Raw genomic sequence first — 475466 nt, forward strand, 5'->3', positions numbered from 1 at the left:
ATGTATGAGTGAAATAGGTGAGGGGAAGGAAGGAAAGTATAATTGCGGTGGAGGGCAGACCAGCCAATCTGCTGCCTCTAAAGGGATTACAGCGAGCTGGCGCTGCCTCCAATTATACTTGAATCTCCCTTCTGCTGTCAATGATTCAACCGGCCACCACACTTTATTCTATTTTATTCCCGACCATCCTTGTCTCTTAGCTCTTTTTATGTTCCGTCCCTGAGGGGAAAGCGGGACCAACCTATGGAATTTTAAGACCTTAGAAAAGAAAATTGGACAGAATCGTGTGTCCCCTGCACCTTATCTCTGGAATTAAGTTATAAATGGTGTAAGTGAATAAAAGTTTATCTTTTTTTATCTGTACCACTTTCATTGTAAATGTTTTAATCCCTCAAAGATTGGAAGCATCAAACCTAACTACAAGAAAAGAAATTACGATTTACATTCATTTGTAAATAAAATATCGAAATACTTAAAAATAATTAATTAAAAACAGGTGTAAATACTTGAGTCGCACAGGACTGTTGCTCACAATGGTTCTTTAGATTCTAACTGGATCGTAACAAAAAATACAGTTTGAAAAGTTAAGTAAGTATTAGGTAGGATGAAAAAATAACTGCCATTTCAGTCGAATAAAATTTATTTTGCCGAGCTTTCGACCTAGGGACTAGGTCATCTTCAGGGCTGTAGAACATATTTACAGTTTGTTAACAATGATTCTATTGAAATGATTATGTATAATAAAACGAAATTTACAAAAATTATTTACCTAGTTTAGAAAGTAATACTTTTACATTTCAGGGTTGGTGACTCTTCTGTCTCGTCTGTTCATGGACTGAGTGTGATCGGTCTATGTGTAATATGTGTTAGGTTGTGTGGAAGTCAGTGTTGCCTGTCAAGTATTTTGTAGTAAGTGTTACAGGGTTGATTAAACGACAAAAGGAATAGAAATCATCAAGAACCCAACATTAAAACTGTCCGGTAGGACAGTTATATAAGGGTTGATCTGATCGTCAAAAACTGCACGAAAAAGCGTAACGTTCAAAAACACCCAACTTTGACAATTTTTTTTCTCTTTTTCTATAAAAGATGAAATTCTCAAATTTTCTTTATAATATAGGGCAAATCCTCCTTTATAAAAGTAATTTGTTCCTAATACATAGATCTAATAGATTTCTAGGGAAAAGTTAGCTCGGGCAGATTTAATTTAAATACTGAGGCGGTCATAAAGAAAGGCTTGTTGGCTTCAGCAAATGCTAGATCGGTATTGAACAGAGCTAAAAGTAACGTATTGGCAACGGAATTAACTTTGTGTAGAGCATTAGTGGATTCAACATTGCTTTATGCGTCCGAAATTTGGGCTCCCCTCCATTGCTCGAAACTGGAAATGGTTTCGCTTAGGTATTTTAAATGTCTTTACCACTGGGCACGCAATACTCCGAACCATTTAGTTCGTCTAGAGACCGGGTACAACCATATTGAAGTAGAAATTGTGAAACGTATGTTTCTATGGTTAAATAAAGTTAACAATATGCCGGATTACAGATGGAGAGGTTGCGGGCACTAGATAAATGGCCGGGTAATAAAGTGTACTATAATTGGTTTACCCAGCTAAAAGAAAAGCTAGTGGTAGTGGGCATGCGAGAGAACATGGATATAAATAATAGATGCGCAGTAAAGAGGGTACTAGGAAATCTAATTGAAAAATTTAGCAATCACCATGTTTCGAGAGATGTAGAGGCAGCCATAAACTCCAGATATAACTCCTTCTATAGGAATATAAGTATACTAGGTTTAGGAGAACAGTATCTGGAAATACCGAATAGTTTAAGTAAACGTAGAATAATCAGTCAACTTAGAGTATGTAATGAAAATTATTTTAGGTTATACTGCAATGGCACTTTACATAAGTTTGAAGGGAAAGAAAATTGTACAGTTTGCAATATGCAGAAGCCCGAGAACTTGGTGCATTTTTTGATACTCTGTCCCATATATAACAGTTTACGCAATAGTTTTCTCCATCAGTATTTGAAGGGAAATGCAAGTAATGAGGAAAATATTATAAATTTATTAAATAATATTACATGTAAGCAACAGATTAACAATCTATATTGGTATACTGAGGCAGCTTTAAAATTAAGAGCATTTGCGTTAAACGAATAAATAAATAGAATTAAGATGTAAATAGTCGGCAAAGGAAAATATAATTAAATAATCAATATTAATAAAATTTAAAAAAGGTTAATGTCTTAAAAAAAAAAAATAATTTTTTTTTTGTTTTGTTTCTTGTTTTTTCTTTTGAAATGCTACTTTTGTTTTGGGTACTTATTTATTTTGTTTTATTTATTTGTTTATTTATTTGTTTGTATTTTTTGTTAATAGTAGTAATGTATTTCTGTTCTGTTATAATTTAATTACTGTAATAAGGATAATTGAGAATACTTTTATGTTTGAGATAGTTATTTTTCTGTTTTATTATGCTTTATTAATTTCGTTGCTATCAACTCCTTGCCAGGAGGAAATGTACTCAAGAGGCAAATAAACATATATTCTATTCTATATTCATATATTCTATTCTAGGGAAAAGTTAGCAAAAACTGGAAAAAACGACATTTTCAGAAAATGTTCTTGTTGTTGTTCTTGTTCTTGTTATCTTTTTTGTAAACAACGCAGCGCCTAAACGCGCGAACCAATTTTCATGAATGAGGTGTCATTCGAATCGAAATTTTGTACAGATTTGCACTTTAAAAGCCTCGACGCTGTGCCTCATAAGGAAGGGAGTTTGTCCCACCCAAGTAAGGCCCTTTCTAAAACTATTTTTTTTTTTTTTTGGCGCATCAACAGCTGAGGTTATTAGCGCCCGGAGCTTTTTCCAGTGCACTGCCGGCCTCCGGACAGTGTTCTCTCGTTACAGACAACACTGTCCATCACCGGACAGTGAGCTGTAAGAAGCTCCTAGGAAGAGAAAATTCTAAGGGTCAGCTGCTGGATTCGAACCCGGGACCTCCGCGTGGGAGTCCAGCATGCTAACCTCATAGCTAATCCCTTCCCTTAAATTGGTTTTTGTTGCAGAGATAGTTGACAGTAACAATCTTTTCATCCGATTATAATGTGGAATTGTATAACAAATATAATCGATTTATACTATATAATGAAGAAATTAATTGAGATTATACATAATTTGTTCATAAATTACTCAGGTACGCTTTTTGGTTTTAATAGGTTTTTTTATTCAATTTCGTTTAAGCGGGTCGCAATTTGCGTAAACGCCGGATTTAGAGGAAAGGCTGACCAACCCTACTCGTCCGGAAATGCACTTATCGAACTTTTCCAGGACTATTATTACCAATATTTCTATAACGCTTAGTCCGATTTTGATAAAATTCAGCTCAAATAAGTGGTTAAAGCTCCTCTACGTGGCTGTGAAGTGCTATCATGCTCTTGCACCTACTAAGAGGAAGTACTGCAATCGTTTAAGTTATCAATGAGTGAACCGATTTAAATCAATGAATTGTCGTTCGATTAAAAAAATCTTTGCCTCTTTGCCTAGAAGTACTGCAATCGCAGTTTATTTTTCTTACTTCTCTTAAAATGAAGTACTGAAATCGCAGTTTAATTTTGCTATTTACGTAAAAATACCTTCCTATGTTATTCAAAACGCTTTTTCAAAAAAAATTGTTATTGAGGATGGTTTGATTTGATGGTTTGATGGAGGATTGATTGAGGACCACAACTATAATCATTTTTTAAAAAGATCTCTCCAGTGGTAGTTACGGTTCCGACTTAACACCTTATCAGGTTATAATGATAGAATTGCTTATTCCGAATTTAAAAAAATCTGTAAAGCAGATATGTAACTTTGCAAAATAGACAAAAAGGAAAATCTATCCAAAAGGCACAAAAATCTCCTTAACAAAAACTTACAGTTTAAAATGTTAAGTATAAGGGTTGATTAAACGTCAAAAGGTACACAAATCAGCAAGCACCCAACATTTCATTAATTCTTCATTAATATTTAAGTAATTTTACTGCTTTAATTTTCATTAATATTTTTTAGAATTTATTAGATGTCACAGACCCTTATGCTGGCCACTTCATTCAGCATATTTTTTTGTTATAATTATGATAAATCACATATACGTACATGCATGTTAAAGTAGAAAAAGACAAAGTTAGAGTAGTCTACTGTCTTGAATTCGTCTTACCGAAATATACGTGAGCACAAATATCACTCAGTTATAACAAGTAGATTATTCAACAATTATTGATTTCTCAATTGTAATTTAATTTAGTCCCCCTAATTTTACTTATAGTAAAATACTGGAATAATTAGCTGTCCTAAAAATATGCATATCTTATTTATTTTATGTTACATATATACAACATTGTGGGATGAATACCTAGATTGAGAATGTTATTGAAGAAAACTATATTATTTGCGATAAAGCCAGATACCTAATTATTACCTATTATTATAAACGTTTGACTACTACATAACAATTACTTTAATCGAAGAATGAACTTAAACCGACGATTTTTATTTAAAAATAAAAATAAATTAATAAAATAAAATCAATGAGGTATGTTGGTGTAAGCATTTTTTAAAAAAGATTTTGAATTTTTTAGCCTCATAATTTTTTTCTATTTTCTGTAACGTTTTTCTTTTTAACCTGTATTTAACAGTTTGATTATTATAAATAACTAGATATTACAGTCAATCTGCAGTGCTACTTGAACATATATATTGTAGACGAAAATGGCCAGCATAAGGGTCTGTGACATCTAATAAATTCTAAAAAATATTAATGAATATTAATGCAGTAAAATTACTTAAATATTAATGAAGAATTAATGAAATGATGGGTGCTTGCTGATTTGTGTACCTTTTGGCGTTTAATCAACCCTTATACTTAACATTTTAAACTGTAAGTTTTTGTTAAGGAGATTTTATTCATGTTTCAACTCAGTCAGGTAGAAAAGTTAGAAAAAGCTTACGTGATTTATTTAAATTTGTTTTTAATTTTTTCTGGAATAGTTTCTCGTAGTACTATTAGGGCTTTCTAAAAACTTTAATTTCGCCTTTAAGCAATGTTTTCATGAATCTTTACCGAAAATAATAAAAACAAATAAAAATCCATTTTACATTTTTAAACAGTTTGTCTGAATTTAAAACATTTAAATTTTCATTAATCTTTTTTAGAATTGATTAGATGTCAAAGACCCTTAAATAGCTTTGGTGTGAAAAAATTGATAAAAATTTATAGGGGAGTGTACAAGTTGAAGAGGAGAAAAGTTATGGGGATTCCAAGTTGGTAGCAAGAAGATGCAAAAGTTCAATGAAAGTTTAATGTGATATTAAAGTGTATAAAAGAGAAAGTTATATATTTAACTACCCAACCTGCATCTTTAATTGGAAACTAGTCGGTTGAAAAAGGTGTAAAAGAGATAGCACTGTGTAATATTTTCACTAATATGTTATCACAGCAAAGAACACTAGAATGGCTTTAAACAATTATTAATTTATTTTTGCAATAATTGTTTTCAACTGGGATCAGTGATACGGCGTCAGTTACTAATACTAGTAACTATATTACACCCCCTTTTATAAATTTCAACTGCCATCCCTCATCTATCAGTCTTTACCGAATTGCTGTCCCGACCGACCTGATTCTAGCCTATCTCCCTCGGCCACTTCAACGTTTTCTTTTCCTTAGTTCGTTCAGTCAGCTTGTTGATGAGGCTCAAAATTATCTGACCCTGCCTTTAGTAATTGATCGATGTGCTGCCTCCACGGCCAATCACCCACTATTTTCTTTACACTCTATCTCTTACTTTTCTCCAACTTCAGTTTACCGGATCGCTGAAATCGCGGGCGTACACGAACTTCACTATCGCAAACTCTGCGTTACGATTTCTTTTATTATTTATAATTTGCTGTTATTGGAATGTTTCTTGTTTGAATACTGCAAAGCATCTCAACGCGTGCGAACCTTTCTTCCAAACAATAGTTTTGCTGAGGTTTCACCAGTTGTGCTATGATCCGATGTTCTGTAGTAACACAGGTATCTATTCACAAGTCTCTAAATTGGCATTTTCTCTGAACTCAATCGTTAGCTTCTACTTTGGCTTGTTTAAAGGATTTCACTGAAATTTTTTGCAGCTTTATAACTAGCGGGGTGGTACGGAATTGATATTATGTGTCTTACCCCATTGGTAGAACTAAAATCTTTAAATGGCTGACTATAAATTGCGTTTCATTGTCAGTAACTAAAACTTTAAGGATACCAAACCTCGCAATAGTTGCACGTAACTTTTGAATGGCGGGACGGTGTTGCCACCCATAGGGAACACTTTGGCCCATTTAGAGCAGGCATTGTTATTACCAAAAACATCTTCCCATAGAAGAGCCGCAGTAATTAACGTGAACTCTATTCAAAATAGCCTTTGCTGGCTTCGGCCTTACCATCCTGCAGACATAGCACGCTTTGACAAAGGATTCCATTTCTTTTTTTACACTATGGCCACCAAACATAAGGGCGAGCTATTAGTTTCATTTTGTTCATCACCAATGCCCACCATGCGGATCCATAAGTACTCTTATTCCCTAAGTAGACGAGACAGTATGATGAGGTATTCCTACATCGCCACTCGGGTTTCTACAGATTACAGTCCTCCGAACAAAGTAGGGCTTAACGTTTTCATTTATTTTTTTGGCAAGCCGTGCTATATGTACTTGTAAACTTCGCTTAGTTACAAATTCTGCCAAATTTAATCAAGATCAGGCCAAGATTTACAGAGTTGCTATTAACAATAGTTTAAGAGGGGCCAAACATATATGGGGTAAACTCCACTTCCAAAGAATGTACAGCTTCGTTATAACTAAAAGGCACATCTTCATGAATTTCCGAATCGAATTCATGAAAATCAGTTCACGCGTTTACAAAAAAACTTAGTTTAGAAAGTAATGTCAAAATTTTGGCTAGGTAGAGGTAAAATTCCCTCACTAGTAACTTGTTTAATAAAATCTTATGTTGACTATTTTTTCTTCAATTGAAAAAATGCAAGATTTAAAAAAGCAGGTTTGAAAAACGTCCAATTATGTAAGTGCAGCATGATTGTATTGACTGAAAAAATTAACAATGACTGAACACCAGTTGGCTTTACAGGAAGATGTTGATACCCTATTTTGAAACTTTACAGAAAGAGAGCATAAAAATGAAACCTTCACTTCTTAAAGCTATAAATGACAGAGAAATTCTGATTGTAATTCTCAATGAAATCTGTTTTAAAAATCCGTACTGTGTTACCTGTGATTACCTGTGATCATGAATTGTAACAATATTTCTTGAATGAACATTCTGCCTCGTAAGGATATGTTTTTTCTCCTTTTCACTACTTCATTAAGTATTGATTTCCTCTGCGAACTACAGAAAAAAATGTAAAGAAACCCTGATATTAAAGCAGAATAAACCTTAACTTCTCTATTTGTTGAAGTTACTCACATCATTTTTAAATTCAGTTAATGAACGTAAGGAGTACGTACAGGAAATGAAGGTAACTTCTTTTTCAATAGCCTGATCTCCCTTAGACATACCAGCCATTAAATACTTATGTTCCATCGTTAGTTTGCGCAAAAGCTTACCGGGATAATAAGTACTTTTCATTTCAGATGAATAATCTTAGATAACATTAAAATGATCTAATGATAGAATTATTTCACATTTCTATATCTTATTTTTAAGATACTCTTCAGATCTAGACAATATATCTAGCACTAGTTTTTTAAACAAAATGGTGTCAAGAGAATCTGTGAGTTAACAACTTCCTGTAGAAGAACAGCTAATTCAAACTGTCAGGCACATCTGTAAAGCAAATATTTTTGTTGATAAATGTCCACCATCTTCTGCAGCCAGCGGTTTGTACACTTAATCTTTATCAACTGAAAGCGAGATGCTAGTTGCTAATCTTGTAACTATGTTTGTGTAGCATAGTTTTCGAAAGATCCAGAAGTCTTTTGCTATAGTGTTAATTCGCGTTGTCTCCAGGCTAAACTCTCAATATTGAAGTTTAATGATATTAGAGGGTTATTAACTAAACATCAAATAATCGCTCCTACCTTTTCAAAATGTAAGTTCATAGCAATAAAAATTATTAAATATTATAAAAGTGTTATATTGCGCTTTCAGTGCGCTTGGACGTTGGCTAGAGGTCTGGCAGAATGTTTGCGCTTCTTTATTTAAAAAAAAAAAGTTCCAACTGAAATAATAAAATTCAATGTTTACAAATTCAGAACATAAGGCCAAAACAATTTATCACAACCGACCCTGGTGCAGTCAACTGTTTTATTGCCGAATGGTTGTTATGATAGCATCTGCTATTTGTAACAATAAGCCTGCAGCGGAGGGGGGTCATGCTCATATGTTGTGAGCTTTGTATCAACAGCATCACTCTTTTATTAGCGCTCGCTGATAGCCCTTTAATACACTCGTGCCCTTCTACTTCTAATGTATATGATACTTGCCGCCCACTTCTCTAGCTGCCTTCTAGAAAAGTCATGTGAAATTAGTGGCGACAACTGCTCTGCTTATTGAATTGATCTACAAACAAGGATTAGATTTCCGCCCTGATGAACCTGTCCGACAATTAGATACGATTCCAATTAGGCTTAAGACAAATACAAAGTTTGAAATTTTCTTTATTCCTTTTATCATGAAACATTTCAAGCGAATATTTTAGAAATTAGACAGTGTGAGTGTGTGAATTAAATATTTCAAAAACTAAAAATCGCAGAAGATGAAACTTAATATTCTACAGAAAAGACGTAACTTAGCATTCAAAATCCCATAACAGGAAGTGCCAGATTTTCTCGAAAATGGGTTCAACAATTTCCTTTAAATTACAATTAAAATTTTCTTCATCCATGTTATACTCGCGTGGAGTTTAAGTCTTATTTGAATAATTTTACCAGAGAAGTTCGATTAAGAAGAATCCTGTCATCCAGAGTTGAACGATCCTTCTAACTCGGTGATTGGTGAAAACGTCATAATGTTTTTTCCCTTCCATAAATTTGGTAGCTGATTGAGTTCTGTTCCCACTAAGTTGAATTAGTTTTGTTACAATAGCAGAAATAACACTTTTTTTTCTTAATTCATTTCTTTAACTTTAAGTTGCAGATTTATTTCATTCATTTCTAATAAGCTATATTAAATTTTTTGAGTATTTCAAATTAACTTGTAATGTATTGTCTCAGATTTCTAAGAACTCTTGCTCCGATTGGAAGAGATCATAAAATCGATTCAAACAGCCATTTTCTTCGACTTTCACTAAGAAGAAGCAAATTCTAGAATCGAATAATTGATTTTGCTATTGACCTAATTGCAATAAAATAAGATCAAATGTGAGATTTTTGAAATTTAGATAAATGAAATTTTACAAATTTTACACTGATATGGTTTGTTATTTACGGACAAGAGTATCAAATAAAGTACGGAGTAATTCTTATGAAAAGTGAGCTACTGGGAAAAATTGAATGAATGAAATGGTTGGGAGCAGAACGGCTGCTTGCTAATAAAGATAAGAATATAGTCACTGTCCATTATCCATGTAATTAATTATTTGAGGGTGTGCAGGGAGCTTCCGTCGGATCTGTCTGGATTATCAATATCAGAGGAAGAAATTGGATAGACTGCCCACCCTCCATCTTACTGCACTATCGACCCACCATTATTAGTCATATTTGAGATAACTCACTTCTTAACAACACTGGTTACCACATTTGAACCGATTGAAACAATTATTACCGTTAAACATTCCATTCGACCGCAATACTTCTTCTACCTGGAAGCAAGAAGAAGTGCAGGCAGGTTGGTGAAGGAGGTTTGCTTACATAACAGCGCTGGGCCAATTTACTCTTTATTAGTTTTATTTATCTATAACGAGCCAAACGTATCAATACTTTGGAGCAAATCAGCGGGTCAAGCATGAAAATTACTCACCCACAGACTGATAAACCTTATTTATTTCTGACTAGTGTCTCTCAAGGTAGCTTTGCCCAGCTAGTTTTCTTTGGGTATAGGATATGCTTTGTTTTATACCTAAAATCAGTTTAACCGGAAGACTGTAAATACAGTACTGTGCGTTTATACAAAAAGTTAGCGTCCGTATTTTTTTTTAGATCGTTTTGGGAAAAGTGTCAAATTGACAATTTAAAATCATGATATTTATTTATTGTACCGAGCTTTCGACCTTGGGGCTAAAGGTCATCTTCAGGGCTGTGAATATGGTTACTGAAATCGGCATTTATTTGTTCATCCTATTGAAATAACGAATCAGTCACCAAAAATAATGAATAGTAATTTACAATTTACTTCATACTTGAAAAACCTAAGCGTTGATATATACCTTAACTCTTTGTATGCAGGTTTGCAGCAAAGTATCTCTATTCTAACCTCATTATACGATATGAAATATATAATATAAATCAACTAAACAATTCTTTTGGTTCTTTTTAAAATTTGTATGCATATACAAACACACACATACTCGTACAAATATGAGTCGAGCATTTTTATTTGAAACGTTTTAGATAGTTTCAGAAAAATCATTCTGGACAGGTATACGAGTGTAACGAACAGTATTAGCCTTGGTAAATAGAATGATTAGAGAATTGAAAGGTGGCTACTTTAGATGGGATTTAGTTCTTAAAAAGAAAACAGAATACATAATTTTAAACGTTCTTGTTGTACTCAGGGAACTAGATGCTGGATACCAGCGAGGAGTTCTAATTCCTCGGATATTGGCCATCTACTAGCGGCAAATGTGAGGTAGACATTTTGCATAGTAAATATTTGAAAAAAAAACAAGATTAATACTTTGAATTCTATCCTTTGGAGTTAATAAAGAAGGTAAAAAAGAAGATCTACCACGTTTTTGTAGAAAATTCGGATAAAAGCATCGGAAACCACGGAAAATGACGAAAAGTTTGGAAAATATATTACAAGCACTTGCGATGGACTTCCGGAGGTGAAGTGGTTCATCTGTAAGGCCTCGAATTCCTTGTCTGTTATTAGAGAGTAAGAAGGCATCAAGGAGACTATATAAATCAGTACTATTGTATGTTACTATATTCTTGTATTGTATTATATTGCAGAACCTAACCGCCTAAAATGTTATGGCCATCCAATGAGAATGACCGAAGATCGCTAGCCAAAAAGAGTTAACGACTACCTCCTAAAGAAAAGACGCAAAGAAGGCAGGCGTAGAAAGCGCTGGATAGAGGATGTTGAGTCAAGCATGGCTGCTGGAGGGCTTAGAGAAGGAGATTGGCTGGACCGGAAATTATGGTTTTTGGGTATCGGGTAAATTACATATATATATATATACTTATGTAATTGTTCTAGCGAATTTCTTTAGGGCATTTTGAAGAGCCATTTGCGATGAGTCTATAAAATATTAAGGCTGTCCGTGATGTGTTTCAAAATTTCAAATTCGGAAAAATATAAAGTTGAAACCTCGAGATTATCGTTAATGTAAATGCTTCCGCCAGAATTATTTCACCGATCTTATCTTGAAATATTTTATATAATTAGCAGTTGAAATAGCAGCTGTTCGGTCACATTATTAAGTCAAACGAATGTTTGTCAAATCTTGAGTTTTTATAGGACATATTTGTTTTGAGGTTTGGAAGTTCTAAATAGTTGTTTTTACAAAAAAAGGCTCATTGTGGGTGTAAACGAAAAACGACAAACATTCAGTCATAATATTTGTTTTTTTAAACAGGAAGTCAGATTTAGGGGCGACAATAAGATTTGGGTACCACCTTTACTCAATCATTATTATTTTTAGAATTTTCTTGCAAACGTCCAAGGATTTCCTGTAAACATGTCTTGGCCATTATTATATTTGTGAATCCAAAACGTTTATTTGAAAAATGTGTCCCCACAAATTAAACTAATGGTACCTATGGGAAAGGGCTTATCAGAGGTCCTATGAAGTACAATTTTCCCTTACGAACGAACGGCCGTATCTCATGTTCTCTTAGGGAGGGGGTTAAATTTATTGCCAATTAAAGGATTAAAGAAAATGTGCATATCATCCAAAAGTCTATTTCTTCTATTTCTATTTACCTAATCTTTACATAAGGGATTGATTACAATCTCGAAATGGCTCCACCAAAGTTTTCTTGTAAATTTAATATTTAATACACTCGTTACATACAAATAGATTTATTGATAACTTGATGACTTTAATCAAACATTGAGTGTCCAACGCCACCATCCGGTTGGAGCTGGTCCACTGAAATTTGACCAGATTTATATAAATTTCTTTTAGCTGCTTTTTATAAATTGAAATATTTTATAGGAAGGCGGCTAATTTTGCGTTTTAAATTAAAAAGAGCAAGCCAATGTATTTGCAACGAATCTGATTGAAATAAATTACCGCTGGGAAATTAAGTGAGAGACGGTGGAGAGGAGAGGAGCAGGTAAAAATAATGAAAGCTAAAATTAGTGGCTTTTGGTTGTGTGTGAGTGGCTATTGGTTCGATAAATAACAGCAACGAGTTGATGCAGACAGAAATAAATTAATTAAGGTTTGTAAGGCAACGGTTTGGATTGGCAGGCCACAAATCTGTGGGCCCAATCAGGGTGCCGGTTGGCAGGTGTAAATCACCACACCTGGGCCAATACAGCTCTCTCGGGTTGACACCTCCTCCATAACGTATGACGATGAGAGTTACCTATCTATTTCAATCCTTTCCACTCAATTTTTTCACATATTCTAATTTAACCGCTAAACTTATTATTCTCATCTTTCTCCTACGAAATACTATCTGAATAACGGAATCGAACGCTGCTTACTATCTAATGTTTGATGTATTTGGCCGTTGAACTATTCTTAGAGATTGATTGGCTAAGGTCCGTTTATTAGGACAAAAACTAAAAGGGCGTGACTATTTAATACCACAGGGCATAATTCAATTCTATTCCTCTCTATTTAGCTCGAATCTACCTAATTAATATACTAATCAGAATATTTATACAACATTAGATGAGTGAATGTTATATGAAACGACCAAGGAACAAAACAAAACAGAAATTTTTTCTAAAAAGTACACGTTTTAATTTCTTCTTAACAAACACTTACGGTTTAAAAAGTTAAGTAAAGGATTTATTAAATAAAAAATCACAAATAAAATTCAACATGTACCCAACATTTCATTTCTTTCTGGTCGAAACGAACCAAAAAGCTTGAGTTTTATTTAAATTTGATTCTAGTAGCTCATCCTTCTCCACGGATTTCTCTTAATCTTACTGGGGACTTGGAAGATATTAATTACTATTCTCTATTCATATACGTAAAGTTATTAAATGAAGTTGTGAAAAGATTTAACAATTAATTATGAAAAGCGTGAAGGGAAGGAGAAAAGAATAGACAAAAGTCTTCTGTTTACTACTGTTGAAGAAACGCTATAGAAATAGTAGAAGTAAAGTGCTGCTGCAAAAGTTGAGTGCCACATCTGGCATCTACAATATTCTTCAGCGTAATTGGATATTCTAGCGGGCCGGGCGGTTTCGTCTTGAGAAAGGCAAAGCAGATTGGACGGGGAGGGTACGTGAAGAACATCAAGATAATCAACAAGGCTATGAATAACAATGGCGGCGTAATCATGAAGCTCGGGAGCTGAGAGCCGCCGCCTCCAGACAGACGCACTCCATCATCAGTCCCCACTCCTACTACTACTACTACTACTACTACTAAACACCTACACACCTACACAGTGCTCTAGTGCCAACACGTAGGTAAACCCAACAGAGAGAAATAAACACTCATCAGATTTATTGGATCGCCTCTGTTTTTCTCCAGGGACGTAAGAGTCGCAGTCTGTTGTCTTACTAGTAAATTGTTCACTTCTCCCTCTAGCTCTCTTAAATATGTTAGAACAATTAATCGGCTTAAGCAGCACAATTAATAATGTTCTGCCCACGAAAACAGCCTGTACTACCATGACAATCATTCTTCTAGAATATTGTTAAACGTTTTTTGTGTCTGAATCATAAATCCAAAAAAAAGGAAGATTATTACCAATTTCAGTCATAATTGTTTTATTACGTATTTTTTGCCAAGCTTTCTTCCTAGAGACTAGATCATCTTCTGTACTAAGGAACACAGATTATATGTTTACATAGAAACAGATTATTGAGTACACAGATGTAAAGTGATATCAGAGGAAATAAAGGGTTTGGGAACCAAATAGGCAGAAAGTGGATCAGACGAGGTAAAGTTGAATTTAAACATAGAGTGTGGAGAAGCGATCAGTTTACATTTCATTTAGAGTTTTAAATTAACGCGGCTATCATTTAAATATCGACTTTACTTCTGGCCGCAGAGTGTGAGCGCCGTCTGGGGTAAGTGGGGCCTGAGTTACCATGACAACCACTGGCAATATCCATGAGCGGAGACCCAAGCTACAATGCTGTTGCTCGTTCCAACCCTGAAAAGGATAAATGGGCGCGGAGCAGGTGGCTAGTGAATCGGCAGCACCTTGTTCACGTCCTAGTGGGCGCTGCTGGGTGTGCTAGAAAGTTCATCCTCCCTTAGCCAACATTAATTGTTATTTGCATATGCCTAAATTGTTGAGTGAGCTTGCAATTTAAATTGACCAGAACGATCAATGCTGCACATTTAGCATTCTCGAAGTCTCATAAATGCCTCACCTACAGCCATATTTGTACTGCTGAAAGCTCGAAAATCGGAAAATCTAAACGCTTTCTGAGAGCCGATTTTGTTCAAATTTATAAATTCAGCCTTAAATTTGATTCTCATTAATATTATCCAAAAGGCGAAAAGGTAAAAAAATATCAATGGCTCTGCAAATTTAAGCCAAATCAGCCGCCTCTCTCCCTCTCCCAGAAGTACCCTAATTGAATTTTGCTGGAAAAGTGGAAAAGAGAAGAGAGTGACAGATCTGCATGGTTGATTGGCTCTCCTGGTTTAAAGAGAAGAGAGTGACAGATCTGCATGTTTGATTGGCTCTCCTGGTTTAAAGAGAAACAAATTTGAACTTCCAACTTGTTTTCGTTTTAGAGTTGCAGAGGGAACACAGGTTCGTACACAAACTCCTTTAGGGATAGAGACCATTAGGCAGGCTACACTCAAAAAGGGACCAATTTGTAGAAACCCCTTTTTAGAAAATCGAAAATCTGCTCATTAAAACACTTCATCTTACTGAGCATAGTGAGGGAAAGTGAAAATGAACTGGAAATAAATTCTCGTGAATTGATGACTAGGATAGTCTTAGTATTGAGTCTGCGTCTTCTTTTAGTTTTCTGATGCACGTGATGATGCATTCCACTTTCCTGTTCTCTCGGATATTCTCTTTTTTTAGTTAATTCAAACGTAATTAATTATTATTAATATTCAGCTAGAGGTCGCCGACCTCCTGCGTCCTGTATTTAAGAGGAGAGTCCTTTATTTCACTGCTCTGCCCTCTAACTTTATTTATTCTCTAAAATGGGCCTTTTGTCCTTTATTTTGTAAAGTCATCGCTAAGTTAAAAAAAAAAAATTTTCAATGGTGAATGAAAAAACCCAGTTAAAAGTAAGCACATTAGAAGCATGTATTTCCGTTAAATTCAACTTTCTAATAAACTGAGTGGAATTTTATGACATTTTATTATTTTATGAAAAAAAATAATTCTACTGAAAAGTATAAAAATTAATGTTATTTAAATTTTTACAATGTGTGTGAATGTATAATAATTAAGATTGTTTAAAATTTTAATGTTTGCGTTATTGTATTGTACTATTTTCGTCAGAAATGTTGTAAACTTATGAATTTTATGCTATTTTTTATTTTCTTCGATATGTTCTTTATTTTCCCCAGCAAATATGGTCACCGTAGTTATAGGTTATACTGTTGCATAAGTTCCATGAAGTGGAAAAACAGGGTATGTAAAAATTTGCATATTTTTTTATTGAAGTATTATTTCGTGTCTTTACACGCAAGTTTCTCTTTCTTTCATTTTGAGGTAAAACTACCGCCAGTATTTTGGTCAAAGAAATTTATTTTTGGTCTAGTTCTATAAATATTTGGACCAACAATCCACAGGCACTCTAAAATCTTGGCTTTCCTAGTTTTATCTAAGGAGAATGTTATGAATTTTAAAAAGAATTAATAATTTTTCTCTGTTTTTTTCTGGAGTTTATTATTTTTTTATACAATTAAGTATATTTGCTCTGATGGTCGAAAGAGAAACAAAAAAAGATGATAAAATAAATATCTATCTTCTCTCCTGGATTAAATAACTTCTGAAATGAGTGTGTTTAGGACATCCCATATGTTCCTTGCTGATGATACGTTGATTGTAACTAAATAAAGAATTTTATAAAAAGTTTTTATATTTATTTTATTGGCGCCTTAATTTGGCCACCCTGGTTTCAAGGAAAGTAGAGTGTTTAAATCGAGTGCCTTATTTCCGGTATCGAAGCCAGCTCGACACGTTTGTGCGAGAAGTAAGAGATTAGTATTGTCTCAGGAGGGATCCGTCTTGAGAACTAGGATATGCAGTATCCCCCGCCAGCGCATGTTCAGGTGGTGCCACTGGCCACTAATACGCACCCTAATAAAATGGATCCAACGGGTAGAAAGTACGCATGCGCAAGATGGCTGACACTCACCGATAATCCATACGTTTTCAGACTATTAATTTAGGCTCCCTCTAACTTCATCGGTTTCTGGCCGCTAACGCCGTCAACTTTCAGCAACAGTTCTAATTTATGTTAAGTTTCCATGTTGCCGACATTTTTACTTTCTCCTACTCTCCTCTAAAAATTGAGTCAAATTTCCCAATTTGTGTTTTCCTCCAGAAAATCTGTTTCCAAGTTTCTTTAAACATGGCTTAATAGCTACTTATTCAAATTCCTATTTTCAAACTTTGTTTTGGAAAATAATTCATTTTAGGGGAATTCAAGTAGAGAGATTGTTGTGGGTAGCTGCAAAGAAGCATTACACTGAACTGAAGGTTAATCATTTGTTGCTAAAACTCCGTTCCGAAAAAAACCGATTGAACGATAGCTTCTATCCAAAAGAGAATGAAGACATGGCTTTTGTATCAAAATTTTTGTCACAAACATTATTTAGTAAAGGAGCTCTGGGGAATGCTCAGAGTCCTTTACTATAATTGAACCAACACTAACACAAGTAAATACTCTGGTGTGAACACACACGTTTTCAGCTGATTAGAATTCTCAAGGTTCACAATTGCAATATTTTATTCAATCTTGAGCTTCTAAAATTAATTTTATTCTTAGTAAATTATGCAAATTTACCCGATGAAATAGTAATTTCTGTTAACCAATTTACACCAAAACCTTATTGTAGCATCCTCTGTTCTCCTTTGGCACTTTAGTGAAGGATCCAAATTAAAAATTTCTTTATTTAAAAAGGCCTCAAACGGTTATTTCTGGTGAAAATTCACAAACTAAAATTGCATGATGACAAAACCTCTTACTTGCCAGATTAATTGAAAATAAAATAAAATATATGTACGTATAATGTCCTAGTTAGGACCAAGTATAAAACAAAAATTGTAAGAGCCATTGTGGAGAGAATTACAAAAAAAGTCAAAAATTCTCTCAGTAATTGTTACTAAAGGATGGTGAAATTTCTTCTCTCGGGATTTTAGCAGAGAGATTAATAGCCGGCCTTAATAATGAAGGACCGTATGTATATTTTGAGGGATGGGATGGATTTGAGGTCAACATCTGAGGTTTTTGGCGCCCGGAGCTTTTTTCAGTGCATTGCCGGCCTTCGGACAGTTCTTTGGTAACAGACAACACTGTCTATGAGCTGAAAGGAGCTCCGGGAAGAGAAAATCTAAGGGTCAGTGGCTGGATTCGAACCCCAGATCTCCGCGTTTGAATCCAGCATTCGCTGACCACTCAGCTAATTCCTTATCACATCATGGTTAATAATACTATTGGTAAATTAAGCTAACAAATACGTTTTGAGGTTTGGTCAGTTAGAAGTAAAAAAATCATTACGCCAACGTTATGTACTAGTTAGGTAGGTATATTTAATTTTCACATTTGTCCTCGGTGATAAAAAAACAAAAACGCGAGATCTAGGTCCCCTTACCATTTCATCATAAACCCTAAGACTTTTCCATATAAACATAATATAATCGTAATTAATATGAAAACCATTAAAAGTAACTAAAAACTGATTCTATAATAATTATGTTTTAGTTGAGTTGTGAATAATCTCTTCGTCTTTATGATGAAATTGAAAACACCGAGATCTTTTGTTATTGGTTTTTCTAGCGCTGAAGATGACTAAATCTAGTTCGAAACGTTGGCATAAGTTATTTCTAACTGCCCAAACCTCAATAAATTTCTTAGAAACAATATCTTTTCAACGAATGGTAAAGAACTACCACAACCGTATCTAATAGATATTGTTTACCCTTAGTCTCGGTCCGAATTTCCGTGTACTTTGTTCAACAAAAGATTTTCCATTAACCCAAATCATAGCAGAAGTAGTAGAAATTATCTCTAAAATTGACGATGACGGAACACAAGGTCGGTTAACTACAGAAATTTTAAATTTCCTTACCAATTTCAACAGTAAGATAAACAAGATAAAAATGGGGCAGATGAACAATATCGGAAAAAAAAACAAACAAAAATTCTTGAAAGTAATAATAACTTGATTACTCTAAACACTGTAAAGTCTGATAGAACTAACTACACTGTCTGGTACAAAAGAGAATAAAAAAACAACACTGTAGTAGTAAAAGTACGTGACATCTAAATGTGACTCAACTGCAAAAAGATAATATCTTAAGTTTCCAATTATAGAAACACAAAACTTTAAACCTAAAAATCTTTTCACTGGCCATTTTAAAGTGAATAACTCATCAATTGCATGGGCCTAGTCGAGGACAGCCTATTTTGGTGCCGTCAGCAAGACGATTAAGCAGCACTGCAGATATTGTGACAGCGTGAAGTAAACATAGTAAAAGAGCACTTTCAGCTCACCGAAGCTTCATGTTAAAAGTGAAGAATTAAACTCAACAGTGCGAAATGCGTCCTCTGTTCAAAGTTGGCATCAATAGTACTGATGTACCCACTTCTCTACAAGTTCGATATTAGGGCTCAACTTAGACAATCGTCTAACTGGTTTCCACACGCTACAAAAGATTTAGATTTAAAATACAGGAACTTAACAGCTTTACGGACTACTCAGAAGACTCCTTGAATCTCCTAAACCCTGACAATACATAATAAACTATTAGTTTAAAAACATTCTTCGACCAATATGGTCTTATGGGCTCCGCCAAAACCTACCAACATTCAGCCTAAAAAAATCTTTTTAGTCCAAAGTCCTTCGCAGAGCTATAAATGAACTTACTATGTCTTCCATTATGACCTTGAAGTTCCTCGTGCCAATGAAATATCCACACCCAATTCCTACATTTCAGTGCTTGTTGGTTTCTTTCATCATGTCTATATGATTGTGGCGCTGAGCTAGCTCGATGAAACAACCCTTATTATACATCTGCTTAAACATTTGCTAATTTATAAGGTATGCAGTTGCAAATAAACAAAAAAAAGTCGACAGAAAAAACAAAAAACATGTATCTACGGGGTTCTGCGTATACCAGAGATACTTATACTCTCTCTTTATCCAGCTAATCAAAAATCACCGGAATTAAGTAGTTATGCTGTAATAGCTGTGCTGGATCCAGCCCCGTATTGCTGTGGCTCAGTCCGCAGCCAAGCAGTAGCAGATCAATTCGGTGATGGCATTCCCAATTGATTAAGAACTTTGTTCGCTGTTTTTCTAAGCAGAACTCCTCAGTCATTATCAACGCTTTGTTGTAGATTTCTGCTGTGACGGTTTTTCGTAGAAGATATTTTTATCTTCAGCCATGTGCGATTTATATTTCTCCTACAACTCTGTTGGAGATGAAGGAGATCAGGCGGTTAATATGATTGCGTACAATGCACGAATTTGATTTGGATGTGACTTGTGCAACCGCCATTAATGCATACACCCCAGTGTCGGACATTCAGCAATAAATTCAGAGCTTGACATGCACCGTGGTAAGTAGCCGGTGACAATTCTCAATTGCTGGAAGACGTTGGACTGGCCACATTTACCAACAGCATGCGAAGAAAGAAACATTCATCTGGATTGAGGAAGTACACCGTGCATCCAATATTCCTTCCAGGTTGTCTGTCGACTCGCTCTTCGGCAACTTTGTTGGAGATGAAGGAGATCAGGCGGTTAATATGATTGCGAACAATGCACGAATTTGATTTGGATGTGACTTGTGCAAGCGCCATTAATGTCTGTCGACTCGCTCTTCTTGCCAAACGGGCATTCGCAACCATTTTTTACCTTTCGAATTTGGATTTCCAAAGCTAGCAACAATTCACTCGAAACATCAGAAGTCAGCTGGTTCAAATGTGACAAAAAAACGACGCCTGATCTCACAATCGACATTCTTCGATCAACATTCTGTCCATCACTATTTTTCTTGAAAATGAATAAAAATCCAAAGCAGTCAGAATTATGAAAACAATCAAGTTAAGACGATGGAATCAGTGATATCTTATTTCTTTTAATTTCCTTATTAATTTTGTTTAAGATATGAGTTTTAAGAATATTCAGCTAAGTAGGGTGGGTTCGAGACAAGTTTATCGAAGTATCAAAGGGTAAATGGAACAAAAGGTTCCATCCGCTCTTTAAAGGGGGACACTATACCCTTCCCTTTTCAGGACTAGTCTTAATCGAAAAATTATACAAATAAAACTTGATGATCTGAGTGCAAGAAATGTTAATTTCAAGTTCAGAAATAAATTTTAGGGGAATTTTTCGGAGACTTTTCAGAAAATTGAAAAATAAATTCATCCATAAAGTGGCAGTTTTGGTTTTGGTTATAGATGTCTGTGGCGTTGTATATGACGGAACCAGAACACAGTATATTGTTGGAATTTCCGAGGTGTTTTTGTGTTTAGGATGTAGTTTCTTTGTGCACAGACCCGCAAATACACGTACGCGCATACATATAATCGTATCATATGATATTAAAAAGAAAATTTTGAAAAACCATGTAACAATGGATTGTTTAATTCTGGTAAGAGAATCGACCCTTCAACCCTCTGGTATTGCGCCCGGATCGTGAATTCTCTTGAAGACCTTACAAACCAACGCCTGAAGATGGGTGCAAATCTAAAAATGGTGGAATTGAAGATAAGAATATTTTGACGTCTATATTTTTGGCTAAGTGGAGTGATTGAATGTGGAAGTAGTTATCAATAAAGGGTATTTGGTTAAAGTAATTTATTTACATAATAGCCACAATCAACAAATATATATATACAAACATAACACGTCTACATCCAATATTACACTTGATTATTGCGCAGTTATACTCATTATTTACATTAGATTATTACAGTCAGCGTTAAAATTCTTATAGATAATTTATTTGGAATTAATGGCACAAAGTGAAGAAAAATACTTAATTCAAAATGGTCTTTGGTAGATTTGTTTAAAAATTAATGTTTTGTGGGAAGAAGTTACGCCTGCTCTATGAGGACTTCCTCCTTGTAGGGCTGGAAGAGCTTCTTGTGCTGAGTGCTAGAAGTTAGGGGCGAAGGTGCTGTGGTAGCGGGCGGAGTGGTGGTGGCTGGTGGGCTGGGCTGGGCGGGGTAGGCCGAGCCGCTCGCCACGCAGTTGACTATGCCGCAGCGACAGCTGGCCGAGCCATCGCAGTCCGCGGACAGCCCTCCGGGGTAGGGCGCGTACCTGGGGTAATACGCCGGATAAGGATAGTGCAGTGCGGCCGCCTGCAGTAACGAGGCTGCCAGCGCCGGGTCCGTGTACACCGCATATGGCCACGCCATTGCCATTCTCTGCCGCTTGTCCTTCATGCGTCGGTTCTGAAACCACACCTGTAATCAGAACAATCATTCAGCAACATCAAGTAAATAGTAATTATAAACAAAAAATTGATCGGGATGGGTTACTCAGGCGAGTACTGGTAGTTCTCGCTATCCTCGAGGCAGTAAGGTTCACCGTTGAGGTTCGCCCAGTTTCCTAAGAGTCCGCAAATCCCTAATCTCCTATCAATTGTATAAAATAAAAGTGGGTAGTCTTTGTAATTTTTTAAGGAGGCGATATTTCAAGAAAATCCTTGCATCCTTTCTATACATTTGCTAAAAAGTGAAAACCAAAAAGTGGGTACTCTATGACCGAAGTTTTATTACCGCAATTTTCTATTAAATTTTCTTGAAGCTACTATTTCAGAATTTTAAATGTTCACTACAACACAATTATTTTATTGTAGAAAGCGTTAATTCACAGCACCCCAGAATCCCAATGAAATCTGATAGAGTGTAATAAAACTATCAAAGCAATGTTTTAGGCGCACTAACTCATGTTTATTACTGAACACAATCGGTAAAACCATTTTTACAGTGACACTCCCAGTATATATTCTTCCAAATTGGAATTTTGGTCAGGCAAATCAAACTTTTGCATGTGTAGCGGACATAAGATTCTAATAAGGCGGCCTTTAAGGCCTACGCCACTGCGACCCCTTTGGATCTCAAGTGTAACGAACTTACAATATGACAACTAAATTCTTATTCCTCTGAGGCATAAATTAATGTGATCCGCTGATGAAATTCAAACTTTTTGAGTTCTTATCCTCTGTCAAATTTGAGAGGAGATAACAGAAAATGCCAAAATCCTGAAAAATCGATTCTGCAAAATGATACTTCCGATTAATCATTTCTGTCTAAAGGCAATTGCTATGTCCAATCATGGCTCCTAATCCAAAAGCAGAATTTAAACCTGTACAATTACTATCACAGTATTGATAAACTAGTAAATAAATTTAAATTTTAAAATATGAATACATTTACGTGAAAATATTAAAAATAGTTTTTATTTAAATAGTTATAGCTTGCCAGGAAGAGCGCGAACAGAGGTTGTAACAATACTCGTACAATATGCTCAGTTAAGAGCATGACAGGAAGTAGACAGTGATATGCTCTCTCAGAGGACGTAATCAAGAATGAAGAGATAATGTTGGAGAGTACATGTGGTCAAATTAAGTGAAGAAGTGTCTGAGATAGCGGCCCATTAGCACCCTGTCTGCAGCGGCCGCTTTCATCTCTCTCCATATACACTGCACACTGCACTTAGATTACCAACATATGAGCAAATGAGGGCCGAATCTGGCCTCAATAAACTAGTTGCTTTCTCAGCTCACCACAAATACATAATTATAATAAGAATGATATCCATGGAGCAAGTGCTGATATTAGACTTTGACTTCAGGAGAATATCCAGCCGCAGCAGTCTCACCAAAGCAAAGAAATCGCTTACTTTCACTTACTAAGTTCAAGATGTACAATCTTTAAGTACATCTTATAGGTACTCTAACTGGCTGACTGAAAGCTGAAAGCACAATATCGGCCTTCTGATTAGTACAGCCGCAAAATGGTTCCGACTAGTACTGTGAAGTAGATCTGAATTATTTAACTTCCACACAAAAAAATTAATTTATATATTTCATATTCTGAAGATGCAAACATGACTTCTTTTTTTGATTCGGATCAATTTTTCCCTGCAAGGGGGTTTAATTCGGAAAGATTTCTCAAATAAATATTTAGTTTGGTCTTCTTCATTCGTAATTTCAATATATGACATCACAAGCAAATAACTCATCGATCATACAGTTGTAATGGACGAAACATAAAAAAAATTGTAATTCAAAAAGTGGTCTTATGAAATGAAAATGGCCAGGGTCTGTGACATCTAATAAATTCTAAAAAATATGAATAAAAGTTAATGCAGCAAAATTACTTAAGTGATATCAATGAAGTATTAATGAAATATATGAATATTGCTGATTTGTGTACCTTTTGGTGTTTAATGAACCCTTACACTTCACTTTTTAAACTGTAAGTTTTTGTTAAGAAGATTTTTGTACTTTTTGGATAGATTTTTATTTTGTCTATGCTGCAAAGTTACATATCTGCTTTACAGATATTCTTAACATTTGGAATAAGCAATAATTCCGTTGTAACCTGTTATGGTGTTAAGTAACCACTGGAGATCTTTTCAAAGAATGCTTACAGTTGGGGTCATTAAAGAATCCACAAAAAAAAATTACTTGGGAAAACGTTTTGAATAAAATGGGATGGTATTTATACGTAAATAACCAAATTAAACTGCGATTGCAGTAATTCTCCATAAAAGGAAAGAGAAATTATACTCCAACTACTAACGTTTGCAATACTTCTCTCTAGTAGCTGTAAGACTATGATGGCATTTTAATGTCACGCAGTAAAAGTCGAAACACTTCTTCCTGCCAAATTTTATCAAAATTCGTCAAAGGTTATTAAGAGGGGCAAACTCCGTTTCTAATGCTGTAGCCGTCGATATCCACAAAAGCTATGTCTACTTAAAATTTCGAATCGAATGACCATTCATTGACGTAAATCGGATCACGTGTCGATAATTTGAACGATTACAGCAGTTCTTCTTATTAGGTGTAAGAGTATGAAGGCGCTTTAAAGTCACGTTATTAAAGTCAAGGGAAGCTTTAACCATTTCTTCATACTAAATTTTATCAAAATCGGACTAAGTGTTATTAAAACTGTCCGGTAGGATAGGACAGTTGTAATAAGGGTTGATCGTCAAAAACCACGAAAAAGCGTAACGTTGAAAAACATCCCACTTTGACAATTTTTTTCTCTTTTTCTATAAAAGATAAAATTCTCAAACTCTCTTTAAATTATAGGGCAAATCCTCCTTTATAGCTGTAATTTTTTGCAACAACCCAGATTTTATAGATTTCGAGAAATATGTTGCTGAAAATGAGCAAAAACGGCATTTTCAAAAATTGTACTTATTGTTGTTACCTTTTTTGTAAACAACGTAGCGCCTAAACGCGCGAACCGATTTTCATGAATGAGGTGCCATTCGATTCGGAATCGACGAATTTGTAAGTTTTTGTTAAGGAGATAGAAATATTAGTAATAATAATATAAGAGAGGACCTTACTTGCTGGGGCAAACTCCCTTTGTGAAACGTCGGAACTTCTAAAGTACAAATCTGTACAAGATTTTGGTTGGAACGACACTTCATTTATCTATGAAAATCGGTTCATGCGTCGATCATTTGAAACGATTGCCGTATTTTTCCTTAATAAGAGTAAGAGCGATCAACCCTTATACTCGTAACAGTTTTAACTAATAAGCTCCAAATTATATAAGTTCTTAGGACATTTCCAGATGCAGATTTGGCATTGAATTGCTGGCCACCACTAGTATCGAATGCGCCCTCTAGATCAAAGAAATTAATTGTATCTTAAGCTTCTTCAAAATCTTTTACAGCCAAGACTGCATCAATCGTATTAAGCTTGGGTTTTAAAACCAAATTGACAATCATTAAGATAATCTATTTTGTTATTTACGAAATTCGGTTTATCATTAGTTTTACGAGGAGTTTATAGGCAGTTGTCTAAGACGAATTAGTCGGTATTTTGCTGCAACCACACAATTCTTCCTTCCTGTTATTACCGTCCATTTAATAAAACTTGTCTTAAAACAAAAACTTCTTCATTCTTTATTTGTAATTTCATCATGTCAGATGCCTTTGCGTCGGATATAAGTGAAAAGGGCAAATTGTACTTCATTAATTGTAAATTAATTAACTGTAAATAAATCAAATAATGTTAGACCGATAGAAATCGGCAACATCAAAAAAGTTTTAAATAAAATAAATATAATTATTTAAAAGACAATTGTATGCCTAAATATAGATAAAACCAAATATATTTTTCCGTATAAATGTCAAAATAAAGTTGTACTTAAGGCAGATTAATAGAGAAGTTGAATATTGGAAACAATAGATGTAAACACGCCGACGGCTTTTGTGTGAGTGAGAAGCTCGTTGTAGGGGGTGAGTAAGCCCCGGTAATGCTGGTGTAAACGTGAATTCAACTAACCTCCGTTTTTCTATCGCTCAGCCGGGTAATAGCACCAATTTTTCTATATTCTTCGGAAAATGATGGGATTTCAATTACCATGGAGGAGAGCTCATAGTAAAATAGCTCAGAGAGGGATTTAAGCCTAAAACGAGAAATGCGAAATGGAAATAAGAAAGCAAATAGACATCCGGGAAAACTGCTTTGGGGGCCCGGGAAGGAACGCATCACAACTTGAGTAAAATTTTATTTATAATTACTTGTTTAAGAATGTATATTTTTCCATAGATATATTTGGAGAGAGAAGCTTTTTTTTTTTTTTTTTTTTTTTTTTTTGTTATGATTGTATCATAGTTTTGTGGAGATCTTAATTTTTAATATTGAAAAATTGAGTTTTAACAAAAAGTAGAGCTTTTGAGTTTTCTTGTTTCGTGGATTTTTTTAAGTAACCTAACCTATGTACATTATTTTTGTTTTACTTTTCTTGGAGTTTGCTTTTTTTTTAAGATTTTTTGTTTATATAGTATTATAATTTTTGTTTAGTTTTAAAAGGAAGCTTCCGGACGGCTCTTTAAATAAGCATTTTAATGAAGATATTACTATTACATTATCAATTACTTTTTATTGTATATAAATAGGTGTAAATTTGCCTTTTCCAGAGCGGACGTTGAACATACTCAGCTACTTCTAATTAAATTGGTTTTACGGGGTTCTCTCCCAGTCTGAAGATTGATTTGTATTTGAATTACATAAGTCCTATTTCTGCATAAAAAGTAGTTTCACTTTCATTATTTTGGATTAAATATTTTGATAAATTTTATTTTAGATTTCTTTAAAACCGCAGCCAATCTGCTCCATGTTTATGAAAGTATTGGATCTGTTATGTAATACTTTAAAGAGTGTCTATTTGAACACTTGAACACTTATTGTGAGATCCATTTTCTCTAAAAAACTCGTGCTCGTATAACCACTGACTGTTATTGTTATTAGACTACCTTACATTCATTGACCCTCTCAAAAATAAGTACTTTTAATTCTTCATTTAAATTTTTTACTGTTTTCGAGGTTAAAAATAATACAAGAAATGTATCCGTGGAATTTGTTAATCGATCAATTCATGTTTTAGATCGCGAATTGCTTGGAGCAATCCTCTACCACCGTCGTATTCGTCGCTAAACCGTCGATGGTTCGCTTATGTATTTGTTCTTGTTCACATAAACACTTGCGGTCCATAACTTTATTTCTGTTGCCGAAATATTAAATTCGACAAACACTATTTATGCCATATAACATCCAAACGGAAGCGGCCAACTATGTCATCTATCTTCTCTTCTAATGTTTACAGCTGGAATGCTTCATACGCCACTAATTCAACACATACCCTCTCTGTTTTACAACTATTCCCCAAGAGGAAATTATTTCAGATGAAGAAATAATATCGAAATTTAAAACCTATATTTGGACTTTAATGCTATGCTTTGCTTAATATATATTTTGCAAAAATTAAAACAAATATATGAAAAAATAATATTTTGTTGTTTTATATATATTAATAATAATAAAATAAAAATATATAAAATTAAAAAGCGAGATTAAAAATATATGTAGTTATGCTTTTTGGATGGACATGCTGATTTATTAATATACTCGTAATACAACAATAATTATAACACTGACACACAAATGCACTCATTTTCACAAAAACACCACTCAGACAGACCGAAGATGAACATTTTTAATTTCTCTTACTAATTCAGTAATTAGATGTCGAATCGTGACAAATTCCCAAAATTGAGCTTCCGCCGGAAATATCCATTTTAAGTTTGGAAGTTTTCTTTGAATTTGTTAGGTTAGTCCTGGAGGGGGATTAGCAAGGCTTTCCATCAGTGAGACAATTCTGTGTAGTGTACACTTTTACGTAAGAATTAAATTGGTACGAAGCTTTGGTAAGTTTGATCGTTGAGAATTTAGTAAGAGAGGGACTCGAGTGAGCTTTTAGCGATTCTGAAACCTTCTGAAGCATTTCTGTCAAAACATAATCATGGAAATATGGGATTGCAATATTTGCTCTAACTAGGAAAACCTACAGATAGGAAGAAGGCCTTACCTTAATAGTCGATTCAGGCAGACTAAGCTGGGCAGCTAATTCACAGCGTCTAGGTCTCGAAACATAGTTTTCTTTGAAAAATTCTTTTTCGAGTCTAGCCAACTGATCACGTGTGAATGCGGTCCTGTAGCGTCGTATGTTGTTCTCTTGTGCATTAGTTGTTTCTTCTGCAAGTAAAGAATAAGCTAAAGATACTGTCAGGTGAAGAAGTTGTATTTAATGTAAAGTTTGGTTAAAATAATTCTAAAACTGCCCTTTACCAGCATGCCAACACTTTCCACTTAGACACCCTCGCAGCAAGCTTGTAGAGGATATTGTCTAGCTGTCTCCACGCCACTCAGACGGGCTTGCCCCATCCCGGAACCACTTTTTTTTAAACAGTCTCGCTCTTACGCACCCATTAGTCCGTTTCCGGATACTTAGTCTAAAGTAAACACGTGTTTTTATTTCATGCTTTTTATTCTTAACTTGGAGTAATCACGTCTGTTAGAAATTTGGCCTGGACCACTCACCCAATCCATTTAAATCATCATTGGCCATTTTTTAAGCGTACACGTTTAACCCGACTGAGTAAAACACTACTAATCCTGGACTTACCTGGAATGAATCGATTGATACTAATATTTTGGCATTGAATTGAAATTGCATTCACAACTACAATTACTTTGGAAGGGCAAATAGGAGAAGAGGGAATCATACAATTCGGCTAAAAATAGAATTCTACCTTCACCTTCCAAGCGACCATGGAGCAAAATAATGCTCGTTTTCTTTAAACTGCCAATTTCGGAAACATACTACTCCTTACTAATGTTGAACAATTGGTAAAAGCGAAAATTATTCTGAAAGGGAACGTTAAAGAAATATGATAATCCATCATATCTTCTAGAAAAAAAAAAAAAAAAAAAAATTGTTTAATAATATAAATAAAATTTGTATAGCTCTTTGTTTACGAATTCAGAAAAAATCTATCCCATTTATGAAATAATCTCAAAAGAAGGAAAATTAATTCCTTTTCCCTTAAGTGCTCTTAATAAGGTTTTCATATAAAAATGTTTCACTTCCTTGATTGTATCAATTTTAAAGAAAATCGTAGGAGTCATGATCGAGAAAAGTGCGAAATCTTTTCGGCAAATCGCTACAACTTTAACTTTTCCGTGGGAGTACTCAAAAGACCTGCAAATGGAGTTTTCTGGAGTTTTGCTCAGCAATTTTCCAATGCCGAGTCAAAAGATATCATTTTTGGTGAAAGCTGGATGTGGAAACTTCGATCTTACCAGTAAAACGGAAACTGAACTCACACAGGTAATTCCTGATGCACACTTAACAAAGAAGGCTTTTTATTGGTAGGGGTGTTGATTGCAACTGTGTGCTAACTCCAACTCCACATCAGCACATTTATCCACTTACTTTTTCTACTTACAATCTACAAATTACACTTTCTGCATGAACATTCCTCTAAAGGGAAATAGTTCACCGCCTTGTAAACGGCACCAAATAACCAATTCATATTATTTTACTGGCAAACCCAGGTCTGTAGTAATTGGGTAATGGTTTAAAGTAATATTTGGGATGAGTTGTTTAGAGAACTCATGCGGCTTGAAACTGATTTACTCTACTACATTAGCATTAACTGCGTTCTGCAGGAATGGTTATAATGTCTAGTGTGGAGAACTGAAGAACACATTTCGCATTGTGCTATCATCAATAGATTACTGAGGGGAAAGTCAGGTGTCGGATAGAGCAGACTCTGGCTGTGGGTGGTGGTGGAGGTCATCTAGCTAACTGCTGCCGATTGATTGTCCTGCACCGATTTGACCACAAATTGCGGCCACCGGTCAGTTTTCATTGTCTGCACCATCTGTCAACTAAGGCATTACGCCGGACGGGTCGCACTAATTCTGCACCGCTGTTTATTCTATAAACGGACAATACCCCCATTTATAAATAGCTAACTGCAATTAGTCTCAATATTTATATCCATTATATGGTTTAGAATAGCTTGTACCACGTTAGCTATAAATTAATGTCTCAATTTGGCATCTATTTTCGATAATAATGCTTAATTAATTTGACAGTCCGATTAAATACTTTTATACTATTCATAAATGTATTCCTTTTTAGTTCGTCTTACTACTTTAAGATTGTGATCGTACAAAAGTCTTCTATTTGGAGATTTTCAAGGAAATATAACTTATGTATTTCTTCGGGTTTATACGAATTCGTCTGTAAATGCATGCACAGAACGGAAAAGCGTACCATTCCTTCACTCCAACAGCTTTCTAAAACTGGTTCAATATTTATGTTATATTACTGCCGTGTCAGCATCATTCTAAAATGGGAAATTGGGAAAACTGAAAATTTGATATTTGGGTTAGTTGCATGCTGGGTACGCGACATTAAGTTTTTGGAAAAACTCTCGGCTACCTTATTGACAATTTTTCATTTTCACTTCGTGTTGCTCTTTGCAAAATATCGAAAAACCATTGATAGCTAACACATTTCTAAAAAGAGAGAAATTTTTTTATTGTTAATCAGACCTTGCTACTTATTTATTTTTTGCATTTATCTACTCTATTTAAATCTTCTGAAATAACAAAAGCTCTATTTTTTAGTTTATTTACTTAAGTTTTAAATTTTAAATTTTATTCAGAGTTTACGATAGAAGTAGTTTTAGTTTTTGTTTAATATTGTGAAGAATGATTTTTCACCATATTAAAAACTCAACCTTAGTACAAATTTGAACTTTATGAGCAATATAATGATAACAGACTGAAGTGGCGCAAATAATCTAGTAATAAGTCTAAAAGGAAAGGGATTAGGTGAGTGGGTTCTAGCATGAAGATCATGGGTTCGAACTTAGCTGCTGGCCATTCGAAAATATGACTTAAAGGTCAAATGCTGTAATAAGACCTGACGGAAGTACTAAGTTATAGCTGTAATACTTTTAATGGATGATTTTAGAATTACTTTCTATAAAGTCTGGATGGCAGTATAATCCTATTCAGCTGCCGTTGATTTTACCTCCCTTTTCAGCAAGCAAAGTTTTGCTTGTTTTAATCAAATGGATTTGCAACCATCTTAAGAGAATCCATTAGGTTTGTGAATATGGTAAGTTATCGCTGGCCCTCTACACTCTTACACAGCTCTGAAGATGAACAAGGAAACTGGTAAAAACTAAATGATACCTAACTGAATGCACTGCCGACGTTCGCAATATGTAATAATTAAATTTTGATGTTGCGTACCGATAGGATTAATGATGTTTTGAGTGGGTGGGGGTAGGAAAAAGTTAAAAGAAAATCGAAGGACAGCAGAATACACCTTTCAACTCGAAATTAGCCAGTCGGTAGGTTCCTGAATCAATGGAACAACTTAAGTAGTTTACTATTGTTGGGTAAATAAAAGACCAGGTCAAGTTCCGGCTGAAAATTTTAGAAGGCCTAATAGAGTGGTGGCAAGGTTGTTGTAAATAGCCCGGTAACTGTACCTGTTCACTAATTCTCTGGAGACATTTTTATATAAAGAGTTATTATACCATATTATTCTACACAATTTTGCTATTTTCCACTGTCTGTACAATGGCTTACTGCGATTGGTGTTTGTAAATGAAACAGAAAAGTACGAAGCAAACAGTACTTGGTCTGCGCACAATTGGCGTTAGTATCTACGAAATTTTATTTTTATTTTGTTGGTGCACTTATTGCAAAAATGAAAGTCAAATGTAAGCTTAATCTGTCAAATAATTTTCTTTTTACGGTTTCCTTTCTAAAGATGTAGAATGATTTCGTTGAAAAGTCTAAATTATATACTATCATGCCCTATCAAATTCCTTCGTTTTGGAAGGTTTGGTGCCACCGGAAATCATCCAAAATTAGTGAAGGTTTATAAAGGGAAGGTCCTTTTATTTTCTACCGTGTAGAATTGGGCGGCTAAAAGTGGATGAATACGGTTCAAAACTTTAACTATGATAAAAAATCGAGGAAGTGCAATAGGATATTGGACGATTGTCAATTAAAGTGTAAGAGTATTCGTCTTAAAAGAAAGAGTAAAGAACATTCCTTCCAGGGTTCCATCTCTATCGTCATTAAACTTGGTTTGCTAACTATACAGGGTGAACCAGTAAGTATTGTCCATAGGCCTATTGTGTGTAGTACTTCTAAAGTGGAGTTTAATGACAAAAAAAAAGAAGAAGAAGGGTTGTTAAGGTTTATTCAGTCTTTTCTTTTTCAATAGTGTAGTTGTGCGTGAAATTGTAATTTGGAGTAAATACAAACTATATGAATTTTTGTTTAAAAAAATAGCACTTGTTTAAAATATTTCCTAACATTTTCTCAAATATTTCAGAGAGATCGGAATTTTTTTTTTTTTTTTTTTTAAGTGCAATTTGTAACCTTTGACTTCCTTATTTTAAGACAATCTACTTTAAAAATTAACTACTGGCCCATCTAGAAGAGTTTTCAATGAATTAAACAACTTGATAACTAACACTGTTGAGTGCTCGGAACACGTTTTCTAGTAAAACAAACGTAATTTCTCATACGAAGATAAAAGGAATCCTGAAAAATGATATACCGTTTGAAAGCCCATTAAACAAGGAAACTTTTATAAAAAGTGCCAGAACCTAGGTCTGATAATGATCACGTAAGAGCCTAATGAGTTTTCTTAAAAATTTCGATTACTTTTATTTTTCCAGCATTCGGAGAAAGATTGAGGCTGTTTGGAGAATAACTTATGCTTCGAAATTGTGTCAATTTTTAGAAAATTTATCTATCTTTCTATCCGTGTCATCAGAATCGAATTCGGACTAAAACTTTCTGAGTAATAACATTTTTATTGGAAAAAAGTTATGATTTTAGAAAAAAAATGTAAAGTGACGTCACTCAAGAACAGTGGATAATACGAAGTTGGCCAATACGTCATTGAACTCCACTTTAGATGTACTTCACACAGTAGGCCTATGGACAATACTTACTGGTTCACCCTGTATATACGTGGTGATTTAAATTGGTAGATTTATTAAATCACTTTCCCGAAAAGTCTAATTTTAGGGCTATAGTCTGGGCGAGTTTGGTTCAAGTTTTCTTAATTTGTGTGCTTACAACTTGAAAATGCAAAAAGGACCATTCAAATTAAGTAATTGCCAAAAACCTTTTTTAAAAGAAGAGAAATGAGACATTTTAAAAGTTTTAATGCCGTGCTAAAACAACTCTCTTGATTGTGGAATTAAAAATGAAATTGCTCCTGAAATTTCGATTTGAAACTATACTATACTTTCTGTGTGCTGTTATCTCAATGAATAATACGTACTTTAGTAAATATTTCAGGCTTAAAAAAAGTCGTTAGGACCTCGAGCATTTTGCTGGCAGGAAGTTATGGTAACATTCTTTGGCAAATTTCATTCGAATTAAGAACGTGTTATTCTGATGAAGGACTAAGTTTGTAAAATTGAGTGCAGTTATTCTAATTCTCAGCAGTAATAAAAACAGGTATCCTCGAACTGTAGTTTGCATCTTTACAACTTAGACAACTTTAGTTGCTTCAGGTTTGCTAAGGTTATTCACATTAAAACGATGTTTATGAATATTAAGAAATTAAAGAAAGAATACTTAGAAACCTCTTGGATTCCAGCATTAGAAGATGCGAAAACTGAACGAAACGAAAGGTAAAGTTGCAGTTGGTTTAGCCGTTTCTCTTCTGATGAGAAATTCGAACAGATGTACGTCACGTATCTTTCTAAATGTGAGTTTGTTGATGAACAAAATATGTGAAACGAAAATCGCTGGAAAGCTGCCAATGCTATTTATTTTAATGGAAATAATATTAAGTAATATGGGCCTGCTATTGCAAGCAAGCACCTTAACTATAACCAGAATTTACATCCATTTTTTGAGAGTTCCTGCAGAATACCTTAAACGATATTTATTATTTCTTTGACAATTGGAATTCTCTTTCATACTTTTAGATCTAAACTTTTAGTACTTAAATTTTTCCAAAGAACTTGGAGAAACTGTCTTCAGCCAAAGATGTGGGAATATTATTAAGGAGGAATAAGTAAAATAATTTCGAGTTGAAGGAAATTGGCCGACAGAAAGAAGTACTTTACTAAATAGATTTTCTCATCCTGCGAACATTTTTAACATGTCAAATGTTTATATTAGTGAGAAAGAGCGCCCTTTCATGTTTGGAGTGTATTTCCAGTACAAACTTTGAACCCAACGATGCGACACTTCTTCATAGCGGTAGCAGGAAGTACATGACCACTTTTAGATGTGGGCATCACTTACCTGATGATTATATTTCTGTGAACTGCTGGAGCTGCGTTCAGCGAAGTATAACAGTCAATAATTTTTACAAAACAATCGAATAAGAAACACTGTCTCTTTGTAAAATTCTATTAAGTGGAATTTAAAAAGGAAACGTGACTTATGACTTACGTTTTACGTCCTCTTTGTTTGGTGAAGAGAGCGGACTGTTGTCCTGCGGCTGTTGGGTGGCCAAGGTAGCCTGGTATCCGGGTGGCAGCAGGTCCACAACTATTGACGGTGGCACACCCTGGTTCTTCAACATCGCAGTAGCTTGTTGACTGAGATGATGTTGCCTGTTCAGATCAGAGCCCATCACTTGCTCAGGTAACAGTCTGTAGGTTTGCATTTCTTGTTATGTAGAGTTAGCCCTGCACCACACGAACGACTAAAATGTATTTTCATAAAACTGGAAAACCGGTTTTGGTGTTATATACATATATATATATATGTATATGCGAACATATATATACACTCCCCACCTTGTTTAAAAGTGACTGGTTGCCCAGAGCCGGATGGAGGGGTGGGCCACCATTAGAGGCGATCATCGGCGCGAAGCCACGCCCTCTCGGCTGCTATTGGTCTGCAAGCTCTCCTCCTCGTGCGGCATCCTGCATGTGATAATGTGCCATTCCGAGGCCCAAGGGAACACCCTCAGCTCGGGACCCTTCACCACACCAGCACATCGCCCCCTCTGTTTCTTCTATCGAGAGCTCTCTTCTCTGCTATAGAAGGGGTAGTTTATTAAGGCTCACTTATTAGAGCTGTGCGGCACTAATCTTGCTACAGTCTCCTGCAAACGCCATCTCGCCTGGCTATAATTACGCCCGTAGCACCTAGAATAATTGGTGGTATGGCCACCTCTGATAAGTAATCAACTGCCTCACCCCCTCTGTCTCCGTACCCCACTCTACTGTCTTACTCTTGTCACCAATATTCATCCCACTAAATAGTAACAACTACGCACTATATGCGTTCAAAATTATACATTAATTGATTTCAAGTAGGTAATATCAAAAATTTGAAAAAACAAATTTAAGGCCGACAGATTACGCGATTACTAAAGGAAATTTAGCTGGAAATATATTTTTATTATTGCGCATGCTCATATTAATTTAGATAAAATATTCAAACATTTATATATTTTCTTTTGTATTTGTATGGTCCATATTTACAATGCGAACATAGTATTTTTTTCCCCTGACAGTGCTACTAACGTTGTTCTGCGAGTTCACGTACTCAGCTGTATAAGGACGGTTTAATTTAGGAATCATAAAGGCGATTTACTTTTGACAATGATGATACATGTATTTTTTTAATGTCATGCCTAACTTCCTGAGAAGTATGATTGCGCTTCACCATAGAAATTTTTAGTGGCCATTCAAAAAGATTCAAAAATTAAGTAGAATTGATGTCCACCGGGCTTCGTCATAAGGGCTTTGCGTCAAAGGGGTCCATGGAGATTTGGATGACTTTCCTAAGATCATAAACTTTCAACATTATTTTCCTTTTACGCCATTAATTCAGGATATTTTACTCGACGCGAATATATCTATTTATCTTTCTAACTTCTTCAATCGAGATATATCGTTCTTTTTGTTGATATCTTCTTTATTTCTTCCTTAACGCTTAAATGAAAGTATTTTATAATTTGTGCTTCATCAATCGGAAAAATTAGAACCATAACCATATCCATAGTTTCTTTAGAATCATTTTAATCACTTTAAGACTGCCGCCAACCTTCATGATGGAGAAACGTTAAGGTTTTTAAAATTAAACTTTCTAGAAGGAAGTAGAAGAAGAATTTCCGATGGTTGTCTCTATTGGTTGCCTTCTACGCGAGATCATTTGTTTATTGTTAAAACATTTTCCTTCTTTCCGTTAATTCAGTTCTTCATCCCCACCACTAGTGTACCCTTCCTACCCCTTTACTGACTATTGATGTACTTTTATTTCAGTTCTTTCTCAGCCTTACTGAACTTGGAAGAGAAACTGGACAATTTTTATTTACGCGAAATTTCTGGTTCAAGTAGGTGGTATGCTAATTATCATTTGAAGGAACAGAATTTAGTCGAAAAGTCAGTTCAAAAATTTGCGTCCAAGACCTTTCTTCAAATTTATTCGAGTCGACCTTATCTACATTATATTATTAGTTATTGGTTCCCATCCATATTTATAAGATTTTGCCTTTTTTTATGTTAAATTTTCCTCCATAAATGAATAGATTTTTCCAGTTAAAACGAAAGGACTCATTTGACAAAACCAGGATTGGGCACTACAATTACAGTCCGAACAGACTATAATTGCTACTATTAATGCTAAATAATTTAGAACAATTCATACAGATCTTGGTCTAGTTATATATAGTTATACGTAGTTGCAGATCTCGGTCCACATAGCTACTAACATCTAGAAAGCTTTGTTTAAAGACACATTTATTAAAGAACCTCAACAAGTACCGTCTTTTCGTCGTTGAGTTCTTGCAACAGAATGAAACAGTTTATCATTGCATTTCTCGAACTCATTTAGTTAATTTTCTAACAATTTATGTTGTTCTTGCCTAATCAATTTTTTTTAAGTATTTGTTCAAGTTTTAATGTCATAATCTATATTTTATTCTAGTTCTACTGACCATCATCATGTGATTAGGAAAAAATGTACTGAGAAGAGTAATTTAAATCGTACTTTTCGTCGTATTTACTTTTCTGATAGTAGTTGAAACAATTAGTGGCCTGCACTTTCTGCTCGGATAATCGTGTATCCGATGTTCTTCTGAACATACCGGATGTGCTAATCTATTTTTACACTCTTCGACATGTCTTAACTGCAGCGAATTTAGATACAAACTCCACAGCCTGACTAAATTCCACATTGTTTCAATACCGTGAGACATGTTTAGTTAAAAATGGATTTATTTCCAAAATAGAACTTATACTATTGTTTATTTAAGAAAATGTTCTTAGGAAATATGTCATTTTTATTTATAATTTCTGTGTTTTGTTTACTTATAATATAAATGGCGTTGAGTGAGTTATTTCAGAGATCAAAACCTAAATGCTGGAAAAACGAACTGTCAATTGTCGGCGATTTAGTGGAAAATGGCTCCAACGAATTTATTTAACCTGAAATTGCGCTTTAGTTAATCTACAATCCTTTTGTGAAACATTTCTCAGGTTAGTTCGATTGAGTGCCCTTCGTGGTTAAAGGTCGTAGCCTATCCTCTAAAGTGCAATTTTGCTACAATGTTAGGGGACCTGTGTCATGTTAAGTAGGACTCAAAACACCAGTTTGAAGAAATCCATAACCGAAATAACTAATTCAGTGAATGGATTTTTGTACTTCTTCAGGGCTTCTCGGAGATGGTTGCTACAAATGTTAGATCGATAACCTCCATTTGAGTATTTCACTTTAGGGTATTCTCTTGGCTTGTTTCCTCTTGACCTCATATTTCGGTGGATGTAAAGGTTATAATCTAGCTGTCAGAAATATGTACGCATATGTTAGAATATGCTTAGAGTTTAGAGAAATGTATAAAAGTTAGAATTTTAGCCAGAGAAATTCGTGTGGGTGTTCACTGCAGATTTCTCTTAAAATGTTGAATCTGGATCCTTGGAGAGTGTTGAAGGAGGAAGGTTTAATGAGTTATGATGAGCAACTATCCAAACAGAGTAATGGATAGCATGTAAACATTGTGAGTGACCAGCCAACATATTTGGAGGTTATTGTTAGGCAGGTAGACTGGCAAGCAGAAGCCCGGTAGCAGTCATAACTCACTGTTATTAAGGTCACCTCCAACTTGACAACCCATATGAAATAAATATTAAACTTGTAAACAGCGTTGACAGATTTATAGCAGGCGGCATCTTTCAGTTTGCTTGCCTAATTCACTTTTATTGCTTGAAGGGTAAGTCTGCAGGGCCAAGGTAAGGCACAATGCACCACTGAAGGAATTTTGTTCGGTGCCTAATTGTACCCCTTCTAAATTTCTGTCAATTCCAAATAACAGGGTTTTGACTCTAGATTACTGACCGTTAACAGCACTTTACTGCAAACAGTCTTCTTGTGATCTGTTCCGCTAGGCTCCTTCAACAGGCTCTATTCATTGCTTCTGCTAGTCAACATTGAGAACGCCAAATTCCCGATGTTTACAACTTTCGTCCCCTTAATATACTTTCACTCATTAACTAAATTACCATTCTTCAGATTGTTGCTATCGAGTTTTTACCGAAAATATTTACAGATACCGAAAAAAGAAGTTTTTAAATGGTCTATGTAAAATGCAAGTGTAATCAAAATACCTCCAAAATGAGAAATCGCGGAAAGTCCTAGGTTTAGTTTCTTTTTCTATTGGGGGGCCAAAATTAGCAAATCAAAATCTGACAACAGGAACTTCCACATTACTCAATGGATTTTCCACTTCTCTCAAATTTTTTCCGCAATACGATTTTCTCTAAGCACAAATTTTCTACCTTTTGTTTCATTATTCCATATTGATGTTTGTATAAGTTTTTATCTGAATACTTAGTTTTAAATAATTAATTGTTTGCAGTGAAACCAATATTGCATAAAATCAGTTAAAATCAGTACAATATTTGTATTTATGTATCCTATGACGTTAGCAGGAAGAGAATTTTACCCAACCGGAGTGAATTGTTTTTCCTTTCTCCTTTCTTGAATGATTGCTCTTCGCAATCCTGGGACTCCCGTAACAAATTATCTTTCATTATTCTCTTTAATGGTCTAATTTTAATTTTTTAATGGTCTAACACTTATGAATACAACTTTAATCTTAAGTACAAAATTAAATCTAAAAATAACAAACCTTCAGGATGGGAATGTGGCTTCCTGGGACGCCATTGTTGCTGACTGATTTTCTCTGAAGTTTCCATTTAAATTGTAGTCGTAAGGATAAAGGCTTTTATTGGAGTAAATTGCTTTTCTGGCATTATTGAGGAGCCATTAAAGGCTTCCCTCTTATGTATAATTTCGGTGTAGAACGACTTCTCAACCTTAATAATGTTGGTAAAGATTAAATATGTTTTACAATTTTTTTTTTTTTTTGCGCATCAACAGCTGAGGTCATTACGGCCTCCGGACAGTGTTCTCTCGTTACAGACAACACTGTCCATCACCGGACAGTGAGCTGTAAGAAGCTCCTAGGAAGAGAAAATCTAAGGGTCAGCTGCTGGATTCGAACCCGGGACCTCCGCGTGGGAGTCCAGTATGCTAACCTCATAGCTAATCCCTTCCCTGTTTTACAATTTGGAGTTTTAAAAATCGGATAAAAGCTAAATGTAGAACCTTAAAAAAATATTCTTTGAAACAATCGTGCGAGTGTCCAAATTCGTGTTTTTTGGGGCCAAAACTCTCATGGCTTTCTCATACTGGAAAATTTACCTTTTCTTTTTTTATTTGTTTTTACATTCAGAATTGTACGGAAAAATCGACAGAAAACGCTAAATGCATTCAGTACTGTGGCACTTCCGCTCGACCAATTTTCTTTAAGTTTGAATTGTACTGTATTTAAAGGTAATGTGGCCGCAAATTACGCTTATGTTCACTACAGCAGGAATTCATATACAACTCTCTTAAGGGGTTTTCCGGGAAAGTGTTGCGTTATTTGAAACATTTTTTTTTCTAAAAATTGGCTGAGGGCAACTACAGGAGGTGCGGGGAGGCTTTTTCTTAAGTACCCTTTCCGTATAATGTACGGCCCTGAAAAGAAGGGTAAAGAGGCATGGGTTGTAAATTTCCGAGTTGGAAGAAAATTCCAAAAACTTAAGAAATAAGTGGCATATCTCAGTAACGTAGGTTCTTATTTTAAATAATGTTAGTATTAGTTAAATTTTTCAGTGAGAATGAATAACGGAAATTTGATACAATCGATTACTTAGGTTAAGAGAAGGCGACACTTTGAACTTAAAAGGCAAACTTTATTCTTTGTATTTCTTCTGGATTTGGCATGGATGTTCAGCGTTATTATTTGAAACGGGATCGGACGTAAGTGCGGCTAATCCTCTTCTTAAGTATCTACAGCGTCGCGATCTTGATAAATCTCATGCAAATTATATTTCGAAAACGCCTTTTTCGGGTGTTCGGCATAATTTTCTAAATCCGTGTTCTTGCGGTAAATTACACTTATAAAAGTTTAAACCTTGTCTTAAGAAATTTAGGTATATTACATTCTATAGAAAATTTGGATGTTTTTCACTAGTAAATGTTTTCGTGCTATTTTTGATGGTTTACTTTACCATTAGAATAAGGTCACTCATAACTTTAGACGGTAAGCTTAACACCAAACCTCACAGAACTGCCTTAAGAAGCATTTTTCAGGAAATTTTCTGAAAAAGTAAAATTTACAGTTCCTCAACGAGTATTTAAGTTTGAATACTAGGTTTTATAGGACAATTTGCCCAATATGTTTCTATTACGTTCCTTGGTAGCATCAAGTAGAAATATCGAATTTGTTTTTTACACTTTCCGTTTTCCAATTATTTTAATTTTCTGATTTTGAGTAATGCTGCCCACACACACCAATTTATAAGAAACATTTTTAGCATACAAAATCGATTTGTAGTGTGCTTTATCGATGTGTGATTGCAAACTAACAAGTTCGATATAATCTTATAAAAATATCTAGAGAAAATAAAAAAAAAAAACTTTGTCAATTCAATAATTTCAATTCAGAAAATTCAATTCGGAAGGACTGAGACACCGTATGAACACTCGTTCTCTTTATTATTTTTTTTACTTTAATCTTTAAGTCTACAGCAGTTGTAAATGATTGCTGAAGGAGTTAATATTCTAAAAATATGGAAACTGACTTTAGAGAAAAGATGATTAAAATTATCTTTAGTTTTAAAGGAATTAAAAAGTAATTAATGTCCGTTGTGAAGAAAGAAGAGATCGAGGAGAGAGTGGACTAATGAGGTCGGTCGGTAACTAGCTGCCCCCATCGCTTCACTCTGTAATTAGTGCCAGCAGCCTCTCCGCTGCATCTAACTGATCTAACGAGAGTATAATTCTCTTTTGCTGGACTTCCATCGATAATTTCAATCAGATCCTTGTTTTAAATCGGCCAGTAAGGAGAGCACATTTGGATCCGACCAAATCTGTGCGAAAATAAGGCTAGGAATTTATTGGACCCTTTCAGAAGAAATAGAATGTCCTACAGTACTTCTTGTTTGATAAAGTTGTACAAGCTCAGACAAATTTTTTGAAACGACTATTGTATTTTCAAGACAACGCCTCTAGGTGGGTAATAAGGCTTGACTTTGGTTAAAAGAATATTGAACTGCGAGGCAATTCAATTATCTCTATGGATGGAAAGAGGTTAACAAAAGTATTTTATTGTAAATTAAAACAGTTGTCTCCATATCTCCCTTCTAATAAATTCAACCGGCACTCCCAACTGAGCTAAGGTCTTCCCGGATTGATTGGTCTACTCCATCTAACTAAATGTAAACCAACTTCAGTTAATATGATAAAACTGCTTAAAGATTGAATATTTTCTTGGAGGGGGGGGGCTTGGCTTCAGCTCCTTATTTATTTATTTTAACTTTCTGAAAATTTAGATAGACAAATTTAAAATTTAATGCTTTTTAACAAAAATGAGAGATTGAAGAAAGTAAAAAGGAATCCCTAACTTCTTTGTGTTGAATATTCTCAAATCGACGACACTAAAGAAAGAGTAAGTTGCGATAGTATCCTAACAGAAGACCGCCGAAGACTGTTGACTCCAGCGCTAAGGATTGATAATGCCATTAATGAGTCGGAAGTGTCTTTGTCAGACACTTCGCCCAGGGTCCAACTCGCCATTCCATCGGCCAAAATAAAGTAATAGTCACTCATCTAAAAAGCCTGTATTGAATACTAAAAAATAGAAGCACATGGATGGGCGGAAGAAAGAGTTCCAGCTGGTTCCGGAACCCGGATGGAGGGAAAAGGAAGGCTAACTACTGCAAGGTGGCGTGAACAGCTCTATTTATGAAAAGGAATTTTTTCGTTATTCCCTCGCTCCCAAAAAAAAGAGTTGTAATTTTCTGTTTGTATTAATAACGTTCAAAACAAAATGGTAAACTACTCATCGCTTCAATTTGGATGAATTTTATCACTAAACAAATACAGATGGACGTTTACATTCAATGCATACAAACAAAATGCAATTTCTGTGCTGAATCTTGTTCTGAAGTTATCAGATCCCAGACCCTCTTTTAAAGTTACTTAGCAACGCTACAGCGTTTTGTAGCAATACCAAATTTACTTTAGTTCTATCGAATGAAAGTTTTATTCGTTATGGAACATGTATTCAATAAATTCCCTTTATAGCTAGTGTTGTCAGAATGAAACACACTGACGGTGAGTAGTCAAGTTCTTTTAACAAAGAAATTTGGCCCCTAAAAGGAGAATTTCCGGTGGTACTCAATAGCAAACATAACGCGCAGTAGTGCTGCTTGCCAATATTAGGCTTGATGGCCATTATCGTTAACTGTTTCTGTTTGAAGATAGAAAATATAGTTGATTTGCAAGCCCCGCAGAGACAAAATATTGTCTTAAATAAAACGAAGAAGAAAATTCTATTAGGGCTTAAAGTGAATGGAGGGGATAGGCGAACTAATGCGTCACTGGGGAGAAGTAGGCGGGATTAGGGTGGGCCGCCTCAATCTGTAGCAATTCCAGGAGCTAGCCGGCCTTAATCAGCAGTTATAGGTCCGCCTGGCAGTCTAACAGGCTCTCAGCAAAACTTTCTCAATTATTTATTCAACCCTTGACTGCCAGACTCTTGACTCCAATACAGCGGCAACTTTTCATATAGGGCACCGTGTATATCCAGCCCCTCAACAGCTCAGACAATATTCTTTTAAAATTAATCTTTAATTTCGGTCATACAATCTTCCTGAATTACCAGCTCTACGTCTTCAGTAATAGCATCACCATTACTTCCATACACCATTTGGTTTATCTTATCAACAATTGAAAATCAGTCAAATTTTTGTGATTGTGTTCCACTCGTAAAGTGGACTGCCTAAATTTCAGACTTGGTTTATTCGTAAAAAGCACTCTTCAAAACTATGTTTTGGACAGAGGTGTGTTTATATACAGGGTGTCCCAAGCTATATGGATAACGACTTTTTCTCGGAAACTAAGATAGCTAGAAAAAAAACTAAAAAATACGTGTTCCCTTAGTTTTTTGTTAGAAATCCAAATTTAATTTGTAATTTTTTTTCGGTGCTTCCAGAAGCGAGATACAGGCACCAGCTGCATTTTTCCAAATGAGGAGGTGCGGTTTTTATTTCAGAAATAGATTCCTCTATTTTTTTTAAGAAAAATTTACTGGAAGGTTTTTTTCTGTGAGCGATATTTTACAAGTTATGAATGAAAACATGATTCTTATAAGAAATTTCAAAATGATATTATAACGGTTTTTTGATTGAATAAGAAGAAAAGTACTATTTTATTATAAATTGTACTCCTCATTAATATTACAGATCATGCACGAAATGGCCTCCACCATTAGAGATGCATAGACATGCTCTTTCCTGCCAATTGTCCCTTACTGCCAAAGAAATAGATTCGAATTTAACCGAATTACAGGCATCTATTATTATTCTAGAGGAATCTATTTCTGAAATAAAAACCACACCTTCCCGTTTGAAAAAATGAAGTAAAAATAAGTAAGTAAAGTAATCGCCTATTTTTTCAGGCGGGGCTTAACGTCCAACTTCCAATTAGGTGTCGTGGACGGAGGCGACTAGCAAACATACTTTACTGTAAATTTCTTTTATAAACCATTAAATAAAATCCAAGGCCTATGACCGGGAATCGAACCCAGTACCACAATACATATTAGCTTTGCAGGTCTCGCCTCTAACCGCTCGGTTACCGTGGCGCCCAAAAAAATGAAGTTGGTGCCTGTATCTCGCTTCTGGAAGCACCGAAAAAATTTTACAAATTAAATTTGGATTTCTAACAAAAAACTAAGGGAACACGTATTTTTTAGTTTTTTTCTAGCTATCTTAGTTTCCGAAAAAAGTCGTTATCCATATAGCTTGGGACACCCTGTAGAGGCAAAATGTCAAAAAACTAAAACTTAAAATAGAAAACTAAAATCTAATAAAATCAATGTTTTCTTTTATCAAAAAGTAGGTTGTGGTTTCCCTTAATTGCCCGCCTCTTCATGGAGAGCTAGATTAGTTCTTAGGTGTTAGTTTGGTTCATTTATCATTCTTTTAGTTTTCTTAAATTTGAGGAAGACATCTACAAAATATGATCTTAAATACGGTCGTATCTTCAAGGCATTGGAAATGATGTCACAGCGAGTGGTGATTCCTGATTGTCGACTCCTGCCGTTCGTCCTGCAACTTACCTGAAGAACCTCGGTGAGTAGTTACGTTACATCACGTGGGAGTCCTCCTTAGTGGTCTCAAGAATTTAAGGCTCAATAGATCTATTTTGGTTGTAAAAACAGGCAAAAAGTCGTCAGAGGGTGGAATTCCGAAGCATGGCTGAAACACATCTGCGCTTCAGTCAAACTAATTAGAATTGCACGGAAACAAAAATAACAGCATTATTGCATAAAAATAAGCCCTTAAATTTTTACACGTGCATGTTTTATAATAAAGTGAAAACATATTGACGAGCCACCGAATGAAACATGGAATTTGGTGTGCTATGGGTGGAAAAAAGTTGCAGAGCACAGTGAAAAGGAGGGCTTTAATTAGCGAAATAAATCGAAACTAATGGAACCAACCATTGAGTGGGGCGACAAGCAGTACAGGTGCAATTTAAAAAAACACAAGCAGGCTGATGTTGACACCATTCATTTGCAAGCGGATCAAACCGTTCAGGCGATAGATGCAATCTTTTTGAACGTTAACGAATAAATCAGAGAGTAACTGCAGGGTAGCTGATCTTTATTTAATGCACATAGAAGAAGAATACAACGGGTTGAAGGATACACCCAGGGGAGAACAGTTGGGTGAGTCCCGGCGGCGATAAACCTAATTATGCGTCTCTGTCAACTGTGGGCATCCGACCCACATCTTCTACTCACTCTTTCTCCAGTTAAATCACTAATCGTCAACCGATTATTCTTAAATTCTCTCAAAGAAATGTCCACGATAATAAGAGGAATCGCTTCTCTTGCAGTACACTAAGGTCTAGACCAGCTGTACTCAACGAGGGTGGTATTGCCAATATCGGCCAATTGTAAACCATTGGTGGGAGATGATGAATTACTAGTTTTTTATGGGGCCTATTCTAAGCGGAGAGATTGCAAGACTAACTGCTCACATAGTTAAAGCCATATCACTTTTGTTCAAAATTTTGTTCTCTGCTGACTGACTTTAGAAGAGCTCCGCGTAAGTACTTTGCTCTTCTTCAAAAGTGAAAGTTTACTCTCTATAGCCGGTTTTATACCAAAATACTTTTTTTTATAAATATATACTTTTTTATTTTTACTTTGGTATATGTATACATATTTTTTGTTTGTTTGTTTGTTTTTTTAAATTTAAAGCGCATCAACATCTAGGGTTGTTGGCGCCCGGAGCTTTTTTCAGTTCACTGCCGGCCTTCAGACAGTGTTCTCTCGTTACAGACAACACTGTCCATCTCTCGGACAGTGAGATGTAAGAAGAGAAAATCTAAGGGCCAGCAGCTGGATTCGAACCCGGGATATCCGCGTGGGAATCCAATACGCTAACCGCATAGCTAATCCCCTCCCTAATTTAGCTATTAATCTCCTTTATTATTTATTAAATAAATATAACGCTGAGATTTGAAAACAATACATTTCTGCGTTAGAACACCCGCCTCAACCGCTATTCCGAGGATGAGTGTTCTGTGAATGCAGATCACAAGTATAACAGATTTGGTGAGTTGAGCAGACTTTTCTTTTGTCATATTTTTAAAGGAAACTTCCATTTCAAAGAGTTCGAAATAGTAGTTTTAATAAACATGTGAGTTGCGTATCCACTGAAAAAACGAGAGAAGGTTCAAATTACGCATTTTGCTTAGGCGCCACCAGTGACAATAATGTTTTTGCCAAAATCAGACAACTGGGAGCCCAAATTCGCAGAAAAGATTTTTCTTATATTTCTCGATTCAACCCTCATTAGTACGAATTTCAAGTTCCAAGAAAAAAGTTAAATAAAACGTAAATTTTAGTTGAAGTACTATGAGTGTTCACGCAGTTTTTTAAATAGTAAAATATATTGTTATCCTTGACAGCAGAAAACAATTTGACACTAATAAAGGCAAATCAGTTTTATTAGGAAGAAGGAAGTCCGATAGCCGGTTAAATTGGGTCATTTAGTGGTCATAAGAATAATTTAGTGAGTTAATTAGTTTGTTAGGTTGGCAGCAGTGAATTATTGTTAATTTTCAGCTTTTTAAAAATCCAGTTCCGCCCAAGTGGCAGTAAAATGATGTGATGGGTGATAGTAAAATAAAGGAGGAGGGTGATCGCGACAATAGCCTATTACGAAGGGAGCATGGGCATTTGGATTTAAATGTAAATAATTTCCTATTGGGCAGAAAGTAGTTGAAGCAAAGTTTATAATTCTCATATAAATTCAAATGATTGACTAGCTGAGGAGGGGCTGCATGATCAGGACATGATAGGGGTGCGCCATCTTGCCGCTGTCTTATCGCACACGGGCCTCCTCGGCAATATTGTCGGGGTAATAGCCACACAATGACTGTCTGGAAGTTGCTCCACCAACTTGGTCCCCCATAAATCACTCGCTCTATTACTCCTACCCTCACCCTTTAGCCTGCCTCCACCTCCTAAATCTTCCTCATTGCTTTAGTTTCCCCTCATTTTCTATATCTGGCTGATATCCTGTACAACAACAAGAATAACAATAGTTATAAACTACATATAATTCAACAGAACCTAGAACTGGACTAGTGATTACTTTGTTTGGTCGCGTCTTTACATCTTGCCGGAGCTAGGCAGTCTAGATAAGACTAACCGTCCACCAGATATCGTTAAAATGAACTCTCTAAAGATGCAATTAAGTAATTTGCAGAAATCTAGAAACGCCTGTGGTGGGTGCCTGCCGAGCTAGACGTTACCAATAAAAAACCCCAGTAAACTGTCTTTACTTTCTTTATAACAATTCTTCAAGTGAACATATACGCTTTCCTCATCCACAGTCCAAAACATATTTTGTAGTTTAATAATAAAAGGAAAGTGATTAGCACAGTGTTTAGCGTACTGGATTCCCACATGAATATCTTTGGTTCGAATCCAGCTGCCGGCTTCTTACAGCTCACTGTCCGGTGATGGATAGTGTTGTCTGTAACGAGAGAACAATGATTTAGGACTGGCAGGACCCTGAAAAAGGTCAGAGCGCCGATAACCTCAGATACTGACGCGCCTTATAGACCAAAACTATAATATCTTTAATAAAATTACATATTACACTATTCGAGGGTCGTTTGAAAAGTCCGTGCAAAGTCAGAGAGATAGCACTACTGGCGCGTATCGAGGTTATGTTTAGTTAGTAGCATCTCTTGGAAGAACGCACACCAAGTTTCAGCCAGATCGGTCTATTTCTTTGTGTTTGGCATTCGTTTGAATCGAGGAAGTCGAGTGATTTTCAAAAAATGGACGAAAAAGAATTTCGTGTGTTGATTAAACACTACTTTATGAAAGGCAAAACGCCTCAGGAGACTAAAGAGAAGCTTGATAAACATTATGGTGACTCTGCACGTTCGACTAGAACAGTTTATAAGTGGTTTCAAAATTTTCGGAGTGGCCATATGGGCACAAGTGACGCTGAACGTTCTGGACGCCCTGTTGAGGTTACTACTCCAGAAATCATTGATAAAATCCATGATATGGTGATGGATGACAGAAGAGTGAAGGTGCGTGAGATTGCTAGTGCTGTGGGCATCTCGAATGAACGGGTACATAATATTTTGCATCAACATTTGGACATGACAAAGCTATCCGCAAGATGGGCGCTTGACCAAAAACGAAATCGTGTGAAGTGTTGCAAGGACGGTTTGCAGCTGTTCCAGAAGAATCCGCAGGACTTTAAGCGTCGTTTCGTCACTGTGGATGAAACATGGATACATCACTACACTCCTGAGACCAAAGAACAATCTAAACAATGGGTTACCAAGGGGGAATCTGCGCCAAAAAAGGCGAAGACCGTTCCTTCGGCCGGAAAGATTATGGCGACTGTCTTTTGGGATTCGCAAGGAATAATCCTCATCGACTATCTGGAAAAGGGTAAAACTATTACAGGTGCATATTATTCATCGTTATTGGACCGTTTGAAAACCGAGCTGCAAGAAAAACGCCCATGATTGGCCCACTAAAAAGTCCTTTTCCATCACGACAACGCACCAGCTCACACCTCAGCAGTTGTGGTCGCAAAATTAATGGAAATAGGGTTTCAACTCGTTTCACATCCCCCCTATTCTCCACACTTGGCTTCCTCGGACTACTATTTGTTCCCCAGTATGAAGAAATGGCTGGCGGGAAAAAGATTTTATTCAAACGAGGAGGTGATTGCAGAAACGAATGGCTATTTTTCAGACTTGGACAAATCCTATTATTCGGAAGGGATCAACAAACTAGAGCAGCGTTGGACAAAGTGTATAAGCCTAAAAGGAGACTATGTTGAAAAATAAAAAAGGTTTACCCCAAAAAATTAAGTAGTTTTTATTTTTGCACGGACTTTTCAAACGACCCTCGTATGACCCCTTCCCACAACCCTTCTTAAAATATCCTAAAATTAATTTGGCTAGAAAAATTATTGGTTCACTTGTATCTACTTAGTCTATGTCTAATTAGAGGTACTCCTCCCTTACTTCCTCGCTGAAATCGATGAACACTGAGAAAAACGTTTCAAACCAAAGGAATGGGCCGAACATATCTGTACAACGCAAAATCTTATATTCTGACCCTGTTGTTTCCCGTAAGTTCTTTGTCAACTTCCAAAGTACTCACTATGCAACCTGTTTGTTAATTGTTCATTGAATGCTATTGTAATTGTAACTTACTCTTCAGTCAAGGGTTTAACGGTTAATGCCATATGTTCGTAGATATAATTTGCACACAAAAGTTGATTGGTTTAAGTTGAATTCGCAGTCTTAACCTCTAAGTACACAAAGATGATCTTCACAATGCTCTTCTCTTTGTCCTACCTCCCACCATTAAACCAGAGGGATAGAATTTACTCTTGTTTACCTTGAAGTACGATTTCTTGAACCTCATAAACGTTAAAACCCTCTGTTCTGTCTTTACATTTTCAACTGACGCCGGTACCTGAAAAATTCTTCACAATGAATGCTTCTAATGGCGATCATTACAAAATCTAATAAATAATAATAAATCTTAACTGACGTCAGCGAAAACTCAGGCTACTTAGAAATCTATTTCGCCTAGTCTGACCCAATAATTCTCGCAGTAGACTTTTCTAATTTCTAAACTACATTTCGGGTTAAATTCAAGTCCAGTCCTAACAAATGGTACTATGATGTTTAACTAGGAACATACAGTATTCTGAAGCGCCACTTTAGTGAAATTTAATTTCCCTTCCCACAAAACCATTCCAAAAAAATATTGGAAAAATCTTTTATAAACAAATTACTATCAGGGTGCTTGGAATACGAAGTTTAAAGGGGAAAAAAACTGTTTTCGTGAGTTTACCGAAAATTGATTTTTTAAAGTAGCACTTCAGATTAATTGATTTTTACCTAAATTTTATTGCCAGTTTCTCTCGTTGTAATACATAAATCAAAAGTAAAATTTCATCTTTACGCAATTTTTGCTGATACATACATGAAAAAACTTGTAAATCTGGCGATTGCAATATGCCTCTTGTGAGGGGTTAGAGAAAGTAAATCATAAAGAGGAAGAAGAAGAAGGTACAGAAAAAAAACAAGTAAAATGTAAAAGCGCGGTTAAAAAAGTATAGACTTCCTGTATAGCGTGTAAAAATAGAGTGCAGACTAAAGTAGATATGTTTGTTGAATAAGAAGACAAATGGTTCCATCTTTTGAAAGCAACTTGACTCAAAGCTTCTTGTCAGTCGTTTCAATATGTCTAAACTGAAGAGGATAGACAATGCTCGCAACAAGCCAATCAAAGTACTATTATTGCAAGCGACTAACAACCCAATCTATCCATCTTATTATATTACACTGCTGTGCTAGCAGATCTAATAAAATTTTCGAAATTTAGATTTATTGAACGATAAATGTTGTTTTCTCCTGCTGTGAGCCTTTTTTTAATTAGATTTTACAAAAAATGTTTTTGCGAAAAGTGAATGTCCAAATATGGAAGATCTCCAGCCCCTCTCTCTTCGTGAAGAGAAGAACTCGAGAAACAACCCAAAACCCTACGAAAAATTATGTTAATAGTTATGCTGACTTTTGTTCAGCCTTAAGCTTACAAATCGAAACGCTTAATGGCGAAGCTCGCGACATTGGCATAAAAATAAGTTCTACAACAATCGCAGCTTAGAGAAGAAAAGCTAAACATCTCTGTCATGCACCTTATTTGTACTGTCTGATTCGGAAGCCAAGTACTATCAGTTTCAGTTTTCGTGTCTAATCAACTTCAACCGTCTTTGTGAATGAATCTTATTTACGTCCTAACCCACAACAATTGGCGACAAAAAATAAATAAGTTGGTGGCATCAGCAGAGCAAGAGGATCAAATTTCACCATCACATCACCAGCACCAGGAAGATCTGTAAAAATAGTACTAAAAGGCAAGGGCTCAGTTTCGAAACATTCAATGAATCCAGTGGAATATTCAACAATTAGGAGTACCTGCTAAGATCAGAATATTTTTAAAATACGGCAGGACATAAGAGCGCTGCTGCAGGAGTGCGAGCTAGATTTCAACCTTCAGAAATGTCAACTTTTCAATCCGAAAACTTCATAACGCCACCACACCATCAGCGCGAAAGTGATCAAGAAATCGCTAAACTAGGTCTGCGTCGCCTTTTAAAAGAGGAGCAACTGCGACAATTTGTTATTTATGTAATGTATTATTATAAGTTCATTCCAAAGGCATCCATTGTTATCCACCCTTTAAATAAGTTGTTACGAAACATTAAAAGTTGAGATAGTGTTCAGAATGTCAACATGCTTTCCTTTAAGAAAAATAATGATTTGTTAGACCAAGAAATAGGATTTGTCGGCAACTCTTAGAACATTTATACGGCCGGAAATTATCCTGGTAGTTGACCAAAAATCCAAGATGATTCTACATTACCGGTAAAGAAACTATCCCCTCCAGCAGCTAGAAGAATATTATAGAAAGGCCACACCGGTTCCAATTACACAATTATTTACAAGTAACAAGACTTGCAATGCCGATTATTTGTAAAGTATCAGTTCTTAACGTAAAGTAAGTACAGTTGCAGAAGGCAATCTATAGAAAAGCTCTTCCGACAGAAGAACGACGGAACGAACAGCGGCGAAAACCGAGAATGAACCAGAACGTACAAATATTTCTCTGTAAAAAACTCATAGAAGAGGATATTTATGATACAGAACTATCAATAAAAGATAATTTTACTTCCAGACGAAATCGAAAGAAAATTCTCTACTTTCTTCAGCAAATTGTTCTCCATGAAGCACACAAAATGCAAGTGTGTGCAGTGGAAATTAAAGCGTTGGGCATTGTTACGATTCCTTCAAACGCCCCAATTCAGAATATTGTATGATGCTGTGTTTTATATGTTATGAGTAAAAATAATCACTGGGAAACGGCAATTTTGTTGTCTTAAATCTGTGACTTGTTTTCAACTAACTTTTGGCCTCTGAATCCAAAAATAACATCAGTTTTCGTCGATCTAGTCAACATTTTAAGCTACAGGACACCCTCAAAAGGCATAAAAATTGTGTATAAAAGAAAAATAAAGTAAAATCTTACTAAATATTCCGTTCACAAAGAATCATTTTATTCATACGAAGGCTATAATAGTTACTGCAAGATAAATTGTGATCATACAAATAGTTATTTTTTTATCTAACGGTAATTGTTAAGGTAAAAATTTTTGCTTATAGCTTTTTCTGGAGTATTTAATCTTTGGACATTGATGCTCCAACAATAGTCAGCCATCATTTGTACATTCCATCTACCAAGACCAAAAAGGCCTCCAAGCCCTTCAAATCTTGGTGGAATCTCTCCCCTGCTCATCACTGTCTGCTCCAAGATTTTCCGGGAAGTTAGCTAGTTGGCTATGTAAAAAATGCAATTTGATGCTCATGTTCCAATCTAGCAGTTTGAAGCTCTCCAAGAGTTGCTAGACAATTTCGGCGTTATTCTGTGCTCGTGTATTTCCAAATTTCTTCATCGTTGGGATCACTTTGATCTTCACCAGACTCGTATTCCCGTATTTCCAAAGAGGGTAATTTATTGGCCCTGGGATTTCGACTGCATGAGGCACACTCTAGTTTACATTTGTTTTTCTTGTTTTATCCTGACGTTTTCACTGTAAACAAGTAACAATCACTTGAATGATCTCTGGGCTCTCGCCAAATCAGAGGTATAGCAAATGGAAGTTTATCACGTGTTCCCTTGGTTCACATTCGAAAACTCTCAACACACTTTGTGAAGAGCCCACGACTTATCTTGATCACCAATTTTCACTTTAAAATAGGCAAAATAGGCTTGCCTGTCAAATTTACGGATGTTTGTTCTTTGACTAGGAATAGTAAAACTGCCACATATATAACAAAACGAATCGGGGCTGTTTACGTCGTAAGCACTTACGACGTGAACTAGCAGAAGAAGACACAAGGAAAAGTTTCAGTTCGTATGTTAATATTCACTAAACACCTTGTATATAAGCAAGAACTCCACGTCGGAATACGAGCATTATTTCAGGGCGACACATAACGTCTCACTACAGTATATCAGGCGTATCTGAACAAGTCCAGACAAGTATTATCTCTATTTTCCTGTGCGTCATTCACCCGGCGTCCATCGGAGAAGGTTTGAGTCAGCCAATAGGAGAGCAATAGTACTTCCTATGTTACATGCTTGATTCCACGGAGAGTGGTTACATTCTCATAAGGTGTAGAGAAAAAAGTAACTACAGTTTTGAAACCAGCATGCCTAATTAACTATAAAAAAGCTCAAAAATCAAACTCAACAGAAATTATGTTACAGATTGTTCACAAGTAATGACGTTGACCTAATGAACTTTAAACTCATGTTTAGAGAAAATTTAATTACGATATTTGAGTAACAAAACAATGAAAATTCGGACAATAAATGAAAAGAAAAAATCTGAACTATCAAATTTAATTTATTTATATTTCATGTCTACAAGTGGTAGCAGTGCAGACTGACTGTACACAAATCTACTCTTTAATTTTAACAATAAAAGAAAATTGAAAATGACACTAAACGATACTTAACATCAACAAAAAAGTAGAGTAAGCGTATTGATTAATAATATAATATGATTCAGGAACTGTGAATAATAGAGCATATCCAATATTAGGTTAAGTGTACACACAAGATTTTTTTTTGCTTTTATCCGAAAAATAAGTTTCAACAATTTTATTTAGATTTCGTTAACTTATTTTCTCCACTAATAACATACTTGTTTGTCTATGTTTCATTCAGTTTGACTACAAAAATTAACTTATTGAATCAGCCAAAAATAAATGAAATATTAAGAGAAATGTAACCTTGACCAGAGACAACTGTTATATTAGCTACCTTGGTGAAGTGGCAAATAATGTTTTCTTTGTTTATTGATTTACAATTTCAAACATTACTTTGCGGAAAAAAATCAAGAGGCTGCAATGAGGCATTGCTCAGACTTACTATCTAGTTCAAACGATGCCCATCAGGTGTCAGCATTAACAAGTCAGCAATATTGTTTGAACTTTGCATAATTTCAACGTTCTATATATTTGTAAAATTCTGGATGTTGTAAATGAATCTATCATTTTTAATATTAGATTCGTTATATATTAAATAGTTACTTGTAAAGTAGTGATTGGAAAAGTGTTGGCCATGTGGCAGGCTTGCTTAGTTAGGCAGTTTTTGCTGAAATTTTAATTATTGATAAAAGTGTAGTATTGCTGCTCGGTGGCTTTCCTTGATGAATAGCATGCCTTCGAATGAGTTTGGCACACTGCCTCCTGAGGAAGCTTTAGGAGTATTTTAGCAGCCACGTTTTATTTAATCATAAAATCTTTCATGTTCGAAAGGACTTCCGAGTACAAATAAGATCTTCCTTCTCCCCGGTTAAGCAGAGCAGTTCCTCAGAATACCATTCTGAGTCATATTTTTTATACGATTTACACTTCGGCCATAACAGCTGACCCTAATACTAAATTTCTCCCATACGCAGATGAAATCGTCATACTCCTACATATGTGATAATCATGATCCTATAACAGCTCACAGAAATCTGCAAGCTCACTTCTCTGTATTATAACAGTGGTTCAAGAAAGGTGTTACTAAGCTTAATGAAAGTAAGTCTCAAAACATCATCTTCACTTTCAGTCACATTACACTTTCTCTAGGCTTCTATAACCTAACACCTGTACCAATAGTTATTTGAAAAACTAATACGCGACAACAGACGCATCTTACAAAACTCAAATACCTTCCGACTAATTTGGACTGAGATTATATTACTCAACAGTTACAACTTGTAACAGATAGTGTCACATAAATAGTTCCATAACTGATCAGAATAATACTCAACAACTCAACTTGTCCTTTAATATTCCTTTAATGAGAAATTTATGGCTAACTCCTAAATTGAAATATCGAAAACAGGATAGGTAAAACAAAAATTATACATTTCTTCTACAATGTTTTTGCCGAATAAACTCTAGATAGAATCAATTTACAAGTTTTATCAGTGAACACAGAAAATTGAGAAAATATATAATATTCACACAAAGTTTTATACAGAAAAGGAAGCGATTTAAATAAAGTTCAATTTAAAGTTCTGATAAACTTTTTACATATAAGGATTCAGTAAATAATTTACATAAAACGGTCGCCCCTTTATATTCAGACGGTATTTAAAATATGATTGTTTAGAAAGATTATTTATTCAGGTAATTTACATTTCTTTTCTTTTTTTTTGTAACTTGGCCACTAGAAAAAATCTTGTGTAGACACTCTAGCTTATGAATATTTCTCAATATCCGAACATTTCAGTAAAATTTAAGCCATATATATTACACTTACATAAATGTAACCTCACAAGGGGAAGATCCTAGCTAACCCCCTCCCTGCATCTATCCTACAACCCCCTACTAATCTACAACGAATTTTTCTAAAAAAATGACAAAAGTAAAAGTTCTGTATGTACGTAAATACAAAAAGCGTAGAAGCTATTTTCGAGAAATTAAACAATCCATTTAATATTAGGTTAGTTTCTTTAAGTGGAGGAATTTTCTTCAACCTCGTTTTTAGCCATTCATTTAATACCCCTAAACTCTTACATAACATAATAGATTAGACCGTACATTACAGGAAAATGCACTTCAACTTTGATTTTCTAAATTTTTCAAATCCTTATTGAATCTTTTCCCAGAAGTACTGTTAACCAAATTTGCTGGGCAAAAAGTTTCAAATAAAAACTCTAGAGATCAAAATACTGAAAAATCTATTCGTTAAGTGACACAGTAACTCGATTTTCAGCAAATTGGAGGCAGAAAATCTCGATCTTTTCTTTGATTTTCATTTAAAATTATTCAAGATATCCACTCGAAATTGGAATAGATTTAGATAGTCTTGAGAAAAGCACAATTATTTTTCAAAACATAATTTCGGAAAACAAGTTTCTCCTATTAGAATAGTTTATTAGAAGTAGAACTGGGTAATTCAAATAAAAGTTGTATAAACAATTTAACATGAGAAGCAATATGTATAAACAATTTCTATTCCCTTGTCCTGTTTACAATAACATAAGAAAACAATACATTGACAAATATTATAATAATCTAAGTTATAGCATAGAAGACCTTCTTTTAATAAATTCAGTAAATAAGTTAAGTGATTTATTTTATTATGTAATCAACTGTTTAAAACTTCGTTCATTTGTGATTGACGAGTGATTATGTTTATGATTAAATTCATAAATTTATATATATAATCAAATTGTATATATAAACAGGAACTGCATTTTTGTCATAATTTGTTTTTTATTTTGTTTTTTTGACGGATATATTTTCTTTTTTCTTGTTTTTCTTATGGAGACTTTTTCTTTTTATGCTATTTTTATTGAATTGATCACTTATTTAAAAAAAAACAACAAAAAACTCATTTTTAGAAGATGAAATCTTTGAACATTAAATATATTATTATTATTATTAACATGAGAAACAAGGTACTCAACTGCCATCATAATGGAATACAGGTTTTTAAATAGAACCATCTTTGAAAGATATGTTAATTGTTACCTTTAACTCCCAACAGTATAGCTGGTAGCAATAAAAAAAAAAATAATAATAATAATAATAATAATAGTAAATCTATTAAACTATCCCCACGGAGTTAAGTTTTTTACTGACTTAATTTAGCTAAAACTGTCCCTTGTGCGAAATATCCTTTAGAAAGACCAACTTTCACAGCACACGAAAACCATCCAAATATTACACCTAAATAATCTATTTCTTTAATAATAATGGATCAATTTACTCATTTATTAATACATTTTTGTATTATTGAAATATCCTTGAAGCAAACAAAGAATGGTCTTTCTTCAAAAAAATAATAACTTTTAATTTATTATTAACCATTGATCTTTAACTTATTTAACGTTAAATAGTCAGATAAGGTGTTGTAATTTATTTAAATATCGCATATGAATCAGAAAGATGACTTGATTAGCAGCATAAGAAGAACCCACAATTGTTAGTGATTCTGTCTGTAATAAACATTGAGGTAAGTCGGAGGCTTATCATAAAGTAAAGAATATCAAAAATAATTTTTATTTTTTTTTATTTTTATAACACCTAACCTCTGCATTTTATTTCTTTACAGAGGACGTTTATAGATTTTATCTCTTGGATATGACGTTTTTTTAGCTGGCCAGCAGACAAGCTCTAATAATCCAAATCTACTTTGTGGGCGAATATAATCTAAAATAGAACCAACGAAGCATAAAAAGAAAACTCTAGCTAATAGTGAAAAGTCAGTGTGTCTACTTACTAAGTTTAAGGCAAATAGTTGTCCTTACTTTCATTCGAAGTAAAGTTTAAATGACAACGTTTTAAATGCCTTGATAACAGCTTGTTCTCTCGAAATGTTCTGGTACAAATGCTGCATACAAATGATGGAGTTAACGAATGAATCCTTTCGTGTTCTTCGAAATGGCATTTACGGACAAATTTTTTCCCACAATAGTCGCAAGTAAACCTAAATAAAAACAAAATTAATTTTCCATTCGTAATCCGCAGATAACAAAAAAAGCGTGAATAATTTACAAAGATTGGTGCTTTTAATATGGGAATGTGACTGAACAACTGTGAACAAAAGTTTTTATTCAAAAGCTCAAGCACTCAGGTATTTAGTAAACTACAGAAGATTTAAGTCTGACTGCGGGATGGAAAAGTTTCCTGTGTCGGGCTTTGGCGCTTAGGTAACAAAAGGAATATTAAGATCTGTTACCTGTATGTATAATATGGTTGGATAAGTAAAAAGGAGCGTTTACTTTGAGTTGAAGTATTTTAGATTGGAGGTTGAATTCTTTGGAGACTTATGCGTTTGGTTGAAGAACCCTTTGCTGAATTCCAAAAGCCAGGTGGATTTTAAACTAGTCTTTAGCAGTTAAGAAAGAGTTTAGATCTAAGTAGTCGAAAGCATCTATTTAGTTCTGTTCTTTTAAGGCTTTTGGGAGATTCTGAGTAGATAGTTACTAACAGTGCTTTATGTCTCCACAGATCAACTGATGGATTTTGTTTTGATTTTTTGAAATATTCAGCGTAATCTTGTCTTTATTAGTTTTAAACAGTATGAAATTTAATGTGTCCTCTAATATAGATGGAAATTTCTCCCAGTCCACTAACGGGGATATTTCATTCCAGAAGTGCTGTCTGTAATACAGAAAATAAATGGGATTAGCGCCTTACGCCACATTACTCTCAACATTAAAATAGCCATCGAGCTTATGTTGGCCATAGAACGCACTTCTCCTGGATAGTTTTCCTATAGTCTACATTGTTTGCAGTTTATTCAAATAATTTTAAATGGGAAGTACTTAAAATAGGAACATGAGAAATTTACTATGAAAAAGAGAATTAGAAATTTACCAATGACGCCGTTTTTATATCTAAAAATTTGGGGTCTGGAATCACTCCACCTTTTTTTTACTACAATTTCTGACATTTTATATATTAAATCTTTTCAAACATAAAATTTTGGAACAAATTTAATTTTTAACCAAATTTTAACACTCGAGATTACGCCGAATGGTACTTTGAGGAACCTAAATTCGCTACAAAATAGAACAATTTTAGAGAAAATCTCAACAAAGTGAAAAATCCTTTAAAGTGGTACTTCCGGATGAGATAACTCACAAATGGGTCTTCTGGTGGGACCAATCGTAATTTAATGTTCCAACTGTTAGCGATTCTTCTTTTCAACATACTTTCATCATTATCTTCATTAGACGCCACGGTAGATGAACGGTCAAAGGCTCAAAAAGCTAATATGTATTGTGGTACTGGGTTCGATTCCTGGTCTAGGCCTTGGAATTTATTTAATGGACAATAAAAGAAAATTATAGCAAAGTAAATTTGCTAGTCGCATGCGTCCACAACTAACTTATTAGTTGAACATAAAACTCGCCTGAAAAAATTGGCATTACTTCTACATAAATTTCTTTTCGGATTCAAGAGATCTTTAAATAAATATAACTAGTGAGAACTCAATTTAGAAAATTTGGGGTGATCATTATTTCCTTGCCTAGTATGGAAAAGTGAAACGTCCTAACATTAATGAATAACCAACACCAGCAGAGATTTTTAGTCCTGTAGTTTTCGGAAAAGAAAAGTGTAATAATTTCTTACTGGTATTTTCCTTTGTGCATATCATTATGATATTTTTTAGCAGTTTTGGTTGTAAAAGTTATACCACACTGAAGACAATTATAATCAACAGAGGTATGCAGTACCATATGATTCCGCAGGCCTTTCTCGGTTTTCAATCTTTTCTCACAAATTAAACAAGTTGTTGAAGTTTTACCATGTACTTTACTATGTTTTTCTAATGAATCTTTCCTATAATATCTTTTTCCACAATTTTCACAATTATAACAGGGGAGCTTAAACAGATCAAAATAAGCAAACATTCGATTACAAAAATTATTTATTTCATTATTTAAATAGCATACATGCTTTAATTTTCGGTATTGCACATTGTTAATTCTAATATCGCACAACTTAACTATTTATTATATGTAGAAATCACTGTGAACGAAAGACAACAACAAATAAATGTCTCAAAAAGGTTAATTTATACATTTCTTACTTCTGTATGACGTTTTATATGTAGAGCTAATTTTGATTTTTGAGTGAACGATTTTTGGCACACAGAACAGCTATGTCTGACAGCTGGTACAACAGAATGTCGCATCTTTATGTGTTGTAACAAGCTCCTACGTTCTCCAAAATTACATCCGCAAAAATTGCATAATAATCTGGAGAAGATAGAAAATAATTAGCCTCTTAGAACAAATTATTATTATTAATATTAGAACAAATAAATTCGCAATCAAATGCACGAAGTCTATGTCTGACGAAACCCAAATACGATTTTTGGTTTAACGAAGCTGCAATTATCTTCGTAACTACTAAATAAGATAATGCCTAAAGAATAAGTGTTATTCAGATACATTATGCAAGAGGAATTCTTGGTCAGCTAGCCTCTTTTTGGAAAACTGGACTTCCATTGTTTAATGATTTGAAATATAGATCCTCCAAGAATTATTAATCCTAGGTACTCCAATCCGCCAAAGGAAGTTTTCTGAACAACGCAGAAGTAAGGTGGCTTAGACGTTCAGTTTGTTTTAATAATGTTTGTGTTTCAAGCATTAAGTGAAATAAATTTTCGCTTCATCCAGTTACATACAATTTTATTCTTGATAATAAAAATTAAAATTTTTAAAATATTTTTAAAAATTTGATGCGTCCCTCGCTGAGAATAGATCTAAAGCAGCCTTTTTCAAACGGATTTCAGTTTGTGAATTCAGCTTTAGAGGATTAAATCAGTGCATAATGAAAAAGAAAAAATTTGGGGTTACAAATGTAGAGAAAGGGTATAGGGTATACAGAAGATATTTGACAACAGAAGCAAAGATAAAACTGTACAAAGAGTGTCGTAATCGCTACTGCAAGAGTCAAAATAGTTTTAAAAGCGAATTAGCAATGGGCAAAAAGTGAATTTTTGTTACTTGGTGATTAAAGAGCCATTGGGAACCTGATACGAGGAGAATGACCACACTTAAGATAGAAAGAGAGTGAGAGTGAGAGAGCAAGATAGCTGAGTTATCATGCAGCCAAACATGGTACAAAAATCCAAAAAATGTGGAAGGAGTAATTCTCGTTTGTTTCGATACGAGGAAGAAAATTCGCGAGTTAGGTTCACGAAAGAAATAAACCTGACCTTAGTAAGCTAATTTAAATATATGTATACATTTTGTCTGCATTAACTTGGAACGAAGCTGCTTATGTACAATATGAATGATACAATATGTATGTTTTTACTTACGAGGTCGTTTGAAAAGTCCGTGCAAAGTCAGAGAGATAGCACTACTGGCGCGTATCGAGGTTATGTTTAGTTAGTAGCATCTCTTGGGAGAACACACACCAAGTTTCAGCCAGATCGGTCTATTTCTTTGTGTTTGGCATTCGTTTGAATCGAGGAAGCCGAGTGATTTTCAAAAAATGGACGAAAAAGAATTTCGTGTGTTGATTAAACACTACTTTATGAAAGGCAAAACGCCTCAGGAGACTAAAGAGAAGCTTGATAAACATTATGGTGACTCTGCACCTTCGATTAGAACAGTTTATAAGTGGTTTCAAAATTTTCGGAGTGGCCATATGGGCACATGTGACGCTGAACGTTCTGGACGCCCTGTTGAGGTTACTACTCCAGAAATCATTGATAAAATCCATGATATGGTGATGGATGACAGAAGAGTGAAGGTGCGTGAGATTGCTAGTGCTGTGGGCATCTCGAATGAACGGGTACATAATATTTTGCATCAACATTTGGACATGACAAAGCTATCCGCAAGATGGGTGCCGCGATTGCTCACGCTTGACCAAAAACGAAATCGTGTGAAGTGTTGCAAGGAAGGTTTGCAGCTGTTCCAGAAGAATCCGCAGGACTTTAAGCGTCGTTTCGTCACTGTGGATGAAACATGGATACATCACTACACTCCTGAGACCAAAGAACAATCTAAACAATGGGTTACCAAGGGGGAATCTGCGCCAAAAAAGGCGAAGACCGTTCCTTCGGCCGGAAAGATTATGGCGACTGTCTTTTGGGATTCGCAAGGAATAATCCTCATCGACTATCTGGAAAAGGGTAAAACTATTACAGGTGCATATTATTCATCGTTATTGGACCGTTTGAAAACCGAGCTGCAAGAAAAACTTTTCCATCACGACAACGCACCAGCTCACACCTCAGCAGTTGTGGTCGCAAAATTAATGGAAATAGGGTTCCAACTCGTTTCACATCCCCCCTATTCACCAGACTTGGCTCCCTCGGATTACTATTTGTTCCCCAATATGAAGAAATGACTGGCGGGAAAAATATTTTATTCAAACGAGGAGGTGATTGCAGAAACGAATGGCTATTTTTCAGACTTGGACAAATCCTATTATTCGGAAGGGATCAACAAACTAGAGCAGCGTTGGACGAAGTGTATAAGCCTAAAAGGAGACTATGTTGAAAAATAAAAAAGGTTTACCCCCAAAAATTAAGTAGTTTTTATTTTTGCACGGACTTTTCAAACGACCCTCGTAAGTACAATGATATAAGAAAATGTCATTATTGCAAAAATAGAAAATTTGTGAATATTCAAGCCAGTTTTTTTTTGTTAATTATCCAATTTCAAAGATAAAGATTAAGATTTTGAACCGGAACGGGCCCCACGGCACCGCAGCCAAAAAATGCTTATTGCGCCCTCCCCCTTGAGGTAGTCTAAACCTCCTACTAAGAAAAGGTTGAGGACTTTTCCTACTAGTTCTTTCAGCGCTACTATCTCCTTTAGTTTCAAAGAGCCAAAGGTTTCATAGTGCAACCACTCGATAGCAACGCAATCGAACAAGTGAGAGGCCATTTCCTCTTCTTCCTGACGCAGTCTGCACAACGGTTGCTAGCTAATAAGCCCCACCTTGCACAGATGCTTTCTGAACCTACCATGCCTCGTGAAGAGTAATCTGATTCCTAACCAAGCTCAGAGTCTCTTTGGTTCTTTGTTTACACAGCCTTGCTGTGTTTAACCCCAGGGCACATCACCCAGTTCTTTTCATGCTCCCTCCAGATCCTGTCTCTGAGTGCAGCATGAACTGCAATCCTTGGTGGTTCCCAGGACAGGTCCCGGGCTAATGAAAGAGTTTAGCTCCGTTCCTAGCCAGTTAATCGGCTGTCTCATTCCCCTTGAACCCTACATGACCTGGCACCCATTCTAGCCGAACTTTATTGTGCCGAGCCAGTAATTCCTGGACCTTTTTACATTCCCAAACCAGGAAAGAGGTAGTTCTGAAGAAAGTAAGGGCCTTCAGTGCAGCTTGGTTCATGCGCAGGATTTCCTCAGTACAAGATTTAATCGCGAAGACTTCAGCCTGGAAGGTAATGGAGTATCTCCCGAGAGATCTTTTAAGGAGCATCTCAGGTTTAACCCCATAAACTCCAGTTCCAGTCCCACAAGCAATCTAGGAGGCATACTAAACACCCCTACCGGCCTCCCTTCTGGCACTGTTCTGTCCAGTTTATCCTCCATTCTGTCCTCGACCTGAGAAACACTCAGATCGAAATGGAACTCCAAAACTGTGCCTAGAACAGGTACTGCCCCTAGCCATGTCGATAACCGGCCCAGGGACGGCCTTATCTGTTATGCTTATATGGCCAATGGAAGTACTAGTGTACCTCCACTGCCTATTTCTTGCCAGTCTGTATCCTTGCCCTGCCTCCGCCTGTATATAACATACTGAAGCGGAGGCAACCCCAGCAGTACCTCCAGCGATTAGAGGCCTAAGTGTGAACTAAAGAAAAAATAAAAAAGGCCTAATAGATTAAGAGGCTGGCGGTAAAGAAGCATGTAAAATAAAATATGCAAATTAAATTCAAATATACTAATTTTGGCAGCGCTAATTTTCACAAAGTTAGCAGACAAGTTACAAAAAAGAGAGACTATTCATCCAACTGCAAAAAATAATTACAAGCTCCTTTTCAAAACAAGCAGATAATTTTATAACCAGTCAGAAGTCCGGAAATAATAATTTAAATTTCAGTAATGCAACCAGTTTTAGAATGAATTCAGACAATCTTAAGTGGTGAATAAAAAATGGAAAACTAATGAAAGCAAGATTGTGCGGAGAAATATTGATCCAAATCAAAGAGCGCTTACTTCTTGTTCATTAAAACAGAATGTAAATTGTCAACATGCTGGCAGGTTGGCTGTCCTTCACAGATTAACTTCTCGTAGCTAATTTTGTCATTTAAAGGTTTTTCATAATACAGTGAATTGTTAAAATTTTTGTCCAGTAGCTTGCTACTTGGGCACTTTTCTTCCTAAAAAATAAAATTTTAAAACTAAAGCAATATCAATACATTACTCAGTCTCATTTGGTAATTTAAAATAATCATTATGCTAAAGGACACTTAGATCAGAAGTTCCTAAATTTTTGGACCTACTGCCCCCTGGAAAATTCATTTTTATTTTTTCTGACGCCCAACAAAATTGAAAGCTTGTTACTTAACATTCTTCGGGCGATTTGAGTTACTGACTAATAACAATAAGTTTATAATAATAATAATAATAATAATATAGGGAAGGGATTAGCTATGAGGTTAGCATACTGGACTCCCACGCGAAGGACCCGGGTTCGAATCCAGCAGCTGACCCTTAGATTTTCTCTTCCTAGGAGCTTCTTACAGCTCACTGTCCGGTGATGGACAGTGTTGTCTGTAACCAGAGAACACTGTCCGGAGGCCGGCAGTGCACTGGAAAAAGCCCCGGGCGCTAATAACCTCAGCTGTTGATGCGCCAAAAAAAAAAAAAAAAAATAAATAAATAAAATAATAATAATAAATAAATAAATATATATATAGTACCAAATACAGTTGGGTAAAGCAACAACAATAAGTTATACGTATATTATTGCAAAAACAAGTGTTTTTGTTTCAAGTTGGTATAGATATATATATATAAACCCTTGTAAATATGTTCTTTAAGTTGCACAATAAAAATTAATAATTATAAATTATTTATATGCATGACATTTTTTCAGGAGTAAACACTTTCACGATTTTTTTCACTAAAATTCTCAAGGAACTAAACCACATATTTCTCAAACTCAGAAATCTTTAAAGGTGTTTACTTACTATTGCACTGAATAGAGGAAGGTGCACCACCACTCAATCCTTCAAAATTTCCTTAAAAAGAATTTTCGTAGCCAAATGACTAAAAGTATGAATTAAGTTCTCTACTTGGGAGCTACTGTTTACTTAATTTAATAATACTCACATTATTAACCATTTCTGAGGTAGATTTATGTGTTTCACAATGTTTATCTAGATCACCCTTGTTTGAAAATTGTTTTAAACACAACAGACAATGAAATTCTGGCACATTGTGACTTTTCCAATGAAAATTCAATTTATATCGAGATGGAAATTTTCTTGAACATTTTGTGCACGAATAATCATAATTACCTGCAAATTAAACAGAAAAGTAATCGCTTACTTTTTCGTACAGGCTTTATTTCCAACAACTAAAGTAGGAGTTGTGGACAGGAGATGGCAGCTCACACTTCACAATTATAATTTTAGCAAGTAGATAAAAAGCATGCAGGACTCGAACTGGAGATTTCTAGTCCCATCACACTAAACCTGTCCCATATGGGTCATAAATTTAAATAAACTTCTTAGCGCGAGATAAGATAGTGAAAATTTCATCGCCCATTACCTCCAAATGCATCTCTAAGGATGGTACTTGTATAAAAAACGGGATGAGACGACAACTAAAAAAAATGTCATGGTAATTTCATGATTCTGGAGAAATAAAAGTGACCTAAAGTTTAAAGAGTTTCGAGTAATGGAAAATATGGGATTTTTTAATAGTTCTTACCTGTGTGTGTAAGAACATGGATATCTCTGGTAACTTTTTGTGAAAAACATTTAGAGCATATTTTACAGGGAAAGGGTTTAAATCCTGCATGTGTTGCCATGTGAATCTTTAAAGAACTTTTACGAGCGAAAACTTTCTCACAAATAGCTGAAAAAAAATAAATAATTTTATTATTAAAACATCTCAAGTTTCAAACATGTTATTAAGTATTTAATAAATTTATAGATTCTAATTTATTTAATAGGTATATGAAATAAAATATCTACTTACAACATCTATGAGCTAATTCAAAATTTACACCATGGAATTTAGTTAAATGTCCTACTAAAGTTGCTCTGTGAGAAAATAACTTTCCACAATGTTCACAACAATAAGGCTTGTTTCCTTTTGCAAAATATATCAATAAGATTATTTGCTTGTAATTATTGGATTCGAAAATAATGACTTGTTAGTATGACATACCGGAATGAGATCTTAGATGAATTCTCAATGAGTTGCGGTTTGAAAAATCTTTGTTACAATGTGAGCAAGTAAATATTTCCTTTTTATCTTCCTGGGTTTTCTAAAATAGAAAGGAATAACTTGCGTTGTAAACAACAATTTTAACTATACTTTTAGGCAAGGAGTAGATTGTACTTCGATTGAAATGCATTCAAGTTTATAGCCCTGAAGGTGATTGAATGAACAAACGAAACGAGGGGAAAAAAGAATTTTCATTCTTTCCTAAACCTCCCTCTAGAACCAAAAATAATTCTGCTAAAAACAAGAAGTTGGTTTATAAGAATAAAAATTTGAATGCAATAATGCAGAACAATAAGTAGTTATTTCAATATGTAAAAATAAATGTGCGAATGCTCAACAGTCTTAAGAGCGATAAATTTAGAGGGACATACTTGTGTTTCATGAGAATATGGTTGCCATTAGTCTCGATTTATAAGGGAATGTTCCGTTTAATCTCTCTTTACCTGATGTTATGGCCTAAATATATTCATTTTATGTATGAGAATGGGGAGTAATTTTCTGCCGGTTTAATATTTTTTCGTTCCGAAGCCCGAATGAAACTAAAAGCTAATATTTAAAATAATAAGCAAGCTAATTTTTAAATAATAATTATGTATCATTAAATTTTTAACATTATTATTTAGGCGTTCGTGGGTGTTTCTTTTTTTAATTTAAGACACACATCTGAGTTCATTGGCATCTCCTAGCTACAATAATTATTTATAAAATAAAACATAAATTACCTCTCGTCCAACAATATCCTTTACTGACCAACTGTCTTCAGGTACGAATTTCTCTGGCCAACAATCATTAGGTCCAGAGAGTACTGACAGTTGATTGTTACTTTGTGAGTTTAAGACGTTACTACGCATGAAATCACAGTTTTTCAAATCTGATCCGTCACTCATGTTTGCATAGCTTTAAATGAAAACTGAGTAAAACGCTTATTGGTCCTCGTAATTCCTTCGTTAAACCTACTCGTTTATAACCTCTACTGCAAAAAGAAATATTAAAAAATTCAGCAACAATTAAATTTAATTCATGGCACTTAAATACAAAACTGTTTCACTTAATCATCACTTCATAAATAATAACTTAATAAAATCAAAAACACTAATAGGTTAACAAGATATGCTTTTAAATACTCAACCTCAAAAAATGTTAAACAATCTAATTTGGTACAAAATACTTCAGAAATATTTTTACGAATTGTAATTCAAACCGTTTAGCAAGAAATAATATCACTTTTAGTATAATTTTATCTTGGAAAACATTAAAATATATAGATGTTAAGGATCAAAAAGGTTTTGTCCTACAGTCTAGTAACCTACCCTATCCGAATGGATAGATTTGAACAGATCTACATAATTCGTCACCTTCAACACTGTAGAGGTTACTTCTCTTGAATTGTAACCTATAACAAAGTTACCAATGAAAAGCGCTAAAATTAAATCCGAAAGTAAGAATTAAATTATTCGCTCTTTAATTAAAAAAAATAATAATACATTACAGTCTTAATAATTGTAAAGAAAGTTTTAAAAATAATTCTGTTGTTCACAAGTTGGTCAGTTGGCAATCTTGCTGAACAAATTTATATTTCTGCTTCCTATTCTTTCTTCCATCCTCATTACATCAGTTCAGTTGTAACTAACTTGTAAAGTAAAACTCTTCAATAATTATAAGTTAGCAAATAAATAATTTAGCTAAACTGCTCCTCTGCAAAATAAATTTTAAAATATTAATGGAACAGGTATGAAAGATTGATTAATTCTCCTTTTGAACATAGTAACGAATTCAATTCTTCAATAGTAATACGTATATTTAGGTACGATAGTTAATACATCGTAATATTATTTGTGTTCAGTAGAGCTTTGTTAACGTTATGAAGAGTGTGCTAGGGTTTATGTAGGATATATGTAAGTTCTTTAGAGAGTTTTGAATTGTAATAGCTGAATCTCAGCTCACATTCATAGGCAATATTTATATTTTTAGAACTACTTTCGACCATGAAGTGATATTCCTTTTATAATATTATAAATTCAAACTATTAGATAGTTTTCTTTTGATAATAATAATGAAAAATACTAGCTGAGTTCCTGTGTTCCAAGGAATTTATTATATGAGGTATAAGAATCCAGCGAGTAAGAGTGGAATCAGCTAATAACGACCAGTTATCGAGTCAGGTATAAAAGAGGTCATTTTGCAATAACCATAAATTATTTCTGATACTCTTCAGAAAGCTGTTATCGGTGTTAATCATTACTTGGAAGTCCCTTTCGAACATGTAAGTTTCTGAACCAGTTGGGTCAAAAATTATTTTTTATTTGGTGCTAACAGTGGTCAGCTAGTGCAGAAATTATTTGGAAAGGATTGTCACAATACTCAGACAAGAACTTGTTTATTATTGATAGCAAATAGTTAACAAATTGCAATTACAGTAATAATATTGAAATATTCAACTGTTAAAATAGAATGAAAAATTAATGCCAGTTTCAGTCATGATAAACTTTATTATGCCGAGCTTTCGACCTAGGGTCATCTTCAGGGCTAGTCCTTAGGTCGAAAGCTCGGCATAATAAAGTTTATCATGACTGAAAATGGCATTAATTTTTCATCCTATTGAAATATGATTCAGTCAACAAAAATAATGAACAATAACAACTGATAGAAGTATGCATGAAAGAATTCGAGAACATTTAATGTTTTATTTATACAAATATTAGAGTAACAGACTACAGAGATTGATAGCGTTGTCTGCAATATTAATTAGTAAGATGCCGCTCTAAGTTCTTATTAAATTTTGCATTGCATTAATTTCTATGGTGTCATGTAAATTATTTTTTTCGCAGCTGGAAGACAGTGACTCTTTTGAAGATGATTCTGCTAGTCAAGTGGAGAGTGAAGGACGAATACAAGATACAGATGGAGCCATATGTTCCCTATGGATGATGGACAACAGCAGCAAAGATATAAATAACAAAATTGAAGTGAAGAACGAAGAAATCAGTATTTTGAAGGAAATTATTGTGAAACAAACCGAAAATATGCAGGAGTTGCAAAAGAAATGCGAAGAAGCAATTGTTATTTTAAAGCAACTGCCAGAAATACAACAAGCCGCTTCGGAAAGGTAATTATTGACTTATTTTTATGTTTCAAGTAAATAGTACGGACTGATTGATAAAATTAACATACTAATATTTTGTTCGCAGATATGAAGAAGCGCTGAAAATATCCGCAGGTTTGCAGCTGAAGCAATGTGAAATCAATGAAATTCTAGAAAATGCTTTCAAATTATATGATAACACTTTACAGTTAATTGAAAGTGCAAGAGAAAATTTCAAAACAGAGCGAGATGCGGGAAAGCAGAGGCAGTTGGTTTTTGAAGCAGACATCACAGAAATGAAAAAATTAGGTGCGTAAGTATTGGGTAGTCCGGAAAAATAATGCAGGATTATGGTTTTAATAGAAAAAAATAAAAATTAATGATTTTTAGATGTTTTTATTAATCAAAGTAGTCTCCATTACTTTCTGCCAACGTGTGGGTAACTTTTCCATACCCTCTGTATAGAATTTGGAATCCTTAAAATTTATAAATTCAGAAAACGCATTTTCTAATGTTCTTTGGTGAATAAGTTTTTTATTTTGCAAATAGCGGTCCAGGTGTCTAAAAAAATGGTAATCAGTAGGCGAGAGGTTCGGTAAGTAGGGCGGGTGTGGCAGAGTCTCATAGCCAAGCTCCAACAATTTTGGGGAAGTCAAACGTGAGATTATGTGGCCGAACTTTGTCATGCAACAGAATGGGCCCCTTTCCCATTGATTAAAGATGGCTTCATTATTGCAATTTCTGATGCATTACGTCAATTTGGTTACAATACGATTCAGCATTGATGGTTTCGCCAGGATTCAAGAAGCTTTAATGAATCAGATCAAATGAAGCCCACCGAACAGTAACCATCACCTTTTTTTTTTGATGATTTGGGGGCTTTGGAAAATGTCGTGCTGCTTCTCCTTTGTCAAACCACTGTCCAGAGCGTCTGCTGTTGTCGTAGAGGATCCACTTTTTCATCGCAAGTCACAATTCTGGACAGAAAAAGGATCGCTGTTGTTTTGGCACAGAAATGCAGCACAAATTTCATACTGCTGATCTTTTTGGCGGTCGTTTAATGTGTGAAGAACCCAACTTTCAAGCTTTTTCACCTTCTCAATCGCCTTGAGATGATCATCGACGATTGATTTGCTGACTTCGAGTTTCCCTGCCAGTTCTCGAACAGTTTTTCTGGGATTTTTTTCCACCAAAGCTCGGAGAACATCGTCATCAAGGGCAGAACTTCTTCCACGGCCTTCTTTGTCTTCAAGGCTCAAGTCTCCCTCTCGAAATCTCTGGAACAACCGTTGAACAGTGCACTCACTTATACTGCCTACGCCCCAGACATCGTTGATATTTCTGGCCGTTTGGGCCCCGTTCCGGCCGAATTTGAACTCGTAAAACAAAATTATGCGAAAATCATGCTTTGACATCTTAGTAAAGACTGAATTATTTCCAAGTAGCAAAATGTTACAGAGGTAAACAAAAATTTTTGTTTGAAAGAGGATTGATAAGTGTTTACATTTATAAAAGTCAAAAGTCCAATAAACATAAACAGTTTACTATTTGGAGGGGTATTTTAAAGAAAACATAAAATCCTGCATTATTTTCCGGACAACCAAATAGTTTGATGACTTCATCCTTCTACGGATAGGTGCTTCCTAATTAACGTAGTACACTACTAAACCTGAAAAAATTATATAAATTTCTTTTAAATTAATGGGCTGAATTACTCTACCATTCATAAATTTTTTTTCGGAAGGTAGATTTGAAACAGTTACTACTGATTCAATCTCCATGTAGGCAAAGCAATTCTACATCTCTTCAAATCTGCTTGCAATTTATGCCCGCGTTGTCGTTAATTCACCGTCAACGTTCGGATTAACCGGGACTCTGTACTCTTAGCTAGTAAAATGTTTTTGTGCCGGATGCTCGTTAGGATGTTATGCATAGATGACTACTAGATTTCCTGAAATTCAATCTGAAAATTCTAGATAGTTTCAGGATATGGTGTTGGACCGAGAAAATTATTTTAACAAATTCAGGCCGCGGTTTGTTCTGTGAAGGGGAGCAATATAAACAATTCGTATATTTAGCTCGAATAAATGGAAAATAATAACGATACTAACATCAGGTTTATACACGCACGATTTTCTCTTACTACAGTTCCCATGATTCTAACTTAAATAGCAGCAATGTTGATGTACTAGAATCAGGCGGTGTTCTAGGGAACAAAGGCTTTCTTAAAAGTTTTGTAAGTTGTATTATAATTCTCACTAATACAACTGCGTATACTAATTCTCAAGTGGGTAGCCCTGAAAGAGAACTTTAGAACAGTGGTTTCCAAAATTTCCGACAGTCGTCCTCTTCATGTTTATAATAAGTTTTAAAAATACTATTCTCACATTGCAAGCCACTTAAATTAATAGATTACAAACAATGTTTTACATTTTTTAAGTACTTATTGAAAATATTTTCTTTATTTATTAAGTGTAATGTTTTATCGAATTTCCTAAATTATTCCTACTTTTTCTCTTATCGCTCAACATCGCTTCTTGGTTTAGGTCTCGTGAGGCAACCTACTCAATATTTATAATTACGGGCCCTGTTTGTTGGAGTAAAACTGAGACGTTTTATGATATTTTTTATTTTTTAAGCCTTGTTGGAGGATCAAAAAGCAGGTAGTGTCCTTGTTAATCTAGAACGTCTGGTTATCCAGATCGGCGTATTCTAATGTTTGCTCTTATTCAGAGGTTGAAATAGGTCTACTAAGAATTTTTCCCTCACTGAAAGTGATAAAGAATTTTAATTTGCTTTTAAACAATAAAAGATATCAAATTCAGCGTGCTAGTGCTGGTTGCTGGGTGAATCGAGCCGAGCTACACTAATCGTAAACTTGCAAATAGGGGAAGAATGACCGCCTTGAGATGAGCCCGTAATATTTCATCGCGATAGCATCATACTTAAGCGGAACATAACTATTTAGTTTTTGAGTAATAAAAAAAGAAGAAGAAGAAAAAAAAACAAACTAGTTTTGCCCGGTGATAGTAAATTTTTCAAGTCGTACTTTATGCCATAAGATGTTTTAGAATTAAAAACTCCAAATTTGCAAAAGTGCATTTAAACAATTGTTCCGAAGACAGCTACAGCATTAGACCCGGTGGCTTCTGAACACTTTTAATTAGAGGAACTTTGATTCGCGAATTCAGTGCCAACTTGAATTAATTTAATAGTAAATTTTGATTGATTGATTTATTTGAATATCTGATTTTTTTTTATTAAGATTCAGTTCATTGGGATTAACATGGACGCGGATTGAGAAATGGGCTATTTAATTTGGGCCGAACAGTTGGGGCTTGGAGTTACAGATAATTTCGGCAAATTATTGCAATAATTTGAAATTAACTTGTATGAGACCTGTTTTCTTCTCTACCTTGTTAGCATTTTCCAGGATGTTATCCTGGAAATAAAATTCTTTTTCTTTAGTTAGTTATTCATCTTTCTGCTGAGTGAGTCTTATGTCCCTTGTAGCTTTTTTCTAAAAATGTTGTATAGTTGTATTTGAATCTGTAGAAAGAGCTAAAGAAGTTAGTAAAATGTTTAATTGTAATTGTACAAATTTAGTCAGCTTTGTGGATAGTAAATAGTTTAGTATTGATGCACTGTCCTCTGAAGATGAACGAATGAAGTAAAGTAATTTCGGTTTCTCTCCAGGCGGGGGGTGGGGGTGGCAGAAGCTTGTACTTTACTACAGACAATTTTTTTTGACTAATTGAAAGTAGCCATATGCGGGATTCGAACTGGGCACTTCCCACTTACAAACCCACGTTCATGACTACTTAGCCAATACCCGCCCCAAGATGGATGAATATTAAATATATTATTCCCTCAAGTTAATTTCTTTACGCAAGAATACAATTATTTTTTCTGCTAATTTCTAAATACTTTTTTAGAATGATTAAAAATTATTCTGACTAATCAATTTTATTTAGGTATCACTTAATTGTTTATTTTTTTATCTTAAGGAGATAGAATATCAACGGATTTGAATAAAAAGATAAAAGACAAAGATTCTTTATTGAAAACAGTCGAACTCAGGCTGGCCGGATACAATTGTCGTCGCATTAATGAAGAGCTCGCTTGTTTGAATGCGAAAATTAAAGCTTTGGAGCTTGCAGAAGAACAAGAAAATGAACAAGTATTTCTGGTATAGTAATTTTACTACTACTTTGTTAAGAGAAGTGCACTGTTGTGAATTGCGATAAGAATACATTCACCACAATGCAACTTAGTAGGCCACTTTGAATAGAATGTCAGTTCGCCTATCCTACCAGTTATTACTCCAATAGGCGTTCCCCTATTAAAGTGCATTACATTATAAAATAAAAGTTAAGACTAAAAATAATTGCGGGAAGTGAATTTTTGCAATACTAATTTACGATTTATAATTGAAAGTTAATGGAACTCATGAAGCCACAAATGAAATAAATTTTATAAATTATTATTTAAAACAGATCTTTTAATTTAACTGATATTCATCGAAAAATCAATTTTGATACAACTTCTGTTGTTAAAGTGTATAATTATTCGTTACTTATTGAAATGTTTGAAGTACTTTATTTTTCAAAATTCAGTTTAAATGTACTATTAAATTCAGTTTAAAATTGGTACTGTTATGTTGGGGCACATATAATGTAATGAGAAATACAATTCCCCACTATCAGTTTCAAGATTTACCAATTTTAAAAGAAATAATAAAAGATTCAAGAAAACACCGACAGGAATTGAGTGGAATTAAATTTAAGGAGAAATTATTTAAAAATGTATGCCCACGTAAATGGTAAACATAAGAATTAATGCTTTGATACTGTGTGTTGTGGTCGAGGGATAAAATAAAACAAATTAATTATCTGAAAAAGTGTAGAGAAATGAGAAATATAATTTGTATTGATATTTTTATACCTGTGGTAAAACGTATATGTGTGTGAATATCAATATCATTTTGGTCTGATGATGGCACAGAAAGATAATCAAATATGTGGAATTAAAATTATAAAATAAAAGAATGGTTAAAAATTTAGCTAGTTTTGCTGGATAAAATCAGTAAAATAAATGACTATTGGGAGGCTGAGCCTTTTATTAGGGAATATTGATGCAGTGCCACTTTAAAGACATATTGTGCCTAAGTTATTAAGTCTTACTAAGTCTTATTAAGTCTTACCCTCATAACACTTAGAATGATGTACTTGTTCCCAGATTGAGTCACAGCTTCAACGCTCCAAAGAAGAAAGCGAGTTTATAAATGATTCTTTCCTACAAAATAAAAGTGCTTTAATGAAAGAAATTGAAAATTATAAGCAGCTGTAAGTACATACTTAATTTCTTTGGCAAGCAGTGTATTTTTATGTTTCTCGTAAGTTTTCACAACTTGCCAACTTGCTTTCTACATAGATCTAATGATTTATCATACCACAAGCAAGTGTAAATAGAACTATTTTTTTTTTTTTTTTGTAATATTATTGTTTAGAATGTAATTTTTAGCTACCCTAGAATTGATTAAAAAAGTTTCATTACCCCCAGAAAGTTTAAAGAAGGATAGTATTAAGAATTTAATTTCAATAATGAGAACTTCAACAGTGTAAGCAATTGCGTAGCAATACTTCGCAATTCTGCTGACAGAGTTGTCTAGGCTTAAAGCTTCCTGGACTTTATTATTCAAAGTTTCGTTTTTCTTTTTTTTACAAACTAGAGTACCCCTCATGTTTAAAGTGTTACTTTTAAAAAAGAGGACCACTGCAGTTTGCCCTCTTTTTTGTTCAGAATCGATAAAAAACATGGATTAGGTTTTTCTAGAGAATTTGCCAATGCTTATCTTAAAAGTGTAAATTAATTGTTTTTATCTGGCCATTTTTTGCCGCAAAATAAATTATTCTAGGACTTTTCATTATTATTCGTTTTGTATGCATCTGTAACTAGTCTTTAAACTAGGTTTAGAAATGAAGGAGCAACGGTGGTTATAAGAGCAGCGAGTTCATAATGCCCCTGCTGCAGTACCCCAAGCATTTGTCATTAATAGTGTTATTTAATCTAATTTGAAGTGTTCTGTCATGCAGAAAATATCCTACATTCTGAATAATGTAGTCGATGCGTTTTTTGAGTAGTCCAGAAATTGTGTCGAATGTGGCCACATAAAATGTTGCCGCCGTAAATTTTTTTTGAGTTGATATTCTGGTGAGTTTCAGTACGATTCAGAAATGGTGAAGTAGAATTTTGTTTGTTTTAGTCAATTGTTTTAAAAGTCTTCTATATTTGAATCAATATTCTAGTATTTTTAAAAGGGAGTGTAATAGGCTATTCGGCTGGTGGATGTAATTTACCAGGTTTATGAAATACTATATAAGTAGCGTTTTTCTATGTTTAGGAGAGTATTCCAATAGTGAGATGGTCGAATGAGAAGCAGCCAGATTTTTAGTATAGTAGTTGGTATTTGGTATTTTCCTGATCCTTTTTTGTCAGCAAGTGCTTTAATTACAGAGAAGACGTTTTCAGATGGAGAAGGATTCTGTAGAGGTTTGTGGGATTTTTAAATTAAAGGTTTTTACATATTCGTATTAGGCGCCACGGTAGCCGAAGCGATTAGAAGCGCAGGCCGTATAAGTAAGATTGTAACTAAAATATCCGCTAGATGGCTTAGGCTGTACTAGTTGGCTACATTTAATAACAGATTTAAACTAAGAGGTCTCTGACGGTTGGAATGCACTACTCCATAAAAGTGTGCATGAACAGTCAGTAATACGTAAAACGTTATTGACAAGTTGTCTAATTTAGCTGCATGATGTAACATTACTGTTGTTTACCGTTCTTGTGAGTAACGAAATGTACTTTGCGCACTTTTTTTACATGTTATGAAGTACATGATATTAGCAGACAATTTAGTAGAACTATTCGAGGTATCTGCGTTTTAGGTATCTCTGTTCGCGTCTCATGTCAATAGATATTGGTATCCTGCCTAGGAAAATAGCGTTTCTTTTTTCTTTCTGTATCAATGAAATTTTTGTAAGATTGCGATTTAGTCAAGTAAGAAATTACTCTAATAGTTAATTAATATTGCAGCTTAAGAAATGAAGAGCTTTCGTACAGTAATTACCAGCTGAAAATAAAGGAATCCGGTAAGGTTATCAGTAAATTGACTGAATGTAACGACAGAATGGATAAAGAAGTTTTAGAGGAAAAAAATGTGACCAAAACTTTAGAAGAGGTTACTATATTCTGAATTGCAAATAATATTCCATTTTTATTGCAAATTGATATTCTTGGCGACTTTTGTGAGAAACTTCTCACATAATATTGTTTTATTTTTCCATGGAACGAAGTTTTACAGATGCAATGATTCTTGAAGTTGAGAGTATAAACATGTTGAACTTAAAATATTTACTCAGTTATCTGATGATTACAAAAAATTATGGTATCCTAATAACAAAACTGCGTAATGTTTCTTTGCCTCTCACATAGAAACTGTTCTGTGGCGCTCTTTTAGAAAACGTGACCGTATATTATTAAAATATTAGTAATTTTTTTTTTATTTCGTCCTTGATGACGAACTGCTCGACTATTGCATCTGAACCGTAATATTGGTGGCATGAAAGATAGGTTCAGTTCAGATCAACTAATTTAAACCATTACAAGGCTTAATGGGTGGGCTGACGTGTCAAATCCAATCTAAAGGAAGTAATCTCTATCTACTGCAGAACTGGCTTTGCCAAAAGAAAAGGTTAGCCGCTATCAATTTGTAAAAGGAGAGTTCCGTGAGAACTTAAATTTGAAAGTAGTGGTAACAGAAAATTATCATTCACTTTGACCTCAACTCGGTAATTATTAGAATTAAAAATCGCAGTGCGCAATTCAGGCGCCTGGTCAGTGTTCTGACTTCCTACCTTTGCGACTTAAATATACATTTTTTTCCTATAATTCTTTTCGAATTGGAGATATTTTGTTTATGGATAAGCGATGGGCCTTAGAAGTTATTTATTTTTACTTAAGTGTCTCCCCTAAACTTACAATTTCCGCGAAAATGCCAAATAAAAAATTTGGACGTGAATATTTGTTGTAATATTGTTGGAATTGGTCAAAAGTATGCGTTGAGTAATTTAGCTCACTAAGTCTTAACTCAGCCCTTTTCAATAATTACATTATTTTTTATAAGGAGCTAGCAATATATTAAATAATTTTGTGTTTTTCAGGAAATTTCTGAGAAACAACTAGAGATAGAAAAGTCAACCCTAACATTAAGTGAAATGAAAATGAATTTACCAGAGCTGTCGATATTAACAACTATGTTGAGGGAGAAACAAATGTTGGTAAACCAAATGGAAGAAGAGATCAAGCAGTGTGAAAACACTCTACGATCTAATGAAGATATGCTTATAAATCTTGAAATTAGGAATAATAATTTAAATGAGAAATTGGTAATTGAAGAGAGAGTACTAAATAACCAAGCACAATCGAACCGAGAATTGCAAGCTTCAATTAATCAATTGAAAACTGAAGTAGGAACAGCAAATGCAAGGCTAATGAATAATGAGTAAGTTGTGTATATGTTTGTAGATGTTTGAGGTATTGCTGCAATTACTAGCCAGTTTCTCAGTGGAAACATGACCTTTTGGGTCCATGACAACTTGTACCTTCCTTCATTGAGATACATCACACTCTAAACCCTGTTTGGATGCTTGAAGATTTCTATCGCCAGAGGTGTGCTTCCATAACCATATAGTATCGGTCGATAAGTAATGGCTGAGAAAAACATTGAATTAGGCTCACTTCTGTCCCTCAACAGTAGGTTGTCTCAATTAATAACACCAACTACTTAGTTTCTCGGACAGGAGGAGTTCCTTAATCTTGTAAGAAGTATTTACCTACTAGACTAATCTCAGACAGCCATGTTCTGTTCGCGTTGCATTCGATTTTTCAGTATCCAGGTCACGAATGATGTCTTTCCGCTAGTTATGTTTGAAAAAACTTCCCTTATGCCGCAAATAAATAATTTAATAATCAGCAATGATGTAAAATTGATGGAATTCTTCAAAAAATCAGTGCATTTTGCAACAACAGGAAACCGGGAAGGGATTGGCTAAGTGGTTATCGTGCTGAATCCTCACGCGAAGATCCTGGTTCGAATTCAGCTGCTGGCCCTTAGATTTTCTCTTCATTGGAGCTCCTTACTTCTCACTAACCGGTAATGGCAGATTTGACTCTAACGAGAGAACACTGTCCGAAGGCCGGCAGGACGTTAAAAATAGCTCCAGGCGCCATTAAACCAAACGTTAACGCGCCTCAAATAAAAAAAAAAACGGTAGACTTCGAAAGTAATTCTAGGGTACAATCTATGGCAAACCTGCATTTCCTAAGACAAACTGCTCATTTCTAAGTAAATTGTGCATAAGGAAATAATGTTTCAATCTTTTTACCACTTTTTCGTTCTTAATTATTTCCAAAGATTGTAATAATGGCTGCAGGCAATGCTGTGTAATGCTTTTTACATCTTTATGTGCTTTATATATTGTACGATGGTGATGGTTGGGCTTTACTTTAAATTTCCATTACAGTGTATTTTTTTAGATCTGTGTTCGAGAAATCAAGTGATTTTGTTTTTAGAATTGTAGGATTCAGGAAAATTGAAAAAGGAAGTCTCAGAGGTTCACACCAGATTTCTGTGGGGAGGTGTGTGTATTATAGCGTCCTCTACTTCTCAGAACCAAATTGGTCACTTCGAACTGAAGAATTACACCGTATTCAAATTAATTTGCTAAAAGTTATTCACTATGGAAGACTTCACTAGATTTTTATTTCGTAGGAAAACTCTAGAACAAAGGAATGAAGAGGTCTTGAACAGAACTAATCAGATTGTAAGGGAAGATAATAAAGTAGTGCAAGAAATAGCAATTTTGCAACAACTGGTGGAAAATAAAAAAGTAAATCTTGAAGAAAGAAGAAAGGAAATTTCATTAAAAAAATCTGATTTAGAAGAGAAAAGTCACAAAGTGAGCCAACAACTTTTAATTTATTTTTTTAATCTAAGGCGTGTCAACATCTGGGGGTGTTGGCGACCTGAGCTTTTTCCAGTGCCCTGACGACCTCCGGACAGTGTTTTCTGATCACAGAAACAGTGTCCATCACTGGAAAATAATATATTTCAGGTGAGACAACTGGAAGCAGAAATTCGACAAGTAAATCTGTACCTGCTAACTGAGGGACAAATATATTGGACAATGTGTAAGCAAACTGAAGAGGAAGTGAACAAACTAGAAAGTCTTTGCAACTCGATAAAGTGTACTGTAGAAGGCATAGGAAATGAAAAAATCCGGTTTGAAAAAATCAAGGAAGCCTATATTGAGAAGTGCGAGGCTGTTAATGTAATGTACAACACCAAGATTGATGTAAGTATTGAGTATTAGATTTAACTTGGATTGTCACAATAAATTGTATTCTGAATTGCTTCCGATTGATCTTATGCAAACAATAGTAATCTTAGGCACATAAGTTATTTTTTTTTTTTTGTTATTAACAAAAACTTCTAAAGTGTCCTCACAGTTATTGATATATCAAATTTTACTTTAATTGTAGTTTATAATAGGTCTGAATGACTTTAAATTTATTAAATCATTGGTGGGTCCAATTATGCCCTGGTTTAATCTTTTTAGTTTACAAAAGCCAAAAGAGTATTCAATATCTTGCAGTGTTTAAAAGAATCTTTAGTTGGTTAAAGGCGTCTTTAATTAATGTGGTTTCCGTACTCTTTTTTATAGTTCGGTTAATTAGAATTAATTTGGATTAATGTGGATTATTTGTTTTAATTAACTCTTGTTGATTGGGAACATTGTTTTCGTTTGTCATCATGTTCAAGCATCTTCTTAAAGTTTTCTCCGTCTGAGCTTTCTTAATTTCCAAATCTACATTGTGAAGCTCTATTCCGCAAGGTAGATGAGGTGGGCACTAAGTAAGTTTTGGTTGTGATTACTGGTCTGTTAATGAGTCCTCTTAGAGATTAATTCTGCCATAAAATAAGGGATTTAGTATAATTAATTAAGTTAATTTAGGATGTGATTTCCTCTTATACACTTTTATTAAGTTACACTTCTGTTGGTTATAATAAAGAGCCGGAAGACACCTTTACTCAATCTATTGTTTATTGTCTCGAAAATGGCGGCAGGATTTTCTGTAAAGTATATTTATGTACCACCATTGATTTTTAACATTTACTTTCATCACTTTTTTGGACTTTTTTTTTTGTTCAGAACTGTTCTTGTGTGGGCTGGAGTCTGCTTCCCTTTAAGATTACCTTTTAGTGTTATTTCAAACTGTATAGTGTTGGTAAGAGTTAAATATTTTTGCAGGTTCAAAGAATTTTGTGAGTTCAGAACCTTGAGTAAGAGAATGTCGCAGCAGATATTTGTTTATGTCTGAACTATGCACATTTTGCATCTCTAAACATGAGTGCTTGGCACATCTTCTATGTTAATAACCAACTGATCTCTCTTTAGTCCTCATCTTACTGATAGATCCATTTGCATTATACATTCCGTCCAACTTTCTTCCCTGCGAGCATTGTGTTTTAAACAGTTTTCATTGAAAAGAAAAACACGCCTACATTTTATTTGAAATATTTTTAACAATTTTTATGCGAATTTGATTCATTGTTTTCGGTTTCGCGGACAAAATACGTAAAGGTAAGGCGAGGAGATAGTTATAAAATATGTTAATAATAGTTAATTCAAAAATATTAACCCGTAATCTGGACTATTAAACTGTAATTGAAAATTGGCTCTTAAATTTCTATTTTAACTTGTTGAACAGTTCAAGCTGAAAGAATTAGAAGAATTGAAAAAGAACCTGTCCTTAGAGAAAGAAATGTATAGCGAAGAGTGTGGTAAAGTGCACTTTCAATATTATACATTGAAAAATGAGAAACGATTTGTAACAGGAGAGATGAACTATTTGCTTTCGGTTGTGAACAGGTGTAACGGAGAGTATGTAAGTATCTCTATTGGACTTTTATCATATTGCTTTCTACCAGAACTTATAGACATCGTACTTCCTGTTTAGATAATTATGGATTCTTATAAGGACTGGCTAAGTAAGAAGTCCATGTCTTTCTTATGCGAGCTTAGTGAAGCTGGTGAGAAATTGGTGGAGCAGAAGGTAGTGGTGAGTACAGGCAGTTTGACTGTGTGGGGGTGTAGTTGGCTCAAGTTTTCCCTTTTCAGCTATCTTCAGCTCTTCCTGTCTTTTCCTGAACATTCTGCTATCGAAATTAAAGTTTAGTTAAAATTAAAAAGCGGCTGGTTCTAAAACTTGAAAATAGTTTCTATTTCAGCCGTCCTAAATATTTAAAAATACAATACATTTTTAAAACTATTAAGCGCCATTACGGTTGGTACTAGATACCGTTTAAGTCGGTCTCGGATTTGTGCCTCTGTAGGATTTTAAGAGATGTGGAAATTTATATCACGATTTTTTGTTTTTCTCTTTATTTTTGTGGCAAATTGGGCGCAAATTTAGGTGCATTTCCTAACGAACTGCACCTAGAATAGCTCTGTATTTACAAACATGCATCCAGCACTATAAGTTTTCTTACCCCATATTTAATAGCCTAATATTTCGTGTTAATTACACAGATCATACTTTTATTATCGTAGTGGTTAACGGAGAGTGCTTTGCAGGTGCATAATGTGCCGCCGGCTCGGGAGGACGCCAAAAGCTGCAGTAGCGGCAGTGATAGTTCTCTAGATGTAAGGCTTATTCTTTAGACTTCACAATATACCGGGTGCGATCTTTGTACTAACCTTTATATCTGTCTTGATGTTTAGCTTCCTGCAGAAGAATTTATAACCATGAAAATTTCGACATCTAAGACGACCGGCGATCCATCCTATCAGGTATAAGTGATTTTTTCTTTAGTATTTATGTTGAGTGTACAAGGGCAGTGAACTTAAAATCGTCCTTATCCGAGTTAGCCGCTTCACCTTCAAATCCCTTTCTGCGCAATCAAATGTCTTCATTAACTCTCCAGTAGATAAGTGAGCCTGCTGGACTCATTTACTCCATTTCAAAGAATAATTTCTCATCCCTCTTTATTCATATCTCTCACTCATTATCTGGGGAAATATGGCGGCCGTGCCCAACTTTGGAAATGGAGTTTTCATTGGTTCCCTGAGTCCGGAGAAAATGTTTTTGGCCTGTGTCTTCGAAAAACAAAATATCTTAAGAAGGATATCATTGGAACTTAAAATATTCAACTACAACTTTAACACTTTACTGAATGGGTTTTCCACCTTTTGTAATTTTTCTTGAATTTTTCTCTCACGCTTTTCCAAAAAACTGGTACAGTTGCAATTCTTTATATATCTCAAACTTTCACTTGAAACAATTTCAAAAACATTCTGCGCTACTGACGTGGCTTGGCTTCCCTAATTTGACATCTCAGCATAATAAAAATGTTTGAGTTATATGGTTGCTGAAATCGCTTTGTTTAAAAAAAAAAAAAATACCTCGAACGGAAGTACTTCTTTAATGATTGGATTTTTTTGTGAAATGATCCAAGGATTATTTTATGTCCTATATTTTTACACAGAAGTGTGTTATACTTCAAGGATAATTAATTCGTTGTTGGTTATTCTTCGAGAACATGTTTCCTCGAAGTGTTAAAGTAGTCATTTTAATTTTCTTTTCAGTTTGGGTGTTAGCAAAAAAATTTGACAAAAGGACTGAATAAGGTGTACTTAGTTGTGAACGTGACTCTCTGGCCAATCCTCGTGGCCAATCAATCGTGGAATTGAATTTAAGTAAGTCGCAAAGGAGGTGCGCGGAAATCGCTAACTACAGCTAGTCAAAAGACTGTTATTAGTTAATTGGCTAAATTTACTGCGGCATTACCGGCTAGCCATTGAAACGACCGTAGGTCTCATGATAGGCCGCTGCGGACTGAGGAAATACATGGGCTTTGCTGATGATAACCGCTTTGGATTTTCTTATGATGAAAAGGAAACAACTGTGGGTCAGAAGCCTAGGATGACTCAGTGTTCAAAGATTCGGAGAAGATCTGCCTTTGTTCAAGAGTTTTAGTCTTTGCCACAAAAGGCTTTTTTGTTATTAAACAAACGAAGACAGGCGGGAACTTGGGTGCGTCCACTGAACTCTCTTTCCTTAAATTCATTGAATTTATCTAAAGAAACTTGCATTTTAATTATTGTGCAAAAATTCGGTTCGAGGTAGATCTGAAAAATGGATAGGCTACTAAGGTGTCATTCCAATGTGTTCTGTAGTTTCTACATTGGGTATTGTTAGCAACAATTAATTGTGATGCAAATATTCGGAATGTGTACCCTCGGCAATTATAGACATAATGACATAATAATGGCAATTGATTTTTTTGTGTTTAATTTTTCTGCTTTAGGAGTGATATTATCTGCCTTTTAAATTCACTAGTATTTCTATCCATACAAAATTAAAAAAATTCCCCTCAATAACTTGTACCATGATATCAGCTGAAAGTTACTAAAACTGCATATTCGCTTCAGTGTATGTACTAATTACATAGGCAAGAATATGGATGAACTCTCATGAACATTCGGTCTTCCGGTTATTGAATTTTTTGTCGAAAGCAAAACATCCTGCCGAATTTTCATTTTGGAGATATTTGTGTGCATTCATACGCACACATTTACACCCAAAACGAACATTACTTGCGAAAACTCTATTAGAAATGTATACTCCTTAAGTATTTTATTCCCTAAACCTACTTTCTTTCATACATCATCTTTGCTCTAATTTTAATAATATTTGAGATTGCATGTACCTTCTTGTTGACCGTCTTTTACTGGTATGGATTGTCTGGTGAACGTCTTGAATAATCTTCTTTTCTATGCAAACCTTTTGACATGGATGTATGTCCTTATCATTCTCTGACATAGTAAGTTATTGAAACTGTCCGGTAGGACAGTTGTGATAGGGTTGATCGTCAAAAAGTGCACGAAAAACCATAACTTTGAAAAACACCAACTTATTTTTTTATAAAAGATAAATTTTTTTTAAAATATCAAGAAAATCCAGGTTTACAAGTGTATTTTTTCGCAACTAAGTAGATTTAACATATTTTAAAAAAAAGTGGCCGAAAATGAGCAATATCGACATTTTCAAAAATTGTTGTGTTCAGGTTGTTGTTACCTTTTTTGTAAACAACGTAGCGCCTAAACGCGCGAACCGGTTTTCACGAATGAGGTGTCATTTGATTCGGAATTTCATGTTGCTGTACAAGCAATGAAAGAGGAGTTAGCCCCATTTATGTATGGTCCTCTCTTGAATATTTAATACTAATAACTCTGTAAATCTTAGCCCGGTTTTTGTTAAAATTCAATGGGACGTTGAACCCACTTGAAAAGAAATTATTTAGAAATTTTAGACGTTTCGAATATTTTTAAAATTGAGAATTATGATGGCATAGATAAATTCCACAAAATGAGGATTCTGAATGAATTCCTTTCCCTTTATGAACTGTTAGGACTGGGGATATTGCACTGGTTGCAATGAGGTTGTGTTGTTATTTTTAGATGCCGTACACTTCGGACCCAAGCGCTGTGATCACTCTGGACGTAAGTATTTCAGGGTGAGAAGTACTTCAGGTACATCTCAGAGTACAGCTATTTTCATGTCTCTGATTCTGTTACAGAGCAGTGACTCAGAGCCGGTCGCCGAGGTCAGCAATAAAAGAAAACTGACTTTCCTGGAGAAACCCAAAGGACCTCCATTAAAGGTACGTCCTGTTCACTTCTCAGAAATTCAACATCAGCTTATGGGATCCCTGCGTGGAAATCCTGGGTTCGAACCCATCTGCTAGATTTTCTCTTCTTAGGAGAAACAGCTCACTGTAATGGACAGTGTTGTCTGTCACGAGAGAACACTGTCCGGAGATCGGCAGTGCAATGAAAAAAAGCTCCGGGCGCCAATAATCTCAAATTTTGCATGACCAAGAGGAAAGATTCAATGTTACTCTTTAAGTTAGTCGTAAAATTGGAAAATAATGTTGCTTGGAATCTGGCAGGACTCAAATAATACTGATATTATAGCAGATAATAAAAGCATCGCGTGTAGCTACTTTTTATTTGAAAGTGTTGTTAGGTCCGCATTTCTGGATAAAATCAAAGATACTTTTTATTTCTTTGAAAAATGTGCTTCTCCTTCTCAGCCACTATCCTAAATTGGTAATTGGACGGTAGACACGCCTTAAAAAGTATGCGAATATTTTACTTTACACTGATGTAGTTATGCAGTGAAATGTCTTTTATCTAAGAGAAAGTAATGTACTCACTAGTTTAATTTCTTTTACCACCTTCAGTCTATAATTGTTTAATATTTTATTATCTAATTAGGAGTGATATATTGGGCCTTAATTTAGTACGTATTTTGAACTAAGAAAACATTAGTTTCCATTATATCAGAAACTAATATGTCTATTGAGCTTATATTCTACTAAAACTGTAGGCGCGCGTGGCCGCCTACACCCAAATGCTAAGGTGCCCAAGTGGGCGCTGTACGAAATAATAGTAGACAAAGAAGAATAGAAAAAATAAAGAGAAATAAAAGAAAAAGAGGAAGGTACTTACCCTTTGCAAGGAGCGATGTGCGTGAGGTATGTTGATAAGCGGCCTGAGAAGCGATGAGGGGAAAGGAAGCGGGGGTGCGGAAGCGTGTGTATATGTTTATGTAAGTGTGTGTGTGTGTGTGTGTGTGTTGAGCTCTGAGAAAGGGAGGCAATATTTGGGCTCAGGCTCAGATAAGCGTAGCGGAAGTGGAAATAAGGTAAGCGGAAGAATGAAGGGGAAAAGTGCAATAAATGCGATAGATGCGGTGAAATATGCGGGCTGCTAGATGTCAGCGGTAGTGAAGCGTAGCGGGTTGAGAGGCGTTAAGTTGCTAAAAGCGTGAGCAGAGAGGCGTCTTAAGCGAGGACTAGCAGGGAACTGCATCGACTGGAAAGGTGACCACATGGTTCAAAGGAAGTAGTGGGGAAAAGGGTTTAGAATATAGAAACAAATAAAGGAAATAGAAGCGGAAACAACAAGTTTATATATAAAGTTTGAGAGGATAAAAAAGGTGCAAAATAATAACATAATAATGAGCGATAAGAAATATGTAGAAAAAGGAAATTAAGGCGGATGCGTACATTAGTACGCGCGCGGGCGCGAGGCTGACTCGCGAGAGACGGACGCTAGCCAAACTGGCCGAATGGTCTCGGTCACGACCGAACAAAAACATGTAGACTTACATGAAGTCTTTTAAATTTCAAGATTGTATAATGGTCCCATGAATGTAGAGTGAGATATTGATAGTTAAATTTAGGGCGTTTTATAATTATGGAATGTTTAGCTGTCATTTTCTCCTAAACTAATTCATCGATAGAATTAGGCTTTTACTCGCATTTTACTGGCTTTCAATGATCTCTTAGGCATGTGAGGGATATTCGCTTGAAATTCTCTGCTTGCGGCGGGTTTTTTGTTAAACTATGTTGTGCAGAGGCGGACACGATGTCCGACTTGTGCGAATGTGCACAAGTGTTATGCTGCGGGTGTTAAGTCCTTGTCTTTTCTGTGCAGATGGCAGCACCAGTACTGAAGAAAGATAGGCGCGCAGACAGGCTGATTGGCCGCAAGACTATATTGGATTTGGTCATCGACTCCAGTTAATCAGTCATCTCCACTTGTACTAATCTATATTTCATCAATAAACGATAATTAAAACTGAATTTCAAACGGTACTTTGTTTTACTACACATATAATTGCCCAATCTGTTTTTAAAGTTTTTTTTTTAAATGGTATTAAGAATGGTAGTATTAATGAAATTCGCATCATTTTCGAAATTAAAAACTTTACTCAGTCACCAGAAACAGATCTAGCAGTTGATGGAACTCACATGCAAACCGACTGTGAGCACATAAACAGCAGAATCACAATACTCTCTTGAGAATGCAAACTGCAGCTACCTCATCATTCATTTCGCGGATACTAATTATCTAATTGGTCATGCGGAACTGTCTGGAGTTAGGGGAGTCGTTAAAGTGCATTCAAAAGGCATGAAAAAATATCTTGCCTCAACATTCCCTATCTAATTTCCACAGCGTTTATATTATTCTCCCAATCTGAAAATAATTTTAAATCTTCAACAAGCAATGGTTTGGACATCAAACATCTTTTTTTAATATGTTTATAGTATATCTTTATTGTTTAATTTTTAATTGTTCTCAGTTTGTTATTCTAGTATACATTTGATAATGGTGTACTGTAACGCGTCAATTAGTTATTTAAAACGAAATCATTTTAAATATACCATTTCCTTTCTAAATTAGCGTAGTAGATGTACTCAATCATTTCTGTATCTTCCTACTTTTACAAGTTTTTGATAAAAAGTGAATGTCAGTGTTTAATTTTAATATTTGTCTTTGTGTAAAATTTAACTGTATCCTCAGCTGACCATTATTGCGATTGCACCTGTGATCCATGTTAAAAAAATGAATAAATAAAACATTCAAATATAGAATTTGGGACATTTCTTTCATATATTAAATATAAAAATTTATGTACGGCTCGCCAAAACGGACATTTATGGTGAAAAGCCGTTATAGAAAGTTTCTATAACGCAAGAAAGATCGCATTACTTTCCCTAAGAAGGAATCAGTCAAAAGGAGAACTTACTTATCAAAATGTCGTGAAACACAAGGTCTTAACACTTATTATAGCACCAGGCTGTCTGCAAACCTTCTCATCAATTTGAACAAAAAATTTGTTTTAGTGTACTTCTCTATGAAAAAATTGATGAAAATAAAAAATTATTATAAAAATTATATCAAATTGTACAGAATTTAAATTATACTCTCTTCCGTTTTAAAATTTTTGAAAATTTTCAAGGCGAAATCTGAAGAAGCTATCAACAACAAAATTGCCTCCACTCGTTATATCTGCTGGTCTTACAACAGATTTTTTGGCAGCTCTGTGACTCGAACGCATCATAACGCATTTTATATCAAATTGTTACAGAGAAAGGAGTTGGCGATTGTCTTTTGGTCCTCTAACAACTAAATATAACCTCTTAAATTAAGAAATTTAAAGGCAATTATATTCCGTAAATTAACATTTTCTGCTGATAGATTTGTGCCGAAAACCTCAACATCAGATGAACGCCATCTTTTCGATGCTGAGATTTTCTGTCCTCTTATGCTCGCACAGACACATTTCATCTGGATTAACGGCCTCACAAGATATGTACATACCTCGCAAGCAAGTGCTTGGGCCACGAGTACGCCCATTATTTGTACCCCTGCATACAGGTTTGGAGTATGCTCTAAAAACATTTGTTCATAAATCATCAGTTAACGAGTACTTATGTAGTTGGAAATCAGTTTCGAAAAGTAGGCTAAGATAAAGTAAAATTAATAAATTTTTAACAGCAACTTTATTGAAATTGATTTAATTTGTTTTTTGTGGTTATTGTGATTTAGAAAATCAATCATTGGCTGTTGTGTGCAACTGGTCTAAATATTATTTTAATACGCAAATGATTTGATTTCAAGATAAGAGTGTTGCAGTGATGCAACATTGTTTTCTTAAGGGTGCAGGTTATTTCGGTTTTGTGGAAGTAGTAACAGGGTACGGGCAATTAGCCGAAGATAAATGAATTAGATGTGGTGAGGGGTAGCCCGTCACCTAGCGACGCCAGTTGCCGAGTGTAAACACTGCGAGGACCTGCGCAGAAGCACCCGACTGGGTCGCGCCAACACGCCAGTCTATGTTGAGCTCGCAGCGCCTCAACACCTCGTTTTCTTCTCTTTCTCACTCACTCTCTCTTTCTCTTTGTGTCGTCCCGCCCCTCCCCTCCCCACCACCCGTCACACAGCCTCCCTCCTGTCTACTACCTTCAACATAACCTGCTCTTTTCCACACATCACTCTTAGTACTGTCAAACCAATTTTTGGTCCCAGATTCGCTTTCCTTTAATTAACTAGGATTAAGTTCGCAGAAACAGTTTGATCAACGTGTCAACAGTGTTACAGCCCTACCTCTAGCGTCACCTACACGAGAACAATCAAGATTCTAGCACCAACTCCTAATGTTGTCATGTCAGTGGTTCTGCGGAGCCAACACTCAGAAGATTGCCGAGTATTTGAAGTTGACCCCTGCTGTCCTCGCCACATCTCTTAAAACAAAAAACAAACACAAGAAGGAACAAAACACAAGAAAGTAAATTAGTCATTTGCTAAGCAGCCTACATCATAAGTAACAAGCCTGTTTATATAAAGTGAAGTAGAGGCCTAAAATAGAAATTTAATAAAGTTTACTAATTTTAAATCAAATAACGAACAAAGAAAACATTCTAGTTATACTGGAAACTGAAGCATTCGTCCATAGCGTATTTTTTTTAAAAAGCTATTTTTCTACCTATTACAGTTCGGTATCTTTTAACGGACATTTTTAACAAATTGAACAGATGAAGTAGGAGAGGGAGGTAATCCCGAGTAGAGAAGTGTAGTGTGTTAGAGAGGCTAGTACATGTCTCAAATTGGAATTCTCTATTATTTCTCACTTTCATTGCAATGTTTCAATATTCAGTTTTGGTGTAAATGTATTTTGAACAAGTTTGTGAGTGATTGTGCATGGTGGTGTTTCCGATATGGCGACCACTGACATCTCTTCCGGAAGTGGCAGAAGGAAGCAGGCAAAACCGCAGCGCAAAAACGGTGAGTTAATTATTTCATTTTTGTGTAGTATTTGTAGAAATTTCAGCTTTAGAATGTGTATGCTCTAGTTATCTTTTTATGTTTACCAAGCAATGTTTCGAAGGTGGCAAATGTTCACTCGAGCTAGCATCATGCACCAAATTTCAGATAACCTGAAAGAGTTTCATCGTCCTTTTTGCACCTTTTACAAAGTCCCTGGACAAGACATATCTGTATTCCATGAAGGCACGATAATATTGTAGGTTAGGCTTAATATTAGCCTTCCACTTATGTTTATAAATCCGTTTGTTTGTGAGACGATGCACTTAAATAGTGCACATTTTTATTAGGATTAGAATGTAACTATTTTTTCTAATATTAGCCTGACATATACTAGATACTTGCTGCTCTTTCAAGTAAAATGTCTCATTTCTCTTATCTGCTTTCTCCAAATATAACAATAAATGTACAGGAAATTCAATAAACAGTGTTAAAGAAGAAAACAATAATCTCGTTCTCCGGCTATTATTGCCAGGTGATACGTGATGCAAAAAATAAAATATGCAGATTCTAATACATGATGGTTAATAATATGCTTCGATAAGATAACCGGGCATACACCCTTTACAAGATTCTCAATTTTACTGTTAAGCCTCCCTCTTGGAGGTTTCTCTGGTTAAGCTACAGTTAAGCTCTAGCGCTCGGAAATCGCTAAAAATGCTTCGCTTGTGATGCTGGTATTCTTGTTTGCCCCTCATATTCTCCCAAGGACTGAAGGACATCCTATTTGTTGCAGCGTTCTATTTACCCATTCTTCAAGTTGATTAGTTAATAAATCCATCAAGCAAGATAATGACTTACCACCATTTTAGTGTTTCGATTAGTTGTGGGTAGTGGGGGTGCAGACTACCTGTAGAGGGCAGGTAGACAGGAGCTGCCATTCTTGACTCCTTCACCTTCTTCGAACAGGCTGCATCACACTCCCGCATTCCTCTTATTATTTTCTCTTACTCATCCTAAAAGGAAGTACTGTGACCGGATCAAATTTTTGATATCACGTTTTCAACAGAAATACACGTAGAGAGAGTTTCCCTAGTTCTTGTTTTTAGAGAAGTTTCTCTTGAAGCAAAAACATGCATGCAGCTCTAACTTAGTATTCCGCATTGGTATTCTCTAAGTTTAAGAAAGGACCATCAAGGATATATTTCCTTTAGGAAGTATTTTAATTTTGATTCACCTCACATTCTTTTTGAGGCCCTTTTAGGAAATAAAAATAGTTTCTATTACCACTACTAGGAACTTAAAATTTAATATTTGCTTTGATGACGGTTTTATTTATAACTTTATAATTTTTACTTCAAACTTTTCCAGGGGAAACACCGTTTTTATGGTGGGGGCAAACTTATATATATTTGAGCAGCGTTTTAGGGAACTGTTCAAATTTATAAATATTATTTATTCTCAAAACACGCTTTTCACCATTTATTTCAAATAAAAACTTGTCAAAACATCAATTTTTCTCACTGAACCTAAATAACATGGACACAGATACAAATATTCATGCAATAAAAAAAGAACAATAACTACTTTAGTTAATATAACAATTTAGTTAAGTACTAAAAAAAAACAAGGAATGACTGTTAGTCATTTCCGTCCAATTAAATGATAACCTGGTAAATAAACTCTTTGAGCCAAAAGAAATTGCCAAAATACTTAAAAAATCAATAAACTAAATGAATTCGTAATTTTTTTCATCTGCATTCTCTAAAATAAATGAATAGAAGCTTCGAAATAACATAAGTGACAGTTTAGCACAGAATGTGAACAATGCTATCGCATTGTTTGATTAAGCTGGACAAATGAATAATTTATTTAGTAGGACTTGGTTGCTTTTTCATTGACAAAATTGACTTTATAATCTTTTATTGGAATGCTTGGTAGGTCTTGGATGGCAAACTGTAGTCGTACTGACTGACTATGATACAAAATCTGGCAATATTGTAATAGTAAACTACCTCCGAACAGTTGATGAGTTGATTGAGGCAAGCTATTAGCACTTGTAGGTAATGTATTATAAGTTCAAAACGAACATGATATTTATGAGTAGCCAAATGTGTAGACAAAAGTCTGGGTTAGAGGAATTTAGTTTGTCAGATTATCAGTAATGGGTCTAGTCTAATTTCAAAATCTGTACTGATTCACTAAAATTAAATTGCTTTAATTACTCTGGCCAATAAAGACTTCTCCAAATCTGAGTGATAATATTTTCTCGATATTGCCAACATTATTTTCTTAAAACTTGATATATTATATATTAAGTGGGCACAGTGTTTTTATTATTCTCCTGATTTCATAATCTATTTCGAAAGTATACTTGTACTCAAGTTTTTTGAGTATTCTAAAGCTTTACTTGCAGCACTTAAAGAGAAGTCTTCATTAGCCCATTGGTACCTGTTTGTATGTAGTACATATAGTTGTATTTATATAAGGTTTTACATATAGTACGTAAACTCTTTAGGTACAGTGAAATTTAACTCTAATCTAGATGCTTTCCTGCCGTATACGACAAAATCTTAACTAAAGATGAAACTAAACGAACTGGCTGGTTGAAAGCATTAATTAGACACGGTTTGAACAAAAGCTTGAAGCCTTATGTTCGAAGTGTAAACAGCAAACTGGTCTATAGGATGGATTGTAAAGGTTAGGTTAGGTTTGCTTTAGTGTTTAAATGGATATTCTTTTAATAAGGAGAAAAACTGTGCTCACTTTGTTACCTGAAGGCAAAAGTAACTATTTTCCATTTTATTCGGTTTGTCACGCTTAGAAATTTTCATTTCGGCATTTTAATTGTTCCTTAAATTTTGGGCGAATTTGTGGTTTTGTTAGTCCTGTCAAATTTCACAAATTATCCTGGTACTAGACACTTTTTATTTTCAGAGTTTAATTATTTGTAGTATAGGTTAATGTCCTTTGTTAAGGAGAAACGAAACATTTTGCAAAACGAAAGACTTCCACTTTAATTACATTTGTGAGTTTTTGTGTTTTTAAGTTTGCGTTGTTTAGAGGAATTTAATCTTTACAAGTTTCAGCATGTTTTTGCGTTCATTTGTAATTGCAGATCAAAAATGTAAGTACGCTTTACAGGCGTCATTCTATGGACTATAATTTTTATTTTATTTTCTTCCGTCGACTCTTAGACGCTCTAATGAATATGTCTGTTGCATAAATTTAGTTACAAACATTTGTAGTTTTCTCGTGAAAAATACCAATAAAGGCTTTATTATTATTATTGTTTTTACAGTAGTCTAATTATTTTTAAATTACATTAGCAAATTGTTTCATGACTTGTAATACAGAGTTATTAAATAAGTATTCCTCCAACCTGGTAGCAGCAAGGGCCATACCTTCTTGTCCAGCCCTCTGTTTACTCTCTGTGCCGTGTTACTGCATCGTATAAATTTACCATAATTCCAATTAGAAGAAAATGAAATAACCGACTTTCAAGTAGGTCCTTAATTCCCTTGAAAATTTAAACAAATGATCCTAAAAATTGTTCATCTAGTATGGAGCGATAGTGAAGTAAACTGACATTTTTCAGGAAACCTGACCCTAACATCTAAGTTTTAGCTGGAGTATTTCCGGGTGTCCCAGCGATGCACATGGTGTAATCAAAGTTGTCACATTCAGACCAGCAGTATCACCCAAACTTACCACTCCTCCTTTTCTCTGTTTTGTTTGTTCATAACTGTTGGCTCAGTACAATTCATATTAGAAAACGGTTAGTCAAACATAATTGTCATTTTATGCAGTTGTATTGTGAACGTTGTTTGTTTCGTTTCCACCAGAAGAATGAACGTACAATTTATTTGGATTCAATTAATTACAAAAAAATTGTGAATTTAGGCAATATAAAGTTGGAGCTGTGTTGCCGGTTTATATGTGTGTGATGGGCAGAAGGGAGCAAGCTAAGTAAATGTTGGCGACTGTAGGGTGTCGACACAATGGAAACAAGCGGTTGCCCAGGTGACAGGGTGTCGATCGCTCGGTCTGCCGTTAGTAGTTATGGTGGGAGGGGGGCTCGCCGCTAATCGCCTTCTCCTTAGGGTAGGTTAGGTTAGGCTGCCCCTCGTAGCTGTCGTGTTAACACTGCACTTCCAGCGCATACATGTTTGCAATCATTAATTATATTCGACTTGAACCAACGGACCTTCCTCACCAAGTTTATTCAAATCAAACGACCTTCGTTTTGGACATTGGAATTGTGATTATGGTTTAGTAAGCCCTAGCGTTCATGTAGATTCAGTTCTGTCACCACAGGTTTTTTCGACTAGTTTGTCCCGTATATTGTTGGTGCTTATGATCGGATTTTCACTGACATTCCCTGTTAACAAAACCAAGATTTTGGTTGTTTTATTTAGACTTTAATTACCGGCGCTCATGCAGGAAGTGCTCTTTACCACACGGTTACGAGTTAGAAAAGGTACTTCTTTGCGTCTCAAACTTACTTTCACATTAACAACTAGCTTCTTGACGAATTCAGTTAGATTATCTAATTAAAAATTTAAATTTGTGTATTTATTTCAGTGTGACTACCATTTACTTATTTATTTTGAATATTTTATTATGTAGTTAAAAAATTCTTTAGTTTGCGATAAAATTTTTACTTTAGAAAATATAAGACGATTGAAGATTCAGTTAGCCCAGGTGACGGGAATGTATGTTGTATATGACTAATCTGACAGACTAGATATATCTAGCACAGTGATTCCCAAAGTGTGCGCCGCGGCTCCCCGGAGCGCCGCGGTGCCGTCATAAGGGCGCCGCGAAATATTCAATTAAACAAATCGGCAATTTTCTTGGAATTTCCAATTCTCGAATTTTTGCGCCAACAATCGTGTATGCTGACAAAATTCCAATAATTTAGCAACTTTCGAGTCTGAAAGTTGTTACCGAACCAGTTGAAATTAGATATTTTTTATTCTCCCAAGGAAAATAGTAAGTATCTGTTTTTAATTTTTCCCTGTTAAATGGGTAATCGCTTTAGAAAAGGAAAGTTTTTCAATTTTTCATGAAAGTCAAAAATTTAGAATAAATCTTATATATTAGGGCGCCGCGGAAAAAAATCCGATTATTTAGGGAACCGCAAACCGAAAAAGATTGGGAACCTCTGATCTAACGGATTCATTTGTGACGTACTAATTATGGGCTTTGTCTGTGTTTGTGCATTTCACCGTAATATTTACATTCAACCAACACTTGCATATGAACAGGGAGCTAGTAGTATTCTATTTTCTATTTGGTATTGGTCCTTCAGTGTTCTCTGCTACTGTATTTGAATATAAATCTTATCGCACTCCTCTCCCCATCTTAAGTATTTGACATTAGTCCCCAAAGATGTTGCTACTTAAATTCTGATCTAAGATACCTACTGTCCAAAGTATGAGCTTTGTAACCGGAGCGTGCTAGACTATAGCTAAACCAGATTTTACAATTAATTCTTATAAAATCCCGTATTGCAATGGTGTTCAGTTAGCGACCACTGTCGTCATCTGAGGCTGCAGATGAGTGTTCGACCGCAACTTTTAGTAGTTCTGTTAGCAGAAAACCTACTCAGTTTCTACTCACAGAGTTTGTATTTTCCTCTTCAGTTGTGACTGTTTTAAAGAATATTTAATTTGTAAAACTATTTTAAAAAGATTTAGAGCGGTGAGAGACGCCAGGAGTGCGATAAGGTTCAGATAACAGAGAGGTTACGCCAAGGTGAAATTTTTATATTTCATTTCCTTTATCACTTGATTTATGTGAATTTTACGATAACAAGTGGATCTGTGTTATCAGTGGTCCTAAGATGTTATTTTGGTGTTTAATATTTTAATTTTAAACCCAGTTAGCCGGGCAAAAAAGCAAACTTTGTCTCAGGTCCATTTTCCGAACCTCTCTAAAGAAGTGTAGTTATCATTGTCGCCCCACTGCATTAAGATGAAAATGGAAGGACCAACGTACCATCAAGGTAGAAAGTACAGTCTCCTAGATATTGGTGAATATCAATGACAGTTCAGCCTTATTAGTCGTTGAATGAACTTTGGTTGAGTTAGAGGATTAGATAGTGCAGGAACATAGTGTAGATGGTGGATTTTAGGGGTGACCGTTATACAGGGTGAGGTGAGCACAATGACGCTTGGCAGCAAGAGGGGGAATCACAGTTCCAGGTGTGAAGATTATCTGCTCTTCATTAAGCACATTGTAAGGCCACCTACAGGTGTTCTGGAGCGCGTGCCAATCCCAGTTCTCATTCAGATCGGTAAATTGATTTAAAATCTTTTCTTCTTCCATTGCTCTAAAAGAAAGTGAGAACGGTTCAGGTGCTGCGCTAAACAACGTGACAATAAGATTATTGGAAAATGATTCATCAGTGTTATTTTTACTTTTTGCTATTACACCAGGTCAAAGAGCGCGTCAAATTATCGATATTCAGTAACCAATAGGTAATCAATACCTGGACTACTTTCTTACTTGAACTACTAGAGCAATGGAGGAAGGCTGTACTTTAGATATTGTCCGGTTCTAAAGTCATAATATTTGATTATGACATGTCTAAAAAAAAATTCAAGAAGAAATTGGCTATCCGAAAGCGCGATTTTGTTTGTTTTCTCTAATTATGTTGGCATTGACCAAAGTGATCTGGACAAACAGTTTGGTAGAGGCTTCAGCGCAGAATTTTCACTTTAGAGGGAAGCTCAACTGTCCCCTCCGAAAACCTCCTAAAGAATGTCTTGCAGAACTGAAAAGTTTCTTACAAGAGTCTAGTAAATTCAGTTGAAATTTGCTAATTGCTATTCGAAATAATCGCGAAATTTAAGGCCCATACAGGAAATTATACTCCCGGATATAATAATTTTATTGTATTTTATTTTGTTCAGCTTAAAATTGGCCATTTTTTGTAACATTTTGAAATTACTTATTAAATAAACAATATAAGCATTGGCCCCATAGTAATAGGAACTATACGTAGTTCGTTTTCTGTGTGACTTCCCGTAATACCCATCTGAATTTTGATAACTTATTTAAATGTAAAAGCCTTCAAAGGTGCCTCTTCTGGCTCGCAAGACAGGTTAGCCAGGAGGTTATCAACTGCTCTATGTAACTGAGGAGCCACCTTTGAAGGCAAAGTACATGCTTCACAAGTTGAGTGAAGTGCATTATTTGATAAATTAAGGAATAAGTTTAATCCTTTACATGAAAGATATTGATCACTTAAATATGTTACAGGAGAGTTCTAATGTTTTTGGTAATTAAACGCAACTCTCCCAAAATTATCAAAATATTATTAAACCTTCTTGTTTGTAACAGATGTAAAATTAATTTTTAGTCGTTTTGTGTATGCTTGAGAATTGAGAACATCTAAAGTTCTTAACATTTGATTTTTCTTAGAAAAATCACTCGGAAAACGACTTATTTTCCGATATTAAGAAAAATACTAGCTTTCCTGCCTTGGCAATATTTTTAGTAGAAAGGGAATGAAAAAATACATAAAAATGACCAATCGCGTGCTCTTCTTTCTCTTTGATAACAAGTTAAAAATATATGAAATATGATTAATAAATACCAGATTTTGAAATGGCCTAGCACCTTTAATTTTGAAGATATCGAATTGCGGTTTCCGGTTTCTTTCATAACTTTTTATTCTTTTTAAAACTGTGTATATGAAAATGGGGGTCAACTGCGAATCCTCACTTTTGGTCAGCCGCGTATGCGGGCAGGAATCTAAAATCAAGTCACATATTCTGAAACTAGAGGTTTCAAATTTTTCCTCTACCATTTTTTGCTCGGATCAACCGTTTAAGCATGAAATGCATTTGAGCCGTCTTAAAATGAACTCCCTGTATATAATTTATATTGATTACACGCTAATCCACTACGAGGAAAACTCATTGCTATTGCACGACAGATAAATTTACATTGCCTAAATTTACCTTTACCTTTGCTTTTACCAAGCGGTTAACCAGTGACCACGAACATTCCAATCAAGTGATCTATAATTCTTTGTAAACATGTAAATTATCCTTCGCTCTTCTCAAACAAACTCCATCGCTATTATTCTACTAATTACTCTCTTTTCCATCAACTCTACTAGTAAATACTAAATACTAAGGTATTTAGATTTACTAGTATAGATAGTCTCATTCACTCTCTATCGCCTGCATATTTCTCTTTACTCACTACTTATAATTGTCTCGGTGGGTTGTCACTGGACAACTGCTCCACTCTTGCACTCATATTTATCATATTTACTAGATGCAAGTCTATGCAGTTGTTAATTTTTCAATAAATAATTGTATATAATATATATATAAAATAGTTTCTATATATAAAAATAGTTTCTGAGGTTCATGTTTAGTAATATTTGAAAATTGTTACAAGGGCCGGATGAAATCACATCGAGGGTCATATGTTGCACATGCCTGTTCTAAAAGATACTTTAGAGGTGAACATAGTGGATGGAGCGCCCGCGACTTTTGGATGGCGCTGAATGTAGGCGTTTTTATGAAACTTAGGCTCACATCAACGTTTCTTAATCCAAAGGACGTTGATTATATTTCTAACTCTTCGATTGTATGTGTGGATAAATTATGTTGGCGACTGATGGCTCTATCTGCTGGTTTCTATTAATTAACTGTTAACACTTAATTATTATACCGATTAGGTTTTTGTAAAGCCAGTGGAGTTTGACATAGGCACCAGTTTAGTTTTGCGGCTACAAGTTGGAGGGAGTTGACAGTAGTTATGGTCAGCATTACGTGGCAATGACTCCAGCGGCTTTTGATTGGCCGCCAAGGTTAACTCACTTTGTGCTCTACATACACACAAACTGGACAATGAATTTAGAAATATTCAGTCAATCCCCATTCTCTCCGCGCCGCAGATACTTTTTAGGAGCTAAAAATAGAAACATAACTTCTAACTTAATGAATTTTGGCAGCTGCTAGAAAATTTCTTAATTCTAAAAATATTTGTCAATTAAATTTCCTTAAAGGAAGGGTGCGATTCTTCTGAACCTATTTACCGAAATGAAGGAATACTGCATAAAGTTATACTTCTTCCTTGGCCAATATGACGCAATAAGTTTGTATGAAGTCCAGAAAAGTATTGGTTTAGTGAGTCACGCAGCAAAGACTCCTACCTTACATTTGTGAACTTCTGAGGCATATTAATAAGAGCTGTTTGACAGAGCTGTTTGTTTGGCAGAATTATTTGCCAAATCTTAAGTAATGTCTGTTGCTGTTGGTCAAAGAAAAGATTTTCATCCCATAGGGGCAGAAATATGGTTTTCTACTGAAACGTGGATATTTTAATACGATTTTCATTATTAAACTTAAAAAATATTAGTTTTGTTATTTTACTTCTTTTATTTAAAGGCATCTGCAATGGCGCCCGTAGCTGTTTTTAATGCACTACCGGCCTCTATTCTCCTCTCCACCCCCCTAAAGTACCATTTCAATCACTCTTTGTGTTTTACATTATTAAGGGAAGAGGGTTGTGTTTTGATGATTCCAGTTCGTAGAGAATTAATAACTACTGTATTTACTCAATCAGGTTGCTCAATGGATTCTAATAAATGTCTTCTAAATTATATCTCAAATAGAAAGTTATTATTTGAATAATTTTGCTGGGAAAATTTGTTTTTGGCATTTTGAAGGGGGGGGGGGGTTGAAATGTTGCTACAGGAAGTGGAATCGAGGCAATGTAGTGTGAGTTAGTAGTTAAATGCATTTTGTGTATGTCGTATTGATGGTATTGTTTACAACTGGTCGTCAGAACCATCAAGTATTTAGCTAAAGAGCAATGATTCATCTTGATCGTATCTCTAATCGTGGGAAAAACCGTTTTAGTAAACAGTGGTTTAGCGGGATATGCCAATCTCTCTTCCTTTCTGCACTCCATAACGTCTAGCTCTGACAGTCTTCTTGCATACCTTTTGGGATAGTAACTTAATTTTTCGGCTACATTAGTATCTATTAGCTGCCTAATCTGCTCGTAGAATATTGTGCATGCTTATTTGAACTCCTCTTACCTATGCTGAACTTCTGAACCTAGCTTCATATCTCCAATCTGAACGCAGATTTCACAATCATAAGGGGGGGATATTTTTCACTTATTCATAAGTAAGAACTTGTAAGAAGTTCAAATGTTTGTATTTTGAGTTAACGGAAATATCTGAGTGGAATTGGAGAGGACCAACCTGTGGGAGTGAGGGACCTTAAACCTGCCCAGGACCCTATTCGACGGTGAATATGCCTCTGTCCAAAAGGGAAATGTTCCTAATTCTTTCCAGGAGAAGGAAGAACGGAAAAATGTTTTGAATGAAATGTTAACGGATCGCTTTTATGCCAAAATATGGCGAGAATGGTTACTTGGAAGTGAGTAACGGCAGCATCACAGAGAGAGAGAGAGAGAGAGAGAGATGTTTTCGGATTGGTTAGTAGAAAGAAGTGCTGGAACAGAAGGGATTTGGGCCGGTTGCCTTCTCGTTCAGATATTTAGCAGATGGCCTCCACTAACATGACCTTACGTCACAAAATGAGTTGGCTAGGACCCCTCTTTCTAACGTTCTATTATCTCATTTTGCTGTTGTTAAGAAAATTCAAAATAGTGCTGTTTAATGCAACTGATGTGCAGGTGCCTCGTAGATACGAGTGACAGGTCTCTCAGCTAGAACTGTCTTGGATTAGCCACCATCTCCGAAATAGTAGTCGAGGTTGCTCGGATCTCCAGAATAATTACTTGGAGTCATATTACTGGACCATAAAAGAGGCTAATTTCATTATATTACACTTGGGACTTTTAATTTATAGCACTTTCTAGTCAAATAAAATCTAATCCATGCGCATTTAAACGTATACCAAATGCCTTTGTTGTTACGTTTGGCCGTAAACACATGGTAGGTGAATCATTGTTTTTATTTCTTACGGCCGAAGGAAGAAGGAATAGCGATCAGTTGAGATTTTGTATGCAAAAATTGAATCTCATGTTTCCTCTATTGGCGCTATTAACCAGGTATAGTTTGGTTGCCATGCCAACAAAATGTTATAGAAAATTAATTTTCAATGACGTAATTACTAAACCTTTGTCTTTGGAACAGGTCGAAGACTGCTGTTAAGCAAATAAATTTCAAACTTTAAACAAAGGAGCTAGTTTACTGAAAGAGCTCCTTACCTGCACTGGTCCAGTGCTAGAGCGCTGGTCGGAATCGCAATCTCTTAGAGATCTGAAAAATATTCTGCAATAGCAGAAAGTGACTTTAATACTCAGCGTCTACTTGCAGATGCTGGAAGTAACACGAAGACTGAGCGCTCGCTAGTTTCCTGATCTCGGCATAATTTCGTGAGCGAGCCAGGTAGCGCGGTTGACTCCATTGCTGGGCAACATACAGCGCGCCATGTTGGGCTGACGTTGTCACTTAGCTGCACCACTTGCACACTTGTGATTGATTAGTTGTGAGTAACCGCGGAGAGGCCGAGGTCTCCAGGCCGCAGAACTGTGGTCGCCCAGCCGTCTGCCACCTTTCCTCGCCTACAGAACGATATGTATTATGGAACAGATTGCGCATGTTCTATCTAAAGACGATTGTTTGCAATCTATTTATTATTGAGAGAGTCTGCTCGCACCCTGCTCTATCTCATTTGCTCTTCCAAAGTCCACATTTTCCAACTCCATTCACATTTCTCCTTCTTCTTATTCATCTTCGTTGTGCTTTATTTTACCACTTCTCTAAAGGCCTATCATACTCACTCACCAAATAGAAATGAAAGAATTGTCCCCAACTGCTAGTGTATTCTCTACATAAGAAATAAAAAATAGGCCCCTGAATGACAGAAAGTGAAAGCAAATTATACAAAGTTGGTCATTAATTAACACATTTGCTCATTTAATATATTTACTTAATTATATAATCTAATCTATATACTGATTTATTGTATTCTTTTGTATTTCTTTCTTTAACCAACCCTTATACTCAATGAAAAATCCTAAAATAGCTATACCGTGGGAAATAGTAATTTAATTTGGCTGAACATAAACACAATAATGAAGTCTAGACCTGAAAAGCATAATCAAAATGGCTAACAGATTTGTCTCTTCATAATTAGATATATAGTTACAATTAGCCCAAGTTTGGCTTTACATTGCGCTTTATCTTCCCTCTCATTTATAACTGTTTTTTGCGAAGATGACCTGCAGACAAGGTGGCACGAACAACTTCAAATTCAAACCTCTCTTCGGGGACACAACACTTAACTTTTTAAACTATAAGTTTTTGTTAAGATTTTGTATTAAATCTGATAAAGAAGGTTATTCTACAAATTATTGTACATTTTTAAAGCTCAATACTTGACTACTCGCAGTAAGGTGGACTAGAGAGCGGCAAATATTTTACTGTTTAATATAATATAATTATATTATATAATTATAAATTTTTGTGTACTTAAACCCAGATTGCTCGCCGGTACCACCCATTTCTACACATTCCAGTGCCCAGACCAAGAGACCACGCTGGAGCGGGCTCTTATCCTTTAGCACTAGACCTAATAAACTAAGGGATAAGGCATAAACATGACTGCAAACTTTCTGTGAACGTTTCGAAGAGGTTTGTGAGGAGTTCATACCCTATCACGGCTGATTCCGCAAAAGTGGCTGCGGTTTCCTTCAGCTGGAGTTTAACTGCTACTACTCACGTTATACTCGTATTTATATTGAGGGGAAATTATGTTATCTAAAACATAAATTTAATTGCAAAACTTCTGAGAGTGAGCTATAGAAGCTAAAAAGATGTCAGTAAAAACAAATCTGTTATTACGTGGTTCCAACTTAACGTGATGATTTGGACATAGATAGCGATAAATTGTAACTACTAGTCGAGCTATTGTTGTGGGAAGCTGCAGAGATGGACTAACTGTAAATCTGTGCTTGGCGGGCTGCAGACAAATAGATTTCTAGCTTCCCACTGCTCTCCTAATGTGAATTCTATATCTTAGCCCTCTGTTACGGATTCATAGCCGCATTATCTCGAACCACTCTGCACTATAAGCTGTCTCCAGTCATTCTCAACTAAGCCCATCACGGACTTCTATTCTCAGGAGTTACCAGAATAAATTTTGCTTTGTATTGCTTCTGCGCTTCTTTCAGATGTAAGTTCTTTAAGTTTATTACTGATTCAATCATATTCAACTTGTTAATTTCCATTCTAAATACTCTCTTGATCTCTTTGTACAGTTCTTCTCTGTTTGTTCATATTCTCCTTCAATCTTCATTGCCATCTATTTACGGGCAGCAAGTCTTACAAATTACAAATAAAAGAAATGACGCCATATCAGTTCTATCAGTTCAATGTGCGGAATGTTGGAGACTGACACGTAAAGCGCGTACTGCAAAGTATTGTATTATTAATACAATACTTGAAAAAGATGTTGAACGAATCAGTGAATCAGCGAGAAGGATTCGTCTCTTTACGGACTTTTAGTTTTTAACTTGGAATCGCTCTTCTATTCTGTTAAATGATTGGCTGGTGTTCGCTACCCCGCCCGCCCTAGAAAGGTTGTTTTAACTGTATTCTGGAAAAGTAAAAAATTAAACCATGCGATCACTGATGTGCCTCTTGCAACTGACATATTTTCCATAAGTTGCTGCGTCTCTTTGATGTTCCTAATACAATTTCAAATTATTATTATTTTTTAGAACCCAGACCCATAAGCACAAACACTCATCAGGGCTGAGATAGAAGTCGCTTTTATTTCGTGGCGAGTTTAGAGTGCATCTACAAATGTGATGCAACTCTGCAGGTAGACTCTTTGTCCATGCAAGCGGTTTTTGTTTTTTATTAGTTAATAATACATTCGCTATTTTATTATTATTGTACGCGCGCAAACTTTTTTTAAAATTCAGGCACCTCAAACACGTATTTCCTGATAAAATTGAAAATCTGCAGAATAACAGCTGCACGTCTTTCAACAAGAGGCAAGAGGAGGTGGCAATGAATAGTCGCAGTGCTCTAACTAGAGCACTAGAGCTGCTCAGACTTCCACTTACTTGGATAGTTCCCATGGGGTAGCACACTCCAAACTATCAACTCACGCTACCCCAGCTTATTGTTTGGCGGGTGGCCTGTACAGGCTAGCTCTCCGTTTGGATCTACATGGCCACTAAACGTGGCTCTAAGAATAGCGCGTGGTTGGCACACTCTGCCAAAGAAACAGTCATAGATTCGATTGTAGACCTAGATTAACACAATAACAGAACCGGCTTCCTAGGGTACCTACCCTATGCAAGCTCGCCAAATGCCACTCGTTCTCTGCTCAGCGAACAATTGAATCTGAAAAAAGTATCATAGGGGTGAGATAGTGATAAAGACTCGTTGGATCGAAATTAAAAACTTATCGACGTCGAGTCATTCAGCAACTAACCTGGCTGAGAAATACTTCACGTCAGCATAATCTGCGTACTCCATTCTGACGGCACCCATCATACAGCCACCCACATTTCTGGTAAATTAGCCTCTCAACAAGACCGTTTGTGTTGAGTGTAAGAAATAAACTTTTCTCTGAGAACTGGAACGTGTCCATTAAAATGATTTGTTTTATTATTAGAAGAAGGTTGATACGTTCCAGATATATTTTATTATCTATAGACGAAATTAATTGGAAGATCTCTCTGCCACTATTGTAATCTAAATCTTAAAGATTCATCGTTTGTCCTCCATTTCAATCCTGTTGAGTCATATTTCTGAAAGGTACTGATTTTTTAGGTTAGGAAATTAGACGCCATTTGCAAAAATATAATTCACTATAAAAGCATTACCTGCAAAAAATTTAGACCAGTTAAAATAAATTGTCATAGTTGGGTGTTTTTCTATGTTTATTGGTGATCACTCCTCATACAACAGTCCTTCCTGACTCATTTAGAATTGAATTGAATTGGAAATAAACATTACTATTATTATGATCTTATGGCATTCAACCACATTTTTAATTATAACTTCAATAAACTTATATTTTTGCTCATCATTGGTGATTTTTTGTTTCCTGTTCTACTTTTTTATCGTAAATGTTTGCTCTTAATTTCTTCATCTTTCTCTTCTGTTCTGTTGACCAATCTCGTCTCTTATTTTCTCTATTTTCAAAATTTATTTTATTCTCTTCCCCTTCCTAACCTAACCCAATACGAGTTTTTCTTTTCTTAGTTTCATTGTTTATTTCAAGTTTAAATTCTCGCAAGTTTATTAGGTATTTCAAATTTTCTTTTAATATTGTATTTTATTTTAAAGTCTAAATATGTATTTTGTGAAGGATTGTAAAATCTTGAAAGCAGATAATATTTATACATTAATACATTTTAATTGACATGTTGTATTTAATAATTATATGCAAGAATATGTGACTTATGTTATTTCATATCATTTTCGTTTTTAGGTGGCACTATATGTAATGTTATGAGGGTAGTGTGAAAAGAATTAAAATGGCGCTTCCAGCAGTGACGTAGTTAAATGTTAGTCGATTGTTTACCAAAACCTACCGCCAATAAATATGAATTTATATCTTTTGTACATATTAGTTTTGGTGAATATTTTAATAAATTGGGAACTATCAATGTTCCAGTAGTAACAGAAAGACAAAATTAAAAATGCAAGTGTACAACCACCATTTTATTTAGAGGCAAACTGAACTGTTCATTGGGCCAGGGCGTGGCCTAATTGAAGAAGATATGGCCACATAACAATCTTGGCTTCCTATTGGCCCAACAGAACGCCTACATTTCAAACTTCCAATGCACTACTGTAATTAGTCAATTCATTATTGCCAATTATTTCCGGAGGCCGGCATATATTATTATTATTATTTTTTTATTTTGCAACTGCAATAATAATAATTACAACAAGCAAAAGAGATGAGGGTAAGGAAATGGTGCAAATACACGTGCATGCATATACATGTGCATTTTTTTATCATAATTTTTTTTGTTTACTAATTTTACCTGCATAGGTATTTCGTGAATGATCGAATATGCAAAAAAAAAAGAAGAGAAATTTGTATCTCAAAAACACCGAAAATAAAGATGTTTCTTACATTATAATGTTTGTATTATATTTCTAATGTAAGCCGGAAGAGGAAATGTTAGCTATCTTTGTTATTTTATCGAAAAATTAGTAAAAGAAAATTGGCCACTAGCTCAACATAAATCTACCATTTTCAATTAAATGATTTTGTTGACATTCCTGAACAATAATTTTATTGTGTAATTACAAGAGATACTGTTTGACGCAATTCGAAATGGTTAGATCGAATAGTAAGTGATATTTAAAGACACGAAATAGTTTTTGGTTATAAGATGCTTGATTGATACGAAAAAAATGAGTGGTTTCATGAAGGATTTAATGATGGAGTCGGACAACTATTGAAAACGTTTCCACATCGTCAACATATTATTTAACTTTCATTGAAGAAAAGTGCAAGTCGGCTCGCGCTCTACATTTCGCAGTTATGATTAGAATTAGAGCGGAACAGATGCTGGCAGTCTGATGATAGGACACTGATTAATTGATCGTAAGAGATGGGAAGAGAGCAATCTCCTTAGGAATCTAATCTTCTATCCCTTGATAGAAGTATCCTACAAGAGATCCTGATCAATTGTAAATTAAATTCAGAGAGAGGTAAATATGGACTGCAGTAACCAGTTGGCCGCCGCTAATTCGCGCCCAGTCCCTGACAACTGACTTCCGCTCAAGGTGAGTCACATTTTGTGTTTAATGAGATCCTCTCCATTTCCAGCAATTGTTTAAACAATTATTTCCAGCTATTTATCTCACGCTGCGTTTCAACACCTTGTCTACTCTCTTCGTAGATATTCTAGAAAAGTAAGTTTGGTTAATCTATCGACACAGACTCTTTTCTTGGTCCTCTGAAGTAGCCAAAGAGTTGACTGGCTCGTTATAGAGGTTGTGCAAAAGGAACGGTTAATGGGTTGCAAAAAGCCATACCGACCTCCACCAGTGTCTGAAGGAGCGCATCAAGTTCCAATGAATTTTTGGTTTCATTCTTGTTACTTCCTAGCCATTTTCTAGGTGAGCTCTTTTCTCAGAAATATCCGCTTTGAAGATCTTGAATCCTATTTAGTAATTTCTGTAAAATTTTCACTTTACTATGTGTATGCAGTTCGTAGGTTTGTATGTAACATTTTCATGTAATGGGTGTGAGTACATTCCACCTCAAAAAATAAAATTCACAAACGGCCGGATCGTATAAATTACAATATAATAATAATAATGATTATAATGATAATAATGATAAAGCTTTATTAACACCCTATACTGAGAGAAAAGCCGCTCCTTTTGAAGGTCATGCGAAAGTGTACGCCACAAACGGAAATAATTTAAATTAAATACAGTGCGATGTTCACTATGTGAGTGCACAACTCGAACTCAATAAATACAGAGCGATGTTCACCATGTGAGTGCACAACTCGAACTCAATAAATACAGAGCGATGTTCACTATGTGAGTGCACAACTCGAACTCAATAACAATATTGACTTGATTATTTTCAGAGGGAATAAAATTAATCGACTAGATACGTAAAACCTTCGATCTTTTAAAACTGGATCTCAAGATTTTGCTCTTTAATGGTTCATAGATGCATAAATATTAGCAAACAAAATTATTCAAATGTTAAGAAATATTATTAAATTACATAAGCCCTAATGTCAGATTAATTGAAGTTTCTTTGATATTTCATTCTTGAACTCGTAATCTGTGCTCTCATATTCATTTGTTCAAGACTAAGAGGAATACTAGACTAAAATTTCTATTCTATAAAATTTCAAAGTTATGACAGAGATAGAGCAACTCTTTCTCTTTTTCTATTTCAATTTTAATGTGTGTAATACGTATGTGATGATTATTCTGAATCAAGAGCATAATAAAGACATGTCAGAAGAATAAATTGGAATAGATTTAAAATAAAGTGTCTATTTATTAACATTTATAAAGATTTAATATACATTTTATCATTAGTGTAACAAAAAACTGGAAGAATTGGCCAGCATAAAGGTCTGTAACATCTAATTAACTCTAAAGAATATTAATGGAAACTACTTAAATAATATAATTGTTAGAAAATTGGAATAAAATACATAAGCTTTTTCGAACGTTTCTAAATTGCTTAGAGGAGCTGTAGCAACTTCTTTTTGGCAAATTTGATCAAAAACAGGCTAAGATTTACTGAGTTATTAAAACTGTCCGGTAGGACAGTTGTATAAGGGTTGATCATCAAAAACTGCACGAAAAAGCGTAACGTTGAAAAACATCCAGCTTTGACAATTTTTTTTCTCTATTTCTGTAAAAGATAAAATTCCCAAATTTTCTTGATAATATAGGGCAAATCTTCGATTATAACTGTAAACTTTTTGCAAGCACCCAGATCTAGTAGATTTCGAGAAAAAAGTTGCCAAAAATGAGCAAAAACGGCATTTTCAGAAATTGTTCTTCTTTTTTGAAAACAACGTAGCGGCTAAACGCGCGAACCGATTTTCTTACATGAGGTGTCATTCGATGCAGAATTGTGCCTTATGGGGGTCTCGACGCTGTACATCGAATGGGAGAGGAGTTAGCTCCAGTAAGATTAGGGAAGGGAACTACGCCCCACGGTACCGCAGCCAAAAGAGTCTTAAGCCCCAATATGTAAGCCCCCTATCCAAAATTATTATTACTAGTAACTTAGTAAATACTAGCCCAATATTGATAAAATTTGGCAGGATGATAGGGTTAGGGCTTCCCTACGTAATATTAAAGCGACGTTGTGCTCTTACACCTATTAAGGGGAAGTATGGCAATCATTTCAAATTATCGATGCGTAGACCGATTTTTATGAATGAAGTCATCATTCGAATCGAACAGATTTGTATAGATTTGCATTTTAGAAATCTCGACGCTGTGCCTCAAAGGAAGGAAGTAAGGCCCTCTGTAAAACTATTATTATCATTTTTTTGAATTTTATTATCAGTATTATTTTTTTTATGATTCAAGGCGCGTCATCACCTGAGGTTATTGGCCCACGCAGCTTCTTTCAGTGCTCTGCCGGCCTCCGGTCAGTGTTCTCTCGTTACAGACAACACTGTCCATCACCGAACAGTAAGAAGCTTCTAGGAAGAGAAAATCTAAGGGCCAGCAGCTGGACTCGAACCCACGATCTCCGCGTGGGAATCCAGTACGCTAACCGCATAGCCTCCCTTAAAACTATTATTACTAATATTTCTATAACGCTCAGTCCGATTTTGATAAAATTTAACAAGAAGAAGTGGCTAATAAGAAGCTTCTCTACATGGCTCTAAAGTGTTATCATGCTCTTACTCCTACTAAGAAGAAGTACATATTGCAATCGTTCAAATTATTGGTGACGCGTCAACCAATTTACCTCAATGAATTTGGTTTATTTTATTTATTTATTTTTATTTTTAAATAAAAATCGTCGGTTTAAGTTCATTTTTTGATTAAATTGATTGTTACTTTGTGTAGTAGTCAAACATTAAAAATACTTAATAATGCATGAATAATGGCTTTATAATAAATAATATAGTTTTCTTCAATTACATTCTTAATCTTGTTGTTCTTCCGACAATGTTTTGTATATGGAATATAAAATAGATAAAGATGTGCATATTTTTAGGAAGTATTTTACTAAAAGTACTCAATTAAAGGGACTACATTGAATTATCATTGAGAAATGAATAATTATTGTGGAATAATTGATTTGTTACTAACTGTGGGTTATTTGTGCTCACGAATACTTCTGTAAGACGAATTGAAGATTTAAATTTGTTTTTACTTTGTTATTCAAATTTCAACAGTAATCAACTCTTTTTTTAACTTTAACATGCTTGTATATGTTGATTACTCGAAATAAAGTGGGCGCTAATGGCCATAGACTACAATAAGCCGGCAAAAAATAAATAAAGGGCATAATAAAGATAAAGATAAATAAACAAGAATAATTTGGAATAGAGTTAAAATAAAGTTCGTATTCATTTATGAAGATGTAATGTACATTTTATCATTATTATAAATTAAAAATTATCATGAATTAAATGGCCTGAGACATCTAATAAATTCTAAAAAATATTAATGAAAAGTTAATGCAGTAAAATTACTTAAATTATATCAATGAAGTATTTATTGAAATGATGGATACTTACTGATTTGTGAACCTTTGGGCGTTTATTCAACCCTTATACTAAACTTTTTAGTTTTTGTTACGGAGATTAGTAATAATACGTAGTTGTAGAGGGGCCTTACATGCATGGATTACCTTACCGGACGGTTTTACAATAATAAAATAAACTACACCCCCTAGAAAAGTCAAAAATTAAAAAGTTACAGAGGTGAACTTGATCTCCTGCTCAATCTCTTGCTAAATAACTTACAAACTAATGTAAGGACTTCCTGCGTAGATTTGCAACAAACATAATAAAGTGATGAAAGAAGAGGTTAAAGTGATAACTAATCAGAGGAAATAAGGTGAGCTCAGCTATGATATCCTAGGTAGAGTCCCTTCTCAGAATTGTTTTGAAACATCAGCAATAGTTTGAAGTGACCGTGTCTGTTCATATATCTGGTTTCATTACTACTGCGCTTTAGGTGCCCCAAGCCAATTAGTGTTTAGTCATTCGATCCATTCGCCGTGTCTTTGTTTTAGATTTAAGATTAATTCTATTGTTTTTTGACAAATAGAATATTACATTTAACTGCCCAAGTGAATTAAGGCGTTCTTCCGCTCTAGGGCACAAATTTGAAGCAGCGCAGAAATATTCCAGAAAAGACTATAAAATTAGTGCAGTTTCTTTCTTGAATGACACGTTTTGTTAAGGAGATAGTATATAAGAAACGTGGCGTCATTAGTGCGAGTGACGTGGTACGTGGATTGTGAGTGAGAGTTTGTTGTTGCCTCCTTTTGTTCTTCTTCCTGCGAGATAATACCATCGTCGAGAGTTCAACTATTTGAGATCTCTAACGGGACGATTCGTACAAGTATCTAGTCATCAGCAGTGCATAGAACTTTCATTGGCGAGATTTTACATTCCTCATATTGGTAATTATAGTGGCCTTTTACCCCATAGAGCATGGCAGTTAACCTGGAGAAATGTTTACCCAATTATTTTTGAGTAAAGAACAATGTTCTAAAGCATTATGTCGAATGGATATGACTCTGTCAGCTGAATCTGTAGCAGGCTGACCACGAGTTCAATCGGAACTTACTAATGAAGAAGAGAGCCTTCAAGTGGGGAGGAGCGTCTGCTCATAGTACTGTGAAGCTTTGGATCGGACTCCGAATCGCTGTAGTAGCTAACTATCACTAACTATTGCTCTAGGAGCTATCATTATCTATCGCTCTAGTAGCTATCACTAACTATCGCTCTAGTAGCTAATTATCACTAACTATCGCTCTAGTCGCTAACTAGCACTAACTATCGCTGTATGAGCTATCACTAACTATCGCTCTAGTAGCTATCACTAACTATCGCTGTATGAGCTATCACTAACTATCGCTCTAGTAGCTATCACTAACTATCGCTCTAGTAGCTAACTATCACTAACTATCGCTCTAGTAGCTAACTATCACTAACTATCGCTCTAGTCGCTAACTAGCACTAACTATCGCTGTATGAGCTATCACTAACTATCGCTGTATGAGCTAACTATCACTAACTGTCGCTCTAGTAGCTAACTATCACTAACTATCGCTCTAGTAGCTGTGAAACTGACTCACAGTAGCACTTGATAAGAAAACGCCACTATACGAGTATAGCCAAGCCGGCCCCTGCAAGCGATTTCCTGTTAAACGAGGAGAGCTGGGTAAATAACTGTCTATAGTATTTTGTTATACCCCCACTGGATGTTGTATTCTCTGCACAATGGCCCTCCAGCCATATAGAAATGGGATGGTCTCTCCAACAGTAGCGCCATGATTTAAGAAGATTGTACTTAAATAAAGTAGGAGTTGGGAGGCCAAGTTTATTGGGGGCGGCCATAAGTAGTGCACGTGCTGCTATCTACATCATCTCTGAGGCCCCACCTGCTCTGCACACACTTATAGTTGTACTTTCTGCACCGCTAGCAAGAATGGCTTATTTCATAATTGAATAGTTTTTAGGCTCACAGATCATAAAAGTTTGTTCTGGTGTGTTTGTGTGGGGTGGCTACAAAATAGTTCTAAAACGAAAGACAGAATGAGTTTTACCTCCATCTTCATTAAGCACCAAAAACTAATAGTTCAGTCAAAGTAAAGTATTAATAAGGGGCTTAAATATGACCCACACCGTAGCCCTGTTCTTAACCTTCTCCCTTCTAAACCTAATAAAACAAATTTTTAAATTATCCTGTTTTGAAATAATTATCTTTAAATCAGACTAGAATACGTACATTTAACACCAGCGAACAAACATTTGTAAACTATTAAAAATTTGGCCTAGACATTTTTAAGCCCAGATATTATAATGCTTATATTGGTCGGATTTCTTCGAAATCATAGTGTAAGGTATTGTTGTACCGTAACTTCAAGGTTCCAGAAATGTTGGCTTTTGATGGGCCGTATTCACACACCACGAAACGTATTCAGCGTTTTCCAAATTATGAAAAGAAGAAGATCAGTTTGTAAAATTCGACACGATAGGGTCCATGTTTTACAAATAATAAGAGGCAATAAGAAGATATTATTTGTAAGAAGGAAGTGGCTAGATCTAGTGGGAGTTTCGCCGGATATACAGGTAGCTCTCTCTGAGTAGGGCACCACATGGTCGCCCCAGACCCACTTGTTTTTACTTTATGTTAGATATTGGTTGTGAGAGCCATCTTTAACCAGAAGGAAGCTGAGCCACCTGCCGCCTGCAACTTTTCAAACATAAACTAGGGACGAAGTGGGTGTGGATCGATGGCGACTTCACTCTCTACTCATAGAGATGACGGCATCCTCATATGAGGTCCGTTATCTGCGGCCAGCACGCACCCATCATTGACACAGGCCGTTCTGTCTGGCAAGTCCGTTCTACCTTCACACCTTGCCAATAAAATGCGCTACCTCACCTCCCATCAGCCAAATCTTTCTTCTTGCCATAGATGCTATTCTATTTTCCTTTCCATCGCTGTACACAGATATCAACTCAACTTTACGGATTGGAGGTTAAATTGGAAATAATCTTTCTTTTAAAGAACTCCCAATGAACATGATTCTCTGATGTATTATTACACGCAGCTTAGCGTGCATATTCTATTTGGTTGGCTATGCCATAGTGGCCCACTCAGTTACAGTCAAACTTTTTGAAAATACAATTTGGCGCATTCTACATCAGATATACCTTTCGGATAGCTAACAATAAGTGACCGTCCTAAGACTCAGATATTATTCCAACAATTAAAATCAATAATTCAATTTAAAAAAATATAAATTAACAGTTCTTTTTTTCACTTTGTACGAGTACTTAGTTAGCATTAGTTATTAGATGAATAGAATTAATGTTTTATAAAGCGCGCAATAAAGAAAGTAAAAACATTTTTGATAATATTTCTGAATTTTATGAAATTTATTATTTTTAGCGATTTAAGGAAAAGTCTTGTTAAAGTAAAAACTGACGCCATGCCGTATTTAAATGAGCCAAAATGCCTTTGAGAAACTTCTCTTACTCTGCTTTGACCAAATCACAGAGGATTTTTGAGATCCACTGTATAAGTAAAATACAAACCTCTCAAAAGAATGTGCGCGCGCCTCCAAAATCGCAGGACTTCAGTTTCCTGTTTATATTCTATACATTTTTATACAATTTTCGCTTCTGACACTAAATGTTTGGCTGAAGTATGTCCTTAGGAAATAAATCCGTCTCTTTTTTACGACTATTTTATTTGGTAGTATAACGACCGGCAAAATCAGAATTTTTGTAACGATTTTATGAAAGTTAAATCTTGCTATTTTTCATAATCATTAGCAAAAGCTTATTATGAACTTCATATCTTGAAGAGTACAGAATTACAATATTTAAACTGGAGAATTTAAAAAATGTGGAACTCTGCTTTGTATAAACATTATTTAATTTGATTATCCACTGAAAAAGTGATTGAAATCTCTTGCTACTCTCTTGCCTTCTGTGGATAGCGCAAAGATAGTAATCATGGGAAAAGACGCACAAAGTGAGCACAATGAACATGAGCATACAGAGCCTGACTAAACATGAGCACAGTTGTTATGATCATGAGTGGTTCTGACAGCAGTGTATTCTAGGTGCTCAAGTCCTGGTCTGGATTTTTATCCCAGATTTGGATTATGTAGCTATTGTTCTTTTCTTTATGGTAACTGTCTGTCCAAGGAGCTTGTCACAGGTAAATAATAAACGTAGTGTTACTCCGGGAGAGCACCAAGAATCCTACATGAGATATGCTAAGAGAGAAATGTATTGGCAGAATTGGAAGACTAACTTAAAGCCGCTGGAACGAAAGTAGTTCTTCAACAGCCCAAAGAAGGAACTGAATGGAGAAGAAAGATCTGCTGTGTGTACTGACGCAATGATTAGTTGCCAAATTTAGTGGCAAGCAGCGGCCAGGAAACCTGTTAAAGGTAGTATGATTGAGAAGCCGCTGGACACCATATTTAAGCTTGTTGCTCAAGTTGGCTGGAAAATCGCATTTCTAGTATCTCGGGTGTGGGGTCCAACAGGCACGCTGCGCTACATTTCATCTTCAAAACGGCCACATTGATATTCGGGTCATCCCGCCTTGCCCTGTCTGGCCGCTCGCCAACTATTTACATTCCTTCTCTCGCACCTCCTCCTCATTCCCTAGTTCCATCATTTTCTTTCACTTTAACATACTGAGACAATCCCTATTCACACTATTGGTGAGTGCTTGCAATAGATGTAATTGGGTATGTCTGCTTGAATTTACATTCATTAGTTGGAGGGGGGGTCACAAACTTTCCTTGATTTTCTGCTTTCTGCTACATTCTTGACCTAACTTGTTGCATGCTTCATCTTAGCAATCTTTTAAGAAATAAAACTCTAAAAAGTGAAAAATTCTTTTAGCAAAGTGGTAAAGTGGTTGTTGTAAAGTGGTTTAAAGATTGTCTTCAAAGCAGGAATTTCGCTCTTTATCAATACGTATTTAATTAATGGATCAGTAAATAACTAAAATGGTAAATTACAGCAAAACCTGCCCCTATTCCATAAGGGCTATAAACTTATTTTCTTGGAATAAAAGTTTTAGGACGGAAGTAAAACGCAAAGTTTAATAAAGCTGTTGAAAGTGTAGTTAGGTGCGCAGTGCTGTCTTGATTTCAACGATCTTAGCTCGTCTGTGTTTTGTATCCCTGGCTTTTAACCGCCTTAGCTCGTTTGTGTTTTGTATCCCAGGCTGGTTTCGAACTTGTATCCATGGACAAAATCCAAGACATTTAATAAATCTGTCGGTACTATTTTCGGTAAATTACAAGAAAGTAATAGGGAAGGGGGGTTTCCTTGATAAGATGGTTCTAGAACGCCAAGTTTTGGGGCTCTTGGTGTCTTTCGAAATCTGCCATTTAAGCTGTTTTGTCCTGGAGTTGAAGTGGACTTCTAAACGGTTTTTTCAGATGAAAACTCTATTCCCAAAATGTGACAAATGGCGGTAAGTGGACTAAAAATAACTGGTTTGCATTGGGCGGAACCCATTGGCTTACATTGCTGCTTGCTAGAGAAACCAAATTTCGATTTAAAAGGTTTAAAGGCTTTTTTTGGCTGCTGGGTAGAGATAAGTTCCTGGGAAGAGAGGGTAGCCGAACAGTAGCAGTGACTTTGCATTTGGTAGGAGGAAGAATGGTGTAGGTGGCTACTGAATGGCAGCGCTGAGTAGTGCACGCGCGATGTCGTCATATCCGGCGAGTAATTGGGCGCTGACATGTTGGTCTGACCCATCCTTTTGTCGGTTTAAACTTCGCAGACATTTTTAAAAGTGCACTGTAAAGTCTCTTGCTGCGTTTTCTGCATTCATTTATTTTTACTTCTTTTATTTTTACTTTCCGCTTTTTCCGAATTGGTTCTGAAGTTGGTTTTGTTGTGCTGATTTACTCAAATAATTTTCTATTTTTATTATTATTATTATTTTACCTTTAATTTTGTAATTATTAAGTGATTTCTTTTCTGTAGAGCTTCAATGGTCCATTTGTACTTTTATTTTTCTCCTTTAAGGATTTCGTTTTTTTCGAAACCTCGTTAGGCCTCGTAGGCCTAGTAAATAGCTTTTAGGCATTCATCTCATAGAACGGAGTTAAGATTTTAAAAACTTGTTACTCTGTTGCACAATTGTAGCTTTTTCATGGAAAATTTTTATTAAGAGCAGTTTTGTGCTACAAATAATATACTGCTAGAATAGCGAGTTGGAAGTAAATCGCTTGACCGAAAATGCGAACTCTATTGTCTGGTTTCTTTTCAGCATATTAGTAGTCCACCTGTCGAATGAAGACCAACCACTAATATTCTGTGGTGATTCTGGAACAAATGTTCCTTTAAAATTACCTTTTCTAAAGCAACCAAGTGAACTTTGAGCACACTTCCTGTCCGGAAGGCCCTTCAGACCGGAAGGCCACCCTAATCAACTCGACCGGAGGTTTACTTCACGTCATCTAGCCATCTAAGTCGAGGGCGTTCTTGAATTCTAGTTATTTCTGAGTTTACCTGTCTCAAATCAAAATCAGAAAAATATCAATAATTAAAATCAGAAACGAGGCAATATATTTCTAGCATCCCAGCAGTATCTAATGAGAGGTTAGGGCTTTAGATATTCAATTCTGACGGAAATAGTAATTAAAGCGAGACTGAATAATTTTTAAATTAGATGTCTACATTATTTAAATTAAATTGTTTATCCAGTTCATAGACTTAAGCTATTATTTATTCTTTAATTCCAGACATTGCAATAGTTGGAAAGCGAATCTATCATTTTTTGCATATTATACGCATTTGACGCTAGTAGAACCAGGTCGTCGGCATATGCAAGAAGCCTAATCCTTTCATTATTTACCGCTGTCTATCAAATGATCCTCCAGATCGTTTAAGAACAAAGAAAACAAAAGCGGACTTAACAAATTTCCTTGTTTCACTCCCATTTCTTTAAAGGAACTGGATAGACCATTTTAACACGGACCGAACTATTAGTATCATGCAATAAATCTTTAATAACGTTTACAAATTTTGATGATAAACCTAGCTGATGTAATTTAAAGACCAGAGACCATCTGTCTACTCGATCAAAGGCAGCGGACAGATCTACAAAGTAAGCATACGTACACCTTAGTCCTTTTCTTGCTCAGAAACTTTCTCTCTATTAAACTGATAAGAGTATAAATATAATCAAGTGATAAATAATATCATTTTGTAGTAAAAATACGAGGGGGTACCCAAAAAAAACCGGAATTATTTTTTAAAAGCTATTTATTTACAAATTTTTTACAGAACAACCTTATCCCCTTCAAAATACTCTCCATTACAACTAATACATTTGTCCCACCGGTGCTTCTACTGTTCGAAACATTTTTTGTAGTCATCTTTAGAAATGGCTGACAGCTCCTTCTTCGTTTTTTTCTTGACCTCTTCAATGTTGTCAAATTGGTGACCTTTCATGCCCTTCTTCATGCGTGGAAATAAGAAAAAGTCGCACGGAGCCAGGTCAGGCGAGTAAGGTGCGTGGGGCAGCGGAACCATGCCATTTTTAGCCAAAAACTGTGTAACAGAGATGGCTGTGTGTGCAGGTGCATTGTCGTGGTGGAAGAACCAGTCTTCTGTTTGCCACAAATCGGGTCTTTTTTGGCAATCTTTTCAAAACTTCCAAATACAAGGTTTGATTGACGGTCTGACCTGGGGGGACAAACTCTGAATGGACTACGCCTTTGGCATCAAAAAAGCAAATCAGCATTGTTTTGATGTTTGACTTGACTTGACGACATTTTTTTGGTCGGGGTGAAGATGACGTCTTCCATTGGCTCGACTGTTGCTTTGTTTCTGGGTCATAACCATAGCACCATGACTCATCACCAGTAATGACCTTTGACAGAAAGTCTGGATCAGTTTCAAGCTGTTGTTTCAAAGCACGACATGTTTCAACTCGATGTTCTTTTTGATTGTCAGTCAGAACTCGAGGAACAAACTTGGCAGCAACCCTTTTCATCCCCAAATCTTCCGTTAAAATTCGCTGAACCGAGCTCCAAGATAACCCACTACTCTCTGACAGTTGATCAATTGTCTGTCGACGGTCTGTGAACACCAGCTCTCGAATTTTTTCAACATTTTCGTCGATTCGGGCAGTTGATGGACGTCCAGAACGAGATTTGTCATCAATCGACATGTCGCCATTTTTAAACCGAGTAAACCACTCGTATACTTGAGTTTTTCCCATAGCGTCATCTTTGTAAGCTGTTTTCAACATTAAAACACTTTTAGCAGCATTTTTGCCGAGTAGAAAACAAAGTTTCAGAGCTGCACGTTGTTCATTTAAACTTGCCATCATAAAAAACGAAAAAAGAACAAAACAGCGCTGGTAAAAACAATCACTGCAGATGAACAGAACAAGGCAGGCAGACAACACAGGCAGGACTGAACTGGCAAGGAATTGCGCTATACACGTCTAGCGGCAGAAATGCGTACTACATAAGCTCCATGCGCGGCTTTCGCAATTCCGGTTATTTTTGGGTACCCCCTCGTACATTACAAAATGTAAGCTATTTAAAAAACAAGATATTTTTCATTTATTTTCCTTTCAAATCAGATTATGCCCGCCACTATTTTTTTTTCAAACTCAAATACGCCCGTGATAAAAGAAAAGGGTGGATAACCTCGGTTCTAGAGTATCCTTGTAAGGAATTCACCGCAAAAAACAAAAAGTCGGTACATGAAGAGTATTGTACGAGGGAGATTCGCCATCCCCTCCCCGCAGCTGACCCAGGCATGAACAAACAAGTCTCTCCAGTCTTTCCACTGCCTAAATTCTCAACTTCAGCTGGACAAATAGTCAAAGAAATATATTTAATTATATTGTACTCATAGTAGCATTAAATTTAAATGGGTGTGAGGGAAGCGCTACTCTGCTCCTTAGATAAGGTGCTCTACATCCTTTGGCTAAAAAGCTCTCAGCACCCATTCAGGGGAAAGTGCAATTGCGGAAATTAGTCGAGCTTTTTAGTAAATATTTGCTTTGACTATGAGAGGTGGAATTAGTAGTAAAGTGTTTTGTATCCCGCAAAACATAAAACAGAGGGTAACGTTTACATTAATTCTACCAAAACAACAGTCATTGGTGCACAAAGTACGATTAGGAAGTTTGTAATACTTCATAAATAGGTGCTCTGTTCTCCTGGAAGGGGGAATTTGAAATTTACTGCAATGCCAGCAGAGTGGTAAATCATGGAAGTTTAGGGCGGCCACCTGGCGTGTGGGAGTGGACTGCGGTCACCCACCCTGACCAGATGAAATGCCTGTAATCCGGGTATGATAGTTAGTTAATCTTGTTAAGGCCACCATAACTCAGTGTGGAGGAGTGTAAGCCAGACTGGTGACATTGGCCGAGAAAGAGCATGTGAGAGCTGGCTACCCTCTGATCCTCCAAACCTGAGTATCATCCACAGCCAAACCAAACTACTCGACTGCAGACTATTAACCGGGCGGCTTGTGTACACAGTTTGCTAGTCCAGCGCTAGAGTTTCCAAACACATCCGGTTTGGCGGCCACTGCCCCGCCATCCAAACTGCAACGCCTCTCATTCTACTCTAATTAGCCCTTTTGATAAATATTCAAATCTTTATAATTAACGATCGAGCCTGCCATAACTGTTTTGATAAGTATCCTCTAATCGTTTGTCGTCCAGTTAAACATTTCTCAACTAGTTTTTGTTTGTAGGTACACCTACGACATCTGTGTAGTGCTATCTGCCTCACCTCCAATCCAGGCCCTAGTTATTTCCTTCACTCTTGCCTAAATTTCATTACTTCCGAGAAAATGTTTATGTATAATCTCTCAAATGAACATTACAGTAAAATATTTTATTTATTTATGGGTAAGCCACGTTTTTTTCACAATTTTTGGCTTTTTGTTTTGCGCTAATCTTGAACTTGGTTTAACCAAACGAGCCTTGAACATGATGGATGGCAATCCTAAGTTGGTAAATAATTCTCATTTCCTATTTCATTGTTTGGTAGCAAGTGTTTGATAATGGTCTAGTTTAGTGTTCATTTCATTATCGCCTAGACCTCATACTTATTACTGGCGAAAAAAGTAACGTTCCATTTGAACTTTGCTAAAAATTGTAATTTCAAGAGAATTTAATTTAGTAAAAGGAAGTCGTCTGAGCAGTATTTCTATTTAATGTTAGAGTACTGGCTGAGGGAAGTGTGACATACTATCAAATTGGAGATAAATTTGATGAGATCAGACTATTTATAGAGGCATGATGCCCCCTTGTGAAATAAATATATATAAACTAATTGAACTAGAAGAATTATAAAGGAACGGTAATGGTGAGAACTGCGCAGAACTAGCGGTCAGATAGTGAAGGTGTAACCGCTCCAGCTGCTATCTACTGCTCACTTCTAGGTAGTCGTTAGAATATTTTTTATTGTCTTCTCTCCTCCTCTATTCTCAATGATTGATTTATTATTTATTATTGTTGTTTGTGCGCCTGATAACATTCTTGGGCTGCTGGTGCCCGCCATGTTTGTTTCGGTGAACGGTAAACATGTTATCTCTAACCTGACCTGGGAGGTCAACCTTTTCAATGAATAGCCTCTTTATTTTAAGGACTCGATCTTATGTGTATAATAGACACATGCACAACACTAAACTAATTACTGAAGAAGAGGAATGTGATTACGTAATGAGATCGTCCGATAAGTGGTGGTTCCCCTCCTCTCCATCCTAGCATCTCTGGTACTTCCTAATGTTTCTTTCTTACCAGGACAAAAATTTAGTCCAGAAACAAAGCTAACGACGGAGTTTTCCTGTTTTCCTGCTAAAATCATTCATGGCCAACCTCAAAATAAAAATATGAGAAACTCAAACGGAAGAGATTAGCTGAGTGGTTAGCGAATACTGGATTTCAGCACGGAGATCACGGGTTCGAATCCAGCTGCTGCCTGTTATATTTTTTCTTCGTAGGAGTTTCTTAAAGCTGACTGTTCGGTGATGGAAGTGTTAGAGAGGGCACCGACCGGAAGCCGGCCACGCGCGGAAATAAAGCTCCGTGCTTTTTTAATCATGAAATCAATAATTTATTTATTTTGAAGAAACAAAATAACAAAATAGGATCTCCTAATCACCAATTTAAAGAAAGAAAAAATGAAGTAGTGAATATAATTTTCAAATAAACTTTTATCACAGATATCTCTGAGAGAAGCTCTCTTGTTTCTCTTAACTGACAGAAATTAAACAAAAGTTGTTGAGAATCTTCTCTAATAAAGACCATCAGATTGAACTAGATCATTATGAGTTTTATGAGTAAGCAAGAAGAGTAAGCACACCCCATACATCTTCCCTAGTGTTTGTAAATCTCCCACCCTAATTAGAAAATATTTTTAAATTCAAGAAGAACCTGTGCCAGGTCTACCCCTTTTTGCTAATACTAATAGTATTGCTTTTTGTACACTAATAGTACACATTATTTTTGTTGTGGTCAGGCCGCCCAAATCTTGATGCCCCTTTGGTAATCTAGAATTCATACTATTCTGGAAATGAGCTCTATTCAAATTAGAATCCTAAAAAGTCATTAATTTGTTTAAAACAAACTTACGATGAACTTGGCTTCCAAATATCAGGAAAAATAAATTAATAATTAACATAATTAAGTGGATATTGGTGATGAGGAGAATGCGAGAAAATATAATTTTACATTGTGATTGGACGAATTATACGAAAACATCAAAGAAAATAAAATGTGCAGAATGTAAGTTGTTTGAATGTGAACATTTGGTGTAGGGGATTTCCGGTTGGCAGCTTTTGTTTAAAAGCTTATTATTGATTTGAAATATAAAATTGGAATTGGTTGTTTGGCTTTACTATTGTGGAGTTGTGCTGATCACGCACTAACTGACAGCCAATCTCAGTTCACACAATCTGTGAAAAACATTATTTGGAATTGAGAGCATCCAAAACAGATATTTCCAGTGGGAACTCCAAATTGGGAATCTACAGGTCCAGGACCTTGTCTTACGTCTTAGTAAGGTGACGGAAGCATCAACTGTGAGATAGAGTTTGAACGGCGGGCCACTTACTTCTAGATTAGGTGACGCGCTCATTTCCACCACTTCTTCAAGCTTATCTAAGTTGTAGAAAAATAATTTAGCGGAGACAATGGCGCCATTAATTATTTTATTGGTACATGATGCCGTCATTTGAGTTCCTTGAGTGCGTGGTGTTTACCATTGAGTATTCCATGAAATACCATTCATCAAAATTTTGGCGAGAATCTCAGATCCATGGAATTCCAAAATGAAAGAGTTTTAGTTGAAGAAAAACGCCACTTTAAAGATTAGAATTTAAATTTTTTGTTTGAATGGTCTTGAATTTTATTTCGAACATTATTTCAAGAGGTATGAAGTTAAGCTTTGCTCTGAGCAGCCGCTTTTTGTCCGATTCTGATCTGAAAATATTTTAGACTGATGCCGCAATTGGCTGGAGCTTTAAACGAGCTTTATTGCGCCCTATCACTTTAATCCCCTCTACTATTAGGCTTAGTTTATATATTTCCAAATAAAAATAACAAATTAAAGGAAATCATGCCTCATTTGTGGGCAATAAGAGGAAATGAACTAGTGTTCAGGACCAGATTTTATTTTATTTTCACGGACATTACAGTCCAAGTTTATAGTTGACATTTGGGGGGAATTCTAGCTGAGGACTGAATGCGGGAGAAATGAGAGAGCGGGGCCCTGTTTGAAAGTTTTTGCCCGCCTGGGCGTCTGTAACAGTTGGCGGGAAGATGCGGCGCCTGTTTCCTGCCGCTCCAACATCAATAAGGAAAGTGATGTTGGCTTTTCTTGTGTGCAATCGATACAGCGACTAATGACATCCCGCTGTGCCAATGGTACCTTGATCAGATAGCGAACTTAAGGCAAAACACTTTTGTATAACCCCCCCCTCTTTCTCATTAATTAGCTGATTGAAGAAAACTTTTAGCGTAATATTCCGGTCAAAGCCTAAGTGAAAAGCAGGATGCCAAATTTAAATTGTTAAACCTTGTGGTGCGCTAGGAAAAGAGAACGTAAATGCCCTTCACACCCCACTTAAGGGCAATTTTGGCATGATGACGAAAGAGCGAATTTAATTTTTCATCAAAATTGAATTTGAGACAAATAGAGCTCTCTTTGGAAACCGTACAATCTTAGCTTTAAACCAAAATCCGTCTAATTTTAGATTTTAGCGAACTGCTGTCCACTCGCAAGAAAAGATCATTGCAAGCGTCACTGAATAACTATAAAAATCAAACATAAAAATGGACTAAAATGAAGTTAATCTTCTAAAAGAGGGAATCTCTTTGTTGAACTTACAAAAGGTGTGTTGGGGGTATACTGGGCAGCTATATCTGATTGATCAAGCTCAGCAGCCTTCTTAAACAGTTAGTATCTTCTGATCTCACACGTTAAGGGCGGACATGGCGGTTTCCATAAGTCTCAGACTGTAGGTAGGGTCCACAATAACAACATTCAATTATTCTCGAAAAAGCCACTTAATCTGCACATCGCCTCAATCCATCTAACTGTTATATTTAACAAATTCTAAATTCTCCTCTCCTCAGGAACTTCACTTGTACGAGCTTTTCACACGCACAGAGACCAATTTTATCTTTTACTAAATATATTTTTTGGAATCCGCTAATGACTGCGAATATCTGGTAGGACTGCCATGTTATCACCCGGGTCGGGAGTCCAGTATGGATGCGAAAATAGTCCCATTAATCAGCGGTCGTCAGATGTAATAAATCAGGAGCGTACCTAGTACATCAGCTCCAACAGTCAGCGCCCGCCCCAACTTCTCTGCGATGCCACCTCGCTCCATTTGAAATTACTTTTTTCCCTTTATCTATTTCCAGATGGCTCCCAGTGGGAACCTCTCTCCTAAATATCCAAAACAGAGTTACTGACTAGTATTTCTGTTGAGATCTTCCAGTTCGGTGATTGCCAAGTTTACATATAGAAGATGAAACGTCATCACCTACATGTAACATCAGTGGAACCAGCTCATCGCCTTATCTTCTGCAAGTGTCTCTATATTTTTATGGTTCCCAAGTAACGCAATTTTTCGCCGTTTACTTTCTATCTTCTCTTACTTTACGTATCATCATCTACGAGTATACTAGTACACCATCTTTTACAATAATTAAAAACTTATACTTCTATTTTTAATTATCCTATCAACTAATAAGATTTTTAGATATATTTATTGTCTTTTTAATGTTAATGGTTAAGGTAAAGTATTTCAGCAGGCGATTTTGGATAAAGGGGAGTTTGGGGATTATGTATGTCAATTCTAGTACGTCAAGGAGAGTTAGTCGCTATTTGTAGTAGAGGAGTTTGTTCTTTATTGTCATCCTCGTAGTCAGATTACTAGAGTTCACTTAGAGGAGGTCAGTTTCAGTTTGTTGTCTAAAGTTAAGCCAAGGTACTTGGCGTGGTTAGATCACGGGATCAGAGTATTGTTATGTCTAATTTGACTTTTGAGAAAGGGCCTTCGTTTAGTTAAGAGTAAGGCGTTTGTCTTCTCATGGTTTACTTTAATCTTCCATTTAGTACTGTATTTAATACTGTGTTTAATCAGTTTGTCTGATGCTGTAGTAGATACGTCGATTCTCCTTGATGACGTTTATAAAACCACGTATGAGGATGTTTAGAGAGAAAATTTATGCAGGTGATGAACGTTAGAAGGGGATGTAGAATATAACCTCTTGAGGAACGCCTGCTTCTATTGGATAGGAATTTTAAGAGGCAGAGTTTAGGTGGATTAAAGACTTTCCTCTAAAGGTGGTGAGTGCAGAGTTTTATTAGGTAAAGAAGAAAGTTATATTCAATCAGGTGATAGAGAAGTGCAGAATGCCAAACGCTTTCGAAAGCTTTTTCAATGTTGAGCAGAAGAATCATGCCAGTGTTTTTTTTTGTTGAAGTTTTGTGTGACGTCATCTACAGTTTGGGTAAGTTGAAGTCCTGGTCTAAAGCCAAACTGTTCGTTGGTTTGTTTGTTGTTTGCGTTGGCTAGGAATATTTTTTCTAGGACTTTGCAGATGGAAGTTAATAAGGAAATTTGACGGTAGCTGGAAAGGAGTGAGTGGAACCACCGAATTTGTGGATGAGGATTACTTTGGAAGTCTCCCAAATTTCTGGAACCAGGCTGAAAGTTAGCATTTGTTGAAGAGTTTAGAGAGATGCAGTATGCCTTTCGGGGAAGATTTTTATGGAGAATGTTTGAAATTCCAAGATCCTGGTGAAGTTTTATTTCTTCTGGAACGGATGATAGCTAAGACTTCTTCAGGTGTACTTCAGGTGTAAACAGGTGAATGAATGTTTTAGTCAGGAATGTCTTGACGGTCCGGTAGTTTTGTGGTTAGTTGTCCAGAAGTTATTGTATATTAGTGTTTTGCATTTTTCGCGGCCTATTCGCCACATTGATTAGTATTATTACGTTTTATGTTTTGGTCGAATTGTAAAAGTAGCGACATTAGTGAAGTCTGCTGTGGAGGGTAAAGTTGAAAGATGTGCGTCAAGGGATGCTAAAGGTGTGATGTAACGGGAGCAATATGACAGACACAGAGTTACTTGAGTCCCAATCACCGCTCACATAGACAGCTCTCTGGGGGCCGCACCTTCTCCCAACTGCTGACGTTAATATGACCGCTACTTGTAAGCCCTCTTGAGTATGAAAACGGATCTAAAGATTCATGAAAATGGTATTACTGTTTTACATAGCAAAACTTTATTCCTAAAAATTTCATGAACATTTTTTTCATGAAAAAATTTGAGAGTAAGAAATTTTGATAGACTTAAACTTTTCTTCCTTTAAGTGAGGCATTCTTTGTTGATCCTATTTCCTCCGTCAGTTCTCCTAGACTCTCTCCTTAGGTGGAATGAGGTCTCTCCTGCTTTTAACAAAGTTTATGGCCAGATTATTGTCTGTCTTCACCAGTTGAGAAAGTGGAGTCATTCCTGGGATTTGAAAAAACCTTAACAAGTCACATTTCTATGCGTGCGAATTACTTCAAACTATGAATCTTCGGCGGATCCATAAGTATCATGATTTAGTCATCATTTTGAACAATAATAAGTAGTGTTATAAAAAATATTGTTGATTTAAGTGGATAAAATAGGGATCGATTTAGTTTTGAGAAAGTAAAAGTACCGTCATCCAGATATTGACTGCGTGGGTTTAGGTTATTTTATTATTAATTGGACATGGATCATGTATAAAGTCACTTTGAGTAACCGGAAGCTATGACCAACAAATTCGTTAATATGACAAATTCTAACTGACTTCCAGCGACAGCCGATACAAAAAAATAAAAATGTTAGGTTAGAAAATAAGACAAAAATAGTTCTTACTGATAAAATGTACTTCACTTAAATGTGGTTACAATATCGAAGGCTTTTCTTCAGGAATACAAAGCTAAAAGGCGATTTAAACTTCTCTAAACTTTCAGCTGGTAAATAAGCCAAATAATTATATTCGCACAATGTTGGGAGCATTAAGCACGGCTCTAAACTAGGATAATGAGATGGGTTAGATGGGATGGCTTGTCTGCTCTTATATAATCATTCTCTACTCTGTTGTTTCTGTACACAAAAACGTCTAGATGGACTCTAGTAAAGCAGTTAACGAAATAGCAGAATCGGACCATAATTCATCAGGCGTGTATTATAAAGCTGTTTGATAGGTGCCTCGAAGAGTTTTGCTGGATTTGGTGTTGACTGCATTAGCGTGAGCCAGCTATAGTTCCCTGGGGTTACCGCTTTGTGATTGATCGCCTTAAATCCATCCTGAAAGAGGCCTTACATCAACTAGAGAAAAAGGAACCTTCTTTCCTAAGACCACAGCTGACGTCACACTGTTTGTCCCTCGCCCTTGTGGAGGACTGGTAGGCAGTTCCCATAGCTGTTCCCTCTTTCTTGTCTCCCCCTACTTCTTCTTGTGAGTGTTTGTGAGTGGGTATACTCTTGCCTTCACTAGAAGTGATCCTCGCACAATTTTTCTTTTACTCTCCAACACATAGAAGCTGTGCGGATCTCTGCTGGGCGGATTTCTCTTCACTCTTCTGAATTGATTAAAACCAATTGAATTCCTCTTTTTACTCCGACCATATCTTTTCACACAGTATTACTCGGCTCCGACCTCCTCCTTCAGCAGAAGGTTCCATTACTTTTACCTCCCTCCTCGTTTCTCTTCCGATCAGCCGCTTTCATTTCTTCTAATTAGTTCCCAAAACTAATTTTGCTTACTAACAAGTCTTGTGGTCAGTAACGTACGTATTATACTTGAGTTTAGTCATGCAGTCATCTGTGATACCCTTATTAAAACTGTCCGGTAGGACAGTTGTATAAGGGTTGATCGTCAAAAACTGCACGAAAAAGCGTAACGTTGAAAAACACCCAACTTTGACAATTTTTTCTCTTTTTCTATAAAAGATAAAATTCCCAAATTTTCTTTAAAATATAGAGCAAATCCTCCTTTATGACTGTAATTTTTTTACAACAACCCAGATCTAATAGGTTTCGAGAATAAAGTTGCCGAAAATGAGCAAAAACGGCATTTTCAATAATTGTTCTTGTTCTTGTTCTTCTTCTTCTTCTTCTTCTTCTTCTTCTTCTTCTTCTTCTTCTTCTTCTTCTTCTTCTTCTTCTTCTTCTTCTTCTTGTTACCTTTTTTGTAAACTGCGTAGCGCCTAAACGCGTGAACCGATTTTCATGAATGAGGTGTCATTCGATTTCGAATTTTATGTAGATGTGCCTTTTGGGGGTCTCGACGCTGTACATCGAATGGGGGAGGAGTTAGCCCCATTAATGTAAGGCCCCCTCCAAAATTATTATTACTAATTACTCTGTAAATCATGGCCCGATTTTGATAAAATTTGGTAGGATGATAGAGTTAGGGCTCCCCTACGTAACAGTAAAGCGACGATCTGCTCTTACACTTGTTAGGGGAAGTATACAATCGTTTCAAATTATCGACACGTGAACCGATTTTCATGAATGAAGTGTCATTCGAATCGAGATTTTGTACAGATTTGCACTTTAAAAGTCTCGACGCTGTGCCTTATAAGAATGGGAGTTTGCCCCACCCAAATAAGGCCCTTTCTAAAACTATTATTACCAATATCTTTATAGCGCTTAGTCCGATTTTGATAAAATTTAGCTCGAAGAAGTGACTAAAGCTCCTCTACGTGGCTGTGAAGTGCCATCATGCTCTTACACCTACTAAGAGGAAGTACTACAATTGTTAAAATTATCAATGAGTGAACCAATTTACATCAATGAATTGTCGTTCGATACAAAATCTTTGCCTTTTAGGGAGAAGTACTGTAATCGCAATTTATTTTTCTTGCTCCTCTTAAAAGGAAGTACTGAAATCGCAGTTTAATTTTACTATTACGTACAAATACCTTCCTATTTTATTCAAAACGCTTTCTCAAAAAAAATTGTTATTGAGGATGGTTTGGGGACCGCAACTATAATCATTCTTTAAAAAGATCTCTCCAGTGGTAGTTACGGTTCCGATTTAACACCTTATCAGGTTATAATGATAGAATAGCTTATTCCAAATTTTAAAAAAATCTGTAAAGCAGATATGTAACTTTGCAAAATAGACAAAAAGGAAAATCTATCCAAAAGGTACAAAAATCTCCTTAACAAAAACTTACAGTTTAAAATGTTAAGTATAAGTGTTGATTAAACGCCAAAAGGTACACAAATCAGCAAGTACCCAACATTTCATTAACACTTCATTGATATTATTTAAGTAATTTTATCTCATTAATTTTCATTATTATTTTTTAAGAATTTATTAGATGTCACAGACCCTTATGCTGGCCAGTTCATTCATAATATTTTTTTGTTATAATTGTGATAAATGTATATTACATCTTCGTATAAATAGGTACTTTATTTTAACTCTATTCTAAATTATTCTTCTGATTTCTCTTTAATGTGCCCTTTATTCTGAAGATGTCACCTATACATGCATATTAAATTAGAAAAAGACAAAGTTAGAGTCGGCTACTGTTCAAATTTGAATAACGGAGGATTTAAAACAATATTTCAGTCTTGAATTCGTCTTACCAAAATATTCGTGAGCACAAATAACACACAGTTAATAACAAGTAGATTATTCAACATTATTTATTCATTTCTCAATTGTAATTTAATTTAGTCCCCCTAATTTTATTTATAGTAAAATACAGGAATAATTAGCTTTCCTAAAAATATGCATATCTTATTTATTTTATATTACATATATACAACATTGTGAGAAGAACAGCTACATTGAGAATAACAATTACTTTAATCGAAGAATGAACTTAATCGGACGATTTTTATTTAAAAATAAAAATAAATAAATAGATGAAAATGAGGGTCAACTGCGAACCCTCACTTTTAGTCGCGCGTCAGCCGCATATGCGGGCAGGAATCTAAAATCAAGTCACATATTCTGAAACTAGAGGTGACGGGCAACAAATTTTTCCTCTACCATTTTTTTGCTCAGATTAACCTTTTAAGCATGAAATGCATTTGAGCCGTCTTAAAATGAACACCCTGTATATATACGAGGGGGTACCCAAAAAAAACCGGAATTATTTTTTAAAAGCTATTTATTTACAAATTTTTTACAGAACAACCTTATTCCCTTCAAAATACTCTCCATTACAACTAATACATTTGTCCCACCGGTGCTTCCACTGTTCGAAACATTTTTTGTAGTCATCTTTAGAAATGGCTGACCGCTCCTTCTTCGTTTTTTTCTTGACCTCTTCAATGTTGTCAAATCGGTGACCTTTCATGCCCTTTTTCATGCGTGGAAATAAGAAAAAGTCGCACGGAGCCAGGTCAGGCGAGTAAGGTGCGTGGGGCAGCGGAACCATGCCATTTTTAGCCAAAAACTGTGTAACAGAGATGGCTGTGTGTGCAGGTGCATTGTCGTGGTGGAAGAACCAGTCTCCTGTTTGCCACAAATCGGGTCTTTTTTGGCGAACACTATTGCGCAATCTTTTCAAAACTTCCAAATACAAGGTTTGATTGACGGTCTGACCTGGGGGGACCAACTCTGAATGGACTACGCCTTTGGCATCAAAAAAGCAAATCAGCATTGTTTTGATGTTTGACTTGACTTGACGACATTTTTTTGGTCGGGGTGAAGATGACGTCTTCCATTGGCTCGACTGTTGCTTTGTTTCTGGGTCATAACCATAGCACCATGACTCATCACCAGTAATGACCTTTGACAGAAAGTCTGGATCAGTTTCAAGCTGTTGTTTCAAAGCACGACATGTTTCAACTCCATGTTCTTTTTGATTGTCAGTCAGAACTCGAGGAACAAACTTGGCAGCAACCCTTTTCATCCCCAAATCTTCCGTTAAAATTCGCTGAACCGAGCTCCAAGATAACCCACTACTCTCTGACAGTTGATCAATTGTCTGTCGACGGTCTGTGAACACCAGCTCTCGAATTTTTTCAACATTTTCGTCGATTCGGGCAGTTGATGGACGTCCAGAACGAGGTTTGTCATCAATCGACATGTCGCCATTTTTAAACCGAGTAAACCACTCGTATACTTGAGTTTTTCCCATAGCGTCATCTTTGTAAGCTGTTTTCAACATTAAAACACTTTCAGCAGCATTTTTGCCGAGTAGAAAACAAAATTTCAGAGCTGCACGTTGTTCACTTAAACTTGCCATCATAAAAAACGAAAAAAGAACAAAACAGCGCTGGTAAAAACAATCACTGCAGATGAACAGAACAAGCCAGGCAGACAACACAGGCAGGACTGAACTGGCAAGGAATTGCGCTATACACGTCTAGAGGCAGAAATGCGTACTACATAAGCTCCATGCGCGGCAACGCAATTCCGGTTATTTTTGGGTACCCCCTCGTATTATAACGTTTTCTTTTTCACCTGCAATTAATAGTTTGATTATTATAGATAAATAGATATTACAGTCAATCTACAGTGCTAATTGAACATATATTTTGTAGATGAAAATGGCCAGCATAAGGGTCTGTGACATCTAATAAATTCTTAAAAAATAATAATGAAAATTAATGAGGTAAAATTACTTAAATAATATCAATGAAGTGTTAATGAAATGTTGGGTACTTGCTGATTTGTGTACCTTTTGGCGTTTAATCAACCCTTATACTTAACATTTTAAACTGTGAGTTTTTGTTAAGTATATATTTTGAATCTTAATTTAGAATGTTGTGTTCATAACACAACAGAAAACAATTTGGATCTTAATAAGTGATCGAAGTAGGTAACCTCGGGGATTCAGAATTAATGACAATGATTACACAAAATGACAGCTAGTAACCAATTAAAAACATTTGTTATAAATTACTTCTATAACTGTTTCTAATCTTGAAGTTACTCTGAAAACCCTTGATGAACCGGTCCATAAGGTAAGATGGTTAACAGGATGAAAGAATGTTATTGGTTAAGTTATGAACGATTGAAGCGGGAAATGGAAAGTGATTGGAGTTGATGCATTACGGTGCTGACTTGATTCGTGGTGACCACGAATGCTTCACCAGAACGTCTTCTAGAAATATTATTCTATTGAGGAATGATGGCTTGGAAAGGCCAATACGCTTGCGTCAATATCACACTCAAAATGAGAAAGTAAATTGTCCGTGAGACACTGAATTAGTTTTATGCATATTGTTATGGCCGGATGTTTATGCTTAGGAAAGACCTTAAGTCATCAATTACAATTTTACTTTTAGCTGCAAAATTTTTTGGTATCATACATTTTTTATAAAAATTCGATCATTTTACTGAATTGGGCAAAAGTAAAAACAATTGCAGCGCAACTTCTGGTATGAACAGGCTTGCAAATCAATGAATGCAAACTCACTTCCGGAAAGATTCATAGCTTAGATTTTGAATCTAAAGAATATCGGCTTCCGGAAACTCCATTGAACAATTTCTTCAATGAACAATATTTTTAGTTTTTAGCATATTTGTTTTTTGCTCTACAATAGATATAATAAATTGAAATGCATAATGTTGGCGTAAACTAACAATTTAATTTAGTTTCAAGAATGTAAATTGTGGTGAAAGAAAGTTGTATTATTTTAATTTTTAAACTGGATAGCTAACTGCTGCGTTCAAGATATTTAACATGCATATTTCTCGGAGAAACTGGTTTTTATAACATGTTCTGGTCATTGCACTGATTTGGAAGCTGGAGTAAGGCGAGATTGTTTACGCGAAGGATAATAATATTTGTGAATGAAATAGGGACAGTTGCGAACAGAGGAGGGGCTTAGTCATTAAACATCTCCCATAGGATTGTAGAGGGCAAGTTGGTTGTTACAGTTGTGGAGTCTAGCATAAGGAGATATCTTGATCTGGAGGCTGCAGGTTGCAAGGTGAGCTTGCGGAGATCAGCCACCCAGAAACTAGCGATAACACAATACCAGACTCTCACACTTGTAATCTTTCTTATTTCTCTGTAACTTTGGATTAACCTTCCCCACACCTCCCGTTCACTTCTTCATTTAACTGTAAATGGCCGCCATCTTCATTACTCGTAGCGATTCATGCTATCTCCTTACTCTATTCTGTCTTAAACTTACGTAAGAGCATTTGAAATTCTTTTTTTTTCTTCTGAAGATTAGCTACTTTATCCTAACGATTCACGGTGTGTCCTAAGTTTCCGAGATCCGCGAAATTCAGTCATGATTTGTTATTTTGGTCAGCTTTCAACCTAGGGACTTCGTCATTGACAATACGCTTATTAACAATGTAATATTTTTACATTATTATACATAAGGTTGGTGTGTATTCTGTCCTGTCTGCTTGTGTACAGAGTGTGATTGGTTCTATGTGTTTGGCTCTTCACAACCAAGGTCGAAAGTTTGATTGTCCCTAGGTCGAAAGCTCGGCAAAATAAAAAAATCATGACTGAAATTGGCATTATTCTTTTTTCCTACTAGAATATTGAATCAATCCCCAGAAGCAATTAACAATAATTAAAGAGGTGTAATTGAGATGGTCATGCAGAATGGAAGCAGTAAGTCGTTTAAGCATTTAATGGAGGCTGAGCCATTGTTCTGTTGACCAATGAGTGTATAGAAGGGTTAGGTTAGGTGAAAAGAGTGTGGGATGTCTCTGATGAGCAGGCTGCCACAGATCAGGAAAGAAGAATAAAATCGACTCACGGAGTATGGAATCACTCCTCGCTGCCAGCCAAAAGAAGAATTTGGTTCTGCATTGCCAATGCGGCGTAGTGGCATGATTATTGAAAGATAAAATGTATAACAGTGACTCCACTGGGAGAGCACTTTCAGCCGGGTTGAACCTTATTGCCAGAAAGCTATTCAAAGAGTTGTACTTCTAGTATCCGATTTTTTACGAAAAATTTTAGCAATGCTATTATATTTGGTAGGTCGGTCGGTAATTTAAATTTTGCTTAAGTTTAAAGAGACTTAGTTTAGAGAGGGTTTAGAGCGCAATATGGAAGGTTGAAGCTTCTGAGAAATTTCTAAAAATAAATGTTGAATGCAATTATTGTTCGGTTTTTAACGAAAATCGAATAAAACATTCTAAGAAAAATGAACAATAACACGCAAATCCTCTAGCTTAAAATCTTTCTTCTAGAACTCTTCCTGACAACCGAACAAGACTTCTTAAAAGACAGTGGTCTCGTGAACTCCTCTCTAGTGAAGATAGTTCATTGTCTTGGAGTGTTGTTACTGGGCAACTTCTCCACTCGTTAGTATCTATTACTGTTCAGTGCAAGAACACTGAATAAGTATTGGTACAAAGAGCGTCAATGGGCTGATTGTGGCGCAAAATAAACTAGAACAATAAATTAAAAAAAGAAGAAAAATTAAATTCCAAAATTAGCACCTGATGAGGTGCAATATGGATGGTGCGCGCAGCAAGTAAGAGAACATGGTCGTGGTAAGATCCCACCACCTGAAGCTAAGTAACAAGTAAACTTGGTGGGACCGACAGGTAAAGCGGCCGCCATGTTGTTACCTGAGAGTGGTGCCCTCAGGTCGGTGGTGGGAGTTTGCATCGATCAGGTTGTCAAACTTGCACCTTGCAACCAGTTCTGTCTCATTTACTCATACAGAAAAAAAGATCGCGCCATTTTTGACCGCGTCCTGCTCATAGCTTATGAGTTTTGCATTGTCAGGAGGTGGAATGTGTACCCGTCCCCTGCACTCCTTGCCATCTTTACCTCTTCTTGTCTGGTTTAAGACTGGAAGGGAACTACCTCCTTTCAGTTTCCGCACTTAACTAGTCTCTTCTTCCTGAAGGCGTGTTCTCAGGGGAACTTGTGGTTCCCAGCGTTGCCCTTATCTATTCAGTTTCATCTTCAATGTATGACGTTCTCTCATATTGAAGGCTACCATATTTTTAATAAAAACTAGATTTCGTGTTTTATGGAACATGTTTGTTGAAAAAAATCTGATAAAGAGAGACTGATACGGGGGAAAACTGTTAGAGGCAAGTTAATTGGCAGAATAGAAGGAAAGAGGTAGAGGCAAGGTAGTTGGCGAAGTAGAAGCAAAGAGGTAGAGGCAAGGTAGTTGGCAAAGTAGAAGCAAATAGGTAGAGGCAAGGTAGTTGGCGAAGTAGAAGCAAATACGTGGAGGCAAGGTAGTTGGCGAAGTAGAAGCAAATAGGTAGAGGCAAGGTAGTTGGCAAAGTAGAAGCATAGAGGTAGAGGCAAGTTAGTTAAGAACGCCTGAGAGCCATAAAAAAAAAAGAATCCTTTTGTAGAAATGTTACTCTTATGAGGGTCATATTGCTTTGAAATAGTTTGCCCAATCACTTAAATATTTCTTATCTGTGCAAACATGGAGTAGATCTCGATGAATTGTTGGAAGCTGACTCAGTAAATGGAGTTCTAAGTAATTTTGGAGGTGATTATCCTTCCGTGGAAAAACATGGTTTTTCTTTTTCCTCTGTAATTTTCGTCAGAAAGATAATGTTTAACTTATTTACAAAAAAATTAGTTAAGGGTGTCCGTAGGTTTACCTCGGAAAATTCTAAACGTTCAAATTTAATATTTCGCTCAGCAGCCATCAGAGAACGGGATAACATGGGTTTTCAAAATTAAATTTATTAAATTATTACTATTATTTGTAACAGAAATTTGAGAAAAGTAACTGACGTAAGAGTCTTTTACCCGAAGTATTTTTAATGTCCTTTTCAAATGGTGCCAATGTGTGTCGTAATGTACTAAATTTTATGTACATGTTCATTTATCATTTTTTAAAAAATCTTTCTCCAGGCCATTTAACTGGGTCCTTTGCGGGGGTAACGTTGGGCTTCCTTAGTATCGTTTCAGTATGAGAGACGCGGTTTCATCTGCTGTTCCACAGTTAATCGTGCCAGACGGCAAAATAACGTAACAGAGAGAAAACTGTTAGTTCAACGGCAGTGAGATCGCAAAGAAATTTCTTCGATTTTCTGTAATTCCCAGTACTGATGTTGAACCGTTTCTTTGGTTAGGATACAAGGTCCTTAAAACGTGTCTCAAGCAATGAGGATTTTTCCGGTTGATCTGAGGGAGGTATGACGTCATCAACAAAATCCTTCATTAGGCTAACCATAATATTTAGGTCATTCAGCTGTACAGTAGAAGTGCTAAACTTCGAGAAACGTTCATTGCGTACATTGCGCTAAGTGAAGTTTTGTTAGTGTCACTTCAGATTTCATCAGAGAGGTCATAACCCGCTCAACTTATTGAGGTCAGTAAATGTACGGCTAATGTGCGGCTGCCCTGCGCGATTTTTGTTAACCGTCAACTAACTGTTTAGTAAAAACTCAACTAGAATTCAACAGAATTAGTTTTACAAAAAGCTATAAAGAAGAAAAATATCAGTTTTACCTCAATGTGAGCTGAGAGCCTACGTTTTGCATTACTCTCAACGGATTAGGGCCGAGCCCACCAGGGTGAGTATGCAAGATAAAAAATCTCATAGACCAGCTGATATACGGTCGGGACGGCATTTAATAGAAGTTGTGAAACACGAGACGGCCTCACCACCCGCACGTGACGTCACCGAAGAAGAGAGCTGGGGGGGCCCTTACATTTAGAAATCCACCCCTCGAACAATACACAATAAATTTATTCTTTCCCTAAAGTGGGGTTCAGTTTGGCTGCGCACATTCAGAGAGCCAGGTGGCCCCGTTCTATTCAAAATCACTCCCCATTCATAATGTCCAACGATAATAATTATTGTTGTAGCTTTGTGCTCACGTGTCACATACTCACACGCGCTCCAGGCTGCATTGTGCTCACCTCGCGTCTAGACCACCACCTGGACTCTGGACCCCCCTCCCCCCACACACTACTAACTTCTTGCTATTCTTTCATTTAACTAGTAACTTGAGCGGAAAACTATCCAACCGCTCCTCTCTATCCAGATTAGCCGCATTAGAGCCAAACTTTATTGGCCGGCTCTCTATTAGATAACTATTTCTATTTTATTACTGTTCAGTTCGAAAGCCTTCCTTTACATTCGCATTTTGTTTTTCCAACTCTTACTTTGTCTTTAACTTCCTGGAGGGAGGTTGTGGAGGGAGGTCAAATTGCCTCGGGCTTCACCATCCGTGTCTTACTGGCTAACATATTGGCTGGACGCTAATCACGTAAAGAAGACATTTCTCATCTCTGTTCAAGAAAATAACACAGTTCGAAGAGCCCTAATGAACACAGTCGTTGTTGTCAAAAAAAAAAATAAAAAATAAAAAAAAAAAATTAAGAAGTAATGTAAGTTGGATAGTAAATTAAAGCGGCACTTTAGAGGGGTGTCTACGGTAACTTCTCCTTAAGAACTTGATTAAATAGAATCTACTGAAATGATTCTAATTACAGAGGAGGAGGGGATGTTGAGAAATTTTAAAAGATTTGGGAAAATCTCTCAACACTAAGAACACACACTATTCATCTAAAGTGGTTCTTTCAAAGTGACTAATTTTGCTCAAATCAGCTGTTTTAGATAGACATTCAGTTCGTATTGCTAAGGCGGTGAGACCGTTCATGACCGCTCCCTAAAGTCTTATTTGGATTTTCTTAGAAAATGTTGCACATAAAAGTTATAACTTTTATAGATCTATAGATCTTCGTGCATTCAAGTACACCATTCTATCTGTTCCTGGGATCCCTAACCCGTACCGCAGATTATTAAGAAGTAAACATCCTCGTAACGCCGAGCGATCTGAGAAAGAAAAGGAGAAGAATAAATCGGCAATAGCCAACCAAAATAAAAACTGAACGTTATTGAAAGTACAATATTAAATAAAAAGCTCTTTTTAAAGCAACAAATGTTTCGTAAACTAATACAGAGCTCAACTTTCTCGTCACCACTGAGACACACTCTCCTCTGAATGACATCATGATTTAAACAGATCCTTCTAGGATTATAAACAGGACATTTTGTAGTCCTGAAGGTACTTTGTACCTTGTACTTTCAAGTTGGTCGCCGTTAAATAGAAACCTGGCTCTCTCGAGTTAATTCATAATTTGAATTCTCATTATTGAGAACTCTATTTGATATGACGAAGTTGAGAAAGGATTTTAGCTATTATCAAGGGTTTATTATTGAAAAGCGGTTGGGCTATTTTTTCTTGATAAGAATCTTGTGAGTTGGTTGGTTACAGAATCGAAATGCTCAGAGCGACCGACTCAAAAGTTCTTTAAGGTGTAATCTATTATCTTGTTTGATGTCACATTCATATAGAACCAGAATTAAGAAGGAAATTGAATTAATAGAACATTTCGATTGTTGAGATACTCTTCCCTAGTTGAAACAAACTAAATTAGTTTAGCGATAAAAATCAAAGACTAGTTAAGTAGAGAAACGCGCTGCAAAGCATAATTCGTGTTTATGAAGCGGAACAGAAGTCAGTAAGATGATCTACATGATAATGAACGAGCAGTTTCCGGAACGCTATTTATATTAAGTCAGAGAGGGACTGCATGTGTGCAGGGGACCCTCCTTTATTGCCGAGGCAGACATGAGCAGCTCTATCTGCCAGCAGAACTGCCCGACTGTCTCACAGTCTCTCACTCACAGCTCAACCCGGTATTCCAGTTTTATTTCATTTCATTGAAGCCATAGTTTACCTAAATTGCATATTTGACTCTTCTTACGTACCTATCATAGTGGACACCTGTGACAATAACTCTTCTGATTAGAAGTTGAGGTATTAATAACTCTTGGGTATCATTTTAAGGTTCGAAGGCTTCATCATTCCGAATAAGAAGAATATCAGTCTGCAGAAGTGCGATTGATTGTAAATATGTAGTTAACAACTTTTTTTGCAACCTTTTCCCCATTCAAATTTTGGTGCAAGTCTAACCTCTAAATGTCAATAACAATAATAAGCGTTAAATGTCGAACTCAATTTCAAGATTTGAAGAAAACTGGCGGACCAGAAGTGATAAGAATAACTGATAAGCAATGTTATATTTATTATTAAAGTTACGAGTTTGAAGAAAATTCCTCAATCCGAAGTGAGTCTTCACTCCAAGGATTGCTCCATGGAATGATATCGCGTTGAGATTATCTCGAAAACGGCTCCTAGGTTTTTGCAGCAAATTTCGTACCTGCATTTGTTCATTCAGGGAGACCTTACTTGTAAGTTTTACTTTGAGGTAAACTCTGTATCGTTTCAGTGTAATGTTTTACAAATTTTATAATATTGGTAAGAATGATTTGTAAATATTTGGAGTTAAAGCCTTGAGAGCAAGAGAAATTCTCTGTAAGCTTGAAGAGAATCTTTGGAAGCACATCGGTGAACACTTGGAACTCTTTTCAGTAAAATGACACTTGGTTGGAATAGTCATGGATTCAGGATTTATACTTTGTTAAGTAGATCAGTAGTCATTAATTATTTTTATTTATTTGTGAGGTTGGCCATTGATAAAATGTGTAAATGCCAACTAGTTGATATAAAGATTTAAAATATATCTCTTTTTTATGATATTTGCCAGTTGAATGTGTGTTAATTGGCGTGTCTGTTAACGTAATGAAATGAATATTAAAATTTAGAGATTCTCAACAGAATAACTAGATCCAGGCTCGACAACGTTGAAGTTGCAGGATTGGAGTGTTGGAGAGGAGGCAGTTATTTAATACACACACACACACACGCGCATGCAATTGTATGAAAATAGATTAAACGTGGACTAGAAGTACGGCCGTATGTGCACCGGGTATTGTACTGAGAGGCAAGCAGTTTGTTTATGTAATGTACAACTGCTACAATAAAGTAGGTATAGAGTTACGCCCGCTCCAATACGAACATCTGTACATATTTATATCACATTTCCTACTTCTGAGATCTGTAAGCCGATCAGCATCTACCTCCTCACTGACACTGCTTCAAGTATTAATTGGAAGTTATCATCATTCTTCTTATCCTGCGAATGCAAAGATGGTTGCAAAGTGAAGGAGATTTCCTCGGGCGTTCCGGTGAATAGACTTCTTTCAGGGCCTCTTTGCGCCATCACCCAAACGTTAGTTCTGGGACACTGGGACATCTCTCCCTTACTACAAATGTTGGTGCCATTCCAGATACGAGCCCACTAAAACTTCAGTTTTTAAGCTTAATCTAAACCTTTCTTTTACCATAAATGATAAAATATGCCTTCATAAAATCCCATTTTCAAATTAGAGACCACATTTTCAAATAAAAGTGGCAGTAATGAAAATCGTTCGAGGAAAACTCAGGAACCAATTCTCTAAAATTATACTTCTGATTATCACAAGTTCCGTTTTACCCTATGGAGCATCATCTCCGATCTTGAGAACTCTAGCAGAGTTCAAATGAGAAGCATATTTTCACTTTTAGATGAAAGTGAGTTTCGGCGGTTTCCTACTAACTTACTGTTTCACCAAGTGAACTCCAAATATCTGCGCTACACTGATTCATCCTGTAATTAATGGCCTCCGCCCACGACACCTAATTTGGTAGTTGGACATAGAGCCTCTGCCTGCCCGAACCAATAGGTGATTACTTTACTTTATTGACTAATCTACCTCTAATGATGGATGAAGGCTTGAACCCGGTGACAGCCAGCCAAACGCGATATACATGCAGCGCTTCAACTGATAAAATCTAAGATATTTCACTAGTAGTAACTCTCTAACAAATACATCAAGAATACAAATACATAGATAGACAGAAAATTAATATTAGATACATTAGCGAAGATAAAATTGTTTTTAAGTAGTAAGATAAGTAAGGGGTGTACGGACAAGTCAAAACGTGCTTATCGGGGCTTGTATCCAGTCTCTAATGGGATAAGATTAATTACGTACGGCGAACAAGAAAGTATTCTAGCTGAAGTGTAGTGATGACGTCACTCCGAGCCAATAGAGTTCGCCCTGTCTCAGCTGTCTCATTTCGCCACGACACACACACAAATCCGCAGAAAATACATATAAGCGTGTGAGAGTGTTTGTGAACAGATGTGGAACTTACAATAGGAAACAGTTCCCAACAGTGCGGAGTATTTGTTCGGCCGAAATAAAAGCACAGTTCTTTGTACGAACTAAAAGCCAATACTAATGGTGAACGCATATGCTTGATACTGGTATCTAGTTTATTCCTAATAATGACATTCATATGCGCTATAAATAGTCTGGAGAGTACCTAAAGTGGAGGCTGGATGTGGCAGTCCAAGACTAACTCTGTGCATCTAGGTCTCACTGCGTGTCAAATCTTTAGCGAGAGTAATAAATCGGAGGCTTTAAATGAGAAATTAATTCCTGTGGAATGATACACCGAATATATCCAAACAGAAACAATCTTGAAAAGGAACAAATCTCGAGAGAAATGATCACAAAACCTTTCTTAGCTGCAAGTCTCAATGTACACTCGATTTTCAGCAAACTTTTCTCTTCACATCTGATTTAAGTGCAAGTTTAGTGTAGCAGTAATCGTCGCATTAAGTTAATTGTTTGATTAAATCGATGGCTACTTCACTTCATTTAGAAGTAAACCGATAAACACTTATCTTTTTTACATGTACTCAATTAAAGAGAGCAAATTATAAAATAGAAATGAATCATTATTAAAAGTAGTTTATTTATTTGTTATTAATTGTGTGTTATTTGCGCTCTTGTATTCTACTTTAGCAAAAATTTCCCAAGTTAAATAATATTGGCCAATACTTCCGTTTGGCGAAAGTAGTAGACAGGAGAATAATGAAAAATGCCGATTGATCTTCCATTATATTACGGTCCAAAGAGGGCGTGGTAGGCGTGGTTTTTATAAACTGTTCTCACTTCTGATTGGCTCTTTAACCAACCTACTTTTCAAACTTCCATTCTTCTCTGTGGTTGGCCAATTCTTTATTGCTACTTATTTCTATGAAAAATAAAATTTTAATTTTTTTTACTAATTTTTCCTCCATAGGTATTTAATGTAGTATCGAATTATCCAATAAAAACATGAAAAATAAAAGATTTTTCTTTCTTAATGTCTTATTTTCTGTACTGAAACTGTAAGGGTTAAAGGAAACTTTGGTGTAATGGTTATTTTCTTGGGAAGTAGGTATAAGAATATCCTGGGTCATGTTACATCTACTGTTTCCTGCCATTTTGTCTGTTTATCTGCATAGGGCTGTTATTTAATGATTAATACTTTGATACCTCCTATTAGAGTCTATCTAAGTTCAATGAGTGTTACACATTACCGAATAAATATATTGCTAGATGAAAATGGCCTGCATGAGGGTCTGTGGCATCTAATATATTCTAAACAATATTAATGAATTGTTGTAGCAGTTGAATTACTTAAATGATGTTATTAATATAAAATTTGAATTAAACAAATAAAAACTTTTTCGAACGTTTCAAACTGGCTGAAGTTAACGCTGAAGTAAGAGTGAAATCTTTGGTATTTGCTGATTTGTTTACCTTTTGTCATTTAATTAACTCTTATACTTCACTTTTTACACGGTTAAGGAGATTTTTGTTCTTTATAAATAGATAAGTATGTGAAAAACTTTCTTGTAATTTTAAATAAACTCTGAAATTTAGCAACTCATTTAATTATCGTTAATGTTTCACAGGTTGGTACTAGATCTATACCAGGTAATTGAGTTAAGTTTGTCCATTCTGTGCCCTAGAAGTGATCTTCATCGAATTTTTCTGAAAAATCAAATAAAAGCAGCAAATTGTTAGCTCACCTACATAATTGCAGATCGCTTGGTTGCTGTAGAGGAAGTTTAGAAATACTGCAATCATTTTTGTAAAATCGTACCAAATTGAAAGTGAACCAGTTGTTTCCAACAACCCAATTCTGAGGCTTCGACAAATAACGCTATAAGGCTCTAATTTCTTAAGAAACTCGATTGTAGAGAAAAATGTGATGACTACAGATTATAGATGCTGCGTACTGGGGGTGGGGGAACTATTATTCTCTATATCTTAGCATAATAGACACATGGAAGCAATGATGTAGGAAATATTTTGATCTTCACTCGTTATACTGATCAAACAGTATCTCATCTATACTTCAGTTCAATATTATTGCCAGTGTGAAAGGAAGTGACAATAATATTGACCCTGTGGGTCCCCTTATTGACCGTTGCTTGGACACCCGAACAGACAGAAATGAAGATCGTGTGGTTTCTATGGACTCGGAATTTTTAGGGATGTACTGATCTAGGCAGTTCGTCTTTGTCTGAAATATAAGTTTATATGGACATGTATGTTAGTTTTGTGACTAATAATGGAGTTGGTTAAAGGAAACTACGTTAGCATGCGATCGGGCGGAAGTGCGATCCAGTGAAAAAGAACTGCAGCAGCAGTTTTGTGGGACGTGATAGGTAGGTGGCCAGATTATGCACTAATGCACTGCAGATCCTGAATCCTGTACCGGAAATACGCAATTGAAATTCCAGAAGAAACTCCAATTAAAATTGGCAAGAAGAGGGTGACTAGAGAGATGTTTTTACTAAATGGAGGAGAGGGGGATCGCCAGACTGCAATCTGCTTACAGTTCATCTTCTATTCATCTATATCTAGTACAACCTGTGTGTATGGGTGTGTGGGTGGAGAAGGGGACAGGTGCAACATTTACCTCCTCGCTGGGAAGAACTGTCGTCCAATTTAGCGCAGTCACGCCTCTAGCCGATTTGAACAGAACTACACTTGGCGAGTTGTCAAACGGCCAATCTGGCAAGATAAGTTTTCCATTTGTAAATCATTTGTGACTGGCTCAATGCTAAAGGTAGACTGTTAGTGGGTAATTAAGTACCTGTTTGGGAGGAGGGCACGTGTTAATGAATGGTTTAAGGGTGAATAGCAATAAAATCAATTATTTTTGTGAAAAAGGCGGGGTTTGACTGAAGTCTGTTGAACTTAAATATTTTAAAAATATTTGGGAGATAAGTTCAGCTATTCGTGCAAGTTTCCCTGTTTGGTGAAGAACACCTGGTTTCCTCTTTTGAAGAAAAGTCGCCACAATTAGAACCAGATACGAGACATCCTAACTAGCTCCACTGGATAGCTGAAATCTTGTTTTGACTTATACGTAATGTAGCAACATCCTTTACAGTTCTTTTTTTTGATAGAATGCAGTCAAGTGCAGCCAAGAAATATTTTAGAGGCATTTTGCAAAATTGCAACTTCCCAATTTTGTTTTCGTTTTATTAAGATATGCATCCGAGGCGGACTCTTGGCCAGAACGCTGATTTATACCCAAAACAGGCAAGAATTTGTTCCAACTGGTGATGTGCAAGCCGCTTCTGTTATTATTGGCGATCTCGAATGTCACTTACTATCCCACGGGACCGGTGGTCAGTGTGTGCTGTATTGGAGAATGTCCGCGACGTCTGGCCAACGGATTAAAAAAATTATGCTCATTATGTTAATGAGGTCTACATGCAGTCCTCATAAATACAGGTTTGCTGGCGTCCCTCCCGCTATTTGTCGTTCCTAATTTATGTTTTGAGTGCTGCCCTCTAATAGCAGTCGTCTTTTTTTTCTTTTTTTTTAGTAAAAATCCTAATTTGCTGTCACATCTGGATTTCTATTTACTTATTTTAATATATCTAAGTTGTTTACGCAGACATTATTAATTCTGCTCTTACAGTTTACTTGTTCCTTGTAGGGTTACGCCTTTGATGGTTGTTGGCCGGGGGGAGCTAAACTAGTGCGATCCAGCTATTGAAGGCCAGGCAAGTTATGACCCTGTTCATGTGTGGGGAATCACATGTTGTGGGGGGGGGGGGGGTTGCGAATATTTTTTGTTCGAACAGATCATGCCCTCTTCCGGATCCGGTACTCCTCGCCATCGCCTTCTCCATCCTAGGGCTTTTCCTCACTTTCTGTCCTTGCAAATGGCCCTTTCACCATAATCTTTCCAACTTATCTTCCACAAAAGATCTGCTTTTTCAAATAATTTTTTTAACTCTCCGTTTTTTCCAGAATATGTACGTCTTAGGCTAAAGGCTATTTTAGGAAGAAAACTGTTGCCTAGGAATAGAGCATCCGGCTAGCAGATGCCAGATTTAAAACAATACTGCCATTTGCTATGAAAAGTATGTTATTTGAGGTTAGATATTTACGAAGTTAACTCTTTGAATTTAATTACTTAAAATTTGGGAAAGGTTTTTCCGTTTATTAGCGCTCAATGAGTAGCAGCTGTCAGAGATATTGTTTTCGCTGTCTGATTTGATTGATGGCTGTGCCAAGTGAACTAGTAAAATGAATTTTATTCTAGATGAAGAGGATGGTTTATTTCTTGTAGAGCCCGTGTACCTGGTGTGTAGGTGATATAATAAATTAGGCGATGTTATTTCTGGCCGGAATGTGCTCAGACCGACTGATATACCCTCGACACTAACACACCACCTAGAGCTTATTTATACAGATGATGCGGTTGTTTGTGTTTTTTTAAAGTTGATTATTGAAATGTATTTGGGAGTGTAAAGTGTTGGTATGGCCCCCACCCATTGTACTTGATGTTTCATCCAAGTTGTCAAAGTCTAGCTTTATTTACCGACTAACGCTTACTGCAGAATCAAGTACTAATTTCCGCCCATGGGCATTACAAGCATTATTTCTGTTAAGTTGGCAGAAATGAATTAGTCTACTTGAAAGACAACCTCCTAGCATCCATCAGTTCAATGAGCCGAGTTCAATAGTTCTTTAGAGAGAGTCTGTTGACATTATCAACTATTTACACCACTACAATAATGCTCTATTAAAACTTTCAACTTTTAAGTGGAGCTGGCAAGTATTTCGACCAGCATGCGGAGAACACTATGGCCGTATCTCCACCCTCACCGCCAAGTTGTTGAAGCCGCGCGCTTCTCACCAAGTGTAACTCGGAAAATTAGCATATCTAATTAACAAATCTAGAGCATTCAATAATCCTATTTTCCTTTATTTTTATCTTCTCATTATGCCAGCTTTTAGGCTATCCGTTAGATTCTTGGCCAATAATATTCAGTTGCCTTTTAAATTGATAACCAGAGATAAATAAAGTATTTTTATCTATTATTATTGAATATTATATTCAAGTACTGAAACTGGTAATATTAAGCGTTTATTCTTTAATTTACCAGAGTTTATAAAACTATCAACCATATTTAATAAATTTCTGTCAAATCGTTTTGAACAAAAAAACTGTTTAGGCCAGGAGCCCCAACTTGAGAGAGTGAGCGAGAGTGAGAGAGACACAGAGGGAGAGAGAGTGCGAGCGAGTGAGAGAGAGAGAGAGAGAGAGAGAGAGAGAGAGAGAGAGAGATTCTTAGCAGAGAGATTGGTAGCGAGAGAAGGGGCTAGTTTAGGAAGCACTAAGTAAGTATCAGTAACTGGGAAGTTGTATGGCATTGACGTTGATAAATTCCCCCACCACTTATCGAGACTTCACTGTTATTTCCAGAGAATAGCGGACAGTAGCTAGGGCGACCTGCGGCTGTCGACGCAATTCACGTGCATTAGAGATGAAATGGAGAGCGCTGTAATATTGCACGGATGACTAGAGCCGGTCTGCGTAGTAGTGAGTAAATGGGAGTAGACAGCAGGTCAAGTTGGCGCCAAAAAACCGGTGACGTCACCACTCAGACCTGGGGAATCGATCCCCCTTTATCTACTGACTGACTAAAATTATTTCTCAGAACTGGAACCTCCGCTCTTACTTTCTCTCTTGCATTGCCATTTTGGAATCCCAGTTTTCGCTTGTCCCCTGAAGCCGAAAGACTGGTTTCTAGAAGTGTCCATATATATATATATATATATATATATATATATATATATATATATATAATGTATATTTATATACATAAACCTCCTTAACAAAAGCTTCCAGCATAAAAAGTTAAATGTGAGTCGATCAAACGACTAAAGGTACACAAACATTCCATTCATACTTCAGCCATGTAAATGCTCATGTGTTTTATTCAAATTTTGTATTAATCATATCATTTAAGTGCTACGGACCTACTGAAGTGAGTGTAATCCACTGAGAAAGAGTTTTAAAAATGGCGTGATTGCTCTTACATGACTTTCATGTGAACGTAATCTGTATGATCAAATTTACTTGATGCGCAACATTTGGTCTAGTTGTTATGCCCGATGATGATGATGAAGTGAAAGAAAAAGAAAAAAAAAGCCACATACCAACATAAAACACGCTACGTGTATTAAGTACTCATTTTGTTCTTGACATCTGATTTAAGTGCAAGTTTAGTGCAGCAGTAGGAAGTAAAAATCATCAATTTAAGTTGATTGTTCGATTGAATCGATTGCTACTTTACTTAATTTAGTAATAAACCGTTAATAATAATGTTATTTATAATAATGTATGTAATCTAATTTGTTAATATTAAAATTTAATGTAGTTTCTTTCAATTACATTCTAAATCTAGGTGTTCTCCTCATCACAATGTTATATTATACTACATACATTGTAATATAAAATAGATAAAGATATAAATATTTTTAGGTAGGCAATTATTGTTAAAGTACGTTACTAATTATTTGATTATAAAACTTCACTTACAAAGGGATCAAATTATTAATTAGAAATGAATCATTATTAAAAGTAGTTTATTTATTTGTTATTAATTGTGTGTTATTTGCGCTCTTGTATTCTACTTTAGCAAAAATTTCCCAAGTTAAATAATATTGGCTAATACTTTCGTTTGGCGAAAGTAGTAGACAGGAGAATAATGAAAAATGCAGATTGATCTTCCATTATATTACGGTCCAAAGAGGGCGTGGTGTTACATGAATGGATGGTAGGCGTGGTTTTATAAACTGTTCTCACTTCTGATTGGCTCTTTAACCAACCTACTTTTCAAACTTCCGTTCTTCACTGTGATTAGCCAATTCTTTATTGCTACTTATTTCTATAAAAAATAAAATTTAATTTTTTATACTAATTTTTCCTTCGTAAGCATCAAATTATGCAATAAAAAATTTTCTCAATGAAAACATGAAAAATAAAAGATTTTTCTTGCTTAATATCTTTTTTTTTTTATGATTTAAGGCGCGTCAACATGTATGGTTGTTGGCGCCCGGAGCTTTTTTAGTGCACTGCCGGCCTCCGGACAGTGTTCTCTCTCGTTACAGACAACACTATCCATCATCGGGCAGTGAGCTGCTGTAAGAAGCTCCTAGGAAGAGAAAATCTAAGAGGTCAGCAGCTGGATTCGAACCCGGGACCTCCGCGGGGAAGTCCAGTTAGCTAACCACTTCCCTTTTATTGCTAGATGAATACTTAATGTCTTGTTTTCTTTACTAAAACTGTAAGTGAAAAAGGAAACTTTGGAATTATGGTTTTTACTGATGAAGTAGGTAAAAGTATATCGTGAAGTAGGTACCTAGTTACTATCGTACCTATTTAGTTTGTATGCGCTATTTAGTGGTATTTCCAATAGATATCATGAATACCAATAAAATACACTAGAAATAATCAAAAATTACTAGCAATATGAATCAAAAAGTGATCAAAAGCAAAGGAGAATGGTTTCAGTTCATACGTGCGCGATTTCGCGGAATACTGCTTCCGTTTCTCAAAGTGCGGCTTGTGTCTTGGCGGATGTACATAGCTCTTCTTCCTCATAAAATGCTACATAAAGAATGATTTTTTATTTAACAAAATCTGCGCTAAATAAGTAAAATACTTGAAATTTTTTCAATGGAAAGTATTTTAAGTAGGTTCTGTTATAAGTTCGACGTCACGATTCGATTTTAGCGCTATGAAATAGTCTTATTATTTAGTCAAATTCATATTAAGGGAATTTTCCCTAGAAGATAAGGTGGCTAGTGTGGGAATGTTGACTAAAGGGCACCCATTAGTAAGCCCGGGAGAGGGTTTCTTTGATGGACTGTTTGCAGCCATTCACGGCAATCTGAACTGATCCTGTACCAACGCATCGCCGGCAGTACAATCCCACCAATTGTAACGGTCATATAATCAAACATTGAAACGCCGATAATCACTTCTTTTCAACTCTCACTTTAATTTGAAGGTGTTTGTGGCTTCGCAGTAATCAGCAGCTGAAAGAAAACTCTATAATAGACGACTAATGTTAAATTGTAGGTTCCTGCTGCCCATTTCGTATGGTCTGTCTGTAATCTTAACTTCCTCTTCTTAATGTATAGCCATTGGGTAAATATGGAAAATATGCTTTAGTTTGACCATAAATAGTTGCACTTCACTCTTCTACATTCTATTTCTGGGCCACGGATAGTTAGTACCAGTAAGGTTGTTCGGGAGAAGTACCATTTTACTGGATAATTTTTTGAAAAAAGGCTGCTCATATTTTAATTAACGCGAGTGTAATTATTGCATGCAATCATTTTTGAATCAATTTAATTAAGATATAAATATAACACTAGTTACAAAATGAAGTCCAACTTACAGCTTCTTTTTTTCTGATGGACAGCTATCACTGGTAAGCACCTGTTAGGAACAACTGTCCACCCACGAAAACAGTAATTAATTATGGAACTAAACGGTGGAAGAGGCATTGACCTGATGGCTGCAGCAGAAGCCGTCTTTTCACCGCCGGATGTGCTGTAGTCGGGGAAGCCGCCTTTCATCTGGTTCCTCTCCAAGAGCCGTACGTTCTTTTTGAATTCAACCGCTCAAGCTTTTCTATTAATAACTTTTTTCAGCTTTGCATGAATTTCTCTGAATCTGTAAAATAACAATTTTTTGATTACCTAATGCTCCATTCCAACGAACTACATTCAACACGCCAACTTTTAATGGTCGACTCAAGAAAACTATTCAACAGACATGTTGAATGTATCGCTTGGTACATTATTACAATACATGAACTTACGTAAACTAAATTTCATTGATAGTGAAACTATCTGAGAGTAAGGCCGGAATATTTTCACTTTGCCATAAAGTAGAAGAAAAATTGTGACATGACTTTAAAAGTAAAATATCTTCTAATGGCTTGGGGAAGAAAGTAATGAAGTCTAGAGACGTCAATAGAAGTGTATTTTATATTGAAGTTAAAAGGGGTTTGACAGCTAGTTAAAACTACTGGTTCTGGAAATTAAAAGTCAATATGAGTTATTAGTGAGAGACGGCCGCCGGGGCAGGTGTTTTGGCCTTTGGAGGCGGCGTGGCGAGTGGAGGTGACTTCACCTTTGAAAGAATGCCTGTTAAAGGACAGAGTATTTGTGCGGCTGCTAACTCACCAATATAAATTCAGTTAGGGAAGAAGTCTGCAGTGAATTTAAATAGGTACACCAAGCGGTTTGTATGCGTGAATGGCCGTCACTCTACGGAACTCACTGTCACAGAGCAAGTGTGCAACTCAGTTAGAACTAAACCAATAAACTTTGATTAATTGTAAGGATTGGCGGCTTGCCGGAGGATGTAGTGACAACTCCAGTGTGTGATGTAATTTGTGAATTTCCAAGTGGTCGATGCCTCCGAACTACCTGGTCAGCAGGTAGGCCCCTCTACTGCTACTTCAAGAGCACTGCTCATCCAACATATCAAACCAATTGTTTACACTCTGACGCTAAAGACTCCACTTGTCTCACTGTCAACTGTAATTGACTGAGATTCTTAATCCAGGAAAATATTAAAGTTTAAGAATATTAAAACTCTCCTGTCTCACATTCTCTCAAATTTGGAATAGCACTTTCTTATTCTGTAATCTCAGAACTCTTTAATGGTTTGTTCAAGTAAAGAAAGCAAGATTGGAAAATGTAGATTTTGTTAAAATTTGAGCCCCATAATGTTATTCTTCATTTTAAGTCGCAGTTTCTCATTTAATTGTTTGTTTTTTCGGTGAGTTAAATTTCAGAATTCACTCTTTAGGGCAGCATGAAGTTTATTCTTCAAGAGCCGCCCTTTGTGACGTAATTTCGATTCCAAATGTTCCCAGCGTTGAATGGGACCTGAAGTAAGCGCGCTGCAGAGTTGAACGCTTATCTCTGTTAGGGTATTTAAACTAACTGTTTCCGCTTCTGTAGGTGTGCTTTGTATTTAAGCCGGTGTGCAGCGCTCAACGCCACTTGTGTACGCTCGTGCACTCTCCGATTAGCACCATTGTCCGCTCTCTATAGCAGGAAATCAAAATGGCGCGCTCTTAGTGTATATTTTATTTATACAACTTTTTATCTTTTTGTATTTTTTCACATGACTGGAGGTTGCTGTCTTGTGACGTAACATCTCGCTCGCTTCTCTCTGCAAGCGCGACTCTGAACTACCCAGAGCCTCTCGAATATTGCCTTTTCGTGTCCATTTCCTGTAACTCTTCATAATAGGAAATAATACTTGCGTCCAAAAAATTTACTTTTCGGTCGAAGTTTGTGTTGGGAATGGATCTGACTTGAAGATCAAAATTTCAGAATTGCTAATTTTGAGAAAAAAACTAGTATTTAAATACGAACTTTAGGTAGAATATGAACAGGCTTGTCAAATACTCTCTTCCGGAAAAGAGGGCATTTTTTCTCTAATAAAAATATTGGCAAGACTGTAGAATGTAAAGTTATGGGAAGCTATTTCGATGTTTTCTGTCGCCTAAAGTTAAAACGATTGATGTCATTGCCACCGATTTTATACAATTTGTCAAAAAAGAGATGAAAAATGATTTTCAGTTTATTTTGGGGTAAACAAGAGTCCATAATACTTTATTTTCTGACATTTGAATTAAACAATCCGAATCGAATTTAGTGCAAAAACGCCAGGTAAAAGTTGATAATCTTTTCTATTTAGAGTGATAAGATAACAACAGCTTTACTAGAAACTGCTCCAACCATTGCTACCGTCTATTTGTAGAAAATGTATTGAATTCTAGTTACTGTAACGCTTCCTGTAAGATTAGCCTGTCGGGGTGGTAGAGAGGTATATCTAATATTGAATCTATACATAATAAATATTATAATTGTAAGTCAATTCCGTATCTCATATAAAAATGTAATTATAATATTTTATATAGTTAAGAATATTCGGGGGGCTGAGTGTTGTGTTGTTTGTGAAACAGACATGTTTTGGAAAATGAACATTTCTACCTTTTTTGGCCGTATTCCTGTTCAAACCTCTCCGCGAACAGTCCATGTTCAGACCTCTCCGCGAACAGTCCATGTTCAAACCTCTCCGCGAACAGTCCATGTTCAGACCTCTCCGCGAACAGTCCATGTTCAAACCTCTCCGCGAACAGTCCATGTTCAAACCTCTCCGCGAACAGTCCATGTTCAAACCTCTCCGCGAACAGTCCATGTTCAGACCTCTCCGCGAACAGTCCATGTTCAAACCTCTCCGCGAACAGTCCATGTTCAAACCTCTCCGCGAACAGTCCATGTTCAGACCTCTCCACGAACAGTCCATGTTCAAACCTCTCCGCGAACAGTCCATGTTCAGACCTCTCCGCGAACAGTCCAAGTTCAAACCTCTCCGCGAACAGTCCATGTTCAAACCATTCCGCGAACAGTCCATGTTCAAACCTCTCCGCGAACAGTCCATGTTCACACCTCTCCGCGAACAGTCCATGTTCAAACCTCTCCGCGAACAGTCCATGTTCAAACCTCTCCGCGAACAGTCCAAGTTCAAACCTCTCCGCGAACAGTCCATGTTCAAACCTCTCCGCGAACAGTCCATGTTCAAACCTCTCCACGAACAGTCCATGTTCAGACCTCTCCGCGAACAGTCCATGTTCAAACCTCTCCGCGAACAGTCCATGTTCAAACCTCTCCGCGAACAGTCCATGTTCAAACCTCTCCGCGAACAGTCCATGTTCAAACCTCTCCGCGAACAGTCCAAGTTCAAACCTCTCCGCGAACAGTCCATGTTCAAACCTCTCCGCGAACAGTCCAAGTTCAAACCTCTCCGCGAACAGTCCATGTTCAGACCTCTCCGCGAACAGTCCAAGTTCAAACCTCTCCGCGAACAGTCCATGTTCAAACCTCTCCGCGAACAGTCCAAGTTCAAACCTCTCCGCGAACAGTCCAAGTTCAAACCTCTCCGCGAACAGTCCATGTTCAGACCTCTCCGCGAACAGTCCATGTTCAAACCTCTCCGCGAACAGTCCATGTTCAGACCTCTCCGCGAACAGTCCATGTTCAGACCTCTCCGCGAACAGTCCATGTTCAAACCTCTCCGCGAACAGTCCATGTTCAAACCTCTCCGCGAACAGTCCATGTTCAAACCTCTCCGCGAACAGTCCATGTTCAAACCTCTCCGCGAACAGTCCATGTTCAGACCTCTCCGCGAACAGTCCATGTTCAGACCTCTCCGCGAACAGTCCATGTTCAAACCTCTCCGCGAACAGTCCATGTTCAGACCTCTCCGCGAACAGTCCATGTTCAAACCTCTCCGCGAACAGTCCATGTTCAGACCTCTCCGCGAACAGTCCATGTTCAGACCTCTCCGCGAACAGTCCATGTTCAAACCTCTCCGCGAACAGTCCATGTTCAAACCTCTCCGCGAACAGTCCATGTTCAGACCTCTCCACGAACAGTCCATGTTCAAACCTCTCCGCGAACAGTCCATGTTCAAACCTCTCCGCGAACAGTCCATGTTCAAACCTCTCCGCGAACAGTCCATGTTCAGACCTCTCCGCGAACAGTCCATGTTCAAACCTCTCCGCGAACAGTCCATGTTCAAACCTCTCCGCGAACAGTCCATGTTCAAACCTCTCCGCGAACAGTCCATGTTCAAACCTCTCCGCGAACAGTCCAAGTTCAAACCTCTCCGCGAACAGTCCATGTTCAAACCTCTCCGCGAACAGTCCAAGTTCAAACCTCTCCGCGAACAGTCCATGTTCAGACCTCTCCGCGAACAGTCCAAGTTCAAACCTCTCCGCGAACAGTCCATGTTCAAACCACTCCGCGAACAGTCCAAGTTCAAACCTCTCCGCGAACAGTCCATGTTCAGACCTCTCCGCGAACAGTCCATGTTCAAAATATTTCCCTTTAAGCACTTTAATATTATAAGTTTGCTTGTGTTCGACTGTACAGATTTTATCTATTATGTGATGGATTCATTGAAAATAAGTTTTTACATTATAAACTTTTCGTAAAGGTATGGTTGCTTTTGTAATGTACGTCTTAATAAATTAGTGTTAGTTTCCCTCTCCTCTCTACATATTATTGTATCACCATTATTACAAATAAAGTCAGTCACAGTTCAGTTGTGCTTGCTCTATCTCCTCCTTATATATTACCTACATAATATATGTTCCTAAAAATATGAAGGAACATAATAAGATTTTAAAAAACATATTTCAAAAAGCTGCTGAAAATAATGTGAAATTAAATTTAGCAAAATTTCAATTTGGGGTCATCAGAATATCTTTTCTGGGTCATATATTCTCAGAAAATGGGATCCAAATAGACAATGAAAGAGTAAAAAGCATAACTTCTATGCCTATACCGAAATGTAAAAAAGATGTGGAAAGACTGTTGGGCATGGTTACTTACGTAGGCAAATATGTACCTAATTTAAGTGAAATAACATTCCCACTAAGAAAACTAATTAAAAAAGATAATCTTTTTTATTGGGATTCACAATGTGATGAGTCACTTTCTACAATCAAGAAAATCTTGACAACAGCACCAACTCTAAAATTTTATGAAACAAACAAACCTTGTACAATCTCAGTAGATGCCTCAAAAAATGGAATAGGAGCTGTATTATTACAGGATGGAAAACCTTGTGCATACGCCTCAAAATCACTAACAGAGACACAAAAAAGATTTGCAATAATAGAAAAGGAATTATTAGGCATCGTATACGCGTGTGAACGTTTTCAGCAGTACATATTTGGTGATAAAACTAAAATTGAAACCGATCACAAAACGTTAATAAATATAATTAAAAAACCATTGTACTTATGTTCGCCTCGTTTACAAAGAATGCTAATACGCCTTCAAAGATATGATATAAATTTAGAATATGTTCCTGGGAAAAATATGTATATTGCAGATACACTTTCCAGAGCATACATTCATAATAAAGATGATGAAAAATTTGATGAAAACATTGAAAATGACTTAGAATCACAAATTTGTATTTTAAATGTAAACTTTTAAAGGAAAATATTGATCTATCATTAATTAAAAAAGAAACAGAGAAAGATTTTCAAATGCAAACCTTAAAAAAATTTATAAAAAAGGGCTGGCCAACAAATTATAAAAATATATCTGGCAATTTAAAACCATATAACAAATATAAAGAAGAAATAAAAGGTATTCTCTATAAATCTAACAAAATAATAGTACCTGCATCTTTAAGAAAAAGAATTTTAGAACTTCTGCATTATAGTCATCAAGGCGTGCAGAGGACTAAAGCTCGTGCAAGACAAACATTTTTTTGGCCAGGAATGTCCAAAACAATAGAAGACCTGGTAACTTCCTGTGATGTCTGTTCTACTTATAAAAGAGCAAACAAAAAAGAACCATTGTTGTCTCATGAAATACCAAACAGGCCCTGGGAAAAAGTTGCTTGTGACTTATTCACAATTCGAAATAAAACGTTTTTACTAATTGTAGACTTTTATTCAAAATATGTAGAAATTGAAAAACTGAGTCAACTGGACAGCATAACAGTGATTTCTAGAATGAAAATAATTTTCTCATGTTTTGGAATTCCAGAAATAGTGTTGACAGACGGAGGTCCACAGTTCACATCTTCTCAATTCAAGACATTTGCCAAGAAATGGAATTTTCTTCACATTTTGTCAAGTCTAAATTACGCACAAAGCAATGGATTAGCGGAAAGATCCATTCAGACAGTTAAGAAAATAATAAAGAAAGCTCTCCACGACAATAAAGATGTATGTATGACACTTCTACAATTTCGGAACACCCCAAATAATAACATTGGATCACCAAGTGAGTTATTGATGGGGCGGAAACTGCGCGACAACATACCGACCTCTCCAAAGATGCTGAACCCTAAGAAAATATCGCAAAAAAGAGTAATAGAATCGTTAAAAAATAATCAAGCAATACAAAAAGAATATTATGATAGATAGAGGTAGCAAGCCACTTAAAACTTTTCGGAAAGGTGAACGAATTCGAATGTTCAGAGACAAAAACTGGTTGAAAGGGAAAGTAAATGCAGAAGGACCTAGTCCCAGAAGTTACAAAGTCTTACTAGAAGATGGTGGAATGTTAACAAGAAATAGAAGATTCCTAAAGCCATTAAGTACGCCTCAAGAAGAAGAAAGCGAAGAAGATGAAGAAGATGATACTGATGATGAAGAAAGCGAAGAAAATGATACTGATGATGAAGAAACGGATATGGAAACGTTTTATAAAAACGCTCAAACCGCAATTCCAGTAGAGATGAAAGATCAGGAAAGGAAGAAGAAGGAAGAAGAAGAAGAAGGTGACTCTAACTCAGAATCTCGTTTCAATGTCACATCACCAGAGATTTTTAATCCTCCCTCACAAACAAGATCTGGCAGACCAGTCGTCAAGCCAAGCAAGTTCGAAACCCAGAAGAAATAAAAAATAAATAAAAATAATAAAAGAATCAAATTATTACAATTGTAATTTAAAGATTAAAAGAAATTTAAGTTTATTTTATAATGATAATTTCAATTTTTAACATTGTTTAAAAGGGCGGAGATGTAATGTACGTCTTAATAAATTAGTGTTAGTTTCCCTCTCCACTCTGCATATTATTGTATCACCATTATTACAAATTAAGTCAGTCACAGTTCAGTTGTGCTTGCTCTATCACCTCCTCATATATTACAGCTTTCAGATGTATATTCAAAATATTTATATTTCGACATGATAAGTAAGTTTTCATAAAAAAAAAATCCCTGACTATGCATGTAATTAGGTCCTTTTGGATAGACATATTGCTATTAGTAATCTTAGAAATTTTATTTCCAAGTTGTAAATACTAAATCAGATGTTGTAATTATATTTGATCTTTAGCAATTTAATATTTCTTTTCACTTTATTAGTAATATTTACAACTGCAACAAATGTTGCAACAAGTTAAATTGGATCTTATTGGTTCAGTTCACTAGTAATGTCATGTAAGAGCAATCATTCAGTGGTGAATCTCATTCACACTGGATCTCATTCACACCAGTAATTCTCTAAGCCACTTCCACTACTATTTATTTTGTGCTTAAAACTTTTTGGCTTAAAATTTTGTATTCCAGGAATTGCCCACTTCGTACTTGACTGATCTGTTCCTGGTTACCACACTGTACACTGTTCTGTTTCTATCTGGTCCGCTATCCTTCCTACTGTCCTGTACCCGGTGATGTTCACTGCCTTGTCCAATGTCCAGTCTACAGTCCTGTCCACTACATAAACACAAAATATTCAAGACCTATACCGACTATACTCCACCATATTCTATTCAAGGAAACACCATGAGACACCTGGTTAATCTTGGAAACTTCTCTGGTAAGATTTGCATAATTAGTTGTATAATAATTTCTATCTGTGAGCCTACCTCAAATTATCACATTTCTCGCCATTAATTTTAGTGGCGTTATGAGATAGAATATCTAAATTGGGAAAGTACAACTCGCACGCCAATGGGCCATACTTGACATATTGTATGAAAGGAGCTGATAGAACATGCTGCCCCTGCCTCGTCAGTTTTCAAGAGGTTTGCCAAACGAACACCTGGACGCTACATCCTCTGCGCAGTAGCTCTCCACTGCAGATGTTGCAACGTTAGCCCGAGGCCTCTTCAACCCTCTCGAATAGCTCGTTTTAATGTCGGCCCCCAGTCCGACCGCTGACTGTATTGTAGTGATTGATGTTTTGTTCCGTTTACATTGAACCACCAGCCAATCTGGATGAATATAATCACCTTACGCTGAACACAATTTCCTTCATTGTAGTACAGTAGTACAGTATTTCAGTAGTACAGTATGACAGTAGTACAGTATGACAGTAGTACAGTATGACAGTACTGTTACAAAACTCAGCAGTGGCCTTTCTTTTCTTTCTCATTCCAAATTACGGCCGTGAATTTTCTTGAAAGTTAGAATTTGTAAAAAGACGATAGCTAACATTATTTCAGTACACGTTCACTATAGTAAAGTGATACTGTTAATAAACTGTGACGTCACGGCTCTTCTTGACCACTCTAAACAAAAAAAAAAAATCTTGGAAAAAACATTTCAATTAAAGTGATAAAATAAACACACATCATGTTCAAATTCAGAACCTAAAATTAAAGAAAACCCGAAAATTTCGTAGGATAGTCCCACTTTCCGTGCACAGATAAGTCATTTCTTGCCATTTCAAACTCATCGTATTCATAGACCTTTCATGATTCACAGGAGATCTTTAATTTATCTATCCTTAGCAACTCGCTTAAAAAAAAAAAAAAAATTTGAAGCGAATTAGGTGCATGTCAAGTATGTAAATATCTTTGAGCCGTTTTCGAAAACTGAACTCAAATTTTACTGTGATTATTTGTGTGTTATGTATTATCCGTAAATTATCCTGAAATGGTACCTCATCTTCCCGAAAAATTCCTGTATGTGGACTTAGTGTGAACATGTTCAAGAAAAATATATGCAGCTTATATGTAAGTGTTAGAATAACAATTGTAAAGGAAATTATTGAGGAAATTAAAAAAAAGAAAAATAGATTTCGCTTGGCTGATTTAGCCAAAAGGTTATTGTCAGGTTTCCTGCTGGGGTTGAATCTTTACTTCCTGCGATTTTGCGTAAATTTCAAGTGCAGCTGACTAACACTGGTCGCATTTGAAGTGCAGCTGACTGACGCTGGTCGCATAATTATCTCCGGAAGAATTTTCTTTAGTGATCAAATAAATTAGAGCAAGCCAATGCGACATAGACTTAATTAAAATATTGCTTGAGTATCTGAGTCACATAAGTTTTGTCGTAGTGGTGGGATATGATGAGTGAGTTAATTAGGGACTCATTAGTAATGAGTCACCGGTTGAGGGACGCGATATTTATACCTTGGCTGCAGGTGGGCAAACTGCAAGTAGATATTAGTTCGGTAATTTATACTTCCGGCGGCCGACAACTGACACTTCCGTAAGTGTCAAGTGTTCTCCTGCCTTGATTGACTGAAATCACCTGGTTTGGCCGATACTTGACACTCTACCATCCATCTAGAAGTTTTTCAGCCAAACAAGGTCGATAGGGCTGGAGAAGATAACGAGTACACTTTGTTAATAGCAGGACATTCTGAAATCTGATCGGCGTGCATTTGTTGTGCAAACATGCCTGAGTGGTAGATTGTACATGTCTTTGTATGCGTTCAGTTGTAATGGTTGTCCTCGGATAGCGCCGTCCCAATACGATCTGCTCAAAGGATGCTGTTCTGCTGGATTGTTCCCTTTTCTAATTTATTTACAGAAATTCAGGCAAGACTATTTTCCTTGGCTTTCTCTTACTCTTCATAACGATTTTCTATTAACTTGATGATTCACTATTAGCGATTGCAAAGATACTTAACTTTTATTTGGGAAAGTCAATTAAATGACGTAAATGAGATGAGAAATAACCTCGACTGGTTTTCTCTTATTGAAGTGAATTTGGAGGTTGGGAAATTTGGGATGGTGGCATCTGCATGTTGAGTATACTGTGCAGTAAAGGGTCCTCCAAGAAAAGGGTTAATGATTGCTATCTTATCGTAAATAAAACTGACTTGAATAGGCACAGCGACCAGATGCTCCCAGCTTCTTTTATTGTTTTGGAAATCTCTATATTCAACAGGGCAAGTCCTATTGCTCTTTCGTCTCCTAGATGCCCACACAGCCATATTCCATACGAGGGAATGTTGTTCTTCATCTACCATTCTCAGGATTCCAACCGTTTCCAAAGAGAGAATATTAATTCGGTGACTCCTTGCATATTTGTTGTTAAATGCCGGTTTAGTTGTTCAGAGCAAGTACAACGGGGACATAATGTGGCGACCGTGAACATGTCGAAGTCCACTTATTTTGAGGATTGGTGCGCTTGATTATCCATATTATAAATCAGGAAGGGTAAAGGGGGGGACATCTGTGCATGCTCTCCTCGCCGGTGTTCCTTGCTGGTGCTGCCTGACAAGTAAGAGGCCTCTGGCTAAAGTAAATACACGCTGTACGTCAGTCTTTCATTAAACGGGCTGATGAATGTCCTTTATTGTTCCTATTATCTGCAGTTCCTCCGCTGGCTACATGTGATCAATATCCAAACTTCCTGTCAGCCTCTTCTTCAGTTCCCACCCTTGGACTGCTGCCTCATCCCCTTCACTTTCCTTTCTAAATTATTACGTATACATATATATTCACTTTATTAGGCATAACAACTACAACAAATGTAGCACATCAAGTAAATTTGATCATACAGATTAAGTTCACATGAAAGTCTTGTAAGAGCAATCACCCCATTGGTGGAACTCTTTCTCAGTGGATTACACTCACATCAGTAGATACCTAGGCCACTTCCGCTTCAAGCGACGAGGAGGATGGTCTGGTAGGTTAGGAGAGGAGAGCTGTTGTCCAAGAGGATTAGGATGGAGAGCAAGGAGGATGTGAAAGTTGCGATAGCGAGATTTTATTAGATCGGTTACAAAAGGGATGCGAAGGTCAGTGTGAATGGTGAGGTTAGATACGAGTATGTAGTATGGAGCATTCAGGATTTTCCGTAAGATTTTAGATTGTTGTGTCTGTATGCGTTTGGAGTTAGAGGGTTTTGTTGAGCCCTACACTTCTGCTCCGTATGTCCATATCGTCTGTCTTAACAGAGTCTTGCAAATTGTCAGTTTGTGTTTCAAGTCAAGTTTGGATCTGCGGTAAAGTAGTCTAGTAAGTCCTTGTACCGTCTGTTCACATCTTGTCGTTTCAGTCGAGTATGTGGGTTCCAGGTGAGTCTCTTGTCAATGTACAGTCCTAAGTATCGTACTACGTCAACTGGAGGAATCGTTACACCGTTCAGTTGAACTGGTGGACTCGCAGATTTTCGTAATGCAAATGTAATATGCATTGATTTTCGCTCATTTATTTTTATTTTCCATTTTCGAAACCAGGTTTCGAGGAAATTTAAATGGATATGAATGTTCTGACTGACTGACTGATCGGAGTGGGATGAAAGAATAGCAGTATCGTGAGCGAATGTTGAAACTATTGTATTTTGGGATAGAGGTAAATCAGCAGTGTATGTAGAGCATTGGAAAGTAACTCTCTCGTAAAACTGCGTTGTAGATGTAAGCTAAAAAGAGAATACCACTTTTTGGTAAGTTGCGTAAAATGTTACTTGTTATTAGATCATAGCCAGGAGATTTTTTAGACGGTAGTTGCTTAATAATGTACTTTACGTCTCAAGAATTAAAGGCTATTGGAGGTAACGTGAGTTGTAAATTCCTATTTAAATTCCTTCATTGATCTTGGTTCTTATTTATTTCACAACAAACCGAGCCAAAAAGAAAATTTGGGATAATAAATTATTACTAAGAGTAGAATAAATGCACGTAGCTCGTTTATTCCCTCTTTCGTTTCCAATTTTCTGCTTCATTGTCCTTGTAGAGTAGCGGTACCAACTTTTCCCACTGCTGGGAGCTCCACAGTGCTCACAAGTCGTTGACTGAGACTTCGATAACGATCTGTAAATGGCATTTTTTTTTGGAGATATAAACTTTTTTCAAATAGCAAATTTAGAAAAATCCTCTGATGAAATGGTGGTCTTTGACTTTTAAAGGTTGAATCATTTTGATGGTTTTCGCGGTTTCCACTCAAGAAAAGAAGTGTTTAGACCTGAAAGAAAGTTTACCCAAAAGTGAACGTTGCATTTCAGCTGACTTATCAGTGAGCAAGTGCGGAGTATTCACAGTACGGCTGATGTATCTGAACAGTTAGAGGATTCCACAGAATCTTGTTAGAACAGGGATTTCCGGCATTTGCAATTCTTATACTGAGTTTTCTTGGGAAATATCAGTTTTCGGTGCCCTGAAAAAGAAAAGTATTCTAAGAAATTGGTTTCTTTTTATAGTAAGTAAGTAAAGTAAAGTAAAGTAATCGCCTATTTTTTCAGGCGGGGCTTAACGTCCAACTACCAATTAGGTGTCGTGGACGGAGGCGACTAGCAAACATACTTTACTGTAAATTTCTTTTTATTAACCATTAAATAAAATCCAAGGCCTAAAGACCGGGAATCGAACCCAGTACCACAATACATATTAGCTTCGCAGGTCTCGCCTCTAACCGCTCGGCTACCGTGGCACCTGGTTTCTTTTTATATATATAGCGGCAAAGTGACAATCCAAAGTGTTGGGGCTGAAAAAAACCGCCGCCAGAGTCCAGTTCAGTCAATTCAAATCAAAAGCAACAAATAGTGCAGCTTGCGCGTTGCCAACCCCCACCCCCCCATAATTAACTAGAAATCTCTCTATAAGCTAATTAATAGAAACACTCTTATTAAAATTAACTAATTTCCAACTTTAATCTATAATATAGATTATTTTAAATTTTAGTGGCCGTAAACTATTTATATTTAGGATTCAGGATTGGCGAGGAATCGGTCAAAAATAAAACTACAACTCCATCTTTCCGCCAACGTTTCGACAAATTTATTGTCTTTCTCAGGGCCTGTTTATTGCAACAATTAGAAAGGAATACAAGTACAACATCTTATTAAAAAACTATAAGAAGTGATATTAATAACAATCATTAGAATTTACGTGGCTTTGCGGGTGAGTGGAGTTACAGACTAAGAGCCTAGAATGGAGATATTGTATAATATATATATATACAGGGTGACCAAAGTTATATGCTCCACCCACTTTTTTTTTTAACGGCGGGAAATTTCGAAAAAATAGAAAACACGTATTCAATCATTTTTAGTCTAGTTTATTTTCAGTGATTGACCCATTTTTTTAAACCCTTGTATCTCGAGATACGGCATCCAACTGTTTTTTTTTTCAAATGGAACATTATAATTTTTTTGCATATTTTTATGAGCTCATAAAAAAAACAATTTTTTTTTTTAATCGGTTAGGTTTTTCAAAAGTTATGGTAATTTAAAATATGAAAAACAAATTTCAGTTTATTGTCAAAATTACCTTATTTTGTTTAAAGAATTGGTTCAAACTGGGCACCATCAACGGATAGGCAAGCCAAAGCTCTGGACTCCCAAATTCTGCTTATAGCAGCACTTATCACTCACTATAAGTGCCACTGCAAAGGTTAGAGTTATTCGACGTATACTGTCCTATACTCTCCACTTGTACAGGTCTGGGGGCTAAGATCGAACCCTGAGCAGCGTTTCTGAAATCCTTTGCCAAGATCCTTCTGTACTTTAGTTTTTACATCTTTTCAGTTCGCTTCTGCCACACGAATGTGAATGAAAACATTCTTTTTTACCAAGATCTCTCATTACCATTAGTGAACCAACAGTTATCGGTTTAATGATGTCTTGAATATAAATGAAGAGAAACAGAAGCCTAACCAAATCAAAAATTCAAACCGAATCTAATCGAGCTAGTTGATTCCCTGGCTGATTTTCTTTTTGAATTGGAGACCCAAACTGTATCTGGACGAGTAAAACCTTATTGACTTATCCATTCTCAGGTTGTCTGAGTATGCCCTCACCAATCTTGAACTATCTTCATAGAGGTGTTCGACTATCCAAGAAGATTGTGACAGCTCTCCTTGTTTCTTGATCTCGGCCTTATTTGACAAAGAAACATATTGCTCCCAAATTTTGTATTTTAACAAAATGATTTGGTAAACTTTATTAATCTTTGTAGTGATTTATATTTAGCAAATTCAATTGGGTGGCCTGAGTGCATTCTTATCCTCGTTAAGTGGAACACCTTGTACCTGTCAACATAACTAATTGCATCAACTTCTAGCTGCAAGATGAAGCCACTTTTAGAAAGTGTGAACTGGGCGAGCGCATGTTTCATAACTGATAGGTTTGGCACGGCTGCAGTTATTGCACTTGCGCTATCTATTTCCCTGAACTGCTTTTACTTTCTTGTAGGTGTGTATGTGTATGTATGTAATCGTATAGTGTCTGGTAAGCGATAATTCTCGTAATTCGACCATGTCTGGGAGTCTCAGTTTTGGCTGGAAACATACGCGTTGTGTTGCCCGATTTTGTTGTACGTCCTGTTCTTTCAGAGTCTAAAATCTTTTTAGACCATGTTCCAATTCTGTCGCACCCCTTCATACCAAGATGACGATGGCCTCACTTCCGACAGTCAGTCACTGTAGCATGCCCAGTCATCGTATTTAATTCTCGCTATCAACACACCGTTTGTATAACCTTAATTATACGGAAATGTCACTTTAGGGAGAAATCGCTGGCCGAGAGCGAATTTTCCAAGAAAAAGGTTCAAATAAACGCTCTTACACATCACTTGATCTTTCTTTATCTGTGTTCACATTGTGATAGTGGGCTAATTTCGAAAGTAATTTCTGCCGCTCGACTTCCTCTTTATTGACTTAGAAATGGCGGACCGAATATAAAATCCTACACTCTCATTCCAGTCTTCTTGTACACCACTTATAAGCTCTCCAGATAATTCTCCAAGACGATAAAACGCGTGGCCTGTCGATTATCACCGCTCCGATGAAGAGAGTAGTTAATCCTGGACGTTAAGGAGTCTTACCTTTAGGCTACGTCTTTCTCAAATTGTGTGAGAAGAGTGCTGCAGTGTCTAATTAGTTTTATAGTTACCAATAGGGCAGCTATTTCTCCTCGTACTTTCGAAATCAATTAAAAAATAAAAATTGGCACTAATGGTGGGTATGCAAAGAGACTTTTCGTCTTCATAGATGCTTTTCATCAAATAATCAATCGTGGGACCTGCTTACATACTCCTCTTCTTCTCAACCTACCACTTGTAGGTTGAGAATTTATAGCAGTTCTGCGAGCTTTTCTCAAACTACTCGTATTTTTCTATTAACTTGGCTTTCACATTCAGCGTACTCAGTATTTGGAACATTTCTCAGGAAAACCAATTTTTGGCGGATTCTAGATTCCATCAGTTCTTTAAAATCTCCTCTCTTTACAATTTAACACTCATGCTTTGAACATGGTGTTACATTGAAATTATTAGCGAGTCAAAGTTATTCTCAGTTAGAATGTGGTGAGATAAGTTGCAGTCTATCTTTTGAAGCGTTGCAATTTGAAGTTTTGCTATAAACCTGGGGCAAGCTTAACTATTATAAGATAAAGGAGAAGGACCGACATATCGTCTGCACTGCTTGGGAGAGCAGATCTGTTAGGAGGTAAGTTGTGTGGGATGTGAAGTGGTGCAGGTGTTGCATCAGAAAGTAGTCAAGAGCTATACAACGTGCCTCCGATGGAGCGTGCTGCTGCATTTCTCAACTTTGCCTGGAAAAATGTAAAGACACTTTCCATGTAAAGTTTTCTTTTTTCTTTTTTTTCTGCTGAAAACTTGTTCCCATGGAGAAGAGCGCTTGCTGCAGCCAGACAGGTCCTCTCACTCCTCGCTCGTTGCAGCGTCATCTGGACAGCCTCTCTGGCCTCTCTGATTGGCCTGAGAGTGCCCGCTCGCTACAAACTTGCAACTTTCTCTGCTTCAAGTTAAGTTGTCTTATTCTCTCTTCCTAGCAGCTCCATACTTACACCGTTCGCTGAAGGACCTTGTTTTGTGAATTGGAAAGGGCAATATTACAGACTACCTCGAAAATTGAGTAATTAGAGTCCGATCATTGTGCACTGAAGATGGCTAAAAAATCGAAACTAAACTTCCCATATATAAAGTTCTATAATCTTTCAATCATCCATTTCTCTTGTGAAATTCTTTTTATTTGTAGGGTAAGGCCAGAAGAAACGTTTTGTTATTTCGGTGTAACGTCTTATCAGCTATAAAATCTCAGTAAGAAGCAAATCAGTTTCAGAAATTCCCTATTTATGTTAACAATTAATGTTATAAATTTATTTAAATTACTTTTCAGACTCGATTTACTGAAGATCCATCGAGGAATTTTTATTCATAATAATTTCCCATTTCCACCCTCAGTTTATTGATGTGGGTGAAAGTGCGTTTTTCAAACTCGGGAGACCCTAAAGAGTTTATTTCCGGTGAAAACCGTATATACAAAATTTGACACAATGGCAACACTGCTCTTTTTAGGATGAAGGGAAAGTAAAAAAGGGGGGAAAACTTGTGGTAGGTCCGTTAGTTTGGACCGGCTGACAGTGTTGGCAGAGGACCATTTCCGGCCCTCCCAAATGTGCATCCACTTTGCCATTCACTATATTTAATATTAACCCTTTCCACCGACTTTGCTCTTAAATATATATACATTTATTTTTTTTTTTTTGGTGTCATAATTAATTCATTTTACAAATGCATTATCCGCCTTCTGATTTATTAATCTATCTATTCGAATTTTCTTTAAGAGCGTCCGTTATTTATGTTCGTAAGTTCGGTTCCGGTTTATTCTAACTAAATTTATGTGAGGTCATTACAATATCTGCTAATTTTTTTTTCTATCCAATTGGATGACTGCATTTTCGCCGTCAAATAATTAAAAAATAGGTTTTCAATATTTGCAAAATAGAAAGTTCAAATTTCTATTATTAAAAAAATTAATCTCTTTCTAATTTTCTACACTTTTTAAAACTTTTCTTATCCTTTCGGTCTAAGTCTTGCAACCTTTTGAGCCCTATTTCAGACATTTAAGTTTAATTACTTCCAAAAAAGGGGTTCATTGACGGGTTAGACGGAGTCGCCAAAATGTACATGGCGGCATACCGGAAATACTGCAGCTCATCTGTCATAAAGCTTTTCTCCCGATAATTATTCGAACGTTTCAGTAAGAATTAAAAATTATGAAAGTAGGCCATGCTATTCGGCAGCTAGTATCAAAGCAGGAGATTACTAATAGATCTGGCAGTCTAAAAAGGATCTGAGAAATCTGGAGTAAAACAAATAGAAATCATGTTCTTCAGGTAATTTGTAGATTTTGCAGAGGCTCAGATGAAACAACGAGCAGTCTGCTGTCAGTCAAGCAGACTCTGGTTTTCAATGCCTATATCTCGTAGAAGGGTGCAAAATACATTTCTTGAGAAGAGCTTTTGTGGTATACTTGATAAGGAATTCAGAGAGTAGTGGACAGAATAGATTGAACACCAACTGCTCAAACATTGAGGCTAAAGCCCTAAAAAGTGATTGAAGTGTGGTGAGCAAAATGTACTTAAAAAAACAGAAGACTAGAACTTAATCAGGAGTGACGACAGCATGGTGAATCTCTTGGAGTCAGTAGCCAGGGAAATCATTCCACTGGTAGATGAAGAAGTCCTTAAGGAAGTCGGTGATAGAGATAATCGTAAGCACAAGAAATTTAAATTTCTCTCAAACGTGAAGGGTCGTGCGAAGATATCCCTAAATAAAGAGACAGATCGACATGGAATATAGGGATCGGAAATGGGAGAAGTCCTTCACCGCAACTCAACAAAGAAGTTTCTGCCAAATCCCAGAAGTAGACCATCAGTCAACTGCAGGAAAGCTTAAGCGAACATAAATATTTATCAGAGCATGAAATTATAAGATAATGCCTAATAAGTCTCCAGTAATAATCATAATGGACGGGTGATCAGTATGGTGGTGGTGATCAGTCGAACATACTATCGAAAATATTGGCTTCAGATCAAGATGTTTAGGAGAAGAGAAGTACTGCTATGCTATACGAATCCAGAGGTCGAGAGTAGAAGGAACGCAAAACATGGATTGGAGGTAGATTAAACATCCCAAACATATTGACCAAGAGACAGCAGGAACGAAGGACAACCTCGACAAAGATGGAACGATCAGTGTAAAATACCATTGAATACTATCCCTAATTTTCTCTAAAATAAAATACTTTCCCTAAAGTATAAATGTTGCAGAGTATTGTGGGGTCGGAAAAGACCTAAGGTCTAAGCCTTGATGAATTTTACGATCTTTTAAACACCTAGGTTTGCGAGAAATCACCATACGGATGTCTCAAGACACACATGACTGAATTAAACACTTGCCGGTCTGAAGTTGTAGGTTAGAACGAGTGATATGCTGTCGCTAAATTAATCTCTTCTTAGACTTCCTTTGTAAGTGATTAGAAGAGGGTTTAATCCTGGAAATGTAGCTACAAGAGCGAGGGTATCAGTTATTCAAAAAGAGCTCGGAATTCTCCAGCCCTCAACTTCTTCCACAACAAGTCTAATCCTCTCCCGACGTTCTGAAAGTAATTAATCAACTTAATCATACTAACACTTGAAAGTGAAAACTATTTACTTCCTTCCACGTTGGAAATTTATATTGTTTTGGCTGCTGCTGTAGTAAACACATGTTCGATAACTTTGATGTGTTCCTCTTTAAAAAAGGTAAAACATGAAATTTAATAGATGATAATCTCAAAAAACTGAAAACAGAGTTTAGTAAAGTGTCAATTCCGGATACCGGTGGAACGAATTTGGCCAAAACTTCGCTTTCGTTGCTTTCACTGGTGGCTCCAACTGCTATGAAATATTCGCTGGTGGCTCCAACTGCTAGGAAACATTTGGTGGACACACACACACATATATATTTCGTATAAATATTTTTTGAATACACACGACAGCCAGAGATTCTTTTTAGAGAAGAAGGAGAAAAAGAATATTAATACTGGAGAAAGAGGTATTTTGAGTTGCTCGCTAGATGGCAGCATGAAACCGATAAATCACATCTTGGAATTATATTTATAAAACTGCTAACTTCAAATAAGTGGAAAGGATTTTGTCCAAAAACTCTAGAGAAGGTTCGGGCCAAAAAAGTGGACGTAGTAGCTATTCTGCTGAAGCCCGATCACACAGGTTCTCCGGGAATGTTGCTCAGTCTAGACAGCCAACTGGCGCATGTTTGTATTCTCGAATGGATTTAATGAAATTTAGGGTTATTTTTTCATTTTTATTTATTTTTTTATTCCTTTTAGCAATCATTTTACTAATCTCTTTAGCCATTATTTTACTCGAATTTTATTTTTCTAAAAGTTAATTTTTACTGTTATTTTCCCCGTTTTTGTTTCAGTTCGTAAATTACTATTATTTTTAATTGTTGTAGGGGGGGGGGTGAACGTATCACCTGTTATTATATTACTGGTTATCGCTACTGGATTGTGGGCGAGCACAAATTTGCTCATAAACAAATGCTCATATTTGGATGAAAAAATAATTTTTATTTTCCTAATAAAACAAAAATACTCATTTAACGCTTCTTTATGTTTAATTAAAAACTCTAAAACCTTTATAAAAGTGAATAATTATTCATCGAACAAGTTGTATACTTCTTGACTCCATGTCAGCAGAGCTGCCCGGACAAACATAGAAGTAAATCAGATTTCAATCGAGAGATTTCGTAAAATATTACTAATTCTCTATTTAATCTTGCGAGGGTTTCGATCGGCTCAGATTTTAAAATTAAAATTTCACGGGGAGTTTTATTTTTAGAGAATGATTTAAGATCAGCTGAAAACGATTAAAACGTTTTTAGCTAGTGATTGGTATTACTGCAGTAAGAGAAAGCTTCAAGTGCCAACATTGAGAGAGTGTTTCTCAACAGCCTCACAACTTGGATTTTTATATCGGCGTTTGGAGTGATATTTGAGGAACAACAACTATTGACTTAAGCCGCACTTTTCATGCTTTCTACCACCATAACGCGGCCATTTGAAAAACCGTTTTCTAACTATTCTCCCCATGCACATTATAAAAATGCACTTTTTTTAAAAAAAACAAAATAATGAGTTTGAAGGGTGGCGTACTGGCAAGACGGAACTCCGTGTTCAAATCCAGTCCAGCCACTCCTCTCAGAGCCTCTACATCTCACTGTATGGATGGACAATGTTGGAAGAGCGGAAGTCCGGGACTGACTGAGAAGACTCCGGGTACTAATCGACTAGAATATATACATAATAACTAGAATGTAAATGGGGTATTCAGGAATACAAAGCACCAACTTCTTTGATTGGCGGGGTACTATATAATACACTGTAAATATATTGTTTTCTACAACTTTAACTAACTTCATAAATCGAAGTTTCTCAATTCAAGCTGCGGTTAGTGGAGCTAGAGGGAACGCTAAGGGTGTGCATCAGAGTGTCGGGGGGGGGGCAACATTCGTATGAAAACTGAAGGCCTGAGATGTTTTGATGAGAAGTCGAAGGTAGCCAGTGGGAGCAGCACTACATGGGAATTCCATTTTTACTGCCCCCGACGTGCACTGGGATCTGGAGCGTCGTGGAAATCACTACCGCCCTGCCTGGCTTATTTACCCACTTAAAAGCTTTCCTTGATATTTTCTTTGCAATGTCACCACCCTCCACCTGCACAAAGACCACCCACGAGCATTGAGCTTTTACTGATGGCAACACTGGGAAAAACGCGGTCTGTCAGGGCGCCAAACTGTTCCAACTAATGAATTTTTCCCTTCTCTTTAAAAGAAAAGTGAAAACTCTCTTTGTGGAGCGGCAAGTGGTGTCATTTTGTTTTTAAAGAATTTCTCGAGTTTATTTCAACGTTCTACTTTGTTTGATTGGCCAGCTTTGTTTTCTTAGTAGGCCTCTTTAAGTCGCAGCGTTCCAATCAGCCAGTCGCAAAAGCACATTAGTTTGCCACATCTTATTGCTGTAAATATATTGTTTACATTATGTGACCTATCAGCTGATTTTTCTGTTTCTCTTCACCTGTCAGAGAGAGTACTACGATCCTGTCAAATTGTCCAAATCCAGTTTTCATCTTAAGTACTTGATTTGAATCCTTTCAATTCCAGAAACAGTGTTTCTTATATTAAAACAGTCCGGTAGGACAGTTGTATAAGGGTTGATCGTCAAAAACTGCACCAGAAAAAGCGTAACGTTGAAAAACACCCAACTTTGACAATTTTTTTCTCTTTTTCTACAAAAGATAAAATTCCCAAATTTTCTTTATAATATATAATCATATCCGCCCTTTCGCGAATGAAGCGTCATTTGAATCAAATTTTATGTAGATATGCATTTTAATGGTCTCGGCGCTGTGCATCTTTAGGCGGGGAGTTCGCTTCACGCAAGAAAGGCCCTCTCTACAATTATTATTACCAATATTTATGTTACACTTAGTTCGATTTCGATAAAATTTAGCAGGAAGAAGTGGTTAAAGGTTCCCTACGTGGCTGTTAGGTATCAACATGCTCTTACACCTACTAAGAGGAAGTATTGCAATCGTTCAAATTATTGATGCATGTACCGATTTACGTCAATGAATTGTCATTTAATTTGACATTTAAAATGGATATAGCTTTTGTGGATCTCGACGTCTTCAACATTAGAAACGGTGTGTGCACCACTTAAGTAAGGCCCCTCTTAATAATCAATAACTACGACCAACTTTGATAAAATTTGACACGAAGAAGTTGTTCGAGATTTACTGCGCGTCATTGAAGTGCCATATTACTATTAAAGCTACTAAAGGGAAGTATTATAATCGTGACTATAATTTTTTTTCTTTCTGTTTTAGGGTGAAGTACTTTAAAAGCACTTGTATTTTACTTACTCCTGTAAGTACTTAAGTTGCAGTTCAATTTTTCCATCGTACTTTATTCGAAACGTTTTCCTAAAAAAATTGTTTTTGTGGACACTTTGGGGACTGCAACTCTAAGCATTCTTTTAAAAGAACTCTCCAGGGGTAATTACGGATCCGACTTGGATATCAGAATGTAAGTAATGCTTATTAGGGAATTTAGCATTTAGGGATGCTAACTCCTGAAAGCGGCTATAATCCATGCAATTTCCTCATTAAAATTTTAGATTTTTTATTATAAAATAAAGAATTACTAATTATTTATTGCTTATTCCAAATGTTAAGAATATTTGTAAAGCAGATATGTAACTTTGCCGAATAGACAAAAAGGAAAATCTATCTATAAGGTACAAAAATCATAACACTTATATTTAACTTTTTAAACTGTAAGTTTTGTTAAGGAGTAGTTATTGAGATATGGAAGATTAAATTTTAGAAGTTTTGCAAACAGTCCAAATATCAAACCTCTGTATCTCTCTTAGTATTGCTCAGAATTCAATGATCTCTTTACCATATTGTAGAGAAATGGTAGCTCTATAAAAGATATAAGTGGCACTGTTTTAGTAGTAATAGTTAAACAGATATCAAAGGGTTAAATTTGGAGGTTGTAAAATCAGAGCTGCGACACGCGCTTCATCAGGTCATCCGTGTTTTGCAAACCCGGCACCTCGCTAAGGAGGTACAAGAAGCGCGGAACCCGCAATCCCGGCTACGTTTAGTCCGCCAACTGAATCTCTTCCTCGATGCTGAAGGTCTTCTGCGAGTTGGCGGGCGCTTAAACGCTGCCTCCCTGCCATACGGTTTTCGTCATCCGATTCTGTTGCCCAAGGATCAGCATCTCACCCGACTCATCATCGATGATTCTCATCTTCACGCTGGCTCCTTAGCCACTCATGCTTTCATCCGTCGCCAGTACTGGATCCTTGATGGCCGGAACGTGGTCCGACGCCCTATTGGAAAATGCAACAAATGCTTCCCCGCCAAACCTCGCCCTGTGATTCAACCAATGGGGGCATTGCCTCCCGAACGCACTTCCGCAGCTGCCGCCTTCACGGTGACCGGCGTTGATTTTGCCGGGCCCTTTGCCATCTCTAGCACGCGATTGCGCGGTGCCACCGTCACGAAGGGTTATCTTGTTGCATTCATCTGTTTTGCCACTAAAGCGGTGCACTTCGAGATTGCCTCTGAACTTTCCACATCCTCCTTTCTAGCAGCCTTCCATCGTTTCATTGCCCGTGGGGGTTGCCCTCAAAGATGTTCTCTGATAATGGCACAAACTTCGTCGGCGCCCACAATGAGCTTCGTGAGCTGGGCCGATTGCTTAACAACCCGCAACATCAACAAGCCGTAAGTCGCGCTGCCACTGCGGCGGGAATCGATTGGCACTTTATTCCTCCCGCCAGTCCACATTTTGGCGGTCTATGGGAGGCGGCAATAAAGTCAGCCAATCATCATCTAACCAGCGTCATAGGGAATCAGCGCCTCACCTATGAAGAATTGCTAACAGTGGTGACCCAAGTCGAGGCCATTCTGAATTCCCGACCGCTCTGCGCCGTCTCTTCGGATCCAGCCGATCCCGAACCACTGACCCCCGGGCATTTCTTAGCGTTTCGTCCATTGACTGCTCTTCCGGAGAAGGATCTCACCGCGGTAAATCCCAATCGTCTCTCCAGGTGGAAACTTGTTAACCGCATCCAGCAGGACCTCTGGAAACGGTGGCGTAATGAATACCTGCATACGCTCCAGCAGCGATCAAAGTGGTTCCTGCCTGCCTTTGACATCAAGCCCGGTACCATTGTCATCATCAACCAGGATAATCTTCCTCCGCTTCAGTGGCCTCTTGGGCGCATTGTTGCCCTGCATCCTGGACGGGATTCGATTAACCGCGTTGCCGACGTGAAAACCCGGTCTGGCATCATCCGCCGACCCTTAGTAAAACTGTGTCCCCTGCCCACGCAGTAATCACTGAAGCCGAGGCTTCAGGGCGGGCGGGATGTTAAGCCGCGTACCATCCTTTCTCGGCGGTACCGTTTGACAGTTCTCCATCTCGCCTTTTTCTGTTTCTCTCTCTCTCTTCTTATTCCAATTTTTGTAGTACGCCTTATTTTGCGGTAATCTTTTCCTTTGTTGTCGCCGCCAATATCTTATTTTCTGCTCTTTTGTGGTTTGTTTATTTCTCAGTTCCCATGGTTTCAACCTTTCCCTTCTCTATCCTCTCTTAACCGTGGGTTTTTTTTCGTCTGCTGTAGTTCAGTACGCCTTTGACACTGATCAAGCTAGTTTGTATGTGCCTCTGTACCTGCCTTACAACGCATCTAGTGCGCTTCCGCCGTTCTGCATATTGCCCCGCTCAACAGCACTGTTCTGCCTGCAAGCTCCAGCTGTTCGCTTCAAGTACTGTTACCGCACTTCCGCTTCAACACATCATCACCGGCCGCTTCTCGCATTTCTGGGCTCTATACCTGCTTCGCCTTCCCTTGTACCGCTAGCCATCTTCGCTTCCTAGAAACCTTCTACGGATTACTTCTGGTCTGTTTCCGCCTATTTGACCCTTACTTCCCCCTACGCATCTCTGCGCTGAAAACACACGCACACACACTCAATACACATTCAAACAAGCACACCCCTTTCCACCGTTCTCTTCCTTTGCCATCCCCTCAACAGCATCATCTTCATCATCAAGCTGAGTAGAGTACCTTCATCTACACTACCTCAAAGGTAAGTGCTTTCTTACTCTTCTCTTTTCTATATTTCTTTTAAGTATTTCATCTATCTTATTTGCGTTACTTTGTCGCGGTGTCAACCTCGGGCACTTATCGATTCTTAAACTACGTTTACGCTCGCTTTCCTCTCTGCATCTGGGTGTAAGCCCTACGCGCTTACAGTTGATTAAACTACTTTTTGGCGTTCTTCGAAAATCTATCGAGTAGGAAACGAGATATTTAGAGTTAAATTTTGGTTTCGTTTGAAACAGTGAAATCATTAACATCAAATATCTCGAAAATAGTATATGGAGACAACTTTTGTCTATAATTGTATGAGATTTCGTAAAAATCTGTCGAGTAGGAAACGAGATATTTAGAATTAAATTTTGGTTTCGTTTGAAACAGTGAAATCTTAAACATCAAATATATCGAAAACTACTCGATCGATTTTGTTTATATTTTACCAGTATATGAAGACATCTATTGTCTATAATTGTATAGAATTTCGAAAAAATCTGTCGATTAGGAAACGAGATATTTAGAGTTAATGTTTGTTTCTGTTCTATAAAGTAAAAATTTCACCTTCAAATATCTCCAAAACTATTCAATAGATTTTGTTTATATTTTACCTGTATTTGGAGACAACTTTTCTCCATGATTGTATAAAATTTCGTAAAAATCTGTTGAGTAGGAAACGAGATATTTAGAGTTAAATTTTGGTTTCGTTTGTAAAAGTGAAATCTGTAACATCAAATATCTGGAAAACTACTCGATAGATTTTGTTTATATTTTACATGTATATGGAGACAACTTTTGTCTATAATTGTATAAAATTTCGTAAAAATCTGTCGAGTAGGAAACGAGATATTTAGATTTAAATGTTGGTTTCCTTTGAAACAGTGAAATCTTTAACATCAAATATCTCGAAAACTACTCCATATTTTTTGTTTATATTTTACCTGTATATGGAGCCAACTTTTGACTATGATTGTATGAAATTTCGTAAATGTCTGACGATTAGGAAACGAGATATTTAGAGTTAAATTTTGGTTTCCTTTGAAATAGTGAAATCTTTAACATCAAATATCTCCAAAACTACTCAAATGATTTGGTTTATATTTTACCTGTATATGGAGATAACTTTTGTCTATAATTGTATAGAATTTCGAAAAAATCTGTCGATTAGGAAACGAGATATTTAGAGTTAATGTTTGTTTCTGTTCTATAAAGTAAAAATTTCACCTTCAAATATCTCCAAAACTATTCAATAGATTTTGTTTATATTTTACCTGTATTTGGAGACAACTTTTCTCCATGATTGTATAAAATTTCGTAAAAATCTGTTGAGTAGGAAACGAGATATTTAGAGTTAAATTTTGGTTTCGTTTGTAAAAGTGAAATCTGTAACATCAAATATCTGGAAAACTACTCGATAGATTTTGTTTATATTTTACAAGTATATGGAGACAACTTTTGTCCATAATTGTATAATATCTAGTGAAAATCTGTCAAGTTGGAAACGAGATATTTAGAGTTAAATTTTGGTTTCGTTTGAAACAGTGAAATCTTTAACTTCAAATATCTCAAAAATTACTCGATAGATTTTGTTTATATTTTACTTGTATATGGAGACAACTTTTGTCTATGATTGTATAAAATTTATTGAAAATCTGTCGAGTAGGAAACGAGATATTTAGAGTTAAAATTTGGTTTTGTTTGAAACAGTGAAATGTTTAACATCAAATATCTCAAAAATTACTCTACAGATTTTGTTTATATTTTACCTGTATATGGAGACAACTTTTGTCTATGATTATTTTAAATTTCGTAAAAATCTCTCGAGAAGGAAACTAGATATTTAGGGTTAAATTTTGGTTTCCTTTGAAATAGTGAAATCTTCAACATCAAATATCTCAAAAACTACTCAAATGATTTTGTTTATATTTTACCTGTATATGGAGACAACTTTTGTCTATGATTATTTTAAATTTCGTAAAAATCTCTCGAGAAGGAAACTAGATATTTAGGGTTAAATTTCGTCTTCGTTTGAAACAGTGAAATCATTACCTTCAAATATCTCCAAAAGTACTCAAATGATTTGGTTTATATTTTACCTGTACATGGAGACTTCTATTTTCTATATTTATGTAAATTTTAGTAAAAATCTATCGAGCGGATAACGAGATATTTAGGGTTAATGTTTGTTTCTGTTCTATAAAGTAAAAATTTTACCTTCAAATATCTCCAAAACTACTCAAATGATTTGGTTTATATTTTACCTGTATATGGAGATAACTTTTGTCTATAATTGTATAAAATTTCGTGAAAATCTGTCGAGTAGGAAACGAGATATTTAGATTTAAATGTTGGTTTCCTTTGAAACAGTGAAATCTTTAACATCAAATATCTCGAAAACTACTCCATATTTTTTGTTTATATTTTACCTGTATATGGAGCCAACTTTTGACTATGATTGTATGAAATTTCGTAAATGTCTGACGATTAGGAAACGAGATATTTAGAGTTAAATTTTGGTTTCCTTTGAAATAGTGAAATCTTTAACATCAAATATCTCCAAAACTACTCAAATGATTTGGTTTATATTTTACCTGTATATGGAGATAACTTTTGTCTATAATTGTATAGAATTTCGAAAAAATCTGTCGATTAGGAAACGAGATATTTAGAGTTAATGTTTGTTTCTGTTCTATAAAGTAAAAATTTCACCTTCAAATATCTCCAAAACTATTCAATAGATTTTGTTTATATTTTACCTGTATTTGGAGACAACTTTTCTCCATGATTGTATAAAATTTCGTAAAAATCTGTTGAGTAGGAAACGAGATATTTAGAGTTAAATTTTGGTTTCGTTTGTAAAAGTGAAATCTGTAACATCAAATATCTGGAAAACTACTCGATAGATTTTGTTTATATTTTACAAGTATATGGAGACAACTTTTGTCCATAATTGTATAATATCTAGTGAAAATCTGTCAAGTTGGAAACGAGATATTTAGAGTTAAATTTTGGTTTCGTTTGAAACAGTGAAATCTTTAACTTCAAATATCTCAAAAATTACTCGATAGATTTTGTTTATATTTTACTTGTATATGGAGACAACTTTTGTCTATGATTGTATAAAATTTATTGAAAATCTGTCGAGTAGGAAACGAGATATTTAGAGTTAAAATTTGGTTTTGTTTGAAACAGTGAAATGTTTAACATCAAATATCTCAAAAATTACTCTACAGATTTTGTTTATATTTTACCTGTATATGGAGACAACTTTTGTCTATGATTATTTTAAATTTCGTAAAGTAAAACATTTACCTTCAAATATCTGGAAAACTACACAGTAGATTTGGTTTATATTTTACCTGTATATGGAGACTTCTATTTTCTATATTTATGTAAATTTTAGTAAAAATCTATCGAGCGGATAACGAGATATTTAGGGTTAATGTTTGTTTCTGTTCTATAAAGTAAAAAATTTACCTTCAAATATCTCCAAAACTACTCAATAGATTTTGTGTATATTTTACCTGTATATGGAGACTTCTATTGTTTATAATTGCATGAAATTTCGAAAAAATCTGTCGATTAGGAAACGAGATATTTAGAGTTAATGTTTGTTTCTGTTCTATAAAGTAAAACATTTACCTTCAAATATCTCCAAAACTACTCAATAGATTTTGTTTATATTTTACCTGTATATGGAGGCTTCTATTGTTTATAATTGTGTGAAATTTCGTAAAAATCTGTCGATTAGGAAACGAGATATTTAGAGTTAATGTTTGTTTCTGTTCTATAAAGTAAAACATTTACCTTCAAATATCTCCAAAACTACTCAATAGATTTTGTTTATATTTTACCTGTATATTGAGACTTCTATTGTTTATAATTGTATGAAATTTCGTAAAAATCTGTCGATTAGGAAACGAGATATTTAGAGTTAAATTTTGGTTTCGTTTGAAACAGTGAATTCTTTATCATCAAATATCTGCAAAACTACTTGATAGATTTTGTTGATATTTTACCTGTATATGGAGACAACTTTTTCTATAATATTCACAACGCTCGTTAGAATGTTACTTTTAGTTGGAATGCATTTTTAGGAACATTCGTTATAGGAATCTTACATACATAAGTTTCGGGATGATGTAATCTTCCATTAGTTTCATTCCAGTGAAATTTGTGGTTTACAAACTGTGGTTGTGGAATTTGAAGTTTTTGAAATAAAATTTGCCTGAACACGAGAACTAGACTGAAATTTAGTATGTGTTGTAGTCCCAAATGTTTCAATCGTTCGCCTAACAGACTGAAAATCAGTAACAGTGTTTATTGTTTTCTTTCAGGTGAGTGCAAAACATCGGATGTTCCGGGCTTTGTGAGTACTCATCCTCACAAAGGCCATAGCTCTAGACTGTGCCACATTCAAGCGCGACAGTGGTTTTGATTATCGTTCAGCGGTGTGGAGTTGCGGAAAGCCAGAGTCGTTAGTACATCCTGCAAACCGATATTCTTCCAACTAGGTATTATACATAAAGAAAACACAGGTAATATAACCTTCAAACTAACTGGAAATACTGAAAAGTGAAAGGAAGTTTACAAAGAACGTAACTTAACTCGACCATTTTGAACGCCGCTTAAATAAAACCTCCTGGAACAAATCTCAAATAAATGTATTAATTTTACACGTTTGCAGTGAGTGCATTCAGTTTAAAGACTCATTGGAACCATTTTCAGAGGGAAAGAGAAAAAAGAATTTAGGGAAGCTTTAATCACTTCTTCTTGCTGAATTTTTTAGTTATAGAAATATTAGTAATAATATTTTTAGAGAGGGCCTTTCTGGCGTGGGGCGAACTTCCCTCCTTATGAGGCACAACTAAAATGCAAATTTATATAAAATTTGGATTCATGAAAATCGGTTCACGGGTCGATACTTTGGAACGATTTCAATACTTCTTGCTAGTAGGCGTAAGAGCAGAACGGCATTCTCATTTTATGTAGGGGAGCCCTAACCCTTTCATCCTATGTGCGCTTACTGTTCTGGTGAGTATACTGAGGTTGTGGTAACCTGTGGGACCGCTACTCCTTAAGTGTCTGCATACAATAGACACCCCTTGCAAGGAAACTGTTTTTTCTCAAAATCTGTTCTATCTGCATTGTTGCAAAAAAAAAAAAATAATACACTTAAAAACGAGAATATGTTCTTCATTTTAAAGAAAATTTGGGAAATTTCGTGTATTATGCAATAGAAAAAGAGAAAAAAAAAATCAAAGTTGGTCGTTTTTCAACAGTCCGCTTTTTCGTGCTGTTTTGGACGATCAACCCTTATACAACTGTCCTATCGGACATTTCTATTCTGTGTCCTGCCACTATAAGTAATGATTATTTTTCTGCGGCTCTTATATTGGACTTGTTTTTGATTAATTGTGTCTTTTCAATCCTGATTAACTGCCAGCCGACTGAGGCTAAGACAATAGAAAAGCGTCAAAACTGAGCTCTTAACTCCAACAAGTTGGTGTGGAATGTCATCAACAGGTCCTTGTTTAACGTTCCTATTTCCAGACGAACTGTTCGCACGAAATGGTGAACGTTTCCATTGGAGTTTGGGTAAAACATCTCCGCTCTTAATGAATGAAAGAGTTAGCGCGTGAACCTCTGATGGTACGATTAATGGGGCCATGAGGAGAAGAAGGCGCTTAACGCGCCCCTATTAATATCAACTAGTTGGCACCTGATGTAGTAATAAAACATTTAAAAAAGTAGTGCTGTGGGGGGTGCCCCCCCTTTATTAATAAAATTGCTTTTGAAGTGGAGAGGGCGCTGAGGTATAGAGGAGAGGGGAGCCCGTGCTCACCAGTCTGGACCGGTGCCTAATTATTCTTGGAATTATATTTAGCCGAGAGAGAGGCGCTGCACGTTGTGGCCGCTAATTGGCCGTGTGAACTCTAATTTTATCCGCATTAACAAAGTCTGCACTTGCGGCCGCCCGCCTCATTCCAATTAATCTTCTCCGGTACGCGACACAAACTTATCAACTTGTCCACACATTATCCCTGAACCCCCTTCTTCTTCTAAATTTCACTTTCACCTCTCTTGAAGAAGAACGTATTGCCCTCACGACAAATTCTGGAGATTGGACAGGTGTTAGCGCATGTAAGTAGTATGGGCGCGCGTGACACAATATCTTGGCGATTAAAGATCGCATAAAGCCCAAACTTAGTGTCCTATTTTGATAAAACTGTCATCTGTTATAAATTAGTTTCAGCAACAATTAAAAACACTGCCGCAGGCAATGAATCTTGAAAACGACGGCAACAGAATTCATACGTTGAAATAATTTTTCCTTTAATTTGTTTTTTGTTTTTTTGTTCAAAAACCGTTAGGTGCCCTCTAGCACTAGGAGTGGGCTATGAAAGAAGACAAAATTTTACTAAAAAAAATTGAGCACCACGTCGTTTTTACTCCATGGGGGCTGTACGACGAAACCCAAAAATTAATTGGAAGGAAAAGAAAATATGTACGGATTGCGAGCCAATAGGACAAGTGGACACCAAATAGTGGAATACCTAATTAGAAGCAAAAAATAAATTAAATAGAATATATTTAATTTAAACGGGAAAAAAAAAATAAACAACTTGGGTAACCGCATATTTTCGTAACCGTGGTAATGAGACATTATAATATTGGTTCCTTTCCTTTACAGTTCATATTCTGGAATAAAAATAACAAAAAGTAAACAATAGCCCAGTCAAATTAGGTAAAAAAGGGGTAAATCTCGGAATGGAAGATAAACTATAAACTTGTATAAATCTTGGTTTTGGCATTTTATAAGTTCGCTCAAAAGTCTCATAAATTATTATCATTAATAGTTATGTACATAAATATTATCATTATTAAGAAACCTTAGTTACTAATTATAATAAGTAATATTTATAGATATTAATTATAAAATATCCATTTAATAATATTGAGTAAAATTTTATTAAAAATACCTGTACCCGGCCAGACTGTTGTGTCTTACTGTGGCTAAATGGAACTATTCTGGACGCCGCCGCAAGAGCTAAGGAAACGTCATTTTGGAATCGAATTGCTGCCAGAATCAATCAAATTAGGAACTGTTCATTATTTTTGGTTACTAAATCATAGTTTCAATAGGATGAAAATTTAATGCCAGTTTCAGTCATGATAAACTTTATTATGCCGAAGAAAGTGCTAGAAATGATGTACATATCTAAGACAGAAAACAGTCTAAATTTCAAAACTGACACGAACAATTTGAACAACATATACGCCAATTTACTATGTTGATAGAAAGATTGCATGGGCACAATGGTATCAAATACAAAATCGTAATATGTTAATATACAAAAAATTTATTGTTTAGGAAATAAGGATACATGAAAATATAAAAGTAGAAAAAGATTTCGTTTAGGTAATATCAGTTTATGAACTAACTATAACAGATTTCAATAGTTCCGTTTAAACACTAAAGAATAGTCTAATTTATTAAGGATCAAAGGTTCGTTTACAGAGAAATAATGACGTTTAACACAAACTGAACACCTTGTTTACACACCTCAGTCTCGAAAAACTACCTGTAGCACCCGCGGGCTTCTTCAAAGGGTGGGGGGTGAACGCTAGTGCTGCCAGTCAGCGTCCAAGCATACTACAAAATACTTGACAATTGGCAACACTGACTTCCTTACTACCAAACACAATCACACACAGACCGATCACATTCAGTCTATGAACAGACAAGACAGAAGACACACTAACTGTCTAATGATGTAAAACAGTATATTATAAATTAGGTAAATATTTTTGTAAATTTTCGTTACATTATACATATTCATTGTAATATAATTAATTGGTAATATAATTGTTAACACACTGTAGATATGTTCCACAGCCCTGAAGGATGACCTAGTCCCTAGGTCGAAAGCTGCGGCATAATAAAGTTTATAATGTCTGAAACTGGCATTAATTTTTCATCCTATTGAAACTAATTAGGAACGTTTTAACATTGCCTCCGGGCGCATCTAAGAAGAGGATTTCTCCAACACTGTAGATGACAGTTCGCATTATTTGTTCTTAATTGCCTTTTTGCACAAGCGTTAGCTCAGGAATATTTGATTGCACATTCGACAAAAGATCACCCGAGTTGTAATTAGTTTCAAAATGCAATTCTACGTCGAACGAAGCAAATAAATTTGTCGAATGGCATTCCCATTGGCATTTTTGGTACTAAGAAACAGTAGTTGCATTATTCTTGGGATATTAAGAAATCTGACTTTCTTGAAAAAGACATCCAAATATTAAATATTTTAGTGGTGTTATTAGACTATCGAAAGATAGTCAAAGTTAGTTGCTGTAGAATGAATCTACGCAGCCTGAAATGAAATCATATTTTAGTTAGTGGGATTATTATTTATAATGTGAAACTAGCCTGAGCAGTTGTTCTCACTGTTCAATAGGTGTCGCTTGCCGCCGAAAATTTATGTCAGTTAATTCTATATTACCACAATTAATCAAGACAAAATTAACTGAAATAATTTATTGGCCCGAATATTCTACGCATTTCAGTCAACTGTATCAGATGGACTCTCTGGCCGTCAGATAGAGAACCGTGAAGGGTATTGCCAAGTATGAGATGTCTGACGGTCGTTGTGTCTTGATGAGTCGAATGTTCTTGGATCTATGAAGAGAGACATCTCGATTCTTCCAATGGCCACTTAGAGGGGATATGTAGAGCCAGAGATATGAGAAGTCTAGCCTAGACAGTGGGCCTACTCTCTGACCACTACAGCACTTCGCGTTTCCTTTCTCTATCTTTCTAGTTGACTTGCCAAACGATGGGCTTTTCTTAGCTAAGTAAATTGTGACGTGTGATCGAGGTATTTAGCTGTATGTAAGCTTTAGTTCAGCTAGCATCTCTGCTGATTCATTACCTGCAAAGCCAAGGTAGCTCATAGCCAACAGTATCTTCAACGTTATTCCCAGAACTGAGACTGCGTGCTAGGTTTCTGAACTTCCTTATCAGTAGAGATGTCCCGGTGGTTCTTAATGCTGTCTAGCCCAAATTCGCTCTCTGTGTCAGGAAATTTTCAAAAAGAATCGTACTCTCCCCCTCGAATAGTATCTTTAATCGAACATTCTAGTCCTATAAACAGATTTATTGAACGATTCAAGTTTGAGATTTAAATAAACAAGTAAATTATTTAATTAAAGCACATTTGGATGAGAACAAGAGGTCAAATTTTAAAATGAAAATTACCTTTTTTAAATTGATAGTCTCTTGATTACTCTTTTTAATATTTGGCGAATGCGATGTCGCTCATTACTCCTGGAACATGCCTTAGAGTTGCCACTGTCCGGAAGAAATATCATTCTTTTATCAATAAGAACATTTGATTACTTGGGTTATGCGAAGGAGATGAGGCTGGATCACCAACGACAGCCATTACTTAGCACGCTGTGAACTGCGATAGTTTAGGATGTTTGAGCAGGTGTGCCAACTCAAGTAAAAATACTTTCTCATCAACCAACACTGCAACGTCGCCTTCAGATCTCTTACCGACAAACACATGTTGTATTTGTTCTGTAATATATATAGATATAGGAGTAAATGAGATGTTGGTGTGGGACATTTCGTCTAAACTAATTATATCTAAATATACTTCAGGCACTCTGTTTACCTGAACGCCACATATTGACTCGCCTTAGCAACTTTATTGCTTCTATGATACAAAATGATTGCCTTAGGTCGATTTTTAATGAACAATTAGAAAGCTTGGTCCACTAACGACTCGTTTTGCGTCAAAATTAAATGGTTCAGCCCTTTTTTTTGAGAAAGAGGTTGTTTTATTCAAAATGGCTTTCTCTAATATCTAAATGTAAAAGATTTCAGTACATCTTAGATATAAGATTGATCGTTTGTTATTCTGGAATCGTGCCTTGTCTGCTTGAAAGCTAAATTCACATTATTGTTCTTTCTTTTATTCTAATATTACGACCACATCAAGTATGGGGCATTGTGTTTCGTCCGAAGTGTTTACAGGCACTCAGGATGTGAAAAAGATACCCTCCCATTTAAATAACGCCCCTCTATCAAGATTACTTCTGCTTGTTGGTGGACCGACAAGTCGCCTAATCACTCTCTGCGGGTCCAGAACTAACTTTTTATTTTAGTACTTGGTCCTTGAATTTGGAGATGGAGCGATGAAAATAGTTGTCGGTGTGACCGCTAAGGTGGTGGAGCGCTGGTGATGTTTATATTGGTCAGCTGTGATATTTATTGCAGCTGTGATATTCATTGTCCACCTACAACTCCTATTTCCAGATTATCTTCCCTGTCTGGATATCGAGCTGTTTGATATTTTCTTACAACGGTGATCTCATCGCTTAACTATTCCGGCCAAGTTTTTAAATTAACTCGGCCCTTTATATATTTGTTATGTGATTTTGTTTTATTTCTATTTTCATTGGAAATTATTATTGCTATAAACATGCTCGACTTGTCTGCTATCTTATTTTCGGGTCCAGATTTATTTTTACAATTTTAGGGTGTTTTTTCAATATGTTTGGGAACTTGCAGAGAATTGGTGGATCTACGCTTCAGCAGTAAGTATTCCAGGAGACTTAAATTTACCTTTGGCGCTGTCTGGAAGCATTTCTATGCAGGTATGTTTTTTCTCTTGTTTGTCTAGTGTAAAAACATGAGTTTTCTGGACTTGTTTTACACTAACTTTTTTGAAATTAATTTTATAGTAAACAACTTAATTCTCGTTAGTTAAATAGAATTAAAAAGAATACGTGGTCGGGTTAATCCACTTCTTCTTTACTTTGCTTCTACTATTGTGTTAATGTCCTAATCAAGAAAAGACCCGCATCAGTAAATAAATGATTAAGGTTCACTAAAAAATAAAATAAATGAATGCTTACAAAAGCGCGCGGACAATTAAAGAAAGCGCGGTTTCAAATCTATTTTCTCGCCGGTTGAAGAAGCTCATTTCTCAACTGACCGATTCAAAATTTATTGGGGAAATAAAATGAAAATAATTCTCGCCGGAATTTTAGTTGAGCCGTTTGACGGCGTTCTTTAAGCCGGAAGCATCATCTTGATTTCTTGTTTTGCCTAATTTAGCGATATTAGCTCGTCATCTTCCTACTGTATTCTGGCCAACTAAAAATGTCTCTGTTAAATTTTATAACACGGGAAGAATGGATTTCTTCTCTCCACTCTCACTGCCAAGCAATTAATTGCAAGTGAAAGTGATCTCTGGAATAATGTAATCGGCAGGATTCGACTGGAAGGTAGACTATAAATATAAAACACAAACTTCAACTGGCCACTTTAATTCATACGACCAAAGGCTAAATCGCACGTATCTCAATTAAAATCAGTCCTGGCAAATTTGTTACTTTGATACGATCTACGTCAGCTAGCTCAAATTTAGTTCTCCTAGAGAGATCAAAATTTTAATATTCAAGAAGCATTCCTTAAAAAAGTTATTCGAATGAAAGTGGGAGGTTATGTGTAAAATTGGTGAATTCAACCACCGAGCACACTATGTAAGCTTTGGCTGAATGTCTCTCTAAGCCATACAAAATTGAAATTTCATTTCAAGTCCAAGTTAGAAAAAACTCGACCCAATAGATTTCGGATTCCACAGACTCACAAGAACAGAATTCGCTTTGAACATTGATTGTTCTACTCCTGTCCCGCTCCTTCAAAAGACGGTTCTATTATAAAGAAATAAAATTCAAGCCATCTTAGCACAGTCAAATTTCTAAATAGAAAATGAAACTGAGAATTTTAAAATGCGAGCATATTCCAAGTTTTTGGTTCGTTAGTGAATGTTTTTTCATGACTTTAAGCCTTGTCCATCTGTCCAAGTTGCGATGTAGACGAAGACAGGAAGCAACTGAACTAATATCTAAATTAACAACCATGGATGTATCCCAGTGTTATGCAGGATGAGAGGCAGGCTAATCCATCGTCGCTTGCGCATTAAAGAAGGGAAGTTAGTGCGGAGTTGAAATTACCAACAGTGCAGAGAAAGAGACACTGCCTCCTGTAACCAAAACCACAAATTCGCATAGATACCCAGTTCAGTAACTCAGTAATTAACTTGTGTGCGACATTAGTGACAGTTAGCACAACATTAATATAAACCTAAGCCTTCAGCCTACCAGTCAGTAACTGCAAACTCTCTTCCAATTAGGATTATAAGTTTTATAATCTCAACTAGAATCTGCTTGCTCGGCAAACTCATTCAGTCTCTTGAGAAAGGTCTTTAGCCTTTCTTAGCTATCGGTGATTCAAATCTCTGGGATTATAAGTGTAAGGGGGTTCAAGTTTTTGAACTGGTACAAGTCGTACGATGGATGGTTTAGGGTTGGGGAGAAGGAAGTTTTGGGAGAATTCTGTAAATGTGTCTGCTAGATAACTATTTGTAATTCGACCGAAATACCATCCATAGTAAAATATGATGTTCTCACGGGAATTAAACGCGTATTTAAATTGTTTTGGGTAGCCGAGCGGCATCGATGATGTGGCCGTTGCCTTGTACATACTGCGCAATCTTGTCCAATATTCAGTTTCAATCCCGTCAGAATACCTTTATTACCCGAATGTTCCAACGGTATTCTTTTATTGAACTGAGGTGTAGGTGTAGGGTGGAGGCATAACGCAAAGTTTCTTTACCTAAAGATGTGTAGGGCAGCTTACCTCTTGTACGAGGACGTATGCGATCGTGACAAATTTTTTATTTCCACCGGATGTATACAATTTGAGATTCATAAATAGGAAATAAAAAAGCATTCGGCAATAGAGGGTACTGAGAACTGAGCTAAGCAATCCGTCCGATAGTCCGAACGACTGACTTGTATCTTGAGTGCGAACTTGAATTTTCTAGGATCCCATTAGAAATCTTTTTTATCTGAGGAGGTTTCAAAGAAAAGTGGCAAACTTTTGTTGTCTTCATAGCGTACAACCGAAATTCCATTCTCCAGAAAATCGACATCAGTAAAAAAATTAACGGACAATTCAATTAAGAAAAAGAAATCTGTTGTCTTCAGGTGAAAGCCCTTTTTTGAAAATTGGACTCGACCGCAATCTCATGATGTGGTAATGCAGGAAGGAAATTGCAAAAACGAAAAGTTATGACGCAATTAAACGAGCTATAGAGAGGAAATGTGGCGGCGGGGATTTCAATATCGGCAGCGCAGTTTTGTTTTTGAGATCGTAGGTGGATGGACAGAGTGCGGCATGGAACACGTGTACCAACATGCTAGATATTAGTACAAGTTGTGCAGAGAAGCTTGTTACAACTGGAGGATGGATGCATATCTAATTGTGAAATTAGAATATCCTACCTACGGCGGCGGATTGGCAAGACATGGTAGAGGCCTCTTCACTTATGAATATTCAGCGCAGAGGGCTCCCGTCCTAGCGCACCAGGAGCCCGACCTTCCGGTCGCTGCAAATCGCAACTAACTCACCAGTGATGTGTTACTGCAATGTGCTCGTTAATCTTACCTGATGTACATCTGCTTCAGGGTTGGGTAAAGGGCGCCTTGCACTTATTGAAAAACTCATAAGCTCACGAAACGATTTGCTAAAGGGTAATTCACTCTGACGCTTCTTAATTGGTTTTCTTGAGAATCCAATGCCAACCACACTTTTGTTTGTTTAGGAAGTTTCGTGCTCGATATCGGAAATACCCCATTTTTGCCGTTCCTTGTGACGAGGTGGACTCTCCCCCTACCCAATGTGCATGGAAACAAAGACAGCTGATAAGGCCGGCGTTGTTCACTATACTATGTGTTAGCGTTCAATCTCAATTCCTGTGTTCGGCTACTCCTCATTCCTGGCTAGATACTTCCAGCCACAAGGCTTGCTTGGCACCACCTAATCATACTATCATACGCATTCATTTTTAGATTTGCACATGAAATGGAATATATGTTAGTTAAATACAGTACTGTAAGGGTTACCTCCACTCTAGTAATTTGTACATAGGCAAGTATTGTACTTAGTTCTAATCAAGCTGCCCTGTTGTATACACTCCCTTGCATCGCAAGTACCTTGATCATTACTTTAATTTCTATCTTTATTAATCGTTCTTTTTCAATAATAAGCTAAACTATAAAATAATTTACCTTCACATTGTCCTAATACTAGCACAACCAACAAACAATTAGTGAAAACCCGTGTGAAGATAGTGTATCGGTTTGAAGTTGAAGTCGATGGTTGCAGGAAATGTTTTGACATTCACAACAGATTTATTTTCTAAAATTTTGCTGGCATTCAATTTAAGTACAGATTTGTATGGACCTGTTCACTATGAAATTTCTGATGTAGAAGAGCGAATGTATCCAGGGCAGCTAATGCTTGTCCAATTACGTTTTTCTGGAAATAGTGTTTCTCTGAGTATAAAGCTCTAGCATTTGCCCTAGAATTGATTCTTCCGGCTACCTCCAAGATAGTGAGTTCATGCAGGCTGCCAGAACTGCAGTTGTTTAGGGTAGCTTACAGCTGTACCCAAACACCCGCACGACCTTTGGAGACCCTCTGACTGTCGGGGATTCCATTTACTTGTCAGCTCTCTTTCTGTGTGTGTATACGATACAATTCTGTTTTATAAAAAAAGAGCTACACTTCCATTTATCCCGTATATATTTGCATAGATTTCATGGGTTATTTAGTTGGAGACAAAAACTAGCAGAAAGTCCGCCTGCTCTACTTTATTGCCATTCTTCTGGGTGTTTGTTTCCGTTTAATACGTCTTATTTTGTACTGTGAAAGAACAAAGTAAGGAATGAATTTAAAACAAAGCCGTAAATTGTGAATGAATATTTTTGATTCGGAGTTTTCTCCTAAAGTACACCATTTGAGCTGCATTGACTATGAACAATTGGTCCGATTTTTCGTGTGTATATGTCTGTAGGTATGTAGGTCCGATTGTCTGTGGGGTGTAAATCGCAGAAAGGTTAATTTTTGGTGTAAATCCGGCTGGATGTTTATCGACAAAATCAGATAAATTTTAATTGCAGCTTATTTGAGAAGATTTTCGATTTTTTGTTGTTTTCTGGAAAATTTCTGTATTTTTGTTTTGTTTTTTAAAGTTTTCTACCAAAAATTGCATAAATTAGTTCTTCTCTAGTTAAACAGATGGAACCTACTTTCAGGATTGCGTGCTTACAGCCATGAGCCTTGATTAGAAGCAAAAATTATAATGGAATACGCAATCCTTTCTTGCTGGCAACTTGACTCAACCAATAGTAAGGAGTTTTCTCCAGTAGAGTTAGATGGAAAGCAAGCCCACTGTCTCGGTTGGACTTGTACATATCTCAGGAGTATCTCGATATTTTATTTAATTTGCTTAAATTATGTTCTTGTGTTTCCTAATTTGAGAGAGAAATTGAGGCAGGAATGAGGGAAAGCGATCTAGTTATGATGGATCCTCCATATGATGGACCATCGGCAAATCTTTAACTTCTTAGTAAAGTTGAGGATTAGTTTCAAGGATGAGAAACACTTAATCTTGAGCTGCTCCATACTCTGGAGTAGTGAGTAGATCGGCCCTCTTCATGGCCCTCCCAGTTTCCGCTGTTTATTTAGCCGACCGAATTTTCACCAGATATTCTCTCAGAGCCACTTTCTAGAATATGGCTCCAAAAAGTGAAAACTTCTCCACCCACTAAAGTGGGAGTTTTCGTTGAGAAATCTCGATCGCGATCTCCTGGTAGCCATACCGAGCCTTAAGAAAGATTTTTTATTACCTAGTTAATATGCATTATTTCCATTGAAAGCGTGTCCTGCAACGATCTAAACGACATTTGCTTTCCTAACAATATTCTGCTTCACTTTGGTGATTAAATTTTTAATAAAGAGTAACTTCTCTTTCCAAAAGACTTATCAACCTTGATAGGATTTGGCAGAAAATAAATCTTCAATGTGGGCAATCATCTCAAGAAGGTTGGGAACCTCTGGTCTCTGAAAGCAAACACACCAATTAGAATATGAAACTGAATTATATATAGAACTGTGTGTTCTATTTGTACAATAGTATGGTTTGAACAGACATCTCTGATATCCAGAATATTTCTTTGTGGGCTATCAGAGTCCGTTTATCTGATCGGCTGAGGGCCTTGATCCTCTCTTCTGCCAAGTCTTTACTCTCTGGGCTCCTCCTCGTCACTCAACCTCAACTTATTCTCTACCACTCTTATTGTGCCAAAGAGGTAGAGACATGAATAAATACTTAAAGAAGTCACAATGTGTATCTATCAACCGTTTGTTTATTATAGAAGTTGGCAAGATTGAGTAGAAAATCGAAACATAATGAATTTTAAGTCGAGACACATGGCTTCCCTGTCTCACAAACACCCTGAATATTGAGATTGTGCGGGGCTCCAAATTGACGTAGTCCAACCATGGTACAGCCAGTCTCCAGTCATGATCACAGAGGTCCAAGTAGATGGATTCTGTGCGCTGAAATTTTCTAGAAAACGGCAGTTGCAATACTGCCTCTTAAACTAGACTCAAACTCAAATGATTTGATTGTAGGAGCTTTTAAAAAAGAGTTTCAGTGGTGCTAAGGCCTTGCATTTGAGATATATGTGTATACAATGTATGTTATTACTAACGTTCTACGAGCTCGAAGACCTCAAAGGGCTTGCGCATTTAAAAACAGGCTTTTTTAAGTTCACTATACTTTCAGAATAATTTAATGAAAATTGTAATTCTAGAATTAGAATATTAATATAGCAGTAGGTGAACGCCATGGATTGGCCAAGCGAATCTGCGTTGATGTGGCCGACCAGTTACCAAATACGGTGCAGAGGGGAGCCACGCTGTCACCATGGATACCAGAATGGTATTTGGGTGAACGGTGGTGCCATCTGCTATCGACATTCTCAAACTTGCTGGCTCCAAGCGCGCAGCCTCCGCTTTCCATTTAGTTCAGAGCCTATCCGTTGGATGTCGTCGTCATACTCTTTTCCACCTCACATTTCTAGTCCAGAACAATCTTCAAAGAACAGTCCGCTCCTTAGCGTTTGCAGTGGCTGGCTTTCACAAATTTTTTCATTTGTCTTCCTCATGCTAAAATTATTAGAAGACATGAAAAGATAAAAGTAACAACTTGGTACTGTTAACTAAAACTTAGTGGTCCAAGAAAAAATGAAATGAAGACTGAATTAATAAAACAAATTACTCAACAACCACCGTAAACTCAAAATATAACTTAAAGCCAACTTTTAATTTTTGTTGTCGCTTTTACGTCCTTGGAGCTTTGTTCGGCTAAGTTTGGTAATCGTTCCAAATTTTATATTTTGACTTTCACAGGAAAGGTTCAGTTTCTAGGTATTAGAATAAAAAAAAATGTTCTTATATAAAATTATCTGTGTGTTCGTGAGTGATGGTTCGCTCGGCCAGCTCAGAAACTGAAAATAGTGCGAAGTTTAATTTTGATGTTTCGTTAAAGTTACTGCGGGGCCCTGTAATAAAATTGTAATTAGGGCCATTTTAATGAATGAATTGTAACGCTGCTTTCTTTGTAAGAGAGATCTCATTGCTACAGCTGATCAATGATTGAAATCAGAAGTTTTATAATTTCATGTTAATATAACTTTCTTGGAGATATCCTTCCTCCCCCCACCCTCCCAAAAGTGGTACCCAGCCATAGCGTGGGCGATGTCTGGTTGTTTGTAGTCATACCTGGAACAAATCGACTACACTTCTCGACTATGGAGTGCCATTTTGAAGATAAAGTTTCTCAAATTCATCAACTGCACTGGGAAAAAGTTATGGGGATGTTGCGGACCCGATGACATGACGTAGAGTAAGTTCCAATTAGCGCAAGGGATACCCGCATGGAAGCAGCTCTCACTGCAATGACCGTTGCACTCAACTTTTTATTGAATCCTCACGACCTACCTATTGTCAACAAGGTAACTGTCCAGAACAACTGTTAGCCCGCATCCTCCCAATTAGGTTTGATTAACTACAATTAACTGTTTGTCGGCGCGTCTTTCTTACTTACCTTTAATATCTCGCAGTGTGACTCAGCGCCAGGCTGGTCAACCCCACTTTCCTCTTGATGATGTGACAGCAGTTGGCCTGCCTGCTTTTCTCTAATCTAATTCCGGTGATCACAAGTTCCTCTTTACATTCCACGGTGAAGTAAATTGATTTCAAACATGGCTTGCTACTTTTGGTTCTTGCGGATATATTTTCGCCACTCTACGAATTAGAGCGAGATCGGCTAAAACTTGCATCTGTATCAATGTGCAAGCAGTCTGAAGTTGGTGTTTCGTTTTACTCGTTTGTTGTGACTGGAGATCAAAGCTGAGCTTGCTTTTGTTTGCACCAAAACTCCACTTTAAAAGGCCATTTCTACTTTGTTAAAAGAATTTTTCATTTCTCATATTGCTGAAGTTATTTCGAATGTTTCAAATTATCGAAAATGGGATTTCCATCGAAATGTGCATCATGTGTACTTAATGATTGCTCACGAAAACATTTTGCCACAACTGCAGTGGTTATGAATCAGAATTCCGCATCTAGTTTTAATGGATGGATATTTCTGCTATCTGAGATATTAATGGAAATCAGTTTCCTTTGAATAAAGGAAAAAATACTCAGATGTTTTAGAGGAATGTTTATCCAAGATGTTTCCAAAAGCTCTAATTTCGAATACATTTTGTATCTCCTAAATTTCTACTGCTTTTAATATTATTTAACGCGGAAAAATGATTCGCATAAATATGTTGCGGAAAAAGTTCTAAAATAATTATTGTTTTCTCCATTCTTACGGAAAATTCACTAGTCATTCTTAAAGTTATACAGTTGGTGAATATTCGTTTCGTTATTCATAGATATAACTCAAAAAATGAACATATTTTTAGTTTAGATTGAAAGAATGGGGCGTTTTTCAAGAGCAAAATCTGTAATAGTAGAATTATTTGTATAATCTTGTTTACATTGATCGGCTAATTGGAACACATCGGCTGTTTCTAATCCTTTCTTTTCGGTTCTTTTTAGCGCTTCTCTTTAATCTAATTGGAATAGTTTCTGGAATTTGCCGCATACAACGATTAAATGTTCTTGTTAACGTAGTGAACTTGTTTCGTGTCGTCAAGAACAGCAACCTTATTATACCAATTCTCATTCGTTAAGAAAATGACATAATTCAGATTTCTAATATTTAAAAAAAATCACTTTAAACCAGTGCTATTTTACAAGTTGAAAAACTCGGTGCAACTCATGACTAGCCAAGTTTGCTTGCTTGGAGCTCCCGCAGCGGTACTGAATCAATCTGGATCGAATGGACCTTCAACAGGTTCATGTACATAGGAATAGGTTTGTTTGAAATCTTCGCAGTTTCATGGCACATCTGAGTTAGTGTCACGGCAGGCTAACCGAGCCAATCGTTGATCTGATGGTTAAAATTTAACAATCCTCTTCTCGGACACTGGGTGTTGGTCGCACTCCTTGTCTGTTCTCTTAGGGACCAAAAGATTCCTTTTTCGGTATGCACTCCAGAAGCAAGCGGTGATTGGCACAATTAAATGAAACGGGCCATGAGATGAGGTACTCCTAACGTTCTCTAGACGGGTTGTAAGTGGTGCAAGTTTTCACTTCTATTGTTGTTAGTACAACAATAATTATAATCAAAGAATTCTTGGTTCTAATTCAAAATTAGTTCATGAATTTGAAGGCAAATTATTTAAGAAAACCTGCATCACAGCCTATGTTCTCTGAAGACAGTTGAAGCTGGCAGTCAGAATGCCTAGATAACTTGATTCACTCGCAAGAGGGCACCGCATATCAAAGCATTCTCTCCATATTGCTGAAAGCTGTTGTCAGTTTGATTGTTTAGTAATGTTGAAGGATATAGTTGAATTTGTGAATTGTGATGTTGGGTTTGAATAGAATAGTTGAGGGTGTACCACTCTATTGTCAAACAATTGGGTTAGTTGTATTACTCGGGTGTGCCCTTCTCATATAAAGGTAATTCCACCTGGTAGAGGGTAGATTGCTGACAACCACTTGTGCACACCACTGAGATATAGCTTGGCCTGAGGGGTGCCGCTTCATTGATGATCGTAAGCTTGCGTACGAAGGTAATTGATGACTGCATTCTCTCAATTGGACACCATCTGCAGCCTCAGGCTCGACCCTCATGCTGCACTTCTAGTCCATCCACAGACAGATGACCATAGTGCAGCTAGTTTAGGCGCCCGCATCGTCTCCCCTTGTGTTCAATGAACCCATGTGTCGTTTAATTAGACCTGAAGATTTAATTGATTAAACGTGCCCGTACTTTACCTGTTCCTTGTCAATTAATTGAGTCCAGTCCAGCACATCACCTAAAAGTTGCACACACCACGAAAATACTGAACTAATAAACTCCAAAAATTAAAATGTTTTTAGTTTTTAGTTTAATGCGAATACGTTAGATCTCTTTTCTAAAAATAATTAAATTTCAAATGAGAAACTTACTACATCTAGACTCTTGCTAGGAGCAAGTTTCAGCACTTGTAATTCCGTCATTCCCGTTGGATCTTGCCCAATCAGAATTAACAATTTTCCGGAAACTTGAATAAATTCATCACTCATTGTCAAAGAAAATAAATTGAGTTTCGCCTCCTGCTTCATCATTTTATTTTCCTTCTTTTTCTGAGTCTCTTTCCTTGGGTCAGTCGACTACGACTTATTTTGCCTCGGCCAAAATTTAGCGAAATTTTTCATGTCAGAATTCATATTTAAAAAACCAAAACTAAAATATAAACAAGGTTACAAAAGATTTGGGGAAAATTTTACAGTAAATTGTAAAAGTAAAGAAATAATTGAGATATACTGTTATTTTTGTCAGGGTGAGGCCATGTTTACCTTAAGTACATTTGCTTAAATTTGCGACAATTTTCTTGAAGGAAGAGTCTGCGGTTAGTTCGGGAAGTCTTAATACGAGACAAATAAGATAATAGTACGATCAAATTTCACTGGTACACTCTATGTCCGGAAGTATGTTTGGAACTAACCAGAAATGGGGAGGGGGGTTACAGCCGGAGTCTGTTACACTTCCCAAAATGCACTTCATCATTTATAAAGAAGTACACGAATAAATAGTGGTAAGTTCCACTAGAAACGGATACATCACATAGAGAATTTTGCCTGCCCAAAAGACTGCACAGCTCAACTCAACCTACCAAGTTTCATTCGTGGTAACCTTCCCCAGAATTATTTCAGTAGAATATATGGTCTCCCACGGGAAGTAAAAAGTATCGCCAATTTTTTTGGTTGGGGCTTTACGTCCTACTTAATTATATGTCGTAGACTGGGGCAGACGTTCTTATTTTATTAAATAGAAAATAGCTCACACTGGCGTTATAGAACCTAAACGAAACTTCTTCGTTTAATTTGGAATTAATTGTGGTCCGAGTAGAAAAGCTGAGGAAAAAGGTGAATTTCTCTTGAAGCGATAGGTTGACTGATTAGATTCTGAAGAGAGAGCTGCGCCACGGCGAAGAGAGTTGATGGCGCGGTTGAGAGCCAGTAAGGTGGAGTCGCAGTGTCACGAACGCTGCGGCGCTAAGTAGACAGTTTGTATTCATTCTGTCGCTCGGCTCATATACTAAACCTTCCCCCACTCTTCTGCGCCAGTCGTTTCTTTTTATTTCGGATTAACTTAAGTTAAGTCAGGCTGTACTTTTAAATAGGATTTCTTTACTTTAGTGCCAAACCGCTAAAGTATTTCGTATTCTTTTGCCGGGAGTGCTCGGCAGCAGAGGTTCTGTTATCCACTTTCTGCCGTGAAATCCCGGCTACTTTGTGGCATCTATCTCAGCCATACTTTGCTCGGTATTACGAACGCCAAACAGGATTTCACTACGTAAACGCTCTTTTTCTTCTCATGAAACTTGATAACTTGTAAACTTTGTTCTTCCTGTGTACACGACTCTCCAATTTATTGCCAAGATCATAAAATTCTCTCGCACACAACTAAAAACTAATTGGGATTATGTCTGAGAACTTCCTCTGTATTCCTGAAGTACTTACAAATGGAGTACTCACGACTTGAAATTAAACTAGGTCAGTTGATTCTTGACTCAGCAGCTGCATAACTTAAATCTTAACTTCCATCACTTCTCCTCACCCTCAGTTTCCGAGCCTTAAATCTCCCAAATTTAGTTTCTGTAGTTTTTAACAATTTTATTGGAAATCCCACTCACGACTTAGTTTTAACCGCAATCTCCTGAAAATAATTTAGCTCTTTCCATACAATACTGTCTCAATATATTGAGAGCATTCAAAAACTTCCTAATTAGAGAAATTTAAAATTCAGAGGGCGCTCTTTTTCTGAGAAATGACCGACATTTGCTCTCTGCTGCTAACCTAACCTAACCTAACCAGTTTATTACTAATTACTTCTTAGAATTGGTTTCCAGTTGCACAACCTGTTCTAAATTTCGGTTTTCGGTTTATAGTTTTTTTAAAACCATTCAGAGATCTCATAGTTCAAGTCAATTACCAAACAGAATTCTATCAGTAAAATATTTAGAAGAATCACAACCACTTAAGAACAAACAGATCATCAAGAATGAAAAATATGGCTTCAGGTCTGTGCTACCTATTGCTGTCAGACTACCAAGGTAACGTAACTAGTGATATATCGGAAGCATACATACATCTCCTGAAATAGACATAGAAGAGCTGTGTGAGGAAGTGATTTGAAAGAATATTCCCTATGGTGCGGCTTTTGGTTGGATAGTAACCTCTCTCATATCGTCAATTTCCGTCAATTAAGAACCTACCCGATATCAGTAACACGGTAGTATGGTTAGTGTGGTTACTGGCAGGCAGAGAACGGACCTTCCTCTCATTTACATAAGTCCTAACAAAAATAGCAACCTTCTTAGCTAGGTTATAATTTGCTAATAGTAAAGTAACCTGTAATATTGATTTAAATAAGTTTATTAGATTGTTTTATGATTATTACGAGATGGTCGCTTTATTAGAATCAAGTTCATAAAAGTGGCGAACTCAGTTTACCCGGAGGGGAGGGGGGACGTGTTAACAGTTCGCCCGAAATAATAACATGCAAATCGAGCTGCCAGCATTATCCGGGCTGCACGACGACATGCCAAACACAAAGAATGCCAGCCAGCCTGCTGCTTTTATTGCCTACTTCCTGAGCCACATTATTGTAGGCGCTTTTTTTATTACTTTGTAGTGCGCCGCCATTTATTTATATAACACACAGCTTACTTAATAATAACTCCATAATAAAAATATACTGCTCTTTGACCAGGCGGCAGAGGCACTCCTGCACATTGTGTTCTACTTCCGTTCTCCTGCTGCTTCCGTTTTCTTCAAGTTTTTATAAATTTTTAGAATTTCTTTTAATTCTCTTATTTCAGGGTAGAGAAAGAAAAATTCTCTAAACACACGATTAAGTTCAGGTTCACTCACAAGTTTCATATTAAATTGTGCAAATTTATTTGAAACCTACTTAATAATTTTAAAGAAGGAAGAAGTGAGGTTCAAAACTCATTACAGTCCTGTAGAAGTTGAATTGATGAAGTTGCGGCGACAGGAAACATGAAGTAGATCTATCAACATGTCCAGAGTACGCCTTTGTTTTTACTTTTCTCGGCGTTTCCATCTTCATTGGTGCCTTGATACGACATCATGATCCACTGAGCAGTTAAAAGATATTAATCCTTTCGTTTTAATGCTTAATTAATCCTTAGCTTTAAAAGTACTTTTACGGTTCACCTAACCGAATAGCAACTTTAATTTTGTAAAGTTTCTCATAAAAGCTCTTATTACAACTTTTTAAAACATTTTTGCATAAAAATGGTTAAATCCTGTGAAGCAGTGAAAGCGTCTGTTCAATAAGATTACCTGGTTTGCTCTGAGAGAATGCGTGCTCAAGTAGTTTGTAGCAGGTTAGTGTTGACCTCTGGTCAAAGTATTTCTCAATGAACATGTTTTAGTCCAGTAAGGTCTCGTTTTGAAAAATCCGAGTGAAACAGCTGTTGCCGGCTGCCCCAAACTACTGCTGTCCTCTGTTGCGAGCAGCAACATGCCACCCGGGAGCATGTAAATGTGTGAGAGTGGCTTGAGGCTGTAGCCGGGGATATTGGGATTCCTTGATGTAAGTAGGGGGTGCCGAGCGCCTTGATCCTGGCCTCCCTCCAACTGGCTGGAGGAACCTTTGATTTAACTACACCAAGATCTTCTCTTTTCCTTCTTCTAACCCTCCTGTTCTGAAAAGCGCTACTGTGTAAGAACCCTACTGTCTGCCGACACGTGATTTCCCTGCCCACGTTACGCACCATCAATCCAGAGGTGTGACATACGTTATTGAAATTCCTTTCTTTTTGATTCTAATTGATTCCTTTTATCGCCGACACCAGAGCCTTTCCTTCTGCCAACCTTTAGATTAAATAACAAATCTGTAAATTCTTCTTTCGTTTCTCTGCAAAAGTTAAAACGACAGACATTCGTTTAATCAATAAACAGTAGCGTGCGGATAGTTTTGAATCAGGCAGTAACAATAAAATAAATAAAATGGTATTTGTGGGAAGCGACTGAACACATGTGTAACGATCGGGATACATTAACCTTAAGAAATTCGAGTGTTAGTTAAGTTTTGATACCCATGAATAGCTCGATATTAACAAGTATCTTTATACCTAACCGACCGTGTGGTCTCTATTTCCCGTTTAGCCTCTCAACATGCAAATTACCATTGGTCACAGTTTTCACGGGAAATACTCTGAGTTGAGACGGAAGAAATTGGGTCTGTGGCTGAGGCGAACCCACAGCATCAAAAACAAAAAATGCAGGAAGCAGAAAAGTTTCTATTTAGATTGCCCCCTCCCAATATAGTAACCCCCCTCTGTGGTATTCCTCAATGGGAAAGGGTATTAGGTATTTCTTTGTACCCAGCATTCTCATTTTGAAGAAGATTTATTTAGTAAACTCGTTGAGTACAATCTGAGATTGCGGAAATTATTACGATTATTTAAAATTCGCAGTTCGAAAATTTAAGAATAGAAATAACCTTACAATTAAGGTTACAAGAGGGCCTTGTTATCTGATTTTATTGAAAATGTTTTAGTTGGCTTTTCTGTTGCTCGTACCCTTAATATGAAATTTCGACTGCACGATTTTCCATTGTTTTAGTTGTACTAACCTCAGGACATACTCTCAGGGGATCTTTTAACTCGTCTTCGGTTAAATCACAAAGTAGATCTGTTGGTCGTGATAATGTCATTATCAATCTTAATAAAAGCTGGTGAAGTGAAGTGCGCCTGCGCTCATGACAAAATTAAACATTGAAATTACACAAATGATAGGTTGACAACTTAGGCATATATTTACTGGAGTAAGGTATTGATACATTGGGCTGTGATTGTTCCATTTAAATACCGAAAAGGTTTATGCCAGCGCACGGGAGAGGTCCTGAGGGGACATTCAGGACTTCGTATTGCTCTGCACGGTCCACCACCCACACCAGATAGGTGGGCAGCACATACGACAAGAAGGAGCCGGTGAAGATGATCAGCACCATGGAAACTACAGTCGCCTCAGGAGTCAGCCCGGCTGCCAGCGCCTGCACTATCGTCTTCAAGAAGATCGAGCCGGGTAACAGCAGCGTAACTGGTACCATTATGAAGATCAGAAAGTCTGTTACCACTTTGCGCAGGGTCAGTCTTGACTGAGGTATTTTGCGTTTTGCAGGCATTCTGAAACACTGCAAAAATATAACAATCAAGTGAATTGGAATTTGAATAATTAAAAAAAACAAAAAGAAATTGAAATTGGTTGACCAAAAATTTTGAAGATTGATTTTGATTGGGGAGGTTCGGACAGAAAGGAATCCTTTCTTGCCAACGATTCGCCAGAGTTGCCTGCCTTTTTCAGGGCTCGGCGCTGCACCACATCAGGAAGAGTTAAATTAAAATTAATAATAAAATAACTCTCGTATTAAAGTGACTCCAACATCTCTAACAGCACTTCGCGTAATCATTTGTTAAATTACTTTTTAGGGGTAGGTAATTTTTGTCTTTCTAGGGAAGCTGTGTTATCTCTCATCTCCCGCAGAACCCTTCAAAGCGAACTGATAGGTAGGCGTAACATGTAGTGTTCGGAGTTCAAATTAAATTCTTAGACGACTCTCAATAAGACTTAAAGACATTTCGAAAGAAGTTGTCTTGTAGAATCGCCTTCAGTGGACTGATGAGCAGCCTACGTTACGATGTATCTTACGATCGATTCTAAGACTAGAGCTAAATGTTAAAGGTAGCGCTGTGGTACAAAGTACTTTACGTCCTGGTCGCCCTGCAGTACCGTTTTTTTTATGTATAAAAAAGGTTTTGAATGTACAAGCAATCTATGACAATATTATAGTACAATGGCCAAGTTCCCACTAAACTTATTTAAAATGAAACATAAAAGCAGTCGTTACGAAAAATTCAAATTCAAATTTATTAGGCTATGAACTGGATTATAATCGCCACTGTCTTAGAAATACCTAGTAGTTTCTAAAGGTAATCCAAAAGCTCTAGTGCCTTAGGCACTCTGGATAATTCGAATTGATAATAACAGAACAAAGTCATGACGTTAACAGGAAATAGGCAAAATCTCATTGTTCAATTAAGTGTTGGCAGAAGCGTACACTAGCAATAATTAATAATAAAACCGAACAAACTTAAATAACTAAATGCTATTCGCCTAACAACAACTCAGCCTAATGTATTTTAATAGGCAAACGCCATTTAATAAGATAGAATCTTCATAAAACTGTCTAAATTAATCATTTATAATTCCCGCTATATTTATAACTTTAAATAAAATTTTCCTCGAAGGGATTTTTAATATTAAACAATAACATAAATTGTAATGAAAACTTGATCTTGAAAATTGATTTTGAGGGCGTTCTTGGATTAGGAGTTTGAGTTTTGCTAAATGTTCCTGGAGTTGGTGGTAGCGCTGGTTGGGATGTGCAGCGCTACCACCCGAGGAAGATCACACTAATGAGTCTTTGGAAGAGCAATTGGACTCCGTTTAAATGGTTACTATTGGAAGAAGGAATCTTTGAGATCTCCTCTCATACAGCAGACGCCGCTTTCTGGCGTCTTGGAATGTTAAGCTATTAACCGATAGAAAATTAGAAATTTGGCAAACTTACCCTTACGGTCTGCCCCTCTCTGGATGGAGTACAGTAGGCGATGCCCTGGTGGATAATATTTCTAAGAGTTTATAGAATGTGTATTAAAGACTAGAAAAATTTAGTCAACGAGAAAATTGCCGGACAAACATGATATGATTTATATCGCAATAGAAAAGTCATGTGTGCGCGTCATATGTTGGTAACAATCGATTACAATTTTATAATTAACATGGGTTTATGTATCGCCCGGAACCCAATCATGTTTCTTTCTCTAAATTGCTGCCTTAGTGTAATGTACAACCTAAATGTGTTGCACAAGTTCCTAGTTTTAAGATATGACATTTCTGGAACGACAAGTGTGATGGGAGCTAGCTCTAGCTCCTCTAAAACCTCAAAGCTGTGGTAATACAATTTTTTCCTAAAAATTATTGAAATAAAAATGTGATCTATCAGCGAACAGAAAGTAGGCGCTAATCTTAGCAGCCATTTTAATGTTAATCCTTTCATAAAAGGACCGAATTTGTTCCGAAATAAGTTTAATTTTTTTAAAGAATTTGCTTAAAACGCAGAAGTTCAGCAACACATTGTTGATACAGTGTAGGGGGGGCTTTTTGCAACCCCCTCTCCAGAAGGAGGCTGCCTTTAAGGTGTCTTTTAATAGAATTTCATGAAAAAAATGTTTTTATTAAAACTTATAGATTTAAATAATATTATAACAAATCGGGAAAACTCTAAATGAAACTGAAAAATACCCTTTTTTTATTGAGGGATGGGGGGGGGGGTCCTTCCAGTGGAAACCTGAATTCTCAGTTGCTGTGGATTTTGAACTTTTGTGCCCGAATTTCACATACTCAGATATATTCTCTATTCTGTTAAACCACTATTTCCGGGGAACGGATATTTCCGGTGATAGTTCTATTTAGAAAATTTGAACATTTACAATACTTCCGGTTACTACCGGTTGAAAGAGGAAGTAAGTAGTGGTTAGTGTATATGGTTCGTGTGGTGACCCAATTGAGAACAAGGATAATTCTAGGCACATTTTATCCAGAATGCACAGCTGGGAACCTCGCAGACTCATACATTGTTATCAGTAATTAAACAGGATTATGGAAACACAGGCGGTGAGGTTACGCGGAGGTTACCATATTGTTCTCTTGCTTCATAACGCCGTAAACTTGTAATGATTTCATTAGGGGACGAACACAAAGTCGGGCTGGCGATCTGTGAGTTCCCGGATTGGAGCAGATGTTGGTTTTTAGGAGAGGATTAAAAAAACGACCTTCCGGAGCGCCGCCGCATACTCTTTGCCAAGTAATTACAAGGATATAAGTAACAAGAATCATATGGAAGGGAAAACGCAATTAAAGATATAAACCACGGTTCTGTCCTCTCCACCGAGTTGACCCTCTAAAACAACTGCCTTTTTAGTTTTTGCAGCTCCCAGTGTGAGCAAGTACTGCAATCACTCAGATTTTCGAAAACGAGTTTGAATCTCTGTCAAAACACTAGCCCAAGGTCTGTATGTAGAAGTCTCATATTTGTTCATAGACTTTTTGTTGATTAAAGCTAAAAAAGTTTGGTTTTTAGCTGTTTTGGTATCGATCTATCCAGCACAAAGGATTTGGCCAAATCGTTCAATTGGCGCTTTAGTTGCCCGGATTATTAGAATTTAAAATGTATTCTTTTTAAACTTTTTACAATCAATCGTACATGCAGTCCTAATGGTTATATTTATAATATATAATTCCAAGAGTTATTAAGAAGGGGCCAGTTAAAGTAATCTGTAAAGAGTTGTTTCTGTGTATTGTATATAATTCCAACAAGTGTAGAATATTTATGAACTCCGAATCGGAGGATAGCATGTACCTTTTTTACCTTCTCAAGTGTTCTGGCATTTTTTAGATGGCTTTTAAAGGTTTTCGTTTAAACTTGGACATTTTGTGTGTTTCGTTGCATGATTTAAGACAAGTATTCTTTAGTACGAATTCAAGAGCTCAGAATCAGCATTGCCCGGATGTCCTGCTGGGTGTTATCTAGGCTTTTGACCAGGTTTGGCGTCCAACTGACGGTTGGGCCTTTTCAGCTATTCCATATATCGATTTACGCTTTATTCCCTAAAAAAGTGTTGTGGCACCTCTGCAAACATTTCTTGTGAACAAAAAACCATTCTCCATCTTTGCGATTAGGTCACACACAGCTAGAAAAGCTACTCTCTTATAGCGAATCGCAGTCCTTAAATCTGAAGTACTTACCAAGTTTACCATATGCCCAATTATGTGTAAAAATTTTTATCCTTCACGTGAGCTCTCCTCTATTTTCTAGAGGGGGCTTTTTTACTCTAAACTCCCCGGGTGTGGCTCCGATCTAATCAATAATCGAACACCATTATTGATTGCATTTTTTAAAATAAAAAATGATTAATTTGCTGACAGTGGGACTACAGTGTGAAAGTAAATATAAATAACGATGAGAAATATAATTTTGTGATAATACTGATGTGGGCGGGCCGCAATCACTGAATCTGGTGGTGGGGAGAGCAAACAGTTTTGTTTTGATTAGTTGTTTGCGCAGATTTCTCTTTATCTCGCAGTTTTCAAATTTATCTGCATCTATGTAGTCGCAGGCAAACGTGTTGTTGCAGCATTCAGTTCCATGCTCCTAACACACTGCTACTGTACTAATAACTGCCAATACGAACCAACCGTTCGTCCAACTAATTGTCACACTCGGCTGCTCTTTGTAAGAGCAGCATTACCGCAACTATTAAGTTAAGATAGCACATTGCTTCAATCTACTTTATTACAAGCATTCATCCTATTATCCCAAAAAAGTATTTTACATACACTTGCATAGAGCTTTCACTAATTACATGTATATACTTATAAAAAGTGGGAGAGAGATCATTTTCTGTTCTAAAACCTAGTTTTGGGACTAAACGGGCGCTTTTCTTGGCATGAATTTTCTCCGATAAGGGGAGGCCTCTAAGAATCCAGGTCCTACATTCTCTCTCCTTTTGTCCCGAAGAACGGGTACAAATCTTGAAAGATAGGAAACCAATTCACCTGTTACAGATTACCTCCTTGGGGCGTATTGGTAGGCGGTGATTGTTTTAATCAATATGATACTATATTTTCATTTAGGCACACACTATTCGAGAACGATTGCTTAAACAGATTCAAAGTGAAGTTACGGAATTGACCAGATCTAATAAAAGTAAAGTAAAGTAATCGCCTATTTATTTTAGGCGGGGCTTAACGTCCAACTACCAATTTAGGTGTCGTGGACGGAGGCGACTAGCAAACATACTTTACTGTAAATTTCTTTTATTAACCATTAAATAAAATCCAAGGCCTAAGACCGGGAATCGAACCCAGTTTCACAATACATATTAGCTTCGCAGGTCTAACCAGACTTAATATAATTGCTACATATTCTAATTTGTTTTTCAAACACTAATTAATTACCTAGATAATGGTCCTACGACTGGATAATTCTCCATATGAATAAAAGATCTGTAATTCAGTTTAATTCATGTAATTCATGACGTTAATGAGGTCTCTAGTCAAGGTCACAAACTCAATTTGTAGGGTAGTATGAGAAGGTAACAAACGCTGTGTCAGCGAAATTTAGCCCTTGGATAAGCAACTCCGCTTGTATAAAATATAAAAATCTTTTACTCTCCCAGAAATTGGCGAGTAGAGTCAGCTGGAGACAGTGGTTGCTCCAGGACACCTTATATACTTCCAGAGGTTGATCTTGGAGACAAGCAGAGGGAAGGGGACAAGTGGAGCGCAATATGAATAAAAGTAGAATTGTGTTGGTTTGGTAGGCGGCATAAGGTCCAGTGTCCGACCACTGACAGACAACCTTCAATACACTGGAGATCTACTGGCCGTGTAATAAAGGGACCGGAACTATATATACATGAGGGGAGGTATAGAGGAAAACAGTGGTGACTCTGGACATAACATAACTGCGGAGTATTTCTAATAAAAGAAAAGCAAGGGGTCGCAGAGTGACCACCTCGGCCAGTGCCACCTTCATAGTAACATCTGCCTTAGAGTCTTACCTTCACCTCCACACTCCTCGGCCGAGATCGTGCGTGCCCAGCAGGCTGTCTTCCCCGCCTCCACTACACTCCAGCTTTCTCCACTGCACTCTCACTCTACCATATTGAACCAGTGTAGCCAATTTAAAAAAAATTTTTGCTTCAAATTGCAATTTTACTTTTCTTAATAATCCGGTCTTCCCCTCATTTTGAGGAAGTTCTCGATCAGTTCTACCCCAAACCACACCGACACCCTCTGTCATACCGCCCCTATAGTTAATTACCGGTTCTAGAAATATATTCGGAAAGATTCTTAATCATGTCCTCGAAGGCATCGTCAGAGGAGAATTAGTCATTGATAGGAAGGTGCATTTTTTTAAGATTAGACCAAACTATTGAACAAGAATTCTTTGTGGTTCTAATTACGTACTTCCGGGAGTTCGGCGATTTTGTAACGCCAAGAAAAACTTGTCGAGTGAACACTCACACGACTTTCTCTTCTATCCTCAAGGATACTAATACAAAGGTTTTTCTAACGAACGATTTTTTTTTGGAAAATGACGAAATAAAAAGTTATGAATCAACGTTCAACTATGTAATGGTAAGATTACAGAAAAGTTAAGAACATCTGCATTCGTTAAACTGGAATATCCATTGCGAACTTGCTTCCGGTTAAGCACTATTTACTCTTTGCACTCAAGTTTGTCTTAAGAGGTTAGTCCTGCATTACGTAGTGGCACTTTAGAGGCAATCCTTTACCAGAAACGACCTTAATCTAATTTTCAGCAGGAAATCTTTCCAACGTTTTGAATCTACGTATACGCAATTAATTCACTTACTTTAAAAAAAATCTTTGGATCTATATTCAAGATAATTAATGTAAAAATATATTTAGTAAAATGTTCCATCAGAAGGAGTGATCTTGATCTATGATCAGTGGTGTGGTTTCCTCTGTTTGTTCCCTCTGTGGAGTTACAGTGGATACGCAGTGCGCAATGCGCAGACGCCGCTTAATATTATATAATATTAATATGTAAGTGAAATCAGAATAACCCGGAAATAGTACTTGTCAGTTATCAGCTTAAAGTTGCATTTCTCTGAGATCAACCAAAGAACATCTACTATGCGTTTCTCCTCTCTTCTGTAAAAGACTTCAAACTTTGTCAGCGAAGCATCTGAAAAATATTCAGCCTTAGGCAGAAATTTGTAACTCTTATAAGAGCAATCATCGAAAATGCTTGCAGATATTTTCCAAACAAACGTTTGGATTTAAGGCGTCCTTGTTGCTCACCTTTGTATTGGATGTGTAGGTGGAGGAAATTCTAAGTATCAACTAGCATGACCGCAGAGAAAGGAAGCTGGCTGAAATCGTCGAAGTAGACTGCGGACTTCTGCAACGCTCTACTCGGCGATCTCGGTGAACTACTCCACACTGCTCGGTTTTCGTATTCTACACCCGATGAGTCTTTCACACAAAAATTTACAGCAAGGAAATACAATACTTCGACCACATAAATAATATATATTAAAGTGAGAGGTAGAGGGGATGAAGGGAGGTGCCAGAAAGATGAATGTAAGCAATGTGCAGAAGATAAAAGCCGAGTTGGAAAAGATCCAAGATGACCTGGAGGCTGCAGAACTCACCCGGCCAAAGACATACTTCTTCTTAAGAATTTCACCCTCGGCCGCACACAGTCCCTCCTGGTCCTAACGTGATTTTATTATAATTGTACTTTCTTAACTCAAATAAGCCCACCACCCCACCCTAGCGTTCTCCTTTTCTCTCTTCTTATTTTTTTTAAGCTTTTTCGAATTTCAAGCGACGACATCTAATCTCCGCCTCACCCTCTATTTTGGCACTAACCAACTGAATCTTACATTTTCGGCGTTCACTCTTAAAATCTGAAAAAAAAAGAAAAATCTCTGAAAGCTGAAAGTTCACATTTCCTTTGGGCACTTCCGAGAGATCTAATGGTGATTAGCGATCAGCATCTCTCAACCAGATGATTCTCTTCGCTGTACTCATGTTTAACTTTTTCTTTCTTTTTGATAAATGCAAGCCCAGGATACCCCTCTCTCTTCTCTCTTCTTAACTTTAATTTCTAAGATTTTCTCTTAAGAACATTTTATGACCATTTACAGGTTACAAATTGTATAGAGCCTTCTGAAATTAGAAATAGGCCGGTCAGAATCATGAGAAATTTAGTAAGAAAAAAGCGTTCACAATTTTATTAAAACAATAATTACTTAGACTAGAATAGATTTGCTGTAGTAATCGCTTGATTCTGCACACTAGAAGAGTTTAAACCATTCATCCTGCATTTCTCTCTGTGTGTCAGTTTGTGAGCGCTTACTTTAGAAAGAAAGCCGGAATAACGATATCTTTACAAACGAGAGATCTGCCCTCATCGAGGACAAGTAGTGGCCAATAATAGCCTCGGCAAACAGAAGCTGATTGTGCACAAGGAGGTGTGTCCTGCAGCCACGGGTGGTAATTGTGCGAGGGGTTTAATGTCCAACCGCCTTCAACCAATTAAACCGTAAAAGTGAATTAAATTTAAATCTATTGCATTTTATCTCTCTCTCTCTCTCGGATGGTTGCCATCCTCTCTCTCTAAAAACTAACACATACTGTAAGCGCGCCTGTGGCTGTGCTAGTGTAATAAATGATTGCAATAAATATTCCGCACAAAACAATTACATCGTCATGTGACATCACACAGGCGCAAATGTTCTCTTCTGGATGGAACAGCGCCATGTAAATTGATAGTTGCACACAATACGGGCTGGTGTTTTTGCCCATACACTCCACTTGGATTTATAACCTAAACTAAAGGTAACACTGTAACGTGCTATTAGCTGTGCTGAACGTATATATTAGCTGTAACCTGTCCCAGAAATAGAAGGAAATTGGGAAGATACCCTGATTTAGTAGACTTGTCGCAGACATACTGATGCTGCATGAAGACGCAGTCCTGGCTCTCCACACCCTTCAGGTCCCCCTGCCTCTCCGCTCAGCTATAAATAAACTTATATCACCATAATTATTTTAGTAAAAGTTCATTAATATACTTTGTACCTCTATGAAACCGGTAATCAGCAGGGTCTGCAATCTCGAATGCAAAGAAATATCCTCCAGGACAAAACACTTATTTATCCCGACAGTCTGTACGACAGAAATTCATTTATTTATTTATTTGTCTAAAGTAAATACATATTTATGAGAAGAAGTCAAGCTCGAGCGGAAATTACATGTAATACAAAAAAAAACTTTCGTTTTTGTAAAAGTATAAATAAAACTTTATATACCTATAATATAAAATATTTATTACAAAAATTTAAATTAACTTCTGCATCTCTTTTGTATAGCGCAAATTATTTTAAAGACTAAACAAAAAACGCTTCAAGTAAAACTAAAAATTGCAAATATCCAGAGAGATTAAAGAGAAAATAAATAAACAAAAAAAATACTATAAATAGTAATAATGTGCCCCCCTTTATTATTAGAAATAAACTCTTCGAAGCATATTATTAAATAAAATGGGCTGTTGGTTTAAATTAATGTGTTTTAAACATTCCTTTCTATAAATAAATAAATCCTTAATTTCCTGGAAAGAGTCAACCATCAATAGCTTTTCCCACTCCAATTCAGATGGGAATTGCAAATGATCTCCAATATGCTTGTTAATATATTTAGGTCTTAAATCGATATAAAATCTACAACATAAAGAAAAATATATTAAATTATCTGTCTCTCTCTCATACACAATGGGCAAATATCTGGAGGGTTAAATGCATACGTAGTATCTTTGATGTAAAATCTAATATATTTCTCTACCGCCAATCTTAATTGAATGACAATCTGTAGAAATGTGAGATTACATTTAATTTGTACATTTGGATTTTTCAAACTGTAGTTACATATTACTCCATACAGGGTGTTCAGCATAAAACTACGGTAACTTCGGGAGGCGTAAGAAGTAAGAAAAACAGTAATTAGAACCTAATGGAGAAGCTTAAGATTACTAAAAATGCATGATGGAAGCAAGATTGCTCATTTATGCGGCAGTAGGAAGGGGTGATGCCCCATTGTTAGAAGAGGGGAGTGGATATGGCACCAATTCTGCAAATATGTGCAGTGAAGAAGAAAGAGGGTCGGTCAGTCTTGGAAGTTGGATTATAGGTAGTGAAGTGTAGGGTTTGTACTCTCGCAGCGCCACTTTGGATATTAAGGTGGGGTATTTAGGAAATGGATATTACAGTGTGAGATTCCAAGGCAAAGGGCGAGCCGGAAGGTGGTCGTTAAGTAATAAGATAAACAATCAGTGTGGAGTGGACACTGGTGTCCGGCACTTGCAGCCCCAAACCTCCTCCTCATCTCTTCTATAGTTCACATCCGGTCCTGCTATCGGAAATATAGCGCGAGGGATGAACTTACCCTCCATCTTAACTGCAAGAACCCATACTAAATCAATTCCTTACCACCAACTTCTTGTAGCACTGCGCAAGGGTTTGAAGACAGTCTGTCACTATTTCCTGGGCTTTTTATTTTGGCTGTTTGCTGTGTTTCCTGTTTGAAAAGAAACTGGGATGTAAAAACAAATAATTTTATTTATTTAGTTTTGAGAGTGTAATAATAGGAAAAGAAATTTATGAAAATAAGTACCCTTTATTCCTGCAAGACTGCCTCTTGCGGCCAGTCTCATTGTAGTGTCTGCTTGGCAATTTATTCCTCTTTGTTGCACTACAATAAGAGTTTTATTGTCCATTCGAGTACAGCTGGTGTAATGCCAACGAAACTAAAGCTTGTTACATTTATATCATCTGTCGGCGACCAATCACTTTCCTCTTCTCTCTTTTAGCCTTTCTCACCTCCTCAGAGCTCCGGCACAAGACTGACAGACGTGGCTTGCTCCAGTGATTCTTGATCTCCTTTTACATTGGCCTCTAGCTGTATCCTCACCGTCCGACTTACTCTTTCCAAGCGGCACCTTCTGCTGATACAGCTTTCTTAATTTGTCTGCTTATAAACTTCATCTCTTCACTTTAAGACGTCTCTGCTCTAGCAGAGGAGTTTTTCCTCTCTTTTTTTCCATACATTCCTATCCTACTCATTTAACCTATCTCGTTCCTCACTTGGTAAGAAGGTTGAAATGTATTATACATTATACTTCTTAAGTATCTATTTTATGTATATATATATTTATAGAAATAAATATTTATTCATTCATTCACAAAAAAAAGACTGCTGCTTAGCTGGCTCCTCTTCTTCTCTTGCACGTGCAGTTCCAGGTGGTTGAGGTCCCTGTACAGTTTAAACTGTCCAACATTTTTGTAATTTTGGTCTTTGTGTTCGCCAGATAGGATTTACAAAATATTTTTTAATAAAAATTTTTATAAAATCCATTTCCAACACAACGCCAATTTTTTTAGGCGAGATATTTTGTATTCAAGTTTCTTGAAGACGAGTTGGAATTTATTTTAGCGACTAGTCAATATGCAGGTGAGTAATGTTCGGGAATAAAACGTTCGTAATAAGTTGTTTTAGAAACAATTGAATTCTGCTTATTCTGTTTTACATACGATTTAAGGAAGCGGTCAAATCTGCCAACTGGAATCAGGATTCTGTGTTTGAAGCCAGATCACAATGGGTTCCTTCAAAAATTCACTCCGCCCATCCTACATATATGTGTGGTTTAAGCATAGTTTTAGGCTTTGGGAGATTTGTCAATTTGTGTTATTGAGCAGTTAGCAATCGTGAGACCTCCCCTTCGGGTGGTTTTTTGCTGGATGTAAATAACGATTTATTTATAAGGCTCATCATACTATTAGCACTGGTGCTCGAAACCTTTCTAAGACCTAGCGGTTGTGATAAGAAACTCTGATCTAGTCAATCCTGACTTATTGATGACCAACAAAGGAAGTTCGTCGAACCGTCTTCTTCTATTTTATCCATCCTACAGACTCGCATGCTTCTGTTGCAGAAAAGGGCTGCGAATCTTCCGCAACGAATATTGTTCTTGCGTACCCATTTCCTGCTATTAATACATTTTTTAATGAAATAAAGAGTTGTTGGCAGGTGGAGAATGGCGGGAATGTAGTGAGATGGTGTTGGTGTTGCCGTAGTGCAGCGCACAGATGTGTTCGCATCCTGTGCTCGCCTCTATTCCAGTACGTCAGCCCAACAATATTATTACGGCGCATTAGACTGCAATTCTGCTTATACACATCCTTATCTAAAAATAACAGCACGCATATGCACTCGAAGTGGTACAAACTGAAATGCTGGTTACACGGCCTATCGCCATTTCAATGATATGCATTTGCTTGCCATTTCTGTCGTCTGCAGGGTAGTGCATTCTGCTCATCTTGAAGCCTTGTATATATGTATATATATATATATATATATATATATATATATATATATACACACACACACACACACAATGAACTGGGTCGAATCTGTTAGCAGCCAGGTCGGCTCACTGCTAAATCTATTGTAAACTGAATACTGCTCTCTGTTGCAACAAATATAAAACAAAACCTACTTATAGCTTCCAGGTTTATACCAAAGGGACGTTGTTTATTCATATTTTTGCTGACTACAGCTGGGCTTCACTTCTATTTTTAATTTGCCGCTTTTAAGATTCATTCTTTACTGTTTATGTTCCACACATATTGTTATAAATCTATTTTTCCATTAACACTAATAATTACTTGTTGCTTTTAAAGAAGACAATTATATAGAGGCAGCAGAGTAATCGGCAAAGGCGTAGCCGCGGGTCTGAACCTGAACTCAGTTGGAGGTCTAGAGTCTAGACTAAGGGAACGGGTTGATTGTTTTGTGTTAATTAACTCGAAATCATGTTTTGCCTGTAAAACGGGTGATTTTCTTATTGCCTTCGTGTTGACAGAAATATCCAAAATAGACAGATATATCCGAAATAGACTGAAATATCTTTTTATGGTCCCTTGAATCGGAAAAGCTGGTTTTTAGAAAATGGTATGTTCTTGTAAGAAAATTACGGCAACTCGAGCTAGAGGTTACACACCGACTAGACATATCTTCATGTTTACCGTCCTGAAAATTTTCTAGAGAATTATTCTCTTTGCCTAAACATTTAGGAATCCCAAAAGAAAATAAAAAACCAAATGACAAATAAAAAAGACCTACACTAACCCACACAAATTTTTACTTAAACTAAAAGTAAAGTAAATATGTTCAGGCGGGTTTTACCTCCAACTACCAATTAGGTAGTTAGTCGTGGACGGAGGCGACTAGTAAACATACTTTACTGTAAATAATTTTTATCCCATTAAATAAAATCCAAGGCCTAGACCAGAAATCGAACCCAGTACCACAACAGAAATTAGCGGGCCTCGCCTCAAACCGCTTGGCTACCGTGGTGCCTACTCAAGCTCAAATAAGCGCGCGAGGCGCTGACCATTCTCCTCTCTGGGACTTCTAGATTGAACTTTGACCGACATTAAATATTCTAGTAAAGATTCACTACCCATGATGTTCTATCTCTTTCTAACTTTACTTCCTGCTTCTTTCACTTTTTATTCTCTTCAATTTTAATTTCAAAATTTATATCAGAATAATGCGGTACAGCAAAATTTTCGTACTTCCCTTGGTTTTGTGACAAGAAAGGCTTCAAACATGAAGGAGCCAGTAGAACTAAACTTTATTATCTATAAGACTTTAGTGGGGGGTAGGTTATTTTGTTATTTACTAGAAAAGCTATTCCATTGGTAAGTACGAGTGAGTAAGTCGTATTATTGGTCTGATTTCGGTGAAACAAAGTTTAGTTAAGTCATTTCATATAATTTGACTGGTAAATTTAAAGGAAGGGCGAACCTATTTCTTGCATGAATTTATGAATGGCATATTAGTTACAGATGAAAAGTTGTGACTGCGGGAAGGGGCCGTCCTGTTTTTAAACACCAAATATAATGTTGATTTGTATTGCGTGTTGTTGACATTGGTGGTACACTTGATGTGTGCACTGAGTATGTTGGCTGCGCTGTTTCCCTGACAGTGGTACCACTGACACACGTGCTGTATTGCCACGTATTGTATCCACCAGCCAACAATGTTGCCAACACGCTCCACAGAATCCCTTTCGCTCACTTTTACCCGCCATTCTGCCAACCTTAACCATCGCTACCACCACAAAATCCCTCTTCTTCCGCTTTACTGGTCACTTTAATCCTTGTATTAGTGTGTATGTATGAGCACCGTCTACCAACCCTCTGTATAAAATATAAATATTATACGTTGAATGGATGTTTGCAGATAACAGGTATTTATACAACTAGATAATATATCATATTATAAAGGCGCTCTTGGCAGCTTTCGACGAAGCTCTGTTTTCAGCACTGACAGGCCGCTTGTCTGAAGGAAGCTTCAACAATCATCTAGCCTTAACATAAACCACCAGTTTTGGGTATAACACGATGGCCAACTTAACATTTTATATAAATTCCTAATTGAGGGAAAACTTGCTCTTATTAAAATAAAATATTTGGTTTCTTCGTGGAAATAGTTTACTACTTGCTCCTACTGTTCAGAGAGGAAAAATAGAATTTTCAAATTCAAGTTGATAAATGTTTTGAGTTGCCTGAAGAAGAAGAAAGGTTTTTCATGAATTGCATGGAGATCATTCCAACAGCGGAATGATTAGACGGAACTATTTTCGGGAACGGCGCGAAGAAACTAAGAAGACTCAGAGCGATTTTCCTCGCAGTTAAAATACCAACATTGCTTTTATTGTTCTTGATTCGCATCCGGACAGACGGTGTCACAGTAAATTATTTAGAAAAGGGACCTCAAAAAGAGTTTAAGATGACTACTTCCGGAAAAATCACTGAAATGTTTGATCTTAAATTGGAAGAAATGTTAATAAATGCACAGGTAAGGGAGGAAATACGTGTACAATTAACAGCAGTTAGTACTGCCAGCTTCAGTACTGTACCAGTACTTTACTGCCAGTACAGGTAAAATGTACGAGTTAGGTTTGAGTTGTGATGATTAATTCTGAAGGAAGCAGATTTACAGAACGCTTTTAATGGTGAGCCGCCCCACATTTGTCTTCATCAAATTTTGTAGGAAATCTTTGTTCGCAGCTAATATGTCAACTACCATTAGGCAATACTGTAGTTAGAGAAACATATTCTACAAGAATTCTGAATTGGATTCTGGAGAGTGGCCAGATATGTAGGGTGTAGTAACGCGAGTTGTTGAAATTATCTACAATCTGAACATAATATTCAGAATCAAGAAAATTTTGCCCAAGAGAGACATGTGATTCTCGTTGCAGATGTCAGCGTAGTGAAGGGATATAACCACAAGTAAATTGCTCCAACTATTAATGTTAGATATTCAGGAGAATATGGGTCTGTTGCACTTGTAAACATTGTGAATTGTTCGGCGAAATATTGCATGTCGGCAACAGAGCTGGGTGATTAATCAGCAGGCATTTGTTAACGGTCTGTGGGAGGGGTAGAGTGTAGAAGATTTGGTGACGAAAGCAAGACAGGCCATGTTGAAATGTCGTCAGGGTCAGTGGGTGTCCAGAGCGAGTACATGGGACTGGAACATGCGGACTCCGGGAGATGGTCTGGTCGCTGGACCGCAACTCCAGCCGCTACCATCCACCTCCATCACCTCAACATCTCGTTTTATATATATATATACATTAATATTAGCTACATGTCTCCTTATATACGTATACATATATACATATGTATGTATGTATCTTGGATACTGTCCTACCTCACATGTGCTTAATTTTACAGGAAATACGATAGAGAATTCGGCCGTGGCTTCAAACTGCTGGAATCACAAGGTCCAGTTTTCTTTAACTTTCGACGATTCGGACAGCTCTTGTTCTCTTTCAGCTGCTGTTTGTGGAATAGGGAATTTGGAAGGTTACTACATAGGTTACTATGTAGTAGTATAAAGAAGTTATTCTTTGTACAAACTTAAATTTTTCCGAAATGTCTGCTACTAAATTGGTCTCTAAACTTTATAAGTATACGTATACACGTTGATCAATAATTTATATTTCAAGCTAAATTTTTTTCAACATCATTGTATATGCAGCAGTTCTATTATCTAGATTATGTTGGAAAAATTATAAGAGAGTAGTTGGGAAACTTGGGAAACCGGAAGATTACAGTGGCAGGAAGTCATGAGAGTGTTCACCTCCAAATGTATTCACTTTTCCGGTGAACACTGAGATTGGATTAAGTAGGAGGATGGTTTGGGGAGGGAATGGTAAGAGACAGTAGCCACTATGCAGGACGTCACCAGTGGGGTTGGATGGACTGGCGAGCGAGTGGTACGCAAACAACGCTGTTTGTAATTACCAGGAGCCAAACACTTGTCACTTTAGTTGCCACTGCCGGCTGTATATTTGATTTCCTGTGTTTTTCCAATCCGGGCCGTCACAGATCTCTGTTTGCCTTGCTGTCCAAATATACACAAGCTGGTATTCCCTCTTCCCTATTATCTTCAGATTTTCTCTTTATCTCCGCTTTTTTCCAAGTTGTTACCTTGTCACCTTGTTGTTGTTATTTTTTCTCCGCTCACACCGCGATTTCATTCGACTGAATACTATTCACTTAACAATAGTAACTGAAAACGTTTAGAAAAGGGGAATATTGGTTCCATCAAGGAGTTACATCTAATCAATTTTTGGAAACTGAGGCGAGTATTGGCGTCTGTTCAGAATTTGGAATTTTCTTTTGACGGTGAAAGATTTCTATCAGATGTATTACTTGATTTTCTTGATTTATCTGGAAAATAAATCTCATCTTTACTATTATCTAAAACCAGCTCCGATGATTCTCTCCAACCCTGTCACTCGTACTTACTGTGGATGTGTAGATCTGTAGCATTCATTTGAAACTTATACCAGGAAATTCTATTTAGAAGGCTCCAAAGTGAGTGGGTTGAGTACCTAGTGCATTAAATGAGCAATGAACATTGTTTTCGAGAGAAATCAACCGATTGTTGTTGCGATAGCAGCTTGTGTTCTTCTCCACTTCTCCTGCCACAGTCTCCTTAATGGCTGGACACTCATACGGTGCCATATTCTATGGAGACATTTTGGAGCCTATAGTTTCTACAAGCTGAAGACCACATAAAGTCGTCATAGGGACTCAGCCAGTCCTTTGTCGTCTACACCTTTTTCACATCTCTCCTTATCATACAGAGGCCAATGATGAAATTTCAGACATCTTGGCCCTTATCTCTCTCCAGCCCGAAAGTGTAAGGCTGATGGTGCCATCCCCAGATCTTTGCTACTCGGCCCTCTCACGGGCTGTAAGCCCAACAGTTATTCAAAGGGCTCTCCAAGTAGGACCAAATTTAGCTGCAGAAATCCCACTGTAAGAAATTAAACTTTAAGAATGTCTCTATTTTCTTCAGTATCGGAAATGTAAAGGGCGTCTTGAGCTTAGAGAGGGATGGTACTTCCGACTGTAGTGACTTCATTAGATCTTCTTTCTTTTTTGTTTAAGGAGTAGCAGCCTCCATGGAAGTGACATTTTATTATTGAACCTGTAAGATACTCAGGGCAATTTTCCATTTAGTAAGGATGCCAACTTTAAAAAAAAAAGTTTTCACCAGCAGGAGTGAGATTTCAGTGGTCGCATTAGATTTTTCTAACGACTTTAAGGAAGTTCTTCTAATGGGTTAATGAAGTTTGGCCTAAGAGACTGGCGGAGTGGTAAGTGATGAAGTGTGAGCATGTAATGAGTTAAGTAACAGTTGTTTATCTTGGAAACCAGAAGCTGGGTACTTAGCTCTCTCTAGAGGCTGAAATTAAGGTGCTTCCCTAGCCGGCCCCACTAAAAATACAACCTTATTTAAACCTGGATAGCTCCTGTTTTGGTTTATATGGCCAAGTTGTGTAGCACACCCTTAATATAACACAGTTATAAATTTCTATCGTGGAGGGAGGCACAGTGTGGTGTATTCCTTACGGTAGAAGATCCATGTTAGGAAGTAAAGTTCTGTTTGTTGGTGAAGATTATAGCGTGAAGTATGTTGCAGCAGTGCGCCGTGTCTCTCTCTATATGGGGAAGTGAACAGATAGCAAGCTCTGTGTGCGAAGTAAGGATGTCACCGCCAGAGATATACCAATTAGGATTACTTAAGCTCCGCCTCTCCCGCCGAAAGCCGCCCCCAAACTTTAATCTCGGTCACCCCTTCCACTCTTTCTTATTTTCCCACTTAATTATTTTTAAGTGATGCGGAATTGTTACAAGATTGCAACTTCTCCTGAACCTCAACTTCTATTTAATTATTCCTACCTCCCTCCCCACTCTAATGGATAAGTTTCACTTGTTTTAGACTTTTTGAAATCAAAAACCATCTTCAGGGTTACAAATGGACAGCTGGCAGGGGTAAAGATAAATGTTTAACTTTACGAGGGTTTGTTTTGTGGAAGAGTTCTAGGACTCAGTTTGGCCCACAGTCCTCGACAACTCTTTTCGAAGGAAACCAGCTCGCCAGGCGGAATCCGAGATGAGCGAGGGATAATAGCATAGCTGGTTTTTTGGGTGATTCGTTCTCATCTAATGGGAGTAGAGATGATACAATTGGTAGAGTTCATTGAGTACAGTTGACTAAACACAACATTGAATTTTAGTTCTTGAAAAAGACAAAACCTATCAAAACTCCTCTGACCGGAAAATACACACACACAGAGAGAGACAAAGTACACACACACACACACACACACACACACACACACAGACAAAGTACACACACAGAGAGAGACAAAGTACACAAAAACATAAAAACCAATTTTTAGAAACCACTTTTTCGTCTTAGGGGACTTCAGAACGGATATTATTGGTGAAAATTTAAAACCAAAGGTCTTTGCGATTACAATACTACCTGTTACTAGAGTAGAGTAGTAGAAAGTAAGAATGTTGAAGAGGTGGAGAAGAGGTGCCAGTCGACAAAACTTTCTGGGCATTTAAAGCACCAGGAATATAAAAGAAGATGTGGTAAATTCACCATATTTTCTGAACTTTGAAGTGAGATGCTCCAGGTACTAGAGCCCGTAGGAATGAAATCCACGATCTATAAATCTCTCGTGTCACTTAGACCGTTTCCCTGCGATGATTCTAAAAGTGCTAACTTAACCAAGTGAATGTTAGTTTCTGCGGCATTTCACTTAAAGTTCATCTCCAAAACCAATAATTTAATTGAAGAAAAGCAGTGGTAGGTGACTCCATAAAAGAAGATATTACATTTTCCTAAACTGTTATTGCTCACCTGAGAGTGACGCAGAGCTGGCGCCCAAATAGGAATGGAACACCAGCTTGCTTTTCACGTCTGCTCTAATAAAGCGGAAATTGGTGTAGAGAGTGCTTATGCCCGGCATTCTTCCTTCGAAACTAGACTTTCCAGGCAGCTTCCTGTCTCCCACTTCTAAGTCCTTGATTCCACTTCGAAGCGCAATCTAAGTCACGGAAATGCAGGGATAAACTCTTAGCTACCTTCATCTGCAACAGAAACTTTAGGAATGTGTCTCTTTATTTTGATTTCTATTTATTCAGATTATAAATTTGCAAATAAGTAATGGGGTATAAATTATTTCAGTGATAGACGTAGGTTGGTAGACCCAGTTAGTAGTTGAGATAGCATTCGCCAGGGCTGGTTCGCAATGTCACCTGTGCAGAGTATTAGTGGTGTACACCATCTGGTGCCATCTGAACACGCTGCAGACTGCTTGCTTCACCACCAACTAACCCCTTCACAGGAAATTAGTTGCCTCCTGTGTATAGACAGACATTCACTCAACACTTCGGCTTTACTGACATGTGACAATTTAGCAAACATACAAACTCCAGTTGAAATAATTTGTGATAGATTTAATAGAAATCTGTAGCATTCCAGCATTTGTAAGCTCGTAAATATTGGGTGGTTGAGAAAACTCGATTTAGGAGTTAGTGCTCGTATATTGTCATATTTGCTTATCTATATCCGCACAGTGCCTCCATAATATGGGATATGTTGCAATACCTGAAAATACTACCTACGGATCCAATATATTTTCTTTTACTTGCATTTCTTTAGTAGGCTTACTTTACAGTTTTGGTTTCATTTTATTATTAATATTATTTTTATTTTAAAGATACTTCCTCCGACTGTGGTGAGGAAGTATTGCAATCCTCTCAGATTTTGGGAATCCCAGCTTTCCTGGATAATAAATTGCAGTCGGTAAACTCTCTCGGCTAATGGAATTCTCGTACTGCAATATTATATCATCAAACTTTCAGCAACTTATATATATTTCACGCAAATACAAAATCAGGCAAAATGTCACTTTCGATTTCCTGCAGGCTCGGAATGTTGGCGAAAAATTAATTCGGTCTAATTGTAATGAATTAGCACTTTAACCTCATTCTGTAGTTCGGTTCGGATTTTACTTTCAAACGTCAATTGTTTGTCATATTACGCACGCGTATTGAGAAGGTCCGCAATCCTAGTATTGTCTATACTTGTTTGGAGTAGAAACGAGATATCAGTTTTTTTAGTGCATATGTTCATGTCGTCTTAACCAAAAAGTGTTCTGGGTAGCGCATAATTACCAAATGTAAACAAACATTTCTGGTTTGATACGATTCAGTTGAAGGCGAAAGAGGAGGTTGAATCAGAAATGGCTGGCCAAGGTTGAACAGATCCTAACCGAACTGTATTATCCAATAGAAAACCTCAGTGGTTGATCAGTAGTTAATCGTCTTCCAACATGCGAATTGAATGAAGAGAATTAGAACTGTAACAATAGGACTAAGAGTGGTCGTGAGAGTATTCCTGTTTGGACATGAGATTCTGAAGTGCCTACTATAGGCCCGTGGCGCTTGGTATAGGCTATAGGGTGTTAACAGGACGGCACTTAAACTTTTCTGCATGAATTTAAATGACACCGTTATATAGTTGGGGGTGGCGTACAGGCAACACCTGTACCGAATTGTATTCATTAAGTGAGCGCCATTTCTTAATAAAATGGAACACGTCATCGTATCACGTAATAAAAATGTTTTTCGTTAAAAGCTCGCTAAGTGTAATGTTTTTTTAGGGTAATTTATATTAAGGATCTGGGTGAGAAACAATTTGTATCAGGGGGAGCTGACGGAGGGGCAGCTGGATCTCGTTTGAGGCACTTGTGCCGCCTTCAGTGAGAGCTCGGGGCCAGACACTAGCTCGTTCGCCTCTCCTATTATTAAAAACACTGTAGGTTTTAATAAAAACATTATATTCCAACCAAACGGCCGCTGTCGAGCCCTTCAGTCAGAAAATCGTCCTCCAGCACCCTTTTGCACCCACTGATCAAATTAAAATACCTCTCCTTAGTTTCTTTCTGGCTTCGCTCGCCCTTTATTAAGATTTCCTTCCGGGCGCTTTTCTTTCTTTTTTACAGTAACCATTTAAGGGTACTCATTTATATAAGGAGATAAATATTAACCACTCGTACTATAGTCGCGTTACCTTCTCTTACATCAGATAGAACATGGCAAGGTTTCGCAGAAGGAGGTGTGATGGCTGACACCAGTGCAAGATGAGGTATCGAGGAGTGAAGGCCAAACTCCATTCTTTCTAGAGGTTTTTGGAGAGGAGACAAGAAAACTTCATTTCCAAATAGAAATATTTGTGAGGAGAAATGCATTTTCGGGGTTGCTGGGAGGGATACACTGGACTAGCCACTTCCTTAGGGTGGGTGTATCCCTGCGAGTGGCCATTCTAACAACACGAACAGCACTTATACTAGGCCATCAGAGATAGTGCTACTATTGTATTTAGGTTGCATCCGCAGACTGAGAATATTCAGATAAAAATCCAATTACATTCTATCTGTACCAAATATCCAATTCTAATTATATTACATTATAAACACAAGTTTAAGCGTTGCAATCGAGTGGTTGCTCTATGAAACCTAATGCGATAGGATTTTTGGCTACAGGATGACCGCCCACAGCAGTACCCAAAAGATTCTTCTAGGAAGAGTGGTAAGAGGCCGTAAGAGCCGCCATCGTAACTTCTACTTTTCAGAAACTTACCTACCACCGCTTGAAGCTTGTGTCAGGATGCGCGCAACTTGGAGGTAAAGAAAGATTCGACATCAGTAAGTAGCCTTCAAATTGAACGGCCTAATCTCGTTGACGTGTCTAACAGAGTTAATGGCAAACTAACTAACTAACAGTTTAGTTTATTGCTGTTCGTTCGAATGTTTATAAAAAGTTGGCGGGTAGCAGAGAGCTAGCTGCCAAGTTTATAATGTGTTGGCGAAGAGGAAGGGCAGCACAAGGTGTGTTCTCGGCTAATGAAGATAAGTGACGCGCGCGTGTCTGTAAACAAGCTCAGCGACGTGGCGCTGGAGCCAACACGGGGCGCACTGCGATCGCTACTGCAGTCCCCGTCCCACTTGTATGGTTTCCACACACTCACGGATGTGATGATTTTGGTGAGAAAAGCTGTTGTTACAAAAAACTAACATGGCTGGTTAGTAATGTTGAGTATGGTTTCCCTGCCACGGCTAAATTAAACATGATTACATCCTTTTAGTATCATACTTAATGAAAGTGCAAACTGTTGTTCTCGATTGATTAGACAGCATATTTCAGGGAAACCTCTAATCTGCAAGTGTAACTACGTATTGGCTCATGATCCAATCACCATTCTATCTCGACCTGCCCAATTTCTCCCTCTCAAGTTTGAAGTTTCCTTAGACCAAACGAATAGGCCCTACCCTAATTTCTTTAAATAAACTTTCATCATTCAAGTACTGATAATATTCGTAAAAATTCATCATAATAATTTTATGAAGTATTTGAGGTTCGACCAAAAAACAAATTCAAAAATTTGTTCTAGATTTTTAGCTCTGTTTTTCAACCTTTTATCATTATTTCCGAATTTCTCCTTTTTAATTCGTTACTTATTTGCAGAATGTCTCCTGAAAACTATTTCTTTTAGGTCATCCTATTGGGAACTTGTTGGTTCTTGCCCAAGTTTCAGCTTCATACAGCAAGATTCTTCCCATCAAAGCCTTGTTAATGGTACTCTTATGGATATTTCCATTCCTCAGAAAATACTAATTGTTTTTTTTTTACACAAACAATTCGTTTTTCAGTAACATACAGTGCTGTGTGTTATGGGCATTTTGGATTGGCTGCGTTCCTTCCCTTTTTTGGCGGAACCACCCTTCTAATACAATCTACAATCTACAACATGCAGTGTAGATGAGCGAAGATGTAAATGGTGCGTGCAAAGCAGGTGGGGAGAAACTACCCTATAGTAACACTTTCTACAAGCTAACGATAATAATGATGGTCTTCAGGTCTTAAGAAAGTATCAGTGCGCTCAGTCGGCTTGTGCACTGCCAGGAATGACAGAAGAGAATGTATAAAAGGGAGAGCAGTATGGATACTTTGTCTTGGCAAGTCGTACGAATGGGATGCTGAGGTCGTTGAGAAGAGTAAGGTTTGTCATGTGGAGCGTCAACTACTCGTATCTATAGGAAGTAGTCTTGATTGGAATGTCTGTAAAGCCCGTATGTTTGTAGATTTGAACTTTTTTCCTTTCAAATACAAACCAGAATGAAACTAAATGAAGCTGGCTAGAACGAAAAGTCGTTATAGAAAATAATGAATAGTGACTAACGCGCGGAGGCTCAGAATGTTCGGAGAAGTTACTAGTCCTCGAGTGGCTTGGCTGAGACAAACCGCCTAAAAATGACTCCAAGGCGACCTGATCGATGTTTTCAACTAGAAATTATATAATTTAAACGTTGACAAAGTATTCTTAATTTGTTGGTTTTTGTTTAGAATGGGAGTTTGATTTCCACCGCTTCTCAATATTCTTATTTAAGTAGTGGGGGCGGAGCTTGCAGATCACAGGAAGAAGATTTCATTCAGAGCCGGACAGTGAGTAGCAGGACGGCGATAGAACAGGTAATAAGCAGCGAGAAATAGGTTTGAAAATATGGCGGGGGTAATGAATTGTGAAATTATCTTCAGCGAGGCGATAGGTTCTGAGAATGGCCTGGTCTACATTGTGTCGAAGCCTCTTCCGACAATAACCAACATTGCACAACTGTTACCACCCATTTCCTCAACAAAAAATGGTTTGCTGCCGCCCCCGCTCAGGCAATTAGTACAACCTGCCACCTCCTCGGGAATTAATTAGTACACCTCTATCTTGAATTAGTCAGCAGTGATTAACTTTGTTCGCAATGTTTTAGCAAGGTGAAAATGTTTTCTCTCAACTGGCGAAGTTGGAGGTGAACAGTTCTAAAGCAGACAGGACTGAAATCGACATTATTCTTTTCTTCCTGTTGAATTAATTAATTAGCCTCCAAAAAAAATGATGAAAGTGTAAAGATATTTGTCGTGTAATAGTTTCAATATAGAATAAATATTTAAAGCAGTCGTAAAATAAATTAGTTAATAAAATGCATCTGCAGAAGTATAATCTGAAGATCGCTCTTCGATTCACCAACGTTCACCGAATCTTGGATTGTTAGCTTAACGGAATGCGTGCCTTAAGTTATATTGGCTCTCTAGCTGAGCGTTACATTGAAGGGAAGCTGCTCTTTAGAAGGATTCCTGATCCTGATCTACACTTGTCCACATCAATTTCCAGAAGAATGCAGGCCGTTCAATTTATAGATCTCATTTCGTAACCTTGGCAATAATTTTAGGCGGCGAAAAGGATTTAATAAAAAGGTAGCTATTGACGAGTTAAGGCTGGCTTGGTTGTGTGATTGGGCCAGATTTTGTAGTGTCCTTGTAAAGATATTCATGAGCCTGTCTTTCCTAGAAATCCCACTTTTATGGTTATGTGATTATTATGCAAGTGCTGTTGTTGCAAAGACCTGCCAAACTGCAATCAGTGCATAACTTGTGCTAAGTGTGACACAAACTGTCCATTAACAGACCTCACCCTGCTGCAGTCACAACCACACAACTGCACTGTCCGGATGTCCAAACAGACAGTGCTAAGTCTTGGCTGGCGGTCGAACTAAGAACGACATTTGGCCACTCCGCTACCCCATGGGTCAGCTTGCAATAACTAGTTCTTACTGTTGGACGAGAAGAATTTTCTGAAAAATATTGTCTCTCAGAATTAGTAACATACAGTAGTTCTGATTCTCATCACCAGGTTCCGCGAGCAACAATAACCTTAGATGTTCACGTGGCTCAATAATAATTATAATTAAAAGATCCTCCAAGGCGATTTAAGTTGCAAGCTTCCGTCAGAAGTTCTAAGTACAAACATAGAGAACTTGAGTAGACAGTGTTGCCAACATAACAGGTCCTAAACAGAAGGTTTAGTTTATCCTTCTTCGCAGATTTTTCTGTTTTTTAATAAAATAGCGAGCCAAACCTAAAATTTCTTTCGTTTAAACACATAGACCTATTCATGAGTTGTTGCAGCATAAACTTGTTATAGTGTGAGTGTAGACATGAACTATCATGGATCGTTATTTATTTACCACTAGTAAATTTTAAATAGCTTTCAGTAGTTTAATGTATTAATTCACTTAAATAGCTTTCAATAGTTTAATGTATTAATTCACTTAAATAGCTTTCAATAGTTTAATGTATTAATTCACTTAAATAGCTTTCAATAGTTTAATGTATTAATTCACTTAAATAGCTTTCAATAGTTTAATGTATTAATTCACTTAAATAGCTTTCAATAGTTTAATGTATTAATTCACTTAAATAGCTTTCAATAGTTTAATGTATTAATTCACTTAAATAGCTTTCAATAGTTTAATGTATTAATTCACTTAAATAGCTTTCAATAGTTTAATGTATTAATTCACTTAAATAGCTTTCAATAGTTTAATGTATTAATTCACTTAAATAGCTTTCAATAGTTTAATGTATTAATTCACTTAAATAGCTTTCAATAGTTTAATGTATTAATTCACTTAAATAGCTTTCAATAGTTTAATGTATTAATTCACTTAAATAGCTTTCAATAGTTTAATGTATTAATTCACTTAAATAGCTTTCAATAGTTTAATGTATTAATTCACTTAAATAGCTTTCAATAGTTTAATGTATTAATTCACTTAAATAGCTTTCAATAGTTTAATGTATTAATTCACTTAAATAGCTTTCAATAGTTTAATGTATTAATTCACTTAAATAGCTTTCAATAGTTTAATGTATTAATTCACTTAAATAGCTTTCAATAGTTTAATGTATTAATTCACTTAAATAGCTTTCAATAGTTTAATGTATTAATTCACTTAAATAGCTTTCAATAGTTTAATGTATTAATTCACTTAAATAGCTTTCAATAGTTTAATGTATTAATTCACTTAAATAGCTTTCAATAGTTTAATGTATTAATTCACTTAAATAGCTTTCAATAGTTTAATGTATTAATTCACTTAAATAGCTTTCAATAGTTTAATGTATTAATTCACTTAAATAGCTTTCAATAGTTTAATGTATTAATTCACTTAAATAGCTTTCAATAGTTTAATGTATTAATTCACTTAAATAGCTTTCAATAGTTTAATGTATTAATTCACTTAAATAGCTTTCAATAGTTTAATGTATTAATTCACTTAAATAGCTTTCAATAGTTTAATGTATTAATTCACTTAAATAGCTTTCAATAGTTTAATGTATTAATTCACTTAAATAGCTTTCAATAGTTTAATGTATTAATTCACTTAAATAGCTTTCAATAGTTTAATGTATTAATTCACTTAAATAGCTTTCAATAGTTTAATGTATTAATTCACTTAAATAGCTTTCAATAGTTTAATGTATTAATTCACTTAAATAGCTTTCAATAGTTTAATGTATTAATTCACTTAAATAGCTTTCAATAGTTTAATGTATTAATTCACTTAAATAGCTTTCAATAGTTTAATGTATTAATTCACTTAAATAGCTTTCAATAGTTTAATGTATTAATTCACTTAAATAGCTTTCAATAGTTTAATGTATTAATTCACTTAAATAGCTTTCAATAGTTTAATGTATTAATTCACTTAAATAGCTTTCAATAGTTTAATGTATTAATTCACTTAAATAGCTTTCAATAGTTTAATGTATTAATTCACTTAAATAGCTTTCAATAGTTAAAATTCACTTAAAAAAATTAAACAAAATAAATAAAAATAACTTAGGAATAACTGAGTATTTGGATGAGATTTTTTTTGCGTTTCTTTGCGCTACAATCAACGCGTTGGCGCTATAAGTAACAATGATAGCAGAGTAACAACTGAAGCAAACGAGAGGAGAAGTTACCCAGTGGTTACACTCCAAAACATTATATTGTTGGTCAAATTTGCTAAAATTTTGCCTTTATAGAGTATTAAATTTTTTAGATAAGGTTAAATTTAGAATTGCCCCCAGACCTGGTGACCCGGTTCTCATTGTGGCAAGAGAGAACACAGGAGAAAAGCACCCAACTGGTAAAAGAAAATTATGTGGCCGAAGAAGATTGGTTGGAAATAGAGGAAATGTGACTACTAGATGTACGCTCCAGGAATACAAACATGGTCCTGTCTGGCCCACGCTGAGACACTGGGTTTGACAAGCAATTACAGTGAGCGCCAACAAATGGCAAGTCTTACATACAGGGAGGCCGCCTCACCGGCACCCTTACATTTTACAAAAAAATAAACCCCACCGTATCAACCGGTGAGCGGGAAGAACGGACTGCGCCAAAAGTAAGTCTTAAGGAGGAACAATCCAGCCGAGCATTACTCTTTTCCTCTTCAGCAAATCTATTCACATAATGAAGCTGTTTGCCTTTGAAATGAAAAGCTATTATTCACTCATAATGTATGGATTCCTTAGTGGACCTTCAAATACAACGGGGATCCCCTGCAGCTCGCATTACTGCTGGCGAAATAGTAGTGAGTAACTGTGTCTATCAAGTACACGTTATAGCCCACCCTTCTTTCTGTGGAGATTGATTGTTTCAGATTGACCAAGAGTAACTTAAATTCTGCCTAAGTAAGTATGTCCTAATTCGCATAACAAGTTGAAGGGCCATCGCGAGAGGCTACGGTTCTTTTAGGATTGGCTGACGAACAATAGTAACTGGAACTCAACAGGTGCTAGACAATTAAGCAAACCGGAAGCATTTATGATGGAGTTTTAGATGGAGCCTTCTCCAATTTAAAATTCCAATAGTAGCATAGTTCAAAGAAGGGGCTATTAAGGGGCCCCTGACGGTGACAGACGATTTAGAAATATGTTAATTTAATATTATAACTAATTAACTAAATTATTGTAGTTCGACAGTAGGTTTCTAACGAAGACTAAATGGCTATTATAGACCAACTAAACAAGATTGCCCAGCATCTTCTCAAACGGAATAATAATTCACTTTTATGAAGGGCAGAAATAACGCTAAAATAAACTAAAAGGGTTGACAGTATAATCAAAAAAGGGTTTATTATCCAAAAGTTTTCAAGATGACGGTAGATTTAATCAATGTTTTTTTGGAATTGTAATTCGGATGGATATTGTTCTTCAATTATAAGAGCAGTGAAGAGGACCGTGAGAAAAGAAGTACTGCTGGGGGAGAAGCAAGATGGATCGGCCCAACAGAAGAATAAGGAGTTGATGGAGTCGGATGAACGAGGTGGCTTGTTTTTAAAGTAATACACGCAGCAGATATGTGCGGGTAAAGGGTTAGCGAGCTGATGTTTACACGCTGGAGGGCAGCACCAAGATGGCAGATGTAACAGCTCTGAAGGATATCGCAGCTAAAAGGGTTGTCTCGGGTGGCTGTCCTTAATCAAATAGGGCTCCAAATGAAGACGGATTGTCTTGTGCCGCCTCCTCTTACACTTACCAGTTTCACTTACCCACACACACACCCAGTTACTTCCCTCGCTGACAGATACACTATCAGCCTCCTAGTAAGTCTGCAATGTTGGGTATTATTATAAACGGAGTGATTGCCCTAAAGTTCATCTCAACACAGTATCGTCTTCACATCATCATTAACAACAATAACTAAATTATTTAAATTAACTCAAAGTAGATAAACTTTTTATTTATTGTAGTAATTTTAAAACTCAATAAGTACTTTTATTGAATCAAAAAAGGATTGGAGATTGGTCGGTGGAGCCAGTACAGCGATGGATATTTCACTTTTTGAAGATAATTTTGCACTCCATTCTGCGTTCTTCTAGTACTTTTAAAAATTCTTATAGTTCTATTAGAGAAAGGGAGTACACGGAGGAGAGGTCGAAACTTTGGGAGATGATTCAGCTGCTCAAGTGCAACAAAAAATATTCTATTCACTATGGCCCGATGCTCAATAGTGTCCAAGATATTTGCATTTTTAACTTTTCCACCATAAAAACGGCCGTAACTTTTCTATCCTTTATCTTACAACAAATTGCTTATTCCAAACGAAAGAGCATTAAATTTCCTATAAATCTGCTTAACCCAGAGCTTCAAAACGTTTCTTATAAATAATGAAATTTTTACTTTAATGTCTAAAAAATTCGTTCTCGATGATTTTTTTCAATGACGACGCCGGTTTATCCGATTTTCACTAAGTTATATTTCGTCACTCATTTCCCAATACTTTAGATTTTCAACTGACCAGCTCATTGAATTTTTTATTGTAAATGAAAGTGCAATTGGAAATAAAGATTTAGATGAGTGTTTCGAGTAAGGTGTGAACTATAGTGCTCAGAATTTTCTCCGGAACTCGACCGATTCCCAATCGAAATCCGACATCGAAAGTGCGCCTTGACAGTGAAATGTTTTCTTCAGTTTTCAAAATGATTTGATAAAAATAAACGATTTTGTTGGAACTTATGTAACATAGCTCGGTAGGTACAGGAGATTGTTTTATGTTTCCTGGGGATTCGCTTCTAAATGGACGCGAATTATTTGCTGATGATTTGTTGAAAGTATACAACAGTGGAGTATTTAATTAGATTGATGATTGGATGTTGGGTCTCTTGGAGAGTGTGATCGTCACCAAGTCCTGGCAGCACTGCGCTGTCCGCCAGCGATGGGCCTTATCTACGCCACCATTGCTTAATTAAATTAATCCTGAGAGGACATCTTAGTTGATTAATGGACCGAGAGGCTCTCTCTTCGCCGTCTCCTTTATTCCTTTTTGTATTGTCTTTTTGTTTTTAGCAAGATACAAGCCGGGGGCGGGAGTCAGAGCCGCCGCCTGCACACTCTAGCAGAATGAAAAATAATTATTTATGAAGTCACCAGTGAGATAAGAAGTGCTGTTCATTAAGAAGTAAAGTCGCATACTTTATCCTCGGCTGGCGTAACTAAGATATCTGGCGGAGTCGGGGGCGGACTACCCCGGGTCATGCCCACCGCTCCAAGTTTTCCACACCAACACACTCAGTGTTTTTACTTTTCTGCTTCTTCTTCGTCGCCCACTACAATGAGTTATCAAATATTCCCCTAGATTCACTGCCCGCACTTTTATTAATTTTCCGTTGTTTTTCTTCTGGCTAAACACCACTGTTTTCTCCTATTGTTTGCTGCTCATAATCTTAATTAAAAACAATGTTTCAGATGTTTATATTTAGTGAAGCCACAATTGTAAAACGGAAATGATATTTGCTCCTGGCCACTAGACCAAGTTCTGACAAACAGTTGAACCAGAATAGACTCCCCCACTGCGCTCCAACTACCATTTCATTGCCATCTGATGATGGTTCCACTTTGTAGGATTCTCACAAATTGACAGTTTTGTTTAAAGCAGAGGTTCCTAACCTTTTTTTTTTTATGGATCTATTGGCCACCCTGCTGGCAGTTCCTATCTTGTTAAAGTTAAGTGAATAACCAACAACCTGTTAACTACGCAATTGACTTCGAAGTAAAAAGTTTTTATCGCCAACACTAAGCACAAGATCCCGCCAAAACCATTCAGTAATTTTTAGGTAAACCGATGGTTGAGAATTCCACACGATGTCTTATTGAGCGACTTCTGGTTTAGAGAAAACAACTCCCCCCCCACCCCCAGTAGGTCACGATCGTCGTTTCGTTTTGACGTAAATTGATCCGGATGCCATCTACCTGCCTCTTACAATTATAATTTAATTTTCCTAACTAATCAATTAGAGAACATACGAATAATCTCAGTAATAAATGCAATTCGCTAAAACGGTGAGAGCTCAGCTTCCCCTATATCAGCCTGTGAGATACTATGAAAAAAACCATTTTGTTGAGAAAAGTAAATAAAACCCTAACCGGAGAGAATGAGTGGCCGCACCCCGACAAAAACTGGTTTTTACGTTGTTGTGAGCTCCATGTTTATATAAAAGATGCCGAAGCCACAGAAACATATGTAGCCAACCTACATGCTTCAAATCGGGAGGGGATTGTTTCCAGAACAGGTGTCGCCCACATGACTACAACTCTTCTCTTCTCTTCTATTCTCTCCTCTTTTCTCAGCTCGGTCATCTTAAATTAGTAGTTTACATGGATATACTCTGACGATATCTCAAAGCGGAAACAAGTGAGATAGCTGGACCAGTTAGACGTAGCTGGAACAAAGTGAACGCCGTCTCTTCTTTGGAATTAATGTTTAGTTAAGGTATTACAGCTCGCTCCTCCAAGTCCACCACTTTCATTATAGCACCAGTCAGTTCTACTTCACTTTGCCTCTACGGTCGCCTTGTTATTCTGAGACATCCTGTAAGTTTCTGTTCTTTCAAACAAAGAGCTTATTGTTAAACTATGTACAGGTATTTGCCCTCCTGGGAAATAATACAGTGTCAGCCATATTTTCGTCATCAGACATCTAATCCAAGAAAATCTTGAAGGTTAATCTCATTACTCCGCCCAATAATTTTTTAATTTCAAATTTGGAGTGTAATAAAACTGATGTGGCCGCGGGTTACAAGGAAATGAGAATTCCAAGAGCAAAAAATAAAGAGAATATAAAATAAAGTGTTTGTCTCAAGCTTGAACTTAGCCCAGTGTTGAGGTTAGTAGAGCCAGTATTTATGGGAATTCGAGTAAATCTATTGGGCTTTGTTAATCAAGAACAATAATTAAATCGGTTTATTTTATTAAAAGTATTGTAATCAGTCAGTTCCGCTGAATAATGCAAAACTTAATTAGTAGATTTACCTAAAAGCGCTTTAATTTGATGGTTGTAAATCAAAACCAACATGAAAAATGTCTTTTTTAAAGACATTCTAATTGTTAGTGTTTTTTGAACAACCCAGCTCGATTTGTTGCGCTATTGGCAGCTTACGAATGAGAGTTGATCCACTGACTGGCTTTCAGGCTTTGAAAATTGGGTATTCGTGACCGGGACCGAATCATTTCATTGATCTGCTGCAGTTATACTAATTGCAGAAGGAGGGATATTCGCGCGTTAACTACTAGATCATTGTAGAATGATGGCGGGGTTAAGATGAGGTAAAAGCTCTTCTCTGGAAATGTTGTTCACCAAGTTGCACTAATATCCACATATTCAGACGGCAAAGCAGAATCCGACGGTTCAAAGTGAAATATTGAAATAGAAGGGAGCCGGGAGGGACGATCAATTGATCTCCTAATCAAGACCACTGAGTAGGTCCAAATAACAAGAAGTAAAAATTGAGCCCCATTACCATCGCCAGTGGTTCAAAATGTGCGGAGTGACTGAGTTGGGAAACTGGCGAGGGGAAGAAATGTGCTGTTGAACTGCTGTTAAGATGGGGACGACAAGGAGGCCGGCCAGCAGGCGGCTACACTTGATGCTTTCCATATCTCATTTTAATTTGAATCAAAATTGAAAAATCTGTTTTAAAAGGCAGCCCGGGCCAGGAGTTTTAATTAAAAGTAGGAAACTCTCTCCCTGCCGGAAGCGGCTGCCATTGTATTGGAGTGCCACCGGAAGGGTTAGCAAAGAAGTTGGCTAATTTGTGTGTGGCTGATTACTTCTCCCGCCTCGTTCAGGTCATTATACGCTTAGCACATTCATTACTCTTCAAAATCTACTTATTAATTACTTTCCGCATCTAATATCTCCTGTTTCATTTGTTTGTAACCGGTAACGGAGACATCGCCGACAGGTAGAGCGCTTACCTCCAATCTGGTCCCACTAGCTCAAATTCATCTAATTCATTTCAAAAAAATAAAATTGCTGTGAACTTCTCACCCCTTTTTCTTAGTCCGCTGTTCGCAGTTTCCACCTCCAGTCTCTAAACATACCTAAATAACATCTAACATCCCGTTGACGACAGTTTCTATAATCTCCTACAAGAATCCTAAGCTACGGGGTAATTTTATTCTCCATAGGCGAGGTTCACTGTTCCTCGTCGTGTTAGTGGCAATGAATTTATCACATGGATCATATATTTTTATGTGTGGTTAGGTGAAGGAGTGTTGTCAGGCCCAAACTGTTGGAGGTGAAGCTGCCGGCGGACTATTCTGTCCTACTACATAAATCGGACCATAAATTTCTATTGTTCCGCGACGGACGGAACGCCACCTCACGGCCTCCGGCGGAGGTGTCACCCTTCTCTTCCTGTTTGAATGTTTTGTTTTTTCTTCGAACTGCTTTTACGGCCGCCGGGATCATTCAGGGCGGGTGAGTGTGCATGTGCGCGTGTGTTTGAGGAAAGGAGAGCGCAGTGTGCATTGACTATGACCTGATATAACGGTGAACTTTCTTTTATTCATGAATGCTGTAAGCATTAATCATGCTGAATGGGCTAAGTTGCCCATGCATGAGTATGTGTGTAATTCCGTGAATACTGGCAGGGAAAAGCAGTTGGTTGAGTACAGAATTGGAGAGGGAGTACGCTGAGCTAGGATGTCATATTCTCCGAAAAAGGGGAATGACAGGAATCGATGGAAAGTAAAAAGAGGAAGTGATTCAGAGGACAAGTAGGGGTGTGGGAAAGAGACAATGCCATGTGAAGCTGGTCGATCAGATAACTTGGCGGAGTATATCTGTATCTGGGCAGGAAAGCAAGGGTCATACCCTCAAGTGGCCGGACTCCAGTCACATCTTTATGGGCAACATTGTCACTCGACGTTAATTTGTCCACACTACGATGTCAGTCGCTCCCCAACAGCGCAGAGTTATCTCAAATCTAAAGCTGCTTGCAGTTCTACATCTCTATTTAGTATGTGTATCCACTTCTTACAGTTGCATATCTTTTAACAGAAACCGGAATCAAAGAGCTCCCTCTCCCCACCCAATTAGAATAAATATTAGGTGAAAAGATAAATTTTTTAAGGTCGACCATTACAGCGATTAGAGTTGCGATGCATTCGAAGTGGCAGTGGGCTTAGCCAAATAATTCTAGATCTCTGAAGTAATTATGATGGCGGCTAGGTTCCAGGTAGAACAGTGGCCATTTAACAGGTACCCGCTAACAGGGCCAACTGCACTGGAGTTTGGTGGCAGGCCAGATGTAGCCAAAATGTTCTACCTCGGTCAGGTGTTTTCCATTTTTACTGTCTGTGTTCTTTGCACCAGAATGCAGTTGCCCTTGAGGCACCGATACTTTCGTGACAAACAGAGGTAATCAGATCAGCTGCGTTACTTCAACTAAAACCTCCATCTTGTAATTCTCACCTAGACCTTAAATAATAATAATAATAATAAAAATGTTTAAAGTCCTCTTAATATTATATGACATTTCAGGTACTTTAAGCAAGAAGTTGGTTACATTGCGCACCCATCATCAAATCCGAAATGTTTTGCTGAAACGTTGATTAAAAAGTGTTTTAATTTTGGTGAGAAGAATAATTACGAAATTCCCAGCAATCGGGGGAAATGATGTGTTTATGTGTACACAAGAATCGCCATAAACGGGAACTGTTTATTTTAGATGCGGTCGAAATAGCGTTTTGGCGATGAATATTCCTCTTCCGGAAATACCTTTTCACTGAATCCATTCCAGTTTTTCGATCAGTGAAGAATTCAGTTTCTGGCTGTAAAAGTTTCTTTAATCATGGATTACTAAATTCCCTCATCCAGATCTAGAAATTATAAATATTTGAAAAAATTTCCTAGATAAGGGGAGGGGGACTCTTAAGTTCTACTTTAGTAATATGTACGACTCTATCTTTTAGACACTATTAAGGAGTATTCAAATAAATAAATGTTTTGCTGAAATTGAGGTTGAAGGAAGTTGTACTAGCAGGTTGTTAAATGGATTTTCCTTTTTCTTAGAGTTTTTAGATATTGAACTGGTAACACACCCTTCTTCTTTTCAAGATTTGATTTTGTTATAACTGGGAGCTTGCTGAAAAGTTAAATTTGAAGTTCCGTACCTAGACTGGCGCTAAGGAATGGTTTCGCAAACCGCTAACTGAAAGTGCTACTTAAATTTGCATATTCAGTTTCCGCTCATTCCAAGAAAATTGGCCCAACCGTTTCCGTTTTAACTTTGAAGGCTGATTGAAACAGCTTTGTACTGTAAATGGTTCCGTTGAAAATACACGGAGACAGAGATTGGGCTGTAAGATTGAAAGCGGGCTTATGGTAGGCAGAGCCAATCTTATCATAACTGAAAATTCAATCTGAAAGAAATCAGCCCGAAGATTTTGGTATCAGATTTGCGATAGTTTTGGTGTGCACAATCGCGTCACATGTTGCCCGTGAGATAATGTCTGCTGAGTTAAATGGAACTCAAATGTATTTACAGCCCAGCTGTTGTGTATTTGGTTTGTTTCTTCAGCTAATTACCAGCGAAATAATATTTAAAATGTGAGAATGCCCACCTTGGTTTATCATCTAGACTAAAATAGAAATTAACGCAAATAGTTTTCTAACCATTTATCATTTTAATGGTGGTCGGCTTGTCTCCGTGGACGTTTAGCTAAATAGCACGATTCCTGCAATACTATTAATTATCGACCTCATTTTGACTCTTCTGTCACTGTCAGGAGATAATTCCCTCTACAAGAATCTCTTTGAAAGTAAAGTTGACTATTTGTAGTTCTGGTCTTTTCCAGGTCTTTTTTGAAGATAAAACAAGTCTGGTGTCAACTATCTAACACATGTTACGTAATTAAATTCTCTTAAACTTGGCACTTGTATTACATAAATGGTTGAACCCATTATTCAAGTTGATTGCATTAAATAAGCCTCCCATATCTCCAATCAAATTAATTTTACCAGAGCAAAATATTCCAACCAAAATGACATGCTTTCCGGAAATTACGTGCAACTTTAAATGAAAGCATTTGGCAATTGCTGGAGATTACAGAAACTCGAAAAACCGTTCTGATAGGTCGCACTTCCTGTGACTCTCTTCCGCTGTGATTCTTAGACATTTCATACTCAAAAAACTTATTCCGAAATAGAACCGCACAATATAATGAAACCGCACGGCAGAAGGCAGCCTAACTTCATCTCCACTCCCTAAGAGATCCTTAAGCCTACAGCAAATTTTGCTTGAAAAATGTTCAAAATATAAGTTAAGTGCTGCATAATAGTAAATACTGCATACAGTACATATCATATATTCATCGTTCATAAAATGAATACATGTGCTTTTAGAAAAATTAACTCAATAAATTATTCAATTATTCTTCTTCTAATTTGCAAGTTCAGTTTTAAATTGAATGTTAATTAATTTCACAGATATTACATCACGAATGATGCAGTAGTTTTGGAGAAGAGCTCTCTAATTAGCCTCTAAAAGAACCAGATCACCTTCAAACCATCTAAAGGATCTTTGAAGATTGCAGAACCCTTGAAAGGAATGTGTGCTGCATGTTCTTGGCGACTGGAATAAATTTCCCTTTGGTTTTGGCCTCCACGTCTCTGCGCCCGACCTCACATTTGCCAAGAAATTAAAAAAAAACGCGAAATCTATTTTCGGCCAAGCTTTGGAGAAAGTCGGCTCTTTTTCCAGAATTTAAAGAAGTCGTAATTACCTATCAACGCGACAAAAGATTGCCACAAACATATAATAATTGGTAATGCAAATGTCACCCTACATATCGTATTATTCTTCTGTATGGATGGTGCGGAAGTGCCTGAATCCCACCCAATATCACACCAGCGACATTAAAACAAAGCTTGTCTTGGGGCTCCACTCCACAGTTCTCCTGCACGGTGCATGCTTACACAGAAAGTTACTAATTTTTGTTTACTGAAGGGCTGTGGTGAATTGTTACCTAGTTTGGAGAGCCCTAACAGAACATCTGGTACTGCAGATAATTTTTTGTGGGCCTAAAATATACCTATATAAAGAAATGGCGGTATCGCGCACACGTGCAGACCACGTGCAGCATATAAGAGTAAGTGAATAGTGAGTTCGTGACTAGTTCACCTTTACCAACATTAGATGCACTTCTGTTCACCTGTAAAGCTCTCCAGATGTGAGTGCACTCATTGTATTGCTGAAAGAACCGCCATACACATGTCCTGTAAAGCATTTCTATTCTCTCTTCAGTTTACTTTGTCTTGGTTTATTTCCAATTTGACCTATTGCCCCTTAAAACTTGAGACTTAAGTATGTTTCTACAAGTTCACACTTGGATAGCCAGGGAGCTCTCGACTTTCCCTTAACCTCTTTGCAAGGGTAAGAACCGTCTGCGGAAGGTTTTTGATTTCTATTTCTCACTGGAAATGTCCGATTTGAGTCTTCTGGAGTTCTGACATTCTGTCTGTCTGTCATCACTCTGACTAAGTATCGCAGAAACTTCAAATTTCAAATATTACACATCCAGGAAAACCCTGCAAACGAAATCAAAAGGGCCATTTTGTGAATAGTTCTTTTAGTTTTTAAAAACACTAATCTGTATTTTTCTATTATAATAATTATTATATTATAATCAATATTATGTAAAAATAATTATATTATATAATTTAGATTATTTAATAAAAGTGTGGAATACTCATTGTCTGATTGGCCTTTGAATACTTGCGTTTGAGTTTTCCGCTTTGTACTATTTTACTTTGTATATTGTCGCAGGAAGTAATACTTAATGCAATTCTGTGGGAGTGAGGGAATTGAGCTTCCCACTAAAGTATTGTCCAAGTATAATCTGCGGTCTCATTTATTATCTAAAATACAATAGAAATTTAACTTCCTAAGTCCTTCCTAAGACCTTTAATTTGATAAAAATTGGATAATTGGTTTGGGGTACTTTAAGGTAATTTACAGAATATTTTATTAGATTATTGCCGAGTTTTACTTACTGATCAACGTTTCAAGGAAATTTCAATATGTAAATCGGCAGAAGAAGAAAATCGAGTGATTTATTAATTGCTCGTGGACAAGGAACGGATTTCGATCAAAGGAAGTTATGGATCGGTGTTGGTGGTCTCCTGAGTAACATAAAGAACGGTGTGTGTGTTAGAGTATCTCAGAAAACTGATATCTCAGGAAGATCTGACGCAACATGACGATGAAATAGCTCTTCCAGTAGACCATTTCACCGAATGCATCTTCTTTGCAGATTGTTTTGAAACTTGTTTTCTCGCAATTTTCTTTCAACTTACTATCTTATCTGAATCTACAACGTAGTCCGAAAATTATTCTATCGACAGTTGAATTAAACGCATTTGTTGGTAGGTCGCCTCTAAAGTCCAATATTCTATTTTGAATTCATGTATTGTGGAGGGTGATAAATGTGTTGGTAAACTGCGAGCTTAAAATAAATTCTTCAATAGAAGAAAAACTTTATTAAATACATTTTCCAATTTTCCAGGAATTTGAAAATGCCTTCTACGATTTACTCCTGGAGTCCTGCTTCTTATAAATAAACTTTTGTCATTTTTCTTTTAACAATTACATAACTCTTTCCATAATCATAAAGTGACCCTGGAAATGTGAGTATTTCCAGTTCTCTCTCTCTCTCTCTCATAGATATCAAAGAAGATTATTGACTTGGTTTTGGGGAAAACTTCAACGAAGTATCAAAGGCAAAGAAGCAGGGGCAGAAGCTCATATTTTACTATAAAAAAATTTTTCTAACAAATAAAAATTTGTCATACGCGGGATTCGAACTGGGGATCTCCTATTTAAAAAGGCACGCTGTTGACCACTAGACCAACACCCGCCCCATTTGCTTCAAACTATTTCATCAAGGTAAAGAAATATGTTAGCTATGGCAGGTGTACGGTCTCCTAGGCCGATGGACTTTCGAAAGTTTCGAAGTTTCGGTTAACTGGAATGCACAGGAAGCCAATGATTTTGATTAGTTTCAGATACAATATAAACAATTTGAGGGTAATAGTTAAGTTACTGGAACTGTTATGAATGCGTAACTTTGGCTATTTTGAAAAAACTAGAATGAAACTCATCATTCAGTCATCGTTCTGTTTATGGATTTTCGGAAATAATTTTGGTGTGATGAGCGTAGGAGAGACGTAATGGTTACTTAAGCTTTACTGCGTTTGTTCCTTTCAGTGCACTAAACTCACACAAACTAAGTGTTTCCTCTTGTGTCACAAACAATCTATTCCGGTTTTGTGATGGAGCAAAAACATTTAAGAAATCTTTTTTGAAATAATGATTAAGTTTTATGATGAGGTGACAACGTCAGCGAAACAAGTGTTGCGGCCAACGCCAGCGGTCAGCTGTAACGATGCTACTGCAACAAGTCACACTGTAACGAGCTCGTCAGCTACCCAGAATTATGGCAGTACCGTCAGCAGTCTTCGCCTACTGTTTTATTTTACAGAAATTTCATTCTCCGCCAATTTCTGAGAAATTATTTACTCTTTCTCACTGATGAGTTATGGTTGAAATAGAGTTTTCAGCGAACGTTCTGAGCGAGAGGCGAATCGTGAATAATTACGAGGGCTGAACGTGCCAAAGGTGTGGAACTTGCCTTCTGTTCTGGCGTGTGAGTGGACTTCTGTTAATGTGGGCTTCATTTCAAGTTCATGAACTAGGAAGCGCAAGTATTGGCTCGTTTTGGTGATAAATCCCCTAGAAAATATATTATTTCTTCGTACTGTAACTAAGCCCATGTTATAGCAACTAAATTTCACGCCGAACTGATTTAAAGAATTTTAAAAAATACGGCACGAGTTGTAAAAATATATTCGAGTGGATTTAAAATGAAGTTTTAGAATAGAGAATACATTGTGAATACATGACAGGTGTTCAGTGCGCAGGTAAAGGTGGCACACCTGCGCGTTATGGCACACCTGACACACCCCACCTGGCCGGCAGCCAATAACAGGCCGGTGCTTACCCCCGGGGGCCCGCGGTCTACAGGCCCTTTTAATCAATAGACCTTGTCCCCACTCCACTGCTCACCAAGCTCCAAACTACCCGGCCAGTTTGCAAATATTTATTCAAATATATATTCAAAATAGAATAAATGTTGAAGCAAACTCCATTTAAATGGTTTTAACCAAGCATGTTGCTAGTGCAATTATACAATTCAATTTCAGTGGCGTGATGAGCGTTTGGACCTAATTACCCTGTGATCAATTTCAGCCATCTGCAAACAGCTCATTATTCCACAATCATGTTTTATCGGTCAGACGGATCGCCTCGCGATATTCAAACCCGATGAACTAAAAAGTTGCCAATAAATAAAAACCAATTAGACTATTCTCTACGAAGATCGCAGAATGCAGGCGCGGATCTAGACTAACTTGGCCCCACCCCACAAAATAGACAAGTATTGTCGTTACCTTTGGTCCAAAAGGAGATATGTAACAGTGCATCTGTTGCGATCCCAGATAAAACTTGCTGCAAATTATTGTAGATTAGTATCTTTCACAGAGGCCAGAATTAGTTTCTGAACCTCATCTTTCCACTGCCCTAAGCGAGAGGAACTGTGCTGAAGTTTCGAAATCCATTGCTGTGAGCACCCCTGGATCTGAAAAAAATGGGTTTTAGAAAATAGTTTTTTTTTATTATTATTATTTTATACAACTTGTTTACCTAAAACTATTTTAAATTATAATTTCTATAAAAATTTGGCAGATCTAAAGTTGAGGATGCCCGAAGCCTCCCCAGTGTTCTCTCGTTACAGACAGTACTGTCCTCTCTGTAAACAATGAGCTGCAAAAGTTTCCAAGGGAAACAAGCTTAACCTAAATCTTTATTGGTGGAGCCGTTTTCAAGAAAATCCCACAAAGTCTTTGTGCCCGGATTTGAGCAAGCCACTTATTTCTTCAAAAGATTATAGCTAGGGCTAGATATTGCACTATAAGGGCTATTTAAAGGGAAGTGTCCTTAATGAATAGAGCACTTTACAAAGAGTTTGCAATATTTTAGAAATATTGTTAACAAACTGTGAAAAACAAACTCTCTGTTAGGAATTACTTCCGGTTTCCTTCGCTAAGTTATTGTCAGACCCGAATGGTACCGGTTTCCCAAAGAACGGTAGGATTAATGTTCTACTTCTTTGAATATTGACGGTTGCGCTGCTAGTGACATTAATAGAAATTAAAATTTAAGAAAATTAATTTGAAGGAAGTAGTTTGAGCGGAAGTTCCACTTTCCCAAAGAGATCTTTCAATTTTTAGTAAATTTTTTGAAAATAGTTGAAACTATTTTCTTTAAAACATTTATTTCTTCACTTTAAGCAGATTTCGTCAGATAATTTTATTAAAAACACTTTGACAGGACACTGTATTACAGTTTGCTTCTCGTGGAGGAGGCAGTGAGACTTTTCCAAGGCTAACTTTGATGGGGCCAAAGTTAGGCCTCTCTAAAATCTCTTTGGGTTGAATTATTTTTTTAAGGAATATTAATTCTGGGGAGCTCCGGCATTTCCCCTCCTTCGACAGAATTCTGCTATAATTACAATAGTGAACAAAAATACAATATTGGATTTATCCCCCTTTTTAGTTAAGTTTTAAGGAGATTTAATTAGGTTAGGTCGTGTGAGTCTATACTGTAGATGTTTTTTCGGAAACAACTGCATCAATCTGCACTTAAATGTTTAGATATCATTTATATTTAAGTAATTCCTCAAAAAACTTGATTTTAAGCGATACTAATGGAATATTGGATGATATGCACTAAATTTTATATGTTGTATTAATTTCGATTTGGGGCGTTAACAGTTTGAAGCATCAAGTTGGAGATGTGTGACCCTGCAGGGGGTAGTGTACGACTCTTATCAGCTCCATCAATCTAGGACCGTTCATCTTCTACTATCTAGAGCTGGCGTCTTCTCCTGCCTCCGTTACATGGCCCAGAGTCTCCGCCAACCTGCCGCCTCCCGGAAATCTCGCCCTCCCTTGAGACTCCTCCACCAACCGCTTCTACTCTCCTTGTTGTAACATCACTTTTAATTGCCCCTACCACTGTTCAACTACTCTAACACTGAAATAATCTTCCATCTCCTCTGCGCCAGCTATACTCTCGGTCGGTTGTGTACCTCTGTCGGTGTGGATGTTCTTGTTTGGTCCAATATCATCACCCAGAGAGGTTCCTGTACTCCAGAGCATGGCACTCTGCGTCCCGATAACAGAACCTACAACTTCTCCCACTAAAAGATAAAAACCCACTAAATTACCAGATATACTCGTATTACAGCTGTTGGTGCGCTATAAACTCTGTATGCTTGCTGAACTGCTAATGTTGACGTCACCAGCTTATCGGTATTGTGTTTGTAGACACCATCTTCTTCATTTGATCCCATTAATCTATTTCCAGCTTCACCTTTCCATCTGGAATAGTACTGTACTGAGATTCCATCCTGGTAGCGAATGCTTTTTTAATTCTGATAGGCTCCTTGAAGGAATATGCTCAATTTAGTTAGGTTTATCTTAGGACTGCTCCTGCCGTGAAGAGACAACTGACCGACTGGAGAAGCAAAGCCCGGCCAAAACTTTTCCAGTTAATCATCAAATAATCTATAGATTCTTTTAATCAAATAATACTCTCTCCAAGAATCAAGAATTATAATTATGAAACCAACTTTCAATTGAAACTTGCCAGAAGTGCAATAGCTCTACTGTGAATATACAAACTTCCATTGGCGTTAACACCGAACTATCTAATATGTCTCGGGAATGGGGTCGTAAGCACTTACTCCATTATACCACTTGAAATAATAACTGGTTTGTTGGGTTTAGTTTAGTGGTTAAAAGTTCGGATTTAGGTCGAATTTTTATTTCGAGTGCAGTGAGTTAAAACTGTTTGAATTCATCTTAAATGCGCTTTTTAAAGAAGCTAGAAGTACCAATGATGTTTTATCTGTAGTAGCTCGCACATTTCTTGTATTCCTAATCGGGTTCGGACTTTCCTTCACCATCAATGATAGATTAATCAGTTTAGTGTAGAGATTACAACTTCACTTCCGTTACTGTCTCAACAATTGGAATAAGATCTGACTCAACAAATTTTCAACAGATAGGAGTAAGATTGATGAAGCTAGAATCTCTGGGGTCTCATAGAATAGTTTTGAAAGCATCAAGTCGACCTAAAATCTTGACATTCTTGACGCCCACATGTGGATCTGCTTGGATTATTCAGTTTGTTTAGAGTTCCTTGAAAATGCCTTCGAACTTAAGAACACTTTTAGAGATCCTTAGATTTTAAAATATCTGGCTAACATTGTTCTTGTAACTCTGTAGAACGTCTCTAAAGTGCCATCTCATAAATTAGCACCTAAACATAAGTGGGACTAAAAGATGTTGCAAAAATTATAAGCACACGGAGTCATTTGATCGGCAATCAATGTTGATAAGGGGGTTTCCAGTTTTCCGTAATTTCCCAGATATTTTACTACGCAAACACAACCTCAAACGATTAGCGCCATTTCTACGATTTCAGCCAGTACCGCGATAGCGGGTTTGTTCTAAGAGATGGTAATCGGTAACATTCTGGTAGACTGTGGATTACAATCGATGGCAACAGTGTCCAACAGTGTACCAACCTTGAAAGATTAAATTATTATAAAAAAAGAATATGAGGCACTGAGGGCCCGGATGTAGCAGTGGCTTCAAAGGGAATAGTTAAGTCTCGCAACCGGAAGTAGTATTTACTCTGCGTAATGAAATGTTGCCCGCGCACTTTCCTTGAGACAGCGCACTCTCACAAGCACACTAAATCACTGATATGATTTATTCATACTTTAATTTTACTGTTTTCCGGAGGGAAAGCGCCGCCATTTTCCACAAGAGCAAGTCTCTGTCGGCAGATTGCACTGCCAATCTTTCAATCGCCGATATCGGCTAACCGTATAGGCGCAACTTTATCCTAGCAGGAAAAACTTCTACTCATTAGTACATTTCGAATATTTATTCTCTTGTTAAGGAGGTTGCCAGTTTCAACTCAAACTGTCCATTTTGACCTTGAGCGCACAGGATGTACGGAATGATTGGATTAGCTATCACACTCCTATCCGCTTGTGTTATACATTTCGGTAGTCATGTCCAGTTTGTGAGCAAAGAACGCTGTGCGAGTAAGCAACTCGGTTCAGCCACATGATCTCGCACTTCCATTTTGGAAAGTGGACTAATGTGATTGTGTCTGGGCGGGTGCTTTGTTGCGGCTGTGTCAGCCATCGGAAGGTAGACCCCTCTACGCTTGTTTTCTTAAGATAATCTTTGTAGTGAAGTTGAGGCAGCCCTCCCTCCACCTCTCCTGACGACTCCTTTGTTTCACCCTCTGCTCCCGGCTTCTTTGTTTTTCTAATGTTTCTACCCTCTTTGGCTTTCCTCTTTAGAGTCTTTTATTCGACTCTCCTTGCTTTCGTTTCAGTGAGTCTAATGTTATTATTAAATTAATGAAGAAATATCAGTGGAATGAGCCAGCCAGTTCTAGAGCGAGATTTTCTCCGTCCTCACTCCCACCCCCTCTTTCTAACCTCACTCACCCTCTCTCTGTGAGCAAGAGTGAGAGTGCGAGTGAGCAAAAAGTTATCTTGTGCCGCTCACTTCGCGCAGAATACACGTCATCGTACATCAATGACGTAATTAATTTTCCAACATCTCGACAAGAAATCTGTGCTTCATTCTCTCGTACTAATTTGTTCCAACACGACTAATATATAGAGCGGAAGGAAGTAGCAGCTAAAATTAAGAACAACTCAAACCGCCACCTACAGCCGCCATCTTGCTTGTCCTTAATTATTTCTCTACAATTATCTTCATACTCTAGCTAATTTTATTACACTTTGTTCTATTGCAATTTCCGGCGGATTGAATATTATTTTGTGCCAAAACTAAAATGACGACTTAATTTTATTACTTCGCTTAGTCGACAACAGGAAGTGCTGGATTGTTTCCAATTGTCAACTCTGATTATTTACAGGAAATTAATCGTTGATATCTCCTGATTCCTAAAATGCGGTTTTTAGGAAATGACTTCTGTAAACAAAATGACTCTTCTTCTTGGTTTTCACCGTTTATTTCTTTGCAGAGCGCAATTCAAACTGATCGTAGAGATCAACTCTCACAAATGTGGCACTTCTTGAACCATGTAATAATAATGTAGGGAAGGGATTAGTTATGCGGTTAGCGTATCGGATTCCCTCGCGGGGGTCTCGGGTTCGAATCCAGCTGCCCGGTCCCTTAGAGTATCTCCTCCTAGGAGCTTCTTGCAGCTCACCGTCCAGTGATGCACAATGTTGTATATAACGAGAGAACAAAGCTCCGGGCGCCCATAACCACAGATGTGGACGTGACTTAAATAACTATACATTGATATGCGCACAGAAATTCATAGAGTTAACAATTTCTGAAGAACTGCATTAGAATAAATCTGATCCAATTCTACCTGAACTTAGCCCATACCAGCTTTGTATCTGTTCGAGTCAAAATAATGATTCAAGTGAATTGTCATTCATATCGTTTTTGAATAAGAGAAGCCCGAAATAGTATTTTTGCTCCTACGAATTCCTTTTAATCTGCTGGTGAAGGCGCAAGCAAAGTTGAGAACTTTATAAAGCTAAGAAGTGGAGTGGTTCGCAGATATAATCCAAACTGGAACAAAATTTACTGATCATAGATTTCTCAATCGCAGCACGACACTCAGTTTTATGATACTTGAATCTCTTAAACTTTTGGGTAAGAAAGCAGAAGCGATACTCTTGCCAAAAAGAAGAGGTTACCATTGTAAAAGAAAACTAGTGGTGCGTGGCAAAAGGGTTGTAGCTGAGCTAAAGAACGATACACTTATATACGAGGCGGAATGTGGTCAAGAGGCAGACTGTGTACTGCGAGTAAGAGATTCCAGCGATTAACATATAAATGTTGATAAATATGTGTGCGAAGAGAAAGTTGAGATCGGTGCATGGCCGGAAGTTGGCCTTGTCAGGGTGAAGCTCTTTTACATTTAGATGGTGACAACAAACCGAGGGACAGTACACGCTAGGGCGTGCTGGAGAATATGCTGGATGTTGATGATGGTAAACGAAAATCGGTCCTAAATCTTTTCCCCAGTCCAGTGCTCGGGTTTTAAAGTCATTCAAAGGGAAGTTCCTCGCTCCAACTTTGCATAAACACTTCTTGTGTGTCTTGGGTTTTTCATTCTTCCGCATTGAAAAGAAGTAAGAAAAATGATCCCCCGAGTTTAGTCTTCGTCTTTGTTCCACTTTCCCCGAGTTCGAGTTCTCTACTTTTTAACTCTGAAGGGATCAGAACTACTGCCAGAGCCAGAAAATAGACTTCTGATCATTTTATTAGCAATTAGAAGTATAATCAGTTACTTCGACCAAATTTCGACTGCCTTAATTTCTTGGCAAAACAAAGTTATATGAACATGGACCTAGTCGTGTTTTTCAGTATAAAGTATTTGGTCGGGATAGAAATTACAGTTCTGCAATAAACGACCGAGAAATAGCGAATATTAGCAATGCAGCAGCATACCTCGCCTTAAGTTCTTTTTCAGTCTCCCTGAAGAGCTCTTCTACCTCTGACATTAAAATAACCGTAACTAATGTACTGCGACCGGAAATCTGAAGTTTGCAAGGAACCCTCAGTTCATTTAGTTTCTCCGAGAACGGCTTTTGTGATGTCTCGGACGTCAAGTCTACCGCTCCACCGGATGTGTTTATTATGTAAGGCCTACCATCTCAGATCGTTAGAGCAAAAGATAAACGCAGAAGTACGCAATATTCTTCCGAAATAGGAATGATCAGTTTTAAGATTCTGTGTAGAATGTTGAAAATGGAATACCTCCCATTTTACTGAGTGTCTCAGAGCTGGTGCCCAAAGAGTAATGGAACATCACCTCGCTTTCTCCTTTGCAAAAAAAAGGCGTAAAAGTCGCGTGTGGACAGATCTGCCTTAATGATCCGGCAAATTGGTGTCCGAGAAGTTGGAGGAGCCGTCAGCCTGCTGCTAGTTTTACATTCAAGACTAGAAACCTAGGGCAGCTTCCTGTCTCCCACTTCCGGACAGTAAAGGATGACCACTGTCAACAGGAGCCACCACTCACAGTCACGACAGTTGGACAGGGGACGCCTGCCCCCCGTTCCGCTCCACTAACTTCTCCGCATTCTTTCAGCCGGGTCTCTGGTTGGTGTTTGCTATGATAAAGATGGGCCTATCACCCAGCCTCTAGATTACCTTCATCTTGCGCCGCTCCAAATCCAGTCCAAACTACATTATGTTTGCATCATTTAACATTTGCACTTTGTAAATTTCATTCGTTATAGCCGACTTTTTAACAAAAGTTAGATAATGGTTTTTAATGAAACTTTGGCCCATAATCTTTTAAATGCAACTAATTTTATTTCCAAACTAACGCTAGCATTATAAAACCGTTTCAAACTATTCAAGGGGCCAACTTCCTTAATACCGCCCGCAAGAAAAAGTGCTGCAGTGGTATCAAATTGTAAATAAGAGCTTTTCGGTAGGTAAACATTTACTGGAGTTCTTGGAATTTAAGGAACGGCCTCTCCCTTCAGGCAACCTGGAACAGCTGGCGCTTCTGTTCTGCCAACCTCAAAAATAAAACTTCTTTTATTTTTTGAACTTAATAACTTTCAATTATTGGTGAGTTTGTGTGTATTCACATCTTAGCTCAATAAAGGAAAATCGCAGATTGGATACTTCCGCTAGATTTCTAAAGGGCAGAGCAAAGAGTTCCGGAAGTTCCTGACAATGAGGACTCTTTGTTACTTGAGCACAGTTTTTAAAATTCATTATTTCGCTTTCTGTTGTGCACGATATTATAAATTAGAGATCAAATAACTTAGCAAAACATAATGGTGTTGTTTTCACTTACCTTACTTTTGTAAATTTTACTATAGTAGGTAAATTAATTCAAAACTTAAAATTATTAGATGAGTTCATTTGTTAGTTAAATGTTACGTTAGTTCAGTGGTCGGCAAATTTATTAGCCAAAGAGCCAAATATGAACATTACAACAATTTTAAAAAAAATTGGGAGCCAAATCTGCTTGTTTAGTAAACTTTTATTACACTAAATAAGTAGTACACTAAATAAAACTAAATTTCATACTTAATAAATATTTATTGATGCGAACAATGTGCTTGCATCTCCTTGGAAAGTTTGAGTAAGTCAGGTTTTTATGTTGTTGTTTTTAATTTTAGGCATGATTCCAAGTTCTCATCAATAAGACGACTTCTCAGTTTACTCTTGATAATGTTCATGCTTGAAAAAGATTGTTCGCATATATATGTAGAACCGAAAAGGGAAAGAACAGCAAACGCGAGCTTTTTCAGCTGATCGTAAGAGTCAGGAATACTATTCCAAACGTTGAAAATGATCATGTCTTCCTTCTCCAGGTCATTCAAAGCAGACCACTTTTGTTGTGACCTAAGATCACATTTTTTCTTCTCCAATATTTCCAATTCAACACAAAGACGTTCGAATTTAGAGCGCCATATCTCCTTGTTTTTTAAATCCAGCAATTGTATTTCAAAGCTACCTATGTCAATTTCAAAAGGAGAAAATTTCAACTCGGTTATCGTAGCATTAAGAGGATTTTTGACAAATGCTAAAGTTGCTCTGCTGTTTTTAAATTCCTGAATCCTGCTATAACATACGAACAATTTCAGCCGGTAGCTTGTACATGGTTTGTGTTTACGTTTACGAAAACTAATAAAATTAAACTCGATGTTCGTTACGTATTTTTACAACAATATAAAATTTTAATTACCTATCTATCTTTTAACTTAAACAAAAAATTATACATGTTCTCGATTTATAGAAGAATTTTAATTTAGCAAAATAAGATGTAATTTTTTTCTTACCAAGTTTTTTTTTAAATGAAAATATTCCGTGGATATTCGTGCCAGAGCCGCACTTAAGGAGCCAAAGAGCCACATGCGGCTCTGGAGCCGCACTTTGCCGCCCACTGCGTTAGTAGATAAAAATGTAAATGCTATTTAGGTACCTTTATTTGTTAAGAGCGGTGAATAATCACTTTCAAGTTATATTGTTTGAATAGACTTTTATTAGATTTATTTCTAGAGGGATTTATATTTGAAAAAATTGTTGAATTTTCCCTCATTCTGTTCTAGTTTCTCTAATTCTAATTAATAAATTTGAAATTAATTAAATTTGAAAACTTAAAATTCTTTTCTGTAAAGAAAATTTTATAAGACGCTACCGGTAACGAATATTCTACACACGTTTTTAGATTTAAGTTTCATTGCAATTTTTATTATTATTTATTTTTTTTTGTAGAAAAATTAATTTTGAAGCATTTCTTAGGCGAGGGGGGGTTCGGGTCGGCCCTCCTCCCCGGCAATAAACAAAACGTTTAATGGTGGTAATTCATTATGACACAAACATTCAAAGTTAGACGAAAATCTGTAAGTTGGAATTGTGCGAGTGTTAGTTAGAGAATGTCGTGTGAGTGTGTCCACACCGGATTTTCGGTTGTAATTTCCGGACAACCAGCTGATAGATTTCTCTAAACGTGTTTAGAATTGCAGTTGGAGGTCATTCGAGACACTGGCGGATGTTTTAAGGGAACGTTTCCACAGTTTCATTTTCATTTTCCTATAAAATAATTGATATTTATAACTTTTCTATTTCCGCTTTCATTAGTAACATAAAACAGAAAAAGTTACGCAAGAAAAATGTCGATTTTTGGTGGTATTTTTTATAAAAATTGGTTTTATTGCAAATTCTGATGATTCATCAAAAAAAATTATTTAAAAAATCTAAAATGTATTTTAATAAGAAATAATTGGCAATAAAAGAAATGACCAATCAGAATAGAAAATCGAAGAGTGAATCTAGGCGGTTGGTGGAGCCAATAGGAATCACGCTAGTGTTAGTTGTGGCCACGCCCTCATTAAACAGGCCACGACGGTAGCCATGAGATCTTTAATAGACAATAAATATAAAATCGTGGTATACATTTTATTTTGGCTTTTAGAATTTTCGTTTCTCTTTTTTTCCAAAATTCCAAATAAAATGTAGGGGCTTAGGTGCCACCATGGGACTTGACAAAAAGCTTTTTTACGAAATCACTCTACCGGCTTGCGTGACGTTTAATTTGCTGTCGTAGAGATCACATAAAGACCAGTCTTCTGGCTCTACATTAATATTGCAAACAGTGGTCTCTAGGTATCAAGTTAGCTGCTCCAGTTAATTAAAACTTGCGTCAATGTTTGTGTTGAATAATTAATTAGAATAATAGCCATGTTTTGAAGTTTTATGAAGCGGACACAAGAAGCTTGTTTGAGCTTACATCCCTTCCCTTACACATCCACATACATTTATATACATACATGTCTAAAACATAAATTGAAGGCCGAAAGAGAATTCTTTATTAAAGGTAGACATGGTTTTAATAAAACCATCTCCGACAGAGCATCCTCTCGGCTTCATCCTGGCTAGTCGGTCAGTTTGATGGGGCTGTGTGTCTGTGTGTGTAATGACATTACAGCGGAGAGTAGAGAACGTCAATTAAAGGGGCATTAGCGGTATTTAGGACGATGGGAGCTGATATGTGCGACCAGTCCTACACTAATGACGCAAGCACCCCTCACTTCTTCTACACACACAAACACTACATCAGCCAACACAACCTTTATTAAAAAGGGCCCACACACTAGAACCATCATGTAGTCCAACATAGTACCATCTAACCCCTCAACATAATAGGCTAAGTGGTTAAAAATCAATCCGTCTAACTATTGGCAGGCTACACACTACCCCAGAATGGCTAGACTAAAGCCAGCGTCACGTGAGTCCCTCTACAGTCAGGATAAAAACGAAAAATGATACACTTTTTATAGGAAAAGTAATCAATGCGGTCTCTTTCGTTCAACATGTTCCCACTTTGAGACAATTTCAAGCCTCCAAACTGGATTTTTTTTTACACTTGCAGTGCTGAACAGTAGACAGTGTGTTGCACTGGGCAACGGAAATGATTACAGAGTTTAGGTAGCCTCCATATTGGACCTGTGCACCCGAGGCTATTTCTCTTAATTCTACAAGTGTCAATCAACTCTTAAAAATTAGTAAATATTTCCCTGCTAACATGAAAGAACTTCAACGGTGTTTCTTAAACTAGGTGGTTACAAGATAACTGGAGGGGGGCAATGGGGACTGGAAGGACCACTTTTCCAGGGAATTCGGCCTAAACACCTCCCTGGTAAGCCAGCCAACTCGCTCGCTCGTCATCACATACTACATTCAGGTGAAGTAGCTACTTACAGATGTTACAGAGATTGCCTTTACTTCTCCATCTTTTTACCGGACTACCGCTTTGACTTAGAAATTCCTCTTTCTCGTTTTACGTACTTCTCTTGTCCTTCCCTCAAGGATCATACTGCTCCCGCGTAACACAACTCCAGGGCAATATTTGGGCCGAAAAGTTTGACAAGTAGAGAAACAAGTGTTTTCAAGTCCTAAACCCGTTAAAGCACGGTTTTAGACAAGAAAAAGGTTAGGAATAAGGCAAACAGAAAAGAAATTAATATTTTATGTCGCGCTGAATTTCGCTGTCAGGCCTATGAACGAACCTAATCTTAAGCTAACTATCACGTTTTGCTGATGGGTTATCGCATTGTCACTGGCATCCGGTGGCGTCCGTAGGTGAATTAGCTGTTTTTCTCGGTACATCATGAAGATAATTCGATGCTTAGATTGTACCGTGCCGTTGGGTTCCATTTCTACATTTATTATTTGCTTGGTTTCAGTTCATTCGTTTTCATAAAATACATTTATTGTTGGATTCATTATTTTACAGTCATACTTTTAGGCACACTCTTAGGCATCAAATCGAGAGAAAAATTAGCCCAGAGTTAATTAAAATGTTTAACAAAATATTAAACGCATGTGCTCTAAACTAGCAAGAACTTAATCATAGTTAGTGAGGTATTTGTAAAATTCTTGCGTGACCACTGGCAGGTAGAAGATTTCATTCTCTTAAACAAGTTTTTAATACTGAAGTGTTGTTCTCTACTCGGCTACAGTTTCCACTTTACTCAGTGAGATAAATTTCTTTATTATTTTCCCATGAACAATGAATACGTAGATTTCAACACATGATTGCATTCAAGGGAGTCTGTAGCCATTTGCTATTTATGAATTAGACCGTTCTTTAGATGAAAATGGTTGATATTGGCCAAATCAGTGCCGTAATAATAAAGTTCGAAAACTAAAAACATGCAACGTCCCACCGTAACATATCAGTGAATAATGCACAACGATGATACGATCTTTTGCAACAAATGGTTTAAAAAGTAATCATTCATTTAATAGAAATATCTTTCTTGACAATTCAGTTAATGGCGGGGGGGAGGAGGAGGGTGATTGCTGTCTAAAGGACCACTCTGGCATAAAACTTTAAATGAACGCTGTTATGGTGTTGTCTGTACGCTGTTATAGTGTTGTCTGCTCGCCTACTTTGAACGTTGACTGCACCTGAATTATCAAATTTTGAAACTCCCCTGACACCGAAGAGTAAACGGAGTTATTTGGGAGATATGAATATTTAAATTTGCATGGGTTTTATTTACCCTCATATGGATGACGTGGCAACAGTTATTTATTTCACTGATCCTGTAGTTTGTTTTGACCTGAGTTGTACTATTGCTGTTTTACACTGAGTATTTTCGTTGCATAAATTCTGGATAAGATTCTGTGGTATGGACCTAATTCAGGCAATTTTGCTTTGTTCAGTTTCCTGTGGTCTGTATTCGGAATGACCTGATTGTCCTGCAAGAGAAGAAGAAAAGCTAGTAAATAGAAAGCAAAAACTAAAATTGGGATATTGGTAGTGGTAGTGGCGATAGATTTGGAACAGGATGCAAAGTGATAGAAGCAGGCAAATAGGGAACGAAATGGGAGAGAAGAGTTCCAGCTAGAAGTACAAGTCTTTGGTTGTGAAGCAATGAACATATAGATGTGAGATTTACTCGATGTGGGTCTTCTAGGGTCAGTAATGAGGGATATAGTTTGTGTGCAAGGGTGGATGTGTGTCGGTGAAGAGAACAAAGAGCTCGCTGGAGGGACCCGAACACTGAGGGTGCTGGTCCGCCAGGGTAAATAAAGAAGAAGCAGTCTTGGTGGGCCCTACCTATTGTGGAACTGGAGCTCGCCGTAACACAATGCCCACTTCCTCTGGGTGTTGCCTACGGCACTTCCTCCTCAGACTCTGAAGCAAGACCACTCATTAGAATAGCTCCCTCTTGCTTCCTCACTGCTGACCATTCACTTCTTCCCCTCACTCACACACCATTTCTAAATAAAGACAACTGCCAATAACTTTCTCACTGATATTATAGTACGCACAATATATATATATATATGTAGCTAACAATGGTTGCCACAACAACACAGATCAATGTGAAACATAATCAGCTGGCCATATTAACGGTCCCACACGCGTCGTCAGCTATTCTTTCAAATATAGACTGCTCAGGTCAAAGAATTCTGTTTTCACTTTAAAAATGGAGAATGTTGTAATCACCAAGTTTTAGTCCAGTCTAAAGGTAACCCAGCGTGACATTCTTTCTAATATTTAGTGACGGGGCTATGGGAGAGCCTCTATCATATTTCCTTTAACAACTACAGTGGTACTCCATCCTTCAGCGGCTTGAATTTATGTGGCAAATTTTTATGAGGGCGCTAATGGCTAGGAAGACAGCGGCAGAGTTTTCATCACCTGTGAGAACCTGTGCGATTACATTACCACCTGAAGAAGTGTCAATAGAACTAGGCTCACGTTTTCTTCTAATGATTTCATCAACTCGGACATCTGACCAGGAAAAACAATATGCAAGAATGAATTGGTTAATGCCAGATGATTGCAAGACGAAGTTCGTCATTTCGTATTATTGAAGAGTATGTAGGTCTTAGCGCCCATATACTAAGAGCATCCGTCATACGAGCTGCCGTTTAGATCTCCAGTGATTTATCCCCGGCCGGATCCCATAAAACAGTCTAGAGAGCTGGTGGCTTGTCCTCTGCACGCTCAGAGTACGGACTCGCGCTTGCTTTGTCTAAAACTATCGCCATTCACATGTTCAGTGAAAGTGTTATTTCAATTTGTTGGTAGGTTCGCTGTGTGACCAATCAAACGCTGCTTGGAACTTTTTTTTTGGGGGGGGGAGAATATCCGGAATTAATTGATGACAGTAAGACATGTTTTCTGCCGCACTTTTAATTTAATTTAATTTTCTGAAGGCGATGAAACTCTTGTTCAGAACGTCCACTTTTATGTTCCTTGCAAAAGAACAGATTCTAATCCATCTGAAACGCAGCTCTGAACGAGAAATGGAGTTCTTAACATAGCTCTAAAATATCGTAAGTGTAATGTGCAATATGCGGCCTAATTATCTTCATAACAAAATGGGGAATAAAGTGGAAGGTTGAAAATGTGGTTAGATCCGCAATATCTTTGATTTCCGGCACGCATACTTCCGGTTTCGGTCTCACATCCACCATCAGAGCAAGATTAATCAGTTTGGTGCCGAGATTTCGACTTCACCTACGTTTCCGTCTCGCACACTTTTGCTGACTCTGGGTTGCTGTGTTTATATTGTCATGGGAAAACTACTCTTGTTTTGAAAGAAATTATTTCTATCTGTCCTCGCTCTAATGAGAATTTAATGTATAGGTAAGAGGAATTGCAAGTTCACAAAAGAAAAATAGGCTGAGCGGAAGTGCCAATTTGTGAGGAAACATGGTTGCTTTCAGCGATTTTTTCGCTCGTGAAAATTTCATTACGTCATCGCCTTAACAGAAACTCTGAAGGTTTTTTACCATTAAAACAATTTCCGAAACAATTACCTTCCTAAATAGGTATATCCAAATAAAAAAATTAAAATTTTTAAATTTGTTTAAAGTATGATTTTTGTTTTCTCATTTTTTCTTCCCTTATGCAAAAATATGACCTTGAAACATGTGCGATAAATATAGCCTTGCGATTGTGGCAATAACTGCGTGTGCTAAAATAGCGTAAATTTTGCAATTTAAAACTTAACAATAAATGTTTACTAAAATTATTGCTATTTATTTTGCTGTGAGGACCCCAAAATGATTCCTCTAGTTGGCTAGAACCGCTTCTGCCTTCACTCGATCTATGCTAGGAATTACATGTTATTTATGATGAAGATTCGAGAAAATAAAAAGGGGTGAAAGATTATCCGGTTGGATAATTAGCGGGACGGCTAGCGGCAGTCCTAGACTAGACCATCGGAGCGGACAGATCGGAGTTCACATGGTCCGCATTAAGCCTCTACAATCGCCCCCGCCATGGATGGATGTGGGTGACTGCTGCGGAGGTGTCGGCCACTATTGTACCTTGGATAAATACAGGTCGACCGAGAGGGTGCAACCCTCTTGCTGCAGATCAGATTGTGCGCAGATAATTAGATTTAGTTTTAGGAGATTGAGGATGGGGTGAAGCGCGCTTGTCGTTCAGCTGTACTGCTGCAAGCTGGGTATGCAGAGACTGCACCCTGATCACAATGAGACCCGCATCTGCCTGCCGCTCTACCTGATTGCCCGGCCCCTTCATTCCAATCATTGAGACATTCTTTTGTTCCTCATGTTAATAATAAAAAGGCCCTGCTTCTTCTCCGGGTACATTCAACAATACTCTAAGGTGCTAAGCCCTCATTCGGATTAATTTACTTTTCGTTGTTCGAAGCCCACAGCAAACTAGCCATCCATTCAACCAAGATGTTGGTCTTCTTAAAGGTAGCAGAAGGGCTTCAAACTTACATTCACAAGATCCTCTCATGGAAAATGTATCAAATAAAATTATTATCAAGATCAGCAATCGCCTCTTTTCTCCAACTACTGGTTAGGTGTCGAGCAATAAAATGATTGTAATTGAAGCAATTGTTGTGCGAATCGTTCGAGTTCTTCTAGAGAAAAGCATTTCTAATGTTCAAGAAATTAATTAATTAATCCAGATTGAATAAATAGTGAACTTCTAAATGAGGTGTAGAGGTCGCTTGGAGGTATACCTTCTCGTGCCCTTATTCTTTTTTATCTCGCTACATAATTCTCTTTGTTATCCTCCCTAAAGTAAACACAACCTGCAGTTATAGAACTTGAAATTATAAGGATTTATAATTAAAATGTTAACTAATTACTGTACTAAAGGATGGAGCCGTTAAAGGAAATGAGGTGTGCAGAACTGGCGAGGGTCCACTTGGGGGCCTCCGCAATCATTGTGTCTAATGGCCTCCATTCTGACCTCCAACTTCCGTATTTCTCCGGCCGCACTTTTATCTAATTATTTATATTGGAATGATTCAAGAGTACACATACGCAAAATTTACCATTGTACTTCTTTTCTCCACTTCATTTCATTTCCTTTGCTACAAAAAATTTAGTGTTGCAAGTTATGGCACGAAATATCACCTTTGAAAAGATTGAAAACTGTTGCAGATAAGATGGAATCCAGATTCAGCGCAAAATGACTCGTAAATTTCTAGTTGGTGATTTTCCCGCAAATATTCTTTTGGAAGTCCCCAGAGTTTTACCAGTCTATGATGTTTCGTCACCTAAGTACCTAACCTTTAGCCACAATTTTTAATTTCTTTATCATTATTTTATAACCCGGACTAGAATAGTAGATGGGACGGGACCTACGTCCCACGGCACCGCAGCCACAAGAGACTTATTGTGCCAGTAACCCGGACTAAGTATCATAATGTTTAGCATAAATTAAATTTTTTATTTCCTGTTTTTTGTACCTTCAGTTTTATTGAACTATATCGAATATATTATCGAATACAACTGCAATCTTATTTTCCGTCTTCACTAATCGACCAGGAGAATTAATTTCCCCACGAGTGAAAAGAAGTCTTTCCCAAGGTGGGAGTTCTTCTTGGTCACCAATTACTCTACTCGTAGATAAAATGGTATTAATCATTTGTTAAGTAAGATCGATTTAAGGGAGAAGTGAGTTTAACACAGCGCTTTGAAAGGCTCTTTCTGCTTGAGTTGGAGCTAATTTAAATTAAATAAATAAAAAGGGGGGAAAACTGATGCATGGTAGAGGAGTGAGGGAGGGGATGTAATGTTGGGAATTGGATGTGCATCTGTGCCAATGAATGGTGTTTTAGAGATTTGCCATGGACCTCCGACCTAAATAGTAATGGCGACGATGGAGACGCGTGGCTTGTAGTTCTGCTCGTGATTGTCGTGCGCACGGAGGCGGATTGCGTGCCCAATGAGCGTGTCGCTGGAGCTGCGGTATGCGAGCCACGAGCCGTACAGGCCCTCTCTGCTTGTAGGTTCTTCCAGCTCTGTGACCGACCCCACCCAACAGACCTTCTTTTCAAATGTAAATTAGAACCGTGAGCACCCCCTATAAACATTTTTAATATCACACATCACCTAGACATGCTTCTAAATAAAGACGGGACGCCCTGGACTAGAAGAGGAAGACTGAGTTGCCAACAATGGGGCTTCTACTGGCTGTTGACTGCCACCCGCAGAATATAACTCCCCCACCCTCCACGACAGACACTTTGTCGGGATTGTTCGTCCGAATGGAGACCTTCTTGTCCCCCTAATGCACCTAAAGACGTTCTACTTAGCGGAAGTGACGACTCCGACACCTGTTTGATGCTCTTTTCCAGCTCAACCTTTCCCTCACTTACTCTTGCAAATTAAATTCTATTTTGCAACGCACATCATCTACATTCCACCTCAGTCGCATCTACATTCCACCTCAGTCGTATCTACATTCCTCCTCAGTCGCATCTACATTCCTCCTTAGTGACATCTACATTCCTCCTTAGTGACATCTACAGTCCTCCTTAGTGACATCTACATTCCTCCTTAGTGACATCTACATTCCACCTCAGTCGCATCTACATTCCTCCTTATTGACATCTACATTCCACCTCAGTCGCATCTACATTCCTCCTTAGTGACATCTAGATTTTGAGATAAACTTACTGTCCCCAGACTTTCTTGTACACAGTTTTTCCAATTTTAATATGCAAGGTTCCTCAAGAAATTACAACCTAAATCCTTTCTGAAGAACCTCATTTTAATTACATTTCTAACTTTTCGACACCATGTGCCAGTTTACTTTAAAGTTTGAAGGGAATATTGAAAACGTTTTCAGTTCCACACTGCTGGATAATTTTATCCAATTTAACCAACTTATTTATTGCTACCCTTGATGTTGTTGGAGCCAGCAATGGCAGAAACTTCATTTGTAGAAGTTGAATCCTCTAAATCAAACAGATGAATCAATCTTGTTGTTGGTTGGAAATCCAAAACTGTTCAAGACTGTTTCCTTATTCCAAGCCATGATGTCCATCAGAGAGTCCTAAGAATACTGCTAGGAAGGAATCTCTGAGGACAGCAAGCTACGTTCATCTCCGTGTTCCGAGATCAAATTGCCATTGTTAAAAACCAGAAAAGATTATCAGGTAATTAGGTCAAACTCAAGCCCCTATATTTATGGAAATGCACATTAGAATGAAAAGGGGTCGATTTAAGGAACCCAAACTTATACTTCCGGTCAAAACGCTATTTCGACCATCAGACTATCAGATAGACCAACGGTGTTTTTCTTTCATTGAGAGAAAGAAAAATATATAAATTTTTGTGATTTTTCATGCGTTTTCATTTGTCCGGTGAACCTATTGTATATGTATCGTATATTTTAGGGGCGTAATGAGACTGATAATGTTTCTACTCTTAAATTCGAAGAATCCAACAGAATCTGAATCTAAAGGATTGCAGAAGAGCGGAGCTCCTTTCAGATAGTAGTTCTCATGTATCTAAGAACATGAGAGTGTGCAAGATTGGTGCAATAAAAAATCGATTGCAGGGGGAAAGTTGGTGCTATTGTCACCGAGGGGCGCTCATTACGGTCCGCAAAAGGACATTAAATCATTTTGTAAGTGAAAGCCACTCTACTATCTGGCAGTGATCACCCCATCACCCCCTGCTCTGCAGGGCTGCTGCCCTAACGTCACAAAATCGAGTACAATAACTTTGTCCAGCCTCTCCTGAACAGCCCGCATTTCCATTGATACAATTATCTACGAGGAGTGTGACCTATGACGTAACTCGCACTTACTCACCACCTGCGATCTCCGCCTCCCATGTAACTCCGCATTGTAACGGTCCAACGCAAATGTGCTCATATGATATCGGATTAACTTTGGAACTGCTCTCTCGTCGGTGTGGCGCCCTCCGGTTGAGACAGCTTTTTCCCTCTACCTTCTGTCAAGATCTATCCACGCAGGGAAGCTTTCCCCACTGATAAGAGCGTTCATTTTTACAGTGCAGCCGACAGAACGAGACTATGGTTTATTGTGTTCACACCGTATAGACACACCCTATCTTATCCGCACAAATGCAGTTTAAACTTTTATCTTCAATCTGGCCAGCTTATTTGGCCCAAATACCTGCATTGTCTTCATTCACCAAAAGGTGGAATCCCTTCAGTCCCTTGAGTTCTGAAAAGAAGTTAATTCAAATTGGTTTGGATGTGTAATTGTGTGAAAGTACACAGCCTATTAGGCGCGTGAGTGTGTGGAGCTCTGATCATCGTCAGCGCCATTCCAACTCGAAAACTCGAAGGAAGAACAAATTTGAGCTATGACTTAAGTTCCATTGTTGGAGAAGAATAAGCTTTGAACAAATTCAGCCTCAACTTTACTGAATTCTTTAGTTTGTGGGATGTTCGACTCCTTCGATCTTCTTTAAACTCGTTAACCATATTGCGTAAAAGCAGTTCTATATTTTTTTTATTCGAAATACAAGTCTACTGACTTGTTGAATACTAACAGACAAGTTAGAAATATTTGACTAAAATTCCAAATTCAAGAAGCAAATGGCCGACAGGAAGTCACCCGATTTCTGTAGTTTTTAGACGAGTGACGAACATAATTAATATTGAAGTCAAATCGTTTTTACTAAAAATTTAAATTTTCCAAATAACTAATAGCGTTAGCAAGAGGCCCTCTTGAGGGCCTACTTCAGATTTTTAGTAATTTAAAAGGAAAGAAACTTCACAATTTTCTTTTTTTCAATTTAGTTAAACCCGGTAACAGTTTGATACAGCATTTCAGTTTTTCCAGACTTTTTGATTACCGATTTGTGAATTCATGGTAATCCACACAAATTCTACCTGTGATCTCCATTCCTAAACTTGCAAACGATAATTTTGTAATGAAATACTTTGAATATTACTTTTGATGGATATTGTTTACAATTTCTGTGGGATAGGGCGGAACTGGAAGTGGTGCCAGAGAAGAGATCATTACGATCAATGCTGTAGGTTTATGGATCAATAATACTATAAAATAAGGTATTATGTTTGGCTGAGATGGAGGTTAGGGCCGCTTCTTTAGCCGTTGGAACGGAAACACATAGAGTTCACGTAACATTTCGTAAGGATTGTTCATTTATTCATTGCTGTAGAGGTATTGTCGGCGTCCGTGGAATAGCAAACACTCCAGCTGGCAGTGCGGTAGAGAGAGAGAGGTTAGATAAATAATAAATACATGGAACTGATATTGTAGTTGGTGTGGCCGTCAGCCTGCGGCATACTGAGTACCGTGGCGCCTCCTCGTCCTTCGTACACATATTACAACGAACAAAAAACTACACAAATACTAGAGAGTAGCCACAGCTCTTAGCTCGCAAGTATTCAAGGGAACATACACTTAGGCTGCATTGTTGCTGGCAGGGGCAGTGGCGTGACCAGACAACACTCCTCTGGATCATCCTAACCTCCCCCACTTCTCTTAATTCCAGCTGATGGAGATTGTGTGAAGAGGATTAATATTTTGTATTACCCACTTTCGCCGATTGCACTCCTTGATGAATCTTGGCGAATCTCCCCAGAGAAGAATCAACAGAGTCCAGAACCACACCACTTTTCTCTCTTAGAATTGTTATTTCTTTATTTCGTTTCCCAGTATATCCAATATCCACAGCAAGTAGAGCAGTGCTGGCGTAGTTTAGTCACTGGAATCTAGTAAGCAAGACACTCGAAAGCTATAGGTAAAAGTACAATCAAGGCTTCCAACAAGAAGTAAATCCGAGCCCTACAAAACAACATAACACCGAGGGGTACGAGTTCGAATTTGGCCAAAAGTAAACTAGTGTTCATTTGCGGCAAAAAGTTCATGTAAACCAGGAACTGATCCTCAACGTAGCGGCCATTTTACAACATTGTTTATGTCCCGCAATTCCTATTGGTTCAGAACTGTTGCACAATTTATTTACACCAAACTAGAGAGCCTACAGACTGTATGATACAGTTTCCAAATGATGACTCCATTCTCTCTATTACAAGAGATATAATTACATGAGCGCTTAAAATTTAGACTGTATTGTTGTAATGACAATTATTTTATTTGGGTTTTGGAGGAGCAAGGTTGGCTCTCTTCCGCCAAATGTCTCATTTTATTGCAGTAAACATCTGTAATAATGAAGTTATAATCTTTTTATTACGAATTATTAGTTTCAAGGAAAGGAATTACATAAACTGTTGTAAGAGAAAGTCTTAAGCTTCAACTTTATGAGTCAAATATTTATATTTAGATTTACATATTTAACAAAATATATATTAACGGAAGTAAGTGTACATCCAGCCGAGCTGAGAGCATTTTTGTGGAGAAGAGGCGAATTCAGTCAGAAGTTATGGCTTATGTTAGTTATAACTTTGCTTATTTTGCCAGTTATGATGTTGTTATGGGGAATCGTGGAATTCAGACTCTGGAAGGAAGTCATTGTAAATGTTTGCCCTGGAGTACATGTTTATCTAGGGTGTTATGATCGTATAGAATCTTGTTGGAATCAAAATGATTTGCTACCCCCCAAGCAGGTCCTGTCGGATGACATTTATTGCCAAAGTCACCTTACAATCAGTGGGTCGCCTGAAATTTATGTACTTGTTCATAAAGTTGCTATTATTTGGATAGAGAGTACTTACATTTGTAATGGAACGCCACATACAGTTCGAAAGGCTAAATGGAACACTGGGTATAGTTAGCGTACTCGCAGATAGATGGCGAACTGATTTCACTGCTTGTTGTTGTCGGTTGTTGTCACTTTGATGGAAACAAATGTAGTCATTTGTATGACACTACTAGTATCCAAGTGTCATTAGATACCAAAAGCCTTTCTCTGAATAGCACCAGTGGATCACCAGCCAAAGAGTAACTAACACCTTCGGCCAACCCAACTGTGGCTTCCACACCACCGCCGGATATAAATAATAGGTTCAAAAGAGAAGACCTAATGTCCGACTGTCTCTTACCCCAGATTATGAAATGAATTCTTCTTAAAATTTACAATTCGAGCTGAAAAGACAGTATATTTTAACTCGTAGCTAGAAGTGGAATGCGATGTACTGCCAACCTATTTCTCATATTAACAGTGCCTTCGACCGATAATCGAACCCAATATTTCTTACATACTTGAAGGTTGTTTCCTCTAAACAAGGGTACATACATCAGGACCCGAAAAGTTATTTAGCTCGGTTTGAAACAATAAAGGAACTTCATCAACCCGCTGTATTAATCAAATTTTTCCAGAAAACTAAAAAAAGAAAATTGCAAAACTCCTTCCTTTCGGTTAGGCAATTTTGTTTGTTGTATTTATAAATAGATTTATCTTTCTCTTTTAAACAACGTTCTAGTTAAAGATGGTATCTTTCCAACAGAAAGCGGTAGCTATTCTTATCAAGTGACTTCCTTAAGGCATTGAACAAATTAAAGAAAAAGAAAGACTAATGATTTTAAAAAGGTAAATTCTAATTTGTGTGTTACTTGTTGAAGTTCCGTCACTTGAAATGTATCTATGCCCAATTTTCACAGTAGGGTGCATTAATTGTCGGAGATCGTTTCTTTTTGTTTTTACAGGCTACTATCCAGTGGAAGCTGGATCAAGACGAAAAACAGATATCGGTGGTTAGATTGCATTATCATAATGAACAGATTAAAATTAAAGTAAAAAGTACCAGAGACTCTCGAAGGCTCTTTGTAACTTGGAAACTTGGAAACAAGTCCGGAGTACTAGGGTCTTCGGCCTTTCTCCTTTAACATTACTGCCATCAGTCTCAGGCGTGGCCAGGCTATCGGGTTCCAGCTTACAGAGTTCCTCTGCTTTTTTATTACAGTAAGCTTTTCTAATCATTCTTAATGATGATCAATCACACTTACGCCATTATTGTATGTTGTGTAGGGGATAATGTTATGATGAAATGTTATAGAATTTTTCATTTTACTTTTAGTTTTAATGTTTCGTAACATTTACACAATCCTTACTTTTCAGATCATCTTTTAGTTATTTGGATGGTTTAAGTTAGAGATGTATTTGGTAGGCAGAGTGGAGAGTAAGCAAAATAGAAATATAACCCTGGCAATATGGAGGAGCAAGGTATGTGGACAAAGCACACTTGGGGAGGAGGATTGTGGAATCCTGTTATCCCGCAATAACGATGCAGGGTCACGAAGGGGTTCCAGGAATACAGAATGGAGTAGAAGTAACACTTAGCTGGCCAAATACCTTACACTAACACACCGCCGTGTCCCTGCACAGCCCCCCGCTTAGTGGACATCACTTGCAAGCACTGCTCACCCGGATTTGATTTGGAAACCTCTTACTTACCTGCTACAGTTATCTCTATGCTTAACGTTCTCCAGAGACTGAAGCAGGATAAAATGAATTTTAGTGTTTCAAATCTGAAGTAAATATTACGCAGACCCTTTTAGTGCCATTATAAGTGAGGATCTTTAACAGTTTTTGTGATATTAAAAACCCTCACCTCAGGGATGATGAGGGTACGCAGGGATGATGAGGCTACTAAGGGATAATATCCGTATTACAGATTTTATGGACAAAATAGATTTTGGCACTCCAGACGTGATTCAATTCTGCTGCCAAGCTCTACATTGTCGCTTTCTACATCATATTACTTATTATCATCGCCATTTTCTAAATTAGCATAATAAAAATTTAGTACTTGGAATAAAATTTAATATTATTAAACATTAAATTTATTTATTATTTAAATATTATATTTACATTTTTCAAGCATAGAAGTTAGAAAATTTGATTTTTAAAATACTTCTGTGGAGGAGACGTGCCTGAACTACTGACTCGTAGTTTGATCTATTTAATGAGGCTAAATAATTAGTGAAGATTCTTACCACCAGCAACTCGCAATAGGAGAGTTTACAAGATTACTTATTTATTTGGGTTCATAGTGTTCGATACTTCAATAGAAATAGTTTTATGAGTTATAAAAGAAATGAGAGATAAGTGAGTTAGTAGAGAGTTTAGGGGCAGTTACAGACAATGTAGTGCATATTTGAATGCAGTAGAGATGCTTATCAATATGGAAAGATTGCCCACATCTGAGGGTGAACATTGGACTCTTGTAGGGCTAAGAGTGCAGTTGGTGCAATGCATACAAAATTGCTTCGACTGCATTAACCAAAATGGGTGCGGCGCCATTGTCTGCATGGATACCTGTATAAATAAATATAAATAAATATGAACAGGGAGCAGTTGGTAGTACAGACTTCCCGCAGTACTGGTCCACCCCAACCCCGCACTAACAAAAAGGTCGTTTTATTTTCCTTTCGCCTGATTTCTTCCCTTCAGCTACATCCGGTCTCTGTCGCATGATACTTGTCCGCCGAACTGCCATCGGCTGCCCAAAGCAGATCCCAGTAAACATGTTTCTCTCTCTCTCTCTCTCTCTTACTTCTCTTCAGATGAAGCACAGTGAATTAGATGAAGTTCGGTTTTGAGATTTCACCTGCTATTATAATGTAGTGGCAGCAAGAGAAGGCTATGTGAGTGAAGATACCGGAAATGAAGAGAATTCCTTTGAGCCGAGGAAGCGGAAGAGAAAGTAATTAAATCAAAATAATAAAACGGTTTGGTTATCCCTGAAAGACGTAATTTTTAGTAAATTGTTTTTCTGAGAAAATTGATACTTTTTAGGTACTAGGGATCTGAAGCTGCTGTTAGCTTCTGGATTACTACTCAAAAGGATTGCAGTTCTGCCTCCTTTACGGCTAGAACGAAGGCGTAGCCGATGTCTCTTATCCCACGCCATGGTTTGTTAGCTGCCTTGCCAACATGTATGCAGACTTGCATTCTAACAGCTGGCTGTGATTCCTTCTCCTGAACCCAGTTTCTTCCCCTACGTCTTTTTAAAGTATCAGCATTGCTTTGAGTGGACTCCCAACACTCACACTGATGTACCCCACTATAGAGGAGTTTGAAGTTTTTATATCTTAGTTGGGTCAGTTTTTTAAATTTCTCTCTCCTTAAAGCAATGGAGTAAAGTTATCTAGATGAGAAGAGTGTTACTGGGTGTTCGCAATCAGTGGTAAGATTTAGGAGAGAATGTACATTCATAGTTGGGTAAGCAATGCTAGGGAATTAAGTGAGGAGAACAAACGGTTGAACGCGGCGAGTAAACTCTGCTCACTCCTTCTAGTTACATCATAATCTCTAAAACTGGAGTTGCGAGCCGAGAGCAGTGTTCGCTCTGAGCTTGGCATAATGGAGAGGTAAGTGCTACTGCTCTTCCAGTTCTATATATACCTTTAATAGGTTGTAATGTTGAGTGGCAGGAAGGGGGGAGGTGGCACCACTCACTCCGATATAAGTAGTTAGCGCAAACAGTGTGCCGTCGACCATTGAGTTGGTTAAGCCGCTTACCCAAGCAGTAGTATGCTACTGTACCAACTGCTGGTCATTGTTAGGTAAAGATAAACAGAACGTGGAGAATTAATGGCGTCCGATTGCTACAAGTTCCGCTTGTATTACCATTTCCTTCATGCCTCGGTCTGCCCCCCGCTCCTCTTAATGGACTTTATCTCTCCTTTCTCTCTCAGCTTCTTATAAGACCCAGACTTAAATACACTTGATGTAATAAACACAACTATGATTGTAATCGATGTATGATCAGTATGGCCATGTAAATGAGCGACATGATACGTCACCTCTCTCAGAGGTGAGCTTTGGTTTGTTAAACACCGTTTCCCAACCTTTTTTGGCTCGCGTACCTCTTGGTAGAGGACATCATCATTGTACCACTTCGTTAAAATGATTGTATTTCGTGCAAATTTGTTATTCCGAGTGTGTTATTATATTATTATTATCAATAGGCTAAAAAAATAATTGCCGTTTCAGTCGTGATACATTTATTCTGCCGAGCTTTCGACCTAGGGACTAGGTCATCTCCAGGGCTGTGGAACATTACAGATTGTTAACAATGATTCTATTAAAATGAATATGTATAATATAATGAAATTTACAAAAATTATTTACCTAGTTTTTGATTGCAGATCACAATACAAATATTTAATAATGTGAGGAGAGGTGAAATGTGATTGCGAGTTCGCAGAGGGCGAAATAATTAGTGGAGTTTGTTATAAAAAAAATCAATCACTTGTATTTCCGGTAATCTAATGGTAAAAAAAATGTTCTGTATGTTAACAGTTGATGTGGAGCTGGTGGAGGAAGCGGTAGTGACGGAGGTTGGTGTGGGGGCCGCATGGCCGCCACCAGGGGCGGAGCACCTTCAGCTCAGCATGACACTTCTCACCCACGACAACAATGAAAATGGTGAGTTTTATCTTATATGATACTGTTATGGCTTCCTGAACGGGAACAAGGATATCACGAAATATTAAAATTACTTACTCATACCGAGGGAAGATATCTTCAGAAGGAGCAAAAGAAAAGTAAATTAGAGAAAGGCCAGTTGGACTTTGCAAAGAGGCTGCTGCTAAGAAGAGCTGTATGTAGTCGGGCCGCCTAATTGCGCTAAGGCAAACCTTGCCGACTCAATTACACCAATTATATTCAATAGAAAGAACAAGTCCAGCTTTCTCCTACAGCCAATTAGCTTTAGTTGGCTTGTTCCGTCAGCTGATAACTTTTGGTCGCTTTTCATCTTTTAAAGCCAACTTTCTCTATTGCTACACTCCTCTGCAAACTTAACTAAATTCTCTTCTCTCAGGAAATAAGTACATTTTGATCGGACAATACAGAAAATCTTCTGGTAACCACCACCCCTCTTTCTATGTCTATTTATTGCAATTTCATTGGCTGAATTCCTTAAAGGCATTTTACTTTCCTAATAATAGCGAGAATTAAGTTACTGCAGTCTTTCGCGTACATTCCGACAAATATATTGTCTTCTTCAGGGACTGAATTGGTAGAACTATATTACAATATCCCAACAATATAAAATATTCATCAGAATAATTATTTTAATGTATGAAATTTTGTCTCCTAATTTTAAGGCGCGATAAAATGTTATGTCTGGGGATCCATTAACAGTGCACTACCGGTCTCTGACTTGTCTTCTCTCGTGCCCTGTCAGCCACTGTGAGCTGAAGTTTCAGAAAGCCTCTAAGGTCAGGCAGCGGGGTGGAAATTCAGTGCAGAAATCCCTCAGCTGATCTCTTTTCTTTTACTTAATAATACTTATTTTATACCAACTAATTGGTGTAATCCTTAGAAATATGGAAAATTTAACATAATTCAAAATACTTATAAGCTAGTCAGTAAAGAAGGCAGGAAATTTGTGTAAAAGTTGTCGTAAAGTTAGAGTTCTGTTTTACAGACCATATACCAAATAAATGTTTAAGAGCAGAAGTTAATCTAATTGTTGAGCACATTTAAAGAAATTCGTTGGAGCCTTTTGAAGAAAATCGGTTCCATAAAATGGCTTAATTTGTCTTAAAGCTTATTCGCACATCTCATTAGGAACCTAAACCAATAAAATTGCTTGGTTTGTCGTAAAGCTTATTCGCACATCTCATTAGGAACCTAAACCAATAAAATTGCTTGGTTTGTGGTAAAGCTTATTCGCACATCTCATTAGGAACCTAAACCAATAAAATTGCTTGGTTTGTGGTAAAGCTTATTCGCACATCTCATTAGGAACCTAAACCAATAAAATTGCTTGGTTTGTCTTAAAGCTTATTCTCACATCTCATTAGGAACTTAAACCAATAAAATTGCTTGGTTTGTCGTAAAGCTTATTCGCACATCTCATTAGGAACCTAAACCAATAAAATTGCTTGGTTTGTCGTAAAGCTTATTCGCACATCTCATTAGGAACCTAAACCAATAAAATTCAACACTTTTTGATTTTCAGTTTTTGACCATGCTTCCACGGACTGACAAACAAACCGAAGGCGAATAATCAGCCAGATAAATGCTATGCACTTGCCTGGACTCCAGGAACTTGGAATCTACATTTCAGTAGTTAAGTCCATTTCGAAAACGTGCAGGACTTTCTTTCTTTGGAGTCGGAGGGAGGGTGGGAGAGAGGTAGTTTGAAGTTTTAAAAAGAGAATTAAGGGAACATACATGTTGAATTTTCCGAGCCAAAATTAAGTGGATGTTGTAATTATGTGTTTTATTGTTACTATTGTGGTCTCGATGAGTGCGACTAGATGTTAAGAAGTGATTTCACTAAAAGGAGCAGTTCACTCATTAAAGGAATAAATAAAACAAACGGTCAGTTAAGGATTTGCAAATTGATTAAAAGGAGAGTTGTGTTGTTCCAGCGACCAAAAACAATAAAAGGTAATGTTTACTGGAGGCAGTAAGTGCAACGGAACGGAAGTACAGAGAGTGGAGGCGGCGCCTGCTCGGCGCACCAATACCCCCGAGCTAGTGTGCTGTAGTCTCGAACAGTGTGCAAGTGTGGTGGTCCCTTCACCGCTCCGGGCGTGTGTTTGTGAGTGTGGATCAGTTGCATTGTTTCATTCCCTTAGCTACCACCCTGTCGTATGTTCCCCTCTCATATCACATCCGGTCTGTATCTCTAGACCAAATTGTAAGAATTGCCTAGCCATCTAAATCTGTCACCCTTAAAGGGAGAAAGTATGAAAAGCGAGGTTACAGTTTAAGGAGTGCAGTTAAAATGGTACAGATCCATTGGCAGCGAGGCAACCTAGAGGTGCGGCTAGATTTCAATTGGTCGCTGCTCCTCAGCCAAGCTGTGATTGGATCTTTAAATCTAAAACGATAATTTGGTATGTTTGTTTATTTAGTGTGTAAGATCGTTTCAAATTCCCTAAATTCGGTTCCCATCCAATACCAGCATCAATTTATAACAAATCAAACTAAATAATTTTAAAAAAAATGTTGGAGTGAATTCTTACGCGTCTTTTCCTTATCCCTATTACGAAATTTGACTTCCTGAAACTAAGAGAGCCTGAACATAAAACGTGGTTTCATTCGGTTCTAAAATGCCAATAAATTGTTTTCTGAAATTGTACCAGCAACCAAAAATAATAGAAGGTAATGTTTACTGAAGACAACGGAACGGAAGTACAATGTGGAGAGGCGATACCAAGTTCGAAACCAAAGTGATCGGCCATACGCAATTTGTTATCTCCAAGTTTAAATTAAACCTTTAAATCCATCACCTTTGGTAACTGCTTAGAAAATAAGCATTAAGTAATACAAGTATTAAGGCCGTTCATTATACTCAAGTGGCACACCAACGGTAAATCTTACAGCCTATGGCCTTATTCTTATTTACTCCATGATACTGCAGATGTCATAATTAAACTTAATTCATTAAATTTGTTTTAAACGTTAGATTTTAGGCTGGACTGCGCAGCGCACTCAAGGGTGAAAGTTCGGAAGTTATTGATTATAGTGAATCAATGAGATCGGAAGTGTACAGTACAGAAGGCTACAGTTTCAATAATGCGGCCAAGACAGTTTTATCAGAGTGTATGCCCGGAAAGTCCGTTTACAACTTTGCATGTGCTTCAGTTTACGATCTCTGCAGAGAATTGGCTGCCCTGCGCCCATTGCCCATCTTACTGTTATTGCGTGTCCAGATACAGCCTCCTTTCCTAGTTCCTATTCCAATTCAAACACCTTATTGTAGTGAACACACAGCGCACTCCCCACCCTATTACAAGCTTCTATTTGTTTTCTACCTATTCACAATAACTATGCCCATATGTGTAGTGGCTAGTGCAACACAGAGTTGGGCACTGATTAAAAAAAAAATTAAACTCTAAATTTAATTGATTAAATTTTTTAATTGATTGAATTTATTTTTAATTTTAATCAGAATTTAATCGGCGAATTTAATCTTAATTTTAATCATATGACAATTATTTAATCAATTAAATTTCAGATTTAATCGTTAATCAAACTAATTTAATCATCCACTTTTATGGCTTTTCAACCAATGGTTCGAACCACGTTTTGGCGAAGCCCTTTTTCTAAGCGTCTTCAATAAATATTTTCGGTTAATTTTTGTAGACTTGGACTTCTTCACGAGTCTCTAGACCAGTGGTTCTTAACCTTTTCATAGACGCGGAACACAATTATATGTATATATTTTTCTCGCGGAACACTAACATTAAATAATTTGAAATTCGGTATTTAGCAAGAACCTAAAATTAAATTCAAATTAAGAAAAAAGGAACAATTTTTTGTTTTCATATCTTTCTTAAGTTTCTAAATTTCAATACATTTAAAATTGAAATTTCGCGGAACACTTGGACCATATTCGCGGAACACCGGTTAAGAACCACTGCTTTATATCTTCTAAAATTATAGATCTGTGCACAAAATAACTATAGTTAATAATTGAGAAAAACAAAGTGTACAAGAGAAGAAAATTTCATACCAATACGTGGTTCACAATGGGAGATTTAGAACGGCCACAATTTTACAGAATTTCATGACCCAAAATAATTTCAACCCTTTATATCTTCTACCTTTTTAGATCTGTGCACAAAATAACTGTAGTTTATAATTGAGAAAAACAAAGTGTACAAGAGAACAAAATTCCATACCAATACGTGGTTCACAATGGGAGATATAGAACGGCCATAATTTTACAGAATTTCATGACCCAAAAAATTTTCAAACCTTTATATCTTCTACCTTTTTAGATCTGTGCACAAAATAACTATAGTTTATAATTGAGAAAAACATATCGTACAAGACAACAAAATTCCATACTAATACGTGGTTCACAGTGGGAGATTTAGAATGACCACAATTTTACAGAATTTCATGACCCAAAAAATTTTCAACCCTTTATATCTTCTACATTTATAGATCTGGACACAAAATAACTATAGTATATAATTGAGAAAAACAAAGTGTACAAAAGAACAAAATTTCATACGAATACGTTGTTCACAGTGCGAGATTTAGAATGGTCACAATTTTACAGAATTTCGTGACCCACAAAATTTTCAACCCTTTATATCTTCTACCTTTTTAGATCTGTGCACAAAATAACTATAGTTTATAACTGAGAAAAACAAAGTGTACAAGAGAACAAAATTCCATATCAATACGTGGTTCACAGTGGGAGATATAGAACGGCCACAATTTTACAGAATTTCATGACCCAAAAAATTTTCAACCCTTTATATCTTCTACATTTATAGATCTGGACACAAAATAACTATAGTATATAATTGAGAAAAACAAAGTGTACAAAAGAACAAAATTTCATACGAATACGTTGTTCACAGTGGGAGATTTTGAATGGCCACAATTTTCCAGAATTTCATGACCCAAAAAAATTTCAACCTTTTATATCTTCTACCTTTTTAGATCTGTGCACAAAATAACTATAGTTTATAATTGAGAAAAACAAAGTGAACAAGAGAACAAAATTCCATACCAATACGTGGTTCACAGTGCGAGATTTAGAATGGTCACAATTTTACAGAATTTCGTGACCCACAAAATTTTCAACCCTTTATATCTTCTACCTTTTTAGATCTGTGCACAAAATAACTACAGTTTTTAATTGAGAAAAACAAAGTGTACAAGAGTACAAAATTTCATACGAATACGTTGTTCACAGTGGGAGATTTAGAATGGCCCCAATTTTACAGAATTTCATGACCCAATAAAATTTCAACCCTTTATATCTTCTACCTTTGTAGATCTGTGCCCAAAATAAATATAGTTTATAATTGAGAAAAACAAAGTGTATAAGAGAACAAAATTTCATTCGAATACGTGGTTCACAGTGGGAGATACAGAACGGCCGTAATTTTACAGAATTTCATGACCCACAAAATTTTCAACCCTTTATATCTTCTACCTTTTTAGATCTATGCACAAAATAACTATAGTTTATAATTGAGAAAAACAAAGTGTACAAGAGAACAAAATTCCAATCCAATACGTGGTTCACAGTGGGAGATATAGAACGGCCACAATTTTACAGAATTTCATGACCCAAAAAATTTTCAAACCTTTATATCTTCTACCTTTTTAGATCTGTGCACAAAATAACTATAGTTTATAATTGAGAAAAACATATCGTACAAGACAACAAAATTCCATACTAATACGTGGTTCACAGTGGGAGATTTAGAATGACCACAATTTTACAGAATTTCATGACCCAAAAAAATTTCAACCCTTTATATCTTCTACCTTTTTAGATCTGTGCACAAAATAACTACAGTTTTTAATTCAGAAAAACAAAGTGTACAAGAGTACAAAATTTCATACGAATACGTTGTTCACAGTGGGAGATTTAGAATGGCCACAATTTTACAGAATTTCATGACCCAAAAAAATTTCAACTCTTTATATCTTCCACCTTTTTAGTTCTGTGCACAAAATAACTATAGTTTATAATTGAGAAAAACAAAGTGTACAAGAGATCAAAATTCCATACCAATACGTGGTTCACAGTGGGAGATTTTGAATGGCCACAATTTTACAGAATTTCATGACCCACAAAATTTTCAACCCTTTATATCTTCTACCTTTTTAGATCTGTGCACAAAATAACTATAGTTTATAACTGAGAAAAACAAAGTGTACAAGAGAACAAAATTCCATATCAATACGTGGTTCACAGTGGGAGATATAGAACGGCCACAATTTTACAGAATTTCATGACCCAAAAAATTTTCAACCCTTTATATCTTCTACATTTATAGATCTGGACACAAAATAACTATAGTATATAATTGAGAAAAACAAAGTGTACAAAAGAACAAAATTTCATACGAATACGTTGTTCACAGTGGGAGATTTTGAATGGCCACAATTTTCCAGAATTTCATGACCCAAAAAAATTTCAACCTTTTATATCTTCTACCTTTTTAGATCTGTGCACAAAATAACTATAGTTTATAATTGAGAAAAACAAAGTGAACAAGAGAACAAAATTCCATACCAATACGTGGTTCACAGTGCGAGATTTAGAATGGTCACAATTTTACAGAATTTCGTGACCCACAAAATTTTCAACCCTTTATATCTTCTACCTTTTTTGATCTGTGCACAAAATAACTACAGTTTTTAATTGAGAAAAACAAAGGGTACAAGAGTACAAAATTTCATACGAATACGTTGTTCACAGTGGGAGATTTAGAATGGCCCCAATTTTACAGAATTTCATGACCCAATAAAATTTCAACCCTTTATATCTTCTACCTTTGTAGATCTGTGCCCAAAATAAATATAGTTTATAATTGAGAAAAACAAAGTGTACAAGAGAACAAAATTCCATACCAATACGTGGTTCACAGTGGGAGATATAGAACGGCCATAATTTTACAGAATTTCATGACCCACAAAATTTTCAACCCTTTATATCTTCTACCTTTTTAGATCTATGCACAAAATAACTATAGTTTATAATTGAGAAAAACAAAGTGTACAAGAGAACAAAATTCCAATCCAATACGTGGTTCACAGTGGGAGATATAGAACGGCCACAATTTTACAGAATTTCATGACCCAAAAAATTTTCAAACCTTTATATCTTCTACCTTTTTAGATCTGTGCACAAAATAACTATAGTTTATGATTGAGAAAAACATATCGTACAAGACAACAAAATTCCATACTAATACGTGGTTCACAGTGGGAGATTTAGAATGGCCACAATTTTACAGAATTTCATGACCCACAAAATTTTCAACCATTTATATCTTCTACCTTTTAAGATCTGTGCACAAAATAACTATAGTTTATAATTGAGAAAAACAAAGTGTACAAGAGAACAAAATCTCATACGAATACGTTGTTCACAGTGGGAGATTTTGAATGGCCACAATTTTACAGAATTTCATGACCCAAAAAAATTTCAACCCTTTATATCTTCTACCTTTTTAGATCTATGCACAAAATAACTACAGTTTTTAATTGAGAAAAACAAAGTGTACAAGAGTACAAAATTTCATACGAATACGTTGTTGACAGTGGGAGATTTAGAATGGCCCCAATTTTACAGAATTTCATGACCCAAAAAAATTTCAACCCTTTATATCTTCCACCTTTTTAGTTCTGTGCACAAAATAACTATAGTTTATAATTGAGAAAAACAAAGTGTACAAGAGATCAAAATTCCATACCAATACGTGGTTCACAGTGGGAGATTTAGAATGGTCACAATTTTACAGAATTTCATGACCCACAAAATTTTCAACCCTTTATATCTTCTACCTTTTTAGATCTATGCACAAAATAACTATAGTTTATAATTGAGAAAAACAAAGTGTACAAGAGAACAAAATTCCAATCCAATACGTGGTTCACAGTGGGAGATATAGAACGGCCACAATTTTACAGAATTTCATGACCCAAAAAATTTTCAAACCTTTATATCTTCTACATTTATAGAACTGTGCACAAAATAACTTTAGTTTATAATATAAAAAACAAAGTGTATAAGAGAACAAAATTTCATTCGAATACGTGGTTCACAGTGGGAGATACAGAACGGCCGTAATTTTACAGAATTTCATGACCCACAAAATTTTCAACCCTCTATATCTTCTTCCTTTTTAGATCTGTGCACAAAATAACTACAGTTTATAATTGAGAAAAACAAAGTGTACAAGAGAACGAAATTCCATACCAATACGTGGTTCACAGTGGGAGATATAGAACGGCCATAATTTTACAGAATTTCATGACCCACAAAATTTTCAACCCTTTATATCTTCTACATTTATAGAACTGTGCACAAAATAATTTTAGTTTATAATACGTATAAAAAACAAAGTGTATAAGAGAACAAAATTTCATACGAATACGTGGTTCACAGTGGGAGATACAGAACGGCCATAATTTTACAGAATTTCATGACCCACAAAATTTTCAACCCTCTATATCTTCTACCTTTTTAGATCTGTGCACAAAATAACTACAGTTTATAATTGAGAAAAACAAAGTGTACAAGAGAACAAAATTCCATACCAATACGTGGTTCACAGTGGGAGATATAAAACGGCCATAATTTTACAGAATTTCATGACCCACAAAATTTTCAACTCACTATATCTTCTACCTTTTTAGATCTGTGCACAAAATAACTACAGTTTATAATTGAGAAAAACAAAGTGTACAAGAGAACAAAATTCCATACCAATACGTGGTTCACAGTGGGAGATATAGAACGGCCATAATTTTACAGAATTTCATGACCCAAAAAATTTTCAACCCTTTATATCTTCTACCTTTTTAGATCTGTGCATAAAATTACTATAGTTTATAATTGAGAAAAACAAAGTGTACAAGAGAACAAAATTCCATACCAATACGTGGTTCACAGTGGGAGATATAGAACGGCCATAATTTTACAGAATTTCATGACCCACAAAATTTTCAACCCTTTATATCTTCTACCTTTTTAGATCTGTGCACAAAATAACTATAGTTTATAACTGAGAAAAACAAAGTGTACAAGAGAACAAAATTCCATATCAATACGTGGTTCACAGTGGGAGATATAGAACGGCCACAATTTTACAAAATTTCATGACCCAAAAAAGTTTCAACCCTTTATATCTTCTACCTTTTTAGATCTGTGCACAAAATAACTATAGTTTATAATTGAGAATAACAAAGTGTACAAGAGAACAAAATTTCATACGAATACGTTGTTCACAGTGAGAGATTTAGAATAGCCACAATTTTACAGATTTTCATGACCCACAAAATTTTCAACCCTTTATATCTTCTACCTTTTTAGATCTATGCACAAAATAACTATAGTTTATAATTGAGAAAAACAAAGTGTACAAGAGAACAAAATTCCAATCCAATACGTGGTTCACAGTGGGAGATATAGAACGGCCACAATTTTACAGAATTTCATGACCCAAAAAATTTTCAAACCTTTATATCTTCTACCTTTTTAGATCTGTGCACAAAATAACTATAGTTTATAATTGAGAAAAACATATCGTACAAGACAACAAAATTCCATACTAATACGTGGTTCACAGTGGGAGATTTAGAATGACCACAATTTTACAGAATTTCATGACCCAAAAAAATTTCAACCCTTTATATCTTCTACCTTTTTAGATCTGTGCACAAAATAACTACAGTTTTTAATTGAGAAAAACAAAGTGTACAAGAGTACAAAATTTCATACGAATACGTTGTTCACAGTGGGAGATTTAGAATGGCCACAATTTTACAGAATTTCATGACCCAAAAAAATTTCAAATCTTTATATCTTCCACCTTTTTAGTTCTGTGCACAAAATAACTATAGTTTATAATTGAGAAAAACAAAGTGTACAAGAGATCAAAATTCCATACCAATACGTGGTTCACAGTGGGAGATTTAGAATGGCCACAATTTTACAGAATTTCATGACCCACAAAATTTTCAACCCTTTATATCTTCTACCTTTTTAGATCTGTGCACAAAATAACTATAGTTTATAACTGAGAAAAACAAAGTGTACAAGAGAACAAAATTCCATATCAATACGTGGTTCACAGTAGGAGATATAGAACGGCCACAATTTTACTGAATTTCATGACCCAAAAAAATTTCAACCTTTTATATCTTCTACCTTTTTAGATCTGTGCACAAAATAACTATAGTTTATAATTGAGAAAAACAAAGTGTACAAGAGAACAAAATTTCATACGAATACGTTGTTCACAGTGAGAGATTTAGAATAGCCACAATTTTACAGAATTTCATGACCAAAAAAAATTTCAACCCTTTATATTTTCTACCTTTTTAGATCTGTGCATAAAATAACTATAGTTTATAATTGAGAAAAACAAAGTGAACAAGAGAACAAAATTCCATACCAATACGTGGTTCACAGTGCGAGATTTAGAATGGTCCAATTTTACAGAATTTCATGACCCACAAAATTTTCAACCCTTTATATCTTCTACCTTTTTAGATCTGTGCACAAAATAACTATAGTTTATAATTGAGAAAAACATATCGTACAAGACAACAAAGTTTCATACGAATACGTTGTTCACAGTGGGAGATTTAGAATGGTCACAATTTTACAGAATTTCATGACCCAAAAAAATTTCAAATCTTTATATCTTCCACCTTTTTAGTTCTGTGCACAAAATAACTATAGTTTATAATTGAGAAAAACAAAGTGTACAAGAGATCAAAATTCCATACCAATACGTGGTTCACAGTGGGAGATTTAGAATGGCCACAATTTTACAGAATTTCATGACCCACAAAATTTTCAACCCTTTATATCTTCTACCTTTTTAGATCTGTGCACAAAATAACTACAGTTTTTAATTGAGAAAAACAAAGTGTACAAGAGAACAAAATTCCAATCCAATACATGGTTCACAGTGGGAGATATAGAACGGCCACAATTTTACAGAATTTCATGACCCAAAAAATTTTCAAACCTTTATATCTTCTACCTTTTTAGATCTGTGCACAAAATAACTATAGTTTATAATTGAGAAAAACAAAGTGTACAAGAGAACAAAATTTCATACTAATACGTGGTTCACAGTGGGAGATTTAGAATGGCCACAATTTTCCAGAATTTCATGACCCATAAAAATTTCAACCTTTTATATCTTCTACCTCTTTAGATCTGTGCACAAAATAACTATAGTTTATAATTGAGAAAAACAAAGTGTACAAGAGAACAAAATTTCATACGAATACGTTGTTCACAGTGAGAGATTTACAATAGCCACAATTTTACAGAATTTCATGACCCAAAAAAATTTCAACCCTTTATATCTTCTACCTTTTTAGATCTGTGCATAAAATAACTATAGTTTATAATTGAGAAAAACAAAGTGAACAAGAGAACAAAATTCCATACCAATACGTGGTTCACAGTGCGAGATTTAAAATGGTCCAATTTTACAGAATTTCATGACCCACAAAATTTTCAACCCTTTATATCTTCTACCTTTTTAGATCTGTGCACAAAATAACTATAGTTTATAACTGAGAAAAACAAAGTGTACAAGAGAACAAAATTCCATATAAATACGTGGTTCACAGTAGGAGATATAGAACGGCCACAATTTTACAGAATTTCATGACCCAAAAAATTTTCAACCCTTTATATCTTCTACATTTATAGATCTGTGCACAAAATAAATATAGTTGATAATTGAGAAAAACAAAGTGTACAAGAGAACAAAATTCCATACCAGTACGTGGTTCACAGTGGGAGATTTTGAATGGCCACAATTTTACAGAATTTCATGACCCACAAAATTTTCAACCCTTTATATCTTCTACCTTTTTAGATCTATGCACAAAATAACTATAGTTTATAATTGAGAAATACAAAGTGTACAAGAGAACAAAATTCCAATCCAATACGTGGTTCACAGTGGGAGATATAGAACGGCCACAATTTTACAGAATTTCATGACCCAAAAAATTTTCAAACCTTTATATCTTCTACCTTTTTAGATCTGTGCACAAAATAACTATAGTTTATAACTGAGAAAAACAAAGTGTACAAGAGAACAAAATTCCATATCAATACGTGGTTCACAGTAGGAGATATAGAACGGCCACAATTTTACAGAATTTCATGACCCAAAAAATTTTCAACCCTTTATATCTTCTACATTTATAGATCTGGACACAAAATAACTATAGTTTATAATTGAGAAAAACAAAGTGTACAAGAGAACAAAATTTCATACGAATACGTTGTTCACAGTGGGAGATTTTGAATGGCCACAATTTTCCAGAATTTCATGACCCAAAAAAATTTCAACTTTTTATATCTTCTACCTTTTTAGATCTGTGCACAAAATAACTATAGTTTATAATTGAGAAAAACAAAGTGTACAAGAGAACAAAATTTCATACGAATACGTTGTTCACAGTGAGAGATTTACAATAGCCACAATTTTACAGAATTTCATGACCCAAAAAAATTTCAACCCTTTATATCTTCTACCTTTTTAGATCTGTGCATAAAATAACTATAGTTTATAATTGAGAAAAACAAAGTGAACAAGAGAACAAAATTCCATACCAATACGTGGTTCACAGTGCGAGATTTAGAATTGTCCAATTTTACAGAATTTCATTACCCACAAAATTTTCAACCATTTATATCTTCTACCTTTTTAGATCTGTGCACAAAATAACAATAGTTTATAACTGAGAAAAACAAAGTGTACAAGAGAACAAAATTCCATATCAATACGTGGTTCACAGTAGGAGATATAGAACGGCCACAATTTTACAGAATTTCATGACCCAAAAAATTTTCAACCCTTTATATCTTCTACATTTATAGATCTGTGCACAAAATAAATATAGTTGATAATTGAGAAAAACAAAGTGTACAAGAGAACAAAATTCCATACCAGTACGTGGTTCACAGTGGGAGATTTTGAATGGCCACAATTTTACAGAATTTCATGACCCACAAAATTTTCAACCCTTTATATCTTCTACCTTTTTAGATCTATGCACAAAATAACTATAGTTTATAATTGAGAAATACAAAGTGTACAAGAGAACAAAATTCCAATCCAATACGTGGTTCACAGTGGGAGATATAGAACGGCCACAATTTTACAGAATTTCATGACCCAAAAAATTTTCAAACCTTTATATCTTCTACCTTTTTAGATCTGTGCACAAAATAACTATAGTTTATAACTGAGAAAAACAAAGTGTACAAGAGAACAAAATTCCATATCAATACGTGGTTCACAGTAGGAGATATAGAACGGCCACAATTTTACAGAATTTCATGACCCAAAAAATTTTCAACCCTTTATATCTTCTACATTTATAGATCTGGACACAAAATAACTATAGTTTATAATTGAGAAAAACAAAGTGTACAAGAGAACAAAATTTCATACGAATACGTTGTTCACAGTGGGAGATTTTGAATGGCCACAATTTTACAGAATTTCATGACCCAAAAAAATTTCAACCTTTTATATCTTCTACCTTTTTAGATCTGTGCACAAAATAACTATAGTTTATAATTGAGAAAAACAAAGTGTACAAGAGAACAAAATTTCATACGAATACGTTGTTCACAGAGAGAGATTTAGAATAGCCACAATTTTACAGAATTTCATGACCCAAAAAAATTTCAACCCTTTATATCTTCTACCTTTTTAGATCTGTGCATAAAATAACTATAGTTTATAATTGAGAAAAACAAAGTGAACAAGAGAACAAAATTCCATACCAATACGTGGTTCACAGTGCGAGATTTAGAATGGTCACAATTTTACAGAGTTTCATGACCCACAAAATTTTCAACCCTTTATATCTTCTACCTTTTTAGATCTGTGCACAAAATAACTATAGTTTATAACTGAGAAAAACAAAGTGTACAAGAGAACAAAATTCCAAACCAATACGTGGTTCACAGTGGGAGATATAGAACGGCCAAAATTTTACAGAATTTCATGACCCAAAAAATTTTCAAACCTTTATATCTTCTACCTTTTTAGATCTGTGCACAAAATAACTATAGTTTATAATTGAGAAAAACAAAGTGTACAAGAGATCAAAATTCCATACCAATACGTGGTTCACAGTGGGAGACTTAGAATGGCCACAATTTTACAGAATTTCATGACCCACAAAATTTTCAACCCTTAATATCTTCTACCTTTTTAGATCTGTGCACAAAATGACTACAGTTTTTAATTGAGAAAAACAAAGTGTACAAGAGTTCAAAATTTCATACGATTACGTTGTTCACAGTGGGAGATTTAGAATGGCCCCAATTTTTTCAGAATTTCATGACCCAATAAAATTTCAACCCTTTATATCTTCTACCTTTTTAGATCTGTGCACAAAATAAATATAGTTTATAATTGAGAAAAACAAAGTGTACAAGAGAACAAAATTCCATACCAATACGTGGTTCACAGTGGGAGATATAGAACGGCCATAATTTTACAGAATTTCATGACCCACAAAATTTTCAACCCTTTATATCTTATACATTTATAGATCTGGACACAAAATAACTATAGTTTATAATTGAGAAAAACAAAGTGTACAAGAGAACAAAATTCCATACCAATACGTGGTTCACAGTGGGAGATTTAGAATGGCCCCAATTTTTTCAGAATTTCATGACCCAATAAAATTTCAACCCTTTATATTTTCTACCTTTGTAGATGTGTGCACAAAATAAATATAGTTTATAATTGAGAAAAACAAAGTGTACAAGAGAACAAAATTCCGTACCAATACGTGGTTCACAGTGGGAGATATAGAACGGCCATAATTTTACAGAATTTCATGACCCAAAATATTTTCAAACCTTTATATCTTCTACCTTTAAAATCTGTGCACAAAATAACTATAGTTTATAATTGAGAAAAACAAAGTGTACAAGAGAACAAAATTTCATACTAATACGTGGTTCACAGTGGGAGATTTAGAATGACCACAATTTTACAGAATTTCATGACCCAAAAAAATTTCAACCCTTTATATCTTCTACCTTATTGGATCTGTGCACAAAATAACTACAGTTTTTAATTCAGAAAAACAAAGTGTACAAGAGAACAAAATTCCAATCCAATACGTGGTTCACAGTGGGAGATATAGAACGGCCACAATTTTACAGAATTTCATGACCCAAAAAATTTTCAAACCTTTATATCTTCTACCTTTTTAGATCTGTGCACAAAATAACTATAGTTTATAACTGAGAAAAACAAAGTGTACAAGAGAACAAAATTCCATATCAATACGTGGTTCACAGTAGGAGATATAGAACGGCCACAATTTTACAGAATTCATGACCCAAAAAATTTTCAACCCTTTATATCTTCTACATTTATAGATCTGGACACAAAATAACTATAGTTTATAATTGAGAAAAACAAAGTGTACAAGAGAACAAAATTTCATACGAATACGTTGTTCACAGTGGGAGATTTTGAATGGCCACAATTTTCCAGAATTTCATGACCCAAAAAAATTTCAACCTTTTATATCTTCTACCTTTTTAGATCTGTGCACAAAATAACTATAGTTTATAATTGAGAAAAACAAAGTGTACAAGAGAACAAAATTTCATACGAATACGTTGTTCACAGAGAGAGATTTAGAATAGCCACAATTTTACAGAATTTCATGACCCAAAAAAATTTCAACCCTTTATATCTTCTACCTTTTTAGATCTGTGCATAAAATAACTATAGTTTATAATTGAGAAAAACAAAGTGAACAAGAGAACAAAATTCCATACCAATACGTGGTTCACAGTGCGAGATTTAGAATGGTCACAATTTTACAGAATTTCATGACCCACAAAATTTTCAACCCTTTATATCTTCTACCTTTTTAGATCTGTGCACAAAATAACTATAGTTTATAACTGAGAAAAACAAAGTGTACAAGAGAACAAAATTCCAAACCAATACGTGGTTCACAGTGGGAGATATAGAACGGCCAAAATTTTACAGAATTTCATGACCCAAAAAATTTTCAAACCTTTATATCTTCTACCTTTTTAGATCTGTGCACAAAATAACTATAGTTTATAATTGAGAAAAACAAAGTGTACAAGAGATCAAAATTCCATACCAATACGTGGTTCACAGTGGGAGACTTAGAATGGCCACAATTTTACAGAATTTCATGACCCACAAAATTTTCAACCCTTAATATCTTCTACCTTTTTAGATCTGTGCACAAAATGACTACAGTTTTTAATTGAGAAAAACAAAGTGTACAAGAGTTCAAAATTTCATACGATTACGTTGTTCACAGTGGGAGATTTAGAATGGCCCCAATTTTTTCAGAATTTCATGACCCAATAAAATTTCAACCCTTTATATCTTCTACCTTTGTAGATCTGTGCACAAAATAAATATAGTTTATAATTGAGAAAAACAAAGTGTACAAGAGAACAAAATTCCATACCAATACGTGGTTCACAGTGGGAGATATAGAACGGCCATAATTTTACAGAATTTCATGACCCACAAAATTTTCAACCCTTTATATCTTATACATTTATAGATCTGGACACAAAATAACTATAGTTTATAATTGAGAAAAACAAAGTGTACAAGAGAACAAAATTCCATACCAATACGTGGTTCACAGTGGGAGATTTAGAATGGCCCCAATTTTTTCAGAATTTCATGACCCAATAAAATTTCAACCCTTTATATTTTCTACCTTTGTAGATCTGTGCACAAAATAAATATAGTTTGTAATTGAGAAAAACAAAGTGTACAAGAGAACAAAATTCCGTACCAATACGTGGTTCACAGTGGGAGATATAGAACGGCCATAATTTTACAGAATTTCATGACCCACAAAATTTTCAACCCTTTATATCTTCTACCTTTTTAGATCTGTGCACAAAATAACTATTGTTTATAACTGAGAAAAACAAAGTGTACAAGAGAACAAAATTCCATATCAATACGTGGTTCACAGTGGGAGATATAGAACGGCCACAATTTTACAAAATTTCATGACCCAAAAAAGTTTCAACCCTTTATATCTTCTACCTTTTTAGATCTGTGCACAAAATAACTATAGTTTATAATTGAGAATAACAAAGTGTACAAGAGAACAAAATTTCATACGAATACGTAGTTCACAGTGAGAGATTTAGAATAGCCACAATTTTACAGATTTTCAATACCCACAAAATTTTCAACCCTTTATATCTTCTACCTTTTTAGATCTATGCACAAAATAACTATAGTTTATAATTGAGAAAAACAAAGTGTACAAGAGAACAAAATTCCAATCCAATACGTGGTTCACAGTGGGAGATATAGAACGGCCACAATTTTACAAAATTTCATGACCCAAAAAAGTTTCAAACCTTTATATCTTCTACCTTTTTAGATCTGTGCACAAAATAACTATAGTTTATAATTGAGAAAAACAAAGTGTACAAGAGATCAAAATTCCATACCAATACGTGGTTCACAGTGGGAGACTTAGAATGGCCACAATTTTACAGAATTTCATGACCCACAAAATTTTCAACCCTTAATATCTTCTACCTTTTTAGATCTGTGCACAAAATGACTACAGTTTTTAATTGAGAAAAACAAAGTGTACAAGAGTTCAAAATTTCATACGATTACGTTGTTCACAGTGGGAGATTTAGAATGGCCCCAATTTTTTCAGAATTTCATGACCCAATAAAATTTCAACCCTTTATATCTTCTACCTTTGTAGATCTGTGCACAAAATAAATATAGTTTATAATTGAGAAAAACAAAGTGTACAAGAGAACAAAATTCCATACCAATACGTGGTTCACAGTGGGAGATATAAAACGGCCATAATTTTACAGAATTTCATGACCCGCAAAATTTTCAACCCTTTATATCTTATACATTTATAGATCTGGACACAAAATAACTATAGTTTATAATTGAGAAAAACAAAGTGTACAAGAGAACAAAATTCCATACCAATACGTGGTTCACAGTGGGAGATTTAGAATGGCCCCAATTTTTTCAGAATTTCATGACCCAATAAAATTTCAACCCTTTATATTTTCTACCTTTGTAGATCTGTGCACAAAATAAATATAGTTTATAATTGAGAAAAACAAAGTGTACAAGAGAACAAAATTCCGTACCAATACTTGGTTCACAGTGGGAGATATAGAACGGCCATAATTTTACAGAATTTCATGACCCACAAAATTTTCAACCCTTTATATCTTCTACCTTTTTAGATCTATGCACAAAATAACTATAGTTTATAATTGAGAAAAACAAAGTGTACAAGAGAACAAAATTCCAATCCAATACGTGGTTCACAGTGGGAGATATAGAACGGCCACAATTTTACAGAATTTCATGACCCAAAATATTTTCAAACCTTGATATCTTCTACCTTTTTAGATCTGTGCACAAAATAACTATAGTTTATAATTGAGAAAAACAAAGTGTACAAGAGAACAAAATTTCATACTAATACGTGGTTCACAGTGGGAGATTTAGAATGACCACAATTTTACAGAATTTCATGACCCAAAAAAATTTCAACCCTTTATATCTTCTACCTTATTGGATCTGTGCACAAAATAACTACAGTTTTTAATTCAGAAAAACAAAGTGTACAAGAGAACAAAATTCCATACCAATACGTGGTTCACAGTGGGAGATTTAGAATGGCCCCAATTTTTTCAGAATTTCATGACCCAATAAAATTTCAACCCTTTATATTTTCTACCTTTGTAGATCTGTGCACAAAATAAATATAGTTTATAATTGAGAAAAACAAAGTGTACAAGAGAACAAAATTCCGTACCAATACGTGGTTCACAGTGGGAGATATAGAACGGCCATAATTTTACAGAATTTCATGACCCACAAAATTTTCAACCCTTTATATCTTCTACCTTTTTAGATCTATGCACAAAATAACTATAGTTTATAATTGAGAAAAACAAAGTGTACAAGAGAACAAAATTCCAATCCAATACGTGGTTCACAGTGGGAGATATAGAACGGCCACAATTTTACAGAATTTCATGACCCAAAATATTTTCAAACCTTTATATCTTCTACCTTTTTAGATCTGTGCACAAAATAACTATAGTTTATAATTGAGAAAAACAAAGTGTACAAGAGAACAAAATTTCATACTAATACGTGGTTCACAGTGGGAGATTTAGAATGACCACAATTTTACAGAATTTCATGACCCAAAAAAATTTCAACCCTTTATATCTTCTACCTTATTGGATCTGTGCACAAAATAACTACAGTTTTTAATTCAGAAAAACAAAGTGTACAAGAGTACAAAATTTCATACGAATACGTTGTTCACAGTGGGAGATTTTGAATGGCCACAATTTCCAGAATTTCATGACCCAAAAAAATTTCAACCTTTTATATCTTCTACCTTTTTAGATCTGTGCACAAAATAACTATAGTTTATAATTGAGAAATACAAAGTGTACAAGAGAACAAAATTTCATACGAATACGTTGTTCACAGTGAGAGATTTAGAATAGCCACAATTTTACAGAATTTCATGACCCAAAAAAATTTCAACCCTTTATATCTTCTACCTTTTTAGATCTGTGCATAAAATAACTATAGTTTATAATTGAGAAAAACAAAGTGTACAAGAGAACAAAATTCCATACCAATACTTGGTTCACAGTGGGAGATATAGAACGGCCATAATTTTACAGAATTTCATGACCCACAAAATTTTCAACCCTTTATATCTTCTACCTTTTTAGATCTGTGCACAAAATAACTATAGTTTATAACTGAGAAAAACAAAGTGTACAAGAGAACAAAATTCCATATCAATACGTGGTTCACAGTGGGAGATATAGAACGGCCACAATTTTACAAAATTTCATGACCCAAAAAAGTTTCAACCCTTTATATCTTCTACCTTTTTAGATCTGTGCACAAAATAACTATAGTTTATAATTGAGAATAACAAAGTGTACAAGAGAACAAAATTTCATACGAATACGTAGTTCACAGTGAGAGATTTAGAATAGCCACAATTTTACAGATTTTCAATACCCACAAAATTTTCAACCCTTTATATCTTCTACCTTTTTAGATCTATGCACAAAATAACTATAGTTTATAATTGAGAAAAACAAAGTGTACAAGAGAACAAAATTCCAATCCAATACGTGGTTCACAGTGGGAGATATAGAACTGCCACAATTTTACAGAATTTCATGACTCAAAAAATTTTCAAACCTTTATATCTTCTACCTTTTTAGATCTGTGCACAAAATAACTATAGTTTATAATTGAGAAAAACATATCGTACAAGACAACAAAATTCCATACTAATACGTGGTTCACAGTGGGAGATTTAGAATGACCACAATTTTACAGAATTTCATGACCCAAAAAAATTTCAACCCTTTATATCTTCTACCTTTTTAGATCTGTGCATAAAATAACTATAGTTTATAATTGAGAAAAACAAAGTGTACAAGAGAACAAAATTCCAAACCAATACGTGGTTCACAGTGGGAGATATAGAACGGCCACAATTTTACAGAATTTCATGACCCAAAAAATTTCCAAACCTTTATATCTTCTACCTTTTTAGATCTGTGCACAAAATAACTATAGTTTATAATTGAGAAAAACATATCGTACAAGACAACAAAATTTCATACGAATACGTTGTTCACAGTGGGAGATTTAGAATGGCCACAATTTTACAGAATTTCATGACCCAAAAAAATTTCAACCCTTTATATCTTCTACCTTTTTAGATCTTTGCATAAAATAACTATAGTTTATAATTGAGAAAAACAAAGTTTACAAGAGAACAAAATTCCAAACCAATACGTGGTTCACAGTGGGAGATATAGAACGGCCACAATTTTAACGAATTTCATGACCCAAAAAAATTTCAACCTTTTATATCTTCCACCTTTTCAGTTCTTTGCACTGAATAACTATAGTTTATAATTGAGAAAAACAAAGTGTACAAGAGATCAAAATTCCATAACAATACGTGGTTCACAGTGGGAGATTTAGAATGGCTACAATTTTACAGAATTTCATGACCCACAAAATTTTCAACCCTTTATATCTTCTACCTTTCTAGATCTGTGCACAAAATAACTACAGTTTTTAATTGAGAAAAACAAAGTGTACAATAGTACAAAATTTCATACGAATACGTTGTTCACAGTGAGAGATTTAGAATGGCCACAATTTTACAGAATTTCATGACCCAAAAAAATTTCAACCCTTTATATCTTCTACCTTTTTAGATCTGTGCACAAAATAACTATAGTTTATAATTGAGAAAAACAAAGTGTACAAGAAAATAAAATTCCATACCAATACGTGGTTCACAGTGGAGATTTAGAATGGCCACAATTTTACAGAATTTCATGACCCACAAAATTTTCAACCCTTTATATCTTCTACCTTTTTAGATCTGTGCACAAAATAACTATAGTTTATAATTGAGAAAAACAAAGTGTACAAGAGAACAAAATTTCATACGAATACGTTGTTCACAGTGGGAGATTTAGAATGGCCACAATTTTACAGAATTTCATGACCCAAAAAAATTTCAAATCTTTATATCTTCCACCTTTTTAGTTCTGTGCACAAAATAACTATAGTTTATAATTGAGAAAAACAAAGTGTACAAGAGATCAAAATTCCATACCAATACGTGGTTCACAGTGGGAGATTTAGAATGGCCACAATTTTACAGAATTTCATGACCCAAAAAAATTTCAACCCTTTATATCTTCTACCTTTTTAGATCTTTGCATAAAATAACTATAGTTTATAATTGAGAAAAACAAAGTTTACAAGAGAACAAAATTCCAAACCAATACGTGGTTCACAGTGGGAGATATAGAACGGCCACAATTTTACAGAATTTCATGACCCAAAAAAATTTCAACCTTTTATATCTTCCACCTTTTCAGTTCTTTGCACTGAATAACTATAGTTTATAATTGAGAAAAACAAAGTGTACAAGAGATCAAAATTCCATACCAATACGTGGTTCACAGTGGGAGATTTAGAATGGCTACAATTTTACAGAATTTCATGACCCACAAAATTTTCAACTCTTTATATCTTCTACCTTTCTAGATCTGTGCACAAAATAACTACAGTTTTTAATTGAGAAAAACAAAGTGTACAATAGTACAAAATTTCATACGAATACGTTGTTCACAGTGAGAGATTTAGAATGGCCACAATTTTACAGAATTTCATGACCCAAAAAAATTTCAACCCTTTATATCTTCTACCTTTTTAGATCTGTGCACAAAATAACTATAGTTTATAATTGAGAAAAACAAAGTGTACAAGAAAATAAAATTCCATACCAATACGTGGTTCACAGTGGAGATTTAGAATGGCCAGACTTTTACAGAATTTCATGACCCACAAAATTTTCAACCCTTTATATCTTCTACCTTTTTAGATCTGTGCACAAAATAACTATAGTTTATAATTGAGAAAAACAAAGTGTACAAGAGAACAAAATTTCATACGAATACGTTGTTCACAGTGGGAGATTTAGAATGGCCACAATTTTACAGAATTTCATGACCCAAAGAAATTTCAAATCTTTATATCTTCCACCTTTTTAGTTCTGTGCACAAAATAACTATAGTTTATAATTGAGAAAAACAAAGTGTACAAGAGATCAAAATTCCATACCAATACGTGGTTCACAGTGGGAGATTTAGAATGGCCACAATTTTACAGAATTTCATGACCCAAAAAAATTTCAACCCTTTATATCTTCTACCTTTTTAGATCTTTGCATAAAATAACTATAGTTTATAATTGAGAAAAACAAAGTTTACAAGAGAACAAAATTCCAAACCAATACGTGGTTCACAGTGGGAGATATAGAACGGCCACAATTTTACAGAATTTCATGACCCAAAAAAATTTCAACCTTTTATATCTTCCACCTTTTCAGTTCTTTGCACTGAATAACTATAGTTTATAATTGAGAAAAACAAAGTGTACAAGAGATCAAAATTCCATACCAATACGTGGGTCACAGTGGGAGATTTAGAATGGCTACAATTTTACAGAATTTCATGACCCACAAAATTTTCAACTCTTTATATCTTCTACCTTTCTAGATCTGTGCACAAAATAACTACAGTTTTTAATTGAGAAAAACAAAGTGTACAATAGTACAAAATTTCATACGAATACGTTGTTCACAGTGAGAGATTTAGAATGGCCACAATTTTACAGAATTTCATGACCCAAAAAAATTTCAACCCTTTATATCTTCTACCTTTTTTGATCTGTGCACAAAATAACTATAGTTTATAATTGAGAAAAACAAAGTGTACAAGAAAACAAAATTCCATACCAATACGTGGTTCACAGTGGGAGATTTAGAATGGCCACAATTTTACAGAATTTCATGACCCACAAAATTTTCAACCCTTTATATCTTCTACCTTTTTAGATCTGTGCACAAAATAACTACAGTTTTTAATTGAGAAAAACAAAGTGTACAAGAGAACAAAATTCCAAACCAATACGTGGTTCACAGTGGGAGCTATAGAACGGCCACAATTTTACAGAATTTCATGACCCAAAAAAATTTCAACCCTTTATATCTTCTGTTTTTTTAGATCTGTGCACAAAATAACTACAGTTTATAATTGAGAAAAACAAAGTTTACAAGAGAACAAAATTCCAAACCAATACGTGGTTCACAGTGGGAGATATAGAACGGCCACAATTTTACAGAATTTCATGACCCAAAAAAATTTCAACCTTTTATATCTTCCACCTTTTCAGTTCTTTGCACTGAATAACTATAGTTTATAATTGAGAAAAACAAAGTGTACAAGAGATCAAAATTCCATACCAATACGTGGTTCACAGTGGGAGATTTAGAATGGCTACAATTTTACAGAATTTCATGACCCACAAAATTTTCAACCCTTTATATCTTCTACCTTTCTAGATCTGTGCACAAAATAACTACAGTTTTTAATTGAGAAAAACAAAGTGTACAATAGTACAAAATTTCATTCGAATACGTTGTTCACAGTGAGAGATTTAGAATGGCCACAATTTTACAGAATTTCATGACCCAAAAAAATTTCAACCCTTTATATCTTCTACCTTTTTAGATCTGTGCACAAAATAACTATAGTTTATAATTGAGAAAAACAAAGTGTACAAGAAAACAAAATTCCATACCAATACGTGGTTCACAGTGGGAGATTTAGAATGGCTACAATTTTACAGAATTTCATGACCCACAAAATTTTCAACCCTTTATATCTTCTACCTTTCTAGATCTGTGCACAAAATAACTACAGTTTTTAATTGAGAAAAACAAAGTGTACAATAGTACAAAATTTCATACGAATACGTTGTTCACAGTGAGAGATTTAGAATGGCCACAATTTTACAGAATTTCATGACCCACAAAATTTTCAACCTTTTATATCTTCTACCTTTTTAGATCTGTGCACAAAATAACTATAATTGAGAAAAACAAAGTTTACAAGAGAACAAAATTCCATATCAATACGTGGTTCACAGTGGGAGATATAGAACGGCCATAATTTTACAGAATTTCTTGACCCAAGAAATTTTCAACCCTTTATGGCAGTGGTTCTTAACCTTTTCATAGATGCGGAACACAATTATATGTATATATTTTTCTCGCGGAACATTAACATTAAATAATTTGAAATTCGGTATTTAGCAAGAACCTAAAATTAAATTCAAATTAAAAAAAAAAAGGAACAATTTCTTGTTTTCGTATCTTTCCTAAGTTTCTAAATTTAAATACATTTAAAATTGAAATTTCGCGGAACACTTGGACCATATTCGCGGAACACCGGTTAAGAACCGCTGCTCTAGACGTATATAGGACCACCTTACAAGCACATTTAACCATGTTTACCACTCACTAGACTTATATACGGTCTACCGGAAAGTTCTGTCCGTTTTTGGAAGAAAACAAAATACAAATTTTTCTTACCAATAAACTTTATAAACTTTATGAAATAATATAATTGCCATTTTTATTAATGATATCTCGCCAGCGTGAGCGAAATTTATGTATTTCATTTTTGAAAAATGTATTATTTTTTGATGCGAGAAATTGAACCAGTACTTGTTTGATATCTACTTCATTTTTAAATGTTTCGCCCTTCAATAAATTTCGTAAGCACAAAAACAAGTGATTTTCGGAGGGTGCTAAGTTCGGGGAATATGGTGGATGCGACAGAATTTTCCAGCCTTGTTCTGCAATTTTTAGACGAGTCTTTAAAGCAGCATTTGGCCTGGCATTATCATGATGCAGTATGGTGTTCTTCCTATTGAACATCGCCGGCCTTTTTCTTGGACTGCTGTCTTTAAATTATGCATTTGCTAAAAATACTTCTCCGAATTTAGCTTTTCGTTCGGTTTTAAAAGCTCATAATGTGTAGGTCCTCGAATGTCCCACTATATACACAACATTCTCTTATTCAGAGTGAAATTAGGTTTACAGGTGGAAGGGCTAGGTTTTCCGGGTTCACAATATGTTCTTTTCCTTACGATGTTTTCGTAGGTAATCTACTTTTCATCCCCAGTTATCATCCGGTTCAAGAAGAGCTCGATTTTGACCTCGAACTACGGATTTAATCCCAATAGTCTATTTTCAGAAGGGATATCTAAAAAATAAAGTGTACAGTAACCTTAATCCCTTGGCTTCAATCGAAGATCTGGAATATCGAATAGCTCTAGCCTGCCTAGATCTGGTTTGTTCCATTTGATAAAAAACTTAGATACTGTATCTGGGGAAATTGGGGTTTAAAAAATGGGTCAATTACTGAAAAAAACAGATTTGATTAAATACGTGTTTTCTATTTTATTGAAATTTCCCGCCGTTTAAAAAAATGTGGGTGGAACACATAACTCTGGTCACCCTGTTCATAAGTCTATTGAGTCGCCAACTAGGTTAAATGTGAGTGTAAGGTAGTCCTAAGTATAGTGAGTGGTAAACTTGGTTAAATGTGAGTGTAAGGTGGTCCTATCTAAGTCTTGAGAGTCACTAACATGGTATAGATGAGTCACCAGACTGGTAGAATGAAGGTGCCAAGTTTGGGAAAAGTGATAATATTGATAGAGAAGAGGCACCAGCTAGGCGGAATAAAGATGCATTGGTCCGATTCTGGTTTAACCATTGGCAATGTTTGGTTTTAAAAATTTAATCTCTCATATTTTGATTAAGTTAAAAAATTTAATCGTCTAAAGTGATTAAAACTAAATCTGGAATTTAATTCAATCAATTAAAATTATGATTATTTAATTTTAATTTTAATCTTAATTTTTAGTTATGATTAAAAATTTTAATTGATTAAATTCCGATTAAATTGAAAGTGAATTTAATTTTAATCAACTAATTTTGGCGGATTAAATTTTTTAATTTTAGTCATGATTAAAATTAAATTTCGGTTTAATTCAATTGTTTTTTAATTGATTAAATTTTTGCCCAACTCTGGTGCAACTTTGCTCTCCTCATCTATACTACTCATTTATAACTCTCTTTTTTTCTCTTGTGATTTAAGGCGCGTCAAGATCTTAGGTTATTGGCGCCCGGAGCTTTTTTCAGTGCACTGCCGGCCTCCGGACAGTGTACAGACAACACTGTCCATCACAGTAAGCTCTAGAAACACCTAGGAAGAGGAAATCTATGGTTCAGCACCTGGATTCGAACCCGGGACCTAATCCAATTGGGAATCCAATACGCTAACTGCATAGCTAATCCCTTCCCTATTTATAACTATTATTCCAATAAATCATTATTATTCAATTACAGTATAATTTTTTATTTAATTGAATTGAAAAAGTTTATTTACAATTTAAAACCAGTTGTACAAATATACGAGGGTCGTTTGAAAAGTCCGTGCAAAAATAAAAACTACTTAATTTTTTGGGGTAAACCTTTTTTATTTTTCAACATAGTCTCCTTTTAGGCTTATACACTTCGTCCAACGCTGCTCTAGTTTGTTGATCCCTTCCGAATAATAGGATTTGTCCAAGTCTGAAAAATAGCCATTCGTTTCTGCAATCACCTCCTCGTTTGAATAAAATCTTTTTCCCGCCAGCCATTTCTTCATATTGGGGAACAAATAGTAGTCCGAGGGAGCAAAGTCTGGAGAATAGGGGGATGTGAAACGAGTTGGAACCCTATTTTCATTAATTTTGCGACCACAACTGCTGAGGTGTGAGCTGGTGCGTTGTCGTGATGGAAAAGGACTTTTTTGTGGGCCAATCGTGGGCGTTTTTCTTGCAGCTCGGTTTTCAAACGGTCCAATAACGATGAATAATATGCACCTGTAATAGTTTTACCCTTTTCCAGATAGTCGATGAGGATTATTCCTTGCGAATCCCAAAAGACAGTCGCCATAATCTTTCTGGCCGAAGGAACGGTCTTCGCCTTTTTTGGCGCAGATTCCCCCTTGGTAACCCATTGTTTAGATTGTTCTTTGGTCTCAGGAGTGTAGTAATGTATCCATGTTTCATCCACAGTGACGAAACGACGCTTAAAGTCCTGCGGATTCTTCTGGAACAGCTGCAAACCGTCCTTGCAACACTTCACACGATTTCGTTTTTGGTCAAGCGTGAGCAATCGCGGCACTCATCTTGCGGATAGCTTTGTCATGTCCAAATGTTGATGCAAAATATTATGTACCCGTTCATTCGAGATGCCCACAGCACTAGCAATCTCACGCACCTTCACTCTTCTGTCATCCATCACCATATCATGGATTTTATCAATGATTTCTGGAGTAGTAACCTCAACAGGGCGTCCAGAACGTTCAGCGTCACTTGTGCCCATATGGCCACTCCGAAAATTTTGAAACCACTTATAAACTGTTCTAGTCGAAGGTGCAGAGTCACCATAATGTTTATCAAGCTTCTCTTTAGTCTCCTGAGGCGTTTTGCCTTTCATAAAGTAGTGTTTAATCAACACACGAAATTCTTTTTCGTCCATTTTTTGAAAATCACTCGACTTCCTCGATTCAAACGAATGCCAAACACAAATAAATAGACCGATCTGGCTGAAACTTGGTGTGTGTTCTTCCAAAAGATGCTACTAACTAAACATAACCTCGATACGCGCCAGTGGTGCTATCTCTCTGACTTTGCACGGACTTTTCAAACGACCCTCGTACATATATACAAAGGAGATTTCAGGCTGCAGTGCCTATATACTCTCCACAACTTTAATATTTACATCGGGAAATCTGTAAATTTTCCTATTTTACCAATTCACTTTCGGTCATTTTCGATTTCTCAAACACAAAGATACTCAAATCAGAAATCAACACCCAAAGAAGGAAAGTGCTAGAAATGGTATACATATCAAAGACAGAAAACAGTCTAAATTTCAAAAAACTGACACGAACAATTTAAACAACATATACACCAACTTACTACAAAATACTTGACAACTGGCAACACTGATCTCCTCACAACCAAACAAATAAAACCGATCACCACATTCAGTCCATGAGCAGAATTAGGTTGAAGACACGCTAACCTCTAATGATGTAAAAGATTACATTGTCAATTAGGTAAATAATTTTGTAAATTACTTTACATCATACATATTCATTTTAATATAATTATTGTTAATACACTGTAAATATGTTCCACATCCCTGAAGATGTGACCTAGTCTCAAGGTCGAAAGCTCGGCATAATAAAAATATAACATGACTGAAACTGGCAGTTCTTTTTTCATCCTATTGAAACTATGAATCGGTCACCAAAAATAATGAACAGTAATCACATAAATAACTTCATGTTATTTAAATTATTTCTATTTCTATTAAAAAGAAAAGAGAGCATTGAAAGAGGTAAAAATTACGTAGGGGTATCACTGGCACTTTGGTTGCAATCAAACGTTTAGGCTGTTGGTTTCAATATTCGGGGAGAGGTTGATCATTGAAGTTGATAGGGTGGACGGTGAAAGGGAAGGGGTAATATCTCTAGTAGGTTATGTTAGGTTATCTTACAATATTATACATAAACAAATGAAGACGGTGTGTTTTTAAATTCGCGTATACACAGTTATCGCTGCATAATACTGCAGTGACACCAAAATGCAGATAGTCGCCCACTTGGTACATCTACCATGTTATATACAAATGTGTGATGTACAGAGAGGAAAAGTGGATGGCCGCTGGTAGATGGTTCTGGGCATGCTCAGTAGGCTGTAAGGACTCCTCACACTGTTGCAGAAATCTACTTTGAGAGTGTCTGTATAATGAGATGAAAAAAAATAGGACAAAACTGCAAATCTGGATTATGGGGTTGAATAGATAAGTCTGGTTGTTGCATCGTCTGCCAAATAGTGCAGCATTTCATCCAGAACCCCTGTATGCAGCCGCCTGCTCTTCTTAAAGCAGGCAATAATATTAATTTATGTGCAATTCTAAATGTGCCGGGAAGGAGGCGACCAGCGTCGTTGTAGAGTGCTGGCATTAAGTGCCAAATCGGCTCTCTCCAATATCCCCGCATCTCTATATGTATGTTCACATACACTGATGAATCCTCTAGGATAGTTTCATTACAGCTGAAGACCTCCGGAGCTGTGCCCTGAAGGGTATGGCCTGAGGGGGCTGATTTATTTATTTTTATTTTTTCCCAGATGAGAGTGGGGGTGGAATTTGGCAATTTAATACCCCCCGTGGCGCGCTCTGTAAAATCTATGGAGTTCCGCCCCCAACACTGCCGGGCGACGGGATGAAAAGATTTATATATTCGATCCTTTGTTAATATTGCTCTCAGTTTAGTTCTGAATTTATTTATCTGTAGAGCAGGAAGCGCGATACAGAGTATATGGTCTCTTTCATTTCTTTCTGGAGGCCCTCAATCTATCCTTCTGTTTCTTGTAATGTCCAGATCTAGTGGGCGATGTGACAGCGTCCTGGTTCAACTCTGCTTTATCTGGCTATCACAAATTATGGTCCAATAAGAACGGTGGTATCTACACAGTTTGAAGTCCCACAACACATCCCGTTACACACACAAACTTCTGCACCATCTCTTCTGCTGTCTTGCAAATCTGCACTTCTACCCATATAACTGCTTTTGTATAACATATTTCCAAACTCAATTTCTGCTGTCATATATCTGTGATTAATATCGGTACTTGCTACAGTCAGCTACAGTACATCCAGACCTTACCCTCTGTCATTACTCTCTGTATTTCCTACCACTGATCCCCAAACTTCCCCATCACATTTGAATTTTTTGTCATTTGAAAAAAAAAAATCTTGATATAAAAACATCTGAGATCTGAACGCCATAAATGCTACTGGTTGGCATTGGCAAGCCGAGCGCAACATACCTTTGCTACTTCCGCGTTAGTTAGGTAAAATCATTTGTTTATCCTTAGGTACAAATTGGTCGGCCTTAATATTAATTTATAATTTTAGTTCATCTGAGCACTTTTACTCAAGCTTTGTTGTTTCTAGTATTCAGTTTACCAGAACTACTTTTAGAATCAATGTTCTTGGGAAAATGTTCAAACGAAAGCCGTTATTTGGCGCTTGTTGTGACGAATTTAATGAAATTTGGGCGGAAAATTAATGAAATAAAAATAAAATTCAATAATTTAAATGTTGGACGAGAAATGGACGACCAAATCACCTCTCGTGCTGGCCCAGTCTGTCAACTTTTTAAATCACTAACATTCCTTTCTCTTGCAGAGCAAAACATCCTAAATACTTTTCTTCATTTCCGCTAAAAACCTTAAAAGCGACCAAGGAAAAGTTATTTCTGTAAGATTTCTCATAGAACAAGATCTCTGAACGAATCGTGACTTCTTCTAATAAATGACTGAAGTCTAACAGATCAGATCCCCCGCTTCGCTGAAGAAAAAAAGTAAAACGCATTGCTAGGAGGAGAGGGATTAAAGAATATATAATTGCAAGAAGGTTTCGAAATATTGTCTGAGAGAATAGGAAGGAATGAAGTCTGCTCCTGAGGTACATGACCAGCAGAGTTACTTCTACCCAAAAAGCTTGTTCCATCCCTTCTGTACATGGAGGCTGCTGTACTTCACAGATAATTGTTAAAGCGGAAAAGGACGGGAAAGTTGAAAAACTGAAAAATCTGGTCTCCTGCAATGGACGTCCGCCTCCTTAGACGGTCTGACGGGCAGAATTGAGAGCATTGCAACCCTCTGTTTCTTGTAGTGCTTCAAGGAGAGCTGCATTCTCTTGAAATTGGTTTCTCTCTTTTTTTGCTAAACTACTTTTCTCAATATATTCATAATCACAAATCGGCCTCAAACGTTTTGTTAAACCCTAAAACTTGTACAATCGCCTGCCTGTAAAGTAGGTGGCTCCCGGAAGAGCGAGCTGAGTGCTGTCTGTCATGTTAGCACGCAGTGTGGGACTGCCAGACTTCCGATATCTGTGAAAGAGTAGCCTGCTCTGCATTCTTATTTCTGGAACACGAGCAAATTCTGTAGTGCCTCCCCCCTTTCTGCCTGGCAAATAAACAGCGGAAGGTATAAAATGGATCATTTAATTTGCACAAATAATATCCAACTATTCTTGGATTTAAGTTTGTGAAGTTTACAATTTCCTGAGGAATATAAACTTGACGTAAATAGTTTGTCCATCGCATTCCTTTAGTGCGATGTAATGTGGCGACTAATTAACTCCAGCACTGTTTCCAAATTGGTAACTTTCAATTGATTAGCTTTCTTAAACTAGTTCTAGAGACGAGGGCATCCTCCTTTTGAGAAATGCTTCTTTTTCCCTTTTCAATCTAGGTTTCTTCTCGCGATGTTTATTCATTCAGTTGGTCCAGAGGACTTCCGCATTTTACGCCAGTTTTTAATTTTCTATGTCTCTTTTAGTGAATTCTTAACCGAATTGTTGAGAAATGTTGGCTCTATAACGCGTACGATTTGCATTGTTTTAGTGAGAATAGTCAATGAGATATAGAATGTTACATTTTTGAGGTTTTGTAATCGTTCAAATTTCAAACCATTGTATCTCCTTTTCGTATTGTTTTGATTTTAATGAATTCTTTTCCTAATTGTTGAGGAAAGTATTTACGTTGCATCGCTCTGGTTATGGAAGGTTAAATTTTAAATTAAAGATTTGGTATGTTTATGTTCCGATACCTCCTTTACTTTTGAAACCAGAGCTTTCATATTTCAAGCAATTATAAAGTGAGTAGTTTTCTATAAATGTGTGGATTTACATTGAATTCCGTGTTATTGAAACCGTGATGGGGGGGGGGGGAATTTGTAAAAATAAAATAAACTTTAATTTTTCATAGAAATTATTAGAAACAAGGAATTGGCCAATCACGGCGACATGTGGAGGTGTGACAAGTAGGTTGGTTGAAGAGCCAATCAGAAGCGAGAACTGTTAGATAAACCACGCCTACCCTATGTATGTCACATTCCTCTTTGGCCCGTAAGGAAAGGGATGCTCTGGGTTTCTCGTTCTTCTAAATTTGACATTATTTGTATTAGCTAGTTTTAGGAATTTTCGCTATTAAAGAATACTAAAGCAAAAATAACACAATATTGTTTACAAATAGAGAACTATTTGAGAAATTCATTTCTTAATTATGGTTAAGTACTTTCCATTTAATTGAGTAGTGGCGTATCTTTTAGGTCGTATCAGTTTTGTTACTATATGAGTGATGATAACTAGGATTAAATCTGTTTTAAAATTCGGGGTTTTTAAGGAACTAGAAGTTCGGCTGAGAAAATGTAACACCGGATATTCAATATATTTAGCTATTTCTAGCTATTTGGTATTTTCTATATTTTCTATCGAATTGATGAATGGCTTACCTAAGATTATTTAACTCAGACTCATCGAAACTATCATCTGCGCGATGTTTCATTTTAGTAGTAATGTCCGCATGGCTTTTAGGAGATCAGCTGTTCTTGTGGTGAAAGGTGAGTTGATTTCCTGTCGCTCATGGCCTCATTAAGTGTAGTGGGAACAAAGAGAGTCCGTGATGTATCGTATAGCGTCCTGGTAAATTGATAATTAAAGCGAATATAATGGTGGCACTGGAGAGCAGGTCTAGTGAAAGCGACGTTGGTAGCGCCAGTAAAGATTGCTTTGGTAGATGTTGGGGGGGGGGGAATGGCGTTATTTCCTGAGGCTGCCTAGAGATGGTATTGGCTAAGACAACTACAACTAGAAGCCTTATCTTAACGAGCTTCTCCCTCCAGTGTTCTGCAGGAGGTTCAGTTGATAGCGACTGCTATCCTATGGATGGCACAGATAGGGGTTGCCGGCACATCATTGATGGCCGTCCCATGATGGTCGCAACTATTGTGGAGGCTGTGCATGTATATCCCAGTAACACATTAACCGGTGCTTCTTCCGCTTCCCCAACACAACACCGCTCACACTCTGCTGCCTTAGGCACATTAGTAGCACGTCCGTCACCGTACTTCTCAGTGAATAGTACTCACTAGACACCGAGAACTCTGACCACGCCAGCCCCTCTACTATCCGTACACCTATCTTGTTTCTCTCAATTCCATTTGGCGGCTAGTTGATCAAGTGTAGATGCAGAGTTTAACTCCTAAGAAGTTCCACCCTGTACTGGGCGCTAATAACTAAGGCAGTCGATGCGCCAAGAAAACAAAAAACGCCTTCATATTATCTAAAAAAATCTATTAGACCTGGACAGCTGACACAAGCATTAATGTGGTGAGGGTAACCGAGAAATGTCAGCAACTGAAGCATCTATCTCTTGACGAAGATGACGGAATCTATGCTTCAGCTCTTGTCTGCTCATTCCATTGATCTTTCTCCTTCAGAACCCTCCGTTGTTTTCTAGGATCATGTCCCAAAGAAGTGTTGGTTTTATTATTCCTTTAGTAGCAATCATTCGCGTTTTGCATATGCTATATAGTTATTTAATGTATTATGTACTAAATGGTTAATTTAGTATATTTATTGTACTAAGAATAATTGTACAATCGATTAGTGTAACAGTGTTACGGTCAGAGATCTGTTGCCGAGCTCGCCAGCTGATAATGTAATTACTAAGGCCAGATCGCATTTATCATCTGTGGCGAACTACAGCCTCGCAAACTCTGAACCCACCTAGACAGTGTCGCCATCTAGTGTGCTTTCACACCACTAATTAAGACAACAATCCAAGTAATTGTATAACTGTCTTCCTGCTTTTCACACTCAGGACACCATTTCCTGTTTTCCTCTTATGCGCTCTTGTCAAAAAGAATATAATATTTACGGAGCTGAAGTGTTTCAACGCCCCATGAAATCTAGAATAGTAAGAGAAAGAACAAGCGCCCAGGAAATGAACATGTTTTATGATTTTTAATTTTCACGCTTTGCAAGGATGCTGCGCTACGATTATCTAATATGGTTGATACAATTTTTCATCAAAAATATCCGTTTTAAGGAGATTTGAGTCACAAGAACTAGTTTTTAGGCAATAAAGTGAAAGTGTGAGTGCGCGTGAATAACGGAAGCTTAAACTTCGCCTATCTGTTGGAACCCAAAGAAAACTTAGCTGGGTGATGAAACTTCATGATTCATGAAACTGATTGAATTTCTTACTTCTTTTGTTACTTTTTCTTGAAAATGGTTTCCACGATTTTCCGTACAATTCTCGTTTACGCTTCATTCACGTAAGTCTACAGTGTTTATTTTAATATTGTTTCTAGAAGGATAAGGTTTGGGGTAATTACAGGAGTGGTGGAGGTACCCTTCCTTCCTTTTTTTCCCCACCGAATGAGATTTTTTGCAATTATGTTTGCGCAAATTACAGAAGAAAGGTAAAATGAACTGAGACCAGTTCTGTTAAGTGATGTTTATTTGGTGGATGAGGCACCTGATCTGAGTCAAACACAATTTGTTCCAACTGGTCGACAGGAGTAAGAGTGTATTCCTACCACTTGCAAATGAAACCAATAATAATTGAAGTTCCAAAAGGGAAGAAACTGGTTGAGCGGAAATGCCATTTTACAGAACATTCTCGTTTTAGCGGTTACACAATACCCACAAGAGTATATACACAAATTGTAGTGTCTAGAAAATTTGCATTGTATAATTGGTTTTAGTAAGAAAGTCGAAGTGTTTTGCACCGGATTTTTTAAGGTGTGGAAGTGATAAATTTAGAATCATTGAACTACTATAATGATAACATTGTAGCAAGCTGTAGTGAGACTCTTCAAAAATCTTCTCTACATCTGGAGTAATGTCCAGCCAACAGTAGCTGCAGAAACATAGAACCTTTGGTCATCTTAAACCCCTACGCAATTACCCACCTTTCTTCCGACCGAGATGATCCTTACCCTAAGAATGTTATTTCCAGAGTGGAGCATCTACTAAGAGTCTTTCCCGGAGCAAGACAATTACACGCTGCACTGCTGTTCTTAGAGCCGGCCACAATTAGCTTCTACCGGCCGGAATGTGAGACAACTGCTCTTCCTGTACACTACCTTACCTCCTCCCTCAACTCTTAGTAATGTTTGTCCACTAAATAGAAGTTAGGGTCGCTCCTTTCACATTACGCCCGCAGTAATTAAGGCCGGACCAGGGAGATTGCAGCGACTCCGTTATACCAATAACGAAACTTGAGCATGCGCAGTCGATGTGGTGTAATGTGACCATTCAGGTGGCACGCTCTTAATTAGCTACCACTAGTTTGGCTTTAGATTTGCTATCCGCCGCTCAAGTTTGCTCGAACCCATCAGAAAATCAGATATAAAATACAAACTGAGACAGCTCAATAACTAAAATTCTTTTTTATTGACAATCAAATATATTTGATTTTGAATTGAGAAGAGATTTATTAATAATTTCTAAATTAATGATGGTTTGTTTTCCGACCAAATTGTATTTTTACAAAAAGGTCAAAAACTTTGTTTTGTTTATTGACTTTAGCTCACCTAAATATTAAATATTAACTTGCTGATATTTAAACTTGTCAGCCTAGGCGTTTCATTAAAATTTATCAATATTCTCCAAAATTTGTTTTCCTATTCTTGTTCGGCTGTGCGTGGTAAGGAAGGGCTATCCGAAGTTTTTCAAATAGGAAGTGGTGTAAGACCAGGCTGCGTCCTGGTATAGTACAAGGGAGTTAGACAACGAGATTCCTGAAGATCTATTTCATTTTCTGTGCACCTGCCAAATGTAATCAGAGTAGCTATTAGAATATCTTTGGGAATATTGAGGAGTGGTCAAAAATTTGGTAGATGAATTTTTATTTTAACTGACGTTTCGGCAAATTTATTGCCTTCTTCAGAGTCTGTACAATGGAATAGTGCACCTTTGATGAAAGTACAAACTGAGCAAATAAATATATAAATAAATAAATTACAAATAATAATAAATAAAAAATAGAATTTTTTTTTGAAAATTTAAAATATATAAAAATAATACTAATAAAATGCCAATTATAACAATATTTGAAGTTGATTTACATTACAAATTTGTAGAATTGTGTGTTAAACTACATCATCATAACTGTTCTGGATTCTTGGAAAAGCGGGTTTATTTGTTAATTTTTTACTGAAAATTTTCGCTTGAAACTTTGAGAGATGAACTTTGATATCCTCTTCAATTTGTAGATATTCTCTTATTTGTGGGCGGGGCCTGTTTTCGAAAAAGAAATGTAATTGGATTTAATTTTTTATGTTTTTTTTTTATCTGCCAAATGTGAAACGGATAAACGATGAGAGAAAGAACGTGATTTGGCAACTTATAATCAATTAAATTTTATCCGTGTTTGATTATATTTTAAAGATTGCGGTGCGAGACTCTGGGTAATTAGATGTCACCATCCTATAGGTATCACACTATGCGCCTCTTAGATAGATAGGTATTTCACTGTTAGAGGTAAATATTTATAGGTAATCCATATTTGGGGAAAATTTCGTACCGAACATCATGAATGGAGAGCTGCTATCATCCTGTTATCTCCCATCTTCTCCACGATTACATCATGGTACCCTCAACATTACCTTGTTTTCCACCTTCATGACGAGGGAAAGAATGAAAGAAAATATTACAAATGCAAACTGTGGTTTTCGCATGGCAGCAGAGATGGAAGCGATTAAAACGGTGATTATTCTAGTAGTTTTGTAAACTGTTAGCAGCAATGTTAAATTGGGAAGTCCTCTATGGACGCTTATCTGGAAGTATCTGCAGATGGATAAAGTAACTTCTGGGCACTCTCAATATTCAGCTAGTTTTGGAGGATAGTTGGAGGCGCAGTACTTTGTATGAATGTCATTTATTTAAATTCCCTTCATGGTGGTCGCGCCTTTCGTAACGATCTGCTCTAACCGCTCAGCCTTTACACATTGTTGCTAATTGTGTTAACAGAAACAACCATATTAACTCCTAACAGTTTGTATCTACATTTATATTACAGTGTACTTATACGTATTATGAACATAGATACAGATAAAGGATTATTAGGGTAGGGACTCTGAGGAGCCCTGGGGCAGTCGTAAGATTCCATTAAGGAGGCAGACCAACCTGGACATGCAGCCGGGGAAGCAGTTTGCCGCTAATGGATTATCAGCTATCGCGTCGCCCCACATTACAACTTATCACTACACTAATTACTGTTACAACTTAACAGCCTCTCTACTTCAAACAGCCTCTTCTCTGAGTGCAGTCTTGTCTTCATCTAAAAGTACTCACCACATTGATTATTGATTTCTTTCATGATCCATTGTCAAGTTGTAAATACTTCTATTTCCTGTTCACTAGTATTTTCTTAATTATTTGAAGATAGCTTCAATAATTTTCTTCAACTTCTAGTTACACTTTACTACGAACATACATCATCATGGTAAAGAGCGGTTAGGGCCTACCAACTTGGTTTGAAATTTCGTCTTAGAACTCTGATTCTAATGGGATTTGAGGACGCTGGAAGTCGCACTTCCTGCAATAGAATGCTCAAGCCAACTCCTTTTTTAGTGTCAGTTCTAGATGTTTAAAAGAAAGTTAATTATGTAAATTGCGGTAAGAAAGTTGTGTTAGTTTTGAGGACAGATTTTTTGTGCTGTTTATCTAAAGGGCGGTAGTGTTGGTGAAAGTGTAATGTAGTAAGTATAGATATTCTAGGACGGTTTGTTGTTGGTTTAGTTACAACTATTTGTAGAGTTATGCGACAAGAAGTGAATTGTAGAGTACCCTACTAGCAATTACAGTTCGGGAAGCAACGGTGCGCCGTTTCGTCTTAGCAATGCAATAAGACGGAATAACTTTGTTCGGCTTGGCCAGGCAGCGCAGACCGACAAGGGGTAGGTATAAGGAGTTGCGGTTTGCAAGCCCCAGCCTGCTAAACCGTCTTCCATTGCAGGGCAGACCCTTACTTCCTTCCTTACTGCTCCTTCTCGGATTAATTATACATTAGGCTAAAGGAACAATAGTGGTCAGCAGACCCTCCGCCAACAACGACAGGCCCTCTTTGTTCAACTGCACCGCTAAAGGCTCCTTTCAATTAGCCTTCCTAACAAACTTCTTTGACCGTCTCACTACAACTTTGATCCAGAATCTTATTCCTCTCCCTTAACTGGTTCTCCTCATCTCCACCGTCAGCACCAAGTGGTGGAACGGCAGTAAGGATGGAACTGACTCGGCGGCCCAGATATTTAATTGCTCCAATGTTCATGTTTAGCAAAAGACTTTCTGCGCTGCGTTTTACTCTTTATTAATTGGTCGATGCGCAGCCATTTCAAATTGACAGACTAATCTTCTTTACTGTTGACAAAGTGATGCGCGCGGCTAGCCACCCTTTTGGCACACAAAGAAAATGACTACTGAACAAGTCTTAAAATGATGATCCTTTAAACAGTTTTAATTGGCTTGGTTAGAAAGGCAGTTGAAGCAAAGTTTTGCCAAAAAAAGAAGAAGCAAGCCGCACTACTTTGTAAGTTTGTAAGTTTTCAACTTGAGGGCCAGTTTTACTTCAGTACTTTATATAACTTAGAAGGAGAAGCAAGTCGACCAGCGAGATAAGTATAGGGCCGGCGATCTCGTGATACCCCAGAATTCTAGCCCTTCAAGGGCAGCCACCCTCTTGAATTATCTTCTCATTACCCTTCGCCAGATCGCCCAGCCTCTCCTTCCTGCACAATAAAGAACAACGCCATTCTGATCTCCCCCACCCTAAGTGATCTCATTATATCCAAAAATTAAATCATTAAACAAATTTGTGGCGAAGCGTTCCATTATTTTACTTACTGCACATCATTTTGCATGCGCAGACTCCTTAAACTAGCTACGTCATTTCCCGGAGAGACAGTTGCAATGGAAAATTTAATAATAGAGACATTATCGCTGGCTTTGCACGAATTAATACTATATATTCAATTTTTAGTCAACTATCTGCTGGACAGCAATTTAAATTGAGCCACGTTCCTAAAATTTTTCCATTCGTTCTGATAATGGTTTTTTTAGCAGCTGCAAAAATGCGGAAATTGATTATTTTTCTTCTCGTTATCTATTCTAAGTCAGCTTGATTCACCTTCCACGTAAATATTCTCACTTTTTTAGAAACCTCTCCAAAAATTGGCCACTTTTATACAATAGACATAAGTTTACATTACTTTAATTTGTAATGATCTCTCGTGTCTTTTGCCTTTGTATTGTAATAAAAGGGCGGTTCCACCAAAACGGGGAAGGAACGCAGGCAATCCAAAATGCCCATTGTTTCCCGTCTTTTGCCTTTAGTACAATGCCTACATTTTCTAAATGAATAAGTGAAAATAATTTCTAATGTTCATAATTTGATAACATTTCTTTCTCTTTGAAAACATTTGTCACCTTCTGAGAACTCAAAAAATAGATATTTCCTGTGAATACACTAGTCCTAAATTTGGAACTTCCTGTTGGAAGAGCTATGAAAGTGGACACTGAGGAGTGGCAAGTGTTCTAAGAAGTCTCCACTGGCATGAAGTTGGTGATGTTGACACAGATGATCGAGGCGGAACACCAAGGACAGCTCCCACAAAAAAGAGGGAACCTAGCGGACACCTAATTCTAAATGAGATAATATTAATAGTTTAGTTGGTTTCACTGAGAGGAAGTTGGCTAGTTAAGGTTGGTAAGCCTGGCTGGAGAACAGAGTGTTCCATTCATGGAGCCTTCCTCCATGACTGTCTGGCTAATGAATGGTGATCACTACTTTTTATTTCTCTTTATGGAGAAAACAATGCTTACAATTGTGTATAGAACCTGCCAGGCTCGTTACCTCGTCCTTCCGCTGGTCATTCCATCCAATTTTTCAAGCTCAGCTTATCTTTTTGGAGCTTTTTTGTGATGGGCGCCGCAGACATGCCCTCTTGCGTCTATGACTCATTTAGATTTTTAACCAGCATCTTACTAGAGTAATTCTTGAATCAAGATCTGTCCATGTTAGTCATACCCTTACAACTAAACTGCAATGAATTCTGTTGATAAAAGATAGCTCCCAGTGATGCAAGCACTAGTTATACTTTCTGTTACCTTTTAAATAGCCAATCAAATTCGCTAGATTGATTAGCCAGATTTTGAAAGTGGAGAAGAGAGATGTTTGTACTCACCGTTTGCTAAAGGACAGGAAGTGACTGAAACCTTGTTTATTTGAATTCTATTATGTAATAAAAATTTGCTATTTGTTCGGTTTTAGTGGGCAAAGCAGTAACTGCGCTGCGAGTGCACCTCTTTGGCACATTTTGTAGTTTTTATAATATGTCCTCATGGATATTTTACTGTTTCTATTTGTATATTATATCAGTGTATTGATGTGTAAATAATCTTTTATAACAGCTCTTCTGTTTCCACCAGTAAGTGTAAATAATTACCGTCTATTAATTAATTTGAGAAACCTAAAGTTGGATAAATATTAACTGCAGTGACTGGATTCTTGTGAGAAGTCTTATTTCTCTTGTATGGCACCAGTTCTGTTTGTGGACCAAGTTGGAAGTTCGGAGTTCAGCAACATAAGCTCTTCATTACATATAAAAGCCCCAGCTCTGTTTGCTCTTTCCCCTTAGAAGATGATCTCCGAAAGCCCTTTCTTTTGTGATTTTCCCCTATTTCTTGTGACTTGAATGGGAGGCGGACACCTGGGTGGCGATGAGGAGGGACTGTGCTGGTCACTAGCTCATTGTGGGAGTGTGCTGTGGTGAAGGAACTAATATCCTGAAAAGAGATATTGAGAGAACCGCGTTGGGCTCCAGTCAGGTGGTGTGGCCGACTCGCCAACCCTCCGTCGCCTCTGTAAAGATACTGGATCCATACTGAAACTTCCGGCAGAGAGGAGATGGACTGTTTGAGTGAGGGAGTTTGTACGCGTGTTGCGAGGGAGGGCAGGCGGCCATGAAAGGAACAACGCGAAAAGCCCGAGGTGATTGTAAATACAGAGACCCCTTGATCCCGGCGGGAGCTGCGGTTTACACCCTCCTACTCCAGTCGTAAATACTCCCTGCCAGGCTGTTCAGTTGAACCTTCGGTAGTTCTGGACTTGGCTTCTGTACTTACACACATATTGAAGCCCACATGTTGTCAGGGCAACGATCTGCCGACAGTACCAACTTGCCCAGCGACTGCTGACCTACATCCCCATCTCATCTACAAATACACATAGCTACATTTATGTGCTATTTATCTGCTGAGAGTGGAAGTAATTATAGTGGATGAATCATTAGAGATTCAATCCAGATTGGAAATATGTAGAAGTTTCGGAGAAATCTGAGAAACTTCCATACTCGGAAGTGCGGTCTCTTACGCAAACTGCTGCGCCCCAACTTTTTCCCACTCAAGAACAACCATTTGAAGTTATGGAAAAGGTGTTCATTCCTCTCTTTACGAAACTCGCAATAGTCAAACATATTTTTATATGAACTAAACACCAGAAGTGTCACACTGTTTACTGAATGTTTACACTTCTCGTAGGTAAAAACTTTAATTCGAAACAAAATTTTGACAGAAATTATAGTTATATAGTTGAGAAAGTGTAGACATTTGTGCTTTAAATGGTCAGAACACTTAGAATGAGGAAGCTGAAGGCGTGCTAGTGGTAGGAGTTATCTGTCAAGTCAGGTTTTTCGAAAGAGTAGTCCTGTGATCCATTGCATCAACTTCCGGCCGACTCATCGTCGTCTAAAAGTGAATACTTGAAAACGGCGAACAATATTTCTGGCATGATGGGGGAGCAGCATCTGCATAAAAGCACGATTAAGTTGCAAGAGTGGAGGAGCAGAGAGATGCGGACTGCTGAGCAGAGAGGGTTCGCTTAGCTGATGTGTTTGAAAACGGAGCGAACTGAGTAGGGCCTCCGTCCGTACAGGTGATGCCTCACTGAGTTCATTGTTAACTTCCAGCTCCTCAACATTGTGTCTTAACAGACATTGGCCATTGTTCTTCAGCCTTATCTCTGGGCTGTCTTCTTGCTGCTCCCTACACCTTCTGCCTCCCTCCACTCCCTCGCTTCTCACTTTATTAATTGTTCTTACTTTTTTAAAAAGGAGGAGAGAATGACAAGATATATTTATCTGCAGAGTGGTGCCGCATTGCCTCAACGGTGTCTTGTTTCCCAAGATCTCCTTTGCTCCTCCTCTTACTTGCCTAAAGAAAAAGAATAACTGGTGTACTTAAGACTATATCTTGCTTTTGTTTCCATCTCATGGATAGACGTCATTACTGTTTTATTTGTGTAATGTCATTTACTAATTGCTTGTTTCTATCTGTTCACTTTCCTTTGTTCGGCCAGAAGGAAGTATCGCGATCCAGTTCTGTTCACTTTTCTTTAGTTCGGCCAGAAGGAAGTATCGCCATCCAGTTCTTCGAATCAAATTTCCCCCGGAAACAGATGCTTTCTTTAAGGGCCCCTGAAGCCGAAACAACACTAACAATTTCAGCACATATGAGTACCTCAAAAACGAAAAATCCAAAAAGTTCACACTTGCTTCTTTGTTTTGATAATTCCGCTTCTAAGTGAGAGGAGCTTACTTACTTACGCTAGAGTCACACACAACGATTCGTCAATAATTTTAGTATCAGAGCATTTCAAAAAGATACAGGGTCGAAAAGTTTTCTATGTTTGGTTTTGCAGCCTCAGTTACACATGGAATTTTAAGATCATTTGGGAGGGTAGCGTTTAAACTTAAAATAGAACATTTGGAATTGGGCTCAGAACGTTTCGACTGAAGAGATTGGACGTACTGAGAAATTGAAAGTTTAGTTGAATCCTGCTGTCCGGAGTCTGTAAGCTGAAACTGGTTACAATTGGCTCATGTGTATTGTTTCAGTTCCGGTGTAGATTCGATCGCTTGCGTGTTAGGCACAGAATCAATTCCTTCCGTGATAAGTTCGTCTTTTTGATCTCGTGTGCGAGATGCATGATGCTCATCCCAAGGTGGTGGCATGCTGACTTTGCGCGAGAAAGAGGCTAGTTAGTACATTTATTACGAAATATTTGGCAGCTCTCTGAAATACCAAGTCACATAAATGCTTGGTTTCATCGGAAACCTTTGAAGAATTTTTTAGAATTTCAGTTTAAAGAAAAGTGAAGAACCAACCGGAAGTGAAGCTTTGAGAGTTTTTTTTTGTTTTCGAACATAACTCCAACGAAATTACTAATCTGGAATACTACTTATGTAGTATTCGATCGACTTTAATTGAAACCTATTTGCGGAAAAAATTGTTCTGGGAGCAATGTTGGGGGTGGGGCGACATGGATAACCTTATTGTTCAAACACTCTGGCAGGAAATACTCTTGCAGGAAATGCTGTGTAACCTCTTCTAATGGGCCACTTACCATTATGAGGCTGTCATTTAGTTTCTGAGTATTGTATGAAAAGTTCCACCATGAAGTCATTCAGGAGCGCTTGAATTTCGCTAAAATTAAAAATCATTCGTCATTTCAAAATTGTTTAATTAAAATGTAATTATTGAGTAAGAGGGGGGGGGGGGTCGCACCACATTTCTACTCACGCTTACCCTGGTGAACTACTCGTATCAATCTCTGATCTCTCCTGGAATTCTCGAATATGTTTGTACTTAAATGGGTTTTTTATTTGAAACATTCGGAAAAATGCATTTGTGTTTTGGCGAATGAACGGGAAAACTTTGGTTGCAAGTGCTGAGGAGGGTAGGCTCTAATTAATGGCCAGCCAGTCGTGAATCGCCCACTTTCAAACCGGCAGCAAGTTAATCAGGTTTTGATAATTTCGGCAGGAGAATATGGCGCGCTATTATGTTCCTCGAGTCATCCTTGAACTTCTTTTTAGAATCTCAGCAAAGTGGGACTTACGTTGGATATTGTAATCTCACTTCCAAACGGCTCATTCGCTTGTCCGGCTTCCTATCATTTCAGTTTTCCAAGTATTTTGGTAAAACCTGCAGATTGATGGAGCAGTCAAATCTCCTGAGCCGGACACCTCAGAATGGGACGTTTAATTCGAACGGACCGTGGATCACATCACGGGAGGGGCCAACTCCATGCCTTGTCCAGTTTTTTATCCGCCGACAATCCCCTGATGTTGTCCTTGTACTGTTTATCCTTCCCTCATGGAACACCTTCTGTGTTTCAGGGCGTGTACAAGGTAAGAGTTTTCCTAGTAAACTTCTCTGCCCTAAAAAGGGTTCTCTGTTGTCCTGAGACTTCCCTAAATTAAAACAAACCTGACTTGCCTTTTTGTGGCCGCTCTAAATGGAGGTGCTCTCTACGTAGTCCGGCCAAGACAGATGGTTCTAGTCCACCACCTCAGGGACCTCAGATTCCTCTTCTTCTCCCTTCGTCTTTGGCGAAATAAAAAAGTACTAACCGTTTTTTACACTCACTGTCACACTTACAGACGGCTGTTTTTCTCTTGCACTAAGCAGGGTATGTTCGCCAACTTTACAGCACCCACCTAAGTGGAAAACTCTAGGGTGTATTCATTATCCTCAAGCGCAAGGAAAACAGCTTTACCTTGGCCTCTGGCTATCCGTCGACATTAATAAAGTTGTTTTTTTAAGCCGTGAGAACTTTACCTCCTCTTTGGTTCTTTATGCAGCTTTTAAGCTACCTTCTCGCAATTACGTAAAATAAAGTCCAAAACAATTTAAACGCTTATTTTTATTCTTGATAGATATAAGCTACCTTTAACATCAATATCTTATGTCATTCTTTTATTAAGAACGTCTTTAACGTTAACAATTGCAGAAGTTCTCCATCTATTTATTGTTGGGAAACAGGAATGAAAACTAACCTCTAACCTTGTTATGATCTCCAACATTCTACACTACTGGAATTAATTAATCTGGAAGCTCTCATTAACATTTTATAGATTTGGTCAAATGTGGTGTTCCTGTATGGAGTTTGCTTACTTCCTGCTAACTCCAATGAGAGAAAAGTCTTGAGATTGGACAGATTTCGATTTCGGTTTCATATTAAAGTTATTTAATCCATAGATTAGGAGCCCCATAGGCCCCTGAGTAAAATAAAGGTTTTTACAATGGATTTCTCTTTCTGTGTGTGCATGTTGATATTTTGTTGATAACTCTCTTTCAAAGTAAAAGAATTTGGGCACGGTATTTTCCTTCCAAGACCTGGCAATTATCGACGGCCCCAAAACGATATCTAAGAAGAGCAGGAGGTGTCCCTACGTGTTCCCTAATCAAAATTAGTACACGTCAATTATCTCTGCAGGCTTTGCGAGTCAGGACTATAGTTTGTTAGACTATGAAACCGCACGTATACCACGATCTCTAAAGAAATGGATTATCCACTTCGCTAAACGTTGTTGTGTGATTGTCATGACTCTGTTAATGTAACTACTCGAATGCAGGACCTCTAGAGGGCGATCCAGAGTTCTGTTTGTTTATATTCTTTTTAATCTTGTTAGTCTTTATTACCACCGAGTGCTGGGTAGGCAGTGGTTCAACAATTTCTCACAATTACGCTCATAAGTAATATGAAGGGCCGAAGCCAAACTAGAGGACTATCCCAATAAAGGTCTGCCCTTCGAGATACATATCGTTCATGGAGATAAATACCGTGGTGTTGTAGCTGTTGAAGCCAGTGTAAGTAAACCAAGGAAGATTGAAGCGGACACTAAGTAATATAAAACGTTGACGATGATCATTCTTTGCAGGGAAGTCTTTTTTTGGGAGGGGGTAGTGGGAGGAGGAGCGGGGGTAGGGAGTGAGCGAGTTGTGCAGAACGAGCGGCGGCCTTCCGAGCCAACCCTCGGGTTTTCTCAGTCGTCCAGTTCTTCACTTAGAGAAAGAAAAATTGCTTCGCAGGTACTGTTGGCCGTCCTGGAGTAAGTGTTGTCTAAAGAGAAGGGGTAGCTGACTAAGCCAGCCTCTATCTGTCTTCATCCGGAACTCTTGACCCCTTCTCGCTACGCCGTTAGCCCTAGCTCGCCTTAAACGACTCCATCCTCTAATCATAATGTATTGCCTCGTCCGCGGCACAGTCGTCCTTTTCTCTGTACTATTTATCGCTTTCTTCTGCGCCACTCTTTCCTACTTTAAACGGTCCTTCTCTGCTTTTTATTGTCTATCATTAAAATACTACCGATAGTCTTCTGTATAGTCCAACTGCCATAGACTCTAAGTATTTCTTTTTAACAATGTTATAAATTTCTCTGCCACAATAATATTGTACTCGTATTTTCATTTATTTTCATTTACTATGTATAATATTTACTTGCACTTATTAGGTAAGGGATCTTATTGCAGTCGTATTCATCAAAAATACCGTCTGGAGGTTCTATAAGTTTTTGGCATTTTGAGGTATGTTAAAGTCCAACTCGAGGTCATATGAGTGTTCAAATCAGATTTCTGATTACAGTGTGATTATTGAACAAGAGGTATAAAGCTCCTGAGTTTATTTATAAACCAAATTCTGTAGATTCAATGACGATGAGCTTTACTCTTAATTAGCCTCAGGGAGGAAAAGCCTCTCTTTTTGGAGGTCAATATCTCGATGCCCTATTAATTAAACTGCCCTAAAATTCCAGGAAATTCTACAGGATTTTCAATGAAGCTGAATTTACACGATAGACTTCAAGCTTTCTGAATCTTGTAAAAAAAAAATGCATAGAAATTTATATATTATTTACAAAAAAGATGCCTAAGAAGATACATAACTACTATGAGTTTTCTGTAACTCAACCAACCCGCATAGCCACGCCCTGAAGAAGGCAATAAATTTGTCGAAACGTTGGCAAAAAGACGAGTTGTTGTTTTTATTTGACCGATTCATCGCCAATTTAGAATTCTTAATTTTATAGATACTATATATCTGTTATAGATTATTTCTTTTTATCCACACAGGGGCTAAAGCCAATTGGGTGTTGGGCTCCTCAACGTGTCCTTGTTCTTTGAAGCCGCTGACGTTCAATTCCGTATACTCCTTGTTTTTGTTTTTAATGATTAAGGCGCTTCAACATCTGAGGTTATTGGCACCCGAAGCTTTTATCAGTGTACTGGCCGGCTTCCGGACAGTGTTCTCAAAGTTACAACTGTGAGCTGTAAGACGCTCCTAGGAAGAGAAAATCTAAGGGCCAGCAGCTGGATTCGAACCCTGGACATCCGCGTGGGAATCCAATATGCTAACTGCATTGCTAATCCCTTCCCTTATTCTCCATATTATTTACGGCTCAAATTCCCAGTTTGGAGAGAGTTCTTTGATCAGAAGTTCTTATCCTATTCCTCTGCTCTTCCCTCCGTACTGTAAGAATTGGTGAGGGTAACCTTCCATCTAGATTATCCTTTTAGTAATGTATGGTTCTACAAACTGTGGGTATTTCTCACAATTGAACATGTTTTGATTATTATGCGCGCACAGACCCATTTTGAAACTGTGGGAGTTCAAAACTGTGAAAACTGAACATTCAAAACCTGATTCCAATTTTTCCACTTGCGCATAAAATTAAAATAGATATTATGTATTGGCACTATCAGTGGTGATCAGATGAATTGGATGGACAAAGTTAGAGGAAAACTAGAAGATATATGGCACAGTTTGATTACAGTTTGCCGGAAGTAATAGAAAGTTTGGCCGACATACTCGGCCGCTTGAATTAATAATACGAACCCAAGGTCCCGGTCGGAGTGGCTCTCCCCTTATATTTTTTCTCTACGCTCAACCATCCCTATGGATAATCACTTTTGCATGTTTTACACCCAATCCGTATTAATTCACCCAGTCCTTACATGACAAACTCTTTTTACCCAACTCGGGGTTGGTTTTAAGTCCCGGTAATCGAGTTAGCTTGGGCTGCTCCCCTTCCTCTGCCATTTTGGTCGGCCGTCCGTCCATAACGCCGCCGGAGTGTACCTAACTTCTGCGACTCACTAATCTCTCGCCGTTCCACCCTCACTTACCACTTATTTCCTCGTTTGTTTGTTATCAGACTACCATCCTCCTCCTCCTCCTCCAGTTCTTCATATCTGTTCGTGCGTAACTATCCTTTGACTAATTTTTATTTGTTTTTCCTTTATTCTTCTTTTTTAATAAACCAATGCCCCTCCCCTGGCTCATAAAGACAAACCAATTGGGCTGCCCTTTCTCCCCCCGCTAGGTTCTGCCAGTAATATTGCCGACCGACTTGCCCTCTGTGGCCAGTTAGGGAAATGCTGCCCTTTTATTAAAACCTTATCGCACATCAAAGTAAACGGATCAGTTTGGTAATTCCATACTTTTTCTCTTTGCATTAGGGTAGGGAATCAATTACCTTACTGAACGTCCAACCAGCAATCCCGGCAACAGCGCAACTCTACACACTTAAAAACCATTTTTTTTAATTAAGGTGCTTCAACATCTAAGTTCATTGGAGCCGGGACTCCTCTCTTTTTCGTTCCACATTTCTTTCACACTGTCCGTCAACTTAGAGCGAGCTGAAAGAAGCCCTAGACTAAAAATCTACAAAAGTTTGTTGGATTAGAAAATCGCAGCAAATACACTAACCACTGAACTAATCCCTTCCCTTCGTCATGTATGAAACATGCAAATCGCAAAAATATTGCAATCTTAGCTTTATAATAAAAGTGAACTCAAGAAATCATCCCTCGAAGTTCATTCAATTTATTTGCTGATTGTTTACAATCTGCAGATGGCTAGAAAGATGATGATTGGTGGGGCCAGGCTCTGCAGGAATTTCCAGTTATTACGGTCACTTCCTTTCAGTATCGTGCCACATATATTCAACAATGGATATTACGTAATCACTGCAATTTCGCCTGGATGAAAAATGTTTCTGTGAACGCATATAACCTTTGCTGTCTTCAAAGAAGTAAATCACGGAAAGTAAATCTGTACCAAATACACTTACTGCAGAATGGCTCGTCGTTTTCCATCCAAGCGATTGTTCCACATTTAACCCTTTGCTAGCGGTGTATTTTAGAAAACTAGAAACCTTTTATTATGCGTTCTTCGTAACTAAATTTAAAACAATTACACCGTCAGTAACTATATGTCCAACTTTGTCTTGCGAGGAATTATCTAATAACTTCCTTCATCCCAAAATGTTCACATTAGTCGCCAGGTAGTCAAGGAGCCTCTGGTCCAAACTGATATCCTTCTAAAGCATTCAAACGTTACATCATTTTCTAAAAATCATATTTCAAACTCAGGCGACTTCAGAAAAGTCAGCTCACTATCGTGTAACGTGAAGTAAACAATCTACATATTTAATGGTAATAAATGAGTTTATTAATTGAATAATAGATACATTAAATTTTTAAAATTTATTTGAGTGGTACTAAGAAATATTTTAACTGAAATTGGCATTTACAGTAGTAATAGTTGTAGATGTAGTAGAAGGGGATGGGAGAGAAGTTGTGAGAGTGTTAGTGAGAGATCAAGTGTTGTGGGAGAATGGGGGATACTTGAGTTCACATAGCCGCCGAGAGTGTGTAACTAGAAGAGAGGATTGAAGGCTGGGTGCGGCGATCTCCGGGAGAACTCCCCTCCACAGTAGACGCAGACCTGCAAGGTATAATAGTCTAAGATTGAGAAAGACTGTCGCGGCCACCAATTGACCGGATAACAACCGGAGTGTCTCTAGATTACTTACTTCCCGTTATCTATTATAACACCTACATCCGTGCACTCTGCCTCCAAGAATGTACATTCTTTGTGCAGTTAACATCTTCATTCTTGCATTTCTATTTGATAACCAAAACCGCAGAAAGCTGAGTGTCTGTCAGTAGAGAAGAGGTGTTAAATGTAGTTTTGATGTATTTGGTGACGTACACCTTGATAATTTTCTCTTCTGAGTAATAAATACCATATTTAAAATATTGAATAGAAATCGTTTCTAGCTTTAGAAAAATAATTTAGGTATTATTTCAGAAAACAGTTGATCAAATAGTAATGCAACAAACAGAACTTCTCTTCCCAACATCATGTCCTCTTATGACCTTGTTTTAAAATTTCTTGTTTAAATTTGTAATAAAATCGCTCAAAAATAAACTAATTTAAACAAATTAGTAAATAAAAGAAAATTTTCTTCTAATTTGGAATTGTTTGTTTTGCTGGTATAGAGTCTTCAGATTATAGAATTGTCTTTTTGAGTAGCTAATGTTGTTTGTAATATTATATTGTAAAGAAGTTTTTGTGGCTGGTTCTCCTTAGCTGTACTTATGGACAATGAGGCATCCTTTTTGGCTCTGGAGGTTAGCGTCGTGGTGCGTTTCTTTTCTTTCAATTCTGTCAATCAACTCAACTTCTCAAGAATGATAGATTTAATTACATACAACACATCTGGGTAAAGGAGTTCGTAGTCAGACCATCTCTTCTGTTGATGGTTATTTAGATGTTTTACAGTGCTACTTGATGGGACCGTCTAGTTCAGAACATTAAGACCACCGACATCACAGTTCATTTATGTTCCATATGTTTACCAATAACTACCAGCTGTAATAAAAATTAACAACTACTGATCAAGTTTAAAGTGTTTATTATTTCACTTGGTGCAATTCTCCCATAAGTGTTTGGACTGTAGGGGATGGCATGGTTTATTGCTCTAAATGTGGTCCATCTAAGTTCTTTCGTTTATTAATACAAAAATAAGATGAAGGTTAGTAAAAATGTTAATGGAGCCCACTCTGTGGGAGGCTGTGCGATCGCCACTCAGTTCCTGTGTTCTAAAAAGGTCCAGGGCACTTCATCCCCGAGAATAAATCGAATGATGGCACATGAAGAAGAGGCGCAATTACGTTTCTAACGACCGAAATATTTACACTTGACTCTACAGCAAAAACCGTATTATAGTATTTAATTTTAGTGTCGGCTGTAAAAGTAACTTGACAGCTTTTACTTATTTTACTCAAAAAAACAAAACCCTGTAATAAAACAGGAACAAAAACTTTGTAATCTTTTCATGGCGTACTTTCTAGAGTCGCCTGTTATTGCAGTTTGCAGGAGTCGCCTGTTATTGCAGTTTGCAGGAGTCGCCTGTTAATGCAGTTTGCAGGAGTCGCCTGTTATTGCAGTTTGCAGGAGTCGCCTGTTATTGCAGTTTGCAGGAGTCGCCTGTTAATGCAGTTTGCAGGAGTCGCCTGTTATTGCAGTTTTCAGGACTGACGCGGTTGTTTCCAAGTTTGGAAGTTCACTTTCGACTAAATCTCATTTGTGAAGAATTAAATGAGTCAATTTTAAATTCTTTACAGAAAATTGTACGTTTTTAAGTTTTCAGGTTCTCAGGACAACATACTTTCCCTTAACTTGGAAACTCTCTGTAATAAAAATGATACCGAAACCTAATAAACCTTTACACCTTCCAACCTCTTACCGACCTATTAGTTTGCTACCGATTATGGGGAAAATATTAGAAAAACTTCTACTTAAACGCACCTTCCCTATTCTGGAATCTGCGACTGTAATTCCAACACATCAGTTTGGCTTTCGACAACAGCACAGCACTATTCACCAGTGTCACAGAGTAGTAGACGCCATTGCTTCCTCTCTGGAGCGGAAACAATATTGCTGTGGGGCCTTTCTTGACGTGGCTCAGGCCTTTGATCGAGTCTGGCACCCAGGACTATTGTGGAAGTTAAAGAGTGCTCTTCCATCAAATTATTACTTGATTATACTATCATTTCTTACCGACCGCTTCTTTAAGATAAGTTGTGGATCTGCCTCTTCCGACTACTCTCTGGCACGGGGGCTGGTGTACCTCAAGGAAGTATTCTCGGACCGCTTCTTTATACTGTGTACACATCTGACCTACCAACTGACTCAAACACACTGCTCTCACTTACGCTGACGATACTGCTATTCTCTCTTCTAACTCAGACGCCACTACAGCCTCCTCTCATCTACAATATCATCTAAACAAACTAGAACCCTGGGCCAAAAAGTGGAGAGTCAAATTCAATACTCAAAAGTGCGAACAGATAACTTTTACTCTGCGTCGTAATTCTTGTCCCACTTTAAATTTTAACTCAATTCCTCTTCCTTCTGCTAATTTAGTTCGCTACCTTGGGATGTACATCGACAAAAGACTAACGTGGAATCCGCACACTAAACTGAAAAGACTAGAACTCAACCGACGAAACAAATTACTGTTACGTCTAATTGGCAGACAATCCAAACTACCACTGATATACAACAGTGTACTTAAACCGATCTGGACTTACGGACTTGAGCTGTGGGGTTCAACCAAACATTCCAATTCACAAAGAATACAGTCCTTCCAATCAAAAATTCTCCAACAGATTACAAATTCTCCATTTTATGTGTCTAACTCTACTCTCCATAACGATCTCAAAATCTCATATATAACTGACGAATCTAAATCTAAGTATAGAAAATTCTTTGACTCTCTTCCATTCTGTACCAATCCTCTTGTTCTAAATCTCGCCTCCACAACGATTCCAGATCGTCCTCCACGACGATTGAAACGCTGTTGGCCTCGTGACAATCTCCAATAAAGTAAGAAACTCCAGCGAGAGTGTTGCCGGTGGGCAGCTTCTCTCCTCAAGTTGATCCAGTCAGGAAGACTTCCTTTATCCTATTCACTTATTACGAATTCTATTCTTTGTAGATTGTGAATAGCAAATAAATTAAAAAAATAAAAAATAGAAAAAAAGTTTGGAGCTGCTCACAAAATAAAATTAAATAGATAATGTTTTTGCTCTCAAAATGATAGAAACTACTTGAGTGTCAGAGAGCATCTGAAGCAGGCTAAGAAGAAAGGCTTCACGGCTTCCATGATGAGACGGAGGAGATACCGGACTTTCGAGTCCTCCTCTGAACCTCAGGTAGTTTGACTTACCTGGTTTTGGAGAGGGAAAAATCAGGCCTAGGTTCGATACAGGTACATATGTGAGTTAGTGTGTGGTTTATTGTGGCTTCAATGAGCTGTTGTGCTTGCTAGGTGCCTTGAGGAGAAGCCAGTGTGGGAACCAAAGTAGTCGTCTAGTTCACCACTCACAGAAACATCACTAATGCGCCCTATCCGAGCAGCTACGTTAGATGTAAGGAGAAGCAGCGCTCTCTGTTTATCTCTTAGAAAAGAAAAAGTAGCGCCTTGGCATCCAGCCAATCATTTTAACAAATATTATCAACAAGAAGCCGCCAGTTCAGTGGCAGAACCAGTATTTACTTCCCCTCGCAGAACATTAGATGTCTGCTAGTAAGAGAAGCAACTGTAAGATGTAAAGATGGTAAATGTTGGAAATAATACAGTTATTAAATCTGAAATAGTTTTTGCAACCCAATAATTCAACTGTGCGAGCCATCGGCTACAAATCCTGGACTTCGTCAAGATCCAGAACCCAGGCCAGACGAGCCTTACTTTAAATCCAAGCTTTGAAATGGCCTCAATCATTAATCAAAAAAATAAAAAAATTAGAACACGTCACACCTGTAATAGAGTTGGGGCTATTTGAGGAAAGTTTCAATTTGCAGCTCTCCCCGGAAAGTTACTGTTTATAAAATCCGATTTTTCTGATTCGTGGAGCCTAAAAAGGTATGTTTCCGGTAAATCTCAAAATCGAAAAACATATCCGATTAGTGTAATTTATCTGTCGATAAGTGAGAAAGGTAGAATTATAGGGTTGCAGTAAGAGGGATTCGTGTGAATGATATTTGGTAATTCATGTAAAATGGGAATAAGTTAAAGGAGAGTTGTAAATAGAGTTGGCGAATGATGGAACACTTTACATTCGAAAGAAATATATGGGTTGTAAAGAGCGACGAGCCAGCCGCGATGTGCGCCTCGAGTTGACACTTGATTAATGGACACTCTAGTACATGAATACATCTGTATAGTAGCAGGGGTGCACTCTGCCGGGCGAGCTATGCAACCATTGCGACCTGGAACCTATCCACTCAAACTGAGAACAGTTTCTAAACAAATGATCATCTAGCTGGCACGACTGGCCTGGAGATGCGAAGTGTTGTGTTAATGTATGGACGAGTGGTACTGAAAGTTCTGAATTAATCATAGGGCCGACCGACTGAGGCTGCCAAAGAGACTGCAGTTACCCCACCGGCAGTAAGGAAATAACTCGGTCAGATTCACGCTTCCGGTGTTTCCTGAAGTTAACCAGGAGGCTTTAATGCAGTCTCTCTCTCATATCCACAGAAAGTAGCTTTAAAGATGTGTTGGTCCAAGGGTGGCGCCAATTCATTAAGCAGCCAGCAGCCCTTTGCCTTGAAGATATCATTTTAGATATGGGGGGAGCCGTTCTGCAGCTTCTCAGTTGACAAATTCAACTTGAAAGAGCTGCTCTCCTACAGTTGCACTCGTCTCCATCAAGCGCACATCATTTCTCAACCTTCTTTTTTTTTTTTATGACTCCTCTAAAAGTGTGGTCGAATAGGAAGTCGGTGATCTCGCAGGGGAGGAAAAAGTAAAGAGGGATAAAATTCCAAGGGTAAGGATCTTCTTATTTTCTTCTATGTGAACAAAATATACTCTCCAAACTGGAGGGTTAGCCTTAGGAAGAGGAAGTAACAGGAGTGTGGAGTGAAGGAGAAGATGGCATGCAAATCAGGGGCAGCACAACGTCTAGTTCTTGAGCGGCTCAGGACCTCTCCAGCGTGTCCCACTCTTCATACATTACCGGCCCAGGCTAATGTACAAGTTCCTCGCTCGCCCTCTGTCTTCTTCATTAAACACCTCGCGCCACGCTCTGATGACCCTGTTCTGGATAATAAAAACCCCCCGAGCATTAAAGAAACAATCTTGCCTGAACCAATAGTGTCATCATCAGCGTCACAACAGCACATTCGCCGAGATTTTTCTCATTCAAGTTCAAGCCCCCTCCGCTGATGTCCAGCCAATGGTTGGTGCCGCTAGTCATTTCATCTTTAGATTCTTAGATTTCAATTCATCATCATCTTCAGACGGTTTGTCCCAGCAACATGTTCTCAACTTACTTGTTGAGTGAGAATTCCTGCTAATGAAGTTCTAAAGGTTTTTTTTTTTTTTTATCACAATTTTAAAGGAAAGTATTTTCTACTTTTCTTAGAAATGTTTGCTTTGTGCGCAAATGATTTACTCGTATTGGTTGGGTAAAATATCTGAATTGGTTTTTAATTAGCTGGAGGTGTTTTCCGAGATTGCTCATCCTGTTCAGGGGCCTAACCATGAGGATAGTTCCTAAATTGCAAGGTATTACGAGTGGGAAAATTGGGCTAAGACAGCGAGGTGTAAGTATATTGTTCTTGATTAAGGGATCTCTGGACGTGCATTTTCGGTGAAATCTCAGTAGAGAAAGCCTTTAAACTGGTAACTATCTAGCTTGGAAGATCTGCATTAAGCCACTAATTGTTGCAAAAAGAATAATCAAAACTATAATTTGTCGACCACCTAAGCAACAGTACTTCGACCAGAGTAACAATTACATCACGGTTAAAAAGTTGGAAGAGTAAAGATTATTCTGCTACTTTGATGGAATAAATTATAAATTTTGTGTCAAATTTCGAGAGAATAAATCAATATTTTTAATTTAATAAATCGAAAATTTCCAAATCACAATTCTTGCAGGGACGGAATAACAAGAGAGCAGTAGTAAATGACGAACAGTCCCTCTACACAACTACTTTTGGTTAAAATATGGACAAAACTGGGGTTTGTATTATAGAACGGAGCAAAATAATAAATAGGCATAGAGAATATATTCCTTGGCCGTCCTCTCGGCGTGCCCAATTAAAATGGAGAGGCAAAATTAATGGGCAATCTTAATTTTATTTCAAGATATAATCGCTAGCGCAGCGTCCAGCGATTATGATTAATTATTGTAAAGACGAGAGATTTAAAGGTGGGAGAGAATTAGGCTGCCTAATGGAGCTGTATAATGTAAACATCAATTTAAGGTGGCCGGCCCGGGTCTACTCGGTAGTCATCATCATCAGGAAGCCGAGCAAGGAAGCGACGTTTTCGGTATTAGCAGAGGAGATCGGCCAAACACCCTGTGGAGCCCGCAGGATGAATGGCAAATCCCAGGGTATTTCTGCCGGAGGAGTAATGGGCAGATCGAGTAATGAATAATTCAAGGTCTGCCAACTCCTACTAACACACTAACACAACTGGCGCAGAGTATGTGGGTCCCGGTAGTCTTGCCGCCTCCGCCTCTCTTCGCAGAATGCTCACATGAGCAATTGAGTGGCGCTGCACCCTCCCTCCCCTGCAGCCAGCAAATATAACTCTCTCTCTATATATATAGCAGCAGCACCCTCGACAGAGAATATTTTCTTGTACACCACATTAAACACCCTTTTTACTTCCGGCATTGCTCTCAACAATGCACTCTGCGGAGATAATATGAATTACCTACTGTACCAACTTAGTGCCGTCGAATGGCATAATTTAGTTAAAAATTATTAGCAGGATTCATTTCCTATTATTTTAGATAGGGAAGCATACGCGCTCCAAGATTGTAATCAGGATACTCTTAGAGTAGCAGGTGAGCCTCTTGTGGCGCTGCTTCTGCCAGGACGTGGGTTACAATTTATAGAGAGGTTATATAAGTAGGGACTTCTTTCTAACTGCCGTGCATTCCTGTATATCCGAGCTCGCGGGGAGCACGGGCTTCAGGCCCAGGCCGCACGTCCAGCTCCCTAATCTGATTAAGTTTACGCTATACCTAAGAGGGTAGTGCACCCTTCTTAATGAAAGTCAAAGCAAGCTTTCTGGTGTGAGTTTTGGTAATCTTTCTACTCTAAGCGGAAATAGATGTGTGCAAGTTCAAACTTTTAAAACGTGTATCTTACAAATCGCAAATCAATATGTTGATGCTGCAGGCCCTTAGATTTTCGCTTCTTAGGACCTCCTTAGGAGTTAGTCTGGCAACGAGAGAGAACACTATCCAGAGGCCGGTAGGCACAGAGAAAGCCCTGGGCGCCAATATTCTCAGACGCGCCTTGAATCAAATTCAGAATAAAATAAATTTTTTTCTTAATTTTATTGGAAGCCAAAACTACAAGTTTTCTTCAATGTTTGGCGCCCAGAAGCGCACGCGGATATGTGGGTATTTCACTCGGCTCAATTAACCCTCATCCTTTGTACGGATTCATTTCAGGGGTTGCAAGTTTTTTCTTCGGCTTTGTAGTTCTTATTTAAGACCCGAAATAACAGAGTTACGTTCGTCTTCCTGATTACTGATTGCCTTTGATATAGGGATTCAGTTCTATAAATAATATTCAAAATTTTAAGAAAATCCGTTGAGCAGAAGTGCCATTTCACTAAAAACTGCAGAATGCATCTCGTGATTTTGTTAAAAGTGAGTGTTTTGTAATCGGTAATAAGTGTCTAATATGACCAAGGCGGTGGATCCGCCGGTAAAAATAACCTAATTTCCTGTTAACCGTCCACTTAGCTAAATGTAAAAATGAAAGAAACGCTGACTTTTTAAACTCTACTGAGTGTGATGACGGTGTCACACGAGATTTAGAGAAGCCTCCGTTCTAATTGTGTAGCTAACTACCCCCACCAACAAAGGGGTTTGTGTGGATTCTCTTGTGAAATTGCTAAATCCATTTAAATTTATTTAATAACCTCATGCCAGTTCGGTTAATTTAGGAACAGGATAAGTATTACAATTATTATTATAAAGTATAGTTGTAAAATTATTTGTGGGTTGGTTGCATTAATGGTACATGTGTACCGGGGACCAGTGTAGTGATGTGTGAGGTCCGACTCGCCTAGAGCTAATTCTATATAATAATCCTGCAGTGTATTAATCCAGGCAGAATTGGTGCACCGAACTAGTGTGACCAGCGGCTCTCGGCTGGAGGAATCGCGGGGTGCTTCTATAATCAACTGCTGGCGGCGGAAAGTGATTTGTGTCCAGTTTGTGACGTTGCTAAACACTGGACCAAAGCACCACATGCTTTCGTAATAATGACAGATGCGGCAGCAATGAGTGGACGTTGCAAAGGCTGGGCGCGAACTCGATACGCGTTGAAGTATGGCAACTTTGCCCGCAATGCATCAAAATCGGAAGCTATATTTGCGCGAAAAGGCCAGGCAGGCACTTCCGCCAAACTTTTTTAAAACACAATCACTATGACAATGCAAACTCTACTTCTATCGCAATGAAACCTCCTTCAAACTTGGGCGAAACTAAAATTTACACAAAAAATCGCTCCAATTTGGATTTTTGTCTACCTGCACGCTATTACCTACCTGCACGCTATTGTCTACCTGCAAGCTGTCTGATGCCCGGCACTGTGGCCATACATTACAATCACTAGTTCTATCCAACAACCGCAGTTTCTCTTAAATAAATTTCGATTGAAGTTTTTATATTAATTAAAATTAAGGAATAAATTTTTGGGATTTCGGGGGGATAGAAATAAATGGAAATAATCTTCTAATTGGGTGGTACACCTGACTGTCAGTTTGTATAAGGTAAACTCAAAGCGCACACCCGGAAAAGTAATCGCGTTAATCAGTAAAATTCAGTATTACTTGGAATTTGAAGTGATTGGAAATCCAAATAGAATTGTGAAAATTGCAACAAGAGAAGGTCGGGAAAGTCTCCATACCAGAGTTTTTTGGTACCAAATTTTGGTAGCTCAAGCTCGCAGTGAAGAAAAATTTAGAAATATTTGTGGGTAAAATAAAGTGGAACTCAAGTCATAAAATAAAAACTGATTGTACCAAAAAAGAAACATAATTACAAAATGTACGAATTAGCCCACGGACTTGCAATACACCCCATTGTTAAGAGAAATATGGAAGTATCTAGAGATTTATTTAGGAAATAAAAGGGTAAAGAGAGAATCTAATAAAAGGTTCCAGAGGTTTGGGAGATGCATCTTCGTCCGGCTGGAGAAGATTTATTCAGAAACGGAAACAAATAGTTTCATTGCGGTCAGGCTCTATTTGTTACTCACAGTTGAGTTCATTTCCTCTTCTCAGACACACTCATGTTTATTTCTAATTGTTTTTGCTGGCTCCAAGTGCGTGTCTATCCTCGAGGGGGGGTCAGTTCTCATGCTTTCTTTTTATTTGGAATGTTGTTCCTTCCATCAGTCTTACAGTCGGGTTCATTAAGCACCCACTCATGTACCCTGAACATGTGTTGAGGTGCGCGCCACCCTTTTGCCCTTCTTCGAGGTGATTTTTCACTTTTCCAGTCTCTCCATGCTGGTACATTAGAATATTAGAGTAAGGCTTGTAGCTGTTTTCCTGCCGGGTTGACGAGTATGTAGAAGAACGGCATATGGAAGCGAAAGTGGCGTTACAACAAGGAAGAGGCTTAGAGCACGCCCTACTATGGTTTAACAAATCACTTTCACTCTGCAAACACTTGGTAACCTGGTGATCAACGAGATCCTCTCACCGCCCAACAACGCTCTCAACAAGATGTAACTTTCTGTTTAATCTTAATTTCTATTTAATTCATACTCGTAAAATGGTACTTTCATTCAATGACCCAGATTTTACTTTCTTTTACTTCTGGAAAATATTTCGTTACCTTTTTTGATTCTGCATTACATTAGAAGTATGAAACCGGAAATATAATGTTTAAAACATGTTTATTTTGGACATTTTTACGATATCAATTTTTATTGCACCATTCGATAATTTATCAAATACCTATGGGAGAAAAATTAGTAAAAAAAATTAAAATCGTATTTTTCCTAGAAATAATTACCAAAAACGATTAGCCAATATCATTGGTGAACGGGTTGTGTTAAGTAGGCGGGCTGTAGCTGATGACGCATGGCACCGAAAGCCACTCCCTCACCAATTAAAGCACAGTTATCCAGTACATAAAATGGTGCTGTTTCACTTTCATTCAATGACCTAGATTTTACTTTCTTTTACTTCTGGAAAATATTTCGTTACCTTTTTTGATTCTGCATTACATTAGAAGTATGAAACCGGAAATATAATGTTTAAAACATGTTTATTTTGGACATTTTTACGATATCAATTTTTATGGCACCATTCGATAATTTATCAAATACCTATGGGAGAAAAATTAGTAAAAAAAATTAAAATCGTATTTTTCCTAGAAATAATTACCAAAAACGATTAGCTAATATCATTGGAGAACGGGTTGTGTTAAGTAGGCGGGCTGTAGCTGATGACGCATGGCACCGAAAGCCACTCCCTCACCAATTAAAGCACAGTTATCCAGTACATAAAATGGTGCTGTTTCACTTTCATTCAATGACCTAGATTTTACTTTCTTTTACTTCTGGAAAATATTTCGTTACCTTTTTTGATTCTGCATTACATTAGAAGTATGAAACCGGAAATATAATGTTTAAAACATGTTTATTTTGGACATTTTTACGATATCAATTTTTATTGCACCATTCGATAATTTATCAAATACCTATGGGAGAAAAATTAGTAAAAAAAATTAAAATCGTATTTTTCCTAGAAATAATTACCAAAAACGATTAGCCAATATCATTGGTGAACGGGTTGGGTTAAGTAGGCGGGCTGTAGCTGATGACGCATGGCACCGAAAGCCACTCCCTCACCAATTAAAGCACAGTTATCCAGTACATAAAATGGTGCTGTTTCACTTTCATTCAATGACCTAGATTTTACTTTCTTATACTTCAGGAAAATATTTCGTTACCTTTTTTGATTCTGCATTACATTAGAAGTATGAAACCGGAAATATAATGTTTAAAACATGTTTATTTTGGACATTTTTACGATATCAATTTTTATTGCACCATTCGATAATTTATCAAATACCTATGGGAGAAAAATTAGTAAAAAAAATTAAAATCGTATTTTTCCTAGAAATAATTACCAAAAACGATTAGCCAATATCATTGGTGAACGGGTTGTGTTAAGTAGGCGGGCTGTAGCTGATGACGCATGGCACCGAAAGCCACTCCCTCACCAATTAAAGCACAGTTATCCAGTACATAAAATGGTGCTGTTTCACTTTCATTCAATGACCTAGATTTTACTTTCTTTTACTTCAGGAAAATATTTCGTTACCTTTTTTGATTCTGCATTACATTAGAAGTATGAAACCGGAAATATAATGTTTAAAACATGTTTATTTTGGACATTTTTACGATATCAATTTTTATTGCACCATTCGATAATTTATCAAATACCTATGGGAGAAAAATTAGTAAAAAAAATTAAAATCGTATTTTTCCTAGAAATAATTACCAAAAACGATTAGCTAATCTCATTGGTGAACGGGTTGTGTTAAGTAGGCGGGCTGTAGCTGATGACGTATGGCACCGTAAGCCACTCCCTCACCAATAAAAGTACAGTTATCCAGTACATAAAATGGTGTTCTTTCACTTTCATTCAAAGATCTAGATTTTACTTTCTTTTACTTCAGGAAAATATTTCGTTACCTTTTTTGATTCTGCATTACATTAGAAGTATGAAACCGGAAATATAATGTTTAAAACATGTTTATTTTGGACATTTTTACGATATCAATTTTTATTGCACCATTCGATAATTTATCAAATACCTATGGGAGAAAAATTAGTAAAAAAAATTAAAATCGTATTTTTCCTAGAAATAATTACCAAAAACGATTAGCTAATATCATTGGTGAACGGGTTGTGTTAAGTAGGCGGGCTGTAGCTGATGACGCATGGCACCGAAAGCCACTCCCTCACCAATTAAAGCACAGTTATCCAGTACATAAAATGGTGCTGTTTCATTTTCATTCAATGACCCAGATTTTACTTTCTTATACTTCAGGAAAATATTTCGTTACCTTTTTTGATTCTGCATTACATTAGAAGTATGAAACCGGAAATATAATGTTCAAAACATGTTTATTTTGGACATTTTTACGATATCAATTTTTATTGCACCATTCGATAATTTATCAAATACCTATGGGAGAAAAATTAGTAAAAAAAATTAAAATCGTATTTTTCCTAGAAATAATTACCAAAAACGATTAGCCAATATCATTGGTGAACGGGTTGTGTTAAGTAGGCGGGCTGTAGCTGATGACGCATGGCACCGAAAGCCACTCCCTCACCAATTAAAGCACAGTTATCCAGTACATAAAATGGTGCTGTTTCACTTTCATTCAATGACCTAGATTTTACTTTCTTTTACTTCTGGAAAATATTTCGTTACCTTTTTTGATTCTGCATTACATTAGAAGTATGAAACCGGAAATATAATGTTTAAAACATATTTATTTTGGACATTTTTACGATATTAATTTTTATTGCACCATTCGATAATTTATCAAATACCTATGGGAGAAAAATTAGTAATAAAAATTAAAATCGTATTTTTCCTAGAAATAATTACCAAAAACGATTAGCTAATCTCATTGGTGAACGGGTTGTGTTAAGTAGGCGGGCTGAAGCTGATGACGTATGGCACCGTAAGCCACTCCCTCACCAATAAAAGTACAGTTATCCAGTACATAAAATGGTGTTCTTTCACTTTCATTCAATGACCCAGATTTTACTTTCTTTTACTTCTGGAAAATATTTCGTTACCTTTTTTGATTCTGCATTACATTAGAAGTATGAAACCGGAAATATAATGTTTAAAACATGTTTATTTTGGACATTTTTACGATATCAATTTTTATTGCACCATTCGATAATTTATCAAATACCTATGGGAGAAAAATTAGTAAAAAAAATTAAAATCGTATTTTTCCTAGAAATAATTACCAAAAACGATTAGCCAATATCATTGGTGAACGGGTTGTGTTAAGTAGGCGGGCTGTAGCTGATGACGCATGGCACCGAAAGCCACTCCCTCACCAATTAAAGCACAGTTATCCAGTACATAAAATGGTGCTGTTTCACTTTCATTCAATGACCTAGATTTTACTTTCTTTTACTTCTGGAAAATATTTCGTTACCTTTTTTGATTCTGCATTACATTAGAAGTATGAAACCGGAAATATAATGTTTAAAACATGTTTATTTTGGACATTTTTACGATATCAATTTTTATGGCACCATTCGATAATTTATCAAATACCTATGGGAGAAAAATTAGTAAAAAAAATTAAAATCGTATTTTTCCTAGAAATAATTACCAAAAACGATTAGCTAATATCATTGGAGAACGGGTTGTGTTAAGTAGGCGGGCTGTAGCTGATGACGCATGGCACCGAAAGCCACTCCCTCACCAATTAAAGCACAGTTATCCAGTACATAAAATGGTGCTGTTTCACTTTCATTCAATGACCTAGATTTTACTTTCTTTTACTTCTGGAAAATATTTCGTTTCCTTTTTTGATTCTGCATTACATTAGAAGTATGAAACCGGAAATATAATGTTTAAAACATGTTTATTTTGGACATTTTTACGATATCAATTTTTATTGCACCATTCGATAATTTATCAAATACCTATGGGAGAAAAATTAGTAAAAAAAATTAAAATCGTATTTTTCCTAGAAATAATTACCAAAAACGATTAGCCAATATCATTGGTGAACGGGTTGGGTTAAGTAGGCGGGCTGTAGCTGATGACGCATGGCACCGAAAGCCACTCCCTCACCAATTAAAGCACAGTTATCCAGTACATAAAATGGTGCTGTTTCACTTTCATTCAATGACCTAGATTTTACTTTCTTATACTTCAGGAAAATATTTCGTTACCTTTTTTGATTCTGCATTACATTAGAAGTATGAAACCGGAAATATAATGTTTAAAACATGTTTATTTTGGACATTTTTACGATATCAATTTTTATTGCACCATTCGATAATTTATCAAATACCTATGGGAGAAAAATTAGTAAAAAAAATTAAAATCGTATTTTTCCTAGAAATAATTACCAAAAACGATTAGCCAATATCATTGGTGAACGGGTTGTGTTAAGTAGGCGGGCTGTAGCTGATGACGCATGGCACCGAAAGCCACTCCCTCACCAATTAAAGCACAGTTATCCAGTACATAAAATGGTGCTGTTTCACTTTCATTCAATGACCTAGATTTTACTTTCTTTTACTTCAGGAAAATATTTCGTTACCTTTTTTGATTCTGCATTACATTAGAAGTATGAAACCGGAAATATAATGTTTAAAACATGTTTATTTTGGACATTTTTACGATATCAATTTTTATTGCACCATTCGATAATTTATCAAATACCTATGGGAGAAAAATTAGTAAAAAAAATTAAAATCGTATTTTTCCTAGAAATAATTACCAAAAACGATTAGCCAATATCATTGGTGAACGGGTTGTGTTAAGTAGGCGGGCTGTAGCTGATGACGCATGGCACCGAAAGCCACTCCCTCACCAATTAAAGCACAGTTATCCAGTACATAAAATGGTGCTGTTTCACTTTCATTCAATGACCTAGATTTTACTTTCTTATACTTCAGGAAAATATTTCGTTACCTTTTTTGATTCTGCATTACATTAGAAGTATGAAACCGGAAATATAATGTTTAAAACATGTTTATTTTGGACATTTTTACGATATCAATTTTTATTGCACCATTCGATAATTTATCAAATACCTATGGGAGAAAAATTAGTAAAAAAAATTAAAATCGTATTTTTCCCAGAAATAATTACCAAAAACGATTAGCCAATATCATTGGTGAACGGGTTGTGTTAAGTAGGCGGGCTGTAGCTGATGACGCATGGCACCGAAAGCCACTCCCTCACCAATTAAAGCACAGTTATCCAGTACATAAAATGGTGCTGTTTCACTTTCATTCAATGACCTAGATTTTACTTTCTTTTACTTCAGGAAAATATTTCGTTACCTTTTTTGATTCTGCATTACATTAGAAGTATGAAACCGGAAATATAATGTTTAAAACATGTTTATTTTGGACATTTTTACGATATCAATTTTTATTGCACCATTCGATAATTTATCAAATACCTATGGGAGAAAAATTAGTAATAAAAATTAAAATCGTATTTTTCCTAGAAATAATTACCAAAAACGATTAGCTAATCTCATTGGTGAACGGGTTGTGTTAAGTAGGCGGGCTGAAGCTGATGACGTATGGCACCGTAAGCCACTCCCTCACCAATAAAAGTACAGTTATCCAGTACATAAAATGGTGCTGTTTCACTTTCATTCAATGACCTAGATTTTACTTTCTTTTACTTGTGGAAAATATTTCGTTACCTTTTTTGATTCTGCATTACATTAGAAGTATGAAACCGGAAATATAATGTTTAAAACATGTTTATTTTGGACATTTTTACGATATCAATTTTTATTGCACCATTCGATAATTTATCAAATACCTATGGGAGAAAAATTAGTAAAAATAATTAAAATCGTATTTTTCCTAGAAATAACTACCAAAAACTATTAGCTAATCTCATTGGTGAACGGGTTGTGTTAAGTAGGCGGGCTGTAGCTGATGACGTATGGCACCGAAAGCCACTCCCTCACCAATAAAAGCACAGTTATCCAGTACATAAAATGGTGCTGTTTCACTTTCATTCAATGACATAGATTTTACTTTCTTTTACTTCTGGAAAATATTTCGTTACCTTTTTTGATTCTGCATTACATTAGAAGTATGAAACCGGAAATATAATGTTTAAAACATGATTATTTTGGACATTTTTACGATATCAATTTTTATTGCACCATTCGATAATTTATCAAATACTTATGGGAGAAAAATTAGTAAAAAAAATTAAAATCGTATTTTTCCTAGAAATAATTACCAAAAACGATTAGCCAATCTCATTGGTGAACGGGTTGTGTTAAGTAGGCGGGCTGCAGCTGATGACGTATGGCACCGAAAGCCACTCCCTCACCAATAAAAGCACAGTTATCCAGTACATAAAATGATGCTGTTTCACTTTCATTCAATGACCTAGATTTTACTTTCTTTTACTTCAGGAAAATATTTCGTTACCTTTTTTGATTCTGCATTACATTAGAAGTATGAAACCGGAAATATAATGTTTAAAACATGTTTATTTTGGACATTTTTACGATATCAATTTTTATTGCACCATTCGATAATTTATCAAATACCTATGGGAGAAAAATTAGTAAAAAAAATTAAAATCGTATTTTTCCTAGAAATAATTACCAAAAACGATTAGCTAATCTCATTGGTGAACGGGTTGTGTTAATTAGGCGGGCTGTAGCTGATGACGTATGGCACCGAAAGCCACTCCCTCACCAATAAAAGCACAGTTATCCAGTACATAAAATGGTGCTGTTTCACTTTCATTCAATGACCTAGATTTTACTTTCTTTTCCTTCTCGAAAATATTTCGTTACCTTTTTTGATTCTGCATTACATTAGAAGTATGAAACCGGAAATATAATGTTTAAAACATGTTTATTTTGGACATTTTTACGATATAAATTTTTATTGCACCATTGGATAATTTATCAAATACCTATGGGAGAAAAATTAGTAAAAATAATTAAAATCGTATTTTTCCTAGAAATAATTACCAAAAACGATTAGCTAATCTCATTGGTGAACGGGTTGTGTTAAGTAGGCGGGCTGTAGCTGATGACGTATGGCACCGAAAGCCACTCCCTCAGCAATAAAAGCACAGTTATCCAGTACATAAAATGGTGCTGTTTCACTTTCATTCAATGACCTAGATTTTACTTTCTTTTCCTTCTCGAAAATATTTCGTTACCTTTTTGATTCTGCATTACATTAGAAGTATGAAACCGGAAATATAATGTTTAAAAAATTGTTTATTTTGGACATTTTTACGATATCAATTTTTATTGCACCATTCGATAATTTATCAAATACCTATGGGAGAAAAATTAGTAAAAAAAATTAAAATCGTATTTTTCCTAGAAATAATTACCAAAAACGATTAGCTAATCTCATTGGTGAACGGGTTGTGTTAAGTAGGCGGGCTGTAGCTGATGACGTATGGCACCGAAAGCCACTCCCTCACCAATAAAAGCACAGTTATCCAGTACATAAAATGGTGCTGTTTCACTTTCATTCAATGACCTAGATTTTACTTTCTTTTACTTGTGGAAAATATTTCGTTACCTTTTTTGATTCTGCATTACATTAGAAGTATGAAACCGGAAATATAATGTTTAAAACATGTTTATTTTGGACATTTTTACGATATCAATTTTTATTGCACCATTCGATAATTTATCAAATACCTATGGGAGAAAAATTAGTAAAAATAATTAAAATCGTATTTTTCCTAGAAATAACTACCAAAAACTATTAGCTAATCTCATTGGTGAACGGGTTGTGTTAAGTAGGCGGGCTGTAGCTGATGACGTATGGCACCGAAAGCCACTCCCTCACCAATAAAAGCACAGTTATCCAGTACATAAAATGGTGCTGTTTCACTTTCATTCAATGACATAGATTTTACTTTCTTTTACTTCTGGAAAATATTTCGTTACCTTTTTTGATTCTGCATTACATTAGAAGTATGAAACCGGAAATATAATGTTTAAAACATGATTATTTTGGACATTTTTACGATATCAATTTTTATTGCACCATTCGATAATTTATCAAATACTTATGGGAGAAAAATTAGTAAAAAAAATTAAAATCGTATTTTTCCTAGAAATAATTACCAAAAACGATTAGCCAATCTCATTGGTGAACGAGTTGTGTTAAGTAGGCGGGCTGCAGCTGATGACGTATGGCACCGAAAGCCACTCCCTCACCAATAAAAGCACAGTTATCCAGTACATAAAATGATGCTGTTTCACTTTCATTCAATGACCTAGATTTTACTTTCTTTTACTTCAGGAAAATATTTCGTTACCTTTTTGATTCTGCATTACATTAGAAGTATGAAACCGGAAATATAATGTTTAAAAAATTGTTTATTTTGGACATTTTTACGATATCAATTTTTATTGCACCATTCGATAATTTATCAAATACCTATGGGAGAAAAATTAGTAAAAAAAATTAAAATCGTATTTTTCCTAGAAATAATTACCAAAAACGATTAGCTAATCTCATTGGTGAACGGGTTGTGTTAAGTAGGCGGGCTGTAGCTGATGACGTATGGCACCGAAAGCCACTCCCTCACCAATAAAAGCACAGTTATCCAGTCCATAAAATGGTGTTCTTTCACTTTCATTCAATGATCTAGATTTTACATTCTTTTACTTCAGGAAAATATTTCGTCACCTTTTTTGATTCTGCTTTACATTAGATGTATGAAACTGGAAATATAATGTTTAAAACATGTTTATTTTGGACATTTTTACGATATCAATTTTTATTGCACCATTCGATAATTTATCAAATACCTATGGGAGAAAAATTAGTAAAAAAAATTAATATCGTATTTTTCCTAGAAATAATTACCAAAAACGATTAGCTAATCTCATTGGTGAACGGGTTGTGTTAAGTAGGCTGGCTGTAGCTGATGACGTATGGCACCGAAAGCCACTCCCTCACCAATAAAAGCACAGTTATCCAGTACATAAAATGGTGCTGTTTCACTTTCATTCAATGACCTAGATTTTACTTTCTTTTCCTTCTCGAAAATATTTCGTTACCTTTTTTGATTCTGCATTACATTAGAAGTATGAAACCGGAAATATAATGTTTAAAACATGTTTATTTTGGACATTTTTACGATATAAATTTTTATTGCACCATTCGATAATTTATCAAATACCTATGGGAGAAAAATTAGTAAAAATAATTAAAATCGTATTTTTCCTAGAAATAATTACCAAAAACGATTAGCTAATCTCATTGGTGAACGGGTTGTGTTAAGTAGGCGGGCTGTAGCTGATGACGTATGGCACCGAAAGCCACTCCCTCACCAATAAAAGCACAGTTATCCAGTACATAAAATGGTGCTGTTTCACTTTCATTCAATGACCTAGAGTTTACTTTCTTTTACTTGTGGAAAATATTTCGTTACCTTTTTTGATTCTGCATTACATTAGAAGTATGAAACCGGAAATATAATGTTTAAAACATGTTTATTTTGGACATTTTTACGATATCAATTTTTATTGCACCATTCGATAATTTATCAAATACCTATGGGAGAAAAATTAGTAAAAATAATTAAAATCGTATTTTTCCTAGAAATAACTACCAAAAACTATTAGCTAATCTCATTGGTGAACGGGTTGTGTTAAGTAGGCGGGCTGTAGCTGATGACGTATGGCACCGAAAGCCACTCCCTCACCAATAAAAGCACAGTTATCCAGTACATAAAATGGTGCTGTTTCACTTTCATTCAATGACATAGATTTTACTTTCTTTTACTTCTGGAAAATATTTCGTTACCTTTTTTGATTCTGCATTACATTAGAAGTATGAAACCGGAAATATAATGTTTAAAACATGATTATTTTGGACATTTTTACGATATCAATTTTTATTGCACCATTCGATAATTTATCAAATACTTATGGGAGAAAAATTAGTAAAAAAAATTAAAATCGTATTTTTCCTAGAAATAATTACCAAAAACGATTAGCCAATCTCATTGGTGAACGGGTTGTGTTAAGTAGGCGGGCTGCAGCTGATGACGTATGGCACCGAAAGCCACTCCCTCACCAATAAAAGCACAGTTATCCAGTACATAAAATGATGCTGTTTCACTTTCATTCAATGACCTAGATTTTACTTTCTTTTACTTCAGGAAAATATTTCGTTACCTTTTTGATTCTGCATTACATTAGAAGTATGAAACCGGAAATATAATGTTTAAAAAATTGTTTATTTTGGACATTTTTACGATATCAATTTTTATTGCACCATTCGATAATTTATCAAATACCTATGGGAGAAAAATTAGTAAAAAAAATTAAAATCGTATTTTTCCTAGAAATAATTACCAAAAACGATTAGCTAATCTCATTGGTGAACGGGTTGTGTTAAGTAGGCGGGCTGTAGCTGATGACGTATGGCACCGAAAGCCACTCCCTCACCAATAAAAGCACAGTTATCCAGTCCATAAAATGGTGTTCTTTCACTTTCATTCAATGATCTAGATTTTACATTCTTTTACTTCAGGAAAATATTTCGTCACCTTTTTTGATTCTGCATTACATTAGATGTATGAAACTGGAAATATAATGTTTAAAACATGTTTATTTTGGACATTTTTACGATATCAATTTTTATTGCACCATTCGATAATTTATCAAATACCTATGGGAGAAAAATTAGTAAAAAAAATTAATATCGTATTTTTCCTAGAAATAATTACCAAAAACGATTAGCTAATCTCATTGGTGAACGGGTTGTGTTAAGTAGGCGGGCTGTAGCTGATGACGTATGGCACCGAAAGCCACTCCCTCACCAATAAAAGCACAGTTATCCAGTACATAAAATGGTGCTGTTTCACTTTCATTCAATGACCTAGATTTTACTTTCTTTTCCTTCTCGAAAATATTTCGTTACCTTTTTTGATTCTGCATTACATTAGAAGTATGAAACCGGAAATATAATGTTTAAAACATGTTTATTTTGGACATTTTTACGATATAAATTTTTATTGCACCATTCGATAATTTATCAAATACCTATGGGAGAAAAATTAGTAAAAATAATTAAAATCGTATTTTTCCTAGAAATAATTACCAAAAACGATTAGCTAATCTCATTGGTGAACGGGTTGTGTTAAGTAGGCGGGCTGTAGCTGATGACGTATGGCACCGAAAGCCACTCCCTCACCAATAAAAGCACAGTTATCCAGTACATAAAATGGTGCTGTTTCACTTTCATTCAATGACCTAGATTTTACTTTCTTTTACTTCTGGAAAATATTTCGTTACCTTTTTTGATTCTGCATTACATTAGAAGTATGAAACCGGAAATATAATGTTTAAAACATGTTTATTTTGGACATTTTTACGATATCAATTTTTATTGCACCATTCGATAATTTATCAAATACCTATGGGAGAAAAATTAGTAAAAATAATTAAAATCGTATTTTTCCTAGAAATAATTACCAAAAACGATTAGCTAATCTCATTGGTGAACGGGTTGTGTTAAGTAGGCGGGCTGTAGCTGATGACGTATGGCACCGAAAGCCACTCCCTCAGCAATAAAAGCACAGTTATCCAGTACATAAAATGGTGCTGTTTCACTTTCATTCAATGACATAGATTTTACTTTCTTTTACTTCTGGAAAATATTTCGTTACCTTTTTTGATTCTGCATTACATTAGAAGTATGAAACCGGAAATATAATGTTTAAAACATGTTTATTTTGGACATTTTTACGATATCAATTTTTATTGCACCATTCGATAATTTATCAAATACTTATGGGAGAAAAATTAGTAAAAAAAATTAAAATCGTATTTTTCCTAGAAATAATTACCAAAAACGATTAGCCAATCTCATTGGTGAACGGGTTGTGTTAAGTAGGCGGGCTGCAGCTGATGACGTATGGCACCGAAAGCCACTCCCTCACCAATAAAAGCACAGTTATCCAGTACATAAAATGATGCTGTTTCACTTTCATTCAATGACCTAGATTTTACTTTCTTTTACTTCAGGAAAATATTTCGTTACCTTTTTGATTCTGCATTACATTAGAAGTATGAAACCGGAAATATAATGTTTAAAAAATTGTTTATTTTGGAAATTTTTACGATATCAATTTTTATTGCACCATTCGATAATTTATCAAATACCTATGGGAGAAAAATTAGTAAAAAAAATTAAAATCGTATTTTTCCTAGAAATAATTACCAAAAACGATTAGCTAATCTCATTGGTGAACGGGTTGTGTTAAGTAGGCGGGCTGTAGCTGATGACGTATGGCACCGAAAGCCACTCCCTCACCAATAAAAGCACAGTTATCCAGTACATAAAATGGTGCTGTTTCACTTTCATTCAATGACCTAGATTTTACTTTCTTTAACTTCAGGAAAATATTTCGTTACCTTTTTGATTCTGCATTACATTAGAAGTATGAAACCGGAAATATAATGTTTAAAAAATTGTTTATTTTGGACATTTTTATGATATCAATTTTTATTGCACCATTCGATAATTTATCAAATACCTATGGGAGAAAAATTAGTAAAAAAAATTAAAATCGTATTTTTCCTAGAAATAATTACCAAAAACGATTAGCTAATCTCATTGGTGAACGGGTTGTGTTAAGTAGGCGGGCTGTAGCTGATGACGTATGGCACCGAAAGCCACTCCCTCACCAATAAAAGCACAGTTATCCAGTACATAAAATGGTGCTGTTTCACTTTCATTCAATGACCTAGATTTTACTTTCTTTTACTTCTGGAAAATATTTCGTTACCTTTTTTGATTCTGCATTACATTAGAAGTATGAAACCGGAAATATAATGTTTAAAACATGTTTATTTTGGACATTTTTACGATATCAATTTTTATTGCACCATTCGATAATTTATCAAATACCTATGGGAGAAAAATTAGTAAAAATAATTAAAATCGTATTTTTCCTAGAAATAATTACCAAAAACGATTAGCTAATCTCATTGGTGAACGGGTTGTGTTAAGTAGGCGGGCTGTAGCTGATGACGTATGGCACCGAAAGTAACTCCCTCACCAATAAAAGCACAGTTATCCAGTACATAAAATGTTGCTGTTTCACTTTCATTCAATGACATAGATTTTACTTTCTTTTACTTCTGGAAAATATTTCGTTACCTTTTTTGATTCTGCATTACATTAGAAGTATGAAACCGGAAATATAATGTTTAAAAAATTGTTTATTTTGGACATTTTTACGATATCAATTTTTATTGCACCATTCGATAATTTATCAAATACCTATGGGAGAAAAATTAGTAAAAAAATTAAAATCGTATTTTTCCTAGAAATAATTACCAAAAACGATTAGCCAATCTCATTGGTGAACGGGTTGTGATAAGTAGGCGGGCTGCAGCTGATGACGTATGGCACCGAAAGCCACTCCCTCACCAATAAAAGCACAGTTATCCAGTACATAAAATGGTGCTGTTTCACTTTCATTCAATGACCTAGATTTTACTTTCTTTTACTTCTGGAAAATATTTCGTTACCTTTTTTGATTCTGCATAACATTAGAAGTATGAAACCGGAAATATAATGTTTAAAACATGTTTATTTTGGACATTTTTACGATATCAATTTTTCTTGCATTATTCGATAATTTATCAAATACCTATAAGAGAAAAATTAGTAAAAAAAATTAAAATCGTATTTTTCCTAGAAATAATTCCCAAAAACGATTAGCTAATCTCATTGGTGAACGGGTTGTGTTAAGTAGGCGGGCTGTAGCTGATGACGTATGGCACCGTAAGCCACTCCCTCACCAATAAAAGCACAGTTATCCAGTCCATAAAATGGTGTTCTTTCACTTTCATTCAATGATCTAGATTTTACATTCTTTTACTTCAGGAAAATATTTCGTCACCTTTTTTGATTCTGCTTTACATTAGATGTATGAAACTGGAAATATAATGTTTAAAACATGTTTATTTTGGACATTTTTACGATATCAATTTTTATTGCACCATTCGTTAATTTATCAAATACCTATGGGAGAAAAATTAGTAAAAAAAATTAATATCGTATTTTTCCTAGAAATAATTACCAAAAACGATTAGCTAATCTCATTGGTGAACGGGTTGTGTTAAGTAGGCTGGCTGTAGCTGATGACGTATGGCACCGAAAGCCACTCCCTCACCAATAAAAGCACAGTTATCCAGTACATAAAATGGTGCTGTTTCACTTTCATTCAATGACCTAGATTTTACTTTCTTTTCCTTCTCGAAAATATTTCGTTACCTTTTTTGATTCTGCATTACATTAGAAGTATGAAACCGGAAATATAATGTTTAAAACATGTTTATTTTGGACATTTTTACGATATCAATTTTTATTGCACCATTCGATAATTTATCAAATACCTATGGGAGAAAAATTAGTAAAAATAATTAAAATCGTATTTTTCCTAGAAATAATTACCAAAAACGATTAGCTAATCTCATTGGTGAACGGGTTGTGTTAAGTAGGCGGGCTGTAGCTGATGACGTATGGCACTGAAAGCCACTCCCTCAGCAATAAAAGCACAGTTATCCAGTACATAAAATGGTGCTGTTTCACTTTCATTCAATGACCTAGATTTTACTTTCTTTTACTTCTGGAAAATATTTCGTTACCTTTTTTGATTCTGCATTACATTAGAAGTATGAAACCGGAAATATAATGTTTAAAACATGTTTATTTTGGACATTTTTACGATATCAATTTTTATTGCACCATTCGATAATTTATCAAATACTTATGGGAGAAAAATTAGTAAAAAAAATTAAAATCGTATTTTTCCTAGAAATATTTACCAAAAACGATTAGCCAATCTCATTGGTGAACGGGTTGTGTTAAGTAGGCGGGCTGCAGCTGATGACGTATGGCACCGAAAGCCACTCCCTCACCAATAAAAGCACAGTTATCCAGTACATAAAATGATGCTGTTTCACTTTCATTCAATGACCTAGATTTTACTTTCTTTTACTTCAGGAAAATATTTCGTTACCTTTTTGATTCTGCATTACATTAGAAGTATGAAACCGGAAATATAATGTTTAAAAAATTGTTTATTTGGGACATTTTTACGATATCAATTTTTATTGCACCATTCGATAATTTATCAAATACCTATGGGAGAAAAATTAGTAAAAAAAATTAAAATCGTATTTTTCCTAGAAATAATTACCAAAAACGATTAGCTAATCTCATTGGTGAACGGGTTGTGTTAAGTAGGCGGGCTGTAGCTGATGACGTATGGCACCGAAAGCCACTCCCTCACCAATAAAAGCACAGTTATCCAGTACATAAAATGGTGCTGTTTCACTTTCATTCAATGACCTAGATTTTACTTTCTTTTACTTCTGGAAAATATTTCGTTACCTTTTTTGATTCTGCATTACATTAGAAGTATGAAACCGGAAATATAATGTTTAAAACATGTTTATTTTGGACATTTTTACGATATCAATTTTTATTGCACCATTCGATAATTTATCAAATACCTATGGGAGAAAAATTAGTAAAAATAATTAAAATCGTATTTTTCCTAGAAATAATTACCAAAAACGATTAGCTAATCTCATTGGTGAACGGGTTGTGTTAAGTAGGCGGGCTGTAGCTGATGACGTATGGCACCGAAAGCCACTCCCTCACCAATAAAAGCACAGTTATCCAGTACATAAAATGGTGCTGTTTCACTTTCATTCAATGACATAGATTTTACTTTCTTTTACTTCTGGAAAATATTTCGTTACCTTTTTTGATTCTGCATTACATTAGAAGTATGAAACCGGAAATATAATGTTTAAAAAATTGTTTATTTTGGACATTTTTACGATATCAATTTTTATTGCACCATTCGATAATTTATCAAATATCTATGGGAGAAAAATTAGTAAAAAAAATTAAAATCGTATTTTTCCTAGAAATAATTACCAAAAACGATTAGCCAATCTCATTGGTGAACGGGTTGTGATAAGTAGGCGGGCTGCAGCTGATGACGTATGGCACCGAAAGCCACTCCCTCACCAATAAAAGCACAGTTATCCAGTACATAAAATGGTGCTGTTTCACTTTCATTCAATGACCTAGATTTTACTTTCTTTTACTTCTGGAAAATATTTCGTTACCTTTTTTGATTCTGCATTCCATTAGAAGTATGAAACCGGAAATATAATGTTTAAAACATGTTTATTTTGGACATTTTTACGATATCAATTTTTATTGCACCATTCGATAATTTATCAAATACCTATGGGAGAAAAATTAGTAAAAAAAATTAATATCGTATTTTTCCTAGAAATAATTACCAAAAACGATTAGCTAATCTCATTGGTGAACGGGTTGTGTTAAGTAGGCTGGCTGTAGCTGATGACGTATGGCACCGTAAGCCACTCCCTCACCAATAATAGCACAGTTATCCAGTACATAAAATGGTGCTGTTTCATTTTCATTGAATGACCCAGATTTTACTTTCTTTTACTTCAGGAAAATATTTCGTTACCTTTTTTGATTCTGCATTACATTAGAAGTATGAAACCGGAAATGTAATGTTTAAAACATGTTTATTTTGGACATTTTTATTATATCAATTTTTATTGCACCATTCCATAATTTATCAAATACCTATGGGAGAAAAATTAGTAAAAATAATTAAAATCGTATTTTTCCTAGAAATAATTACCAAAAACGATTAGCTAATCTCATTGGTGAACGGGTTGTGTTAAGTAGGCGGGCTGTAGCTGATGACGTATGGCACCGTAAGCCACTCCCTCACCAATAAAAGCACAGTTATCCAGTACATAAAATGGTGCTGTTTCATTTTCATTCAATGACCCAGATTTTACTTTCTTTTACTTCAGGAAAATATTTCGTTACCTTTTTTGATTCTGCATTACATTAGAAGTATGAAACCGGAAATATAATGTTTAAAACATGTTTATTTTGGACATTTTTACGATATCAATTTTTATTGCACCATTCGATAATTTATCAAATACTTATGGGAGAAAAATCAGTAAAAAAAATTAAAATCGTATTTTTCCAAGAAATAATTGGCAAAAACGATTAGCAAATCTCATTGGTGAACGGGTTGTGTTAAGTAGGCGGGCTGTAGCTGATGACGCATGGCACCGTAAGCCACTCCCTCACCAATAAAAGCACAGTTATCCAGTACATAAAATGGTGCTGTTTCACTTTCATTCAATGACCTAGATTTTACTTTCTTTTACTTCAGGAAAATATTTCGTTACCTTTTTTGATTCTGCATTACATTAGAAGTATGAAACCGGAAATATAATGTTTAAAACATGTTTATTTTGGACATTTTTACGATATCAATTTTTCTTGCATTATTCGATAATTTATCAAATACCTATAAGAGAAAAATTAGTAAAAAAAATTAAAATCGTATTTTTCCTAGAAATAATTCCCAAAAACGATTAGCTAATCTCATTGGTGAACGGGTTGTGTTAAGTAGGCGGGCTGTAGCTGATGACGTATGGCACCGTAAGCCACTCCCTCACCAATAAAAGCACAGTTATCCAGTCCATAAAATGGTGTTCTTTCACTTTCATTCAATGATCTAGATTTTACATTCTTTTACTTCAGGAAAATATTTCGTCACCTTTTTTGATTCTGCTTTACATTAGATGTATGAAACTGGAAATATAATGTTTAAAACATGTTTATTTTGGACATTTTTACGATATCAATTTTTATTGCACCATTCGATAATTTATCAAATACCTATGGGAGAAAAATTAGTAAAAAAAATTAATATCGTATTTTTCCTAGAAATAATTACCAAAAACGATTAGCTAATCTCATTGGTGAACGGGTTGTGTTAAGTAGGCTGGCTGTAGCTGATGACGTATGGCACCGTAAGCCACTCCCTCACCAATAATAGCACAGTTATCCAGTACATAAAATGGTGCTGTTTCATTTTCATTCAATGACCCAGATTTTACTTTCTTTTACTTCAGGAAAATATTTCGTTACCTTTTTTGATTCTGCATTACATTAGAAGTATGAAACCGGAAATATAATGTTTAAAACATGTTTATTTTGGACATTTTTACGATATCAATTTTTATTGCACCATTCGATAATTTATCAAATACCTATGGGAGAAAAATTAGTAAAAAAAATTAATATCCTATTTTTCCTAGAAATAATTACCAAAAACGATTAGCTAATCTCATTGGTGAACGGGTTGTGTTAAGTAGGCGGGCTGCAGCAGATGACGTATGGCACCGAAAGCCACTCCCTCACCAATAAAAGCACAGTTATCCAGTACATAAAATGGTGCTGTTTCACTTTCATTCAATGACCTAGATTTTACTTTCTTTTACTTCTGGAAAATATTTCGTTACCTTTTTTGATTCTGCATTCCATTAGAAGTATGAAACCGGAAATATAATGTTTAAAACATGTTTATTTTGGACATTTTTACGATATCAATTTTTATTGCACCATTCGATAATTTATAAAATACTTATGGGAGAAAAATCAGTAAAAAAAATTAAAATCGTATTTTTCCAAGAAATAATTGGCAAAAACGATTAGCAAATCTCATTGGTGAACGGGTTGTGTTAAGTAGGCGGGCTGTAGCTGATGACGCATGGCACCGTAAGCCACTCCCTCACCAATAAAAGCACAGTTATCCAGTACATAAAATGGTGCTGTTTCACTTTCATTCAATGACCTAGATTTTACTTTCTTTTACTTCAGGAAAATATTTCGTTACCTTTTTTGATTCTGCATTACATTAGAAGTATGAAACCGGAAATATAATGTTTAAAACATGTTTATTTTGGACATTTTTACGATATCAATTTTTCTTGCATTATTCGATAATTTATCAAATACCTATAAGAGAAAAATTAGTAAAAAAAATTAAAATCGTATTTTTCCTAGAAATAATTCCCAAAAACGATTAGCTAATCTCATTGGTGAACGGGTTGTGTTAAGTAGGCGGGCTGTAGCTGATGACGTATGGCACCGTAAGCCACTCCCTCACCAATAAAAGCACAGTTATCCAGTCCATAAAATGGTGTTCTTTCACTTTCATTCAATGATCTAGATTTTACATTCTTTTACTTCAGGAAAATATTTCGTCACCTTTTTTGATTCTGCTTTACATTAGATGTATGAAACTGGAAATATAATGTTTAAAACATGTTTATTTTGGACATTTTTACGATATCAATTTTTATTGCACCATTCGATAATTTATCAAATACCTATGGGAGAAAAATTAGTAAAAAAAATTAATATCGTATTTTTCCTAGAAATAATTACCAAAAACGATTAGCTAATCTCATTGGTGAACGGGTTGTGTTAAGTAGGCTGGCTGTAGCTGATGACGTATGGCACCGTAAGCCACTCCCTCACCAATAATAGCACAGTTATCCAGTACATAAAATGGTGCTGTTTCATTTTCATTCAATGACCCAGATTTTACTTTCTTTTACTTCAGGAAAATATTTCGTTACCTTTTTTGATTCTGCATTACATTAGAAGTATGAAACCGGAAATATAATGTTTAAAACATGTTTATTTTGGACATTTTTACGATATCAATTTTTATTGCACCATTCGATAATTTATCAAATACCTATGGGAGAAAAAGTAGTAAAAAAAATTAAAATCGTATTTTTCCTAGAAATAATTACCAAATACGATTAGCTAATTTCATTGGTGAACGGGTTGTGTTAAGTAGGCGGGCTGTAGCTGATGACGTATGGCACCGTAAGCCACTCCCTCACCAATAAAAGCACAGTTATCCAGTACATAAAATGGTGTTCTTTCACTTTCATTCAATGATCTAGATTTTACTTTCTTTTACTTCAGGAAAATATTTCGTCACCTTTTTTGATTCTGCTTTACATTAGATGTATGAAACCGGAAATATAATGTTTAAAACATGTTTATTTTGGACATTTTTACGATATCAATTTTTATTGCACCATTCGATAATTTATCAAATACCTATGGGAGAAAAATTAGTAAAAAAAATAATTATCCTATTTTTCCTAGAAATAATTACCAAAAACGATTAGCTAATCTCATTGGTGAACGGGTTGTGTTAAGTAGGCGGGCTGTAGCTGATGACGTATGGCACCGTAAGCCACTCCCTCACCAATAAAAGCACAGTTATCCAGTACATAAAATGGTGCTGTTTCATTTTCATTCAATGACCCAGATTTTACTTTTTTTTACTTCAGGAAAATATTTCGTTACCTTTTTTGATTCTGCATTACATTAGAAGTATGAAACCGGAAATATAATGTTTAAAACATGTTTATTTTGGACATTTTTACGATATCAATTTTTATTGCACCATTCGATAATTTATCAAATACCTATGGGAGAAAAATTAGTAAAAAAAATTAAAATCGTATTTTTCCTAGAAATAATTACCAAAAACGATTAGCTAATTTCATTGGTGAACGGGTTGTGTTAAGTAGGCGGGCTGTAGCTGATGACGTATGGCACCGTAAGCCACTCCCTCACCAATAAAAGCACAGTTATCCAGTACATAAAATGGTGCTGTTTCATTTTCATTCAATGACCCAGATTTTACTTTCTTATACTTCAGGAAAATATTTCGTTACCTTTTTTGATTCTGCATTACATTAGAAGTATGAAACCGGAAATATAATGTTTAAAACATGTTTATTTTGGACATTTTTACGATATCAATTTTTATTGCACCATTCGATAATTTATCAAATACCTATGGGAGAAAAATTAGTAAAAAAAATTAAAATCGTATTTTTCCTAGAAATAATTACCAAAAACAATTAGCTAATCTCATTGGTGAACGGGTTGTGTTAAGTAGGCGGGCTGTAGCTGATGACGTATGGCACCGTAAGCCACTCCCTCACCAATAAAAGCACAGTTATCCAGTACATAAAATGGTGCTGTTTCATTTTCATTCAATGACCCAAATTTTACTTTCTTTTACTTCAGGAAAATATTTCGTTACCTTTTCTGATTCTGCATTACATTAGAAGTATGAAACCGGAAATATAATGTTTAAAACATGTTCAGTCGTGTGTGAGCTCTCGTACAGTGAAGTAGTGTACAAAGTTCGTGTCTATTGCAACTACACTTTTGTATATATTTCTATATAACTACAGGGAGTACATTATTTTTTATTATTTTCTATTTTCTAATTGAATTTTTCCTTTTTTTTGTACATATTTTGCTTTCAGTTTTTCTTATTTTTCTCAATTTTTCTGTACATATTTTGTGCATCATTTTTTGTTCATTTAACGAGTTTAATTTTATTTAAGTGGGCTTTGATTATTGGACCATTATGGGGGATTCCCAAGGGGATATGAGAAATGTTCCACCTGATAAGAATGATTTAGGACAATGTAGTACACAGGAAGAAAATATGAGCACTGAAGTTATGGAATTTACTCACTCAGGTGACAAAAATATGTTAGATATAAACATGGAAGTAATAGGAAAATCAGATGTTACAGATGAAATCAAGGAAAAAGTATATCCTCAGTTTCAATATGAAACCATTGATAAAGGTCCGTATGTGGTTTTCATTGAGGGTACTGGAAATGGGAACGGTATAGGCCGGCTCCATCCCATGGCCCTGGGCAAACTGATATATAACAGTCATCCAGAAATTAAAAAATTTATCAGCAGTGTTAAAAAAATAGGGCGAAATAGGATAAAAGTAGAATTAATAAATAGAGAAAGTGCTAATTGTTTAATAGGTTCACAGCTATTAAAAGAAAAAAATTTGGTAACTTATGCCCCTACTTTCATATTACAAAGACAAGGTATTATTCGGGGAGTTTTCCATGAATTGTCGGATGAAGATATAGCTAAGGATGTTCAGTCGTCGTCTTATGAACCTGTCATGGTGATTAAAGCGAGACGTTTTTCTCGAAAAGTTGTTGAAGCGGGCCAAACTAAATTTGTTCCTACTCAGACTGTTTTGCTCACTTTTAGAGGCCAGACCTTGCCTGATTACGTCACTTTGCACTATGTCAGATGCCCGGTAGAGCCTTATATTCAAAAAATTAACCAATGTTTTAAATGTCTTCGCTATGGACATAAAAGTGAGAAATGTAACAGCTCAGTAAGATGTAGTAAGTGCGGGCAACAACATCTTAGTAAAGACTGCAGTGCCGACACTCCGGTAAAATGTGTACATTGCAATGGCGAACACTCAGCTCTGTCAAAAAGTAAATGTCCTGAATTCAGCAAACAACAATCAATTAGGTCGTTAATGACCGAAGAAAATCTGTCTTTCACTGAAGCTAGAGAAAAACTAAATAACAATAGTTTTAGAGGAGCTTTAGTTAATCAGGTGCCAACGATTAATCATAAATCAGTTTTTCCTCCACTTCATACTACTAACAGGGTTCCTCCCAAAAGGTTACGCCCTAACTCTCCTCCTGACAAAGATAATACATCTGAAAAATATAAAAAAATCCTAGCCAGCTATAGTCCAGACTGGTATAAAAGTCAGCCCATCACTAAAAACCCCTATCACCCGAATTACGAAAATATCCGAGGTAAACCCTCTCAAAAATTAACAGTCGATGTAAATAAGTTTTGTGAAGCTCTATTTGAAATTGTTACCAGCCTAAAAAATGTTGACTCTAGTAATAAAAATGATATATTAAAAGAGATAAAAGTAAGAGTAGAACATTTCGGTTTATTTGAATGAATTTCAATAAACCTCTGAAACTCTTACAATGGAATGCTAGATCGGCTGTCAGTAATAAAGGCAGCTTAGAAATAAGTCTAGCCCAGAATAATATTAATATTGCTATTCTCTCAGAAACTTGGTTTCGCCCAAATAAATATATTCATTTTAAAGGTTATAATGTGATTCGAAAAGACAGAAGCGACGGTAAGGCAGGTGTGGCTATTCTTATTAGCAACAACATACCGTACAAAGTTCTCAATAACATTGAAATAGATAAAGTTATGTCTGTATGCATTACGATTCCCTTTGAAAACAAACAAATTTCTATTACCTCTATTTATAATAATCCTAAAAATAACATTTCTTCTCGTAACTGGGAGAAACTATTTAATAAAATACCAAAACCTTGTATAATTGCTGGCGATTTCAACTGTCACCACCAGTTCTTCGGGTGTTCTCAGACGAATTCCAAAGGGTCTTCCCTATTAGATGCTATCGATAAGTGTGGGCTTATTTTATTAAATGACGGTTCACCTACTGTTGTTAATTCAACTACTCAAGTTAATTTATCAGCCATCGATTTAACTTTTGTGTGCCCAGAACTGTCTACTATATTCGATTGGAATATTATGAATGATACTCTTGGCTCAAATCACCTTCCGATAATTATAGAATCTAATGTTTCTTATAAAAATCAGGTTCAAGTTTTTTCTGGCCGGAAATGGAACATAAATAAAGCTAATTGGGAGAAATATGGTGAACTCATGAGTATCTATACAACCGAACAATTAGCCTCATCTTCTCCCCTTGATTACGATCTGTTTATAGAAAATATAAATAAGGCTAGTGATATTTCTATACCTAAAATTAAAACTATCAAAAATTCAAATTTCAACAAACATTGGTGGAATGACAAATGCAAAATAGCTGTTGAAAATAGGAATGCCGCTTATTTATTATATAAAAGAAATTCCAATTATTACAATTTCCTCTCTTATCAAAGGGCCGCAGCAAAGGCAAAAAAGATAATTAAAGAAAGTAAAAGAGTTTGTTGGCGTCAGTATTGTGAGGGTATTAATAAAAATACAAATATAAAGGAGATGTGGCGCGCATTTAAATGTTTAAAAAATAGAAAGATTGCAAATAGACCCCCTATAAGCAATACCGAATGGACCGAAGATTTTATAAACAAGTTATGTCCTCCTTACGTATCTGATGAACCTCTTTCCATTGACCAGTCGAATAATACTCACTTTCTTTTGGAGCCCTTCACAATTACAGAACTTAACTCCGCAATAAAAACTAACAAGAATACAGCCCCCGGCTTAGACAATATTCATTACCCCATGATTGCTCACCTCCCTTGTGTTTCTAAAAACCTACTTCTTTCAATGATAAACAAATTCTGGTTAGACGGACAGTTTCCAGTCACATGGAGAAATTACTTAATAATCCCAATCTTAAAACCATCTAAACCAGTTAATGATTATAATTCATATCGCCCCATTTCGCTATCTTCTTGCTTGTTAAAAACTATGGAAAGAATGGTTAAAGCACGATTTGAATGGTATTTAGAAAGTAACTCCCTATTACCCGAATCACAATTCGGCTTTAGAAAGGGAAGAACAATCTCGGATTGCCACTCTTTGTTACTATCCGATATAGACATTTCATTCACCACTAACAAATCAGTAGTAGCAGCCTTCTTGGACATTTCTGGAGCCTACGACAATGTGCATCTTGGTATATTAACACGTAAATTACTTGCCATGGGATTTCCTCAAAAATTTGTGTATAACATATTAAATATAATAAATAGGAGAAGTATATTTGTTAAAATTGTTGATCAACTTGTTGGACCTAGAGTTGCCCAGCTTGGTTTGCCTCAGGGGAGCATTTTGAGCTGTTTGCTGTACGCTGTGTATGCATCGGATCTTACTAGTATCTGCCATTCCGAGGTTAAACTTATTCAATATGCAGATGATATTTGTGTTTATAGCGCAAATCAGAACACTACTACTTGCGTAGAAAACTTAGATCTCGCTATGAAAAAATTCTTCGAGTGGTCCCTAAATAATGGCCTTAACCTTACTGTAGCTAAATGTGTCGTTTGTCCATTTAGCAGAAAACGATCGATACCTATGGGGGACGAAGTTAGACTAGGAGACACTCTATTCCCCTGCAAAATGAAAGTGCGATTTTTGGGATTGTTACTAGACAGAAAACTGAAATGGACCGCACACATTAATGAACTAGTCGGTAAAACAGAAAAATATGTAAATATTCTTCGGATGATTTGTTTTAATAACTGGGGAACCGATCCATCGACCTGCCTTTTATTCTATAGATCTACGGTAAGAGCTATTTTTGACTTCGGTTGTACATTTTATAGTAGGGCCTGTAAAACTAAACTTCAGTGCTTAGACAGAATTCAATACAAATGCATAAGATTATGCATGGGATACCTCAATAGTACTCCTGTCAACGTCATGTTATCGGAAGCAAATGAACCACCTCTGCATTTGAGAAGAAGGATGCTAACAGACCGTTATATCTTAAGAACCATGTCTTTCTCTCCAACTGTTTCAAGTAGAATCAATTCCTTATCAGTAACGGTTTTAACCTTTGCCTACTGGAAAAACAAAGTTACCCCACTAATTGTAGATAGTTTTCTGGAACTAACTGAGTTCCAGTCTGCAATAATTCGTTCTGATAAGATACCAGTATTTCTCTGTGATTATAATTTCTTGACGAAGAATGTATCCGTTGCATACATGCCTGACTATAAAGAAAGAATTCATCTTCAGACTATTAATACATTTCGTGAGGACGTTTCGCACTTTTTACCAAATACTCAGATTATATACACTGATGGCTCCAAAGTGGGGAACAATGTGGGAGCTGCTTTCTACGATCCCTCAAATAATGTTAAAAAAATGTTTAAGTTACCACATTTCGCCTCCATTTTTTCTGCCGAGACAATAGCCTTCATTGAAGCGCTGAAATATATAGAAAAGCTAAACACTAAGAAAGTGGCTATCATGTCTGACTGTAGAAGTCTATTAGATTCTCTGGCCAACATCCATTACAAGTCACAGACTTCACATTTTACAATAGAAATAATTAAGTTAATTCACAACATTAAAGTTCAAAATAAACTACTCAAACTAGTCTGGATTAGAGGGCATGCCCACATCACCGGAAATGAGGTAGCCGATAGCCTGGCCAAACGGGCTGGTACTCTGGGAGACATTGTAAATTATAAGCTCCCCTTTACGGATATTAGACCAATCGTTAGGATTAGGATGTTTGATAAATGGCAGAGAGAATATGATTTGATTGATAAAGGAGTTTTCTATAAGAAAAGTAATCCCCTAGTAGGTGTTAAACCTTGGTTTCTTGACCTCAATTTAAATAGAAGAAGCATCAGGATAATTAATAGAATCAGATCCAATCATGGACTCTGTGGTGCATACTTAAATAGAATAGGAAGAGCTAATACTAATGTATGTACAGAATGCGGTACACTTGACGATTTGGAGCACATTCTGATGGAATGTAAAAAATATAGTAGCTATAGAGTCAAACTGTTCAGCTCCCTTCAAAAAAAGATAAAAAGTCCATTTAATTATATTAACATTATACAGGAAGTTAGATCCACAAGCGAAGAATTAACAGAATTTATTAATGAGGGATGTATTAAAGTGTAAGCTTAAATGATTTAATAGTGGAAATGATAGTTAATTTCAAATATTGAACATACTGTTCTTGAATCGTTGGCTAATGGCCACAGGCATAGGCCCAAAAAAAAAAAAAAAAAAAAAAAAAAAAAAAAAAAAAAAAAAAAAAAAAAAAAAAAAAAAAAAAAAAAACATGTTTATTTTGGACATTTTTACGATATCAATTTTTATTGCACCATTCGATAATTTATCAAATACCTATGGAAGAAAAATTAGTAAAAAAAATTAAAATCGTATTTTTCCTAGAAATAATTACCAAAAACGATTAGCTAATTTCATTGGTGAACGGGTTGTGTTAAGTAGGCGGGCTGTAGCTGATGACGTATGGCACCGTAAGCCACTCCCTCACCAATAAAAGCACAGTTATCCAGTACATAAAATGGTGCTGTTTCATTTTCATTCAATGACCCAGATTTTACTTTCTTATACTTCAGGAAAATATTTCGTTACCTTTTTTGATTCTGCATTACATTAGAAGTATGAAACCGGAAATATAATGTTTAAAACATGTTTATTTTGGACATTTTTACGATATCAATTTTTATTGCACCATTCGATAATTTATCAAATACCTATGGGAGAAAAATTAGTAAAAAAAATTAAAATCGTATTTTTCCTAGAAATAATTACCAAAAACGATTAGCTAATTTCATTGGTGAACGGGTTGTGTTAAGTAGGCGGGCTGTAGCTGATGACGTATGGCACCGAAAGCCACTCCTTCACCAATTAAAGCACAGTTATCCAATACATAAAATGGTGTTCTTTCACTTTCATTCAATGATCTAGATTTTACTTTCTTTTACTTCAGCAACATATTTCGTTAACTTTTTTGATTCTGCATTACATTAGAAGTATGAAACCGGAAATATAATGTTTAAAACATGTTTATTTTGGACATTTTTACGATATCAATTTTTCTTGCATTATTCGATAATTTATCAAATACCTATGTGGGAAAAATTAGTAAAAAAGTTTAAATAGTATTTTTCCTAGAAATAATTACCAAAAACGATTAGCTAATCTCATTGGTGAACGGGTTGTGTTAAGTAGGCGGGCTGTAGCTGATGACGTATGGCACCGTAAGCCACTTCCTCACCAATAAAAGCACAGTTATCCAGTACATAAAATGGTGCTGTTTCACTTTCATTCAATGACCTAGATTTTACTTTCTTTTACTTCAGGAAAATATTTCGTTACCTTTTTTGATTCTGCATTACATTAGAAGTATGAAACCGCAAATATAATGTTTAAAACATGTTTATTTTGGACATTTTTACGATATCAATTTTTATTCCACTATTCGATAATTTATCAAATACCTATGGGAGAAAAATTAGTAAAAAAAATTAAAATCGTATTTTTCCTAGAAATAATTACCGAAAACGATTGGCCAATCTCATTGGCGAATGGGTTGTGTGAAGTAGTCGGAGCTATCTTAGTTTCCGATAAAAAGTCGTTATCCATATAGTACCTTGATACACCCTCTAGACTGAGTCATCCTTTCTGTCTAATATTCGCTTAATTAACTCTGGACAAAGTCAGAATCCTGGCCTGGATTTACTGGAAATGAGTGATTTTTAATTTTAAATATTTTTTTGTTTAAAGCTTTTTATGCAAGAAGTAGGATATTCTAAACAGTTTTAATTATATAATGTTATTACCATTTGCACTATTTTTATTAGTTAATTGCATTTTTGGGTTGTTTTAAAATTTGGTATTTCTAGTTGTTACCATTACTAATTTTGTTATAGTACATTAAAATGTTTTTGGGCAAAAAGTCAACTGCGCTGGAATTAGTTATTGACTTTATGTAATAAATAAATAGATATTATATAATCTCAAATAACCCATTGCTAGAGCATTGCTATTTGTTTTGATTGCAGTCAGGCTCGTCTTTACTTCATCGTAATAAAAGTAATGATGCTGCACTAGAGAGCAAAAGATGGTGAGGTAGCTGCTGGCAGTACGCTAACCCAAATATTTCGGTTTGTTATTTTTAATTGCTTTTTTCGAAGTCTAGAGACGGAGGACAGACATCGGCAAGAGTAATATTTTGTTTTTTGTTAAGAGACATTATGAATGTGTTCACTGATTGAGGTGTTTCCATGTTTAGTAGTCTTTAGATTTGTGTGTGAGTATGCTCCCCCCCAAAAAAGTGCTAAAATAAGAAAACACAACGTTGTCATAGTAACCATTAATCTTGTTCTGATGTCACTTTCAGAACACCGTCTCACGCATGTCAATGACTCCCCCTCCTCTGTCTTCTGGACGCCATCTTGCATGTTTACAAGATCATTATTCCATTCATATTACACTTGGCCCTTGCATTATTCTGGCAAAAAATAAAATTAAAAAAAAAAAAAATGAATTCTTACTCATCCACTTCAATGAGATAGTTTCCATTGTCTGCGAGTTCGACCGTGTGACGAAGCTTGGCGAGCGGAAGGTGCGAGTATACCGGATATTCGACTGAAGGAAGTCTGAATCGAACTCTCCACGATTTATTCTTCTTCAATCTCGTTTCATTAAACTTCTACTTTTTACTAAATAGTTTATTCAATACTGGTCATTACAAAAAGGATTTTGCGAGAAGCTAGAAAACCCTTTCTTCAAATCAACTTTGATTTGGAAAGAATTTCAAAGAAAAGCGAGAGATAAGAGTTGGCCTGACTACTATTAATAATCGGCCCCCACCAAATTCTCTGAACCTCTTATCGACTCTCGATGTTGATTTTTAGTGGATTAATTAGTGGAATGTTTATGAAATAGACAGTAAATCTTCTGGGAACGCTCAAATGATTTCTTTTCCTTCAAATTAATTCAATTTCCTGGAAAATATGCATTAATTCGAAAACTTGGTTAAGATAAAGAAAAAGAAAAGTCTGTATCCACCTGTTGACTGAATAAAATGAAGAAAACTGCGCGCTACAAATAATATTCTCAGCGTAGAACACTCAAACCAAGTAACTGGCCTGAATCAGGATCAAGACACACTTTTGACTACCCAGTATTATTTACTGAGAAAGCTAAAAGTAATCCTTATTGGCTAGCTGTTTATCCCCAAAACAGAATTATTTGTTCATGAATATTACTTTAAGGCTTACCTATTGAAGCTGGATAGTCATCAATTAACACGCAATTTTCATTTAATCCTAATTAACGTCAAAATAGAGTATATAGAACAGGGTCATACATTATACTATACTTGATGATGGAACCGTCCAGCCAATAGTACGTAAAATAATACATTTTCTTGTAAAATAATTATTGTAGTAAGGGATGCGGCTGTATTGCCAATGGTCCCTGTATCCGACAGCACGATGGACTTAGGCTCAAGTCCTGGCTGCCAGATTTCGGCTGCGGATTGTTGAGTTATCCGTCCTTATCGCTTTCTTCGCTTTTCGAAGGTGTTTCAGCTCTGCCTTCTGAAAGCATACTCCTGTCCTTCCAAGTCAAAAAGCGCTACCTTCTAAATAAATGAAGCAGTTAAAGTGATTGAGGCCGAGTGGAGAGGTGATTGTATGAGATAACCAATAATGGACGGGTGTGCATGTAAATCATGCATTCTGCTGTATTACGTCATCAGTTCGTTGCCCTTGCTGTCCCCTCCACCCCCTGCCCACTAATATCCCCATCATCAGATCTCAAGTTGAGTGTGTGAAGTGTTAAGTGGTTAGGCGCCTCATACAGAAACAACCTGTTGAAAGCGTGTTCAACAGACGTTCTTCAACTTTTCGGAAAATATGAACGATTAAAATGGTCTTGGAATTGATATTGCCATCACAGCATCTCTTTAAATTCTGTTAAGATAAGTTAGATCATTCTGGTTCTCGTTAAAATAAAAAGTCCTGGGAATTGGAAAAAATGGCTGCGGGAAGGTCAAAACGGGCTCCCAATGTACCAACTTGAAGCGACTAAGAAGATGAAAATAAATTGTTCTGAGAACATTTTAATTAGACATTCTAGATTTACATTCCAAGAGAGAAGAAAATCTACGCTCACACTCGCACACTCAGAACTGAAAAAGATCTATTAGGTGTAGTGTACCACATCTGGTTGTTAGGATTGTTATGTCCGGATCCCTCGATGGCCCAAACCACATGAAGATAGCATTAATGATTATGAAAAAGACAGAACTTTTAGAATAAAATTAAGGATTAGAGTGCCAAATAAGGACTGAAAGAAGAAAGAGAATTAGTTGGCGATGAAGTGGAGTGCCTCTGAAACTTAGTTGATCACCAACATGGAAATGGGCCACTCTGGAGATCTTCATTTCAATTAAAGAGAAGACAGTTCTTGCAAGTTTTAAAGCAGATAGCTGAGCTACGGGTGAAGGAGGCCCAGCGCCACTTATTAGTACAAAACAATTAGAAATGGATTGCAGGAAAGTGAATAGTGAGGAGGAAGTGGTGAGTGACAAGGGGACAGCAGGGGTCAAATGACAGCCTGATGATTAATGTCCGTGATGAAGGAGAGCCTCTGGGGCACGGTAAGGAGGGTGGTTTGGTTATCTTGAGGTGGTACCTCAGGGCTGCCTAGTGAGCGACCAACTACACCAGCACCACCACCATCTTCGTCATCAGAGGCTACTACTAACAACAAATAGTAGGATTGAGAAAAGCAGCAGACTTTGCTAGTAAAAGGGGTTGGATCGGGCGGATGTATATACGGGAAGTACAAGAGCCCGGAGAGGGTAAATCTAATTTGGTTGTATCTGGCATCTGGGGACCTGAAAGAGAGGCGGCAAGGGGTTACCAAAGTTGGAAGCGCCAAGTTACTAGACAAGTTCTCCAAGTGACCCGCCGCACCAGCCCGGACCCTGAACAGGGTTCTACGCACACAGCCAAACTTGCGCCAGCAGTGTGTGCTTTTTAACTCGGCGAGCTTGGTGAAGTTGCTTTACACTCCAGCCTTGCTGCAAGAACTCTCAGTAAGTGATCTCTGAGTAATTAGCACCGCCCTGCGGCTACATTCCGCCTCTACAACACATCATTGAATTAATATTGATATGCGGCCGACTCTGATCTCTCCGTCCTGCTTCACACATGCACGCATACCGACAGATAAAGATTCTGGGGTCATGGTAGGCAACCCGGAACTGTTTACGGCGCTATCTCACGGTGGTTGCAATTAAAGCGGAGCCACCCTTAGCCAACTCCTTCTGACTTTTCACAATATCACACTATTTGTCACCCAAAGTTTAGTTTCCACGGAGCAAACTAGTTTCCTTCAATATAGTTAATTCAATTCCTCATTCATTCTATTGGCTCATAGTTAAAATTTAATTAAAACTTTTTTTTTATGGTAATTGTGGATCTTGAAATGTCAAACCGGATGGAATTTTATACGGAAATTAGTCAAATAGTAATTCTTTTTCAACTTCTAGGAAGCGGAAGTATTGGGATGGAGCAGATTTTCCATTATGACTTTTCACCGGAAGTATCCGTTTAGTTTTTCCAGTTGCAATTGGTTCCGATGATTTTCGTCGATCTAGATCAGCTTTCAGTTAAATAATTTCTTCTAACGGATTTTATTCAGATGTGATTCATTCAGTTAGTTTAAGACGTTGAACGAACTGCGAGAATGCTCGCTTTATGGAAAGGAGAACTCCCCCTTTCTTGTAAGAAAGGAATGCCTGAACCAAAGTAGAACCAGATGGCAAGATGCCGGACATGCCTTGAGCTCTCCTTGATAAACCGTCGAGAAGGCATTAGCTTCCAGAGTTGATTTGATCGAAGGAGGGTTTACTCCTTGGAAGGGAAATCGCAGTAGAAAGGAGGTGGGGCGGAATGTATGGGCGCACTTAGGGCTGAGAGATGATGTTGTACTTAGGGAAGGCCTAGGGGACGCCCCTGTACTTCCTGTTACCTTAAGTTATGTCAGCGGAAGTAGCTCATGTAGACCAACATCACTGTCCATAATAAAAGTAATCAATCTCCTGAAGACCTTCCCCGAGCTGATATTAATTGCCAACCACCTCACCTCGCTTCTCAACTTGACCCTTTACCGCTGCTGCTCCCTTCGAGGGCTCTTGGCCCTCGTCTTTACTCTCCGCTTATAGCTTTCATCAAAAAAAGCCTTTCCTTCTTTTATGAAATACATTAATCTAAGTGAAGGGCTGTAATTAGAAAAACTTGTCCCACTACCCTCTGAAGGTTGCTTCCAACTTCCGTCCTCAAACAGCTATACTCCAACTGACAGTTTCTCTACCATTCTATGCACATACCTCCTACAAACTTTAGGTATTCTTTTTTCGAGAATCAACCAGTTCTTTATTTCAGTTTTGAAATAGGACGTCATAGTTATTAAGTAATATGTAGAATGGCCTGCAATTTAGTCAACTTTGGCTGTTAACACCGGATATGTCTAGCAAAGCTGGAAGATACATCGTATTAAGTCACTCTCATGTCAAAATTGGAGTATAAAAACGGAGGAAAAATTGGGAATTATTAGCAAAAATTACAAATAAATTATAGAATTCTCGCTGTAGTCACAAATATCAGTAGCAGAACAATAAGTTGTCCTTATTTGGAAACAAAAATTAGGTAATAGTGGCTAGAATGACCAGCAAATTAGTGTACGGGTATTGCAGCTCTTCTCGCCGATGTCAAAAGCAGAGCTAGAAATCGCCCTTATTTGGAAATAAATTATTACTTGTTTGAAATTTTATGTATTTAGGCGCAACTATCTCCATAATCGAGAAAATGTGCTACTAATACTAAAGGAATACTAAAGAAGTTATTGGTAGTTACATTTTACTAATCTTTGATGTTTACTAAATTTTGAGGATCACCCCTTTGCACTAGGGTCCCCTCGCTTACATTCTGCTCGCTGCGCTGGCAGGGGACAATATCTGGCATTTCCTCTTTTCTAATACAGTAAATATTACTTTTTGCTCTGGTTATGTATCGCGTCCTTTACATTTAGACGACACTAAATCGACATTTGGAACGAGAGCCAAACCTCACCTTCTTCCAGAACTGGGCTAAAAAGAATTTTCCTCATTTCTATTCCTCATTTCTAGGAAGTGTTAATAACTGGCAGTAATTGAGATAGCTATATCATCACTTTCTTCTAAGACTGCCTGCTTCCGATACGCAGTTCTGAATCTCCGCAAGATATTGTCTTCTTGGCTTCACCTTTAAACCAATTTGTATTTGGAAAAGTCTATGATTGTTAATAAAGGAGGACTTAAGAGAAAAGCTGGTGGAATGTCGAAGGGGAAGAAGAGAGACAAAGCATCTTCTCTTCCAATTCCGCAGTGGAGAAGTTAAATTAGGTAGAATTTTCCTTATTGCTGCCTTTCCTTGGAAGATTTGAGCACGAAAAAAGTAAGCCGAGCGGCGCAGTAAATACTCCCAACAGAAGTATTGTTGGGGCGGCGAGAGACGGCTCACAGATGGGCAGCACCTCCTCGGCTCCTTATTAAAGAGATTCCCAGTACCTACTCGTGTTCCGCCTTCGTCCCCGGACTTCTTCTACTCGCTGGCTAATATCTTCTGCATGGCTATACTCCACTTCCAAAGTATAGACCAAGAGATATTCTCTGCAAACTCTCGTAGAAGAATGTACAGATATTTCATTATTAAACCCTGAAGGGATATTCGATATCAGAATGTTATTATTAGCTGCCTCTCCGCCTTCGATCTCATTCCTTAGCCATCAGCATTGCCGCCCCAACTAGATCTACCTTCTTTTCATTTATAAACATTTGTCTAAGGTTGTGCTCTCTTAGTGCTCTCCCTCCCTTAATACTTTATGAAATTGCCTCCCCTGGGGCCCCTACACTTACATACGTCACAAAATTCAACCTTTATCCACTTGTTAGAGTACTTTGACTGTACTTTTTCTCCTACCTCGCTGATTGCTCCTTGGCTGGCTGGTTTCCTCCAAGAGTACCTTATACCCCGCTGTAAGTCGACATGTTACTTCTTCCCTTTATGTATTCGTGCTTTCCAATTAGCTGATTCTACACAATTCAAGGACTTGCTGCTTGAGAGTTTGGTGTTGGAAGGATGCTTCTTCAAATAACCTCTTTGTTTATTTCCACTTGGTCATTTTTTATAGTTTGCCTCAGAAACCAAAACAATTTATATTATCTATCAGAGAGCTAGTGCTCTGGAATCCCGCGAATAGATTGCGGCTTCGAAACCACCTAAACTTAGATTTTCTCTTCCTACGAATGTCTATTAACTCACCTTCGAGAGGCCGACAGTGCACTAAAAATGGCTCCGGGCGCCTATTTGTTCACATAGTCCCTTTTTAAGTGAACAAAAAAAAATTGTCTGAAAAGCCTATATCTTGCTTTTCAGAAACAAACATATGGTACAAACCAAGAAAACTGTTTTCCATCATGGCGGATTGGAAAAAATACTGAGGATAGTTACACATTTAAATGAATTTAAATTTAATACGTATCAATCATTTATATGGTAATTGCATTTTATTACATACATGGTACGTTGAAATCAGCTAATATGGACGTTCAGTGGAGAGGTTCCAGAAGCAAAACACTCGACCTTTAGGAAGGAAATACTATAAAAAGGTTGCTGGAATCAATCGTATACGCAAGGGACTCAGAAGAAGCTAGGTAAGGAGCGATACTGTTAGAAGGTATTTAAAGTGGATTATGGTTGCATCCAAGGCTGTTGGGCTAACTGCGTCTATATTTATTCAGACTTATGTTACATGGGGTTTTCCAAGTAATAGGAAAATAATTCAAACCTGACATCCTTTGGAACATCCTTGAAACAAGCTAGACTTTTCTAGTGTCGGTAAGGTGAACCTCATCAGCTGATACTTGAACTTCTTCAAAAGTACAGCTCAAACACTTGAATGATCTAGTGGAAGAACTGCGGTCGTAACAAATTTCCCAAATAGATTTTTCACAGAATTTCAAATTTTGATTTGGCCAACGCTGATTTGGGTGCATGTTCGCCTTCATTCGAGCTCATTCTAACTGATCTACTCCACTGTCCCAAACCACTTAACGTGCAAATTCACTCAAATGTATCTTGAAACATTTCGTACTTCATGTAAAACCTTTGTAGAACGGTCCCCTTAAGTTCTCTTCTCCAAGGTACACTCCAAGATACGGGATCTTGCAGCATTTGATTTTTCGTTTTCTTCTGAAGCATCTCTAATATTACGGCTTAACTTATTTGGGTCTTGCGAAAAGTTTAAAAAAATTGGATACAATTGCAACATTTGCTCCAGCGAAAAGAACGTGAGTCAAGATTTCTGTTGTAAGAGCACCAGTGGGGTTTCACAATTGTTCGCAATCTTGCAGTGCAATGGGGCTGTTAGATGGACAGGGCATGCAGATACCACTGATCCTAACTGCTATTAGCTGATACAATTGTGTCTGCTACACGTGCGGTCAGGAATGTGGGAAGCAAATGGTCAACTTATTGCAGATCGAACCCGCAATCAATCATCCAGGTTAAGCCGTCTGTCAACAAACGCCCTCTCGCTGCTTAAGCCCCAATGCTCTTCTAACTGGTACACAGTGTTGATGCTTGATCTCTCCAATCAGCTTCCTGCCGCCGTAATGTTTTACTTTAATATTATATTTGGTTAACCTTTGCTCCTAGTAAATAGAAGAACTATTATGACCTATTTCTGGAATTGAAAAAAGTTTCTATCTCATCTTTGCAAGTGTGCCTCGAAAACTTGAATGGAAACTGCAAAGAAGTGAAATCACAGTAAGTTCAAAACTTGCTACACCAGGGATAAGGTACTAACCGGAATATAGAAGGCGCTAGCGTCTCCAATGCTAATCGGATGTCGTACATTCATCAGAACCCCCCTCCTGTTTAGAGTATATAAGTAGTTGAGAAAATGAAGAATTTAGTCAGCTGACTACCGTTTTAGGATTCTTGATTTTGGGGTTGTTATTAATGCTGTAGTAGTAAATATTTGGAGACAGTGTTGTGGCCAATAGTTACTATGAAGAGGGCTTTAATCAGGATGATTAGGTTAGTGCTGGAGGCAGCGCCAAGAGAAGTTCTCGCTGGACACGGCGCTCACTACTTGCTGGAAGGTTGTTGACCATACAATGTTTTGAGTTGACCGGCAGCTGTTCGCCCCACGCCAGATAATGAATGCAAATCTCCGTACAACTGAAAGACGCGTGTGTGAAAGGCTGGATTGCGTGAGGGGCTCAAGATGTGCGGAAAGAGAGTAGGAGTGGCCGATGTCCGTGAGAGAACTGGCCGACCGCACTCACAAACTTTGTGAAAACAGGTTTATTCTGAATAGTAGACTAATGACCAAGTTGGTCACAGTGAAGCCGCCATAGCGGCCCCCCCTGCGCCTCTAAACTCTTGGATCTCCCACTTTTCTCCTTGCCTAGAAAATCTGCTTCTTAGTTGAGCCTGGACTAGCTAACTCTCCATTATACATTTAACTTGTTACTTCCAAAAGCCGGCCATTTCCTGTCTGCCTTGACCATTCTATTGTTTTTGCCGTCAATACAAACTTCCTCACAGTTCTGCCCCAGCATCTTTAATTAATCATCAACATTTATAGTAATAATGTTTCATTCTCATTTCATAGAATACTCTGGCTTGCTCTTACATTTTCAAAGTCTCAGAAAGATCACAATTAGGAGCCCATTCTACTCCTACACAAACTGGATGTTCTCACTTGTAAGGAAACTGCATCTGCCAGTCTCTTATGATCACCTGCTAATCAGTCTTGCGAGGTATTTATCACTCTTGAGAACCATTTTGAATGATCTGCAATGAAAGTCATGTCTGTCTCAACTGGAATATTCTCCATTCACAATGTGAAGTACTCTTAGATTTGGCAAACTTTAAAATTTTATTCGTATTAATTCGTTTAGAGATCGCCTGATAATGATTACAAAATGGTCTCCACTTATGAATTTACTCAGCTTAACTCCAAGACAGAAATGAGCGGAAAATTCAAATTTTACATTCTAGGAGGAATGCGGTCGATAATTAGTAAAGTAACTGTCTCTATTTGACGGAAACAGATATTTCATTCTAACATTTTTTCATTAAAAAAACAAAAACTACACGCAGTAGTCGATCTCCTTCTTACCAATCCATGTTTTATAACCACTAAACCAACACTCATACCACCGTGATAAGTGGTAATAAATAGTAGTAACTGTTTGCTAGGAAATAGTTGAGCTAAGGACAAGTGCGGCACGTCGCGACTGTTAGGGGGCGACGAGTTTCTTGTCCAGCGGACATCTGTTACTGGGCACCTCAGTGGCGTGACGCCATGCGGGTCCAGGTGTCCTGAGCTCTTTCTGCCTATCCCACATCATCCTGCTCTCCTTTACTCTTTTTATTATCCTCAAATTTGCTGATCTAAAGAGATTTCTGTTTTGTATTCAACAACGTGTAGTAATAGAGCAAATTTTACCGAAGCATTATGTAATTCATATCTTCGCAGTCAAATAACACTGTGACATATCGAACGTCTGCAATGTTGTGCTCTCTCAGTTGCACTCTCTTAGTATTATACTATCTTCTCAAGTTATTTCCAACTCCCCGCTAGTTTCGTCTAATTTTGCTAGAGAGGAACAGCGATATCCATCGCTATCGGAAAGGAACTGGAAAAGCCCTTGACATTAGTAGGTTTTCCGGTTACACTTTCAGAAGTTACGCGCATTAGACGAATCTTAAACCTTTCTGTCCATGCGGTGAACTGGATTATAAACGGGCATCACCCTTCAGTGAACTCCCAGATTGTGCGGAAACGAAGCTGCTGATCGTCTGGCGAAGGAGGAAGTTCTGAAGAGGAAGAAAAGCTTCAATCCAACAAAGGAAACACAGCTGGCAATCTTAATCGCGCCGAAAGAAGGAAAAGAGGTCATCGAGCTGGGCAAAAGAATTCCTCGTTGTCTACTTTTCCAAGATGACACCCTAAATTAAGAATTACCAACACTTTTTCTAGTCAAGGTTAGAGAAAGACAAAAGATTTAGAATTTGGAAGAGATTTGTTTAAACTTTCTGAAACATCAGTTTCCGTTTTATAGACTCATCGATCTATGTTGTTTTGTAAGAGATAAAGTGCTTGTAAAGAGGGTGAGAAGAATGTCGGCTCTCCAGGCAGGGAAATCTATCGCGAATCTCTTTGCAACTTGGCCGTTCCCCACCCTGTACAATAGTTTTACTTCCTTCCTGTAGAGATACAGGTTCGACACAACAGCTTTCAACGACCAGCCACAACATTCATTTCCGATCAGACCGGAACTCTAAGAAAGACATGTACACTTGCTCGCCGACTGTTCCGTTCCTCACTTTGCTGTTTACGTAACTCTGGACTAGAACAGTTCCAGCTGACCGCCATAAATTTCTTTTTACCTTGGTAGAGAAGATTTAAGAGAATACGTATCTTTCTTCGGCAATTGTCTCCATCATCCCTTCTCGGACCAACTTCTTATCTGACTTATTCTTCACTTGTACAACAGTTATCGGGCCAGATTTATGAAATGCTTTTTAGAGGTGCTATAATTTAGAATTCTATTATAGCGATCCCGTCGTTTTCGAAATTTATTTTTTCTTTGATTTTGAGTTTGAATTTTTATTCTGTTATTCTAAATTGGCACAAAATATTAAAAACTGTGACGCGATTTAAGGGCCTCAATTCATCTAAATAATGTATTCAGTTTAGAAAGTGCCAGAAATAACTCAGTAGCCTTGCTGACGGAACTCTATTTAAGTAGCGTGACTCGGACCGCCGAGTACGACAGCTTTATTACTCTGCAAACTTGACTGTTAAGTTTGTTTGATATATGGAGCTTTGTCGTCCGGAGTGTTAATACTAGCAAGTAGAGTTGTCTTCTCCCAACTAAATCCTTTAGTATGCTGTTTGTCTGTGAGTGTCCACAGTTACATGAGTGCTGCAAGAATGTGCTGATCCCGGAATAACAAGGACTGTGCCCAAGCAGGAAATGAGGGGCGCAGCACCTTAGGACGTGTCTGGGATACAACCCGCATTCTTCTTACCTCTTAGTGTTGTTCCTCTTGGTATTGTGCTTATTTGTATACCGGAAATAAACCTCTCCCACGCGCGTATTTCAATTCAAGTCTTTGCGCAACTCTTGGGCGGCCGTCCTGTAACTCCTCGTTCTCGCAACCCACCACCCTCTCTTTCGCCAGAGAAACTATTAGAATAGATTCATTGTTAAATGGTTCGTATGATAATGGGATGAGGTGAAAGAAGAAGAAGAGTGATTTCACAAGGTTGAAGAAATGGATGAGTACATTTCAGCGCTCCCAGCGTGGGTGTTAAGACAAGGCCTTTATAACCCCTATATAGCCTTCTCTCTTTTTTACATCCACCCCTGGCGCTCAGCCACTGCTCCATCTAAAATGATCAACCTTGTCATTTATTTAAAGCCATCAACTTGCCGGCGTTACGTGGCCCCCCATCCCTCATCATCCCTCACTTTCATCATCATCACACGAGACATTATCTCCTCTGCGAATTATTGAGTCAGTATAACTGTTTCATCAATATAAAGAGGTTACATCATTGTTCAAACACTTACATCCAGCCTCTCTGTTATAAAACAATAAAATGTAAGAGGGTCCGTTAAGACCAGGGGTTAGTGCTCCGGCTTCGAGGCCAGCTACCTCTCCTTGTATTTTCTTTTCTAAGAAACCTCTTCCAGCTCATTGCCAGGTGATTGTAGTATTGTCTGTAACGAGAGAACCCTGTTGGGTGGTCGGCCGTCCACTGAAAAAGGCTATAGTTTATCAAGATATCATTTAATTCTGAACGCACCTTAACCAAAAAAATCTGGTTCGACTACTCACACGACGTCCTCTTACTGCTGTACACTCTAAACTCTAACTCACTAATTTTCTTCAAACTCAATTTATATTAATCGTTAATAAAGCTACTCAGTTTGTACAACTGTATGTTATCCTGGTAGTAGCAGCTTAACATTCAGCTTGAAAAGTTATCTATCAGGGTTCATTAAACACCAAAAGCTACACAAATCAGCAAGTGCCCATCATTTTATTAATACTTCATTGATATCAATTAAGTAATTTTACTGAATTAACATTTCATTCAGATTCTTTAGAATTTATTAGATGTCACAGACAATTTCCATGTACAAAATATCTGTTCGGTAGTTTGTAGCAATCATTGAACTTAGATTGACTGTAATATCTATTTATCGATCATAATCAAACTAATAATCACATACAAAAAGGAAAAACTTTATAAAAAAATAATAATAATTATGAGGCTAACGATTTCAAAAACTTTTATGAATAAATGCTTAAAACGGGTTAAGATTTACAAAATAATTAAAATCAATAGTATTACAGGGGGCCTTACTTGGGGCAAACGTCACTCCTTAACTGAATTCAGCGCCGAACCCGACTACAACAATATCAAACTATTATCACTAAAACATTACTATCAATACCACTTTTAGAGCTTACTTTTCTCTACAATTCGGTAGAGGAATGATTAAAATTGGAACAGTAGGTAGAGAGATATAAAGGTTTGAAATTTGAACTGTTTGCAAAACCTCTAAAGTTTAACTTCCTATAACTCAATAACTATTATCACTAAAACATTGCTATCCATATCAGTTATAGAGCTTACTATTCTCTACAATTCGGTAAGGGAATGATTAAAATTGAAACAATAGTAAGAGAGATATAAAGGTTTGAAATTTGAACTGTTTGCAAAACCTCTAAAGTTTAACCTCCTATAACTCAATAACTATTATCACTAAAACATTGCTATCCATACCAGTTATAGAGCTTACTATTCTCTACAATTCGGTAACGGAATGATTAAAGTAGGAACAATAGGAAGAGAGATATAAAGGTTTGAAATTTGAACTGTTTGCAAAACCTCTAAAGTTTAACCTCCTATATTTCAATAACTATTATCACTAAAACATTGCTATCCATAACAGTTATAGAGCTTACTATTCTCTACAATGCGGTAAAGGAATGATTAAAATTGGAACAATAGGAAGAGAGATATAAAGGTTTGAAATTTGAACTGTTTGCAAAACCTCTAAAGTTTAACCTCCTATAACTTAATAACTATTATCACTAAAACATTGCTATCCATACCAGTTATAGAGCTTACTATTCTCTACAATGCGGTAAAGGAATGATTAAAATTGGAACAATAGGAAGAGAGATATAAAGGTTTGAAATTTGAACTGTTTGCAAAAGCTCTAAAGTTTAACCTCCTATAACTCAATAACTATTATCACTAAAACATTGCTATCCATACCAGTTATAGAGCTTACTTTTCTCTACAATTCGGTAAGGGAATGATTAAAATTGGAACAATAGGAAGAGAGATATAAAGGTTTGAAATTTGAACTGTTTGCAAAAGCTCTAAAGTTTAACCTCCTATAACTCAATAACTGTTCTCACTAAAACATTGCTATCCATATCAGTTATAGAGCTTACTTTTCTCTACAATTCGGTAAGGGAATGATTAAAATTGGAACAATAGGAAGAGAGATATAAAGGTTTGAAATTTGAACTGTTTGCAAAAGCTCTAAAGTTTAACCTCCTATAACTCAATAACCATTCTCACTAAAACATTGCCATCCATACCAGTTATAGAGCTTACTTTTCTCTACAATTCGGTAAGGGAATGATTAAAATTGAAACAGTAGGAAGAGAGATTATACTTACTTTTCTTTACGAAATCTATATTATTTACTATAAAGCCAGAATAATTAATACCGTTTATTAATTTATAAAAATCATGAAAATAAAAATTTGTAAAATGTGTTACTTTAATCAAAGAATAAACTTAAACCGACGATTTTTTTGTAAAAGTAAAAATAAAATTTAATAATGTACAGATTCATTGATTCATTTTGGTATTTTTTTAAGAAAGGTTTATTAATTTTTTAGCCTTATAATTTTTTTGATTTTATAGCATTATTTTTCTCTGTAATTAAATGTTCATTTAGTATAGATTAATAGATGTTATAATCAATTTAAGTAAATCAATGTTGTGCTTCCTGAACAAATATTTTGTAGATGAAAATAGACAGCATTTGTGACTGTAACATCTAATAAATTCTAAAAAATATTAATGACATGTTAATGCTGTAAAATTACTTAAATGATATCAATAAAGTAATAATGAAATTACGGGTACTTGCTGATTCGTGTAGTTTTTGGTGTTTAATCAACCCTTATAATTAACTTTTTGAACAGTAATATTGTTAAGGAGATTTTTGTACCTTTGGGATAGATTTTCCTTTTTGTATACTATGCAACGTTACATATTAGTAATTCGGAGGAACACAACACTTTGTCCAATTTTAAATTTTTTACAGGAGGGCAAATGAGAGTTTTTTGGCTGTTTCCTGCCATTTAGTATGTTTATTGACACAGCGCTTATTCTGGGCCGTTTTAGGAGGCCATCCACTCTTCAAGAAACTGTGTACAGCCTGTCGCGCTCTCAAGTTTGGTGTCGAGGTTAGATTCAGTGAATGGTACCTTGAAGTTCATTGCTTTGGGGGCTTTAAGCTTCATTCTCGAACTTGAAACTTTCCCTATGCTAAAGATATTGATTTCAAAGTTCGCTCCTGGTTCTTTAATGTGATTTAGTCTAACCGTATTGGCCACTAGAGACTGCACCTTGCCTTAGCTCATTCGTTATTACCTGATTCTTCACTTTTACAATCATAACGTTCATTTTTAAATCATTAGTAAAAATTGCGGTTGATTACCTATTAAGGGGGGGCCCCACCAGACATGGCTTTGCTCTTCTTTTTAGGGCCTTCTGAGCTTTACTCCGCCAAGAGCTTGTAGGACTGAAAAAGCTCCCCTGCAAGGGGATAGCACTTTAGTATTTGTAAAGCTGTGCCAACCAGCCCTTTCGTGGCGGAGGTTAAAATATTTATACCATACTTGGGGGGCTAGTATTGTTGAAGCGGGAGCCGTGTTGTCCTATTTAGCTCGGACGATATATCACACACGCGACCAGACCTCCAGCTCGTATCTTCTCCGAGCTGCCCCTCTCTAGCTTCTCTGTACCACAATAAATTGTCACCCCCTACAGAATTTAAAACATATACACAGACGACAAAATATGATACTGCCGCCGCGGGCTCTGCCGGCCGCCACATTTTATTTTACATTTAAATAACAAAAAATAAAAATAAATAAAAACTAGACATCACCTTGCCCTCGTTCATTTTTGCAAATGGACGCCGTCCCCTCTCCCTTTTATTTACCATGTAGATATTTAAAAACAAAAAATAACACGCGAGAAAAAAAATATATAATATACATTATTTAAATAAAATACAGAGGACCTTGCGGCTGACCGGTACAAACATGTTCACTTCAAACTGAAAAAAAGATGTTACTTCGTAGCGACTACATGTTTTGAAAAATATATGGACAACTGTGTTATGTTGGTCAGCATGTGCGGGACAGTTAATTTATTTATTGCTCCTGCCCCCCCCTCGAAGGAAATACCTTCAGTTGTTTACTGGTGATCTTGAAGCGACCGGCCAGTCTAATAATGTTGATAATTTAAGGTGAGTTTGGCCCACTCACTCTATAAATATCCAATTATCGCAAGATTTCTGTTCAATTTATTTTTTAAAGATGTTGACCGCAACTATGTGGCCATGGGAATTCACGCAGGGTTGTACTTGGCCTCCACCAAGGGAGCGATCTTCTCACTCTCCCTCACCACCTTCCAGGTGGTTCTACCTTCGCTTAGGTTTTCCTTAACCGGAAATAACCTGAAAACAAAGACATGTTTTAGCGATTGATCTCCGTACCTGTATGTTTTTGTAGAATATCTAATAACAGACAGTCGCAGATAACTCAGTTGGCCAACTCTACTCTGTCGCTAGATACTAAGGTTCAGTCCTGTTGTATACTTTCTGTGCCATTTACCCCCCGCCCTTTACCTTAATTAAACTTCTAGGGCCCCCTAATTTGTCCCTCCAGTTTCGCGGTCAGTAGAATATCTAGAAGTAGGATCAGAAACATTGCTAGAATTTAAATTTTTTTATGGAAATCTGTTGAAAGATCGATTTAGAGAATGCGTTTCTGAGTCTTAAAGAATGCTTTTTAAAAATAGCGACCTAGATCGTTATCACACGTGGTACACTAACAACTAGAGTGTGCTTTTCTCCACTCAACTGTTACCATCTATTGTCACAACGTTTCTCGATTCACTGTGAAGAAAACACAAGTTTTTTAAAGAGAAATTTCAGTGTTAGGCTACCAAAAGACAGATTATTTTTTGAAATCTCTTAAAAAGAATCTTTATTTTGTTATTCTTAATGAGAACAAAACAGTTTTGAACCAATGAATTCCGTTCGGAATAGTTTCACAGTTTGGGACCAACAGTTGAAAATCACCTTAAAATGGAGTAGGTCTGGAGAAAATATGTCTGATATGACGCGTCACTAAAGGCAGTTAACTCAGTGGACATCCGGTGTTGGTAAGTTACCCAATTGCATTGATTATCGTATCACAAAATGCCTGCACAATTAGATCACTATTACTCTCTGGAGCTCAGTTAGTGGCTCTCCTGTTCAAATCAAATCAGTTCATATTTGTTTTGATTTCTTTTTTTTACTTATCTTTTGTTTTTTCTGTATAATTATACTTGGATTGTCCGAAACATGTATGGACTTGCCGACTCGCACGTGTGGGAAGTAGCGCGACTACGAACCAGCTGAGAGACGGCGCGCGGCGTGCTACTCAGTGTGTGTGTGCGGCGCCAGTCTGCCAGTCGCCGCCTCCAGTAAGTATAGTGAGTGCCGCCCCCGCTCGCTCTCTCACACACACTTGCCTAATAACAAACCGTAGGACCAGATACTACTCTCTCCCTGAGCGCTATCTGCCTGCAAGACTATGTACTGCCAGTCCGTATCTTTGTTACGCATTTTCCCGGCCACTCAGCTTCTAGTGTTCAACCTTTACAACTCATCCCATTCCCTTCTCAGCCTTCTTCTCTTAAATACACTTTTATTTCTTTAGATCCCCTTTTGCCGTAACCTGCTGCTGTAACCAAGTATCAACCTCCAAAACAAACATATACGATCTTCAAATTTACTTGCTACGAATTCTAATCTCTTGTTTACATTTCATTGTTACCAGGTATTCTAAATCAGCTGATTGCTTGTACCATATTAATTTTTACATCAAGTGCATCAACTTTTAGCTGTGAACTTCGGTTGGAAAACCAATACATATTTAGGCAAAGGACAGTTTTTTTTATACAAATTTGTAATAATTTATTATCATTATTAAGGTGAAACTCGGAGATGATATCTCTTGAAATCTGCTGCGTGGCTAGCGCCTGGTGGACGTACAGACGCTGAACAAACACACACCGATCTCTCAAAATTGATATTTTAGGTGAACACTCTCTTTGGAAAATCTGGAAGAGGATCACTTAGCCGCTTCCTGCTTCCTTTGGTGGAGTTTGAGGCTGTGAAATAGAGACATCCTGTTCTCGAACACATCCGTATTTGGCAGACTTCAAAACGTAGACTTTCGAGACAAATATTAAACGGAAATCTGATAGTAGAGCCACTGAATAAAAAGTACAATGAGGGCAGGAAGTGCAGCGGTGGGCTTACAAACCACCTGTTCAGCCGAACTGCTCAGGCCCAGAGAAGTTGAAGGTTGCGACCATGCTTGAAGATCCAATAACTGGCTCCTGGTGCCCAAAGAGTTAGATATAATTGAGACAAAGTTTTTTCTCTTTTTCTTTTGTGGATCTAAAAGTTTATTAGTAATCCTTGAGAAAGTTTGTATTTCTCCTGTTAGTGGGTGCTTGGAGAAAGAGTTATGGGGAGGGGCTTTCTCCCCGTTTCCAGGCCCCACCTCCATATTCCAGAAACTTATTAAGAAATGAACTCCGCGCAGACAGCATCGCCTACGACTCCGTAATATTTCTGTATTTTATTCTCTGCGGATCGGCTTGAGCAAGATACAATGTGGTAGGGCCGCTTTAAATTGTAACTACATTTTCATAATTTTTCCCCAAACTGTCAATCCCATTTTGATACTCCAATATAGCCTCATTCCAGCCGAGTTCCCCATGCTCTTCTCCAGATCCAACGACAAACTCTCACCACTGATTGAATTAAATTTCTTCTTTCCCACCCCCTTTGTAGGTTGCTTTATTTTATATCTATGTTCTGGAATGGTTTGTATTTAAAGAAAAACTTATCTGCCAGCTGTAAACAAACTCTGTTTATATTTTCTCCTGTTTATTATTCAGCTTTCCTCTCGGGGAAAATCCGATGACAAGGCTTCAAGCAGATCTATTGAGTGAAATATTTCGAGTGGAACTAACACTTGAATCTCCGTCTTCTTGGAGTTACTTCTTGCAAGAATAGCAAATTCTAAGATTCAATTACGATGTAATTGAATTGACGCTGAAGTTGTAAGATTCCTAGAACTAGAAATAAATGTTAATTTTCTCCTGTCCACTTCACGTAAAGTATTGCGAACGTTTCAAATTATCGACTTCCAGTTTCACCTGATATATCTGTTTGGAGCTCCACTTAGTCCAAAAAGATGATTGTTGTTATGAAATACATAGGTCATGTATTAAAGTATGAGCGACAAAGCCACCTAGAAAATGGAAAATCACTGATCGCTAGAAGTTTCTATTGCGTTTGAGTTTTCCCAAGGGACCTGGCAGTTACTTAGCGATCAAAGTCTTCAGCCGGATGTATCAGTTTACTCTTGTCATTTCCTTTCTAATTAGCACACGCATTGCATTTCTAGTCGAGTGTATGATAATGATGAAAGTATTGAATCATCTCAAATTTGCGTTTCAAAGCAAGATGTGTATAATTATGAAGAGGGATACAATTAGACTATTTAGGCAAGAAGTTGGACCTTGATAGCCACCGGAGGCCAAAGAAGTGCTGTAGCACTTTTCTTCCAGATCCAAAGTCACCATGGAGCATGAATTTCTCTGTTTAGCCAGAGTGTAATATTCAGCTACGATATCTAATCTCTCAGTTTAAGCAACCCCCGTTAACTTGAAAGGGTTATTATTATTTTGAAAACCTAAAAAACTGCAATCTACTGTTGCTTGACCAACTAACAGCGGGAACTCTTCTGAGATGCCCTGACGTACCTGAGCCGAAAGGATAACCTCACTTCTAACTGAGTACGGAAAACGGCCTCCAACTGGAAGACCGGTAGTGCTGCCAATTTATTCAACGGATTGATCCAGTTTTCAGCACGTCATAGATTCAAATTAGTGTTCCTAAAAGATAATTTTTTTTTTTTTTTGGCTTAGACGTTGGTGTTTAATTGTGACGTCACTTAAAAAAATCGGTAGCAAAGATGTATCCATCTCCTGGGGAAGGTGGATATTCCCTTTCCGAGGGGGTTTGTGTAATCATAAAATGATTAACCGACTGGGAAGAATAGATTTGACCAACTTCTACAAAATATAACAGCAACATCTTCGGTCAGATGTAAACAAGCAGATTAAACTGCTTAGAGTTGAGACTGATAAGATGAGGAGCGGCAATATTCGTAAGGGAGGCGACTTTCTATGTTGATGAAGATTAGGCCTGGCAGTTAGGTTGGCTGAAAGTTGAAGGTTTGGCTCGACAATCAAAATGGAAGTAGATCTAGCCAGGATATAGTGATGGCTGTTGGGTTTGCCGAGGATAGTTGAGGGCGCTCTCATATAAATATGAAGATCGGCCCTGAGGAGTGACACTTACACTGGCGTTGGTGGCACCGTCACAGTTTTAACTGCCCCTTCTGCCCAGCCCCCAGAGGTTGTAAAACCATTGGAATAATTAGATGGCCCAAATCTCTGCTCTGCTGCTCCTGTATAAAGAAGAAAAGTTGAAGAAGTTTTGCAGGCTCCCATTGAAAGCTTGCTTCTGCTCTGTAGGCAGTTCTAACCAAATGGAAAAAGACTTGCCACTCCTCTGCCCAGTTCTTTCTACAATTGCGACGCCGCTTTAATTCTACTTGCACGCGCGCGCACCACACAAATGATGATGAAATCTTACCCTCCTCCACCCACCCGTAATCTAAACAGTGGCGTTATCACCCCCCTTCTTCTACAAAACTTGAAATTATAGTTTGCTTGCCATTCAAAGCCAGCCAGGCTATACTAAAACCTAAACTGTACACATTCTACAGTAATACACGCTTGCGGCACCTCCCACAATCTTCCTCCAAACTTGGAGTGTCCTTTTAAAACGTTTTATTTTCCTGTTATTCAAAGAAAAAGAAAAATGCAGTCTCCAACTCGTCCAAAGACTCTCAAGTCAACTCAAATTTTCGAAACTTAGATGTCCTAACATTATAGTTCGTAAAACCGTACATATGTCACTCTGAAAGGCACATTAGACCTGCCTCACCCCTCTTAGAACGGCTCTGAAACGAATTTTCCTTTGAAATTAAATCAAAATCATAGAGCTATGGTGGGCAATGTGGGCACAAAAGTTTGAGAGCATTGAAAGTAATAAAATTTCAAAAAATTTAAAAATATTTGTGTCTGAGGCTAAATGATTCTTTAAAAAGTTCATCCACCCCTCTTCTCACAGAGGCGGATTCCCCCTTAAAAATGATTTCGACAAATGTAGATTGCACATTTTGGCGATGGCTGCTCTAAGTCTACAGAAATTCCTATCAAAAAAATACAAAGTGCTACTGAATTTGGCCCTAGGCCTGAGCGATGTATGGTGTTGGAAGCACCTTCGATTTTGGGTTTTTTAGCTGCCGTCCACCCAAACCTTTTATAAAATCTCTTTTTTGGACTTTGGGGCCTAAAAAATCATCCGGTAAAAAAATATACCCAAACTTTGTGACGACCTCAGTACTTCGACTTCCCAGCGCTATGAGAGAACTATTGGTTAATAAAATTAAATGCTGGCAAATAGAAAAACCGTGATTGGTGTGCTGGACCATGTTTATTTAGTCCGGCTATCAGAAAGGTTAAATTGGTGACAACTGGAATCATTCAATTAGCAATCAATTCTAATCATCAAGATTGGTATCAATAGATTGATTCGGCCCTGATACACTTTTATTTAAAATACATAAAGGTTAATTACTTTCAATACATTAAGAGAATGAAGTATTGTATCTATGTACTTGTAAACAATGGCGATGGTGCCGCTCAAACGATTTCCGTTTAGAGAATCCTTTCCCTCTATTGACGCGTTTCCTTCAACATTACAGTTTTCGGAACGTTTCACAAAAATGTTAAAGATTTCATTTGTTTCACTTACGCGATTACCTTTCAGAAGAAGTAGTAACCGTTTTAATATTAGAGCACTCTGCAACCCTTCCGTGAGTATGTTCAGGGATTTTAGAAGTTCAGGTAATACTTCCTAGATATAATAATGCCCATTTCAGCATCTAGCTTCCGTTTCCTGATCCTTCAACATATTTCGCCCATTGTTTTCCATCGATTACAAAAAAAAAGGAGAAGATTTTGTGTCCGCGAATTTTTTGTAAGAGAATGTAGTTCGAGTATTTGGGGTCCAATATTTGTTAGATTCGAACATAAAAAGATATACCAAACGCCAAACAAGTATTGGAAAATCAACAAATATTATAAACTTAAACTATCTTGTTCAGCTAAACATTATTGTCTGTTCGTGGACTCTTGATAAATCTTAAAAATCAATTAATAAATGAAATGAATATTTTGATTAGAAATTGACCCCCCCCCCCCCCCCTGCTAGTTCTTAACTTATTAAATAGATCAATTTTTCTTGTTACTTTTAAAACTTATATTATTTCGGCTTCTTTCCAAGTACATTGTAGTTAAACAAATATAGACGTAAAGTAGATAGAAATAAATACGCATATATATGCATACAATGGCCTATTGCAACAAATACACAATCTGCCAATTAGAAAAGTTCGTTCCCTAGGAGGAGGTCGTTTTCACAGGGGGAACGAGGGAATACATAACTTATCACAGGAGCGACCAGTTGGGTAGTTGGTGAAGACGTGTTCACTTCCTGGACACCTCATGCCGAGGTAGCAAGAATAGAGTAGAACACTGGCACTGCTGCGTCCTTGGTCAGGCATTGAACAGAATATGTCATCCCGGAATTGGCTCCTGACCCTGCAGCAGATAGCAGTCCTGTGGTGCTTTCATTTTGTCTGTGCTTACTTGTTAGAACTTTGTTCATTCGAAGACTGAAATGCAGTCAGCGACGAAAGGTAAGTAGCAGGGTTTTGAGGGAGAAGGCAGCCATCCTTAGTCCATCCCTGGAGAGGCTGGGTAATATTCAGCATGGCTTGGGATGGGTAGCACAGTCAGTGATGATGTAGTCTATAACCAACTTCCATCAGTAAGACACTTGTAAAATTAATATTGGTCATTTGTTTTGTAATGCCTTTATGATATAATTCTCGAGGTGGCAGAGGGGCTCAGCAGTGGCTCCCCTGTGGTAGATAAATTCATTTATGTATTCACGGGCCGCAGAGGGAGCTTCACACTAACACATACACACCATGTACATTTACTTGACACAGTGCTTGATAGCAGTGTCACCGAGAAGGGAACGTTCCAAAACATTCATCTGTGTCTGTGTAGATGTGTTCCTTCTCAAAAATCTACAGATGAGTGCCCTGTATAAATATTGGGTAGAAAGTGTTAGTGGAGGACTGTTCGTGTGCAACATGCACTCATACTGCACCTCCGTGTGTTTATGCATATTTGATTGTTAATTGATTACCGTCATCACTAATGTGTTGTTTTTTCTGTTCTAGGTAAGTCCGCCATGTGACGCTTCTCTCGTGAGTACAGTTTGACACTTTGTTCCACACGCCCTAAAATTGCGCACGTTTTGTCCAATTCTAATGACAAGAACTCGAACCACGCGCAGATTGTTGCACTTGAAACAAAGTGAACATTTATGTAAAGATTAGAGAATTTGCGCAAACGTAACGAAGTTTAGTTATTGTGTAATTAAGATTATATATCATTTATATATATTTATTTAAGTAGCCAGGTTATTTAATTTTTACAGAGAGGGGGGGGGGATTTGGTCGTTCGAGGCGATTGATCTTCCGGAAGAGCGACTCTCTGACAGCCAAGTACTGAATGTTGGACTACGTTGATGGTCTCTAGGGAAAGCTGCTGATACTCTATTCAATTAATTCAAATCTTTAGGAAAACTTTCGATCAGCAAAGTTATTTTCTTATATTAATGCATTTCATTGTTTTGGATAGTTCGTGAAGCAACATTTATTTAGTGGGATATGATAATAAATTCTGTCTTTTTAAAGCTACTGGAGAGGAACAAACAAAGAATACCGTGAGAACTTTGAGAACAAAGAATTCACATAGAGACCTTGGATACTTGAGCCGAAGTAGATCAAATCTGTGTATAGATTCTCTCTTCCTCTTCTCTTCGTTGATGCTGTCCTATTTCACACTAGATCCTCGTAAAGTGAAACAATGTATACTGCGAAGAAGGGCAGGTGATAGTTTGTAGCCTCCAGGGAATAAGGAAATGTTTGTTCTCCTGTTCATACTGTAGGCCAAATGGGAACGGAGGAAAGTGTAGAAGAGATGCGAGTAGACGCAAGGGGTACTACTACGTAGGGTAACTGGGAGATTACGGAGATTGCCATAGAGGGGCGGTCACTCAGATTGGGCGGCATTCTGACGAAACCACTCGCCAGGGCAGAACAGAGCGGCTGGAGCTGAGCCACGTACACATACTGAGACAAGCTGGGAAACATTCTCATCGGCAGCCCAGTTAAATAAATGATTGGAGCCGTCCTGGCGAGATACGTAGATATGAAGCAGAAACCCTAGCGAATCTGTATCTTCTATATATACGAAGGTGCTTTTTATTTCGGTCAGCAAGTGTATAACATACGACAAAAGTAAATAAGTAAATCAGTTCCTTGTTTTGCCTTTGTGATATTGACGTCCAACTACCGATCAGCTGTGCCGAATAGCTTACTACACTTCATTTTCTCATTAAACATATTAAATAAAATCCAAAGCCTAGGCCCAGAATCCATCCCAGAACTGCAATAAATTGTTATACATAAAATGATCTGCTATAAAGACCATCAAAGGCTATAAAAAGTGGGCCTTCAGCAATCAAAAAACTAATTAAAAACTTTTCACATGAAAAACTAGAATTAATGTGTTATTTAGAAAATTAAACAGAGACTGACAGTACACGGACGTTTAGAAGTTACCTTAACCTTTTAAAATACCAGAAGACTACCTATTCTCTGGTAGTGGCCAGACTGCACAACGTATCCAACACCTTATTGAAGATTTTAAATTTCTGTAGATCTACCGAAGGCATTCATTTAGAAGTTTGTTTCACAAGAATTACAACAGATGGCCGCCGAAGGAACAAAACTAATTGAAGAACTATTTCTGTATTTTCCAAAATTTATCAATTCTATAAACTTCAATACTTCAGTGTCCGATTTTAAATTAATTTTTGTAATTTACTTTTGCGATTGTATTGATATTTTTTGTTTCCTGAAATACCAAATAGTTAATTTGGATAATGCGCTTAATGTTTCAACGTAGAGGGAAACTAGACAGGATCTGTGTTTATAAACGGCTTTGGGTGCGGTCATTGACCTTCAAACTCACTGACAGGTAGACAACAACTCAGACAAACCCAAATAATTCATTTGAACAGCATTGTCTCTCCAGAGGGTGATAAATTGTAGATTGGGACTCACAACCTCCTGTGCAACAATCGCCGGGAACACCAATTGTCTTCACGCGATGACAACACCTGAGGCTCTAAAAATAACTCGGAAGTTATTCAAAACATAAGTGTGACCACAAAAAGGGGTAAAACTTAGCGGCGGCCCTTATTAAAAACACTTGTAGGGCCTCACAGCCCTGCTACGGAGGCGGTGAGGGAAGTGTGTAATTACGGAACAAGCCGTGGTGAGTGTGCCAAACAATGGCAGTGAGGGGGCGTTCTGAGAGATTGCTGCCATCTCCGCACTGACATACATACCTCTAACTCCACAAGACCACCGTTCTCATGTCGAGTGTGAAAATTGCTTTCTGCAATCGTGAAACACACACAAGGCCTAACTTTTATATACAAACTGCGGAGCTTGTTTCCGCCTACAAAGGACTGTTATCACTTGGCAAGCATCGTCCACAATTACACCCGAATGCCATCTAATTCAGTGTCACCTAACCAGCCGTCTTCCCTGTCTAGGGCGAGCTTGGCAGAATTATCAAATAGATTTGAAAGTAGGAAGTAGGATGTTTTCAGGACGGATGCCTGCAACGGTTGCAAATTGTTGTATCCGGTCAGAACATCTACTGCAGAAAAGCAAACTTACAGACTCGATGTTTCCGTTTGGACTTAGTCGTAAAAGTTTTTAACCCAATTTTAGGATTTATGTATAGAAAGCTGCTGTATATTGGTTTTATTTTCTTGCTATGAAGAGACATTCTCGTTAGCAACAGGTTATAATAATACTTTGGAGTAGATTCTTTCTATTAGTATTGAAAAAGCGAAATTCAAGATGGCAGCTGTTGATCGGTTGGCTCTGCGTCTTCCACTAAGAGGCGGTGAAATAGTTAAATGAATGAACCGACCTGTGGCCATAGAGCACTAACTTCGCCAAGCCTATTGTGGCAGCGACCACCTTGAGCCGAGTTAGCCCTGCGACACTAAGTGATGTAGTTTGGTTGTGAGAACAGAATGGACACAAAAGTTTTAACAGCGCGATGGAGGCGGTGGGGCGGTGATCGCCCCCTTGGGCGCTGCCATCCCCTCTATCGACCGATCAAGTTTTTAGCAGAACCTTCACAGGCTAGGATCTTCCTGTCCCGGCTGTCGGCACTTCCCAGCTGCGCTCTCTTTCTTTGTCCTAGCCTCTCTGTCAGCCTGCGGCACCTCCAGCCTTCCTGCACAGCTAATTCACTTCTGATGTCACCCTGACGGGACCAGACTGCACAATTACCTATTTACTTGTGTACGCTCCAGTACCCACTTTATCTCGCACTCACACCGAACGCTGTAGACTCTCTAGAGCACGGATACCAACCAAACTGCCAGCGGCACTCGTCACAACTTCATTTCATTTGCACCACTTCGGCAGAGGTGAATACCAATCGCCTCGCAAATCATCTTTATAATCATTCAATTTACAGAATTTTTCCTCCAACCGTTTTAAGTAGTTCTGGGAAGCTTGACAATGTCTTATGTTCTATTCTCGCTTGAATGCAGCTTGTTGATAAAAAGTGCAGTTATCGTCAATTCTTCATTTTTTACATTTACATTGTTACTCTTGACAGACAAGACTTGAGGTATTTTTCACACCAACCATATAATGGTGACAAACTTCTGACAAATGAATGCTCATACTACGTTATCTTACTTCAAATGCGAAATTATAAATCATACATAAACATGGATATGGTTAACCAGGCTGGAGGATGTTATCTCGCAGCTTTAAATAAAGTGACATGTTTTAGTGATATACTCCAGGCTGGACCATGTTCTCCAAAAAAACTTCCTTCTTCGTGAAGATTCTTCGTGAAAGGCAGTTTAGTGGGCGAATAGTGTGCACCACACACACACACACACATAAACGAACCAAGTTGACCTCCGAAATCGCAGTTCTGGAGAACAAAATAACCTTGAAACTAGCATCCAAGGCTTCCAAGTTCACTATTCTTAGTGTTCAGATGAGGTAAAAAACCTCATCCTCTGCCCCATTACAGCTCTGTCCCACTACAGTCGGGCATTGCTGGCAAGAGAATGCTTTAATAAGCTCCATTCAGACTTTCTCCCTATCGCCGAAATAAATTGGTAATAACTTAAACTATACTCTGTAATGTTCATTTTGCAATATTATTACAATTTCTTTTTTTGTTTTTTAATTATTAAAAGAGAACTGTGGAGCAGATGAATTTCTACTGGGGGGTAGTTTAGGGATGATCAGTTAAGGTCCGCTAGTCTTCACTAATGATTGCTTCCAGCAGGTCACTCTAGATGACCCTGCAGGATGAGATGGTCAGAAGAGTCTAATGTAAAAGAGCACTTATTTAGTCTCCATGCAGTGCATAATGCTGGCAGATATGTCAATATGCGAAGCAGTGGAAGGAGGTATAGGAGGGATTCAGTCCGCGTGGAAATTTCGAATTCAGTATAGACTGCAATTATAATGGCCAGCGGTAGTTACATATGTTATACACTATTTGTATTTAGAGATCTAGCGCTGGCATGTGTCGACATGGACAGCTCGTCTAGTCGTCGCAGGGCAGACTGCGGACAAAGGTTGCAAATATGTAGAAGTGGAGTTTGTTGGACCATTATCTGCAGAGTAGTATTTCTAGCCAGGGTCACGTACTGCGTAATTAGTGGAGAGTCCAACTGCGGCCCTCTGGTGGCTGGCCACGCGCTTCTAGAGCTGTTTTAAGCTCACGTAAATAATCACAATCATTGGACAGCCGCTGGTCCAACTCTGCCTCATCTCCTCTGCTGCTATCTCGTTCCGCTCTAATCTCCTTTATTGTTATTGCTTTTATTTATTTTCCGCTTGTGTCCGTCATTCCACCCCTCCTCCATACCCTTAATTACTTGTCCCTTCTTCTTGGTGCAACGGGACAGGACCTCCCATTTCACTAATTCTTACCTTCTCTAACTACTCATCTAAGGAAACAATACATACGGCCAGATTTTTGATTTGGAGATTTCATCGAAAATATCGAGTTTTTATCCAATAGCATTTCAGCATTCTGCCATCACTGATATCCGTTTTTATGTCCCTAGTGTTATAAAAAAAAAATGAGTTTTTTTTAGAATTGATTTTAAGATTGATTTGAGGCAATCTGTATTATAATTATTGAGGCAATCTGTATTATAATTATTGAGGCAATCTGTATTATAATTATTGAGGCAATCTGTATTATAATTATTAGCAATAAAACAAGTGAATTCCAAATTCTAAGAAAGTACCTCTTCGCCAAAAGAAGTTTTTAGCATTTTTTTTTTCGAAAATTGGTTTAATGATTCTCTTTAAGCTTTCCTTCGCTATTTTTCGAAGAAACTTTAAGCGGATTTCTTAGAGAGAAGTGAAATTGATCTTTTCTTGAAGGTGCCGTTTCAGTTTATTTTTCTGTTTAATACTTTAGATTTAGAATTAGAAGTGTGTTCTCCGAATTGAAAGAACTTAATAGATTGCCTTTTTGGACTTGTTTATAATTTTCGAACTGTTGTCAAATCTTAGACATGACATTTTAACTGTCCCAGCCGTGAGATTATTGCGCCTTCAGGTCTTTCTGTTCTAGTGAACCCACTATAAGATACCCAGATCAGCTAAATTTTTAGTCCATATTCGAAATCCCAAACACATTTATTTAATTATGTAAATGAGCAAGACAGGAGGGTCTGTCACAACACATCCCCATCCCTAGGGGTTAGAGTAGTGAGTGGCACCCCCTTACTTTTCTCGATTTCTTTTTATTGGAAATTGTCGTAGAATTTTCTTTAAACCCCTTCTGACGTCACATAAACCCAGATCTTCAGTTCATTAATATTATTTGTTAGTAGTTTGCAAGTTTCGTAATTGTTTTAGACTGCTGAACAGAAATTGAAGGCCACATATTGGTTTCCGGTTGCAATACCAATCTCAAAACGCACTCGCAATAACTCCACTTTAAGAAAAAACGCAAAGACAAAAATTAGAAATACAGAATTACATTAGCGCCGAAGGCAACAAATTATTTTGAAAGTTCTAATTTCTTTCAAATTGACAAAAATTTCATTTTCTTTTGGAATAGAAATCCATCTCCCATTTTGAGCTGATGAGTTATTCCGCCTAAAGTGATGTAATTCTGAATGTGACTTCCTGGTCCATCCAATAATGTAAATTCTTTTTTTAATTTCGTTTTGTTAACATCTGATGCCATTGGCGCCCGGAGCTTTTTTGTGATAGTTTTATCCAAACGAGAGAACACTATTTCCCGAACCGTGAGCATTAAGAAGCTTTAAGGAAGCGAAGAGGGTAGACAGCCTTCAGCTCGTGAATCACTCCTCAATAAGTTCTTATGTTTTCCTTTGTTTTTACTTTTACTAAAAATCCTTAAAAATTTTATTTCTTGTATTTTTCCTTTAAAGATATCCGAAAACATCCAAGGGTTGATTATATCTGTAGTTGATCGTAACAGCTGAAGATGGTTTTATTGTAGCATAACCGGGTCATAAATAGAAATACTAAAAACCTGATGCTCAATTAATTATCAAAAGAATACTAGATTGTACCAATAAGGCACAGGGAAGCGGAAGTCCTCTGAGCTGGCTCGAATATTGCTGATCAAGCGTTCACAAATTTTAGTGCCCTTTTTTCTGCTTTTGGGGTATGGGCAGAGAAAGAGTGGGGCCATTAATACCCAGCGGGGTATTTTCATTGTTGTGGGAAATCTACGGTTATGATTAGGTTGGTAGACAGGAAATGCTTTGCCATTGCATTCATAATTCCAGCAGCGACATGCCTAGATGCTTTAATTACCTTTAAAATGTCAAAGTTCTCTCAGTGTGAGTGCTTTAGCCAGGATGTATAAAACTGCAGCGAATGTCGTCACTTGATTTGTGGCTGCGTGGGTCCATGGTCCCATCCTTACTACCTCCAATTACTTGTGCCCGAGCTCGCTGCGAACATTGCGAACGAACGCCAGCCCAGCCCAAACGAATTGTATGTCACCTCTTTCGCATCATAATAACGACCATCACATTTACAACGGCCGCCAATTCATTCTGGAAATACGTGCCTTTTTGTTCCCAATTTTCCATTATTTAACATGACTCCCTGCCAACAACGAGGGCCGCCTCTACCCATTAATACATTTTGTTAAGCTGCACATTGAATTAAACAGCTGTCCACTCCCCTCTCTCGCCATTTTATTTTATTAGCACGTCACGAGCCGTGTCTCCACCAGCGACAAGCCACTATCAATACGACAGGTTTACATTTCATTAAACCGCCCACCTAAAAATACAAGAGAAATAAATAAATCAACACCCACTCCACTTTCTCTTACTTTAATAATAAGTTTAATTGCAAAGCTGCTTCCTTTTAAGACAATACGATCATCGCTTAACCGCTTAATGCGGACCATCATTTAGCAACATTTTAACATTCACATTTTTTCTACCAAATAAAAATTAGCTAAACGCATTTAGTGGATTCGTGCTCTCTTACAAGTCTATGGTCTTAACCACAGAAACCAAAATTTCATTTAACATTGAATTATCCTGAACTTTAAGGTAACAAGGTGCAAGCCTTAATTATCCTGAATGGAATCTATAGACTAGATTCTTGAGTGAATCTGGATGCCGATTCACTATCTAGAGTTACATTCTTGAAGTAAGAAATTTTTTCCAGTCTCCGGAACTTCTAATATACATTTCACAAGTATTTAGATGAAGGGTGACATAAGGGTTTAGATCTGCGCCTGGAAGACATTTGTCCATCTGCTAAGAGCTTTGTTGACTAAATGTAGACCGCTGCTCCAGAACTTCCATCCATTGTGTAAGAACAGAGATAATAGTCAGGTATCACCATCAGTTGGACCTAACCTAACCAGTTGTATCTTACTAAAATTCTAAGTATTACCATAAACTACATCATTGTCACTCTTTCTGGACTAAATCCCTGATTGAATCTTAATAACGATCAGGAAGTTGATAGAATATCGGCCATATCGGTTACTTTACTAAAAACTTGCTTCACTGCCAGATTGTTGACCCGTTCAAAAGAAGGTAGAATTCTCTGCAAAGTTTCTAAGATAGCTTTGTGCACAGCGATGCCCACCAGAGAAACTAAGCGTTCAATGTCATGATAAGTGCAAAATAAGAGTTATCAATCGTCAAAAGGAAGTCCGTTATAAATAAATGTCGCTAATTTGACTACTGAAACAAGTGATGTATCGCACCAGCTGATGTGTCTGAAAGAATCGATGTTACCAGGCGGTTACACTCTTATACTCACTCGCCAATGATCCTTGAATGTGGAAGTTGCTCCGGAACACACAACGGAAGGCTCAAACAGACGCAGCCAATTGTGTTAACGGTATTTTTTTTCACTGGCCCCTCCCCAACTACAAATGAGTTGGTATATAAATTAAACACAAATTTAGAGTTGACTTTAACAAGGGGGAGATCATGTTATTGTGGAGGGGGAGCTGTCTATATCGTTGTCCACCCCCGATCTTTTTGTATACGCAACAAAACACATGATTGTCATATGTGTGATCACTGATCTGGCGGCAAGGAGGGTCATACGTCCATACCTTCCATCGAACACTCACTGATTTACTGGCAGATGTAAATCTAACTGGGCACTCCCTTTGTTATTGCATAATTGCACACATACATGCTCTTCTATGTACGTATGTAGGTATATGTAGAGTATAGGAAAGTACAGTATATGATGGTAGGTTTTCCTGCGGGGGCAGTTCGTGCGGTTAGAAGAGAGCAGCGCAGATATTGTCACCCTTCAACACAGGATGGCGCTGTGTGTCAGCTGACAGGTAAACAAGCCTTAAATATCATCCGCTATCTGTTATTATACAAACACAGCCAGTCTGTTTGTAGTTTGCTTTGTTTGTTGCCGGTCGCCATTCGTATACAAACTGGCCCAAACTCCGGTTGAACGTATTTTCTATACAACTTCCGGCTTTCCCTGCTGCTGGCTGCTTCTATTACAACTGCAACCACCGGTTTCCTAACATGTCCGCGCTCTCCTCCAACCAGCAGCAATGAAGCTGATCCACTCTATGGCAGCCCCATAGCTAGAGTTAGAGCTCTCTTTCACTAGTGAGTTTTCCTGTAGATTTAGGCTTTAGGCTCCACAAAATGTATTGTCACACCTCCGTGATTTCGCACCCTGGGCAGAGATTTATTGCGAGTGCAGTTAATTTTTTATATTCAGTTTCTTGTTGTGGTATAGCCCTTGTTTCCAGCAACGTGGTTGGAAATGGACTGGACTGGCTTCCTGCGACACCGGGTTCGTCCCCACCTCCGCATCACTAGCCATACATATATCTGCCAGAAAAGGACAACTAACAACGACACCAAAACAACTGTTAAATAGTTTGGTGTTGTGGTTAATAAAGCGAACAGCTTATTGCTCTCTGTCCCCCACCTTCACTTCCAGATCTGCCGCCCATTTTTGTTTGTAATCTCTCACTTTAACCCATTTATCCAAGCAAATATTATTACATTGTAAGCTAAAGGCTCTATTTGCAATGTCTCGTTTCCCTAAAACCAAATCGTTACAAAACTTTTGCTAAACATGACTTTTCATGTCTTATATGTGAGCTTAAATATCAAATTTAGAGATGTGTTTTGAGAGCCGTGCGAAGTTGAAAATTTAGGATTTGGTACTCTTAGAGCTACAAGATTGATTCTAAACATCCCGTTTCACATTGCTTAGATATAGTCACCCTTCAACACAGGGAAATATTAAAGAAATATTTCTTTAATAAGAGCTATTTTAGCTTAGTATTTGAGGAAGATTTCTAGGAACATGCAATAGCACGTGTTAACAGAACAGCAGATTATCTGTTGGAGATACATTTTTGGATGTTCTGTCACTTTATGCGCTAAATATAGTTGTTAATAAATCTGTTGGTTTCTTAATTAAGAAGTCCATCCGCATCTGTTAATTTGTGCTGTCTTTCGGAAAAATAAAATAGGAGAATAAAAATAAAAGTCGCCCAAGAGAGAAGAAAGCTAAAGATTGTGATTGGTGTATGAGTGGTGACGTCATCGGCCACCCCCACCCGCTGTAACCCCTTTCTTTCAGTCATGTTTCATTGCCGGTGTAATTTTTCCGCTGTCTTCTCTTGTGACGGACAAAACGCTGGATGGCGGCGGCATTAATCCACTTCCGCTCACAGAGATATGGCCGAGATCGGTTCACGCTCCTTTTCACCTTACAGAATTTATAGGCCATCACTCTGCCAGAAGTTCGCTGGACCTTGGGCAGTAAACTAGCCGCGCGATTCCAGGGCAAATAACCGCCGGCTCACTTCAGACATAATGTATCCGATTTATGTGGCCGTCCTCGTCTTGCTCGGCGATGTAGCCCACATAGTTTGCACGCATGGCCAGATATGTAACAAGTTCCAAACACCGCTACTGTTTAATGATCCTCTGTAACTTATTTTATCTTTCCAAGTAATACAGGCTCCACGGTTACTGACAGTCTCGCAATGAATCTCTCCTACGCCAACTTTTTTTCTCTTAATGACGTCATAAAAATCCGTTGCGAATACTCACACGACTCGTCCTAAATTTGCCTTCAAACTCAACTTTTTCACTTGTCGATAGTTGGCCTTAATGTGAGCTTATCGTAATGAAGAGACTCGAGATGGGCACCCCCCTTCCTGCAGTCAATTTCAATGACAATTATGTTAACAAGAGCGACAGATTTGTCTAAATGATGCAGTTTCATGCAAATTAGAACATATATTTCTAATGGCAAGCACTTCCAGCCAGCGAGTTCTTACAAACTCTGTTTTCTTATAGTCACAGCGCGCACGGTTACCACTAATTTTATTTCTCAGTGTTTATGTTCACTAACTTTGACAAAACCAAACAACACTTGGAACTCCAGTTTACAATCAAGCTCAAAAGCCCTGGATACTGCACCAACATGTGCTTCTAGCCTTTCCATTAATATTTGGCAATAAACAAATAATGTTTTGCGGTCGTTTCCCACTTGTAACAGTGTAGCAAGCGGTGCACTGGACAGATTGTTGCGATTTGAGTTATAGCTGAGACCTGGGTCCTGGGATGTAGACTTCACTGAAATATCTAGGCAGGCATGTGCAACATTTACCAGACTATGGGCCGGATTGAAAGGTAGGAAGATTACGCAGGCCGGAGTACTTCAGGATATAACATATATAGGTCTAGCAAAACAATTTTTAAATCGACAAATCAATATACTTACTAATCGCACTACTATTGGAGGGTGGTTTCCTGTGGGCGTGGCAAGCGATGGAGCTTTTAATTAAAAGTAAAAAAAGTAAAGTAATTGCCTATTTTTTTCTAGGCAGGCTTTACCACCAACTACCAAATTAGGTGTCGTGGACGGTGGCGACTAGCAAACATACTTTATTGTAAATTTCTTTTATTAACCATTAAATAAAATCCAAGGCCTAAAGACCGGGAATCGAACCCAGTACCACAATGCATTATTAGCTTTGCAGGCCTCGCCTCTAACCGCTCGGCTACCGTGGCGCTTACTTTTAATATAAATAAATAAAAAAGATCAGAACCAGATTTTTGTAACTTGTTTGTACAATCGGACTTTATACCTCTTTCCTATTAAATACCTATTTCTCTATTAAAATTATCTTTACCGGATATTATCTTAGAGTTAGCGAGCTAAATTCAATGATGTTTGGAAAAGTAGACCCGGGCCGCAGGTTGGACAGCATGGTCTAGCGGATATCCCTAAACATGTTCGCTGGACACTTTTTGCTTATTTTAAAAAGGAATCAGACGCGAGAAGATAGTGGAGACGCTAGTAGATATGGATACTGGATACATATTTGTTCACAGCTCAACTGTGATAGAGTTGTGATAGAGCCATGGCGCTAGTAACAATTATGAATATCTGTTATCAATATGGAATGAAAAGTGACGCCACCATTATTAAACAAACCACAATCTGGAATTGGTTTAAGGTGACTTCCCTTCTAATCTGCTCTTCAGGCCTTCCCTTGATGAGATAGCTGGACGGCAGATAGACGGCAGATATTTAATGTTAAATTTAGATACACAATAACAAACTAGCTGTTTATCAGAACATCATTGTCAACAAGTGGTCATCTTGGTACTTGCAAACTGTTAGTTTACCTTCTTACAGTTCTTCGTAGCAGTTCTTTGATTGGAACCAATCATCCAAGATAAGTTTTTAAGAAAACTATTTGAAGGCGCAGCAACTCTGCTAGTAAAGGTTTCTAGCCAACCATCTTTATTTATCGCATGTTTATACATGTTGGGCAATGGTATGGCAAGTACAAAACATGTACTTCTACTTTTGATACTTGCGCCGCTTGCGTTCTGCTTTCATGCATATTTCCGTTATTTGGATATAGCATAAGTTAAGATGCATGTTTCCTAGAAGAAAATATATTTCTGGATTGCGTAGAGCTTGAAGAAAATTTAAAATTTAGAACCTTTTGAATTGCAAAAGGACAACGTGAAACTCCGGAAGGAAGAATCTGAATGTTACGGATTGGAATCGAGAGCAGCCAAACTAGGTATGTGACCTGAGTAAGATGAAGATGGTGCTGCCATCAGCAAACTCTTGCTCGAGCACAATAGCCGGAACCCTAAATATGGAACAGAACATGATGTATGTCCTGTATAATTGTGTCGCACAATAAGTGCAATCTACTGTTTCCCCTCCCTCGCTCACTTACTCTTTTTATAATGGAAAACTGTACAATTTGTGGCCATGTTTAGTCCAGTTACATTTGGGAAATTTGTGTTTTTATCCCACAAATCATATTTTCCAGCCAAATGGAAGCTGTAAAATTAAAGATATAAAATCATTGTTCGAACATATGCGGTAGCTGACATCGGTTTAGATTGCTTTTATTTGAAATAATATGAAAAATGTTTCCAAAATTCAAGCTTTTGGGCCGTAATAAATTGTGAATTGTAAAAGCTTCTAATTGGAGGCTTTCCCTTCAAATTAATTCAGATGTCAAATTCTCCTTACTGTCAAAGATAACAAGAGGAGCATTTGATTGGTCAAATCTTCAAAATTTACTGTAATATTACTATTGATTTTATACGGGAAACTTCTGTTTGTATATTTGTAGTATTTAGTAAACAAATGTTTGTCTTGACTTTTCGCCTGGGCGTCTCTACAGAATTGGACGTTTTACTGCCAAATCTGAAAACAGCTTTCTTGGGCAGGGGGTTTTGTTAGGTCAATTTCAGATGTATTTTTTAGGCTACATCGCTTTCCTATGAACGTGCACGTAACGACTCCGTTAGTTCGATCTGTAGTTTCCACCGACCAGAATTGATTTGTGAGTTTTTCTTGCGAAGATAACAGGAAGTACTCATATTCCAAATTTGAGATGAAAGTTTTACCCGCCAATATTTCTTTCACCAGTGTGTATCCGTTGTTAACGTTTTTCTCAATTTAAGCATTAGGAGTACTGTTTGTGTCACATTGCATCCGGTTCTGCATATTAGAGTGAGTGACAATGGAAGCCAAAATTTGAGATTAAAAAAACTTTATCCAACATCTTACATAGAATTTATCAGAATCTTAGTTTATTTTGCTTAAACACTAAATACTGGTACTTTTGGATCATTCGATTTATTTGAAGGGATTGTTAGGAAGGAGTGCAGTTAAACTTCATATGAAATGCCAGAATATTGTACGGTGCTGACACCAAAACAGTAGTTATGAGTACGAAATGTCTAAGCTAAATTGTTAGTCGGTGGAATCTCATAAGTCCATCTGGTATGTCTCATACTTTCCTGGCTATTGCCATATGATTTCACTGAAACCCTGTGGCTTGCGACTGTTTCTAAAGGAAATCGATTTAATTGCAGTTCTGGGAGAGCTGCACTCTCCAGCCTGGCCATACCATTTCATGATATTTGACACAATTTCGCACACATTCCAAGTTAAAAAAAAAAAAAAATCTCGTAAATCGAGATAAAAGCAAGTTATGTGAGTGCTGCACTCAGAGACAGGATATTGTATATATTTATGATACATAGTTAAATCTTGAAATGATATTGATGAGGGCAAAGTTAGGGGGAGCGAAGATGTGTTGCCAACAGCAAGGTATGTAGGAGATGCTATCTGAGATGCTGAGGCTCTCCCCGGAGCCTTTGTTAAACCGGCTCTCATTAGTTTGACCAAGCGATCTGCTTGTGCTGAAGACATGAAAGGCTCGCGCTTCTTCTTTAAACTCACCAACACATTCACATCTGTGCCTGCAAATATTTCGTTCTTTTGAACTTGTTTCTCACTTTACATATTTCTATGCAATACCTAGAGTGCATTCCTCTTTAGCTAGCAATCATGACATTCCTCTTTGGGTTTATAGTATTTTTATGCACTAACTGCGGTGTTCCCTTCTAAATAAAACTAGAGAAATGATAAGGCACTTTCAACATTCTCTTTTTAATGCGCCATTTTTGCTCCCAGACGAGAGAGCTAAATGTGTCGCCAGCATAACTCAGGTCAGTTAGTGTGGCATGCTCATGTGATATTCAACTTTCTCTTTGTCCTAATAAAAGGAAGTAGTGCCATGGACTGTTTTTGAATTAAATTCTCACCGGAAAAGCATAGTTTCAGTAATTATTTGCACATTGGCGGCCGTATGTATGATTTCGTTTCCTGAGACTACGTTTCTGCATTTCATGTACTGACGTATTACGATTTACGTAAGATTATTATCCCCGGTTTCAAAAGGTGAGATGACCGAATGAATCTCACTTCCTGCCAGCTGTAAATAACCGCCCAGAAGTTGAATGAGTTGAACGCTTGAAGTATTTATGGTGATGAAGTTAATTTTTGCACGTGCAAATGTATGAATGACACGTAGATATAGGACGGCCCTGGTGTTCGCCATGTGTGCTGTTCACGGAGTGGAGATGACTGCTAGGTGAGACATGTGATCAACATGTGTTGATCATATGGGCCCGTCTGCTCAAAGGTGTAGTTTACCACCTTGTGTACCTTCTCTAATACCTGGAGTTAATGCTCTGCTGGCTGTTCTTCCCTTCCCACACTACTTCATTCTAGATTGCTTTATTTTTTCATTATTGAAGCTCATTTTGAAAGATTTTCAAAAATCAGTTTTATTCTCGCATTACATTTTTTACTTACTCGCATGGTACAATCGCCAGATTAATGTAAAAACTGTTACGAGCTTATTGTTGTTGTTGGTCGCTTGGTGATTGGTAACTAAGTGATAATTTGGAAAACATCCGGTCCCATCACGCTCACTACTTTCCCTGTGTATTCGCTTGCTCCAAACTTTTTACTAAATGTATAATATTCAACGGAGATACCAGAAGTGCCGATAATTTTGAGTAGATGAAGCCGACTAATATAGCAGCTGTTGTTTTTAAAAAAACAAGGCTAGAGTTAATTATCTACTTACAATCACGGAGGCACATATTTTAATTGGATAATTTCAGGAACACTCAAATGATTGGATTAAGGTATCCAGTGAAATGATAATTTATACCCAATCTACGCTTTTCAAAATATAATAAAGTTTCAAAATAAAATAAAGTATTTATTTTATGTATTTTTTTTAATAAATAAAATTTTACAGTTAATTGTTCAGTAAATTAATTAATGAATTGTAGCGCTAGTGTGGCAGTAATTGGCTAACTTTGGTGTCAGTTGCTATGACGACGGAATATTACTACCTGAGTGAATATTTCACGCCAGATTCTGTTGGGCATGAGAACTCTCGTTGCATTGTGGTTGTTGATGATATTTAGCTAAAGATGCACCCACACCTTGCCCTGACTTGAGATATATATTTAAGCAACATTCATAAGTATTATTAATAACTTATTTAATGAAAAACATAAAATTTGAGATATTTATTGAATGATTGTTCAAGTTTATATTTGTGGGATTGATTTTACTGATTCAATTATTCTTTTTAAATGACTTTCTCTTGATTTAGTTCAGGAACAGCTGTGCTATACTTGTGGATGCTGAAGTCAACTCGCGGCTACAGTTTACTTCAAACTAATATTAATTAAATAATTAAAATAATTTTAATGGAAAACAATGCGATTTCGCGCAGTTCGAAAGCCGTAACCTCCCTTTGAGTTGATAAAGTGTTGGTATTCTGAAGTGATAGAAGCCGGCTTTGCATTGTCCACAATAACTACTCTTACTAGAATCTTGCTGCAGATGTGCAAGGCCTTGCACTTGATGTTACAATGAACTAATCACCAATCTCATATTGCTAGGTCATTTTCAATGTAGCAGTGTGACGGTAGTTACCTACCGGCCAGGTAGAAAGGTATGCGCCAGGTAGTAACTGACCTACTGGAGTCATGTTGTAAATGGCTTTGGCCTAAAGTGCAAGGGATTAACATTCTAAGTTGCCCCCTAAAAATCTGGGTCCAAGCTAAATCCAAAGTTACGTGTTTGGTGCAAGCTAGCTAGGCTTGCCTTACTTCTGCTACTTTAGTCAGTCAGTTAGTGGTCAGTTCTCGCTAATAAAATGGTACATTTTGCTTTCTTCATTTTGTTCTTCAAAATTTATTATAAGTTAGAATTATTTGTGCCATTATATATTTATAAAATATAAAATGGTGTTTTTTTTTACCCTTTTGATCAATTAAAATTTGATCTCATTATGGCTGTTGGTAATTAGTTTTCAGCAAATAGATTAAAAAGAAAAGTGAGTGTTTCCCAGGCTGAAGCAAAAGTAAAGTAACCTTTTCTGGAAGCACTGTAGTGTTTTTAAAGAGAGGTTACGAGTATAACCCTTAGGGCCATATCAGTAGGTATTTTATTTGCAGAATATTACTACCTGCTGAATTACCTAATTCACATAATTGAAAATTTTAGTTATTAAAAACAAAGTAGATCGATATACATACATCAGTTCATTAGGGTCTCAGCACTGTTTGGTTCGCAAGTGCTTTTCGCACAGTTCATTCTTCCGGCAACAACGTAATTAGAACCGTTTCTGTTATTTTTTAATAATAATTAGTTGATGTTTGGAACATTTTTAGTGAATATAAATTATTGAGCAGATATGATAAACCACACCAGCAGGAAACAGATCACCTTCGCCAATGCGCCAGAAGGAAGTTCTGGGACGCGTCTTCTCCTCTTTTCCCTGAACTGAATCCAAACATTAATTTCTCTGAATACAAATGTTATTTTTAATTATACAATTTTCTATAGGTAAGGAATGTTTTGAGGAATCTAGGGGAGGTCTTGCCTTGGCCCTTCTTTAGGCCAATCAGGTTCGAAGTAGACAGAGTCAGCAGGAGAAAATCTGGTAAAATTCCAGTTCAGATTTTATCTTAAAACTGCACAATAAAGTTGGGTAGACTCCATCTTCGGAGATGATAAATGTAGGTGCGGATGTCACCTGTAACGTGCACAACTCGAAGGCGGGCAATCAGAGCTGGCTTCCTCCTGGCTAGTGATATCAGCTCACGTACTGCCGAAGGGGCGGTGTTTGATTTATGATAGGCGGCCTCCACCTTACATCATCCATCTCCTGCACCGCTTCCACTCAGCGCTCCTACCCTTACACTCTATTTGCATGTTCCTACAGATATTTCACAATATCTGATGGAATTTCAAAGGATGCCCCCCTCCAAGTTTTATAGACCGCATGATCTACAACCCATTTCCAGGTTTCATTTGTTTTGTGTATACATCCGGTTTCTACTTTGTTGCTTCGTAAATACAACCCTTCTCCCTCGGCACGAGAAAGTGAGGTAGCCTCGAACATACACACCTAATGCAAACAAGTTGGGGCTTGGCTTTCTTTATCTACGTTTCGAATGAATTCTAAATGGCAGTGGACTTAATAAAATTCAATTTGTAGTCTCTTGGGATAGTAAAGTTACAGAAACAAATTGTTTGGCTTTCTTGCTACACTTGTTTTCAAAATAGCTTTCTATTAACTGGTAAGTCTGATACAATCCTAAATGACAGGTTGTCCTGCTTAGATAAGTCAGATTTAAGGATAAGCCCTCTTAGGGTAGTTAGGTAAGTGGACTTAAGGTAGCTGACGTCAGTAGTACCATTTTAATACAATTTACTGCCTTCATCCAATTGTCTGGTGCGGGCTAGAGTTAAGAAGGTTCACAGATTTGGCAGGTTAACGCGATCTTCTTCAACAGTTTGTTGTTCATTGGTTATATCCTATTATTTGAAGGAATGTGACAGTTATCTTTGCATTGATGTCATCCAAAACTCTAGATGTTGACTGCGATTCCTCTGTGAAGGCGCTAGTTCATGTCAAGTTGGTGGAACAGTGTTCAGGGTTCACCCCACCTACAGCCAAGTTAGATTTGCATGACAATGTAGCTGGGAACGCCAATGTCTAGGGTATCTCCGCGCTAATCCTCCAACGCTCCGGCCGTCTGCAGTGAACTCTTACTTCCAACTCCCAACTGACGCTGAACTCCTTCACAGTAGATGCCTGAAGTTTGTTTTTGTTGGCTGTTTCCTTCGGTGAACGCCCTCCTTACAAACAATACCGTACACTCTTAAACAACAATAATTACTGAATCCTTCCTTTTGTGTTACACTTAATATATTACTCCCACCATCTGGGGGGAAGGCGATGACGTCACTCGCCGCTTTGTTTACAGTTTCAATCCATTTTAATACTTCTCATCCGACTGTTGCTTAAATCTTGCATTACCAACTTTCCTAGCGGACATTTTAAAACTTATTAATTTCTCTTAACCCCTCAAACAAGGATGTATTGCGATTGTCCAGATTATTTGACCGAAACTTCGCTCCAGTGAGGAGGTTTTTCTTCGATGATGGAATAAAAGGCTTTCTTTTTAATGAGAAGGATGTTTGTTGAAAACTGGGTGAAATATCTTCTACGATTCGAAAATCACTCGTGACCATTTTTTTTTTTTTTTTGCTAAAGTGCCTTACAGAACTGTCTGGAAAGAAGAAGTATTGCGATTACTTGATCTGTTTGGAATTTCGTCGGAAAAATGAAAATTTTTAATTTTCACCTTTGGGAAAACAGAAGCACGATGCTGACAGATATTCTGCAGCCTTTAAAGTTTCCTTACCTTGTGATCTAGAAAGTGGAAATTCCCGCTAATCAAAAAAGAAATAAATAATAATAATTGCGGGAGATTTACTTTGGGGGGGGGGAAATATTTTAGAAAAAGCGAGGAATTAATAATTCATTTAAAATTAGGATTTTCCGCGATGAAAATAAAAGTGAAATGTTCATGTATGTTAATTTGAATGTCAGAAAATAGATGGAGCTCGGCGCGGTGCGAGTAGCGGACTATTGAAATGTGACGTATTTGTTGAAACAATAACATTGGAAGACTGAATTGAAATTTATGAATTCATAATTGTTATGCAGTAATAACGGCTGATAGCACAACCAGCGAACGCTCCTCAGGTTTAGGTAGACAGCGGACTGTGCAGTGCAAACAAGGGCGTTGCCGGCCCCTCTCAACTCCACTATTCCATATTAAAAAGGGTACGCCAAAAGCTAACAAAAAACTGTATAAAATCTCGTATATTGTGCTTTAATTACATACTTGCTTGGTTTCTGAATTTCACTTGTCTAGATTATTACTCGCATTTACAGCATGGCGGTCAGCTGGTGTTTCTTCAATACTCTGGCGCACTATCTTCGTACAGCGAGCGGAAGTAAGGCTAAATTTCCGTTGTGTGATTTCAGTGGCTCAAGAATAAATCTCGCAGCGAGATCAATTTTGGCGCCGTCTGAGGAAGTTAGAGGCCGAAATCACTCAAACGGAAGTGGCTCCATTTTCTGAAAAGATTTTTCATTTTTATGAGATATTTTCGAAAATGAATCTTACTTCTTTTGTTTATTACTTGATACATTTGTCACCCTTAGGTAGATTGGAAACGTTTTATTTGAAATATCTTTTCAGCCAATCCGATGATGTGTTTCTGTTTAAATTGCCATTCCAACGCTACCAATTGGTGAGAATGGGATCAGAATTAGTGATTCCTACACCGCATGTACAGCTTTCCTGAATGGATTTTTATGTTTTTCTCGAGTAAAGCTCTAACTTCCTGTCATTGTCTAATATTGCTTTTAATTGGCGGAGAACGCTGGAATTCATTGCAAGAGTTATGTTTGCAGTAACATTCCAGACCATTCCAGCCGTGAAAGTTTAATATCCCCGACCCATTTAGTTGGGGGGGGGGGGATTAAACGTTTGGAGAAAATTTAACCAAGGACAGTGAAACTACCGATGAAAAGTCGCAGTGTTTAAATTTGTTGTCCCGATGCTTGTCAGCACCGGAACCAAAAGTAAAAGTCTGTCGGAAGTGCTAGTTTCTGAATCAATTTCATTTTGATATTTCGAAAACTGAACCAACGCTTTTCTTTCAACTTGGAACGCTTACTACATGAATGTTGGTCTCTGACTTTTATTTCTAGTTTTTTCAGATAAACTCATTCATCGACCTTTTTGTTGAATTCAGGAGCAGCCTTCTCTCAGAAGTTCTTTTTGAGCTCTGTTTGGTCCCAGTGCCTCTATTCAGTATTAAGAATAATTAAATAGTTAGTAAAAATCCAAACTTGAAGAAAATTTTATTCATAGGTAGAACTATTTTACTGAGTTGACTTTTCCAACTTTTTAATTTGTTTTAAAGATTGCAAAGATTTTCTTAAAGCTTGGTACACAAATCTCTTAAAGCTTTTTTTAGGAAACTTTATTTAGAGGGAATTCTCGGGGGGGGGGAGGAAGTCAAGCTTTATAGAGAGTAAGGTGTGAGTGTTACTCCAAATAGTGAACCAGGAGGTTGGGATCTGCCGGCGAAAAGCCGATCCCAAGTCCCATGACTTTCGACAATAGAAGGCAGTGGAGCTTCCTTTTTGTGATTTAATTTGCATCCTCCAGCTGTGAGAAAGATTGCGTGAAGCAGGCGACATTAGGGGATGTTAAGGTAGTGGTGCTGTTGTCAAGGCAACAGTGTGTATTTGTTGGGCAGTGAGTGTGTGGTTACTTTAAATTCACACCAGTCCAGATTTAAGTGGACAAGAAATAGAGTCTGATTTGAGGAGCGGCTCCTCCTCTTCCATGTCGCTGGGTGAATGGCGGTCCGGACTCCTTTGGACCGCTACAAGCAACTGTATGACTCTCAAAGTCATGACGCGCAGTGAAATGGTCACTAGCAACACTTCCGTAGGAAACGGAAAAAACGAACGCCTTTCACCTAAATTGGCTTTTCCTAAAGCCAGTCTCTTTTCTTGAACACACTTCTTCATGGAAAACTGCACACACATACTCAAGCTTTTTCTTAAATACTTCTTCACTAGAAGAAAACAAGAAAAGAAAATTTTATGTCCAGCTACAAATCCGCCAAAATTTTTCCGATAATTTAATTGGGACCGATACTTCTTTGATCCTGCCCATGTTTCTACTTCCCTCTTCTTGTTTCTTACGTAAATTCACGACTAAAGAAGAAATGATAAACATGGTGACTGTGAAAGTAGCCAAGCAATACTGCGCAAGCGTACAGCTTTCTCGCTGAACTATCTCATATCTCCGCTGATTTATTAGCCAACTGCCTCTGGTCATTGCCTGATTGTCTTAATCAGTTATTTTGCTCCTCAATCGAGGCATGATCAAGTGCAAAATTTTCAGATTTTTTAATTTTTTTTTTACAATTCAACAGAAATAGTAGAGTGTTCTTCTAGAATAGAAGAAGAATAGATGTATGAGTTTATGTATGCATTATGGCCGGAAGGGTGCATATAAATTAAAACAGTCTGCACAAATTGTGTTTTCACCACTGTGAGAAACTACTTACGGCTGTGAGGAAACAAAGATGTAACAATTAAAAGTGGGAGAAGAGTTTTACCACACTGTGAGGAAACCAGACAACCCTCAGAAGACACGAGGCAGAAGGCCTTCACTTACAAAACTTGCTCATGCACTTTCTTCAGTTCAAATCTTAGCTTAACTTATATTCAACGCCCAAGCTCCACACTAACAATTCTACCTTTATCTTATCGTTTCCAAATTCATTGTCTTAACTCATTCGCATCTTTATTACTTTAAGCTCGGTACATAACAAAATATGTTTAAGTGTCTTGCATCTCTTTTCTAATACTAATTACAATATTATCACTGTTAAATTAATTATCTATCGCTACCTTCTTTCTATTAAGTTCATCTATTTCTAATCGTTACATCTGAAACCTCATGAGTTCCCTAGCTACTGCCGATGAAACTTCTTATAGTATATTCTTTAAACTTGTCACTAAACACTTGGAGAAGTGTCACTTTTATTTGATGTAGTTTTCCATTGAGCCTTTATCAACGGAGACAAAACATTACAGACAATAAAAATATTTAAAGAGGTAATAGACGCGGGGATAGACATTGTTAGTTACGTCATAATACGTGAATAATACTTACAGGGTTGTTAAGTAATATTACTTAGGTGGCGGTGGGTGGCTTAACGGTAAACTGCAGAGAATTACTGATATTATTTTGTATGTTAGTGTGTGTGAGTGAGAGAGAGAAAGAATGTGGTGGGAGAATAACATTGACGGCAGGAGGAATAAAGACGGCGAAATGAGAAGGTTATAATAGTTAAGGTAGGTTACTCTTGAGAATACACTTTAGGGGAGGGAGGTAATAGTGAGGTAGTGTACAGGATTTAAAGAGCACTGTTAAGAGGGTTTGAAGAAGTCATCTTGTTGACTGTGTCTCTGTGTGTTGAAGAGAGGTAATTAGCAAAGCGAACAGGAGGGCTACCTCGCCCGGTCTAGATAGTTTATAAATATGTAAATTTCAAGAGATGTTGCTTTGCTTCTTAGTCTGGCACCTAGCTCGTTAAGTAGTTTATAAAGGATGCGGAATGAGGGCCGCTACAGCACTAAACGACCTCAAGTGCGAACAGAAGAAGTAGAAGACGAGTGCCAGGAGAGGGCGGTCGGAACGTTTTCCCGGAGATATCTTGATGGTGCACTCCCTCCACGGAGGAGAATGTCCTGGACTTGCCGCTCTCTTAGAGAGTAAAATATCTCGGTGCAGGCTGTGGAATGGGCCGGCGATGTAGGGGCTAGGAACAAGGTGTAGTTCAGATAAGGCCACCAGGCGATGTTTTAATGTAGCCCGCGCCACCATTCTCTTTTCTGCATGTAAGACTTATACTGAGTGCGTTTGGGTGTTAGTGGAGGGTGTAATTCTGCTAGAGGGCCCTGCAGTTGTAAGAGACAACACTTCCCCCGAGGGGGGGGTGTCAACAAGAATTTAATAATCATATCCTTTAAAGAGAGAACGCACTACGTGAGCTATAAATACGGGCCATTTTATAACATACCGCCACAATTGCATACCGACCGGGCCAAAATGTCAGACCTCTCAGACTCATGCAAGTCTTACGGGTGATGGCGCCACCTGCTAATCTTAGACGTGAACCATTTCACTTCCTCTGAACCACTCCACGAAACTACTGGAAAATCCGTGCAAGAAAAATTATTGTCAAACTCCTGTACTTTAAATTTTAATTGTGGTTTTCCTAAACCACGAGTTACTTTTGAAAAGTTCAGTCATGGAGTTAATAGTTTGTTAGTTTTATGGGTTAGGTATGGGAAGAGTTGGTGTGGAATGGCCATGGATCAGCAGGGATTGTGTTTGGCGCTACTTAGCTTCAATGAAGGTGAGCAAGATCGCAGATGTTCTTGTTCCTCACCACAGCAGGTTCTTTTCGTCTCGTTCAGTCAGAGAGTCCAATCGTTGCTTCTTGTTGCATCAGAGAGAAATTTTGTCATATGTTTGATTTGTCTTAAGGATACAATTAGAGAGGAATATTTATATCTATGCAGTACAAAAGGAAATTGAACTTTAATTGAAAACGAAAATTGAACAGCTAATACAACGGAACTTCTGTATTCTTCACTCACATAAGGAAGGTGGAAAACCTGAAGTCTGCACCTAACCTTCCTTTCAGGTAGCTGGATGGGTAAATTATAATCATTCACAAAATCAGCTTTCAATAGAATTCCTCTAGAAGGAAATACTATTTAGATGTTCGGAAGATGAAGACTTATCGCATTACATCTTGAGCATTCGTTAGGGTGTCAGCTTCAAACTCTACAGTTTTAGAGTAATTCTGAAAGCCGGGCTTCTCTCGCCCTCTAAACTCATTTTAGAATGAAAATATCCTTTTTAAAGAAGATTTATAATTGTGAAATAAAAATTCCAAAACTTTTTGGGGCAACCAGATGAATCTCCTTTATTTATACAATAAAACCTGACTGTTACGTAAAGACACAGTCTTTTATTTTTTTTAAAAAATGTGCATTATGAGCAGTTTAAAAAATTGAAATCTTGATGGAGAATTCGCGATTCACGTAATGTTCTAGGTAAGCATTGTATAGCAGTTATTGTGCACATGGTATGCGCACAATAACTGTGCCTCAGTACCTTGGTACTATTTTAGAGAAGGACAAGAAAGGGGCGGTCTGCCCGAACATAGTGGCAACACAAAGCTGAACTGCTCGCTATGTATGTACAAACACATTTATAAATTATGTATTTTACTGGAATTGTTTTGCTGCATGGTTTTAAGAGCCACACTCTGCATTAGCCGCGTCATCATTGGATTTAACTATTAGCTCCAGCCACACCTTTATATTCCGCCCGGCGATTAGCTATTTACTAAACACACCCTGCGGCCGACCCTTCTTCCTTTTTCATACCCTTGTAAGAGCAAAGTTTGTGATCGGGACTTATTCCAACTCGTCTCTACAAAATAGATTTTGGAGTTCTTTGATTTTTTTTTTCCTTTTTTCACCTTTAATTTCTAATGTCTTTTAATTACTTTTAATTACTAATGGTTTTAATTTGATATTGGACATATGTCGTTGGGCCAATAACTTGATTTAAAACCCAGAGGAAATTGAGTTTAGTAGATTGTTTGGGAGTTGTGCCGTCGCGCTTGCTTTAGTATCTTTTTATTACTGAGCCGGAAAAGGACATTTAAAATACTGAATTCCACTGGTTTTCAGTAGGAAGTGGTTTCAAGAAGATTTAAGCACGTGAATTGGAGGAAGAGAAAGTCTTTGACTAGTGTTTCTCAGCAGATGTTAAAGTTTCTCAAGATGATTAGCTAGAAAGTAGTTCCCAGAAATTTCTTTAAACTTCTTCTACGTGGATAAGTAAAGACTTCCATTTGAAGCTCGTGTTTCAGCAGCCAAGATTGTAACTTGGGTATACTCAAGAAAGGGAGTGGGAGAGGAAAAGGGAGCTCGTCCAAAGTGGCTCGCTCACTGTCCCTAGCACAACTGCATAAAGAACCTTTGCCAGGAATTCTCTTACAATTAATAAAAAAAGAGGTTAAATGATCGGCCATGAAAATAATGACTGCTCGCCATCGTATCCACCGATCCGAAGAAGAGTGAAGCGGAAGTTTTAATATCTTGCCATTTTCTAGCGCGAGTCGTGCCCTCTGGAACCAGACTGTTCAGGTACTACCGGAGGGGAGAAGACCTTCCCAGCAGTACCAAACAGCCGTGGCTAACGAAGATTTGTCGATTTTCAAGCTTTTCCAGCAACCCATTTCCCTCCTCCACGCCTGCATTTCCCATCCTAAGTTGTGTTCATCCGAAAAAGCTTGGCTTGTTTTAATTTGCGGTGAAAAAGCGGCAGTCCATTAATAGTGGAGGTTTGCGGGAGTGACCGAGCCGCAGTTACGGCAGCACAGTTTGATATTTGCATCGGACTATACTTTATGCAAATGTTTTGCTTTCTGGGGGGGGGGGACGCCGCACTTCTTGGCGAGGGGCAGCCGAGTGTATCTGGGCCTGCAGTCTGACTAATTACTTCTACCTCGAGCCACCCTCGGCTCTCTGAAGGATCGCCGCCTTCCTGCTCTAAATGAATTACCCACTAACGACCCCCTTCCCCGCCCCGCCGCACCACATACCATGATTTCCTTTTTTCCCCATCTGCCCAATTCAACTGTAAATCTCCTTCCACTTCAGTCTGGAACTACTACCCCCTCCACTAGCTGCCGGTAGGCCGTTTTCCATTTCTAATACTGTTCATCAACATCAGATCACTCTAGCCCCCCCGTTTTAATGCTTACCTATATTTTAAGGAGACCATCAGATCCAGCTGAAAATCACTGGAGCATCCATTCCATAATATAACGACGATTAAGAGTGTTGGAGAGAGAAGAGATTTGTCAGAATCAGCGCGCTCAGAAACGCTGATTGCAATGGTTCCTGTAGTTGCTTGCCCCTCCCCTCTCCAAGGTTTGGTTTTAAACCGCCTTCTTAGCCTCGTCATTTCTCTCCTTAAATTGCGGCGAAAAATGGACAAAACGTTCCTAATGCTTCTCAAGCTAGCCTTGCTAGCTCATGTAAATCAGGATTGGAGCAGCACAATTACCACCGACCAGTCTACCACCAACCTGGAAATTAGCCTGACATTGATATCACTGAAGATCAGTTGGCACCTCGATTCCGGTAAAAGCGGAACTTCCGATCGGCTAATTTAAACCTAAAGCTCATTATTGTGATAGTACCAAACAAGTATCCAATTTGAATACAGCGATATGTAGTTACCGCATACACATAAGCATTCGGACCAATTTATTTATGTTTTTCCAGGAAACCTCAAAACGTGTACTTCCGGGAAAACTTGAATGAACCTAATACTTCCTCTAGTGTGAGACAATGTCAATGCCATTATGATACTAAAAACCCAAAAATTCAGAAATGTAAACTCAAAAATTAATTACAAATAAAATTTACAGCAACATTTGGCGTTATACTGAAAGTGCAGAATATATAATAAAGCCATAATTCGTAGATTAGGACAATGTAAAGGCAAATATGGTGTTATGACAATATTGAACTTGAGGTTAAAGAATTGTGGTGCTTGTCTGGACCTGCTCGAAGTAAAAGTTTCAACGTACGGCAATTTGTTCGTTTTTAATTTAGATTTAGCCAATCCGAAATGATTTTGACTTAACTCCTAATAGAGACACTAAGACTTTTTTAAGATCTCAGATGCGATCTGCTGTTCTGAAGGGTAGGTCATTCTGGAACTGGAACTGGATTGGTGGAACCAGGAAATTGTGTAACTGGGCAAGGGTCAAATGCAAATAAAAAGCTAAATTATAATTTTGCAGCTGAACATTAAATAAACTGATCTGTTGTTTCGGGAATGTTGTTGACATTTCACCAGCAGATTGGGCAGGCAGAGTGGGACGAGATAGCGAACTGTTGTCTTCCTCAATTTCTGAAGCAAGAAGTGATGAAGAGATCTGTTTTATGAGAAAAGGGTTGCTAGGCGAACAGTGCTGAAGGAAGCGGCCTAACTCCTGTAGGATATTTAGGAGGGGCAAGGATTCACTGGCCTGCTCCGAAAGTCCCAAGCTGCTTGCATACACCGTAGCTTATTAGTTTAATTCCTTTAAGTGTTCACTTGTTGGCAAGTTCTAAAACAACGCTTTGGTTCTATCCTTCAGGATCCCTTGTCAGCAGGTTGGAAGTTTAAACAGTAAAACAATAATTAAGGTAAAACTACTTAGGGCTGGTTTAAAGTTTTCTTGACAAATAGAACTAAGTTTTCTAAAGAGTTTTCTTTGACGTATTGTCACAAGGTATGACGCAGTCAGCGGGCACCCTACCTTTTTCTTCGCTTTATCAAAGACAAGAAATCAAATTTGTGTGGCTCGACTGAATGCACAGAGCAACGTGTGTGTTATACACTCGTTCAGCAAGGGGAGATGACTACCATTCTGCAGATCTTATCGTGGAACAGACAGAAAGTCTAGTAGGAGGTTGCCACCTCACTCGAGCCTGACGTTAGAGATAAACTCGGCCATCACACCAACAGAGAGCGTTTCTTCCCTTTTATTTGATATAAACCTATTTTGCGCTTTAGAAGTCCTTTGTGGCCTATTCCCACATCTCATCTTCCTAAACAGATCTTCCTCCCGGAAACGCCTCTATTGTTCTTCACCGCCAGTTTTCTTTCCGCCACAAATAATACCACCACCGCTTTCATTTCTTTGCGCTTTTTCTATTCCATTCCAAAGCAGCTAAATAGCCAATTTGTTTTACAACTCTTCCCTAAAATTCCGGAATTTATTTACTACCTTTCAAGAGTAAGAGTTTAATTTGAGAAATCCAGATTTCACGATGAATTACATTTTGAAATTATTGGCGAACCAAATGTCCTTATCGCCCTGAGCTCCAGTTTTTTGAATGAGGCTTCGATTCCTGTGATATTAAAAAACTGTTCCAACGATTTCTATTGCTCTGGTCATGTTAAACGATTTTTCAATAATCATTCTGCTTATTTTCTCGAAAAACTTGTTTTCTTCCTTCAATTTTTTTCTCCAATAATTTTTAGGAAATTTTTATGATTTTTTTTTTTTTATAGAAAATTCCGAAGGAAGTGGGAAGAGGGAGGAGGAATCTCGTTTGGCTCTCAAGAGCCTCATCTGAATATGTAACGGTTTATAGTCTGAATGATGTCAATTAATAATTAGAGCGTTGCTTGGTTTCCAAATTTGATTAAAACTGGTTTAGCGGAGGTTCGTTTTATTTGAAACGTTTTAAAGAAAAATCGATTTATTTACAATTAGCGCTGAAAGTTCAGCCATGTTCAGCTGAAGAAAGTGAAATAAATTACAACTATTGGAGCAAGAGTCGTGTGAGTGCGTTGCGTTGCGTTTTGCAGCCGCGGCATCACAGCCTTATTCATCTCAATAAACATCATACAATAGTTGTACAACAATTCACTTAATAAAATTAATAAGAACTAGAGAACAAAGATAACAATGGCACAATAGAGTTTTCTGCCAGATTGAACCAGAGGATAGCGCACTTGGTAAAAATGTTTGAAGATATCGGTGTTCCCCCCCTCTCAGCATTCGAGTCGTCCATCTCCGGCCAGATTCGTCTCTTAATTGAAGTTAATTAAAGAAGTACTGGCTCTAATCTTTAGACAAATTAATTGCGCCTGCATAAGTAATTCCCCCGGACGACGGTTTGGGGTGCTGCCGGGGGAACTAACTGCTTCACTTCTCTGCTGGAACAAGGAGCCGCTCCTTAAGCATCGCTTCTTAAGCACCGCTCCTTTTTACTCTCCTTAAACTCTTCTCCCCACTTCTGCTTCACCACTCTTTCCCCGCCATTAACTTATTAGGAGTTCACCGGGAAAAAGAGGTGGTTTGCTGGATCTACAGCGCGGTGGGAACGGCGGCGGGCCAGAGCTTATTTTATATCGTTCACTTTAACTTTGCGACTTAAGGTCTCCTGATGTGGACCAACTTGTTTAATTATTCTCCACCCCGGGCCTCGCCAGCTAATAGTGGCAGCGAGGGCGTTTGGCTACAGCATCAAGAAAAGCCTAAACCACCCCCTAGCCTAGTCTAGCATCACCAGCTGGATACTTCCTCCACCTTTTTCCCTTTTTGACTTCCTTCCTTCAGCCAAAACTCCTTTTGATCTTTTTAACCCATTCCTCTCTCCTTCGTTTCACAGTGGAGGTTGTATTTAATTGGATTATGGGTGATATATAAGGGCGTGAAGCGGTTTTATAGAAGATGGTTCGGCTTTAAATGTTAAAAGTAAAATGGAATACACAGAAGCGGAAGTAAAAGAAATTGTGGAAGAGATAATGGGGTATTTCCTTGATGACGGGCTTAAGAGAGAATGGGGTATTCTGATTGTTCTTAGTCTGTCCTTTACTGGCTCTGCTCGTCTGCGATTTACAAACTTTCCGTCTTGTACCGCCATGAGGACGTTCTTCCCCAGCCAGATGACTAGAGGAATGGAGCGTATGGAAAGCTATCGTTTTGATGTGAATACATTTATCGCAATTTAGGTAATTCAGTTTTATTCAAACTTACGAGTTTGTACTATTAATAAAATGGCTATATTATACACATCCTGCTCCTGGAGGTGTGACGTTCAGCTTTTCCAGAACTACTTGATCGCAATGTCCCTGACCACTAGTTAGAGAAAGGAATAGAAACGAAAATGTATTTATTGAATGATGTCAAAATTGTGCCTAAGAAGAGACCACCAGAAAGTTTGGAACAAGGTTTTGAAACTTTCAATCAATTAGATGACATAGAATTTCACGGGCGCAATTTTGAAGGCTTCTCATTAATAGTTCTGAGATTCCAAACTGATCGATATTTTTATAAATTCCATTGAATCGACTGTTCTCTTTTGGTAGCAACAGTGGACATTATTCTAAAGCTTGTTCTCTTATTGCCTTAAGATTTTGTCCTGAACGTGGGAGGCAGTGGGTTCTACCAGCCAATGAGATGCAGATATAAATCTCAGCCTAGAACTAGTAACTTCCTCCCGCCGCTACTAACATTAATGTGAAGATCATTTTTGTCTTTAGTTTTGAGAAAATAAGTAAACTGTAATTTTACTAAATGGAATAAGCCAAATGAGGTAATGGTGTCACACAGCCCAATTTATACTTCATAAAACCTGCCCATTCTTGGGATTGACCAACAAAGTAATGTATTGACACGGTTTACGTTGTAATGCGACCAGTAAAAATGCATACATCTATTTATAAAAGTGAACCAACCGCAATAAATTACATCAACAAACAAAAAGAGTAAAGTATTTATAAAACAAAGAGTTTGTTTGCTTTAGTTAACAAAATTATTAACCTTTGGCCTCAGTTCGCCTTAATAAATCAAACCGGGTCCAGAGTAATGAAGCGCTCTCTAGTGATGTCGGCTAACATTCTCCTCATTGGTGGTATTCATTTATTTTTTTCTTAAATACATCATCATTTTATAGTGATATTGGTGCCAAATGCATATCGTATTGAGCGCTGGACTCTGCTAATCCAGCCAGCGCCCCATTTTGTTATATATAAGTATGACAACGCCGCTTTTTTACTCTTTCATGTATTTACTAGGGTTACGATCGTGTTAAACTTCCGATTCCTTCTGTTTTGACCGGAAATGTAGTTCGGAGATCCGGGCCTCCTCTCCGGTATTACCTTACACTATTTGTCCGGCCGACCCCTCTGCTTCCCGTCGGTGGACCGTTATCGCTTATATTTAACATTAATATTTTACCCCGGTTTTTCGAGCCAGAAAACAGCAATTTCGCGATCAATTTCAAAGATCAATTTATTAACGTTCACACACTCATCTCCTGCAGATCGTATTACCAGCATCAGCATTATCCCTCAACCACTCATTCCAATCTTGGGCTCGAGTTTTCCATCACTTTATACCCAGGGTTTTAGATCGGGTTCCACGTCATCCAGCGTGGTTTTCTCTGCTTCTTCCAACTCCCGGCAACGCGTACCACTTCCACTTCATAGAGATCCTAGATCTTGAAATTGTAGTTTAAATAAAACTAAGTATATAACCAAGTTCAAATAAAATCTTTGGCGCAGTTTTCAGAAAATGTTAAACAGCTAAAATATTTATTGAGCAAAGTTGTACTTCCGATGCTTCTACCACCGTGCTTCCACTTTTCTGCATCCGCTTTTGGTGCCTTACGGAAATATCTAATTTGAACTTCTTCAATTTTTCGTTTTTGTCTTACTGTGGGTAACTGTACACCCACAAAAGAGAGGGGGCAAGAGAGGGGGTAAAAGGCATCTTTTCGTTCTCAGGAAACCACTAATCGTTTGATTCCGCAAATACAAAACTGCACGATAGACAGCGTTGCCACCAAGAGTAAGCGATTGTAAAAAGTTGTGTTGGTCTATTTTGGTCAGCTTTTAATAGTTTTAGATTCTCCAAAAATATTTCCAGCTTGAGATAACTGCGGCCAGATAACTGACTGCTGCACTTGTAACATGATAACGCAATCACATGAGGAGGGTCACCTACCCACACACTGACAGACAGAAGAAGGGCGTTCCCCAAACTTCACCGTTGAGGGCGTATCTCAACATGTCTCTTTTTTTACTGGCCTACAGGAGACAGCCCTCCAGGGACCTGCTGGTCCTTTCCACCCCGTCTCAACTCCCTACTGTCTTCACTTGACTCAAGTTTATGTTTAATATAAATCACCTGCTTTAGGATAAACGCTCTTAACGGCGCTAATTAACTTACAGTCTCAGGCTCACCGAGAGAGCGCGCACCCGACGATGTTCTAGATTACTATTCTAATTTTATTTTTAAAAGAACTGTGGGGTGAGAGGGGGAGTTATAACTACTTATTTCCATATTTTTGTTTGTCTTGTAAATGGCACATTAACATAAAATAACCATCGAAAGAAACTGTAAGTAATGATTTATAGCGAGAATTGGACTCTCAGTTACCCTGTCCGTATTTTCTTACTTTTTTGATTACAGTTCAAGGAATGGTTGCAGCACTTAGTTCTAGATAGGATGTTTGAAAGAATTCGACAGGAGTAAACAGGATCTCAATCTGTGTAACGTCCTCCAAGAAGCGAAATCTTAAAGGCTCAGTGTTGGAGCTCCATTAACGCAAAAAAATCGCAGCCTTAGTTTTCTTACTTCCGGCAAGTATTGGATGAGAGAAATTTTTTGAATGTCTATTAGAAGTAGTCGATTGGAGCTGCGAATGTTTTTGTTTAGAGTTATTTGGTGGTTACAAGGCCATCCTTACCGTGCTTAACAATGAGCATAATTTTGTAATTCCCCATAAATAATTATTGATAGAAAATGATTCTAAAATGAGTGCTGCGATGTTGGTAGAAGATGTTTTTCAGGGGGCGTTACCGTATCTCGGCCTGCAGATAACGGCCGTCCCGATAACCAGCAGCTCCCCCGCTGGCAATGGCACTCCCCTCCCCCATACTATTCATGTCCAAATAACACATGTTCGGTTGTGCATTTCTACAGAATAGTTTTCTTTAAGTTTATAGCATTTCGTTGGATGAGATTCATTTGAGACTCTAAACTCAAATAAAGAATTCACTCAACTCTCTCTTGGTGACTCAATGTCCCCAGATTTGGATCGCCACCTTGGCATGCACAGACTATAAATGAAAAGACTCAGAGAATCACTGTGAGGAAGGCGATCGAAACTACGTGTCGATCATAGTGAGCTATAAAGAAGCTACTGAGCTACAAGGAACACTGTACCCGAAACCTGTTACGAAGTTACCGACTAGAACTGTGTTGCTCAACAAAGCGCTCAATCTTACAAAAAGCTTAAGCTCGCTTCGTCCGCAACTCTACAATGCGGGCCGATCTAAACGTTCCGGAGAAGCAGAAACATTCATTTAAAAATCCCTGATCATCTCTCTATAAGTTCCATCCCTCTACTCCAAAATCTCGTCTTCACAATAATTCAGACAATCCACCACGTAGGTTGAGCCGCTGTTGGCCTCGCGTCCTCCTCCGAAAGTGATAGTCTAGGGAATGTTTTCCCACAGGATAGCTTCTTCTCTCAAGAGCATCATCCCATCTATACATTCAACATTTTTGCTCAGGTACTACATAGATTGTGCAGATGTTTATTAAGTTTAATTAAACTGACAAATAAAAAGAAAAAACAAAGGGAAATAAGTCATAATGTTGCCCGTTTAAACTGGAAAGGAAGTAAAAATGGTAAGAGTCTGGTCTAATGAATGGTGTTGCCGCAATTGTGAGATCAGATGTTTCATTACGATGAAGCTACGAGCCTCGAGATATTGATGATTTTATCCGAAAAATATTTATTTATCTTGAGATTCCAATAGAAGATATAAAGAAGTAAGTGCTACTGCTAATATAGTGTGTGTGAGTGAGTGAGAGAGAAGATCCTGGATCTTCTGATCCCCAGAGGCATAAAAGCAAAGCCCACTATACTATCTGGTAGTTGGTGTGGCCATCACCAGAGTGCTCCAATGGCAGCCCACTTCCAGCGAGATAAGTAGAATAGGCAAGAAGCAGATTGATGCTACATGTATAAAAGAAGCAGTAAGGTGATGTCTTATTTTCTGGATGTTCAGCTGTGGGGCCTCTACACATACACATAGCTCCTGCCAACATGGCTATTCCCTGGGGATCTGTATCGGCCCACACTGGCTGGTTGGCTTAGATATTTTGTTCCACCGCAGGCTGCTATTCTCTAACAACTCCCACATTTATTTACTAGCGCCCCATCCACAGCACCCTGGATTCGCCACCTACATTTTATACAATTCCTGACTATTACTTGATCAACTTTGTCAAGTTGACTTCCTCTTCCACTGCAACAGGAAATACTAGATCTGGCAAATTTGTTTCGCAATTGTGTTTACACGGGAAATGGACGCGTTGAGGGGGGGGGGGAAGGATGCAAGAATGGACCAAATAATGGGCATCATAGCTGCGTAACGGTCTTTAGCTACCGTTAAAATCGACTTACTGTTGGCTTTAGAATGGAGCGATTAATGCCATTTTAGACTTTAGAGAAAGCAAGCCACATTCGGGTCTAAACTCACAATTTAGCGCAGACCTCAGAGCACCTAGACACGGTCGATGGCTTTCGATTGAGCTGTCTTCAGATCATTAAGATTGGTTTCGGCTGACGCCGACCTACGTCATAAGCAATGATTTTCATCGGCTTTGTAAGTGATTACAAGACTGATAATTGTCCAGCTGTTGTAAGATAGGGCCCTCCCCGGCGGTTCCCTTCCACTCCTGTGAATGGGCCCTTCCCGCCGGTTTGTGAAACACTCACACGACTTTCTCTTTCTGCAATTTAAGGGATAACATTTTCTTGAAAACAACTAATTCGCTTGAAAAAATCGCTATAAACCCCCAGAGAAAGTAAACGTTTGTCTTTTTATTACTTGAGTTTTAGAAGATGAACAAACCACAAGGTTGAATATCCCTCTACTTTGACGTTACGGCCAGCCCATTAAACAGAGATGTCCAACTTTGTCTCTTTACTAATTTAATGTATTAGTTAATCCTTCTATTGCTGATATGGTATTTATCAGCGCCAGATCTCTAACGAAGTCCCTCTTATAGCACTAGTCATTAATGAAGAATTAGCTTTGAAAATTGTATATATAGATATAAATATATATTGTACACAAATTGGTAAAAGAAAACTACAGAAAGGTTATTAAAAGAGGTTTAACTTTGTTATATGAGGGCGGCCTCTAAAAGGTAGAATGGGGGCCGGCCTCCTAAAGGATTTTATTTGCACATAATGTACAGCACTAACTCCCTCGGACCACATTCATCGTTTGTCCGTCCCGTCCGGGCACGGCGCTCCCCTAGCCCGGTGAAACCATTTACCTTTTAATAGCCTGGCCTGACCTTGCCCAATAAACCCTCCTATCCTCTGCAAACAAATAAATTCCCTCGCTATCCACTCGCTGTAAACAAATTTATTGCCTGCTGATTAATTAAAAATAATTACCGTTCATAGTGAACGTCCTTCAATGTCACTTCCCCATACTCCCAGATTTCGCTACAAACATTCGTTTTGAGGCCAAAAAACCGAGAAATCTGTTTTTAGTTAATGTTATAAGAAGAAAATATCATCTCAAGATACAAGCCACCAAATATTTATTCTTTTAAACACCATCCTCTCTTTCAAGTTCTAATTATTTTCACTCTTGTCCGATTTCCTTCAAAATGGTTCTTAGTTTTTCTTTAAACTTCCTTAATCACTGTTCCTAACATCTTCTATTGCTTGAAACATTCTCGGAATGTAGGTTTGTAGGTTCGGCAGTCTTTGCTTCCTGTCTGACCAATGTACAAAACAGTTACTCCATCGGGATATCACCCTCTCTTGCCATTTCACGAGGACGTATTGCAACTTTAATACACTATTTAGAAAGCCTTCTCGGTTACAGCTTAGCCAAATAAAATAACAACATTAAGCTATTGGTTGAAAGTATTGCAATTATCCGTGAGAGCTGCAAAAATTAATGTCGACGACTTCCGTATTAAAAGTTTTCCATTTAGAGAGAGAGAAAGAAGAATTCTGGCCGCAGTGAGGAAAGTTGGAAAACGTACTTCCTTCTCTAACGATTTCCTCTGGTTCTTTGAAAAGGCGATAAGAATGCTTAGAAAGGTATAGAATATTCATCTCCGAAATGATGGCCTTTTTTTATGCTTTGCCCATAATATTCTACTAAATATTAAATAAATTATATGCTCAACTACATTATATTGATACCATCTGATTTATAGATACTTCCAGGTCGTCCAGAAAATATGTCTTGGAGATAAAATTACCAACTTTGCTTTTTACGTTCTGTTGATTTACACTTTCTGTTGTTGCACTTCAACCACTGTACAACGCAGTATTTACTTGTGTAACTTCAATGTTGATCCCAGCAGATCTCAGCGCTCTAATTATCTTAGAAAATATGTGCGCAATCGTACAACTTTCTCATTCAACGAGCCTATTATTTACAGTTTCGAGCTTGAAATTCGGCTGCAAAAACGGCAGGCTTCCAAACCTTTCTTAAATGAAGTTTTCTGAGGTTCAAATACAATTAGGTACCTAAAGATTATAGAAATGAATATCGCCATTTTCGGTAAAAATTACGTCATGACGAAAAACTTAAAATGTCTTTTCCGGTCACTGAGTTTTCCCAAATTCAGAATTTTAATTACGTATTTAATTCCTGTTAACGTCATGCAGGCAACCAGGCCATACATTTCTCTGGGAGGACTCTTTAAGCGGCTAGCCTGGCTACATCCCTTCGTCAAAAGTGCAGAAGTGATAGTGCCACATTTAATTAATTATTAACAAGTATACGGAAAATCGTAATAAGCAAGAAAAGTTCCAAAAAGTGATTTGATAAAGAGGAACTTCCGCTGGCTTTGTTTAAATGCTTATTGCCAGTTCCATTAGAGGGACCTAAAATACGAATTTGTGATTTTCATTTTTGAGTTCTGCAGAAAGACGCTCATACCAACAGACATTTTGTAAAATCCAGTTTTTCTTTCTTCCATCGTGAATTTGCTGTGAAAACTTGAACCCTAACATCCTGCAGATTGCAATATTTTTTGGCGAGCGTTAAGATTTTGTTCGCAGTGAGATTCCTTGAGGCAAGCCAATCGAAATATTAAGTTTTAAATCCCAAACAAACTGAAACAAAGCCGAACTCTGGACGCCGTTCTCTACATCCCATTGGGTGGTAATAAATGATTTCCATTCTATTAAACACAGCAGAATCTGAACTGTTCGACCACTACAACACAGAAATCAATTACCTCCGGTTTATTTTATTTATTTGATGTGGCGGAGGTCTGGAACAAGCATTTGTCTGAGGATTGGCTGGGGTCGGTGGATTCTGTGCAATTAAATAGGTGATTAGAATCGGTAATTTGTTAGCTCTGTTAGTGTTGGTGTAGCTCACGCAGTGTATGTGAGATGGGCTATTTATGGACGATGGTCGCTGTCACAGCCTGGAGTCTGGAGAAAACTCCATGTGATTCTCTTTCGCAATATGTCCGTCTGGACCCATTACTTTCCTTAATCTAATTGGAACACACACCAAATACTACCCACTCAACAACCCTGGCTGGGATAGTTAGTGTAGTTGTGTTGTTGCCGTTGTAAACACAAACACTATTTTATCGCCAGAGGACATTGCTACTCTTTCCCACCAAAAAAAAAAAAAAAAAGGCTAAAGAGAAAAATTGCGGGAGATATGTTCAATTATAATAAATTAAGTGGAGATATGTTTGTGGGGGGCGACAGTTTGGGTTTAGGTTAATTTGAGCGCGCTGTTCAGTCCACAGATACATGTGGCAGAGAGACACCACGGAGGGGAAGACAACTCACACATGCACACCGGCTAATTGAACTGGTAATTAATAAGGCAGTAAGGCGAGTGTTGTAAACTTGCCTCTTTATTAATTAATATATACATGCTAGTAGATAATGTATAGAGTCGTTCTCTGTAATGGGCGCAGCCTTCAGAACTTTGTTTAAGATGTTCACGTAACATAATGTCATTAGTGCAAGGAGAGTGCAAGGAGCACAGAGTTGCACTCCTCCCGTAGACATTGAGAACAAGCGTACAAACAGGGCGGCGCTTCATCTAATGTTTCTAGTTTTAGTAAACAGAGCAGATAATGCAAGATCCGCAATCAGTGTTGCATGTCCGCTCGTAACTACCTTATTTTTTGCAAAGTGCAGAAGTTCCCAAATTATTTTTATTTGAAATACATAATCATTATCACACGATTAAGAATTAAGACATCCTGTTTCGGTAAAAAAAATGAGATTATTGAGGTGAGGGAGAAGTTATAGCGGTGTGCCAGCCTGAAGACACCTTGACCAGTTCATTTAGTGAGCCTTTAATTTCATTGTAAGTTAATGAACCTTGCTTTACGTATTTCAGCCGAAATTCTTTTAAAATAGGGCTTATGGCTACTTAGAGGAATATATCTACTTATTCGTTTCTATTGCAAAGTGAACGTGAATTGATCTGACTGGCGAATCTGTATTTATTAAGATGTAACAAGTTACCTTAAATAGCCAACTAATGGAATTACCTTTATCGATTAATTTTTGTAGATCTTGATAATTTATTGCACAATTTCTACGTTTCAAGAGATTTTCATCGAATAAATCGAGGAAAGCTAATCCAGTAATAAGAGGAAGTCGTGTAAGTGTTGGTACTCAATTTTTAGATATTAATCGATCGCTAACTCGATAAGTAAATTAGATTATATTGAACTAAAACAACGGCGCTGGTTAACATTATTTACTACATACCAACACAATTTAGATACTTGCATAGTGAGTTGCTGAAGTGATCTTCATAACTCATGTCCGCGCTGGAATGAGTATATGTGAGTACATCGTGAGTAAATGCAGAGAACCAGAAAATAAGGAGTAATATCATCTAAACTTCCGGCCACTGGTGAATGGAGTATAGGGACAGTGGGCTGTACTGCAGATAGATACATCACTGCTCACACGGACCTACACATATACAGAGGGCTCACTATTCGAGTAGTCTCACAAAGTTTGTATTGAAAGCTTTCTTTGCACACATAAAGCTCTGACTTTATGTGAGGGGATGAGTAACAAAGTTGAGCAGTGAAGGCGGTGGTCGGCACACTCAATGCGGACAATAAAGCAATAAAATAGAAAGCTACGAAGAGGGAACAGTGCACATACATAACTCTGATTAATATCTAGAAGGTATTGGCTGATTATGACCCCATAACCAGATGATTTATTACCTTCCTTGCAGACAGTTAGCCGATTGTGTTAGTGTGTTGGTAATGAAGACCCAAAGAGTTTACGTTCTCTCATTTATTTATCCTAGTGGTTACAGCATCCAACCATCCACACAATCACCTTATTTATAACCTTAACTAGCAAATCTAGAGTCTCGGCAATATATACTTAGGTAATTGGCATCTTCAGTAACATTTTCTGCTCCTGATGGACAATTTGTTGAAATAGTATTTATGAACTGGGTTTGGAAATGAAAACTGAACGTCTTGTCCGGCGCCCAGTAGTTTATCGGCCGATAGTCAAGTGCAAATTTGTACGTCATTATTTCAGCTAAAAGTGTTTCATTTGACACCTGTAGTATTCGGAGATGAGAATCGTTGGAGAAACTTCGGTTTCTTTCTTCCAATCGTACCGTAAATGGTCTCCAAACAGGGTCCACTTTTTGACTATGGCCGCCTGATATTAAACGAGAGAAATTATTTCTGTAAAATAATAATTTCAAAAAAAGGAAATCTATTTGTGGCAACCCGCAAATTTCCTGGAATTAAGCTGCTTGTTTACTTCAAGTGTAACAGATAGCTTGAAAGTTTTTGTAAATAATTTTTAGATAAGCTCATCAATTCTTAAGAATAAAGAAATAGTTTAATGTTAATCAATATTTGTCAAGATTATCAAATCAGTATTGTCACGCAAATCGTATCAGGCCGGGAACTCTTATCTCCGTTTTGGGAAATAACGTCTTACCAAGAATTTAAATCACTAATTTATTTTTCTCACTTCTACAAACATTTCTAACTTATCTAGAAGTGATTAAGGGTATGTTGGGAAGTTGGTGCAGTTTAAACAACCTCACAAAAATAACTCTTCAGTTATTGTCAGAGGTCTTGACCTTCTGTTCGTTTTTAGTCTGATAGTTTCGATTGTAGATTTATTAATTGCGTATTTTTACTAGACTAGAGTTGATGAATAGGTAGAATTGGCCTTTGTAGTCCATAATGCCAGAGGTAGTAAACAATATCTGCTTTGTAAAAACTTTAGGATACTCTGAAAGTCGGTAACTGTATTATGCATTGAAGTTTTGTAAGTGTTGGTCTACAACTACTTATAAGTCTGTCTCTGATGATGAATGAAATCGCGAAGCAGAGGTTAGAACGCGCTTGCTAGAACAGCTAAAATCATCGTAATCAAATGAAACATTTTTGCTATTGGCTAGAAATTGGCCATCGTATATTCAGCGCTGATATTCTTAGAATTTCTTCGGTATACGTTTCCCACCCCTTAATTCCGAAATGCCCCTAGATACCCCCCATGTTGGGAAACGTGGCCCAAATAAAAATAATAACCTGCCAGGTTAGCTGTGCGGTTAGTGTATTGGATTCCCAGACGGAGATCCCGGGTTCGAATCCAGCTGCTGGCTCTTAGATTTTCTTTTCCTAGGAGCTTCTTACAGCTCACTGTTCGGTGAAAGGCAGTGTTGTCTTTAACGAGAGAACACGGTCCGAAGGCCGACAGTGAACTGAAAAAAGCTCCGGGCACCAATAATCTCAGATGCTGACGCGCCCTAAATCTTTAAAAAATAAAACCAACCGCCAATGCGCATTAAAACACCAGATAATCACTGGAATGTTTTGGAATGAATCCATTCAGTATCCGGATCGTCTGATGTTCTTCAGATTTGGAATTTTCCGCTAAATCTCTGCTTTGCTTTGGTGGTGGAAAATGACTCTTTAAAGAAAAACCCCTAAATGCTCACTAAAAAAGTGTCCTTCCATAAATTTTCAAAGATGAGGTTTCCAATAGAAGATTGACTGGAAATGCACAAATAGTCCCCAAGTTAAAAGACAAGCTTGGAGCCATCTCCAAGGAAAATCAGTTCCCAATTCATTAAAGCGGCCCCCCAGTTGACTCATATTTTCTCTATTCTCAACCCCTTCAAGGTCTTGTCCATTTTTGGGCCAGAACTGCTTGTTGCGCTTGTTGTTGAGCCTTAGATGGACCACGTTCCCCATGATAATTTTGTACTTCTAACTTTGAGAACCTAATTCAATTTATCTCAGAAGAGAAAAGTTGAGGAAGTCTACCTTGCAGATAAGAAACTTACGAGAACAATACATTAAACATCGATCATGTTGTTTAATCGAAACTGCATTAATATTAATACATTATTGAAAAATTAAATATTCCTCCATTGTGGGAATTGTAGAAGTTGTAGTGGCATGGTTGGAGTGATTGGAGGAAAGGGGCAGGCTGTGTTGTGTTGGCAGACCTGGTTGGAAAAGCGGACGAGATGAGTGAGCTTATGCAAATCCTTTTGTTGGACGAATAAATGTTTAAGGAATTGTTTCTTGTACAACACAAACACACAGCTCTCTTGATAAAAAAAAAAAGAAAAGTGAGTTCATTGTAACTACATGAAGTCTGTGGTGGTAACAGTGCTGCTGCTTCCTGCCCCCGCCATGTTGGTCTGTAAAATGCCAATAATGAAATCACAAAAGTTTCCCCGAGTTTTCACGCCAGATTTTTCTTCCGTTCTGTCTGCCTCCTCAACCCCCACTCCTCCGCCAACCCCTTCCTAATTCTCTTTCATTTAGCCCCCTGCTACTTCTCCTACAAACTGTCCAGGAGTCCCTCCAAGGCCGCTTTACCAGCATTTTGCCAATTATGTATTTATATGACGCTAAACATTGCCGTATATAATTAATTTCAACTAAACAAAAGTATTTGGTAAGTTGCACTTTCATTTATGCGGGGATACATTCACTTTTTGTGGACTCCAGATCTCAAATGTATTTTGAAAATTGGTCATGATCTCAGAACTTCTTCTTATTGGGCGTAGGAACATTTCCGTCTTCCCCGAATAGGATGTTGCGATGAGATAAATGACGCGGGCAGGACTCATTTTTAATTGACAAATTGTAAATTGTAAGTTTTTCACTATTTATTAGTCTGCTTCATTATTAAGAACATTTTTACCACTTGCATGAGAAACATCTTTAGGGCGGGACACTACGCTCGAATTGCGAATCACGTTGAGGATCTTGTGACAAGGACCATTTTAGAGCAGTGACCATCTCCCTGCCCTCAAATATCATCGATCAGAATATTCCCAGAAGCTGTTGAGATTAAGGTGGGCGAAACAGGTTTCACAGGAATGCTACATTTGCATATCCGTCTGGTTAGAAATGGTTAGGAATTGTTCAGCTGGTCTCCTTTTGCTACAACAACTGCAATCAGTTCCTAACGCTCACCCTGAGCGTCTCCCAAATGAATATTACTGACAAGCCTCCATCGTATCTTCTCTTTCAAAGTAAATCTCCTTTATATGTTTCACATTATCAAATCCAAGTTTAAAATTGTTTTTAGCAAACGCTCCATTTCACTGAAACAGAGATTCGTATAACCCTAATGGAAGGAAAAGATGCCTATCGAAACGGTGCTCCGCCCCGAGGAGTATTTCGTCCACCTGTATATTTAATGCAAAAAGTGAACTTAAATATGAGCGCAGCGGGACTACGCTCTCAGAACACATCTAATACGTTCTACTGACTGAAAAGACGGCAGAGTCCACTGAGTCTAGTGGAATGGCTGATTGCTTGGAGTGACAGCTCCAAGAGCAAGCATCTTCCCAGAAGTTTTTTGGTTTCGCTGGCCTCAAAGGTACAGCTGACTCAAACAGGAAGTGAGAAGTCGATTGCTCCCTCTCCTGACCAATTATTCTTATTGAATTTGTCCAGCAAACAGAATCGTACAAATGCTGTTACTTTCGAGAAAATTTAAACTCTCCTATTCTTCTAAACTACAGAAAGGTGTCTGAAATGGAAATTAAGGCCTACATCTCTGATGCGTGAACTTGGAGCCGTGGTGCGAAAAACAAAACAGAATCAACGATTCGGTACTGTGGTACTTTCTATTCGCTGAAGTGATATGTCCTTCACATTTGACTAGAGATACCGATAATATGGAAATAATCTGCCAGCAGTTATCAAACATAACATTGGCTCTTCGAGTTCACCATCAAGTTCTCTGGGTAAATGCCAAGGTCTATTTTCCAGCAAACATCTCACGTTCAATTTTCAGTAATTATCCCCTACAATTTTCTTTTGACTCCAATAAACTTTCATTTAAAAAGAACTCCTCCAAAGAGGGGCGTTCAAGGGAACTCACTTATTATGTTAATTTAAAGTGAGAAGAGAAGTTGGCAGGTCCAGAGGCTTTCAGACGCGCTGCAGAGTTAGACAAAACTCGAGGAGTTGTTAATTCAAATTAAACTGTATTTTTTGACGCAAAAGTGTATAAATGATAAGAGAGGACAGGTTTGCGTAAGGTTAATGGTGTTGTGTTTTAATTCAAGATAGGAGCGCTAGGGTGGCAGCAGGAGTCGACCCAGCTGATACTATCTGGCCAATCGCAGAGGAAACTCCCCTCCACTGCCTCATCCATCTTTACTTCGTGGCCTTCATCTTGGCTTCTGCTCTCTAAGTCACAATTTTCGAAACAGATTTTTTCCTGGGATTATGAGGTATCCTGGATGAGAAAATTTCCTTTTGTGTAAAAGTTTACGAAAAGTAGTAGAATATCGTACTGGTTTATCTCTTCCTTCCTGATGGGAAGATCCGCATTCAGGTGCTTATCGGGTGAATGTACATCAGACACTTAACGTCCGCTCTAAAGCGACCTAACTTCCTGTAAATAGCAAGGGAAGAAACTAGTAACTAACGCCTCAGTAACTCCAGCCTCACAGTAATAATATTACTGCTATTAAGTGATAATGTTTAGAAGAGACAATACTTGGGTGTTAAAAAAGTAAAATTCTCCGAATGGCAACTTAGAGGTAAGTCCGAATATCTATCCCCCGAGAACCTATCTAAGTCCAATTTCCTCAACAAAGTTTTAAGCCAAACCAATAATCCTTAATTGAGTTTAGTATACTCTGTTTATTATAGAAAATCGCGGAACTAAAAAAGTATAAGGAATTTCACAGGACGTGTTACTGATCTGTATATATGTGTGGGTGAAGAGCGTCTTTGGGAAACCAAACTGGTCGTTAGTCTACCTTCTATCGAACTGGAAATTTTCAATTTTCCAAAAACGGTTGCGTGTCGGTTGGATTGTTGTTGTGGAAGTTACTGTTAGTTGAAGAGTTCGTTTTGCTGGCCGTGACGGTACTTTCGATGGGTCTAGGTACCCACTGGTCCGGGACATGTGTTGTGAGGAGAAGGAAATGAAAATCAGGTAAACAGAGAAGAAAGCCGAATGGGGGGGTTACAGAGAGAATGGAGCAGTGGAAGGCGACTGAAAGAGAGAACTCAATCATGTGACTGCGGTCTGAGGCTGCACTGTTTACACAGATGTCTAGGCGTGCACGAGCTCCTGCCGCCCCCGGCACCTTTGTCACCGATGAAAGAGCCGCCTCCTTCTCAGGCCAGCGAGAGATGCTGCCACAAGTTTGTTGTATTCTTGACGTTTCCATCTCCACTAACACAGTCGACAGTCGCTTTTCCTGCCGCCCCTTTCCGTCGGCTAGCTCTCCTCCGCCTCTTCAACAAAACTCTGCTCCTGTTTTTCTTTACAACACCATCATCCTTTGCCGCTCCGAACGCTCACACGCACTCTCGCAAAGAGGCAAGCAAGGATGAACAAGAAGTAAACTCCTATTCTGCCTCTTTCCTTTTACTTCTTGAAGTTTTCCCTTTCTTCTGTGAGCCGTTGTAGTTACAAAATTCTTGTAATGCTGGGTTTCACCCTCTGTCATGTTTGAAGAAAGTTTTGTATGTGTGTGTGTGTGTACACGGGAACATGGTGCGATGTGTGTCTGCCAGTCTGCACAACAGGAAGTATACAATGATGGTTAGGGAGAACACGTTGTCATCGTGCAGACTGGAGGAAGGAAACGCGCGAATAAGTGAATAAAATAGAAAACTCTGAACTTATGCTGAGAATAACATGTTTCACGGTGTGAGGGAGGACCAAATGTTTTCTCTCGGATGGTTTTGAGACCTATCTATAGTCCGTCTATCTCCCAATCCAGGTGAAGGAGTAGTGGATCCAAGCGACAATCACAAATGTACAGACTATGAATGAGCTGAAATGTCAACTATGAAACTCGCCGAAAGGTGAGAATTGGAGACACGACAAACTGGGAGGCGGCCTCACTGAAGCTTAACTTTCTCTTGTTTCCTGGTACAACGTCTCGTGATGAAATCTCTAATAAGAAATGTCCCAGTTTCTAGACAAACGTTTGCAAGTTAGGCTGGGAGAATAATTCAAATAAAAGTTCCGGACGATCATATTTAGTCCAGCCATTATCAAGTTAAAGAAAAGCAATGTCAACCCGTCTTCGAGTAATAATAAAATCACTCACAAAGTACCATTTCCAGTGGGCTGAAAGATACCTAAACGAAATACCAAAATGGAGCTTCCAGCGGTTTTCTGAGTTATACAGACCTTGGAAGGCAGACTAATCTGCAAAGACTAGTTTCCTGCTTTCAAGGATCTCAAATTGGGTATTTCCGGTAAATACTCAAAATCGCAAATCTGCACGACTAGGACACCAGGACTGAGATTGGTCAAGAGTAGGTGTAAAAGAAAACACAAAAGGCATCGGAAAACATGTTCTTCCGAAAAACCTCAATTCTGATTGTTTTGACCACCCGACCGCAGCCTCTTGAATGGGAATAATTAGGAAGTTGATGAGAATTTTATCAACGGCGATGATTGCAGATCGAGTGGGGGTTACACAATAGATTTCTTCACTGTTTAGAAAAAAAAAATATAAAAAAGGTGCCGGAAGTAAATTATAATGTGTCTGAATGTAGCCAGATATATTTGGATGTATATCTGTGTGTGTGGACAGATGTAGAATGTAACAATAAGTGATTGGATAGAGTGTAAAGGATGTTGTATTAGTGTGTGAACGGCAAAAATTGGAAATGCTCCATCTCCGGAGTCAATATGTGGCGGCAGGGCTGTGCGGGGCTTGGGCGAGTGGCTCACTGAAGAAGCCCCGATCCCCTAGCACGGAGCACCTGTTTGATTCCACTCTTCTGCAGATAAATCAATTATTCCTCTCTTTTTGCTCCTATTTTTATTCCAACCACTCGCTCGGCCTCAAAGTATCTCATCATTCTTTTCCGCCTTTACGATCAATCAAAATATATTTTGAATAGAAAAACAAGTGATTAGATCATTAATGGCAACGAAATGGCACTTGATAGCCAAGCCTAACCCCACACCCCCCCTTCTACCAAGAAAGATCTTAATCGATGTACCCAATGTACAATAACCAAATTAACTTTGAAGAAAGTCTGTTGAACCATCATTGGCAGAAACCTAAAATTCTAATCAATAAGGTATTTCCGGTAGACTGGTTTTGACCAAATCGTCTCTGCCTTGTTCGCCAGAGGCTCTTCAGGGATTTATCAATTTTCAACTTTACCAGCAGTATTTACGACTACTGTCTCGAGTGAAAGGTGGAAAAGGCGAGCACTCTGAGGTTGCTCAACACGATGGAGATACGTATAAACTGTTTGAGTGATATTTGGTCTGGTTTCTTTTGCATACATATACATATATATATTAGAATAATTCTCCATTAAAATAGGAAGACACGTCCTCTGGCGGGGATGGGGGAAAATAAATAAAAAAAAAAATGGCGGAACAGCGCTGTCAGAGAGAACACGTTGGCTGTAAATTACTTTAACCTATCTGAGGCCGGGCGGTCTGAGCGGCTGGCGGCAAAAAATGAATGTTTTAAATTGGGAACGAGATCACGTAGCAGGTAATGCAATAGTAGTGACACTGGCGGCTAGCGCCTCCCCACGAGGGGGGCCAGCTCCCCCAATTTATGAAATATACGCTATTCCACACCGCCCAACAGGATACTCGTTTTTGGTTGAAGGCGGCAGTCAGAAAAAGTTTGTGGCGGCAAGAACTGTCCTTTCCGCTTCGCAATGGTGCCCTGTGCAAAACGTACAATTACATTCTTCATTGCCCTAAAAGACACCTCTTTAAACGTGGTAAACAAACGTACAGGTTCTCCTTCTGAGGCCGGGAAATTATTTCCTCAAGAAATTTTGTTTGCACGGGAAATAAAGTGAAGCACGAAATAGTTTTTCTTCGACTTTCTTCTGTCATCTCACATCTAACAAGATTAGGTTCCTTCAATTGTTCGTCACTTCGTAACTAGTGCACCATCCACCTAGAATCCAACGAACCCAGGTTTCATCAAATATATCATCCTATCTTCCCTATCAACAGGATAATCTGCCTAATTCCCCCAGTAACAATTTCGGTAAACTTGTGACTGCCGCTCCCCAAACATCTCCAAACAAATTCACTCTTCTAGTTTCTACTGACATGGGGGCGGGCACAATAAGCCTCTTGTGGCTGCCGTGGGGCGTTGGTCCTGTCCCATCTCTTATTCTGTTCTATTCTACTGACGTCAAAGCATTCCTACTTTCACTCATTTGAATGAATTTCGTCCTATCGGCTTTCTGCACCAGAAGTCCATTTCAAGCAATTTGCAAGTAACATTCTTCGCTCTTCCGTAATCTTTGCAAGAATTAAGAACAATTTAAATATTTGGAATTCGAAGACTTGCGAGTTCGAAGTTTGAGTACACCAGATTTATAGCGGCAGAAGGTTCGACGATTTTCTTCATTCTCTTGCATTATATTTAAATATTTCTGTTTGCACTTACTGCTGGCGAGCGCAATCCAGAGATTTCAAGCAGAATGACTCGCAGTGCTGCAACATGATCTTCCCACTCAGCTTGTAAGTTGTTTTTCTAACCTGTTGTTAGAGCCGTAGATTTATGTCCACTTGTAGTTGGGCAGGAAGTGTTCTGTTTACACGCCTCTCTAGAAACAACCTCACTTAATTCAACCTTTTTTTCATCGTTCGACCGACCCCCGCCGTTTGCCCATGGTGCCTCAGTGTGGTAATTGTATCTGCGTTAATTCCCATTCCAGTGTCGATTTCGAAGTGTGCTCTCATTACGTTTCCCCAGGGACCTGTTGATTAGGGCCGTCTAATGGAACTCTAAGACTTTGGCGAAGGAAAAAATCACGCAAGCCCCTCTCTCTTCAAAACTTCCTCCTGCTCTACGTTCTTCTGTTCTTTTTTCTCCGGAAACTGCACTTTGATCAAGTTGTGTACATTTTATAATTGAAAAAACTAATTCACCTTGCTCTAATAATATTACTGCAACCAGAAAAGTTGTTAAAAATATTTCCGTCTGTTAGTTTGTCGAGCGGAAACTTTTCCCTCCTACTTTCGATAGCCTCTCACCCCCTTGCACTTCCAAGGCCATCGTCAAACCTTTCTCTGCCGTTCTACAAGTTTTCTTCTGCAATAAATTAGTCTGCAGAGAGCCCTCTCTCTCATGACTCATGTCTCTCATGAGTTTTTCCTCCATAAGTAACTGAAAGCTCTGGTTGATAAATTTGAATGAATGTTTGTAATTTTGCAGGATGACTCAAATTATCTAGTGATTATCTACGTACCAAATAACGGAGCAACACAACATTAATTATTGCCCTGAGCAGTTGATGCTCCAACAAAAATAATTGAATAATAATAATTAATTTAGCCTGAGATACATTTTAAATTGCCAAATGGCAATAGAATTGCCAATTGAACTCTTTAATGTGCCATTGGTGTTATCTTCATGGCAAGCATACTTAACAGTCTGCTTATCAAATTTCAGCTGATCTACGAGTTTAGCTTTACGAATCTCTGACAGGATTGCGCATTCTGAGACAATTGAACAACGTATTCCCCTGGTTGCACAAGGATCGCATGTCATTCTCTTTTCCCAAGAATGGAGAGAGATTAGCTTCCAAATACTCTCCCTGACTTTATACACCGTCGATATCTTTTAAAATAAACTCTTTCAGAGATCAAGCTAAGTAATAGGAGTTCCCTGTTTCACAGCTTATAAAATAAATGGGAAAAAAGTGATGCGTTACGTGAGCTCAATCCAAGATCTCCCAACTGATGCTTGAATCGGATTTGTTTTGTCCAACAATTTTCCAATCAAATGTATTGTTCAAAGAAAAAGAAAAATCAACATAATTATTATTGCAAAAGACCAGTGTTGAAACTAAAGAATATTATGTTTTATGACTTCCAGGGCAATAATTTTCTTTTTCGCCATCTTTGGGGAAAAATTCTGCTTTCTTTTCTCCATCATGTGCAAGCAAATTGCACCATATTCAAGAAAATGAGGATAAATTAAATGTGCATACCAAAAATGAAACTAGTAAATCCGCTACGTAAATATATCTAAACGTAATATTAGTTTTCTGTTGTGGTGCATGCAGTGATGGCCTTAACAACCAAACTCCTAAGTACATTTGCAATTCATGGACGTGTATGTTGGAGCGAACTTCATGAATATCATTTAGACATCAGCCCTCGACAGTCCTTGGCGGCGGCACTTGTCCACTTTCATTGCAAAATATTTTACTATTATTACCAGCATAGCCATAATATGTCCTGGACACTTGCACTTTATGGCATCTGCTGCTACACAATTTTCATATTCATCCATTGTTCGGCCACAAACGGTCCTCTTGATGGGCGCACTTAATCTTATTGAAGCCCTCACGTTGTCCTTTCTAAGTGGCTCCGTTACCTTCAAATGTTTTGTTTCTACATTCCTTTCCTTGTCTAATTGTGTGCATTCTTCAGTTCCGAGTATTGGGGATCTAGGTCCAGTCTACAGTCTGGTCACTCGTTCAGTCTTCTGTGAGGACAGAGAGGTCTGGGAGTGAACAAAATTAAACCATTCACAGATTCTGCCATAATGTGCAACTCCAAAAAAAATCATATTTTACGTTGAAAATGTTTCAAAGTTAAAACGTGCATTATTATCTAAGTAGTGCGCTTGCCAAGTTTAACGGAAGTACCCGAAGTTCAGAAAGCTGCACAATTCGCTGCACTTTAATACCTCAAACGGAACTCTTGTTAAACTGCAAGTATTCTTAATACGAACCGTGACTCTTGATAATTTATTTGAACATTAAATAGTACATTAAATAAAGTATGGCCATCATGTCAGTATGTAAACAGCAGACTATCTCTTCTGCGATTAATAATCGCTCTAAGTAAAGCTGCTTTATCGCTTGCCGGCAGCGATATCAAAAAAAAGAATGAGTGAGACCTGGATAGATAAAGCATGGAGAACAACGGCCGCTATATTGTCGCATTAGTTTCTTTTTTCCAGATTTTATTCTACAATCCAAGGTGGAGAGATGTTGCGATCGTGCAGGTAATCTGGTTTCAGATGCCACAAAGAGTTACCATGTTTACTGATTGTGATTCATTAGTGGGGAGGGGGGTGGGAAAGTAAGGTTTTGGACGTGAATATCGCTTCACCGGAAGTTCCACTTCACTTAGAGAATGTTTCCGGTTTTAGAGATTTCTTAGAACGATCCCCTCGATTTCCTCTAAACTTGAAATGCTTATTGGCTGCGTGAATAACAATGTCTAATTTTCCTTTTACGTCTATTTCCGTCCAAGTACCGAACTCCGAGATATCGTAGACGGAGTTAATAAACAACTCTTTTACTGCACTCAAATTTCTCGCTAGAATCACAAAATAGAAGGCTCAACTGGGCCGAACCTGCGATGCACCTTTAGCTTTGCTGTCTTTACATACACTGTAACATTGCTTTCATGTACAATGGATTATTTAAAACATTTTTTTAGGAAATCCATTTAAAGCCACTCTACTAGTAAAGACTGTATGAAATGCAACAATTACGCATTTAAGGAAATCGTTGATAGCGGAAAGTTTTTCACCATTTTTTTCTAAATCGACTCTAGCTGATTTTATTGTATCCCACTGTGGTGATGATATCTTTCTCTTGTTAAAGGACCCTGGGACTTGCATCTTCGAAAGAATAGGAGAACCGCAAGTACCGCGATGGGAAAGACGCAGGAAATGCAGAAAGGTAGTTTTTGAAAGAAACGTTTTGTGAAAACTAAACTTTACCATTTCCGGAGTTCTGGAGGAGCGTCGGAAGTTAGCTTCCCACTAAACAGCTATTTCGATCGTAATATTCGATCTTACAAACTAGATAATAGCAGTAAAAGAATAATAAGATTCTCGAGTTTGGAGAAACTGTGCAGGTCGAACCTTTAGTCGTGTGAGTTATTTTTCAAATCAGCCAGACTCCCCCCACTCCGATGAAGGATATAATTCTCATTCTGCCCCTTCTGAAAAGTTGTTTGTGACAAATATGATGACGTATGCGGGCCCCCCTCCACCACGTATAAATCTACATTTTGTCGCCCTGCTCAGGTAGATTTACTGGCAGGGCTGCCAATTTCTACCACTTTTTTTTCATATTCATAATTCCTGTTGCTTGTGAACCTGCTACCAACTACCTAACACCAATACAGTCTGCCTAAAGCTTTTTAATTTTGAATTATGTTATTTATTTGTAAATATTTACAACTCCCCCTCTACACCTTTGGTTATATAACATCTGTAAATAAATAAATGGAAATAAAACTTTGATTTGGTGGATTTTGGTAGGAGAGGCGGGAAATTGACCACTTCACAAACTGCACTTCCGTTTTAGATTCAGCTACTGATTTCATCTTAGGAACTACTTTTAAAAGACTAGATGTTTGGTATGAACTAATTGTTAAAAGAAGCTCTTACGGTAACTAATCCAAGCTTACTAGTGTTAAAGAAGGTTCAGGATTTCAGGTATGTCCGAGCAGTCGAAGTTAAAGGGTAGACAAATACCTTGTCTATTTGATGATCTACTTGAAGTTGAGTCAATTCCATGAAGTAGTGGAGAAATAAGTGCGTTTTATCTTGAAAACAGCTGGCTCCATTAAAATGTTAAACAGGATGAAATATCAGAGGCTGTGTAAAAGATAAATTAATTACCTCTTAATGTACATGTTGCAGGAGCTTTGTGTGCTTGCGAGTATTGGCAAGAGTAAATAGGACGCAATTTCAATATTAATTCCTTTACTCCGTCTATCTGTGTACCTTGTGTTTGTCTGGAACGGCGGCTCCCCTCTTTAGAACAAAGGATACGTAAATGAAGCGAACTGCCTCCTTTTAGTTGGGTAAGAATGCCTCTATCTGCTGGCTGTGTACCCAGCTCTGCGATGTTGCCTCAGACTCATTCAGACTGTTAGATTAAAAAGATAACAGACACATCTTTCTCCAATTTCTCTCCATCGAGGTTACTTACTCTTAGAGGCGTTCTTCTCTCTTCAGCCGGAGTACTTACTCTCAGATCAGAGAGGTTATACGCAACATCTCAGTTCCAACTTTAAGCTCTCTACATAAATAAGGAACAAAGTGTAAAGTCAGCCATCCCTACCTTATTTCAGGCCTAGGCCTCTTGTAAGTTAGCCTGCCTAATTTATATTACCTTATAAGGATATTATTGTTATTACTTTACCTCTGGCTTCCGACACACAAGCATTCCATGTTAATTTCCCCTTAACTTTTCTAATTATAAGTTTTGCCTTTCGCTACTGCGGCTCGTCTTTCCCCATCATTTGCTATTCCAATCACCTCTCCATCGCGGCCGCTTCCGCAGTAAACAGTTGTAAAAATGTTTCTTTCCACAAGAACGTGACTTCAATGTGTAATCTATGTATCTTCTTTCTGCAACTAGTCATCTGCACTTGAGTTCTGTATCAAGAGGATAAAGAACTTCTTTAGTGATTGTTTTATGCAAGGCAGACTCCTTGTTTTCTTCCATTCTGACCAGGAGAACAGCTTTAGGAGAAACTCTTGTGGGAACTGACCGTGGAGTAGGAATCTAAGAGATTCAGGTTCACCAAAGACAATATGAAGAAAATATTTGATAAAAATAGTACATCAAGAAGGTCGCCAATCAATTATCAATACTCTTTCATAACTCTTCGTTCTCAGAGTCAGGATGTGTGACTCACTTTCATTGTGAAAACTATTTCGAAAAATCTTTAAAAAAAGTGAAAACCCCAATCAATATTTGCAGCTGAGAAGTTTTCTTCATAATCGTAACTTTATCAACAAGTTTATCTCTCCTTAAAATTATTTACGAAGTAGGACCGTACATTGCACTCAAGGGCACTTCAGAGATAAGCACCCCTCACTCTTGATTGTGTTTTACACGATATACTGTACATCTTATAGTGTAATTGTGTTAAATGAAATTAAGTTAAATGAAAACGGTAGGAGCCTTTTTCGATAAACCCTCAAAAATGTGAAAATCTCTTTTTTGAAGGATTCGCTTGCTGTTGAGGGAATCCGCGAGGTCCGCCGGGGTGTCCACACCAAATATAGTCTGAACTTCCTATGATTGTTTTGTTTCTAAGCGAGAGGAAATAAAGACTCACAGACAGACAAACCACTTCTAGGAATTGCAGAGCTTTCCGCAAGCTTGCCAGTACTCAGCGGAATTCCACAACAACTAGTCAAATTAAAATGTAATAATAAAAATAAAAGTTAGTTACACAATAAGTTAACTCATTTTGCTGTACGCAAATTTATTGAAAACAAATTTCCCGAAAATTTCATTACGGACCCTTTTGGGAAACTCTAAAGTGTCATTTTAGTAACATCTATTGTTTCCAAAAGAACGTTACCGTTTTCGCGATTTTCTTAAAAACCGTAACTTTCTGGAGCACAGAAAAGTACATTCAAGACTTGGATCCGATTCCGCCTTAACATGAGCAGTTTGGCTCCAAGGAAACTAATAGTTAGAACAAGGTTTTTGTTTCTCCTAATCTTTTTGAGGTGATTCGTTTGAACCGGAAACATCCATTTTGAAGTCAATGCTGATCCAAACGTATAATCATAAGTCTCACGGTTACTCATGGCCTCTCGTTGGTCAGAATTATAGCCAGAGGAAGAAGCAGTGTCGAGTATCCACCGCGGTTACTTGGCACTTCCTTCAAAGGTTTCGCACAGTTGGATGAGGTGGGAGACGGAGCTATTAGCTGCACTTAGAGACCTTGTTTCATGTTTTCTGTTTAGATCGTCACAATTCTACTGCCAGCATTGGCGGACATTTCGACTGACATGTGCAATCAGACATTCCTCTTTTGGAGATATTTGCTTTCGGACCACACTTCCTTTGTTCAACACCAGAAAACTGCTTACATTAAATCTTGTTTAATTACTTTCTCTTCAAGTGGACAGATCCAGAGTATAATGTGAAACAGATCTCCGCTGTTATTCACGTCCATTTGCGGAAGTGGCTGGATAATCAAATCGACACCCAGACACGTGTGTACCAATGACCTTGTGAGTGAGTCAGCTCTTACCTCTTTTCTTCTCTGCCACAGAGGTTCCCTTTTGCAGCCAACCCAGATAACTGCTACAATACCAGTAGCTATTGTTACAATAAACTTTCATAAGATATACACACCAATGAGTCATAAACACAGTCATAATGATGTGCTACAAAATTGTAATAGTAGCGGGAGGGGGGGGCAAACTTGACGGGGTTTATTGTCTTTCAGCTGATTGTGTTGTCACGAATACAGTTTGCGGCCATTGTCACGTCTTCTTGTCCAAACTAGAAAGCATGTTTTCTTGCCTGTCCACCTAGGAAGAGGGGGAGTTATACTATAAAATTTTAGACAAAGCATTTCAACGGGATTGCTTCGTTTATCGAATCGATTGCATTTTTCTTTCAAATACTTCTCAAAATGGCTTCTTCGATTTTCCGTTTAACTGAAGCACTGACAGCAAATGTTTAGTTAAAAAGTTTCTCTGGCTTTTGGGAGAGGATGAAGGCAGACTTCGCTCTAAATTCAATGTACGAGTATTACACGGTTTCACTATCAGTAGAAAGCAAATAAAATTTGAAAAAAAAAATCGATTAACGGCAAGTGAACTACACTGAATATAGTTCACACGATAGTGAACACGATTGTCCATCTGCAATTGGCTCTTAGTTCATCTTGCTATAACATTATAATACATTATAATGTTGTAATTTTTACAATTTTATGTGCAAAATAAAATATATCACTATAGAAGACAGCTAACTCTATAATCGGTGAGACTGAGGACGTGCTTGAGACCTGAACTGGGGCATCAGAATAGCCAGACCAGGCAGAGTTCGATAAGGGAACAGTCTCTCACCTCCTGCCGAAACCAATCACTTAAGAAAACAGAATACCTCCCAGTAGCCCATCTATTTACCGTCTCTCTCTGGTCCTGGAATGGATTACCTGTCTTTCTGTACGTAAAGGAGAATCTTGGATCTCTTATCTTCTTACCGGAAGAGGATTTATTTTAGATAATGTGCATAACATTTCTAAAAACTGTATTTTCAGTCCAGAATTTAATAAGCTCTGCTCATTAATAAGGGCAATTACTAGAGCGGAAGGAAATTAGACAATTAGAAGTGTCACTTTATATAACAGTTTTGGAACTTCCTAAAAAGTGGGCTCCAACTCCTTGCATTAAACTTGGCACACTGATTCCAGGATAACCAACTATTTCCCTACTTGATTGATTGTAGTGGTTATGGGAGCCAAAAGATGGATAGTGCTGCTCTCTGTGCAGACTGCGACAAAAACGCCCAAAATCGTGTTTACCGACCTCACTTCTGGGTGACTAGAAGATATTTCCTGTAAAAACTGCGTCGCGGTAGTGTTTCTCTGACGAAATAGGAAGTGCTCTGATCTCGGAAGATTTTGAATTTTCATATTTAATCCTGTTTCGAAGTCCCCTGAACACACAAAGCGGATTGTGGGGGGGGGGGTGTCAAGATAATTTCTAAAACCGAAGATCGTGAGAAAATTCTAATTTGATATTTCTTCTCTGACAAATTCGATGTCAAACGTGACCACTGGCGTCGCCACTTTGACGAATGGATCGTTCAGTTTCCTGTTTACCATCTTCTTGAATACGGCTTCAACGATTTTCTTAAAAATTATTACGGAGCTGCCGCAGCATCAGCTGAAACAAAATTTCGGTAGTGGCCATCCTGCACCAACACATGTACCAACAAATCCAACGCAGATTTTACTTTTATTTAAAACAATTTACATGAATCATTTTAGAGAGGTAAAAACAGAGTATTTTTTTTTTGCAATAAGTTTTCAAAGTTCCGTTTACTTTGAGATAAAGGAGATTGTGGACAATACCTCTTTGTACTGGCACTCAGATAAGTGACGTAGGCAGTCTTTGAAAGGTTCCAAGTGCAGTGTACAGAGAGGCTTATCTCTCTGCGAAGGTTATTGGCTTGTTGGAAAGTGATAATTTGGAGTCGCCAATGGAACTTGCCATGTTGACCCTTTACATTGGCCTATTCTGGAGTTGTGTCAGTACGACTTATTACCACTCAGTTCTCACTATCTATTCCCTTAAAACTCTGAACCTTTACTAAGAGTTGTTTGTTTCTCCACCACTTAAGAACCAAGAGAATCGTAATGACTCAGTTTCTTCATATCAGTAGATTTTGAGGATTCGCAAACTTCAGTGATTGATTTGTTGAGGCAGAGCATAGAAAATCGAAAGAAACGCTCAATGCTATTTTTTTTAAAACAAAAATCGGATTATGTGAAAATCCGTTGTCCAAAGTGACGTGTTTCGGGCCGGAAGCTTCAGCCGATGACGTAGTATTGGTAGTGAACAATTTACAAAATCTTCAGAAAGCATTGAAGGATTGGTGAGGGACAACAAAGCTAAGGGGCTTTAAAGGAAATATGGGATTACCACCCGGTCACCAGCAAGGAGCAAACCGCAGATATAACTTTAGGAGCCAAATTAATATAATTAATATTAAAGCAAAGTAAATTGTCTGGAAAAAGACACAGATATGAATTTATTATTCACTTTTTGACTGATAAATAAAAATGTGGGAAATGGACGTAATGTTTGGTACATTCCATTATAGTTCTACGGGAAAACCTGGAAATTCAGGTAATAATCTCAAGTTGGAAAATGTGTCCATGTTAATCAATGAGCAAACAGAAGAAAAGTTCACCTATTATAATACAATTCAGTGATTGTGAGCATTATGAGGGCGGCCGCTTGTTTCGGTTAATTTAGTTTGAAAGGACGACACCTTGCTCCCCAGTCGGTGCAATAAAAGGAATTCATGAGATTTGTTCACAGTGATTACGTTTATTGTGAGTTATTGTAGCTGGGCACAATATGATATAAGCACACCTTTGTCTGGCTGCAGGGGAGTTACTCTCTGCAGATATTTGCGGCTAGATGCTGTTAGATCTGTGGTTCCACAGAGAGATAGAGGGAGAATGGATTAAGGTATAAGGTGATGCTGTGTATTGTTAAAAAAGAGAAGGGAGTTTTAAAAGCTGGCTTCCCCCTCCTCTTTGAATTCTACTTGAGAAGAGATGGGAAGCTGTATGGACCCCAGGTTCGGCCATGTGGCACTCTGTAACGCGGTGACTCACTAATTCTACTATTGATTGCACACTCTTATCCAAGCGAAGGTTGTGTACCTACCTCACCGGCCGATTTACACCACGATCAATACTAAATGCATTTAAATTGCACTCACTCTTAATGCCCTATTAACATGCAATTCTCTTGCGTAACTCTCGCAATAATTATATCCATTTATGCATATTCACATATGCATCTATAAACGGCTAATTCAAGGTCGCCCGTTTGAATACCTTCATTGTACTTTAATAGTTGTTAACGAAAGCGAATTATCTAAAGAAGAGACAGTGTTCTGCGGGCCAGCAAAACCCCCTGATCATCAGATAATCATTTCTCTTTTGGTCGTGACCGGAAGTATCCCTTCTGAGGTACCCAGGGTTTTCAGAATTTGGTCTGTCTTTGTGTGTAAACACTCACAAAAAAGAAGAATCGGAGGAAGCTCAAATTTTATATTTCTATTGGCTAAGACTAACTTACCAATCGAAATGCTTTCTTTAAACTTGCCCTTAATATAACTATAGGTTTACAACTTATCTTTAGAACATTTTTGGCTGTTTATAGACCTCCACCACTTTAGATAGAAACTATCCGGTTGGATGGGTTCTGCAAAAACTTTCACGTCACTCCCTTCAATAGAAACCTTTTTATTATAGTGAAGCAAGTGGACAATCCTTTCAGTACAAATGCTATGTTTAGAGATAATTTAATTGCAATAATATCGATATTATCGATAATAGTCGTGCGAGTGATCATGATAGATGTTTGTGTTAGTGGTGGTACGTTTCTCTGGCATGAAGTTCCTGATTACCTCCATGTCTTGTTAACACAAATGTCAGGTAGTAAAATAAGTGTGCAATGAATAATGTTCGCTACTGGGACATGCGGTGATTAATAAATGTTGCCCAGAATCACTATAAATAAGCAAACCTGCCTGGCTGCCCTACCTTGCAGCCCTGAAAAACCACCGATAGCGCAGGTGTTGTTGATTTGTAAAATAAATTAATCGTATTTGTGTATTCGCGCACAGAGTGTGGGGGGTGGAGGCAACAAGGTTTGAAACATTGATTTTTGTTATGTGTCAGTAGGGTCGGCACAAAGGGGACCCACTGTCCATGGAGCTAGAGGGTCGGTGGCACATGTGCTGGCGAAGGACCCTACCGCCTATGAAGTACTAGTGTACTGTTTCTGTCCCTCTGCCTAGCCCTAAAGTTGTAGTAGACCACTGACAGTCCCTTGGGCACTTGGGCCGATCCAACACCGGGACACATCTGGGCCTGATTTACACTCCCTCTACATTATATCTCTCCCTGAGGGCATCCTCCTCCTACTGCTCACCTAGATCTGTGCAAGCTCATTGTCTCAGTTTCCTACCTTATTCCCTCTGCTCAGATCGACCTCTCCAGTCCTTCCCCTCTCTCCGTCTTCTTCTATATTTTAAAAACTAAAGATCACAGTTCAAACTTGCAATTCCGTTTTGCTTCCTGCTGTCACTTCTGGTACTGGTCTTTTTTGTTGTATGGGTCTACAGAATATTAGCAGGATTAAATGTGTTGCTGAAATAACGAGTTAGCTGGAAGTGTGCAAAATATTGCCTCTTGAATTGGAGAGTTCAAAGTGGCGAAGAAAAAGATTGTGTTTTAGGCGATATGCTTAGTTGCTATCAAAGACCATTCTCAGGTTCCCCCCCACCCTTGACTTAGAGGTGCCGTTATTTCAATGATTTTCCTGAGTAAATTCATATTAAGCTGTAGATCTAGAGAAGTGTAGAATGAGGATGCCAACTTTAAACAAACTGCTCTTTTAATAGAATCGCCTAAAAATTAAAAATAAAATCTACCCGATAAAGTGATACATCGTTCGGGGGATTCGCGTCCTAGAGTGCAATCAGGTCCAATGGGGTGCTCAAACTCAATAACATCTCAGCATCTCAAAACTGATACTTCTGCTCATAACTCAGTTTCAAACATTTACTCGGCCGCAATACTCCCCTTGCTTGGAATAAGAGAAAGATGGTGCAAGGAAATCGGACGAATAGACTGGTCGAAATCGAGTTATCGAGTTAAACTTGACGTATCAAGAAATTTGTCATCTATAAATAGTAGGACTGCGAATAGGTCATCAGAGAGTTTTCCTTCCGGAAAATCTCGAGAGCATTGTATGCGTTGGGATGTAGTTTGATTTAGGAGGAGAACTAGGTATTTTGGGTATAGGCATGTTATCGACTATGATACTGCTACCTATAGGTCTAAATCATGACTAATCTTAGAGAGGGGTGGTGCGTCTCTGTTGTACAAAGAGCGTAGAGGAAGGGGTGCCGGAGGGAGGTGCTACAGTTAAGGAAATGTACGGTGAGTCATGTTCGTTGGAGTCTCAATGCACCCTCCGACATTGTCTGTCGGGCTGACCCTCCAAGCACTTCCTCTAGCAGAACATCCGGGGGCTTTCTTTATCGATTCCAACATGCCGCAAGCCAAGTAATGCGATTTTTTTTCCATATTTACGATATTGTGATTTTATTTCGTCAGGAATTGAACTTTTCTCCGGAAGAACACCCATCGAGATCCTCTGGGTGCGAAAGTATGGTTCCTCCTTAAAGGCCTGTTTATCTGTCAACCAATTGTTTGCATAATCTAAGAAGAAAATCTCACCTACTGCAAACTGTCCATTTCATTTATTTGGGACAATCGCCCAGAAAACATCACTTCAAGTGGTGAAAGAAAGGTTGGTGATGCTCCTCACTAAAGTACCATTTTTGTCAAATGTATGGATCCACCATTATCGTGATATGAATTAAGAGTTAGATGAGTTGCTGAAATTTCAACTTTGACAAAATGCGTGGCCGGAAGTGCCGTAGCAACGTGACTGGCAGGCTGCATTCTTGTCCTAAACTGGTTGAGTTTCTGTCATTGCTCCGCAGTTTGTAAATGTAGCAATCGAACATAAAAGTAATGTCTGCCCAAATCAGCAGCCTGATTAGATTTCGTTTGTTTTATTTTATACTTCGGACATGGTTGTCCAAGATTCTTCTCCACTCACTGAGACCGAATTGTTGCCCAATAAATACGCACTATTTATTGTTTCCGTCTGCTACAAAAGTTTTTTTCGCACAAGGGACAGTTTTAAGTTAGTAAACATCGTAACTCCGAGGAGACAGTTTAATAGATCTGCTATTATTATTATTATTATTATTATTATTTTTTATTGCTACCAGCTATACTGTGTACAGTTGGGAGTTAAAGGTAACAATTAACATATCTTTCAAAGATGGTTCTATTTAAAAACCTGTATTCCATTATGATGGCAGTTGAGTACCTTGTTTCTCATGTTAAATTGTTTATACAGCTTTCATTTGAATTACCCAGTTCTACTTCTAATAAACTATTCTAATAGGAGAAACTTGTTTTCCGAAATTATGTTTTGAAAAATAATTGTTCTTTTCTCAAGACTATCTAAATCTATTCCAATTTCGAGTGGATATCTTGAATAATTTTAAATGAAAATCAAAGAAAAGATCGAGATTTTCTGCCTCTCCTTTTTGTTTAAAAGCAACCTGGCTTCTACTTTATCGTCCTATCAGCTAATTTTATATAGAATGGACATTGAAAGAATGGTTGATTCTAAATAAGATCCATTACTTGGAGATTGTTTACAGACTAATCACATTCAAGAGGCCTATCTTATCTAAAATTTAACCTTCATTTAACTATTTCTTTCTCAAATGAAAACTTTCATAACAATTTTAAAATTTTCTGTTAATAATGGCCAAATTCAAGGCTGTATTGTTGGTCGGAAACTCTCCCAATCGCGACCTTCCTTACTCCAGAAAACTGCTTACATTGTTTAATTAATTTTAGGGCGATTAAGACAATAATTCTGTTACTATTATTCAACTATTTGTTACTATTTATTCAACATTTAAACGACATTGTTCGACTAGTTTTATTTCATCTAATTATTATTTCTTGGCCACTTGGCATTGTCGCCATTACTGCTTTTCTTTGGTCAGCGCTTCATTTTATTTTTGCTTTTTAAGCAAGTGTGTTTATATTGTTTTAATTTGACTGTATCTTCCTTCTTAATTTCTTATTTTAGTTCTATTTTACTTGAGACTTGCTATGGCCGCTGCTGAAAAAAGAAACACTTGTAACATAAGACGGAACGGTTTTAGGGCTAGTTTTATAAAATGTTTTGAGATTATTTTGTAATAGCCTTGGGTAAGGCGGTGATTAAAGAGGAAAGAAAAACGTGGCCTGGTTTAGTACCCAACAGGTTGATATAATATCGAGTCCAAGATAGGGGAAAAGGAGGTCATAAGGAATGGTAGGGAGGGAGGAGCGGAACGCTTAGAGAGAGAGGGCTGGCGAGGTTAAAAGTCAAAACTGAGTGCGGCCGTGGGATGAAGGCTGTGTGCGCGACAGAGATAGAGCGGTGCGGAGGCAAGCTGCGAGGATGAAGTGAGCGAAAGAGAAGTAAGGTTGGTGGGGAGCAGGGCTCTGTGATTGGCCGGCTGCGATCGGCCCTAGTCGGCCAGGTTCGGCGCAAGGTGGCGGTGAGAGAGCTGCAGGCCCGCCTCACTACTGTCAAAGCGTCCTACGCTCTCACCGTAACCTTCCTGTTCCTCGCAAGGTAGAACGAACAGCTATCAACGGCGGCCAGGGTGTGGGTGGCAAGCGGAGAGGGTCGATCTGCGTGCCAGCTTCAAGCCCCCCGGGCGTTCAGTGTGCCATGGTCTCTTGTGGAACAGCAATGTATCCCAGTTCAGCATGCTTCGACAGCTACTCGTACAGACTGTGGAGCCTCGCCAACATCTGGACATACCAACGTGAGTTACTTTACCTTTACTATATCTTTTCTTCTGCAATCCCAAAATTCCATCTTAGCCTAATTTTTGTGGGTATTTTTTTTTTAATTTCCTCAACAAAAATTTGTTTAAAAAAGTCTCTCCATTGCGGATGTTTTGTGTTTAATGTTACTTTAAGAGCAATTCAGTGAAGCAAACATGTGATTCACGCTGTGTAAACAACCCAGATTTTTAGGGGTTGTGAATTAGTCATCCTGGATTTCAGCCCAAATTAATTTTCCTTTGAAATCATTGATAGAAATAGAGAACAAGTAATATGTACCTGAGAATTCTCTCATAATATCATCAAGGTTTCACATTATTTCAATTATCCGAGCCTCTGCATTAAATTTATTTATTTAAAGTTAAGAGCAATCTATTTGCATGCCTTTATTAGAGTTAATTGTGTGTTCTTTTTAACAATTCTTCTTTTTACCCTTTGATGGCGTATTATTAATTTAGTGGCTGACGTAAAACACTCACACAAAGACGGGCAAACACGATAAACTTACACGTGTGTTATTATATGTTACAAAAACATAGATTGGTGTCAACAAAACAGACCTTTTGCTGGTAGCAGAGCAATTGACCCGTCTTGTTGACCTCGGTCCGTCCCAGCATCATCTTGTCTGCTAGAATCTGTTTGACGATGATGGCTCTACAAAATATTATCATCATGTGAACATCTCTCATTGGAATCATCAGAATAGTAATTATGAAGTTGCGTGTGGTGGGAGTCCACTTTCTTGGGAACTCGCGCTGTCATCTCCACTTATGGACGTCTTTAAGTGCTGTTTAATAAACAACTTGTATGCTGCGATACTGGTTAGCTGTTAAGATGAGGTTACTATAAGTTGACCTGGGACGTTCGCTCGCACCCAACTCTTACTACCAAATCTTCTTTGTGTCTCTCCAGCAGTGTCTTCGTTTTGTTTGTGCATCTCACGTCATTCTCCATTCTTGGGTTAATGTTGATAATAATACGTCATACACGCCCAGATCCCAACATTTACACAATAATTTCGCCGCCATTCTCTATTCTTATCACCTTTGGCCTAACTAGCAGCTTAATTAAAATGAGATACCACTTCAAGAATGTATTAAGCCAGTAATACAGTTTCGTTGTATTCTATTGTATGCAGAGCTTTGGGCGTTACCCAGGTGAGTTAAGCTGATTGGCCGGGCCAGGTAAATGAGCCACCTGCGCAGAGCCGTGCCCAGGTGTTTCAGAGGCGTGGTCACTACTCAAAATGGCGCCACTTCTGCCCGCCTCACTTCATATTTTCCCTCCCTTTCACACTTCTTGTTTTTCCCAACTCTCTCTCTCTCTCACGCTGCTCCAGCTTTTCACGAAATTTCCCTGGCATTTATCCCTCGCTAAGATATATAATATTTTCCACTTCCAAAACATGGACCAAATAACCATAAATTTTCTGCCAGCATGTTTATTTTTTGTTAATTATATATTCTCTACCATTCTGATGCAACTAAGGCACCTATTTTGATGATGATGATGTGCCTTTAGGTGAAGGCTAAGGCTAAAGAAAACTATTACATATTATTTCTTTAGTTGTTAACTACGTAGTTAAGTCAAAGAATATAAATAACTAAATAAATGGCTTTTTCATTATTACTTAGATTATGACATTCATTGCATTGATTAACGATCGCCTTAATATTTGGTTCACTCTTCGTGGTGACTCTTTTAAAAGTGATTCCAAATTTTCATTATTAAACGATTTCTATCTTTAGATTTGAGAATGTTCATAATTGAAAAAGCTTGTTCGCAGATCTATGTTGATCCGAAGAGACGCGCATTTTAGTGCTTTAACCAGCATTTTAAAACGGTTTTTTTCCCCCAAACAATGGTAAAAGTTTAATTAAATAAATTGACACGCTGGTTTTGTGTAAAATCAAGCGTCTGTGTGACGGCAGACCTGATGAACTTAAGCTTCTGATTTGCTTGCAGGCCGCTTAAAAGGAGGAAGTGCAGACTAACAGATCAGTTTATTTATTTAGAACTTTCCTAAATAAGAATACAAAATCTGATGAAAGACCCTCATACGCTTTCTTTTTCTGCGATTTGTTCAAAATTCTAACTTTGGAAACGCCGAACTAACTTACATAGTTCACACTGCACTTTCAGGTCACTTTGGTTTGAGAGGAGCCTGACCACTTCCGCGATCTAAAATAAATATTCATTGACAAATAATTCAATTCACAATAGACGAGGTCTAATCGTACAATTGCACAAATTGTGTAAGTTGAAAATCTTTCGAGTCATTTTCGAAAAATTTCTGAAATAAATTAAGAATCCTTCCGTAATATCGAACATCCGGTTCAAAAATGTCCTTTAAACTCTGAATTGAAGTAGTAAATTTAATAATAATTGCGTAATAGAAACGTACATTACATTGAAATGGCTCTTCAAGAAGAAGGAAAGTTCACCTTTTCCCCAAAAGTGTCCTTAAGGATTTTTTCTGGTAAAATGTTTCCAATGAATTTTTAAATCACCAGAATTACAGAGACTGCAAAGTTCTGGGGGGGGGAAAACCCCTTTGGAATAATTTGAGAGAAATCAAAAGTGATGTTTGAGCAATTTTCGCAAAAATGTGGAAAGTGCCCTGTGAGAAGTGGTGTTGCTGTGAAGCGTTTCAGTGTTAATTTAAGGTCAGGTGCCGCGGTGGTGCCAAAGCAAAGTTTTGAGCTGGCCATTTTGAGCTCCTGCATTCCTCAACCCAAGCTCAGTCAATTTTCTAAAACACCCTTTTTTCGGATTCAAAACGGATATTCTCGATGGAAGTTTGATATCGAAAATTTGTGATGAAACAAACGCCTTTTTCATCTAAAGTTGCGCATCCGGTTGCAACCGACGCCAGATCTGCACTCACACATAATACGCAATACCAGTTCTCAATCTGAGGAGGTTATCTTTACGAAGGTTTACTTTACGTGTTGCAGTGCAGGATAATGTCGCTGATTTTATCCCACGTTGCTGTTTATATTTCAGTCGGGTTTCGGATTTTCATCTATCATTCATTGCCGATTCATCAATTTAGTGTAGAGTATTGCACTTCCTGTCGCGTGTCCGACAGTCTGTCGAATCGTCTTAGGAAATAATGAAAAAACAAAACGCTCTGGTGTTTTGGCGATTGTCAATTCTCACTCTGTAGCCTTGATTAAGAATTAATCGCCATATCATTTAGCTAAAAGTTTTATTCCGTTTGAATCTACGAGCAACACTCAAGAATCCTTGAGGGAAAAGAATTCAAAAACGGAAGTCCAAGAAGTTGTATCATATCAAATTTTTTATCGAACTCAATACGTCAGACTGTCAGTCTGAGTACTGAATTTACAAAAAAATGTTGAGTTTTCAAAAAAACTGGTTACTTTATATTTGTGTTCATAAAGAAGTTTTATTAAGAAAGAGTTAATTTTATAATTAAAGAAAGGAAAGACAAAGACTCTTTCTGTGTTTGTGAACCAAGATGGTGATTATTTCTTTGGACCAGCCGGTTTATTATTGGTTACTGTTAGAATCGCCCTCCTAATTTAGTTGGGGATGTCGACATAAAGAACTCCGTTAGTCAGTCCACTCTTTTCCAAACAGTTTTTGTTGCTCTGGTGTAGGTTTGTGCCAGGTACTTGTAGCCCCAGCGCAGTGCTGAGGTGATAGAGCCACTTCACTAGAACACCTCTTTTTTGTTACCTCCTTCCATTAGTCAGCAGGCATTTCAGGCCACAAGTAGTTAACAGAGCAGGTAGACGGATTTTAAAAAAGATTGCTTCTTGAATACTCCAACCAACTGAACAAACAGCTTGTTCATTTTAGACGCTTTAAAACCTTTATTTTATAATATTGTGTTTGGTGTTTTATTACAAAAGTTTATGATAAAGAAATTACTTCACTGATAAGAAGAATTGCTGTCTCATCACTCCTGATTGTCAACGAGCAAATTTTTTCCTTCTCGGTCTGTGAATTAGCAAACATCCGGTCTGCCCGCTCACTGACTTCTTTATTCTTACATTTTCTTCCAAATTTGAATTTCCGGAAACATCTTAATTACACTAAAACGATGAGTTAGTTCTGATCTGAATCTCTCTTCCCCAGAATTACTCTAAAACTAAATAATCTGAACAACTTCAGCAGAATGAACATGCCATGTTTTCTCTTCCAGAGGATTCTTCATTTTACCAACACATTTACCCCTCCCCCCCCCATTCTATTTTGTATTTAGCTCGACAACCGTAAATTTTACTCAAAAGACGCTTATCCATCACCCTTCCGAGTTTGTGTCTTTAATCGAATTGTTCAAGAAAAATATTTTTTTTTTAATTTTGCAAAAGTTAACAATGTAAAAGAGAAATTTGAACAATGTCAAACTCCTCTCCGTCTAGTGTTACTTCCGGTTTAGAAATTTGGACCTGTAAGTATTAACCGGATGCCATACTTACTTAGTACCAAATTAATATAATTAGAGCTTAATATATTAGTTTGAGCTAACCGCTATTTTTCTTATTGAGCTAGAATGTTTTTACAACAGCGGAACTCGAGTACTACCAGGATAGTTTGAGCTATCCGCTATTTTTCTTATTGAGCTAGAATGTTTTTACAACAGCGGAACTCGAGTACTACCAGAATGTAGGATTGCAAAAGGGTATTACCGGCGAAAACTATTAAAATTCGAAAAAATTACATTACTTCCTTTTTCTACGTTAAGTTATTGTGTTCTTTTTAAAGGTGCTCAACATCTAAGGTCCTTCGCACCTGACAATTACGTTAAGTTAGAAGTAGTAATAAAGGTGATATAATTAATATTAGATGTTTCCAAAGATTTATATTTTTATAATAATTTAAGGGTGTAACTATTTCCATTTTGCTTTATTTTACATTATTTTATTCTGTAACGAGTTAACCAAGTTTAAATAAAATCGTTAGCGGAGTTTCAATAACATTGCACATTATTTCATTATTTACTTGTGGAGTAGTGTTAACGTTTTTGCTGACTGATTCGTTAATCCTTAAGAAAGAAGTAACATAATTGGCCATAATCTTATTATTGACTTCAACAAATTAGGTATTACATAATCTTAGTGTTTTTTTTTCTCTCTTCAACTAAAAGTTATTTTACTTTCTACTGAGGAAGCGTTTCTTAGAGCAATTACAACTGTGTTCAGCATCCGGTCTTATCTCGAGTGTGAAAGCGCTCGCGCGAATGTAAAACAGTTCCAAATTCTTAACCCGTTCGCTGAATTTTTCACTGATGTCTAAATTGTTGTTCACAATTTATAAAATTAGACGTCTCGAATATTAAACTGAGAAAAGTTTCCTACTTCACAGCTTCCCATTTCGCCCATTAAGATCCACCTATTTGGTAACTGTTTGTGAGGAAATGTTTCTAATTAAAGTTAAATATCAAAGTAAATGTCTAAGGAATTCAGGTAAATAAGAAATCAGGAAAATTGAACTTTGGGAAAACGCCCGAAAACTGAATTATCTCTACCGGTCGGCTCTCTTCCGGCGACAATTTATTTAATTTTACTCTTTTTTGAATGGAAGACGATACTTTCAGACAGACAGACCAATTTGTAAAAACTACTCGTATTTCCTAATGAAATTCAAATCGTATTATTCCGGTAAAAAATCATCTAAACTATTGAGATTGGCTACGATCGTTCTTTCTACCGGGGGGTGTTTCTTGTGTATGTACGGAGCCAAACAAAACGGAGTATTAACTGAAAGGAGATATTCGTATGAGAAGTAGTCTATCGCGGGAGTTTCTGCGTGACGCAAGCAAGTTATGATGATGATGGAAGGAGCAGAGGCAAGATAGAGCATGATGGGTAATGATTACCATAACAAAAGGTGTACTAGACACCGCTCCCCGCCGGCTCCCGCTTGACAATGGTGGCGTGTACAGGGGTTGGCCGGCCATATGTGATGTTTTCAGTCGACCACCCCTACCCTCCCTAGGTCTTACCCCTCTTAACGCTCGCACCTTTATTTATGTCTCTTTTTTGCCGGATACCTCCATCACGGCAGTAAGGATCGCAATACTCGCCCTCTTCTCTTGCTCACAACTCCGTTCAACCACTTCCTCTCAAGGAACGATCGCTTGCAGCTTTATCAGATAGGCAAGACATCTCCGGGGAGCTTTATTGTAAATTGACATACTCCAGAGAAAGTTAATCCCGGAAATAAGCCGAACAGAACACCACTAAATAAATAGGAGCTGGCCTGTGACCTTGTGTTAATCACCAGATTTAAGGAAGTACATCTGTAGGTTGGAAATGCGTCATGAAGTGCGAAGTCGTAGTTAGAAAACAAATCATAGAACCACACTCTTCTTAGCTAAAATCCTCTTAACCTAATCCCCTGCCGGATCGCCAAACCTCTGTTGGTAGTATTATTTAACTTGCTTACGTTGTTGAAAATACAACAGTTGCTGTCTTGTAAATGTAAATAAAATATAATACCTTGTAGATGTGAAATCTTGTTATCGCTGAACTTCTGGCGGGCTAGCAGAATGTTAGAATTGAAAGTTATTACTCGTACTTATATTTTAAGAAATTTGTTGCCGTTTTCGAATCAGGGGCATTTCCGGTTAGCTCATTACCTGGTTTTTGCAGCACTTAGGAAGTGCTTTGGTGAAAAGTTCGGTGGAATCAAATCTGATAAATCTGTGAGAGGATGAGTAGTCGTGGATAACCCGGTTCTTGGCTTCTTTCTCGTTGCTCAGTTGTTGATCGCCTCCACCCACGATATTCAGGCACGAGTTGCCGTCTAACTTCTGAGAACCATCCTTGTGAAAGGTGTTTTTGGCGACACTCATCTTTGCGTTTTTTTGTCGATTTAACGCTACAAACTAGCAAGGCAATGCAATGTTTTCCTCTGAAAACCCGCTTTGATCTGGGTTGGATTTCGGCGATTCCAGCTACGAAAACTTAAGAAGGTGTAGAAATCTTAAATTAGCAGTTAGGTTAGGTTCTCTCAATTCGCTAAGAATAATTTCTTCTTAAATCGATTCTTTCCAAGAAACAAATTTGGTTTTTCTCTTTCCATTTAGTTATTATAGCAGTTTTTATTTATTGAAACTAACGATACAGGTCTGTTTGCAAAGGCAAAAGCTGTAATCTTAAACTAAACTGTAGCGACAGTTAGTTATAAAATCGCTTGCTTTCCTAAATAGTATAGAATGTGTTCGTTCAGAGATGCTGCAGAATTAAATGTTCAGAAAAACTGGAACTGCAGAAACGTTAATCTTGTAATTACTAATTACTTGTGTAAGAAAAAGTAGGGAAAAGATGTGCATGCAGAACACGGTTCTTTGATTAAGTAGCTGTGGCAGCGCAGTGCGCTGAGTTATGATCGGGAAGCTGTGGTATCGTTTGGCCGTACTAACAAGGTGTTGGGTTGCTGTTTTTAAAAAATACGCGAGCCAGCAAGAAGTGTAACAATACTAAGGGCCATTTAGCTCGAATATTTAATAATAAGTTGGGCGATTCATCTTTTGGCTAATTTATTATCCTTGCAACATCACCCTTGTTGGCGCTAGCGCCGTTAATTAAAGCGAAAAAGCGCTAATTTTACAGAGAGTAGTTCGTTGAAGTGGGCTGATTATTAGGTAATATATTCTACGTCCATTCCGATTCGTTATGAGCCGTGATCTGGAATTACCTGATGGTAGGTGGTTTTTGTAGCTGAAGTAACTACTGGTCACCATCTGTTATACTTCCGGGCACTCCACATCTGATAAGTTTGACTCTTTAAAGAATAATTTCTGTAAAATTCCTACTCAGTCACGTAAAGCTCGCCTGAAAAAATAGGCATTACTATATTAGAATAATGCAATAATTTATATCATGCAATATATAAGCAGTCAATTATAAGAAGAAATTACCCTAACAATTATTATAGAAAAGCATAACTAGTTGGTTTTTGTCTAAAATGTTTTTAATTAGATTCTCTCGAGCATTAAACTTTTGAAAAATTTAGATCTTTTAAAACCCATGAAATCTAATGTATGGAAAAATGTTGCCTCACAGCAATTATTTACTATAAAATATTTAATAATTTAATATTTACATTTAATAATTCAAAATAAATAGTAATTTGACTTTTTCCTTTAATAAAACTTCTTTTTTTTAGGAAATAAATTATTATTATCGTTATTATTTTTTAATTATTTGTGCAATTAATGCCGTTATTGCAGCCAAGACTTTTTCATTTTTATATTAATTAATATTGTGTCCGTTGTATAAGACGTGTACAAAAACTGAATTAAAAAAATCGAAACAATTTTTTCAAACTTTGAAGCTCAATTTGAGACTCAATGTACCTTAAAACAGAAAATATGTGAAAACTTCAATTTCAGAATTGGAGTTGATCACAAAATTGCCTCTTAGGAAAGAAGCGACAGTAACCAAATATTAATTAAGTGGCCGAATATTAATTACAAGGCGAAATTGAAATTAAATAATTAATTAAATTAAAATAAATATAATTTTATTTCGATAACATATAATAAATTAATTATATATTTTAGATTTTGTATATTATATTTAATTATAGCATGTAATAAGTGTATAACAAACATTTTGAGGGCATTTAAGTTTACTCTTCATGAAAAAGAGCAACAAGATGCGATTTGTTTAAAGTTCTTGGTATATTTTTTGATAATTGCTCTGTAAGAGCTACTTAACAGGTTCGGTTAAACGCAAGAATGACCAGCATCGGGATATTCTCCTTGTTAGGGACAATGATTCTAACACACTATAAAACTTTTCCTGCAAATGCTAACTCAACTGTAACTGTTATAATTACTTAATTTAGCATGATTTGCGTGGCAGCTAGCGTGGCTCTCGGGAGACGGAGTTTTGAGATTTCTCGCCTCATTCCGGACTGGACCCAACCATTCAGGAGAGATTAGAAATTATAGCGTTACCTGCGCGTAGAATAGCATTCACTTCCGGACTTTAGTAATGATCAAATAGGTTAAGGTGTCCACCTCAGTATAAAGGTTTAATCTACGATCTTATTGGTACTGATAACTAAGTAACCGGCTCATCACATATGCAAGGTTGTCCTGTTTAATTAAACATATGTTTCACAATACTTCACTTTGTAGGCAATTAATTTTAATTGCAATATTGTTACGTTGAATGCAACCAGAAGTTTGTTGCAATGACGTCTTGCATAGTTCTATATTGCCCCATATTTCTAATCAAAGAAGGTAGAGCGCCTTTGCTTTGTAATTATAGTGATAACGTCATGATGGTACAGTGCTCTCTATATCCATGTCTTTGTTCTGTTGCAGTGCCTTTGACGGGAGCTGGCTCCAAAGAGGACGACGTGATCGCCGTGCCGCGAAGTGACGGCAACGCACCGCCTCCAGCCGGCGCACAGTTCTCCTGTATCCATTGTGCCGCTCCCTTCACCTCCAGGGACCAGCTCGACAAGCATGAACTCCTTCATTCACCCAACGCCCAAGTTGTAAGTACATAATTTTAATTACTTCGAACGCCAGCCACCCTGCCGGTTAGCGACCAATAAGCAGCCTTCTTCCACGCTCTCAAAACTATTCGAAAAGTTCTTAATGAATAATAAACTTCATTACTTTGATTGAATACAACAGTGCCGACAAATCAGTTCGGATTTCAAAAATTATATTTTATATTAGATACGAAATAGTGAGCGGATTTGTAAAAAACAATATACGACAGTTACCGCTAGACGTAGCTTCAGTATTCCATTCTGCATGGCACGGCAGACTACTGTACCAACTAGATTCAATCTTAACTTGTTTTTACTTGAAAGCAATGTTTCTTATATTAATTTAATTTATTTCTGCTAATGCAATTAAGTTTTTTGGGCTATCCGAAAATTCAAATATTCTATGCCAAGTTGTTTTACATTTTACTTCTTCCTGCCATTGCATATCAAGCTTTATGTAAATTTCAATGTAACAATAGACGTAGTAACTAACTAGCATTCTAGGCTTTTAGTTGAATTTCTAAAGTTAACTAGGCAATTGGTGAAATGGCAGGATTTCAAACTCAGCCGGTACGCGCATACCTGCATCCAAATTAGTTGAATAATGTACTCATACTTTTTTATTTCTGCATTATTGTGATCTGAAAAAGGCGAATCTGTAGGTACAGAAATGTCAATCCGAGTTCGATAGAAACGGGTATTTGTTATTTCTACATAAGTGCAACACTCAAAAGCAATATTTGCTATCGCCAAGGAAATCGCTTGGCCATACTTCAAATGTCGAACGAGTTTTTGGAAGAGTCTAAGAATTAATGGTTTTGAATCAACCTTAATTGAAAATATATTTGATAACAAGGCGCCCTCACTAGAGCCCCCTCCTTTCTATTAGGTAATCTTCGATATAAAATAATTTCATCACCTCAGCGTGGGGCAAACAGTCATGGGTAAAACTTCCGTTAAAACATCTGCATCAATTTCCCTTTCCTGGAGCAGTTATTAATAACAACGTTACCTGGAAAAGTTGTAGAATTACGGGTCTGTTTCGAAGTAGGACCTAAAACGAAGCTACCCTAAGATATCGAGATTTTAATAAAAACATTGGGGTTTTATAACGGCTCTAGTTCCACTCAAGAATTTATCCTCTCAAGTCTATCATTTTAACACGAAAATAGAAACTAGGAAGATGCCTAATTGGAGGGAAGGCATTGCAAGGCTGAAAGTGACCGCAGTCTCTCACACCCACTACATCTGTAACGTGCAGCCGTTATCATAGGGGTAGTTATTCTGCCCGTAGAAATAAATTACATAAAGATAGTGACGACATTTTAGTTTCGTTTTTCGAATTCGTAATTTTTTGAAATTGTCTTCCTCTGTGAGAACATGTTTTTAGTCCCCGTTGTGTCTGATAATTTTTTTTTTTTTTATTTTACGTACATAGAATAAAATTTTATTTTAATATTAATTATTTTTGTGAAATAAAGTTTCTCGAATCTGCCAATCAAAAATGCGATTGATAATTTTTTTTGGCTATTAAGGGCACTTTTGTGGCTATCCTCTGTAATGACGTTTTAAATCTTTTATTTTAATAATATTAGCGAAGATTAAATGAGCTTGAAAAAATGGCGTGACCGGAACTGCGAAAATGGATTTCGAGTGAATATACCATTTTGAAAGATTCTCCCTCCGGAAGAGAGAGAAAGCGCGTGGTAAATAAAGGCATCGTTGTGCAGGAAGTGAAGGCTCGCTAGATCACAAATTACAAAATGGGAGTTTATTTCCCACATTTTATTGCCGCGAGTTTCTTATTGCCCTCTATTTTATTGGACTGCAGGCGCCCAATCGACTTAAACCACTCTCGTTCGACTACAGAAAATACAAAGTTTCTTATAAAAGTTGGTATTAGTTTGTGGAAGAGTGGAGTTTTATTAAGGTTGCACCAAACAAGAGACCCTGGTGGTACATTAGAGAGGAGAAGATGGGGCACAGACTGCTCTGTGGTTGGTACAAGTGGCGACACCTGTTAGTCTGTTCGCCACTACATCAAACTCCGCCCCGCCGGCCGTGATGTTGCTGGCCTCTGCGCCATCAGTGCCTTGTTACTTTCTCAGCCTACCTTCCCAGCCAATCGCTAGCTCTCCTTGTAACCATCTCTTCTTCTATACACTTACACACATATGCACAAAATCTATAAAGCTTTACTTTTATAAATATTTACACGAAACACCTGTTATGCCCCCCGCTCAAGAACAACATACTGTACGTATCATTTTGTAAATATAAACTACAGGACATGTTATTTACACTGATTTATTTACAGTAGTTTTCTTTTCCAGACTTTTTCTAATTCCTTCTTCTCTACAGCAGCCCAAGTAGTTGTTTAGTCTTCTCCAACTAACTAATCCTTAATTAGACTTTAAGTATTAACAATATTAAGTTGTTGTCACTTTCTCTAACCACTTCGTAACTAAGAACTAGTATCCATATTGTCGAAGTCGAGTTTTAATCGGATTCACATGTTTCGAGCTCTGCTGAATGCTGAACCAAGATGAGAATTGTTCAATACGATTGCATATTCTGTAACACAAAACACAAGATCTCAACTCAAGTGCAAGAATTCCGTTTTAGTAGTTGTTATCTTTAGAATGGGACAGTAGTTGAACTAGAATGATAAAAAAGTGTTCTAATCAGGAGTTGTTCTTTCTAGAACACTCTCTCAAATTTAACAAGATATTTTTAATTTTGATCGGCATAGGAGAAAGGTAAATGGGTCGGAGGTGCTCTGATATGGCCATACGATTTGGCCCCGCAGGTGATGGAGCAGAGGAACTCGCTGGGTGAGTGGCCTTACCAGGCGGAGCTGCTGGTTCAAGCACACGTGCTCCAGAACTGTGGGAACATGTTGGAGCCGTCGCACTCTCAACACTCCTCTTACAGCTCTATCGCCACGTGTAACACTATCGGCCACAGATCTCTTGCACCTATCTCTTCTTGTTTAATAGGTTGTACTCAACACACACAGTGGCAATTTCGTAAAAACTCAAAACGGATATTTCTGTGACAACTCAAAGTCAGGATTTCAACATCTTCCTTCTTTGGCTACAGAAGTAAGAGGAAGTAATAGGGTCAAGATACAGAACCGCTTCCTAAGAGTGGCAATCATCTTTTGGTGTGACCAAGTACTAGACTCGACCACGTAGTCGTGTTTAGTGGCGCCTGTTCTCTTGATTTGTATTTCACACGTTTTTCAGTAGATACCTAACCTGGGCGACTCATATCCTCAGGTGACTTTAGAAACCATATTGGCGATCTCAGTACAGTTAACATACAGCATGGTTTTAAGAAGAACCTTCCCGTTCGAAAAGCTCTCGAAAAAGGCAAAAAGTGTCTGGTTTTAAAACTCTCAGACGTTTCTCTGTGGCTATAATTTGAGTTTCTGGCTCATATATTTTCCTCAAAGAGTTCCTAAAAATGTGTAATTTTTAAACTAATTTTCTTAGAGAAATGACTTAAAACAACAGATTATAGGAACTGCGTGCTCACAGTGTAGAGGTAAAAGTTTAGAGAAAATATGAAAAAGCAAAAATTAGTTCTTAAAAGTTGTTCTAGCCGTTCCGAGGTATTTCCAAACTTCTAACTTAGCAACACACTTAACCTGCTTAATTCAGTGTAAGTGGCATCAGTACAGTTACGGCCTCCGTAATATTACTGCCACTGTCGAAGGAATATTGGCCAGGTAGAGTCCGTGTTCTGATCGTTGGTCTCCAAGCTGGAGGAGCGCTTTACATGTTTTCTTGGACCGAAGATGTGCTAATCTTTCTGATAGCTTGCCAGTTTTAGAATATTTACTGCTGTTGCGAATAAAACTTTTTAATTTATTTAAGAGATGGTTGAACAACATATGAGTTGGCCTGATGTCAATACCAACTTGACATCTCACAGATTGAATTCGTTTTATGTTTTTAGACTACAAAAAAAAAAAAAGAAAAAGAAAAAAAAAAAGACTAGTGGATAGAGTAATAAAGTTGAAAAGTATGTGGCACTCTAGGAAATCGCTGAGTTAATAATAAAAGTATTTATAAAGATAGAGAGCGCTTTTATGAAAGGAAAATTGAAATCAAAGTTGGGAGCGCTCAAAGACCTTGGGCGGCCAGTTGTGCACTTTTATCACCGGTGTAATAAAATGAGGAGATGCGATCCTGTCAGCTGTTTGAGACGGTAATTAATTGCTACTTATCTTTCTCAATAATATGGTCCGGATCGAGTGACAAAACTAGTCTTTTTAAATCCTTTGCTCGGCTTGATTAGGACTGCACAGTTTTTATTTAGAACTAGAAATACAACTGGCACTCGCACGTGACAAGGTGGCTTACAAGTGTCGTACGTCACTCAACAGTTATAACACCGGTATAACAAATTACGGAAATAGAAACCAGTTCCACCTTTTGCACAAGGCGAGGGGTGGTCTTGCGGCGGAGTATTGGGCCGCGTCCCAACTGGTTTAGTGGCCCATTAATTAGCTCTAACTGGACTCGTGTCGCACACCTTGACACCTCACCTCCAGATCCGCCGCCCCCAATTGCTGCCTTCATTAGTCTCCTTCTGTTTGGCTGTCACTTCCATCTTGCTGAGTTTGTTCCAAACTATGCCCTCGCTTTAGTCAACACATATCCACCAATCGCATATCTCCCTTTTGATCTAAAAATACCCATACACCCTGTGAAACTCGCTGATTGAATATGATACTGAGAGAGAGGTTGGAACTCTTTTTGAACAGAAAACTTGTCCAGTCAGCTTGTCCAGTTCAAGATATTCAGTGAGTTACACTCACAAAATCTTCTGAGAACACCCGTGTGGCTTTCGTTCAGTACCAAATTTGACTTTTTCAAAAATCTAAGGTTATCTCTTAACTTTGTCGCGTAAATTCTTCATTTAAATAATTTTCTATAAAAATTCGCGTCAGGGGATTGATGGGCGATCTTTCTAAAGTTTTATTTTAGTGGCGTGTATGAGTTAACAAAATATGAGTTAAGTGTTGGTAACAATTCAGTAATTTGGAGATTGAGAACACATGTAAGGGTTAGACTCTCCTAATTAGTAGTTCGAGAAAGTGAAGTGTTTGAACATTAGATTTGTGTGTGCTATCAACTCTACTACATTGTGGCAAGTATCCCTCTTACTCATTTCGCACTTATCCTTTCCTCTCTTCCGGGTCTGCAGCACCTGCTTGGTTAGCAGTAGAGTCTATTAAGTCTTCCTCTTTAACAGTCCAATCAACTACTTTTTCTCTGGCAGTCCCTCTTGCTTCGTACTTCTCATTCACTGTTTTTCTGCCTTAACTTGCTACTCTGCGAGAGTTCGCATATCTAACATTTGTTTTGGTTCGGAGGTTTCCCCTGCAAAGAAACTGAAGAAAGAGAAAATGAAATATTTGGTAAAACCTCGCGCGATAATGTGGAGCGTGTAGCTGCAGTTGTTGAAGAAGATATGGTGAGGTAATTAGTGAAGAAGAGGAGTGAGTCAAACTGGCGAGGTGTGCCTCAGTGACGTCAGCAGGCTGTCGTGCACATGTGTGTGGCAGTGGATAGTGTTCCTCAAGTGCCATCGCTGCGCAGTCGGCCCAATAACAACCTCATGTCTGTTCTAACCAGCAACAACATTATTCTCATTAATAAACTATTTAGCGGTGAACTATAATTTCTCATTAATTCTGATTTTCTATTGGAAATACTTGTTTAGAAGCTAAATGAGAGATTTCTTACAAAATATTGTATTTCTGTGGGTGCTAGGCTTTGTCAAAAACTAAACATTTGCAGAAAGGTCAAACCTTGGTGACCTTAGTTTCTTTACCTTCTGATGAGGGCAAGTATTTCATTGTTGCAGATTTCAGGTTTGGAATATTAATCAGAAATATACCCGCTGAAACCCACGGAGTAAGAAAAAATGGTTTTTACACATTTTTATTTTTATGATTTTCTTCTCCATGTGGCTGTAAGGCTATCCACGGTCAGCCTACCCTAAAAACAGACCCTTTAAGTTGATATTTTGTTTTCACGCCTCCAGAGGAGCGACTCCTAAGATTTAGACCAAGAGAGCTCCTTTACTAAAACTATTCTCCAGTTTACCTGACTTATCTGAAACTGCCACAAAACTTGATATAGTGCAAGGTTTAACGACCTTATGAATTATATTCTAAAATTATTATTTTGATGTTTAATTATTTTAATCTTTTATCTATTTTAAATTTTAAGGAATTTTGCACATTTTATTTACAATTTCAATTTGGATTCAACTATGTAATAACAGTCTTTATTTTTCCCATGGACGGTTTATTGGTCCGATAGTATTAAAGAGTGTTTGTTACTGCCGCAATATTACAAATAAGAACATTACTGAAGAGAGTAGTGCAAGCGGGCAAGTAGTTGAGTAGATTAAAGTTGTAGCAGGGAGATCAGGTGAAACAGGTTGGCACACCTGAGACCTGCAAGTAAGTAGCAGAGCTCTATTTTAACTTCAGTCCTCATTCAGACTGCCGTTTGTCTTCGTAATGTGTGCCTTACAGCTTACAGCACTGGGAGTCCTACAGCTCATCTCAATGTCTGATGTTATCATAAGTCAAGAGGCGTTCCTTGTGAAACTGAGCGCTTACCACCCCCGGCTACTAAGCTTGCTGCATTAAAATTCCCTTCGAGCTAGCAGGTCCGTTTGCTCGTAACCTTCAAGAAACAGTGGAAGGCCTCTATTTAAATCACTACGCTGCCCTGGTGTTTCGCTTCCTTCACCTACTTCAGTCAGGGTGTGATCTGCTTAAGAACGGTTTTTATGAGTTTTAAGAAAATTATCTGATGATCCCAAAAGCGATAAAAATAGCTTTTGGCTGCGACATCAAAATTCTGTTATTTGCTTCCGCTATGCAGTTGAAATTCCTGAAACACGTGCTCCTCTGTGTTTCAGCCAGTCCTGCACGGCTTCTCGGCAATGGTAAGTATCTAGGGCCAGTCGCCTCATTTCCTATTAGGGTGTCCTCCTTTACTGGCTGCCACCAATCCAAACTTTTCATCTGTGATGTACATATCTTCAAGTAGAGATGTATAATTTATTTGGCCACACCTTGTCCCAGTTCACAGTGGACGCCGGCTGCCTTACAATATGGATGTTTACTAAACAATAATTGTGATTGACGCTACCAAATCAGCAGAAGTATGCTAAGTAATATTTCAAACACAAGTTGATGAAGTGGCCTTTGGCTGGAGCAGTTTTAATGTTCTCTCTGAGTTCTGTAAATATTCTGTGGAGTGGACGAGCAAGCGAAAACGCTGCTTTACAAACTTCAAGAAGAAATATGTAGTTCGTGAAAGAAAGATATTTTACTGTGATGTAACACTAAATTCATTCCCAGTGTGCAGGTTATAAATATGGACGACTTCACTCTAGTGTTTACATCTCATGATGGAGCAGTTATGTTTAGATTAAGCCCACTTGCCGCGTTATACACTATCGAGGCATTCACGCCATTATACAGGAAGTCTTCGCAGGAAACCAGAGCAATCCACCCCTTGCAACCCACATTTCCACGATTATCGCGATTACAAATAACAAATTTGCTATGATCTTTAGTTTTTTCTCAGTTAGTTTGGGCGAGCAGTAGAGATTCCGCTGGTTCAGTAGAGCTTAGAATGCGTACAGCAATCATCTCCCGTAAACATTATTACTCTTATAATAACTTAAAATAATTGTTTAAAAACCAAAGTACTAAAATTTTGTTGTATAAGGGTTGTGGTTGTCGAATAAAAAGTTACACGAAAAAATGCCACACTATTGAAAATAACCGTTTTTCTTTTTTTCTTTTATAAATGGTTCGAAACATCCAAAGTGAAAAGAATGTGGCATGGCAAACTCCTTGACCACTTCGGTCGACCATTCTTATGGATTTCTACAGACTTGAATCTTGACAGTTTGGTCATGAAATGAATGTTTCCAAACAACATCACAAATCTTTTCTGGGTACAGGAGAGTGGGGGGGAGCAGGAGGACGTACAGGAGATTCAACCTTCTTCCGTTCTATTAGTTTTCCTCAAATTCAGTATGTTAGCAACTGAACCATGTCAGCAGGTAATATGACCTCGCGTTAGGGTCTAGCAAAGCGGATGTCCTCCCAAAGTGCCTTTAATCCGACTTTCCGGGAATAAAAAATGTAAATACAAAAGTTTGTAATGAGTTGGACCGGTTTAATTAAAGCCGAGTTTGAGAAAGTCGGTGCAAGGAGGAAGTCCATTAGTGATCTCGTTGATAGATTTTCATTGCCCAGGTCAACTCCCAATGAGGTGTAGTTCGCAAACCAACTATAAAGGTTGACCTTTCTCTAAATGTTTTTGTTGTCGATGATTTTGTAAATCTACATTTTTGGGTTGGACCTCAAACAAGTTTGTCTGGCGCAAATTCGACACGATCACAACAATATTATTAGTATTAGTTATTGACACGATATATTAGCATGGAAACTGAAGGAAGAGATGCCATCTGTCAGGAGACCTCATATGTAAAGAAAGCGACACCAGAAAAGCATTACTGAGAAAGATAAAGTAATAATTACTAACACCCAGTTGAGATATTTCTTCTACCCTGGATCCGTTAAACATCAGCGTCCTTTATGTTTATCGCTCTCCGAAGGAAATTGGTAACACTGCTTGTGATAACAGATTTCCTGTTTAGTGTACATTTCCTTTGAGTTACTTTTTTTATTTTTTGACGTGGGTGCTTCCTTCACTTTCTTTATCTACGTTCACATTTTAGTAATTTTATTTTTTGTGAGAATTTCATGTTTGTAATGAACATGCACAATTTTATTTTTATTAAAAAATATAAAATGATTGTTTCAGTCCTGTAAAGTTTGTAACAAAACGTTCGCCAATGTGTATCGTCTGCAACGCCACATGATCAGCCACGACGAGAGCGCCGTTCTCAGGAAGTTCAAGTGCCCAGAATGCGAAAAGGCTTTCAAATTTAAACATCATTTAAAGGTTAGAGTTTTACCATCACTATTTAACTCCATTTCCTGGTTGCGCGAACTGACAAAACAACTTTGTGTCTTTCAAATTACAGCCTTATCTCTTGTTTGGTGGCAGAGTGGGAGGCGATTGAAGCTTCCTCCTTCACCTCAAAGGGGTTTTCGCACAGGTAGTCTGCGGCATTTAAATGATGCGCGAGCCTTACCAATTGTCTATCCTTCTGGACGTATTCACTAAGATCTTGGAGGAAGTTTCTACTTCCTCTTTGGAATTCTTTCCAGCCAAACAATATTCACTGACATTCACTAGACTTATAGGGCTGCAGGGATAGTTGATGTTTGCTGCTGTTGCTGGTAGCGAGGCTTAGACAAACTCTAGCACATCACCTGCACACCACGTTTTCCCATTCTACTGCGGCCAACTTCTGATCCAATTTAGGCATTCATCTAAATAATCGTTTTGGAGATGGGGAAATGAGATTGAATGTAAATTGGGGCAGCTGAAACTGAGCCATCACATGGTTTTTTTCCTAAAGAAATGGACATAGCGCAGCAAAGCTGCAACAATTAGTATGAGTTATATTTGTTTTCTTGTTGTTTCAGGAACATATTAGAATCCACAGCGGTGAAAAACCATTTGAATGCGGCAATTGTGGCAAACGATTTTCTCATTCCGGCTCATATTCCAGTCATATGACCTCGAAAAAGTGTCTGGTAATGAATCTTAAAGTAACGCAGAGGCAGACCAGCCCTCGAGCCTTGGATATGAAGCAGAACGCATCTTATCGCGGACCACCAGTCAAACCACAACGCACCAATAACAATAACAACTTTCCTAATATTATCCCCAAATATAATGATACAGCTAGCGCTATTTTCTCTACGTTTCCTCCGCCAGTTTCCGCAGGCATGCCTTTTTATTTAAATCCCAGCTTTGTGCCGTCTACGTCGCCTTACAACATTCCAAATCCATTAAGCCACATCTTAGAGCAACTACAGCCACAAAATAGAGAGGCCAAGAAAGAAGTTGAAGAAGAGAAGAGGGATAACCAATTGGCAGTGATCAAACAAGAGCACGAAGAGGAAGAAGCAAAGAGAGCGGAAGGTTCGCCCGGAGGTGGAAGCAACAGCGGTGATTTGGAGGCAGTGAAGCGGATTTTGGAAACTGTGAACGCTACTGTGACCAAACAGCTATTAGCGGCCAACATCCAGAAGTTGTCCTCGAATTCTTGCAGTTCAGGTTGCCCAAGTGTTGCCAGCGGAGCTCCTTCTCCTCCTGTGGACGATGGGGATACTTACAGTTGCCGCAGTTGTAACAAAATATTCCTCTCACGAGTTGATCTTCATCAGCACGAAAGATATTTGTGTTCTGACGAAAAAAGTGAAGGCTTAGCGGCAAAGTTGGAAGATGTTGTCAGTGTCAAACAAGAAGATACAAATGGAAACATCTGCAGCACTAGCGAAGATGAAACTAGGGGCTCGAATATGTTTACTGATGAAGAAGGTGATTTAGATCAAGACGGGAAAAAAGTAAGAGTGCGTTCTCAGATTGCTGACGAGCAGTTGCAAATACTTAAAAGTTATTACGCAATAAATCCAAGACCAAAACGAGAAGAACTGGCTAGAATAGCAGAGAGGGTTGGCTTTCCAGTGCGAGTCGTACAAGTTTGGTTTCAAAACAACCGAGCTCGAGATAGACGAGAAGGCCGACTCGTCCAGGTTCCCTATGTGCCAGTGTTCCCAACCATGTTCAGCGGATCCCCATCTGTCCCAAGTTCCGAACAGCCATTGGATTTATCAACTAAAAAGCTGCACACCTATTCTCCAGCTAGTTCGCCACCCAGATCTCCTTTAATATCAGATTCAGAAGACGGAAGTGGCGCTGTGAACCTGTCGAGGAGGCCTCCATTTGATTCTCGCCTTGCTAGGATTCTGACCCAGACGAATGGCGCCAGTTACTACGCTCCTGAACAGATGCCTCCAACTTCACCTGTTCCTGGAATAGCTGCTGTCCACAATGGCAGCGTCAGCCCATATGACAAACGTTCATGGAAGCAGGTGAGTTTTTCTTGCCCTCTTCAATCAATAAAGAATTCGGCCAACGAACCTTCTTTTCAAATGTTTCTTGGGATTGATTGTATTGTAACAGAACTGGGGATTAGCCACTCATAAGGATCTTGGAGTTATGGAGTAAACCTTGTAACTCTTGCAAATAACCTCTTTAGTAGAATAAAATTAAAAAATTTCTTTTAGTTCTTACGGCAGTACAATTTTGCTGCAGTCCTCTTTGTTAAACATCCAAAACTCAAAAATAAAACAACCCTTTTGGGTCTTAGATTAAAATAAAATTACTTCATATTTTCATTCTCACACATGCGCAGAATTATTCTTGTTGACTTTTTCGCCTTGCACTTGTTTCCATATGACGAGATCCATTGTTATTAAATACAAAAATAAACCTAATATTTTTACACCAAGATAAGTAGTATCGGCGGAAACTATATCAAGAGTCCTCATATAAAATGAATCACTGCATTAATAAAAACAAACTAATTAGTAAATAATGTAACTCCACAAATAATTTAATAATTCTCTAAATTTTAGTGTCCAAATTGCTAGATATTAACATAAGCAAGAATAAACAGTCCGGCCCTTTAATGAGTGAAAATTTGACATTCTTTGAACATTTGCATGAATTTTGTAATCTTAAATTTTCTAGCCAATTGTACAATGAACAGGTAATCGATTGATTATCGATTGGTTTTAACAGATCAAAAGAAACTTATTAATTTTTACAAACATCAGCCATTCAGTTGAGGGAATTAGAGGTTTCATTTGAGTGGGAAGTTGAAATGTACTGCTAATATCTAACTAGAGTTAAGAAGATTAATAATTTCATCTAACGGTGGTAATGTTGCTATCAGGATGAGTTGGAGAGTAACGACCTGGCGGGCTACGAGCCGGAAGAGGATGACGGCGCGCTCAACAAGAGGATCAAGAGCGAAGCGGAAGCCACAGACGGTCAGTTCTCCTGTGACCAGTGTGACAAGACATTCGCTAAACACTCCTCCCTCGCACGTCACAAGTACGAACACTCAGGTACCCACTACAAACACAACCACACGAGTTTTTTTATTTTTCTATTTATTTTTGATTATTTGTATTTTTTATCATTATTTTTGTGTTTATTTCTCGTTTTCTTTTAGTTTAATTTGTTCATTGATAGAATTTATTTCTCGACGACAATATATCTAATCAAATTAATCCTAGAGAACGGCCCTTGCAAGAGGTTGACGGCTAAGATTAAGCCTTCAAGCACTCAGGAGGAAACAATGTCTACCATTAACGGATAAGAGCTATGAATCAAACTAAAATCAGTTTCGATTCCACAATCAAGAGTTTTTGTCGCAAACGTTAGGAATTGATCGCCAAAGGATAAAAAGGGTTACATTCCTCCTGGCCTCACTTTCCACTCGTAGGATTCTCTAAAGACCCATAAATGTGAAGAGGGATAGCCCTTTGACCAAGACTATGAACCTCCTTTTGGCATTTTTCTCTCCGTTCAAGAGTCGATTTCATTGGGAAAGTACTACGCCCTCGGTTAGTGCCTCTATCCGGTAGCACTGGGTTATCCTTTCATCAATTTCAATACAGCCAGTACCTGAAATACAGCCAGTTTTAACAGAGGAGTCTGGATCTGAACTTTATCCAATGTCATAGCTTTCAAGCTTTAGAATGTTACCTGCTTCTCCATCACTATTTTTAACAGATAGCTCTCGCTTGCACCATATCTGCTTAAAGAGTGACTTTAAAATAAATGAACATAAAACAAGACCGTTCACATTGAAGTCTTAGAATCCAAAATTTGTTATGATAAGGCTTCACACAACCACCTTTTTACTTATGGGGAGGCTTTGCAAGTAGTAAACATAATGCAGAGAATTACTCAGTAGTGTTCAGGTCTATGCTGACTGTCCCAGAAAGATAAAAATATAAGGTGATCGGTGTATGTACTAGGACCAACAGACCAATCTACCTTCCTTATTCTTACCACACCTTATCAGCTAAATGACATTTGCATAGGCTGCAATTTTCATTTTGTTTGGGCAATTACCGAAAAACCCGTTTCTAAGCTATTTCATCAAAAATTGGCGTTTCCATCACACTTTAAGTACAGCCTAATTTTTGATTTGTGATTTTAATAATTGAAGCTAAACTGAATTTGTAAATTGTATATGTAGTCAAATTTATTATTAATTTTAATGATTTATTGGTTATCAATTATTTATTGATTTTTATTTTATTTTGTTCCTCAGTTTGTTTTTATTAAGTTTTATTTTATTGTCAGATTCACAAGACGCTACATGACAGAACAAAATTGCGCAAAATTTGTATCGATTAATATAATTACTGGAATGTGTGTTGCTGAATCAATTAATGGCAAACATTAGGACGTATGCACACACACACACACACACACACACACACACACACACACACACACACACACACACACACACACACACTCACTCACACAATAACAGTTTAAATTTTTTAGTAATTAGCAGTGAATATGTGAAATTTAAATTTGTTGAAACTTGATGTCTCATCATCGATATTTTAAAAATTCATGGTAAGGTAAAGCCATATCAAACAATTAATCAATACTTCAGTAAACATTTGATGAACATTTGGAAGGGCCCAGTGATGAGGAGGTTTCAGATCCTTTCTGACTGATGTAGATGCAATACTAGTTTTTCTCTAAATTTAATTATATTTTTTAAGCTAATTAGCAATTTAAAAAAAGTGTAACTCTAGTTATATTAATTGATTGATCTTGTTCCGAAAGTTGATGAGTTAAGAACCTAACCTCTACATGAATAGTTTAATAACTCCTATTACAATCAATTTAAACTTAAATGGGAGTTACACTTTTTTGTATATGAATGTGGCCAGCATAAGGGTCTGTGACATCCTGTAAATTCTAAACAATATTAAGGAAAATTTAATGCAGTAAAATTACTTAAATTATATTATTGTTCTTAAATTTGAGTAAAACATAGGTTTTAAAGAACGTTTATATATGGCTGAAATTACGAACTGAAGTATGAATAAAATGTTTGGGTACTTGCAGATTTGTGAACCTTATGTCGCTTAACCAACCCTTATAATTTACTTTTTAAACTGTAGGTTTTTGTTAAGGAGATTAAACATAAAACTATTATTATCTTTCATCCCTGCTTACTAAGTGCCAAATTTAAAAAATTAATTTTCGTCGTAAGTTACAAGAATCGAATGGATTTGTGAAGCTCCTGAATTAGAATTAAGCATATTTTTCCAAGACTGTAATCAGTAAGTAGCTGTGTGCAAAATATTTTGTTCAAAGTAGCGACTCGTTTTCTTTGTCCGATGCTTTAATTTAATCCGATTTCGGATGAAATATGGTAACCAGAAAAGCAATATTACAGATGCAGTTTTTCCGATTGGGTTCTCAGATAGCAGCATCGGTGAATTTCAATCGGACTTAAATCTTAACAATTTCTAAAGGGCACCGTCAGAACCATTTTCTGATCTGTATATTTGTATCTGTATCTGCTACGCCTACAAGAGGGACGTTTAAGATTGCTTGAGAAATCTTTTATTTGAAGGAGGTGCCATTTTGCGGTACAGTGTTCAGATTTTGTGGGAATTTGCTGTAAAACGGCTCGGATCACTTTCTGTAAACTAGTAATTTACAGTTGCGCTTTCTAGGTCATTTGTCAAGAGTTCAAAAATAATTGATTGAATGAACCTTTTGCGCTAAAGATTATGTCCAAGAAAAAATGATAGTCACCGATTTTATGTTTGTTTTACAATCATATGAATAAAAATATTAATGTTTATTGTTTGATTACAGGTCAGCGGCCCCACAAGTGCGATATCTGCCCGAGGGCGTTCAAACATAAGCACCATCTCACCGAACACAAGAGGTTGCACACCGGCGAAAAACCATTTCAGTGCTTGAAGTGTCTCAAACGCTTCTCACATTCTGGCTCTTTTAGCCAGCACATGAACCATCGCTATTCCTACTGTAAACCTTACAGAGAGTAACCATTTTCCTGCTGATTGCATACCTTTTATTATTATTATATTCATATAAATAAATCTCTCTAGAAATATATATATATTTATATATATCTTATAAGTAAAATTACATTTAATAAAACAGTTTTTGTTTGGAAATATGAATTTTAAAAAACTATAATTAGAATTTGTTGTGAATATTTCCGACTAGACTAGAAATTGTTTTATATTTAGCTTTTTTTAATTAAATTATTATTTTTTTTCTTTAAATTTGTTGGGTGGAAACGTGTAAAAGGTCCAGTAGATATACCAATTTGCATTTTATTAACACTTCATTTCACAAATAAGTAATCAGCGGCTAAAATAGACCATCACTTCCCTCGAAACTGGCAGTACCTGAATACACTTCACTTTGTGCCGCGTCCTTATTACTAACTGCTGCTTATTACAAAGTCTTTATTTAACAAATGCCCCCCTAATTAGATATATGTTCTTCAAGAAGGTACTCTTCCAAATTCTCTTGCTGAATCAATGATTTGAGAAGTTAATTCACTATTTGTAAATAAAGTAGATCAAGTCAACCTCTAAAAGGGGATCTAAACATTCTTGGAATAAATAAATCCAAAATTATTGCCAAAATTAGTTTTATGGATTGTTTTTAATTTTGGGAAAAAAGTCTCGTATATTTTCTTCACCTCATTCCTACTTAATTCAAAACTGAAACAAGGTACTTAAATATTTCTCCGCTCTTGAAAAGTACTCGAGTCAGTCCTTCCTATTTCCTTCTTTTCGTAATTTAGTTTTCTAGTAGATAATCTCTCTTCAATGCTAGCTAGAATCGGGGTCTGTTCTCATCGTCATATCTAAGACTTCACTGTCTTGCTGGGCGATCACCAAAAGCGTTCTGCTTCTTTTGTAAATGGAAACTTAAAACTATTAAATCAGTCCATGTCATTTCACCTTTACTTTGGAAGCTGAAAAAAAATTGTTTGTGAAACCCTCAGATTTCAATTTTCTCGCAATATTTCTTCTATTATCCTTATAATAATTAATTATTAACTTTTAAAAACAAAAAATACAAAAAAGAAACAACGGAATAACTTCCTAAGTAATCAAAGTCTTCCACAGAATTTTGCCAAAACAATAAATTATACAAAGAATGAAACAGGATTACCGAAGGAATTAAACACAAAATAAAATAGCTGAATACCTTGAAAATGTAAATAAAGTTAGTTGAAATTGTATATAAACAAATTTTAAACACAAATTTAATATAATTTATATAAAGCAAAAACATTTATTAAAAAAAAAAAATCTTCTCTTACATGCAAATGTTGTGTCCATTTCTCTTTTTAGATTAAATTTACATAAGTCAATTTTCCTTCAGTAGTTTTGGTGCATCTAAGTAAACTTCGAACTGATTTCGACTTATTTTAGTCCTTCAGAAATACTGCGTGGTAATTGCATCTCTTGCTATGCATTGTTAGTACTATTCTTTAAAAATAAAATTAAAAAACAAATCGAGTTTATAATTTATAACTAATTTGAAAAATTCTTTTTAAAGGAAATAAATTACCATTTAATATTTGTTATTCTCTTCTAGTCTTTTTCTTTTTAATTTGGTGCCAAATAGTAATAGAAGATAAAAGTTGGTTGCAATATTATTTAAATTTTATATTTTCATTAAGTAAAAAGAGAAATGTATATTTTATAAATTGTCCATGTTTTTATTACATTTAGAGTTTGTCTGCAGAATTTGGAGCGCTTTTTTTGCATTGTACAACTGGTTTGATCTTGAAACGTCCCGTCGTCATAAAAGTTCATTAACATTTCAAATAGATCAGAATATTTTATTTTCAAAATTGCTGTTTTTGAAAATCAGGAGAACTTTAATCTTTAACCTTCAATTTCGGGCAACTCAGATATAAAGATGATCATAATGTAAATTTGATTTAAGTATAAGATATTTGCGAAGAACAAAAGCAATAAAAAAATTAGTTTCTTCTCCTTGTGCAAAAGAATAAGGAAGCTTAGATTTCGCCGACAGGGACCGATTATACTGCTTTTTGGCTTATAAAAAGCAACTTTTCGGACTTCTAAGAATTTCCACAAACGAAAATTTGTCTCATTATCCTGTACCAGTGACCTCCTCCTCCTGTAAGTCATTCCATGACTCCACATGTTTAGTCACCATTCACAATTTAAAAAATATCCGGAAAAACTGATTTTTCATAATTGTACGCACTGTAAAATATATTTAATATGCCATTCTTTCTCCCGAATAGAACTTTCTGGAAAAAGCTGTTCTATTTTCTCTCGTTCTTCTGCAGTATGCAGTTTTCAAAGTTTTCCTCTTTTAATTGAATATCCCTGCAACCAAGTATGTTGAATTAGACCTAAATCTAAAAACATAAATGGTGTTTGAAACAGTTAAATACAAGTATAGAGCAGTTTATGAGCTTTTTGGTTAACCTGATAGTACATTGAATTTTTAAAGAAAACTTTAAACTTGAAGTTTTAACTTCAACTTGAAGTTTTAAAGAAAAAAAAATGGAAATGACTGACTGGAGTTTTACCAAAAAATTGTTTATTCAATGCGTAACCATTTTAATACAATAATTTGCATAGAATTAAAGAAATTGGTCGCGCTCTAGGCATTTTTGCAGAGAGTCTTGAATAAGTAGAATGTTGGAATAAAGACAAAAAAATTATTTTTTTTAATTTTCATTTTCTTCACCCAGCCATTAATTATTTATAGCATAATTAGTTAATAATGTTTTGTTTTTCTGTTCCTAATGAGTGCGTCCAAAATTTGAAAAGTTTGTTTCATAGAAGTGATTTTTATTTTTTGGCTTGGCCAACCCTCTTGAGCTTCTTTACAATAAAATATTATTAAAAATGTCTAGAGTAACATTTGCGTTAAATAAATGTGTTGTTAATATTTTTTAAAATTGAACTAATAATTTTATTTTTAGACTTTTCTACCGAAAGTTTTGAAATATTCAATAGATATTTTATGCAGATTTTACTATTCATTATAACTTTTTGAAATAAACAGTGAAGATTACGACGATTAGTTTTAGCGATAACTGTTTAGGTGACAGTTGAAAATCGCAAAGTCTTTCAGATTTTGCTCAAACCTGGTGTACGATTTGAGAGAAAGGGTATTTACCATGAAAAATGCAAGCGCTGATTTTTAGGTAATTAAAAAGTGCAAACAGCACTTAAATAAACAATATTCTACAAAACAAAATATCATCTAGTCATTTTAAAAACTATATATTTATACATATATTGTATGGACAAACATTTTCAGATTTTCATGTCATAAATAATTTTTTTCAATATTATATTTCAGAATATATTTTTTTAAAACAAAAAATTATTCTAACTGTTATTTTATAAAATAATATATATTAAATAAATATGTAATTTTATTGAAGTGTTGCTAAATAATGTATATTATAAAGTTTGACATTATATATCTCTGTTTGTAAATGTTTGGCAGCAAGCAGATGTTTTCTTCTCAATATTGACCATTCCAACTGGTTTTTCTTTACTCTTTATTTCCAATACGTTCGTTCTTTGCAAAATTATTTTATACACGATCATCACGGATCATTTATTTTTTAAAAAACAAATAAAAAAGGAATATGTCTACTATTATATTTAGATAAGATTTTTAGATAAACTGCATGTAAAATATATATACGGATTTTATTAATTATTGCCCCCCAAAAAATTAAAAATTATAAGAAACTGTGTTGAGTTAAATGATGACAATAATGTAAAACTATTATACAAAACAAATAGTTGTAATTTAAATACAATTTGAAATTATCCATCCTTAATTTAAAAAAAAGAGGTTTAAGTATTGAAATCAGGGATTATTTGGCCAAAAGTAAAAACTGCACAGATGTGAGTAGTTTGCAAAGGAAAAAAATCACAAATTTCTCACATTTTTGCCTTCACCTTAATATTTCAACGGTTTTTGATACTGTTGTGAAATATAATTATTGTAAATATTAAATTAAATATATAAATAAATGTAGAGATTGTAAATAACAAAGGAGAAAAACCAAATTACAAAATATAATTCTGCAAAAGTATAAACAAAAAAGGTGTATAAATATTCATTCCTTAAATATTGATATATAATAATTATGTATTTAATCTAAAAAGATCATCTGTTTTTATTCAAACAGATGAAAACCATTTTTTTTTTACTAAGTTCTAATTTTATAAGCTAATAATGTTAATAAGAATATATTTAAAGAAGTATATTTAATATAAGGGGTATATTTATACCCGCTCCCTAATGTGAATTCGATGTGCCAATATTTAAAAAAAAAAAAAATTAAAGTACTTGCCAATTGTTTTCTTTGAATGCGCTTCCCAGAAAGAAATAAAGTATTTATGTAATAATATGTATATTATATATATTTAAAAGAAATAATAATTATATCCCTCCTACTTATTTTTAGAGTTTAAAAATTTAATTGAAATTATAAAATTATATTTTGTTCTGTTTTAGAGCTGAACAGAACTTAAAACAAACACTTTCTTTATTGGGTATGAAAATGTGCTTTAATATTGCTGACTTGGTTTGATTACAAAGCAAAGTGTTCCGTAACCTTGGTTGTAAAAGGCTTTTGGATACTTTAACTGGACGTGTCTTTTTTATCCTTCTTAAAACCACAGTTGTTATTGAGTTCTCTTACCACATCTCCATTTTGCAGTCCATCTCATTTCCATCACACATTTTGTTAGGTAATTCCCATGAAGTCTTTCAATGAATATCTCTAGGCTCTGGAGGTCACTCGAAATGAGAGTTCAAAACTGTGCTTAGAAGAGTTCTGATCCCAAAAGTCGAACTCGAACCGACTTAAATATTCTCGTCCTTGATTAGATCTTACTTTTCTCCAGTACACTCCGCTTGTAGACTGCTGAGCCAGTGGGATGTTTAGTTTAATGACTGAAAACTCTGCGGAATCCGTCTATTTTAGAATGTCGCTCGCCACGGCATGTCATAAGGCACACTATAAAGAGGTGTTGGTTCAAGTAATCAGATTTGCCTCTTAAATCAACTTTTGCCGCTCCATTTAGATCCAGTTTAGAGATCAGATCGGTCAGAAACAGGAAGTACGTACTACTTCAAAGCGTGTTACATACTTAGCCAAAGCTTAGTAGTATTGCACAATTTTCAGCTCGTACTGTTGCAACTGAAGAAAGGTACTTACTGTCCTTCAGTGGCACAGATAAGTGTATGCTTTCGAGAGACTTTGAGAAAATGATTAATGTCAAGCGTTGATATTTGTATAATTCTATTAATTAATTCTAAAAGAGATAATTGAAAAAATTATTTTTAATTCCTGTTTTTTATTTTCATTTTTTAAAGCTTATTATATTACGTATGCCTATGTAAAAATTCTAGTATACCTATAAAAATATTGATAAAGAAATAGGTTCTATTACAACGAAATATTGGTGGTAAAATTTTTATATATTTGTAATAATTTAAAGATATATATATACATAATTTTATCTTTTTGTTATTGAGTTTTACATATTTTTTAAATTTTATTTGTTGGGTGAGATTATAATTTTCTTTTCATTTTTTTTTTTTAATTATTCAGCTTTACTTCTGATATATTTTGTAAAATTATGTTTACATATTTTCCTCAAAATTTTGTTTTCCTTAGTTCACGCCTACTTTGTTAGTATTTATAAACGAAGTGCCAATATTATTTTAGATGTCAGGTTTGAACGAGGAACTAAAGAGGAACCAACATCATAGCTAGTTTGGCCAAAGAATTTATTTCGTATTTGTAAAGAAAATTGAAAAAATTTTCTTTTTCTCTTTTTTAGTTTATTTTTTGTTTGTGCAATATTTTATTGCAATTACATTTGCTCCAAAAAAAAAATGTGTATTTATTTTAATTTTAATTAGGATTCTTGTGTTAATTAAAATAGCTGTAAATTAATAATATACAAAACAAATGGCAACAATCTGATCCTTACACAGAATGGTAACAGAAAGTGATCGCTGACGTTGCAATTTCCTCGTGTAAATCGCCTCTCATCTTGAGGATCATTCTCAATCTCCTGTTTGATTCATTTCCACAAAAACTAAACACGTTCATATTTTCATTTTGTAAATTTTTCCATTTCAACATTATAGCAAATAAAATTATAAGTCTACTAAAAATATAATAAAAAAGGAAACAAAATATGTTTGTTTTATTTCACTTCCTTTTATTTTTTGTATTTTAATAATTTTTATTTGATTTGTTTTATTCGAAGAGTCAGATTCTCTTACTTCCTCCTGTTTCATAATACGGTAAGAAGATAAATAAGAAAGTTTTATTTTACAAATTGATGTGTGCGTTGGGTGTGTACTCGTCAAACAGAACAAATCTTAGTGCTGAAATTTGCTTAAAATGCCACGATTGTATACAAAAAGATTTTTGACAAACCCAACTGAAAAATTCACCACACTGCTACTTTAATGAAGACTTTTTGAGGTTTCCTTGAAAGCTGCTCCGACATCTTTTAAACTTAGCATTCTGTTTATTTGGGCGGTCCCCGAGCGCTAGCTCATACCCGCTATTTCTAGCTGGTTCAAATACAAGTAGTTATTTCCTCTTTTTTGAAAAACTGACTATTTTTACATTTAAAGGTTAGGCCCATGCATGGAAACTCAGATCTAGTAGCGCCAACTCTCGAGTAATATTAGGTGCTAGAAAAATCCTAAAAAGAAGCATTCAGTGGAATGCTTACACATGGATTGATGCAACAGAAATAAAACATCAGTATAATGATACAAAGTTCAAACAAAATCGTAGGAACCATCGATAAAACGTTTAAAGCAAGCCAAAAATCTATTTATTAAAATGTCACTTATAGTTATGGGGAATTTCCGAGTTAGAGGTCCATCACGGAATATACAGTTAAGTAAGAGCACTTTTGGATTTATTCTTTTTGAGCTGGAGTGTTCAATACAAACAAAACCTTTAAATAATTTTTTAAAAAACCCTTACTTGTACTCAAAATTTGGCTGTTCTAACAATAAATTCAAAATTTGGTCGACTTTCAGTAGTTCGCTTTCTAACAACCAGTTCAATCAAATATCACGTTATTATCACATAATTGAGATCAATTTGAACGTCTAGGATTTACAGAAGTTGAAACATTCAGATCTCTCTCCAAGTTTAAGCTAAAATCAGGCAATTTTATTTTATATTCATCTTTGTATCCAAATTCGTTTTTATATTTTGGAATATTTAGATCTTTACCAAAAAAATTGATAGTAAAAGTAAATAAAAGTATTTTCAATTTGAGGCATTACCAGTGGCAGTTTTATTTGAAGTCTATGTTGTAATATTGGACCGCATCAAATTTCCTGCATCTGTTTAGATTTACCCTTGGTCCAAATGAGTGGGAGCGTTCACAACCGGAAACTAAACGGAGAAAGTTCCAATTTGATACTAAGTTCCCTTCTAATCCATAAGGTCTTGAATCTTGTGGAACTAAATTCTTTGGAAAGTAAAAATCTATTGGCAGTCTCCGGACCTACAGTCAACCAACCCAAACTGCCATATTATGAATGATTTTTCAAGTTTTTACAGATTTTCTCAGAAATGGCTCCAGAGATTTTCTTTGTATTCACTTCCTCGCCTTTATATTTATGCTCTTAGATAATTCTACAACTTTCTTTTGACATATCTTCATATAAGGGCACTTCAAGGAGAGGAGGTGTTTCTGTTGGAAGTGTCATCTCACTAACCTATGGGGCTTGTTGCCCACTAAATATTTATTAATAAGGATGAAATCTGTAACCGAAATTCAAAATTTGAAGGAAGATAGCTGGCCGAAAGTGCCACCTTAGTGAATAGATTTTTTTCTTTTGTAGTTTTTAGCGATTTTTTCAAAATGATTGCCTTTAAAGTGGACATGAGTATTATTGTCGTGAACTCTACAGCCCGAACAGCAAGGTTCAACAACTCGCTAAGGCGTGACAGGGTCCACGTCAGATTTTTTGTCAATATCCAGCTGCCGGCATTTTATTTTAAAGTACTTTTAATAAATACAAAATATAGACACATGAATAATAATTTCTAAAGAAAAAGAAATATGACCAGGTTATGTTCATGTTTGTGCAACGGAGAAGTTATCAAAATAAAGCAAATAGTCCGTAGTTATCGCAACTAGAAATCTACATATGCTAGAGTAATCACGATACTTACGAGAGGCCGATCGGATGAGAACAGTCTATGATCTCATACATGCGTGCATACTGCATCATCGGTTTTACAATTAACTAGCTTAACTAATTCCTGCATTTATTCTTAGAGAAGTTTTTCATTTTTATACAGAGGAATTGACGTTAAATGAAATATCATCTTATTTGCCCTGATTAAATGGTTAAACTTCAATTGTCAATAAATTCATTGCCAAAAACATTTCACAAATTGGTTTTACGTGATATCTACCGCCCCCATTCTTTTTTTAAATGTGCGTCTTATAAAATTCAATTACTGGCTATCTTAGCAACATATAACTTAAATCGCAATGCAATACATTGTTTTTACAGACATAACTAATAAATCGAGTACGCTCCCTGCGGCCCAACGCCAAACTCGTATAAACAACTGTGTGGCTTAAATATCAACTTGCCAAAGATCCTGGAGTTCGAGAATGGTAGTAGATTATGGTGGCGAAGTGGAGTTTGAACAGCCATCCATTGAAGATTGTACAGAGCATACTTATCTCAGAATTACTGTGATCCCATCATTAACACTAAGTACACATGTCTCAGAACGTATGAATCCCGCCGAATGGGGTTAAACACTTCATGGCACAACTTTGAGGCAAAACATTTTATACTCTGCTAGTCTGGGAATTTCTCATTAGGACTCTTAGGAAGTGATTACTTAAGGTGGATCAGGTGTGTGGGTTTCCAACGATTCCAGGAAAATTAAAATGTTTTTTTAAAAAATCTCTCTCCCATGATATGCCTCTAGATGTATCTTAACCCGTGAAACGGGCATTCCCTCAATTTTTCTTAAGCTGTAAAAGTAAATTTCAATTAAACAAAAGTGCAAAAGTTGCCAAACTTTCGACTGCCTACCGATTTGGTTAGCAAACTTGTAGAGGGACAAGTCTATGGTTAAAATTGGTGAAATTTAATGGTGCACAATTTTCTCTAATAGATATAACTTACCAGGGGCACAAATTGTACTCTCTTAGGTAAACAAAGTATAGTGAAGTCTGATTAGCGGTTTAACATTAGAAGAGGTATGCAATCATAATAGAAATTGTACTCGCTACCCTGAGCGAGGATCTGCATCTTGTATTGGAACTACTTTCCATTGTGAAGGCCACACGGGTTAGAAGGAACTACGATAGGTCAACACCTCAAAGAAACAGTAGGCGGGAACTTGTCTTCGGTATCATAAATAAATAAATGTAACCAGGAAAAACCGTGTACATGACATACAGATACTCATACCTTCGTCGATCTAACTGTTGTCCTTGTCTATTGGTCTTGATATAATGTTACGAACACGTCGGCAAAACGTTTTAACTGTTGTTATTGCATTGAGTAAATTCGCCACTACTCAAGTAACTTTACAATGAAGTAAATATTTAGAAGCAGAACGTGTTACTACCCTAGAGTCAGGACCGTAGCGATTTCAGTTCTCTCCCTAGAGTTTCTGAAGGACAGTGGACACTATTTCATGGGTTCTTTCATTGATAAAAGTTCAATTTTTATCACTTGTTTATGTTTCACAGCAGTACGAGGCCAATTTACCATATATAACTCAAATATAGCATGTTTACATAACTATTTTTCTTCTTGGTATTTTGTAATTTTCATTGCAATGGATTCTATTATACACTAATTAATCAATAATTTTCACCACAATAATATTTATATTATAAACAATAAATTTCGAAATATTGGTCTGGAAGAGGCTGAGAGCATGAGAAGCTGTGCTAGAATGTAATCTATCGAACAAAAACAGAAAATAGTGCTGTTGTTTCAAAACATAAAAATTCGAAACATTCGAAACATAGTCTATTATCAGGGACCAATGAAACGCGACCTCTAATGTTACCATCACCGATCATCTTCATTAAATTAGTTAAACTAATTGAAAGGAAGAACTGGTGGCGCTGATATTGGCTGAGTAAAATTATTGGACGATCAAGTCACATGAGGTTATTTTGTTTTATTTTAGTAGTGATCATAATCAGTTTGATTGTGTGGCTGAGTATTTTTAGATTCGGAGCCATTTCTTCAAGGATAAGTGGAACAATAAACAGTGCCACTTGTTCTATATTAGATGATTTATGTAAAGTAATAATAAGCTGTGTTAGTTAGTATCTAGGATTGTAACTACCAACACTCTTGCTCTTCAAGTGGACCAGCGACCACTATATGCAGACGTTTGGGAACCCAATTCTCATGCAGTTTTCTTTTAAAACTCTATTTAAAATAAAATACGGTTACAGTAATAATGTTATTGCAGCGATTACAGATAGTGGGAGCTCACTCCTCTACACCAGAATAGACCATCTTGCTGCTTTCGTTCTGTAGCTAACTTTTAAACTGCTATTCACTTTACATCTTTGCAACTTTATAGTACCTTGTTTTACAAATGAATTGTTTAAATATTAAATATTTTATATTTTAAAATCTGGTTCGTTTTCATGGAATTATTAAAATTGTTTCCGCAAGATGGATATCTAGTCATTGGCATTGATTGGATGATTATTCAAGATCAACACCTGACGAAGATCAGTTTAAAATATACAAGGAAAAAAGTACGATCATAGACTGAAAGGAGCGATCCGGTGATTCCCTAGCAAGGGCATTGAATAGGGGGGTTCAATAGCATCAAAGAGACAAACGGATCTAAAACTATCCTAAAGCAAGAAAGCTAGCTGTACAAGGAACATTCCCATCAGAACAGATTAGGTCCGTGAATCCGCCCAAATAATATAAAATCGCATATTACAATGAAAAAAGTGTATTCGTATGGTTCGCGAATGGATCAGAAGCTGAAGTCGAATGAATAGACGCTCACAGCTAATGGGTACATTGATCAGCATCCTCCATGCGGAAATTCAGTTGCAGGAAGTTGCGGTCAGATTACCTCGACAGGAAATAACGAAATGAATCAGAATTTGCAAGTTAGCAAATCGGCTTT

General features: G+C 36.8%; 4 protein-coding genes and 2 long non-coding RNA genes across 23 annotated transcripts; 2 read left to right on the forward strand and 4 right to left on the reverse strand.

Annotated features, from left to right (window-relative positions):
• Positions 1-21140: 21140 nt before the first annotated feature.
• On the reverse strand, positions 21141-38780 carry LOC141453725 (segmentation protein even-skipped-like). Its single transcript, XM_074127270.1, has 4 exons — positions 34903-38780; positions 34553-34791; positions 28119-28285; positions 21141-21962 (listed from the first exon to the last, which is right to left on the reverse strand). The coding sequence occupies exons 2-4, from the start codon at positions 34767-34769 to the stop codon at positions 21588-21590; spliced, it is 759 nt and encodes a 252-aa protein (XP_073983371.1). The 5' UTR covers positions 34770-34791; positions 34903-38780; the 3' UTR covers positions 21141-21587.
• Positions 38781-44532: 5752 nt separating this feature from the next.
• LOC141453723 (uncharacterized) lies at positions 44533-67533 on the reverse strand. Of its 8 annotated transcripts, none has more exons than XR_012458145.1 (12): positions 67391-67533; positions 66984-67234; positions 66202-66301; positions 66010-66123; positions 65740-65886; positions 65137-65324; positions 64018-64181; positions 59907-60075; positions 59447-59700; positions 57588-57794; positions 49439-49703; positions 44533-44925 (listed from the first exon to the last, which is right to left on the reverse strand). XR_012458145.1 is itself a non-coding variant. In XM_074127264.1 (12 exons), the coding sequence occupies exons 2-11, from the start codon at positions 67146-67148 to the stop codon at positions 57414-57416; spliced, it is 1584 nt and encodes a 527-aa protein (XP_073983365.1). In that variant the 5' UTR covers positions 67149-67234; positions 67391-67533; the 3' UTR covers positions 53689-57303; positions 57397-57413. The 8 variants fall into 8 exon arrangements, 6 of the variants coding, with proteins under 6 accessions (XP_073983369.1, XP_073983368.1, XP_073983365.1 ...); XR_012458146.1 differs by lacking the exons at positions 44533-44925; positions 49439-49703 and adding exons at positions 53689-57303; positions 57397-57498; XM_074127264.1 differs by lacking the exons at positions 44533-44925; positions 49439-49703 and adding exons at positions 53689-57303; positions 57397-57517 and having other exon boundaries at positions 57616-57794.
• Positions 67534-67567: 34 nt separating this feature from the next.
• Positions 67568-87151, forward strand: LOC141453721 (uncharacterized). 4 transcript variants are annotated; one of them, XM_074127262.1, is made up of 16 exons: positions 67568-67699; positions 69090-69367; positions 69450-69652; positions 73351-73532; positions 74582-74688; positions 76439-76583; positions 77566-77906; positions 79176-79362; positions 79519-79758; positions 81176-81352; positions 81425-81526; positions 82042-82110; positions 82189-82257; positions 84928-84969; positions 85047-85130; positions 86971-87150. In XM_074127262.1, the coding sequence occupies exons 2-16, from the start codon at positions 69186-69188 to the stop codon at positions 87058-87060; spliced, it is 2220 nt and encodes a 739-aa protein (XP_073983363.1). In that variant the 5' UTR covers positions 67568-67699; positions 69090-69185; the 3' UTR covers positions 87061-87150. The 4 variants fall into 4 exon arrangements, with proteins under 4 accessions (XP_073983363.1, XP_073983361.1, XP_073983362.1 ...); XM_074127260.1 differs by lacking the exon at positions 67568-67699 and adding an exon at positions 67831-67990; XM_074127261.1 differs by lacking the exons at positions 67568-67699; positions 84928-84969 and adding an exon at positions 67831-67990 and having other exon boundaries at positions 86971-87151.
• A 2009-nt stretch (positions 87152-89160) lies between these two features.
• On the forward strand, positions 89161-470480 carry zfh1 (Zn finger homeodomain 1). 7 transcript variants are annotated; one of them, XM_074125701.1, is made up of 8 exons: positions 89190-90105; positions 149255-149431; positions 266069-266194; positions 449008-449183; positions 458060-458200; positions 458791-460245; positions 461112-461286; positions 464084-470480. In XM_074125701.1, exons 3-8 carry the CDS (start codon positions 266161-266163, stop codon positions 464275-464277), a joined length of 2175 nt encoding a protein of 724 aa, XP_073981802.1. In that variant the 5' UTR covers positions 89190-90105; positions 149255-149431; positions 266069-266160; the 3' UTR covers positions 464278-470480. The 7 variants fall into 7 exon arrangements, with proteins under 7 accessions (XP_073981798.1, XP_073981799.1, XP_073981804.1 ...); XM_074125697.1 differs by lacking the exon at positions 149255-149431 and having other exon boundaries at positions 89161-90105; XM_074125698.1 differs by lacking the exon at positions 149255-149431 and having other exon boundaries at positions 89161-90105; positions 461112-461208.
• On the reverse strand, positions 199417-201429 carry LOC141452842 (uncharacterized). Its single transcript, XR_012457655.1, has 2 exons — positions 201255-201429; positions 199417-199817 (listed from the first exon to the last, which is right to left on the reverse strand). It is a non-coding gene; the product is annotated as an uncharacterized lncRNA (long non-coding RNA).
• LOC141453018 (uncharacterized) lies at positions 438753-448739 on the reverse strand. 2 transcript variants are annotated; one of them, XR_012457735.1, is made up of 3 exons: positions 448515-448739; positions 447369-447505; positions 438753-438972 (listed from the first exon to the last, which is right to left on the reverse strand). It is a non-coding gene; the product is annotated as an uncharacterized lncRNA (long non-coding RNA). The 2 variants fall into 2 exon arrangements; XR_012457734.1 differs by having other exon boundaries at positions 438753-438975; positions 448515-448737.
• Positions 470481-475466: the final 4986 nt, after the last annotated feature.

This window comes from Rhodnius prolixus, unplaced genomic scaffold (assembly GCF_049639745.1).
Source record: "Rhodnius prolixus isolate KJV_2025 unplaced genomic scaffold, Rpr scaffold_3, whole genome shotgun sequence".
NCBI lineage: Eukaryota > Metazoa > Arthropoda > Insecta > Hemiptera > Reduviidae > Rhodnius > Rhodnius prolixus.

Coding starts and splice junctions, on each gene's coding strand:
- LOC141453723 (XM_074127264.1), bottom strand. CDS start 67,148: ATGAGTGACGGATCAGATTTGAAAAACTGTGATTTCATGCGTAGTAAC. Junction 65,887..66,009: donor TGAATTAGCTCATAGATGTT/GTAAGTAGATAT, acceptor ATTTTTTTTCAG/CTATTTGTGAGAAAGTTTTC. Junction 64,182..65,136: donor CCTCAGAAATGGTTAATAAT/GTGAGTATTATT, acceptor TTTATTTTTTAG/GAAGAAAAGTGCCCAAGTAG.
- LOC141453725 (XM_074127270.1), bottom strand. CDS start 34,769: ATGCAAACCTACAGACTGTTACCTGAGCAAGTGATGGGCTCTGATCTG. Junction 28,286..34,552: donor AAACAAAGAGGACGTAAAAC/GTAAGTCATAAG, acceptor CTTTACTTGCAG/AAGAAACAACTAATGCACAA. Junction 21,963..28,118: donor TGCCTGAATCGACTATTAAG/GTAAGGCCTTCT, acceptor TTCTGATTACAG/GTGTGGTTTCAGAACCGACG.
- zfh1 (XM_074125697.1), top strand. CDS start 90,039: ATGGCGACCACTGACATCTCTTCCGGAAGTGGCAGAAGGAAGCAGGCA. Junction 90,106..266,068: donor AAAACCGCAGCGCAAAAACG/GTGAGTTAATTA, acceptor GTATGTTAACAG/TTGATGTGGAGCTGGTGGAG. Junction 458,201..458,790: donor AATTTAAACATCATTTAAAG/GTTAGAGTTTTA, acceptor TTGTTGTTTCAG/GAACATATTAGAATCCACAG.
- LOC141453721 (XM_074127260.1), top strand. Junction 69,368..69,449: donor CAACAAGCCGCTTCGGAAAG/GTAATTATTGAC, acceptor TTTTGTTCGCAG/ATATGAAGAAGCGCTGAAAA. Junction 82,111..82,188: donor GCAGTGATAGTTCTCTAGAT/GTAAGGCTTATT, acceptor CTTGATGTTTAG/CTTCCTGCAGAAGAATTTAT.